The 542441-nt window shown below is 41.8% G+C and overlaps 5 protein-coding genes, 2 long non-coding RNA genes and 9 other non-coding genes across 18 annotated transcripts; 1 reads left to right on the forward strand and 15 right to left on the reverse strand.

The window, feature by feature from the left end:
- Nucleotides 1-11176: 11176 nt before the first annotated feature.
- Nucleotides 11177-342903, forward strand: pcxb (pyruvate carboxylase b). 3 transcript variants are annotated; one of them, XM_071206476.1, is made up of 27 exons: nt 11177-11598; nt 25506-25642; nt 27796-27889; nt 28220-28310; nt 31044-31209; nt 34555-34700; nt 39137-39254; nt 39954-40021; nt 41897-41980; nt 87809-87927; nt 116772-116934; nt 171022-171204; nt 261173-261317; nt 261436-261525; nt 272456-272677; nt 280392-280548; nt 289207-289447; nt 295327-295494; nt 296148-296229; nt 306845-307002; nt 307759-307845; nt 318063-318242; nt 328035-328209; nt 329143-329216; nt 341319-341459; nt 341719-341820; nt 342753-342903. In XM_071206476.1, coding segments are annotated over exons 1-27 (3543 nt in total). In that variant the 5' UTR covers nt 11177-11596; the 3' UTR covers nt 342903. The 3 variants fall into 3 exon arrangements, with proteins under 3 accessions (XP_071062577.1, XP_071062578.1, XP_071062579.1); XM_071206477.1 differs by lacking the exon at nt 11177-11598 and adding an exon at nt 22590-22850; XM_071206478.1 differs by lacking the exon at nt 11177-11598 and adding an exon at nt 23854-23929.
- Nucleotides 204586-238746, reverse strand: LOC117463817 (leucine-rich repeat and fibronectin type-III domain-containing protein 4). Its single transcript, XM_034106285.2, has 7 exons — nt 238599-238746; nt 222501-223106; nt 222256-222418; nt 220002-220172; nt 218983-219144; nt 217525-218253; nt 204586-207060 (listed from the first exon to the last, which is right to left on the reverse strand). The coding sequence occupies exons 2-7, from the start codon at nt 223078-223080 to the stop codon at nt 205728-205730; spliced, it is 3138 nt and encodes a 1045-aa protein (XP_033962176.1). The 5' UTR covers nt 223081-223106; nt 238599-238746; the 3' UTR covers nt 204586-205727.
- On the reverse strand, nt 283543-284354 carry LOC139435754 (uncharacterized). Its single transcript, XR_011644963.1, has 3 exons — nt 284244-284354; nt 283739-283799; nt 283543-283619 (listed from the first exon to the last, which is right to left on the reverse strand). It is a non-coding gene; the product is annotated as an uncharacterized lncRNA (long non-coding RNA).
- A 94362-nt stretch (nt 342904-437265) lies between the features above and the next one.
- Nucleotides 437266-465714, reverse strand: LOC117463724 (transmembrane protein 151A). Its single transcript, XM_034106114.2, has 7 exons — nt 465245-465714; nt 454590-454928; nt 446173-446307; nt 445897-446036; nt 445642-445681; nt 444759-445020; nt 437266-444719 (listed from the first exon to the last, which is right to left on the reverse strand). The coding sequence occupies exons 1-7, from the start codon at nt 465311-465313 to the stop codon at nt 443785-443787; spliced, it is 1920 nt and encodes a 639-aa protein (XP_033962005.1). The 5' UTR covers nt 465314-465714; the 3' UTR covers nt 437266-443784.
- A 1511-nt stretch (nt 465715-467225) lies between these two features.
- spag17 (sperm associated antigen 17) lies at nt 467226-535166 on the reverse strand. The gene is made up of 49 exons (XM_034106600.2): nt 534938-535166; nt 534237-534377; nt 534049-534108; nt 533800-533928; nt 533523-533691; nt 532394-532600; nt 531906-532060; nt 531432-531578; nt 526281-526356; nt 513583-513701; nt 513313-513498; nt 505739-505840; nt 505451-505601; nt 505127-505339; nt 504997-505034; nt 500776-500886; nt 500525-500679; nt 500212-500321; nt 500058-500128; nt 485623-485874; nt 485390-485504; nt 485080-485208; nt 484595-484708; nt 478812-478963; nt 478365-478467; nt 477835-477998; nt 477491-477605; nt 477242-477396; nt 476918-477062; nt 476394-476818; nt 474934-475119; nt 474429-474568; nt 474129-474259; nt 473638-473771; nt 473372-473560; nt 472957-473070; nt 472751-472802; nt 472300-472390; nt 472128-472178; nt 471856-471949; nt 471580-471691; nt 471307-471346; nt 471123-471187; nt 468963-469099; nt 468673-468851; nt 468413-468473; nt 467943-468090; nt 467469-467639; nt 467226-467380 (listed from the first exon to the last, which is right to left on the reverse strand). Exons 1-49 carry the CDS (start codon nt 535046-535048, stop codon nt 467352-467354), a joined length of 6444 nt encoding a protein of 2147 aa, XP_033962491.1. The 5' UTR covers nt 535049-535166; the 3' UTR covers nt 467226-467351.
- LOC139435768 (sperm-associated antigen 17-like) lies at nt 489168-492584 on the reverse strand. The gene is made up of 7 exons (XM_071206617.1): nt 492551-492584; nt 492159-492235; nt 491958-492059; nt 491670-491820; nt 491347-491559; nt 491217-491254; nt 489168-489225 (listed from the first exon to the last, which is right to left on the reverse strand). Exons 1-7 carry the CDS (start codon nt 492582-492584, stop codon nt 489181-489183), a joined length of 660 nt encoding a protein of 219 aa, XP_071062718.1. The 3' UTR covers nt 489168-489180.
- Nucleotides 498393-499276, reverse strand: LOC139435730 (uncharacterized). Its single transcript, XR_011644938.1, has 3 exons — nt 499168-499276; nt 498859-498987; nt 498393-498487 (listed from the first exon to the last, which is right to left on the reverse strand). It is a non-coding gene; the product is annotated as an uncharacterized lncRNA (long non-coding RNA).
- On the reverse strand, nt 512453-512523 carry trnag-gcc (transfer RNA glycine (anticodon GCC)). Its single transcript has one exon. It is a non-coding gene; the product is annotated as a tRNA-Gly (tRNA).
- Nucleotides 514266-514336, reverse strand: trnag-gcc (transfer RNA glycine (anticodon GCC)). The gene has a single exon. It is a non-coding gene; the product is annotated as a tRNA-Gly (tRNA).
- Nucleotides 517007-517077, reverse strand: trnag-gcc (transfer RNA glycine (anticodon GCC)). The gene has a single exon. It is a non-coding gene; the product is annotated as a tRNA-Gly (tRNA).
- On the reverse strand, nt 520224-520294 carry trnag-gcc (transfer RNA glycine (anticodon GCC)). Its single transcript has one exon. It is a non-coding gene; the product is annotated as a tRNA-Gly (tRNA).
- On the reverse strand, nt 521780-521850 carry trnag-gcc (transfer RNA glycine (anticodon GCC)). The gene has a single exon. It is a non-coding gene; the product is annotated as a tRNA-Gly (tRNA).
- Nucleotides 522078-522149, reverse strand: trnad-guc (transfer RNA aspartic acid (anticodon GUC)). The gene has a single exon. It is a non-coding gene; the product is annotated as a tRNA-Asp (tRNA).
- Nucleotides 522276-522346, reverse strand: trnag-gcc (transfer RNA glycine (anticodon GCC)). The gene has a single exon. It is a non-coding gene; the product is annotated as a tRNA-Gly (tRNA).
- Nucleotides 525850-525921, reverse strand: trnad-guc (transfer RNA aspartic acid (anticodon GUC)). The gene has a single exon. It is a non-coding gene; the product is annotated as a tRNA-Asp (tRNA).
- Nucleotides 526048-526118, reverse strand: trnag-gcc (transfer RNA glycine (anticodon GCC)). Its single transcript has one exon. It is a non-coding gene; the product is annotated as a tRNA-Gly (tRNA).
- Nucleotides 535167-542441: the final 7275 nt, after the last annotated feature.

The following is a 542441-nucleotide window of genomic DNA, read 5'->3' on the forward strand; positions in this document are numbered from 1 at the left end:
AGGGGTGTAACGGTACACGTACCCGTACCGAAATTATTCGGTACGGGCCCTTCGGTTCGGTACACGTGTGTACCGAAGTGTACCGAACGAATATAACGTTAAATGTAAAAAATTGAGAACGTGAACAATTTCTTGGAAGTAATCTCAGGTGCTGCGTCGCAGCATTCAGAGTAATTTGCTCCCATTGTGTTCAACGCGTCATAGAGCGAGCAAGTCATTTCATTGGACGAGCTGGTCAGAGGGATGCGTTCAAATGTAGTCAGTAATTTGAGGAACTGTCGAAATGGCGAACGCAGATAAAGTTGAGCTCGAAAATCCTCCAGCATCATTGAAGTCTCCGGTTTGGGAACATTTTGGTTTCGCAGTTACGTAGGTTACAAGGATGACGGACAAAGACAGGTGGACCGAACCAAAGCTGTTTGTCGGTATTGTTCAACTAAAATTGGTTACGCGGCTGGCAATACATCAAACTTGCACACTCATTTGAAAAGGCATCACCCGAACGTGAATATCACCGGTACCAAAAGACTGAAGTGCAAACTCAACTCCCACTAGCATTTAAGCCTCCACCACTCGCAAAAACTTCAAACCGAGCCAAAGCTATTACAAACGGCAAATATCCTTATGTTGCCATGTTAGCAAAGTGCTACCTGGCTGTATCTGCTACTACCTCTGTCCCTAGCGAGAGGGTGTTCTCCACGGCAGGAGACATTGTTAGTGCCAGCTGATCTGCCCTTTCGGCAAGCAATGTGGACAAGTTCATCTTTCTTTAAAAAAACATGAAATGACAAGCAAGTCATAATGTCAAACTGGCTGCTTAGGTACTAGTACAGTACAGTACAAATACAGATTATTTCAGTTAATCGAAAAGCTGCACCTTAATGTTTATTTTATTATATATTTATTTGAGTGAATATTCATAGTTTAATAATAATTAAAAACCCAAAACTAATATTTTATGTTTTGTGAGTACTAGTACAGTAAAGTTCAAATACAGATTATTTCAGTTCATCGAAATGCTGCACCTTAATGTTTATTTTATTATATTTTGTATTTATTTGAGTGAATACACTATTCACAGTTTAATAATAATTAAAAAAAAATATGTTATGTTTTGTTCTGCTGTACCGAAAACGTACCGAACCGAACCGTGACCTAAAAACCGAGGTACGTACCGAACCGAAATGTTTGTGAACCGTTACACCCCTAGTAACAACATATTCTAAAGAGGCTGGGTCAACAACAATCTTGCAATACTATTATCTCACATAGCCCCACTGATCCTGTGTAGCAGGACTTGTAATGTACATACATCCACTAAGTAATTAACGATTATCCTAATTTTAGTCTTAATATTGTCATATCTTACACGTGAAAGGTGATCCCACGGGTTCTTGTTTCCAGACTGCGGTGATTAGAGCATCCGTAGGCTGCACAAAAGTCCGGCATAGTCAGGTACTTCTGTAAACACAAAGCCAGCAAATTCCTGTATCATAATGCAAGATGTTTTTAACAAGCCAAACCACTTGGAAGAAATCATGTGTAACTTAAGTTGTGTTGAAAAGAAAGAGCAGTTCTGCCTCTCCCACTGGTGTAAAGTTGCTGGGTCAACTTTGTAATACTAGGTCTCACTGACAGCCTCTTGTTATTAGCCAGCTAATAAATACAACCACATACACAAAGAAAAGCTGCCATTTCAACATGTCCAAGCATCCTGTATCATAGCCATGCTAATCATGTTTATAATAAAACAAACCGTTTGTAAATCAGTCAAGATTTCAGTGAGTTAAGAGTATTTTTGTGCAGATCACTCACCTTACAACAGCTACCATAACGCGAATCAGAGTAACTGTTAACTGTAGCAAGATGGCGGCCGGTCAGCTACGCTGGAAAATCTCCCATGAGCCATCTAGTGTTGACAACTGTCACTACCCGATCCGTCACCCTGCCCGATCGGTTCTGCGCATGTGCGAGAGGGTCCGCCATGTTGGACAACTCCGGACGGCAACACCAGATGGACACTTGACACAGTGGCTTTTAGCAAAGCTCAAAAAGAAAAACAGAGAGAGATGAGTTATTGTTATTACAACGTGACTTCACTATTATTTAACAACTCTTTTTATTGGGTTCTTTTATTTGGGGTTAAGTACATTGTCAGAATAAGTGAGAAATAGATTTAACTTCTGTTAGACAGCTATCATACTGAATAAATATTTACTGTGAATGTATGCAAAAATGTATGGCATATGGCTGTCTAACAGAAGTTAAATTCATTCTTCACTTATTCTGACAATGTACTTAACCCCAAATAAAAGAACTCAATAAAAAGAGTTGTTAAATAATAGTGAAGTCACGTTGTAATAACTATAACTCATCTCTCTCGAGTTTTCTTTTTGAGCTTTGCTAAAAGCCACTGTGTCAAGTGTCCATCTGGTGTTGCCGTCCGGAGTTGTCCAACATGGCGGACCCTCTCGCACATGCGCAGAACCGATCGGGCAGGGTGACGGATCGGGTAGTGACAGCCCCTATGGTCATTATTTTTTGCCACACACATTAAATAGGAAAATACTCTGAGCATGCGCAGTGTAGTTTTTGCAGTCACCGTTCACTTAGACAGTCAGAGGGAGGGGCAGGATCAGGTTTTGTCCCACATGGCTCTAAACAGCTCAATAGGCACACACTGTAGACCAGGGGTGGGGAACCTTTTTCCTCTCAAGGGCCATTTCAATTTTTACAATATCCTCAGAGGGCCGTACAAGTTATTGACCTCTGCTTAAAACAACTAAAATCACAGCCCATTCATTTCATTCTGTGCAAAGAAAAAGCAACCTCTTAATCCAGATATCTCACCATGACTCGCGTATGCATGCACGTGCAGGGTGTGGCGTGACCACCAAAACAGAAAGATATGGACACAAGATGTGTGCAAATGTATTTAGTTTCCTATCCATGTGAACATGATTTAAGTGGGGGGGGACCTAACCTCCTCTAGGGGGGTCCGGGGGGCATGCTCCCCTGGGAAGATTTTTTTTTAAATGTTGAAGTTAAAAGCATCAATCTGGTGCACTTTGAGAGCAACATTAGGAGATCTATGGACACATCTCTCAACACCCAAACACAACTGTAAGCAGATTTTCTTTTAATTTATGGATATTTATGGGCATAGATATGTCTCATAATTATTTGTGTGAACATAAAAATAATTTGTGTGTAAATATGTGATTTGTAAATGTAAAACAACATCCACAAATGCATTTAAAAGATTTGCAAACTCACAAATACATTTGCAAGTGTAAAACGGATCTGCAAATACGCTAAATATGTTCACAAATTAAAAAAAGATCTGTGAATATCTCTTTAACATTTACAACTTTCGATCAGGCATTTCTGAATCCATTTTGTATTTGTGGACCAAAAATGCGCTCGCGGATCTCAACTCTCTGTTCACGGATCTCAAGTCTCTGTTCGCGAATCGTCTTTTTACACACACGGAATTTTGAGACATATTTTCCGCCGGTCTCGGCTAAAATCTACTCGTGTCACTCGGTTATTTTCGGAAACCACGTGATGGCCCGCTGATGACTACATTTCCGCATGATTTCAAAGTAAGAGCATGATGGTTTGTTTAATGCTCTGTTTTTGTATTATAATGAACAGCGGAACGTTAGATGCATTCCTCATCACCATCATCATCATCATCACCATCACCCTCATCATCATGTTATAGTGATACAGTTAGTTTGTGTTATTGGTTCAATACAGCATATCTCGAGCACCTTCGTTGATGTTGAAGTGCAGGCTATACGCCACTTCCGGGTCCCGGGGAGCAGCTGGCGGCGAAGCAGCCCAGATAAAACTCTTTCTTCATTGTTTGTTGTGTATTCAGTCAAGCGGGTCAAAGTTACAAAGCACTTCACATCTTATTAATCGCCCTAATTTGACTTTACCAGTGCAGTAATAAAGTAATCTGTAGAAAAGCACCGTATTTAGGTCAGCCTTCATAGTAACGCTACATTACATGTTATAATATTCATCGTGTCCTTTCTACTGATATATTCCTGTCTATTGCTTTCATTTGTATTTAATGTTATTGTGTTTATACTTGTTTCCACACATTTCACAATTTGGGATGAATGAGGTATCTATCTATATATGATATCCATCTATCTATCTATATCTGTCTGTCTATCTGTCTATCTGTCTGCCTATACCTACCTACGTACCTACCTACCAACTAGTTGTTTTGGTTGGAAAGGTTTTGTCATTGTATTGCTCTTTACCAGCACCTGCAGAGTACAGGACTTTACTTTGTAAATATTATATCAATCCATTGGTTTCTAGCATATATCATTTGCAAGTGTTTAAAACAAATGTGGGATCCTGATTTCATAAAAAGAAAGACATTCATGATTGTCATATTTTATTATGTAGGATACAGGACTGGAATTATTCTTACTTTTTACTCCACTTCATTTATGCAACAACTTTATTTCATTTTATGATTAGATTGTTTTGCTTGTATCATCCTTTGCAAATACATAGTCACACTGCTGGGAACAGGGCTGTTTCTCTGAGAGACGTAGATAACCACTTATGAGAATATAATGCATTGGTGTATATTAAACTAGCCAACAGTATAAAAAGAACTACAAAAGTGTTGTCAATATTAACCATAAACATTTACATTAGTGAAATGACACATCAATCAATGTTTATTTTTATTTTATTTTTCACATACACAGCCTTCATAGTAAGGCTACATTAAATGTTATAATATTCATCGTGTCCTTTCCACTGATATATTCCTGTCTATTGCTTTCATTTGTATTTAATGTTATTGTGTTTATACTTGTTTCCACACATTTCACAATTTGGGATGAATGAAGTATCTATATAACCCCTTGCCCTTATTCCTCCGAGCTTAGCACTTTCTACTTTTGTTGTTATTTTTGTTTTACTTGCTCGTAAGCGCTTTGAGCACCAGGAAAAGCGCTTTATAAATGTAATGTATTATTATTATTATTATTATTATATATGATATCCATCTATATATCCATATATCTTTCTATCTATCGATCTATCTATCTGTACCTGCAGAGTACAGGACTTAAATATTGTACATATTATATCAATCCTATAATATTTGTTTCTAACATTTAAAGTGCTTAAAACAAATGTGGGATATTCATTTGATAAAAGTAATTGACAAAGAAATTAACGATTGTCATATTTTATTATGTAGGATACAGAACTGGACTGTAGTCAAGTAAACTTACTTAATAACACATTCCACATACTTGTTCTTTGCGTCAGTGTTTCAATGTTATATTTTATAACCATATACATTATTAAAACAATTAAAATACATGCCCTACCGTTGATTGTGCACACTTTTGCCTGAAATGAATCTCCCACTGCCAGGCCCACGCACAGTCAATATAAGTAATTATATTAATGCATAGGAATGTAGTGATACTTCTTTATTCTTCTTTTGTATACAATTATAACGGTACATAACAGCGGAAGAAAAGTATACATATTTTTAAAAACGGTTTTGTTTTTTGTGACAGAGATTACAGATCCCCATTGACTGGGAGGCCAGTGGTCATCTGCGTGAGGAACACTCGGGAATAGTTGTTCCTGTCACCCGGAGTCCTCTGAGTGATCAACAGATGGAACACCTTAATGCTAATATTGACCCAATGTTACCATCAGATTCATTTGGAAAGGACATCTACTTGAACACATTACAGTTGGTTCTCTTTACGACTGGAAATTAAGAGCAATGGATCCATGGACTACCAGGAGCAGACAAAGTATTCAGATACTTGACTGAAGTAAAAGTCTTGCCTTTATAGTCTTACTTAAGTAAAGGTATGTAAGTACTAGCCAAATGGACTTACATTTGAAGTACTCATTATGCTTTAAAAGGTTCTCTGTGTTAACACTTTTGATTATATACCTGCATTAATGTGATGTGAAAAATAAAATAAAAATAAACATTGATTGATGTGTCATTTCACTAATGTAAATGTTTATGGTTAATATTGACAACACTTTTGTAGTTCTTTTTATACTGTTGGCTAGTTTAATATACACCAATGCATTATATTCTCATAAGTGGTTATCTACGTCTCTCAGAGAAACAGCCCTGTTCCCAGCAGTGTGACCAGGGCCGGCCCTGACCAATTTGCCGCCCTAGGCAAGATTTTAGCTGGCGCCCCCCCCTCCCCCAAATGCAGACACTCACTATTTTTTTTTTTTTTTTTTTATATTTATTTGACAGGGACAGTGCACATTAATTGACATTTCTGTAACTGCGCCAGAGTTAGCCAACAGGCTATTTTTCGTCTGTAGTCCCTGGACAGATGTTAAAAGTCATCCTAAAAACAAAATTTCACTTCAAATAACAGGTAAATACTATTAGTAAAACAACATTCAACAGAGATACTTATATTATGATAAAAGCATATATAAAAACATAAAAACTAAACTAAAATACAAGCATATATAAAAACATAAAAACTAAACAAAAATACAAGCATATACATAAAAACTAAACTAAAATACAAATTCACAAAGCAGACAGATACAGGTCAAGGCATATAAACAGAGCGTTGTCATGTACAGATTGTGTCAGTGTTGACAGAGCTGACTTTCCACTAACCATGTTTTTAAATTAGATTTAAATAAACTGCAGGTGTTTTGTTCTCTAATCTTTACTGGGATTGAGTTCCACTGTTGTGCAGCTTTAAAAGAAAAAGAAGATTGGCTGAATGAACTCTTCCTTAATGGAACAACGCAGTCTCCTCTTGTTGCAGCTCTTGTTGACCTAGTTACAGGTGTGCGTATGGTGATAAAATGTCTGAGCGGAGGTGAGGTAAGGCCGTGTATTATTTTGTACATGAGGCAAGCATTTGCATATCTCATTACATTTTCCCAGCTCAACAAGATATATTTTGTGAGTATTGGGCAATGATGAGAATAAACTGACTTCTTATCTACTATTGTACGTGTTTGTTTGTATAATGATTCCAGGGGTTTAAGAGTGGTTGTACAGGCATGTGACCACAGGTTGTTAAGCAGTATGTGATATGAGATAGAACCATAGAGTGCATGTACATCAGAGCCGCCTCTGTTGACATGCAGTTCCGGGTAAACCTCAAGTTGAACAGACTGAATTTGACCCTGTTGCAAACCTTTTTCACCTGAGCCTTAACATTGAGTCTTGAATCAATTAAGACCCCCAGGTATTTGTACTGTGAGACCACCTGTAGCCTCTCCCCGGACACACACACATCTGGCTCAACGCAGGAGGACTTGGTTTTGGTGAAGAACATACATACAGTTTTAGTTTTTACTATGATTCGCACGTGCATGGTTGTGGCATGACCACAAAAACAAAGATATTGACACAAGATGTGTGCAACTGTATTTAGTTTCCTATCCATTTGAACATGATTTAAGTGGGGGGGGGGGGCTCCTCTAGGGGTCCGGGGGCATGCACCCCCGGGAAGACTTTTTTTTTTTTATATTGAAGTTTAAAGCATCAATCTGGTGCACTTTGAGAGAAACATTAGGAGATCTATGGATACATCTCTCAACACCCAGATGAAACAGAACTGTAAGCAGATTTTCTTTTTCTTTATGGATATTTTACAAATCACTCCCCTTTCAAACTGTATTCTTGTTTATTAATAACAACTTTTTTGTACTGTCAGTATTTTATACCTGTTTTTCACCTGTTCTCTTATTTTTTTATAACTATAATGATCATATAAAGGTGTGGCTTTACCTCACTGAGCTGAGGTTATCAGAGCCTCTCAGTCTTTCAGGAGAGAGCTCTCTAAAGCTCCCCCCCCCCCTCGCGGCCGCTTACACAGTAAATTCCAATGTTAATAAAAGCACACAGAAGCTGTGTACGTTTTTTGGGAGTTTGATTTATTTTATTTGTATGGGTGCTGTACGCAATATAGGCGTAGTTCTGTTAGTATAAGATTATAAGATGTACTTTGTTGATCCAAAATCGGGAAATTGTGTTGTTATGAAATAAAAAAATATATATTTTTTTTATTTCTAACTTTTTTTTTTTTTTTTTTCTCGGCGCCCCCTATGGGTTGATGCGCCCTTAGCATTCGCCTATACTGCCTATGCCGAGGGCCGGCCCTGAGTGTGACTATGTATTTGCAAAGGATGATACAAGCAAAACAATCTAATCATAAAATGAAATAAAGTTGTTGCATAAATGAAGTGGAGTAAAAAGTAAGAATAATTCCAGTCCTGTATCCTACATAATAAAATATGACAATCATGAATGTCTTTCTTTTTATGAAATCAGGATCCCACATTTGTTTTAAACACTTGCAAATGATATATGCTAGAAACCAATGGATTGATATAATATTTACAAAGTAAAGTCCTGTACTCTGCAGGTGCTGGTAAAGAGCAATACAATGACAAAACCTTTCCAACCAAAACAACTAGTTGGTAGGTAGGTACGTAGGTAGGTATAGGCAGACAGATAGACAGATAGACAGACAGATATAGATAGATAGATGGATATCATATATAGATAGATACTTCATTCATCCCAAATTGTGAAATGTGTGGAAACAAGTATAAACACAATAACATTAAATACAAATGAAAGCAATAGACAGGAATATATCAGTAGAAAGGACACGATGAATATTATAACATGTAATGTAGCGTTACTATGAAGGCTGACCTAAATACGGTGCTTTTCTACAGATTACTTTATTACTGCACTGGTAAAGTCAAATTAGGGCGATTAATAAGATGTGAAGTGCTTTGTAACTTTGACCCGCTTGACTGAATACACAACAAACAATGAAGAAAGAGTTTTATCTGGGCTGCTTCGCCGCCAGCTGCTCCCCGGGACCCGGAAGTGGCGTATAGCCTGCACTTCAACATCAACGAAAGTGCTCGAGATATGCTGTATTGAACCAATAACACAAACTAACTGTATCACTATAACATGATGATGAGGGTGATGGTGATGATGATGGTGATGATGATGATGGTGATGAGGAATGCATCTAACGTTCCGCTGTTCATTATAATACAAAAACAGAGCATTAAACAAACCATCATGCTCTTACTTTGAAATCATGCGGAAATGTAGTCATCAGCGGGCCATCACGTGGTTTCCGAAAATAACCGAGTGACACGAGTAGATTTTAGCCGAGACCGGCGGAAAATATGTCTCAAAATTCCGTGTGTGTAAAAAGACGATCCGCGAACAGAGACTTGAGATCCGTGAACAGAGAGTTGAGATCCGCGAGCGCATTTTTGGTCCACAAATACAAAATGGATTCAGAAATGCCTGATCGAAAGTTGTAAATGTTAAAGAGATATTCACAGATCTTTTTTTAATTTGTGAACATATTTAGCGTATTTGCAGATCCGTTTTACACTTGCAAATGTATTTGTGAGTTTGCAAATCTTTTAAATGCATTTGTGGATGTTGTTTTACATTTACAAATCACATATTTACACACAAATTATTTTTATGTTCACACAAATAATTATGAGACATATCTATGCCCATAGATATTTGACAAATCACTCCCCTTTCAAACTGTATTCTTCTTTATTAATAACTGTCATATAGTATTTTATACCTGTTTACTTTATTCTCTTATTTTTTTTATAACTATAATGATCATATAAAGATGCGCCTTTACCTCACTGGTTGTAGAAAAAGCTTCTTATATTTGTTAGCATAGCTAGCTAACCAGATGCTAATGATAACAACACAGTTATTGACTGTCTGATCAGTATGACAGATGAGCAGATCGCCACTGGGCTTTCAACTAAAGACACAGACACGCAGAAACTGCGGCATGTGTATGGACTTACTGCAATTTCTGAAGTGCTGGAGTGGCGTTCTGGTGCTCTCCGTCAGAACTGCACCACTGTCAGTCGAGACATATACCACGTGATGACACGTTAGGCTCGTGTTGTGTTCAAGGACCCTGACCTTGGCCAGGAAAGACAGGCACTCGCTTGTTTAATTTTTTTGCGGTCTAGATTTCTTTCATTTTTTGCGTGTGTTTATAAATTATCTCGAGGGCCGTACCAAATTGTCTCGCGGGCCGTATACGGCCCGGAGGCCGGAGGTTCCCCACCCATGCTGTAGACACTAATTAGAAGAGCACAGACTAAAACAGAAATGTACAGACGAATCAGATGATTAAACATGATCTTAAAATATATTTTATATATTTTTTAATTTATGTTTTGCATTTTGTTGTAATCATTATTTTAATACTTTCTGCTGACACTAGGTGGGGCTGTGCCTAATGACCAGTCGCCACTGTCCGTGTGGAAATAGGGTGACCAGATCCCAACAAACCAAATGTGGGACAAGGAGTATGGTTGTGTGGGACAATGTGGGACAATGTGGGACACCCTCTCAACAGCACCCCCCAACCCCCGGAAAAAAAACGTAACAAATATATAACAACAGAGCAGAAAGTGAAGTCAAAATGCAGTTTTTTAATAAACAAAAGTAAACTAAGGCTAACCAAGGCAGCAGGCATTATTCACTTCAAGTGTTTAGAAATGCATCTTCTTAATTCAACTAGTGTATTACCTGTACAAGTAGGCACAACATAAATTAATAGATAAAATAAAACACTGGCCAGGAGGGAATAGAAACATAATAATACATAAAATAAAATAGCTTTCAGTTTTGTCCATCACAGCAACAGAAGGTGGGCCCCCAATCACAGTGTGCGGGCTATTTTGTCACCTAGAACCACTGGTGTCTTTGACTCAGTCAAACAACTCTCCACAGAGGCAGGGGCAAGCACATCTGTTATTATGGACGCTGCTTTTGTACGACCACATCTGGTCACCCTATGTGGAAAGTAACTTTGTACATTAACTCTAGTACCGTAGACTTTTGGCAATCCCTTTGGATAAACGTGTAAACTGAACGAAATGTTATTTAATTTAACCTACCTTCCATTATTACACTGTTACTTTTAAATCACAGTGTTAAACAAGGATGTCTGGTGCTCTTTAAATGCTGCCGCTAGTTGCGTGCTAACATGTCCTTCTCTGTGATTGGTGGTCGAGAGCAGAGGGGGCGTGACCGGTTGCGTCACATCAAAGAGAGGGGTGACAGAGGGAGAGAGAGAGAGAGAGAGATTAACAGGGAGCAGGAGGCAGGCGCAGTAGCAGACTCCTATATCCGAGAGAAGGAGACAGACGGTGCCAGCTGCTAGCTAATTTAGCTCTAGTAGACAGTTAGCAACTAGCTTCAGAGTCCTAGCGCCTTAACTACATATGAGGTACTGAGCAAGAGTGTGCCTGCGCGTGTGTGCCTGCGCGTGTGTCTACTCGCCCCGCTCGGCTGTCCTGAAGTCACTCCGTGTGTGTAGCCTACCTGTGTGTGTATATATAAACTCCCCTATCTTCCTCTTCAGATCAGCAGCGTGTCTGTTGTGAGGTTAGCACGCAGGGAAGCAACACATAAACACACTCTGATACTCGACTGTTTACATTCGGTGTCCGGTTACTTGCCAGCGGGATTCCCAGCTTTTACTGTCAACGACACAGCACCTGCATGTGAGTACTGAGTATGAATGAGTATCCTGTGTGTGTGTATGTATGTGTGTGGCTGTCATTGAGTGCAATTGACCTAAACACAAGCCATGCACCTCTCTTGAGTGGCTACGTGTGTACAAGCTTCTTGCTGTCAACGTGGTAAAGGTGTTGCAACTCCTAGAACAGTTCCAGCAGAAATAAATTAACCTGTCTACTTGAACCAAACTGTTTGCATTGAAAAGCTGTTTAAAAAGTGCCTAGTTAACTTTACTGGCTTTACTTTTAAGCTGAAATGTAGGCTGACTACTTTAAATACTTGCAGCAGTAGTTAGCAAAGTGGCTCAAAAGTTGTTGCAGGAGTTTTTTCAAAATGTAGTTTTGTATTAGCATGATGTTTTATCACAGGTTCTCCACTGATACTGCCACACCTACATAACACATTGAGGTCCCAGAATTAAAAGAAAAGTAGAAGCAATGTGGACTACAATTCCCCTGTATACAAAGGGATAAATGTCTGTTTACAGGTTACAACTTGTATATTGTGCAACATGCCTATTTCCTTTCAAGCTGCACACAAAATAAGCTTGTAAAGTTGTTGTGTGTGTGTGTTGGCCTGATTTTCCCACTGGTTCTGTGTTGCAGAAATCTGGTCTCTGCTCTTTGACCTTTGAACTCATGCATGTGTGTCAGATTCATTTGGTTGTACAGTTTGTTCATCTTCAAAGCAAACTTTACTCTGGTACATGCAGAACAGCTGTCCAATCCCAGAGCTCAGGGACGCGCAGTGGGTAACGATCACAAGTTATTTTCACAAGCCATAATAAGCATTGCAGTAAATCTTGGAGCAGGATCATAAACACTCAGGCAGGAAAAGGCTCTACTTTTTGTGACTTTAATGGCCTTGCGTATTGAATGGACATGTGCTATTCACCTTGACATACTAAGACTTGTTGCAATAGTGCCAAGGTAACAGACTGAAAGGCTAAAGGCAGCGGAGACACATCCACCATAGTTTTATGACAATGATTCAGAGGTTTCGTTTCTCCCTATTTCTGGATGACATTTATAGTTTTGCAATCATGAAGGTCTTGACTTCTTTGTGTAGCGACAGGACAGACAGTAGTAGTTGAGCTGTTGTGATGGCAAAATAAAGAATAAGATGATAGAAGTCCTCACCCAAGGCTGTTTCCATGATTGAAAATGAATGCATGTTTTCGAATCTGGATCCTTCACAATAGTTATTGGGTTCTCCCTTGGCTCAATGCTTCACATTTCCGCGTGCTAGAAAGGTACTTTTTCAATATTTTTCGTGTGCCTAGCATCAGTATTTTGTATCTGTGGTGCACTGACACTTTTAGTTGATATCTGGTAGAATGCATGGTTCATACCTGCCAACCCTACCGATTTGGGCCGTAGTCTACCGCTTTTGACATGTTTCTACCGCCTACCGACTTAGCTGGCTTTCCCTACCGATTTTCAATCTTCCCAAACTATAACAAATAAAAATGACACTCCATGGACACTGGACTCGACTTTTGGCGGACACCGATGGTTTCCTCCTGTCCCTTGAATCTTGTTACAAAAACCACTTTGTATGCCTTTTAGTTGTAATCAAATCAAGAGGCTCAGGGCTGTCAGCTAATTGGGGGTCCTGACCTGTTGTTAGGGTTACCACGAAATGCTTCCTGGGAAACACTGGATATTGTCTTTCTCATACTGCCATGGCACCATCCTACAAATATCTGTGATGACAGGTGTAAGAGTTAGAGATGCAGCTAGTACACAGGAAGTCAGGGTGAGAATGCTCAATTCATCTATTAAACCGTGGCTCCTCTATCATATAAAATATTCCTGTCAAATGGTATTCCAGTGTTTTTCAACCCTGTTAAGACCTGCCCTGCTGTCACATGTCAACAGGAAATGCATCAGATTAAAGAAGTGCTATTCCACCGGGCCTCACAGCACTGACTGCTGGTGATCATGATAATATAGTTATAGTTCATGAGATTAATCCCACTGCGATTAGCGTGTGTTCAGCACAATCATGAATGTCAAGCATGTTAAGCTGCTACTCCCTGAAGGAGGTCAAAGACGAGCACTAGGTCACTCCAGTGGCTCTCATGCCATTAGCAGCCCCTTGCTTACATACCTATAATTACATTTTTTTTAATAGCATTAATACACAAGACCCCTTCTAGTAAGCGTGATAAAAAATAGCAGGAAAGTAAATCCAAAGCAAACATTCTGTGTAAAATTAAAAACGCATCATAAAATAATGACATTTAAGTTAATCTCAAAACAGTCGTTAAAAAAGCCGAGAGAACACGAATGAAAACAAGCTAACATTGAATAAAACTGTTATACAATTGCAGTGTATGATATGAAGTATCTACTAGTTCTGCTTTGCTTTCTACAGAGAACAAAAGGCTTAGGGTTTCATAGGATATTGACCTCTCATTTTTTCCACAGTTCTTTGGCCAAGAACGATCTCTTTACAAAATAACGTTTTTGTAGTAAAGTATCTATGGTTAGGTCACAAAAGCTGAACAAATGTAAAGAGAAAAAGATCATTTCAAGTACGTTCCTTGATTCTATGAAACTATGCTGCAGCACAGTGTAAAAAGGGGTCTAAGGCGGCAATTATTTAAGACATGTGAAAGTAATGTAGTGTTTTTCTAACATATTCTATCCTAGCGGAACCTCCAACAACAGCAGCAGCAGCAGGAGGAGGAGGAGGAGGAGGTAGCATCATGTTGACACAGCTGTAAAGAGCCTGAGTGAAAGTGAAGAGCGAAATGCACTTTAATTTGGCTCGAATAATCCTGTCCATGCACCGCAAATCTAGTTTTATGTTTCCACTGGGTTAATCTATTTATGTTGATAAAGTTGAATTGCCTTTTGAATAGTTCATTTAAGCATACTTAGTACGGTATTAATGTCCGTCTCAAGAGTGCTTCTTGTTGATGTGTTTTCTGGCAGAGATTCCCAGTGTGGATCTGAATTCAAAACCACGATTACAAGCTCAACATTTGACCTTTATGCCAACACTTCCCACTTTTTAGCCCAGTCACTGGCTTTTGTTTTGTCTGCACTAACACCGTGCGTGACCTTGTTCCTGCTGTCTGAGCTAGTGCTACTTTTAGTTTTTGGGACCTTATTACACCTCATCCTTAAAGGAATGGTCCACTCATTAGATAATTAATCAAAACTTCAGTATTTAGTGAAACGTTATGTTTAAACCATACCCTGAAGAAATCAGCGATATTCCCCGGTAAATAATGATTTTATAGCTCTTTTTTATCAAGACCTGTATATTCCGTCTGGCCGCCGCCATGTTTGCCATTTTCAGTAGTCACGTGATGGTCGTGACGTCATCCATGCGTTCACTTTGTCAACACACGGAGTATTTCAGTTCGAACTCGTCAGCAGAGGAACAAGTTTTGACCAATGTGAAGAGATTGGATGGGGGAATTCAGCCATACATATCAGTATGACAATACGACACCCTCTGTCCTTAGACCCTCACATCGTACAAGGAAAAACTTCCGAAGAATACCCCCAGTTTAAAGGGAACATGGGAGAAACCTCAGGGAGAGCAACAGAGGAGGGATCCCTCTCCCAGGACGGACAGACGTGCAATAGATGCCGTGTGTAAATTGAAAAGATAATACATTTGCAACATAGGTAGTCCTAATGTTTGGAAATGCATGTGTGTATAATGGGAAGATGATATAAGATACTATATGTATGCATGTAGTACCACCCTTGCTAGCGATTCCCTCTCTAGTTTAGCATACTCAGCTTCGTTGTCCCTGGCCATAGAATCACGATTTTATGGAGCCGGAAAAACTGGGGGGAAATACACACTAGCCGGTACTACGCTATATGGAAAGGCCACCAAAAACTGTCCTGGCCTGGACGTTAAAACGGGGCTAGCCGCTGCAATGGAAATGCGCTATAACATACCTTATTCTTACTCCGAGCACTACTTCTGCTCCTCCGTCGCTTCACACTTGCAGAGGGCGATTTCTCTACTGGCCGAACTGGTGTCCTGGTCGGTGATGACACCAGAAAGACCGATGGTACTGCATCTCCATTGAGTAATGGTTGTTCTTTAAATCCCATGTTATGTTTGATCATACTCTCAGAGTAGTCGTCCGGAAATGTGAAATGTTCGCTGCATACATGAGCCTGTAAATCTCTCGGTTCGGGCCGGCCACATTTCGCTAGCCACTGCCTCCGAATGTACTTCTTATGCTTACCTTTTGGCAACAGATGGAACCGAGCATTCCGTGGATTGTTCCTATCCGAATTATGGCAATATTTCGCGATACAGTGAGGCATATTTGAAGAGAGAAACTACAGTAAATAACATGGAGATCAACGTGTCTTCGAAAACCAAACGCATGGATTACGTCACGTCCGGGAAATGGCGGCGCCCACAGTGTTGATGTTATTTCGGTATATAATCAGTTTAAAATCACTGATAATGTCATCGGATTAAAAAAAAAAGAGAGAGACTGGCAGAGACTGGTCTGTTTTATCGGATGATAATTTTTAAAAAATGAGTGTCATGAGCATACCATTCCTTTAATGGATCCTCACTGTTCTGACACTGACATTTCCACAACACTGACATTTCCACAACACTGAAAAATGCAATCCGGTAGAGTTCAGTCTGCGCGATTGTGGATTTTCTTTGTGATTCCACACTTTGTGTTGAACGTTTTTTTTGAACCTACAAAATAATTTAGGCTGAACTATCGAAAAATGTGCACGAACAACAATGTTCTGGATTTCAAGCTATTTGGTGAAATATTTTACGTCTTGCAAGAAAAGCGATATCTATTTATAGTGATATATTTTCTCTCGCAGCCTTAGTTTCTCAAGTTATAGAATGTCATATTTTCCCATTATTTATTACAAGGACAGGAAGCACATTGTTTTCCTACCCATGTAATAAATAATGCCACAACATAGAAGACGCTACCTCGATGAAAGTAAGTATATTAAACTCAGATCCTTGGCAGTCGGGTGTGTTTTAGTTTTTTGTGCCCTAAACACACATTTCAGTTCACTACTCATTCTTAACTAACAGAGATAGTGTCTTCTCATGGTCGTCTTTAAAGGTGAACTCGCATATCAATGCTTCTCCCAGTTAAGAGAACTCTGAATGATTAATGTTTAAGGGTGAGAACCTAAATCCACAGTTGTTTGTCGTAAGTATTCGCCCCACGATCCGCCAATTAGGGTAAAGTCGATGCAAGTTCTGTGTTTTTGGGTCACGATGCGTCAAACCAGAATGGAACTTTGATCTCTGAGAAGTTAATGTATGAACCAGTAACCTCCTCTGTTCTTTCAAGCTGCCCAACAAACACAGTTTATGACCTCTGACCTTTAAGTTTATACAGAGGATTGTGTGATGTATGCATTGGCAGTGCGTGTGTGCTGTGATTTAGCCGTGCTCTCGGACACATGTACCCTGAAGGCTGGGAACACGTTATTTAGAAACTTTGCTGTGAGGACAGAGTGCTAACTATTGTTTGTGGGAGAGAATGAACATTTGGCTTCAAACCTCCACATTCCATTTAGGCTTTCAGCTATAATTTAATCCAGTGGTTGGTTTGTGTTTCAGCAGTTTTGAAACTGATGTTAGAACTCAGATTGAGATAGGAAAGAGGCTGCAAAGAACGTTTTTATTAAACAATGTTGTAGTGTTCTGCCTGTATCGAAGACTTGGGTTGTTGCAAATACCAAATAGTTGAGAAACAGCCCACAGGAATGCCATTTAAATGTGGCTTTACGATAAACATGTGGTGTCTTATGATGACTCTTTTCCTTCTGACAACAAAGCTTTTGACATATTGTCTCCCTTCTTTATCTCTCAACTTAATGGAACCTTTAAAGTTTGCAACAAAAAGGGGTTGCAACTTTTCAGCCTGCAGACTGAATCCTGTGGAAGTAAATGTTGTTTCTAGTTTGAATGATTTCAGTCTCCTGTGAAGTTGAGGGAGCTGTGGTGCTCCCAGCAACGTAACTCTTATCTTCTATAAACTCAATGGCTTGAGAGTTGTTCATATCTGAAAGAGGAAAACACACAATCCCCCTTTTATCCTCCAATAAAGACAAAGGTCACTTTCCTGTGACAGTGCGGGTCTTTTGAAAAGACTGTAAAAGGATCAATATAAGCTTTTATTTAAGTGTTCCAGCTTAATCATATCTCATAAGGCTGCATGTGTTCATGATTTTGTCCCTTTGTTGTAAGAAATAGTTTATGGTAATCTTAAAGTAGTCCTCATTACAAAAATCACGTGCTTGACAATGAGCTAAGGTATTCATCTGAAATATGATAAAACAGCTCATTAAAAGCATGAAAGCATGATTGCGGCCAAATGAATAGTAATCTGCATTAATAAGTATAGCTCAGAGACTCTTGGGACATTACCATCCCTACCAGAGTCATTGTTGTATTGCCAAGCTGTCGATGTGTCTGGTGTCCCTCTTTCTCCTTCTTTTGTGGATTCAATCCAGTTTTATTGTATGTTTTGTAAGTCTGGGATCACATGAGTATTATGACCTTTAACCTTTTCTGACTTAGTTTACAAGCCACTGATCCAATGTAATCCATCTGAAAGAGATTTCCTTTGTTTGAGTCAAAGTAAAGTTATTTGTATGACTTGGATGTTCTGTCACTGTTGATAGAAGTAACCCCCCCCCCCCTGCTTTCCCTCTAACAACACAGTATATTAATGCCGTCCATGTATCTATCAACTTAACAAAAGAAGGGCACCTTATTGGTTGTTTGTGAACTTTTGCACATTCCTTGTGCCAAACTACCACTTCTGCCCAGCTCTTTCATTTTCATTTAGATATACTGAACACATTTTATAGTATATTTAACATAATCGTATTGTTATTTTCTTGCAAACAGCTTTCCTTTTCATTAACAAATATTCTGTTTATATATTTTCACATTTGCATTACAGTTTTCTTCTATACAGCTTTTATTTTTATTCAGATATCAATTCATCTTTTAACATTTTATTACATTCTACATTAAGTTTTCTACTAGCTTACCTTTTTGTTTATTTCCACATACTATGTTTATCAGTAGTTTGGACAGAGGGAAAATGTGTCAGTTAATCACTGGACTTTGTCTGTTTTGGTACGTCACAGTTAAGAGTTGATAACCAGTGTTGGGAAAGTTCACTTTCTACATGAACTAGTTCAGTTCACAGTTCACACATTTTAAAATGAACTAGTTCAGTTCATAGTTCATAATTCAAAATGTTGAACTAAAGTTCATGGTTTCAAAAATGAACTAATTTATAGTTCATAGTTCTTTTTTCAATACGTTGCTGAGAGCTATTATTTGTCTCCTGTACGATGTTAATGGGCCATTTCAATTTTTACAATATCCTCAGAGGGCCGTACAAGTTATTGACCTCTGCTTAAAAAAACTAAAATCACAGCCCATTCATTTCATTCTGTGCAAAGAAAAAGCAACCTCTTAATCCAGATATCTCACCATGACTCGCGTATGCATGCACGTGCAGGGTGTGGCGTGACCACCAAAACAGAAAGATATGGACACAAGATGTGTGCAAATGTATTTAGTTTCCCATGTGAACATGATTTAAGTGGGGGGGGGACCTAACCTCCTCTAGAGGGGTCCGGGGGGCATGCTCCCCTGGGAAGATTTGTTGCACTTTGAGAGCAACATTAGGAGATCTATGGACACATCTCTCAACACCCAAACACAACTGTAAGCAGATTTTCTTTTAATTTATAGATATTTGACAAATCACTACCCTTTCAAACTGTATTCTTCTTTATTAATAACTGTCATATAGTATTTTATACCTGTTTACTTTATTCTCTTATTTTTTTTATAACTATAATGATCATATAAAGATGTGCCTTTACCTCACTGGTTGTAGACAAAGCTTCTTATATTCGTTAGCATAGCTAGCTAACCAGATGCTAATGATAACAACACAGTTATTGACTGTCTGATCAGTGTGACAGATGAACAGATCGCCACTGGGCTTTCAACTAAAGACACAGACACGCAGAAACTGCGGCATGTGTATGGACTTATCGGTACTGCAATTTCTGAAGTGCTGGAGTGGCGTTCTGGGGCTCTCCGTCAGAACTGCACCCCTGTCAGTCGAGACATATACCACGTGATGACACGTTTAGGCTCGTGTTGTGTTCAAGGACCCTGACCTTGGCCAGGAAAAACAGGCACTCGCTTGTTTAATTTTTTTGCGGTCTAGATTTCTTTCATTTTTTTAATTTTTTGCGTGTGTTTATAAATTACCTCGAGGGCCGTACCAAATTGTCTCGCGGGCTGTATACGGCCGGAGGCCGGAGGTTCCCCACCCCTGCCGTCTCACTCTGAGCGAGTGCTGCTGCAGAGCTCTGCTCTCGGCTTGTCCATACTAATTCATTCATTCATTCAATGCTCGCCGGTTCCGCGGTTCCACATTGTTTGTTGTGAGGAGTCTGATATATTTAGTATATTTATATTTTAGTGCGACAGCCAGGGGTGACAGGCGCGTACGCGTCACAGGCAGCTTGCTGTTGCCAGATTGGGTGGGTTTCCGCATTATTTTGAAGCCTGTTTACGGTGTGTTTTAACTGGGTTTTCGGCTGAAAGGCATATGAAATCTGGCACACTTTTGAACGCCGTTATAATACAGTGCTAAGAATGAACGCACTTTTGAACGCCGTTATACAGCGCTGAGAATGAACGCGTTCTCAATTACGTTCATCTAGCGGAAATACAGTACGTTCAGTTCACGTTCGCCCAAAATATGAACGATTGTTCATTGAACGCGTTCAGGTACATCACTGTTGATAACTGACCAGAGCAACCAGACAGAGAGTATCAGGATGAAATGACGTTGATAGATCGAGTATCAGCCTAGCACTGCATGATGACGCTACTGCAGTTGAGCTGTAGTCAGTAACGCGGCTGATAAAGTGGATTTCATTGGCAGCCATTAATTACTATCACTTCTACTGACGACAAGTTGTGCATGTGTATGATAACATAGATTCAGTCAGAGCCACATGTTCCATTCTTATTGCATTTCTACTCAAATATTATTTAATTTGAAGATGCTGTGACGTGATCATCTGAACACACTGAGCTGTGAGTGGAATTTGGTCTTGTTTTTCCCATAGTTGTCCCAATTAGAAGAAGAATTGGGAGGGATGAAACCCTCTTTAATGTTCACACATGCAGAGCACACACAGTGACATGTGGCCTCTGCATTTAACCCATCCTAGTACCAGGAGTCTAGTACTAGGAGGCTGGGTTTAGAAAATGAACATTCAAATCAATCTTTATTCATCCCATATTGATACAGGACCAAGACCACCAAGCTCAGGGATAGGGTGTGTGTAGTGTATACACTTACCTATGTATAAAACACACACTGTCTCATCTGTTTGCAGTTAAAACTATTTGACATGCATATAGTTTACTTGTAGCTGCATGTAACTTACACTTACTGTGTACTTTGCACTATTCATGTTACGTTGTTGGAGATGCATGGGATTTAAGATTGCCAAAACAATGTTATTGTGACTATGACAATAAAGCCTGTGGGGCAGCTTCAGGCAGTCTTTTGGGATGACTTTATTACACATGTTCATATCACGTTGACGTTTAGAAAACAATTGATCAGCACTCATTTTCAGACATAAGATGAGTTGTTTACATCTTGGCATATGGATGGAAAACCATCACTGTGAGCTGTTTCAAGTCTGGTGGTTTCTTTCCCCTGCAGGCAGCAGTGTCTGGAAGATTTCCAGATTTTAGGAGATTAAAGAGCGTTTTAGATTACAAGCCACATCTTAAATTAACCATCATTTCACTACTGGTTGGTCATATTTCAACGTCATGTCTTTACAAATCATTTATGCACTTAAATCAAAGCATTCTGGCGTTTGATTTTTTTTGTTGTTGCCATGTTTCTGCACAATTTCCCTTTTTTAGGAAACTCATAAAACGATAATAATCTTTTAATTCAACACCAATACAGTATCTCTTGATTGTAGTGTGTGTTTGTCTTGTTGACACTAGATGGTGGTGAGATATATATTTAAAATGTTGTTTTTTTCAGGGGGTTTCTGTACTCACTTGACTGTTATCTCTGAGATAGATAAGCAGGTAATACCTCTGTGTGCCTGGCTATTTTATCAGCAAAGCTTACACAGTATGCATATATTTCATCAGAGGCACACACACTCTAATGCGGCTTTCACACCAGCGCTTTTCAGTTTCTAGCTCCGAGCGGGAGCTTTTCTGGTTCAGCTCCGGTTTCCCTTTTCAGCTCCCGCTCTGTACACACCGCCCACTGGCGCCCCAGAGCTGCCCCTGCTGCGTCATGACGTCACCGTTTACATCGCTGATTTGCTCCCAAACGGCAGCTCACAACAACAACAACTGCGTCGGGTCGATGATCGTGTTGCTTTTAATCACACGAAGCCAGAATACATTGAATAACGACTTCTCCAACCTCATACTTTGCTCCAGAGTGCCGTGGTTAATTGTTTATTAATGTGTTTCTGCAGCATTTACCGACCGCTGCAGTGCTGCTCTTCCACAGGAGTTTATTCTCCCGTTAGCTCCCGTTAGCTCACACTGCAGCGGCCGCTCTAAAGTATTCACTGTCCGACTCACACAAGCAGCCGATGCATATCCCCAGTTCCCCTTAGCCTAAGTGAATGTGTGTCAGTCTGAATTGACACTGTTTGGTATCACAACGCTGTTATGAAAGTTTCTCTGGTATAAAACGGGTGATGTTAGCATAGCAACCGAAGCTAAACTGACTACTTGCATCCGATAGCTGCAATAATGCAAAACAACACGTCTGCCTCTCTCCACAATGATCGATAACAGTGAACGGATGGTCAAAGTAAGGCACAAATAAACAGAATCACACGAAGCCTGGTTAGTGTTGCCTGACTTTATAAAGTGTGTTTATAGGCACTACTGCTTGTAGGCAGGCATGACAGTCGACCCATGGGAGGTGGGTTTAGTTTCCTGCACGCCTCGACGTAAGAGAGACGTAAGCGACGTCACCTCTTAGCTCCAAAGCTCTTGCCTCTGGACCGACAATTTTTTGGAGCTGGAAATGAAGCGGATTCCGGAGCTAAGAGCCGGCGCAGCTCCGGTGTGGACTGGAAAACCCGGCGCTTTTCAGGCTCTAGCTCCGAGCCGGAGCTGAAAAGGCGCTGGTGTGAAAGGGGCATAAGAGGTTGTTATTATCTGTGTTTGATGGATCATATTTGACCTGTTTTTAGCTTGTAAATGTGTCCTGTTTTGTCCCAGTTTGCTGTTGTATTCAGGCTTTGGGAACCCGTATCTGTTTCATGGTGACGTTGTTGCTTTTGTGTAGATGCAGGATACTGTTTCAACCTGAGCTACTCTACTACAGTCTTCAGTCTCGAGGCATTCATCGGCCGTCTAATTTATTCATTGGTTCTTGTCTCAGTTCACCCTTTACACAGTTAATTCTTTATTCTGTCACTTACCACTATACGTGACTTATAGTTCATCCCACATGTTATTGTACTGGTTATGTATTGACTGTTTGTGCAGTACAAACGGTTCATTATCTTTAAATCTAGACGGGACATACAGTATGTGGTAATTCACTCTTTAACCACAGGTAACAACAGGAAGTCGTTGTGCACAATGAGACTTCACTCGGAACAAAGTAATAGTTTTCTCCAGTCTCAGTCAATGCTACTATCCCCTCTTCTTGTTTCTCACTTGGTACATCCTTTATTCCTTTCCCCCTCTCTTTTCCTTGTTTCTTAGTCCCTCCCAACAGACGTCCAAACAGAGGTGGACATAAAGAGACAGCTGGCATTTAAGAACGAGACAATTGTGCGTTGGAGCTGCCATTTTTCACCGCAATTAAATATGACGTGTGGCACAGCGGCATCATCTGTCAAATATCACAAGCCTTTTATCTGTCACCAATGCTAAAAATAATTTACATAACAATAACGTTTTGCAAATATTACACCTGTGTGATACCTCTTGATGGCTACTCCTCTTATATGCCATTCTAAGTGTATAATAAACCGGACATTTTGTAAATATAACTTGACAAATCAGTTGGGTTTGTTTTAGCTTATTATGTGCAACTCAGTCAGTTTAGCGCTGGTCTGCACTGGCTGCACTGCTGCTGCTTGGCCACAGGGGGGCAGCAGAGCACTGTCAGTGAGCTGTAGACTGTTAGTCAGAGCAGAAGAAGTTTATACCTTTGCTGGAAACACTGCCACCACTGAAGTTTAGTGAAGGAGCCAAGTACATCACGTTGAGAAGGTAGTATGTATATATAATGTGTGTGTGTGTAATTCTCATGTGGTTGTGTGGTTATGGGGTGCTTCAATTCAAGACATTATTGATAGAAAATGCAGCCATTAACCTAAAATGACACTAATTGGTGGAAATGAATTGTTTGTTTGTGCGCGTCTTGTTTGCTATAGTTGGCTTTTTGACGTGATAGTTTTATGACGTAGTCCTTAAAACAAAAATGCTACTCTTTTCATTATTTAACATTATTTCATTCTTTCACTCTAATCCTAATTTCGGAAATGGCTGGGAAAGCAAAAAGACAATGAAAGCCTCTATTGTTATTTTATCTTTTAAAAGTCTCCGCTAACACACCGTGAACTTGTTGTGGTTAATTTGACACACCTGCTGCTTATTGGGAGCTGGAGAGCAGAGCAGCAGCTGATTGGCTCTCTGAAATAAATGGTTTTGGAAGATGTTTGATTCTTTTTTTCTAAGCAGTGAAAACCTTAAAAACTAGTTTTGCTAAAGTTGTTGTATGCACATGTTTTGAATTTATAAAACAATATTGTATTTTAAGACCACTTCTTTCTATCGTGATACTGGATCCTTTTTTTCAATTAGTTTTTATTTAATTCTATATGTATATCTGATGGGATCTGACTTATGTTGATGAGTCGTATGAATATTTATATATATGTTTTCATTAGAATACTTAGATCCTTATGCTCAAGGGACCACAATAAAAGCTTCACGTTGGGAATAGAAAATACAATTGTCTATACTCAAAGCCATCATATAAGCAAACTGCAAGCAACATATTTACCAAACTTTAATCACAGCATGAAGACAGTGCCACAGGTCTCTAATAAGTCCTACGTAATGTACCACTTCTTCTGTACTGGAATAATGCAAGATTCCTACTTAATATCAACTGCACCAATTATATTTTTTAGGAAAATGGCACACACTTGAAACGCTCCCACAACCCTAGGCAAGGGCTTAATAAGGGTTGGTCGCTTTATTAGATTACATCTCTCTAAACACGGCTCACACCTCCTTGTTTAATCACTTTCAAAGCATTATCATCTTATCTTGTTGCTTAAAGCGTCTTTTCCCACCTGAGAAGCTGAACTTAGCAAATGGATTCTACACAGGGAGTGTAAACAGAAAGTATGAGCTGTATGTAATTGGTTCTTGTTCCTGAAGTAACAATCTATAACCATTTTGCAGCTCTTGGGACACAAAAGCAGTTAGATATCCTCTCATGAACAGTGTATTTTAAATATTTGTTCTGTGTGCTAGTGTCTCTAAAAATATATTCCTGATCAAGGTGTTCCCTCATTTCTGACACTTCTTACCTTCACTTATTACTGTTTAAGTGTAAATGGTTATGGCTCAGGGTTTAATGGGTGTCTACCAATCAGAGGGTCAGTGGTTCAGTCCACATGTCAAAGTGTCCTTGGGCAAGATACTTAACCTCAAAATGGAGGCATGTTGCAGTATTGAATCTTCACTGCTTAGGATAAAATCGACAGCTTAATGACATGTGAAGTAAAAAAGTGTATTGATATTGTGTGTTAAACATGTCCTCTGTTCCTCTCAGGATGTTGCGGTTCACTGTAGTACGAGGTGGCCTCGGGATGCTGGCTGTGAGGAGGACCTGTGTGTCCCCGCGCTTCTCCCACTCTACCCCGCAGAGCAACATCCGACCAATCAACAAAGTGATGGTGGCCAACAGAGGTAAGAGCCGTCCAATGGCAATAACTTACCCCAGAAATACAAGCAACTCGATAGCACTATTATATTTAATGCCGTTTCATTTATAATGTAATAAATGACATTTACTATCTTCCCGAGGCAAAAGAACAGACTCTTAATTTTTAATGGCCAACATTTACTTTGATTTAGCTCATGCTAGCATTTTAGCACACATTGTATGTGTGCACGTTGTTGGCTTATATAGAAAAGCAGTACAATGTTTTTTAGAATAATGGAATCTGCAAGTCTAAAAGATGTATGCATTGTCTTTTTATTTTTATTCCTCTATTTTTTTTAAACATCAATTTTTGTAATGGACAAAAAAAAGTCAAAAGGAAAATGCTACTTAAAGATATTGTTATGTTACTTCTAAGTTATTTACCTGGACATATTGAAAACAGCTATACGACAAACAGTTTTTTTCCCACATATTTGTTTGTCAGGCTGCCAGAACTCCCCATAATTGCCATTTACTGGCATTGAGGTCTGAATGGACAAATAATTACAGAGAGGCGCTGAGTTTCCTAAACACTAGGCAGTCACCAGTCTGCCGGTCAGACGCAGCATTAACATGACTGACGTGCTCCAGTAAGACTTGTAATCACCGGACCCTCTCGTAATAATGCTAATGCTGTCCAAAGAGAGAATTAAAGAAGCTCTGTCAGGATTTGAGTGACAAATAAATACATTTTTTTTTCTAACGGCTTTTAGAGCCTCTCATTATATTCCTTCCCGAGGACACATTTAAAGTGCTTGATTTGCTTCAGTGTTTCATTATTTCAGATTTCTGTTGCGTGGGTTCCCAATATGATTCCAATTGTGCACACATGTGGTCCTTTTTGTAGGCCTCCTGCTGCACATAAAGTCTGTGTTGCGCATACATTCATGTCCACCCCCCCATAAAGGCGCTATTTAACTGCTTAAATTCATCAGTGTGATTCAAATAGATTGTGGTTTCTCACACATACAGAGGGCTTTCCGTCAGTCTCTCTCCTTCATATGGGCGTGATGCGATCTCAACACCACATTTGATCAGTCATCACAGTGCAGTGCACTGGACTGGCTTCAGAGCATGTGTGTGTGAGATGAAAAGAGAGAGACTGGACCATCACATCATATCAGCCAAGATTCCACTTCACCAAGCACATGTCCTCTCTTTGCTTCAGTAATACTCTTCTTTCCTTTCCTCCTTCCTCTCCTCCCTCCCTCTGCACTCCCCAATGTTTTTACACTAGTCGGATGTGATTTTCCTCCGAACCCCTTGCTGTCTTCCTTCTCGCCCCTCATGACTTTGCTCCTCTCCTTTTAGCATGGCGTACTTTGTCGTCTCCTTTTTCTCTCCTTCACTGTGCCCTCTCCACCTATCATTCCATGTTGGTAAACCTGCCAAACTGTTTCTTTTGGTACCTCAATTCTTTGTCCTTTTTCTCTTAACCCCCCCCTCAACTTTTTGTGTTTCCTCACCTTTGATCCATCAAATTTTCTCGGTCTTCTCCTCCTTTCTCATACTTTCATCCTTTTCGTGTTCCTACTGTTGTCCTTCTTCAGAATTCTCTTTTGCACTCTCTTGATGTCTAAGCGCCGTCCTCCCTTTCAAGCCAGAACAACACATCTTACTAGTTTTCTCTGACGAAACCTTTTTTTCTCCGTCAAAATGTGTGCTTTCAAAAAACCAAGTATTTGGCTCCAGTGACAGCAGATAAAAGCCAGCTAGTGTTTTGGTTGTCTAAATCTGAGATATTACACTCTCACACAACAACAAGAAACATTGACTTATTGCTGTGTCTGTTGATATTTTTCACAGCGTGATGAAGTATACCAGATGGATTTGTCTTGTTTTCACATCCAGTGTGGCATAACACATTCAAAGTTTATTTTATTATCTCAGAGAGTGGGGGTATTTCTTGCAAAAAAGGCCCAGGATGTTGATAGAACCATACAACATGTGTTCTGATGAAAAATAGATTATGACAGATGAAGAACTACCTCCCGATACACACAATCTACTAAACTGTGGGTCAAAACATTTCAATAAATAAAGAGAATACATGTGAAGCAGAGAAGGAGCAACGTATAAGAAAATATTACCGGTGAATTATTAAAAATACATTATCAACATGTGTCTTTTCTTCTAGGGGAAATCGCAATCCGTGTGTTCAGAGCCTGCACTGAGCTCGGGATTCGAACCGTGGCCGTCTACTCTGAGCAGGACACCGGACAAATGCACAGGTACTGAGCTCTGCCACATTTCAGCCAAATGGGTCCTCGGGGTTTTAAATAAAGAAAGCGTAGCGGACAGATGTTTTTTAAACTGCTGCTGCCACTGCTGTATATCGAGCATGAAAGGCGAACAGTTGATGAGAGCCAAAAGCAATTAAAAGAAGCTTGGGAGCTTTCCCCCCCCCACTCGAGCTGTTTAGGCCAGGTTTTTTGTTTGCGTCTGGACATAAGAATAATTGTATCGACATTTTGAACACTCAGGTAATCACTGCTGAGCTTGCATCTGCTTCCATGACACTGCCTTGCACTGATATGTATCCCTTTGTCTTGTCTTAACAGGCAAAAGGCGGACGAGGCTTATCTGATTGGAAAAGGCCTTGCACCTGTTGCAGCATACCTGGACATTCCTGACATCATCAGAGTGGCCAAGGTAACGGATGTTATTAAAAAAAACATGGATTTCCCACTAAAGGAAAGTCTACTGTTGTTTGCTTTAGCAGTAAACCAATACAAAGGGGTCAAAGTGTGATAGTTAGTTTCCTCATTTTGGTTTACATTACAGTGCTCATCCTCAGAGAGCAGATGTAATGCTTCATGGCTACTGCGGCCCAGGAGGAGCTTCTTAAGTATTAAAATATAAAATAAAATCTCCCAAGTGATGTCATTAGGGTTTTTCTTCAACTTGGGCTTTGAAGATTGCAAATTATTATCGTACAGCCAACGATAGAAACCGAGGATGAGGACTCAGATATGAGCATGCAATATTTAAATTCCAGTAGGATCCAACACTTTTGGAGGAAAAAATGAATTTTTAAAAATATCTTGCTTTTTTAACACTGTTCAATCTCATCTGAGAGAACAGATAAATGGGTTTCAAGTACTCATCTAGTGCATTGTCATGCAATAAAAGTATTGGGCTTTGGCTGCTCTTACAACAACATATAATCGGCATATGTTCTCCAGAGTAGCTTGCAATGTGTCGTCATTATTGGCTCCATCTTGCACTGAGAAGTGGTACAAATAGTATGGATGTAGATTCAATAATTCATCCCCCTTTTTTTCCGTCTGAAAGCCTTCACTTTAAAGACTTTCTTCAATGAGCAAACGGTGTAAAACGATATTTCTGCATGAAAAATTACTCAAAGGTTGAGTCCATTAGATGAAGAAGTTAGGTGAGTGTGCTCCCCTGATGTGTTGTGGTCGATGTATTTTCTTTCAACTTAGTTTCTTGCCTTGGGTAGTCGGGTCGCTGCATTTGATACAGCTACACTTAATGGATTGCAATGTCATGAAACTAGGCATTTAAGTGTCAGACAAATCCCTTTTATCGCTCTCCGTTTACACTTGGCTTGGTTGGAAGAAGGAAAAGGGGAAACAACATATTTTATGTCCACTGTATCTCTTCTTTCCCATTGTTCCGCACCTCCTATTTTCCTCTTGCTGCTGCTTCCCTCTACCATTTCTCTCCGTTCCCCTATCACGCTTTACCTCTTTATAATTGCGTTGGATGAGATGCTGTGTTTCTTGTTAGCTCCCACCCCTCCTCACCCTCCCTCCTGCTGGATGTGCAGCCAGTTGTTCATTATCGTTTCTCAGATCAATCTCTCGAGGTTTATAATTTTCTGCTTGGGCATGTGGTCACCCAGCCAAGTCGGGAGCCTCCGCCGTCCAACTCATTTCTCAAAATCCTTCTGCCTATCTGGGAGCCCGGCCACCCCATGCCAGCAAAGGAGTGTGTGTGTGTTCGTTCTCACTCTTTCACATTCAGAGTATTCGTTGTTCTTCTTCACCACACTGCGTATCGCTCTGCTACTGTCTGACCAAAATAACCATGCGTCCCAGAACCTTCTGTGTGTGACATTGAATGCGAGAATGTGTCTTTCTGCTTGTAACTGTGAAAGCACGAGTGTATGATGATGCTTCTCTGTGTGTGTGTGTGTGTCACCCGGTGTGTACATCTTCATTCGTGTCACTTTGTATTCATGAGTGTGAGTGAGCCTGCTTGCTGCATTTTATGTGTGTGTGGCTCCTATCCTCCTCTGGCCTGCCAGTAACAGCTCCCTTAACAACGGGACAGCCCATAATTATAGTCCGCCTCGTATCCAAGAGCAGATGGCACACACTGATCCAGAGATGGCTCTGTCAGGCTCGGCAGCTAGTGTGTGTGTGTGTGTGTGTGTGTGTGTGTGTGTGTGTGTGTGTGTGTGTGTGTGTGTGTGTGTGTGTGTGTGTGTGTGTGTGTGTGTGTGTGTGTGTGTGTGTGTGTGTGTGTGTGTGTGTGTGTGTGTGTGTGTGTGTGTGTGTGTGTGTGTGTGTGTGTGTGTGTGTGTGTGTGTGTGTGTGTGTGTGTGTGTGTGTCTTCCCCCTGACCCTTATATGATGTGTGCCGGCACTCGTTCAGTTCCCCTCCGGTGTCCATCGAGTAGATGATGATGAAGGCGATAGCAGCTAAGATAGAATGATAATAGAGTATGTCATTATCTCACAGTCCCTTTTGATGTTGGCATACATCCCTTTCCCCTGGCCAGCAGGCAGCGTGGGGTAAAGCGTGCAGGTTGGTGTGTGTCTGATGAGGACTCCCCAACAGTCAGCCAAGTGTTTACTGGGGCCCCTGCAGAGACTCTGTATTTAACACGCCTGGTGCTTAGCGTGCTACATCTCCTTTCTCTGGGTTTCTTTCTTAGTTGTATTAGCTTTAGCAAGAAGTCATGTCTTATCCAACAGGTGCAAGATGAAGACTATAATAAATATGGATAAAGGAAAAACATCAATACAGCATAGTAGGTGAAATCAAAGACCCATACTTGGGACACAAACAGTTGCTCTTTAATAAATAATAATATTGCTATCAAATGTACTCTTTTGTATTGGTAGGTTTGGGGATTAGCAGGAAGTTCAACAAAAACAATGGTGGAGACATCGGAGCAAACAAAATCACATATGAAATAAAAGCGTGGCTATCTTACATATGTTGATCAACTGCATAGTTTGCTGTTGAAAAAAAAAGGAAATATATTGCAGTGTATGTTATTTGTATTGCAATACTCAGCATATTGCAACATTTTGCAGTAGCAATAACATCGTATTGTGCAGCCTACGCTACTTCCCACCTAATAATCATGTGAATAACCTTCTCTCCATGTCTCTCTCCCTCACTTCCTAGGAAAACAATGTGGACGCCATCCACCCCGGCTACGGGTTCCTGTCGGAGCGGGCGGACTTCGCTCAGGCCTGCATAGACGCAGGAGTGATGTTCATCGGGCCGAGCCCAGAGGTGGTCCGCCAGATGGGAGACAAGGTGGAGGCTCGGGCCCTGGCCATCAGTGCAGGTATGGAGGGGCACAAAGTGGAGGAGATTCAGAGGAAAGACAAGCTATGATTGGAACACCTGTTGTTTATAATATCTACAGCATTTTACTCAAAATTACAATTGTAGAACCAAGACCATAGACAAGATGATTGCTATATTTCTGATTGTTGAAGTTTTATTTTGTTTGAAATTTAGACCAAATTTGCCATAAACTCTGGTGCTTGTTGTCTTAACTACTCACTTCCCTACCCGTTTGGGATGAACTTTAAGCAACCTATTATTCCGCCTTGAACGTCATCAACCACCGCAAGAAAAAAACCAAAACAAGCTCTGTTTATGTTGAGTTTAAAGGATCCTCCCCCTATTTTGCGTCATCAAGCTTTGAAACAAAAACTGACCTTGTGAGACTTAATTGCAGTATGAAACCACTTTGTCTACAATCTTTGCTGAAAACCGCAACTAAAATCATTCAAAAACAAATATACACTTTGCAACATTTCACTAAACATTATCAAACTAAATTGATTGCATATACTGTAGGGTACTTTGGTAATTCAATGCAACACCTGCTGTTTGGAGGTTTGGGGAAATGCATGCATATAAATGCTTAGGCACTGGTGGAAAGTACATTACTCAAATATGGTACTTAAGTACAATTTACAAGTACTTGTACTTGACCTGAGTATTCTCAGTTTATGTTATTTTTTACACCTTTACTCCACTTCATTTTAGAAACAAATAATATATATATATATACCGTACTTTTCGGACTATAAAGCGCACCTGCATATAAGCCGCAGCAGCTAAATTGTCCGTCTGTCTTGCTCTCGTTCTGTCTCTCGGTTCCACTTTTACTTTGGCGCGCTACCTGTCTCACTCTTTTCCGGCCTCCAGCTTTTCCTGCTGGAGCCCAATATGGTCTAGCTGCGGCCGCGGCCAGTACACGGCGGTACACGATGGTACACGACACGCCCACCTGACACGACACTACGGTGGCTGAGAGGCACCACCGTTAAAAGCGAATTGACGAGATTTACATCATACAGCCCATGTAGTATAAACATTGATTTTAATTTCTTACAGTAGGAGAGGTTTTGGGGTTTAGGAGGGAGGAAGGAAGATTAGGATTAGGTAAAAAGGTAGGGAGTGGTTAGGGTTAGGATGTGGGGAAGGGAAGGGTTAGATTGAAGGGAGGGAAGAGAACTGCTACCCGGGAACGTTCATAATGGGTAGTTTATTTAGTTTAAAAAAAATTATCCAACGAGTTAGAGACCACAAAGGAAGTGTAGTACCGCCGTTTGGCCACAAGACTCCGGCGCACTCCTGGGGGCTTGGTTCAACCTCCACTGTCTGCGGCCGCATCTAGACTCTTCTTCAATAGTGTCATGTCAGGTGGGCGTGTCGTGTACCCAGGGTTGGGAGGGTTACTTTGTAAATGTAATCAGTTACTGATTACATGGCTCTGAAAGTAATCCGAATACAGTTACAGTTACGTGCCTTAAATCAGATTACTTTTAGATTACTTTTGGATTACTTTCTTTTTCCTGGGTATGTATTGGTGAACAGGAGACACAAAAAGCAAAAGGAAACTGAACGGGTTTTTACTGTTTTAATGGCTTATCAAGAGCACACTGAAACATCACATCTGAAACGATGTAACAACATCATACACGTTTTGGGGATGCAGCTTGGGATGTGAGGAGTGAGTGAGGGACACGGCTTAGAACAAGCGTGTCGCCTTCTGTCCTGCCAGTGTTGGCAGGACATGAATTAAAATGTCGAACTCGGACTTAATTTTAAGGACATTTCGGCCAGGGGTGTAGAGCTATATTTTTTTAAGCACCGGATCGGCAAAACAGGAGAGTGTGTGCACCAGTCTGCCTTGATCTATGAATTCATGTCCGTGACACTCACAGTATTTTCTGCCCACAGCTGTTTTATAGAAGGAAAACCTTCACTTCATGAGATCTCTGCAGCACCAGGAGGCAGCGGAAGGGTTAACTCCCGCCGAGCAGTGCCTTTCACGCACCGCCTTCACTGTGTTTACCTTCAGAAATAATCATTAGTAAGGCTAAAGAGCGACCGCAGGCTGATGTGTTTTAACCACACACACCTATATATATATATATACACACACGCGACTTAAACGCAGACTTTTGTTCCCCCATGTTTCGTTGTTATTGTTTCACTGAGCAAGCTTTTTGGTCCATCTGCGGCGGTAATAGGTTTTGTGCGCTGTGATGATTCGGCTGTACCTACTAGTAATGAATATTACATGTTGAGAGGAAATCTTTCCACCAATAATTCCAATAAGTAATCCAAAATGTATTCACTTCAGGTTTACGAAAGTAACTGTAATCAGATTACTCGTTTTTCAAATATAACGCGAGCTGAATACAGTTACTTGATTTTTGTATTCTGATTACGTAACGCCGTTACATGTATTCCGTTACAACCCAACCCTGCGTGTACCGCCGTGTACTGGCCGCGGCCGCAGCTAGACCCTTCTCCTGGAGACCGCCGCTTAAAGGTGGCAGGCGCGGACCGGTCATAGAGCCCATAGGGTTAAAGGTGGTTAATTTTACCTGTAAAATCCATAGATTTAGGAGGTTCCCTAGTGGCCGTTAGCTGTACAAAAAAAATGGGGAAAAAAGTCGCGGCTTATAGTCCGAAAAGTACGGTATATATATATATATATATATATATATATATATATATATATGGAGGCTGTGGCTCAGTGGGTAGTGTGCTGGACTTCAAATCAGGGGGTAGCAAGTTCAAGTCCCACTACAGTCAGCATGTCATTGTGTCCCTGAGACACTTCACCCCAAATTGCTCCTGTGGGGATTGTCCACAGTACTGAATGTTTGTACTGAAAGTCGCTTTGGATAAAAGCGACTAACAAATGACATGTCATTTATACCTTTTTAGTCCACTACATTTATCTGACCGCTTTTAGTTACTAGTTACATTTTAGTTTTAGATTATTAGCTAATATAAAATAATTATTAAATAAACTTTGACATACTTACAGGTTAAGATATCCAGCAGCAGTATATAAAGTTACTCAAATTAGCTCCACCTTTACCAGCTGACATAGACATACATAGATAATCCTGATGGTTACCCAGTAACTCAATATGATTCTGAAATGGGACATTATGCATAACGAGCACTTTTACTACTTTAAGTTAATTTTGATGCCAATACTTTTGTGCTTTTACTTAAGTAAGATTTTGAATGCAGGAGATGTACTTTTTAGATATGCTCTTGCTACATTTAAAATTCTTCTTCCACCATTGTGCTTGGGACATTCATTGAAATTGTAATGTTTCTCACTTATTTTTCCTCTTACCTGACCTAGGTGTACCTGTGGTTCCGGGGACCGCGTTACCCATCAGCTGCGTGCAAGACGCGCAGGTGTTTGCAGAAACATACGGCTTCCCCATCATCTTCAAAGCAGCGTACGGAGGAGGAGGCCGTGGCATGAGGGTGGTCCGTGAGTACGAGGTGAGCCGTCATCGTCATTTTCTAGCTAGCTCTGACAAAATAAACATTGTCCTGTCGCATGTCCAGCAAAGACAATTCTAACCCAATTTATATCCTGCAAAATTTTGTTTTTCATATTCATTATTTTTCTGTTTGCTTTGAATCAAGGCGAAATGTCACGGAAATTACAACCTGGTCATTTATCTCTCCGGCCGCCAATCACCCTGTGTGTTTGGCTGTGTGTGATTGTGTGTTCTCTGAAATTGCTTCTGTCAGCTACTGAAGCAGAGGACATTATAAAAAATAATGACTTTTTAATATTGTAGCTATCGAGGGGTCATATTTCCAATATGAATCTCAATGTAAAGATAAAATAATCCCATCTATTGCATCTTAACATGTACAATAGCAATCAACATGTGCAAGATGTATATGATAGAACGGCTTAACTTACAAAATACATAGCCCAACATAAATAAATATGATCAGAAGATAGGAAACATGTCCCTCATCTCAGCCATATTACGTTCTGCCGCCCTCACAGCAGTGATGAGCTGTCATAATGCTGTCACAGTGATGAGAGCACAACACTGTGATGTAGGCTTGTTGCCAGGTTAATCTATAATCAATTTGCTTTAAATCATGTATTTTAGTTTCTATATCTTCCTATAATAACGCGTGTGCTAATTTGTGTATGAAGGCATTTGTCCTGGTTATAAAATGGTGGTTTCAAATAAAAGTCCATTATAGAAATTAGAATTGTATGACACCTGTGCCAATTGGTAAAGGCTTTGTCTTATGTCATCTCGAGATTGCAGACTTGCCTTACATTTTTCTAGGATAATGCAAAAAACAACAATTGGGAAAACAGGGTCACAGTGCAAATGCATATATATTTAATATATGATGGTGAACTAAGAAAAATGCGAAATAAATGTGATTGCGGATCAACTAGTTTAGACATTACAGTGTTCCTTGAGGAAAATTATACACATACAGGCGGTATTATCTGCTTCAACTTGTTCTCTTTTTTTAAACTGTTTTACTCTTAATAATGCAGCAAAAAATAAAAAAATCTATACAAACTCCAAAGAACAGTGTTTAAGAGCTTACAGTATACAGTACATGATGTACAGCATTTTTATAATTTGCCTAGCAAGGGGATGTATGCATATACCATGCTTGTCTTTGTTGATTCTGCTTAATGTTTATATATAATTATACTTTGGGTAGAGGGTCCAGCCACTTAACAGAAATGCATAAAGCTTTCAGAGCATGACCAGCAGCAGCAGCAGCTCACTCACTGCAAGTGATGTTTTAAGAGATGCTTGTTATAAACCTGTAAGAAAAATGTCTTAACCTCTTAGATTTGTTAACGGCAAAGCTGATCCAATAACACTACATCATCAAATGGAACAAAAAATGTCACCTCACAACAAAATATGCAGGTTTTAGCATCCTTTAGTGAGATATTATTTGTAAATAAAAAGGGAAATAGAGTCACGTAGGGCCACAGACACCAGGAAGTTGCTACTTGTCAGCCCTGTTTATGTCAGTAGAGCTCTGGCGGCGGCTGGACTTCTCATACCGCCGTGAGTGGAGGCCCTGTGGGGGGGTGCATTTGGTCACGGCCCTTGTGTGTGTGCAGTTCTCCCCTGTGTCGGCCTCTCAAGTCTGACCATGTCGAAGGTTTTCAACAAGCAGCTGCTTTTTGTCCAATCAGATAGAAGAGGGCACAGATCAGTGGTGAATCAGAGCTGCCACCTCCTCATGCTTCATGGCTGCTTGCATTCACTGTTCTATATTTCTGTATAAAAAATATATTAAGTCACAATGAATAAGGTCCTGCAAATCATCACTTTAACTTTTACCCTACCAAAAATACCACATTCATTTAAAATTGTTAAACTTATCCTTTATTTGTCCTTAGAAATGTTTTTAAATGTTTCTAAAATGTCAAAAACCGTTACACAATTTGGATGAATGCAAATATCTTTGCGGAAGCACAATATTTGTTAATACATTTGAATGATATCCCTTCCTAGATATCCTATTCTACACACTTAACACAACTAATTAGTTTGGAACAGATCTTCTAAAAATAGCCTCCGATCCCTCCAATATGGTGAACCATATGGCAATTGCAATATCAGACGAAATTAGCGCATTTAGTTATTTTAATTCCAAACATCGCAACGCTACCAAAGACGTTGTCAGTGTACAAACAAATAATGTACTGTAGCCATGGAGTCTCAACAGTGTGCAATCCTTTTGGAAAGTATGACCTTTTCTGAGTGGTACCCCTGTCTAATTAGTTAGTTGTTGACATTCAGTCATTCAGCTGAGTCGCAGGGGCCTCCAGATGATACTATGTGAGGAAACTGTAAAAAGGTTTCTGTGTGCTGGTGGGACCACAGCAACAATGCGTCGGTTGCCTCTTTATTCCATTATGGCCATCTTGTTGTTCATTTGTATTCCGGTTTAACAGACTGAAGTACTCTCTACATATTGTAGGAAGAGATGTTTACTGATAAGCAGAATTAAAGTGCCAGAGCTTTGTTCCGAGTTTGACGTGCTTTCCCAAAGCATAAGCGTGAAAGCGAGCGCACGTATCAAAGCTCCAGTGGCTGAAGCTGACAGACGAACTGAAGCGATGTGGAAGGAGTACAAATAGATTCCTGCTCACCTTAATCTTTTTAAAGTATTTTCTGTCATTGACAAAACAGTGGTGCTCCAATGATTTGACAACTCTGCGAGGTGTGACTTTAAATCCCTCTACTAACACTGGTAATGCATCTCAAGTTTTATCCCATGTTTATTTCCCTGAAAGTAGAACATAAACGGACAAATTAATATAAAATATCATTTAGAAATGTGAATTTCGGTTCCGCTTTTCGATGCCTGAGGAAAACTGTTTCTCGCCGCTCTCCGTAGCCTACTGCATGACTGCAGCGGGGCGGGAAATGTAGCGTTGTACCTACACTTCCTACAGCGTAACCTGAGACCAGGGCCGGCCCGTCGCACTGGCGTTATAGATGTTCGCCTAGGGCGCCAGATCTGTGGAGGCGCTGCGCTGGCAGCTCTGGGAGGAAAAAAATGTGTTTTGACCGTTGGTGCTCATCCTAATTTTTGGCCTTGATGTAACAACATTCATAATTAAGTAAATTTAACACCCTTTTCATCCCGGTTACAATTTTCATTTCCCCTGTACGATGGGCGCTGTAGTGATGAAAATGGGGGATGTTGGCTTATCTGGCAACCGCAGCTCACAGCCAAAGTGCGAGGGAGAAAGGGAGGGCGCTGTTGTTATTAGCATCTGGTGCCAGCTGCTCTAACGGAAGAAGAAGAAGATGTTTCTACAATGATGTGGAGGGAGAGTCCTCTCCAGTCAGACTGAGAGGCTGATAAATACAGCTCAGTCAGGCAAAGGACTCTGAGGGTTGAGATAGTTCACTTTAGTCTAAGTTATCTCAGTGGGTCTCAAACGTTTTGATCACAATTTATGTAAACACATATTTCCAAGGCTCTCCTTTATAATTATTGGGATAAAACGGGTTTGAAATCATTCCAATGTAAACTATAGGACAGTAAACCAGACATATCGTTTTAAACTGGAGAGATACAAAAAATATGCATAAATAAAATAGTAAAATAAGATATGAATGAACAACAAAAATAAAATACGTTACATGTATTTGTTATGGTAGGTCACTGGTTATGCTCACATACTTATTTAATTATTCAAATGTAAACCGATCTTTTTCATATGGGTGTTTAGAGTTGTACCCCCTAGATCTAGTCTCTAGTAATTCTGCTTAAAGTACACCAGATTGAAGCATTTTACTTCAAAATATTCAAACATTTCTTCCCGGTATGCCTGAGAAGGCAGATATGCTGGTTTTTCTCAACAAGAACTGTTCTTTAAAAGTTGGACTGTTGCACTGTTGTAGCTTCAGTGGTTCTCAGGTTACAGTTACATAGCAGTGAATATAAACAGACTGATTAATGTGAATATTACTGTAAACTAACCTGTGTAAAAGTTTCTCGAATAAATGTAATTTTTTTGGTGGAAGAAGCATGTAACATTTTTTTTACCCTGCCCCTCAAAGAACCGGAATCGAGAACCGTTAAGAACCGGAATCGAAAAGTAGAATCGGAATCGTGGAAATTCAAACGATACCCAACCCTAGTGACCTCCCTTAGCCCGCTCCCCGAGATGTTGTGTAGAACCGTGCTCCCTAAGGAGGTGTAAACATTTGTGTCAAAAGAATGGGAAAAAGCTGCACAACATCAAGTGTGAATGACAGGGAAGGGAATATAAAATCCAAATTAAAACAGAAAAATGAAAGTGTTGCTGAGATTGAACTACAAAACTCTTTGAAAAACATACAAACCCACTCTTCCTTCTCGGATAGTAACTCAGACTTGAATGGATTTCTTTTTCGTCTGTGTGTCAGGAACTTGAGGAGAATTACCAGCGGGCCTACTCTGAAGCCCTGACGGCTTTTGGGAACGGAGCCCTGTTTGTCGAGAAGTTTCTGGAAAAGCCAAGACATATTGAAGTACAGATCCTCGGTAAGTGCACTCCCCTCTGTGTTTGCATTTGACTATGTGTCCTTTCATAGCTGTGAATCAATCAAGGTTCATTAAGACGGCAAGTTGGATACAAATCCTGTGTGGTATTGCTAAGGGAGGAACGTGAACAATGAGACTGAATGAGCTTTATTGGCCAGTGGAGGATTCTCCATCCTTTGTTTCCTCTTATTACAGTGAACATAACTACCACTCAGTTGTATAGAACTGACACAGGAATTCTGTCTGCACTTCAGACATACTGTACAGTGCATGTTCCAGCATACATAAGCCTACTGTAAGAGTTATGTTATCAGGCTCATGTCTGTCTGTGGTTTGGGTTGGGCTTTCTTCATGTTTCAGCGTTCATCGAGCTGTATTTCTCTGTGTGTTCACTGTGATTAATTACTGTCTTTAGGGCATGTCAGGGATTTTGTGAATTTAAGTTAAAGCCTTGTCTTTGCCAGCATCTGCTTTTCTGCCTTCCTTCCCTCCTTCACTTTGGACTTTTCCAGTTTCTCCCCTTCTTTCTTGTTTCATTCCCAATGTCTCAATTTATCTTAATGTGAATTCCTGTTTCTTATACTCTCCTGTACTTGAATTCAACCTCGTCTTTTTCTTCATACCCTCTATTATCTTCTCATTTTCTTTGTTCCTTCCTCTTTCATTGTCTCACCCACTCCTCTCTTTGTCTTTCCCCAGGCGATAAATATGGAAATGTCATCCACCTCTACGAGAGAGACTGCTCCATTCAGCGGAGACACCAAAAGGTGAAGTCCCCTATTTAACCCGACTTAATGTTTGACTTTATTTTGAGATTATCTGCATGGCATTTCTGTTGTTTGTCAGAGACTAGCATGAAGTGGATGGGGGGGGGCATTAAAACAAAGGGCATATGCAGGATTCTGATGAATAGTGTTTTATATACATTTCCTTATTTAGGATAACAAGCCAATTATGCTACACAATAATAAATAAGGTAATTATGCTCCAGATTAGTGGCCCTGGGTATCCTAGCAGCAGGGGGTTAGAGGATTATGAAACAATGACAACATAACCACTGCTAAGGCTGTGAGATGGGAGACTTGGCAACAAATGAAGAAGCTCCATAATACTCCACCAACTTGAATCAACCAAAACACTTTATTTATAAGTATACAGCTTTAAATTGATTGTCATTTATTAGCCAAGGCTATTTTTCTGAGCTGGCACTGGAAATAAATTAGCCCAAAAAAGAAGGAAATTAAGTTTCAGAGCATGACCTGCTCGTCAAAAACAACAAATAAGTCTAAATACAATGAGAACATTTTGTCATCTAATAGTCACTCAATGCTTCCATCAAAGGAAGCTGATTAACATGTGTAACATTTCATTACATATTGTCACTTCAAAGCGTTTTCAATCATGTGTTTTCATCACTCTCTTCTCCCCTTTAATCGAATTACAGAGGATAATGATATCAGCGGCTGTGTTTATGCAAGAGCTGCTGCTCTTTGATTCTGCCCGGCTTAATCTGCCTCTGCCCTTAATCTAAGATCTTTTTCAATCTCAGAAACAAGAATAGTCGCTTGTTGAAATAGATTAGGGATGGTGGAGCGCTGCTAGGATATTTTTAGCTTTTTTTCTGTATCTTGGAAATGCTCACAGACTTAGAAGTTGTTTTCGTGGGATAAGATTTGATTTAATAAATTGAGTCGTTTTGATTTTTCGGAAATCATACATTTAATTATTTATTTCGGTTGGGTTGACTTGTTTTGATGCAGCTGATTGAAACAGATCAGTGTCGAACACGGCGAACCCAACCCACCCTGCAGACGCAATGGAAGATAAATGTGACTTCAAATGATTCACTCAATCTGTTTCGCTGAAGCCTGGCACATACTTTATCAAACTGATGGCTACTGCAGGAAAACCTAAAACACATTATGGGATTGACTTAATATAAATTTGAAGCTAACTCCAGTCTGTGGCACTTTTGCTCTTTTCTTTAAGAATCACAAACTGGGATACATTGGAATATTTCCACATTATGCTATATGCTTTTAAACCTTGATTGATACCTTTTGTTATATTACAAATAGATGATGTAATGATAGTGAGGAACCAATAGAGATTTATAACCCACTCTGCACTGTAGAGTTTCAGAGAACTGCAATGTAGAGTCTTTCAGCGCTAGTATCATGACCTTCAACAATATTGTTTTGGTTCACTCTTAAATAAATGAAACCGAAATTAAGTTTGAAATGTAATCCTGAAATGCATTAAACATAACGGAATTCAACTTCTTAGGCAAGCTTGCAGTTAAGAGCAATAACCCTAAATATATGATAATTTAAGACAATTTATAAAACAATGAAAAGATACAAATGGAAGGAAAACTAAAGTAATCTAACATCCATCAAATGAAATGAATACAGGTTATAATAGCATGGCTTTTCAGAGCTAAACTAATGCATCGTGACACGCTGTCTGTGCAGTTGAATAATTATGTCCCATAATTGAGGTGTGATGTGTCAAAAGCAGCGCTAATACAATACATTATGAATGAAGCTGTTGGATTTGTTTGTGTCCAACCTTGAGATGAAATGTGTACATTGTTGTTGTTTTCAATGTTGCATTATCAATAAAGTTGTGTTGTTTTGAAGGTTGTGGAAATTGCACCGGCGTTCCAGCTGGACCCTCACCTGCGAAACCGTCTCCACTCTGACGCTGTGAACCTCGCCAAAATGGTACGTCAGCCACTCCACTTCCTGCTCTCTTTTCCTTTTTTATTTCAATATTTCATATGCTTCCCCCTCAGGGTTAACGACACCACTTCATTACGGGGGAAAAAGTCTCCTAAATGAATTGAAGTTTTATGACGGAAGCTCTACTCAATCACTTTTTAATCATTAAGGGTATGCATTTATGTGTGTATTAAGATAATGTGAAATATTCATGTGGCTGTGGCAGGATGTTAGGCAGCTTATCACTAGTAAGCATATTTCTTCACAGTTGTCGTGGCAGGTGTCTGCATGTTGGATTTGCGGTGTTAAATGGTTTTACCACTTGTTAAAAAAGTTGGCGGACAGGAGGAGAAATGGCTCTTCTTGCTCAAGCATTGGGTTGTATTTACAAAATGTGAGCACATGTTCATAATACCAGTGGCGAACCGTGTCTATCTCAACTGGACCTTCTGTAGACACACACACACCCCCCGCCTCCGCCTTTAGTGTAGCTGAGAAGTTTGCCCAAGTATGAAAGCAACACTTGAAAGTGGAGCCTCGTCTTTCAGAGCAGATTTCAAGTAATGACCTTTTCAGGTAATGGCCCAGTTGAGGAAGAAGTGAAGTGGGAGGAATAACCTTGATGGAGGAGAAATGCTTCTGCGAGAGGGAGAGATAGAACTCTATGCTGCTCTGCGTGACCTTGCTTCAGTAGTAATCCTTTTTGCAGTAATCAAACCACAACATCACCAAGCTTGTCTCCTCGTGTGTGTGTGTGTGTGTGTGTGTCAGCGGCCACACACACGCTTGTCCATGACTTTGCTCTTCGTACTTCACACTCGCCTCTTACTATTCCTTTGTGGACTTTGACTTTCTTCCGTATCCAAACCTTGAATTTTAAATTAAATATATCATAACGGTGTCTTTTTGTAGTCAGATTTCAGTGTTAACCTCCCGGTTTTTCAAAGGTTCCTGCATTTCAAGGCTGTCTGCTCAATTTGCAACTATACGTCTAAAAGATGAGACAAAAGGAAGCCTCTTGTTTGCGAATATTAATATTTTATCACACCATAAACAAAAGGAAGATGATAAGAGGATGTTACATTGCGGAGAACGAATTTTAAGCTCCTCAGCCATGATACAGGGAAAGAATAAAGGCATGCAAATACAAAAAAGCAGGAAATGGAGTTATTTGATGTTATCTCTGACGGATATATTTTTATATAGAAATATTCACATGTAAATGGTAAGAAGGTGTGTGCCTGCAACTGAAATTGTTTTAGAAAAGATCATCAAGAAACCTAGATATTTGCCAAAATGTAGTGCCAGCAAAGAGATTACCATGATCATTTTTATAGATTTCTAATTAAAAGGAGAATAATCAAGCACATTTATTATTCCATCCAATATCGTTAATTTAACGATTTGTATTACAAATTAGATATTTTGTCCCAATGGCTCAGCCCTAGGTGAAACATCAGATTGCTCCATGAGACCAGTAAAAAACTGATTCTGGCTCGGGTTAAATTCTGCAGATTATCCTCACCAGGGGATTTCCTTTCTCCCGGCCTCATCCTCCATTTTTCTTGCTCCAGACACTCCCCCCCCCCCCCCCCCCCCCCCCTCTCTCCTGTCACTGCTCTGTGTTGTGATATGCGTCTCACATTGTGCCAGCCCCACAGTAAAGGCTTCCACTTCAGAGCCAGACCCTGCTCCCCCTGCAGCTATTGAATCCTGCTCCGTGAGCAGCGCTGATACCGAACTCTGGAGCTTAGTCGGGTTTTATTCCCGCCTGTGTGTGTGCTTGTCAAAGCCTGTCTGTTTATACTGTGGGAGACGGCACAGGGCCACATTCATTTTTAATGTGTTCTGGGCCTTATAGGATAGAAAATGGTGGAAGTTATACTGGGTGCACACACACACTCACATTAAGAGGTACATGATGGCACCTTAAGTGGCCAGTTTTTCAAAGTTGCTATCTTTGTGATGATATACGGACACAAAGTTTTTGCGTGCTGCACTTAGACATTTTAATGTGTCCTGTCTCATTAGAGGCTTTTACTTTTGTATGAGGACACCTACACAGGCCTTTTTCTCATATCAACTCTCAGGGGAATGGGTTCAGCACATTTACCGAATTTTACCCATAACCCATCACACATGTAGTCCACAGAAGAAGATTGTCGGTTTCCAGAGGCCATATTGTGATTTTTGGGGGCTTTTCCCTTTCCTGAAGTGTGTTATATAGGTTTTGAGTGCATGTAAATGGTCTGCAAAACCGTCTTGTTTTGTGGTCATGAAAAACACTGTTTCTTGACATTTGTTTTAAGGCTTCACCCCTTGCAGACAGACGTTGTTAGATCGCATTGTTCCTCCTGTAAGAATCTCGTTGGCTTCGTGACCCTTCTTCTTCACCTTTAGATGTATTGTTCCGGTTTCACACCAGCCGCAATATAAATGTCATCAACTCACCCCACACTGAATTCTACAGATAATAATATTCACTCTGAGCCTAATCCGGACATTACACTGACCTTTACTTGGGAGCTGGGTAAAGTCTGTTTAATGTTAGATGCATGATTCAGACATTTGCATTCTCACATACTGCTAAGTGTGAAAAAAACGTGTGAACGGGGCTACCAGACACAAAGTCTCCCATTTGCAGTGCACATGGAATAATATTCTGGTTATCGTGGTTCTACACATTTATCTCCTCCTCCCCCACACACCTGCTATTTCTCAGCTCTTTTCTGGCCATAATGGCGACTACATGGTGCTGCTGCTCGGGCCCCCTTCATCTCTCCGTCTGCGCATATCGACCGCATCTTCCATTATCAGCAGCCTCCATCTGAGTCTTTCACAGAAACGGCTATTCTTTGAACTCGCAGCACTTCCTGATAGAAAGTCAGAGAGAACAAAGTTGCCTGGCAACACTGACGGCCGCAGGAAGTAGCTTCAGCTCTTGAAAGAAAAGGGTTTGAGTGGATATCAAGCCAGAGCGTGCAAGAAAGAAATATTGTGAAATGGACCTTTGCGTTATCTACTGCTCAGCGGATTTTGATGTAAACTCGACTGTGAATGGTTTTCTTTTTTTCTGTCTTCATCCTCTGATTGTCTGTCCTTGCTTTGTTGTCTTTGAAAGAAGACTAAGAACTGACATTTCCTTTTAACACATGCAATATCTCAGCCTGTCCTGATTAGTTTTTTAGTAATGATGCGTCTCACTATAGCAGCATGAGGTTTCATAATCAGTGATTGCGAATTTGGGCGCTACTTTGCCTACTCATTCATCTCTGCGCTGCACGGGATCATTTCAGCTTTTTATTACATTTTGATCTCTGTGTTAGGGATAGGACTATTCAGGATTTTATATCTAAGATCTGTCCTATCTGTGCTGAGAAAAATCTATATGTATCCATCTGTATTAACAAAATGTAAGGTAAAGTGATTTGTAATGTTGAGTATAGTCTTGATAATATCTTTTGGTAGATATCCTGTTTGTTTTGGATAGTCATGAAATTCTGTTGAGGGTTCGAAAGCACCATGGTGGACAATATTGGCTCTACAGAATTTCCAAATCTGTTTCTGTCACTACGGTGGTGTGAGATCTTAAACGTTTCTTTTATGCAATCTCAATGTCCAGATATAGTAATACCACTCTGCTGTTAGCCATATCTAACATGTTTTTATCTGCACTGTGCTGCACTGTCTCACCCACTCTTTGGGCTTCTTCCAGTGGATCTTGGAACCGTCTTCATGTTGCAGTTTGGCAGAAAGTTTCCGAAACGTTTTCAAGCCTCTGTATCGTGATTGGGACTTGGCAGAGAAAGCTCCTGTGAAGGAGTATAATCAAAACATGAGTGTTAGACAACATTATTAAGCTTTTTTTAAGAGAAGGAATTGAAATGCATTATTTTCACTGATTCTACAGTTTGAATTTGCATAGCCCCATGTTGATCTGACGACAATGTCTTCAAAAGCTGAATCGGTTTAAAAGCTAGTGTGAGGATACTACTGTGATCTGAAACAAAAGGAATCTATTGGTACCAACCTTGTCAAGCTATCTTGTCAGTACTACTTCTGAACAATGCACCACATTTGGGCGAACCACGAGTCTCCCCTTTACAGACTTTTACAGATTAATGATTAGGACATCAGTGCTAAACTTTAACTCAAAATAATTTAGAGACGGGCTGAACAAATTGGGAAAAAAAACTATTTGTGATTATTTTAACTGATATTGCGATATGATTAACAATATTTGAGGGGTTGGTCATTTGAAATCATAATTCTTGTTGTTGAAAAATACATTAAATGATTACATTGTGATTTTAAAAGAGGATCTCAGATCTTTTGGGAAGTCTGTAGTATATGATTTGTATTTATTTATTTTATTAGTATATATCTGCAGCTCCACAATACTTGATTCAAATCGTATTTTAACACATATTTATCATATGGCAAATATTGTGCTTCCTGCGGTTTGAATATTGCACTAGTCCATATTGCGGTTGCTGTAAAATGTTGCTTAATTGTGCAGCACTATCCAGAGGTTGTTAGTTTTTAGATAATATACACCACTTCTATGTGGTGTATATACTGTTAATCTCCTTTTAACATATGGGTTGATATGGCAAGAGGTTAATGCAACATTAGTGCATATACAGTGCATTGCCTTGTCGGTTCGATTAAATTGTGTTCCGTTTTTGTTTTAGCTGTTTTAACTTTTAAATGCACTGTAAGGCGACCTTGGGTGTCCTGAAAGGTGCCTCGAAATAAAACGTATTATATACACATGTCAAGGCCAAAACATGTTTCACACAGGATGTCATCAAAAGCAGTTCTAAAAGGTTGATGTGTAAATAATGCGCTCACCTCATTAACTCTGTGTTTTAGCATGCCTGTGAGCTCACCCTAGAGATGTCTGTGGGCAACCAAGCTATCAGGCTAATTAGCCTAACATTGTATCAGTGTGTGTGTGTGTGTGTGTGACAGGAAAGACAAGCAGGTGTGTGTTTATGGGTGACTTTAATGTCAGCAGGCCTTCACTGTCGGCCATCTTTTTTTCCATAGCATATTTATTAATGGATGAACCTGAAGACAGAGTGTCAGAGCTACTGTCTGATACTTAGTGCAGCTGTAATTAGGAATTCATTTCTGGACCCTGTGTGGGTAAGGAGTGCTGACAATTGTTGCTTTTTCCACCAGATGTGTTGCAGCATCACCCACTCAGTTTTGTTAGTGGTTTTTGGGTGGCAAGAAGTTATCCAACAAAGCAGGGCCAGAAAACAATACTCCTCAAATTATTTTTGTGCTCCTATGAAGCGAGAGGGCAGACAATTGTAATTTTCCGCTGAGTTTCAAGTGTGCGATGGTGAGAGAACAGGAGACGGATTTGAAGTCTGTGTGAAAAATGGTTCGAGCCGAGGCGAAGCATTATTCTTGGTTGAGTGTTTTAGAGAACAGAAGAGGAATTATTTGTTGTTTTCACACTGAAAGAACTGGTACTCAGGGCAAAAATATGTCTACAAGTCATCAGCAATCTCTGCAAATCAAAGGTGTATCTGTGCACATGTGTTTAAACTTTATATATAAAGCCAGCTCTAGCGGTCAATACTTCCTGTCTTGACTTTGTTTGCAGTACTCACCCACAAGCCAATTCATTCTTATTGAAGACGTACATCTTTATAAATGTGTCATAGATATACAGTTTGATTTCCTAAAACCGTTGGGCATTGCAGTTTTAAGCAACCACTAGTCAAACAGGAATAAAAAGGGAATGTGTTGATTATTTTCATCGCATACTAATGTACTGGGGCGGTGGTGGCGAAGTCGATAGGGACTTGGCTTGGCAACTGGACGGTCACCAGTTCAAGTCCCGGCAAGACCAAGTGCTACCGAGGTGTCCCTGAGCAAGGCACCGTTCCCCACACTGCTCCCCGGGCGCCGTTCAAAAAAGCAGCACACTGCTCCTAACACTAGGATGGGTCAAATGCAGAGAAACAATTTCCCCACAGGGATTAATCAAGTATATCAAATCAAATCTTTTGGTGGTCGAGTCTAGTGGACGTTTACGACGGCAGGATGAAGCGTAATAGATAAGCTACATTGGAAAATTCTTGTCATTAGAATTTTAAATAAAAGCAAGTGTGGTAAACTTTGTAAATCCTTATCTGCATTTTCTTTTTAGAACACAAGGATTTCTGCTCACTTTTCTTGTGCTCAATAAGAACTATGATCCTATTCGTGAAAATTCTGAATATTTCTGCCAATTGATCCTCCTAAATCCTACGCACTTTAAAAATAAATCAATTTCCTCTGATGGTGTGTGTCTTGAGTGTTTGCAGCTCCACTGATAATAGGGTGAAGGTGTAACTGCAGCCTCAAATCCGCCTTAATTAAATAATAACACCTTGTGTGTGTGTGTGTGTGTGTGTGTGACATCAACGTCTGCGCCGAGTGTGTATCCGTCTCAGCATCTTGTGAGGTGTTTCTGACCTCTCGCTCAGTGTCCTTTTGTGAACACATCTGCTGTCAATCCAGCAGAAGCCAAGGCAAGGCAAGTTTATTTATAGAGCACTTTTCAACGCAAGGCAATTCAAAGTGCTTTACAAAAAAAAATCAAAAATGAAAGACATTAAGCATTAAAAAAGAAAAGCTAATCAAATAAACATTAAGAAAAAAATACATGGATAAAAGTTACAGTGCAGTCTAAAATATAAATAGTTCAATTAAACATTACAAGAAAAAGTACATGGATAAAAGTTACAGTGCAGAAGTGATACACGTGAAATTAGTTCCGCAGCCTATCACCTTGGCAACGGGGAGAGAGAGATGACACACTCGCACACGTACCAGTCATATCCAACACTCACAAACTCAGATTGTCACTGGGTCCCTGGAGGTGGTCAGTGTGCTGTAAACAGTATTGCTTCTTACAGAGCCATAAACACCCCGTCTGTGTGTTTCCATTTTAGACTTTAAAACTAGCAGCACTTTTTGCCCTGAAAGCATATTTTAATATTCCATCAGGAATACCAGTGTTTGGAAATGGGGTGAATGCTCCACTCTTTGTCCCAGTGAGCTTATGCATCAACCATTTTCTCAAATTTACTTATTTATGTTTTCCTGTATTTCAATTTTTTTTTACTTTTCGTAATCTTCATGTGTCCCTTTCCTCTTCCTGTATTCTTTAGTGTATATTTGATCGTTACTTTTTGACTTAGTTCCGATTCCTCATATATGTCCTTTGCACTTTTTTTATGGTCCTTAAAATGATCATTTAGTTTAAATAGTTGATATAGTTTCAAGTTTATTTTTTAGGGCGGTATAAATATGTGTATTTAATATAAGATGAATATGTTACCAAGTGATCCCATTTATTGTTGGAAATGATCCATGGTTATTTAATTATTTATTTTCTTAGACTAGTCAAATTAGCTGATCAGTGACAATATGTAGCCCTTAATTTCCTCATTAAGTAATCTATTCTCCTCCTGCTTTCTTCATGCAGCTTTTCAATCTGACGAGTCAGGAAAGCTGCTCGGTTAACAGCCAGTATCTGTGAGTGATTTTCTTAAAAAGAAAACTTCCAAAGAGATACTCAAACAGAAACACAGTATGGCAGACATAATGATTGACACGTTTCTTCATCCAGCCCTTCCTTCAAAAATAGTGCAACATATAAGGCGGTTGCTATAACCCTGATGCTAAAATGAATTGCTTCCTCTTCCCTGTATTGTTCAGCTTTCCTCCCTTCCTCCAGGTTGGTCAGTGTGTGTGCTTTAATGACTGCAGGAACCAAAGGCAGATTCTGCTGTGCTGGGTGTAATACAGAATGCATGAAGTAGTGCGGGAGTCTCACATGTCAGGGTGACATTGGCACTTGTGATTGGATGTGGGCTATTTTAAGCATCCGTGGCTTGTCTCCTCATGTCTGCCGAAAGTGTTTGTCAATTCAAGGCCAGGGCTGAGTGTGATATCTTTCTTCTGATCATAACCGGGATGTGAAAAAGCCAGGCAAAGATGGAGGATGAACTCAAAGCAGAGGGGGGAAAGGGAAGAAGTACAAACCTGTGGTAATGACCAAGTGAAGTGGTCAGAGGATGCAGGGACTGAGACGAGAGGAAGTGAGGGGAAGAAAAAGAGAGCAGGTATCGATTCTTTCTGCCAGCTGGGGGGGAAACGAGAGCCAACTGTGCTTTCTGAAACGAGAGCCAAGGGAAAGAATGAAGGATGGAGTGGAAGGTGTTAGAGAAAATGCCGGTGGGGGGCGGAGCTGCAAGCTTGGCACTGTTTGTATCACATTGTGCAGCGGTACCACTAAAGAAAAGTGAAAAGTGCATGCTTATGAATAATATATGGTCACAGCAGCGGTTGGTACAGAAGCAGCAAAACTGAAACTGCAAACTGAGCCGGATCTGGTGGACTCATTGAAGCATCCGAGCAAAGTGATTTTAAAGTGTAATTAAGACAGTCGTTGCAGGTGAGCAGTCAACACTTCACGTCTGCAAAACGGCATCAAATGTAAATAGGAAGCAACAAAACCTTACAATTCCACTGAGAATGGAAACAGGAGGCTATAATGGTCTAAATGAATAGCTAAATGACTGAACATGTGGTTCGGGAGAGAGCTGTGTACTCGGGACACCAGACAAACACAAAGGGGATTTAAACAGGAAGGGTAACATGCTCTTTTCACATCAGGAAGGGCACAGATGTCATTAAAAATGACAGCGTTCTAACTTCCTGTGATTCTTAATGAAACCGAGCCATTCTAAGTGTTATGAGATCCACCAGCTTTACCATGCAGAATCCAGAGGCTCTTCAATGTTGTTGGCCTGTTACCATAGTTACTCCTTTAGTTTGGTTACAATTCTTCCTATCCAAGCTGCTTTATGCTACAGCGCACCAGTACTTGAATTTACACAAATATTTTGTGAAATATGCTCACCATGGAGTGGATGAGTAAGGTGCTGCATGTGTTTGTTTTGAAGGTCCGTGCAGACAAAAACAAACACAAACTTGTACTGAAATGTAATGGAACATAATTAAATAATTGTTTCAAATATTGCCGCATCACTCGGCATTCAAGCATATTGGAGTGTGCTGAATAAAATTACCTGGTGAAACCTGCTGCCAAAATATGCATTGATCTTTTACTTCAGATTTTTTTGAAAAGTATAAGAATCCTTTATTTGAAATGTATTAAAGGGGACCTATCATGCAAAATGCACTTTTTAATGTCCTTTATACATAAATGTGTCCCCGGTGTGTCAGGGAACTCACGCAGCGTCAGGAAATAAAACCCTCTCTTTTCCTCCGTACCCAAATCTCTAAAATCGGGGGTACAACGGAGCTGATCCAGATATGTGTCCGATATGACGTAATATCGGCGGCGGACCCACAGCACTATCAGAAACGTTGCTATCAGAAACAATGCCCGACTGTTTTGGACGTAATCTGGTCGGTGCATGTTTACATTAGCATCGCTAACACTCAGAGCTAACCTGTACTGGAGAGCATGTGTGTGAACCGGCAAGAGAGAAAGCCTTTGAGCTCCATACTGTTTCAGAAATAATCCTTGATAATCCATGATATGGCGTTTCATCACGGCAGTGTCTACCGGTAGAATCTCCCGCATGAGCAGGCATAAGCTTTTTTAAAATTTATTTTTTAAAGCTTTATACCCAAAATCAGCACTTTTGAAATAGAGGGATATGAGGCATGGCTAGAATGGTTGATCTGTTTGGTATTTTGAGCAAAACACTTCATAGACATGTTTTTAATATATTTTTATATATCTGAGACCTATGCTATTGCCTAAAAATAGCATGATACTGTAGGTGACCTTTAAGGGATCATAACACTTTGTGTTGCTGGTGAAAGGCTCGGTAGCTCGGTGACATTTTATTTTGTTTCATAGCTGCACTTTAGCAGTGTGTGGCAGCCATCAACATAAATGCTGCATGTGTTCAGCTTAGAATAACTTGTTGTTTGTAAAATCAAACAAGGAGTTGTACATTTGGCTTCATGGTTTGAGTGTCTCTGTGGTTCTGAGGTCTGTCATTGCAGCGGTGACCCATCATTTGACATTAAACTCTGCAGTCAGGATCTCCAGTCCATTCTGTTAATTTCTAATTGGGTTAATGAGTGACTGCTTCTGCCAAAAAGACATTTGCCCCTGAATACTGACGGGCCTGCTGGGCTACTTGTTGGCAGAGCTCTGTAAATTGCCTTTTAGCTCGTAATGAAATCATCAGTGTCACATCGGGGTGTTGATTCTGCGTCAGGCCTCATTTTGCAACACTTTTTCCTACATCCCTTCTTATTTAGCATCCTAATGATGTACAGTACATCCAAATGGGTTTACTCTAGAGCACAACTGTCCTGATCTGCCCTCTGACAGCTGGAAGAAGGAAATAAGGGACACATTTTCTGAGCAAATCCTCCAACACGGGCAGAGGAATAGTAGCTATAACGTACTGCTGCATGCAGTGAAAATGTGAATGCTTCTGATGAGAAAATATGGAAGAAATAGAAATTGCCAATGGGGAAATGAAATTGAAAAGACAGGGAAAGTTTTGACTGAAGGAGCAGTTCTCTCTGTTCTCTAACACAAAGCGTGAGAACTGAGTGAATAAACGAAAAACTGCAGAGCATATTCTGCATTCAAAAGAGGGGAGAGAAGGAGGGGGGATGCCCTTCTCCCCCCTCACTGGCTCTCTCCTCCTTCACCTCTCATTTTAAGTTTTACAGGAGCGGTTAATGAAACTGGAGTGGCCACGAGCACAGATTCTCTGGCATCAGCAGTTTTCTCTGTTTAGTGTAGCTCCTTGATTATGCACACGGGATAAGACTTCAGTCAACTGACCCCCCCCTTCTATCGCTCCTTTTGTCTTTCTCCCACAACTCTCTTCTCTACTTGTTTTTGATTAACTTTACAGTCTTTATTTTCATTTTTTGTTTATATCCACATCTGCACAGTCTTCATACTGAATAAGATCAATGCCACACGTGACTATTTTTGTTGTCGAGATCGGACCAAAAGTCACTTTTCTCTTTAATCTCAGAACTAACCTGTTTCTGTACCTAAAGGTATATTGAGTATACAAAATATACATGTCTTAAAAAAAACTAGACGTGTCATATCATTTGTTGATTTCTGTTCTTAAATTATATTAAATAACTTTATTACAGTGTTCGTACGGGTGCTGGAAATCCTTGAAAATGCTTGAAATTGTACGAGGTGTTTTCAAGGTGTGAAAAGTGCTTGCATTTTGGGAATGGTGCTTGAATTTGGGATAAAGTGCTTGAAATTGTGCATGCTTTACTTCACTTTTTAGATTAAAAGAAAATAAAGAAGTCGGAGCATGCTTAATTGCTTCGCTTTGGAATAAAACTGCTCCGCTCCTCCGGCCTTCCCGCGCTATGCGTGTGACTGGCAAGTACCAGAGTGTAGGAATACTCCGTCACAGTAAAAGTCCTGCATTCAAAATGTTCCTTACGTAAAAGTAGAAAAGTATTCTCATCAAAATATAGTGAAAGACAGTAAAAGTAGTCGTTGTGCAGATTGGTCCATTTCAGAATAATATATATGATATGTTTTATAATGATTGATCATGAAAGTGTTCTCAAAGCTGGTGAAGGTGCAGCTAGTCTGAATGACTTTGTATCCTGCAGGGTAGCTTCTGGATGTACTCCAGGTGGAACTAAAGTCTGATTTAACACTTGATTATATTTCACATCATTCATCCAGATATGTGAAGTAACTAAAGGGATTAAATACATGTAGTGGAGTAGAAGTACACCATGTACCTCTGACTTATGTTCACTGCCAACCTAAAAGTACCTCAACAATAGTAATCAATGTATTGAAAGTTATTTGGCTCAGCCAGGTTATATGGGAGGCCCAGTCTACGTGCAGGTGGGTCACTCATTTTGAAATATTAAACTTAGTTTTCTTTTCTTTAATTTTTCATCCTCATGTAGAATGCTATTATGAAACACACATTTGGTTGTTTATAGCATAAAGAACATCTGATTTAATGTGAGGTAGGGAAATAATCATTTGTGTATAAGTATGTGTATATAAATATGTAATTTACAACAGCTGTAAGATGCTTGAAAAGCTTGAAAATGCACCTTGAAAAGTGCTTGAATTTGTCTTTTTGGAAAAGGTGTAAGAACCCTGTTATTAGTGTTGTTAATGGTTGAATCCTTTTTAATAGTCATTGTTTTGAATGAGACACCCCTAGTGGCAGAAGATGACATTCTGCATTTGTTTCGCATTTTCTTGCTCGTCATTTGTTTCAACGTTTTTTTCTTATTTGCCTTTTTTACCTTCCAATTCAAGTCTGACATTCTGTGATGGTCTGTGCGGACAAAAGGTTCATCATTGCTCCATCTTCCTCATCCAATCATCCAGTCTTTTACATATTTTTTATTTTTTCCCATTTGTGTTCCTCTTATCCTGGATTACTTGTATAAATCAGATTGTTTCTTTAATTGCACGGCTGAAGCTTCACCAAATTTTACAAGCTTTCATACATTACAAATACAAGTGTGAAAGATTGGAAATAAGCAATCAACACGTAGCATGGCTGGAAATGTGTTCTGTTTGGTGGCAGTGTTTTGAAAGGCGTTTCAGGTGGGGGTGGGGGAAGTGTGTGGGAGTAAAACTCCCTCTTGAAGGAACTTTTAGATTTTAGCCTTTGCAGACCATTTACATGCACAACAACCTATACACCACACTAAAGGAAAGGGAAACCCAAAAGCATAGGGCCTCTTTAAAAAAATACTCAAACAGGAGACAAAAACTAATGCAAATATGAACATGTTTTCACACAGAGCGTGAACATGGATGTATATTTGTGTCGCCTGTCGGCACACAACATGCATTCAGTGAAATGTAAATGAACACACATACTGTCAGCTGATATTTAAAGTGACACAATAAAACGGACACATTTCCACAAGGAAAGGGATTGACACAAAGCTCTCACATGCAACATGAGAAACAAACAAATAGAATCACCCCCCCCCCACTCTATCCTTCCCTTGTGTCTCCCTCCCTCTCTCCCTCTCCAGTTCCTCACTTCCTCCGGCTGTGTCAAATGCTGCAGTGTGGGTGTCTTCGCTCAGACTACATCCAAATATTGGTCTGACACACACACCAAGCTGAAACGTGCACACAACTGCAGTCTTATGAAGTAGAAAAGCCATTTCTGCCCTGACTACCTTTTTTAGGAAGTGAGAGGAGGGAGAGAAGGAGGGAGAGAAAGGAGGGCGGGGGCGAGATGGAGGGAGGGATGCAGCTATGGCGAGAGCATAGGAGGAAGAGAAATAGCATTTGGCCTGATTTTACATCCAAGTTACTAATCCTGTCTCCACAAAGAAGTGATCTAAATGCGTTTGTGTGTCAGTGATTCAGATACACCTCTGCATGTTAATATTAATCTCAGTCTGACTTGTACACGATAATGCTTTATTGTCGGATCAAGTCTGAATATTTTCTTGCTGCTCCATTTGCAACATAAACAAAGACAAATATTCAGGAGAAGAAACTAGGACACATACATTTTACATAACACTCACCGAAGACAATCTATTCAAGATCCTTCAACCTACATTTGATCTGGGAATAAAGTCCATATTTAATATTAGTGTTGACACCTAAACAGTGCTTTAGTATAAACCATGTGGCATCCTGTACCTCCATATTGTTCAGGACATGGTTTGGTCACAATATGTTGTTATGGCTATAGGTAGTACCTTAATGGGTTGAATTAGATTTTCATTTTGTGCCCACCTATGTCCAGCTGTGTGTGTTTCTTGTTTACAGGCAGCTGTATTCATTTACTGTTTATCATTTTATAGACAACAAGCTCATTATGCTTTCATTACCGCTGATAGAATGAAGTGCGAATGAGGGCAGGGCGACAGAGAGAGGCAGACAGAAAATTGAATGCAAAGTGGATAAGAAGGGAAAGGCATGACGGGCTGACTCACCCAAAAGTGAGAGGGAATAATACCCTATATTAAGAGAGATTTGGGAAGAGCGATGAAAAGACGGATTCAAGATCAGGGAGGAGAGGCGGAGAGAGGGCAAGCCATAAAATGTATCTGTGTGTAAGTGAGATGTATAAAGAGGGGTTTAAGGAAAGTGGGTGCAGTGAGTTTGAGTGGTAAAGGGAAGCTTTCAGAATAAAGCGGTATTGGCATTTTGAACGGCAGCGTGTGCCATTTTTAGGGATTCAACACACATCACTTTATGGGATATATCGTTTTTAGTCTCAAGTTACTTCTGTTTTTTATATTATTTTTGTTTAACAAAATCAGCATTTAGCAACCATGTTTGGGAATGCTAACTTTCTTGTTGTATTTTACCTATCAAATTACAAGTATATATATTAAAGTATAAGTAATTTTTTTAATCAATACCATAGACTCACAGAGGTTTTATCATTTAAGAGAGCACAGACTCCTATAATGTTGCAATCCATTTTTTTACTTTTATTTATGATTATATGTTATGTATTAAAAAAGAATCCATATTTTTTCAATTAGGCTTTATATAATTGGATAGTGGACCTTATTTATGACTACCTTATTCAAGATTGCTTTTAATTACACTTCAAGCATGTCCACAACACAAAGATATTTGCCTATTAACTTAAGTTATTTCAGTACCTTAAGTGCCATTTTGAGAGTTTAAGCATATTTTGATGATTATTGAGATTGGGAATAATCTTCACACACATTTTTTAATCTCGTCCAATGCCTAGTGGGTATTAGATAGATGTACAATAAAATATATGGCTAAAGAAGGGTGACCTCAGATTGATTTAGAAAAGATAATTCGATTTTTGACCTTTTGGACTCAGTTCCAGGGACATGAAACATTTTGACACATGGAAGTCAGCTGTCAGTGACATTTCATAAAAGGCCAAAGTTGAGCACTTCAGCAGGAAACCAGAGCAGAAAGTTGAAGGCGAAACAGACAGGAAAAGGTTACCAAGGACGTAGAGAAAACAAAACGGAGTAGAAAAGAAAATGGATTGTGGCATGAGATGTGAAAAGCAACAACTCATCCCTGTACGTTTACTCTCACCTTATAGCAGTTTATTTGATGTCATAAGATGTGACAGTTTGTGCCGGCTGGCTGACAGAAAACCCGCCCAGAGAAACTTTCTCTGAATCGTACGCAGCTATTTTGGGATGAGTCTTCCTCTCTGTCTCCGTCCCTTCAGTACATCTAAAGTTATGGCTGCACTTTGCACTTGATGTCTTTTTTTTCAAATTAATTGATGGTAAACATCAAGTTTTATGAGGCCATTATTCTGTATGTCCACACGTGGACTGTAAATTCCTGTAAGGTGTCTTCTGTGGCTGTATTGATTTAAAATCTGTCTGTGTTGCCTCTCCTTTCCTTTTCCCTCTCCATCTATCTATCTTGTGTGTGTGAACACTTTATGGCTGCATTGCTTCCAGACTTTGTACAACATTACGCTCCATTGGTCCATAGGAAGAACATCCACTGATCGAAACATATGTTTGTACACACGTTGTTGATGTCTCATGACTTTTGTCTGAATGGTTGAATTGCGAACAAATAGCTTCTTGAAAATATAGAAATAATGTGGCTCACAATAATACTTACTGCAATCTCCGTCAGTGCATCTCAAATGTATTGTAATGACCATATACATTTGTCTTTAATGCTCTATGGCAATCTTTTTGATGTCTGTAATGTAGCAGACCTCTCTAAAGTACACGGAATACCTCCAAGATCTTGTTTTTATTAGCTTACATTAGCTATAGACTACTATTTTTGTTTCTTATAGAAGTGCCATACAAGATGGGCCTGTTTGATAAAAAAGTAATTGAACATTGACAATATATTTAAATGGAAATAAATATACACTGTTGATCGTTGGGATACTGTGTTTGCCAAGCTGTTGGTATTCATGTCTCAAATGTTAAGATTGGTTCATAACAAAGCGCACATTTGCAGTAGCTGCAACCCAATATGCGCTCAGGCATCAACTGACAAACAACCTCACAAACTCTTGACCTCCATATCCATATATAAGCGTCTTTGAGTTGTGAAAAGCACAAAATAAATAAAATGCATTATTATTTTTATTATTATTATTATATGAAATGTTTTGCCTCCTAGTGCGAAAACTATGGCCGCCAACATGTGGATAATTGTTTTTGGGAACCCATAGACAGCCCGATCTCTCGAGTGAGCTCATAGATCAACAGCGCGCCTCAGAAAGTGTCCTCTCTAAATGTGCTGCTTCACCCATGCAATCTGCATAAAGGAAATCGTAGAGATCCTTTACATGCTGCCTGTCACACATTTAACACAAGTATTAGAATAAATGACTGATTAGGTGAGGGTTCAAATAGCACTATGTCTTTAATACAGCGTTACACACCAGTTGCCTGATATCATGTGAGCATTGTGGCTTTTTCTGATAAAGCCATAAAAAGTGGACAAAACAGGCCGTTATGTGTGAAGGACAAAAAGCTAAAGCCAACAAAGTAACGCGTACACCATGTGTGAAAAGGCTTTTGTTGCCTCACACAGACATCTTTTGTTTAGAGTCCTGTGACATGAGTCCTGTTCATCATCTTTTCAACAGCTGCTTCTTGTGGCCGCTCCTTTCATCACTTTGACATCACACGTTTCAGTCATCACTCCCCGCCCGACGCCCCGTCAGCTTCCCTCACTGTACATCTACTGGTGCTTTGATTTTTGCTCATAGCGGCTCGTGGTCATTCTCTATTTATCTCAACGTCTTTCTCTAGGTCCCTTCACTTTGTCCATGTTCCCTAACAGCCATCTGCTCATTTCACCATCTACTTTGCCTCATTTCTGCACCTCTAAATAATCCCTGCATCTCTTTTCTGCCATCTGTCCCTCTGTGACCTTTCAGTCTCTCTTAACACCCACTTTTTTATTTTTTATTCCATTTCCTTGAGTGTTTTAGATGAAAGGAGTCGGACCCATTTCCTGAAGTAAATGGAGAGGAATAAGAGTTGAAAGTGGAGTAAAAGACGCCTGTCACTTAAGAGGGGATGGTGGTGCGGGGGGAGATGAAGTAACTGTTTTGATTTTGAGCCCTATACTGTAGAGGAAAAAAAATGAATGGTAAAAAGCAAAAGGAAGGATCAGAAAGTATGAAACAGATGGAGATGCAGGGGAAATGATTGGCTGTCACTTCAGAATTTTCTTTTTTATTTGTAGAATATAGTATTTTAAACTTTTTATATTGTAGTGCGGTTGAGCTTGCCATTTTTGTAAGGTACTACTGGTGATGAGCACAATACCTTCTAAACATTAGCTGTTAGCATTTAGCTCAATGTATTGCATTTTGAAGTACATTTGGTTTGCTAGCTAAGTTGATATTTGGCTATATTTGGGTTTCCTAGTAGAATATTTTGACATGCTTTAGTGTAAAAAAAATAATACTGTCTCTAATGGCACTTTTCCACTGCAGCACGCATTTTCAATTTTTCTACAGATTTCATTTTCATGTCCTGTCATCAAATTAACAAACACATATTGAAAATAAAGCCATTGGTGGAGATTTTCAATCTACAAACAACTGACCATGCACAAGCAATAAAAAGTGAGTTTTTATTAAATATATGATTTAAGTCTCGTCAGAATCTGTATTATCAGAAGATCCTAAGTGCTAATAAGACGTACCCATCTGTCAATCACATTATGAGTCGTTCTTCATTAGTAAATATCTTGCACACATGTTGATTGCTAAAGCAGCATGCTTAAGAGCATATATCCCTAGAATTTCAATATCCACAGTTGCAAACACATTTGAAGCAAAGCTAGGGTGTTATGCTTCCAAATTGAGAAGTGTACATTATCTAATACCAATTTCCATGCTCAGCAAAAATATATACATAGAGCAGAGATGTTCACAAGTCTTTTTTTGCAAGTCCAAGTCAAGTCTTTGGTCACGAGTCCAAGTCAAGTCTCAAGTCTTTGTGGGGTGAGACTTGATCAAGTCTCAAGTCTTTGGTCACGAGTCCAAGTCAAGTCTCAAGTCTTTGTGGGGTGAGACTTGATCAAGTCTCAAGTCTTTGGTCACGAGTCCAAGTCAAGTCTCAAGTCTCTAAAAAAATAAAAGTCTCATGTCTCTTCTGGTTGTAATAAGCCTTCTATTGTCTGCTGCTATCCAGTCTGTTAAGAATACTGCACAGCTATATCTAAGAAATTCAAAGCATTTACTGTGTTATTATCACTCCTATATCTATTAGCATACAGTATCAGTACTGATTAGTTGTTTGTTATATGATCACTTTAAACAGGCTATTGCAATGCAATATGAGGACAAACATCACACTTTAGCTAAATGCAAACAACTTATAAGCAAAACACTTCAGAATCAGAAATCAGTTAACATTACATAGCTGATGCTGAGCTAAACATGTTTGCTAACCGTCCATATGCGTTAATGTGACTTACCTCTCCGGGTGAGTTTTCAAGTGCCTGATGAAATTCGACGTTGTTGCGCCAGCATCCTTGATTTTGATATTGCAGACTTTGCAGTGTGCGCTCCTTTTGTTGGTGCCGCCGGCGTTTTGTTCGAAGTTTTTGTAGTTGAACCTAATTACAAGCGGTACAGCCGCAGGTGTGCCGACGGTCGCCATTGTGTTACTACGAGGTAGTAACAGAGGCGCGCACGTCTGCGTAATGAGCCCGGCTAAAATAACTGGATGGCCTACCTGCCTGTCAGCCTTCCATCTGGGCACAAACTTATCTCGTGCCCTCATTGGTCATGTGCGCGTTCGTGTGTGTTGGAGGAGGCAGGCTCTATAAGGAAGTAGCAGCCTCTAGCAGATTATCTCCGGTTGTGTATTTTCAAATTCTAGCGATCTCGAGCCGGTTTCTCTCAAATGTACCTACCCCACCTTTAATACGCCAAAAATAGAAAACACAATGATTGTTCACGAGTCCCAACACACGAGTCCAAGTCGAGTCTGAAGTCTTTTGGTCACGGGTCCAAGTCAAGTCTGAAGTCTCTGTGTGTGCGACTTAAGTGCGACTCGAGTCCGAGTTGCAGACTCGAGTCCCCATCTCTGACATAGAGTAAATCAAGAGGGAGTCTTATCCAGCCTCAACACTCCGACCGAGATGAAGACATTTTACAGGACCCTCTTGAGTAAAACCTCTCTCTCGAGAATACTAATAAGCAGTAAATGATTGTTATTTCTTCCCTCACATTCAGATCTGTAGGATTCATCCCTCATACAGTACTTACCCCGCAGTATGTTTTAAAATCTACTACCAAACGGGTCCTTTTCACATCCAGCAAATCATATAGCATAAAGTGTGGAAAACAGGATATGCAGAAGGAGAGAAGTTGACCTGAATCTGTGTTATAGAGGCAACGTATGGACAGGCATGATTCAAGGAGGCAGGAATAAGAAGAGAAATGAAGGGATGAATACATGAATTGGTAAATGGATGGAGGGAATCCGGTCAAGCTCCTTTCCATCACAGCGGGGATGACCGTGAACGTGTGGGTGCATATGAATGTATGATTGTGTGGGCGTACACGTGATTGGTTAATTCTATGCCTTTAGGCGTGTGTGTGTGTGTGTGTGTGTGTGTGTGTGTTGGTGAGCAGCGTTGGCAGCTCCCTGCAGCAAAAGGATTAGAGAGGTGGCACCGCTGAAATCTATTTGCGAGTGTTTGTGTTATTCTGTGGTTGTATCAGCAACGAGTCGGATGAAAGTTGTGTGTGTTGCCAGTCTGAAAGGGAACGGATCAGATTACAGAACATCTTGGCACCAGATTAACTCCAATCCTCACAAGAAATGAAAGAAAGGAGAGAAGTGAGCGGCAGTTAAAGGGAAGCGGTGATGTTATGAAGAGGAGAGAAGATCTGCTTATGTAATAACGTCTGCATAATGTGACTGTTTGCCTCTAAAGATGCTGCGCGTCGCAGCTTGAAACCGCTTTTCATTTTCAGATGTGATACCCTTGTGTATTATAGAGGAAGAAAAAGAAAGCGATCAGTCTGAGTGATTCTCCTCGATTTCATGGCAGTGAATGTTACTGCTGCTGTCCTAACATGAAGAGACTGTACATTGGCCATGTCATAAAGATGGCAGCACCCCTTTTCTACTCATTGTGACTGTTTGCAGCTTCATTTTGGCCTTCACTAGAAATGAGGATGTCATGATTTCCCGTCCATATGTGTTTTCGTTCCTCCCTTTGCCAATGCCAGAAGCTTGGATATTTGTTTGCTAGAGAATACCTACATTAGTCATAGCATCCTTCCTTACATTTCTATAAGACACCTGTTATGGAAATCTAGGACCCAACACTGTTGAGAGTACAAGTCAAAGTGATCAAAACAAATAAATGGTGAATCAGACAGAACCGTCTTTCTAGTTATTTATTTGAAGCTTCAAATACATAAAATACAATATAAAATAGACACAGGTCTCACAGAGCATAGACTAGTCTGCGTGAGTGTGCGCCATACAATGTGGTAGCAAAGCTTATATAGGAAAGGAGTGGGAAAGTTAGAAATCTGTCTTCACACGGTCACATTGTTATTAGACATCTTCTGTCCTTGAGTTGTAGATAGCATAACGGTTCTCAGAGTAGGGAAGTTCTTGTGTGTCTGTGTGTGAGTCTCCCAGTAGCCAAAGCAGCTCTGTGGCCTTGAAGCGCCTGGGAATAAACCCCAAGTAGAGTAGATGGAAGAAAACAGTACATCTCAGGAAATGAGAAGCATTTGGTTTAAGCATATAAGGATATAATAAAAATGTCCACTACACACCTTTTAAACCCACATTTCCTACGTGTTTTCTTTACTTACGTTTGTGATGGCTTGTGAGGCCGGCTTTGTTAAGTGGCGTGGTTAATGAAGATACAATTGTATCCACCCAAATTCAACAAAGAAATATTCAAAACAAACCAGGACAAAACTCAAATAAAATGATAAGCAAACTTAGATTGTTCTCGTTTACTTATACTAATTAAATGGACAAACTGCCTCTTTGGTCTCCACACCGTAAGCTCGTCTGTGACAGACGAGCTTACGGTCTGGAGACCAAAGAGGCAGTTTGTGGGAATTGTAGTCTTTTATTTTCAACTACAGAGTTCAGCATAGGGTGGCAATATTATTTGATCTTTGCATAAAACAGATATTAGCTAGTTGTATTTGAAATACAAAAAAAAGAAAAGGGAATAGAGCATTGTTATTGGGTAATGAAATGTGATGTATCTCCAGCAATTGAGTGACTTTTGGGGATTTGACGAAGTCTGCCATTGCTACTGTATTCATAAATGCCTTCGTTTGTAGCATTAAGGTTAAAACAGGTGTGTATCATTACATGTTAATCTGGTTTAATAATAGCTAGCATTGATTATATGTTCAAACAAGTTAAGCTACAGAATGCACACAAACACAAAGCCACACACAAATGTGACCAGACAAAGCCATTTAACAGGGTCAGGTCAGAACCATCAATTGAACAATTGATGTGTTTTTTCCCTGTGCTGCATAAATATGACTGGACAGGTGTACTACATTACTCTTGACTGCCCCTGGACATGTCACTTCCCAGCATGCACTGCTGCTCTCTGGCTGCTGGATGTAGAGCATTGAGGGAGTTGGTAGGGGTCTGCACTAATCGTGAGGCTTTGTGTGTGGTGTGCAGTGAATCATCAATACTGTTCCTCCTCGCAGGATTTGCATTTAGTGACGGCAACCTTGCAGCAACAACCTTGAAAGCAAATCATTTTGAATTTTTTAGACAGTAAGTGTAGTGTGAGTGCCGACCCGGTGACCCCTGCGGTTGTTTGTGAATGTGCGGTATTTGGGTAGAATCTGACTATATTCCAGGCACTGTTGAATTGATTTGAGCATTTCTCAAAGAACATCTTTAAAACCTTTCTATTTCTTCTCCCCACGACTAATCAAAGCCAGTTTTGTATTCAGTAACTGGTTTCTGTACTTCAAAAGTTCAAAAAGAAAAATGATTGTTATGCTTTGCACCAAGCCTAGGAATCTTAGCGTGTCCTTGCAGAGATGAAACCGCGGTAAGCCCCTCAAATAAAGACGATGCTTGACACAGAAATGAAACATTTTAGCAGCTAATGCAAACTTAATCAGAGGTAACATGACCCAATATCTTTCTGGCAAGAACAACGGAAAATGTCTAATAATTAGAAGTATTTAAAATAAATCTTTGGATATTGAGGTTTTTGTGTCTAAAAGGAGTATTTTATGACATTTTGAAATAATTGGGGGTGGAACAAGGTGTCGACTATGGCAGGATTTTACCTGATGTTTCTTTAATCTGCAGCATTAACATAGCGATGGACTCTCGTGGCTCTCACTCAAGACCAGTGTTGGGACTAACGCGTTACAAGTAACGCGTTACTGTAACGCCGTTATTTTTGGCAGTAACTAGTACTCTAACGCATTACTTTTTAAATTCAGTAACTCAGTTACCGTTACTACATGGTGCGTTACTCCGTTACTGCGTTACTCCGTTACTGCGTTAGTTTTTTTATATAGTCAACAGCCAGGTGAACAGAGATGAGAACTGTACTTAAGTACAGTACTTGAGTAAATGTACTTAGATACTTCCTGTGTCACATGCGGAGACGGGCTGTGGGCGTGTTTGTGTTGTTTACTAACAAGACTGTCATAGCGGCGGCGGAGCTCAAGTCTAGTTTCTCCACCTGGAGATATTCTCACTATTTCACTTTTGTCGAGCACAAAGAAAAGAACGTTTTAGTGAAATGTAAGTTGTGTCCTGGCGGGTCAAAGAGCCTATCTACTGCCCAAACCAGTCATTCAAATCTCTTAAAACATCTGCAAAAACAACATGCTGGGACGAAGCTAGTAGCTAAGACCACAGAGACTCAGCCGACGCCACTCCACCTCCACCTGCACCTAAGCAACAGCGGCTGGATTTTAACCAAGGGACTGCTAGCCAGGGGAAAGTCGATAAAGCCATTGCACGGTATGTAACACATGCAGGCTATTGCTACAGTGGAGTCACCCGCTTTCAGGGAGCTAGTTAGCATGATAGCATGTCCGGGCGGCACACGGCATATGGGACGGAAAACTTTTTCCAACTACCTGGAGAAAGAATATACAAAAATGTAAAGCCAGCTAATATCGATGCTATCCAGATTGCATATAATGCATGTCAAGTTGATCAACAGATTGTATTATTCTCCAATGCAATAACAGTACTGAAATGAAGGCTCTCAGGGCATTAATATAATGGGAGCCCTTTTTTTAAAGTAACTAAAACGTTACTTTTCACAGTAACGCATTACTTTTTGGGGGAAGTAATCGGTAAAGTAACTGAGTTACTTTTTAAATGAAGTAACTAGTAATGGTAACTAGTTACTGGTTTTCAGTAACTAGCACAACACTGCTCAAGACACATCAAGGCTAATCACAAATTGCTGATTCAAAGAAACCGTGGCTTTAGAAGCCAAAGGGGAACATTGTTAATGTTGCAACACTTACAAGAAGCCGTACAACTTAAATCCCAAACATCACTCAAGATTAAGATTAGACAATGTGCAAGGCCAGCAAAAAAACTTGACTACGTACACACGAAATACTCATGCAATCAAAAACATGCCGGTCTGAGCTCTTCTCATGGTCATTTTTTCAGGGTTAAAGAAGAAAGCCATCCTCTATTATTCCTTTAACCTCCATCTTTAAAAAGTTCTACATTGCAATATTTGCAATTATACAAAAACCTTGTTACATCAAGGTCTTTCATAATGTTTAAAAGTAGAGGTGTTCCTACTTTTAACCAAAAATTGGGTTTTTTCTTCTAGCAGTAAACCGGCTGAGGTGAGAGTGAGGGTCAACAAACTGCAGTAAAAGCCCCAATGGAGACAATAATCTAAAATAGATGTATACATTTAAAGAATAGTACTAAACCCAAACATTTGTCATAACCAACATGTCTTAATGGGAGAAAGCATCAAAAACATTGTACTTTTTGGAATATAAGTTGCATATGACTGTGCATGTAACCTTTATCAGTGTAGATCAGACAAATTGTGAGATTCTGCAACACATCTATATGTATCTAGTTACAAAGAAGTTGTTGGTCAAAAGAAGCTACAAGGACAGACCTTGGATTGTGGCCTCACCGATTTGCACCAAGAGTTAGAGCAGGGGTGTCAAACTCAAGGCCCGGGGGCCAAATCCTGCCCGCGACTTCATTTTATGTGGCCCCACAAGAGCTTGCAAAGAATATAATATGTTTGTTATACGGTTACATGGCGATTTACAGAAGCACGTTGCCCATGGAGCACAATGCATCTCAAATTAGACTTTTTTTTGCCCTTTTCTCAGAAGTGACTTTTTTTTTCAAAATGTCACTTCTTTTTTATTTAGCTTTTATTTTAAAATCATTTTGTAACATTCTCACTGAAGAGACTTGCAATTATTTGCCCTTCTGCTTTCAGACCGAGTTAATTATGAAGTTATTACCCTATCCGATAATAGTCCAATGCAGAGGCAATAATGTAATATAATACATTATTTTATATATATTCAATATTTATATATGTATTTTTATATAGTCTTAAAGTTACAACCGGCCCTTTGAGTACAACCATAATGCGAATGTGGCCCGTGATGAAATTGAGTTTGACACCCCTGAGTTAGAGCCACTGCTGCTTCTGCAACATCCTGTTTCTCTTTCATACAATCTGTAGTTCTGTCACAGCTCAAAGGCCTCCACTGCAGCCTATTGTAGACTGAATGCCATCGACCCACCCTCACACCAGGGACACTGTGTGGGCTGCAGGGATGACCTGAAGCAGCTGAGTCACCCTGAGACTCTTCTTGCCTTGCAATTATCGTCACTATGGAAATTATTTTTTGGAAATGATGTGGCCTTGAAGGACATCGGGTCAGCAGAAGCATTTGTTGTCCTAATTTAAAGGCAACACATCGTCTCGATATACCTACTTCTTATTTTTAAAGGCCTTAACAAATACAATAAACCCTTTTTAGAATTATTCAACTAAATTGTGTTTAACTCAAGTTTTTTGACCAAAGGAGTATCACAACCCCTTAACTTTATCCATAGTGTACTTAAACAAAGACTCAAATTCACTGCTGCTGCAAGGAGATTCAGAAGGCACCATCTAATTTCCTTTGGTAAAGAATGAGCCTTATGATAAAGGAGATAGGAAAGGAAACATTAAAGCTCCTTCCCTTAGTGAGTTCTACCAGTTATCTCCATGGCTACCACTGAAATATCTGGGTCATTTCACTCAGTTACGGCCCTGTAGTCCTCACCTTTCCATCAGCAACAACAATGGGATTTGTAAAATGGAGCAGTTTTGTTATTTGTCTTACCCAATTGATTGTGTACCTGCTGCAGCCTCACCTTTACATACAGGAGGAACATCATTTGAGGTCTTGTGTGCAGGCAAGTTGTTTGTCCCTAGATGCTTTTATTTCTGTATTGAACAGTTTCCTCCACACTTTAAAAAATATGCTCAATGTTGTCCTTAACCTGTTGAACCCCATCCCCCCAAAAACGCATTATCTGCAGGAAACCGCATCTGAGGGCTTCTTAATATTAAACTATGAATGTTTCATATCCATGTAACGGGAAGAAACTCAGCTAACTGATGATATGAACCATTTTTAGCAAAAGAAAACACAAGGCTAACGCTGAGCCTCTGAATTAGCCCTGAGCGAAAAAATGCTAACGCCGTTAGCACAGAAAACATGGTATAACACCCTTATTACTTATTGTAACTGCACATCCAACATATCGATTAGCATCATGAGAGTACACAGAATCGATAAGTATCTATAGCATCACTCCATGATCAGAACTTGCGACATTATAAACAAAAACAGACATCACAACACGTGGCATTAGGTAGCAAACACGGCAATATGTCTTACCTTTGTCGTTGTCTGATCAAAAGTGGTCTTCAATGGCATTAAAACGATAAAAACGCTGCTGAAGGTTAATCCATAGGTTAATCCAATGTGTCTGTGTCACTTAGAAATGATTTCTGATAATCTATCAGCAATAAACCTACTTTTAAGTTTTCAGATTCCAGAGCGTGAGATAGGTTTCGCTTTAGGCAAACTGCGTGCGCATAGCCCCCAATTCTCAATGGTAACTTTGGTGTGTACATTATGTGGAAATTCCCCTTAGATTCTATTGGCTCTAACGGTTAAAAAGAGATGTCAATCATCAAAATCGACCAATGGGTTCCAGAGAAACGGCATAAACGCCCATTTCCACCCAAATCACCCCAGAGGTGGAGTTTTTTTTGCTAAACCTCTCTAAAAAGGTCAAATGTCACTTGTTTTGCATCAATCTTGATACACGGTACTTATGTTGTACTTTAGATTCCTAAAGCTTTTAGTCTACCATCCCATCATTCAAGGGTGGTTTTCACTATAACGGCCCGTCCACACAGCGGTGTTGTCGCTTGCCGGCGGGCATGTCTGAAGTTAGACCAACAACCAATCACCTGAATCTCCCGCCCCGGACACACAAGCAGCGGTTTGATTGGCTAGAACTTGTACTGGCATATGATTCGATTGGCTGAAGCTTCCGTCGAAGCTACAAAAGTTGAACATTGCTCAACTTTTGCAGCGAGAAAAGCTAAGCTTTGCTCCCACAATGCAGTTCGGCGAAGCGTGACGTCACCCCATTCAAAGTGAATGGGCAGAAGCGTTGAAGCTTCAACGCACGCCGCTGTGTGGACGGGGCCTAAGTAAAACATATTTTTTGGACGGACACTATAATTTACAGTTTTTTACTATGTTCAATTGGAATTTTCTTTAAAATAAAAAAACATCTATATTGATTCTGACTTTTCTACATCCAACTCACAGGGTTATCATTACTTTGAGCATTTTTTTTTATTAATTTTCCCCTTTTAGAAGGGAAGATATGGTCATTTGTTCTGGGAATGTCATTTTCAAGCCTGAGACCTGAAAAACAGGCTTGGGGCTTAACGGGTTAAACATCCCTGAGGATTTCAGGCAGCTTGGCCCAAGGTTGTTTCCATACATAAGAAATATTCTGTGTTTGCGAATCTCCTCTTAAATGTTGTTTAAATATGTCCTCCCTTCGCCCTGAGCTTCACCCTTCCTTTATGAAAATCAGGCAACCACTTTTTCCATTATCCCTCTGACTCATAAACAAACGGAACTCAAAGCATAACCTCCTGGCTGAGGTAATGAACACGACCTTTCTTTGCAATCTGGGTCTTAATGCCGTTTGTACTTTACTCCATCTTGTTGATGAATGACTTCACCCAGCAGTTTCCAGTGTAGTGAAGTCTTTGAATAATATTCTGTCATAGCCAGTCGCTGTGGAGTGAGCGTAGAAAAAACTGTCAGGAGTTTTCATTGGATTTGAACATCCTGCAACGTCGCGTGCAAATTATTTTAAACTGAAGTTCTTGATGACAGAGAGTGACAGTCCCTCCATCATGGCAGCTCTGCCCTTCTTCCCCTCTCTGATTTACTCTAATCCTCACATTCACTCGTCTTTGTCCTCATGTCATCAATCTTTCTTTTACCTCACCCTCTTCTTCCATCCATCCATCCATCCCCTTTTCTCCCACTGTTCATGAACTCTCCTGTACTTTGTCTCATGCTCTGCAGTACAGTACCAGCTATCTGTCTCTGTCACTTCCTGTTCTGAGCTGCTACATTCATCGGGATCCTTTAAGCGCCATCACTCACACACTGTGGTCAGCTGCAGGGAGTTAAATATGTGACTATACATTAAATACTGCGGTAGGATGCGTGTATGCGTCGCCCTCTGTGACCTCTCTGGGTGTAAATACAGCTCACTGACTTATCTGTCAGACCTTATAAAGCAGCGAGCGTGCCATCTGGTCCACTGGCTGCGAGTTCACTCACTGACTCAGTGTGTGTGAGTGCAATATGGAGTGACACCTTCAATATATGCGTGAGTAGTTGTGTGCACTTTTTTCTTCATTTAATAAAAAAGCCTTAATTGCTTTCGAAATGTCTTAAATTAAACCTTCAAAAGTCATAAAGGATGCACAGTAAAAATAATCAGTAAATCACTACCAAATGTTTCACCAAGATTTTGTAATTGACACTAAATTGTATTCGGCGTTACATTAAAGATAGGTGGAAAATGTCTTAAATGTCACTTGCCTTAAAGGTCCCATGTCATGGCCATTTCTACTGATCATAATTCCATTGTTGAGGTATACTAAAAATAAATGTATATTGTGCAATTTTCCAAACTCACATTGGTTTCTCATACAGCATCTCTGTATAGTATGTCTGTCCTACACGGCTTGTTGGAGCTCCTGCCCCCTGTTACGTCCCCACTAAGGTCTAGGGGACCTGGAGACAATAACGTACAACCAATAATTATGAGAGAGTCAGAGTAAAGGTTGACAAAAGGTTTATTCCTTGTAACCTATCATATCATACAATTAAACAGAAACACTCTGTTGGTGAGGAGGAGGAGTCAAAGGATTGTGCCAAACAAAAGAAACAAGCATAACAAAACCAGGCCTATCTCTACAACTATCCTTTGAAACCAAACTCAAACAAAAACCCTCACTAACTAACTACAAATAATTTGACAAAACAATATACAGGGGTGGCAACAATCCGCTTACCTAGTGTGTCTAAACAATAGTTAGCTCGGTGGTGAGAAATGTACAGGGTACCCCAGACTTACCTAACTCCTCCACCTCTCAACACACACACACATTAACAAAGTTCAGATTATTCAAATAGCTTTAGTTGCTAAACACAGCCGTGTTCCTTCCTCAGCAACAGGCCCAGAGTGAGAGAGAGAAGACTTCCTGGGTGCCTCCTTTATGGTCGGCCCTGGTTGCTGATAGGCCAGCTGAGGGTGAGAGGATCCAATCAGCCATCAGACTCAGGTGCACAGGCAGATACCGATCAGCTGCTGATTAGCTGTGCAGAAGACAGGGAGAAGAGAGAAACACAGGAGGGAAAGAAAACCACACATGTACAGCCTGCCTGGCACGTAACACCCCCACACATATAAATCCAAACAGTATGTTTGGCCCTTACAATGAACATTCTATTTACATAGCACGAGATAGTGCATCGGCAAGAACATTATCGGACCCCTTTTTATGGCTTATGTCAAGGTTGTAGTTCTGGACAATCAACGACCAACGCATAAGGCGTTGATTGTGGTTGTACATCCTTGAAAGAAAAACTAGCGAATTTAGTAGACAGAGCAGAACCAGGTACAGGCAATAGAACCAACACCTTGTCACCTGGCTGAAACAAGCGCTCTACCGCCTTCTGGTCGTAGCGTTTCTTCATGTTCCCCTGGGTAGAGGTCAAAGCTTCCCTAGCCAAGGAGCAAGCACGATTTAGATGATCCTTAAGTTTGGCGACATACTCCGGGATACTGCAAACTGTTTTCGTGGGCATGATCAAATGCTCTTTAAGAACTCTTAAAGGACCTCTGACCTCATGTCCAAACACTAGCTCAGCAGGACTAAAACCTAGAGACTCCTGAACAGCTTCACGGGCAGCAAATAACACTAAAGGAACACCGTCATCCCAATCTTTATGAGACTCATGGCAATGTTTTCTTAACATGCATTTCATAGTCTGGTGAAACCTCTCTAATGCCCCCTGACTTTCAGGATGATATGGGCTGGATGTCACATGTTTGATACCTAAGGTGTCAAGTACCCGGGCAAACACTTTAGACATGAAGTTGGTACCTTGGTCTGTTTGAACTACCTTCGGTAGACCAAACATGGAGAAAAACTTCAGAAGTGCCTTGGTGATGACCGGGGCAGTAATTTTCCGTAGTGGGATGGCTTCTGGGAACCTAGTGGAAGCACACATGACAGTTAAGAGAAACTGGTTTCCAGTTTTAGTTTTAGGTAAGGGTCCCACACAATCCACAATCACCCTTTCAAATGGCTCTCCCATTACCGGAATAGGAATGAGAGGAGCAGGGTGAATCACCTGATTCGGTTTACCAACAACTTGGCACACATGACATGTTCGACAATAAAGAACTACATCAGACTTAAGTCCTGGCCAAAATAAGTGTTTTAAAACTCTTTGATATGTTTTTGTTACCCCCATGTGACCTGACCATGGATGATCATGAGCCAAGGACATCACCTGAGAACGATAAATTGCTAAGGAGTCTGACTCCTCACAGGCATCACTAATCCAGTGACGCATTAATAGGTGATCTTCCATAATGTAGGCCATCTTCTTTGACTTGGCCTCTTCGTAACTGATAACAGAAGAGAGACATTTAGAAAGTGTTTCATCACTTAACTGGGCTGCCATGAATTCTTCCCGAGGGGCAGGCAGTTGTACAAGCTCTGAGCTGTTACTGGGTGATCCAGCACCAGCAGACCGGGCCTCCTCTGGCAGTCGGTCCGACACTGTCATGTCTTCAAGAAACTGCCCTGTAGCAAGAAAAGAATCAGACAAGTCCTCTCCGTATTTCTTTGACTCTGCCCTTGTAACAACACAAGCAGGAAAGATTTCGGGAGGTACTTCAGCTGATTTCTCTGCGTCTAAACTTAGATCAGGAGAATCAATGACCTCAGGTACTGGCTTAACTTTGCCCCCAGCCAAGTCATTACTGAGGATGAAATCAACACCTTTGATGGGCAAGGCAGGGAGGACAGCTACTTTAAAGAATCCTTTGACAAGAGATGAGTGAATATAAACATTGTGCAAAGGAGCCGCAACTAGTGTCATGCCTACCCCTTGAACAACAGCACTTGATCCACATGATGATCTGGAGGTTAAAGGTAAGATGCCTTCCCTAATAATGGACTGATAACCTCCTGTGTCCCTAAGTACCTGTACTGGCAGCTGGTCTTTAGGATCCCCTGTTAAAGAAACAAAGCCCTTGGAAATAAAGGGTTTGAAACAGGGATCAGGTACATCATCTTCCTGGGACATTTCTATGTCTGATAGGGAAACTCCTTTAATGAGTCCCATGCCTTTTGGCGTTTGAAAGCGTTGCGAAAATTGTTGTTTACGCTTTAAGAAATGACACCCTGAAATAAGGTGTCCTGTTTTATGGCAGTAGTTACACTCACGGGGCCCCCGTGGAGGTGATGGTGGTCCTCTAGACCTTTCAAAAGTTGTTGGGCCAAGATCAGGTCTTCCGGTTTGTGATATTGAAATTCTATCTGGGCGCAAGGGTGAAGAAAACACGGTCTTGTGAGTGAGCATAAATTCATCCGCTAAAACAGCTGCCTTAGCCAGTGAAGTAACCTTTTGTTCATTTAAGAATATCACCATCCTTTCAGGCAAAGAATTCTTAAAATCTTCCAAGAGAAGTAACTGACGAAGACTCTCAAAATGATCCTTCACTTCATTAGCCGCACACCATTTATCAAAGAGAATGCCCTTCTCTCGCGCAAACTCAACAAATGTCTGCGTAGCAGACTTTTTATGGTTTCTGCACTTCTGTCTGTAGGCCTCCGGCACAAGCTCATAAGCACGCAATATCGACTCTTTAAGCACTTCGTACTGCAAGCTTTCTTCCAAAGAAAGTGAAGATACCACTTCCTGAGCCTTACCTACTAATTTGCACTGAAGTAGGATTGGCCACATGTCTTTAGGCCAGACTAGTGCGGTAGCAATTCTCTCAAAAGCACAAAAATATGAGTCAACCTCTGACTCTCTAAAAGTTGGCACTAAAGCAATATTTTTACTAACATCAAAACTCTTTGTATGAGAGACTGTATGTGAAGGTCTTGACCTCTCAAATGTCTTCTCTGAAGAGATTCTCAGGGCATCAACTTCAAGCCGCTTTAACGTGATTTCTTTCTCAGCTTCTATCTCTAACTTGCGAATCTGCAGCCTGTGTTCATAGTCCGCTCTACGCTCCTTTTCCTGGCCCTCCATCTGAAGACGGACAAGACGAACTTTTAGTTTGGCATCACTACTTGCACCTAAGCTACCTGGAGAGAAAGCCTCAAACCTAGGAAGCGTTGCAGGAGGAGCTTGAGGACTAAACTTGTCAACTCTAGGTGTAGCTAATACTCTTTCCCTATCATCTTCAATAGACACCTCAGCCCTAGGCTGAGTTGACATGCTTGGGATTACAAGAATCTTTAACTCCTCTAGTTTTTGCAGGATTCTCTCTCTTATCTCTTTTTTTTACTTTATACTTGTCTACTGCAATGTTAAAGTGAGCTGCAATACATAACATGTCATCTTTGCGACAGGAATACAACGTATCAACACTTGGACTTTCAATAAAGTCCTGTAAGTCAAAACCCATTTTTCAGCCAATGTACAACACCTACAATAACTTCTCAATTATTGGTTGTTTTTATTTCAGGAAAATAGATATCCCGGACGAGCCCCCATTTGTTACGTCCCCACTAAGGTCTAGGGGACCTGGAGACAATAACGTACAACCAATAATTATGAGAGAGTCGGAGTAAAGGTTGACAAAAGGTTTAGTCCTTGTAACCTATACCTGTAACCTACCATATCATACAATTAAACAGAAACACTCTGTTGGTGAGGAGGAGGAGGAGTCAAAGGATTGTGCCAAACAAAAGAAACAAGCATAACAAAACCAGGCCTATCTCTACAACTATCCTTTGAAACCAAACTCAAACAAAAACCCTCACTAACTAACTACAAAGAATTTGACAAAACAATATACAGGGGTGGCAACAATCCGCTTACCTAGTGTGTCTAAACCAGGGGTGCCCACACTTTTTGGGCCGGTGGGCTACTTTTGAAATGACCAGCTCACCGAGGTCTACCAACCAAAAATAAAATCCCAAATTGCAAGGAGCTGAATAACACGTGTTATGTATACATGGGATAACTACAACAACGCTATTTGGGTTCTTGAACAGAAACAAATACATGAATACATAAAACTAAAATGGCATGTTAACCTCTCTATTTCTCTCTGTTAAGAAACACATAACAAGCAGGCTAAGAAACCACTCCATGTCCTGAAATCTTAAACATAAAACACAAATATAAGTACAAGGAATACAATAAACGAGTAGAACAGTCAACTTAGACATCAGACTCAAATGGGTCCTATGAACAGTCTCTCAAAGTTATAATGAAATATTCTCTCTCTCTCTCTCTCTCTCTCTCTTGTTTGCGGAGGGATCTAGATCGGCATGAAGGGACATTATGCAATCTGCAATGTGCACATTATCCCGCTTATTACACATGGCCACATTCTCAACAAAGTAACGACATGACTCCTAATAATAATTGAAATGATTTTATAGATTTAGAAAATGATTTTATTGAGTTAAAAAATAGTTTTATGTATTGATTTAAATTGATATGCATCCGCTAAGAAAAGTAGTCCGTTGTTACTGTTTGAACTAACGTAACAACGGCAGGAACTGCTTCGATAGTGTTTTTGAGGAGCTTTTTGATTACAGATTTGAAAACATCGTTGCTTGCACAATGTGCACAAAGTAGCACAATTGCTGCAGCCTAGCAGCTGATCTCAGAGCACGCTCCCCTCTCCTGCAGGGGGGCGTGGTCAGCTGCAGCTCACAGAATCAGCCCCCTGCAAAAACAGCGCTGGAAAGAGCAAATGGAGCGAAATGAGGCATGGCATTTGATTTAATTATAAAAGGTATAATATGTGGTAAACTGAAGAGCCCTTTGGGAGCCGAAAGAGCCGGCTCTTCTTGGTGAGCCGAGCCAAATGATCCGGCTCACCAAGAAGAGCTGGAATTCCCATCACTACCCGGCACTTGACTGATGTTATATCGCTTTGCATTCTGGGTTAACAGACTGGAAAGCGATAGGTCGCTTTTTCTGTCAATCAAGTAAACTCCTGAATTAAGTGGCAGGGAGGACAAGGGAGGAGGGATCAAAACCTGTTTTGTCTATTTTAACGGAGCTTGATTTTTTTTATTTGAATGAATGACTCGCGGTCTACCAGCATTGCCCCGTCGACGTACTGGGCACCTCTGGTCTAAACAATAGTTAGCTAGGTGGTGAGAAATGTACAGGGTACCCCAGACTTACCTAACTCCTCCACCTCTCAACACATACACACATTAACAAAGTTCAGATTATTCAAATAGCTTTAGTTGCTAAACACAGCCGTGTTCCTTCCTCAGCAACAGGCCCAGAGTGAGAGAGAGAAGACTTCCTGGGTGCCTCCTTTATGGTCGGCCCTGGTTGCTGATAGGCCAGCTGAGGGTGAGAGGATCCAATCAGCCATAAGACTCAGGTGCACAGGCAGATCCCGATCAGCTGCTGATTAGCTGTGCAGAAGACAGGGAGAAGAGAGAAACACAGGAGGGAAAGAAAACCACACATGTACAGCCTGCCTGGCACGTAACACCCCCCCCCTCCCTGTGAGCCCAGTGGCCGTCTGCGAGACAGCAAGACACACCGCGAAACTCAGCCTGGGCACACACACACGCACACACGCACGCACGCACGCCGTGTGTGTGTCCGGATTGGTCCAAACGTAACTATACCCAAGAAGTAAACAATGGAAAAAGAGAAATCTCCAACGAGGCGTTCTGGGGCAGCATGGACAGGTATTTTCTGTGTTAGAGTTTTACTCGCTACAGGGTGTACTTTGAGTGTTTGTGACTCTGCAGACCGTTTACATGCAGAAAAAGCTACATAACACACAAGGGGACGGGTAATAACCAGAAAAGCATGACATGGGACCTTTTAAGCTGTGTAGTGTGTTTGCGGATTGGAGTTTGGCAAAGTTTATCAATGTGGCCTAGCTGAATGTATTTGTCCTCACAGGAAATACACACACGCACAGAATTACAATAACACATCTGCCTGCACACACAGAAGGTTGAGAAAGGTGACTCAGGCTGAACATTTACATTTTGTGTATTAGTGCCTTGAGGCGTCTCACCCAGTTTGACACACAATTGTTCCTTAATTTAAAAAATATTAAGCGCTCAAATAGTGCTACGTTCCTATGCTAATGCTCTGATCAATGAGTTGACACATTTTTTAACCAAAAGCCAAAAGAGGAATGTGTGTATTTTGGCACATATACTTTAGTGTTTTGTGTGTGTGTGTGTGATCCCCCTAATGAGTCTCTGGTGAAACCCATTGGGAGCTAGAAGCCATAAACGAGACTAATCTCTCTCTGCAGAGGGAACTATGCCGACTGTCGGTGTCTCTGAATGTTTTTACACGGATGATGTTATACAATCTTTCAGTGAATATTTATCATTGTGCATATCTGTTCACAAGCAACTTAAATACGAGTTGTGTTTAATAAGAGGCACACTGACGAGCTCTGAGCAGGTGATGTTTTACCCGGGTGAAGCATTTGTTGACCTGTGTATTATGCGTAATGGATTCTTCCTTATAACAGCCTTTGTCGAGCTGTTTTGAGCTATTTTTTTTGGCTTGTTTTGTGTTTGTCTCGTTGCCAAACTCTAATTGCTGCATTTATTTTGTTTCCGAGCTTAAGGCAATCTTTATATCTGCAATCCATCCCTCCCTCCTCCTCTGCCCATTTGATTATCTTGATATTTACACTTGCCAAATGTTGGAAATAAGGCAGTTGGCTGCTTTTAAACTATTAAAGACTGAACATGCACTTTTGTCTTTGAAGAATTGGGTGAAGGAATTGGTTTGGATCATTCACCTCCTCCAGGTTTGTTCACAGAGTCTGAACACTACTAAGATGGGGGGAAGAAACCATCAACAGGACTATGCTCACCAGATAGTTTGAGATATGTTCAGACGTAGGTGGCGCTGTGGCCTTTTCCGGAGCCGTTCACATCTGTGCCTTCTGGGAATATGTGATTTGCAGCTTGTGTTTTAGATATCTGATTGCTCGCAGCCCTCTAACTTCATTCCCATCTTTGGATGTTGTTTTCTTCAATGATTTCCTTCCCTCAAAACAGGGTTTATTTCATATTCAGCAACACTTTGATTATAGGAATAATCAGTGATGAGGCACCGCTCTGATTGGTTCAATTGGTGAAAATAGTTGGAACATGAATCAGATTGCTTTGCTCAAATCTTCTGTGAAATGTTCATACTGGCAAAATGCGGTGATAATAATGATGCGTTTTATTTATATAACATTTATAGAGCAATTACACTCTGCTTGCAGCTCCCACTGGGCAAAAATCATAAAATACTTGTATGCAGGTGCTACATTAGCTTTAAGATTCCACACAAACAGTTATTGGGACAAAAGGATGTAAAGAAAAGCTTTCCCTGATTCAAGTTAAAATGTCAAAATAAATGTCCTGTAATAAATACTCAATGAAGATGTATACTGTTGAAACGAGACATCCAAGACAGCTCTGTTATTCTTTGCTGAATGAATAATGAGCTATTGAATAACTTTAAAAATGAATAAAGGGCAGTACATGGTCATTCAAATGGCACATTTGCACACCGCCGAGCTGATCAAAGTGAGAACATTTCTGTTCAAAGGAGAGGAAAAAAACATCTTAGGCAGACTAAATGGAAATTTGAGCTCAAGGGTGCGTTTAAAAAAAAGAGAACCTTTTTAGTAGGTTACGGTGATGTTTAAAGCTGAAAACTAAAAGAAATGCATTTGGAGATGCGCTCATGAGCGTTTGGCGTTGGCAGTTAACAGCTTGCCGAAACGAGCATGGAAGTGCTCCCGGTGTACTCTTACCCGCATTTTATTTTAAATGTGAGCACTTTCTTAATGCATTCTGTGTCTTCATATGCGAACCATTGCTTTTCCTGCCCACGCCGTCTTTAGTCTTCTATTTATTACATATTTGTCTGTTTGCTTAAGACTGAGAGATGGGGACGCAGACTTAGAAAAAGGTAGACCTTTGGAATTTAGAGTATTTTGTCCCAGTTAGTTAATATATTCACGTGGAATAGACAAGAACAATACATGTTTTTTGCAAGTTCCTACAAACCTACGCAGATGTTTTGTTTATAAGTTCAACAGAGACATATTGTCTATTCTTGAGGAAAGATTATGCTCATTTTCAGGTTTCATATTTGTATTGATTCCCTCTACTGTGACATGCTTTAATGTTCAGAAAGGTCTTTATTCACGTCAAATGTGTTGGAGCGCCAGCCAATAGAAGCGCAATGTTAGTCCACTACAGATGTAGCGCTTCGTTTCAGACGCCTACCCGGGCGGGTCCGTGATCGGCACGGGGTGGGCCCCTGCTGAAAAGGAAAACCCCCCCGCAGGATTTGAAACGCCCCCTTGATAAATACATTTAATTATAATGAAACCAGCAGCAATGGATCATGGATCCACCAGGGGGAGCCGTGAAAAACTGCCACACTGGAACTCATGTGAAATAAACAGCTGATCTACAGGGATCTGATATAGCGGATATTTGTTAAGATCCATATATGTCACGGATAGGATCACATTCTGTGCTTAAGTAAGAGACATGTAATAATTTACTAAACATCACCATGTTTTTATTTAACAAAATAATGTTTAATTCACATTGGCGTAAGTACAAAACCATCGCTATGTTTTTAGATCAGGAAATGCATCCAGGGTCAAACAAACGATGTTCGATCGTGATCCTCGCGATCATTTAATGTATCATATGTTCGCGAGTTGAAATGAATGCACTACATTTAATCCACGTGAGTTTACAACAACGACAATAATCGCTTTGTTTTTATATCACATCCGACGCAGCGGCTCTCTACCGATCATCCTAATCCCACGGGCAAACAATAATATGTACAGTGTTCATAGTTTACTGTATTATTAGTGTCTAATATTACTGCTATAATAATCACACATTGAGTTGTTGAAATCAGACCGTCGTTTTTTTTAAACGCTCTGAATGAAACGGCAGCTCTCAGGTGATCAGCTGTGTGTTTACACAATAACATATGCATAGTAATTTAATACCTTCCAACACACATTGTAAGAACAGTTCTGTTTCATATGAGTGTTGATAGCTGTATCCACAAATCTACTAATTTTGCCCTCAGTGCACCAGATTGATGCATTTAACTTCAATTTAAATAAAAACATCTTCTGTTGTAACAACAATAACATTATAAATAGTAACATAGCATGGTATTGCACATTTACTGTAGCTTTGAGTGTTACTGGCCTGAGATTTTTTTATTACATGAATGAAGGTGACTGAGGCTTTTTAATATAGACTTTTCAGTGTCCCACATTTTGCACAGAACTGTCCCACATTAGGAAAACAGATTGTCTGAGACAACTTGGCACTAAGAGTACTAATATGTCTACCATTTCTTGTATGAGTTTAATATCTGCATGTTCTCTTTTGGTTTGATTAGGACACATCCTGGGGATTTCAGAATGTTACTGGATTTTGATTTATTGTATCGGCTTCATGTCGCAATATATTCCCGAAGTCTGAAATGCAAAAATGTTCCACATTAGGGCAATTCACCCTGCATTTAATCATTTTGTTTATTTTTAATGAAATAAATGTGGTTTAATCCATCATGAAATTAATGTAGGCTATTTACTTGGTACATATCTGACATTAACGATTAACACACACTGTTCATACTGCTCACAGGCTGATATCTAGTGTATTCATACCCCTCACTGTTTATTCATCATTCAATTCATTATATATTTTATTCTGTAGATTGTGAACATTACTTTTCACTTTACTGCTTGTTGCACCTGGTTAGAAGCTAAACTGCATTTCGTTGTCTCAGTACCTGTAATCTGTGCAATAACAATAAAGTTGAATCTAATCTTGAGCAGGAACTAATGTAGGCTATTTACTTAGTAGGCCTACATATCTGACATGAACGATTAAACACGTGTGTGCATTCTTTATGAATGCAAACCGAGTCATTTCGTTTATTTTTAACGAAATAAATGTGATTTAATCCACATAATGTACTGTGTTAATTGTTTACTTAGTATTGTTTAACTTGAATGTTCTTCACTTTTTAAATGCCTCTGTGATGTGCTGCTACCCATTTCCCCTCGGGGACTAATAAACTATGACATTAACGATTAAACACATTTGTGCATTCTTTATGAATGCAAACCGAGTCAAGCTGACTCTAATAAACGAATACTATATGTTGAACGTCTATTGAATGGCCTTTGTATGTATACAGTACAGTATAGCCCAACCATTTACACCTTCCTTTTTTCCCGTCAAGAGTTTGAATTGGAGAAAGGTAATCGGTGGTGCTTTTATAGCCTATTGCATAATAACTGTGTGATTTATATTGCTTTTCAAATGCATATGGCCACCCATTTACACGGCTCTTCCCGTCAAGAATATGAATAGAACTTAGTTAGATCACTTTACATTTCTGCGAATGAATTTTTAATCACACACGTCTCCCCATCCCGAAAATAAAAAGAGGAAACAATTTTCAAGTTCAGTTTTCACCATTTTATTTAAAAATAACTGACATACAGTAACAGACACATGCTGTAGGCCTATCTGCTGCGGAAACCAGGACGAGCGATTTCGGGATCTGTTTTTCTGGGGCTCCTCAGTCTCTCATTTACCCGGCTCCTGATCTTATGCCACTGGTCAATGTTCAGATTTGGGAACCGATTGGAAACATAAGACTCAATCTGTTGCTTCACATTGAGGGGAAGAGGCATTTTCCCATTGGTCCCAGTCCAGTTGGTTATTTTCACCATTCTCCCATATGTTACAAATGGCGTTATGGCCATGAACATATTAGCATAGATCTCAGGGCGATGCTGTCCCTTAAAAAAGCTGTCCTGGTAAAAACGTTCCTCTCGTTCTGAGGAAACAGCCCTGGTGGGTTCATCAGGAGTGACCGCCGATACTGAGACAACGAAATGCAGTTTAGCTTCTAACCAGGAGCAACAAGCAGTAAAGTGAAAAGTAATGTTCACAATCTACAGAATAAAATATATAATTAATTGAATGATGAATAAACAGTGAGGGGTATGAATACACTAGATATCAGCCTGTGAGCAGTATGAACAGTGTGTATGAATATGCTAAGATATATAAAGTAGCCTCTCTGAAGAACCAGCACCTTACCGTGGTAGAGAGGTTTGTGTGCCCTGATGAACCTGGGGGCTGTGTTGTCTGGAACCTTGTGTTCCTGGTAGGGTCTCCCATGGCAAATTGGTCTCAGGCAAGGGGCCAGACTAAGATTGGTTCAAAAGACCTCATGAAAGACGACACAGGAAGTGAGGATACCCGGCCCGGAGGAAGCCCGGGGTCCCCTTCTGGAGCCAGGCCCAGAAGGAGGACTCGTCGGCGAGCGTCTGGTGGCCGGGCTTGCCACGGAGCCCGGCCGTGCCCAGCCCGAAAAGGCAACGTGGGCAACACCTCCGCTTCTCCGTCCCGCGGGCCCACCACCTACGGGAAACATCGATGGGGTCGGGTGCGCTGCCAGAAGGGTGGCAGTGAAAGCGGAGGGTCTCGACGGACCAGACCCGGGCGGCAGAAGCTGGCTTTGGGGACGTGGAATGTCACCTCTCTGGGGGGAAGGAGCCGGAGCTTGTGCGGGAGGTGGAGCGGTACCAGTTGGATCTGGTTGGGCTCACCTCTACGCACAGCGTCGGCTCTGGAACCTTACTTCTGGATAGGGGTTGGACTCTATTCTTCTCCGGAGTTGCTCAAGGTGTGAGGCGCCGGGCGGGTGTGGGGATACTCACAAGTCCCCGGTTAGGTGCTTCGTTGTTGGAGTTTACCCCAGTGGACGAGAGGGTCGCCTCCCTACGCCTGCGGGTTATGGGGGGGAAAACTCTGACTGTTGTGTGTGCTTATGCACCCAACAGCAGTTCAGAGTATTCGGCCTTCTTGGAGACCCTGGAAAGAGTCCTGTATGGGGACTCCTTAGTCTTGCTGGGAGACTTCAACGCACATGTGGGCAATGATGGAGACACTTGGAGGGGCGTGATTGGGAGGAACGGCCCCCCTGATCTGAACCGGAGTGGTGGTTTGTTACTGGACTTCTGTGCTAGTCATGGATTGGCCATAACAAACACCATGTTCGAACATAAGGATGCTCATAAGTGTACGTGGTACCAGAGCACCCTAGGCAGAAGGTCCATGATCGATTTCGTTATCGTATCATCGGACCTGAGGCCGTATGTTTTGGACACTCGGGTAAAGAGAGGGGCGGAGTTGTCAACTGATCACCATCTGGTGGTGAGTTGGGTCGAGTGGCGGGGGAAGCCTCTGGATAGACCTGGTAAGCCCAAACGTGTAGTTCGGGTGAACTGGGAACGTCTGGAGGAGGCCCAAGTTCAGGAGGCCTTCAACTCGCACCTCCGGCGGAGCTTTTCGGGCATTCCTGTGGAGGTTGGGGACATTGAACCAGAGTGGTCGGTGTTCAAAGCCTCTATTGCCGAAGCCGCGGTGGGGAGCTGTGGTCTCAAGGTCCTAGGTGCCTCAAGGGGCGGTAACCCTCGAACCTCCTGGTGGACACCGGTGGTCAGGGAAGCCGTCCGACTGAAGAAGGAGGCCTTCAGGGATTTGTTATCCCGGGGGACTCCCGAGGCAGTTGCAAGGTACCGACAGGCCCGAAGGGCAGCAGCCTCATCCGTGGCCGAGGCAAAGCAGCGGGTGTGGGAGAAGTTTGGAGAAGACATGGAGAAGGACTTTCGGGCGGCACCAAAGTTGTTCTGGAAAACTGTCCGACACCTCAGGAGGGGGAAGCAGGGAACCATCCAAGCTGTGTACAGTAAGGATGGGACGTTGTTGACCTCAACTGATGGAGTGTTGGGGCGTTGGAAGGAACACTTTGAGGAACTCCTGAACCCGACAACTCCGCCCTCTATGTTAGAGGCAGAGCTGGAGTATGACGGGGGATCAACACCAATCTCCCGGTGGGAGGTCACTGAGGTCGTTAAACAACTCCACAGTGGCAAAGCCCCGGGGGTGGATGAGATCCGCCCGGAAATGCTGAAGGCTCTGGGTGTTGAGGGACTGTCATGGTTGACACGTCTCATCAACGTTGCGTGGAAGTCGGAAACAGTACCGAAGGAGTGGCAGACCGGGGTGGTGGTCCCCCTTTTCAAAAAGGGGGATCAGAGGGTGTGTGCCAATTACAGAGGCATCACACTACTCAGCCTCCCCGGGAAAGTTTACTCCAAGGTACTTGAAAGGAGGGTCAGGCCGATTGTCGAACCTCAGATTGAGGAGGAACAATGCGGATTCCGTCCTGGTCGTGGAACGACGGATCAGCTTTTTACTCTCGCAAGGATCCTGGAGGGGGCCTGGGAGTACGCTTATCCGGTCTACATGTGTTTTGTAGACTTGGAGAAGGCGTATGACCGGGTTCCCAGGGAGTTACTGTGGGAGGTGCTGCGGGAGTATGGGGTGAGGGGGTCTCTACTCAGGGCCATCCAATCTCTGTACTCCCAAAGCGAGAGCTGTTTCCGGGTCCTCGGCAGTAAGTCGGACCCATTTCCGGTGAGGGTTGGCCTCCACCAGGGCTGCGCTTTGTCACCAATCCTGTTTGTAATATACATGGATCGGATTTCGAGGCGTAGTCGTGGGGGGGGGGGTCTGCAGTTCGGTGGACTAAGGATTGCACCACTGCTTTTTGCAGATGATGTGGTTCTGATGGCTTCATCGGTCTGCGACCTTCAGCACTCACTGGATCGGTTCGCAACCGAGTGTGAAGCGGCTGGGATGAGGATCAGCACCTCCAAATCTGAGGCCATGGTTCTCAGCAGGAAACCGATGGACTGTTCACTCCAAGTAGGGAATGAGTCCTTACCCCAAGTGAAGGAGTTCAAGTATCTCGGGGTCTTGTTCTCGAGTGAGGGAACAATGGAGCGTGAGATGGGCCGGAGAATCGGAGCAGCGGGAGCGGTACTGCAGTCGCTTTACCGCACCGTTGTGACGAAAAGGGAGCTGAGCCAGAAGGCAAAGCTCTCTGTCTACCGGGCCATTTTCGTTCCTACCCTCACCTATGGTCATGAAGGATGGGTCATGACCGAAAGAACGAGATCGCGGATACAAGCGGCCGAGATGGGTTTCCTCCGCCGGGTGGCTGGTGTCTCCCTTAGAGATAAGGTGAGAAGTTCGGTCATCAGGGAGGGACTCGGAGTTGAGCCGCTCCTCCTTCGCGTCGAAAGAAGCCAGTTGAGGTGGTTCGGGCACCTAGTTAGGATGCCACCTGGGCGCCTCCCTAGGAAGGTGTTCCAGGCACGTCCAGCTGGGAAGAGACCAAGGGGTAGACCTAGGACCAGGTGGAGGGATTATATCTCTCCGCTGGCCTGGGAGCGCCTTGGGATCCCCCAGTCAGAGCTGGTTGATGTCGCCAGGGAAAAGAAAGTTTGGGGCTCTCTGCTGGAACTGCTACCCCCGCGACCCGACCACGGATAAGCGGGAGAAGATGGATGGATGGATGGATATAAAGTATGAAAACGGTAGGACCATACCGTTCTCCAGCCCCAACCCCCCCATGTTTCATATGTATGTTGGGGACCCTTTGTTTAAAACTAATTGGCCATCGGAATGTGTGGAGTCACATTCCACAGCTCTCCCCCCTCCTGTGATCCCCCGCACACAGAGAGAGAAATATCAAACATTTAATAAAAGTGAAAAACAATGAACAAGACTTAACGTATTCATCATAATTAATTATATTTATTTAGTTTGGATGTAGGTGATCTTCTACTATATGAACATTTTGGACCCAAAATCACAACATATATGTAAAAACAGATTTTGAAAATGATTTTATTTTTCACAACACAAACATACACAACGAAACCATTTAAAAGCTGGAAATATATACATGGGATGTGACTATGATAATGTGAAAGTTTGATTGAGGTAGCATGGGATTTCATTCTGATAAGGCAAAAGTGTTATTATAAATATAATACAAATATATATATATATATACACATTATGTACACAAATCTGTTTTTTCTGTCTTTATCTGTGCCACGCTTCAAAGCGGTTTCTGTCAACTACGACACAGAGGGCAACATCACAGATTCCTCCTCCTCCATGTCAAAAAACAAGCTTAAAGCTTGACTCACGTTCAGAGTTCTCGTCATCATAGTTGAGTCTTCAAAACTCTAAATATATCTAACTATATCTACATTTTCAATGTTTGTTTGTCACTTTACTTCAATCGCAGTCTCCCGCAGCCTCTCTTCGTCTCCCGCAGCCTGTCTTCGTATATCTTCGTCTCTCTCCATTTCCCGCCGTCTCTCTTCGGTTCCCGCCGTCCCTCTTCGTCTCTTTTCGTCTCGTTTCGTATCACTCCGTTTACCTGATTACCTCACCCCTTCCTGGTAAATACATCCTGTTGAGCAGAATCTACAGTTTCCAGTATTTTCCGTTTCGTAAAATGATAAAATACGGCGAAAATATTAAAATATGTGCTTCCATTATTCATACTTCTGAAATATATCTGTATTAACTTTATATCATCGTATGTCCGTGTTTATTGGGTATTTTTGCATGAAACAAAGACTGGCATATAGTTTCGAGCCAGTACTTTCGACAGAAATACACATATACATCCTGTTGAGCAGGATCTACAGTTTCCAGTATTTTCCGTTTCGTAAAATGATCAAATATGGCGAAGATATTCAAATATGTGCTTCCATATTTCATACTTTTGAAATGTATTAACTTTATATCACCGTATCTCCGTCTTTACTGGGTCTTTTTGCATGAATCAAAGACTGGGATATACAGTAGTTTCAAGCCAGCACTTTCGACAGAAACACACGGCAATGTTGTCCGGACTGTTGTTTTTATTCGGCACCGGCTTGAACAGGTCATGTGATCTGATCACGCCGGCGTGACGGTCGACTCCAAAGGGTTAATATTAAATACATATAAGTATTTTTACAACTTGTATTTAGAAATACTCTGTTGTAATTATTGATGCATACATGTTGCATAGATGTTCATCCATTTAATGTGGCATCTGCTATAATGGGGTTAATGTATGATATTACTTAATAATACAATACATTATAATATATGATATGATAATTACATTTTAGTTTTATTCATTTCTTATTTCATAGTTTCTCATTATTATTATTTTTTATCGCTCATCTTATTTTTGATTTTATTAATCTGTGTGAATCTGTGCTGTCCTGTTTTTCACTCTCACCCTGTTGCTGTTTGAACTACTGAATTTCCCCACGGGATTAATAAAGGTCCATCTTATCTTAATGTATAAGTTGATTTACTTCAATCTACTGTACAATATTACAGGAAATATACTGCATAAAGCAAACTATATACTTTATTTGATCTAAAATATTGATGTTTCTACAACACCCATTGTGTATTTTGTGAATGAAGCTCCATCTCATGGTTAAATCCTGTAATTGAACAAATGGGGAAATTGGGCAACGCCCTCTAGCAATTTGGCAACACCCCCAGCCACTGGCATCCGCTGGGCTTTTGACTGGGACACACCCTTTTGAGTCTGATCTGGAGTGCTACATCTGTATGTTACGGCATATCTTAGAAGACATATTATGGTCCCTTCCAATACACTAATTTGTTTAAATTTATTGTACAAGCAAGTGATTGTGAATCTGACTGCAATGTGAAAATGTGCTTTTATGATGAGCTTTTAATAAATCCCCCTTGATTAATGACCTAATTATTACAAGGCAGCAAAATGATGAAAAAAGCCCTCGTGCCTCTGTACAAATAAAACGGAGCTTATTTTCTCATTTCATGGAGTAATATCTGCGAGGAGAGAGCACTGTGTTTTTGTTCTTCTGCTTTCATGGCTCATTAAGTTGAGTGAGTGCTTCTTCATGACTGTTTACACAGCTGACATTATTATTAGGATAACTCTGAGCTGTAAAAGTGCCTTTTTCTCTCCATGTTTTCTGCAGGTGGGCTACGAGAACGCGGGCACCGTGGAGTTCCTGGTGGACCGACAAGGCAAACACTACTTCATCGAGGTCAACTCTCGACTGCAGGTTGAACACACGGTCACTGAAGAGATCACCGAGTGAGTAGCAGATGTTTACTTGTGCGGATGGTTGATGCAGTTATTTGTTTTTGTGTGAGATGCTTCCCCAGAAACTTGACGGGGAATGTTGGAGGCCTGGAGGAGGCTGGGGTTGCATGATTATTAGAAACATCATTACCAACATTTGGTCAATACTGAGATCACGATTATACAACATGATTTCATTACACGTTATCTTTGCTTTTATCCAAATTGACAAACATTCACCCCGAGCCATAGTGGTTCCAATCTATATACATCATGCATTTAGAAATACAATGGTGTAGTCTTTAACACATTGATCTGGTGCAATTTGAGAGCGAAATGAGGTGCTGGATCTATGAAGAACATTGCAGAAACTATTTAAATATTAACACATTGGTCGGATAATATGCATTATGATGACACAACAGAAAAAAGGACATTCCAAAGCAGAACTACAGCTGTCTTTTACCCGGGCATGATCTCTCACACCAGACAAAAACAAAGCATCATTTCCAAACAGAGTGCGGCAAAAGCAGCTATTTCCTTTTCATCAATGATGTTGTTATCATAGAATCCTCACCAGCCAAAAGTGTGATTAATCAAAGCACATGTTCGTAGCGTGTCAGTGGCAGTCAGTGACTTCATTGGGCCCAAAAACACACTTTCCCATTGACCTGAGGAAGAAAGGTCTTTAACCCAGCATGTGTTTGTTTTTTAGCTAAGTCAACTAAACAGTACACACACTCTTTTAGTCCTTTTTTAAATCACTAGGATCAACAAGTGCTAACATTTATTAAAAGACGGTAGATTGAAGGGAGGGCCTCAGGAAAACTTAAGTCTGCATGATCCGGGTACTTTTTGAATCTACAGTCAGGCCATTTGTGGCTTCAAGTGCCACTAAGCAATTTTTAGAGGAATGAATGGGCCTCCGACTCTGTATCCAGTTTTCTTTATGCATCCATGGATGATCGATAAGAGTGGAGGCCATTTCAGACTTAACAGAAGAAAAAACATGGAAAATGGACGGATTGAGGAAAGGTAAAAACGAGGATGGATGAAGAGTACACAAAGTGGGATCAGTGAGGAGATAAGCGGGATGATGAGGTCAGAGAGAGAGAGACAATGGGAGTGAAAGAGAGGGAGCATGATGAAAGATATAAATAGCACTCTGATTCACTGATGACCTGTGAGATTTGCTCGGCTGAAACAACACGGATGGGTCTCAAAATAACACACACGCCACAAACTCAAAAACCCACAGGTCTACACGCCCTGCGGTCACACCCATAAATCTGTGCTCGGCACTGATGGCTGTACACAGAAAGCTACAATTACGCCAATTCATATTAGATCCTCGCCATAATTAGATCAATCAATTAATTAATTAACTAACGTGTGCAACTAATATGGGAAGTGATGCATAAACACACAATGATGCCAGCTTGTTACCATGGCAACCACACATGACTGACAACTGTATAAACTGTGTTTTTTGTTGTTGTTGCTGTACTGATCAATCTCTACAGTTTTGTTGGGTATCTTTCTTGTCTTTGTAGTGATGATGATTTGCATTACAAAACAAAGTGAGCTAAATCAGCTCTGGATGTGTACAAAGACTCATCCGTAAACATTGAAGTCTTGAAAATCATTAAGTCAAACCAGCGCCCCACTCACAGCCAAAAAGTCAATTTTTGTTTCCCCAAACTATTCATTTTGTGTTATTTTGAGGAACACAGTGTCTTTTTTTAAATCTATCCTGTCAGTTTAGGTCTTTAAATATTTATGCACGCCAGAAAATGTGAGTAATGTGACTTAATATTAATGATTTTAAAAGACAGATGTGACAGCAGTAATATTGGTCATCTATCTATTTTAGGAGGCAGTCCCTTTTTATGATTTTGAAAGAGGATTTGATTTTTAAAAAGTTGCATGTTTTCCCACCTGCTACATGCTTGGTCTTGACTCAGTGTTACCTCAGTTAAGGAAACATGTTATTAACTAAATTGGCGGTGGGTTAAAAAGCCCCCCGACACTCTCTGACTTCATTTGGCTGATTAGACATCTTCCCAGGATCTATGTGGGCGGTGACTCCCATGGTATCTTTGTATATCTTAATATGGAAGACATATTTCACTTTTATGATTCCTTAAGGAGTCAATGATGCCCCTCCGAAAACTCCCATAGTAGCTCCACCCAACTCGTAAGCATCTTCAATAACCAAAAGCACCTCTCAGGGTTTGCAGACGCAGTTTAAAGCTGCCATGAAATCAAAGTAAACGTTTTAAATGAGTTTATTTGATAATGTATTGAACCGGTTGTCACTTACTCACCTGTATCTGGTAAAACAATGACAAAAAAAGTCATGTAGTAATGGTATTTTAGAGTTTGACATCCTGTAAAATTATGTTGTTGACTCATCGTGTACTCAGGGATGCTTACTATGTTTTATGGATGCATGAAATGTTTTTAACATGGACAAATCTTACCATTGGGATACATCAGTTTAATCCCATGGATAAACCTGAATCACTATCAACCCCTTGCTGCGTAAACTAAGAACTTTGCTGACAAATATTTCACTTTCACAAGTTGATTTAAACAAATATATATATATATGTTAAACTTGCTCTGTCTTGTTAGTGTCATTCTGCTACCAGCTGTTGATAAGCTTGGAATGTTTTCCATCTGTGTTGATATATAAACAAAATCGGGCCCCATAATACTACCAGTGGTCAGTAACTCCTCAGGGTTACTTGAAGACTTACGATGCTTACTCTGCTAGATATTTATAAAAAGTGGTAATTCATTAAAAACACACACTTTAGATTATTTGAAGACGGGTCATCTGTATGATGGCTGTTTCTGCATGGTTCTGTGTGTCTGATATCTTCATTTAGTGTGCTGAGCTCTTCTGTGCTTTTTCTAGGAAGCAATAATGTAGGGAGAAAATGGGATATTTAACTATCATAAATCATGCATTTGAGCAGATATAACTACAGTGTCAACTTTACCGAATTTCTTTTGTATTACTGCTAAGGAATTCAGTGTCATATTCAATCCATTTAAAGATGAAAAAGGGCTCAAATAAGCAAGGAACTTGGCCATTATCATATTCATATCGAGTTGCAACTCACAGCGCATGTCATGCTTGATCAGTTGTGAGGATACAATGAGATGGGAAAGATTTTGACTTCAATAGATGTTTCTCTAATCTGCATTTGACCTCCACCTGCCCTCCGTTTGTTCTTGATCTCCTCCTCCTCTTTTCCTTTCTACCTGCTTACTTGTATGCATGGACACACTCTCAGGTACACACTTACCCTGATCTCCTATCAGGGAGACAATTAGTTGATAGAAAGCCATTATAACACATCCTTTTCTCTCCAGTCAAATGTCATATCCTCTTATCCTGCAGATAGAGCCTTAAATCACACGGAAAATGTGACGTTTTGGGGAATTGGGGTCATTTAAATCTTCAGGAGAGAAGTTGGTACTCACAGCATCCTGAATCAAAACGCCACATTTTTAAAGTTCCCCCCCGTCACAGGCCGCACCTTTAAATTTGCACAGCGTTGATTTCAGAATGGCTTTCAGCAGCCACCGCCAAAACAAGTGTTTCCTACAGGAACTCGATGTGCATCCATCTGAATAGTGGGGACATGTACCCTTTGCAGTGGCACATGCTTTACATTTGAGTATAAATGACTATTGTGCGTTTATTTGAACGTTACATCCATTAGTCTCCCAGCGTTCCACTCCACTGCTCTCCAATCTGAGGTCTGCGAGCACATTCATTCTTGTTCCTCTGTTTGAGTCGGACTGTTACTAATAGACTTGTCAGTGCGGTATTTCTCACACTGAGTTGTGAAACTCCCCTTTTAAACTTTCTCTTTTCTCTTTCCTCCTCCTCCTCCTCCTCCTCCTCCTCCTCCTCCTCCTCCCTCCTCCTCCTCCTCCTCCTCCTCCTCCTCCTCCTCCTCCTCCTCCTCCTCCTCCTCCTCCTCCTCCTCCTCCTCCTCCTCCTCCTCCTCCTCCTCCTCCTCACTTTGTCTTTCATCACTCCCTTGCCTAATTCCTTTTTCATCAATCGCTCGCTTTGCAAGCTTTCTCCATCCTGGCTGCAGTTGAGCCTTTCCTTTCCCCTTCCTCTTTTATCTTCATTCTGTCTCTGTCTTTGTCAATCCCCCTCTGTCTTCCTGTGAGCTGTGTTAGGGAGAAGTGAACTAAACTAGTAGTTTATTAACTGGTTTAACTATTCATAAGTGTATAAAGAGACATTTGTAAGTTATGGAACTGAGTTAGACAACAGGCTCTCTTTGAAATGTGCGAATTAACAAAGCGGGCACTATTTGAACACAGTTGAGTGGATTTTATAATTGAACGTGGCTTTAATTAGCTATTTCATAACACAGCACACTTTGTTCTCGATTTAGCTGGTTCGATTCTTTCTATTTAACTTAAGTAGCTTAATCTTACCACACAATTTCTCTTGATGGTAGCTTTGCTGTGGTTCAACGTCTCCCACAGTGAAGTCATTGGTAGTTTGCAAAGCTATACTTTAATAATAATAAGGGTACTTTCAAGTAACCCTCCAAACACAACCTCTGTCACACACACCCGGGTCCAATGACAGGAAGTCCAGCTTCAGTGCAAGTCTGGGTAACTGTGTTTGAAAGACCCCTTCAGCTTTTCAAGTGTTCGTAGTTAATTCTCCACTACTTCTCTCAGTTTCACTGCCTCAGCCCTGCTTTTTTTGTCCGATATCTGTTATTGGGAATGTATTTGAGACCCTCCCTCTCCCCCTTGCTATGAATGCACAGTATATTGCTTTTTCCTAGCCTTCATCCCTTCCTATCCTTGTTGTTCTTTGTGTCTCACTTCGGAAATATTGGATTGCTTTGACATTTATTTAACATGCTCCTAGCCAGTCTTCATCGGTTAATGTGACTCTTGAAGGAATCGAAACACAAAGCTTTTGACTTGACTTAAAGACTTTTTAGCCAAGACTCGCATACTTTCCACACAATGCCTTTGTTTCACCTCTGTAAAAGGCGATCATAGTTGAAGCTTAATTGAAATCCTTATACCAAGTTTAAATTTTAAGGTTTGTGTTCACATTATCGTATTCCAGATGTGATTTTCTATATACAGACTGCATGTCAGCAGCACCTGTAAGTGGGCTCTTATCGGTACGGTACGGTACGGAACCGATTCCCTCCCTTTGATGTAGGCTGCATGCTCTGCAGTTTGGACTGACTGTTACTAATATGCTGCTATCTGCACTGAGGGTCAATGCAACACACACACACACACACACACACACACACACACACACACACACACACACACACCCCCCCCCCCCCCCCCCAAAGTCCCCTCTCTCCTTTATCCATCCCCTCTTCCTCGCCACCCATCCGTCACCTCCCTCATCCCTCCCTCAGGTTCTCCCCTTCATCTGTCCATACTCATCTGACCCCCCCATCCGTCTCCCTCCTCTGACCTCCCCCTTCTCTCTCTCTCCCTTCCTCACGCAATCGTCCCCCTCCTCTTCTTCCAGCCCTGTCAGTGTCACCCCCATCACTCCTCCTCTCTCTCCCTCCCTCTCATCCATCTCATGTTTGTCATTCTATCCTCTCTACCTCCACCCGTCCCTACATTCACCTCTCTCTGTCCTTTACCTCTCATTTACCTCGTCTCCAGCTTCATCTTTACATTTTCCTTTAATGTCCTTGTCTCCTCCATCACACCTCCCTCCTTCTGCCTTCTTATATCCTGCTGTTTTGTCACTTTCTGTCCCTCCTTACTCCGTCTGTTTATGTATTTTAACACGTGGAAGACACATTAAAGACATGGAGTCAATTCAATTAGAAAACCATCAGACAATAAGTTAAACAATTAATCTGTTTGTCTTGATAAGATTTTCTTTCAAATAAACATCCTTTACATTTTAACAGCTCATTCTAAGCAATATGAAGTGTGTTTTCATTGGGAACGTTACACAAATAAACACACAAAAAAAGCCTTGCTCCAGTATAATTTAGATTTATGAAATACCAAAAGGAAGTAGAGGAGCTGTACAAAATAGAACATCTTAATGAGGATCTAATCGAACAGCTGCAGGAGCTCCTCAGAAAAAACAAAATAATTAACTTTATTTTTCTGTTTATAAAGATTTATCGGCAACACCAGTTGCAGTTTGATTAACTTCTAATGGTATACGTGTTGCATTTATTGCTGGTATAAACAGTTAGACATTTTTATTTATTGCATTTCTCATACATTGGTACTGATGCATTTGTGGAAGCCTGATCGAGTTAAGCTCAAACTTCAACACAAACTGCCTTAATAGAGAATAACAGCAGTGGAAGTCCCTCCTAACCACATGTCTGTCACCTTTCCTCCTCTTCCTCTCACTCCATCTTCACTCGTACTTCTTCCTCCACCTTCTCTCTGTTATGTTTGTTTGTTGTCACAACTCTCACTTTTCCACGGTGCCGGTTTCTTGACAAAGTGGCATCTTTGTTTTGACTGAGAAGGCATCTCCTCACTCCTCTCCGCTTCCCTCCGCAGCGGGAATAGTGAAGTGTCAGTGAGGAGGCGGAATGCCATACCATCTAGAATGAATACACACACATACTGTATCTCATTCTCACATACGTACAATACGCCCCCGATTTCCAAAGACATCAATGAAGACACAAATGCAGAAGCATTGTACCTTGACATTATTCGAATACCTTTTCATCTCCGAATTCCTGCACAATAGAGACAGTTATGTCTGATGCCTCTACCTAAAGTGTTGTTGACACATCTGCCATACATGTAAGATTTATTTTGTCTGGGAGGTCCTCTGTGTGTGTGAGATACGTGTGTGTGTGTGAAAGGGATGCATTCAGCTCCAGCTCTGCCTTTGAACTTCTCCTCTCTAAAGCGTCAATTTGTCCATAAATGAGCTGTAAACGATCTCCCCTTTGTGCGTCCAGTGTGTGGCAGCGTGCATCGCACCCGTGTGTGTTTGACGCCATCAAGGGACGTCGCCCATTTTGCTAAGATTGGAGTCCGTTAGATCCTAAAGTGATGTAATTATACCGCCAGGCTCACGCTGGGCTCTGTGTTCCTTTATCCTGAGCAGACGGCGAGCGAATGTGTGCATATCTTTGGAGAGGCACGATTCATTGTGTTGGGCCATCTGTAAGGCCAAACAAAAGTTATTTACGAGTTTTCTCTCCACAATATTCCCTTTTTAATTAAAAAAAAAAAAAAAGTCCACCATGTTTGCATCTCAGAATTCTTTTTTTCTCCCAGAAGTCTTTTCATTTCATGGCTAAATCAATTTTGAATCTCAGCTGGCAATTTCTACACCTTTGCTGATCCACATCTGGTGCCCGGTAGCTCAACTCGTAGCAGGAAGAACAGAAAGGAGTACCTAAAGAATTTCTCGTAGAAACACAGTAAGCACTAGCTGTTACAATAATGTGGGCCGAAAGTCACTGAAAAACCTTCCGACTACAGAGTTGTCCACTAAAGAAAGACAGGCTCACCAAATGCTCTCGAATGTTGACGGATTCCATTTTCTCGAAACTGGTTTTAATTCAAAGTTTAGTTTCAAAGGTCTTGACCTTGCCCACAGCAGTTTATAAACTACATATTTAATTAATCCCCCTTGTCAAGGTCAAGTAGAAACTGTAAAACATGGACGAGAAATTCTGAAAGTGCTCATTATAAAAATGGACTTTTGAAAATGGGCACTTCATTGATGTCTCTGCAAACTCTTGTACCGAGGATTATTTCATGTGATTGAAATTAGATATTTATAAATATTTTTTATTTCAAGTGCTTTTATGCAGTCACTTGAATGGTGAATTTGAGAAAAGACAAGTGGTGATTAGTCTTTCAAAATTGAGGTATATTATTAAATGAACTCTGATCTATTGTTGCATTTCTAAAGCCTTTTTTGGGGATGAAAATAAAACCTTTGCAAAAGCATAACATATCCTTCTTATCAATGAGCTGCAAAATGGCCCCAGACTGTTCAAAAAGTGTCTAGCCGTTTTTGAGAACAGCTGCTTAATATTCTCAAACAACAATGCAACACTTTGCTGGGTCTGCACACTGTTCCTCTTGGCATTCCCCCCAAACAACACAAGCAAAGCCTCTCTGAGCGAACTGGCCCGTCCACTAACAGGATTTGGCTCATGATTTTGACATCAGAATCCATACCACGTCCGGCTAACCAAAGCAGTAGATTTTGCACATAGTGGCGCCTTGCTGAGCACATTTCTTTGCTTGACATTATTAACAAACAGCCAGTATTGGATATCGGCAATACAATTTAGCTGATAAGGTTTTTTTGTGCAAAGATAACTTAGTATTAGATTGAGGCCATGATATTGTGTGCAGCTTCTTTAATTCAACAGCAGTTTGTTTTTATCTGGGCAGGAAAACAATTCCTCCAAAGCCTCTCTTAACCCACAGGAAAAAGACAATACAGCAGTGCAAGATAGTGATAAATAACCTGAGCCTCTGAGGTCATTAAACAAACTGCATCAAATCCATCACATGAGGTAGACAGTGACGGGCTCATTTCCAAACTGAAATCCAATAGTGTGCAGATGCTGCGTTGACAGACAGTCCACCACAGCACAATAAAACAGTCTCTCCGTAGTGCAGGTAATATTCACCGTGCTCATGCATGCCTGTGTTGAATTTGATCAAATGTCACGTTTAAATTAATTCAGGTTAAAGGCCTTGCATTAACAACCAGTATTGATTCAGTGTAATATGGATCGAATAAATTGTAATAATATTAAGAAAACTGCATTAAATCCATCTTAGAGAAGGCTGTGTCTTGTTCTCTCGTTGAAAGCCATGTAGGTCTAGCACAGTAGACTGGCTAATGTGTTATTCTACTTTATTTTTATGTTTCTTATCAGTACCAAGTGTCTCTAAATCTACTTCACAGTGTGTGGAAAACAATTCAGAGCTGATATGATCTAATATTTCATATTTCATATGGGATTTTTTCCGTTTAAGAAAAACATTGCCATCATTACATCCTAGGTTTTGTAATAACCTGCCATGTAATATTGCTATTTGGAAATGTGTTTATGTAAGAGAGAGGCAGTTCTTTGGAGAGATGCCTTCATTACACTTAACTGTGAATGCAGCAACTTCAGCGGATGAAAGAGCTGCCATGTTTTAAGCACGCCGCAGTAAGATTGTTAGTCTTTAAAACGGGTATTTTGAACATAATACAGACAAAAAGAAAATATTAGAATGTGTGTAAAACCATATTTCCATGATGAAAAAGAGACTGATTTAGGGCTTTATTGCTTTTGGTATCCAATAGTGCAACACCAGTTTTGTTGCCTCTTAGGCCTGGATATGTGTGCATGCATTAAATGACCCGCGCTTGAGGGAAAACGTGTGTGCTGCACCTGGTTATTTGACTGCTTAGGCTAATTACTCTTAAATGACCGCTCTCCATCTTCATCAGGCAGAGAAAGAGTGATGAGAGGGAGAAAGACAGAGAGGAAGAATGCCTCACATTAATTGAGAAAGGGGTCTGACAAACGAGGGGGAGGAAATGGAGAGGGGGGAGGAACATGAGGTGAATTAAAAGAAGACGGCAGTGACCCAGAGCCGCTGCAGGAATAAAAGCAGAGCCACCTGTCGGGCCCGAGTTCCAGGCCTGCTCTGGCTAGATATGCCTGTGTCCGTGGAGGATTCCTGCATCAATACATTCCTCTGTGAAACCATTTGAGGTGATGCGCTGTAATGCCGTTTCCCTTTCCTCCCATTTGTCACAGAGCCCCTCTTTTTTTCTTCTTCATCCAGCTTGCTTTGTGATGCCTCCTTTCATCCTTTCTTTCTTAATCTTTCGTTCCCTCCTCGTTGAGCGCTCGATGTCGCAGCCAGCGTATCCAGCGCTCTGTTCTTGGCTTTGATTTCCTTTTAAAACGTGGGAGTTAAAGGAGTTGCTGCCACATCAGCAATTATTTACCCTCTCCCTCTTCGGTTCTCCCGCTGCAAACTGTTCCTTGGCACAGCGAGGCGACAAAAGATATTCAAGAGAAGGTCGACTCTGTATCATTGTAACGATTAACAAGCTAAGTGACTTGTTTTAAAAAATGGCCCTCTTTGTATCCCCTCTGCATCCTTCTCTTTGACCTGCGTCACCCGGCATGCTCTCTGCTCCTCTGGAATTGTATCCCCCTTATATCTTATTTATTTATTTTGCTCATGGCTTATTGAATCTATTATCCAACTCCCTCCTGCCACTCCTCCTCTCTTTGCTACTTTCCATTCCTGTATTCCTCAACGCCAAAAGCAAACACATGGGGCTGTACATAATCCACATCTTGTCCTCTGGTTGCACTCAGCAGGGGGTCTGTATCTGTGCGTAGAGAGCATGCCTAGACGCTCCATTATAAGCCAGAAAACTGTTATAACGTGCGTGTGTGTTAGTGTGTGTTAGTGTGCTTTGGTGTGTGTTACAGTGTGCTTTGGTGTGTGTTACAGTGTGCTTTGGTGTGTGTGCTTTGGTGTGTGTTACAGTGTGCTTTGGTGTGTGTGTTACAGTGCTTTGGTGTGTGTTACAGTGTGCTTTGGTGTGTGCTTTGGTGTGTGTATACACTGATGAATGCGTCTCTTTAAGCACTGCAGAATACAAGTGAACAAAGCATTTTGTGTACTTGCTGTGTTAGTTGACGCCTAGGCATTTGTGTTGTGTGTGTGTGTGTGTGTGTGTGTGTGTGTGTGTGTGCGCGCACGCGCATGTTTGGTTTGGTTTTGTGAGTACGTCATAAAATAATTTTACGGTGATTATAATTGTGCAGTGAAGCCTACAGTGAGTGATTGAGAAGTCAGCAGATGAATAAGAATGAGGGAGTGTTTGTGTGTGTGTTTGTCCACACACCAGGGAAGAATCTCATGTGTGAGAGTGTTGTGTGAGTGCGGGAGAGATTGTGTGTTCAGGCTATTTATGATAATGGGAAGGATTCTTATCATGATTATAATCACAGCACTCATTGTTTCTTTTATGAAATATATGTGATGCCCGCTGCCAACATTGACTCTTCTTCTTTATTATGACATTCGAGACACTAACTGGACTCGTACTGTTCAATAAGACCCTGCATAAGCTGACTATTACTCATCATTTGTGAATGGAGATAATTGTTATTCATATGCAGTGATGCGAGAAAGCACACAATGTAAAGACCTAGGAAACAATGCACCCTTTAAACACTTATTCTGCTTCATTTGAACTATTTTGAGCTTATTTGGAGAATTTTTCCCCGTGTTGTCTTGAACATTCTGCAGAGCTTTGATTTATCTGAATGCTAACATCAGCATGCTAACATGCTCACAAGGACACCACTAACATCATGATTTTGAGAGGTCATGGATCATGTTTTCAATCTTTGTTAAGCATCTTAGCATGCTAACACTTGCTAACTAGCCCTGGTACAGCTAAGAAAATAGTACAATACATTTTTTAAAGATATTACAACAATACTTTGTTTCTTTAAAATAATGATTTAAATGTTGACTTAATGATGGTGCTTCTGTAGATTAGAAACGAGGGTTCCCTAAAGTGATTATTATTCATCCTTGTGGGGAAATGAAGGTCTGTACAGAATTTCATGAAAGCTATATTAATATTCTATATTTTACTGGATGAATAAAACACTATGGTTAGCTGGTAGCACTACAGAAAGTCAGGGGATCAATATATTATAGTTGTAAGGATTCATGATTTTGTAAAAGAAACATTCTTAATTGAAAGAATAGTTGTAGTTTAATCTGGAACTTTTCTGTGAGAGACTTTGGGCATACTGTTACTCATAGAAAGAGTTTCAGTAGTGTGTGTCATATCTGTGTGTTCATATTCTAGTGGCGCAAACGTTTAATTCAAAAACAAAAAGTGTTAATAACCTGCAGTGATCCCATAATGCACCTGAGCTACAGCTGATCACCTAAAGCACCTTGGATCATATTACTGGAGCTCCTTGATTTGTCCTGGGTCCTTCCTGCTGTGTAGATAGTATTAATAATGTCATAGAAGGTGTTTCTATGGCGATGACCTTTTTTAAGGGTGAGGCTTTATATGAATTACTGTACATCTCCTGTGCCACCACTGTCCTCTCCATGTGATCCCGACAGAACTGCTCCCTTACACGAGCAACAGCGTCAAAACCCAAGGCCGGAATTAATGAAATCCTCATTTGCATGAATTACCATGTCCTAAATGATAAATTAAACTGTAATTTCCATACGATCCGTCCAGTAATCCCATTTGGATTCCTCCTAAGCCTTTCCCGCAGGCTCGGGGCTTCCCAGCCAAGTCGTATCAAAGACTTGAGGAAAACCAGAGGATTCAGCATCAAAAGGTGCTGGATCACGGGGAAGGCCCTGGGAGCTGGGACAGACATGCGTTAGGGGATAGCAACAGAGAGGGGGATGCATTAGTGCTCTACCAAGCTGAAAACAGAAGAAGTGTTTCTGAGATTTAAAGGTTGAGTGCCTTCAAAGAGGAGTCGTGAAAAGCTGCTTGGAAGACTCCCTAATAAAGACGTCAGTCTGTTCTGACTTGATTATGCAGCACAGGGGATTGGTCAGGCACTTTGCAGGAGATACTGTACACCCGACCCACTGAAGCCTGCGGTGAAAGGCGCAGGAGCACAAGGTGCGTTTGAACCGACCAATCACGGGTCATGTTTGTCAATATTGTTAGCTTGTCACTCCCCACACAGCGACTAGCCGCGCCACCACCTGCATTCAAATGACTCTCATAGCCATAGAGACATGAGTGGAATGTAATGGTGGGAAATGACGGAGGAAGTTCTCCCAGTGAGTTGAGAGGAAGCTCTGCCGTGTTGCCTTCGCTGTATCACACACAGCGGGCCCTGTCACCGTGCCACACTGCGAACCCTGTCGAGAAGATCATTCTGTGTAAAAAGGATTGCTTATAAATTGTCTTGCGTGCGTCTATATCTCCCCGCCTGTGTTGAGAGAGACTTATACATTCACACATCAAAAGGCTCATCTGTAGTCTGCGCAGAGCACTGGGTTTAATTATGATGGTTTCCTGCTGGGCGCTGGTATAGGAAGAGGAAGACCCACTGACTTCATCCCGCTGCACACTCACACACGGTTCATTTGTTTAACACCTGTAAATGTAAATTCCTGCAGTAGGGAGAGCTGCAGATGTTGCACAGCAGAATGCACGAGGATGTATAACCTTGTGTTTACAATCCAAGCAATTCCCTGAATGCATCAGTGTGGGAAGTTCTTATGAAGCGTGCACACTTTACTCTGCAGATACTCACACAGAAATCATCTGTAGGAGGAAAGGTCATGATGTTTACAGTATATAAAATAAGGCTGTTGATATTCTAAATGTTCTCAATTTAAAAAAAACCCTCTTACAAGTTTCATATTAGCCACAGCCCGCTACAGCTCATTCCTCGGTGCTGTCTACAAATATGGAAGTTTGGTTCATTTCAGACCTTCATTTTATTATGTGCGTTTGCTTCGGGAGGAGAAAACAGCATTAGGGATATTTAACTGTGTCTAGCATCCAGGATTTGCAGATTTATTCATTTCATACTTCAAATGAATGGCTTTGCAATTACAAAATGTGTAATTGCAGACTATTGTTGTGACTAAGGGCTTCATGAATTAACTTGACTTGTGTTTAATTGGTTTCCGGCAGTGCATGGAAATGAGAATGCTTTATTCTTTTCCTTTTTTAATAGGTTCAAAAAGAGTTTCCATCCCTTTTTTTTAATTCTTCTCTCCTTGTAGCCTCAATTCTTCCTCACTCTATATCTTCCAGGTTACTCTTCTTTCTACTTGTCTTACACCCTTTTCTTAATGATTTGCTCTCCAAAATTACACTTTATACACTTGTGATATAATACTGTGCGGACAAATTGTCTTAATTTATCTGTAGCTTGTTAAATTGAGTTATCTCTTTGCCTACAGTGTTTATTTTCCTTCCTCTCTGTAACCTTATGCTTCCCTCAATATTTTCCTTTTCACTGCACTGCTCATTTCTCTCTTTCACGTTATCTTCATACCATTTCTACCCCTCCCCTCTCATTGTGGCCTCCATGTTATTCCCCCACGGCTCATATTTTACACGTGTTATCTGTGACTCAGAGGGCATCATTATGTGTGTGTCTACCTCCATGTGTGTGTAACAGGTATGTTTCCATTTCCTCACGTGTTATATATGTGCAGCTTGTATCTTTCTGTGGGTGTTCCAGATGTGCGCTGTGGTTACCGATGCCTTTTTAACTACATGTGTGCTCGGTCTGCAGATGCACAAATCTGTGATTGTGTGAGGGCGCTTATTTATCCTCCTGCCTGCTCTCTGTCTCTCTATTTGTGACTTCCACTGTGCAATTTTACGATTGAGAGAACCCGGATTGCTTTTTATCAGGCCTATATGGGCTTTTGCATTTCTGTGTGTGTCTCCCGGTGTGCATTTTGTTGAGGTGTTGTGGACTTTCGTGCAGACCTGGGCTTCACATAAATGCCATTCTTTAAATTAAAATCTTGATTGGAATGGCCCACCCCTCACACTGAGCTGTAGTTTTCACGACTTTTAAGCCAGCGGATTTTTATTACATTTTAGATGAAGTTCTGCGTATTTTACAACTTTTACTTCACTTTAACAAATGACCTCTTCGCCGATTTTTTGATATAACGATAAATAATGACATTTTGTTTATAAATGTGAACATTGATGACTCACCTTATTATCAGGGTTGGGAGGATTAATTTAAACGTGTATTTGTTAATATTACTAGTTACCTGTAAAATAATGTAATCAGTAACCTTAACTGAGTATCAACATATAAAAGTAATGTAACCTGATTACATTGTACATGATAGGCTAAGGGGTGGGACACCTTAAAGCGTTTGACAAATGGCAGCAGAGCCTACAGAACAGTACAGCTTACAAAGAAGAAATCAAATCGACTCCTTTTACAACAAACATTATATGCTCTTTTACAATTTTTTTTATTAACATTGACATCCTGCTAGTAATCCCCAAATGTTTTAAATGTAAAAGTTATTTTAATACGTCTTTTTTGAGGTAACTTTAAGGGAATATGATTACGTAATCCAGTAACATGTAATCTGTCACTCCCCATGCCTGCTTATTATGGAAGTTGTTGAGTACGTTCATATTATATTGATTAAAAACCTTTTTAAGTTGTAGGAGAAAAAAAGGAGCTATAGAGTTGAGTTCATAATGCATGGAGGATGCTCTCCAAGGCCACTCTAATAACCCCTGACTGATGCTTTATGTTCGGCTGTTGCTCTGAGATACACCTGGAATACACAGATGAGAGGGAAGATACATGTAGATGTCTAGTGTTTATATATTTTTTCAGTTTCATGGGCGCTTCTGCGATTTTCGAGTTCACAAATCAGCCTTGTGGCTATTTTTCAATGCCATGTTTACACTCACTGTAGACTCGGCTCCACTTCTTCCATACATTACCTGACAGAATGAAAGTACTGTAGTTTTCAAGAGTGAACGTGGGATGCATGTTTCTTGTTTGAAATTGTTCAAAAGTTCATGGTTTCAAGTCAAACCAGGTTCAGAATCATGAACTTTAACATAGTCGAGTCAATATGAAGCGGTGGAGACGGACATCAGCTCGATATGATAGTTTAATCGGACAGCATGGAGTCGACGCACCCCAGGACATCAATTTTACACATCAGTTTAGACCGTATGTGGGAGAGCGCTCACGGGATCCAGGGAGGCTTTTAAACATGGCGCTCTGCAGCTCCAGACACATGCTAATGTTCGCCAAGAGTGAATCACAAGGGATGTAAATCTGCTGCTGGAGAAACTGCGAAAGGTCACACCACGGGCAGCCATTAAAACAAATGTGTGCTAAATATTAACCGCAATGATGTTAAAGTGAGAAATCCATGAATTAGAGCAACATGAACATTGAGGCCGTAGCGATACTTGGTTAACGGAAATCCAGCAGGTGTTTCACTCTTACTCACCTCAGCAGCTAGTTTCACTCATGAGCCACTTCCCCTGTACTTAAATCAGTGCTAACCAGCAGGTGGAGACTTTGTTTGGAATCAAAACCAAAAGCAATGAATAATTAACGGTTAATCGACCACAAATGAGGATAATTGCTACCTGTCGTCCTACATGATATAGTTCAATGTTGAAGAATAGTGTGATGGTGTGTGTGAAGCACAATAAATCAACAGAAATGTAGTTTTTGGTTTTCTAAAGAAGGAACTAACAGGACACGACAAGTCTCTTGTGGCAATGATTAGCATTTCATGTTTCAAAAATGTCAGAAATGTAATTAAATGGGCCTTATGTTTATATATTTCTGTGCATGTAAATAGTCTGCAAGGGCACACATCCCAAAGTTTCTCTAACACTATTAAAAACACTTCCCCTGAACAAAATAGCTTCAAGTTTTTCCCCAAAATCTTAATAATAGCGATACAGTATTTCTGCTCCCAACAGAAATACCGTATCGCTCATCATTTAAATGTGTTAATACGGGCAGTAGGTTGGCAGACACGTTAGCGATGCTGCCGTTTGTTTACAATAATGATCTATCCACGTATCACAGCTGACTTACTGATCATTAAATGGCACTGTATGTGTAGCATTGTTTTGCCAGCGTCCTTGGCGATGCTTTGATAAATGCATAGAAGAAGCTAATGAGCCTTCGCTCCTTACAGTAACACAATGCTTATTATGTATTCATATTAATATGTGTTGTCATCGGAGTGCAGTTTCGGTGATATATTTAGGCCCGGTCTTCATTGTCTGCTGACATTTATCTTTGGAAATAGGGTTTGTTCTGTAATTATTTTCCCTTTCTCTCTCTCTCTCTCTCTCTCTCTCTCTCTCTCTCTCTCTCTCTCTCTCTCTCTCTCTCTCTCTCTCTCTCTCTCTCTCTCTCTCTCTCTCTCTCTCTCTCTCTCTCTCTCTCTCTCTCTCTCTCTTTCTCTTTCTCTTTCTCTTTCTCTTCTCACTCTCACTCTCACTCTCACTCTCACTCTCAATTCAATTCAATTGGGCTTTATTGGCATGAAAGTTAAATTAAACAATGTTGCCAAAGCATCACAATACAAAATAATTAACAACATTAACATACATTTCAAATGTTTACATATTATTGATGATATATATACAGTGATATAATTACATTTCAACACGTGTGTGTCATTCACTGTCCCTCAGGTTGTGGCATGTGTATACATATTGGGCAGCAAGGTGTGCCTTGTCTCCTTCTCCTAGGAGTACTCTCAGTCTTGAGAGGTCATCAACCTCCTTGAAACCTGGGATTACAGAGTTCAACTTGTTCCAGTAAACGCTCCTTACTTCGTTGAATGTTTGGCACTTCAGGAGGAAGTGCATCTCTGTCTCGGTCTCACCTGTCGTACAGTGACCACATATTCTGTTCTCTTTTGGTTGCCAGGATCTTTTGAGTCTTCCTGTTTCGATTGCCAGTCTGTGGTCACTGAGCCTGTACTTGGTTAGGATCTGTCTCTGCTTTCTATCTCTGACAGTAGAGAGATATTCTGCAAGCTCGTACTCTCTGTTTAGAGCCAGGTAACATTCTAATCTGCTTTGGCTTCTCGTCTCGTCTTCCCAATGTTGTAAATAGTTGTCTTTACATTGTGCTATAATGCGTTTGACTGCGATTGGTGTTTGGAAAGTAGTGCTGCTGAGAGACTGGTCAGAGTGGCTCTGAGAGGGGGCAGCTAGCCTCAGCACCAGCTGCCATAGGGGACTCTTTTCTGGGGTCAGCTCTTGGCTCTGGAGGGCTTTGGAGTGGAGGGTGTCTCGGGGGCTGGATCTAAGGTGGTTAAAGAATGTTAGTGCTCTCTTTTGAGTGTTGATGATCAGTGGGTATCTGCCTAATTCTGCTCTACATGCATTTGTTGGTGTTTTTCTCTCTCTCTCTCTCTCTCTCTCTCTCTCTCCCCCCCTTCTGTCTGTCTTCCCCCTCCTCTCATCTTCATGCACTGCCTCTCTCCTTTCGGCCTTTCTCATCTCGTTCCTCGCCGCCTTCTGGCTGCCGCAGTTAGTTTACATTCCTCTCCCCACTCTTCCATCTGCTTCATATCAACGAAAGCAGGAATTAATTAACAGTCTGATAGTGGGGCCTGAGAAAATGGAGGAGAAAGTGAGCCGGGGAGGGAATCTAATCAAATAGGATCTTGTTTTTGTGTGAGTGTCGGCCATATTTTCCACCCCCCCCCCCCCCCCCCCCGCCTCCTTGTCCTCCTCCATTTATGCCCTCCAACTGTTCCTCTTCTGTTGATTCATCTGGCCATCTTTAAACATACGTTTTACTCTTCCCATTTCCTACCTTAATTGTAAAATCAATTATTTATTATTAAAACATCTCGAGCATTCCTATTTTCTTTTCTGTCAACCCATCCTTTCTCCTCCCCCTTCCCGTCACATTGATGAGCTGTGATTAATACCCCCCCTCTCCTCACCCTTTCTCCCTCAGTGTTCTGTTAGCATCTGCATATCGAACAGGCAGCATCATGGCTGCCAGCTAAATTGATGTCAGAATGCCATCCTCCTGCCACAATGATTCAAATTTCCTATTTGCTCCCCTCCTGTCTGTCTGTTCGTTTCTCACGTCCCCCCTCGCCGAGCGTTTTCTTCTGTTTGCTGTCTAAAGGCGCCTAATGAAATTCATACACACAAGATGGGAGGCCGGATGCTTTCCTCCTCTCCGTCACTCACTTGCTTCATCTCCGGTTGTTTTGCTTTCATATTCCCAGTTGTGCCATTTCCCTGTCTTTATTGTCTTCCATCTGTCCTTCACACTTTACTGCATCTCTTATTTTCTACGTATTTCTCTATGCGGTCCGTCTTCTCTTTCCGGTCTCATTCTTTCATTTCTGTCGTTTGTGTTTATTCGTCCCACCTATTCCCCTCCGCTTTACACTTTATCCTTGAGTTTTTCTACGTTTCTGTTCCTGCAGGCCCCATATTTCCCGTTACTTATATATACAACAGTTCCAGTGTGTGTTTGTTTGTGTCCGTGCACATCTGCTAGACAACAGTCTGCATTAGTTTTGCCGAAATGAGAAATACATTTCTGTTTTGCTCTTTACCACTTGCCCCGCAGCCATCTTGAAAAGTATATTTACCGGATACGCATTTTGTGTGTAAGCAAACACAAAAGCAGAGGACACACACGCACGCACACGCACACGCACACACTCTGAAACAGTGTGGACTAACACTATGTAGTTATAAAAGCAAGTGTTGACTTCAAAAGGAGTAAATGTTTTTCATTTCGAGGCCACGTGTGGGAGGTGGAGAGACAATAGGAGATGAAAGGAGGAGAGAGATATCGGTGGATGAGAGTGAAATTAAAAAGCAAAAGAGAGGGTAAAGAAATTATTGACAACACTTTTAATTTAAAAGTTCTTTGTGCACTTTCGATCTTTTCCCGCAGCCTCACTTTCTTCTGGCATACACTCACCTCCCTTTCCCTCCCTCCCTCCCTCCTTCCTTTCTTCACCTTTTCTCTTCCTTTCTTCCCCTCACCCACCTTTTTCATTTCTTCATCTGCTATAAAATAAACTAGTTTGACATTTTAGGAAATATGCTTTTTCACTCTCGCTGAGAGTTGTATATGAAGATTGATCCCACTCCCATAGCTTTCCATTCAATATCCCTCTAGCCCAGGCATGGGCAAACTAAGGCCCGCGGGCCATATACTATTACATAGTAGGCCTACTAGTACATACTATTACATATACTATTAATCCGGCCCGCCGAATATCGGTACAAAATTGTCCAAATGATAGTAAAGACCGCATTCATTTTGCCTTTTTCCTGCAATACCCAGCATTTCAGTTGATCCCACTAGATGGAGCACTCTAGACACAATTGACCTTTGCTGGAGTCGGCAACCCGGCAAGATCTAAGAACCAAATACGTCACGCTTACATTGGGATTAACCTGAGCAATAACAGTTCATGGCGAAGTACAAGTTGTAACAAGTAGTAGTACTGAGCAAAGTGACTAGAATGCGACCACACACTTATATAAAGTCAGGCAACACTAACCAGGCTTAGTGTGATTCGGTTAATGTTACCTTACTTTAATAACCATCCGTTCACTGTTATTGACCATTGTGAAGAGGCAGACGTTTTCCTATTGTTTTGTATTATAGCAGTTATCGGATGGAATCAATACATGTGCTACATGTGGCCATCACAACGAAAACTACGCCGGTAAAATATAGGTGTAGAAAACGGCTTATGCCACAATATGATAGCAGTAGTCAAGATAGTCTGATTAGCTTCGGTTGCTATGCTAACATCACCTGTCGAATCGAATTTCTCTGGGATTCCCAGAGAAACTTTCATAACAGCGTTGTGATGCCAAACGGCGTCAATTCATACTGAAACACATTCACTGATGGGGGATATTTATCAGCTGCTTGTGTGACAGTCGGACAGTGAATACTTTACAGCGGCCGCGGCCACGAGTTAACAGTAGAGTAGACTAAACTCAGGTGCACGAGCAGCACTTCAGCGGGCAATAAAGCCGCTGATCCACATTAATAAACAATGCACCACGGCACTCTGGAGAAAGGTATAAGGTTGGAGAAGTAGTTCTTTAATGTAATCTGGCTTCGTATGATTAAAAACTACCCGACCCAGTCCTCTATTGATGTTGTTTTGAGCGGTGTTGCGGAGAAAATTACCGACGTAAAACGCCGTGTGGGTCATAAGAAGTCACGTAACGGTAACCTCATGACGCAAATGATGACCGAATGACGCAATAATTCACCTTTGAACCTGCATCTGTAACAGTGAGTGGAACAAAGAAAAGAAAAGTCGACAATGAGTTGTTTAATGAGTGGACAGCTAAATACTTTTTTCACGATCTGCTACTGGCCCGGCCCGCCTGTCAAATTTTAAAACTGATATTGGCCCCCGAGCCAAAAAGTTTGCCCACCCCTGCTCTAGCCTCACTTCCTACGTCCATCCTTCCTTCCCTCCCAACTCCCCCTCTCTTCCTTTCACCTTTCCTCCCTCCCATTGCCTCTTTGCCTTCATTCCTTTTGTCCTTTTGAGCGAGGCCAAATCAAATCCTGCCACACTCCCACTTTCAGTTCTGGCATCCTTTTTTTTCTCTCTTCTTTATCCTCCTCCACACTCCCGCTGCCTCTGCTTCCCCTCTCCATTTTCTCGCTCTCCCGCGTAGAGTTGGGAATGTATAGCTGTCATCTTGTCTCTTTTTTTTATTTATCTCTCAATCTATTTCAACCCAGTGGATCTCAAGAGTGGAGTATAATATTTACTCTACCTCTGTGGCTCTTTGTCATATTTCCTAGACTTTTTTTTCAATCTCTTATGGCCACAATAAGCTGCTTTCCTCTCCTCACTTTACTCCTCCATTTCTTTTCCTCCCTCTTCCCCTTTTAGTTCTGGGCGCCCAGCCACCCTCTTCTCCCTCGCTAACGAGCTCTGAGTGAAACGACTGAAAATGATATGCAATTAGTACTCAGCCTTCATGCTCTGCGTGTGTGTGTGCGCACATGTGACAGATTGAGACGGTCCGTGTGTGTGTGTGACGTTCTGCTAAGCATTTCCTAATGTATTTTCCATGTACTCAAGTGAGGGGAAGTCTTGCATGTGTGTGCATGCATGTGTGTTACCGGCAGATATCATGAGTGCTTTCTCAGGTTCTCTTGTATGCATATTCATATTTCTAAAGATATTTAATAGATTGGAATAAGAAAGGGTAAGTTGGTGTGTTCAGGTGCTCCACCCCTCATGTCATAGGTCAGCACTTCATACATCCCCTGCTCTGATTTCCTCCTCCCCAGTAATCTAAATCCCTCAAGGTGGACAAGATATTCATTTGAATAAAATTACATTTGAATGAAACCTTCATTGCTCTCATGACTCTAGAGATGACCCGCAGTAATTCTACGATGATGATGATCAAGTCTTGCTTTGAAATGCATACGTGCCCTTTTCATCATATGGAAGCATACATTAGCACCAATTATAACTTTTCACCAGGACCTATTCATGATGGTTAATAACGTATATTTTTGCAGGTTGGACAAGCTAGGCTAGCAGAGTTATACAACTGAATCAACTATGATAGACTGATTATACTATATTATATTAAATATTTAAAAAAAAAGGATAGACAACCCATTGGATACCTAAAGGCAAAGCAAGTGGATTGTTTTATTAAACAGTTTATATAAAATGATGTGAGTGACATATTAGCAGAAAAGGCTAAATCAATACATACTGAATGCAGGCTTAATCATGGATGTCATACTGTCATTCTGGAAAACGGGCTAATATAGGCTACCTAGCTTCACAAGAAAAACACAAACAAATATATATTAGCAGTGGTGTATTTGTGTAGTGCATTTTTTTGAATTGGCATCAGGAGGAATTCATGTATGGTTTTATAATATGATCTTGCAAATCCGAGCCTCTCTTACCTTTTTAAAGTCTTTAAAAAGGAGCAGCTTCCATTGTGTTTGATGGTAATAATTCCTCATTATCCAACCTGTAAAAGTCCGCCTAGTTAATGTTGATGTCATGCTGCGCTGCAACAAAATGCTGTGTCAGGTTTTAGTATGCTACTCTGTTAAGACTTCCTGCTTTAGCTCGGATAAAACATTAACATCAACGTTTATACAACGAGACATTGACCTGAACTTCAGATGAAAGGCATGTTTGAAGCTTTTTGGAAGGGAACCCCTTCAGTCCAAGCTGAGTTTAGATCTCCAGCACCATGAAAGCTGATCTGATTTATCATGAAGTGGTGCTTTAGTGCTGAATGCAGATATTTTTTTTTCATCCACTGTGACCTTCTCCAAAACATAAGGCCAACTGGAGACAGACTTTTTTTTTTATTGCCACGAGAAAATGTGTTCAGCTACATAAGCTGAAATATATAAATATATATAAATATATATATATATATATATATATATATATATATATAGCATAGGAAGGATTTACACTGCTTTTTCCACAAAAGATTTACAAGGTGCTGCTATCAAATGTGGCTAATATGCAGGAATGTAGCCAGAGTTGAGTTGTGAATCATTAGCTTCCATGTGGCTCTGCTGTCTAATGCATGCATCTCTTATGGCGCGTTTCCACTGCAGGCCTCGCTCGGTTTGGTTAGGCCTTATTAGGCCCGGCTCACTTTAATGCTGCGCTTCCATTACAGTTTAGGAACTGGGGTAGTTACTATAGTAACACAGTGTAGGCGGAGCCGTGACGTCATCTTCAATGAGAGCCCCAGAAAAACAACACAGCCGTTAGCTCTTAGCACTCAGAGCTCACAGCTCTTCATATCTGTTCAGAAACTAGACAAAAGTTAAACGAGTACAAACCACAGACTGCCTGTGTCATGGCGAATACAGTCGCTGGTTTATTTATGTCTGTAGGCCGTTGTTGTGAGTGGGGACGGTCGGAGCATAACGTTAGCTTAGCCAAGCTCCATTTATAAAACACGCATTTTAAAAGGGTTTTTCGCCTGCCGTCTGTCTGCAGACTTGGCAAAGCATTAATTCATGGTTTTTACTAACCGGTATCAGTATGTTGTTACTTCGGCATCATTTTGAAACGTGTATTACAATTAAATCAAGGTCAAATATGTTCATCTTGTTGTAGTTGTAGCCCCCTTGCCAGCGATTCTCTCTCTAGTTTAGCATACTCAGCCCGACTCAGCCTGGTTGTTCCTGGCCCTAGAACCACGATTTAGTCGGGCCAGAAAAAAGGTGAAAAAGTAGCCCCGGGCCAAAACTAGGCCAAGTGGAAACGCAACCAAAAACGGGCCCCGCTCGGCACGCTTAAAGCGAGCTACCCGCTGCAGTGGAAACGCTTAGTGGGTTGTGATCTCATCAGAGAGAGAATGTCTGAAGCCTTAAGCAAGGTTGTACAAATACACAGGAGTACCAAATGCAAAATGTACTTTGCTGCGAGGTACTGTAAGGGCACTGCCAGACTTTGAAAGAACAGATTCGGTGAGTAGACTTATGTTCTATGACGCTTGTGGGGGTATTTTTCTTTTTAAATTGTCAGACATCAAATGAAATTGGCAGTTATTCAGAAGACTGCCAGAGATGCCATGCAGGAAAGTAGACATGCAACATGAGGCCTGACATCTTAACATATGTATTCATGCTTTACCGTTAACAGAAAGAAAGTAAAGACACTTTAGCTCAGAGAGCCAAAACAAAGAAGGCATAGAAAAGACAAAATGTTGGATCTTGTTTTGGATTTGTTTTTTTAGGAAAATGCAAAATAAAGACTTGGATTGATGTGCATAGATATATAGAAAGTGTAAATGTGTTTTGACATCCCTCAAAAAAGGGATTGATCGAAGCATTCCCAAAAAGTGTATCCTAAATAACATTGTTTTGGGTGTGTAGCATGTACAGTACAGTAGCAGGGTTAGAACATCCCCTCTCCCCGAAAATACGGTAATGGGTTAATGATACTATTATTGGTTAATATATTTGCTGACAAAAAAAACGATCAATCCCTACAGTGGTTATTCCCATGACTTTATCGGGCTCTTAGCATGCCAGAAAAGGAGTCCGATTTTCCACTTGGTTCCAATATGCTTGTTGTAATTTGGTTATTTGCTTATTTTGGAAAATATGCACTACTAAACCTCAATCACCTGAAATGATAAAGGCTTTAAGGCAGGTCCTGCGTTAGTGCGTAATTGTTTTTTCGTGGCGTTGTGCTGTGGAGGACGCCTGACTCCAAATCTAGTATTAAGGCCTTATTATTTGAGTTTTTATCTTGCTAAAATGCTGCATATTCCTTAATAAATGTCTGTTTAATCACATTTCCACCAACTAATTGACACAGAGCCAACCGGGGGCCATGTAGCGCTGCAGCTCAGGAGGACTTGTTGGGGTGCTCGGGCTGAGGGCGGGATATCATTAAAGTGCCAACTGTACTATGTGCACAGGGGCCGATGGGTACTTACACCATAGGTACATACACAATATGGAGAAATGGAGGATGTGGGGGACAACAAATTATAAGGTTGTATTAGTAAATTGAGTTAGTATTAGTATATTAGAATTGTAACACATTTAGTTAAGATTAACTTTGATAAGCTCTCTCGCTATGTCACTTCAATATTTCACTGTTATGTTCCTCTTTTTGTTCCTTTCTCATAGCCCTTTTTATCCTAAATACTTATATTCCTCTTTTTGTCTTCAGTGCACATGTATTGATAATAAAATACATCAAAAAGTACCCTAAAAATCTAAAATTTGGAAAAATGTTCTTGTCACATTGTACCTCTGTGTAAGGTATATATAATAAGAAATATACCATAAAGTAAAGAAGCCTTATTTTTCTTAGCCTTATATGTTTTCTACATAAAGTATACATCCATGATTTTATATATATATATATATATATATATATATATATATATATGACATGTATCTGTCATCAAAGACCACTCTCTGTAGTCAAGTGGTGAATATTTCTTGGTCTTTACGGCAGATGAACGAGTAATGGTTATTCCTTTTTGAATTGATACAAAGGGAATGTGTCACATTCAATCTTTGGGTGGCAGTTATGATTATTATAATAATAATAATAATACGTTTTATTTCAAAGCGCTTTTCTAGGTGCTCAAAGACACTTTACAGGGGTTTGATAAAACATGATAAAATAGAATAAAGAATAGAAATTAAAAATAAATAAATATTAAAACAGCAACACAGCATAATTCACAAATTAAAAGCCAGTCTGAAGAGGTGTGTTTTGGTCAGTGTTTTGAAAGTGGGGGGGGGGGTCGGTGCAGTCTCTGATGTGTTGTGGAAGGGAGTTCCAGAGGGTGGGGCTCTGTCCCCCCAGGTTCGGAGCTTGGTTCGTGTGGGGATAGAGAGGAGGTTCGCTTCTGATGAACGAAGGCTGCGGGAGGGGGTGTAGTGGTGGATCAGGTCGGTGAGGTAGGGGGGGGGCTGGTTATTGAGAACTATGATTTGAATATACTAAGTTCAAAGTCTTAGACGTGGTCATGTTTTAGGATGTCCCCCCCGACTCCTCCTCGTATGTTTCAGGTTAATCCTCCTTGTCTCTAACACAGCCAACTGTGACACAGCTCCTATTGTCATCTCATTTGTACTCACAATGCGCACAATGTTCTGTAGTGCGTTTTCCAACTTGGCTGAAGGCGTCCCCTCATCTTCTTCCTGTGTAGCGCCGCCTTATTGTGGAACTTGCTAATGATCCCAGGGACTCTATTCTGTAACTGGCTGCACTGAGGGACAGATGTTGCTGCAGGCTCTTTAATTTGTCTCAGTCAAATTTAGAATACAATGAATTCTATAAATCCTCCAGGGTCGTCATTCAATCAGCGCTGCCTTGTGTTTTCAAAGCAGAAGAATTATGCAAGGAAAAAAAATGGGTCAAACTTGATTTATTATTTAATTCTATAAAAAGAAAAAGTCCATGCCAAGTGTTTGGACTCTGGAGGAATCATTAGGGTGGTCTTGTTGTTGTTGTAAATACTAAAGGCTTTCTTGATTGTGTGAAGGGAGCCAGTTGAACACACTTTGGACAGTTTGGATACTTTTGTTTTAAAGGCTGACAGAACAAATGAATAAGCAACATATTTTTTAGTATTCTGTGTCCTTGTCTTTGTGTCAGCCTGAATAATAAATGTGTGATGGACTTAGAGTTTAGTTTATGTGACAGGGAGGAAGCAATTTAATATATTTTCAATACAGAGATGAAACTGATTAAATTAGTAGTTTAAAAACTCAAATTTCCATATCACATATTACAATACTAATTTTTACAATTCACAGTACATTTTTCAATACTAGGTACATTTAGTGTGAGCTTTTACATTACATTACATTGCATTTAGCTGACGCTTTTATCCAAAGCGACTTACAATAAACAATTTAGCCAGCATTCGTCCATGTTCAGGATGTTTTATCATATATTAATATCTTTCAAAGTTGACAACACTTGATTGTAAACATTTTTATCTACAATATACTATTTTACAGTTTTGTTTTCTTGAAAGAAACTCTGGGGCCAGACTGATAATACATTTCAAAAATAATTTGAGAAAACACTGCATTCAAACCCAACAGTTGACTTTATCCTCAAACATTTAACTCTTGGCGACAGTTCACTAGAAAGCGCGTTCCCCGTCGAGAGCCGTTTGGACCCCACAAAGACAAGCAAATAATCTAAATCTGGAAACAAACTGGTGCGCTGATTAAAGTATAAAGGTCTGCAGAATCGTTTCCATAACCACTGTCAGGGACATCGCTCATAACGTCACTCCCGTCATTGTGTCCTTTTTATTATTTAAGGACACGCTGTCTAATTAAAAAAGATTCCAACATATTCATGGCGTGTAACAAAAACATGACGCGAGCGGCGGTCCAAGTTATCACAGAGGGATCTGCTTATTCGACCAACACATTTCACACCAGGCTGATGCATAATTGTCCTTCTGTTTGGCCAGAATGTGGATATCAGCTAATTGAGACATTAAGGAGACGCCAGCCAAGACGGTGTCCAGAATGGCCGCTTGTTTGGGAGCCTTCTGTCTCTCCTCACCCTTAAAGGCAGTTTGTGTTTGGCAGAGGATTGGGCGCAGGAACACAGCCATTTAAAACATTTAGTGTCCCCTCCCTCTGTGTCTGGGCACTGCTGCATTTAAAGTCTCTCCAAAAAAACAATAAAGACGGAACACTTTCATACATCTTGGCTGTGCATTAGACTGTACGAGGTCAGGAAGCTTAATCCAGCCAGTCTCATTTGAGCTTTACATTTAAATAAATGCATACCAATGAGCCCGGGTTACTTCCACTAGAAATAAGAAAATAACTTATCTACTGTATGACCTTCTCACTTTTAAATTATTGCTAATATTGGGTAATTGCTGAATACATATAATGTACTCCTACGCGTCTGTGTGTGGGGCAATGGAATACTTGCTCTTGTAACATTTGCACTTTTATTTGCTTAGGCTTACTAAACTTGGACAGATGTTGAAGTTTAAAAATGGTAGTATTGCTACTTTAAGTACATAAAAGATCTGGCTACTTCGACCTTTGTGATGAGATAAATTTGAGGGCATGCACCATTTTTTCAAACTAAACGATTAACAGTTAAATAAAGAAGTATTTCAATATAGAATATATATATATATATATACCATGTGACACAAAGAGAGCTCTATACTTTTTATTTTGAAATGAGATTATCAATTGCACACAAGCAGAGGTTTACATGTTACAGTGTTGATGTATTTACCTAGTCATATTTGCATTGTACTCACTTAATGTGACAGTTTTAGAATATTTATAAACCTGCTTGAGACTGGATTTCATTTGAATGCAATGCCTTGTACAGACTTGCAATTCAACTGATGCCAAGCTTTTACTCTTTAAACATTCGTTGTTGCATTCCTTCCAATCTATAATCACACACAAGTTTGTTGTGTTTAGTTGTTTTCGTGTTACAAATTGTGTTTCCTGCTCGCTTCCCCAGGGGCCATTGTTCCATCAACATCAAATTATAACTTGTAATAGTTTGTTTTATTTTAATCTACTTTGTTTTAGCTACTAGGATGTATCCATGAGGGATTGGTTTACTTGTCACGCACCAGAGATTCAATTGTTTAAATGAGAAGTGTTGGAAAATATCCTCACCTCCACTGCAGAGCCATGAATAGCTATTCTTGGGTTTTGTCTATGGTTTTTACACACACCATTTTCAGGGTTTAAATGTATTTATCTTTCATGTTCTCTGTCCCACAGTGTGGACCTGGTGCACGCCCAGCTGCATGTGTGTGAGGGCCGCAGCCTGCCTGAGCTGTCCCTCAAACAAGACAAGATCAGAGTGAACGGCTGCGCCATCCAGTGCAGAGTGACCACCGAGGACCCGTCCAGAGGCTTCCAGCCCGACACCGGCAGGATCGAGGTAGGGGTCACCTTGGAATGACTTTCAGGGTATGTGTTGCTGCGGTCAGGGAGACCACATGTCGACAGAGGAGCAATTACTCCTCTGTGAGATGTAATTTCTGGAGTCTGGAGAAAATCTGTTGAAATTATCTGGTAAAAATATGTTTCTAAGTTAGAGATTGTTCTTCCCCATGGGGGGCAGAAACATGCATAAGAATACATCAGTCAAAAAAAGAGAATAGATCATTTAATGCCAGATATAGTTAGCTATTAGCTAGCAGTCTCCGGCCAGATACAAACATAACAATCGGCCAATACTTAAACATTATTTATTATAAAAAAGACACAAGTACAACTATAATACTATTAATTTCATCCAAAAACTCAGATTACTGTTAATGTTGAACAGTGTGTTTTGCACCTTGGGACGAAGTGTGAAAGTCTTTGCACGTTTTATTCTCGGCTGGAAGCATGTTCCAAGGCTTGATGGCCCTAAATGAAAAGGCGGAGTGTGCGGCAGCAGTGTTTCTCAGTGGGATCTTCAAGTCTGTGTTTACAGCAGATCTTGAGGTTCTGCCCAAATTCTCACAGTGGAGCTGAAAAAAGCTGCTCAATAGTGGAAAAGCAGCATTTTATCTTGAATACTAATACAGAATGAGATTTTTAATCTTGATTTTATTTATTGCGGTGTCCAGTGAAAGACAGGCAAAAGGCAATAAAAGGCAAAGGCAAAGGCATGGCTTTTGTCAGTACTTGCAACTTTAGCAATGACAGCAGTTTGTATTTCACTCGGATGATGCATTAAACACTTCCAGGCTGGGTTAACACTGATTGGTAAAATACCAGACCCCAACTGGGCTCCTGATTAATTCTACAATAGTACTTTCTGCTTTTAACTAAGCAAAAATGGAGGCAGTTTCAGAAAAGACCATATGTTATATAGAGTAAACAGTGGCGGCTGGTGAAAAATATTTTAGGTAGGGCTGTGGAAATGGTGACCAAACAATACTAGGGGGGTCCGGGGGGATACTCCCCCGCACATTTTTTTTGAGAAAAGACCCCTTAAATGATGACTTCTGGTGATGTTAGAGGGGGGGGGGGAGGGACAAATTGAGGCTTAAAAATATGAGAAGACTGATCAATACCTCCATAATCTTCAGTGTGGTTAGCTATGAATCTTCCAAAACTTCCAAACACCTTGTCCTGGACATAGTTTCTACAGTATAAACTGTGCAACAGTACAGTAGGCCCACACAAACTGCAGAACACCGGGGCTTTGGGAACACTCAAAATTACTTAAAATGATTTAATTCCCATTTAACCTGTTAAGGGGCTTTTTTTCCCCCGTTTTTTTTCTCACGAAACTGTGTCTCAGGGTTTCTTAAAATGTAATAATCTATTCATGTGTCCTACTCATTTAACGGGAAGAAACGCAGCTAACTGATGATATGAACCATGTTTACCGAAACAAAACGTCTCACAAGAAGCGTCTAAATGAGCCCTGAGCGAAAAAATGCTAACGCACTCTAGGTATAAATCAATCGATATACTTATCGGATATGCACAAACAAGCTTAGCTAACAAGCTGAGATTCCACAGATTCTAGAAATATAATTATCATCACTGAGCGATCAGAACTCGCGACAGGGGAAGCAAATACAGACATCACACGACGTAGCTTTAGGTAGCAAAAGACGGAGATATGCTCACCTTTTGCTGTTATTCTGATCAAAAACAAGAAAAACGCGGCTGAACGTCAATTCATAGCTTAATCCAATGTGTCTGTCACTTTGAAAAAAGTATTGATAATCCATAATTCCATTTTTATGTAAAAAACGGAGTTTTCATTAGCTGCTAATGATAGCTTCCAGAGTGAATGACAGCTTCCTGTTTTGTCTCCTTGGATACGAGCCCAAACAACTCACAGACTGCACCGGGCGCTGACGTAGGCGCCCTGTGACCATCAGATTTGACGACGCTGATTGGCTGAAATTGTTTCGGCGGCATAGTTTAAAGATAGCAACAGTTGGCTTCTTCTGCACATGCTGCACTCTCGTCTGGGTGCTGTGCATAGCGCCCAGACAAGAGAGGGTAATGATACACGGGCAAGGCCAGGCAGGAAACATGTGACTTATCAGTAACTTTAGACATCGTAACACAATTTTAAATGAGATTTTATTGTAGATTATACATTTTACTGATGCCAATTATATAATATTTACCTTGTTTATTAAAAATAAAAAATAAAAAAATTTATTTGGGAAGAGGGGGGGGCGGCGCCCCTATGGGCCGGCCGCCACTGAGTGTATACTTAGCCTATAAAGCAGCATGGCATCACATTAAAGTATTCTTCCCCAGCCTGGTCTCTGCAGCATACATCTGCAGGTGTATCAACACACACTAGGGATGTGCATCTCCATCACCGAGGCCGATGCGATGCCCATCTCGATACGTTGCCAACGATACATTTGAAGCACCAGGCGTTGCGATACAGTTCAATACGATTTGATTCAACACGATGCAAAATAATGATACAATTCAATATGGTACGACAGAGGATTTTGTTTTATTCCTCATATACAGCAAATCATAAATCAACAAAAAAGTGCTTTACATATTTGGTTCTCTCTACTAGTACTGCGCATCCCATCATGCTGTTTATTTGTTACCTTAAAAAAACAAACGCTTGGACCTTTCACACACAGGCCTTTTCACAAGTGTAGTAGTGTTCTCTGTCTCTAGAGTACAGTTCAATTGTATAACACCTCACAGTTAAACAATGTAAGGATGCATTGCCCATGATTAACAATGTGCAAATAACAGCTACCATAGTGCAATGCCCATACAGCTGCTGCCTGATGTGCTTAACACTCATCCATAGGCTGACTCACCAGTGAGCAGAAAGCAGTGGTTTCTATAGGAACAATACAGAATACAAATAACCTTTCACAAACAGGTATTTCATAACTGCTTACAATTGTAAGGGAGACATTTAAACAATTATTGGCAGTCAGGCTGTTGTAAACTAAACACCACTCTCTCTGACGGAACACCTCACCGAGTGATTTAACTCATATGTCTAACTTTCAGGTTTTTCTTTTCAGACTCGTCTCGGACCCCACGTTGTACTAGCTTACTTGTGTACTTTAAATCGGCACGGGATCGTTTACAATTTGAGAGCGATTTTTCAAGTTGACCGTCTTTCTTGAACAATCCGAAGTGTTGCCAAACGTTTGATATGTAGGTATTATTCGGTGCGCTGTGTTTCTCTTTCTCTTCGACTTCCGTGTGTGTTGATCACTGAGACTCCCGGCCTCCGTAGTGCGAAGCAAAGATCAGAGATCGTCTCTGCTGAGTGCTGACAGGATGAGAGGATATTATATGAATGAATCGTTTTTTTACCGATGCAAAGACGCTACAATCGATGCATCGCGAGTTCAACCCAAACTGTAGCCGATGTGCACTCTTTCAACCGGTGCATTTTGAACGTTTATGCCGGTGCTCCGATGAGAATCGGTGAATCTTCACTGCGCTAATGAGAGCGACAAACTGAACAATGACGAGCTGAGTGGATTCTCCTTTATAGCACACTCAGTGTTTTCATTCACACCGTCTATACCAGAAATATCAGCTAATAAGAGAAAACTTGTCCTCCTGAAATACGTGTGTGCACATGTGTTCAGTCCCAGCTGCAGGGATCAACCAGCACTTGAATAATGGGTCTGTCACATTGATCCATATATTAACTTTCAGCCCTGCAATTATAAACTTACATTGCCATGTGAGGCCTGTGAGTGGGAGGCTGTGATTTCCCCTTATTTCTGTATGCCTGACTGTGTGCATCTTTATCTCTGAGAGAGGGATGTAAACCGTGCCTTTAGTGTCCATGTGCATTTGCATGAGAGGACGGGTGATTTTCTTTGACTGTCCACATATGTGATGACGTATTTGACTCTATAGGAGTGCTCTGTGTATCTTTCCACATGGCACACATCCTGTGAATCACGCCATTTCTCTGTGTCCCTATAAATCTTTCTCTCGCTGATGAGGTTTGACCCTCGATGCTTTTTGCTGTCATGCCTTTGCCCTTCACCCTGGACTGTACACCCACCTCCTCTTCTTCCATCCCATCCCTTTCTTTAATGTGTTTCCTTCTGCAGATTCTTTATTAGCTTGTTTTAAAGCCTTAATGGTGTTTCCACGTGCTTGGCGAATAATTAAATGGCAATGAAAGCCAGTTTGAATCAATACAAATGGCACATTAGTTAAAACAAGGTTTAATGAAAACATATCACGCCATGTATTAAAGTTAATGTTAAGAGATAATGGTGATTCTGACCCCAGCCGAGGATAGTGCTTAAAAAGGCTTCTGGCTATGTCTGGCCTCTGTTTGTACCCTAGTCTACTCTCTGCTGGAGTGTGTTCATCAACAGTTCATTTAACTCTTATAAAGAGACAGTTCACGTGTTCTTTATTCGTATAGTGCTATTATCAATCTAAGATGTAGGAACTATTTTCTCTCCATCATATCACCTGGCATCGCCTCTTACTCATGATTTCTGGAAAGAGACATTGCTCTTGAGATTTTTCCAAATGTATTTTTTTGTTTGTTTGAGCACCATGAGTGCCATCTAGTTCCATTAGATTGGAGAGAAGGCAGACATGTCTACGACCAACACTCAGCCCCTCACACCACAACAACATGGATTGAAAAAAAAGCACTGCAGGTAGAGAAAAAATGTTTTTTCATTTGGGTGAGCTCAACAGAACAGATAAGCAACACAACAGTAACATGGTGTGTTGTTCCCTCAGTTTTCTTGGCTGTGGTGTCAGAAACATTGATTTACAGCTGAGCAGTGAGGGGAAGCTGATCAATGATATTGTCCGCATGTCAAATGTACTGCCATTGGGGAACTATACATTTCGCAGAGACCCTCTGGCTTCTTACTGTTTCTCCCCTTCTTTCCACTTATCATGGATGCAGTGAATAAAATACTGCAGCTGCTGCATGGTGGCTTTGCACGCTGGCTTTTGACTCCTTGGATGTGATTGAATTCGCCCCGCACCGCTGGCTTTCCAATCAAACAAATCATCGTCTGTAGGTTCTGAGGGGGAGAGTTAATGCTTATGTTGTGCACACAGATTTATTTCAATTGCATTTAAATCCATTAATGAACCTCCCATGGGGTGTTAGTAGTAGTGCATTAACAGTTTATATGGCTCAATGATCAGACCAAACTGTTTATTTTAAGCCTGATAAATCACCACATTCAGGTGAGACATTTCTTTGTCAATGTAGCTTCTTGAGCTATATTCAAATCAGTAGCATACATTTCAGATGCAGGTCTGTAAAACATTTTGTGAACACCCGCATTATTTGGATTTCACACTTTCAGGTAGCATTACTGCTCACTGTGAAAATAGCTGCTTGCACTACATTTCACCTCAGAGCGGAGTCACTGTAGAGTAGCTTGTGACCTTTCCACTTCAAGGACTTCCTTTCCCATATATTCTTCTCCTCCAGCATCACTCGATGCTTCCCTCCCACTTATACCACTCATCTTGACATAATGTAAATGTTCCCTCCCACATCTTTATCCTCCCTGCTTCTAGCACTGCGTCTCCCCCTCTTCACTTATCTCCATCTCTCTGTCTGCCCCCTTCCTCCGTCTGTTTCTCTGCCCTCTTCCTCCGTCTGTTTCTCTGCCCTCCTACACCGTTTATTCCCCCAGTTGAGCTATGAAAAGGGACAACCCTGACCCCTTTTACCATGACCACGCAATATACATGGACCAAACACAATCAACACAGGAAAAGTGTAGATGGAGGAATGCCATGTTGGAGGGACACATGAATACATTATTATCCAAAGGACTGTGACAAGGTCAGCAGCTGAGTGATAGTGAAGGGTGGGTGACAGCCGGGGGGCGGTCGTCACGCTATGGGCTTGTGGTCCCTTGAGTTGCAACTTAGATCATTTACATTGATTGGTGGAGAGTCCATTCTGTAGTCTTTGCCGAGCTCAGGATGATGTTGTTGTATGGCGGTTGTTGTTTCTACCATAAAGCTTTTAACTCCAACTTAAGTGGCCCGGTTGAAAATGCGGTCACTTGCACCACTTTGTGAAATAGCTGCTGCTTGTCAACGAGAGAGGGCACGAGCCAAAGAGAAAAAGTGTTCCATAATCAGCTCTCCTGTTCACAGCACTAGAGAATAACATGCTTTTCCAAAAGAAGAAAGACAGTAGGAGAGTTGGGAAATGGGGTGCAGATTACAGATAGGGGAGAAAGGAACCAAGACGAGGAGGAACACATTTTTATTAGGATGTAGAGACAAAAGACTGATGCGATTGTGAGCAAAACTGAAGCAAAGATCCAACCTGCTGCCCCAGTAATGGGTTCATCCTTTTTTTCGTCTTTTGATTCCCGAGAAATAATAGACCTTTTTATCTTGTTCTATTATCATCTTCTAATGGAGCTTTCAGAGCCGGTGAAAGAAGTAGGCGAGCAGAGAGACAGGAGTAAACAAGGTGGATTGACCGTGTGCACCGGGAGGAGGAGAGCAGTCTTAAAAACAGCCATTACTCAACTTTTATTTAAAGATCTGACCCTCAATTGCTGTGTCGCACCCCCCCTGCTGTTGCTCTCCATCTGCTGCTTTGCAGTTCAGACTCTTCTCTGTTCTGGGACTAAATGTTTTTCAGTCTATCCTCACACTGAAGAGACTTTGTTAATCTGACATTTAGGTGGTGAAGAAATAAAGACCGCACCCACAAATAGAGGCTGAACCTGCTGCAAACTTCTTGAGTACTGCCATAATGGTTTCTTCATCTCTTCAGTTATTTCGATGAGGCTACAACATTGACACAGCAGGGGTGCCAATATAAAACGCAGCTGTTAAATACTTCCTAATGTTTTTTTAAATCCCGGCTCAGTTTTTGGTGTCTGATAGACTTGTAATGGAGTTTTTACTTTAACTCATTCCTGACTCAATTTCATGTTCCCACCTGTACCTGAACGCATCGCTACCAACACAGTGCATTGCATTCCAATGTAAACATCCAGAGAGCTGGTGCCCCTTGTTCCTGCTGTCTGCCAAAACATAATGAATATACCTGATTGTTAAAACACTTTAAATAAATATGGCCAACCAGAATCTCACTGGTGCATTTTCACAGCAAAGAAGTTTGATTTAAAGATTCTTTTTACGCTTAAGTACATACAAATAAAATGTAAAATAAAATAATTATGCAAATTAGAATCAATTATGCATTAGTCCATCATATACATATTAAACTAGCTTCATGTACTTGCATTTTTTTAAATGGCAGCTCTTTGAGTGACTGCTGAAACACCGGAGAAAGATTTGCACATGGTGTAGTCATATCAAAGCCATCCAATAAGCATGTTTTACGTCATTTAAAAGCATACACTTCCTTCATTTTCTTTAAAAAGTGTCCGGCTTCACATTCATGTATCTTTAAATGTATATTTTAAATATTCAATAACAGGGTGTACACCAAGGGAGAGGGGAAGGGGATGAGGAGTGATAGATGTCACAGCAGGAGGGTCGAGGCAGTTCTGTCAACACGATGACAGGAAGGGATGCACAAGGTGCTTTGGGACCCAGCATACAGCAGCATCTTGACATTTTGTATTTTAATCTATTTTTCATCTCATTAGATTCAATGTATCCGTCAATCTTTTGGCATGTGATCTTTGCGATCAGTTAGGCTTGAGATGTGAAGCAAGAAGCACGAGTGGAAAAGCCTTTTCTCCCATAGTGTTGAGGGCTGAAGAAGACAATTTAGACCCAATTAATGTTATACCTGTTGTGCGCAAAACACATTCAAATGAATCACAAATACAGAATTGTATGCTATGTATGTTTACTTTGATTAAAACATGGCATAAGTAGTTGTATGTACTGTATGCTAGACAGAACATGTGTTAGGAAATCAAACATCATTTCCTCTAATTCATATTACTGTGAAATCATCTTCTTCAAGGACTGGATTGAGATTGCATTTGAACACATCATAAGCCCAAAAGGATTTTGTACTACATATAGCTTCAAAATGTAACTTGATGCAATCTGTTAACGTTAGCTGTTGGATCCATTATTTAGCAGGACTGCGCTGCCCAAAGGATGCTAACCGCTAACAGCTAGCTAGCTTCTGCTGATTTAAACACAAATTTGATAATGTACCATTATCCCCATGTAACTTTGCATGGTCCCCTGAGGCCTTGAACTGGTTTCATCTGTATCCTTTGACCCCCCCCGAAGGCCGGCTAATTCTAATTTTTTAATAACCTTATATTCAGATTTTCTCTCCCCATCTCAATTAACTCATCCATCTATCGAGTTGTCTCTAAAATTCCTCTCATCCTTTCTCCTTTCTTCTTTTTCTCTGTCTCCACAAAAAGACAGCTAGTAATAAGGCCACATCCTGCTGTTCCCTTCTTGCCTCCTCTTCCTATTATCCACCTCCTCCTGTTACTCAGCACCTCTTCCCCCTGTTTGCCTTCGCTCTGCCCCCCCTCCCCACTGTTATCTGCTGTTTCGTGGACTTTTTGAGAAATCCAAAGCAAACCATCCTTAGATAGAGGAAGAAAACCTTACTTCTGCAGTATTTGTAGTCTTGGGGGAACACCTTACTCCTTCATCCTGTTTCATTCCTTATCAGTCTGAATTTGAATACCAGAAAAGGATACAGCTGTCATTCCATAATACATGCCATAAGTCAGACTTCAGATTGTGTCATCCTCACATCTGTCTTTCTATTTCCACCCCCCGCGCCAGACCCTAGATGCAGCCTTGTTTCTTCTATTGGAACACATTTGCATTCATCACTCAGTGTTTTAATGTAACGTTTTACAATGCAGTTTGTTTGTATGGCTGTGCACGCGCTTCTGTTTCTCTCTGCGTGTGTTCCCCATTCTCCTAAGAAACGATAGGTTGAGTCCTAATTAGAGGAAGTGTGTTTGTCCCACATAATCATAAACACCTTCATCTGCACCCCATAAACAGCCTGCTCCCCACGTCGATTGACAGTCATGATTTGTCGCCATTATCTTTATTTTATTCATTGCTGTAAACAAAGCAGTCAGTAATGAGCGGTTCAAGAGCTTTGGTTGTTTGGAGCTTGATAAAGAAAATCTCTGCATGCAATAGAATACAAATGTAAACCTCTAAAAGACTTCCACACACTTTAAGAAGGATGTTTCCCCAGAGAGTGTTGATGATGCACGGCCACCAGTTTAATCTTCCTTTTCCTGATTCCTAAGCCGCGTTCAGGGCATATTTTCCACTGTTGATGTGCATTGTAACATCCAAGAGTGCACCATTATCTCCTTTGTGTCACAAATCAAGCTTTTGTGCAACTTGAATATATCCATAAATGTTGGACGTGTCCAGATAACATTCTTCCAATATATTTGTACACGTTTACAACTAAATGTACAGTTACTTTTACACGTTCATATTGAGAACATCCGGTGGCATATTGCTCTAAAGAGGTCACTGCTACATTATCCAACATTCCCACTGCACAGACCAACATCCCCAGTATGTGTGGTCCTGCTACAAAAACCTAGTGGTTTGAAAGCACACGAAACCTGTGACACGTGACGAACACATGAAATGAGAAAGCAAGAGGGACACACACTTCATGTGCCGCCTTGTTAACTCTAATAACATCCAGGACCTCTGACCGGGTGTTTGAACACTTGGAACACCTCAGAAGGGCAAACCACCGGCCCTGCAGGTGCAGATACACACCCCGCCGTACAGGGTGTAATCTCCAAAGAAAGCACCTTTCACTTTGAGGGGTCATGCATGGAGAGAGCCTCCAATGCGAGCAGACTCAGTGTGTGTGTGTGTGTGTGTGTGTGTGTGTGTGTGTGTGTGTGTGTGTGTGTGTGTGTGTGTGTGTGTGTGTGTGTGTGTGTGTGTGTGTGTGTGTGTGGGTGTGTGTGTGTGTGTGTGTGTGTGTGTGTGTGTGTGTGTGTGTGTGTGTGTGTGTGTGTGTGTGTGTGTGTGTGTGTGTGTGTGTGTGTGTGTGTGTGTGTGTGTGTGTGTGTGTGTGTGTGTGTGTGTGTGTGTGTGTGTGTGTGTGTGTGTGTGTGTCACAGTCACCAAGTAACTGTGCTGACTATCCTGGTGCTTTTTTCCACACAATCGCTGGTCAAATCTATCTTTCAATGCGATAAAACGTCTCCCCCCCCCCCCCCCCCCAATGCTTCTTGCTCCCCTCTGCCACTCATCGGCAAGGTAATTATAGGCTCAAATTAGCCCAGCATTTTACGGAGTGACCTTTCTATTCCTCCCTTTTTTTCTCCATTAGTTCACCCTGCACTCGCTTCTCTGCTCAAGCATTTGGTGGTATTGTCCAATTACTGTCTCGCTTCTTTTTCCACTCATCTGCCTCTCTGATTCCTCTCTATCCTTTCTCCTCCCCTCTGTCTGAGCGTCATCCCATCATTTATAATTCATCAAAAACAGCCAGACAAAAATCATTAGTAATAATATACGACCTGCTTGGAAATCATTACTAATAATGTGGAGTCAGAAACATTTCAATCAGATATTTGACGATTGAAAGTGTGTTATTTGAGGCTTTTTGTCTCCCTGGTTACACCTGTTTTCAGTTAGCGTTGCACCAATGGGTCAATACAGCGAGACTACACTTTCTTCCTTTTCCCCCACAAAGCCACAAGAGTCAATGCGCTGAACAATAAGATCGCTTTTCTTTCAAAAAAGCAAAGCTAATTGAAACTGTGAGGAAACATGCATCAGTGCACCCTCAGAAATGCTCTGTTACACACTCAATTCTCCGACAAACTGCTTCTGGTTCCAGGTGTCGTGGAGGGACAAACTAAAACTATTACAGGCAATCAATGCAAATGATTTTTTGGGATCATTTCAGTTTCTCAGACTTCATTCAATTACAGTGATATAGATCCTATACCAATTATAAGTGTTGTGAGGATTAACTGGTTCCATTTTCGGAGAAGTCAAATAATTCCTGTTGAGAAATTGGGCTGTTGCAGAAGGAATAATAAACAGATACATCTCATGGAAGAATTTAATGGAAAACCAAATGGAGCTAATGGAATTTCAAGCGTATTTCCAACTCATTATGAAGAGGATTGATAAGATGTAAAGCATGAATTAAGAAATGACTCGTAGAGCAGAATAGAAAGAGACTGCTGGCTGTTGCATCAAACCTAGCTTAATTTGAGCGCCACCACTTAGTATAAACAAGTGAAATCTGAGGTGTAAATTCAAACATACGCCTCATTAAAGCAGCTTATTAAGTGCTGACATTATGGAACAGTTAGAAACAATGCAGGTCCTTATAATAAAAGGACTTTTTTGCAACAAGAGCACATTACGACAATCTTTTTGCGACTGACTTTTACATTTGTTTCAAGCCAATCATCCCAAGATGAAAAAAGGATACAGATCATACAAATGTAAAGAAAATAAATAACTGCATGGAACCCCATGTCCACTCCACCACAACCCTCTTGCCGTACCACAAATATCACAGATAATGTTTGTTTGAAATTGCATTCATTAATCTATTCACACACATTACAACAATCTACATCATTACAATTACTGTATAATGTAGTGTATAATATACAGCTTGACTTTCTACATTAGACTTACTGTTATGTTGTGTTCACATTTGGAATGTCGTTTATTTGTGAACATTTTTAAAGTACGTTTTCCAGACACTTGTCACATGTATTATTTATAACCATATTTGAGTGTAAGACAGCCACCCTCATCTTACTTGAAACTAAATAACCCCAATATAATTTTTCATTGAAGTATTCAAAAGGTTATGTTAAAGAAATGTAATGGCAATAAAAATGTTTTTATTTTTGCCACCATTCCCTTTCTCCAAGTTGTATTAACGTGAGAACAGTAATTCCTTCACTGCTTATGAGTTATATCCTGAAGGTCATTTCTGCAGCACTTCCCATTACCATATGTCAGGGTTCGTACGGTCATTGAAAACCTGGAAAAGTCATGGAATTTCAAAATAATTTCGAAATAATCTGCGGTCGCCAGCTGTTATGTGCCATCATGACGCGCATGGTGTTATTTTTTAATATATGAAGCGCGAGCTGTGTGCTCGAGTCTTCCTGCCTGTCGGCTGCACTCTGCTGCTCCGGGATGAAGGTCAGCTACATTATCTACGGTACGTTCGTTAACTGTGCGGAGTCACTGTGGCACAGACTCCTCCGCTGGTGAACAGCTGTTAGAACGGGCCGTTCAGGTGTTCAGAGCAGAGCGGCAGAGTGGCAGAGCGTGATGTGAACTGAAACGTTTTTCTGTCGCAATATTATTTAAGGAATCGTTGAGCTAGCTAGCATACATTGTCACTATCTGCTAACGTTAGCTTTAGCCTTCGTTTTCTAATCGTTTTTTTCATAGGCTATAAACAGAGGTGGTATAAGGATAGATATTGTACTAGAATAAAAGTAGAAGTACTCAGGTCTTGTTCTTGAGTAAAAGTAGAAGTAAGTACTCAGATCTAGTACTTGATTAAAAGTAGAAGTACTCAGATATTGTACTTGAGTAAAAGTAGAAGTACTCAGATCTTGTAGTCAAAGTAGAAGTACTCAGATCTTGTACTTGAGTAAAAGTAGAATTACTCGGGTCTTGTACTTGAGTAAAAGTAGAAGTACTCAGATCTTGTACTTAATTAAAAGTAGAAGTACTCAGATATTGTAGTCAAAGTAGAAGTACTCAGATCTTGTACTTGAGTAAAAGTAGAAGTACTCAGGTCTTGTACTTGAGTAAAAGTAGAAGTACCAGAGTGTAGGAATACTCTGTTACAGTAAAGGTCCTGCATTCAAAATGTTCCTCAAGTGAAAGTAGAAAAGTATTCTCATCAAAATATAGTGAAAGTAGCGACAGTAAAAGTAGTCGTTGTGCAGATTGGTCCATTTCAGAATAATATATATGATATGTTTTATAATGATTGATCATGAAAGTGTTCTCAAAGCTGGTGAAGGTGCAGCTAGTCTGAAGTACTTTGTAGACTGCAGGGTAGCTGGTGGATTTACTCCAGGTGGAACTAAAGTCTGATTCAACACTTGATTATATTTCACATCATTCATCCACATCTGTGAAGTAACTGAAGCTATTAAATACATGCAGTGGAGGAGAAGTACACCATGTACCTCTGAACTGTAGAGGAGTAGAAGTACACAGTAGCAAAACATTGAAATATGTATCTCAAAATTGTACCCACGTATAGTACTTGTTGAGTTTATGAACTTAGTTACTTTACACCAGTGGCTATAAAGATAGAAAGACTAAGCCTTGCACAGAGGCATGAAAATACATTTTCAAAATGCTCAACAGTGCTGCCAAAATGATAAACTGACTGCTACACAATTAAAATAAATGCTTTTATATATGTCTATTAGATGTGACTCTTTGGCGTTTCTGTTATTATTAACGCTGCTGCTTTAGTTGTTCCGACTGCTAAAATCCTGTTATTCCTAATTTTAAAGCCGATATTCCGTGGGGTCGGGGGCTCGGATCCTTGTCACCTTTTTCATACCTGATAAGTTTGCATCCCTGACTACAGTTGCTTTAGCGTGTAGAAGCTAGTAAGCCTACTATTTGACTTGTTTTAGATAGGCACAACATGTTTCATATGCAAACCTTATTTTCCTGTTCCATGTTAAAATAAACCATTTTCAGTCGTAATTTTCTTTTGGTCATGGAAAATGAGGTAAAGGTCATTGAGAAGTCATGGAAAAGTCATTGAAAATCATTGGTGAAAAAGTGTATGAACCCTGATATGTCCACTTCAGTTTTCCAAAGTCCAATTTGGAAAGAATACACTTGTTAAATCCTAATATGCATCCTTAAATGGTCCCCTCAATTTCACCTTACCTGTGCCAATTATTTGACATATACCTTGGGGTTACACTCCTTGTGAAGAATACAAGTCTGCATATCTATAAGATGCTACATTTACCCATACACTATCATTTTCTGAAATAACTTTACATTCATGAAAGGCGTGACGTGTTGTTTTCATGTCCATCTCCCCGGGAACATCATCTCTGTCCATATTGTATCTCCGTGTGCAGTAATGGCTGACCTGTAGTCTTCTATAGTGCGTCTCCTCCGCCTCACTGTATCCTTTCCTTCTATTATCCCTGTCACCCCTTTCACTGATGCCTTTTCCCTCTGCCCTGCTGTCACCATCCACCATCTGTCTGTTGTTTATGTGTGTAGACTCCCTCTACAGGTGTATAATGCTCATCCGTACAGGTGTGAGCCTCTAACTGAATGTCCCAGTCTCATATTCCTGTCGTTTATGTTGTTTTGCCATCCGATTCCTCGCCTCCTCCTAACTCTTCTCATTTATCATTCCTCCTCCGTTTTCGCTTTCTGTTGCTATCTCCGCCCCATCTCCCTCCTTCATATATTTTCCTCCGTGTTAGCTTTCTCTCTAGTTATTATTCACCTTTTCTCCCTCCGTAATTTCTCATCTCTCCCTTGTGTACCTTTGTGTCGTTCCGTCTTTCTCTCTGCTCCGTTAGTTGATTTGTTTTCGCTGCTTCATATTTCTTACCATGTCGACTTTCACCCATTGTTGTCTCCTTTCTATTTTCTGCCTCTTCCCCTCCCAAGATTTCTCCCTCTCTTGTTCTGTCGACTTTTCCTCCCGCCTCTCTCTCGTGTTGCTGATTTGTTTTCCCCTTCACTTTCTGCTTTCTTTCCCTCTTTCATCTAATTTGTACTCTCTGATTCTGTCATTTTCCTTGGTCCCCCTCCCCTTTCCATTTATTTGTACCTTTCCTATTGTCTTACCCCCTCGCTCATATTCCACCCCCCCTTCCGTTGCTCTCTATGGAAATCTTCGACTTATTTGTTGCTTCTTAATCCCCCCCCCTCCACCGTGCTCGCCTCTAACTCGTTTATTTTTAAATCAGATTCCTTCCTTCTCTTCCTCCCTCCCGTTATACACCTGGTCCCCCGTTTCCCCCTTTTCACAATATACCTCCCCGTTAGTTTGCTAACACTGTCCTATTTGTCATTCTTTCTCTCTCTTTTCCTCCCGTGCACCATCCTCATATATTCAGGCCTCATGTTTGAATTTTCCAACAGTTTCTTTATTCTTCAATTATTTTTCTTGTCTCCAATCTCTGTGGTTTTCCTTCACCAACCTTATTCTGTGTGTGTATTCCTGTATGTGTTCACTTTAAGACACTGTACGCTTCCATTAGTGAGTCCCCATGTCTGCACTGTGTGTCACTTTTAATCAGGTCCCCTGTACATTAGTTAAGGCTCTCCTCTTTGCGACTCAGCGGTTCTTTGTGCACACAATGTCCATGCTTAATTTAGGAACAATTCTCAGTTGTGTGTGTGGCTCATTGTACCTGTGTTTTATTCAGTGTTCAGTGATGTAGGGGAAGCGGGCTGGAAGGGAGGGAGCATCTGTCCCGGATTTTTCCATTTGAGCATTTACACCAGTGTGTTACTTAACATTATATATCAGAGGGCTGAAAGTGTTTGTTATTCCTAAACAAAATGAGAATAGAATCGATGGCCCAACAATTGTTGGTTTCTTAGCATTGAAGCGAGGGCAGTTTGGAAGACGTAGATAGTTGTATTTGTATTTCACTAGGAAGTCCCATTGAGCTTAGTTAGTTATCTTACACGTCCTGTGAGCCAAGATACAGTAGCAGCGACAGGAAATCACAACAAATAAAAATACACAAGGATATACAAAAAACTAAAGTTTAACACACAGCAGACAAGATAAGACATTCTCTATGAATGACTGATGTATGATAATCATGGTTGACTTGGTAAAGTTTCAAAGGTAATCAAATCAAGTTTTATTTATATAGCACATTTATAAATGATTTTTGGTGGAGCCAAAGTGCTGTACATATAATAAAAATAGCCTACAGTAGAGACACTTTACAGCAAATACAACAGCACAGATTGTTCAGAATATCAGTATGAGAAAAACAACACCCTCTATCCTTAGACCCTCTGTCCTTAGATCCTCACATCGTACAAGGAAAAACTTCCAGAGAAAACCCACAGTTTAAGGGGAAAATGAGAGAAACCTCCCATTTCTGTTGTTAAAGCCTTCAATTTTATTTATTTTTTCAGTTTAATAAAACCCACTTCAACTGTCTGTTATGTCATGCCTGAATGACATGGATTTCTGGACTTGAAGTACATTTTGGGTTTGAAGTAATTTGTGCTAAAAGTATTAGAATAAAATCAGTGAAAGGGATGTTTGAGTTGGAATGCAATTAAAGCTTTAGTTTAGAGTTCAAAGACGTTTCTATAAATGTGCCTATTAGTTTACCACATCTAATTTTTACTGTAGTCCCTAGACAGGTGTAATGACAGACATTGTTTTGCTGCATTGTGTTTATTATCACTCTCCTGCATGTGTTGAAAACAAAGAGAGAGCAAATGAAAAAGAATTCTTATAATTAAAATGATGAGAGATGACACCTATAGTTGTGTTCAGAAGTAATTCTCCATACCAAATGAGCAACGCTGGTGCATTAGATATCAGGCAGCAAACACTATTTTCACATTAGGACATAATTACTGACATTTGTCTTTATGGTTTTTAGTAAAGAAGTGTGAAAAAGGACAGTATTGAATACCATCCAGTTTGGTTCAAGAGAATAGCTTGAGACTTGATATATTACGCTCAAATAGGGCATGAGATTCTAATAAATAAGTGATCTTCATATAAGCGTATATAAAGAATAATCAGGCTAGTAAACAAGGGCTTGTGGTTATGAATGATTTATGGCATAAATTAAGATGCCACAGACTCTTGTTCTGTAAATCGTACCATAGCACTGCCAAATCTGGCACAGCGGCACTTTGTACCAGAACACCTCGTTTAAAGTCATTTCTCTTGAGGTCGACTTTTAGAATCTGTGACCCTCGTTTGCCAAGAGAAGAGCCTGATCACAGGAAGAATCTGACCTCATTTTCTTAGGCAAAGTCACAACTTTTAATTGGTATTAGTGACAGCAGCTGCATGTTTCCTCTGAGAGCCGGGACACTCGGATGGACTGGCAGACAGGCGATTCTCTGAATGTTAATGGAGAACCAGAACAACTGAACATAGTTCTCCTGGACTCTTTTCCATTAAACCATTGTAAAAGTCCCGCAGGTCCTCCACCAGCCCTGCATTAGTATGAGAGGAGCCACTGCAAGGCTTTTGTTCCTCTAACATTGAAACGAGCAGGTGTATGATGATGCAGAAATGGTGAATGGTCTTTCTGATGTCTGAGAAAAGAGAAGTACCATCAATTAATTAGTCGTGTTTCACTTGTAAACCCAGGAATCCTCATGTTTGGGTGGTAATAGAGTGGTGCAGTGATAACATATTTGTGTAGGCCAACCCTGAAGTAAACATTGCAACGGCTAACTCTGTAAAAAGCAATGAGATTTTACTATTTGATTGTGGAATATTGCATTAAATAACATTGGTGTGAGCTAACTTTAGGCCATAAACGAACAACATCTCGATCAAATGGCTGCGGTTACCATTGCTAAGCTAAAGATGGGTAATGTTCATCAAAATGTCCTATAGTAGTCTCATTTAGACACTTCTCTTTTGCCCCTTAGAAGCTTTGGACAAAAGTGAATATTTCTTAAGCCTGTGTTGAACACAGACTTTAGTATGGGCAATGGAACAGGAAGTGGTCAAATGCTAAGTAGTTTCCAGGTATTAGGACTCATTCCTGACAACTGATTCCCATAAAACATATGATGATCTCAATATATCTGTTAGCTGAATGTATTATCAATGGATAGATGTGTGTATGGATGCAGCGTGTGTGCGGATAATGAGCATTGTTCAGTGTTTGTGTTTCATAGGCACCAATGTAGTTTCTCTGTGTTCATATGCAAATCTGCCGCTGTGGAAGCCACCGTTCTCTCAGGATTGTACTTCTTCAACTATACGTGTATTCAAATGGCTCAATTTGGCAAGTTTTTCAGTTTTTAAACAACTCGTGCTGACCAACCACATGTCTCTCCCTTCATCTCATCTCTTCTCCTAATCTCCTTTTGCGTAATCTCTCCTTCAGGCTCTCTGCATCCATCCCTTGTTCTCTTTCTGCCTCTCCTCCTCTCTACTTCTTCATCACCCTCTCTTCTTCGCCGCCTTCCTTCTCTTGCATATTTTCCCCTCTCCTTCCTGACCCCCACATTTCCCACAACTCTTTCCCTGCTCATCTTTCCGGCTCTCATCTAGTTAAGTTTTACACATTCCAGCTTCTTCTTTCATCTCATCCGCTTTTTCTTTTACTCCTTTTCCTCTTGACATGCAGAATATATCTAAGCGGTTTCAGCATATGTCTTACATTACCACAGTGGGGCTGCGGTGTGTGTGTTTGTATCTAATGCTGTGTTTACACTTTCCTTTTCTTTTTACTCAATCTGTTCACCGGAGTGTGTCGGCTCTGGTGTTTTTCTAGCGTGCGTTTACAGGTTTAGTGATGCATCTGCATCTCTGTACGACTCCTTGTTTCTGCAGCTCTATGTATGTCAGTATATGCGAGGGTGTGTGTGTGTGTGTGTGTGTGTGTGTGTGTGTGTGTGTGTGTGTGTGTGTGTGTGTGTGTGTGTGTGTGTGTGTGTGTGTGTGTGTGTGTGTGTGTGTGTGTGTGTGTGTTTTTATCAGCTCTTGCAGATGGCCCTAGCCTCTCATCCATCGTTCCAGTGAAATGAAGAGCCCTCTCAAGAGTGAATGCAGAGAAGAAAGGAATGGACAGACAGACATGCAGAGTGAGAGAGTGAGGGGGCGATGACTCACAGAGCGAGGGAGAGAAAGGGGGAGGCATGGGGAGAAATAGGGAGAGGTGAAAAAGAAACAAAGGCTATCAAAAGATGGAGAGATGGAGAGGAGTGATGGGAAGAGAGGAACCACCAGAAGGGTCTGTTTACTCCAAACACTGTGGGGTGTGTGGGGGCCCGTAACACAGCCACTTCAGACCTATTGGTAAACAGATTTTAAAGCACGTCTTTTGATATTTCAGCAATAAACATATCATGCTAGTCAGCGGAAAGTGAAATCGTGTGTGTGTGGATGTGTTTCCGCACATGTGGGCATCTCCTAGTGAATTATTCTTCGCCGATGTAAAGCTCGCTGCAAAGGTTTTGTCACATAGCTAGAGGTGTGCATGCGCATTTGTGTGTGACAGTTGGCTTGCCTTAAAAAGAGGCTTTTCAAATCACCTCGGGGGAGTGTGTGTTTGCGATGCAACACCCGCCTCAGAGGAAACAAACAGCAAAGAGAAGGAGAAAGATGAGTTGAAGGAAGCATCAAGAAGCAATGCAACCACAGTCGGAAAGGTGAAGGGGGGACAGCGTGTAACTCTGACTTTAAACAGGTAGAAAGAAAGCAAAAACACTCCAGGTCAATGAGGGGGTCAAATAAACAGCAAAGAGGGTGACCCGCAGAGCAACGGCAAAGAGGAGAGTAAAGGAAGGTCTGAGTTAGCATCTTGTCCATTCTGGTTAGCTGTCACCGATTGGCTGTCCATTCCTGCTGGCCAGAACTTTATTGTGGAAAGGAAAATAAATATGAAACATAAAATGAAATGCAGACGCAACAACAAGTGAGATTGAAAAGAAAGTGTGGTCATTTCTTTCACAGTTTATGACATTTGTTCTAAGTAAATTAAGATTGCTATTTCGAAAAAGTTCTAAATTGCAAGCAAATATCGTTTGGAACATTCACCACTTTCGAATATCTTGCAATAATACTGAAATCTTCATCACGTGTTTTATTAATAACCATATACAGGCCCCCCCGATACTCAGCAAACTTTCTAGATGAGTTCACACAGCTGCTTTCTGTCATATGTATTGATTTGATGGAAAGGACTGGCTTATCTAAAGCCAGTTGAGTAGCACTTGAAACGATTGGCTCTTTGAAACCTGATGTTCTTATATGATTCTGTTTTCTTCAAGGTTGTGTCTTCCTGGTCGAATGTACTTATTGTAAGTCGCTTTGGATAAAAGCGTCAGCTAAATGCAATGTAATGTAATGTAATTTTAACTCATTAATTATTTCTGGAGATTTTAACATTCATGTGGATAACACCAATGATAAAAATGCTAGAGAATTGCTCCATACTGTGGAGAATTTTGATCTGACTCAGCATGTCTCAGGGCCCACTCATTCTAAAGGCCATACACTGGATTTACTTATGTCCAAAGGTCTCGATATCTGTAAAGTGTTTGTTTCTGATGTCGCTCTCTGACCATTACTGTATCTCCTTTGAGATGTCTGTCACTGATGTGATCCACACTAGGTCAGATGTAACTTTAAGAAGGTATATAAATGAAAATACCTGTACATCATTTATCCAAGCCTTTTTAGCCGCGCCGGCTCTCACACCAAACCCTGTTAGTAATCTGGTGGATACATTTAATGCAAAACTTACGAATATCATTGACGCCATTGCGCCCGTGAAAGTTAAAAAAAACTTGAAGACGTTATATTCCATCTAAAAACAACTACATGTAGTCTTGATAGTCTTCCGACAAACTTCTTTAAAAAATGTCTATTGCTATATTGCCTCAGATGTACTGCAGATTGTGAACATGTCGCTCCATTCAGGTGACTTCCCTAAGGGCTTGAAAACTGCAGTTATTAAGCCACTGCTAAAAAAGAACACCCTCGATACACTGACAATCGGTAATTACAGGCCAATTTCAAATGTACCATTTTTAAGCCAAATAATTGAAAAGGTTGTCTACCTTCAACTTAACAGTTTTTTGACCTCCAATAACATTTTAGACACCTTCCAATCTGGTTTTAGGTCTCGTCATAGCACAGAGACGGTTTTATTAAAGATTTTAAATGACATTCTTTGTAATACCGATTGTGGGAAATCGACAGTTTTAGTTCTATCTAGCCTCAGTGCGGCGTTTGACACCGTAGATCACAACATTTTAATAGAAAGACTAGAGAAATGGGTGGATCTGTCTGGCACTGTCCTAAAATGGTTTACATCCTATGTTGAAAACCGAGAGTATTTTGTTTCAATTGGTAGCTGTACATCGGACAGAACCAAAATGACATGTGGAGTTCCCCAGGGGTCGATCCTCGGGCCCCTTCTATTCCTATTGTACATGCTGCCACTTGCTCAAATAATTAGAAATAACAACATTTCCTATCATAATTACGCGGATGACACCCAAATCTACATATCACTTTCCATAGATGAATACGGTCCTACTGATTTATTGATCACATGTCTAAAACAAATACATGACTGGATGTGCCGTAATTTCTTACAGCTCAACACAAAAAAAAACAAAGTAATTGTTTTTGGAACCAAAGAAGAAAGAATTAAAGTCTCTGCACACCTGGAATCACTATTACTCGAACCGAAAAGTCAAGCAAGAGACATAGGTATAATTTTAGACTCTGACCTCAATTTTAACAGCCACATCAGGGCAATCAACAGATCGGCCTACTACCATCTAAAAAATATCTCACGTATTAAAGACTTTATGTCGAAGCAAGACCTTGAAAAACTTGTCCATGCATTTGTTTTTAGCAAGCTTGACTACTGCAACAGCATCTTCACAGGCCTCACAAAAAAATCACTCCCTAAACTCCAACTAATTCAAAATGCTGCTGCCAGAATCTTAACCCGGACAAAGAAAACAGATCACATCACTCCAGTGCTGAGATCGCTGCATTGGCTACCAGTTAGTGAGAGAATTGATTTTAAGATTTTAATGCACACATATAAAGCACTAAACGGGCTAGGACCCACATATATCAAGGACCTCCTTCAGTGGTACGAACCCAGCAGACCCCTTAGGTCTTCAGGCGCAGGCCAGCTCACTGTTCCATTTGTGAGATCAAAGCGTGGGAAAGCAGCCTTCTGCATCTATGCTCCTAATGCATGGAATAAACTCCCAGAACATCTGAGAATGGCTAGCACTTTAGAAACATTTAAATCAGGTCTAAAAACATTTCTTTTTAATATGGCTTTTCAAATTTAAATGTTCTAATTTTCGAACTGTTAAACATGGTTTTCTTTCTTTTAATTAATTATTTTGTGTGTTTTGTATTTCTTCTCAATGTATTGTGTTTTCTCTGTTTGATCCTGTAAAGCACTTTGAATTGCATTACTCTATGAATTGTGCTATACAAATAAATTGCCTTGCCTTGCCTTATGATGAGGTTATCCTCTGAGCCAGGTAAAGGTCCTGAAAAGTATCTCTGTTTTTAAAAAGATTTAAAAGAAGTTACCTGGGAGTTGCACCAGGCTTGTGGTTCAGAGACTCTCACTGGCTTTGATGGCAAATTCAACCACAGATTTTCTCCTTTTGTGTAAAGTTCTGAACGAGCGCAAAAGCAGCAGCTGAGGACTTGAAGGGAGTCGAGCGGACGTTTAGAGTTGGAAGGTCGGTGGTGGCAGAGATATCTCATGCTGTGCTTTTAAAGCAGTTCCAAAGATCTTCAATCAGCTGGTCATCAGAAAGACTGCAGGGAAGATCAATGTCAAATGCTGCCTTTTTATTCTCCCTAAAATCTGTCAAAACACTGGGGCAGCTGTATTTCTGATGGGATATTGGCTACATTTATAAAGAATGTTGAAGTCCAAACTAATTTAAGGAAATAATTGCATCTATAATTCAAACAAGAAATTCTAAACATATAATTCAGGACCAAAGTATGTGAGAAAGAAGGAAGGAGGCAGGGGAATATGTAAAATGACAGATACAGTAGGAAGAAGGGGGGAGGAGAAGGAAGAAGAATAAGCTGGGGAAATCCTCTAAATCTAAATTCAATTCATTTTAAAATCCCATTCAGTTGATCTATAGACATCACCAGTGACCGGCTGAATCAGTGAGGCGTAATGACCGCAGTGTGCAGCACGGGGGTGGGGCACGGGGGTGGGGGGGGGGGGGGAGAAATACAGTCACGGCTTTCTGGATTAGCGCTGGTCCTACTGGTTAAACAGATTTTCCAGCGGACATCACTGGGATAAGGCCAATTAAAATGCAATTAGAATGAACATTAGCCATTGAGCAAGAATTGGATTTTGTATAAAGCTATCTAATCCATATGCTTTGTGAAGCTAGCCATATCAATGCCACACATAGTTTATTACCAGGTACTGCAGATTCACTCTGTCACTGATCCTGCTCTGAACACCTTCGTTTGGTTTACACGCTGTATTTACATCTGAATCCATCCCACGCATGTAGAATTATTTCTCGTTTCTCCACGCTCCAGCAAAAGCATTGATCAAGCTTTTAAAATGTCAGAGTGGTAATGAATCGCTGTTGACTCCAGGGAAAAAAATCAATTCACTTTTCTGTCAATCGGTTGCCTTAAGAAGTAAAAGGTCTCTCCAAACACAAGTTCAAAGAGCTACTTTACATACAGTACACTATATATCACTGCATGGTTTTAATTATTGCAGTACATTCTTAGCGGTGTTTTATAATAAGTTATCAAAAGTCTCACCCGTAAACTAGACAGGGATTCAGCACCTAAACAAAAACAGCAATTACATCTGGAGTAGACAGCTAGAGTTTTTGGCTCCAGCCCTGCAGCAGTGCCATTTATTTCCCATCTCCATATTATCCCCATTATCTCCCATTCATATTCTGGTCTGTACCTTTGCTGCCTGCTCGGTCTGTAGCGCTGCACGCTCACAGGCTGCCCATTGTCCATCCCTCATCACACAAATGTGTTTCCACTTCACTGCGTTACTGGCATGCAACATCCTTACTTAGTTTTTTTGGCACTTTCTCTGCTGAAACTGTGTCCTTCGGTCGAATGGTAGCCTCTACCCCCCCCCCCCCCCCCCCCCAAAACAACACACTTTATTATTTTAAAGCTGTTTCCGTGCATTACTGAAAAGCTGTTATTTTTTACCCCGCAGCAGACTGTAATTGAATATTTAGGCCAGCTGCGCGAGAGAACAGCCGTGCAGAGTCCGGTGGCCTGATGTAAGGTCACCACGAAGCCAGGGCCTGTGCAGCAGAGCGTTCTGGGGAATATACAATAATAGCCTGGCAGAATGGTGACGTGTGGGTGTAATGTGCTGAGCGCTGCCGGGATGATGAAGCCACTAAACTGACAATATCCCCACATTCAGCGCATGATGGGTTATCGACTGTTAAGCCTAGAAATGTCACACTAAGTCTAGTGTCATCATTTAATAACAGATTTTATTCTGGACGAGGACCAGAATGCATTGCAGCAGATTCAATGTTGTCATATGGCTATTTAAAAGTTTTGACAGTAAAAGAGGATATTTTAATAATGCTACTAATCTTTCTGCCAGAAACAGCTTCAGTTTTTAATTGAAATACATTTGTAAATGTAAGTTTTTATTAAGCATATTTGGGCCTTTAGCCTTTATTCAGGAATCAAGAGGAAAGAGAAATACGTAATAAAATGCAGTAAAGGTTTACTCAGTGGGGGATGCAGCGGCCTATAGTTGACACCCTATCTCCTAATTGATACATAAACACAACTGTATTGTAACTGCTTTATTGATTGATTTAATTCAATTAGCATTTAAACGAGGCAATAAAACACAAGTATATGAAACAATTCGCTCAAATATTTGCCAATATATAATTTAATTGCATAATTACTCTTTATATGAAGACTTCAAACTTTTTTAGGTTGATTTCTTTGACTTAGTGTTATTTAGTTTACAGTACAGATGTGTCTGCCTTGCTCAACATCTTGCTCAACTCAGTGCAAAGTACGACGGTACGAAGTATGACGATCACCGTGATATTAAATACAATAAATATTGATGTCTTTTTAATATTACGAAGGATATGTTGTTTATAATCCAGCCTCTCTAAAATCAATTCCATGTTATTAATGCTTCCAAAACACCCCAAACTCAAATCAATTATTAAAAACTTTAAAGTGTGAATTTGACTTAAATAATATATATTTTTTAAATCAATAAGGATCATTTTGTCATTGTGAATGACTTTGGCTGTCTTTACATTGCCATTTTTTGATCGCTTTATTTCTAGTGTCTATCTTTAGTTTCTCTCTGTGTATGCAGTCCCCATAAAAATGAAATGAGATCCGACCGATTAACTAAATACTGACTTTGGTATCACACTTATGACCCGATACGGTCAAAATATGTCATGAATTATAAAAAATGTCACCCCGGGATATACTGTACATATCTATCTTCAGGGCATATGGGACTCTGTATTACAGACCTCATGTTCTCTCTCCCTCGGTAGCATCATTGAAACCATCTCAGAAGGGGTGGGGGGGATGGAACCTCAGCAGTGGCATTTTACTTTAAGAAAATGTTCTTTGACCTTTCATTTTTTTATAATAAAGCAAGATCTTAAGACAGCGAGTTCACTCAGTTTCTAGTAAACCTGCATCCAGAGTGGAGTGTCTGGATGTCTCCGTGCTGCGCTGCAGGCGGTGTAAGCCGGGCCGGGTGGTGCTGATGCACAGGACTGTGGAGAAAAGGATTTTCTTCTTTCCACAAAGCTAAGACAAATCTCCAGCCAGTGTCCAGCTCACTATAAATTCAACTTTTCCTGGCATGCACCCAGTGTGCTCGACGTATTGAATCTTTTAGTCTCAGTTTGAACTATAGGAACAACCTCAAACAATACAGTTCCAAACCGTCAATGCAGATTTTCACCAAATGAATCGATACAATTCAACACTCTCTTTCACCATCATCCAAATTCTGTGGTATAGCAGGGTTGCCTGTGTGAAGGAGCAAAATGATATGTAGTGTGCTCGTTTTCCAAAGGAAAACAGGCGGTTGTTTATTGAGCTTGAGAGTGTTGTGTGGGCTGAGACATTGAGATTCAATTGGAAAGAACATGATGTGTGTGTATGGGGTTTGTTTAAGCAGCTCATAGCATACAGTTCGAATAGATGAAAATACTGAATGACATTAATGCGAGTCATGTCGACACGACGCCAGGACGGTGAATCTCTGAGAGCCACTCATAAATCTAGCCAGCAACAGACTAACAGAGGGAGGAAGGGGGAGAAGTGAGGGTCATCGGAGAGCAGTCTGGAGGGAGGGCAGTGTAAGACAGAAAGGGGGAGAGAGAGAGAGAATGGTGGACGGATGCTGAGAGACGGAGAGCACAGCTTTCCTCTCCTCCCTTTCTCTCCAGCGTGGCCATCTGTACAGACTGCGATTAATCATCCTGTATCCCCAGACATGGCGAGCCGTTACTGCGACACTCAAAGCCTTATTGTGTGTGTGTGTGTGTGTGTGTCACACTTGTTTGTGTGACTTTGTTGGTGTGTTTTTAATTCCCCAGCAAAGTATTAGCCTGTGTGTCGTTGATGGTGTTAATTAGCAACATGTCCCAAACGGTCTGCTTAACTGTGAAGTGGGGAGGGGGGAGAGAAATGGAGATGGTGTGGGGCGGAGTGTTGGGAAGAAGAGAAGGAGATAGATGCAACTTTCCCCCTTAAAAGATGCGCATACACAACACATTTGCACAATTAAATACGTTTTGTTAAAAATCTAACTCTTAAATAGGCATGTAAATATTTTGGAAAATTAATGAAATTATTTTTCTACATCAAACCCATATTACACTTTAATACACCCCTATTTCACCATTATTACACCAGTTTTACACCCTTATTGTAAGCATTTTACAACTATATTACACCAATTGAGGTCTGTTATTAGATCCATATTACTCCCATGTAACACCAATATTCCACCCACATTAGACTGTTATTAGACCAATATTACATCAATGTAAAACAAATATTAGACATTTTCCATTGTTATTACACTGATATTTCACCCATTTAACACAAGGACACAGCCTGTCAAAAGTCTCATTTTGCACAGAAACCATTTAAGGGTTGATTATAACTGTATCTGCACATATTGTGTCTAGCCCTGGCTACTAATACAGCCTGCTGATTGTTTATATGGCTCTTTAAAGGAAACTCTTGCTAAAGTTTCAGGACATGTGGTAAAAAAGTCGATTTTAATTTGAAGCATGAGAGGATGAGACTCATTGACTTCTTAAATATTTAACCAAAACCACTCTCCTTTGTGTGCCAAACTATTCACCGGACCTTTCTCCCTGTGATTTCTGTGCTGCACAATAATGTCACACTTTCTGTATTGGAAAGTGAAGCAATTACTTTCCCTTTTTGGCAAAGCATATTAGCAGTATATAAACACATTTGGTATAGGAGTCAGGGTTGATAGAGGAAGTAGGGTAGTCGGGATAGATTAATGACATTTGAGTATTAATGGAATACTATTGAATAGCTGCTTAGTTTGCATGATGGGGATGAAGGCAGAGAGTGGAGGAAGTAAGGTAGTGATGGTGGACTTAGGGGAATGGAGGGATGAGATGTAAAGAGTTGGGACAGAAGAGACGAGGCTGAAAAGCAGAGCAGAGATTCGAAGAAAGTTTGAACATTGGAGGTGAACTGCATGGTGGTATTTAAAGTGGCGAGACAGGACCGGAGGCATAAAGGAAGACTGGACCGAACTGAATTTTGTGTAAACAGACGGGTGGTAGGAAATGGGCAAAGGATAAATTATGGTTTAAAGAAAGTTGGACCTAAAACTGATGAATACTTAATCAAAACCATGTTTGCCTTATTTTCTATTTTTAGTCTAACTTTAATCCAACTTAATCCCAGCAAAAATATGTTCCTAATGTTAACCACCTGTTGGTCTAACCACCAGTTCACCCCAACAATATTACAAACACAATGATTAAAAAAACGAAATAAAAGCAGTACATCTTCAACTTTAAAAAAGAACCAGACATAACTGTCACTTCAACAACTGTCATTATTACTTGTTTCTGTTCTTCTTCCAGGGTTTACTTTTCCCCACTTGCTATTTTCTATTATTGTCGAAGAAAAGGAGAAGGGAAGGACGGCAGACTGAAAGGGTTCAATTTCAGGGTTTTTCAAGCTTAGTTAATGTGCTGGTAACACAGCTGTTAAAGTCAGTGTGTTATTATGAAGCCGTAAGTGTTGGGGTCTATGGATAGTTATGATTGAGTAATAACCTGTTCCTCCTCAGGTACAGGCCGATGTAGGACAAGACATTCACATGAAACAAACTCATGTTAACTGCGAGAAAACAAGGTTTTAACATTCATTTTGTTCTATATAATTAAAATTATAGGATGTAAGATAAATATAACACAAGTTCCCCTACCACTACATTACAAGGCGCCATTTGCTAATAATATATTCATATACATTTGTATACATTTGATGAACAATGGAAAAGTATCAAAACTATTTTTAAAACCTGTTGAGTGTCTGGCTCTCTTCCTCTGTCATCTTCCTCTTCCCCAATCATTTATAACACAAATATGTCCTGCCTCCCCTGGAGAATGAAAACACATTGTAAAATGAGAAGAAAATCCCAATGCAATCCCACACAATAGTAATGTGTGCATTTTAAAGGCATACAATTATAACATACACCACAAACATCTTTAATTTCTTATACTTTAGACTCCAATAAATACATTAACCTTTAAATCCGAACACATATACTGTAGAGAGCTTATGTTTTATTCTTATGCAATAAAGTAAACAAAAAGGTCTAAAGCAGCTTTAACCAAAAGGCTGGATCCTTATTATTGTTTATTATCTTCCTGTTAATTAAAGAAAAGTTTCACCATGCCAATGAAAGTTTTGTTCATTAACTGAAACGAGAAGCAAGGGATATGGAGGGAGAAAGTACTGCATCAGGCTGTGATGGGAATGAAAGGAAAGAGGTTAGAACGGAAGATGGATTAGCGTAGCGCAGGAAGCAGGGTAAAAACCAAGTTAACGATGCAAAAGTAAAGGAAGAGAAGTCGAGAGAAGAGAGCAAAATTAGAAAACACATTTCTGTGAAGCTGCGAGGGAGGAAGTTAGGCAGAGGAAAGAAGCTGTGGAGATATTTTTGGGGTGAATAGAAAGATGAGAACAATGGAGGGTGGAAGGTTTGTACACATTTCACAAAGAGGCCGTCGGGAGAAGGATAGAGGAGGACTGGCAGCAAGGACAGACACGAAGAAACTCACAACGGTTGTAAAATGCTTCCAGGAGAAGAAATGCATCACGGTTTTAACTGTTGGCAGAGGAAGGGGAGCAGAAGCACTAACGAGGACCTAAACAACTCCATCACCTCAGTTAGGAGGAGCTGGTCAACTGGGAGACCAGACGGAAAAAAGGAGCGTAGGAAGCGACTTGGGGAAGATGAAGGAGGAAAAGCAGAAAATGAGGACAGCTGAAGATGCCATGAGTGGTACCAAGGCTAATGAAGAATGATAGAAGAGAGCTGAGAATTAGGACAGATTCAGGCTATCTGGTAACACTGTAGTGCTTCAGATCCTCTTGGAGTAGCTTGATTATAACGTTTTCTTAAAATGATAACCTGTTGACAAGAATATGCCTCAACAGAGGCTCTGGTGTTGTGTTGTCCTTAAACGAGCGTAAACGGAGGAACACAGTGAATGACATTGATGGGATGGATGGAGGAGGAATAGTTTGGCAGGTGGAAGGATGCTGAGGGAGATGGGAGTGCTAACAATGTCAGACGCGCAGCAGAATCGTGACACTATCTATCCCCACTGGCAGAGAGAGGATGGGGGAGGGGCGGTGGTAATGAGGATGATCTGGAGCTTTTGGGAGGAAGTGGAACGGAATGTTTGTCATGATGTCTCAACACGCCGCCGTCTCCCCCTGTTGGCACGGAGAAACGCCGCTCTGGCTCTGGACGGGGAGCAGTGGGGGAATTCAGGGCCTGTTTATGCCAGTGCCCCACATAATAGTACTAATATGTTTTAATCAGTCTGAGCCCTGGAGGCCTGTGGAATACATTTACATACCCCTTTACAAATTCAAACTAAAAGGGGCACCTTGAGAGCATAGTCCTCTGCTAAAGGTCTTTCATAAGTGAAAAACAATGTGTGGATCTGCTCCAAAATGTAATGGGTTCTTTAGTGGCCCATGATAGACTCTTCCATTAAGTGTCATGAAAAATGGGCGGGTACTTTGTTCGCAAACCTGCTAATTTTTCCAGATTTCTTGGGGGTCTAGGTCAGAGAATTTCTAAAGTCTGGATCTTCTTTGGTGTGGATGAATGTGTCATCAACCCTGAGTAATAAGGAAGAGTATTGGTCTTGTTTTTAATCACTCAGCCTCAGTAATAAAGGGTTTTTAAATTGTCATAAATGTTATATAGCAGTTTGCAATTCAGATAATGCATTATATTTCTTGCATAGTATTTAGACCCAAGGACCAGAAGCTTTAATGTCATTTCACATTGAAGGCTATTTTATGGCAGCGCACAGTTGGACAGTGGTAACATTTTCTACACGGCAGATGATTGGGATTCTACAGAAATCAAGAACTAAACGGCTAATTATACCAATTTATAAAAATGTGCTAATCTAATGTTCCCGTCCTCTATCTTCTGCCATGCCTGAGATTTCTGGACCGTAAACTCAAAATGAACTTTCCTCCATTCTTTCTGCACACTGAAATAGTCGATGCCATAACTTCCACCCCTGTCAATACGATCGTATTGCACGCACATTGTAAAGGTCAGCATATTTGGAGTCAAATCAATTGAATTGAATTTCAGCCTCTGAACCTGCATTGGAAACCTCAGCGCAGTGCGTGCTGCTGGCGAAAGCAGCCGCTCCCTCCTGAGCATCTGGAGGTGTCAGATTCTTAACGCTCGGTGCCATGCTCCGTAAGACCGCCCCGATTTAAGTTTGTCCCCGTTTGACCCTCGCCAGAAGCTCTCACTGAATAAATGGACTTCCAGCCTCCATTTGTGCTTGCTTTAGATCACATAACAAACAGCAGTGTGTTTTATGAGCCCGGCCCCTCGGGTGACAGTCAACATCCTCTCAGATTGGGTTCCCATGTAAGAGCATGTTTTTAAAGCGCCTGGCTCCCATGGTGTCAGAGGCACGCAGTGTTTGCTTTGGGTCCCTACATTACATGAGAATAATGAGTGTGAGCTCCAGGGCGAGAGACTCTGCTTACACTGTTTGGCCAGTCAGCTGGTATAAAACATGCTTTTATAAATAAAGGTCCAGCCAGGGACTACGAGCTAAAAAACAACCAATGTAGAATTTCAAAGCAACACTGATGGCAACAGCAGCCACTATAGTCACTGGCAGTAGATGGAAAGGGGGGTGGATGAATAATGGATTGTGTACAGGGAGGTAGGGGTAATGAGGACAACTGTGCTGTAAGGGACTTTAATCCACCAATGAGTTTCAAAGTTTAATAGTACCCTGGGCAGTGAACATCTCATTGTTTGACATGAAGTAAAGTGGGGAGTATATTAAAAGGAAGATGATAGAACAAAGATGAAATACAGTCCAGGAGAAGTTAACAGGAGGTAATTGTGTCGGCGTGTGGTATACTTCAGAATTCACTGCTTACCAAACAGAAATGTAGAGGCGGAGATAACGAGGGTGCATGTGTAGGGAGGACCTGGAGCGTAACTGTTAAAAAAATAAGTAATATTTGAAAAATGACACACATTTCTGGTCGAGTTGTACCTGCTGGTGCATTGCAGTCTGGTGATGATGATCGTTATTATGATTACTTTTGTTCTGTCTTCTGGTTCATGTAATGTCCATATGGTCTGGCTGCTTTCCCAATCTGCAGCTCTATTCTTTTTTATTTTTCTTTCTTCCCATAATCATAATACTCTGTCACTATGCTACAAGTCCACTTTATAGGTACGACCTCTCTCAACACGTTCACTAAGTTCCCTTTCTATTAATCAAGGTGTTCTACATCCAAACCCACATGATCTAATCCTCAACCAAAAGAGAACATCTTTTTCTTGCCTATGCACATGATCTAATCCTTGAACATGGCTATAATATTTTTGAACCATTATCCACAGATAGCACTTTGGTTGGACTTAATTCTCCCATATCAGCAGTGCCAGCAGAACATTTTTTGCAGTCACGCACTAATCCATCATACTCAAATGTTGTCTTTTCATCCCAGAAGCCACATACCCTTTTTACCATTTTAAATACTTGAAATGTCCTCTTTTCTGCTCTTAACACAAACTTCCAACCATACCCTACACCAAACTTCTGTATGAAATATCAGAGTTCACCTCAGATCTCGAGACCTTTTAACATCGTATTAAACGCACCAAACATAGACATGACAAGAATCCATTGGGTTTTTTCTCAGGGTGTCTTTGGTCTTTCTTTCAACCATCTTAACATATCACAATCCTCTCCAAAACGGCCCTATCTATCTTTGATCAAATGTGTACCTACTTACGCCGCCTGTATATGAGTATCCCTGCCAAAGAGAGCAAAGTTGGTAATTCATCATCAGCTCTATAATCATCCTTTCCCTATGCTCTCACAAAGGTAAAGCGTATCGCGTTAAGGAACACAGCACCTTTCTAGGTGTCATCGACTCTGTAGCACCCTTTCAGGTGAGGAAATGCTGCTTTCACACCTTTACCCCGTGGTCTAATTATTCTATTCGCATGCACTTCATGCTGAAAATTGTTATAACAACTCTAATTATTACTTAGATCTGATCAATAACTACCGACATAACTGAAATTATTTATTCAATACCAGAGCTAGTGCTCACTGAAACCACGCCGCCTGGTTTCCAGTTTATAGCTAAGAATGATGTATTTTGATTTAACCGTTTAAAACCCCAAATCAATGACTTTGACCTCGTCATGGTCTCTGTTTTTAAGATGTTATTCCTAACCTTGTAAAGGGTCGAGAGACTTCTGGGAAAAGTGCATTTAAAATAAGCTGAAGTCGGGTGTAGTGGATCGTTCTGGACTACAGGCTGGACAGAGATCAGACCTCGATCCATTCACAGTAAAGCTCACTTTTGATGTGAGAGTGAAGTTGGCCTTTGATGTGCTCAGCAGAAGTCTGGGCCCATCAGAGCATACCTGGAGGCATACACACACACAGTTATACTTTGACACATCATTTCTGAAAGTTTTCCATCACAAAATGTCTTGTATATTGATAGTTGCAATATATAATTCAACCACTGAGCTAAAAGTTTTATAAAAGTCAAGATGCTGCAGAATAAATAACATTTTCTTTTCATATAGATGTTACGATTGTCAGAGCAGGAGGGAAAACACATTGAGATGAAAAGAGGGCGGAAATGAATCAGGGATTCCAACTAATTTGTTCCTGCAGATGTGCACAGTTGCACTTTGGACGGATCTGGCGGTGGATGTGATTAGAGAAAAAACTGAAATAAGGAGGCAAAGATAGTGTGTGATGCATGCTACATTACTGCAGTGGTAGATCAAGGCTCTGGCGTTATGATCAAAAGGCTTTTGTCCTTGTGAGGAAATAAAGACTCATGCCCACGCACATTTACACCACTGCACATAACCAGGCCGTTACACTCACACAAACGCACTTATCCGTCACATCATCCGTATCCAGTTTCCTATTATCCCTTACTGGCTAATTCATTAGTTTCCCTGATAAAAATGTAGCTCATTAATTTACCGCTCTTTGTAGTGTGTGTTGGGTATTTGTGAGAGCCGGGGAGCCAGACAGTGGGGTCATAAGCAAAATTCACCAGATTGAAAATAAATGTTGTAACGTTCTTATGCCTGACTATAATGGATTGCACCTTTGTGTATCATCCAATTTCAAGTGGTTATGGGGTTTTGGCATTACCGGTTTGAGACGGGATAGAGAATCTTTATGTGCAGCAGAGAGGATGGATGAAAGGATGTTTAGTTGTAGAGCAATTATGTTTAGGAGGCCAGAAGGAGGAGGAGGAGGAACTGGACAGAAAAATGTACATTTACACTATAAACAGAATGCCGGTCGATAGGGTTGAGGCAGAGTGCAGAGTGGGTCAGAACTCACCAAAAGGCGGAGGGTGAGAGACACGCTGAGGGCAAGAGTCAGATGAGAGGAAGACGAGCATTGAATCAGTACCTAAGGAGATGGGAGCAATGTAGAGAAAATGGCAGATAGCGAGGTGTTCAAGAGTGGAGAAATGGGAACAAAAGATTGTGCTTGAACAGCAAGATACCCGTGCTTTTGTCACAGTTAATTATCAATGCAGATCATCATATGTTAAATGTGTTTCAATGGATACTGAGGATCAGTTAATGGAGAAAGTCTGAGACTTGCATAAGATGGACATCTTTTTTCCAATGTGATTAAAGGTCCGTTACAAGTATGTACAATGTACTTTAGCTGCAATATGACTCCTTGTCATGTTTACATTATATAGCCATCCTAGAAGAAGTAGATGTTTAAATGCTCATTGCAGATCGTTGAATTGTCAATTTTCCTTCTTCTGCTCCCATTCTCATCATATCACATGTGTAGCACAGTGTGAAGGTGTTTGCTGCTCTCTGGTAACACATGGATAGAGCTCCATCTTGTCATTTCTCTGTCAGTTTGCACCATCTGCCTGCCTGCCATGGTGCCACCTTCTCTTACAGTTTTCACGACACACTGTAGAAGGTTTTTCATAGACTTGTTTTATTTTGACAAATGCATGGCAGGGACAGGGTGTACAGCTCGGCACTCACCTGTAGAGTGGAGGTTTTGGCAAATTGCTTTGTTCTGACTTTTTGGTTTTACTGTGTATTTCAGTACTTTGTCAACTTGTTCACCAAATTGCTGCTGATAGACCAAAGGAAACATAACCAGTATTACACTTCCTCAGACTGAGTCACTGTCCTAGTCCATGTTAACATAAATCACAGCACCTCTTTCCTTCTCTGTCCTAGCATTTTATTTAGAGAATGCTGTTATCTTTCTTTTCTGGAAATGAAATTTGCAATGTTTTGGACATGGTGTTAAGAAAATGCTTCTTTGTTAACGTTTGAGTGAAATACCAGGGTAACCCATTGTATGTAAATCCCAAGTGTGGGTCTTTAATTAGTCCTATTAAAAAAAGATCTAGAGGCTTACAGTACATTTAGGCTGAACCTCCAGATAATTCTTGATTGAGGCAGATTGAAGCAGTTCCATGCCTCTGCACTTTGCTCTCTCTCCTTCTCTTCTCCCAGGTGCTCCCCCTGAGTGTCCTGATTGAATGAAGGGGAGGGCTACCAGTGACATGGCTTGAACAACAATGTTTCCCCAAACTGCACCGATCCCACCCATAACTAACCCCTAATCTCTCTTACAGCTACTTTTCCCATCTTAAAAACCTCTTACCTGACCTTTGCTTGTCGTACCTCATTTTTACTCTCCCTTTTTACGATTTCTCTTCTCCTTATGATTTGCATTCCACCCTTAACTTACTCGTCTTGCATTTTACAGAGCTCTTCTGCTCTCTCCTCTTTTCCCCTCAACTTTTGCCTTTTTAGCTCCCAGTATTTCTGTTTGACTACACTGCGCCTGTGCTCTTTGTCGATTCCCCTTACACACTCTGTCATGTGCTTCCAGCCCTTTGAGACTTGCAAGCCTTTGCCAGTTCAGCTTTGCTTGACGATAAAACAGTTGCACTTTGCAAGAATGGGTTCTGAGTTAGGGGAGAGAAGGGTGAAACGTGATAAGGTGACACACACACAGGGTCAGGCTCTAAGAGGGATTGAAAAAGCCTGGTTTTGTATGTGGGGTATTTTTAAAGAGTGAATAAACAGTGAAAAGACGAAACTGGGAAATAAACAAACATAAAATAATCAGGTTTGGGAAATATTGGCAAAAGTAGTGCAAAATCGAATTGCCTTGTTGTTGCCTTTTTATTCATGCTCTACAACCACACTTTCACTTACAATGCTGCAAGACCATTTTACACCTGCATGTAGTTACGGCAATTTTTCTACAGAATTACATATACTTAACTGGGGAGAGAATGTCATCTGAACCAGGCACATTTGTAGGTAGCCTAGATTTCAGAGGTAGCACTTATTGTAGTTCACATATTGTGTGTCTGGGCCTGAGTCGTGGCCTATATTCAACACAGAGATCAGACTAAAATGAATAATGCAAAAAGCATTTCTCATGAAATGAAATAATTGATCCAGATGTAATTATGTTGTGAGTGTTAACCGCTTCAATGTGATTGATTGCTTTTTGATCCTGATGGATGACTTGGATTTTTGTTCAAGTGGTGACATATTGTTGAATTATCATCAAACTAGTTCACCATTCATCCATAATCCTCATGGTCTCTATTCTCTCCTCTTGTTGGGTTTAGGGACACATCTACCATTTTCTGCTTCATGTCACTTTCAAGTGTATTTATTTATTTATGTGCCTCGACTGTGACACGTTTACATTCTTTTGCACGCTTTATCTGTGCTGCAGCACTTATTTTCACCCTCTGTCTGAAACCAGAGCACAGTCTGCTCTGATTACTTTGCTGGTCAACCGTTTAGAGATGATCCTCATCACGTACAATGGTTAGACGAGCAAATAGAAGCGCAATGTAACACATGCCCCTTTCACACCAACGCCGTTCCCGTTCTAGCTCCGTGCTTGCGCTCTTCTGGTTCGGAACCGGTTTTTATTTTCAGCCTCCGTTTTGTTCACACCGCCCAGAGCCCGACTGGTACGGCTGCGTCACGACGTCCGGTCGATGATCGTGTTGCTTTTAATCATACGAAGCCAGATTACATTAAATAACTACTTCTCAACCCTTGTACTTTTCTCCAGAGTGCCGTGGTTCATTGTTTATTAATGTGTTTCAGCGGCATTTACCGACCGCTGCAGTGCTGCCCGCTGTTTGGCATCACAACGCTGTTCTGAAAGTTTCTCTGGTATAAAATGGGTGATGTTAGCATAGCAACCGAAGCCAAACTGACTATCTTGACTACTTGTTGCTATCCTATCGTGGCATAAGCCGTTTTCTACAGGCACATTTTACCGGCGTATTTCTCATTATGATTCTACTTGTGATAGTCGGACATGACAACCTGTGCAGCCCATGTATTGATTCCATCCGATAGCTGCTATAATACAAAACAAAACGTCTGCCTCTCTCCACAATGATCAATAACAGCGAACGGATGGTCAAAGTAAGGTACAAATAAACAGAATCACACGAAGCCTGGCTAGTGTTGCCTGACTTTATAAAGTGTGTTTTTGTATAAGTGTGTGGGCTACTGCTTGTTACAACTTTTATTTTCCATACTCGCTATAAACTGTTATTGCTCAGGTTTATTCAATTAAAATGCAAAACCCAAATGTTACCCAAATGGACTCTTGTCTCTAGGATGCCAGTCATGGGTTTTAAATATTCAGGCAAACATTTTTTCTGAATTGCAAATAAGAGAATGCTGAACAAATGATCAACCAGGGTCAAATATTCAGGAAACAATTTCTGGTAATGTTTAAAAATACGAGGTCCTTTACACTGTTAAACATTTTCAATCCGGGCACATGTGCTTTACTTACAGCTGTACTGGATTTCAAACTAAATAACTAGAAGGGCATTTGTAGAGCCCAGACCTTCCTCAAAGCTGCATTAATGTGTATATCCGCGCTATCACTCAGAGCCTCTCCAAATGTAATGGCATCTTCCTTGGCCCGTGCTACACTTTATGAAAAACAGTCGCAGTAGTTTTTCTGTCATCTTGCTGACAAACTGAAAACATAATCTCCTTGGCTGAGGTAACAGTAAAATTATAATAAGCAACGTGGAAAATAAACGGAAGGCGAAGCAGGTAGGAAGAGGAGGCTGGCAGGAACGCAGAGTGAGAATTAAGATGGTGCAACGAAAGGAGGGAGGAGAGACTCTGAGGGAAGGAGCAGTGGAGGTGTAGTGACCTACTTAGTAAGGAACGGATGCTGCTGTGTTTTGTATGTAACGTACAGAGAGGGAAGGCAGCAAAGGGCCAGAGAGGAATGATTGGCAGTGCGCCATGTAGGATTGTCAGCTTGCTTTGTGTTGTGTTTCCACGTGAACTGCAGGACAACACGCTAAAACCACAAACACTCACATGTTATTTCCCCCTCGTATATAATTTCCTCTGTTCTGCTGCTGTCATTCTGTCTGCGTCTCTCACCCCCCCCCCACCTCCTCTCGCTCACCCCCTCCCTCTCTAATTGTATCACTTTGGTGTTACTTCTGCCTGCTTGGGCGTACGACAACACGAGTGCCAAACTGGCAGCTTTCACTGCCTGCATATCATCGCTGCTCTGAGTGTTAATGCTCCTGTGTGTACTGCATGATGCACTGCCTATAAGACAGGGAATGGATAGAAGGGGGGCGAGCTCAGGTGAAATGACCTCATATGTCCCATAGAGGTTCATGATTTAAAAGATGAATGCCCCGTGCAATGGTTCAAATGCATTGCTATCAACCCAACTGATTGTGTCGATTGTCGTATCTAAAAATGTCAAGACCATGGCAGGAATATTACATTTTAATTAAGTTTGTTGGTTTGCAGTTGCACAACATATAATGAATCATCTCACCTTATGTTCGGTCTGTGAAAACTGTATTTATGTTAATTAAATGCTAAATGATGTGATTTGAACTTTTAATGGAGTTATGAAAGTTGGCCTGTTGGGGGTAAAACTATTAAGTTTGGATTTACAATTAAAGAAATGTGGCTTACTTTGATTTGACTTTTAGCCCTGCTCTGTATTTCATTTCTATACCATAACAACCATATGTTTTTGATTTATTTTAAATGTTTTTTATGATTTGCTTCAAATTAACAGCAACTAAGGAAACCTCAGAAAATAGCTTCCTTTTTTTAATAACTTTTTATAGCCCCTGTTTTTATTTTGAAGGCTTTTTTCTACATATTAATGCATGGGTTATTTATAGATGAAGTGATTTATATGAAGAGCAGCCCTTTTAACATGTTTGCAAGTAAGAGTTTGCTATGTAGCACACTCATTATTTAAATACCCTGAATGGTTTCACACTTGGATGTTGTGTGTAGTCTGTTAATTACCCCAGGATCACTCCAGCTCTATCATCATCAAAGGTTTTGCATCGCATGTAAATATTTCATTGCAATGCACGTTGAGTAATTAAACAAGGCATTTAGCTAATACTGGTTTCCCGAGCAGATGGATCGCATTGTTTTGCATTAAACAAGACATTGAAGCAACATGTTGTTCCATTTCTTTAGAAAAAGTTTGTGGAAATAAAAAGGAAGCTCTCCTGGGGTTAGGTGGGGAATAGTTGTAGCCTGAATACATGTTTGGCGTTGTCACGCTGAGGAAGATAGGGAGTGACTCGGCAGCAATGATGAAAGTTTAAAGATGGTTTGAACTTTTGACTGAGCCCGAAGGGAAGGAGCGGAGACGAGCCGGAGAAATAGCCAAGGCCTGCGCCACAGGGGAAGAAGTGCCAGGTGCGGGGAAAAAATGCCTTTAATATTGCACCAGCAGTGTGACGTCAAGCACACTGCTAGATTATCCAAATAACTTCCTCTGACTTGGAGGACATCCAAAGGATAAATGTCACACCGTTTGGAACATGCTACCAAATGCGTGAACACGTTTTCAAAATGTAGATTTGTTTGACATGCTAGCGGTTTAGCACATCACCGCTGACAACAGATAGTGCAGGTAGTCAGGAGAAATTGCCAACGTTATTGAACTCCATCTTGTTATGAATAACGTTTTGTGGCAATCTATCAATTGGTTGGCAAGGCAATTCCCCCTAAACCACTCCAGCGCCACCAAAGTGCTAAATGTCAAGGGATTACCATTTTCTGTAGGATCCATCCTCTGGGGAGCATGCATACCCCACATGTTATTGCAATCCTTAGCAATAGCTGCTGAAATATTTTACGGGGCCAAAGTGGTGTATGACCAACTACCAACGCCAATCCATAAAGCCATGCCGGTCACTCTTTCAAGAAAAAATTGTTAAGTACGGACAAAAGACGGCAGCAAACCTCTCAGCTAACTTAGTCAATGGACATTTCTTTTCAATGGTCTTGCACACTTACTCACTGGCTGTATATGACCTGTGTATTTGTAAATATGAGTCTTTAAATATTTAAAAAACCAGATAGAGGAGCAGTTAGGATGCATTTTAAGCTCAATGAGGACACTCGCCAAGCTTTCTATATTTAAACCTCAAATTCATCAGTTTCCCCAAGGTGATGAAACATTGAGAATGTTCCTGGAACAGGGCCGGGTTGTCATGTTTGCGGTTGTTCTCTCATGGCTGTGCTCTATTTTTACTGTTGAGACATCACTAGTTGTTTTCTGAATCGTGTAGGTAGAGAAATCTGGAACATAAGTGTGTGTTCATATTGTCAGAATGGCTGTGAGTTGGTGTCCGTCCGACCATATCTGGACATTTTGTTTATTTAAAGCAGAAGTATCCTATCTTGTATGAACCTGTATGTGGCACGGCTGAAGGGTCATCCAAATGTTGACAGCTTATGTACCAATGTGTGTGTCCATTCCACCTCCAAAGCCCCCAAACAGCTTGTAGTGCAGTCACAGACATCTGGTTGCCACTGACTCTAATGGTTGCACTGATGTTTAATACTGCACGAGCGATAAGAGTGACTGTGTATGTGTGGGGCAGTAAGCTGGCATCTGCGTCCATGTATTTACTTCCTGAGAGTATGATTTTATTCCGTGTATGTGTTTGCAACACAACACGAACATTTTAGGCTAACCATTTTGAGCAGCTGGGACACTTAAAGCTGTTCTTTTTACACACTTTTTCATGAAAAGGAAGGAGGTGAGTGGAGCTGATGTCTGACAAGGAAATTATAAGGGACTGTGTAATGAGAGAATATTTGATGGGAGGAGAAAAGGAGATTTGTGAGGGAAAGAAGAGAATTCAAGTGGCAGGTGAATTGTGACATGAGGGGAGGAGACGTAAGAAAAACACAGGAGTGGAGGGGAGATGAGAGTAGACGACGGGAAAGAGTGGAAATAAGAGGAAATGCAAGGAGAGTGTGAACAGAGAGGAACATGAGAGAGTGTTCGGAGGAGAAGGAGGCAAGGCAGAATGGGCGATAATTGATGGAAATGTTGAGAGCGAGAAAAAGGGTGAAAATTAAAAGGAGGAAAAAAGGAAGAGCAGCACAGATCTTCTATTGCTCATTAGGGTCATTATACCACCGTCTGGAGCACACACACGCTGAGAGGATTCGAAGGAGAAGCCAATTTAGTCGGGTATCAAAAAAATGATGAAAAGGACTGAAAGGAAGGCTTTTGTGGGAGCCGCTGTTTGCGAGTGTGTCTTTTTATAGTGTCAAAGTAGTTGGTGCTTAATAATGAATATGGTTTTGTTATGAAGGACACGCACATGCAAACACATTTCGAGCCATGGACTGTTATTGCACTGTTGGTGGTCTAAGATGCCAGAAAAGGATAATGATTAGAGGAATAAGGAGGACAGAAGGAAAAAGAAGCACTCCGATTCAGAGGAAGAAAGGAAGGGAGAAATGAAAGAGTTTACATAAAGTAAGAATAAAAGGGTAAATAGTGCCAGGAATGCCTTGGGGACTCAAAGCTGGAGGAAAAGGGTGAGAGAGGTAGATAATGGTTTTGTGAGATGAGGAAAAATGGAGCCTGTACAGAGGCAGGAAATGAAGGTGAAATTGAAAGGATAGGAGGAAAATTCAAAAAGAGGGAGGGGCGTGGAGTGGTTGTATTTTGGATTCAGGTAATCGAGCGGCTGTGTATGCCAGGCAAACTCTGGACAAGCGCACGTCAAACACAGCCACACAATAAAATGTCAGCAAAACCTGCAAGGTGGCCAAAACAGAGGCGACAGTGCTGCAGTCTGGAAGTTGATTTGACTGTACAGTATATGTCCATGTTTTCTTTAGATAGAAAGTGCAGGTTGTTTCTTTATACACCTGGGATAGAACAAAAAGGCCAGAAGAGAATCCAATGTAGCTTAAAAGGCCAAAAAATCACATCAAAATTGAGTTTACTTTGCCGTTCTAACATTACTAAGGTAAGGAAGTCAGGACGTTTATTTGACCATCTGTATATATTCACTTTTTCTTGAGATAGAATGTTTATTATGTACAGATACCTTGGTTGGCTCATGGTTGTTTGTCTTTAAAATAAACCTACTTGTAGGTAAGAAGAAGAGCTTAAACTACAATCACATCTTGCTTAAAATACTATACAATCACACCAAAACTAATGCTGTTCTTCACGAAGGCAAGATATCCCTAGTAAACTATGCAAATGAAAATGGATTGGTCTTGGCTCATGTTCTAGCTTTTGGAATGACTTGTTTGAGAAGACGAGGAATTACTTTTAATTAAAGTGAGACCAATAATGCCTGTCTGTCAGCGTATGGGTCACCAATCAGGACGGCTGGAGAAATTCATCACAGCGCAGCGGATAACTCACAGGGGAGCTTTCAGTAATGATTTAAAACCAAGGGAAACTGCTTTAGTATCTGTACTTTATGTGCGATAGTGAAGTGCGAGGGAGTCTCCTTAACGATCCACTACAGGCATCGGTTTCTGAATCGATGTAATCATGGTCAATATAAAAGCAGATCAATGTGAGGCGCCTCTTGCTGTGAGCCAATAGTAACACTTGTGTGACCTTTTGGTGTCTTCAATAATCCAGTAAGGGAGTGATGATCTACAGGAAGCACTAGGGGGGCTGAGGGAAAAGCATGGGCACACATGCATAAATTACATGCATATATCATATGTACATATATTTACACTACGTATAGATTTCTGCAATCCAAAATTCAGATCAACCTTATCATCCATCCCAGAAGAAATCATCTGTCTAGTCCAATAAACTGCAGGAAAACATACATTTGACAGTAAAATCAAACACAATAGAGCTGTGGATGACATATCTTTGTAGGCCAACTTGGAAGTTAGCATCTCCCTGGTTGCCTCGACAAAAACTAATGAGATTTTTAAATTGGATATTTGAATATTGCAGAAAACAAGATCTATGGCAAACACAGGTTTACAATGCTTGGTTTGTTCAGCAGGGTAATCTCCACATATTAACATCAGTTTGTGGTTTTCGAAGCAAGCAAATTCAATCTCCAGAAGTACAAAGCTAATGTTAGGCTATAAGGAACTACAACACGGTCCCATGACATTATCACCACGGCTTAGCTAAAGGTGGCTAACGTTCAGCGTGATGACCTTTAGTCGTCTCATTCAGTCACTCGTTAGCAATAGCCCATTCAGTGGGGTATTTATTGCCGTATTTCACCTCCTTAACATTTCTTAAGCTTGTTTTAAACACAGACCTTAAAAAAACCATTCACTTCAGTTAAAGGGAACTGGAAGTGGTGATATGCTGAGTCATTTTAGGGTTTTAGGATTCATACCTGCACTATAAGACTTCATATTGCATCCCGGCCTTGTCCTGTTTGACCACGTTACCAAACACCTCCCACTTTACATTACACTAGTTGGCAGTCCACGTCCTTTCCCATCCTTTGGCTAGCTCTCCTGTCTCCTGGGTGGAGCCAAACCAGTGATATTGCATGACTAAACCATTGACATCCAGCCAGTTTATCTCAGCCTCTGAAGACAATGGACTTTGTGGATGTAAGAGGATTGTATGGGGCAATTGTGTTCATGGGCTGCTTCAAAAAGAATGTGAATTCTCAACAGCTGCAGTATGAGTCCTTGTTCCGGTACTTTTCACATATTTTTTTTGTCCAAGTGCAAAGAAAGTCCAAAAGTCTCTTTCACAACAACTGTAAAATGCTCCAAGTCAGGAACAATGAAGATACACATTAAATCACTGCAAAAGCAACATCTTTTCACAACATCCAGAAGAAGAAACATTTCAATATAGCATTTATACTGCATGGTTGTTTCCTCTGCAGCTGTGGATTTATGAAAATGTATTTACTATTGCTTTTTTCCAAGCATGTGTTTTGCTTATGTGTATGATTTGAGTTGTGTGAGCATTACAAAGCTGAGGTGTTGTACTAAGATATCATCCTGTTAGTAATTTTGATAACTGGTCACATTTCTCCCCCCGCAACTTTCACACTTTTTCTCTACCAATGGCTTGCTTTTACATCCTAATCCAATTGAAAGCCATACAATGATTTGTTATGCCAGACAGGACATGATATATTCAGGTGTTTTTCTCACTTAGGGCAGATAATCCTGAATGCTGACCGTGATAATAAATACATGGAAAATATATCCTATTGATGCCTTTTTTTTAAGAAATACAAATACATTTTGAATCCTACACTGTAACATTTTTTGCTGTACATTTACAGTAAATTACTGGCTACTAGTTGCATGGATTTCCCAGTATTTTACTGTAAATATTTCACAGTAATTTACTGTAGATATTTTACAGTAAATTACAATAAAAGTACAACTACATACTGTGACTTAAAGGAATGGTCCACTCATTAGATAATTAATCAAAACTTCAGTATTTAGTGAAACGTTATGTTTAAACCATACCCTGAAGAAATCAGCGATATTCCCCGGTAAATAATGATTTTATAGCTCTTTTTTATCAAGACCTGTATATTCCGTCTGGCCGCCGCCATGTTTGCCATTTTCAGTAGTCACGTGATGGTCGTGACGTCATCCATGCGTTCACTTTGTCAACACACGGAGTATTTCAGTTCAGACTCGTCAGCAGAGGAACAAGTTTTGACCAATGTGAAGAGATTGGATGGGGGAATTCAGCCATACATATCAGTATGACAATACGACACCCTCTGTCCGTAGACCCTCACATCGTACAAGGAAAAACTTCCGAAGAAAACCCACAGTTTAAAGGGAACATGGGAGAAACCTCAGGGAGAGCAACAGAGGAGGGATCCCTCTCCCAGGACGGACAGACGTGCAATAGATGCCGTGTATAAATTGAAAAGATAATACATTTGCAACATAGGTAGTCCAAATGTTTGGAAATGCATGTGTGTATAATGGGAAGATGATATAAGATACTATATGTATGCATGTAGTACCACCCTTGCTAGCGATTCCCTCTCTAGTTTAGCATACTCAGCTTCGTTGTCCCTGGCCGTAGAATCACGATGTTATGGGGCCGGAAAAACTGGGGGGAAATACACACTAGCCGGTACTACGCTATATGGAAAGGCCACCAAAAACTGTCCTGGCCTGGACGTTAAAACGGGGCTAGCCGCTGCAATGGAAATGCGCTATAACATACCTTATTCTTACTCCGAGCACTACTTCTGCTCCTCCGTCGCTTCACACTTGCAGAGGGCGATTTCTCTACTGGCCGAACTGGTGTCCTGGTCGGTGATGACACCAGAAAGACCGATGGTACTGCATCTCCATTGAGTAATGGTTGTTCTTTAAATCCCATGTTATGTTTGATCATACTCTCAGAGTAGTCGTCCGGAAATGTGAAATGTTCGCTGCATACATGAGCCTGTAAATCTCTCGGTTCGGGCCGGCCACATTTCGCTAGCCACTGCCTCCGAATGTACTTCTTATGCTTACCTTTTGGCAACAGATGGAACCGAGCATTCCGTGGATTGTTCCTATCCGAATTATGGCAATATTTCGCGATACAGTGAGGCATATTTGAAGAGAGAAACTACAGTAAATAACATGGAGATCAACGTGTCTTCGAAAACCAAACGCATGGATTACGTCACGTCCGGGAAATGGCGGCGCCCACAGTGTTGATGTTATTTCGGTATATAATCAGTTTAAAATCACTGATAATGTCATCGGATTAAAAAAAAAAAAAGAGAGACTGGCAGAGACTGGTCTGTTTTATCGGATGATAATTTTTAAAAAATTAGTGTCATGAGCATACCATTCCTTTAACAGTTGCCATGCCCATGGAAGTACTGTGATATAGCACTACAGAGCTGTGGTATTATGGTACCTTGCTGTACATAAATTACAGTAATTACCTGTATTTTCACACTTTTACTGTAGAAGTAATGCAACACAGTAGCCAGTAATTTACTGTAAATAATACTATAATATATTGTAAATTTGACTAATTAACTGGGATTTTACCATAACTACACATTTGAATCTGCTCAATCAACAAAGAAAAACAAAGAAAATACCCATTTTAACTTTGTATTCCTCCATTCAAGTGCAAAGTACATTTCACATGACACTTTCTACAGACTGTGAGTGTCTTACATTAGTCTTGGACAGGTCTACATAGACATCCACTCGAAGTCAAGGAGTTTTCTAAAGAATGTGCTGACATGGGGGTTTATAACGCCACGCTTCATTTAATTAAAGGGGAACAAAATGCGTTGAATTACAATGGTAATTTGTTGTTATCACAGAGGATGGTCTGAATACAGTATTTTACAGTGAAGTAATACAGTAACATGTTGTGAAATCCTGGTAATAATGTATCCTGTAATTAACTGTCTGCATTGATTTCACTGTGAAATTCATCAAAATTACAGTATTATATTGTGAACATTACAGGTAAAGACTGTAAAGTGGTAAAATATTAATTTATCGTAAAATATTACAGCTAAATATTGTGAAATCATGGTCATATTTTACAGTGTAGCTGAAGTAAGAATAGACACATATTTTCCTGAATAAAATGGTTGTGAACATGCTGGTTCAGGGGCCTCACCATGCCATATTTTTATTCAGCAAGTTGCAGTTACATTATATGGACAAGCATTCAAGTCAACTGAGACAGCAAGACACCCTGGCAAAAGGACATGAGTAATTAAATCCATGAGGTGGCCGGATCTTTCAGTCGCTTAAAATAAACCGTCAACAAATTCCTTGGGAGTCAACCCACTTACGCTTTTAGCCATGGAAGGAAAAAGTAGGAGGATGCTTTTGAGATAAAAACTAGTGACCAAGTTTTAAAGTATGCACTAGATACCGTGTCAAATAAGTTAAAGTTGAATTGGAAGTAATGATGTAACCAAGTCTAAGGCAACATCAGGCTGGACTAAAACTAAATATAACAATAATGTAGATATGATTTTACTGGATTGTTCCGTATTAACCATCACCTTGGTAAAAACAAAAATGATGGAAATATTTGTTTAAATGCAGCAACATATGGGTCTACACATGTATTCATATTCTAGTATATAATGCACATTATTTGCCCCAATTATCACATCCGATCCAGATATTTGTGTCAGTATCTGCCCAATATCGGTGCATTTCTTATTTCAAGTAGAATTTTATTTTGGTTTGCCTCGCTTTGGTGTTCTTCCCCAGCCCTAAAGTTTTCTTGGAAACTCAAACGGTTGAAATGGGCCGTGAGGGTGAGTTTTGGACTTGGCCTCATCCAGTTTGTATCCTGTAATACAGCTAGACCATATGAAAAGGCTAAAATCAACAGTATAACGTTTTAATGATGTCCATTCCAAAGCAGTTACCAACAATTACCGGAAAACAAACTTTATTCTCTCCGTCCTCCCTGCCTCGCTTCCTTCCCTGACTTCTCATCTCACCTCGCCACCGCTCTCCCTGCCCGCAGTCATCCGCATGGCTCGACTTCAAACATTAACATGGCACTTATATTCTCTTCTCTCCTCATCTCTGTGTGTTGTTCTGTCTCCTTTCCTTTATTACTCTCTTTACCTCTCTGTGCCTCTGCCTCTCTGTCTGCTCCTCTGCCTCTCTAATTGCTACGCTATCAGTATGAGCTCAGATATTGCTGTCACTTTCTGTGTGTGTGCATCCTGCAGGAGGAGCATGTTGTCTCACTGTTTCCTCTCCATACATTAGCTTCCATTGCATGTGTGCTTTCTCCTTCAACTCCATACATAAACAACACCTGACAAGGAAAGAGGCAAAATAAACTGGGAATGACAGTTGGGGGAAAGCCGTGGGAAAGGTTAGGGAGGGGAAAGGGAGATAAATAAGGCTTAGTAGAGGAGTCCACCCTAGGAACATGGGATACGACAAAATGTACTTAATGGCATCGAGAGCTTCTTGGAGAGATTTCACTGTTGTTACAAGTTGGTGTGAAATCTGGTCTTGGGTCCACTTAAAGAGCCTGAGGAGTTGGGCCATTACCAAGCTTCATACTTTAAGAACGTTTTAAGGATCAGTCATTGCTTGAAACCACCAGAGACCCTCTAATCAAGCCCCTTCTATTTACAAGTGATTCTTTTTAAATAAGGAAGCAGGCAGCAATCTACTGGAACATTCACAAACACTTTATATTTACAACATATTGCAAAATTGGGACGAATCAGTGAGTCATTTATTTTCTTAACATTCACTGTTTAGTCTGGCTTAGGTCTTGCCAAGATGAACATATTTTCAATTGGATTTTACCAAACTAGTAAAAACTAAGCTTGAGAGATGTATTCTGAGACTAATTTGTGTATACTATTTACAATAACTAAATATATTTGGAAGAGTAATAGCTACATTGTAAACCTGGATGGCTAATTTAACCAAAACAATGTAGTTCATGATATACTGCACAAAAACAACATAATTCATTCCCCTCAAAGCTGCACTGATCAATATGTATATAATAGCAATAGATCCAGTGAGTATGTACAATGACAGATTGGTTGCTCATTGTGAGAAACTAACAGAGAATCCCTATCCGTATGTTGTATTTGGGCAATTATTTGCATATGTTAGCCATATCAGCATGAGACCAAATAAATGAATGAATGTACTTTCAAAGAAGGCAGCTGTGAAAAATGCAAATAAAAAGACTATTCAAGTCTTGATAACACACATAATAGTCAGTAGAAACTTGTGTGTAGAGTCAATCCGATGAGTGGGTGTCGAGGAAATCCTTCCTTTTTAAAATTAGATTAAACGGAATAAACGGTTTTGAGGAGATTTCATGAGTCCTTTGGATAAATGGAGTGTAATACAATTCTTCTCTTTGGCTAAAGAGAGCAATTTCTCTTGTTCATATATAATTCAGCAATGGTGAGTGTGATATGTATCTCCATGATAAATAGCAAGGATCTGAAACAAAGCCACTGTGACTAATGTACACACATTCCAAATATGGAGTTATCTCCCATTTGTTTTGTAAAACCTCCTCTGGCAATGTGTCCAACATGAGCATACACTATGTGTTTATTTCCTTAAATGGATATTCAGATCAACTAAGAACACCACATTTTTTGAATTTTATCCAAATGGTTTTCTTGTACATCAATGGAACCGTGTATCTTCACTTTTCATGCTGTTGGCCTTATTCTTTTATTTCCATTTTCCACTATCCACCAAACACTACGTTTTATGACTCAGGCCTCTGAAACCAATCCAGAAGCCATTTTGACGATTTTAAAAATCCATGAGCATCAATGGAGAAATGGACTTTCTTGCCTGAAAACAAAAGTATTTTTTAGAGAATTCAGATATATCAATTGCAGGGAGGATTTGTAACGTACCCATGGCAGTTATTTCACATCAGAGAAATACACCGCTGACCTTGTGTCTGATATACTTTAAGCACTGAGAAATGGAAAGGGGATTTACACAGCGAGATGGTGACGGATAAATAACAAGCAGGAACAAAGGAGTCTTTCACACAATGCAGAGTAAAGTGTGTCAACCACACTAAGCATCCAGTGAGCTAGTAATAAAGTAAAGGTCCTGATGTTGGCTTGTTTACTGCTGTTTGTGTGTATTGACTGATAAACGGGAATCTATAGGAACAAAGGCGTGGATTATTATAAATAAGGAGCCAGACCGCAGCATCAGGTGAATGTGAAGGACAATGGGAAGGAAATCAGTGCTTATAGGTGTAAGCAAGACCTTTCCAATGCTTTACCACTTACATTATTAACAGGCCTACTGTATCTGTGGCTAGCGTGAGAGAAAGGGATGTAAGACGGAGAGAGACAATGACATGGAGAGAGTGTAAGAGATGAAAGTGGGGTTTCCGTGTAAGACAGCGCCCTGGGCTGAAAGAAGCCGACACCTTGACTTTAATTATTAAAAGGCTACTTGGCTTTCCCTTCACCTGCTGCCGTACTGCATCTCTTTCTCCTCTCTGTTTCTGCAGGGTCTTCAGTGGAACTGCATTGGTTTGAGTCCCAGTTGTGTGAGTGTGAGATAAAGGGACTTCCTCGTCTCTGCGGGCTGTTGTTGTGGCACCATTCATCTCTTATATCTATATGCCCCAAGGCCAAAATTAATACGCTTTATATTCACTATGCACAGAGGCACGGCATAAAAGTGCATTACCCCTCATTAGCACATAGTAGAGAAAAGTAAATATGGAAATGCTTCCACACATAAATAATGAACAAAGAACAGTTTTTGGGAAGTCATTTTTGGAAATTCTCTCACATGGAACGTTGCGTGAGATTCATTTAACTCGAAACCTGAAGGCCATGCAGGACACATGGGAAAACCCTCTGGAATAAAATCAGTGTTGTTTTTATTACTCTGCAAAACAACCTCCATCTGAGTGGCTCCAATAACCGAGGCGCTGCTAGTTTGCTTGGTTCCAGTCGGACTACACATCCCATACGCCTGTGCAGTAAAGTGTAACAGCTCACATCTGTCTTGCTGCTGTTTGATTAGTCTCCTGACACAAGCAGGACAGGATTGTTTACAGTCAGGAATTTGATTTAGAATAATATTGGACAATATTTCAGGACAAAATATCTTCTGTGTCTGCACATCAAGTTGCTTTATTGCTGTCCATTGCCTTTAACAGTATATATATATGCAAATGTATACACTATATCGTGCTCCTTTGTCTGGCTCCAGTTCAATGAGAGTCTGCAATGCTACCTCGGGCTTATAGAAGGTTGTGGGTGTATTTAGTATAATTATCATGCTTTAAGGTTTGTGATGCAACTGGTGCAGTGTAATATAGAGCCGTTTTGGGGGCGAATAAACAAATGAGGCTTTGCACGATGGGGCTTTTGGCCTTGGCGAAGCTACCTTTGACTTTTTTTGGCAGCATCCCAGATGCAGAACCTGACTCAAAGACTGCTGGGTGGCCCTGACGAGTTCAAACATTTCACTGCAACTGCAAGTCAGCAAAAAAGGTCGGGATGTCAGGCAACAGAAGTGCCTCAGAGCCACTCACCGATCCTCCGCATTCCCCTTTTATCACTTTGTTCTGGATAAAGTGTTAGCCAAATGCCTAAACTGTGTGATTATTCAGCTGAAATATTGTTGCTTAAAAATAGCCTTGATGCTCTGTTGACTTGTGTGGATGCAGAGACAGAGCTAATAGGGCAGCACCAGTTTCAGTGTGAGCTATGAATGCTGTTTTACTGTGTATTCTCTATAAGCGTTTTGATATGAAATGCAAAAATATAGAAAGAAACACCGGACAGCCGCCCAACAGCCCCTCAGTGTTGTGTGTACCGTATATGCTTGGCTTGCGGCGTTAACTGGAGGCAAAGAACAATTGTAAAACATGTTTTGTTCACAGTACCATTTAATGAAAAGAGAGGCAAAGTAAACAGAGTGTAGATGTTCCCAGGGGCATTTGGGACTGTTGGCAACCGTCTCAAGTCTTGTGCAATGTGTCTCAGAGTTGGCGAAAAATATGGCTGAAAAACAACGATAAATGTGACCATCATAAATTCAAGTCTACAAAACACTTCTGTGGGCAACAGAAAAACTCCGGAAAGGAGAAGTTATAAAGAAACGTTGCACTCATTTATTTTTCCATTCCTGTTGTAACCTAGTTTCCAATATGTTTGTTATTCTGAGAGTGGTGCCTTCCTCTAGACCTCGGTGCCTATTTTGAACAATTGTGCCCACCAACAATGGAGTCAGTAATTATTAAAAACATGATTGTGTCCTCAGTAAACCCTTTGTGTAAGCACAGCTGTTGAATCTCTCTTGATAATTGCACATCTTTTTAAAGGTTTCCTATTCTAATCGTGTCCTTCTGATATACCTTACCTACCCTTTGAATTTAAAACCACTATAGAGCAGCTTGCAGAGTTATTCACATGCTCGCAAGTGTGGAACATGGGAATCTATTTCGGTGACACTTGAAGTGCTGATGACCTGCTTCGGGCCTTTCAAATCAAAGGGGAGTGCCGGACTTTATTAAAATGGCAGCCTGGAAATTGGGGCTATGAGCCTTGAAACAGCACAGTGCTCAGTTAGGGGCTGTGTGCGTGGGAAGGAATACTCGTGGCAATGTCCTCTGCTACAGAATCTCATTCATTTACAGTTGGATATGCAGTCCCTTTCAACTGAACCTCCATTTCATGTTAAAAGATCAACTCCTCCTCGGTGATATGATTAAGACATATTTTAAATATGAATCCCAATTGGAAAATGCATTAATGTCCACTGGAAGCAGTGATTTAGCATTCAGCTTGATGGTATATTGATGGGTGCTTCCCTGCTACATTTGATGTTCATTGTATGTTTGTGTCTATTGGTTTTTCCTATTTAGCATATTTATATTTGTAAGGCATTGAAATATTACATGGTTGTACAGCACTGTTTTTATAGGTTGTCCGAGCATTTTGCTGCTATACTGTAGGCCATTTGTCATCATACTAACATGCATTACCGAGGGAGGTGTTTTTCTTTATGATTTCCAGCCCCTGGAGACCGACAACATTGCACGAAATAACACACTCAATAAAACGGTGTCTTGTAAAGGGCATAAGGATGATAAACACAATATTGTTGGCCATAAAAGTTCCACACTGTCTGAGAATATCACCAGCACATCGTCAGTGTGGCACAACATTGTTATAATTATAATATCTACTCATCTTCCTCTTCCAGGCCTCGAGGGGCTCCATATGTTGCGGTGTTGGACAGTCCTCACTCCTCCTCACATCTCCGTTCCTCCTCTCCTGCCAAGTGCTCTGGGGCACTGCAGCCTTTTCCGCCGCTCACTCATCTCTTGCTTGTTTTCCCTCGCCTCTCATGTCCGTTTATTTTGCTTTTCTTTCATGTGTGTCTGCCATTGTCTTCCAGGTTAATTTCCGCTCAGGCTACAACGATAGATGCTTTACATTCCCGCGTCTTTCACATTACACTCCACTTACAAGCCACTTAACAAACTATCTGAAGGGTGTTGATATATTAAAGTGAGGAATGAAACAGCCTCTGCACTGACATATTGAACTGACGAGAGTAAAGATAACCATTTCACTCTAAATCGTGCACTATTGGAAGGATTAGCAACAAATTATTTATAGGTGTCTGGCATTTAGAGTAAAATATGATACAAAACATACGACAAAGGTCCAAGACTGCAATCCAAATGGACTCATAAAGACACCAGCATGCATCATTGCACCGCTCAATCAATGGGTGCATGCTTTACCCTCTAGTTAGCTCAACCCTTTAAATAACGCTAATAACAGAAGAAGAGCAGTTGCATGTAGTTGACACAAGTATTAGTGTTTCCTCTAAAGATTATCAGGTTTTAAAAGACTCGGAGTACTGGACTGTGATGGGTGAGACGACATTAACCCAAATGAAAACACTTTCTCTTAAATTGACAAATGATGGTGTATTTTCATGCCAGCTGCAGCAGAAACCAACTTAATAAAAATAAACAACACTATATTATATTTATATTCTCTCTGTGCTGATGAACAATGATTCATTGTGTTTTGCAGACTTTCTCTTTAGGAAGTTAAGTATGATATATAATATATAAGTATTTTGCGTATCCATTTTGTTTTGCGGTTCATATTTAATGTCATTTTTACATTTGTAATACATCTCATTCAATCACATTTGTATTTATGTAGCCGAGTACAACACATTAGTCAGGGCGCTTCATTGTGTGTACAGCATATGACACCTTAAAGGGCCTCTTTTATACAATTGTTCTTTTCACCCTCTGTCTGAAACCAGAGCCCAGTCTGCTCTGATTGGTTAGCTGGCTGGCTCTGTTGTGATTGGTCAACCGCTTAAAGATGTCCCGCCCCTTAGCTTTTCAAGGTCAATGTGTTAGAGTGCTAGCCAAGAGAAGCGTGTGTGTTACGTATTGGGACCAATTACATGCACAAAAACCTATACAACATATTACAGGAAAAGGAGAACCCCCCCCAAAATCATAATTGGGCCTCTAAATGGCCATCTAAATGTCAATGATAATTTTAACGTATATCAACCATTTTCCAGGTGCTGCTGAAAATAATAATGTGGGCGTCAGGCAGGACTACAGCAACATGAGATATTTTTGTCATATTTAGTCACTTACCCCTCCACTGTTCTCTTCCTGCCAGGTGTTCCGAAGCGGCGAAGGCATGGGCATCCGCCTGGACAGCGCCTCTGCCTTCCAAGGGGCCATTATCTCCCCCCACTACGACTCCCTCCTGGTGAAAGTCATCGCCAGCGGGAAGGACCTGCAGACTGCAGCCTCCAAGATGAGCCGAGCCCTGGCCGAGTTCAGAGTGCGAGGGGTCAAGGTAGGACATTCAGCCACGTGTGTTTTGATGCCGCTTTGTGTGGGAATTTTAAAGTTATCGCGATGTGTGAGAAAATGCTGACCTCTTCAGATGACGGAAAAACTTGGTAGATAATGTCCAAGTGCCGTGTTATCAACCTGGAAAATAGGCAATTGTCATGGTCTCCAAATGATTGACATGAGGTATTTTGACAGCAGCGATGGTTTATCTGAGAGTCCATCTCAAACTATTGGAGACAGTCGAGCATGGTTAATGGTACGATGCAGGGAAAACCTTAAGAGTGAGAAGGAGGTCGAGGAGTCACGGGCACTGAGGATGTAAGACGTGTTTCTCCGCTGCTCCTGAGAATGTGACTTAATTTCATAAATCCTGCACAATTTTGGTATTTTATTGTTGAAATTAAATAGAACATAAACTAAGGATTCGTCGTACGTGACTTTTGTTAACCAAAACAACCGAAATGTCTTCTGCTCGCCAAAAATCCGAAGCACAGAAAGGAGGCCGCAGCAAAACCTCGCCTTTGCCTGACCCGGCTAACGCTACTCGAGGGGTGGCTGAAGCTAACGCACTCGACGCCGAACTTTTACAAAGTATGATGGACTCCCTGAAAGCCGACATTTTTGGCAAAATTGACTCTTTATCTTCCAGCCTACGCTCCGAGATTACCTCTGTCCGAAAAGAACTAAAAGAGTCAATAGGACCATTACAAGCTAAAGTCGAGCAACACGGGCAAACTGTGCTTGAGCTTGAACGAGCTGCTACTGACCATAGCGGCCGGATAACGGAGCTGGAAGCTACAGTTAGCAGGCTAACGGCTCAGGCTAAACATGCTGATGATCGGTGCGAGGACCTGGAGGGGAGATCCAGAATGAATAATATTCGGCTGGTGGGCATATCGGAGGGATTGGAGGGACCTCGTCCTACTGAGTTCATCGCCAAACTACTTCAGGAAATACTTCGCCTGGATGAAAAGCCCCTGCTAGATCGAGCTCATCGTACACTGCGGGACAGGCCCAGAGAGGGAGATGCACCCCGACCATTCGTCGTAAGAGTTCATTACTTTCACATTCGCAATGAGATCCTACGTCGGGCCGGGGAACTGTCTCCCCTCCTCTGTCAGGGTAAGAGGATTTCTATCTTTGCTGACTACACCTCCACCGTCGCTAAAAAACGAGCTGCTTTTGGAACTGTCAAGCGTCAGCTGCACTCATGTCCGGGCATTAAGTTTGGACTTCTCTACCCAGCGGTGCTCCGAATCACGCTGCCGAGCGGAGACACACATCGGTTTGAAGATCCTACAGCTGCAAATGACTTTGTCAATACAAAACTCAAGAAAGCAGTCACTCCAAATGCTGTGTGACGGAGCAGAGCCGGCTCCTTGTCACACTTCTTTTTTTTTTTGTTCATGACAACTTGGACTGCATCTCCCAGTAAGTCATTGTAGCTTTCCATGATAATTAGTCACTGACAACATGTCTAAACGTGTGACGAACGTACTAATGTTCTGTTTTATTTTGTGCGTGTTTACTCTTGTTTTACCCAGTCACCTTTCTCTTTGGGTAGCTTAGGCTGTGTTAGTAGTAGCCTAGGATGGTAGCTACGACGGAGCGTTTAGCAATTCCTATAAGGTTTGATCGGCGTGTCTCGCATGGGGAGGCACTTCTGCCAAGGTGGGAGGGAGTAACGTGGTTCTTTTACCACAACGGGTTGTTCTATATTGTGTGTTTTGTTTTTTTTGGTTGTTTCTTTTTTGTGTTTTTCGTGTCGGCTTGGTCTATCAACATTGTACATGTTGAAATGCTGTTATTCGTTATACCTCATTCTGCTAAATATGTTATATTATGCTTCACTCTTTGCCTCTTAAGATGCTTCTATGGTTTCACCTAAATTAATACAACAAGATGGAGAGGGGCTTCAATTTTGTACCTGGAACTGTAGGGGCCTTAACAATCCTGTTAAGCGCAGCAAAGTTTTGCACCATCTCAAGCACCTGGGTGCACAGATAATTTTTCTACAAGAAACTCATCTTAGGGTCTCTGATCAGAGCAGATTAAAGGCCAGTTGGATTGGCCATACCTACCACTCTTCTTTCACGGGGAAAATCTAGGGGAGTAGCTATTTTATTGCACAAGTCAATTCCTTTTGTGTGTTCAAATGTGATGGCAGACCAAAACGGGAGGTACTTAATTGTTAGTGGTAAAATTAATTCTACTCCAGTGCTTCTTGTCAATGTATATGGACCAAACTGGGATGATGATGTGTTTTTTACACATTTATTTTCCATTCTACCAGATATATCCTCACATTTCCTTATTTTGGGAGGGGATTTCAACTGCTGGCTGGATCCTCAACTGGACCGATCATCGACCCGAAATTGTAAGCCGTCTAGGTCTGCCAAGGCAATTCAATCCTTTAAAAAACAATTTGCCATTTCTGACCCCTGACGTTTTTTTAATCCCTCTGGAAAGGAATATTCATTTTTCTCAAATGTCCACCACACTTTTACTCGTATAGATTATTTCCTCGTAGACAATAGAATTCTTCCTTCTGTTAAATCAATTTCCCATAATGCGATAGTCATATCTGACCATGCCCCAGTCACTATGAGGATACATTTCACAGGGTCTGATAAAAACCGTGCTCCATGGCGTTTCAATAATCGTTTGCTTTCAAATGAAGACTTTGTGGAATTTGTTTCCGGACAAATAGATCTCTTTCTTAGTATAAACAAAACTCCTGATGTGTCCGCGTCACTGTTGTGGGAGACCTTAAAGGCATACATCAGAGGTGAAATAATTTCTTACAGCGGCTATGAGAGGAAAGTGAGGAGGGAAAGACTTAATAATTTAACGAAACGTATTGCACAGCTGGACGCAATTTATTCTGCTTCTCCTTCTCCAGATTTATACAAGGAGCGCCTCTCTTTACAAACTGAGTTTGAGGTCTTAGCTACGGATCACACAACAGAAATGTTACTGAAATCTAGACATACTTATTATGAACATGGGGATAAGGCTAGTAGATTGCTAGCCTATCAATTGCGACAGACATTGTCGTCTCACCAAATTCCCCAGATTAGGACCTCTTCAGGCTCGACGATTGATCCTAAGAAAATCAATGATGAGTTTAAAGATTTTTACGTATCGTTGTATACTTCTGAAAACACATCCGACTCTTCACACTTGGATAGTTTCTTTAACTCACTCCATATACCCACCGTTCACCCTGACTGTGTTGACGATTTGGAAAGAAATATTACTATTGAGGAACTGGCTACTGCAGCCAAGTCCATGCAATGCGGCAAGTGTCCAGGACCAGACGGCTACACTGCTGAATTCTATAAGGCATTTTTACATAAATTGGCTCCTATTTTAATTGACATGTTTAATGACTCATTTGAATCTCTTAAATTACCCCAGACTCTCACTCAGGCCTCGATTTCCCTTATTTTGAAAAAGAATAAGGACCCTTTGTCCTGTGCCTCGTTTCGTCCTATAAGCTTGCTGAATGTAGACTTCAAACTACTGTCTAAACTCTTAGCTTTACGCCTTGAGTCGACACTTCCCTCTGTTATCTCCCCTGATCAAACAGGTTTCATTAAAAATAGACACTCTTTTTTTAATTTAAGACGGTTGTTTAATACAATTTATAACCCATCTTCTTCTAGTGCTCCAGAAGCATTAATATCCCTGGACGCAGAGAAGGCTTTTGACCGTGTGGAGTGGGGCTATCTCTTCTACTCCTTAGACAAATTTGGCTTTGGGAAAAAGTTTACGACCTGGATTAAACTGCTTTACTCCTCGCCTCAGGCCTCTGTTAGAACTAATAACAATCAATCGGAATATTTCCCTCTTCATAGGTCCACCAGACAGGGTTGCCCTTTGAGTCCTTTGCTTTTCGCCCTCGCGATTGAGCCCCTCGCCATTGCGCTTCGCTCTAACCCCCTTATTACTGGGATAACCAGAAATGGCGCAGAACAGAGAGTCTCTCTTTATGCGGACGACCTTCTTATGTACCTCTCGAACTTGTCTGTTTCAATCCCTGCTACACTTGCCACGCTGGACTCATTTGGTTTCATATCAGGATATAAACTTAATCTTGGTAAAAGTGAATTATTTCCTCTAAACTCAACCGCACGTAAATGTCCTTTACATAACTTCCCATTTAAAGTATCTCTGCAAAGCTTTACATATCTTGGAATACAAGTTACTAGCACATTTAAAAGTCTCTTTAAGGCCAATTTTACACCCTGTTTAGAACGTATGCAACAAGACTTTGAACGCTGGTCACTGCTCCCTTTAAATTTGGCCGCGAGGATCAACTCAGTAAAAATGAATACTCTCCCTAAATTTGCCTATCTGTTTCAGTGTATACCTATTTTTCTTCCTCAAGCGTTTTTTCAGAAAATTGATAGCTCAATTTTGGAGTTTATTTGGAACAAAAAGAAACCTAGACTTCGTAAAGGACTCTCTACAAAGGCCAAAGCTTCTTGGAGGAATGGCCTTGCCAAACTTTAGATTTTACTATTGGGCTTCCAACCTAAGAATCTTACAGTATTGGCTTAGGTCCAATACACTTCATCCTCGCCCGGCTGGCTATGGAGTCTTTTTCCTCTAAGCCTGTGTCACTGACATCACTTGTACACTCCCCCCATCAACACCCGGTTTCCCTCTATGCTAAAAATATAGTTGTTAAAAACCTCCTTAAGGATTTGGAATCAGTTTAAAAACGTCACTTTGGTCTGCAAGCTTTTTTCTACCTCGGCTCCACTAGCTGCAAATCATGTTTTCCCCCCCTCCATATCAGATTGGTGCATTTTCGATATGGTCAAACCTTGGTATTAAAACATTTAAAGATTTATATATTGAGAACACTTTTGCATCTTTTCAACAGCTCTCAGAATTGTTCTCTCTTCCTAAACATCATTTTTTTAGATACCTGCAAATTCGGAGTTTTGCTCGCAATAGATATGCTCAGTTTCCTAACCTGCCCAATGACACGCCTCTAGATGCTTTTCTCACTCAGGCCCCTGTGATGAAAGGAATTATCTCGTGTATTTACAATCAAATCCAAACCCTATCTTCAACCTCTCTAAACTCTCTGAAAGCTGTTTGGGAGGAGGATTTGGGGCAGGAGATCTCAGAGGACCTTTGGGGCAATATTCTTAAGCGTGTGCATACTTCATCCGTCTGCGCAAGACATGGTTTGATTCAGTGTAAAGTGTTCAACCCGCACCCATTGGACTAAAGTCAGGCTGTCAAAGTGTTTGACAATATAGATCCTTCTTGTGAAAATGTCACCAAACACCTGCAAGCCATGTGCATATGTTTTGGTCATGTACGTCTCTGCACAACTACTGGACTTCAATTTTCAGTACTTTGTCAGAGGTAACTGGGACGCTTATAGAGCCTAATGCCATTACTGCAGTATTTGGCATCCCAAACCTGCCTTTGCCTAGGCTCAAAGCAGACCTTATAGCCTTTGCAACATTACTAGCAAGACGTCTTATTCTAACAAGATGGAAATCACCAACACCACCTTCCCACACTATGTGGATAAGGGACATTTTTAATAATTTGCAGCTTGAAAAAATCCGTTACACATTGAGAGGCTCCGCCGGGAAGTTCCGGAGTGTCTGGGGGCCTTTCTTTGCCTATGCAGGGAGGATGACCTTCCCGGATATTCCGGAATAAAAACCCGAATATGTATGTGGATATATCTTTTTATTTTATTTTTATTATTATTTATATGTATGTGGATATATATGTATATGTGAAGCATTTTAAATGTATTTGTACTATTATCATCATTAAGAGAATGAGGTTGTGCTTTGTTGTGTGACCAAGCCGACTGTTTGTTTTGTTTGTTGTTTTTGTCTGTCTTGTTGTAATGTTTCATATGTATGTGATCTGCACAACTGTAATGTGACACTGTCAATCACAACTGCTCTGTCATCTCTGTTTTAATTTGTGTACGAAAATCAATAAACAAAGTTTATAAAAAAAAAAAAAAAGAGTGAGAAGGACATCTTTATAAGGTTTCTTGGTAGTGCCGCAGCTGCAGAGAACAACACGTCACTGCGAAGTGGTACTCCAGCCTTCTCGGATACTCCTTTCATCTCTTGACATGCTCAGTTTATTCTTTATTTCTGGGTTTTTCAGACTAAAAACTAAAGTTGTGTCTGTGCTGAAAACATCCCTGCATAAAGACAGCACTCTAGTTAATCAGCAAGTGCAAACGCTTGTTAGCAGACTCAGTGACGTCAGCAGAAACCATGTTAACAGACTGAGTAGCGGCGGTGATTACAATAATGATCTGCAATTTGCTGTTTATGTACAAGCTAGTTATATCACGAACCACATGAACACCTCTCACACCTTTTTGAATGGCCTTGAAAAAGTCTTGATTTATACCACTAATTAGTTTTAAAACATTCAATAACCTGATAATGTTTGTGAACACGATGTTTAATCAGCCATGCTCATTATTCTCTGTTTGCCTACTAAAGTAACCCAGTTAATAATTGAGTTAGATAAAAAAGAAGCACATAATGGACGGTTTGTGGTTCTCCTGCGGTTATCATTCAGATTCCGTCCAATCCATTACAAGTCATTTGCACTTATCGTTTTAAATTTTCACCCCGCATTAGGAATAAACAATTTGCTATCTCATTGATTGTCAGGTAACACATGGAGCTTTCCTCACAACATGTGACTTTTATGCCTCGCAGCTTAATGTGAAAAGTGCTGTAGCTATGATTAAAACTGGAGAGATTTTGACTGGATTAACCAGCCCATGATACAACTATTCTCCAATTTCGAGTAGATGCAAGTGAGTGAAATATCAAGGTGACAGGTCTTGGAAGACATGAGAGTTGCGTGGGGAAGCATTCTTATAAATCGCACTGTTTTGCAACAAGAGTATCATGAACAGAGGATGAATGTCAGCAGTGGGATTTGTAAAATGATTAGATGGATCAGTAACAGATAATGTATGTTCTGCTTTGACCAGACTCTAATCAGTAGGTGAAACAATAAGGATCCTCTTGCATGAAGGATATACGTACATATCCTTGGTTTAATTAATGGTTTATATTGTGTCCTGTTGCTGGTTACCTACCTGTACTGTAGTTGGATAAAATGAGGTCTGTTTGAATAAAGGGAACCTGAAAAGTCTTATCAGCTTAGTTCATATTTGTCCCTCAGTCTATTTAGAATTAGTCATGATGAGGTGAAATTGCAAGTGACATTGGTGTTCTCGACTTTAATTTGTGGTTCAACTTGGAGTGAACTTTGCAAACTATCAGCGGTGATTTAATAGATTAACTTTCTGACAAGAGTGAGGTAGCCAAGACCTGATGAGTGTGTGGACACTGTGCTTTGTCCTAAGTCAACCTAAGGTACCTTTCCTCCAGTGGCTCAACGTTTGAATCCTTTTCTGGAGAGACAAAAGCTGTTTCTCAGTCTAAAAACATGATTTTTTTTGACGAGTTCTGAGCTACCATGGTGAATACGATTTAGATTTAATTTGCAAAAAAGTATTTTCCATTCTGCACCAGTGAACCAACAGAGATGCAAAGAATAGAGGATGGCTGTTACAAGCTGTTGAATATTAAACATGTTTCCCTGAATACTGCTGTTGGCGGACTGAGATCATGACAGCTCTTTTAAAAGACTTGAGATTCGAGAGAAACCCAACTGCTTTGTGTGTTATTCTGCCACCAACAAATCTGCCAGTTGTTTAGAGTGGAGCCTGGGTTTATTATGGAGAAGTTAAAATATTCAAGTACTGATGTCTTTAAGTTACTGAAGTGTACATATATATCCTGATGTCTTGTCCTGGCAAGGAATAGATAAGCCACTTTCTTTCACAATATGAAAATCACCACGGCTATGGTGGATACACTTTCTTCACATCAAACCTCATTGTTTTTTCCACTTTTAAAATATTCTATGAATTCATTTATTACCAGCTAGAAAAGAAACACGACACCTCAACTTGTGACACCAGGTTGTTTAACTTACTCATAAGATTGAAAAGCTGTCATACATGAGCTTTCTTCTGTGAAAATCACACAGACGTTTGTTCCTGAGAACCTGGATTATGTACCAGTACCATAAATAATGAGCATGTTCCACTACAAGGGATATTTCGTTTTTGGTTGCTCTAAAAATACATTTAGCTGAAGTGTAGGGTTTTCAGATGTGATGTCAGTTTGACGTAAGCACCCTACGTCATTCAGTGGGTCACTCCAAAAGTCCTACACTGTTATCTATCCTAGGGGCTAATTAATTTTCAATCTGATATATAGATATCCAATCCACTTTATTTATATAGCACATATTAAAAACAGAGGGTTTCACCGAAGTGTTTCACAGCAGACATAACATTATAATAAAATATAATATTACAATAATAGATAAAAGGCACACATAAGAATAGATAAAAAGGCATACATAAGAATAGATAAAAGGCATAACAATCGATAAAACATAGCTTTATAACTGACTCGAAAGCGAGGTAAAAGAGTTGGGTCTTCAGGCGGGACTTAAACGTTCGGCATACACGTTAAATATAGTCTTAAGGACTCAGTGCATTTTTTGTGTCAACCACTCGAATACGCCCATATATACGGAAGTGACCAATGAAAATGTCTACAGCAAGAAATTGTGGTATTAGTGAGCGGTGGCCTTGGAGATAACTCACTGGTGACATTCCACCATAGCAACAGCATCATTGTTGGCTACAAATCTAAGGCTATTACTGTAAGCTTTGGTCTGCTCACAGAGATATGACACAGAGGGCTGACATCCTCCAAACTCTGAAGGGCTTTGTCTGTCTCCTAGTAAAAGAACATTGGCGACATGAATTCTGAATGCAATGCTTCTCAGTTAATTCTTTGAGTTTGGTGGCACCTATAGTCACCATTGATCCTCCGAATGTTAAGTATAGTGTAACCTTTCAGTTCCAGGGAAATCCACAAGTTACTTGCTTGCAGCAAGATGTCATGCTGCTCGTCCTGTGTTGTGTGGAATTAGTGTTTGGCCTTTCAGAAAGCTCTCTATATCCCCGGCTTCTGCATGCGTGCGTATTTGTTTGTTTGTTTGTGTGCGCACATTTGAGGAGCCGTGTCTGTTTTGCAGTGAAATGTCACACAACCAGCCGCAAACAGAGAGAAGGGGAGTGATGGACGGGACATTTGGCTGGAGGGTGAGAATAGATGGATCAAGGAACGGGGGAAAACTGTAAAAGGGCAATTAAGATGAGGAGTGTGTAACATAAAACAACAAGAAAGGTGGTGCGGCCCAGAGAAGGCCATGCACATGTAGCTGTTGGGTTTGTGGCAGAATGCACATGCAGGTTCAGTTTAGGAGACAGTTTAAATATTAAAATGACTAAAAACTAATCATGGTCATCTGAAGTTCACTGAAATGTGTCCTCAAAACCACAAATACAACACAATCGAAATACAGTGCGCTTCATTTGTATCTGCCCACCTTAATTGACCCCTAAGAAGCTGTAACTAGAAAAAGTGAATGCTAAAGTAAAGTCTATGCGACTGCACTAAGAGTCATATTTGACATTTAAAGAGTGAAGTGTGGTGTATAATCATTTATTGTCTGCCTATTATTTCAAAAATACAAGAGCAAAAGTGTAAAATGAGTCTTCTGGAACCATCAAAAAATCATCCTGAGGCTACTCATGGTTATATGAATTAATTAGATATCTGATTAAATAGGCCAGCAGCAGATGTCTTTTCAACTAACAATGGACAGTTGGACGGCTGCTTAAGTCTACCTTATTCTAAAATCCAGGAGTCATTATTTAAAAATATGTTTTGTTATCCCCTAACATTTGTAATTGTGCAAAGGAGGACGTTTGTTTCCTCTCTTAATACACACACAATACATCTGCTTCATGTTATTGCAAACATGGAGCATCTGTCCTGAGCAGTTTTCTCATCACAGAGGATGTGGCTGATGAGTTCAGAAAGCAGACAAATAAGCCCCTGCTGCAGAACATCAGATGGTTTCTGTTGATTTGTTTTACCTCTGTATTTGGGTGACGGAGAGATATTTTCTACTGCAAAGGTAGAGAAAGACACATAGAAGTTCCTACAGTGCCGCTTCTCCTCACGGCACTAAATATTGTGTAAAGTTTGGTAGTCTTCCACAAACTGAGATTTTTGGATTGAAACTGTAGAAAAGAAGTACAAGTAGCCAACACTCATTAGTTTGTTGAATTCTATTTGAAGTCTTGAATTTGGCATATTGGCCATATGCTACCATATTTGGATGAGAGGGTAGTAGAAATGAGAAGAGTTGCTGTTGGCGTGTTAACTCCAAAGCTACATGCTATCGCTATCTAGCTAGCTTGGTTAGCATGGCACATCCATAACTTGTGCTATGTGTGTTTAATAAAAATAGCTTGCATTTAAATTAACTTAAATAAACAGCAGACCCCTTTTAAAACCAGAAGTTCTTGAGGAAGATTTGACTGAGTGGTAATAATTTGAGTAAGGATTACGTTAATTTTCTCAGATTTCTATACACTTTGTTTGCAAACTGTGGATTTGCTGCTGCTAGCTATTTGACCATTGTTTCAAAACATTGGCCAGATGTTTCCCCTTGATATTTGTGTGTGTGTGTGTGGGGGGGGGGTGTGTGTATGATAGACTCTTCACAGTTTGTTGCTTTAGAAGTTATTTTTGCAACACCAGGGGCTGTGCTTTCGGCGGTGTGGTTTCATCGCTGTTTATCTTTACACCTCATGTGTGAGAGTTTGATGTGACCTGGGGTTGTTGGACCCATCAGTTGGTGAGAGCGATGATTCCTATCACGAGGGGCTCTTTGAAGAAGCTGTAATGTTTCGCTTGGTGATAGCTTGTCAGATCACAGGCTAGTTTCCAGCATAAGATCACCACACACTGTCCTGCTCGTTGCTCTCTTCGTTTCACTCAAAGAGTAAAATCTGTAGTTCTAAGCATCTCTGTCGGACATCATTATTAAGGCATGTTTTGGACGAGTTCAAAGTGGCTGCTTTTTATTAGAGATATTTTAATTTTGATGGTCTTTAATCAAATGGTGTTTGGCTTGGTGCAATAGATTCCTGCTGAGTAGAAAATAATCCAAAAAATGAATATCCTCTACCTTTGTGCACAAAGCCTGTACTGCTTTGCCGCTCCAGATGATATTTTCACACTCTTTTACCAAAGTTATCAGTAAAGCTAATCGTTCAGTATGGGGAATAATGACCGACATAAATCAACTCTCATATCTCTTAAACACATTGACAGTCAGCAGATTCACTTTCTCCTCGTTCTGTGCCAGTTAAGATAGTGCCGTATTGACTCAGCTGTGTTTGTGATATAAAGGCATCAGTGATCCATCCCCACTTCCTGGATACCTGCCTCCAGAGTGCCTGTGAGTTTGTTAACCTGTGTCAGGGTAGATTTGTGAACACGTCTGTCCGGCCAAGCTCTCCATTTCCCAGGGTCTGTACTGTCATGTCTAACTCTTTTTTCATTTCTGTTTCTATCGGCCAAGTAAACAACTCCCCAACTCTGTTTCTGAGCTCTGTCTCCCTTCACGGGTTAACTTGTCTTTTTAGTTCTCTCGTGGATCTCTCTGTTCTCACATCCCTCCGGTTACCATTCACTCACACGGGTTATTTTTTTTCTCCTGATTTCTGTTGAATATTGTATTGATAACTTGTGATAGTCAAATCAACACATTATTGTCTAATACAAGCGCTGAATACTAGTGCATTTAAATTAGATCACAACTAAACAATACAAATGATGAGTTAGGACTTCATACATCTGTTTTTTGTTTTTTTCTCTACGTTTCTTCAAATAAACATAAGAGAAGCAAGACGATGGCGTGTGAATGAAGTCAATTGTTCATAGTGATATCAAGCAATTAGTTTGAGTATAGCAACAGGCCAACGCACTACTAACGTATTTTTAAGGCTAAAAGCCTTAAAAATGCCTTAAAAATGCACAACTTCTGAAGAGTTTGTGTTATTGCACATCACACATTATTGCAAACTGGGCTATAAAAGTAATAACAATACTAATTGTTAAGTGTAAGTATTAATGTCTGCATGTAACTGCACTATAACTGTTCCACAGTAAGAGGGCGCTATAGGCGTAAGGAGGCGCAGCTATTGTAGCTGATGTCAGGTATCAGGTATAAGGGATTGTTCCCTCCCCTTCTCTCTCTCTCTCTAGCTCTCATGGAGAGCAGGTCAAGTGGTGCAATGCACATATGAAATAACCACGCCAGTTAAGGCTAAGAAGACCTCGTCGTCATGACCAGTTTATTGCTATACATGTGACTCTGTCAACACTAATAAAACATACATAAAGTAGTCCAATCAGTCTATTTACAGCGACATCAGTGTTAACCTGCAGTAGTAACAGGATGAGTCCTTCCTCGCCCTGATCCAGAGTTATCCTCCTATAACCTTTGCATCATGTTGCAACTTAGACACACTGATCCAGGATCATTCACTCAGCATTTACAAAGAGGAGGAGAGAGGCAGGAAATCCATCCCATCTCCATCAGTGGGAGGGATACAGGGTTTAGACACACTCTGACGACACACACACACACACACTAATATGTGTCTCAGGGGGCCTCGGGTTATCAGTCTATCTCTCCTTAATTTCACACCTCTAACAGCCACTTGCACGGTACTTAATCACACAAACAGTCTTGTAATTGTCTCTCTCTGTGTGTGTGTGTGGTGTGTGTGTGTGTGTGTGTGTGTGTGTGTGTGTGTGTGTGTGTTTGTGTGTGTGTTGTGTGTGTGGTGTGTGGTGTGTGGTGTGTGTGTGTGTGTGTGTGTGTGGTGTGTGTGTGTGTGTGTGTGTGTGGTGTGTGTGTGTGTGTGTGTGTGTGTGTGTGTGTGTGTGGTGTGGTGTGTGTGTGTGTGTGTGGTGTTGTGTGTGTGTGTGTGAACAAGCCCTGGAAAATCCTTGTTTTTAGGAAATTTAATAAAAGATCCAGAGCATGCTAATCCAATTGGTGAGAGTGAACACATAGGAGTGTAAAGTCTTTGGGGGTTGACAGTGGGATGTACCAATGAAAGGAAAGGTAATGTTTGGCTGAGGATTGAAGAAGATTAGTGTAGATCAATGAAAAGTGAGACGAGCAAAGATTTGAGAAAGTAGTAGTTAAAAACAGTTGACAATGATGTGAAATCAAAGTGACATGTGTGCAGAGAGGAAGACTCCTTAAAAAGTCTACAGTAAAACGAGACTAACAAAGTAAATCCATTGAAATGTCAGATGCATACTGAGAAATCTCAGTTCTTCATACTTCACTGACTCTATGTACTGCACGACTGCTCCACACTGAATATATTGCAATGTAGTACAAAACTCTTCATCAATTTTAATAAGCAGCTTCCTCTCCCTAAAAAAAAAAGGTGCTGTAATCACTTAGGAACAGGCAGATTAGGTCTTTTGTGTGCGTTGAAGAGTGTCATGTTAATTTTCTATGCCTTGTGCATGATGGACACAATGAAATGATTACCTGACAAAGTAATCCAATACACAAGACAAGTATTAATGTCACAAATGATCAGATTGATGACGTATTAGTCAATTTAAACTATATCGGTGCTTGTAATTAGTGGTACACCCCCTTTTAAATTGAATTTCCTCACTCTTTTAATGGACACATACTGTATACTGTATACTGTATACTGTACATTTTTCGGACATATCTTTGAATTTGACTGACATCATAGAGGTGGGTTTTTCAGGAGATGCTTGATGCCATGGTGCACAATTGATTGGAGCACTTGTAGCCTATAAATGTTGAAACAAACCCCACTTTTCAACAAGTCTTCAAAGTGTTGTGTTCTGCCAGCCTTTATAAATGCACTCCATTTACTGTTTACTCCATTTATTTACTGTTTACAATTTGAGCTGTCTATTTTACAACATTCAACAGTGAGTTTCACAACTTCAGGCAAAGAGGTTTTGTCAGGTGAAAAGAGGACAAAAAGAGTCCAGAGGAGATAATTTGTGAAGAAGGCGAAGTTGTTAAGATGACAGAGAGCATGGAGCCCGGCAATACACAGCCACTTAGCAATAAGCTATTCACTGCAACACTTACCCACAATGCCCAAGCAATCACCCATAAAACAGCTGTTGTGGGGTAAACAATCTCACACATTCACCGAACACGATTTAGCGACTGAAACTGCCACTCCAGCTTAAGAATGTGCTATCATGTCGCAAACACGCACTCTCGCTAATACGTCATGTCAACACAAGCACAATGTCTCGCAGCCAAAAACCGACAGACACAAGACAGATGTGCTTATAGCCAGAATCGGGCCTCTCGCTCATACTATCTCCAACACAGCAAGTTGTCAACTGGGACTTTGAAGCCATAATCAGGATTAAACGGCCCAAAATCTGCTGTGACGAAGCAAGGGGGGGAGGAGGGGGTGGGAGGCAGAGAGGGAGGATGGAGAGAAGAAAGATGGTGCTGGAGAGACTGCAGAAAGGGGAGGAAGTTGGAATGGAAAGTTTCCATTTGAATGGGACTCGGAAGCTTTTCATCACCATTCAGTTTTTTTTATTTCTCACTTAGTTAGCAGTGAAATAAATATTCAAGGACAGGTTATTCTGTGAAGGCACAATTTCCAGAATTATCCCCAAAAACTAGTAGATATGGATATGAGATGCAGAAATATCATTACAAGTATTAAAATGTCCTTTTTCACAGCTGATTCAGTGGGTTTTCATTCAGAGCAGAAGACTTTTGTTTCCTCTTTTGCTGATCCACTCAATTCTTTCTTTGTTCCCTTTATCTGTCCCTCTTTTTCTTTCCCCAAATCTTTCTTTATCATACTAGTTCTCATGCGCGCTGTATCATTCCTTCCTTCTTCTTTATTTCTTAACGCCCCCTCTGTCGTCTTTTTTCTTCAATCTGTCATCTTGTCTGCACAGTAGCACATCAAGTTTAGCTGTGAAAAACAATCACACACACTCCCTCTCAGCCCCCCCCCCCCTCTATCTGCTCTGGGTGTCTGTGTGCATATTCATTTAATGAGCAGAGTAAGGGTGTGAAACAGACAATGACCGTGCTGGTGTGGAAATCTGATTAGGTATGTATCTTCAGTAGAGATAGGCTATCTGTCATAGCATCTGAGGACAACTGCAGCTCACTTCATTGTAGAGTCGCTCTAGGGTGGAGAATGTCTGCTCAAAAACAACAACAAAGACTCATGCACCCATGTTTTCATCTGTAGAGATGATGAAGGCGAGGAATTAAAACATCACCCTGTTAATTACTTTAAAATAGGCAACCCTGAATGGCTGGGAAAGTAGTAGAGGATGAGTAATAATACAAATTGCAACACATTTCAAAAGAGAATGTGTAGGTAGCAAATGGAAACCAGAGAGAGGAAAGAACAGGTTTGGCCTGAGGCTCGGCGGCAGATTATCCAACACACACAGCACCTGTAAAATGGAAATACAGTCAACATGTAGACGACATGCAATTTCTATCAGTAATCCTCTGTGGCATGATGCCTCGAAGCACTATTTGATTGAACATTAACATGTTCATAAAGTGAGAGTTAATGGCCAGTGAACTCTCAGGAGCGGCGCTGACCTCGGGCTCAGTCAGAGAACCGGTGGAGAAGACGGAATGTGCCTACATTAAGTTCACACCTACTGTACGCTGCCACAACCTCCACAGATAGCTGAGGGCGGAAAGAACACTTTTGATGACCTGTTTCTTAATTCACAGCTGGACATGTTTGTTGAAATGTGGCTTTGAGCATGAGAAGTGTTGCTGTGCAGGTTCATGTCCAGTCAGGAATAATGAGATCCTGCAGCTGGGATGTGCATTGAAATGCAAACATGGTTCAACACACTCTGCATGGAGAAGAAGGGTCCAGGGTGAAGGGGAGTTTTTAATGAATGGTCGGTACACACTAATTAATTGACATATTCAAATACATTGGAAGGTTTAAGGCCGCAATTATCTCTGACACACCCGCAGATATTAAGACAATCTGCCTACAAGACGATAAACACGTCCATGCTCATTGTTGTGGAGTTTTGAACTACATGAAGTTAAAAAAGTAGTTCAAATACATTTTGAAGGAGCATGCTGGTAGTTTAACTGCATTTATAGTTGAATAGTGTTGCATTAGTAAATCACTTTTTGGCCATTATTAAGTTGTTAACTCCTAAAACTACGAATACTTTTTGGCTCATATAAGGACATTTGTTATACACCACTGCTCATGTCGGATATACAGGCTTAAAAACGGCAAGTTAAACATTTTGCACTCCTGTTTTGTATTTTTTGGTCTGGTTTATATGCGAACAAGTGGTCACCTATTCATATAAACTGAAATTAGTGCAGTTTTTGCTGGCATGTGATTGATATTCATTTTGTATCATACTGTATGCACATATACATCGTGAATTTGATCATGTATACTTTTTAGTTTGAAGTACTTTCTGTGAGTACCTTCAGTTAACCCACCTAGATTTAACCCAAGGGTCTTTTCTTTTTGCTGTCTTTCAACTTCTTCTCGTTAAGTCATTGGTAGCCTTCAAGGTTATACATTTAAATTAGCTTCCCCAACACTGATCATATATTAGTGTTAACAACAGATAGTGTTTTTTGTTGGAGTAAATTGGACAAACACATACCCATCAGGGTTTCTAAGGTCACTTTTGTAGATTGTGTTAATTTAAAATAAACAAATGAGGCTCATCATTATGAATAATTGATGCACCCATTCTCTTAGATGTTTATTCCCTCAGTGCTTTCTTTTTGAGTTTTTAGAGAAAAGGGGGGCTTTGAATGGCTTTGTAAATGCTTTTTATTGAACGAGAGATTTACAAATGCCAGTGTCTTGTTAGTCATGTAGCCCACGGTGAGAAGTAAAGCTGTCAGCAGCACATTGGGGTGTATATACACATTTAAACTGCGGTGGCCGTTCTTTACTCAGGCATTTTCCGGTCTAATTGAACGGGCATTATAGAACGTGGACCTCCATTCCTCTCGCCTGATTATTCCGCTCTGGGAGAACGAGATGCTTTCCAAAAAGTTCATCTTGAGGGCAGCAGTAAATGCAGCAGTAGTTTACTGTTACGTTCAGTAAAATGTGATGACTAGACCTGTGAATGCATCTGCGAATGCATCTGATTTTTCAAATGTCTTAAAAATGCGGCAAGACCTTGGAGGCAAACACCATATGTCAGAGCTGCCAATTCTGCTCATTAAAAGCCAAGTAGTTTCCTGTTTTTATGTACCGGCAACTCCGGAGCTGGAGGTCTTTTATACACTAAAACGCCATCACACACCTCCTTATGAGCTGCGCTGGTTATTTGACAGCTGGGTTTGCTTGTTTCCGTTGCAACATCTGGAAACCCGGTAGCACTGACAGTGTTAATGTTAACGTTTTTTTTCTTCTCCAGACTGAGCCTGAGGTATACTTGCTCTTTCCGAGCTCTCCCTGATAAACAAATTCCATTAGAAGCCTGCACTGTTTCTGCAATGCTCTGAATGTCTGTTTCGGCTGGTAAAGCTACATTCTGTATGCTTTGCTAACGGTTCTGTACAGTTCATCAAAACATACACTCTCACTGATTTCCCTTCTACTATTGTTGTTCTGCCTTTCAATCCTGACAGTGCTAAGCTCATGGCGGCCTTGCAAGTACAGTGAGTAATGTATGCATATATAAGCATGTATGCACACTCTACGATTTTGCATATACAGTTTTATATAGATTGTGATTTTTGAGCTACAGTATTGTTTAATGTTGGCTGTAAAAAGGCCTTGTCCATTACAGCCCTCCAGTTGAGACATTTACAGCGGGCTCTTTGGGGCCCGGCGGAGCCACGAAGGCCGGCAGATGTGACATGTTTACAGCCGTCTTGGACAAAGCCGTTTGGAGTGCCATTACATCACAAAGTCCAGACTGCTGGGTCGATATGAAGGGAGAGAGGGGTAGAAGAAAGGTCTCTTACTCTGCATTCGAGGCTTCGTAATTTAAAACGGTTTTGTTATTATTAGACAACATTGTGGCTGAATGTGTCAACTTTGACTTAACAGTGTAGGTTTCAAAGAGCTTTTCCTCAGGCAAGTAAGAACATGCAAAACAGATCACATGTAAACAAATTCCACTTAGATTCCTCCATTAAATATTCTCACAAATTACTCTTACGTTGTCAGCCTGAATCGGGCTCAGGATCCTCTTTGCAAACTATTTACATTAATATATTCTACAGTATGTTTTCTGTGGTTCCTGCTGTGCAAATGGTCTGTTTTAGAGAGCCTTTTGAGCAGCCCTTTGATCAAAAAACGTATTTGTTAGAAAAGTGAGTTCCCTCCTAGAGCCTCAGAGGAGTGCGCTGTGTGTGGAACAGTAGCACAGAGTTTGGCACTGGATTATTTACAATGATGAACTTCAGAAGGCGATACACATGAGAAGGCCTGTGGGGGACGATGAATCAGCACAACAAGAGGCATGACTGGTCAGAAAGGCCTTCCCCATCCTCAGTTCTAAGCTGAAAAACCTTCAAGAAGTACCTCGGGTCACCTTCTCTATGCTAAATCATTTTCGCTCTGCACGTCTTCCACCTCAGCTCACTAATTTGCTCTTAACTTCTTTTGAAAAAGTCTCCCGTCTATCTCCATTTAAAAATGTTCTAGCAGTGTTGGCGAGCCGAAGCTTATTCTACCTCTGCCTTCACTCCAAGTGGCTCTGGATAAGAAGATTAGGTGAAACGTATAAAATGGAAAATGTTCCCCAAAATGGTCTGAGGTGTTTTTCACTTTTAGCCGTCTGTCAAAGGACTTAAATCATCCTTCAGGAGATAATTGGATAAGTGCTTTGCTCTCGTGTCAGCAGACTGGAACACAGCATTTCAATGGATTGATATGATCTAATTAAAATACAGTGGAGACATGCTGGACTATTTCAGTGCGATTCTCTTTTTTGGACTAGGCAACAATGGATTGAGATGTGTGGCAGTTTGGGAACAAGTACACAGTGAGTCTGATGTATTCATCAATCAACTGTTTTGCCTGAATAATAAATCCGATTATTTGCCAGACACTTCAGAAAAAAAATCCTCATCCGTTGATTTGGTTGGCAATGGGCTCTCTGATATTTCAATAAATCAAACAAGACGTTTCCACTCGGATGAGCTGATAGACTCAATGATTCTGGTGTTAATACGAAGCACATCGGCTCATACTAAGTGGAAGAAAACTCATTTGGACATGAAAAGCCCAGCATAAGAAACCAAGAATGTCCAACGTTACTAGAGGAATGATTTCAGGACTTGTTTACTTCTCGAAAGAAGGATAATGATTTGAGCTTCTTGGACTGCATTTAAAATACTAATTTGCAGGTCAGTAGAGAGGGGGGAAACAAAGAACAACGGGCAAAAATGAAGGTTAAAGAACTTACAAAAACACAGTAGAGGGAAAGAAGGTGTTTAAACGAGAAGAAGAGTGCTATTAATTTAATAGCTAAAAGTGCTACAAGAAGAGAAGGGAAGAAGAGAAAGAGACATTTATTTGGTAGAGTGCCTTCTGTTTCAGCTGCTTTTAATTGCTGATTGAGAACAAAAGTCTCCTTTCTCATTCTAATGAGTTTAATTATGGCTTGCCCTCTGCCAGGTGTTTTGGAGCAGCTAATGTCTGGATTCATTAATTGTCAATTAAAACCGAATCAGGTGCAGGGCTCCCAATCTCAGCCAGCTCTCCGAACAAACATTAAAAAGTGGGATAACAGTTTGTTGTGTTCACACGTCTGACAGTGCACACACAATGAGATAAGCCTGAGTGGTGAGCGGTTTGATAAGAAATGAAGATGGATTTAGGATCTCTAAAGGCTGCGCTGCGTTTTTTTATCTGCGTTTCTCCATGATTAGATGGGATTGGCAGTTTGCATTTGAGTCAGCAACGTAGCTGCTGCTATTGAAGAAACTGCAGCGAGGGAGGGGCTGAGGCGTGGAAGGCAGCGGGAGAGAAAAGGGAGGATGCATAAATTGTGTTCCGATCGATGGAAAAGCGGGGGCAAATTGTTTGGAGAAGCCAGACTTTTTATTCTCACTGATTTAAGTAATCAGGTGTGTGTTTCCAGGTCTTTGTGTGTAAGTAAAAGAGTGTGTGTTCTCAGTGGAGAATAAGGGGATTTGTCTCATTTTGAGCAGACCAGGAATTGGAGCTTAATCCTGCTGCAGAGAAAACAAAGCTTTGAGGGGGGAGATGGTGGGGGTGGTGACAGCGAGGAGAGGGATGGAGTCAAATGTTTACTGCAACCTTTATTTGTTTATCTTCCTCACCTGATAATCCTGTCTTCTCTCCTCATCCCGGATCTTAACCCAAACCTTTTTCTTTCTTAGTGTCTGCGTTTCTCATATACTTCTCCCTTCTGGAGCAGGGGAAAACCCGCTCATGTAGAAGTTATGAAGAATAACAAATGCATTACTCTCGACTTGCACTTATTGATCTTATTTTATTAAGGATGCTGTCATTAACACGTAAAACAAATACATATTTCACACACATATGAAACCACGCCACAATATTAGGAATAGTACGATACCATCTGGTGCCTTTCACTCGCGCCATTTAAATCCACCTTCAGTTGACATTTCTGATGTCCAGATATGGAATAAAAGGTTACTTTTCAGACAATATTTCTGCTTTCTGTAATGCTCAAGAATCCAGTAGTAGTGGCATTTTACTCTCAGATACAAGCCATTTAAATGGGATCACTGCCACGAATAAGACTTACAGTTAGTGATTCACAGATATCAGATATCTGGCCGATGCTGTGACTCACATACTGTAGATGGATCCGGTGATGGTGTGGCTGATTTATTCAATACAATTCTATGTTTAGATCCAATTACATGGTGGTAGTTTACAACAAACATGTCAGCTGTTTGGATTTATTCCACACTTTCACTGCAAAGCAAATGTTTCCAGTGGTGCGGGTACATTTATTTCTGTATGTGTTTGATTCCCAAAGCTCAGGTATCCCTGTCTGCATTGGCATCGGGACTGAAACAGCTTCAGTGTGGTTGTTGGCAGTGAACATCTTAATTCCCAGTCAACAATGGAACATACACTATAATAAGAAAGAGAGTGCAAGTGATACAATGGTGCATGTCAAATACAGTTGGAAGTGAAATGGTGCATCCCTTTACTGTAGGACCTCCCCTTCTCAGAGGTGTCTGATTATTAAAAGCCACCTTTTCAAAGTATTACTAGTGCAAATGTATCTTATTATTCTTCTTAGAGGTTGACTCATCTTAATCCCTTTGTGGTCGACATTAAGATGTATCTCCTCATCATTACATCAACCAAATCCTGGATGATAATGAATCTTATATCACAATATTGAATAAAATATCGATTGCGTTTCCATCTTTACATTTTGAGAGATTACGTTGGCAGCCATTGTTTGCCGTACATGTCAAAGTAGGCACACGGCAGTAATGATATGCTTTTACTGACTAGCGCCGCACCATTAATCATTATCTTTATATGGCCTAGTCCAATATTAAAATGGCTGGAAACACTATCTTTGTTAAATATGTGTTACATTCTATTGGGTTTTGTTGAGGCTGCAGAGATATCATGGCATACAAATCATTACTATAGACGGGTGCAGATTCCATATTTTTTTAAAGATAATAAGAAGAATGGTAGACAAATGATCAGTCCCTCCTATATGAATCAAATCACAATTGCAATATCACTCAAAATAATTACCTATTTTTTCCAAATTCTGCAGCATGGCTCTGTTTAATGTGTTAAAGTTGTGAGGAGCGGCAGGGTGGTCTGTAAAGTTTGGCAGGAGTAGTGTCGACACGCGGAAAGGTCTCCTGTACAAATGTTCTCTTTGTTCGTCCCTCTGAGTCTCTTTGAGGGGAGCATTATGTTCGGTCAGGACTTTAAGACTACTGCTGCGGCATGTAATGAAATTGGTCAGGCGGTGATACTTGGGTGTGCCGCGCCGAGTTACCCATACTGTTGGGGTTCATTCTATTTGAAATGATATATATATTCTGCCATTATGGTGAATGTGTTCATGCAGATAAAGGGCTGTGCAATTAAACTGTCTCCCTGCTGTTTTCTGCTCCTATTCTCGTTGTATTGTCCTGTCACTCACTGGTGTTTTTCAGCAAACTTCTGAAGGTGTGATTTATTCTTTCTTTGTTCTTAGTGTTTTCACTTGCTATTTCTGGGCAGTCTTAGCGTTATTATATTCCTTGATTGCTCTTTTTTGTTATTAAATGTAGAAATGTGGATTGTTTTTCAGCTACCAAGACGTGCTTGTGGTTTCAATGTCAATAGGCGCCAAAGTGGGTGATCACTGTCTGACCTGATCTAACATCAGCTACAAAAATGTTGGTAGTTTATGCATCAATATGTGTATGCTTAGTCTATGTATGCTACTGCTGTATAATGTTGAGATATTTTACTGAGTTGTTCCATCTAAGGCCACTTTATTCTTCTCCTCCACTACAATTCAGAGGGAAATATTTACATTTTTACTCCAGTAAAGTTATTTGATAACTTAATTAGAAATGGTCATGCATTATAGATTAAATCTGATTTCTAACAAAGAACATGGTTGAGATTAGCTTTATTCTTACAGTAACAGTCTTCACATAAAACGCTGTTTCGATAGTAATGCATCTGTTTCAAAAAATGTGAGGTGGCATTGCCTAATAACTTGTAATACTTTAAATCATGTTGCTGCTAATACCTTGTGCTTCTACTCAAAGTACATCTCTGAATGATGGGCTTAAACTGATATTTATCGAGTCACAGTATGATTTATGAAACACAATATTTAAAATTGTTAATATACTTGTGTAATCTATTAGTATATATGTTATGGCTTGATAATGGGCACCAATTTATGAATGATTGACGCCATTCACTACCACAGGTCCGACCACATTATTAGATGTAATATTTAAACATAATAGATCAAATTATTTCACTTATTGTTTATTTTGACACCTTATTTTTAACTGTCAATTGCATGATCACAATTCTTATATTTGGAATTCAAGTTTATTTATTTTCTGGAAAGTCTTTATTGTTTATTTTAGTTTTTAGCTAAACGGCCTCTCCATGCTGGCTTTTTGGGAAATGTGTGACGCCCCCACGAAAGCTCACGCTGCTTCACGAGAATGAAAGCCCAGGATGAGCCACTTCACACAGTATTTTTCATAGTTCTACTGTAAGATGTTTTTTCCACCACTGTCTGTATATGTAAATAGTTTTCTGAATGATGGTGCACTGCTGCAGCGAGTCCACTTGTGCGCCTTCGAGTGGCTTTCAGTGTGTTTGCAAGGTTCAATTATATTCAATAAAACTCAATTATGGCAGCAGGAGCAAACCCCAGGTATACAGATGGACGGGGGCAGCGTGTTGTGGGCGTAGCGTCCCTGCAGAGGTTACACAAAAAGTGAGGCACGGACCTTGTTGCCATCCTTTGTAGAATGAAACATCCTGCAGACAGTTCTTCACTTTTAATTATGGGTTTAGTAGCAGCACAGCGGCAGGGGAGTGACATGCTAGTGATGAAATCTTGCTATTTAGCTTTCAGCATAAAAGCTCATGCTTTCCTGACAAATGCAACGTGTGTGTGTGTGTGTGTGTGTGTGTGTGTGTGTGTGTGTGTGTGTGTGTGTGTGTGTGTGTGTGTGTGTGTGTGTGTGTGTGTGTGTGTGTGTGTGTGTGTGTGTGTGTGTGTGTGTGTTGTGTGTGTGTGTGTGTGTGTGTGTGTGTGTGTGTGTGTGTGTGTGTGTGTGTGTGTGTGTGTGTGTGTGTGTGTGTGTGTGTGTGTGTGTGTGTGTGTGTGTGTGTGTGTGTGTGTGTGTGTGTGTGTGTGTGTGTGTGTGTGTGTGTGTGTGTGTGTGTGTGTGTGTGTGGCAGTGTTGCTGCCTGTTCATGAACAGAAGTGGGATTACTCTTTGTTTGTCGTGCCTCCGGTTGCTCAAACACTGCTGTGTTTAAGGGCTTAATTCCCTCTGGAGCTTCCCATTTGAAATATTTGAGTCTTCGTGATGTTTTGGGTAAATATCCACCAGCTGTCTTTTGCTAAAGGTACAAATAAAATCACTCGCATAAGAAGTCTTTCTAAAAAACATGAACATCTTTCAGTGGAGGTGATGCACTGTGTTGTCGCTTCTCCACAGATTAGTGCATGCCGTGACATCTGTGTTCACTTACAGAATAGATATTTCATTCTCCATGCCTTGTACAATAGGCGCTGATTACACCTCACCTGCAAGTGAACCTTCCATAGATCTTTCCAGACTAATCACTTATTGTTCATGTATGTGACTGACCTGTGTGCTTGCAATAATGCCGGGGTCTTCCTCACGTGCAATAACCGTGTAACATGATTTAATGATTCATTGTTGCATTGCCACTGACTTCAGGAGTGGACAAATTGTAGTCGGACGCTGCTGCCATTTTCTCTAAACCTCAAACCAGTGATCTGAAAATTGGTGTTGAATATATTTGGAGTGCACTCAAATTGTGATGAATGACTTGCTAAAATCCAATCTTTTTTAAATAGGTAGGTGTTTCACAGGGCAAATGGATATTTGTTGATAGAATGCTGCGCTGCATATTTTCAGAGAGGAAGTGCAGAAGCAAACATGTTCTCTCCCTCTCAGTGGCATTACTGCAACCTTTCCTCTTTGCAGAGATTCATATTATGCATTAGGTCTTTATATTTGTTGTCCAAAGTAGTATTTTCCTTCACATAGAAAATGGTTTTCTATGTGAATTTGTGGTGTACATTTGTGTTAGAGTGCTACAATCAGTGCTGAGCAATCTGAATTGATCATAATGTATTTTCTCTAGCAGCACATGTTTGCCTGTGCTTGCAAGCTTTGGGACATTATTGCAGCCTCACTGTTCCTCTCGTATTCTCAATGATTGACACTTGAAGCTAAGCTGCGGCTTAAGATGCAACAGGTGACAACATGCTTCCCACATATCTTCAGATTTACAGCCTTCACCTCGAGAGACGTTATGATGCCTATTTAACCCACTTATTTTACCTAGTTAGAAAAAAGCAATTGCATTTTACCCTCAAACATAAGCAATGTTGCTTTCCTGTAGAATGCCTATTGTATAGTTTTTTTCTCAGAGTACAAAACGGATGCATTTAAACAAATGCTTGAATGCTACTTGCAGAAGTTGGGTTATATTTTAGATCTTATTATTGCTAGCCGTTAACACAACATTTTTTAACTGCCTCAAATGTTAGGTTTGCCCCAGAGAACACCTGGCTTAAATAGTTATATACAGTTCCACTAAACCTCAAATGAAAAGAAAAAACAACAATTTTTTTTTTTAAACATTTCAACCAAGTCTTCCACAGGCAAAAATAAAGTGATGCAAAAAAGATTTCCGGTTTTCATACAATCACACTCATAATGAAACATGGTCCCATTTGGTTAATAAACATTGTTTTTCCTTCCATAAACCAGTAATACAGATGTATTGTTTTTTCTGTCCAGCATTTAGCAGCCCCAAGAAACAACACTCTTAGGTCCGAAATATCCACCAGCAGAATATAAATATGTCATAATAATAATCTCCCACAGCATTTGGCCTTTAGGCATGGCTGGATAAGGAGCTTCGTTCAGCCCTTAGTCCCAATTATGGCTCAGCTGAGATTCCCAATGGTTGTAAAGCTGGAGTGCACAAAAACCAAATTCATTCCTCACAGCTTCTGAACGTCTCCGGGAACCTGAGCTTTCATCTATGATTGGGTCCCAGTTGAATCATAAGCAGTAGAGCCGGGGGCAAAGTTGTTAGACCAACAGCTGGATCATATTTTGCAGCTGAATTATGTAGTATGACAATCATCTGTTCCCTCTGCAAGGAAAGAGGGGAAGTAGTGAAACAGTAATGTGGCTGTAAGTATAACTAATTGGGCGTAGGTATTTGGGAGATTTAAATAAAACCCTCTCAGGTTTTTAGTGATGGTAAATGGTGTTGGTTTTGTTGGGTTTAAGCCTCCCTAATTGAGCAGCCACTAAACGCAAATGTAATCTGCTTGTATTTATTATCATAGCAAAGGAAACACCTTAGGGATGCTAAGCACAAGTTATTGACATATTGTCCCTTTCTTCTTGCTTACTTTAGATCTGTCTTTGACATCTATGCTTGTCATTCTCTTACTTTTTCTCACTAGTCTTTTCTCTTCTTCTTTCTATTGTCGTCGTCTCTTGTTGCTGAAAAGCCTGAGAGAGGACGCCCCACTGCATCTGTCTCTTATTCTTTGCTGTCGTCTTTTCACACACACCAAGATCTCCTACTGTCACCCGCTCAGAAAAGAAACCGTACAACATCACAAGATGAGAAGAGCTCCAGAGTTTCCCTCCCCACATGGTGGACTGAAAGAGAGAATGAGGAGGGGGAAGGATGAAAAGAGGGCAGGAAGCTCCTTGTTCTTGGGAATAAGTGGAGAAGGGTGGACAGGGGGCGGGGTGTTCGGAGAGGTTCTGAGGAGCAGGAGAAGCCCAACTGAGAAGTAAGTCAAAAGAGGAAAAAAGGCAAAATCACAACTCGTACAACATATGAGAAATGAAGAGATGTCAGGAATAAAATAGGCTAGGGGAAAAATAGATCATACTGAAAAAGAAGAATAGAAGAACTCATGAAAGTTGAGTGATGGAGGCGTGAAAACAGAAGACACTGTGGAGAAGCACAGAACTCCAGATCAAGTTTTCTAAGAGAAACTGTCAGCAGAGTGATGTACGCTCCAAGATCCAACTTACGTTGAACGACAGAAGTTGTCAGAGGTGAAAGAGATGGAGGAAGGGAGCCGGAGGAAACGGCGGCAAACAGTCATAGGACCATCGAGAGCAAGTACCAAGAGAGTGAAATGAGCAATGGCTCAGAAGTTGGATGAATTACAAGCTGGAGAGAATGTAAGAGTCCAAGAGGGCAGCGTCTCGCAGAATGAGACTACAGGCAACATGCACACCTTTTGTAGGGATGCAGCTGAGATTAGAATCAAGTGCATATTAAGGTAAAGTGATCCAGTAAAGTGGCATTCTGTACTCTTTGTTAGAAATGGATCACCCAAAGAGGAACATAACCATACAGCATTATGTCTTCAAATCAGCTTGTAGTTATAGTTAGGTGGAGCTGTGTATTTTGAACTGGATAAAGCATCTGACACGTTAAATCAAAGCTGTCCACACTTTAACTGTCATTAAGCACACTGGAATTGGTATGGTCTTATTCATCTGGTTGCTCTCAATGTGTTCTTATGAATAATAAAAAGCTACTGGCTCGATGTTCATGAAACTCGGTGTATGTGCACAAAAAGAACAGGTTTTCAGCTGCGTGAATCCCACGTGGCTGAAATGTTAAATAATGTAGTGGCACTGCCATGGTCAGCGGTCCCGCTTCCTTGTTAATCAATACCTACTGTAGGTTAGGAGGATAAGGGGATGCTAATACTGCTGGAGGGCTTCTGCTTCTATTGGGATACAAAACACATAATGGTGTAGGGTATGGTAGATAAAGGCTTGAGCACAAAAGTGTATTCTTTTTCTCTTTTGTAAGCAAACTAACTTACAATAAACCACTGATCGTGCCTTTAAACTAATGCAAAATATTCATATAAATTAGACATGGAAAAAAAGAAAGACGGTGGAGGGACATTCATAATCATTGTCGCTCAATAAAATGTTCTTTTACTCAACATCTGAATGAGCGGTGGGCTGAAAAGAGACTGAGGACAAGGGTGAAGGAGGAGAGCTGCTGAATAGAACACATCTTCTTTTCAGCATTAAAACACACTATTCAGTTTCTACCTTAGTCTTTGCATCAAATCCAAGCTTTATACACATTGAAGCTGTATTATCATGGAGTGAATGTGAATGACTTCACTCATGACACTCTCACCTGGATTCATGCCTCACATGGATTAGTTTCTGCATGTACTCATGCAGGTAGTTGAACCCTATAAGGACAGCAAGACTCCAGGAAAGCAAACACATTTTAAAATGCAGCTGCCGAGCCAGAGAAATGAAACGGAGGTGGAGGTGGAGGCAGGAGTGGGGAGGAAAGGATGAAATAAACCGAAAGAAGGAAATCAACTGGGACAAGGTCAGAGAGGTAAAGATAAAGTGCCAACACATATTTGGGTGAAGCAATACAAGTGGAGAGAAGAATATGAAAGTATAAGAAGGGAAGCACTGATTTCAAACTAATAACAAATCGTGAGAGACTAAAAGACTTTAATATAAAGAACAGGAAAATAACCACGGATAAAGAGAAGAAGCCTAGCATTCTTTACAGGAGTGTGACACAAAGGATATGTTCTTACAGTCACTAAAGCACAACACACTGAATGAAAGACTGAGTGACTTTGAGAGTGAAGGAGCACGAGGCAGCAAAGAGGTTAGGGACAGGTAGAGATTAGGAGTGAATGCAGCGAACAAATGACTGAAGGAGAAGTCAGTGGAGGTGAAGGTGAAGGAGAGAGCAAATTTAGATGCAGCTAAATTAAAGAAAGAAATGGAGGAGACAAATAGACAATTATGCGTCAGCCTTGAAGAAGCTCTGAGTGGAGCTTCATTTCTCCTCCTTTGTCCTCCATCTTTTCTTCCACGTCTTTTCACATCTGTTCCTTTGAAGGTGCTCTGCGTAGCATGTCATTATCAAAGGAATTCTGCTACCTCGGCGTAATGAAACATGCTATAGCTGACACTTTGCTGTTGCTAGTGCTCCTGTTTATTTTTATAATAGTTCTCTAAACACTTGCTCAATATGAATACTTGAATTGCTTTTACTCTCTGGGTGGTTGTCTATGTTTTAAGATGGTGGTATGTAATTTAAAGTATCCTGTCAAAATGGTGGCATTACCATCATTATTTCACATGTCCAATGAAAGAGGTGCACAATGAGTCATATGCTAATGCAGGGACACGAGACCAGTCTATAACAAAATAGATATAGGTACAACTGGTACATGGTAATTACTCAAAAATCTATTGTCTGCAATTCAGGAACATGGCAGAAAACCATGGCAGTACATTTAAACGACGAGTAAAATGACTCAACTGTGGTGTACTCGTATAAAGATGTAAATAATAAAAACATAATCATTTTAGAACAGAAGCTCAGATGAAACATAGCCCAAAGATTCAAATTAACTTGTTTTTAAACCCTTTTAGAAATAAATACAACACTTCCTCTTTGTAGCGTCCATGTTGTTTCCACTTAAACACAACTAATGACTTCCTAACTCGGGAAATCGGAAGATTCGAGCAACACGTGATTTCTTGTCACTAAATAACATCTTCACCATGCCGTGTATATTCTCATTAATTCATATAAAACCTTTTTTTAAACCGTGAGATCATTTATTTTATAGTATTGCTAGCTTCTCTTCTCAGAATAGTTTTGTCCATGAAAGTCACAATGTCTGCACCTATGAAATCAGTCTGAGCCTCGACAAAGTTACAGAAGGTTGAGTCATGTTTTTAAGAAACTCCGGGTGATCTCTCAGACCTCAGGACTCTTCAGTTGTTTTGTATTTTTTGCTTTAAGGAAAAACATCAAACTCTCAGACTACACATGTGACACAGATGCAGTAACCATGGCGATGTCATTGGTTTGTCATATTTGATGTGATGATCTACCTTTTTGTTTGTGCTGCAGAGCTTGCACTGATTTAAACTGTTTCATCGGTATGATGCAGAACTGGTCCGACTGGTTTCTATTGCTCGAGACACTGGGGGGGGGGGGGTGTGTGTGTGTGTGTGTGTGTGTGTGTGTGTGTGTGTGTGTGTGTGTGTGTGTGTGTGTGTGTGTGTGTGTGTGTGTGTGTGTGTGTGTGTGTGTGTGTGTGTGTGTGTGTGTGTGTGTGTGTGTGTGTGTGTGTGTGTGTGTGTGTGTGTGTGTGTGTGTGTGTGTGTGTGTGTGTGTGTGTGTGTGTGTGTGTGTGTGTGTGTGTAGCCTGACTCAGCAGTCACTCAGCACACTGCAGGGAAATGCATCATATCTTCATCATAACTGCAAATGTCAGAGGAAGTTTGGCTATGGGCAGCCGTGGCCTTTCAAGACACACAGGCACTCAAACAACACTCACTGCCACAAGGTTATCTCAGTGTGTGTGTGTGTGTGTGTGTCGACGTGTGCTATTTAAAGGTGAGCATGTGTGTGTTTGTTTCTCAGCATTTTTTTTAATTAGTCAAATTAGGCCAGGGTTTCGCCTTGGGCACAGAAAGCAGAGGGTGGGGTGGTGCTCTGCGCTGTGTTGTTCCTGCCCGTCACGTATGAGTGCACTCACACACACGCAGGCAGGCACACACACTGACTCTTTCTTTCTCAAAGGTACACAGACTCACTCGTGCTTTTAATGCAGCCACTTATACATTTCAAATCAAATTGTCCTCTAACCCGATGTCCTGATACACACACACACACACACACACACACACACACACACACACACACACACACACACACACACACACACAAACCCTTACTCTCTCTCTCTTCTTTATTTCTCCCGGTGTCACTGTTGATGGCATCAAATTAAGACACTGTCTACCACTCGGGATGTGTAAAGCTCAAGAGGCAAGAGATCTTATTAACCCTTTTTGCACATTAATCAACTCACACACATGCACACACACCCACCTGTTACCCCCCCCCCCCCTCGTCTCATTTGATCCTTTTGTGGTTAAATTATCTTTTTTCTTCCCGGTAATAAATTAAGTACTTACGTGACAAAAATAACACCAACTCACACACAGAACGAGCACATTCAGCCACAAACACACAATGACCTTCCTTCCATTCTCTCCCTTTCTCATCATCATCTATTTGTCCATCTCTAGGTCTGTCAGCACTCCCCCCCCCCCCCCCCCCCCCCCTCCCCTCTCTGTATTTCTCTCCACATCTTCCACACTAGTGAGCACCTGTGTGCAGTTTAGAGCAGCATTCAACCCCATTTTAGCCTTATGTTTTTGAATCCATACAACTCCCAGTGGAAGTATTCTGAGTACATCTACTGGTCTCCCTTGAAAAAGAGATCTATGATCTCAATGGGACCAATCTGGTTAAATAAAGGTTTGAAATGAAATGAAATGGGAACTAGAGGCAAACCCTTCACATCAAGGTGGGATTATATTTCTGGAGAAGCCTGGGGAATGTTTAGGATTCCCAGTTAGAGATAGATGACGCAGGTTAAACGTATGAATTATTCAATGTTTTCCTTTACTAGTTCATGTTTTATATACTGTTGTCTCTCCTCCTGCTCGTCTTTATTTGTAGAAGTTCAATCAGCTCTGTTTAGTTGCAGATAACCCTTTTGTGTTGCTGTATTCAACTCAGCTGCAGGGAGCAGCAAAAGGCTCTTGTAATGTTTTACATTAGAAACCAGTGCGCATAGTAATATAATAAGTAATAACAAAGCATCAGAATAGCAATCCATTAGCCTGACAGCTTTTGTTTTTTTCTATTTCTCAAACTGTTTGTTGTCACTTCAACATCATTTCCTATTCTGTGTGTCATATCAAACCGGTTCTGTTTTTAGTCTTATTTACTCATATCTTTTAGTCTTTTTAAATGCATTACCACCTGTTCCCGGAACTATTGATCTCCCTCTATTCCTCGGTTTGACTCTCTTTTAAGAATTGTTTTTATCATTGTCTCGTGCTGTTTTTAATTACCTCGAGAAGGTTTACTTCACCCTTATCTGCAAATCAAGTCCACTGACTGACAGGTAAACAGCTTCATTTTTTCCACTCAGACATGCATGCGCTAAAGCTTCTTTGACTCGGACGATTGCCTTAAGCTTAAAAGATTTCCATCTGACTCATCTTAGCATTTCTCTCCAAACCCAAATCATTTTCCTTCATCTATATCCAAGTCACTAACATATGTATCATTTAAATAACACCGTATTGTCTTCAAATCTGAGTTAGAAACATGTTAATGCACTAAACAGTGGCAGGCGTACTGTAAATTATGTTTCACACATACAGTAAGTACATGTGTAAACACACACACATAACACACGTTGCTCTCTCGTGTTAAAGAGTCCATCTCTGTTCCATACATGTAATTTTTATTTATATCAAGTCCAGAGAACAATATTGACTTTGGCAAAATGAAATAAAAACAGAAAGGAAACAACAGTAATGGTTAAAAGTCATTATCATTAATGCAGTTGGCTCTGGTTTATAGGCATCTGTTTCTGTGTGTGTGTTTGTCTTTTGGTGTATGTGTAATTGCTAGTTTTTGTATCTTGTGCTTCTTCCATATCTGTTTTGGTCTTTCTCTGCCTAGTTATGTTGAAAATGTTTTAGTTCTAGTGATGAAGACTTTTTGTCTAAAACCAAAAATCACACATTTTATATTTGATCCTAACATCATTCCCCAGAAAACCTTGAAAAACAGAAACACATGGTGCGACAAGTAACATCATTTTATATATATACTATATATATGTACTCTTCTCTCTCTGGGAGATGTTTTTAAGAGTCTCTGTGGTCTGTGCCGTCGGATCAGTCGTCCCATATAAGTTTAACAAAGTCTTGAAGGAGAGTTTATATCGTCATTGGCTTCCATTCTGTCATATCTTTTTTTTGTCTGCTTCTTCCTGAAAACATTCAATTTATGGATTTAAATTGAATCCATGTGGCACAAAAGAGTCTGAAGTCACAAAAAATTTATTTGTAAATCCCCCTTTAGCGTTTCTGACCATGCTACATTGCTGGAAATAGTGATTTATTCTGGTTTGGGTGAAAATGATTTTTAAACATTTCACTCTTACTTCACTTTGGGTGGACCACAGCTAATGTTAAAAATGTATTCCATTCACGACATGTCCAGAAAGCGCTAAACCTCATGAAACACAAATGGAGTCTGGTTGAATAGAATGCCCCTTACACACACACACACACACACACACACACACACACACACACACACACACACACACACACACACACACACACACACACACACACACACACACACACACACACACACACACACACACACACACACACACACACACACACACACACACACACACACACACACACACACACACACACACACACACACACACACACACACACACACACACACACACACACACACACACACACACACACACACACACACACACACACACACACACACACACACACACACACACACACACACACACACACACACACACACACACACACACACACACACACACACACACACACACACACACACACACACACACACACACACACACACACACACACACACACACACACACACACACACACACACACACACACACACACACACACACACACACACACACACACACACACACACACACACACACACACATCCTATCCCTGATCCAGCAATGCATGCACATGTATGTATCCATGAGCCTTGTTCATAGGTTTTGGTCCATTATCATCCGGCAATATGATCTGGTCTTTCAGAAACACGCACACGTTCCATCATGCCCCCGTCTGCTCCATTTTGTAATCCATATCGACTCCATTGTAATCCCAATGTCTTTCTTTTAATAATGTCTGTGCTGCACTCGCTCTTTCCAGCCAGTATCGATTGATCATGTCCAATGCGCCCGGCTCTGTATTTATGCTCCCATAATCCACAGGCACGGCCAGCCAAAATCATTGTACGGCCAGAGGACACATAAAAGTCACATTCATCGTGTTTTGGAAAAAGAGTTTTCAAAATGGCCGTCAGCAATAGAGTCCAAAATAAGATAACAAAGCGGGGATGTGTCGTCCAAATCTTTTTTTACCGTTGTAATTTGTCAGCCAGGTGAACTACCGGTGTTATTGTTGATCCGGTGTAAACCCTGGTGGTGTGTGTGGGGGGGGGGCGAGGCCCTGGAGAGTTGAAGTGTTAGCAGGAGTCTGCTTCTATTAGTGTACAGGCTTTACTGAGATCCTCACGCCATCTCTGCTGAATAACCTTTGTTCTGTTGCTCTTTTGATGTGTTCCCCTTTAGGATTATGCCTCTCCCTGTGACTACACTCTGTCTGTTCTTACACCTGTCACTCTTTGTCTAGAGTTTTGTTTTTGTGTTCTTCCTTTCTGTTCTATTTTGTATTGTTCAATTTTTCACTGCCTACAGTTTTTAAAGGCCATGGTAAAGCACTTTCTTCTACTTTCCCCCTTTTCATGTCATACTGTATGTCTCCCCAAACATATTTTTCTACCTCTTACGGTCAGGTGTAAAGAGCCTTGAATCTTCACCTTTTTTATTTACTTCCCCTCAAGGAGCTTCACAAATACACCTCTGAATTTCACTCTAAACTCACCACCTTGCTGCACTCATCTCTCCTGTCCTGCTCCCTCAATGTCTCCCATGACTCGACCTCTTTGCCCTCTTTAAATCAAACTCTCTCACGGACCCTTTATCCCTCCTAACTTTTTTTATTACATTCCCAAACGCCCTACACAACACTTTCCTCAAGTTCTTCAGCACTCCTTCCGTCCTTCCCCGTAAGCCTCCCCCTTTCTTTGATCGCTTTCCCGGCAGTGATCCCAGTGTTAGAGTTGGAGTTCGTGGTGTTGTAAGCGTGGATATACCCCCTCTGGAACTCGCAGTGCGCTCCGTAGCCCACGCCGCTCTCCTCGTCGCTGGTCGTCGAGGAAGTCGTGCTTGTCGTTGAGCCGCACTGCACAAGCATCCCATGGAGAGACTGGCTCCGCCGCGTCCATATCACGCTCAGACGCTTGGCATAATTACCAGCAACATAGCGCTTGGCAACTGTCGCGGCTGCATCAGCAGTTGCTAGGGCGACAGAGGAGCCCATGTCCAGCGAGTGCCGCCGTTTGCTGACGGTCCCGCAGGCGGGGCTTAGCGGGGACAGAGGGCTCTGGTAAGCCTGCGAGGAGTTCCATTTGTCCCGGCTGCGGGAACTCATTCTCCAGTCCAACAGATCTGAGTCTCCCAGGGGGGCCGCCAGAGAGAAACTGGCCCGAGTGGTGAGTTCTCGCTCCAGACGGGGCCTTGGGCGCTCCCTCGAGTGGGACAGTCGGGGCAGGGTGGAGGAAGGGGAATAGTAAAGGGGAGTTCTGTCACTTTCCGGCGTGTATGGCGGCGCCTTGTCCAGCTTTCTTTGCCTGACCACCAATGCCATCTCACTTGCCCCTGTTGTCATGGAAACTACCCCCCCGGCTGAAAGAAACTGCTCCAGGTTGACTTTCGGCTTTGGCCTGGGCTTTGGAGGGGGTTTTGGCACCAGAGAGGAAGCAGCATCAGCCTCTTCCTTCTCTTTCTCCTTCTCCTTCTCCTTCTCCTTGTCCTTCTCCTTGTCCTTCTCCCCTCCTCTCTTGGACGGCAGCCCATTGGGCAGGACCACCATCATCACGTCCCCAGATCCATTCGATTGGTAGCACCCACCACTGTTTCCCCCTTTGTCCCCGCTCCCTCCACCCTGACAGCAGGCCCCTCCCCCCGCCTCTGTGTTCCCGCTGTGACATATCATGTGGTCGCCATGATTGCAAACGCGGTGGCGAACCATGAGCGCGACGGTAAACACGAGCAGGGTGACGACAACCACACCGCCAACCAATATGGTGAGCGTCCCGCCCAGGAAATGGGCATGTAGAGAGCGGCATGCTGGGTAAACATCCTTAGTGGAGAACGTGGCGCAGCCCAGGACTTTTGTCGCCGCTAGTGATGTGATTGTGTCATCGAAAATGGCCAGCACACACAGGTTATAGTCCGCACCGGGAACCAAGTTCTTCAACAGGAAGCGATCACTGGTCGATGGTAGGATTCTAAAGAGGGACAAAAGAGAAGGAAAAGTAGAGGTCAGTTAAATAAACACGCCTGCTGTGCACAGGATGTGGAGGGAATTGTAAAATATCCGCAGCCTCGCCTGAATATTCTGACTATTGTGGAACCAAGGAGCAAGGGCTGAGCATTGGAAAAGAAGCAGAGGGAAAGGAGGGGTGAAAGGATGGCTTGAAACAGGCGCAGGAGTGGATACTGCAGGAGGGGAAGAGAGGCAAAATGAGGCTATTGATGGAGAGCGCCCCTTGGGAACATGAAAAGAGAACTCTGTCTACTCATTTGCAGTGCAGGAGTGTGTGTGCACGCGTGTGTGTGTGCGTGCCTGTACTTGAATCCCTGCAAGAAGAAAACGTTGGGCCATTTTGTAGGACCTCACAATTTAAAAAAAAAGAGGCCATTTTAGGTTTACCAGTCAGGGCTGGGATTACAGTGAAGCTTGGACATTATAGGACACAAATGTTTTGTCATCACAAGGCATCAATGTGTTTGTGTTTTACTGCAAATGTGCTCCTGCTTGTGCCTGTTATGAGCGAGTGCATGCGTGGGATAATAAAGAGAGAAGTGGTTCGCATGTGTCCTCATTGTAAGTGTTCGAGCAGCCGTTAACACCAACAAACAGGGGAGAGGTGAACAATAGAGAGATGGAGAGGGGGGGGGGCAATAAAGAAGTGGTGATGAGGCTATTATGTAAGTCGTATGTGCTTGTCTCAGTGCCTCTGTGTTTGTATTTAGGACCCACCAGAATAAAATGTGAGTTTTTCCATGTCAGTGGGCTTGTGTATGTGACATGGTTAGGGTGGAGTGTGTGTGGGAGACTGTAGCACTGCTCGAGTGTCTGTCGCTGATGGGGAGGACTTTGCCCTCTGACGTCCAACCCTCTCGTGTGGGCAAGTGTGTGTTTGTGCCGCCACCATGAATATTTTTTCAGAAGTTTCCTTTTTTCCTTTCCCTCTTTATTTGTTGTTCTCCGACTCCCTCTCTTTCTCCGCCTCTTCTCAGCACATCAGAGGGCCTATTTGTATCGTCTGTTGCAAACCAGTGCAGCTCCCTTCCGTCTTGAGCTGCATCCTTTAAATGCCATCTAGTGTGACTGAGACACCAGGAGGGCCACTGCAGAAGCTCCCTAACCTTAGTCTGTTTTAAAATGCATTTAAATAGAGAGACCAAGGACGAAAACAGCTCGGCCTACTTCTTAGTTTTCCTTTAGTGTTCAACTGGGTGTCATTTAGCTGCTAGTAATACAAGTGAAATCAGTCTGACAATTCTCACAGACAGTTATATCAGCGTTACAGGAATAATTGGATTAGGTGTCTTTAATAATGCTAAATTAGCTGGGAAACAAAAGTGGCAGCCCGCTCAATGCAAGCCAGGGGGCAGAACTATGAATCTGGGTAGCATTACAGCTACGTAAGAATATTGAACACTGATATTTACCGCCTTCTCAAGGCTTGAAAGTTAACAGAATGAGAATGTTCTGAACAGACGCCCAGGATATCAACTTTTACACAGGTATAATTTAGGATTAAAAGTGTGTTTGTTTTTATTTGTTTCAAAGAACAGCGTGTTTCAAACTCTGTTTTGCTGCCTTAGCAATTCTCCCGGAGTGATTGGAATAGCAAGCGCTGGCACAGAGATGCCTCCAAACTCCTCAATTCTAGCAGATTCTGAGTGAGCTCTGTTTTCATGACCAGACCGCTTCCTTGGATCCACGCCCCAGAATATCTCTTATTTTAGAAGAACACACACTGACATGAAACCCTCCCCGTTGAATCACTGCAGACTCCAAATTAAACTGCTAGAAACGCTGGTAACCATTCTTACTCTTGAAATAGTTTCCTTCAATTTACTTCAAGATGTCATGCAGCTCTGTGAAATGATGGACACTGACTGCATTTGCCTAAAACTACGAGTAATAATGAAATTGGGGGGAAAATAAGCCAAATGAAGGTTTTGAGTATGGCTTTGATATGCATCTTAAGTCATGTAATAAAACCAAAGTATTATAACCAAAATATGGGCAATCGTTCACACAGGAGGGATATATTGAATTGCAAAGTCCACTAGTACTTACACAGTAGGTGCGCAATCAGATATCCCACATGAAATATGCAATAAGCAACACTTATAACCTCTGTTTCTGAATAAGAGGACGTGGTTATATTACAGTCTTATGAAAGGGGCCTGAGAAATATCACAGTGGTGTCGGTTAATCCGCAGCCTGTCTGTGTATAAATGATAGACCATCACTAGGCAGTGGTGTACTCAGCTGAGGGCCGGTTCCTGCAACATTAAAAGGGTTTTGATTCATAGCCATGTTGATGCGCACTGGTTCCTCGTGCCCTTTCCCTTCCCATCTTTACCCCGGTCGCACACTGTCTCGGTTTGATTAATATTGCAGATGTACTGTTGCATGCTTTATTGGACTATAACAAACTGAAGAAGAAACTGCATTGCCAACGTCTTATACAAGTTACATTTGTGCTGAATCCCTTTCCACTTCCTGATAATATGGTTGTGGTATGAATGGATTTATCTAGATGCGTGAAATCTAACTGTTCAATTGTGTGACCATGACTCACACGCACCTTGAGAAGAGCCTAGAGTCGTTTTGCTAATCCTGTCATTCACTAACCCTTCCTTTATTCCCTCAATCCCTTCCTCTATCCCTCTTTTCAGCTCCTTTCCATCCTCCTTATTCTCCTTCAATCCATCCTTTATAAACAGATTTCCTTCTTTTCTCTGATCAGTCCCTCACCCTTATCTCTGCACATCCTGTGCCCTTTTCATCGCCCATCCTGTCATTCCCTAAATCTGCAGCAGTGCATTCCTTTTCTCTTCCATTCCCGACCTTTTCTCTGCGCCTTTTATATCATTTGACTTCAGTTCCTCTGCACCTCATCTTTCTCTCTCTTTATGTTACGTCCTCTGTATATCTGCAGCCAATCAGATCTCCTCTCTGCAAATCCTTCTGTTATTCTCACCGTGCTCTATCTGACCCCCAAAGCCTCTCCTCTTTTTATTTGCAGTCACTGTTCTGTATCTCTATTAGCCACAGTTATAACCGTGTACCATTATTTAGCATCCAAGGTCACGCCTCCTCTCCTCTCCACCGTCTCCTCTTAAGCTGCTCCTCCTCTCCTCTCGTCCTTTATCCCTGTCAACTCTCCAACATCTTATGTCCCCCCCCCCTCTCTGTATATCGCCACTCTCCTCCTCCGCTGCACCACCTCTCCCTCCAATATGAGATCATGAATCACCTCTCTTGTTGTTTTTGCGGAAGAAAAGGAAACTCACTGAAATATACATGCAAGGCCAGATTCGCCAACGCATGCGTCTTTGATATGCTTTCTCTCCACCGCTCAATGCATAATACATTTCTAACCATATATACAGCCCTGTTGTCACTCGCAAACATTGTGGGCGTATGCAATTATAATCACCTTAATCCTCATTGCGGTGAGACCAATATATGTTCACGACCATAAAGTGCACCCATCAGAACTCGGAGCGCTGCTGTGAAATGAAATGAATAGATTGAGCGGTTATGTTAAAGAGGCAGGGGTGTTGTTCTCATTACCACCCCTGTATTTGCTGACATTGGCACTGTTCTCGGTCACCTAACATGCCACGTCTATCTCTGTGCTTCTAATTACCCTGCATAGGCACGCACACGCACACACGCACACGCACACACACACACACACACACACACACACACACACACACACACACACACACACACACACACACACACACACACACACACACACACACACACACACACACACACACACACACACATGCAGGGAGAGAGTGACGGAGACAAGGGGTGCTTTGTTCAGGCTGGTGACACAGAAACGAGTAATTATTAGCACCCGGGAGAGAGGGAAGGAACATAAAGGAGTGGTAGAATCCTGTCCCCTCTTCCCTCATCCTTCTCTTCTTCCTCATGTTCTCTACTATATGCATCTGCTGCTGTGATACAAGACGGGATTGGGCACAGAACGACATATGAGAAGGAGAGAGAAAGAAAGAGGAACAACAACAAAGCAATTATCTCCTCCTCTAGCTGACATCTACACTGACCTAATTTCCTTTTCTCTCCATGTCATGTCTTTTTGTACCCTTTCTTCCTAGTTTTGCTCTTGATTCCTTGGACTGTTTACTGTCTCTGTTGCTGTCTTCGCACATTCTCTCTGATTTCTTCTTCTGTCTTTCTGTCTGTCTTTCCTTTTCAACCACCCTTTTCTCTCATGTCTTTTTAGCTTTCCTTAATTCTCACTCTGCGTCTCCTCATCTGGCCTAATTTCCCCGCTCAGCCAGTTGCTTTCTCCCTGATTCCCGCTTTTCACCGCCTCCTTATTCTCCATTATTCCTCTTGTCTGTTTCGCAACAGCATAACATATGGTATGAATCTCAGTGTCTTACTCTCGTCTGTCTACTGACCTTACAATATAGTATGATTGGTCAGACTATGCCCACTCATTGGGAGGGTCACTTTAAAAATGTAATCCTTTACAATTACTAGTTACTGGAAAAAGTATGTAATCATTAACCTAATTTAAGTATCACAATATATTGTGACCTGGTTACTTTCTATTACTTTTGGTTTACCTCAACATCAAATGCAATGCAAATAAATAAAAGATACAATAAATACTAATGAGATGTTGTTTTTACTTAGTTGTATTATGCAAGAGAGCAGAACAATGTTACCTACATGTAAGAAAATAAAACATTTTTATTTACTATCAAAAACCTGTCCTCCTGATATTCAGGCTACACCTACAGAATAGTAGAGCTTACAAAAAGTGTTTTAGTTTAAAAATATCCATGAAAGCATTTTTGTTTTAATAAATCAGGTGTCCAACTACTGCATTCAAAAAAGATATTAACAACAAATAAGAATGAAAGTAGCCTAAATGAAAACCAAAAGGACAATTCAAGCAGTACTTCTACCTATATCTTTTTTAAATGTAAGAGTAATCTGATGACCTCTTCTCTTAATGTAACTGTACAGTAAGTCAGTCCCCTGTCTTTCCTTTGCCTCTGATGTGAGTTGACACGTGTATTGACACAGCAATTTAACACTTAATTACACTTTCCCCTGGGGTACTTCTCTAAACCCTATTGAATCCCTCCTCTATCCTTTCCTTAATCCTTATGGCCCTCTGTCTCCTCATGTCCCACTGTTAAATGTCTCCTTACATCCTATCTGTCAATGCCTCAACAGATCATCTAGTGTCTATGTCTTGTATCGGTTACATGCAAAGCTAAAATAGGAAGCTAACATCAGTCCTCAGCATATCGCATTGCACAATACAAAGGGCCACAGTGCCATGACATCAATCACATCTAGAAGATTTCTCTAGTGGAGGATTCATATTTTTTTGCAATAAGAATTATTTTCTGTATTCAAAGACCACTTTTGGATTTTTTTTTAAATATGAGTAAAAAATGCTAATATTTATTGACAGCAATGAGTGCTATTGCCTTGCACTTAATGTTCATGTTAATCCTTTCATTTCCCTTTCCCTCTGCTGCTCATTAGCAGCACACTCATCTGTCTGACTCCCAGCATGCTCCTCTACTGTAGCTGTCAAAAGCTCAGCCCGTCATTGTGAACCATAGGTCACATTTTCCAAGGCTTTTATTTTCATTATCCTCATTATTTCTTAAACTCTGCGTGATTTTTCTCTCTAGCTTCCTCCTCTCTATGTCCCTGTGATCATTTCTGTTCCCATTAAGTTCTGTGTCAGGCCTGGCAATCTGAGAGCCCAGCAGGAAGGTTGACCCTGTGGAGAACGGCCGGAATTGTGAAGATTGTCAAAGACTCCTGCTGTCTGCACACTTATAAATACTTCTGAGCATAATGGAAAACTTTGGGCTCCAACATGTACAAACGAATACCCCTACTGACACAGCTTATGTGCCCATGATTCATAATGTAAACTGCTAGCCCAACAGATTGGCAATGATTGAAAAAGTGAGCAGCACAATAGAAAATGGCATATTGCATTGTGTATTATTCAGAGATATTGAATAATGTATTTCCATTTCTGTATGGGTTTGATACAATGAAACCTTAGTTTACATTATAACACAATTCCCGCATGGACACTGCACTTTTGAAATGAGTGACCTTTTCTGCCACGCCCTACAATGCCTTCCACTTAAGGAACACATTTTGAACACAGCATACAAAAAACTACTACGTCACAATGATGCCCTGCCCCGTACGTTGTGCGGTAGATCCTTATGCGTGACCCTGTTAGCGTGACATTTCTGCACAAAAACAGGAAATCCTGCTGAAAGACACCAAGTGTCCTAACAGATGGTACCACAAAGGTCACCGCCTCATTAGCATGATGGGACATTCTTTCTCCTGTCCTCCGTCCTTCAGGTTGGCTGTAACCATGTGTGGCTAAAGGAATAAATGCCAGTCTGGTAATTGCCCACATATTGCCGACATCCTTTGGAATACGCTGGTTATTGTATAGCCTTGCTTTTCAGAGTACTTCAATGCCATGTCGCATTCGAAGATCGAGGGCTTTTCCTTGCGATCAAACCTAGCTGTGGCAAACCTCCAGGAAAGGAGGTTCAGTCGACGGAGCGGGGGGTGACAGGGGGAGCGTGCCCAGTGGACGCCACAGGGACAACAGCCCACCTGGCACTGTCACAGATGCCATCAGAATTAGACAAGCCCTGTTAAAATGGAGGCTGGTGTCGTCTAGTGTGCGACGGACCTTTTTTTAGAGATAATACAATCTGGCAGCCACACTACGCTCTGCTATCCGGTTCATGTCCACAGCATAAACATCTCACGATGTCCCTCATGTTTCTTTCAACTCTTAAATATTCAGTTTTCCTTTCTTTCTCTTCTGGGTTGGTGTGTCTTTTACCGGCTGCCAAAGCACACTTCGACAACATATCAGCACAAATCCCCGATACAAAGCGTACTTCTCCCTCGTCTATTCTCTCCTTTTGAAATCAGCAGCCAGACTCCTCTCCTCTGGTGTCTCCAGCTGGTGAGATATTGTGGTTGGCACTGGCACACTGATGGCATGATATCATCTATACTGGAAACCCCTGGCTGCATTGTGGTGTGCGTCCTTTCAAATGCCTCCTCATTTATCTGTCCTTCGAGACAGATGTCCCTACTTCCTCCCTCAAAGCCCTCAAACGACTCCTCTTTCAACCTTTCTCTTCTCCTTTACAATTCAGATCAGGGTTTATTTCTCAATTTAAGATAGCCACTACTTCTCTGTGTCCTTTGAGACAGCCATTCCTTCCCTCTGTTATGTTAGGCGCTTTGAATTGTTTGGTTTATTTAAACTCCAGATCGCTTCACTCCCTCCTCGCTGACTTTCAGCGTCTCTCCTGTGACGCTGTCTCCCTCTTTCAGTCTTATCTCTGCTCTGTTTTGAGTCTCTTTGTGTCTATCAGCATTTTCCTGTCTCGAGCTGCACAGCAGAGCCTTCACCTCTACTGATGCCGCTGCTCCATTGTCCCTTTAAAGTTTGTTCCCTCAGAGATGCACATTTGACCTGTGTCGCCCTTTTGTGCACAAGAGCCACATTCAGCCATGGCAACTGGGCTTTCAGGTGATATTATAAACAGCTCTACAATTGAATGCACCCCATTACAACAGATAGGACACTAACATCTTGTTCTTCATGCACTGGCATTGTAGAGTTTGTTTTTCTGCTTGAAGTAAAACATTCCCAATACACATTAAGTTGTTTATTTAGCCATTATTGTCTATTTGAGTGTGCATTTCACCTTAACAGTTAGCATTTGTGTTTTAGTTTAATGGAGATATCTTTTATCAAGATATTAATCATGAAGTTTCAAAAATGTATGAAAATACAGATTCATATCTTGGCAGTCTTCTCAAAATGGTTCCCCATACTTTGAGGCAGAGCACTTTCATACTGTACACAAACCTTTCCAATTGAAATCTCATCTATAATCTGAAGGTTCTACCGAGGTTTGTTCATATATCATTTATAGCCTAATCTATAGAACATATCAAATATAAAATTGTTATGGTTCTTTGAATATCTTTTAAATAATGTAGTGATAGACTGATCCCCCAAATTCCTCCCTTAAAACCTCTCGACCCTTTATGTCAACAATTCTTACCCAATTTCACTTATAGTGTATTTTTGAAGCTCAATGTTTGTAGTATATTCGTAACACTTTCGGCATATGCTTTGAATTCCAGAGAAGAGACACCTTTAAGACAGCTCTGCTATTAGAGTATTTTCTGTGCAGGAGTTAATGCAGCTGATCAGCCAGGGAGCTAAGATCTTATTCAATTCATTCATGTAATTAGTTCTCCGTTTGTAATTGCTACAAATGTGTCTTGGGACTGCACTTGTCTGTTTTGATATTGCGTCTCAATTTGACACCACCTCACCTCTTAGCTACAGGGCTTTAACCACAGCGCCTCATCTCCATTTCTTCTCCTTGTCACTTCCTTGTGAAATGATTGCTTTATTCTTTTGCTTTTAAGGAGTCATTTTAGTTTTATACCCAATTTCAATGGGGTCTTTTCTATTTCGCTAAATTCGTCCACCCAATCTCCACTCTATCTCTTCCCTATTTCAATACCCAAGTGTATTTCTAAACATTTTGCCTCTTACACTCTTTCATTGATATATGTAAATATCTCCCCTCCCTCTCTGCACTCATTGCTTCATAGCTTTTTCCTTGAGGACCATATGGACTCCCCCTCCCCCCTCCCCCCTCCCCACACTGACTGTCGGTTTCTCTCATCTTTCACCCATCCTTCTTTCATCTCAATCGCTCCCAAGGTGATTTGAGTAGAGCCATCTCATATCTTCTCCTTCTCCCTTAATCCTTTTTGTCCTACTCCTGAAATCTCTGAGGGCTCATTCTCATCTTTGAATCCACCCATTCCTTCCTTCCGGCTCCATCCATCCATCACTCAAGCTATTAGTTCCTCCTCCTCACCCATCTTTTCTCCATTCACCCATGGCTGCCATTTTCCCTACTTTCCCTCGATGCCTCAGCTGATTCCTTCACATGGTTTCCCACATTTCCAATCATCTTTCCATCTGTCGGTCTTCCCTTTCCTCACCCCTTTCCTCACCCCTGCTCAATACCACTTACTGCGTAATACCATCTTATCTGAGGGAAACCAAATGTTGACCTCTAAGTAAAGGGTAAAACACAAACGCAAGTAATGCCATGATGGAAGTTCCTCGCCGACCTCCACTTCCCTTATCTTATTCCAGCTGTCACTATTTCAGGTTTTTCACAATAGCAACAAGCCCAATACATAAGAGGCAGCAAACTGTAAAATAATGCAAACATAATATATGTAGTAGTATTGCATTTCAAGTCCACCAATCAGTCAAAACCCGAGGCAATAAGAGTCTTTTTGAACGGACCAGTAAAAGCCATATTTTTGCACAAAAAGAGAAATCTCACTATAAAAGACAAAACCTTTCTTAACTCAATCACAGACTTTTAACTCTGCATATTCATCTCTAATTATTGTTTACTTTTACGCAGTTTAATGGTGTTGGCAAAGAGTGTTTTAAACTTTGTTATCCTTCTTTTTTTTTCAGGGACTCCTTGCTTCTTTTTTTCTCGCCATAGTCTTTTTGGCTTCCACAGTACTTTCTAATTCACAGCAATGTGTGGAAAAGTGAGCAAACATTGGCAGTTTTACTAATTAGTTTTCAGTCTGTAACCCCATCTTACAAGCCAAGGTGTGCCAGTTGTCTCCTAAATAATTTGTGATAGTAACAACAACAACATTGCAGCCCTTAACCTCAAATCTGGTCCTTATAAATGTTTGATTATTTTTCTCCCTCTGAGAGCACGGTGAGTAACCACGGATAGTGAAGTGTGAAGGGATCTCATTTTAAATGCAAAATGACATGGATAACGGAGTGTTTAAATGTAGCTTCAAATCAAAAATGACATATCCCATAAAGTTCCTTTTACTTTATAAGGCATGTCCATTAATGCTAGCAAATGTAGCTGTAGACAGACCTGGCGTTCAGAGTCCGACACTATTTCCTTGCCTCTAGGTGTTTTCATGTTCCAAGGAAACTGCCTTAAATCTAATATCCAATGTTTTCATTTGAACGACCATCCACTTATCTTCCCATGTTCACTTACTACCCACCTGTTGGGAATCAGCGTCATACCATGATGGAGCTAAATTATTAACTTAATTCTCCCCACTATGCCTTCATCTGTCTCCCCATTCATCCTTCCCTTGAGGATTCGTCCATGTACAAGGTGCACTACTGAAGTGTCGTGCTGTAATGGATGAATATTTAAGGCGTTTTGAATGGACAGGAAATCCACCTTTTGGGGGAAGACAGTCAGAAAATGTCTGTAAAAGGTACTGTTCATCACGTTGGTTCTTATTGTTTGCAAGTAAGTAAAGCAAAAGTCAAACTCACCTGTAGATGAGGGTCTCGTCGGCGGTGCAGTTGTACTGTATCTGATACATCCAGACTGCGTAAACTGCAGACAAACTTCCCAAATCCCATCGGACCTGAGCTGAGGTTGACGTAACTCCTTGTACTCCAACCCTCCTTTCTTCCTCGTCCTCCTCGTCCTCCATGCTCCCTCCATTGGCCGTCTCCCCTTCAGAGGCCTTGCTACTTTCGCCCTCATCGCCCTCACTTCCACCTTTCTTTCCGTCCTCTGCCTCCCCTCCTCGTCCTGCTCCATTGTTAATCCCTCCGTTTATACCTGTGCTGATATCAGAAGAGCCCGGATCGGTCCGTAAAATCCCATTGGTCACGTTCCCGGCGTTTTTGGTGTTCACGTTATTATTCCCTGCGTTTCCACCTGCTCCGCCGCGGTGAGGCAGGGGGATTATTTTCAGGTCCACAGTGGCAGTTGCCTCACCCGCTGCGTTTATTGCAATACACGTGTACGCCCCGTCATCGCGGGCCACTGTTACTAAGATATCCAAGGTCCCATTGCTGAAGGAGCTGGTCCGGGATGAATTGGCAACGATGCGGTCGTCGGGGGAAACCCAGTGGATTACTGGCTCTGGGTCACCAATGGCACGGCATTTGAGCGTGGCTCTCTGGCCCTCCAGCACCCACAGCTTGTGAGTGTGACGAGTGATCAGCGGTGGTTCACAGGTAAACTCCTCCTCAGGAATCGACCAGAAATATCTGAGAGACAAAGAAGGATGGAGCCAATAAAAGAGAGAGTTAAGGAGAGCAGAATCACCTTTTTGGCTAAGTACAAGGATTTGTCTTCTTTTATCCCTGCGAGGTGGATTTGGCAGATGAATGTGGTACATTAACCTAAAGATCTATGTGCTCTTTTCTATCAATTTAAAGGGTTAAGTTCAGTAATGCACAGCAGTCTGAACAATTTCCCATGCTACCGCTGCGGAAACTGGACTAAGCAAAGAGTAATGAATGCTGACAGCCGTGACAGATGACAACAACAGATGCTCGTTTTTCTCCTCAATCTTTTGTTTTCACTCCATACTGTTAGCTACAGGGTTAGAGTCTTGCAGAGAGATGCAGGGAGGGGAACGTTTGCGGTATAACAACAACAACAACAACAACAACAACAACAACAACAACAACAACAACAACAACACTACCACATCACTGCTTCAAAACCAAGTCCCTAAGGCCTACTGCACCTTTCCTGTGAGTGTTTGCTCCAAGTAAGGTGTCACTATATGTTATGCCTTTGATTAGATTTCAGCTAAAACTGTACGTGTAGGATAGGTCTTGACACAAGGTTGGGATAAATTACGGATTATACCCAGTTAAACATCACCCACTATTCTTCCCCCCCCTCTTGACTTCAGAGAATGCTTCAATTGTTTAAAGGATCAGGATAAACATTTTGTCCTTAACTTGAAAGGGACAAAAAAAGATTACCTTCCAGCCAGGTGAGGAGGTGTGGCACACGTCTCCATGTCGTCCCCGCGGATTAGCCTCCGTAACCATAGCAGCTCGCAATTGCAGTGCAACGGGTTCCCACCAAAATTTAAGCTAGTGATAGCATTGTACGGGGTGGGACTTATTGCACCTGTCTGGGACCTGAAGATGATTGCAGAAAGGGAAATCAGGTTACTTCAACACGTTTGTAAGCCTTAACGGAGAAAAAGTCCATTGTAATGCTTTATTCTTGATTGGTAGATGGAAATCAATCCAATAGTGTACGAACATGTCTTACCTTATGAGCATGATTATCAAAATAGCAGTTTTATAGTTTACAATTTTTCCCTCTTGCTATTTAATGGTAAATAATTGTAAAGGAGCATTTTAAAGGGACAAATCATGATTTTACCATAAAGGGAGGTATTTGCATCAGTTACATCTTTATCGCAGATTACAGCTTTGTTCATGTTTTATCATGCATCGACGGTCCTTGTCTTGAAGATGCAACATAAAACTAAACAGCCCCTTACAGATTGCTTTAAATCTCAGTTTAGCTGAGAAAAAGTTCACCGAGTTCCTGTCACAGCTGGACTCTGTGAGATATTTATTCCTGAGTTAGCTGGAGGATAGTTGGCACCTCTACAATGAGTGTGGTTGTCTTTTTTTTTACCTCATTACCTTCCGACAATCAATTTCCAAAGTTTGAAATGTATGACTTGCCACTAAGTGGGCACTAGAGACCTGTAAGGGCCTTATTTATTCACCCTGCAGCCACTTGCCCTTGTGACTACCTTTGCCATGCATAGGGTGGAACAAGCCACTGCCTCAATTATATAAAATATAGAAATAAATTAGTTGACAGGGTTTAGTTTAATTTGTTTACAGGATATCTGTACACAACATGTCTTCCCTGTCATTCAGTAAGTGGGAATTGGTAGCTCTTGAGTGTTGTTTTTTGCAGAATATTCCCAGAAGTCATGTCCTAGAGAAACATAAAAGAAAAGCTTAAGAGCTACCTTGCGAATAGGGGATCTGGAGGCAGAGTGCGGAGCCTGTTGGAGGTCATATCCAGCCTTGCAAGCTTGTACAGCTCTCCAAAGACTCCCTCCGCTATGAAGTCTATCAGGTTATGGTCCAGATTGAGAGTGTGCAGACTGGCCATGTTCTGAATGGACTCCCACGGCACCCTGTAGCACGGAGAAAGAGGAATATTCAGAGATTAAAGTGAGTTTCATTGAATTATTAGACATTGGGCCAAAATCGGTCTTTTATTTGTTTCAGAGTTGATATAAGAGCATATCCTTTAAAGGGAATGGCAGCTGTGAAGATTAACCACTTTGATGGTTAGTGTCCTTTGTGGATAAATAACGCTATAGGGAACCAACCTGATTACAGTAAGCTATACAGTATATCAGTCAACATTTACACTCTGTTTTCTGAGCACGCTTCTACGTTAGCCTGTGGAAAATGGGAATAAGCGAAGACTAATTACTGGTGACAACAATGACAGACTACAACAACAGATGCTCTTTTTCTTTCTCATTCTTTCTGTTTTGCGGGACTACACCAGTCCCATCTGTGAGCTAATGCGGCAGTCATTTAGTATTCCTTTTGTGGAGGCATTCACTCAAGAACTGTTTAAATCAAAACTGGCTGACAACAGGCAAAATGAAATAAAACCTAAAATGAGACGAAGCTGGAAGAAATATTCCTATTTTTGGGTTCATGTCTACACTGTTGGTTTCATCTTGTTATTGTTGACTTCACTATAGTGTGTTTTTCTACTTAAGCACACTATTTGTTTTGCAGAGGAAACATTTGCTCTCTGATAAACACGGTAGTAGCGCTCGTAGTACCCAGAACAAAGAGAACCTGCCACTACACAAAGTGCCACAATACCGATTTGATTTCAAAGCCAATTTGGGGATAATGCATTGTTTTGTGTAATAAAATGAATTGAATTAATTAGTTCAATTATTTCAAAGGGAAAGGAAAAATGCTAAATGATTGACTGCTGTAACAAACAGCAGATGGTTGCTTTCTTTGTCTATAAAGCATAATGTCTCTGGACAATAAGCAAGGCTTGATTATTTAATCATATTTGTGGCATAAAAAGACAGACAAATAAAGCATGATGGTGTTGCACAAGGATGTCTCTTTGATATGGGCTAAATTATAACCCACACACACTTTGATTTCGTTTTTTATGTCATCTTACAAACATGTCAGAAGTCAGTTGAAGGTAGAGCAGATGACAACAAATAATCATTTCAGCAAGCTTGCTTTAAAACTCTGCTATAAACAGTATTTATGTCATTCAAAGACTCCGGAGACATCAAATGTCTACAATTCTCCTCCAGATAGATAGATAGATAGATAGGATAATCTCTTCCTCTGTTTTCATATTTTGTGTTGTGTCACCAGCTTTGAACATTTGTAACCTTCATTAGAAATAATTGTTGTTTGGATACGAGCTGGCCGCACATTCAGCCAATGTCCTCCCCTCTGTCTTCCCCTTTCACCTCTATACATCTCTAATAAACGCCCTTTGAGGCCTTCAAATAAAGAAAGAATCAGTGACGCAGGCTCACATCTGTCTGTAAAGAATACTCCCCAAACAGCAGCTGTTAATGTATTGGTTATTAAAGCTCTACACATATAGCCTGGTGGATGTTGGAGCGTCCAGAGAGCTCGTGTAGAGCAGACGAATGAAACGTCTTAATCAGAACTGACAGCTAAAAGCTGCAGAATCCATCAGCGCAGTGGGACAGTGTGAAGAGGAGAATAGAAGGGTGATGGAGAATATGTTCTTTGTTCTGACTAATAATTTAGTTCAGAGGAATGCATAGAGATGTCGTCTCCATTGTCCTAGAAAGAGATGACTAGAGTGCTACCCAGTGCGGTAAATGACAAACCGTTTAGAAAAGCTGTAGCAATCCACACTCACAGCTCAGGCGTCCACTCGTCAAATCTTAACAAAATCGAAGTCAAAGAAAATTAGGACCTCATCAAAATTGATTCACTTTGACTTTCCTGAGCTTTTAGTCCTCTCCTCCCGGCCTCAGCAGTTTGAGCCGGTTCCTCTTCATTATGTTTGCTGACTGATCATAGGTGTTTCCACTGTGCCTTGACATTTTGGGAGCTGAGCTGTGCTACTTCAGTATTCGCTTGAGACCGCTTGAGCAGAGCATTACATTCAGTTTCTACTTAACAAAGCACAGCAGGGTACATTTGATGCGTGTGGGTGATCACAACAAAGGCAAAGCTTACCTCCTGAGGTTGTTGTAGGACATGTCGAGGTCTTCCAGTGTGAGCAGGAAGTCGTCGAAGGCCTGGACGGAGACTTTGATCAGTTGGTTGTTGTTGATGATCAGGTGCTGCAGATTGACCAACCCTGCAAGGTCCCTGGGTCCCACTGCTATCAAGCGATTACCTAGACACACAATGATGTAATTATTTGACCAAATCCTAATAGTTTTAATCAGCAGGATTGTATTCGGACTGTTTCGGCTCACCGTCCAGATGCAGTGAGCGCAGACTCTCGAGGTCACCAAAGGTCATGGGTCGGATCAGGTTGATGGTATTCCTCGACAGAGTCAAATCCACCAATCCGCTCATGTTGGCAAAGTCAATCCCGCCCACTTCCGTGATGTAGTTGTCGGCTAGTCGCAGCTCCACGGTGCGCCGGTCAACGTTCACAGGGACAAAAAGGAGGCCCTTGTCGGCGCAGAGCGTGCTGAGCGACTCGGAAAGGTTTCGGCACACGCAGTGGAAGGGACAGGTCGAGACCATGCCCCACGTCTCCCCTGCTCCAATCAGCGAAGGCAGCAGGCAGCATGTGACCAGAGACAGCCAATGGAACGCCGGGAAAGGGGCCGATTCGGGAAGTGTTCTTTTCGGAGCCCTGGGGCACGCGCAGTGGACGAGCTGGGATGAGGAGGGCAAAGATGAGACGAGGAGAGCGGGGAGAAAAGAAAGAGAGGGGATGGATGGAGGGAAGAGGGGAGGGGAGTGTTCTGCCCTTTGTTCGGGATGGGGGTGTGTGTGGGGCAGGTGTTTTTGTCTGCAGGGATTGAGGGGTGGGGGGACAGGCATGGTAGAACACCTGGCGATCCACAGACCTGCAGGAAGAAAAAAGCAGAATAGGTTTGAGACAGAGTTGTTTCATAAGAGACGTCTGAAGTGTGTTTTTATTCTGCGTCCCGGTCTTCCACCTACTCTGACTAGACAGACCTTGATATACTCACAGTGTGTGGGCTATGCCTACTCTAAAATGAGCACCACTCTGCTCTAATGCTCACTTCATAGCATACAATAAAATCCATATTGAGGAATTGACGCCCATGCAATACATGCTTTCTTGCTGTGTCTCTTACATATACACTTGCACCTCCTCACCACTACAGCTTATCGCCTAGCAACAACATCCCAAATGACTGAACACAGACAGTCCCCATAGTAACAGTTACCTAGAAACCTGGAAGAGAGGATTTTACTTGTTATATCATCGAACACCTTCTCAACACTGCGGGTCAGAGAATCAAACTGGGTCAGCAGCCTTTTCAGTGTTCATCTCAAGTCTGAGTGAAGTACAAGACTTACAACACCTCCATTATATTCTCAGAAATCACCCAGTAACACATTATTTGTGCTGCACAACAGTTAATACAGCTATGTGATAAGGTGTAGAGATGAGTCACTGCCACTAATTGGCATGCATAATAGTTGTCATAGCAACTGTCATCTAGATACAGAGAGTGACAGGGAGTGTTGATAACAGTCACTGGAGAATGAGATGGTGAGTCAGATGCAGACAGACAGAGACAAGAGCATCGGTGCAGAAAGGCGGCTGCATTTTAATGCCGAGCGATCTGGGACCTCGTGCAGCCGAGTCCTGAGGCGGGCAGTTGTACTGTGATATATATTGTATGCAACCTAATACTTTGAGTAACGCCAAGACACGGCCGTATATCATGCTGACTTTACAGGTTGACGCAAATTGCCGGCTCAATATTTATTCCATTATGTGCTAGCTTTGCTCTTTCTGTGTGAAACTAGAAGCGGGGTTTACAATTTAGCTCGGATATTGAAGAAGCATCGATACGAAAGCAGAAGTTTGCACCCTCTTCCCGAATATATGGTTTGCTTTCAGAATGGCGGCTCTATTACACGGACTAGAGTGTTCCATTCGTGAAGATAAAGAAAACTATTGCCTGAAATGATACATTTTACCGAAACGCTTTCTCTGTAGAAGAAATGAAAGTGATGAGAAGTATCTGTCTTATTTGACGGAAATACATTACTTATGGATAACTTTAGGCTCCAATGAATGGTATCATTGCTTCCTTAATGTCATGCATTTCCTTTTGAAATAGGGTCTTTGGTCAGAACATTACACTGATGGGCTATTACTGTTGTTAAGGAGAAAAATGCTATTTGATTTGGAAGAAAGGCAAGCCTGTGTCCATTCAAAGACCTTTAATAGCCTACAAGGACTGATGTGTTGGAAAACAATGCTTTTGTTGTCTATTTTAATTTTCTACTTAGCTCTTAATACTGGAGTAGAGCTTGGTTGCTGTAGGGAGCTCTAATGACTACCAGGAACTTGGTACCCTTTCCAAACCTAAAGCTCAACTTAGAAATACCAGATAGAAATCTCCTCATGCCCGTTGTCATCAGTTTCACAAACTTGCTTGCAGCATTAGTACGTTTGAGGTTTGTGGGGGGGGGGGGCACGAATGCCTGCAGTGAGAACCCATCCCGAGCTCCCGTTGAGTCTTGAATACTAAAAAGTAAAAATGCCCGAGAAAAAGTGAACTGTGGGTGAAAACGCGTCTGCCATAACGTCGGTGGCTGCCGTACACTGAGCTGGACCAGCCCCCCCCCCTGCGCTGTGCTAATGTCTGCTCCTCAGACAGCTTACTTTAGCCCGCGGCTCGCTGAATGTCAATACACTCACGCACTCTCCTGTTGCGCCACCTGTGTGTCTCCACTCTGTCATTTGACCTTTATCTTTCCTTCATCCCTCCTTTTTTGTGATCCTTTACTCTATTTCAGCCCTGCTCCTGCTCTCTCTCACTCTCATTATGACTTCCCTCTCATGTTCTTCTATCTTTGTCTCTACCTGCATTGTCTTTAGTTCCTGCCTCGGCCTTGCCCTTGTGAAAGCCCTCCCATCTTGTCCCTTTCACACACAGTAACCCCCTTCCTTACCTACCTCTCCTCTTCTTCCTCTGACTCTATTACCACGGGTTGTTCTTTGTATCTCTGCCATCCATCCCCTCCCATTTATCTCTCACTGCCGTGCCCCTCCTTGTGTGTTTCTCTCCATCCTTGCTCGCCTTCTTCTCTACCCCTCTGGCTCCTCTGTACGTTTCCACATTTCCCTCCTTTCTCTCCGTCTTGTCTGCCCTTGAGGCAACCTGAGTACGACAATGTTATCAGTCACAGCTCTACCACACCACATTCTCCCTGTTTCCCCTCCTGCACCTCCCCTACCCATCTTTTTGTCTTGTCTCTCTATCACTTGCTGCCCTCCAAGTCTCCTTCCCTCTCCTGCTCCTACCAACTCTTAGATCCACACATGATTTAGCCTTCTTCTCCACCCTCCATTAGTGAGCAGATCTCATTTGCACCTAGAGCAGTGCAGTATTGAAGCTCTCTGACACACACACATGCACAGGTTGGGTGTAACCAATCTGTCGTGAAGTGAACGATCGGACCCAGAGTGATGGATAGCTCCCTGTCCCATCCATTTACACCCCTCTCTCATCCTTGCTTCTTTATCTATCGTGTTACTCGTCTGTCACATCTAAAGGTGGTCATCTTTCAAGTCATTGATTTGTACAGGTATGTCGGGTGTTTCTTAAGAGCATTACTTCGTATACTGAGGCGTGGTGTCTGAACATGAACTCGTTTGGACACAACATGTAAAGATGCAGGTCGTTTCCACAGAATGTAGTTTAAATTGAATGTTCAATATTGTGGAAAATAGCTGCTCTTTTATGCAAATATATTCAAGAGTTGACACAAATATGCCGCAGTAGGTGCCATCAAATGTTTATTTTTTTAAATTAAAACATTTCGACTTCAGCCAGCCAAACTTTTAATGTATTGCACCCCCACTCAGTGTACCTTTTATAGAGTTGAAGATCTTTCCTAATATACTGTAGACTAACCATAATATGGTTAGTTTTTGTTCTTTCGTTATCCTATAATATGTAAGAAGAAAAAAATCCTGAAAACGTCACATTTCCAATCACCAATTCCCAGAATCCAATATGATGTCTCTAGCTTGTTTGATCTTTTTCAAATATTCAGTTTATCGTGACATAAAAAAAAAAAAATGAGAAAATGATGGCCTACAAGATGAGTCAGTTTATCATTGGGCTGTAGTTAATACGAGATATTTGACATATCAGATAACTTAAAATGACCCACATTGCTGCTTCTACTTTTCTCAGGCATTGAAACTGCGTGTACTGAATGTAGCTTTTGATATCAGTTTTCCTTATCTTCACTTTCCTCTTTGGTCTTTTTACTTAAGCTGCTGCGGCATTAGAATTTCCCCTCTGGGATCAATAAAGTCTTATCTTACACATTGCACCGATGCAGAAAACAGGTACAGTGTGTGTGGTACTACCATCAACTTGTAGCTACTCACAACAATGCATACGGTTAGCCTCACCATGCTGGTCTAGACCGTGTGTGTGTGTGTGTGTGTGTGTGTGTGTGTGTGTGTGTGTGTGTGTGTGTGTGTGTGTGTGTGTGTGTGTGTGTGTGTGTGTTGTGTGTGTGTGGTGTGTGTGTGTGGTGTGTGTGTGTGTGTGTGTGTGTGTGTGTGTGTGTGTGTGTGTGTGTGTGTGTGTGTGTGTGTGTGTGTGTGTGTGTGTGTGTGTGTGTGTGTGTGTGTGTGTGTGTGTGTGTGTGTGTGTGTGTGTGTGTGTGTGTGTGTGTGTGTCATTTCCCTGCACTTGGGGACCCTTCCCTTGCTCTTAAGAGTTTGTAGCTGAATTTGCAATAAGAAGGGATGCACAGATGTGAGAGCGCGCACACACACACACACACACACACACACACACACACACACACACACACTCTGAGCAAAAAGGCCAACACCCCTTTGATATCATGCTACTTATGGGGAGGGAAAAGAATGAAGAGTCAGTCAGTGAAAGATAGATGACAGACACACAGAGGAGGGGAGGATTGAATCACGACATGAGAAGACATCAGACAGAGAAGATGAAATAAACAGAAACGTACAGTACAAGAACACCCTGTGTGCGGGCGTGTGTGAAAATCCCATTAAAAGAAATTGGCTAGGTGTATGTGTTTTTAAGAAGTATGTGCCGTTTAAGGGTCTGCAGACGTTTAGCTTTTTTCGCTATTGTTTGTTCTTTTGCTTCCTCTATTTTTGAGAAATCTCGATCGCTGCGCTACCTTGCATGAACCTTCAAACCTCCAGAGAGCAACACACAGGCGGGTGGAAAGAGAGTGAGAACACGAGCTAAAAGCGTCCGTGGAAGGAACTGCTCGGTGTTGGAGAACGACTCGTAGGAACATAACCTGAACTTAACTTCCAGAAGTTTCTTTCTAAACGCCCACCGCATCCCCAGGAGGGGGACTCTTTCTTTTATGCTAGGACAAACCCCGTCAAATATGACACTTTGGAACGATGTACTTTCCTTTAACGGTGTTGCTTTGGAACATAAACAAAACCCAGGCAATTAGGAGGTGTTCCAGGCATGACTAGAAGGCTCTAATGTGTGCGCTTGTTATCTCACACAGAAGACCTATTGCACTTTAGGGCTTAATTCCCTCTTTGGTCACAGTCTTTAATTCGCTTTGGACTATTATAAATGTCAGGCCCTGTTAAATGCCAGCCTCGATGATGTTGATGAATACTGATGAATGTGTATGTATATTTTCCAAGTCTGCATATATGTTTGTGAATCCCTCTCGAATGTGCGTGAATGCCATTAGCCTGTAATCGACTTAAATCGACTTAGGGAATGTCGCAGTGTTTATAAACAAGGGGATTTGTATTAGCTCTCGAAAGCCACTTATCACAAGCACAGTAATCCACAGATCTGATTGGAGTGAGAATACATCCACAGAGGCTCCAGTCAAAGCCTCTGCCTGCTAATGTAATGTTTGATTGCTAGTTGTGGCTAAATGAAGGTAAGAGTTAAAGAAAATGTGATCTGAATATCGATACAATTGGTTTACGAGAGCATAATTTAATCTGAAAGTCAAATATATGGACTCAGACACGCAGAGGTCCTTCAATCAAAGTAAAGCTTCCTAGCATGCACTCTTACTCATAATCCAGACCCTTGATATTAGGTGCATAGAGAAACAACCGGCAGCATACCAAAACAGTCTTCCCACACAATCATAATTACAGGGAGGCCGACACATGCACACTCTCTCTCTGCCTCTCCAGGCATAAAAACAAAAGGACGCCCACATAGCCACTTGGTGCGGCAGTCGTGTGTACTGTAGGCCCACTCATCCTTTTGATACTATCACTCCACTGTCAGTCCTCTGTCGTATTCGGTCCTCTTTAGACTCCCCGAGTGTATAGAAAGCGCGGTGGAGAGGAGTACAACATTGGATATGGAAACGGACCAAAAAAAATATATACCGCGTGAAATACAGAGACAAAAAGACAGGAACATGGGAGAGGAGCGCACAAGATGGAGTGTAGAATTGGAGCACAATGAACCCCGGTGGGAAGAGAGTGAATAAGGAGGGGGTGGGAGTTTGAGGAAGATGGGAAGAAAGAGGGTTGAAGAGTCGGTGTGTATGAATGTGCGTCGTTAAGCGGATGGGCAGAGAAATATGTAAAGGCGATAAACGGGTGAAGGCCGCCATCCGTCACTGTCGGAGAGAGGGATGAGGGAGGGGAGAGAGGATTTGATTAGGGGACGGGAGAGCGGTGTTGAAAGTGAGTTTGTGAGGCTGCAGCATCAGGGAGGTGAGAAGACTGGGAGGAGGTAAAGATTCTGGAGGAGGGAAGAGGTCAGGTTTTCTGGTTCATATTTGTACTTTGGGTTTCAAATAGTACATGTTTACTTGCTTTAATATCCAAATATCTGCTCACAAGAATCACATTGGTAGTTCTTAAGCCATGGGTGGAGACACTTGGATCGGATCCCATGTTTTCCCCATAAATTGCCGACGTTGTCTAAAAAAAAAAAAAGATGTCTGTATTTTCCCATTGCTTGATGTTTAATTTGATTTGTAATCTGTACAGTTATTGCTTTTTCTTCGCTGTATAGGTAGGGGGTATTGATGCAAAAGACTCACAGAACCCCTGAGGTAAATGGTTGTGGTGAAGGGAGAGAAATTGGAAATCTGAGAAAATCACTGTAGTGTATTCTCTTTTCAAATAAAAGAACTGCAGTCTTTGCACAGCAGGGCTCCAAAATAATACAGCTCAACTAATTCTTCCCAAGCCTCGATGTGGTTTCTGAAATAGTGAAAGAAACCGTGTGTGTGTGTGTGTGTACCCATCTGTGTGTACACCCATCTGTGTGTACACCCATCTGTGTGCACCACCCTCTCTGACTTAATCCCGTTGGAAGCCGTCCTATTTTGCTGATCCTTATTATAGTTTCTATTCCTGGAACGGTGCACAGTCAGATTTTTTAAATGTTTTTCTTTGTTACGTCTTACTCTTCTGCATTAGTTCATGCGTTAAATGCTTATATAAATACTTGTTGTTGTCTCGCTGATGCACATCTCACAGCTCTTGCATGAGGACTGAAAAAAAGTCAGACGTTTGATGTTGAGAAAATTGAGTTTTGAGCGTCTGATCACAACTGAGGGAAATTGTAGAATGTGTTTGGCTACTACAGCACCTTATCTTAAGTAAGCACTTCTTAAAAAGTATCTATAATCTTCTAACATGGCAACACTTCAGCAGTTATTATGTTTGAAGTGAAAACATAGTAATTATATGTGTGGAGGATTTCAAGTTTGCTTTTTATAAAGGCTCCCACACTGTGCATCTACTCCGCACAGATAAGCAATCGAGTATTTAATGAACTCAAGAGCTTTGTTAAAAAGATGAAAAGCAGTGGTACCTTTTGATTCTGTTAGAAGTATTCCTGTTTTGGAAACCAGTCATCTTCTCTGATGTACAAATGCAAGGCAGCAAGAAGCGTCTGATATTCTTAAAACCAGGAGGCAGCGTTAACGCTCTGATTTACCACAGGCTGTGAATCGGTGAACCGTTAAGACTTGTGCAATGACGGACAAGAACATCTTAAGTGGCGCAGCTTTAAGTAGGCCTTCAACTCGTGGGCCTTTTAACTGGAGTAGATTTTTCTACTTAAAGTCACGGCTCACATCTTTGCCCCCCTAAAGGTTTTTGTGTTCCCGCTGGTACCCTACTCCCGTTTGTTCCAAATCTTTGGGCATTAGTGCTTGGGGAATGAAGCATTAAAGTGCTGTTGAGAAGAGCCGCGGTGATTAGACAGAGAAATAATCCCAAAGTATTTTGACAACTAAGCACTGTTTTATGCAAACATGTAAGAAAATGTTTATTTTAGCCTTTCTCAATGGAGTTGTACGCCTTTTCTCTGCTTCTTAGCATACTAAAGTGAACCTCATCGGGTTTTGGATTGACATTTAAAGACATCACCTTGTAATTAGAGAAATTAGGACAAACATTTTTCAACTTTTTTTGACATTTTTTAACAAAGAGTTGATTGATTCATCTAAAACATAACTGGCTATACTTATAAATTGAATCCAAACTCTCACATAATTTTTCCTGAAAATAATATCCAAAGCAATAGTGACCAAATAGAGAAAGGATGATAAAAGTGGAATTCATTAGCAGTTATCATCATAAAACTAAATGATAAATGACCCTATGAAACTTGTTTAAAGACTTTAAAATCCCATCTAACTGCTAACATAATAAACTACACTTTTGCAATGCACCGACTCAACGACCACACTTTCCTCAGCACCTCTCTCTCATTGTTGTGCTATATCTGTGGCAGCCAATCTCCCACTCCTTGCCGAGCTTTTGTAATTTAGTTTCTTCCCCTTTGAAAACCCGCACGGCTGCACAGCTCGGGGATCACATTTTCTGGGAGGTAAATTGAATTGGCAAACAGCAGAGGTGACAATGATTTTCCTTGGCACCTCGCTGACTCGGATCATGCCAGGAAGCAGCCCTTACATGATCCGTTATGAAGCCCTCGCTTCAATTTGTAACTCATATCCACTATTTAGTCTTGCTTGACGATCAGTATTTGTGTAGTGGTATCCTGCCTCGTGCTTGGGGTTGCTTGGGCATTTTCTTTCACACACAATGTTTATGTTTCTCTGTGAAAGTCCCTCTGCAAACTCTAGAGAAGTCTCATTCTATATCTCTCAGAGTCCTACAGATACAGTCATGGACATAAAGCACTGCAAAGGCTCAGGAGGTGGCAGCACTGCTATGCCAGGAGGGAAATATTGTTGTATTGCTGCATAATTGTCATATCTTTGCCAGAGAGGCGGCTTAATACTGCTTTGTTTTGATGCTCCCTTACTCCAGATGGCAATAGCACAATCTAATTAAGTTGCACAGTAAACTGGTTTAAGATGGGGGCTGATAAAGACAACAAATGAATAGCTGATTGTGTTTGCCACATGCTCATCTTTTGATGCAGATTCCATATTGTGCTGAATGTGGGAGCAATGATCTGGGCATCTGTGATTTGCATTCTCTGTGTACAATTTATGTGAAAGGTTGCTTGTGGAGGTTATCCTAGAAAGTATTACCTCAATCTCCAGTTCCTATATCTTTACAGATCTCAATGTTTGGTTTCAGTTCATCGTCTCGTAGCGTTTTTGACCAGAAGGCAGCTTTTTTCCTTTTATCAGCTAAAAAACCCCCACAGTTCGCTACCTGCTCGAAAGCAGTCAGCTCCCAGACCCAGTTTACAACCAGCTTGAGAACATAGTGCAGCATTTACTGTAGCAGCTAAGGAGCTTGGTATCTCCCTATGGACATGGTAGAGGCCAACAAAGATAAAAGGTAGAATGTTGGACTCATGCTAGAATAAAGTCTGCATGTAATGACATACTTCAAGGCTATGTATTTGGAGCCCTTCATGTCAGGCCCACCTGTAATGGTTTGGAATGTGTCCCAGTGTTTGCATCAAACCGTGTCCGATTGGAAAATGAATGCTGCTTGAATGTTATAATGATGTTCCTGTGTGGTAGTGCAGTAGGCTGTTTTTTGGAAGGATGTCTGTGCTGTGTGTCGGGCTAGCAGCCATCAGCTGGTCATGCAAGAACACTTCAGTTTCTAATCCTTGCAAGAACACTTCAGTTTCTAATCCTAATTTTCTCCTCACAAATGCTCACTCACAAACTTGCACTCAAACACATACTTAAAATACAGTTCTGCTTACGCCCACGGATTTGCCTTTGCACGACACACATTATCACAAGTGTAGCAAAATAACTGACCTGTCACTCACCCTGAACACAACAGCTTGCAGTTTGCCCTCCTCCTCCTCCTCCTCCTCCTCCTCCTCCTCCTCTGTTCATCCCTCCTTCATATCCTCTCTGGGGCTTTCTGGCCCAACCATTTTGTCTCTAAACCTAATTTCTCTGTCTCCTTATGCGTTTCATTCCTCCATCCTCTTGCTACCTCATCTCTTCCCTCTCTCAATTTCCACCATGTCCATCTTCATTCTTGCATTTCAGCCATATTTGCAGTGTGTGTTGTGTGCACCTGTGTGTGTTTACATAGCTGACGGTAATCAAGAAAATGGTGCGACCCTCAACACAAACACCGGACGATCAAGAGACACATAAACACACCACATCTCCAACCCAATCAGAATTCCTGTGGCGTCGTTTAAATGGAACGTGATTGGCTTACACGACAGGATACTGCATGGCAAAACGTGTGTGTGTGTGTGTGTGTGTGTGTGTGTGTGTGTGTGTGTGTGTGTGTGTGTGTGTGTGTGTGTGTGTGTGTGTGTGTGTGTGTGTGTGTGTGTGTGTGTGTGTGTGTGTGTGTGTGTGTGTGTGTGTGTGTGTGTGTGTGTGTGTGTGTGTGTGTGTGTGTGTGTGTGTGTGTGTGTGTGTGTGTGTGTGTGTGTGTGTGTGTGTGTGTGTGTGTGTGTGTGTGTGTGTGTGTGTGTGTGTGTGTGTGTGTGTGTGTGTGTGTGTGTGATGATTCAGCAGGGCTCCTACTTTTCTAAGGGGAAATCCTGAGTAAGGGAATAGTCAGCCAATCAGCGCCCTGCATCCAGCCCAGTGGGATAATGACATGCCGAGTAGCCTGTGAATCACTTTGATAGATGTATTGATTAATCCTAAGCATGCACATACATAAACTCAACTCTTTCTTCACTAAGGCATCTCCTATTTTCCAAGGGCATCCCACTTTTAGTCTATTTTTAGACTAATTGGTAGTTTTGGTAAACTACAATTTCTTTAGCTGATTATTACTTTTCAATGCTTTTTTCAAGAAAAGGTGCATCTGTGCTAAACCCATGATACAAAATGGTGCTTTTGCATGATTCTCTGTACAGAAACGCGTAATATTTTGTTGTCAAAATCGTATCTGTGATAGTCAACTTAGCATTGCCTAAGCTGAGGGCAGGCTCACTTTTTCTCCTTTGTTCATTCCCTTATCTCGACCGACGCTATAAAACAGAAATGGGAAAATACAGAAGTCTAGGGATAAGAGGTGGCTTGGGGAATGAAATAACTTTCAACGATTACTTGTTGTGGCGTATTAGTATCAGACACGTTTGATCACTGAGGCTACTCTCAGCCATAATGAATCACAAACCACGTTGTAACTCACCACAAAGGCATTTCTCTTGCCTGATGTGGGACACTAATAAAGGCAGAACAACAGCGTGCTGCAATGAGCCAGCGAGAGAAACCGGTTTCCCCTGGAGTTTGTTTATCACTGCGTCTCATATTCTGGTGCTTAGCAGAGCTGATGGAGGCAGGGACGCTCTGTGCTCGGCTGTCAGACTTTGACTACATTGTATGCGTTGTCGACTAAGTACAAGCCCGCTTTTCTTCTGACAGTGTTCACCCACGCTGTGTTCGGCAGCATGATTCACTTGAGCATCTTACAACCTACTGCATGTGTTGAGTACACAGCTGTCAGAGAGGTGGTGCCAACACGTAGCAGGGGGCTCCTACCAACTGCAAGAGGATGGATCCTTGCAAATGTTTCCAATAAGTCACTGTTGAATTTTTGTTATCCAAGAACTGCCTAAAGGAATCGCAAAAACCCCTGAGATGCACCTTGTTTTCTTTATTTCACGATTTTCTGACATTTTATAACCTCTAATGACAAAATCATACAGATACATTAATAATAAAGCTGCTCAGTGGTTGGAGCAGCCTCAGTGTGCTAAATGCAACCCATCGGCTCCTCCATTCAATTAAATAAACCCATTCCTCACATTTTAGACGTATAAGGCTGAACAGGTGTTAGCGCTGGCTTGGATATGAACATGCACTTTCCTAATTGGCCCTGAACGCATCCTAGCCGTGTACATGGAGGCCCTCTCTTCCTTTTCCCTCTGCACAGGTTTGGTATTCTTTACAAAGCAGGATTAGCAAAGAAAGTACTTTGTGAGATCCTGTAAGCCAGTCTGCATATCTGAACAATATTTCTAAACCGAATATTGAAATGTGGGTTTATAGATTTAAATCAGTATTACTGAATAATCTCTCACAGATATGTGGACATCCTTCTAATCCTGATTTGTGAATTTCCCAGCCAGGGACTATCGGTTTTTAGGCATTTCCTAAAACCTGCAGACATCTCCCCCTCCCCTCCCCTCTCCTCTCCTCCCCTCCCCTCCTCACCTCTCGTTTCTTATTCATGCTCTCTTTCATCCCTCATTTCCCACTCTCCATTCCCCCTCGCCATTTGCCTCACACACACACCCTTTCACAGTTGGCTCTCCCCCCATTTCTCCTCCCCCCCCAAAACTCCCCTCTGTCAGTCTCCAGCGGTTGCTGTGGTTACAGTTTGTTCTGCTCATCAGGCGCCTGCTGTGCCTAAACAGACTGTCAACAGTCTAATTACTCATCTTCTCATCCCTCTATCTTAACTTACCGGTTTTGTTATGTATCGACGCGTCACTTCCACCTCTGACTGGGGAGTCTCTTAGTCTCTCCTTCATCTCTCCTTTCATACTCGTCTTCCTTCCATGCTTTTATTTGACACTCCTCACCCGTCTTACTACAGTCTAATTACTCATCCTTTTAACATTCCTCTAATTCCATTCATTGATCAATCACCCAGTGCTTTGTTACTTTCCTGTTCTCTCTATTCCCTTAGCCTCGCCCCCTCTTATCCACCACCTCTCAAGTGTCGTCGCTCCTCTTCCTGCATTCTTCATTACTTAGTCTTCCTCCTCTGAGTGTTCCTCCCTATCTTAAACAGTCCGTCTCTTCATCACGCTTTCGCTCCACACCCCCTCCGTCCATTATCTCCTCTCTTCTTCCTTTAGCTGCTGACAGTGTCCTGATGTCTCATCCTTTGATTCTCCGTCCCCCCTCAGCCTTTCACTCCTCTCCCTCCGCCATTTGTCATTCACTCGTCCCTCCTTTCATCCATCAAATGCCAAACTTCCTGACTCTGACCATGCCTCCCGTGCGTCAGGCTTTCCAATCTCTCTCTTCTCGCCTTGATTGAGAGCTGGGAGAATCAGAAAGGTGTGTGCCACCCGACATTTCATTTATCATCGTCTCTGATGTCTTTGTGTGCCTCTGGTTGTTGTGGTTGTCCTCCTGTACCTACTACACGTGGGGATTAAGTTGGTCACCAGTTTTTGATCAATTCTCATCAATCTTTCCCCCTCATCCCCTTCCTTTTCACTCCTTGTTCCTAAATGCACCGTTTGTCAGAACCCTCCCCAGAACAGAAAACAGCCAATCACAGCTTAGATGCTTTAACTCGGTCTCTGTTGTTGAAGCTGTCAACATGGATCCCGAAAAACAGCCCTCATCCTAAATGCCTTTTTCTGTTGTAGCTTAAAAACTAGAAGAGAAATCAAGGAGAACAACCTTCACCAATTCCTTAGTGGAATATTAACGCTGTATTTTCAGATCTGTTCCAACATGTAATGGGTTATTCTTTCTCCAAGGCTTCACCCTTATAACAGGTCTAATCTAAATCAAGCCAATAGTATTTCCACAACCCTGCTCCGAAGGGGACAACTAAGTTCAACTAACAACAACTGTAACTAGCCACATATTTAGTATGCAGTCCTTTTTTAAGTATGCCTTTGCAGTATCCTTTCTTTAAAACTAAACGTCTGGAAACATTCATAAGTCATTTGGAGACCGCTTTTCCAACCAACTCTGAGAGCTAGCATTAGCTTAATGAGTTTTCTAGCTACAGCTCATCAAATCTGACAGTTTTCATTTCAAGCTGCAAATTCAGACCAGAAATGACTGAGCATGCTTTTGTTCAGGGACCGGATTTATAAAAAATGAAGAATGTTATTGGTGAATTTGCTTGTTAGGAACTTCACATGTGCCGTGCTATACCAGAAAGCAGAGATAGGCCTTGCAACTGGTCGATTAATTTAGCTGCTTCTTTTTTTTTTTACTTGCTTTCAATAAGTGGTCCATTGCCAGCCATTTTTCTTCCCTGCTCCTTCATTCACTTGCCGGTCTGCTCGTGTTGGCGAGGCCCCAGTGAGCATCCCATCTGCTCCTGCCTCTCCCTCACTGCAGCCTCCGAGTGACAGACTCATGATTAACAAGATCATTTACTGTAGATGATGTTCGTTTGATTCCGCCTCTGTTTCCCCGTTTGAACCGCATGACACTAACCTGCTCTGTATTCTCCTCACTATCACTAGCTGCAGAGCAAATCCAATTATGGAATTATAATGATTTGCTTAATGGATATCAAAAAGCCTCTTTGTTACACTTTTAAAAAGGATCCAGTTATCGTCTTTGCAGAAATAGAGCTGCCCTTGTTCAAAGCCGGAGTCAAAACTGCTGTAAACTGTCAACAGAGGAACTAATGAGCCCTGTCTCACTCATTCAAACACACTTATTGTTCATAGAAATAGTTTCACATGCGGTTGTTTTGCTTTTGTGCCTGATACCTTTTGTTTCCAGGGTAATCAACGTTCCTCCAAGGTAGAATTTCACTCTCCCCTAAAGTTAGCCTCGTAATTGGCTACACGAGAAGCCCCATGGTACAACACATCCCCCTTGTTGTAATATCTGGATCTCATTACTTGTTGTTGAACGCGTTGGTGATCTTTTACAGACGTTGTGGGCTCGTGGTAGACTAATTGTAGCCAATGGAACAACGGTATAAAAGCTACACAATGACGTCCATCTGTCATTTCTAATCATTTCTTCTTCACATAGCTTTCTATATTTATCTCCATGCAGATCATTTAGCATTTGGTCCGATTGTGCTGCCTTCCAATTCTTTTTATCGTCTTGTCACTCTTCATTCAAGACTGTGACTTTTGTATCTCACTTATCAGTTAATCAATGAATCCTTCAGTCTGTTCGTGTCTTCTCAAAGTCATTCTCCTTTGTCTCAATCTTTTCTTTCATACCATCCTCTGATGTGATTCCCCAACATAAACCCTTCATCATTTCACTTTAATTCCCCCTGTTCTTCCTTTATTCTCTCTCTTTTTCCTTTTGAAGAAGTCTATCACTCTACTTAGTGCAATCCTATAATCTGACCTCTCGTAGCCCATCACCCCTCCTCCCCTCTCCTCCCATCTCCATTCATTTCTCGTTGCCCTCTTCTCCTCCCGTATCTTCTCTCCGCTGGCCTGATCTCCTGTGTCAGCGTGCCAAATCTGTGTATGTGTGCTCAGACAAGCTTACGTAAATAAAAGAAAAAAACGAACACACACTCTCAGCCCTGCCATCCACACACTCTGCCCATGATGCACACACAGGTGAGCTTACATAAAGGTGACGGATGAAAGCCAAGCGCAAACGCAACTAGCGAGTAATCTGATACAGGACAGCTGGCTGACACTCACACACAGAAACACACACGTACAGAGAGCAGGCCTATCAGTATGTAGAGCAAAGGAACAAAGAGGGGGGGGGGTCAGGATTAAAATAGAGGCATAGGGGAAAAAAACATACAATTGTGTGAGTGTGTGCGTCCATATGTAGACATGTGCCTCTTGTGTTTTTGTTATGGATGCTCATCTGTTCATTATTTATAGGCCTGAGAGAGAGAGAGTGTGGTGTGTGTGTGTGTGTGTGTGTGTGTGTGTGTGTGTGTGTGTGTGTGTGTGTGTGTGTGTGTGTGTGTGTGTGTGTGTGTGTGTGTGTGTGTGTGTGTGTGTGTGTGTGTGTGTGTGTGTGTGTGTGTGTGTGTGTGTGTGTGTGTTGTGTGTGTGTGTGTGTGTGTGTGTGTGTGTGTGTGTGTGTGTGTGTGTGTGTGTGTGTGTGTGTGTGTATAAAGAGTTCCAGTGAGTGCTGGTGTTGTTCACCACATTGATGTGCTCAATGATTCAGCACAAGAGGGCTAACCATGCAAACATTGATTCACCTTTACTGGGACAATGTATGCCGTGTGTGTGTGTGTGTGTTTGAAACAACATGGACGTTACCTTTTCCGTCTGTGCGGCTCTGTAATCCGAATCAGCTCCACATGTTATCCAGGTTTGTGTGTGTTGTGTTTAGCACAGATCTCGCCCCAGGTGTTTCTCCTTGTGTTAAGCCAGCGGGAGGAGGATTGAGGTGTGTGTTGGGGGGGGGGGGGGGATAGGGTTGTGTGATTGTGCTGAACCTGTCCTACACCCCTTCACACACACACGCCTCCACACACATCAAAAGGAGGTGGATGTGGGTCAGTGTCAGGTTTAAAAAAGGAGGGTTGCAGAAATCCCACACTATCCTCTCAGGGCTTCTGTAGGTGAAGAAAGAGCTGGAGAATCCCGAATGACTCGCTGAACCCGGCTGAGGTATTCCGACATCCAGACTTCAGGCAAAAGATCCGGCTTTAAATCCTATTTATGGATGTGATTCCATCATTGGTGCATTTCTCTGTGGAGCTGTCAATCGACACAAAAGGCATCCTGGAGTGGGCGGCGATCTTCACCTCCTCTCCTCACCACCTTCCTCCTCCTCTTCTCGCTCCCTCTCTTCGCCCCTCTCTCATGCAGCCCCGTCTTCTTCTCTCGTCTTTCACACACTCGGTGCTCTCCCTCCTCTTCCTCTCATCACTCACTTCTTCCCCGAGTGGTTTCCAGGGTGTGTCGCTGAGGCTCTCCACGCTCTACGCCGCGTGTTTCGCTCTCCCACATTGAATTAGTTGTTCATCGATGACCTTGGAGGGAGGTGCAGAGAGGGAAAACCTGCGGAAAGAGGAGACGCATGTGACAGGGGGAACCGACTGCACTGTACATGTGTCCCATTAATGTGCACTCGCATGGATCACACACACATTGAGTCCATTATCACTTTCATGTCCTCCTCTTCTGACCTCACATCCATCCCCCCTTTCCTGACCGCTGCTGTCCAACATGCACTCCTCTCTTATGGCTTCTTTAAATCTCCTTCCCACCTCTAATGTCGTCTCTCTCCCCCCCACCTGCCCCTCTCACCTGTCTGTCAAATACAATCAATAGTTCTGAAACCCTCTTAGCGCTTCTCAGCCGGCGCCTTTGGCTCTTCTTTCTTTCTTTTTTTTGGTCTCACACACACCATCAGGAGCACCATGCAAACACACAATCATGCAGCACATACGCACGCACACACACACACACACACACACACACACACACACACACACACACACACACACACACACACACACACACACACACACACACACGCAGCCTAGTGAAACAACTGGGCTATTGATCAGCGCCATGAATGTCAGACAGTTCAGAAGTCTGCCCCCCCCCCTCCTCCCCTCCCCTCACTTGCCTGTTAATCAAACTCCAAAAGCCGACACCTTTAAGAAGACAATCTCATTATCCCGCTCTCAAGCTGCACTCGGTGTTGGTGTGTGTTTCTGCGCGAGTGTGTTCCTCGGAGTGTGTGCATCCGTGCAGCAGCTGCATATGAAGCCGGATTCTTCCAATTGGAAATCCTTGATAATCTTTTTCCTTTTCATTCCGTTTCTAAGGCATCTTCTCCTTCTGTGTTCACTACAACTACTACTAAAACAATGATAAGTCTCCCTCTGCTCCTTTCCTCCTTTCCCCAACACGTCTTGTTCTCCCTCCTCCGGATGAAAAAGGTGGAACCACTAACCTTGTTTCTCGGATCATTCCACGGTGGCTCCTGGAACCGTCACATCTCCCTGTCTCCGCGGCTCACTCTCTATCTCAGCTCCGTGGAAAAACACCCATCTCTCCCCCCCTTCTCTCTCTCTCTCTCTCTCTCTCTCTCTCTCTCTCTCTCTCTCTCTCTCTCCTCCCGCCGGTCGTCCCCTCTCTCGGTCTCGACAGCTGCAGCGCTCTGTCTGCCTCCTCTGTCGCTGCTCCGTCAGGCTGCCGGCTGATTGAATTTTAAGTCATGTTAATCCCACAGAACAGGTACTGAATGAAGGAGGGCACACTGTAAAAAAGAGAAAAATAACACAAAGCAGGGAGTATTTTTGGAAATCTCTCTCCTTCAGGGAGGTTTTCTCCCATTTTATTTTCCTCTCCTAATCCTGCCTCCCCCAGTCACAGCACTTCATTTATCCATTTTCATCCTCTTGCTTGTTTCCTTGATCTTTTGCCTCTGTGTGTCCTTATGTGGTGAAGAAGTGTGTGTGTGTGTGTGTGTGTGTGTGTGTGTGTGTGTGTGTGTGTGTGTGTGTGTGTGTGTGTGTGTGTGTGTGTGTGTGTGTGTGTGTGTGTGTGTGTGTGTGTGTGTGTGTGTGTGTGTGTGTGTGTGTGTGTGTGTGTGTGTGTGTGTGTGTGTGTGTGTGTGTGTGGTGTGTGTGTGTGTGTGTGTGTGTGTGTGTGTGTGTGTGTGTGTGTGTGTGTGTGTGTGTGTGTGTGTGTGTGTGTGTGTGTGTGTGTGTGTGTGTGTGTGTGTGTGTGTGTAAGAGTGTGTGTGAGTCCCGACGAGGAGCAGAAGAGAGGAGTGTGATCCGGCTCCGGCAGCGGCATGCAACGGACTGAGAGAGAGACAGACAGAGCGAGCGAGCAGAGAGAGAGGCATGAACATGAGGAGATATAAAGAGGGGGGAGAAGGTGAGGAGGAGAGGAAAGATGGAGTTTTAGAGGAGGAATTCTAACCAAGAGGAAGGGCGGATGGGAAAAAAAGAGGGTAAATCAAGGAGAGCTGAGTAAAAATGATTATTGAAGGCAGTGGAAGGTTAACTAAACATACAATTGTACACATTTAAACTATTGAATAATGTTAATATATGATTAAGCTACAGAATTGAACTTGGTTAAATGTCCCTCCATTACAATGAATATAGGGAAGTGTATTCAAAGTCAGTCCTTTATCTGGTGGCCGACCGATAGAAACTCGCTACAACGACCCAAAACATTTCCTTTAGGGGAAGCACTTTGCACTTTGAACCGATGCAAATATAAAAACACGAAAGTGCCAAAACGCATGCAAGTGAAGAAACATCTTCACCAACTTGACAACACGTGCGCAGCATTTAGCAAAAATCCACCCATTGACGAAACGTGCGCAGCGTTTACCAAAGATCCCTGCAAATATAATATGCTGCAGGAAGCTGAAAAGATAACTGAAATCACTAAAAAGTGATGCACACAGCGGGGACCGACATTCAGTGGTAGCTAACCTAGTAATATCGCAAGGCATCCGATCACATTGTTCAAATAAGCCAAACTGTTAGGCACATTCCCAACAACAGTGACAGTAGGCCAACTTTATAATCCCCCAACGCCAACAAGAGCCCCGTTCCCAGCTGTGTGCATCACTTTTTAGTGTCCCCTGGTTTCCATTGTTTTTTATTCGCAGCTTTTTGCTTATGCAGCGCTTTTAGTCTCTGCACGTGTTTCGTCAAGTTGTTTACTAAATGCTGCACAGGTTTTGTCGAGATGTTTTTCCTCATTTGCATGTGTTTTTGCGTTTTTCTTACATGTGCGATGTTTCTGAAGCTGCAGCGAGTTTCTTCTAATGGGAATATTTTGAGCTTTTGCACCTTGTGGGCCACCGTACTCCTGCTGCTGTTAATGCCCACTAACACTAACTGTGTATTAATATGTAGCCGAAAACAGTTTGAATGAAATGCACTGTTTACACCTGTATATATTACATCATTCATCCTTCTTTACATTGCATACTTTGATACTTACATTGTGACAATACTTCTTTACCTTTACTTGAGTCACATTTTGAATACCAGCCGCAAAATGTATTTGAGACGACTAAAAGATCCATATCGGTGTCAGGTGTTGGCTACATTTAGAACATGTTCTCTGCTTTACCTTCCCCTTTCTGTCATGCAACTGAAGCCGGTGTCTCTGCCTTTTCTAAGCCCCCAGACTCCTTTTGAGAAAAACTGTAGTTTCACCTTGCAGAACATGGAAGTGGCTGATCTACTGCTGTGGGTATACACTATGGATAAGCCCCACTTCAAAACCATGATCAGAATATGTTCAGCACAGATGGAGGGTTAGGAGGGGGACTAATAAGGAAGAAGAGGAGCAGATAAAAGTCTGCTGGTATGACGAGAGGAAGCGAAGGCGCCTCCAGCAACTCTGGTTCTGACCGGGAACAGAGTTCTGATGATTAAGAGAGCACATGAGTGGCAATGTGGAAGGAAAGGGGAGGTAGAGGAGAGAGCAGATCTCTGGGGCATGAGGGAGATAAGTGAGGAAGAGAGGGGTGAGTGAGGGGAGGAGTGGATGGAGTGATTGCGCGGCGATAGGAACATGTGTAGCTGATAGGACTTCAAACGGTGGCCGAGCGCTTCATCTCTCTGCTGAGCACGTGGCTGCAGGAAGTGTGTGTGTGTGTGTGTGTGTGTGTGTGTGTGTGTGTGTGTGTGTGTGTGTGTGTGTGTGTGTGTGTGTGTGTGTGTGTGTGTGTGTGTGTGTGTGTGTGTGTGTGTGTGTGTGTGTGTGTGTGTGTGTGTGTGTGTGTGTGTGTGTGTGTGTGTGTGTGTGTGTGTGTGTGTTGTGTGTGTGTGTGTGTGTGTGTGTGTGTGTGTGTGTGTGTGTGTGTGTGTGTGTGTGTGTGTGTGTGTGTGTGTGTGTGTGATTACTCAGGCAGAACCTCTAACGATTTAGATATTGGATGTTGGAATGAAGTTGTTCCCAGCATTCACCTACGGGTCTATTTTGTCTACACAGTCCCTCCTGGAGATGAAACATCGGAGAGAGTGCTGGGAGGATATTTGGCTGGAGGAATTGGATTTTCTTGTATCACAATCTCCACCCAGAAAGTCCTTCATTCACTTCTTGATCTCCTGCACGTCCAATCCCTATTCATTTGAAGCGTTTGACTTCCAGAGCACTTGTACGCATATCACTTTTTTATTTGAATTATTTTCTCTTCCTCTTCACACTCTCACTCCATTTTATTCCTGCCGTTTGTGGGCCAGTCTATTTTTAACCTCCCGAGCCAGACCTCCCTCAAAGCAAGGTCCAGCAAGGAGAAGTTTGATATATCATTTCACACAAACGTATCCCGTTTACTGCGCTGCGGCTTTACGGCTCGTTGCTTCTCAATTAATCAAACCTCTAGCGGTTTGGCACCCGGTCCCCTCGTCGGCGAGAGTGACCTTGCTGAATGAAATAAAGTAACGTGACCCGCAGCTGCGTGATGGAGTGAGTTCACCGGCCAGGAGGAAATCTCATTACCCACTGGGGTGTTAGTTAACTAAGGCTTGGAGCAACCGCTTTCATTCGGTTTACCTGCGGTCATCAATACATTACAATCAGAAATCGGGTGAAGGTGAAAGAGAACATGCCCTCAGAGCATTCCCCATAGCAACAATGTGATCGTAACACAAGGGTGAATAGGGTCAAATAAATAAATATGAATATAAAAGCTCCCCAGTTGATAACTTAGCTTGAGATAGCATACTGTATATTTGTATTAATGTTTTCTGAAATGTCTGCATTCTCTTTATAATTTATGATCTAATTTGCCTATACAATTATAAAATGAAATGTAGGCGGCACAGTTTGTCCCTCTGTATAATATCAAGTCCAAAACCCGTAAAACAAATACATTTTCACCACGTTTTCAATAAATGATATATAAACTAATTCCTCAAAAAAAACTAAATGAATTAAACAGAATAGAAATGGAAAGAAAAATGCCTAGTAATGTAAAGATTGTCAGACAATAATGCTAAATAATATTTAAATAAAAATGAAATCATGAGGCTAATTATAACTATAAACCTCCCAGTTGATTGCTTGAACATTTAGACACAAAATATTTTTTCTGAACCGATATGTTTAAATATGCAAATTAGGCTTTGTTTTCTGCTAACTTTTGGTGCAACACTCTCAAATACACTAACTTATTAGAATAAACTCCTAAATGTGGGTTTGGAGGTTATCGGTCCACTGGTCAGAAAGAAGAATGTTGTGGAAGCTAAATAGCCTCTAAATGGCCGCTGCGTGTAAGGCGATGCCTTCGGTGTCCCTCTTAAAGTGAAGCGTTCAGTGAAAGGTCGGCTGATGAGCTCAGAGATTGGCAGCATCTCTTTCTCATTCTGAGTAACGCCGCACTACATCAGGAGGGCAGACCTGTTCTGGAACAAATTAGCCCTCAAAGTGAAAACAGTTGCAGGCGAGTCGGCCCGCTGACCCCGCGCTGAACAAATCCATCGACTTCCTTTTATTGCAAATTGGTTCACTGGTGGTGCCACACAACTGAGAGAACTTTGTTTGGGTCCATTGAAAGTATGAATGTTGCTCTGTCAGGTGCACATGGCATTTCAACCACAGCCTACGGGCATTAATCACAACGTTTTTTGAAAGTAATTATATCTTTGCTTTGCAGTTCTCAAGATCTCACTTCTCTGTAGAAAAAAAATACCTTTTTTATAATTGATTTGAGCAATTTGTGAATCGATTCAGAATCCTAGAAGATAAGAATCTGGAAAGGATATTTCTTGTGTTAGGATGAAGCTCTCAGCATCCGAGTGTACCCCTCTCCTCCACCCAATGTTTATCTGGCGTGTGTGTCACCATGTGTGTGTTTGTGTATGAATGAGTCACAATGAGTGAGTCACACTGCTGCTAAATATAAGCAACACTGAAACGCTTACACACCTGTGCGCACAAACAAGTCGCACATAATCAGCAGTGTGTCGAATGCCTCTTCACACATTAACTTCACACACATGGACCATACACTACTCGCACTCGAATAAAACACTGAGTATGATTGAACATACACTCAGAGATGTACACACACACACACACACACACACGTATATCGCGCACATCAGGACATGGCCTGCCTTTTAAAAACACACACGTCTAACAAGGCTTAATGAAACACACACACACACACACACACACACACACACACCTGCTCAGCTGTGATGTTGGGGGTAAATGGTGTGGAGGTTTAGATCGAAGGGCAGATCCCCCTCTATTTGTCTCAATCTCTGGATAATCAGAGACAAGGACACACACACACACACACACACACACACACACGCACACACACCCCACCCTCTAATGTTTCTGTTGAAGACATTAGCATGTCAATGTGCTTGTATTTCTTCCCTCTGCATTACAAATAGCTTCTCCAAATGATTTCACGGTTACTGCTGGCGGATCGTTTGCCCGCCATCGGCAGCAGTCAATGTAGTACGATAAAAACATGCCGGTTCTCATTTACCTATATTTCTTTAAGTGTACAGCCTTGACAAATACACTCTGATGTAAAGACGCAGGGCTGAAATGACTTCAGGGCGTTGGTTAGAGAAAATAATCAAACATGTTTCCAATGCAAAGTTGCTTTAATGTGCAGTGGAAATAGGAAACAAAGCGGCAACCAATAAACCTGTCCTTGTGTTTGTGTGGGGGGGAGAGGAATCTGTCTGTACAGAAATGCAATGGGCTGTGCAGAGAAAGGATGAAAAACAAAGCTGGGAGGCGCAAATGAGAAGATTGCATATTAGATTGAGTTTGTTGATTGTTTCACATAATACAAGCTGCGGTTTCTTGGCATTCGTTCTGTTGGGGATGCTGGGATGTGTGTCTGTGGGCATGAGGAAAAAGCCAATAAAGCTATACATGAATATCATTCGAAGATTAAAGCTTATAATCGGAGTAAAGAACCAGTCCTACTGTATGAGGAGTATTGCTTGCATAACGTTCCATTCATTCCTGGGTTCTGTGCCACCATGCCGTTTTCGCTCCTTAACCTTTAGAGCAGAGGCCTGTACGACAAAGCTGGTTCAACCTAACCTGGATATGTTTGAGTTAGCCGGTTGGCTTAATCCAAAACATACGCGCTCTCGCTAAACTGTACTACGACGCTGGTTATCAAGTGGATCGCTCAAGCCAGCCGTGTTGAGGAACAGCAGAGACAGGCTACCAGTGTCTTAGCTAGGTTCAAGTTAGACAACTAATGTCTGGGTTAGTGTTCATGACTTCATGTTTATGTCATCTTAAAGGTTACTCTCAATGCACACGCACTTTCCGTGCTTTCCAATAGTTTAAAGTAGTTTTATTCCACTGTTTAATGACCTGTTCAATACAAACGTGCCACTTGTACAAATGAAATAACATTTCTGTGAACTGCTATTTGTTTAGCGGGCTTATTAGAGGATGTTCCCTGAAAGATTGTAACATGTCAATGAAGATGTCAGACTTAATTTGTTAAGTACATACAATACATGGAATTTGTGTGTGTGTGTGTGTGTGTGTGTTCCAAGTGAATATGTGGCCCCCTGGTGGCCAGTACATACATTATGTGGCCCCCACCACCATCCAAGTTGCCCATCCCTGCTTTAGAGGAAACATGGGAGAATTCAGCCAAACACGTTTGCCTTGGTTAAACGTGTTTGTCTAAATACAAGCCTCAGAAAGTCGCTGTGTCCTAACATTAAGTTCATGATATTGCCGTTTTTGTAAAAGCCCAGTTAGTCACTACTGTATATCTGTACAGAAAGCTCAGCATGAGGCTTGTTTTTCAAAATAGATATTGCTATTAATACCTACTTAGTGCCAGAACTACTAGCGTCGGGTCGCACACCAATTGCCATTCATAGTCAAAATGTCTCTACAGGTCATTTTTGTTTTGTAAGCTTGCAACTGGCAATGGCTTATCGAGCATGATAGTATGGCTATGAAACATACACTAGTATCCAGTGGGATTTCTGTTTGAATGTTGAAGGAAGCTCCAGGGTCTGGTTTGCATCCAAGCTTGTGTTTAAGTGAGTGTGTGGCTGCTATGAATTGATGAGCTGGCTGTACTGTCGTTTTCTTGGTTTGCTTTTGAACTCCTCTCCACTCTGGTGATAAACCCTCAGTAAAGCTCAGTATGTTCAAGGTCAGACATTTTAGAGGACATCCAAATACCACCTTTTTGAGCGTAAAGGATATTCTGCCGATGAGAATAATTGCATTAACAGAATCAGAGCATGTTGTTTTCATGCACCTCAGACACATTACCACTTTAATCGCATTACTGTATGGTTGGAAGTAATCTCTGTGTTGGTAAACATAGCTGATAAACCTTCCTCTCTGCAGGACATTTTGACGTGTTAAATGCAGGTGTAACTAATAACGTTAATAAATGACTGCATTTAGTTGTGGTGTGCCAATGCCAGAGCCCTGGTGTTTATCACACTGGCTCCTCTACACGTCGTACGGGCAAAACACACTGAAACGGAAAGGCTATTTCAGCACCACGGTCAGCGCACACCAGCTGTACACACACCGCCTCACGATAAGAACACACACTGATCAAAGAGCGTTGAAAAATGAAAAGTGTAAACCTATAATCACTGACTAGAAGATCACAGGCAGCCATGACACGGCTATAAAACATTCAAATAAATAATGCATGAAGTTCTGCGCCAAGACAATCTCGACAGTTCTAGCACATTCTGCAAATAAGAGGCGGTGTTTGGCGTCTCAGTGATCCCCTAGTCCCTGGAAGAAGAGAGTGTGGATGTTTTAGGATTAAAGGCATCATGCTGAGCCATAGAGGATCAGATATGGGCTTTTTGGTTGAGTCAACATGTCTATATTGGTTAGCTTTTTAAATAGGAGTCCAGCTATCTTTGTTCAATATCTATTAGTGCGGCGTGGATGAATCACCTTTGCACAGTAGTCACCGAGACGCATTACTTTGATGATGATGGTAAATGGAAGCTGGTTGAATTGAGGGTGATGGAGACACGCTGCTTCACTTTGATGTGCAGCATGTGACTCACTGGATCCTGTTTAACGTGCCCTTTTAGCTTAGCGACACCTAAATAACCCACTAGGTAGCTGGGGAAAGGCAGGAAGGTGTTTCTGTTCATGCAAAAGGAACATTATATACACACAAGGGAATGAGCTGAACCCATGACCTTGAAAACTTTTTTAAATTGGAAAGTGACATTTGTATTTACTCCGCCGTGGGGGTCATGTTTTCGACTTTTTAGGTGAGGAGGATTACAGCAAAACTACCAGCCTGATGTTCGTGAAATCTAGTTGAAGGTTGTGCAGACACATGTAGTATGTTTCTCTTCCTGGAATTGCCTTGGTGGAGGTCTTCCAGTTGAATGTATCAAATCATTCACTTACTGTATAGAATTTGGCACGGTAAAACATGGGCTGTTGTGTCAGTGGAAATTATTAGAAATGAGCTTTATGTTTGACATAATTCAAAAGAAATGTCCTTTAAATTGTGTCACTATATTTGACATGTTTACCTCCTTGTTAAAGCTTCAAGACTGCTTGCCAAGAATATACCAGGACAAATATACAACCTGAATTCCAACCAGTTTTAGCCATCATCTTGATTCCTATACATCTTTGTTTTGTTGTTATAACACCTCTATCTGCTCCTCGGCATTTACTACTGAGAGGTTTGAAACTCTGAGGGACATCTTGTAACATAAGCAGCAAGAAACCTGACACGGAAATGTGTTTGAAGTGATGTAACGTTATTCTTGAGTGCACAGTCAGTACTTGCTAATTACTTGCAGACAAAGTGTCATTCAGAGTGCAGACACTTTCTATGCGACTTGAAATCCAAGGTCACACCATGAGAGCTCTTCTTTTGTGCTACCGTTAGCTTAGTTTTTTGTTCATTAAACTCTGTAATGCTGCACTACTTTTTCTGCACTGCACCTTGAGTGTTTATGTACTCTGGGTCCGCTGTTTTCTTTACACCTTAAATGATGTGTGTTTTTATTTCTGACTCAAACAGTTTCCTCATACATTAAACCGGAGGCTACTGCAAAGTGCTCTTTACAAAACACCTCTGCTCTTTAAACTATGACTGCGCATACAAGTTGAATTCCAACCTTTACAACTCATATGTACTCAGATTTGAGTTTTATGGTAATGGCTCGTCTTTGTTTGACATGTACTAAGTGTTTTACATTTTCTGTAAGAGTCAAGGTAGAAGTCATTAAGTGTAAGAGTCTGATAACACAAAGTACATTATGTGTCTGAAGTGAGATTAACAACTGTCCTTTATATTTCATATATTTTGTTTATCTTGTTAAACAGTTGGTCATGATCTTAGGTTATGACAGCCAACATAAGTCTTAGAAGTGGAATAACCATGCTTGCATCTTGCTGCAAGTATCTGAGTAGAGTAGTAATGAGTGACATAAGCAACCCTGAGGTCTCCCACTGAGACTACAAAGCCTGAGTGTTACGTCCCCAGCTCGCTTAGGGTAAAAGGGAAGCAACACGAAACCAGGTGTTCTTGGTAAGAGGTTAATTTTAATAATAAATTCAAAATAAAGATGATATAACCAAAAATACAGGCTCTTAAAACCAGCTATCTGTTCACACTAACGCTACACAAAACAAAGGCCACAGATTACCACAGTCATAGCACACTATGGGCACTTGTGACGGCGTTCGACGCCGTCACAAGTGCCCATAGACACTTTAGTTGGCTTGTTAGCATTCATAGCACATGAAGGAAACCCTCCGCTGCGCTGCTGTAGAGGAGATATTAAACCACTGGACACAAAATCATATCTTGTAAGTTTAAGACAGTTTCTCCCATCAAAGCCCTGACGCGTATCTGTGGTCAATAATTAGGAAAGAGTGGACTAAATGATTAAGCATGTACATTTAAATTAAATATCTATGGTATCACTCTGTCAATAGGTTTGATCGTGAAAAGTGTGCCTTTAGAATCTGTTTTGCGGATCATCCGATGGTGGAATATCGCTTTATATTATAATTTAGACCCAAAGGCTGTGGTTCTGCCGGCGGTGCGTGTCCACAGTGTGATGTGATGATGGAGGGGAGAGAGAGAGAGAGAGAGAGACGTATTATCCTGTTAATTTCAGGAATAACAGCAATGGAGGGTTTCTGCATTGTAGAAATAAGCTGTCGATACAGATCTAAGGAAAGGTGCCTCTGGGTTTAGGTGTTTATGTTTGTGTCGTACACACAAAGTGCCGGACTCGTGTTTGTAAAAGACAAAGGAAAGGAGCCGTGGTTGAAAATGTAACTTTATTCCAAAATCATTGGAATTAAGTTTTTTATCGCTTGGTCTAAAATAAATGATTCTGCAATCTTTACGAAGTTAAGCACATAAAATATGCTCCTCTTCTGAACCGAAACTCAAGTTTTCATACATATCTGACCAAAATTATTAAACATAAATGGAGCTGTTTCTTATTAAATCTCTTATGTCCTCATAGAGGGATTTTAGAACGGATAGGGAACCTCAATTGAACCTAGGAAAATGAATCTATGACGGGACCGTTCACTCTCAGAATTGATTAAAAAAAGAACATGAATTTAGATTGAATTTGTTTACTTTTTTTGCACCATAGTATATGATTGTCATGAGTTCAAGTATATCTAATCTAAGGCTGAAGACCACCTGCTGACAGACCGAGGCGCCACACTCTGTGGGTTTGGAGTACATCACGAGGCGTTTAATGCGTCAGCGGCCGACTGCTTAAAGATTCCCAAAATACCACTAAGTAGCTATCTGGTTTAATAAGCCTGCGTCTCAGGGTCCCTGAAAGATCCTGCTTTTAGCTCCTTCAGCTCCACGTGATAGCAGCTGAGTCACACTATCTAAAGGTGACACCACACATATTAGTTCTGATTCCCGCTGAATTACCCCCCCCCCCCCCCCCCCCCGTGGAAACTGTTGCCTTGCAAAGTTGTAGGGTTATTCTATCAATTATGTGTAGTATTCAATGAGAAATGTACCTTGTTGATCTAACATCTTCTTTCAATCAAAATGTGTTTTTATTGCCAACATTCTCAATGTACACATGTATCTCAGGGGGCAAGGCAAGTTTATTTATATAGCACTTTTCAACACAAGGCAATTCAAAGTGCTTTACAAAAATGAAAGACATTAAGAAAATGGCATTTAAAATCAGTCATTAAAAAGAAAAGCTAATAAAATAAACATTACAGGGCATTACAGTGTGTACAGCATGTGATGCCCTCTACCTCGCAGTCGCATAATAAAATCACCAAAGAAACACCACAATGACGGGGAAAGGGTTATAAACCTCGGGGAGCGCAACAGCGGAGGATCCAGAAGTGAAATAGGTGTTTGAATTGTAGGAAAAAAAAGAAAACATAGACAATCCAAATTACAAAATGGTATATCAACATATATACTATATACGTACTGTGTTCTTATTTTAGGTAGAATTAGTTAAAATAGCCTCTTGGCTAACTCTGGCGCATTAACAACATTGTCCTTAATGCGCGCTATCCCTGCTAGCTCAATAAATAAAAAATAATAATGACTAAATACGAAAAGAAAAAAAACCTGTATTAAGGGGGATCTCTACTATAAAAGGCCACCAAGAGATGTACACCTCTAACAGACGCCTTTGCATTGTCCTGTCCTACATAGGGTGTTAAACATGGTGACATGGGGGTGAATTGAATGAGGTGCCTTTGGTATTTGGGAGCAGCTGACACAAAATATTTACTGTTCACGCTTCAGATGTAGTTCTCTTCCTCTGCTAGACTTCCTGACCACAGTGCTATAGCTGTTTCATGTGTCCGGTCACCTTCTATGTTTAGGATGTGGGGTAATTCAGCACCTATTCAACTCACTGAGGCAACTGAAGCGCATCCAGACTTTCTTCACACTCACTCAATTTAAAGTCTGTGTGTGTCATGTCTAAAGCTCCCTCTTCTTGTTCCTTCAGATATGTTTTTCTGAAGTCGTTCTAAAATACATGAGGAACATTAAGCTGGACAGTGTCATATGAAACCTCAGATAAAGGGGTAGACACGCGCACTACTCACCCTAGAAAGAGATAACTGCAGTCAATTTATTTCTCCCCATTTGGGCCCATTTCCTTTTACCCTCTGAGCTCCACCAGAAACGTGTCTGGCCACATCTGGCTGATGAACTCTGAGGTGAACATGTCTCTGCCGGGAGCGGTGATAGGAATCGTTACATGAAAGATCACCAATGAGATTTTTATTTCAGCGAGGGAAAAGCCCCTTTGGAAAATGTCAAACACTGATTCCAGATGTGTGGGTGCATGACATAGTCATGGACAAACCTGTTATCTGTGTAATGGGAGATGAGATGAGTTCAGAACGCTGCTGCTTTTCCTTCGGCATTACATTGTTTATCAGTTATTTCATGGTTTTAAGTGGCCACTACAATTGGTTGAAGACGGTTGTCATGGTGAGAAGTCGTTTGTTACTTTAAGCAAGCAAAAGAAAGGAAACTGAGCTCAGAATTAAAGCATGACCTTGGAGTTAAAGCGAGAGGAAACGAGGCAGGGAGGTGGGACGTGTCACACGCCGATATAAATGCAAAGACGAGTGGAAACCAACACGTCCACACACTGAGACCCGCATGCTGAACTTCTAATGAACCAATCAGTGGACTCATTAACGGCCAGCTGAGACCCAAACATCTCAGCGGCCGGACACCGAGGGGCCCATTCACAAAAGGATTAAGCTGCGTTTGAGACCAATAAACATGAACAAATAGGACAAAAAGAAACTGGAATTCTTAAGCCCCCGCAAAGAGAGAAATGCAGCCCCAACTGTGCCCCCAAACAAATGGCATCTCAATGCTCCGGTGTTATTTGCACTCAGTAAAAATTCATTTGTAGGCATACATTTGGCTCAACGTTTTCCCCAGCAATCCAACTTGAATCAGCCACACTGGATTCCTCAGTCACGATCTGTAGCTCCCCTTCTGACAACTGTCTGAGTCTGACCTTGAGACTCTGATGTACAGTCAATCCATGCATTCCCCCCTTGATAGTGTTTAACATTGAAATCCCTTACCTGAAGTTTTGAGGATGCTTCTGCGCCTCCACAGTCTCAGGATTTGTGCATCGCTGTCTGGAAATCATCATGTCCGTTGTTTACTCTGCCATTTTCCTGCATGCTAAGGCCACATGTATACTTTGCTATATGCATAACATTGCAATTATATTGTTTTACATTTCCAATTGCACTCTGCTGCAGAACTCTGTGGACTTGTTTGGTCCTAGCAGCGGCTGCAATACTTTCATCTGTGGCTTTTCCACACATCAACATGAGCTTCAGTATCTTCTGATAGTTGCTCACGTTTAAATCACTTGCCTGAAGTTTTGAAGAATGAACCTGTACCTCGTTAGGTTGAAGCCTTTAGCTTACCTATATATTATCTATATATTGTTCTACCATTGTTTTGCATACTAAGGAAACATGTATACTATACCATATGGATAGTTGCAATATGCATTTTAAAGATGGGCACATTTGCACTCAGCTACAGAACTGTATGGGCTTGTCTGCACTGTGATATTATTTTGTGAGTCTGACCTTGAGACATCATAGAGCTATTAGCATCCTGCTATCCTGACTTTCTTTTTGGGTGCCCACATTTAGATTTTCCTCCCTCTACACGTGTGTTGCTTTTGTATCCTTAGGCTCCTTAGTCTACCATTATAAACATTTGCTTGATTCTGCTTGTGTTTACGTGCTGCCTTAGGGCTTCTGAAAACAGACAGAGGTGTGCGTGTTTATTTTGGGCCTGCCTCGTCTGCTTGAGTCAATCTGTAGCTGATATAATGTCTGTGTGTACATTCACTCTCGGGCCGTGTGTGTTGATCTTGTTTATGTGTCCACTGTCCAGGACGGTGGTTAGGGCGTGACGGATGGAGAGGGGGACACAGAGAGGAGAGAAGATGAATGACCTGACAGCCCCCCTATTCAACTCCTAATCTGTGTGTGTGTGTGTGTGTGTGTGTGTGTGTGTGTGTGTGTGTGTGTGTGTGTGTGTGTGTGTGTGTGTGTGTGTGTGTGTGTGTGTGTGTGTGTGTGTGTGTGTGTGTGTGTGTGTGTGTGTGTGTGTGTGTGTGTGTGTGTGTGTGTGTGTGTGTGTGTGTGTGTGTGTGTGTGTGTGTGTGTGTGTGTGTGTGTGTGTGTGTGTGTGTGTGTGTGTGTGTGTGTGTGATCTGGGGCCTCATTTATAACGCCGTGCGTAGGATTCACGTGGGAAGGTTGCTTAGTAGAAATCCAAAAAATAGGTACAGAAATGTTCCGACATTTTCCGATTCACAAAACATTGCGTACCGGCGAGGGAAGTGCGTACAGCACTTCCTACGCCGGTTTCCCTTTATAAATCACAATCGACTCGAAATGCGGTGCAGCTTTTGCGTGCTTCACGTAACGCCCATATTTGCCTATAAATAGTCAAAGAAACGCCCATTCATTCATTCATTCTGACTGACTGCATGAGGAAGAGCAGGAAATGACGACAGAACAGCTAAAAAAGACTTCTCACACCGTGTCAGATTCTGGTTATTTTGGGGAGGTCGAGATAAATCATATTGTTTGGTGGATGCAGTTTGAACCAGAGTAGCAGCATGGAGGTCGGATCGTCACCAAAATAAATGGTCCGAAAAAGGTTAATGACAAAATAAATACACATAGCCTTCCTCAGGCAGTGTGTTTGTACCGGGGACAGGAGACCCCCCCTTGATGAGAAACTGTAAGAAATGATCGGGGATCCCTCCGGAGTGGAGTCAGGACGACTGGATCTGGATTTGTTTGTATTTGGTGGTTTGTGTCCCAGCTGTCGACCAGCTGTGCGCAGCCACTGCAGCCTGTGCATCTCAACCCCCCCCCCCCCCCCCCCCCCGCCCGCAGCAACCCTATATCCACCAGTTAGAGGAAATACAACCAATGTGTTGTGTTATATCAGCTGTACACTTGACCACATATGGTGTTCTTAGCTTCCATACCTCCTGTGTTTTACGAGCGACTTATCAAGTCTTGGCAAACGGCATAAAACACGATTAAACGTGAGAGTATATAAAACCATGCTCGTAACCTATAGAAATGCAAAACGGCGTCAGTTTAGACGTAATTCTGTCCTCCTGCTCACCGCATCATTTATGAGAAAACATTTCATAACATTAACACAACATATTCGAGGTGGTTTTAAATAACATATCCGTATTTATTGATTTCTCCAAGTTATGTTTGTGTGTGCACTGAGGAGTCTCAAACAGCCGTTTAATCATTTTAAGATTGGCTTTAATCAATGTTTGAAAATGAATTCTTCATATATGATAAATGAGGTAACATTTTATTTATGGTATTATTTCCACACATTTCTCTCCATTCTTCCTTCTGCCAACGGTGTCGCAGTTTCTCGTCTCTCCCGCTTTTGTGCTTAGTGCGTACGCATGGGTTAGAGTTTGCGTGGAGGACCGCACGTTTTCCCGTCAAGTTAGTATTTTATAAATCGCAAACATTGCGTAGAAACTGGCGTACGCCTTTTTTTGTTAGCGTATATGCCTTTATAAATGAGGCCCCAGGTGTGTGTGTGTGTGTGTGTGTGTGTGTGTGTGTGTGTGTGTGTGTGTGTGTGTGTTGTGCATGTTTGAGTAAGAATGTTTGTAATCTTTAAAATCAAACCCAGGATCTGCACCTCCATACTTTTTGTATCCTCTTTTTTAAAAAGCAACTCTTAGTTAACATTCAAGTAATATCTAGTATATCAGAATCAACAATATTTGCATTTTGTGGAAGTTTCTCCAATTTAAAATAAAAGCAAGTACAAGATAAATAATACAAATAAAATAAAAATATTTATATAAGAAGCCAAAGTGCAATAAAATAATCAAAAATTAAATTTAAGATATATATATATATAAAAACATAAGAAGTTAAGGTAAAATTCACAGTAAAATATGTTTTAATTGAATACAAATATGTATTTAAACTAGGGCTGTCAGTCGATTCAAATATTTAAACATTTTTTATCTGTTCTAAATGTTCCTTAGAGGAATATTTTTCAAGTTTGTAATACTCTTATCAACATGTGAGTGGACAAATCTGCTTTATGCAAATGTTTGTTTATTATCATTGTAACAATGAGAAATATTCTCCTGAATATTTTCAATACAACAACCTGGAGCCCCTCTCTCTCTTCACTCTCTCCCAACCCTGTGTACTTCTTTGCACTGAGCCAGTTGCTCAAACAGACAAGCCTGTTGTCGGTGAAATGACGCTCCTCTGTCTTCATAACAGTCAAAGCATGAGACTGAAGTTCCCACAGGGGTCAAAATAATGCGCTGTGATGTGCAGTCGACACGTTGGATGCGATCGGAATTATCTAACGCAGCCCCTCGTCCTCCACAATGTTAAGCTATAGCCACTAGCCACCCAGTTAGCTATCGCTGTTGCTGTCCAGGCGTCTCCCCGGCAAACTTTCAAGCGTGGTCTGCCGCAAGCGAGCGGCTGGAGCGGGGCTGCAGCATCAGCTGTGTGCTTGGCTTGCTGTTTAAAACACATGTTTTTGCTCTCGCTAGAATCTCCCACCATCCAACTAACAACAACTGTGTTTTGATGTTGGATAACAACATCTGCAGGCCATGTGTGCAGCTGATCACATAGCTCCAGTCCAGATGCCCTGCAGCGAGTGGTTGGAAGGTGATGTTGTGTTTGCAGTTAGCACCCGTCCCGGGGCATCAATACTCACCTCTGTGCTGCTGCTGCAATCTTCAGTAAGGCTGATTGCAACAAGAGCGATAACGACCGGCGCTGAGTTAGAGGGGCAATAAAACAGACTTCCTGGTGATAAACGCAGCAGCGTGAGAATGAAGTCGATATAGTCAGAACTTGATATCATGTTTGGGTGTTTTGACCTATGATACTGAGCCCAGTGAGTCAAATTCATAGAAAGGGTGTAAGCTAACTTTTCTGGTAACACTTTTGTATGACACCAGAACGTTTTATTTAAAATCATCACACAATGTTGTTTGATTAATTTGTTTAACGGGTCTGATTTGAATTGCATTATTATATATAACATCTATTAGAGATATACAACACTATGAAAGAAAGTATTAATTGAATGACCTTCAAATCTGAAATTATTCTTGACCCAAGAAGTCATAATTAAATGCTTTATAATTTAATAATAATAACTGTGATTATTTCTGTGAAGCGTTACTGATATTTGTTTGTTAAAAGCTGATTTTATCACAATGAAGATATATTTGTTGAGCTTTTATAGACTGGGGTGTCATAGTAAGTGCTTTTTATGACCCTCATTAATACATGGAATATTCATAGTGCCAGTTGTGTTCACAATCTGAATGTGTGTGTGTGTGTGTGAAGACAGAAACACATGCCACAGACCTTGGGAAGTGAGACACAAATGTGTGTGTGGGCCTTCTTAGAGAGTGTGTTTCACATCATTATAGGAAACTGTGTGTGTGTGTGTGTGTGTGTGTGTGTGTGTGTGTGTGTGTGTGTGTGTGTGTGTGTGTGTGTGTGTGTGTGTGTGTGTGTGTGTGTGTGTGTGTGTGTGTGTGTGTGTGTGTGTGTGTGTGTGTGTGTGTGTGTGTGTGTGTGTGTGTGTGTGTGTGTGTGTGTGGTGTGTGTGTGTGTGTGTGTGTGTGTGTGTGTGTGTGTGTGTGTGTGTGTGTGTGTGTGTGTGTGTGTGTGTGTGTGTGTGTGTGTGTGTGTGTGTGTGTGTGTGTGTGTGTGTGTGTGTGTGTGTGTGTGTGTGTGTGTGTGTGTGTGTGTGTGTGTGTGTGTGTGTGCTGCTGCTGCTGCTGCTGCTGCTGCTGCTGCTGCTGCTGCTGCTGCTGCTGCTGCAGCAGCAGCAGCAGCAGCAGCAGGCTTCACACAGCCTGATAATGAACACATTGATCTGGAACAGCAGAGAGAAAAAGGACAAACGTCGGTGTATTCATGATGTCTCTCTTCCCTCTCCATTATTGCTCAGTCTTTCCTTAATAGCTGCTGTTTGTGTTATTTATCTTTCATTCCTCGACACTGCCTTTACACGTTTCTTATTTTATTTACACCTTTTGATTGCGTTTTCCTCGTTATGCTCACTAGATAGGAAAAGTGGAAAATAATGAGATTATTATTATTTCCAATTGTGAAAATATCCCCAGCCCAATTATAAAAACATCCTATCCAAAGAAGGTACTAATAAAACATGTGTATTTTTCCTTTTCCTGTTTTGTTATATCTTTTAGTTATACTATTAAACCTTTTTGACCTTGAACTACTCCTTGTTGCAGTTCCATTGGAGTCTAATTTTGTTTTCACCCACTCATAACCTCATCTCCTTTTTAAGCAAGTGCAAGTTACATGTAGATTAAAACCTCTCATGAACAAGGCCTTTGTCAGTAGCCAGGTTAGCTTAGCACAACATTTATTTCCACTTTGTCTTTTGTGTGGATTGAAAAAACAATGTGTTCTTTTCATATTGTTTATTTTTAGAGGCATATATTGTTGCCTTGGAGCCAGGCTAGTTTCAATTTCTATTCCTACTGCTAAGCTAAACTTCACTAGCTTACTCTGCCAGTTTGCATTTTGTAATTTGTGATGATAAAGCAAGGTTCAATAAGACACATTGGGCTGCATGGTTCCTCAAGGGCAAGCACATGTAATGCAAGATTAATGCAGGCAGATACTATAAATAAAGGAAATGAGATGTCCATGTTACTGAAGTCATATAGCAGCTACTGTTTAGGTCCAAAGCCTGAAGCATGGCTCTATGAATCTCCTCTCCTCTCTCCTTGCTGGCAGTATCAAAGCATACAAAGACAGTTTTGTCTCTCGATTTCTCTAAATAGATGGTGCCTTTTATGGCTCAAGAAAAAGTGAACATTTATCTTTCCCTCTCTCTAGAATAAGATTTGTATTTGCAAACTGAAATATGTACTCTGTAGTACATAATCGGACATATTTAATAAGATAACAAAAAAAGAAATAGCTGTAATAAACCCAGACTACTTTAGAAATGGCACTTACATTCATTTTTGTAATCCAATGGACGTGACTAATTCCCCCAAACATATTGTTTTCAATAAATGATTAGATGTTATACTTATATGATCCAACTTTGAATACTAATATTGCCGTTGTTCTCTTTATATTCCTCTCTGCTCCGAATGTAAATCCCTCTCCCTGTAACTCTGGATGTATTCCTCTCATGTTGTCTCTCTTGGTATGACAAACATGTTCCTTATTCACCCGAGCTCATTGATCTCTCTCACTGCTGCTAATAAGCTAAGTGAGGTTTGTGTGTTGCTCGACGTCCTGCTCGCAATTATGGGATTCCTGAGTGATTGACTGTCGGCTAAACGCGGTGGTAATTTCTGTCCATCTGCGGGATGTGTGAGATCTATCCGGAGACTATATATAGAAAGTGAGGCGGGCTAACGGGGCTTCACACCCGATACCCAGGAAGTCCTCGGGGACTCTTTCCTTTCTTCTGAGCTCTGGTTGTGAGTGCATAATTTAGAAGATAAAGGGGATGTGGGGTCATGAGTGGCAGGGGTTTACTTTGCTTTAAATGCCACTTAAGACTCTGACATTTGGCGTCGTGTGCAAAGATAGTTTTTAGCAAACTTTGAGAAATATCGGGTCCTCACACACACAAAGCCGTGGCAGCACATCACTCCCACCCTCATCCACCTCCACTGGTTGCCGGTCAAGTTCCGCATAAACTATAAAGTCCTCCTCCTGACCTACAAGTCCCTCCATGCCCTTGCCCCCCAGTACCTATCGGACATCCTCCACCCACATGCCCCACCCCGGAACCTGCGGTCTTCAGACTCTGGCCTGCTCACCACCCCCCGCACCAAACTGAGAACCTTCGGGGACAGAGCCTTCAGTGTGGCAGCCCCCACCCTCTGGAACGCTCTCCCTGCGGAGATTCGCAACATCCCCACACTGGGCGCCTTCAAAAGGGCCCTCAAGTCCCATCTTTTCATCAAGGCCCTTAAATCGATCTGTTGTTTTGTCTGTCTGACCTGTTTTGTTTTGTGTGTGCTCGCCCTATTCCTGTAAAGCGACCTTGGGTCCCTTGAAAGGCGCTATAGAAATATCAGTTATTATTATTATTATTATTAAATAATCTTTTCACCCAGTTTACATTCCTTCCCTCTCAGCCTCCCCTCGGGGACATTACAAAGTGATGAACACATCTCCTGCTGCTCCCAGGCCATATTAGCATATCCTCCTTTCACTGAATCCCTTCAAATAACATGTCTGCTAATCTCTCCCCCCCATCATTCTCCCTCCTCTGTCACCCTCTCCCTCCGCCTCTTACAGCAATTCAAACACACACGGCACATTGTTTAAAACGCACTTACGAGAGTAAGAAAAGGCAACACATGTAGTAATGACATTAACTCCCAACAATTACATTCGTCTCTGTGCTTTCTCGTTCACTCTCCTCATCTTGGTTCATTTAGGGGGCTTAATTGGCGTGATGATACTTCTGAGGCAAACAAACAACAACAACATCTAAACGGATGTAATTACTTCCAACTGTTGACATTTTGCCTGTGTGTTTTCCTCGCAGCGTTTTAATGTGGTTTTGGTGTCATTATGTGTGCGTCTATCAATGTGAAGTTGTATTTTACAAACGTTTAAATCGAGCTCTGAAGCGAGATGTTGTCTCCAAAAGAACTACTCTCTCTTCTTTCAAGTGATTCCTCCGTAGAATAGAGGGTGAGCTGAGTGCTGTATGGACTTGTGTCAAGTTGCATCCAACAGTACAAACCATTTGTATAAAGAAGACGACGACAAATGAAAACCCTCTCCTCTGTTTACCCTCTCTCCAGACCAACATCCCGTTCCTGCAGAATGTGTTTTCCAACCACCAGTTCCTCAACTCCACCGTGGACACCCAGTTCATCGACGAGAACCAGGAGCTGTTCAACCTCAAACCCACTCAGAACCGGGCCCAGAAACTGCTGCACTACCTGGGTCAGTGTGTAAACAGCACACGCACTCGGATGCTGTCACGTAACACCTGTGTGTTCCTCATTGTCTCAACAGAATGCTCAGTGTGTAATATATGTTCTGCTTTTATCCCCCTCTTCAGGTCATGTGATGGTGAACGGACCAACCACACCCATTCCAGTCAAAGCTAAGCCTTCCTCCATAGACCCCGTCATCCCTCCTGTTACCTTGGGTATGTCAATTTAATGCAATTCAGCAAATCACCATGCATAATTCAAGGTCCTTCACGCTGTATTATGCAAACCGAGCTACGGCTCCCGAGTCACATTGATGAGAAAAAGTGCACCAGTGCATTCAAAGCAGTTTGTGCAAAAAAGCTGTTTTAAAAACCTTGTTTTCACCGTGTATATCTGTGTGTAGGGCGAGGTGTCGGCCACTGATAGTTTAATACGGTGTTTAGATAGTGTCACAACAGGAAATGTTGCCATGATAATACAACATGCATCATCCTTTTTAAAATGCATGTATTACTTTTGGACTCCTTTAGCAAGGTACCGCCAAAGCCAGGGGTTCAGAGTTTCATTTCCCCTCGGGCTACCATGCTAAAAAAGTAAACACTTGTGGATCCGGAGGGCACTTTGGATAAAAGCACCCGCCGAATGACAAATGGGCTGTCGAGCCGTCCGATAGCTGAAGGTGGGAAAGGCCTTCCTAAATGGCTCAGTTTAGCACTCAGGGAGGAAAAGGGTTTTGGCCCAGAGTGCTCTGCTGAGCTGCGAGTACAGCGGAGAGAGGGAGCACTTCATTGTTTGCGAAGGCAGAAGTTGTTCTCACTCCGCTCTGCACCCCCGCAGAGAGGCCGGCAGCCAGGCCCCCCCCATAGGGGTTTGGATCTGAGCTATGCTGGGCTTCTTTTCTCCTAACCCTAACTTCAGAGTTAATGGGGGTCCCTGAAAGGCTTAACTAAGGCGTGTACTACCGCTTGCTTTCATTATCGAGTATACAGACAATTTTTTTCAAGATTGATCGTTTGATCAATACATTTGTGAAAAGTGTCGTCACAGTCCTAAATCTCGTGGTTTTTCCAAAGCTTAAAGATATTCCCAAAATATGATATAAAACAGATACAAGAAAGAAATCTCCATATTTGAGAAGCTGGAAGGCGCTTTCATGAAATGTTGAGCAACAATAACTTTACCGTTTATCAAAATAGCTGATTGTTGTTGTTGTTGTTGATTGACCAATCGATAAGTTGACAAAATGATGATGATTGGATATGCTCTGTTTTTCAAGTTTATACAGTACCAATCAAAACGTTTTGAAACACCTTCTTATTCAATCTACATTGAAGATGAATACTGAAGACATCAAAACTATGAAAGAACAAATATGGAATTATGTAGTAACAAAAAAGTATAACTTATGAAACTGATCGAGAGAATGCCAAGTGTGCTGTCATCAAAGCAAAAGTGGGCTACTTTGAAGAATCTCAAATTAAAATCATATTCTGGTTTGTTTAATACGTATTTTGTATACTACATAATGTGTCCTTTTATAATCTCGATGTTGTCAGTATTAATCTACAATGTAGAACATCATTTAAATAAATAAAAACTATTGAATTAGGTGTGTCCAAACGTTTGACTGGTACTGTATATGTGTATAAAGTTGTGTTTTTTTTCATTTGATGCCAGTGTTAGTGGCCGATTCACAATGATGCTTTCTTTAGTCGTTCTCCACCGTGCCCCAGTGTTAACGCTCGTTCGGGTGCTAACTGCCTTGCCTTTCTGCAGCTGCTCCCTTTGACAGCAACAAAACTGTCCGCTGTATCAATCTGACATGTTTATCAGCACCCTGTTCTGCCTCGGCACATAACCCAGCATGCACAGCAAACACAAACCTAAAACAAAATAATGTGAACAATATGAATCCTAATCAGGCATCACTAATCGAATCTGTCATCTAAAAACTGTGCACAGTGGAACGGGTGGAGGAGAAAAGGGAAGAATGATCCGCTGTGTTTGCACGTCTCCTTGTGAGTTAGCAGGTCTCCGTGCTTCCCCTACACTTGTCTACTTATGCAAATCTAGTGTTGACACTGCCACCATCGCCTGCCTCTCTTATGCAGCAAACACACGTGCATTTACAATCACACACTCGTACTGTACTATAGGCACACGTCCTCTGGTGTGCATGCCCCCACTTACCCACTGTAAGGAGCTGATGAAGTATGCAGCACAGAGGCATACCTAAAGCCTAGTAATGAGATTTGTAATGTGCTTATAGCCTTTCTTTCATTCCACGGAGGGATTGAGAAGAGAGGGATTAGGCCTGTATTATCACCCTCTGTGGAGGGAGGGACACAGGCGGGAAGGGGTTATGAAAATAGAGGCAGCGTAATACATACATGTGGTCATAAGGACATAGAGGACAGGCAGGGGGACATGGATAGATGAAACGATGAGAGAGAGATTAACAACATGATTGAGATATATTTATTGGGAAATATGTTTATTGATTATCCTGGACAAAATAATTGTGATTGAAGATATGCTCCTGATAATATACGCATGAATCATGAGCTCCCCCTGCATGAATACATGAGAAATAATATAGCAACATTGTTATTTCTGTATTTCCTTTTTCACATGATCATTTCTGTAGGTTTTGAATTGATGGCGAGCTTTAAAGCTTGTTCAACTCACCCATGACGTATCTATGAAGGTAGATATGGTACAAAATGCGAGAGCTTGTAAAACCTGATGTGAGCACTAGCAGAAAAAAATCTGACCTTGCGTGCATACATTTACACTTGTATAAAATATCCACGTAACTCTGAACCAAATTTGAAGTCACAGAAAGAAAAAAAAGTTGTGTAGGTTGTAGAAATGAAATGTTCACTTGCAGAAAAATATATATTGTTTAAATATATTTTCCATTACAACTGCAACTTGGTTAAGACAACCTCTCAAATCAGTCATTACAACTTCACGAATCTGCTCTGTGGCAGTATGAATCGAAAAATCTGCCGCCTTGACTTTTGCTACACTTCTTGCGATGAATGTGTCGCTAAAGTAATTTTCACCTGTAGATGTGGGTGGAGGGAGAGGGGGAGGAGGGAGAGGGGTTGGAGCGAAGGGGCGGAGCTATCAGAACGACGAGGCGCAAAGTCAGTCACACAGCCATAGTCTGGTCGAACCGGATACTTTGACCATCCGTTCGCTGTTATTGATCATTGTGGAGAGCAGGCAGACGTTTTGCATTATTGCAGCTATCAAATGGAATCAATACATGGGCTGCACAGGTTGTCATGTCCGACTATCACAAGTAGAATCATAATACGCCGGTAAAATGTGCCTGTAGAAAACGGCTTATGCCACGATAGGATAGTAGTCAATATAGTCAGTTTAGCTTTGGTTGCTATGCTAACATCACCCATTTTATACCAGAGAAACTTTCATAACAGCGTTGTGATGCCAAACAGCGTCAATTCAGGAGAGGGGTCTGCCTGCAGACCTCCACTCTCAGGACACCTCCACTGTCAGTACAGGAAGTGCACGCTAAGAATTCCAAAATAAAATCACCACTATCAGTACCGTGCCACTTTCCAAACAGGAAATGCACGCAAATACAAAATAAAATCGGATCGTGACACTTAATATAATATATATTTATAATATATATATACGGACATCTTGTATTGTAGTTACTATCAGTACAGCCGCAGCGCCACTTTCAGAACAGGAAATGCACGCAAATACAAAATAAAATCGTACTGACACTTATTATATACATAAAGTATATATAGATATATATAAAAATAGGGACACCTTGTATTGTTTACTCTCAGTACAGCACCACTTTCCGAACAGGAAATGCACGCTAATACAACATAAAATAGCACTGACACTTATTATCTATATATATATCTATATAGATATATATATTTATTTATATATATAAATACGACATATTGTATTTTAGTTACACCCGCTAGACAACAGTGGAAGGTTAGAGAAACATCCGTGTTTGCCCGGTGCACCGCGGCGGAGGTGGAGAGGTTCCAGCTGGGGACCGTGGACGGTGCGTCTTGGTCACGCTTCATATCGGCCGGCGCGGAGGCCCTCCGACAGTGGGTCGCGTTTGCCATTCGATCAGTGAGAGGAGAGGAGAAAAATGCAACAACATTTGTCAAAATCCGTTAATATATGGATGAGTGTGGGGGGGGGGGGCTGGACACAGGCCCTGGGGGGGCACCCGAGACCGGGCAATGTCCCCGGTAGAAGCCGGGTGAAATAACCTAAAAAATAATAAAACCGGGGAAAAGTGGAAAAAAGTGTCCGAAAATAGGCACTCGTGAGGCGGGCAGAGTCCCCTGTCAACTCCCGTTACATTCCTCCACGGTGTCATTTGAGCGAAAAACTTTAACGAGAACCAGGCTGGGGGGGTCAAAAGGGCTTGACCAAGGCCGACCCAAAGTGCACGGTGGTCGGACTCATCACCTCCGTGATGAGTCTCCATTGTGATTTGAAAACTTCCATCAAATGAGTCCTTCGGTGGGCGTGAAAAAAACGCGTCAGAATCGTCACTTCCTGTACTGACAGTGGAGGTGTCCTGAGAGTGGAGGTCTGCACCGGAACTGTCCTGAGAGTGGAGGTCTGCACCGGAACTGTCCTGAGAGTGGAGGTCTGCAGGCAGGTTCCCATGCAATTCAGACTGACACACATTCACTTATGGGGAATTGGGGATATTTATCAGCTGAGTCATTCCTAGCATTTGGTGCGATTTCAGCTAGGTTAATCAAAAAATAAAAAACATAATTTTCCATGTTTCTTTTTATTTAATTGGAATGATGGCTTGTTAAAGTATAAGAAAAATATTTTGGTCAAGCTCAGGATATTATGTTTTTAAAAAATATTTTTTAACATCCCCAGTTACTGTGAGTCCACCCTGTTACTGTGGGGGAAAAATGTATACACTCTGCTTCTTGAAGATGATTTTCCCACTCAAAATGTATCCTTCTTCTTGAGTCATACAAATAGTAGAATAGTAAAGGGGCGTGTCCAGAGGGATTCAAATCAGAGTAACAGGGGGGGACACACTTTAAAAAAAACTTTAAACAATAAAAATGAATTAATAAAAACAATTTTAATTTGGTGAGTTAGCAAAAGGGTTATACAACAGTGACACAAATGTAGAATTTGTATTTCTTTGATTTATTTTTTTATATCAGTCTTTTTTAACACAGCAATTTGGCCTACTAAAATCTGAGTAATTATTTAGAATTTTGAATATCCTGGATAAATAACATTGTTTTTTTATGGTAGGGGGAGATACACATTTAAAACCAAGCTTTTAAAAAATAAGCATTATACCTTTTTAAATAGAAAAATATATTATATAATGTGTTGGGGACCTAAATGGCACCGAATGCTAGGAATGACTCAGCTGCTTGTGTGACAGTCAGACAGTGAAGACTTTACAGCGGTAGGTAAATGCCGCTGAAACACATTAATAAACAATGAACCACGGTACTCTGGAGAAAAGTATATGGTTGGAGGAGTAGTTATTTAATTGAATCTGGCTCTGGGCGGTGTGAGCAAAACGGTGGGAAGAAAAACCGGTTCCGAACCAGAAGAGCGCAAGCACGGAGCTAGAACGGGAGCTGCGTTGGTGTGAAAGGGGCATGTGTGTGAGTGTGACTGACCCGAGCTTGCGCCTCGCCGTTTTGATAGCTCCGCCCCTTCGCTCCAACCCCCCTCCCTCCCCCTACATCTACAGGTGAAAATTACTTTAGCAACACATTCATCGCAAGAAGTGTAGCAAAAGTCAAGTCCTCAGATTTGTCGATGTATACTGCCACAGAGCAGATTCGTGAAGTTGTAATGACTGATTTGAGAGGTTGTCTTAACCAAATTGCAGTTGTAATGGAAAATATATTTTAAAAATGTATATTTTTCTGCAAGTGAACATTTCATCACTAAGTTCATTTCTTTTCTACAAGCTACAACACTCTTTCTGTGACTTCAAATTTGGTTCACAGATACGTGGATATGTTATACAAGTGTAAATGTATGCACACAAGCTCAGATTTTTTTCTGGAAGTGCTCACATCCGGTTTTACAAGCATAGTATCCTACCTATCCTACACACGGTTCCGTAACGTTGAAGCTTGCCGGTGGGCGTGTCTGGTACGCGACCAACAACCAATCACATTAATCTCCCGCGGAGATTGGCTGGTGCTTGGCTGGTGCTTCCGTCGACGCTTGAAAAGTTGAACTTTTCTCAACTTTCACCGCGAGCAACAGAGGCAAACCGAAGCCACGGAACCACAATTCAGTTCGGCAAAGCGTGACACCACCCCTTTCAAAGTGAATGGTCGTTGAAGCACGCAATGGAACCATGTGTACGATGCGTTAGCATGGCTGCATATGGTTAAATCAAATATGAATACAAATATTACTATTATGTTTATTAAATGACAAAACTGCACAACTAGGTACACATTTGAACGTTCCGATGGCATGCCGACCTGCCATCTAAGTTTAATAGACCTTGCTTGACTTCATCACATGTATGGGTTACTAGTGGGCCAATCACATTTGGCGTTAAATTAAAGATTGCAAAACCATTTAAATTGTCTACAAAAAAAACAGTCATTTTATTTGAGAGGTTTCAATACTTTGTTGATTTCGCTTTTAGTTATTCGTAAGTTTACTATGATCAATTTATTGTGAGTGTTTTTTATAAGGATACATTCTCAAAAAGGACTTTTGCTAAGGAGCAAAAATCAGAAAGTGTCAAAACAGCACATACAGATAAGGTGAAGGAGGAAGTGGGGAGTTCCCTCCACACTGAGGACAGCAGGGAGGAAGTGCTCCTGAAATGAAGGGTCCTGACAGGACATGTGAAGTACTGAAAGGCCATTATTTTCTAATTAGGGTTTGTATTGTAAAACGTTCCTGTGAAGGCTGATTGCTGGTGCCTCATTGATGGTGTCCAAGTACACCAAGTACACCTTGTTCCAATTATTGTCTGGATGTATTTAATGGAGGACATCTAGAGGTTAATCACCAGATGCCTCTGAGCTAGCTTTAGGAATAATGACTAATAAAAATGACAGACCGCTTTTGTCCTCTTGTGGCCTGCGTTTCTATTCTTAGGATTAAAGTAGAAGGGTAGTTTGTAGTCAAATGTGCAAAATCTGTGCACAAACATACTTAATTTCTTAATTCATTTTCTGTTTTTATTCTTCTTTCTTCCCTGCCTAGAGTTTGTGATGCTTTCTTAGCCATCTTCAAACAGAAAGGGCTGTATTTGTTGTTTTGTTTACCTCCAGAACTCATTTCCAGGTAGCTTAAAATGGGTCATAAAGAGTCTTAAATGTGGCTTTCTGAAACCTCAAGATACTCTGGGTGTGTGTTCTGCAAGGTAACTTATTGTTGTCTTTGTTCTTGAAACAGTTCCTCTCAGTTTGTGTGTTGCTCACTTCCCATAGAACTTTGTGGAGGAAAACAAATGCTGTCCTTGAACAGTAATGCCGCTTAAAAGTTTTCAGCAGGCTGGATTTGAGCAGTTATGGCGAATAGAAAGCAACAACTAAATGTAATGTAAAGACCTGAAGAAGTTATTCTGCTTTTAGTTTTAATGGAGCAGAAATGCACATAGGGATAAACAAAACAAGTCCCATCAGTCTCAGTCCATTAAAAGAGAATTGAAATGATAATTGTCTTATGACATTTAAATAGCAAATACACATACCCAGAATTTCATTAAGAAAACATGACAGGATTTTAATATAGACATATGGAAAAAAGGTTTGTATTTCTGGTGGTTAAAAAAAGGCATTTTCTTGACTCAAAGGAAAATATTCATATCACAATGTAAAATATTTATTTTCCTACTGTGCGTTATCCACATTCACAAATACTAAAATATAATAAGCAGATGTATCACAAAATTGGTAGACTCTAATTTATATTGATTGAACAAAATAAATACATAGACAAATCAAATAATCGCAAAACCAAGTATTTATTTTCTAAATTCCGAATGATTAAACGTCTCTGCAGCCGACAATAGGCTACACGTGTCTTACAGCTCATGCTGACATCGAGCTGCCTTGTACGGGTGTAATTTGATGAGCTGTTGCAGCACACCTGACTTTGATAAAGCACTGATTACATGTAGCAGCTCCACCAGGATCTGACAGGTAAAGGTTCTCAGGAGGCAGGCTGTTATCACAAATAAAGGAGTACCTGTGAGAAGTCGCTCCATCTACTACTATAAACTGATTCTGTGAAGCCATAGGAGGAGGAGAGAGGGAACAGAGGAGCAGACGGGTGAAGAGGTAGGCAATGAACTGATCTGGGAAAAGGAGGAGGGAAGTGAAAGAAGCGCGAGTGGGAGTAACGTGTTTTCAATGCTAGGGACAGTGTTGTGTGTAAATGGGTCAATGATCATATACATCACCCACGGGACTTTCATGGCTCTAGCGCTCTCTGGTTCTGCATGTATGATCTGACACGCACATTAATCCACTCACCTTCCTATAGGAAACTGTATATTCAGTGGTGTCCCACTACAGATGCCCTCATGTGTCCTCGATGTGTCAAAGATGAGTAAAACATAGAAAGCAACTTTGTAAGACTGCGAGACAAATTATGAAAGACTTTAAGTGTAAATCATTTGTCTGTGTGGGTGTGTTTCCTACGGCGCCGTATTATACACAGATCTTGATAAGTTCAAAGTGTCCGTATCTATTTGCTGCAGTGATGAGATTTCACAGAGTGTGTGTGTGTGTGTGTGTGTGTGTGTGTGTGTGTGTGTGTGTGTGTGTGTGTGTGTGTGTGTGTGTGTGTGTGTGTGTGTGTGTGTGTGTGTGTGTGTGTGTGTGTGTGTGTGTGTGTGTGTGTGTGTGTGTGTGTGTGTATGCCCAACATACCTTGATCTAACATGCCAGAGGCTGTTCACCTTGGAGACCTGCTGCGGATATGGGTACGGCCTGGCGCGAGATTTACAAGACATTCATAATGGCTTGATTATTTTTCCTGAAAAAATACCACCTCTTTAACAACCAAATGATAAAATCTACATCATAAATTGAGAAAAGAGAAGTGTGTGTGTGTGTGTGTGTGTGTGTGTGTGTGGTGTGTGTGTGTGTGTGTGTGTGTGTGTGTGTGTGTGTGTGTGTGTGTGTGTGTGTGTGTGTGTGTGTGTGTGTGTGTGTGTGTGTGTGTGTGTGTGTGTGTGTGTGTGTGTGTGTGTGTGTGTGTGTGTGTGTGTGTGTGCGCGCTCTCAGATTTGTTTTCAGGGATGAAGTACAACAATAAAAGGTCAAGAGCGAATATTGAGAGGGAGGGACCGTGAGTGGAGGACAACTAAGCGGGCAGATAGTACCTCATTAACTAGTCTAATTGATTGATGATCGCGCACACAAGGGCAACAATAGATCCCAATTTGACTTCCAATATGTGAATGCCTCTGGTTGTGCTTGTGTTTAATTGCCAGGCATGGAGAGGAGGGAGCAGGGTGAGAACAGAAGGTCTCTGTATTGTTTAATTTGTTTGTTTAAGGACTATTTAGCTTTTATGAACTGGAAACATAAGCATGTGTCATGGGGATTGCGCAGCAGTTGTTTCCATTCCTCCTCGTTCAGGCTTTTAGCGTTGACAGTCCATGTTAATTCTAACTGTATGTGACATAACAGTCTTGTATGCTAACCAGAAACACTTATTTAATGGCAACATGTCCAACAGTGTTCATCCTGGCTTCCTAATGGGGGCATACAGCAAGGTTTCTGGAACATACTTAATGGATATACATGTGATTTTTTTCTCTTGTGTATCTGCCAGATGCAGGTCATTGTCATGCCTTCGATAGGCCACGATGCTACATCACTACGGTCAAGACTGAAATAACTATAAGATGGAGTTATGAGATTCTGTAGCAACATTCATGGTCTTCATTGGATAAACCCCACTGAGTTTGGTGACATGTTATCTAGCCCTTCTAAACACATGTCCATTTAAACTGTTAAATATCTTAATATTAACTGGATGGATTGGAACTATTTTTTTAAATATATATTTATTTTCCCCAGGGGATGAACCATACCTGGTTTTCAAGACATTTGATTTAGCCAGGAGTTTGACATTTCTATGTGGCAATTAAAATATGTCAAAAAACTGGATTTGCACTATTTTTTGGTCAGGAATCCTTTTACTTTTGTGATGCATGACATTTCCTTTTTGGGAAATCCTGAGGTTTACATATGTGGTTTAGGTTAAAATATTTACAATGTCGCATGAGATTAATCCTTATGATTTTGGCAAATCAATATCAAAGAAAACAGGCTGAAATGGGTACAAATATATATATTTTGTTTGTTCTATTTTTTTTTTTGCATGATGGGGATTTGTGGCATCAAAACACAGAGTGACAGGATGGAAAAGTCTGAAATAAATTGAGATTTGTGAGAATTGAAATAGTTCCCATCCTGGAACAGATCGCCTTCAGGTGGCGACTGCACAGTCCCTTGTTGTACACCAGGTGCTGCTTACTTTTTGTAGCCGATGATGACGATAAGTGTCAGTGTCAGGCGGAGAAAGACATTTTTACAAATCGGTGGGTGATGTGTTTAATAATCCGGCTGCAGGGCTTATTTTTCTGCAGGGCCCTGTCCACGTCATTAGTGGAAGTTATGAAGAGAGCTGGACTTGTTCACAGCACGACTTGAGAGGGAACTCAGGGTCAATAACATCCGTTTACCTGTGAAGGGGTGCTTGTTACAGTATGGTAGTGTTCATCTTGCCCGGCACTATGCAGGGTCTGAAGTCTGAGAGCCCATAAACTGGAGAAATAAAGGGTTTCTTGATATGTCCAGTTTTGCAAAGTCCAAGGCCATATCAATTCACTTTATTATAATTAAATAGAGAAAAATAACAACTTCTTTATTGTGATCTACTTATGTTGCAGCATCTATTTATATATGTATTTTCAGTTATAAATGCAGTCTTTATTATGCGTTTCTGCACAGTCTGGTAGCTTGATCTGATGTGGATTTCTCACACACCGCAAAACTATTTCCCTTTGATTTCTGACTCTCTTTTTACCCCCACATTAATCTTCTTATCCATATTTGTCTCCCTCCTCCCCATCAGGAGACCCTCCGCTGGGTTTCCGCGACGTGTTGCTGCGTGACGGTCCGGAGGGATTCGCCAAGGCTGTCCGTGCCCACCAAGGTCTGTTGCTAATGGATACCACCTTCAGGGATGCCCACCAGTCGCTCCTGGCAACAAGGGTTCGGACCCACGACCTGAAGAAGATCTCGCCGTTTGTCAGCCACAACTTCAACAACCTCTACAGCCTGGAGAACTGGGGAGGTGAGTCTCTGGGTCCTGACTATTGGGAATGTTTTCATCACCATAAAATAAAACTGGAAAATCATCAGCATCAAAATCAGAATCCTTTATCAGTCCCACAGCGGGAAATGTACATCAGTCAGGTTGTGAATCAATGCAAAGAATTGCTTTGGTGTGTATTGGTGCACACATAAACAAAATAACAGGAATAAGTTGTAAAAATAATATCTAAGTCTTTTTAAAGCCATTTTAAAAACCAATATCTAATTTTAAAATGTATAAAATATAAATTTGACAAGAAATATAAATAAACATAAAAATAAGTAAACAAAGCTCAAATCAATGTACCGTACTTTTCGGACTTTTTTGTACGGCTAACGGCCACTAGGGAATCTCCTAAATCTATGGATTTTACAGGTAAAATTAACCACCTTTAACCCTATGGGCTCTATGACCGGTCCGCGCCTGCCACCTTTAAGCGGCGGGCTCCAGTTCTTATTATACATCCATGGCTCCAGCAGGAAAAGCTGGAGGCTGGAAAAGAGTGAGACAGGTAGCGCGCCAAAGTAAAAGTGGAACCGAGAAGACAGAACGAGAGCAAGACAGACAGACAATTTAGCTGCTGCGGCTTATATGCAGGTGCGCTTTATAGTCCGAAAAGTACGGTATTCTATTACTCGAGTAATATGCAGCATATCAGAATTTAAAGTATCAGAGATAGAAATAGCAATTGAACAGAAATTAGATAAATATACTGGAGAATGTGCCTTTACAGTAATTAATCCTTCCAAAAACTGAAGTATAGAATATTATTGCACATCATTAGAGCTATTCCTCATATTCTATACTTCAGTTTTTGTAAGGATTAATTAGCCAATAAAGAGCTAGGCTAGCACCCTTACCCTGCTCCCACTCTCAATGCTAAGATAACTAAGCGTGTCCTTTCCCCATATTTATTAACTTACAGACCATACTGTAGCCGTGTGCATTTTGGCAGCTATTTTTGATTTAGTGTTAGTCTTTAGACGAAAATGGTTATTCGTTTTAGTCACATTTTAGTAATTTCTATCCTTCATAGTTTTAGTCCAGTTTTAGTCGACGAAAACTGAAAACGTTTTAGTCAACTTTTAGTCGATGAAAAATTACATTTTAGTCAACTTTTATTCAAAATGTTTTCTCTTTTTAAACTAATTCAGTTAGGCAAATACAGGGAACTGAAATTGGAATCAATGTGACAGCATCAAGTGTTGAAATTCGTAAAGCAACATTTCACTCTCTTAACACTTTACTTGTGTAATATCTAGGGATGGGTATCGTTAAGGTTTGTTACGGTACTGCTACTCTTATCGATACTGCTTATCGATCCGGTACTTTAACGGTATTCTTGTAGGTACTTTTTGTTATTTTTTAAAGGGAAAAATTAAACAAATTGTTAACCGAATTAACATTGCTTTATTTAAATGGGAAATAAATAATATATATATAATTATGTTGTACTGTACTTGAGTAAACTGTTGAGGTACTTGTACTTTACTGGAGTATTTAAATATTTTGCTACTTAGTACTTCTACTCCACTACATGTATTGAATAACTTGAGTTACAGTACTTTACAGATGTGGATGAATGATGTGAAATATAATCACGTGTTGAATCAGACTTTAGTTCCACCTGGAGTAAATCCACCAGCTACCCTGCAGGATACAAAGTCATTCAAACTAGCTGCACCTTCACCAGCTTTGAGAACACTTGATCAATCATTATAAAACATATCATATATATTATTCTGAAATGGACCAATCTGCACAACGACTACTTTTATTGTCGCTACTTTAACTATATTTTGATGAGAATACTTTTACTTGAGGAACATTTTGAATGCAGGACTTTTACTGTAACAGAGTATTCCTACACTCTTGTATTTTTTTACTTAACTACAAGATATATTTTTTTTTGCAACCAAAGGAATCTGTTAATGCTGGTCATTAGAAAGAACATGGATATAAGACACCTCTGCATTGACTTTATTTAAACCTCTTGGTACAGACATGAGTGGTATCAGACTTACCATGTGGCACTCTAAGGAGCCATTACACCTGAGGAAATACCCACAATGTGTGATCTCATACAATCAGTCACGTAAGATTTGCATTTATTTCCCTCTTCAGATACTTATAATGTTAATTCATCTCTTTGTGTATGCACTCCTGCATTTTAATGCGTCTGAAGACATGCCTGCTCTCTCCATTCTCTCTCCACTCTCACCGTAGATCTTCTCGTGATTGTGCCTCTTTGTTTTTCCAGTTTGAGCTGTGGAAATCATGCGCCGTTTAAATGATATCTCGTCCTCCCATCTTCACCGTCTCCAGCAAGTTCCCTCAATAGACAATGATTGTAGCCTCTTCATTGTCGTGAATGAATAGAGAAAATCATGCATTATTGAAACCTCTTGAGTCCAATAGTGTCCCTGGATAATATGCAATTACTGTGAAATTGGCCAGAGAACAAAAACGACTTGTCTTATGTTTGAACAGTCTGCAATTATCAACACTTCTTGATAGCTGTCCTGTGTGAAGAACAATTGTCGTGAACCGGTTTCAAATAATAAATTCCCGTTTGAACACTTAGGACACACACATTTGTGGAAGAGATATGCCCAGCGAACCTCTTGAGGTTGAAACGTTTAATTTAATGCTCAATTATGGTAAACCACATGGAGTGATCGTGCTTAAATGACTTGGAGTGCTTTAGTCAGATCCCAAGAACAAACATGAGAACCAAACAACAAAAGCCTAGAGTAAAAGCGCTTTCCGTTTAAGTCGCTGTGCATTTGTTAGATGGTTGAGCAAAGTGAGGAGAGAATAAAAATACGAGGAGAGAGACTGCCCAGTAAAACCTCAGCTCTGTAAACGCTTCTCTCAGATTGAATTCCTCCCAGTAGCCGGTCACGGTGCTCCAGTTAGAGGAAAACAATATATTCCATTACTGTGGGAGAGCAATTGGAGCATATTAAGCAACTGTCTACTCATCTCATGTTTGAACAGATTGAAAGTTATAGCGAAAGTAAAACATCCAGGAGATATTTCAGAAAAGGGCTCGAAGGCATCCCAGTATATCGTGATGTTATTACGAGACTGACCAGGGGAGGATGGTATTAATTCAGCTTAGCCGTGTTTGAGCATTTAAAATTAAATCTTTGAAGAGAGACTGTGATAACTGGCAGTGAACTCAGTTCACCACTCTGGAGGGAAATCGTTGAATAGGTGCCAGAACAGATCCTTGTCTCATTATACCGTGGACCTGTTCTCAAAGTGCTTTGATTAAGGGACATAAATGCTTTTTTTAACATGTCATTAGCTTATATTTAAAGCATTAAACCTCTCGCTCACGTTAAAATGTTGTTTACCCTCATTCATAATCTCGCAGTGACACAACCTCACCTTACCTCTGAGGATCTTAGCACTCTCTGGGTCTAAACACAGTCAAATGGGGCTTTCGGGAGCTGTGGTAAATCTTCTTTTTGGGAACTGGAAGCTCGCAGACATGTCTATGCTTTACTGATGAAAGAGCACAAGCTGAGCTCTCTATTAGGTTTTCTTGAATATTCATCTGGGGCCTCATCTGTGTGAGAAACAGGAAGCTGTGCAAAGCAGTCAATAAAAGCTGGCAGAAAGCATGCTTTGGGAGCATTTTATGGCTGAGCGTTCAGTATGTTAATGTACGAGGAGCTTCCTGTTTTCACCACTGAGGCTTCACATGTTTTTTGAAAGCCATAACCATTGAACTGCAGTTGGGTAAGATTTCCAAAACTATGACTGGGGTTGTATTATTGTTGAAATGATGGTTATAAGATACATTTATTATGGGAAAACCGTGTCCTTTTCAACAATTTACAGTCATTGAATATTGTTTTCTTTACAACGTGTAATTATTTCTGAGCAGACGACGTGTTAAACATTCATCATTTGAGCATCTGCTGCCGTACAAGCTCAAAGCCATCACAGGAATAATCTGGCCTCTGAATTGAATCCAGTCATGATAACACGTCAAGAGAAAGGTGAATACATCTTCCTTTGTGTCTTCCTTTTAAACTCTCATAAAGCGCCGCTGCTGCTTGAGTTGCGGTGGGAGATGACTTTTGAAATCTTCTGTGGATGAAAGCTCTTGAAGTTTAAACAGTGTTCTGTGTTCATGAAACATCCAGACAAATTGAATATGCTCGACTCTGCCAATTATAGCACCACCACAGCAATCATTGAAATGAAATGTAAAACAGAAACCCTTAAACACCCCCGACATAATGATTCTGTACCGGCTGATGTTATGAGCTGAGCAGCGTCACGTTGTCTCTTTAGTTTAGAGAAGCTCCGCTGAATCATCCAAGAGGAATGTCATGTGCTCGTGGATCCTCTCGGGGCGTCAGTAGTTCCTGCATGATATGATTATGAGTCCGAGAAAAACTAAATAGTTTCTCATTATTTAAACATTTTAAGGCTAAATAAATGATAGAGATCCTCTCTGGATCCTTGCTGTGACTCTACTATTTTACAGGGTAATAGCATGCTTTGTGATTCTAATAATATTTTGATGTTAGTTTGACTAGTTAAGTAGGAACGACACTTTTACAAATGAGTGATCATTTGTAAAAAAGGAACAGGAATCACCTTTCCTCATGAGATTAACGGTGCATTTCAATTGGTTGTTTATGCCTTTCTTACACACACAAATAGTTTGTCCATACTCATCCCCTAAAACATATTTTTCAAGACCAAAATAGGAATTCATAGCTTAAGCTATGCCCGTTCTGCAGTGGGGTTGAAGTCAAATCAAATATTTCACTATAATGCATTTTCAATAGAGAAGAATGACTTCCCAAGTAGGGAAATGGAGAATCCGAGGAGCACACGAATGCACCATTAGCCTTGGCGCTCTGTGACTGCCAGTCTAGCTTCTCCTTGTTTCATATGCTGCCTTCTGTCTCTTCGATCTTCCTCTTATTCTTCCCCCTCTGAATGCCCAATCAAAGCCTCATCATTTGTTATTTCTCAGAGTTTATAAGGCTCCTCCAGAGTCACACGAGGCATGATAAGACTTGTGGAGGAGACATGTTAAGGGACGGTTGGCGCAGTGGTCTGTGTGTTTGATCATCAGATCAAGGGGGCGTTGGGGAACTCCAGTTCGAAACCCGCTCCCGCCCCACTGCGTCAGGCCGGTGTGTCCTTGGGCAAGACACTTCACCCTAATTTGCTCCTGTGGGTATTGTCCACAGTAGATGACCATTACATATCTGTATGTGTAATGTGTATTTGTAAAGCGCTTTGAGAGTCTTTGATAAAGCGCTATAATAAATATAAGGATTATTATTATTATTATGTTGTGTAAAAAGCTCCTCTGATAATAATTGAATGCTATAATCTTTGATGTCAGTGTAAATATCAGACCGTGTGTTTCCCATCCCCTCTGTTAATCATCCTTCTTTCGCTCGGCTTTCAATACCCAACATTCCCAGGTTCACTAGTATCAGCCGTGCTCTCGCCTCGTATTGATTTAGTTTGCGAAACCCAAATTAGACCAGCGCTGCGGTAAAGACTCCAGCTCCTGCATGCACTCTCCCACAAGGACAGCTTGTAATTGCACATCACTAAATGGCCATAGGAGGAATAACTACCAAATATACAATTCACTTTTATTCCAGAGAATATTATACTGCTTGAACCACGATAAATCACTGAAGGGAGATGACCTTGCGAGTAATGAACGCTGTGCACCTGACATACTGTCCCTATGCAAAATGGGAACATTGTATTGCTTTCCCATGTTTCAGAGGCTGGATGAATCAAAAAGAGATTAAGTCCTGTGAAAGCCCTTTGAGGATTAAGACCCTTCCTCATATAGCGTTCCTCCAAACACCATCAAGATACAATTATATGAATTGGGTCACATAATGTATCTATATGGTTCTTCAAATGTATTTCCACAGTTGCTAAGTTATCTAATGGTAAAGCTGGAGAGTTTAAGTTATTGTACATTTAGCCCGCAAGAATCCCCTGCATGTTTCGAGTCGAGGCAAGTTTATTAAAATACAGTAGCCCATTTCAACTCAAGGCAATTTGAACCAAATACTTTAAAAGATATAGTACATCAAAAATACAATACTAAAGTACATTTCAAAACAGTCATTTGAAAGCCAAGAGAACACAAATAAAGCAGGGTCAAATAGAAAAAACAAGTGAAAATCCATGAATGGTAACGGAGCGCTGCTTCTCCATGTTTATGTTTGACTCTAGGGACCCTGATGGTTTAATGTAGCAGAAGATCAGATATGTATTTTGGAACAAACTATTCAGTGCTTCAAAACCTGTTGTAATATTTTGAGGTAAATTTTTAGGACAAGAAAGCCTCAAGTAAAGACTTGAAAACTGGAGTGATGTGATCCACTTGATTTCGGTGCTTCCTTTTAAGGACGGGAGCTGTTTCCTCGGTGCAAGCAGCGTGCACACGCATTACAGCCTGACCAGCAGCGGCAGCAAATCAAAGCTCCAGAGTGATTAAGTGGGATCATGGAGACATAAACATTGATCTGACAGGATAAACTGTCTGATGCATCAGGGCCATAATTGCACACTTAAGCAAAAATGCTGATAACTGCAGAGTTGTGCGTGTGAGACTTCAGGCCTTCATCTTTTTATATTCATCATAGGCTTTGCTTTATTGGCTCAAGAGCATGCTATAGAAGTTTATCTTATAAAACTTAATTTCCCACCAGGGGACATTTGTATGGAGTAAGAGTGAATATACTGTAAGGTGGTATTAGTACTGTATACCTTACACACATACAGAAGATGTTATAGGCTCATATATTCCCACACCTTTTATGATTTAAACATTACTATATATGTTAGTGGTGATATGGTGGGCATTGCATACCAGACTTGTTATCATCTTTCTCCCTGATTTCATTTCATCTCTTCTTCATGACAGATTGTATGCTGCCTTTCTTTCCAAAAAGGACAGCAGTGCTCGGCTTAATGTTCTGCCAGCTGCCACTCTTCATCCCTGTTATCAAATGATGAGTCTGCGGTCCCAGATGAATGCCTCAATCAGCGTCCTGTTTTGATACTTCACATTCTAAAATACGTTGATACTAATGTGTTTAACATCAGATTCATTTCAGCTCCTAGCTAGCTGTTTATGAGACGCTGAGGTCGGCTGAAATCCAAGTCAGGGGGAGTATAACAAAAACAAAATGGATAAGGAGGGTTTCCAGGGGTTCCTGCTCCTCCAGAGTCGGGAACATCCAGTTGTGCTTAGTGTCCTGTCCAAATGTATGAGTGCTCTGAAAATGAAATGTAATGATGACAGTGTTGGATCAGCAGAAAACCACTACAGGCTTCAATATTTCTGGCTGATATGATAAACGGGTATGAGATGTACTAATCTACTCCCCCACGAAAGGGAAATGAGAGATTGCTATCTCTTTTTTTCGCCTCGCCCTCGCCCAAAGATTTCTTCGATTCTAAAGTGACTTCAGAGTGAAATGATGAAAGTGTTAGGATGAACAATGAATGTGCGTGCATCATCAGATATTTAATTCCAGCCTCTATTAGTGTGTTATATTTGTGAAATAGGAGTTTTTGAGTTAAGTTTAGATCAAAGTTGGGATGAAACTATATATACTATAGGTATACTAAATAAGGTGCAATCCCTCTCTCTCTGTGTGTGTGTGTGTGTGTGTAGGTGCCACATTTGACGTGGCCATGCGTTTCCTGTCAGAGTGCCCGTGGAAGAGGCTCCAGGAGCTCAGAGCTCTGATCCCAAACATCCCCTTCCAGATGCTGCTGAGAGGAGCCAACGCTGTGGGCTACACCAACTACCCCGACAACGCTGTCTTTAAGTGAGTCACACACACACTGAGGCCCAATTCCAAACAGACTGTGTGGCGAAGTGTGTATTCTCACTCTCAGCTGAATGAGGGTCCGTTAATGTGTAAGGTGTGAATGCAACGGCAAACTTCCGGATGAACTTTCCTCTCATCGGCAGAAACAGGAAGTGTCGTGACTTCCTGTAACCATGGTATAGAATGAGCTTCTCAAGGCAAACAATTATAAATAATATTATTATTATTTTAAAACTTCTTGTTGGAGGTTTGATAACTTCCTGTTGGAGGTTTGATAACTTCCTGTTGGAGGGTTTGATAACTTCCTGTTGGAGGGTTTGATAACTTCCTGTTGGAGGTTTGATAACTTCCTGTTGAAGAGTTAAATAACTAGCATACCCCACTAGTTTGTTTGGAACGGCCCTTAATGTGGCGTACCTTCAACACAAACGGAGTGGAAGTGGAGAGGGGAAGGGTTTGTAAGTTTGGGATTGGGACACTGACTATACCCAACATTAAGAACAAATAATTTGTTTATTCAACACTCGTGACATTAAGAGTCTTATTTGCAAGAATTATTTTGCATTTGCTTCGAAAATCAATGTTCTATGTCCACTAATGCTAGAGAAATTAACACACTGTTGTACATTTCGGTGGATAGTATACACACTAAGCTTAACATACATTTTTTAATAAATGCACTGAATAATATAATTGTAAGTGGTTTGTTCAGTATTTGGAACACAGTCGAGATGAAAGCAGATCCTTCATATCTCTTGAGTAACTTTGTCATTTTCCTATGTAACTCTTTTTAATGTTTTGAAAACATTTGTATTGAATTGTCAGAAGGATTTTCTGGAAACCAGCTGCGCTCCCCCGGCGTTATTGTCTGTCACTGTCATATTATTTATCGACTTCATACATATTTCATTTTGTTTGTGAAAAGAAAATTGAAAGTGAAAATAATTGCCATCTGGGAATAATTACATGAACAATTCATCAAAACAATAGAAAAACAATAACCCCAAGAGAACACCGTAATTAACAATACACCAACAATCCAAACGCGTAAGATTAGCTACAAACCGTCTGCTCACAAGAACAAAGTAATACAAATAAAGCAAGTATGGTAAAAATATAAAATATAACATAAAAATATACCAGAAGAAACATGCAATAAAAATATGTTTGTTAATTAAGGAAAAACTGTTATCTGAAAGTATATGTGATTTGAGCCAGGAGAAGCCTGGTGGCTAAAATAGACTTTCCTTCATACAGGTTTCCTCTCGTATATAAATGTGTGGGTATGGATTTAACGTCAATATGATGATTACATGATTGTATTGGCTGTTGGTGGCTAGAGGGTGATGTAAGCACTTAGGAGATGGACACATGTGGTGCAGGATGCTTCAATCAATCAATCATCCAATTGTCATCTTGTACATAAAACACCTTTCTATTTCCTTTCAAGTCATTTAACCTATACTGAAAACATTTCTCTCTATAAAATGAAAGGGACACAGCTGCTTTGTTGTTAAATATGAAAATAATCTGTACAATAGCTAACCACTAACACACACATTAGTCAGGTGAACCTGGTGGTTTGGCTGTTTCCTCCTGTCATGCGCAGTGACTTCCACACACCACTGATGCAGATGTCTACAAGTAATGTCTTTAGAGCCATACACACTTCCTGTGCCTACACACATGCACACACACTCCTCTAACACTTCTCCAAATGGATTCACTAGCTACCTCCATGATGTGGATGACACACACACACACACCCCTGCATGCAGCTCCACACAGACAAAAGAGGCTTCTCAATACTCAAATGTCCCCTCCTCGACTCCTCCGTCCTTCGGTAGTGACCCGGAAATGAATTTCAGCGCGCCATTTTGAAGGACATCTCATTTCTCTAAATGCACTTCGAGGATCGAGCGTCGAAGGAGGCTCTCTGGAGGAGCAATAACCGAGGATACACTGATGGGTCCTCCCAGCGCCATATAGATAGAAGAGTTACGACACCGGAAGTCCAAAAACGGTTATCGTCACGTGGTTCATGTAGAAGAGGATCGTTCCCCGGAAGTTCATGGCGGGCAATGTGAATGCATTGATAACAGGAGATAGAACTACGATTTTTGTTAATTATTAGTGAATAAAGGTTTTGATTTGCAATATTTATACAACAAATTGATATGTGTATGTATTTACATCAATATGTTTTAAAAAATAAAATCGAATTTGCTAATATTAAGTGATAATATTAGGATTAGTGTGAACAACTAGTTTACATGTTACTAACAGTGCCTTGTTAAAGAGCCTGTTGCTGTTTATTTATAGCTTTGAATTCTTTCAAACCAATATTATCTTCTTAAACTTGTATGGTAGTCAGGAGCATCACTTTCTAATGTTTATTGATACATTTAGAGGGAGGGGATCTAAAGTAATGCTTTAAAATTCAGATTGGATTCATTTCTACCATTTTCTTAAATTCATGGTAGTTTCTGTAATCCCCTGGTAATTGAGGACACAAGTTATCTAAATGACTAATGTCGTCTTTATGGCTTTCAGAAAGTACAGGAGACCGACAGGATATGATGATGATGATGTTAAATGTGTTGCTTTAGGAACATCCATTGCAAATACATGGAATTCAATAAACATTGAATAGCATATCATGCAGTTTGTCGGTGCCTTTTCCTCCGTGTTGTCCTGGTTTGCTGTGCTGCCTCCTAGTAGCCACCATGGTTTGATGTGCTGCCTGGGGATGCTCAAATTGCTCAGAGAAAGGAGTACGAATGTACGGCTTCCCCACTGACACAGAGCGGAGGAAAAAATGGCTGGCTCAAGTCAGCAGGAGCAATTTCACGACCAACAGCAACAAAATATGTGATGTAATTATATACAAACACTGCATTTGCACTTTTTCACAAAACGAAAACCACACCATTGGGAAAGCTTAATGTTTTGTTTAATACAAAAAAACAGGGAAAGGCTTGAAAAACACAGAGTTGAGACTCAGGGTGCAGGGTGAGGGTCTCAGTGCAGGTATTCAGGCTCCATTGAATCCCCCTCTGGTTCTTGTGCTGAAAGAGGGAGTAACAGACAGGAGAAAGGGTTATACACACACAGCACACCTATTGGATGGGAAATGCCTTGGGGAGATAAGGTGTTTACTTATATAAAACAGTAGTATTAAACGTACTTTGTGTTTTCACTCTCACTTAAGTGCCTCTCCCTTTGCCATCAATCCAGAATCAGCTGAGCTGCAACATTATACAGACTAATAATAATAATAATAGTAATAATAGTAATAATCAACAGAATCACAAGGACACAATATGGACACAATATGGCACAATATGGCACAATATGGCTCTGCTAAAAACACTCACTCTTACACGCACCAAAGTTATATTTATCTAATATTTAACTCCCTCCACCCCCGCATACAATCCCGTTTAGAAGCCCCTCTTCTCTAATTCAACATGTTGGACGAAATGACATTAAGAGAACGGAATTTACAATTAAAAGGCTGTTCAACGTGTGTTGCTAACTTGCTTCGGTATGCTAGCTTAATCTGTTATCTGTAAACGTTCCTTACATCTACTAATTTAGGGATAATCCACTGACATCCTTTAATACACATGTTCATTTGAATCAGATGTACTGATAATATCCGCAATATAAATCTTTAAACTTCTTCTTACCTTTAAAAGTCCGTCACGAACGGTCTATTATGCTGCAACTCCACAGCTCTGCCAGCCTTGGCGCTAACTTCCGGGGAACGATTGAGAGGCTCAACGATCCGCCATTGCTGTAAAAAAGTGGTCCATTGGAGTGAACGGAGATGTCGTAACTCTTCTATTAAATAGCTCTGGGTCCTCCATGGCTCCTCCACGGATGCATTTCCGGGAACGGTGGAGGCGTGACGCACGGCCGGACTTATCTCAGCCAATGACAGCTCTGCATGCATCTCCTGGATATTATTTTAGAAACTGCTTTCATCGCGGCGATGTTTACAGTGAGAACAGCTGTGAGGTCCTTGCAGAAAGCAGAGCAGTGTGTAAAATGTATATCACTCAGTATAACAGGCCTACATTACTCTCTTTATTTGCTTTAGTTTAGTAGATATCTACAAACAAACAGTCGATATTTTTCTAAGACCATTTAGTGCTTCACATAATAAAATACACAACGGCTGTAGCCTGATTATGCTTCAGGAGCTGTGTGTGTGTGTGTGTGTGTGTGTGTGTGTGTGTGTGTGTGTGTGTGTGTGTGTGTGTGTGTGTGTGTGTGTGTGTGTGTGTGTGTGTGTGTGTGTGTGTGTGTGTGTGTGTGTGTGTGTGTGTGTGTGTGTGTGTGTGTGTGTGTGTGTGTGTGTTGTGTGTGTGTGTGTGTGTGTGTGTGTGTGTGTGTGTGTGTGTGTGTGTGTGTGTGTGTGTGTGTGTGTGTGTGTGTGTGTGTGTGTGTGTGTGTGTGTGTGTGTGTGTGGTACAGTGCGTAGATGCGGCGGACAGACGGGTCTCAGTTGGTTTGGTGTCCTCTGCTTACTTGTAAATACAACTTTTGGCCCATAATTTCAATTCCCCATTTCAGCGACCAGAGAGAGGGGGGGGATATATCCAGTCTCTGATTGCGTTACGTTATTATGAGAGTGCTCTCATACTTTAAATTGTATATAATATTTATATAAATATATTTGTGTGTGTGTGTCCGCATCTGTAGCCTGTTATTGTCTCATTATACCGCACTCTCAATGAATTCAAAGTAAATATGCGGGGGAACAATGTTCAGCTGATGTAACAGAGATTATAAAATACAGCGCTATGACAAAACACTCGACAGCTGATGCAGCTGTTGCCACGTAATAATGAACGGACGTCGCTTATGACCGCTCAGAGGAGAGGAGTTCTCATTTCTTTAAACGTCTGCTGCTTCCCCTCCTCTCTCCTCGGTTCCCTCCTCTCTCCTCAGTTCCCCTCCTCGGTCCTCCACTCGCATCTCCTGTGGGCGGGACTCACGGGACGTCCACACAGCAGCTTTTCGAAAATCTTGGAGCTGGGCGTGTCTGACAGCTTGGGGATTTTTTGTGAGCAATGCGACCAACAACCAATCACATGAATCTCTCGCCCCCGACATACAAAGCAAAAAACCCCGGGGATTTTATGAGAGCAATATATATATATATAAACTCCCCAAACAGGCGAAAACCTACCAGTTTCCCCCACTGTCTCTGCCACCTCCCTCCATGCCTGGTTCCTCCGGTTTGTATCCCGTTAATAGTTCTGGTCGTAAAGAACCGGGTGATTTGCTACCGTAATATCTCGTTTGGAATATGAGGAAATTAACTGCGGTCTGGTTCTCCCTGCTTACACGCGGTTTGATTGGCTAGCGCTTCTACTGTCAGATTTGCATAAACATGTTTGATTGGCTGGCGCTTCCAGCTCAGCTTCAAAAGTTGAACATTGCTCAACTTTTGAATCCTGGACATCCTGGAAATCTTCGCTTCGCTCCCCCACAATGCAGTTTGGGGAAAAGCGAGGCAAAGTGGCGTCATCCCCATTCAAAGTCAATGGGCAGAGAAGCGTTGGAAGCGGTGGAAGTTTCTTCTGAAGCTGCTGTGTGGACGTACCGTAAGTCTCGAGGAGGGGACATTTAAGAATTGAGAAGCCTCTATTGACACACACAGCCCTGCATGCAAGGTGCAATTCCCCTCACCTGAAATAAATTAGGAGTGGCTTTATGACTAATGCAGCTGTCCCCTCCCCACTTCTTCACATTGAAACACACACACACACTTTTTATTCTCCCCGTCTCCTATCACATTATTTATCCCCACTGTTATAAGTTCCTTTTTATGCCTCCATTCATCTCTCAGTATAACACACTTATTTCCCTCTTTTAACTCCCTCTCTGTACCCCGACTGCTCTTCATCTCTCTCAGGGGCAGTGCCATGGACAATGTGCACATGATTGTGATTAATGGTTTTGATCTGTTGGCCCGACTCTCTCTCCACCTCCTCCCTTTTATCTGTGGCTTTCTCACCCGCGACGCTCGCAGCGCAGCGGCCCGCGGCCAAGTAGCCCGAGTCAGTGTCTTCATTAACTAAATCAAGTTAACGTGTAATTTCATTTCATATAATTGATTTAAAGTGCATGACACAGGGTTACAGTACACTCCGCAGCAAGAAGAACGCACATTTCTTTGAACATCCAAAATGGCTGTTTGATCGCCAACTAGATATTATTTTTAGAAAATATCAACTAGCTAATACACAGAGGTGGTATGAGTACTCTTATCTTTAGTTCATTACAAGCGCTCCTCCTAAATGGTAGCTATTCATACTTATAGGTAGTTAGAGAAATATACAGAATTACATTTTGTATTATGAATTGGAATCTTCAAAGTAATTACAAGTTACAAATAAATGAGTTAAAACTATAGTAATTGCCTTTGAGAGCTACTGGAGTAGAAGTTTAAAGTAGTAGGAAATGAAAGCATTGACGTACAAGTACCTGAAAGTTGTATTTAAGTACCACACAACAGTAAATTACCTTAGATACTGTCCACCACTGCTGCTACACATGATTCACATAATGATTTTGTCAGCGCTGAGTCAGAGATTCTGGACATTATTTTGTTTTGGTGCCGAACACTAGGCAGCGCGTGTATGCATTGGAGTGCTGAATAAATAAATACTGGACACTGGTAATCCTCTCGTGGCACAACATTAAGTACGGTGGCCCTGAAGTGCAAGACACCACAGCATTTCAGAAAACACCACAGCATTTCAGAAAATACCACAGCATTTCACAAAACACCACAGCATTTCAGAAAACACCACAGCATTTCACAAAACGCCACAGTATTTCACAAAACACCACAGCATTTCAGAAAACACCACAGCATTTCACAAAACGCCACAGTATTTCAGAAAACACCACAGCATTTCACAAAACGCCACAGTATTTCAGAAAACACCACAGCATTTCACAAAACGCCACAGTATTTCAGAAAACACCACAGCATTTCACAAAACGCCACAGTATTTCAGAAAACACCACAGCATTTCACAAAACACTACAGCATTTCACAAAACGCCGCAGCATTAGCCCAACACATCAGCTGTTAGCTGTTAGCACACACTCAGAGCTCACAGCTCCTCATATCTGTTCAGAAACTGGACAAAAGTTAAACATGTACAAACCACAGACTGTCTATGTCATGGTGAATACAGTCGCTGCTTTATTTGTCTGTATGACGTTGTTGTGAGCGTGGACGGAGCAGCTACAGGTTAGTTTAGCCTGATGGATCCGATTCCGATAGGATTTACATGGAGATACGGCCCGCCCCCTCTCCAGCGTCTTGTTTGAATGACGGGAGTAAATACAGAATTAATGCTTTATTAACTCATGGTTTTTAAGGGGCTTATCTCCATGTAAATACTATGGTAGACCACCCAATATTCGCATCGCTTTAATCGCTCGAGTTTCACCGCGGCTGCTCGAGTTTCACCGCGGCTGTCAGCTGTGTTTGCTCCTGTCAATGCTGTCATTCAAACAAGAGGCGCTGGAGAGGGCATTGGGCGTATCTCCATGTAAATCCTACAACAAAATGAACATATTTGATCGTGATTTAATTGTAATACACGTTTCAAAGTGATGCCGAAGTGACTACATACTGATAGCAGTTAGTAAAAACCATGAATTAACGCTTTGACAAGTCTGCAGACAAGACGGCAGGCGAAAAGCTTTTAAAATGCGTGTTTTCTGAATCGGATTCATCAGGCTAAACTAACCTGTAGCTGCTCCGTACACACTCACAACAACATCATACAGACATAAATAAAGCAGCGACTGTATTCACCATGACATAGACAGTCTGTGGATTGTACATGTTTAACTTTTGTCCAGTTTCTGAACAGATATGAGGAGCTGTGAGATCTGAGTGTGTGCTAACGGCTGATGTGTTGGGACCATACCTTGTGGGACCATGGTTGGGACATATTTCGCTGTCGGGTATTGACCAATCACGAAGCGTCATTTCTTGACTGGCAGCAAAAACAACCAATCACAGCAGTGCTTCTCTGGCTGGCTCTGTCCAATCACAAACAAGAAGTGTTCTCCCTAAAGGAATACCCTTTCCGTCGAATGTGAAATGCTGTGGTGTTTTCTGAAATGCTGTGGTGTTTTCTGAAATGCTGTGGTGTTTTGTGAAATGCTGTGGTGTTTTCTGAAATGCTGTGGTGTCTTGCACTTTAGGGCCACCGTAATTAAGTGTCTGTTTATTTGCCAAAACAAAAGCTCTCAGCGTGTGTAAATGTTGTATTCACACTAACACAGCTAGGCGCACATCCCAGTTGTGAGACCTGATTAGCACACGGAGGCCGAAGCAGTAATAGGAGAGATTTAGCTCTCGCTGCTTGGATAATGAGGCGGTATACATTTCTCTGCAGACTTTGTGGGCTCCTGCAGGCTGTATGAGCATGGAAATAGTGTGAATATTGTATTAACGCAGGTACAGATATGGAGATTGATATAAACGGCTTATTTCCAACCCGGATGTGTGCTATCATCTGGGATATAAAGACAAACTCATGTGCAGCGTTCAGTAAGATTATTTAGTTCTTATTTGATTGTAGATTAAATTACTTCAACCCCCTCCTTCAGGTTCTGCGAGGTGGCGAAAGAGAACGGCATGGACATTTTCCGCGTGTTCGATTCCCTGAACTACCTGCCCAACATGCTGCTGGGCATGGAGGCTGCTGGAGCGGCGGGGGGGGTGGTGGAGGCCGCCATCTCCTACACGGGCGACGTCTCGGACCCCATGAGGCAGAAGTACTCTCTGGACTACTACATGCAGCTGGCCGATGAGCTGGTGAAAGCAGGAACTCACATCCTCTGCATCAAGGTGAGGAAATAGCACTAGACGCAGTGTTTTAAGTGTCTGGCTATAATAAGCCAACATTGTTTTCCCCTGTGATAAGGAAAACTGGCACTTATTCTTTGCTTCTGTATGAATCCCTTCCCATCTGCCACCAGAATAACATAGAACCAGCTGGAAGGATCTTACTATAAGTACTTTTTTACAAAGGCATATATACGCAGTCTTTTACTCATGTATGAAGGTCATTATAATCAGCGACTGACCTGCAGTGTTTTTTGGCCTGGTCATGCTTTAGGTAAGGCATCATTGAAAAATTCTTATTTTAATGATGTTGGTAAGCTTTAGGTGTGACTGCTGCAATTACAGAGGCATCACACTACTCAGCCTCCCCGGGAAAGTTTACTCCAAGGTACTCGAAAGGAGGGTCAGGCCGATTGTCGAACCTCAGATTGAGGAGGAACAATGCGGATTCCGTCCTGGTCGTGGAACGACGGATCAGCTTTTTACTCTCGCAAGGATCCTGGAGGGGGCCTGGGAGTACGCTTATCCGGTCTACATGTGTTTTGTAGACTTGGAGAAGGCGTATGACTGGGTTCCCAGGGAGTTACTGTGGGAGGTGCTGCGGGAGTATGGGGGTCTCTACTCAGGGCCATCCAATCTCTGTACTCCCAAAGCGAGAGCTGTGTCCGGGTCCTCGGCAGTAAGTCGGACCCATTTCCGGTGAGGGTTGGCCTCCGCCAGGGCTGCGCTTTGTCACCAATCCTGTTTGTAATATACATGGATCTGATTTCGAGGCGTAGTCGTGGGGGGGGGGGTCTGCAGTTCGGTGGACTAAGGATTGCACCACTGCTTTTTGCAGATGATGTGGTTCTGATGGCTTCATCGGTCTGCGACCTTCAGCACTCACTGGATCGGTTCGCAACCGAGTGTGAAGCGGCTGGGATGAGGATCAGCACCTCCAAATCTGAGGCCATGGTTCTCAGCAGGAAACCGATGGACTGTCCACTCCAAGTAGGGAATGAGTCCTTACCCCAAGTGAAGGAGTTCAAGTATCTCGGGGTCTTGTTCTCGAGTGAGGGAACAATGGAGCGTGAGATGGGCCGGAGAATCGGAGCAGCGGGAGCGGTACTGCAGTCGCTTTACCGCACCGTTGTGACGAAAAGAGAGCTGAGCCAGAAGGCAAAGCTCTCTGTCTACCGGGCCATTTTCGTTCCTACCCTCACCTATGGTCATGAAGGATGGGTCATGACCGAAAGAACGAGATCGCGGATACAAGCGGCCGAGATGGGTTTCCTCCGCCGGGTGGCTGGCGTCTCCCTTAGGGATAAGGTGAGAAGTTCGGTCATCAGGGAGGGACTCGGAGTTGAGCCGCTCCTCCTTCGCGTCGAAAGGAGCCAGTTGAGGTGGTTCGGGCACCTAGTTAGGATGCCACCTGGGCGCCTCCCTAGGGAGGTGTTCCAGGCACGTCCAGCTGGGAAGAGACCAAGGGGTAGACCTAGGACCAGGTGGAGGGACTATATCTCTTCGCTGGCCTGGGAGCGCCTTGGGACCCCCCAGTCAGAGCTGGTTGATGTCGCCAGGGAAAAGAAAGTTTGGGGCTCTCTGCTGGAACTGCTACCCCCGCGACCCGACCACGGATAAGCGGGAGAAGATGGATGGATGGATGGATGCTGCAATTATCATTTTTATTTATGTTACATTGTTGGTGCTACAGTACATCTACTGTAACACCAACATTATAACAGATCTTCAGCAAAATACAAAATGTATGGAATACAATCTTGGTTTTCTAATAACCAGTTTCACCAAAACTCATACATGCTTTTTAATTAGCATTACAACCTCATATGTCGAACACAGCAGATTTGTTTCTCTTGTTCCAATTGAAATGACTTGTAAATGTGATCCTCTCTATATAATTAATATACTGATAATACTCGCATTGAATTAATTACTTTGTTGAAGCATGACAGAATATTTTCAAACGTTAATATGATAAACCCCCGTCCCTATGGTGCGATCAATCTCACGCAGCGGCGGCAGTCTCATAAAAGCATTGCACGGCTAATGAGGTTAACTTTTAAAAGGGGAAATGAGCATGAAATAAAACTTCATGGAGTGCAATGATCACCAAATGGAGCATCATCTAAGCTCTGTGTGGAATTCTGTTTGTATCAATTTAGATTTAAATATTCAATCATCATCAACGTGGTGTTTGTTAAAAAAATAATACTTTTGTCATTATTTTGTTCTAAATGATCCTTTTCCAGAATATATTGAGTAGTTGTTTTTTGAAGGCATTGAATATATTTTCAAATAGAGTATTGGAATTTCTCAAGGTCTAAATGGCTTCAATTAAACCTCATGGTGGCTGATTTAATTCAGATTTGTATCCGAAGACACAATACCTATTTGGAGAGTTTCACTATGTGGTAGTCTTTTCCAAGTCCTAATCACTAAAAGGATGTCGGTGTTTGTGAACATTCTTTCTGCTTCAATCAATCAATCAATCAATCAATCAGCGCTCTGTGGGGCACAGCCCCACCTGTGTCAGCAGAAAGTGATACAAATAATAATTCAAAAAAATGCAAAGAAAATATATGTTAATAATATATTTTTAAGATCATGTTTAGTTATCCGATTCGTCTGTACATTGCTGTTTTAGTCTGCGTTCTTCCAATTAGTGTCCACAGTGTGCCTATTGAGCCGTGTTGAGTGATGTGGGGCAAGCCCCTCTCTCTGCTGTCTAAATGAATGGGTGCTGTAAAAACTATGCTGCGCATGCTCAGAGTATTTTTCTATTGTGTTCGGCAAAACAAGTATCACCAGTGGGGCATGCATAGTGCTGGCATACCTACCAAACGTCATCTCATAATTCAGAGAGCTGATTGGCTGTAAGTACATGTTCCGCGAAAAGTGTAGTTTTCACCCTGTAGTGAAGAGGAGACGAGAGAGAGGAGTATATAGCGATTAAAATCCGTAAAACTGAAAGAAAATGAATGAAGTTGACCATTTACTTCAGCTTTGGTATCTTCATTTGATGTCATATATTTTGTTGATCTTCTGTGTTGCGCCTATAGGCTATTGCTCTGCTGGATCGATAGATATTGTGACCTCGTGATGAGTGTCTGTGTTTTCCTTATAGCCCCTCCCCCCTCTCCATCGGAACCATGGATGGCCTACAGCTATTTGTTTACGTGTTTAAAAAAGCACCAGAAGCTCGAGGTGCTGATTGGGGATTGGGAGCATCTGGGGAGAGGCTGCACCTGGAGACAAACAGAGGGAGAGAGAGATACACCCACACAAAAACGCACACACACACAAGCACCAACTGCGGCACGTAACACCCCCCCCATAAAACACACCTTATACTGCTCACCAGCAGCCAACACCGGTGCAACACATGGAACACACAAACCACATGGAACACACACACCACTCACTGAACACAGATCCACATCGCTCTGAGCCAGGTCCACACCCACCACTTCAGAGACGGAAACACCCACACCCACAGCACTGTCACAGACGGACGCATACTGCAACTCACCACTCTGTCGCATCGCAACCGGGTGCCGGCCTTTTGGCTTTTTCAGAGCAGCTGCCACCTGCTTCTTCCTAGCTACACACTCTGCCACTAGATGACCAAGATCAAGACAAAAGAAGCACAATCTCTTTTTCTTGGGTCCTGGAAGAGAAGCAGAATGAGCATGTGTGGCACGCCTGTTACGAGCTTTCCGGAAACCAACACGATGAGGAGAATCGCTCTGAGCCAAAACACCACTGTGTGATAGCTCAAGCCCTTCCTCATCCGCCATAGTGGTGGCCTGCTTTCGCTTCCAAGCTGCACAGTCTGCTATCAAATGACCAGGGTTATGACAAAAAAGGCTTTTCTGGCTTGGGACCTGAAACTGGAAAACTGGCACGGGGAACGTATGTGTCACGAGCTCTATGGTAAAAGTCTCGCTGAGGTGAATCATGCTCTTGATGAGGGAGATCACGCTGGGAAAAAACACTTATGTGTAAGTGCAAACTCATCTGCTAGAGTGGCAGCCTGCTGAGGGTATATACTTTTTGCACATTTAAATGAACTACAGTACGCTCTGGTACACAGTTTTTAAATTCCTCCAGCATCATTAGTTCACACATTGAGGTAATGTCATCAGCTTTACAAGCTCTACACCACCTGTCAAAGAGGATTTTCTTCTCCCCCGCGAAGTCCACATAAGTCTGGCCAGACGTTTCTTCAGGCCGCGGAAACGCTGCCTGTCGGCCTCAGGCACCAGCTCATATGCCCTGAGAACAGCACCCTTCACTTTGTCATACACCATACAATCCTCGACAGAAAGAGAAGAGCAAGCCTCCTGAGCCTTGCCGACTAGCTTGCACTGTACAAGTATGGCCCACACGTCTTCTGGCCAGCGCAGAGCAGCAGCAATGCGCTCAAATGCACCAAAGAAAATCTCCACTTCCGACTCACGAAAGACAGGGACCAGCTGAATGTTGCTACCAACATCAAAAGCAGCAGCAGAACCTGACAATGGTTGTGTACCTGAAGAGGTACCAACTGAACCTGTCTGCAGCTCTAGCTGACGCATCCTGAAAGCTGTGTCTGCATCCAACTTCCTGATCTCCAGCTCCCTCCTGAACTGAAACTCTCGCTCACGCTCCTCCTTCTCCCACAGTAGACGAGCCAACCTCACTTTCTACCTGGCATCTAATTTAGAACCAGTATGAGAGGAATCCCTCAACACAAGGGAGGCCATGCTAAACACAAACTAATTTTCAACACTCACTTAAATCACCTCACTCAACAACAGGCAAAATATCTGAGGCTCCACAAACATTGACTCTTTCAAATAATAAGCTTCCCCAGATCCTGCCTACCACAACTTACCTACCTATCTTCTGGAGCGTGCCGGGCTCGAGGCGACTTTAAAGGCAAACATCAGCGGCCGAAACGCCTGCCCCCAACAGGGAATAAATACCCACCCAGGATTACCCCGAAAATAAAAAAGGCAAAATAAAAAACGAGTGCCTGAAGGAAGGACTGATTCAGCCCAGCTAGACACTCCCCTATCTAAACTGAGGAAGTCAATGCTACCAAACACAATAACACTAAACCACAAACAAATACTCACTCTTTTTCTGAAAGATTGGACGAGCCCCCATGTTACGTTCCCTTCTAAATCTAGGGGTACAAAGGGAAGTAAAAACACACAAAATAACTGGCCGAGAGAAAAAGGAGAGGAAACTGAATACTGAAGCCACAAAGTGACGTTTTAATTAATAAAAAAAGTACAGGCTCACCAGCCAAATTGTAAATCAAAACTGAGAACAACTTTCTTATAAAAGAAAGCGACTAAAGCAAAACAATACACTGGAGCACATCTCCTAAATTATTAGCAAAACACAGGTTACTAGCAGGTCTCACACAGAGACAGACACTACACATGCTGCACACAGGAGAAGGAGACCACGACTGCAGCCTTCCTCAGGTCCTTTATGGAGGTGCTGATTGGGGATTGGGAGCACCTGGGGAGAGGCTGCACCTGGAGACAAACGGAGCGAGAGAGAGAGAGACACCCACACAAAAGCACACACACACAAGCACCAACTGCGGCACGTAACATTGCCCCACCACTTTTGTACATAAAAACGCCACTGCATATCCAAAATTTAGATTTGTTGCAGAAAGCATCTTAAAACAGTATTAAGGCATCTGTATAAAACTCTGCACCTGTGTTAATTTTACTGCTCAGGATTCCAGGACAAATCTGAAATAAAAAATGGTGTTTAATATTGTGTGAACTTATTGCAATCAAATATGTTTTATAGGAATTGTTTCCATTTTCCTCCTTACTTAATGTTCCTTTCCCCTGCTTTTCTCTTTTTGTTTCCAGGATATGGCCGGCCTCCTGAAGCCGCAGTCCAGCAAGCTTCTGATTGGCTCTCTGAGAGACCGCTTCCCCGACCTGCCCATCCACGTGCACACTCACGACACCGCGGGGGCCGGAGTAGCCGCCATGCTGGCCTGTGCCGAGGCTGGAGCTGACGTAGTGGACGTAGCTGTGAGTAGTCATCGTGTCTGTTCAAATACTCTAATATATGCTAGCCTCTAATTATTCAGAATAGTCAATGCAGTTTTCAAATATGAATTGTCACTAAAACAAAGAGGGAAATATTATTGAAACAAGGAACATTTCTCTTACTGTGTTCACTGACGCATGCAGCCAGCTTTGGGAGTTTCATTAAAACAATTGGCTGCTATTTGCACTTCTGGGCCATTCTACTGTTTAGTTCCTATTTACTCTTTATAAAAGAAACCGACAGTCCACTTTGGAGCAAACACTAAAAAACATGTGTTTGTATTGATCCCATTGCTTTACTTGGTTAATTTAGTTTCTTGTATTTTGCCACACAACAAGTCTTACACCACCGCTGCTTGACTTTACCACCTCTGGCTCGATAAGGGAGCATTTAGTTTTGACATCTAAAGTCCTATTATTATTTGGCTACTTGTTAGCAACCACCTTTTAAAACGTTTAAAAATTCATGACTGGGGTATTTAATGATATTTTATTTATATAACAAAACATGAAAATCTCTCAAGCTTGCACTCCACATTTTAGACTTTATTTTAGACATCTTACCTTGAACCTGTTGAAATCCAGACGAAGGAACTAGATGTCCAACAGATTTCATATTGAATGTCCCTCTGTAGGTGGACTCTATGGCCGGGATGACCTCTCAGCCCAGCATGGGGGCTATGGTGGCCTGTGCCAAGGGGACCAAGCTAGACACCGGTAAGAGAAATGCTCACCATCCTGTCGGCAATGACCATAGACTGTTGTTGTATTAAACATATATCAAGATCTTGGGCAATGGAACACCACTCAATGTATCTATTATTGTCATCAAATTGGAATTTGTTGAAATAAACACCTTCAAATACCGATATGGTGCTTTTTATAGCAGTATCTAGTCGTTGATGAGACAACTCTTAGGTCCTGCTCAGAAAAGATTCCTTAGTGTCTCTCTGAGGCGTTCCTGCTTTACACAAGGGAGAAGACATCAGTCAACAAATCAATAAATGACAGACCGCATCACTGATTATGGCCAGAAAAACTGATGTGTTCTGCTCAGTGATGAAGTAAACAGCCAATTATGAGAGGGAGATGGAAACGGACCAAAGAAAATATGCCAATAAAATCTACCGAATTATCAGCACATCTATTGGCTGCTTTTAAAATGTTGGTTGCAGCCATGAATTATGCAGCATTATAATCATCAAAGCGTGCTAAAATCTGAATCCCGCGACCCAACACAGCCACAGTTCCCCTCTCTCTCTGGAGCATTTAGAGGTTAAAGGTTTTCCCAAGGCGTCCTTTAAATGGCTGTTGGATCAGATCTTTCAGTCACACTCTGGTTTACTCTATCTTCTCAGGAGGTCAACAGATAAGTGGAGGGTTGGCTTTCTAATGTGTTCATTCCCCTTTGGGTGTGCTGTTGTCCAGTGTGTTCTGCTCAATGTAATTTTCATGGGCTTTGACACATCTGGAGTCTCTCCCACCTCTGAGAGCTGCCCGGGCTCAGTGAATTCAAATCTACCCAGCCAGATAGAAAAAAAGAGAATTAAAGGAACATGGAATAAGGCTAAAGGAATTAAAACTGATGTGAGGCTTGCTGCTTAGTTATGTAAAGGAATGCTACTGGGAAAACGGACTCAGCTCTCCTAACTAGATGTGATAGCTCATTTCCATTTCTCAGAAATAGCTAATTCTGTTTACACTACATTCACAGGACACAGCTAATGGACTGTACGCTCCACTGCTGTTTGCCTGTTTGCCTTCTCCTTCATGTGTTCTGCTGTGAGGACGTAGGTGCACACAGTCTCCTGCCTCTGGGCATCAGGCAGATGTTTACTTCCATCAGCGCCATTTTTGATTACCAAGAGAACAACCTCACTAATACCTATCAATGACTGCTTGTGTCCCATGGTACAGGATTAGCCATGATGCTAATGCTTTTTATCCTATTTCTCGCCTTGTACATGTTTATTGAGGCATTCCCATAGAAGCCATGTTACAGAGTCTTCAATGGTTTATGTAAAACATTTAAAAATAGATGTACCACTGTGGTAGAATAGAGCATTATCTTTTTGTTCTGTGTTAGCAAGCTTTCACCTTGAAAATGATTTGAGTATCTTTAAGATAATTCCATCTGAAAGCCAATGATTATATGTTAAAAGGATTATACAATGGAAAACAGGATTGTATATATTAAGGCAATGCTCTTTGTACTTCTTCCTGTCATTACCTGCAAGTTGTGAGCACCTAATTTCCAAACATGATCTTAACTTAATGTGTGTGATGCAGCCACAGTAGGTGTATAGCAGCAGCACACATCCTGCTGTTGTTAGTCTCTCAGGGCACATTTCAAGAGAATGGCTTTCTTTTCTAGGCTCATTGTTTAATATAACTGTAGAAACAAGCACACAGGGAGGAAACTGTCGTAGAAGATGAGGCTAATTCTGTAATAGTCTATGAAGCAGCACAGCGACAGAGCCATTACGGCATGCTGTGTTGAGAGTGCGATGTGTGACTGAAAGTGAACTCTCTCTGTGGACATATTTGAGGCTGCAACAGGTCCACGTCCGCTCGCATATTGTTCAGGGCAGTGTAGAGAGGATTTCAAGTGTCAGTTTATTCCAGGCATTTTAATTTGCCTCACTTGAGACCGAGACTGGGATGCAGGATGTCTCCCACAAACTCACTCTCACACGTGTGCATACTTATAGTGCATTCTGATGGGGCCCTGCATTATGCATACACAGGCGGAGAAACTTCCAAATACTTTTCTACCTGTCACCTTCTATTCATCTCTGCCTCTCTTTATGCGCCACATCTCCTTTTGACTATCTCTCTCCTTTTATAATCAGACACAGTACTTTCTTGAATACTTCCAAACCTCGCTGACCCCTCAATGTTTACTGCTTTCCCTCTCTTTCTCCCATCTCTGTTACAAAGCAGTCTCTCATGTCTTTTCTCACCACCCTCCATTCTTCCACATTGTCTCTTCATCCTCCTCCTCTTCCCGCCCTCTCACTCAGAGACAAAGTAATTAAGAGCATTTTACATCCATATTTCACTCCGTCACAATTTGCTCTCCCCCTCACTGTCTCACACAGTGTCTCTTCGTCAAAGCACGAGCAGCGCTTCTCTGGTTAATTCATTTGTCTCTCAGCTGTCACTTTATTTATTCATTCAGCCACAGTGTTTGTGTGTGCGGATTTAGAAGCCATGCATATTCACAAACACTCACGCTGTTGAATGATGACACACATTAAAGTGGCCCTTGTGTTTGCTTGACACAGCGTTTACTGCCTCTCCTTATGAATCATGCATGGCTTTAATTGATGAAGAATTCTTAGCTGCCACAACAATGCAGCCGTCGAAGATGTAGCGGTCATCAAACACAAAGAAGAATGTAAGGCAAGGCAAGTTTATTTATATAGCACCTTTCAGCACCAGGCAATTCAAGGTGCTTTACAAAAATGAAAGACATTCAGACAAAGGCATTTAAAAACAGTAAAAGATAATAAAATAAACATTAAAACAAAAACAAAAAATGAAAGACATTAAGAAAATGGCATTTAAAATCACTCATTAAAAAGAAAAGCTAATAAAATAAACATTAAAAGATAAAAGTTACAGTGCAGTCTAAGATATGAATAGTTCAATAATTTCGGTTCTTGATTTTTAATTTATTCACAGAACCTCCCTTTGGAAATCCGAACATTTCCATCCCGATTGTTCATTTAGACTGATTGTTTTCACCATGTTTTGCTCACATGACATCCACAATCGGACCCTCAGGAGGGTGTACTAGCCCCCTACTCTGCTTTGCGTTCCATAACAAAGTCTTTAAGTGTTACCTGAACGCCCCGTGTTACCAAAACACTATTTTTCACCGGTCGGTGCTGTGATACTTGTTCCTCAGTACAACTCACCTAAAAACTGATCGTAAACCCTGGCTACGATGGATATTCCAAATATCATACTTTCGAGCAGTCCCTCTCATAAATGTCATGGAGAAATTAATTACATTTAAATTTAAAACATTAAAAGGAAAAAAAAAATACATGGATAAAAGTTACAGTGCAGTTTAAGATATGAATAGTTCAAATAAAAGCAGCGACAAAAAGAAAAGTCTTCAGCCTGGATTTAAAAGTAGTCAGAGTTGCAGCGGACCTGCAGGTTACTGGGAGTTTGTTCCAGATATTTGGAGCATAATAACTGAACGCTGCTTTACCATGTTTAGTTCTGACTCTGGGGACAGAAAGCTGACCAGTCCCTGAAGACCTGAGAGATCTGGATGGTTCATAGTTTAGCAGGAGGTCAGTAATGTATTTTGGGCCTAAACCATTCAGTGCTTTATAAACCAGCAGTAGTATTTTGAAATCTATTCTTTGACACACAGGAAGCCAGTGTAAAGACTTCAGAACAGGAGTGATGTGATCCACTTTCTTAGTGTTAGTGAGGACTCGAGCAGCGGCGTTCTGAATCAGCTGCAGCTTTCTAATAGATTTTTTAGTGAGACCTGCAAAGACACCATTACAGTAGTCCAGTCTACTGAAGATAAAGGCATGGACAAGTTTTTCCAAATCCTGCTGTGACATTAGTCTTTTAATCCTAGATATGTTCTTTAGGTGATAGTAGGCTGATTTAGTAACTGTTTTAATGTGACTGTTGAAACTCAGGTCAGAGTCCATGACTACACCTAGATTTCTGGCTTTATCTGTTGGTTTGAACATTGCACACTGAAGCTCAGCGCTAACTTTTAAACGTTCTGCCTTGGCTCCAAAAACCATTACCTCAGTTTTATCTTTGTTTAATTGGAGAAAGTTCTGACACATCCAGTCATTGATTTGTTCAATGCACTTACTCAGTGTTTGAATTGGAGCATAGTCTCCTGGTGAAATTGTTACGTAAATTTGTGTGTCATCTGCATAGCTATGGTAACTTATTTTGTTGTTCTTCATTATCTGAGCCAGTGGTAGCATGTAGATGTTAAAGAGAAGAGGCCCCAAGATGGAGCCTTGAGGAACCCCACATGTCATATTTGTCAACTCAGATGTGTATTTACCGATAGAAACAAAGTTGTTTCTGTCCTTTAAGTAGGATTTAAACCAATTTAGAACTGTTTCCGAAAGTCCCACCCAGTTTTCCAGTCGGTCCAGTAATATGCTGTGGTCAACAGTGTCAAACGCAGCACTGAGATCTAATAATACTAACACTGAAGTTCTGCCACTGTCTGTGTTTAAGTGGATGTCGTTAAAGACCTTTACAAGAGCAGTCTCAGTGCTGTGGTTTGGACGAAAGCCTGACTGGAACACATCGAAACAACCATTTAAATGCAAGAAATTACTCAACTGTTGAAAAACAACTTTTTCAATGATCTTACCTAGAAATGGCAGGTTTGATATGGGCCTGTAATTGTTCATTACTGAAGCATCTAGATTATTCTTTTTTAAGAGCGGTTTAATGACTGCAGTTTTCAGGGCCTGTGGAAAAATACCTGAGTGAAGAGATTTGTTTACTATATGAAGTAGTTCTGAGGCCATGCAAGGCAAAACATCTTTGAAAAATCCTGTTGGAATAATATCAAGGCAGCAGGAGGAGGATTTCAGAAGTTGTATAATGTCCTCCAGGTTTTTATCATTAATCTGATGGAATTGTGTCATGATGTCTGAATTGATGTTAAGTGGACACAGAGACAACACATTAGCTGTTCCTGATGCAGAGGCACTGACTGCTTGTCTGATTTTCTGAATTTTGTCAGTGAAAAAGGAGGCAAAATCATTGCACGCCCTGGTGGATAGAAATTCAGAGGCTACTGACACTGGGGGGTTAGTTAGTCTGTCGACGGTAGCAAACAAGGCACGTGCGTTGTTTTTGTTTTTGGTAATGATGTCAGAGAAGAATGATTGTCGTGCGTTTTTCAATTCCAAATTATAAAGGCCAAGTCTCTCTTTATAAATTTCAAAGTGAACCTGGAGATTTGTTTTTCGCCACCTGCGTTCAGCTTTTCGACATTCTCTTTTTTCTAATCGGATGGAATTGTGTCATGATGTCTGAATTGATGTTAAGTGGACACAGAGACAACACAGTTGCTGTTCCTGATGCAGAGGCACTGACTGCTTGTCTGATTTTCTGAATTTTGTCAGTGAAAAAGGAGGCAAAATCATTGCACGCCCTGGTGGATAGAAATTCAGAGGCTACTGACACTGGGGGGTTAGTTAGTCTGTCGACGGTAGCAAACAGGGCACGGGCGTTGTTTTTGTTGTTGGTAATGATGTCAGAGAAGAACGATTGTCGTGCGTTTTTCAATTACAAATTATAAAGGCCAAGTCTCTCTTTATAGATTTCAAAGTGAACCTGGAGATTTGTTTTGTGCCACCTGCGTTCAGCTTTTCGACATTCTCTTTTTTCTGTTTTCACGGTCATGGTCTTTCTCCATGGAGATATTTTCTTGCCAGACACTTCCTTTACCTTAGTTGGAGCAATGACATCTATAACATTTTTAATTGTTTAATTAAAATGATCTACTAGCTCATTTACTGAGATGTTAGCAGGGGCAAGTGTGGAAGAAAAATTCTGAGTAAACATTTCCCTAGTATTTTCAGTTAAATATCGCTTTGTGGTTACCTCTTTTTGAACATTTTTGTGAACAGAAATAGAGCTCTCAAAGAATACACAGGAATAGTCAGAGAGTGCAACATCAGTCACCACAACCTTAGAGATATACAGACCCTTTGAGATAATTAAGTCCAGAGTGTGCCCCATATTGTGCGTGGGCTCCGTCACATGCTGAGTCAGTCCATAGCTATCAAGAACACAAAACAGTTATTTTGCCCCTCTGTCCTGGGGGTTGTCAACATGGATGTTAAAATCACCAACAATGACTAGACGGTCAAAGTCAATACACACTATAGACAGCAGTTCATTAAAGTCATCAAAAAAGCTTGCACAGTATTTGGGTGGTCTATAGATATTTAGGAACAGAGCTCAAGAGGAGCATTTCAGCTGAAGGTCCACATATTCAAAATAATCAAAGTTTCCATACGATGTCTTCCTGTATTGAAGGGAATCATTGAACAGAATAGCAACTCCATCCCCTTTCTTATGCATTCTTTCCTGACTCATAAAACTAAAGTTGGGAGGGGTTGATTCGATAAGAACAGCTGCACTGTTATTTTGTTCAATCCAAGTTTCTGTTAAAAACATAAAATCGAGATTGTGCTCAGTGATAAAATCATTGATTAAAAATGTTTTTCCTGCCAAAGACCTGACATTTAATAAAGCTAGTTTAAGTTTGTTAAACACACTATCAGTCATGTTTTTTGTAACAAGCTGTGGCTGACATGGAATCACTGCTAAATTAGATAAACTCACACAAACGTTTGAGCGCTTCCTGTTTCTAAAATGATTCACCGCTCTTAATCTATTACCTATCAACACAGATATCGGCAAAGCTATAGGCAGGCAGGGCTCCGGCATGTCCTGGAAAGAGTTGAGAGTGCCATACGCCCTTGAGCCTGGACCCAGCACATATCAGTAAGAGTTTGTTGCCTTTTGCACACACATCATTATCAGGAGACGGGGGAGATGGTGCGGGGGTAAAGGACATGCTGCCAGGGGGGGGAGGTGGTTGACGTAGGCGTGGTGATGAAGACGGGGGAGATGGTGCGCGTCTCTGCGGTGATTTTGGTGGGCGTCGTTGAGGAGCGGGGGTAAAGGACATGCTGCCAGCCCTGCGTATCGCCTTAGTTTGGTCTTTGAAATCCAGGAAGGAATCGGTGCCAACCCTCTGTATCTCCTTTATGTGTTCAACGATCTCCAGGCGTTGACAGGTGGGGTGACGGGCAGTGGAGACTGCTCCATGTATCTCATAGGTCTCCCATAATCAAGACATTCCTCAGGCGGGTGCAGTGATAATTCTTCCTGGTTTTCTGCGCGATGTGTTGTGTCTTTCTCCTGTTTTGATTCCTCTTGCCGCTTGTACTTGGCAGAGGGAACAGATTGATGACGCAGGCAGTTGAATATGTTCGAGATAAACAATTTCACTCCTGACTTGTTCAGGCAAACTCCATTTGCCTTGAAAAGATGTCTGCGATCCCATAAAAAGTTAAAATTGTCAATAAAATGGACAGAATGGTCAGTACATACAATTGAAAGCCAGGTGTTCAGTGCAAACAATCTGCTGAATCTCTCCACTCCTTTTCTGACTGGCGGTAGAGGGCCACTGATGAACACCTCTGCATTTAGAGAGCTGGCAGTTTCCAACAAACATTTAAAGTCTTTTTTCAGCACTTCTGACTGTTGTTTCACAACATCATTTTTTCCAATGTGCAGTACCACATTCTTCACAGTCGGATGTTCAGCCCCAATATGCAGGATCTTCTCAGCCAAGTCAGAGACCATATCCTTGGGAAAACAGAGTACTTGGGTGTTGTTCTTATTACACAGGTGCCCGAAGAAAAAAAAAGTTTTAACAACATGTTTATTTATTGACTTTTCATTCCTGTATAATCATTTTGCGCAAAGACGGCACTGTTTGTCAGAGCACTTCATCCTTCTGGGATTTCATGAAGAACAGCTCCAACGCCTGTGTGTATGGGAACACCTCTGGTGCTGGTCCATTAACTGCCAGTGTTTCCAGATCTGAAATAGTGGTGGTAGGGGGGGGGGGGGGGGGGGTGTGTGAGGTGACGTGCAACAACATTAACCTTTCTGTTGGTCGCTTGTTAGCAGACCCTTCACGCGATGGCAGAGCGAACAGGTACAGGCAGGGCCCATAATGATAGCCCTATAGTTTAAATCTACTACCCACACATGAACATATGGAAATGGGTTACTATTTAAAAAAATAAATGTATTTAGGAACCTATCCATGTGATTTTTAGTGGGGGTCGACCTCAAATCCTCTATGGGGGACCAGGGGCATGCCCCCCCCCCCGGTAAGATTTAATTTTTTATTTTGGAGTTCAATGCATCAATCTGGTGCATTTTGAGGGGAAAATATAGAGACTAGATCTATGGAAACACCTATATTAAACAGAACTGTATACATTTCAATAATCATAAAATCATGGCCATAACCAATAACATGCCATTTCCAATATGAAAAAAACACTGAAACTTGTTTATTAATTTATTTTTGGTTCATTTATAGTTGTGAGTGTGTATGTGCTCCTGAATCAGCCTCTCCTGTCTCCCTCCTCTCCCCCCTGCTCCTCTTTGAGGCAGCAGCAAAGACTAGTTTTCTCTCAACAAGTTTTAAAAGTGTATCTTACCTTTTTTCACCTTAATATGTGTTTACATAACTGGTGACCACACCGTTTGAGACCCACTGAGAACTTGGACTAAGTTAACCATCTAAACACTCAAAGAGTCCTTTACCTCACCTGAGCTGAGCTTATCCCGAGCTTGAATGACACACAGAGACCAATCAAGGGCTTTGATTTATGATCTGTATGACAGTGGCCATGTCGGCAGGCCACATCATGTGGACAGCCAGTCACCCTGTGTGAGGCAGGCCACAGGCCAGAAGGAGGCGAGATCAGTGCAAGGGAGCGAGGGATCATTGTCCACAAGTTAATCAATCGCAGATGGCGTCGTGGTCACGGACGAATAAAAAAAGAAATTATTAAAAAATTATAAATTAAAAAAAACCTAAATGGGTCGCGAAATATACTTGGGCGGCCGTTAATATACCTGGGCGGAGGCAAGATAGGTCGGCGCAAAAATCAGCTAGATAAAAGACATTATTGTTATTCTCGCTTCATCACGGCCAACTTTCCTGAATAATGCTCCTCCACAACAAAGTGGGTCAATTCAGCTTAACTTAATATGCTTTGATATAACTTTCCAGCTCATGCAGGTGTGGTGTTTTACTGCTTAGACTTTTACTCAGGAACTGAAGACTTGTGAAAATAATTACTTAGACACTTTTAATTTCTGATAAATAGAACAATCTAGGCTAACGAGTGGGACAGCTATAAGCGATTGACCTATCTCAACAGCAGTGGTGAACCTTGTCTATCACAACTGGACCTTCTGAAAAGAGGTTTTGCAGCACAGGCAGTATGAGAAAATGAAGGACCCTTTTGAACATTAAAGCATGAGAACATGTCACAGTAGAGGTACACAATACTATTATGAGCTTGAAAATGTACATAATATTTCCTCTTTAGGTACAAGCAAACAGCCAAATTCCCTTAATGTATTAAAAGAATAATGCCCATTGTGACTATCACACTCAAAGATTGTGTGGTAAGGGGAGCTGTATTTAATAGTTTAAGTTGCTATTTTTAAGTATTTTAAGGTGGAGAACAAGGTGCTGTATCGTAGAGAGGCGGACTGACCTGACCTTTTAACATGCTGTCACTTCCACTTGTAATCAAGGCTGTAATTTCAAATGGAAGCGTAAATGAACGCTCCAAAGTATTCTCAAACAGAGAAGGAAATGGAGCTATTACTGAGCGGCTTGGCAGGCAGCGGATTAGCCAACATGCACATTAGCCTCACATTAATTCCTCAGTGGCACAAAGATCACAGTGGAATCACACGAACACTTTCTGGAATAAGTGCTCACTTTGAATCATGACAATTCAAGCTTGTCACTCTGTTGTAAGCAAGCTTAGTTTGTCTCTTTAGCATGGAGGACGCTCACTGCAAAGACATTTCTGTCATGGCAGATTTTCCCATTTAAGGTAATCAGCTTTAGAGACAACACCTTACCTGGCTGCAGCAGAATGTCATGAATACTCGCAACAGATGGTTCTTTTATGGATGACAAAATATCACTGGGATTTAATGAGCAGCAAAGGCAGGATGTAAACGAGCACTAATGGATTAATAGTTTTGCTAAACCAACACTGCAGCTAAGGATATTTTGTCAACATTTTCTGGCCTGTAACCTTTGTGTAAGTCCCACTGGCATAACACAATTTTGAAGAGTTGTCAAAAAAAGTGATTGTTTGGAAGATTGAAGATTGTCTCTGCTGCCATTTTGGTTTCACCTTTTTGAAACTTGACACACTGTCAAAACTGTGACACGTTTCACATCATGTTTATATCTTTATCAAAACCAACAGCATAAACCCAAGACAATTGTACTTTGGCAAAATAAGAAATACAGCATATGAGTATTATCCCCATAAATATATCACTATATTCCAAGGTTTTGATTTTTATTCGGTAAGCACAAAAACATTATCACAATGCATTTGTAGTTTGCATGTAGTTGCCCCTTGCTTTCTTGTAGTCTTTGGACAAATTGCATCTCAGTTTAAAAGGACAGTAGTTCAGAAAATGAACATGGCGGCCATTGATTTGATGTCATTCTGTGCTGCAGGCATCGCTCTGGAGAAGGTGTTCGACTACAGCGAGTATTGGGAAGTAGCGAGAGGCCTGTATGCTCCATTCGACTGCACGGCCACCATGAAGTCTGGAAACGCTGACGTGTACGAGAACGAGATCCCCGGAGGACAGTACACCAACCTGCACTTCCAGGTACACACAGCTATTCTGGTCCTTTTTATTCTGTTTGTGTAAGTGATTGATTTTGAAGCTAAACAATCTCCAAGCTGGATTCCACAAAGCCACATGTTAGCACTTTCATGGATGGATGGATGGATGGATGGATGGATGGATGGATGGATGTTAACACGGATTAGTGCAGTATGACATTACATTTTGGTTCGTTGTTGTCCGGTACAACTTCCCCTTAATGCTTATTTCAGAAAGCGGTCTTAAAACAATATTAAAGAGAAAAATAAACGTGTTTTCTCCTACATTCGATACAAATATGCATTGTTTTGTTTGATTCAAAGGTACTCTAGATGCAATAACTGAAAGCAAGGAGGTGCATTCATCAGTGGCACTGTTTTTAGAAACTCCTACAAATGTTGCTCGAACAACTAATTTAGTTTAAGGTACATGAAGTACAAACAGGCTGTCTCCTCTGTGCTCACTCACAGTCTGAGATGTCTCAGTGACTGAATCCACAGCTCTGCGGTGTGCTCATCCTGTACACTAGTGTGACTCATTGATATCAATAGTATTGAACAAATACACCATGTACCAAATTACAGTTTACAGGGGCTTACCGCACCGACCCATCTGGCCTTTGCTACACGAGCGCCCTCTCCATCCATTTAAAAGCTGTAGGTGTCACTTCACAAATTACAGCTTTGAATCGGTGACTGAATGATTCTTGATATCTTTCCTCCACTCATTCCTTCTGTTATTCACTGTGGCTCTTTGCAGGCTCACAGCATGGGACTGGGAAATAAGTTCAAGGAGGTGAAGAAGGCCTACACCGAAGCCAACAAACTCCTGGGAGACCTCATTAAGGTGAGACATGAAGAGTGTATCCATGTCTTACAGCATGAGATCACACTGGTGCGCTTTACCAATCGGTGCTGCACACACACTGCAGCACCGAGATGTTTCTGCATGTGTTTTATGTTTCGTCATTAGCATTTCTTCACTCACTCAATCCCAGATTAAGGTTTATTTTCTGTGCAGCCTGACAGTCTGTTTGACCTTCCTCTGAGTCTGCCGTCTTTTCTCTCTCACTCTACACACCTTTTTATAGTGTTGCCCTCTCCTCACACATGTTCACTCTAAGCTGGCACCTATTTAGTGCTGGATTTCTTCTTCATTTACCTGTGCAGGGTATTTGTATTCAGCACTGATACTGAGTGTGGTTCTTTGTATTTCCTTTCTCTGTTTAAATTAGCATAGCAGCTCCCGTTTTGGCTTGATTTCCTGAAGGGCACATTAATCATAGTCGTGGAGAGGGAGCTCCATTGCTAATTCAGCTGTCAACAATTTCATCCTAAATTCACCCTCATCCCCTTTTTTTGTTTTTCACTATCTTTCATTAATTCCTTTGTTTTCTCTCCCTTCATTATTTACTATCACTGCTTAGTAATAGATGCATCCCTCTTTCACCGTGGTAACACTCGCTCTGTAATTATTGAGTTTCCTACTTTGCATTGTCTTTCTTTATCACGTCTTTTCCACCTTTCCTTCGCAAACATATTTGTTCCCCAGCCATCTCGTTTTAATTGTCTCACTCTGGATTGAGATTCTTCTCTCTCTACTTTGAATCTGTTTATTATTTTTGTGTTTCTTCCACACTGTTCCCTCTATATTCCCCCCATATCTGATTTCCTTTCCCACTCCAAAGTTTTCCTCATCAATTCCTCTTCCCATACTCTATCAATTCAATTAAGACTCGGCGGGCTTCACTGCACAAGCCAATGTTGTCTTGATTTCCCTGCTGCTCTGCTCTCTGCTGTGTCCTGTTAGCCCGATGACGGCTGCGTCTCTCACACACACTCGTCGATGAGGGAGTGTGTGCTTGTCAGATAAAGATATAAAGAACACACACCACACACTGTGCCGGCACTGATCAGCCGAGGGATATACACTGACCATGCTCTCACACACACATGCACCCACCGCCATATCTCTGCAGCTCAGAGCTTTAGTGAAGGATTGTGCTTGTTTTAGGACTTAATTTATAAACCACTTTAGCCCCAAAGTATAAAAAAATAGCAAGGCGCTCCTCTAGGGCCGTTTATAGAAGTGAAATGTAATGTATGATTAGGATCAGGTCCAAAAGGGCTCTTCCTTGGCCAGTGCTACATCCTTCCACCAAGTTTAATGAAGGACCCTTATATATTTTCACTGGTCATTTTGGATTTAGAAAATATCAGTTTTTATCAATCACTGCCCCACCCTACCATGACTAAACTGTTATTATGTCAGAAGTTTAAATGTTTAATCCTCATCACCATTTCAATCAAAGTAATTAGCCTTAACTTGATTCCTTATTTTCTTAGCTTATTATTGCTGTTTCCTGAATTATTATTTATTATGGGAATAAACAGATTTATAGGCTCATTGGCTCCCGCTTAATTCCAAATGAGAAAGCTGCGACTAGTCAGAAATGTGTTTCCTTAAATGCTCATAACTGTTTGATATGTCAAAACGAATTCCAATATAATCATAACGTTGCTGAGCATCCAGTGCAAATGTGCCCACACTGCCAGAATCCATGGGCATGAGTCACAATTATAAAGGACTTTGTTGAGGATATAAAATCACCCATAGTCTTCCTTCGCATTAATGCTGATTTCATTAGTCCGTTGAAAACGTTTTAAAACCATGCAGCCATGACGTTTGCATGTACAACGACGTGATGAGTGCCAGTGTATGTTTGCACAGTGCTTCTAAAAAGTCAACTTGAGACAGAGTGTGTGTAGCTAGCATGAAATGGGATAAGAAAGTAAATGGCATGTATTTAAGAGCTGCTGGTATTAGTATAGTATAAAACTATTATAATGCCGTCTGGCCCTTTTTTCCATCCTTAATAATTCAATGGATTCTTAGTTTATGCTGTATTCATCCCAACAGTCAATCGATTGGTTTCAAATGGATGATATGCAGTGCTGTTTTCCAGAAGAGAGCAGTGCTCAATTTGAACAGGAAGCCATTGAACAATCTGTCAGGTGGAGGAACCTTGAAGGCGGAGCAGCTGATGCAGCTGAGTGGTGACAGCAGACAGGGATTTATGTGTTCTTCATACAAACGTTGTGCCGCATGGCATCATTTATCCTGCTCCTCTCTGCCGACGCACACCTGCAGGTCCTCGTCCCCTCATCGTCCTCCTGCTCACGTCCTCTAGTTGTGTTTTCTGCCAGATAATAACAGGGAGAAGTCCTCTCCTCTTGTTCTGAAGCGTATTATTATGAATGTTGCTTAAGCAAGGAACAATTTAACTAAACAATAGATAAAACTCATGACTACAGGCTCCATTAATCTGTATGTTTTTTTTATCTTATGCGAGGCGTTACGCAACATGTCCAGTAAATTACAGTTAATGATATCTGATTGCACCTTCGCACCAGGTTGCAAATAGACAGCATGAGCCTTTTCTAAAAGTATCAGCAAAGCAGGAGAAAAACAAGACTGTTCAGGTTTCTCCAAAGATATATATAAATAATAATATATACAACAGATGTTTTCCAATGAATCGCTAGCTCTATCAAATGTCCATCACAATGACCTAAAGCCAATGATCTCTCTAAAGCAGGGGTCACCAACCTTTTTTAGGATGAGGGCTACTTTCAAAAAATAAAACAAGTCGGGGCTACTTTTATTCCTCTTTTTTTGTTTTTTGCAGTGTATATATTTAGCACATTTTAACATTATGATATGCTTACCTTTAACTAGGGGTCGACCGATTATCGGCCAGGCCGATTATCGGGGCCGATATTCCTCATTTGACCGATTATCGGTATCGGCCTTTTTTTTTTATAAAATTGCCGATAACACTTTGGCTCTGATGCGGCCGTTTCTCTGTCTGCAGTCACCACTCTCTGTACACGAGCAATGTCCCGCCCACAGCGCTATCTGATAGGCTATTACTGAAGTGTCAATCAACACTGAAGATTTTCCGGGCGGGAGCCAGCCAGAGAGGCGGGACCTTCTCAGATTACAGGCAGGTGCGAAGAACGCAGACACAGACAGAGGCAAGCAGCAGCGCTGAGCGGCAGAGCCATACATGTGTTTCGAAGGTAAATCAGTTGAAAGCCGAAGTTCAATAAACATCCCCATCCCCTATGCCAAAGTTGCAAAAACAGCACGATCTATTGATCCAATTCTATCAGCTTCCCAGTTACACAGGGACGCGGGAAGTCAGTCAGCGTGCAGCGGAGTGGTTTGGCACTAGTGTTTTGCAGTTGCTAGCAGCTTATTGGGATGTCATGCTAGATAGACAGGCATTGGTTTGATATAATAAATTAAGCATTATTGTTAGTTAAGCATGTCAGCCTGCAGCCCCACTTCTTGTCTCTCTCTCTAACTCATAGCAGATGGCTGCACTAAAGAAAAGGGCTCAGAGAGGAAACCAGTTGTAAGATGTTTAAAAGTTCATTAAACATAATATAGGCTATGCTTAAATTCATTTCAAAGAAGTTGTGTTGGAGTTTGTGTTATTCTACATTTTGACACTATAGATTTTCTGATTTTACTGCAAATGTATATCGGTTCCAAATATCGGTTATCGGTCTCCTTGATTACTAATAATCGGTATCGGCCTTGAAAAAGCCATATCGGTCGATCCCTACCTTTAACCTTTGTGTGCTGTTTGGGTCTGTGGGACCCATTTTCAGTGTTTAAGAAAAGAAGGTGTATGCCATTTAATTATTTTAACCTGCTTTATTTGGGGGTGAACCTCACCTCCTCTAGGGGGGCCTCACATCCTCCAGGGGGGACCTAACCTCCTCTAGGGGGGACCTCACCTCCTCTAAGGGGTCTGGGAGCATGCTCCCCCGAGAAGATTTTTTTTTTTTAAATGTTGAAGTGAAATGCATCAATCTGGTGCACTTTGAGCACAACATGAATGTATGGATACAGCTCTCAACACTCAGATGAAAGGGAGCTGTATACTTTTCAAGAATCCAAACATATTTAGAATATGATCACAACCAATAATAAATCATTTAAACTTGTTTATTCTTATCTTGTGTTACCTAGTTTGCATTTTTTCTTTTTATTTATGCATATTTTACTAATCACTCCCCTTTGAAACTGTTTTTGTACTGTCCTATTGTACACATTGGAATGATTTCTTACTTTATCTATATTAAATAGATAAAGGGGTGCACTCACACACACACACACACACACACACACGCACACACACACACAGGCAGGCTGTGTGCTCCTCCGTGGCGATGACGGCTTGCGTTAAAAAATAATAATAAACATATTTGTAAAGTGGGGGGACACAAACGGGATTTCGAAAAGTGCTGGGGATATGTCCCCCCTGGAGATTACGCCATGCGTGTGTGTGCGTCAAGTGCAATAAATAAATATGCAAGTTGCAACACACACAGTAAAACTCTGCCCCTCATGTGCTGTATAGGCTGGCATGATGGGCTGTTCAATGGGGCTGATGTGTTGTGTAGATTCTGCCAGAAGGAAAACCAGCGGGGAGGTGCCACATTGCTTTTCTTCCCGACTGCAACGCTGGTTCCGCAAATCAAGCAAGAACGTGATTGGTCGATATTCATTGTGGGGGTGGGGGAGGAAGGGTGTTAGATATAGAGTTGTAGTAAGTAGATAGAGTTTGCTATGATTTAGGTTTCGTTTATGCATGTGCTAGATTCTTTTAATTACATTTCCTTTTTTGTTTGGTGTATTCTATACATTTTGGATTTTCTTGGCGAGCTATTTTTAGAACATGCCCCGTGGGCGCCTCACGTTGCCCCTGCGGGCGACTGAGTGCCCGCGGGCACCGTGTTAGCTACCCCTGCTCTAAAGGAATACTTTCTAGACATTGTTCTAAGAGTAAGATTGACACCACTTAAGATTGCCGGTGTATTTGAATTAAAATCACAAATCGAGATATCGTTCTGCTTTATATACATATTATATATTATTTCTCGAAATCTGATCCAACTACTGTTTTAAACGTATTACTCAGTATTGTGTGCGTGTATTTAAACATGGTGGGTGTGTAGCTGGAATATTTGTTATCTGTTGGTTAAGTTGAATGCACTTAAGTTGTTATTTAATATTCATTGCGTTACATTTTCGGAGGCATTGTATAAAGTAGGCCTACCAATGCAGCTACTTCACAAAGACTTGTTTTGATTGAATTACCAAATAATAATAATAATTCTACAATGCTTTAGGTGTCATAATAATATATAATAAACCAGTCAACATATCAGGAGGCAATGTAGACTATTAGGTCTGTTTGTCAGCAGAATTACAGAAAAAGGACTTGCTGTATTTCGGAGGGTGCAGCAAGGGCAAAAGAAGAACTCATTATTTTGTTTAGTGTATTGGAATCACGCGGCGGATACGCTCATTATTCTCCACTTATGGAAACAGCCTTGGCGGAGCTCTCTGCTCTCCCAGGGCCTCTCCAACTCTGCGCTCCTCTTCCTCTGTTTCCCTCCTCTCCTCTGTTTCCCTCCTCTCCTCTTCATCGCTCGGCCTCATCTGCCGCAACATGAGCTTGTCAATACAAGGAGGACAAGTTGTATTTGTGTGTATGTTCTGTCTTTTCTCCTCTCCCTAACTTACTCTGCCTGTTCCCTTTTGGAAGTACAGACACGTCTCCACTCACCTCCACTCTGTGTCTCTCTCGCAGGTGGAGCCTCTCCTCTTGTTGCCTGTGGGGCTGCAGATGTCTATTACTCTCGTCTGTTCTGCTCTCCTCCCCTCGGTTCATCTGTCCATCCCTTTCTCTCTCTCTCTCTGCCCCTCTCTTAGTCATCCTGTCTGCCGTCTCTCCCTCTCCACTTTCACTTCGACTCATCTCCCTCTCTCCCTCCCACCTTCCCTCATTTCGATTACCCTTCCTTCATGTATCTCTAATCTTTCTATCGTTTCTCCTCCTCCTCCTCTGAGTCTCTCGTTATCGCTCCTCTCCAGTCTCCTCCTCTCCTGACAGGTACCATTCTTCACTCTGCCCCTTGTTCTGCTGGCCTGTGTGTGTGTGTGTGTGTGTGTGTGTGTGTGTGTGTGTGTGTGTGTGTGTGTGTGTGTGTGTGTGTGTGTGTGTGTGTGTGTGTGTGTGTGTGTGTGTGTGTGTGTGTGTGTGTGTGTGTGTGTGTGTGTGTGTGTGTGTGTGTGTGTGTGTGTGTGTGTGTGTGTGTGTGTGTGTGTGTGTTGTGTGCGCCTTCTTTCTCACACTCACACAGATGCACACTCTGCTGCGGATGATATCATCCTTTGCCCATTAGGGGAGTTCAGGTTTGGATAGGGTTACATAACAAAACAAATTCAAGCAAATTACACAGACAGAAAACACACGCACGCACGCACACACACACGCGCACACACACGCGCACGCGCGTGCGCACACACACACACACACACACACAGACACACAGGCACCAGCTTTGTGCTGTCAGGAGTGCAGCAACACTTATGGAGAGCTGTGCATTAGTGGAAGTCAGAAGGAGGGACAAAAGGCAGCAGAAGAGGAGTGTGTGAGAGCTAACATGCAGATGGATGGAGAGGGCAGGTCAGCGCTGATGGAGGTGGACGAGAGTTTAGAGGGTCGTGTGTGTCAAGTGTGATGATATGAGGCTGTGTGATGAACTGTGTAAGGTTACAGAAGAGTTTAAGTGTGTGTGAGAGAGGCTCTGAGAGATCAGGGTGCTGCAGGCTGAGGGCAACGAGCCACCTTACTGAAGATGGAAAGGCACTAGATGCTTCTGTTCATATGGAATTAAATGTCAAAGTGAAGCTGAGGTAAACTGAGAGATGCAGTAGCCGATGGGGGCCATAAGTATGAAAGAAAGTCATTTTTGTGTGGATTTTCTTTTTAAGTCTTTCAGGTTGAGAGAAAATTGCTTTTCTCTTTTGTTAGGGAACCACATCGCTTAACTTTTCAAAGTTGTCTCACTCTTACCTACAGTAATACGCCCTGTTAGTACAATAAAACAGACAATTTACTCGTTGACCTTCTAGCTTACGTCATCTTCAGGCAAATAAACGATGTAATGCAACATAAAAAACATGACATAAGACATTTATTCCAAACAACTCACTACTACATTTCACATCTTCTTGACTGCTCAAGATCAAAACATTTTTTTGACTTTGAACTGTTTGATTTCTTTACTGAAATATTAAAGCCCCATAAAGCTGCTAGTGGCCGATGGTCTGCATCTTCCAGAATGTGCAGCGGGCTTTAGATTTTGCCTTTTTTGTGTAGAGCAGGGGAAATCAGATTGTTCTAACCCAGCTCGGCCAGGATGTGATTTACCTCACTCCTCGTCCAAAAGTATAGAAAAGCTCACACATCATGCGCGGCTCACACACACTGTTGGAAATAAGATTTTCTTTTCCTGTGTGAGGCACCCAGAGAGTTGGAGGTGGGTGATTTATCAACGGAGATTGATAATGAGCACACTCTCGATGTTGCCGTGGATCAAGGGGAAGAGAAATATTCGGCCATGGGACGGAGGAAAAGAGGGAGCAGGGAGGGGGGGGGATTCATGAGGAGTAAAGACTCGCAGCTGCTAGTGTGAAGACAGAAGATATGAGGCAAAGCGGATAGGAATGGAGTAAAAATGATTGTTCATCAGAAGAAGAGAAACGATTGTTAACGTTGCAGAGAATAAATGAGAAGATGGATTTTGAGACAAAGGAGACGGTTGAATGCAGAAGAGGAATGCACAGTCACGCTACCTTCTGTGTTTCAGATAGATTTCAAGTAACTCAGCAGTGATTTTTTTTTTCTGGTTCCCCAGCTTTAGAAAGTTAATGGCCTCGCAGGGGATTTCAGCAGCCCTTTCAAATCTCTTAAGCCTTTCTGTAAATAGTCATTCTGTTAGAGCAATGTATCATTAGCCGCTCTATTCACAAACCCAAACACACTGAGCTTCAGGTGTTGAGGCAGGGAAGTGCACACTTGTTTCAATCAGCTTGCAAGGCTGCTTTGAAAACCGTTGTGAACAGTGTTACTATCCTGAGCTGTAGGGGAAATATCTGTGTACACAGACGCTTCATGTTTTTGGTTCTCCATCTGTCCCTCCGTCCCTTTCTCGTTGATCAGTAATCGCAACAGACTAACAGAAGGGCATTCTTCAAATGTAGCACCGTCCACTCAAACACAAAGATGAATTGCCCGCTTCTACTAATTGTGTTTGTTTTTTTGATGTATAAACTGTCTAAGTTGTTGAAATAGTAGAATAAAAAATTATTTTAAAAAAAGAGTAGAAATATGATGGTTAAAGTTAAAAGTTCACTGTGAATTCACAAGATACATATTATTCAATAATTCACACACTATTATGATGATTTCACACAAACGTCTTATAGGAAAAAGTGGTTGGAGGAACTTATGGATGTACAGCTAGCTATTTGTAACTCCACAGAGAAGCCTGTAAATGTTAATCTGGAAAAGTGTGGAAACCCTGCAGGAAATGATGAAAAAGAAAGCGGTACAATCTAATTGCTTTAGTATAGTACTCCTTTAGTCTCAGAGCAGGTATGATTCCCTTTGATGAAAAAAGTGTATCTTAATTGGTAGCATTCTGCACCACACCATTAGCACTGATGTGTTAGCCCAGTGTACGATCTGTTAGAATGAAGAGGTGGTCTGTATCCTGTCATCTCCAGGGACCTAAGGCTCTAACACAAACACACACACACACACAAACAAATTAGACTGTGCTTGTTCAAAGACTAAAGTGATCTCCGGAGATCAGCGAGCCTCAGGAGGTTGTGGTAATCCCAGAACACGTGTGCTTCTCTTTGGCATCACATCTCTAGAAATAGGTGTCAGGTTCTCTTTTGGAGAGTGTTTGATCTTTATTCAGCCGTCAACTCTTACTTCTGTCGTGCTGCCATCAGAAATCACCAGAGTGCATTAATTGCCACACTAATGGGCCTTTTTAGTGAGAGGCCTTCTCTTTGTTCTCTAGCTGTTTTCCATTAAGACATTCATAGTGAAACTATGAATCACACTCATACAGGACACTGTATGTCCTCTGCTGGTGGCTCCAAATTGTGAGACTAGTTTATCATTTCACACGAGTTTGGTGTTTCTCTTTCCATTATTTATATTTCATTTTCAAATAAAGCTAGGAACAAGTTGTGTTGTTCCTGCACAGATGTGTTATACACTTTGAATAACTTCTAACCACCTTAAAAGCATTCTAAAGAGAATATTATGTATGACAACTATGAGAATAATTATACACTTTGATGTGTGAGTGAGATGCAGAAAGTGATCCAAAGGTTGTTTAAATGTTTTGCATTAATGGGTCGATTTATTTGACCTCTCTCTCTTTAATGGTCCGAATACCAAATGGAACACCAGAATCCATTCATTAACAGAGTATTAAGTGCAATTGATATCAGTGTCCTTTTAACAGTTAAAAAAGAAGACCACGTATCACCATTATGCTAATATGGATAGCTATTACCATAATGAAATGCCATTATAAATATAAGACTTTATATTTCATATTTCTTTCGTCTTTATTTGTGAGGCTCATTTAGTTTTTAGAGAGAAGTGTAGCTCGTGTACCAAAGCCTATGATTACGGGGACTGTATGGATGTTAGTATTTTTCATTTCTCATTCTGCAGTCGTGGCCTTTTCTTATCCTCAGTGTTTAATCTTCAAAGAAAGCATCCTAATAAAACTAAGAGTCTGTCACCACGTTCCTCTTGATGCAGAAAAAATGGTACATGCACATTTCCACCTGCACACTGCTGACACAAAACCACACAGCAGGACAAACAAGTGCCGACTGCTAACAGCTGCTACAACTAAAACCAAGATTGCACCAATAAAACAAATGAGTTTTCCTGATGTTTGTCAGATTAAAAGGCCAGAGAAGTGATTGCCCCTTTCTTTGTTCTGAGCCAACTGAGATATCATCTGCAGAAGCTGCACTTTAATATCTTGTGTACCAGAAACACTAACCTAAGCTGATATTAGCTCTCCTCTTCACCCTCTGAATCTGAACCAACAGTAGGGATTGATCACAGACAGTAACCCTTGTACCTCTCTCCCTGTCAGGTGACCCCCTCCTCTAAGATCGTGGGGGACTTGGCCCAGTTCATGGTGCAGAACAACCTGACCCGGGCGGAGGTGGAGGAGAGGGCGGATGAGTTGTCCTTCCCCCTGTCGGTGGTGGAGTTCCTGCAGGGATTCATCGGGATCCCACATGGAGGATTCCCCGAGCCGTTCAGATCCAAGGTACAGCGCACACACACGCGCGCGCGCCAGCCACTTTCCTCCTGAAGTTAAAGTCTAACGTGGATTTTTGACCATTTCCATACAAGAACATGAATAGATTCTAGCTTTGTATTCTTCCTCCATGGCACAAGGCACACTATGTTTTTGGGTTGTCTGCCTTGAGGGTATTTTTTAAATGTATCCAAACCGCCCACATGAACTCACATTATAATTGGTTGTCAAGAAGTAGAGTCACTATGAGCCATAACTTAATATTCGTGTGCTGATTATGACTTTTTTACGGATACATTAGGTGAAAATGAAATTTGACACGCATAGAAGTGAAGAACAACTAAAAGGGTTGGTGGAGGACACTGCAGTAAAAGGTGAGATTAAGAGAGGGGGATTAAATGCAATAAAGGTCCCAAGGGGCGGAATCGAACCTGCAATTGATCAAATATACGATCCTAATTTGACTCTTAAACAATGTAGAACTCCAAAAGATTGTTTTAATGCTATCTCCTAAGGTTAATACAACCACAATATTTATTTAGTTCCATCACTTACAAAACTTCCTTCCTTTACTTCTACTTTATATGTAAGGACACATGCAGAGAGAATTTGAAATCCCATCAGTATGCAACTGCACACACACATTGTGTCACATGCTTAGTTGCAGCTGACATTTGCAAACAGTGGAGAAAACCTTGGTATTGCTCTGTCCTCTCTACTCAGTGTCCCTGCGTCCGTCCCCTTCTCATCTATTCACAACTGCAAATAGCAAGGGAGCAACTAAAGCGACTGAAACACGAATAAAGACAAGTTTGTCACATTCTCCCAAAAACCTGCTGACATATTGGCTGACTTGACATTTCCCCGAAAAGTCAGAGTGTAGATTTTCTATTCCTTGGGGGAAGAAAGGAAACTGGTGAATGTCTTTTCCCCAAATCCTGCTTTTCATAATGTATTATCAGTGAGCTGGCTGCCAACTAAAATGTGAAATATTGGGTACGAGACCCTATCCGCACTTTCCCTCAGGACACACACCGTGTCCCTGTGTGTGGCACATTTTGAGGCCGCAGCAGAGCTTTTGTGCAGAGCCTGATTTATAATTAAAGGATTATTCTAAAGTAGTTACTCATAGGTGTAGCAAGCCCACCTTCTGATCCATATCTATCAGGCTGATATCCACACCCATTCATGGCCACTTTAATGTAGTCTAGGGTCTTTTTCTCCTGCCTTGTCAAGTTCAGCTTTTTGCTCCTTTCATCACTTAGCTGTAGGTTTCTCCCTCACATCTTTCCTCCCCTTTGTTTACATCCCTGTGAAAATAACTCCTGACTTCCTGTCACCCTTACCATCAAGATGTCCTTTCTCTGTTAAATGGAGTAAAGCTGGGAGATTATACGATCAAATATTTGTCATTTAGCCTGCAGGCAGTCCTGCCCTTGCCAATCACTATCTGCTACCTCTCTATTAGTGTCTCTCAATCGATCTATTTCCCTAAAAGGTGGCATGGGAGTCATTCCTACCAAATAAACCGGTTGTCGAAGTCTTCCGAATCCATGTAAATCTTTTGGTCAGCGTTACAAATCTTTGTGCTGAACGTCACTTGTTCAGCATCCCACCCTCAATATTAAATGCAGCCGTTTTCACACAGCTCAGAGAACTCATTCTCTGCCTGCCTCTGATCCACAGTGTCATTCAGCCTTGGTTTAAATTGTTTTTGCTTTCCTTTCACAATATTTTGATGCGCCTGTGTTTACATGCGAGCTGTAAGTTTGAGATAAATCTGATTTATTTAGCTGTCACCCTCTGAACATCTCACAGCCCTTACAGAGAATAAATCAAAAATAATTGGGGTCAAGCTCTTCTAAGTTAGATAAAGTAAAAGTTGTATTTTATCACATTCATTTCCTACATCATTGCTATGTTAGTTGGGGCATTTTGTCTCATAAATCGTACTCTAGTTTGAATGTTTGTGTCTGTATTTGACTGTTATTACACTATGAGGTGTGATCAGCTTATTAGTTAGCAGCATTTGCATCCAACTTTAAAGATTTAAACCCCATTTAAAGCGATGCATGCTACAGTATAGCTGTGAGATATCTGCATCAGTCGCAGAAGGAAGTAATGTTTCTTTTAAGGATCTTTGATGGAATTAATTAGTAACAGAGCATTATATCAAATGCTCTCATACAGTATGCATTCATTTCTTGAATGTAATTGTATTTGCATTCACATCCGTTTTAATTAACAAAATTGTAATTGAGGCGTTCCCTCATTTTAGTTCTGCCAGGCTCAGTTCAGATGCAGCGTGGGTGGACAGAGCGGAGAAAGCTAGAAGCACGGCAGGGCCACGAAGGGGAGGATGTGGGAGGATAGATGGGGGGGCATGAGGAGGCCATCAGCAAGCAAGTGGATTCAAGAAAAAACATTATTGTCAGAAAATCCAGCGCATCCCTCAGAGGCACTGCACTCTGAGAGAGAAGAAGAGAAGGACATCTGTGACAATGAAACAAAAGGAGTGTGTTGTGGCGTTATTTTAAGGGTGGGGTAGGTCATTTTGGAGAAGCCGGCTTGAGTGCGCTAGAATTTGAAAATACACAACCGGAGAAAATCTGCCACTTCCTCACAGAGCCCCTCCTCCAACACACACGTACGTGCACATGACCAATGAGGGCACGAGATAGGTTTGTGCACTGATGGAAGGCTGACAGGCAGGTAGGCCATCCAATCCGTTTAGCCGGGCCGGCTAAGATGATTGGTCGTGCTTTTTACAGCACTACGGCTTTTATCAAAGCACTTCAGATATTCATTGCTATCGGGATGTTAAGAGCATTCCATGGAATATAACAAAAAGTGTATCTCGAGCCGGTTTCTCAAACGTACCTACCCCACCTTTAAGAGTAAGAGGAGAGAGTAAATAACCTTGAAGAAAGAATGTTCATTTGTGAATGCACACTCTTTCTCTCTTCTCACACAGTATCTGTCCACTTAAACAATCATACAGTTTCTTGGAGGACGGAATGTTAACGAGCAGCGCCTCCAATGAGCCGGCCATCTTTGAAGTGTCTTCCTCTCACACACACGAGTCAGCTATCTTTGAACTGTTAGCTCTGTGACTAATAGCATTGCATTGGGCCCTTTGTCTGGAGATTTCTGTAATACACACACACACACGTGCGCCCACTAACACCCCTACACCTGACACATACACAGAGAGTAGAACATGATAGCACACACACATTTGCAAACATCACATGGATGTATGCAGAGCATGTGAGCACACAGGAGACTAACGGTCAGCTGAATGTTGGATTTGCTGCACACATGCTTAAAGTGCAAATGAGTGGAAACACAAATGCAGATTGCCAATGCTGTGCTTAGCATGTTAGCTTATGTGACCATTATTTAAACCTGAATGAAGCTAGAATAAATAGGCACACACACATAGAGGTCAGTCGCTAAAGAAGCTGTGCTATTTGCCTTTTATTCTGTGTGAATAGTTCCAAGAAATATTTTCTGAAGCCACTCAATGGGCTACTCCTCCCCTGTGTCATCAAAAGCTAAAAAATATGTTAAAAACAAAACAGAAGCCTTTGGGCCAAATGTCTTTGTCTTGACATAATCTCTTCAGCCGACGTTATAAGTAGCCTCAGATTGATTTTCTATACAAGTCGTGTCAGACCAACAACTGTGTGGGCAGATAAAGCATCCCATCATTAGTTTTGTAGCAGCCTCCACTTTTCTTTCTTTCTCCTCTTCTGTTTCTAAGAGGGAACCAGGATGATGGCTGGTGATATGCAGCAACACTGCAGTCTTCTTTGATTTGCTTTTGGCACTTTACTGGAGGGAAAAATATGAGATGGAGGGAACTAAAGTGGTTCACTGCAGATCTTAGCACAACAGTGGTTTCACTTATATGCAAATGTAAAAACAAATAACTAGCATTTAGTTTCTTTTTCCCTCTGCTTCAAGTGTTCTCATTCATAACACTCCGTTCGATGTCTCGGAGCGTCCACACTACAGCTTCAAAAAAAGCTTGGAGCTGGGCGTGTCTGTAGCTTGGGGATTTTATTCAAGCAACGCGACCAACAACCAATCACATGAATCTCCCGCCCCCGACATACAAAGCAAAAACCCCCGGGGATTTTATGGGAGCAATATATATATATATATATATATATATATATTAGGGCTGTCAAACGATTACAATTTTTAATCAGATTAATCACAGCTTAAAAATTAATTAATCATGATTAATCACCATTCGAACTATGTCCAAAATATGCCATTTCTTTATGTATATTGTTGTGGGAATGGAAAGATAAATGAAAGAAGGCGGATATATCCATTTAACATACAGTATCTATGTTTATTATAAAACATTTTTCTGCATGTCAAAATGAAAGACAACCCACACACCTATCAATCATCAAACCGTGGGGTTCACAGTGTGAACATTGTGATCAGCTGTTTTAGCGCAGGTCTCCAGTGAAGGGGGGAGTCTCCCTCCGCAGCCGGTTGGCGTAGTTTTGGCACAGTTCCGTTGTACAGACTGACGTTAACAGCAGCCCTGTCTGTGCGCACACGGAGACCGACTCTGTCGTCCGGTGATCTAACCGCCTTCTGGAAAAGCTTCACAAGCACGTCGGTACGCAAATGCGCTTTGTGACACAAGTGATGGTACGCATTTCAGATTACGCACATAACCTGCGTACCAGTTATGTGCACCCCTGTACCAGAGCCATATTATTACTATGATATGGCTCTGCCCTGTACTACAGCAAAAGTGTTCTCCGTCGGGACTTCCTGCAACAACACCACGCCGTTATCAAAGATGTTCTATTGAGAAGACGATCACTACGGGACAAAAGTTTTCAAAACCGTGGCTACTGAAATCAATCTTACTAACTGCTGTGTGTGCAATTTACTCCGCGTGAGTTGGCAGACTTTATTTTGCTTACTTTAACATCATTTTTCATGGTGGGGCTAAGCCATTTCTTGGTATGGGTGTAGCCTACCCCAGCCATACCCTGGCGCTGTCACTGGTGGCACGTATGGGGCGGGCCATTCTGCACATGCGTTAAATATTTTAACGCAATTAATTCAAAAAATTAATTACCGCCGTTAACGCGATAATTTTGACAGCACTAATATTTATATATAACTCCCCAAACAGGCGAAAACCTACCAGTTTCACCCACTGTCTCTGCCACCTCCCTCCATGCCGGGTTCCTCCGGTTTGTATCCCGGTAGGTGAAGAGGGTCTGGTCATACAAAACCGGGTGATTTGCTACAGCGATAATTAGTTTCTCCTCCAACTTTTTGGGAAATATAGAAATGAACGGCGGGATATCTCTCCCAGCTGTCAGATTTTCCAAAACGGGATTTGATTGGCTGGCGCTGGCTACTCCGGCGTCAGAAGTTGAACAATGTTCTACCTTCGAAGTTGAACAATGTTCAACTTCTGACGGCGGAGACGGACCGCTATCCTACCCACAATTCAGTTCGGCGAAAAAGCGAAGCAACGTGACGTCACCCCATTCAAAGTGAATGGGCAGATTGAAGCTGTCGACGCTGTAGTGTGGACGGGCCGTACCTGTGGGATGCGCCTCAACACGTATGCAAACAGAAGCATCAATCTCATTACGCCAATCCTGATTAGCTGGTGATCTTGACGTCTACGTCAGGGAATCCACCCACCCTTTAAGTAGCTTGCGCTACGTCGCAGCGTCATTCAAACACCTCTTCTCGCTTCAGAGCACATCTCGAATATCAGTAGCCGGGCTAGCTTAACAGTCCACAAACTGAACCCAAGCTAACATTCGGTCGGCGGGCGCTTGCCGGTTACTTTTTTTGCTTTGCAGAAGAATTGAACAAATATTAACACACCAGTTAATATTGTAATCTGCCCCGCCATTTTTTCTTTCGAAATAACGGTAAGGTTTGATTTTTTCTTCAAACAGTAAGATACCTGTTGCTCGTTTATCCCTCCGCGCCGACACCACGGCGAGCGAGGACGGACTCTTCTCTCCCTCACACCAGAGGAGACGGAGATAAGAAAGATATTAACACACCAGTTAATATTTTTTGGAGAAAAATCTACCCCGTCGTTTTTTTCCTTTCGGAATAACGATAAGGTTGGATTTCTTTTCTCGGTAACATACCTGTTACTAGCTTGTCCCTCCGTGCCGACACCCCGGCAAACGAGGATGGACCCTTCTCTCCCTCACACCAGAGGAGTCGGAGGCTCGGCTCTGCGGCTGCGGGTTTAAGATCTTGAGCACGGACTCACACCAGGTCTGCTCGTCCTGCCTTGGGCTGGAACACGCCGGTTTGTGCGGGCATTGTGCCCACTTCACCATTAAGAGCCTCCGCCGATGGCTAGCTTGCCAAGCTAGCCTGTCGGGACAGGACCCCTTCATGTCTGTTGATTCGCCGTCCGGCAATCGGGACATGGTGGCGTCCGCCGCGGTGATTGAGCCCCGCGCTGTGTCAGGCTGGGGCACAACAACGGCGGTAGCCGCGGAATCGGAGCCCCTCGAGCCTGCGTGCTCATTCTACTCGTGGACTCACTTTTGTCCGCTTTTACAGGCTAGATGTCTCTGCTCCAAGTGTGGCCCGCACAGTGCTGGGCCCCGTGTTGAGACAGGGTTCTACCTGTTAAGTTCTGGTTGTTTTGCTGATTTTCGAGATAAGCATGTCTAGCAATACGGAAGTTTCAATATCCCATAGTGAGACATCGAACGGAGTGTTATGAATGAGAACTATAGGTTACTTACGTAACCCCAGTCATCAGAGTAACATGAAGTGAGATGTCTCACCAGATGGCCCTTCTTGCTAAGGCGAAGCGAGAAGAGGTGCTTATTTTGAATGACGCTGCGTCGTAGCGCAATCTACTTAAAGAGCCTGTGACACGGTTTTCCCCCATCATCCAAACCCATCAATTTGAGTAAATATTGTCCCCTTGAAAACCGTTACTGAACTGATTTTGGATATTTGTACTTTGATAACCATTAATCTGCCCTTCAATGTTGACAATTTTCTGGATCTTCTCGCGGATTCTTCAAGTCCCGCCAAATGATGGGTGATGTCATTGCGGGCACAGCGCTCCAGCTGCACCGTTCAGGATCCCAGCATCTGCATGTAAACCTTTATATATATACAGTCAGATGTAAACGCACGACGGCGCACACAACAGCAAGCTCAGACAGCGATGACAGGTTAATGTTGAACGTGTCTGAGAGCTCATGAGGCTGAAGGATCGGTTTATGTTGTATCTGTTAGAAGTTTAGGAATGAGGTGCGTCAATATGGGCGATCATATGGTCATGTAGCCAGTGGTGGAATGGGACTAAAAATCATCCCGGGACTCTCGACCGGCCCACTTCGGTACCGCTAGTAAATTGTCAACGGGGGGAGTGGGGGATGTCAGGGGCGGCGGGTGCTGTAGATAGTAAATGTAAATATGTAAATATTTGTGTCACTGCATCCTGGTAAAATACAAATATAATGTATAATGTCTGTGTCTTTGACCTTAGCGCTGCTAGCCACCTGTGCCCTGTACTACGAAGCCAGTTCAACAGACCCTGGATATGAGTAACAAACAAACTAACAAACGAGATCTCGCTAAGCGGTCCTACGACGCTGGTTATCAACTCGGTAAATCAAGCCAGGGTTTCTCTCTCCAGCTGAGAGCGCGTTCACGTCTAAGACACGAGTGGATCTGACTTTAATTACATTTGTCTCGAGTGTTTCGTCAACATAATGTGTTGCTTAAAATAATACTTCTGCATACAGTCTGTGACACTGTAAGTGTTGCACGGCCAGATGAGGCTGGAGAAGCTGACTCCGATAAGGAAATATATGATAGATGATCTGATTGATGATGTGATATCAGTGTAATATGAATGATAAGTGCGACACGTCGGCGTCTTCTCTGCATACGGCAGTTTAAACTGTATTTCCTTTATCCTGTAATATGACTTGAGAGATTTAAACTCCGCACACTGAGTTCATCTCTTTTCTATAGACACCGCAGGCGGGCAGCGTCAGGTAAAATAAGTTATTTAGCCTTCTCAAACTTGAGACTTATCCGACCGGCCCACTTCGGTACCGGCCCATCGGGATTCGTCCCGATGGCCAGTCCGCCACTGCACCCAGCCCACGTAAACTGTCAACGGGGGGAGCCTCGCTGCGGGGAAACGGTGGACCTAGTGTCCCGATTTATCCATTAATTTCCCCAACATTGTGGTAAAAAAAACACACGTTTAATCCATGTTGTTGGTGTACTACAACTACAAAAAGCATCGGTTTGTTTTCTCATCAGGAAATGCAGACCGGCTCAAACAAGCGATTTTTAATCATCATCCTCACGATCATTTAATGTATCATATGTTCGCCGAATTGACATGAAAGCACTAATAAATGTAGTTTCATCCACTTGAGTTTACAACTACAAAAATAATCGATTTGTTTTTATATCACATCTGACGGGAGGAAATTCAGCAGCTCTCACTCCCGATTTTTAATCCTAATGTAATCATCATCTTCACCACGATCATTTATGTTTATGTCGCCGAATTGACATGAAAGCACTGACAAATATGAATATACTGTAGTCAACTTCATTAAAATGTTATTAACGTGCCTAATCTCAGTAATTCACCATTTCTACGCATGCCAACACACTTTGTCCGTGTTTGGCTCTCGAAGCGTTCCCGCATTGACGTCACTTCCGGCTTCCCCCAAAACTTCAAAATGACTCGAAGGATTTTCCCCGCGATGTTCGAAATTATTGATATTTAACGAAACGGTATCGCTTTTTCTTTTTTAAACTGACGGTTCGAGATTACTAGTAGCCCAATATTTCATTGCACAACAGTTGTTGGGATGCTGTCACAGGCTCTTTAAAGGGTGGGTGGATTCCCTGACGTAGACGTCAAGATCACCAGCCAATCAGGATTGGCGTAATGAGATTGATGCTTCTGTTTGCAAACGCGTTGAGGCGCATCCCATAGTGAGACATCTCACTTCATGTTACTCAGAGTCCTGGGGTTACGTAAGTAACCTATAGTTTCTCTCCCTCCCTTTCTCCATCTTGTAGCACTTCCGCGTGCATCTCCATCTTCCCCCTCTCACCCTGTCAGCAGCTTTTATCCAGTGGTGAAGTACAATGTGAGGTTTTATACATCCCACATGCTTTCAAGTGCTGTGGGGATACAACGACTGAGAAAGCATTCTGCAAGACTTGGAATAAAAATGTTACATGATGTTTGTTTCCCCTTCCTGTAGCTCCCTCAAACGCAACTCTTAGCCTGTATTTCACCTGGTTAGTCCCATTCAGATTAAGGAACCATTACAAAGGACACCTAGCTAAGAACAGCAACAATATAGAGTTTCAATTCCCTCAAAATCAAGGTCACATGGCATTGTTTGAGACATGGATCAAGTTTATGGACAGAACTTTTATTGATTTGCTGCAACAAGCCAGTGTTTGTTAATGTTTTTGTGAGCCATGTCCTGTCATTGATTTATGCTCCACACAGCTTGTGTTTCACGTAACGATAGCATTCTCTCTTTCTGTTCAACCTGCATCATCAAGCATTGTTGTCTTCGCACTTCTCAAGACAGGTGGTTCAGAAAACAACAACGCAACTGTGGGAGAGAAAAAATCAAAAGAACATCCATATCTATTTCGGCTTAAAATATATAGATTTAAGCATGCTTTGAAGTTTAAAGTCAGTCTGTAGATTATTCCATGCAGAGAAACTAATCCTCTGCTCCCCTGTGCTCTCTTCTCTCCCAGGTGCTGAAGAATCTCCCTCGCATTGAGGGTCGCCCCGGCGCCTCTCTGCCCCCCCTGGACTTCAAGTCCCTGGAGGAGGGTCTGCGGGCGGCACACAACGATGAGATCACCCCCGAGGATGTGATGTCAGCAGCCATGTACCCCAAAGTGTTCCAGGAGTTTAAGGAATTTACAGGTGAGTGGGCAGACTTGATAGTTATCACAGCCATTATCTTCAAGTTCATGTTTAATCTTTTAGTTATTGTTCATTTAATCAAATTAGATCTGTAATTATATACCAGATTGGGTTCAGGCTTTTGGTCTGGGTCTCCCTGCTCATTCTAACCTGTACTCTGAGGTACTTCCTGAGGCTTGGAATAAGCAGCCAACCGGTATTAAGGCACATCCAAGGTTAGCCATCAGGTAGAAAATGTTTTATTTGTAGTTTTACTTTCAGGAGAACTATCAGATGCTTCCGATTCAGGCGAGAGTGCAGTTGAGCCCCAAAGCCGTAACAACACCTGTCTCAGATGGTGCAATTGAATAATGCTCATAAGAAACCAGAACAGCAAGAAGTGGTGCTGGGGGGGGAAATCAGCATAACCAGTAACAGCATTTTTAAGCAGGTGTGAAGTACACGCAGCCAGCAGCCGCAGCAGGAGGCAGAGAAGCCTGTGATGTTGAAAGTTTAATAGAAATCCTTCTTCAGGAGTGGAATTTCAAACTTTACTGGAAGTTAAAGCCGTAACAGTTCCATTCAGCTGCCTGGATTAAAACCAGCTTAATTGTTGCTTCAAGGAGTCAGGAAATGTCAGCGTTACGTTACCTTTTAATGAGACGCTTTAATAGTGCAGACGTTCCTGAACTGCTCGGCTTCAGTCTGAACATAGTCTTGAAACAAATCTTAACCTCTCAAGTCTTTTCTAATACCGTTTCAAAATATAATAATTATAAGAAACTAAACCCTTTGGGAATTCAGTGATTTCCTGTAGAGCTAATGTCACTATCGTGTACAGTGTAAAAGAACAGACATGGCTTTTGAGACGTCGTTAACCAATAAAGATTTTCATTTTGGGTCTTTGTCTTCTTTGCCGCTGATGTTAAGTTGGTCTCTGTTTCTATTCCCCAGCTAACTTTGGTCCAGTGGACTGTCTCAGCACCCGGCTGTTCCTGGACGGACCCAAGATCGCCGAGGAGTTTGAGGTACATAACGCATACTACACAGAGTACCATTTCTAGACCAGAACTTCAGGGGGGAACTCTGCACGATTTACAGATTAAGACCATTTCTAACAGATGGCAGATATGGAAAGACATGACAATCCACTAGACAGCAAGCCTCTAATGAAAAGCTGTTGCATTATGGAAAGTGTTTGGGGCCTGACCTTTATATTGTGAACTAAAGGTCAGGATATCTTTGCCTTTGCAGAACATATTTAGCCCTTTTTCTTTAAAAAAAAACATGAGCAGATGCCATGCTAACATTAACCATTTCATAATATTGCTTGAGAAGAGTGAACGCTTTTGATTTGTGTTCCAAAGTACAGACCAGAACTAATGCAGAATAAATGCACTTTTATAGCACATTTGTAGTTATGCAAGCTAAAAAATAAAGATAAAGAAAATGTACAAATGACAGCAAAATACCTTCAAAATCAAATGTGAACTAGTGTGTACTCATTTATTGCATTAATTGTGTTGAAGGTCCCCTGAAGAAAAGGCATCATCAGCAGGATATGATTTGATCAGAGTCACAGTTGATGACGCATTGGGGAGTATGGAGATATTAACACTTTATTAAGGGGACACAAACTGTGTTTCTGATCCCTCCAGCCACTGGTTGGCCTCTCCCCACAGACATGACGGATTGATTTTGTCGTAAGATGTTGGAGAGTGAGCCCGCTGAAAGGCGCTGAGGGCCCATACTGTACTATTAGAGTGCAAAATATGACCGCACACATTTCAGAAGCTTGTGCCATTAGTTTGTTGCCAACAGGGAGGCGGCAGTATAAAATAAAGGAGTTACATTTGCTTTGCACTCAAATAAATCAGGGCCACAGGAATGTATCAGTCTCTTAGTGAGAGGATGTAAATTAGCTGTTAAATGTTCCCGGGGATATTGACATCTAAGTAGGACAATTATTCAGAATCAGCAGGTTGGAAATAATGTTCAACATACGTGAAGATGTTGGCTGTCCTAGAAAGCTTCTCTCAGTCCAGGAGCGAGCAGGGTGGAAGACGCAGTTTTTATCAGATAGTTCAGACAGAGGTTGAGGAGAATGACAGAAGTTACAACTTTGACGAGCAAAACTCAAACTAAAGTGATTGTTCAGGTCCAGATTGAAGAGTGTGTAGAGACTAGTGACGGTAACCTTTGTGACAGATGTCAAAATCCAGACGTTCGATCAAAGAGACATTTCGTTTTTCTGCAGGAAAGAGTCTGTCACTCAACATGTGATCAGAAAAGAAATATGCCTTTGTACTCTATTCAAAACTTTTTCCTATTAGGTAATGGGGAGGAAATGCAGAGTTGGAAAATCTAAAGGCTTTTTCGAAGCAACACTTCAGTTGTAAGGACAATGAATATACATATTATTCCATTAGGATTTAGCTCAGCAGTAAACTCAAAACTGTTGTTCCACAATAAAAGCTGTTAATAGGTTTCTAACTCATTGTTTGAGACTGTGATCAGATGGCTGCGGTGTGAAGCCGTCAAACAGGAAGTGAGACGGGCCAGAGAGGATGGCTGTGACATTTTTTAGCCTCTTTAGATCGCTCTGTGGGTCAGTCCATGATAACCTCCACAAAGAGGAGGCTACAGTTTATCATGGAGGTCGGTGTTGGTGAGATTCAGAGTGTGTGTGTGACGTACGGGGTGCAGCTTTTATTAGGGATCGACCGATATGGCTTTTTCAAGGCCGAAACCGATTATTAGTAATCAAGGAGACCGATAACCGATATTTGGAACCGATATACATTTGCAGTAAAATCAGAAAATCTTGGTGTCAAAATGTAGAATAACAGAACTTCTTTGAAATGCCTTTTTATGTTTAATCACCTTTTCAACATCTTAAAACTGGTTTCTCTCTGTGACCCTGAGTAAAGTAAATGAAGTTAAAATAAAACTACTAAAACATGTTCTGAACTTCTGATATTTCAGTCTCACTCTAGTCCCAATTCAGCAGCACCAGATTGTGGTGAAGAAAGCACAGTTGCTGCGAGGCTCCACTAGCCCCCCCCCCCCCCCCCCCCCCGGTCCCTTTGTAACTGGGAAACTGATAGAATTGGATCATAAGATCGTGGTGTTTTTGCAACCTCAGCATAGAGGATTGGGATGTTTATTGAACTTCGGCTTTCAAATGATTTACCTTCGAAACACCGCTCACTGCTGCTGCTTGTCTCTGTCTGTGTCTGTGTTCTTCGTACCTGCTGGCTGCCTGTAATCTGAGAAGGTCCCGCCTCTCTGGCTGGCTGCAGCCCGGAAAATCTTCAGTTCAGTGTTGATTGACACTTCAGTAATAGCCTATCAGATAGCGCTGTGGGCGGGACATTGCTCGTGAACAGTGGTGACTGCAGCCAGAGAAACGGCCGCATCAGAGCCAAAGTTGTATCGGCAATTTGATTTAAAAAAAAGGCCGATACTGATAATCTGTAAAATGCGGAATATCGGCCAGGCCAATAATCGGTCGACCCCTAACGCTTATCGACTGCAGCTCTGTAGCAGTAGCAAACCTGCCTCTACGATTCCTAAAGTGGGCAGCATGATGTTGTTGATTGGTATTAATTATGAACTCTGTGCATGTTAAGCAAAAGGTAGTGGAGCTATCATTCTGAGTTGTTACTGAAATTCCTGGACTTGGTTTGTTGTGAGTTTAGGGATAACATAGTTACAGTAGGAGAATATACAAAATACAAATGTATTCTCGTACTTGTAGAGGTATTTATTTATCTTGATTAGTTATGGTCTGTGTTATCTGAAGGTTATAGTTTTTGGATTAAGACATTTTTTGTTGATTTTTGAAGTATTTGGCGCATTGAGCACAAGAAGCTGAATAAATAGCACCCATTTCCCCTCAGTTTACATTTCTTCCATATTTTATTTTCATAGCTTAAATCAAAAGAAATTATTCATTGATAAAAAGGAAACCCATGACAACATTAAAAGTCATTTTAATTATTTCCAACCATCTGTGACTTGCGTCTCTCTGGAAAGTAGCTGCGTGCACATCTCCAGATCCGCTTCATCAGATGGACAGTAGTGTCAAGAAGCAAAGTAACAAAACAGCGCAGCTCACAGATAAATGGTCTTCTATTGATTGTGGACAAAACCACAACCAATTGCTCACAATAAAAAAGACTGAAGACCGTTGCTGTATTTTCCCAAGGCTCCTAAGCTTCACTTCACACTCCTCCGTTTACCAGTATTATTTATAACCTTACTAAGACTAACACAACCTCATTTATTATAAATTAGATTGTTTCTTACAATATTTTCTCTCATGAGTAGTGCAAAGATTTAACAGAGTGATTTGCAGCAGCTAGAGGCCTCACGTTTGAGTAGAGTTCCATTTCACTGCAGCACGACGGATTCAGGCGTGTGTTAATTGATTGTATATTAGGCGGGACATGAGGAGCCCTGCTCTGCTGCCGCATTACTATCAAAGAATCAGGATCTGCATTGATTGCGCTAATCGGGTATCGACCCCAAAGAAGGGCAGACCCCCCGTCCTCCTTTGTTGTAAACCCCCCAGGGTGTGTGTGATTAGAGACGATAGAAAGGAATGGTCAGACCACCGACCACTGATTTATAATAAGTCTTTTAATATTTCAATTAGATTTTTTTTGTAGCTGCTGTGGCAGATATTTGTTTGAAGCTACAGGTTGGTTCGTGCTGCTATGCTTCCTTTTAAAATTCTTACAACGCTAAATAGTAAGGTTGAATAAATTGTTCTTGATTTCTAGTTCAAAGAGTATATTTATCAACACAAATTGCTCAACAAGCCACAAAACCCTTTACAGCTACAGTTGAAGTGGAGTATAAATACTTTTCCAGCCTGGCCAATGGCAGTATTGGCTTCCCTTGGTGTACAAATTGATTTTCTAACGGTGTCTTATTTAAAGTGAGACACCTTGTTTTTAACCCGACTCACTTTGCGTGTTCTCCTCTCTAAATAGAAATCCTGTCATTCAGAAATTCCCCAATAGCTAGACTGTTGTCTTGTTTTTCCAGCCTCACGTCTCACCTCCCCTCGCTGCTGTTTATCTCACTCCGTCACAACTGTTGTCACTTTCAGACGCCAGGACTTCTGCTCAGAATCCTTCACAGCCCAGGAACAAACATGATGGCGACTCCCTCCAGATCAGGTCCGATTAGCAGCACCAGACTGGAGAGGGATGAAAACATGTCAGAGAAAATCAGCCGTCACTTGTAGCGTTTCTGTTAGTTGTCTGCTTCCTTTTGAAGTGCAGAATTCCTCCAGGGCAAAAACAAGCTCCTATATTAATATAAAAATACATGCAGTAATAACTTTATTAATACAGCACTTTGAAGGAATGCAGTGAGGCAATAAATCACATAAGATAAAAACAATAGTAAAAAATAAATAAGGCATATTGTAAGAAGAAAGTGCCAACATCTAATATTTAGTATTTCAAATGTCTGCCGTAACATTGTATGAGGCTGTTGTCATTTTTTCCATACATTTGTTTTAAACTGATGCTTATATAAGTACTTGGTTCATATGTGCTTCTCCATTTATGATAGATGCATTTATGAAGACACATAACTGGACATTGATCAAAAAAATGATTTAAAAGTGCTTTTAGTACATTTGGTATAGACTGTGTTGAGAAATGATTCGGATTATGTGTCTGCCTACAAGTAGAACACACCATGTGATGCATGTGGCAACGTTGTGTCTTCCGGTCCTATATTTGTGTCTCTGTTATCTCTCGTTAAATATTAATGATCTCACAATTGTAGATATATATCACTGGGGAACATTGAGTTGCCCTTAGTCTTGATTTGTGGAGTTTTTGTTGATATGATGTACTGTGTGCACACCCAGGACAGCTTGATGTGAGTGTTATAAATTGTTAGAGGCTGTGTGAATGGAAGCAAAGCATTGGGTATGTGGGTGTTGGGAAGAGCCAGAGTGACCAACACAATCGGTAATTATTCGGTGCTTATTAGAAGCATTTTTCTTTGCTCTCATGCGAGGTGACCTTTACCATTTTGACAGCTTTGTTGAAAAACATTTGAAACCGAGAGAAGAGCCCTGAGGAAAGTAAATATCTCTGTGCTACGAAAACAGTTTGTCAGTTTAAATACAGGAGAGTATCATGCACGCCATGCTCCTCCTACTGTTGAGTGCACGTGCACATGTCAGCATTGTTGTCGTAATCTCCCCCACATACCTGTACAAAGATAAACAGAAAGTGTAATGCAGCCTAACAGGGTTTTGGAGAGGATGAATGTGCAACATGGCAGCTGAACGGTCTGCATCACAAAATGAATGGGTTTCAGAAGAGACACAGGCCTTTGTTGGTGTTTGTGATAAATCCGCAGTGACAGCCACAGTCCATGACAGATGACTCCGCTGAACATTACCATCCGCACGGTTACCTGTGTATTTGGAACAAAAATAGTTTTGAGCTCTTGGCGTCTACCGGGTGAAGCATGCAGCGGAAATCTTTATCGAAACAGATTCAAGCACCAAATCTTTTCTGAGCGCTGAGCTAGACCTAAAGCCCTGAGTTGTTGATGTTGTGGGAAGTAGATATAAAAGCTTTCACAGTAATCATTTGGTATTGGTAAGCACTTAATTTCAAGCATGTTGCAAATCCACTGCGAGAGCCTTATCAGAAGATATAAGATTTCTGTTAGTACTGAGTGAGTGTGGGCAAACACAACGGCTACCGCTTTGTAATGCAGTATAATCACATCAAAGAATAATTCACCTCCAAAATGACCCCTGATAAATCAATTACCATTACATGTTGAGAAATAAAGGGGTCTGAGTTTAACAACAGTAAAACGATATGAAAACATCTCTTTACAAAATCTCACACAACCTATGCAGTATAATCCAAATCGAATTGAGTGAGTCCTATGCTCACGACTTCAGCATTCAGAGTACTACCCCGTTTACTTTCATTCATTATGACTTTTCTGCACAAATGTATTGTAACTAGGGGTTAGACATTGATATACAGTTGAACATTTATATTCCATCATTTCTAGGGGTGTAACAGTTCACAAACATTTCGGTTCGGTACGTACCTCGGTTTTTTGGTCACGGTTCGGTACGTTTTCGGTACGTCTTCGGTACAGCAGAATTTTTTTTCACAAAACAAAACATATATATATATTTTTTTTTATTATTATTAAACTGTGAATAATGTATTCACTCAAATAAATACAAAATATAATAAAATAAACATTAAGGTGCAGCATTTCGATGAACTGAAATAATCTGTATTTGAACTTTACTGTACTAGTACTCACAAAACATAAACTATTAGTTTTGGGTTTTTAATTATTATTAAACTGTGAATATTCACTCAAATAAATACAAAATATAATCAAATGAACATTAAGGTGCAGCATTTCGATGAACTGAATTATCTGTATTTGAACTGTACTGTACTAGTACCTAAGCAGCCAGTTTGACATTAGGACTTGCTTGTCATTGTATTTTCATGTTGTTTAAAGAAAAATGAACTTTTCCACATTGCTTGCCGAAAGGGCAGATCTGCTGGCACTAGCAATGTCTCCTGCTGTGGAGAAAACCCTCTCGCTAGGGACAGAGGTAGCAGATACAGCCAGGTAGCGCTTTGCTAACATGGCAACATAAGGATATTTGGCGTTTGTAATAGCTTTGGCTCGGTCTGAAGTGTTTGCGAGTGGTGGAGGCTAAATGCTAGCGGGAGTTGGGTTTGCACTTCAGTCTTTTTTCTTTTGGTACCGGTGATATTCACGTTCGGGTGATGCCTTTTCAAGAGTGTGCAAGTTTGATGTATTGCCAGCCGCGTAGCCAATGTTAGTTGAACAATGCCGACAAACAGCTTTGGTTTGGTCCACCTGTCTTTGTCCGTCATCCTTGTACGTAACTGCGAAACCAAAATGTTCCCAAACCGGAGACTTCAATGATGCTGGAGGATTTTCGAGCTCAACTTTATCTGCGTTCGCCATTAATTTTCGACAGTTCCTCAAATTACTGACTAAATTTGAACGCATCCCTCTGACCAGCTCTCATAGCATGCCCTCTCATCCAATGGAATGACTTGCTCGCTCTATGACGCGATGAGCCCAATGTGAGGAAATTACTCTGAATGCTGCGACGCAGCACCTGAGATTACTTCCAAGAAGTTGTTCACGTTCTCAATTTTTTACGTTTAATGTTATATTCGTTCGGTACACTTCGGTACACACGTGTACCGAACCGAAGGGCCCGTACCGAATAATTTCAGTACGGGTACGTGTACCGTTACACCCCTAATCATTTCTGTAATGATTCTGAGTTGTATATCACCACATTCGCCCATGTATGAATAGCCTTTTAAGGGATCAAAAAACACTTTGTAACTAAAGCATCTGAAGGCCATTTGAGGGCATACACATATGAATGGATGACAGGTCCACCCATCGCTGTCCTTCGACCCCCCCCCCCCCCACACACACACACACACACACACACACACACAGGAGGTGAAAAAGACATCAACCTAACTGGCATGTGCTGATGACTCGTGTTCTATTAATCATGTTTGATGGAAATATAAACAGATTTCACAAACATGGAGCCAGTCATACACACCCTGTCAGTGCTAATGTGCACCGACACCAACACATGGCGCTGATCTCATTACTCTGTCACTGACAACAAGCGTCATTAATAAAGTCAGATCGGAGGCATACTGGGAAACTTGTTTCAGATGTTTTATAGCAGCAAAAGGGTAAGCAGTATATAGATATGAAACATACATAATGCACAAGAGATTACATCTCAAGTATGGTACTAAAAGCAAATAGCAGGAATATGGCTGCTTTGATAGAACTGTATATCTTGAATCCTTTTAGTGCCGTTTGTTAGAACGTTAAAAGGTGAGGTTAGGAAGTGACACATTGGCAAGTGATCAATAATCATGACTTGAATTTGACCTTGAGTCTGTGAGTTATATCTCCACTCCATTATTTGTTAAATGGCTGCTGGAATGTTTTGGTCAAAAATCTTAATGAGCCGTGGAATTGGACCAAAAATGAAAGGAGTAATTAAAGCCGACTGCCGGGGAAGAGGTTGTCCTAATGCCAGTGGCGAGCCGTGACTTTTATACCTAGGCCCTCTGACCCCCCCTTCCCTCGAAAAAAAAGAAGAGATATTACGTCTCAACGTATACTTCAGCGGAATATCAAAACAGTGATCCGGGGTGCAAAACGCATCAATGACAGCGACCCTCTACCACACAGAACAACACCATTTATATAAACACCTATCATGACAGTAAGTAAGACAGTAAGTAAGTACCAAGTAAGTACCAAGTAACAATTAAACATGAATTAAGTCGGCACGGCGTCCCGCATTGAAAATGACTTGGCCTACCTTTGATGGTAAATCACTGAAACACAAAGTCCATCCTCCTGTCCTTTTGGATGAAGCACTTGCGGGTCATTCAGCTGATCCTTTGCCACTCCAGTTTATCATTGTAACTCAATCTTCAAAATGACTCGGTTAATCATTTCGCAACGATGTCATCACTATCACTGAAGTGAGCCATCATGAACGAACTTATGCTAATCATAAATCTATCGATCATAAATCTATCGATTAGATTTATGAATACAAAAAAGTAGGATAGACATGTGGATATTATCCGGCTGAACACAACGTGCATTTATCTAACAGGTTCGTTTTCCACAGACCTTATTTCGGGCTATTTTCCAAAATCCTATGGAGAAATTCCATTGCTTTCTGTCGAGGGAATCCGAGCGAAGCTTACTTCCGGGTTTTAGGACGCGTCACTGCACCACTTGCATAGACCTCACAGCGGGCGGAACCTGTCATAAAGTCCGCGAAAATAAAGCCCGCCCATTTAGAGGGAAGATATGATTGGTCAATTGTACTGTCATTTGACATTACTTTCTCGTTGAGTTACTATAGCGGGCCCTCTGTGAATGTAGAGAGGGACCAACAAGCTCTGCCGTCTTCACAGTAACTCGCAGAGACTGCATTTAACCCTTCACATTCCAACAGAAACTGAACAGGCAGATTCGAAGGATTTATTTCTTTGGAAATATTATTTTAAATTAGGGCTGCCAAAAAAAATTAACGCCACTAATTATTTTAACGCGATTAACGCATGTGTATTTTTTTTCCTCGGCCGCCCCGTAGTTTCAGACCGCATCGAGTTTAAAATACCATCTGCTGACAGCCCCTCTCCTGCCGCCCGCTTGTGGCAGACCACACTTCCAAGCTCACCGGCAGGCACCGACTGGCCATCGGGAGGACCGGGAGGGTGTGTGTAATGTGGCCCGAGCGAGCGAGAGAGAGACCTTACGTGCTTGTTGTTGTTAGCATCTGGTGCTAGCTAGCTGCGCTAACGGATATAAGGAGCTGTTTAAATGAAAACAGAGGAGCGACATTTCGCCACAACTGCGCCGAGCACTTGACTTGATGCAGGAAGCAGACAGCGGGACATTGTAGGAGAAGTCAGCACACTCATGATTGCAGCAACACGATTGCAGCGTCCAGGCAGCTCCCGTTCGAGCATATGCCTTGAGTTGCACATAGCTCCAACACACACACACGCACACACTTATACACACACACACACACACACACACACCCCCATTTGTATTGAATGAGAGAGGTTCCAGGTTGTTGTGTTTAATATTCATGAGAATATGTGTCATTGTTCAAATGATAATAAACATTAGCATAAAGCATATTTGTCCACTCATATGTTGATAAGAGTATTAAAAACTGAAAAAATATTCCTCTAAGGTACATTTAGAACAGATAAAAAATGTGCGATTAATTTGCGATTAACTATGGACAATCATGCGATTAATCGCGATTAAATATTTTAATCGACTGACAGCCCTATTTTAAATACAATTAAATCAAGTTATTTTGGTAAAATTAATGAAAAATGTAACAACAAAATATAAAAAATAATATTTAAAAAAAAAATGTTTTTTTTTTAATGTTTTCAAATATTATTTTTTAGAATATCTTAGGCCCTCACAGAGGACCTAGAGGGCCCTGACGGCTCGCCACAATGCAACTCTGCTGTCATAAATATCAACAAGTGCTCTGAAGTCGTGTTTTAGCTCCGTTTAAAACTGGCTTACATACAAACGGGTTCAACTTAGGCAAAAACACCCTTAAAAGGTTCATAAATCTTGTGCAACTTTTCAAAGAGGTGCATACTGTATATTTCATGTGAGCGGTTGTGAGGAGATGTAGTGTTGCAGTTGAAGACTGTTGGAAGGGAAGGCAGTTGTGTTTTTTCGGCTGCCAGGAGATTGACAAAACCGTATAAGTTGGAGAGAAACAGATAGATGAAGATTGAGTGCCAGAGAGAGAGCAAAGGCATGCAAAGAAAGCCTTTGTTACCAGATACTGAGTGAGGAAAATAGATGAAGAGTCAGAGCTTCCACAGGACGAGAGATGCAGAATGAAATTGAGATCAATACATACCTGCAGCAGAGTGTATTTCCGTCTTCGCACTGAGACTTACTGTAGTTTGGAATATCAATGGAGACTCAGCAGCAGAGATGCCAATGTTAGAAACAAAAAAGATGAGGGGAAGGGTCAACTGACACAGACGGATAAAAGAGAAGAGGCAGAAGGGGCCAGATGAGGGAAATTAACAACGGCATGACAAACAGTGTGGCTCCAGAAATGGGGAGAAAAACGGTCAACGGAAAGCTGACACACACGGGAGGACTGACAAAGAGAGAGATTGAAAGCCTGACAGGGAAAGTTGGACAAATGGAAGGATGGAAAAAAGTGAGTAGCCGACCGGTGAGATGAGATGAGAGGCGAGGCGTGAGATAAATAGTACAGTGGCTGGTGTCAAAGGAGAAACGCTGCAGTGACCAGAATGATATGAGGAGGGAGGAGAGAGGGCAGTCTTGAGACCAACTAACAGAGATTACAGGTGGACTCAACTCTGGAGAAGTGTTTTGTCTCGTTGTCGCTCAGGTTGTCATACTCTGTTTGATGTAGCATTTATCAGGAAGTGGGTAATTAGCGTTTTTTTAAACCAGGCTTCAAAAATGTTTATTTCTTCTGTAAAGTTGGGCATCTCATTTCTTGGTTTATAGAGATTGTTCTCTATAGAGCCAACCAATAAGGCGCCATTGGAGGAACTGCAGCGTTGGCATAGGTTATCCATATTTCAACATCAGGACTAAAACTAGATGATATTGCCTTTACCGAGGCCAGTGTTGCATTCTTTGCTCCTTCGATGGTCCGTTTAACGGGTTCTGTTTCCGAGTTGTTGTCCACCTGTCAGAAACTACATTTTCTGATTATTCAGATGCCACATGAATGCAGCACACATGCGTAGTGTAGTCAGTTCAGTTATTGATAGTTGACATGTCCAATATTTGGTATTTTTGAACATAATGTTTTGGTCGCATAACATGAATGATCCATGATGAATGATTCCATTTAGCTTTTTCTTCAGTTTCCTTGCGTTGAGTTCATGTCTCTGACTTTAAGCAGTGAGAAACTCTGATCAATGAAAATGTTTAAATAATCATATGGCCTGCCTAAAAAACAAACATATAGAAGCTTAAAATCACATTGAAACTCTGCCATCCATGTTATTAGAGACATGTGTTTTTCCTATTCTGAATATTATCTTTGAGAAAAAGCCTGTTGGAAAGCTTCCCATTTTTCACTCAATGTTTAATAGATTGAGATAAATTAGATTTCTGGACAGTTAAACACAAATGGGTAACTGATGAGAGCAGATGGCCGCACATGCTATGCACTTTATTAGTGTACAATACAGAGATAAGATGCCATTAAACATATATTTAATTAGGTACTCATCAATCTGTCTAAGTCTCTTCTCCTTCACCAAGAGCATGCTGTGCAACTCTCCAGCTCAGCGGGAGAGAAACATTGTGCTCAACTCGCTCCACTCACTTGACTTTTTATTTTCACCAAGCTCTGCATCTCATTGACTGCTTGAGCTGGACTCGTGTGCTAGGCACTCATGTGTTCATCTTAATATTCTAACATAATCTTATTTGTGTCCCACCTCTCTCTCTCTGGCCCTGTTCCTCAGGTGGAGCTGGAGAGAGGAAAGATCCTGCACATCAAGGCCCTCGCTCTGGGGGACCTGAACAAGGCGGGCCAGAGGGAAGTCTTCTTTGAACTGAACGGACAGCTGAGATCTGTGCTGGTGAAAGACACTGTCGCCATGAAGGTACACAGAGAGGGGGGGAGGGGGGGGAGGGGGGGGGGCATAGGTTGTTGGCTGGATAAATGATGGATGAGGTAGAGATGGGATATGTATCTCTGCAGGTGAATACTAAATGGATGGAAAAGGGAGAAGTGAAAGAAAAACTGTTTTTATTCAAAGACCGATGAGCAGTGTAGAGGATGCAGAGCACAGAGGTCCGTTAGTCGTTGGCTGAATGACTGGACAGATGGATGCATGAAGTCTCTGTTTGTCCTCCACCCAGGAAATGAAGTTCCATCCCAAGGCTCAGAAGTCTATCAAGGGTCAGGTGGGAGCGCCCATGCCTGGAAAAGTGGTGGAGGTTAAAGTGGAAGTTGGATCCAAGGTGAGTCTCTCGTCACATCTCATGACTTGAACTCTACAAGTGCAGACAGTTTGCTTTTTATTCCATCTCCGCCCTTAGTTGCTTATTTAAATCCTCATTGTGCTAAATCAAACTGTATGTTATGAAGGTCTTGTTATTGGTCACCTACTTATCCAACATTAAGAGAGTTTGGAATTAAAAAGAGGTTTTTATCTAGAATATATATATTATATATAAATCCTGTTGATATATCTAACACAAATATGTCTACTGGTTATCAGTACAGCTCCAAGAGCTGCTCATTGTTGGTTTCCTCTCTTTGGACAATTCATAAGATGCTTTTTTATGTAAAAAGGCAAATCCCATATCCCATAATGTTAGTGAAAGTCTGATTTGAATCATAAACTGTCCGATCGATGTATGTGCTGCAACTCGTGAATATTTTCATTATAATTTAGCCCATTATGTTCTAGGTTAATCATGTGGTCTATAAATGGTTTGTTAGTAATAACACATTTCCACATGTTGTCCAAAACTTAAAGATATTAACTGATATGATATTAAACAGAACATGCAGGAAATCTCCATATTAGAGAGGCTGCTACTTTGAATGATTGATCACTTAAATTAACATTTTTGAACCAGGTGAACCAATGATTGCAGCTCTACATTTCAATCTAGCTTGTGATGCTTACAACACTTCAAGATGAACTTTTTAACACCTTAACTCCATGCATGGATCAGTTTATTTCTTTGTACTTTTAGTGAACCTCACAGTAAATGGTATGGGTTGTATGTAAGCTAGTAGGCTAATATGCTAAAGCATATGTCATTCTAAAGTGTGTAGCCTTCATGTCCTAAGCTTGAGTCTGGTTTACCTCTGTCTCCAGTGCAGTTCAGTGATCTGTGCATTGTCAAGTGTTCTCAATGCTCTGACCTGTGTTTGTGATAAGGTGGAGAAGGGGCAGCCGCTGTGTGTCCTCTCTGCCATGAAGATGGAGACCGTGGTCAACTCCCCGTTAGCCGGCACCATCAAGGCGGTGCATGTCAGGGCCGACGCCTCCCTGGAGGGAGGCGACCTGATACTGGAGATTGAGGAATAGAGGGAGGGAGGGGGGGGGGGGGAACAGTTATCTGTTGCACACAAGCTGCACACAACGGATTGGTGTAAATAGATTATGTGATGAGGATTCCGTAATGAACTGTACCACTAATCCAACTATATTATCTCTCAGCCGTGGTGATTAGGATCTCCGTACATCTCTTAATGTCCTGTCAACTTGTGGAGGAAAAACATATCTTAGAAAGACCTATATTTGAATTGTTATACATTCCATTACTTGCTAATCTCACTAGTCTTAAATGTGATGTACTACAAAGCTGAGCTGATCATATGTAACACTAACAGGGTTCGAACATCTACTTGCAATTAAATGCCACAATTTCCATTTCTATGCTGTTGATGTTGCTTAATATATTCAAAGTGTGTAGATAAAACTTTATATTAATGTTTTTCTTGGGTTAGGACAAGAACTATGTATGCTCGCCTTGGCATTGCTGATCTCTGAGCGTCACATTAAGACTCACTGACTTGTGTAGGGTAAACATGTAATACTGTTCTTTAGAAAGACAATGAAGCACACATCTTACGGACAATAAATACAAATATTAACACAATGAGAGAAGCACAACAGATCAAAGCACTGTTTCAGGGCCAGATGTTTAAAGAGTATTTTGCTCTCAGAAATAGTAGATGGTTTACTTTTGGAAAGATCTTCGCTGGTGATGGAAAAGTATCCCCATTCACACCTGTCTTTAAATCCCATGAAGCTGTCGGCCATTTTGGAGACAAGCTAACGGGATTAGTCATGTGATTTTGTTGAAGTATATCTAAAACCAATTGAGCTCTATCTGCTGGATTTGAAGTATTAAATCACAGGCTGCTGAGGTAACTTTCTTTTACTGTGGGGTCTCTGATTTCAAAAGGCTTTCACAGCGCAGCTCGTCCATCTTTTAATAACCAGGAGAGATTATGGTGAACGGTCTTCTGACTGCAAGGGGATTTTAAGGCTAGGTGAAAATGGGATTACATGGTGGGGTAATGGAGGCGTGTGGTGGTATTTTCTGAGGCTCTGCTGATGGATTTTTAAATGAATTCTCTGTCAAATGATGTGAAATTAGCCGGACTAATAGCAGGCTCTGGAGACTACCAGTAGCAGCGCTCGGCTTTATATTTCTAATGTGTGTGTTTGCATAAATTAGTGTGGCTGTGTGCAAACAAATTCACAAGTCAACCAGTCCTTAAAATAATGCACCTCCAGAATTAAAAACCTCCTAAAAGCAATTCAATATTCATAATAACACGCACTGATGCAAACATATTTGTACTAACACTCCCAGCCCTTCTGCTGCCTAGATACAAACAAACAAACACACCTCTCAGTGGTGTTGTGTGGATGTCAAACATTACAGTTCCTGAATTTAACCGACAAGATTCAACCGATTCCACAAATGCCAGACTTCTCAATTATTTGGATGTCTTGAACCTGGAAGTGATCAATGCTAAATTGAATATTTCGCCACCCTGACCACCGGTGAAAGTAGATAAATAATTAGCTCACATAGTAATGACAGTAGGAAAGGATGCGTCACAGCTCCCTGTTATGCAGTGAACGAGCAGAAAAGATAGACAGCCTACTTGCCCCAAACATCACAATACAGACTAATCAAAGCACACAATTAAAGTTGAACTGCTCCAGCATTTTTGCTCCATTGCCCCTGAGAATGAGACCCCCTTCTGAACTATGCATCGATACTAAGCAGTGACACTATGTAAGTACGACACTGAAACGTCTTCTCGCCCTCCCAAGCCCCCTGTACTCCTGGCTTTATCAATCTGTATGAACTACTGGGATTGTATGAAAGAGTGTTTTCAACCAGCTGTTGCAAAATAATGTTAAGTTCCCTCACTGGTCCATATATCCAACCACCTTTCATCTCGTCTTCCTTCTCAACAGTGTAAATGTTCACATGTCAGATGGTGGTTTCCTCTAATGCAATAATGTACTGAATCGCAGTGTTTCTCTGTCTTAGCCAGCTGTGATTGTAACAACCATGTTTCTGACAATGTACTGCTGTTATTGTCTGGGGTTAAAAAAAAGAATAAATGGGAGGGAAAAAAGCACATAACTGGAAATATTCTTTGTTTCAGAGAGAGATCCACGTCATTAAACTGTTTGAGATGTAAATTGTTGCAGAGAGTATGAAAAGAGGTGAGAGCTTTCATTTGTTTTACTAAAGTAAACACATTCACTCTCAGCTTAGCAGATGTGACTGCCTGTAGAAACAAAATGTTTTTACAATGACAGAGTTTTTACATTACATTACATTGCATTTAGCTGGCGCTTTTATCCAAAGCGACTTACAATAAGTACATTCGACCAGGAAGACACAACCTTGAAGAAAACAGAATCAGGTTTCATAGAGCCAAATATTTCAAGTGCTACTCAACTGGCTTTAGATAAGCCAGTCCTTTATTAGTATATAAGTGCTCTTTTAGCAGTTCTTTGTTAGTAATTCTATCGCTCGAAGTGGAGTCGAAAGAGATGAGTTTTCAGTCTGCGCCGGAAGGTGTGTAAGCTTTCTGCTGTCCTGATGTCAATGGGGAGCTCATTCCACCATTTTGGAGCCAGGATAGCAAACCCATGTGTTTTTGCTGACGGGAACTTGGGTCCCCTTTGCAGCGAGGGTGCAGCGAGCTGATTGGCTGATGCAGAGCGGAGTGCACGTGCTGGGGTGTACGGTTTAACCATGTCCTGGATGTAGGAAGGGCCAGATCCATTCACAGCATGGTACGCAAGTACCAGTGTCTTGAAGTGGATTCTAGCAGAACTGGAAGCCAGTGGAGGGAGAGGAGGAGCGGCGTGGTGTGGGAAAATGTAGGAAAGTCGAAGACCAGACGAGCCGCTGCATTCTGGATGAGCTGCAGAGGTCGGATTTTTGAATTTCTTTACTAGATTATACTACTTGTGAATTTTACATTTTAGTTTATTCATTTCCATCTGCTGTAACAGTTTCAATATTAGTCCTAGGGAAGACTTCAAGCTAAAATTAAAGATGTATCCATTTTCTACACAGTGGGCAAAAGAAAGGCCGGAGGCCGGCTTCACTGGAAGGTTTCTAAGAACAAATGACTCCCTCACAACCTTGTATGATCAACTAATGGCTCATGCTGGCCGGAGTCAAATATGTCTCATTGCTCGAGTCCTGTAATTCATATCTCTTTCAGAATAATGTGTCCAACTAGTATTAATGAACAAATGTTGAAGTGAAAGTACCTTTGTCACAGACCAGGGGCCTCATTTATAACGTCGTGCGTAGGATTCACGTGGGAAGGTTGCTTAGTAGAAATCCAAAAAATAGGTACAGAAATGTTCCGACATTTTCCGATTCACCAAACATTGCGTACCGGCGAGGAAAGTGCGTACAGCACTTCCTACGCCGGTTTCCCTTTATAAATCACAATCGACTCGAAATGCGGTGCAGCTTTTGCGTGCTTCACGTAACGCCCATATTTGCCAATAGAGAGGCGAAGTCACGCCCATCTACTTCCGGCCCATGGGACCCCGGAAGCGAAAAATTAACATTGAATTCAATGGAGAGAGAAACCGTATCTTTTGATCCCGTTTGAATTGTGCCACGAACTACACATATGTTTGTCAATCTTAAACAATAAGTTCCATGTCAAAAAAGTCACATTTTGTCGTAAAACTGTTGAAATATAAGACTATGAAAAATACGCGACTACAAATCCCAAATCCCAAATCCCATTCTGGCTCGCGTAAGTGATGGCACAGGCGATAATGCTCCAAGTGGTTGCGAAGAAGAAGAAGAAAGAAGAAGAAGAAGAAGAGAAGAAGAAGGAAGAAGAAGAAGAAGAAGAAAGAAGAAGAAGAAGAATAAGAAAAGAAGAAAAGAACGAAGAAGCAAATCGAACAGCAGAGAGAAGAAGAGAAGAAGCCCTCCCCGAAACAGAAGAAGTCCACAGAATCCCGAAGAAGGAGAAGAAGAAGCCTCCGAAAAAAGAAAGAAAAGAAAAGAAGAAGAAGAAAAAAGAGAAGAGAAGAAGATCCGAAGAAGAAAGAAGAATAAGACTTCCCGTCTGATGAAGGACCAGGATGTCGTGGATCCAGACAATATCAGGGTAATACACAGTTTTTGCATGGAACACAGTCAAGCTAGCTACATAGCTAGTAGCGAGCACGTTAGTTAGCATCACATTACTTAGCCTTGTCATTTGTATTAGCCTTAACATGAAGTGAACCCAAATGTTAAACAGTAAGAGTAGTCATGATGGTAAGTATTTTGTGAAACATTTGAAGAGGAGCGTATCGCCCCCTCCACCAGGTGCTAAGGGGGCGGGAGGTAGGCTAACGGCAGATTAGCATCTGCGATCTTTTCTACTTAATGCTATCTGCTCAAATGGTTAACATTAAAAGATCAGGCAGTTCAGGGAGAGTCGAAGGAAGGAAGGCTGCTTTGCATGACATTTATTTATTTATAGAAGGACCATGCATACAAAAACATTCATCTCAGCAAAGAGAAGAGATGCAATATGCCAGATTATAGCTAATAGGCTAATTTCCATCTGTGGTCCATTCTTCTGGACGTGTTTCATTGTGATGATAGTGAGTCAATCTGTTTGTTGGAAAGACAGTAGTTGAGTGATTACTGATAGAACATTATTAAAAGAGATAATTATTCAAAGTGTTGTTACTGACCTTTTTCTCTTTTATTTCCTTTCCCTCACCTGTAACTGCTGAGACCCTGAGGAACATGCACACTGGACTGACCTGCTCTGGCAACCTGATTTCCACTGTACGTAATAGTATTTGGTTATGGTATATTATTTATATACATCAAAGGCACAATGCACCCCCCAGAGACACACATGTGTGATATTGTGCATAGGTCAAGTGAAATCATCTTTACACACTAGAAAACTGTAGGAGCGGCAACTTGTTTTGAAATTGAATTTTTAATATCCGATAATGAAGTTGATCTGTTTTCTTTATTCTTCTCTCTTCCCAGCTCCATCCATCACCGTGCTCTGTTCCTGCAGGTACTGCTTGCTAATCAATGCTTTATTTTTTTACACAATTACAAATAAAGTCAATGTATTGTATGACATGAAGTTGTGCTTCATTCGGAGTCAATAATAAATTCATTCTGCCTTCAACTGCACAATGATTGTGGACTGCACCGACATCCATGTAGCTGCCCCCCAGTAAGATGAACCAAGCAAAGAGGGTCACCATCACGCCTAAGGACATCCCGCTGCATCCGCGAGAGAGGGCTTAAGCTGACCTGAGACCAGCACACCCAAACACAACGGCTCTTTTAAGAGCCACCTACAGTTTCAAAGAGTTGCAATCCTACGTTATTATAATTATTAAACTGGTTCATGTGTCACTTAGTTTACTGAACCGTGATGAATGAAAGAAATTAGTGAGGTAGTGGTTTACTGAAGTTACAAAGACATTAATATATGAGTAACAGGTCAGTGTAAACACAAGCTTCTGTCAATTATGGATCACTCAAACTATTTATATAAAAATATGTAATAAAGTTCTAAAACAAGTATTCGGTATATTCCTTGATAGCTTTTGGAGAAGGTTGTTTTTAAGTTTACTAAAATCTATCGTTTCAACTGTTTCACTTTATAAAAAGGAACAGGTGAGTAGAGCATCATTGAGTTTCTTATTCTGTCAGTAAATTATCCAGATGAAATGTTTATCATTATTTTATTCAACCCTAAACAAATTGATTGTACCTTTTTAATAATGACCTTACATGGTTAAGTTAAATTAACTTCAGAAAATCAAATCTGTTCTGAGAAAAAACTAATAAATGTTTAAAGATAGGAACTTGCCATCCCACTGAAAAACAGTCCGTAGAGATTTAAAGGCGTAGTTGTAGTTCAGTCCAACGTTTCATTTGGATTCATTTCTCCAACAGTCAACTATTTTTATAAAGAATATATATATTTTTCAAAGTCAACTTTATTGTCAATCTTACTCAGTTTGTGTTTATAGACAGAGATCAAAAATACTTTTAAATCAAATAAAATTATACAATTTACAGATATGTATACAAATATATATATATATATATATATATATATATATATATATCCTATATAATGATGGTGGACACTTCACCTCCAGCAGGGCAGGTGGCTGCACAAGTCCATCGGGGGATGCTCCCAAAACACCGACTCACTCACAAAGAGACCAGACTCGAACACTGTCTCCTGATAGGCCTGCACAAAAGCCTTCACACCTTCGGCCTCGTTTACAACCCCCCAGTTGACAGCCATGACTCCGTCCAAGTTGTACCCCCCGAGCACCCTCTTCATGAGGGACGCGCATGGAGTGGATGAAAGTCCCGTCCGCAGCACAGCACCAAACTTGCTGGCTGTCAACCTGCCCCGCCTGTGTAACTGCCACTTTGTCCGCTGTCCTCCGGTGGCTGTCTGGATGGCAGCTTGCTGGTCTCTGCTCAGTCGCATTGAGGCAAGAATTGCCTCAAGCCACCGACCCCCATGCCCCTTCACCAGCTCCGGCACGGTGACAATGGCCTGATGTTGAGGCCGCGGCTCTGGCTCAGGTGACAAAAGCCATGCCATGCCACACTGTGCGCCCCTCAGTGCAGACCTGAACCAGTCTACATCCTGAGTGGCGATGTCTCTGGCCAGTGGGTTGTATGTCTCCTCTCACTGTTGGTAAAGTTGAGACACCGGCTGGACTACTTTGGAAGTGCCAGGCTTCCTCCACTGGCACTCAACATCTGTGGAGCTGATCTGCCACATGGCACATATTGCCAATGCTGCAGCGTGGCTGCATTTGTACATCCCCCGTGCACAATCACAGACAGCGCTCTGCATCGCGCCATCGTCTCCCATGCAGATCTGTACAAATAAAGTAAGTACCATGTTTGTTAGCATGCTATAATAGATTGAATGAGCAATAATACAAGGATGGTCCGGATCTGGGGGTGGGAGGGGTTATTTTTCCATAGTTTTGTCTGATTGTTGTTGTTTGTTTTTTCTGTATTTTTTGTAATGTGTGTTGTACTGGTTGTGATTGTACATTGTATTTTTCTAAATGTGTATGAATACATTTTTGAAAAACATTTGATCAACAATAAAAAAGGATTTGGTCAGGATCTAGACTCAGTGTGTAGTTTATTAATTAATCAATGCTCTCTACATTAGGAAAACACATACCAGTGTACCCGAGGGAGTCACGCACAGCTGTGCCTGGATAACCAAACAAATTGACAAGATAACCAAAACCCTTGAATCTACACACAGCAAATAAACTCAAATGACACAACGAGATGTAAAAGGAGATCACACATACAGTATAGTCGATATAAAACTGGCCGCTTCAATCTGAAGAGCAACTAAAACAAAACACGGGAGTGTACCTTGTTCTTGTGAACACTAATGTAATCCACAGCATACACAGAGACCACGAAGTTCTTAAGGAGAAAACTAGTTACTGAAACAAAACACGTTAGTGTACCTTGTTAGCTAATGTTAGCTAGCTGACATTAACGTTACACATTGCACTCATATTACTCACCAACATCTTGTAAAGCCGGTCCCGCTGCTCTTACAGAACCGAATAACTCCCCTTTCGTGTATGTACAGCTCTCAACGTGTCCAGACTTGTAGTCACCTCGTTTTATACTTTTATTCTCATTCTGAAAGAAACAGGTGAAATTTGCTAACGTGACGGCCGTCTTTGTGATGGTGACGCGTATTGTGCGAGACCAAGAGACCTGTAGTTCACTCAGCGGTTTCACACAAACAAATGTGTAACTTCACAGTTTTACGACACATTTTAATTTTTTTGACTTGCAAAATATTCTTTTAAATTGACAAACATCATATGTGTCATTCGTGGCACAATTCAAACGGGATCAAAAGATAACCTTTCTCTCTCCATTGACTTCAATGTATAATTTTACGCTTCCGGGGTCCCATGGAGGCTCCCGGAAAGGGAGGGACTTCGCCTCTCTATAAATAGTCAAAGAAACGCCCATTCATTCATTTTTGACTGACTGCATGAAGAAGATCGCAGGAAATGACGACAGAACAGCTAAAAAAGACGTCTCACACCGTGTCAGATTCTGGTTATTTTGGGGAGGTCGAGATAAATCATATTGTTTGGTGGATGCAGTTTGAACCAGAGTAGCAGCATGGAGGTCGGATCGTCACCAAAATAAATGGTCCGAAAAAGGTTAATGACAAAATAAATACACATAGCCTTCCTCAGGCAGTGTGTTTGTACCGGGGACAGGAGACCCCCCCTTGATGAGAAACTGTAAGAAATGATCGGGGATCCCTCCGGAGTGGAGTCAGGACGACTGGATCTGAATTATGTTTTCGTATTTGGTGGTTTGTGTCCCAGCTGTCGACCAGCAACCCTATATCCACCAGTTAAAGGAAATACAACCAATGTGTTGTTATATCAGCTGTACACTTGACCACATATGGTGTTCTTAGCTTCCATACCTCCTGTGTTTTACGAGCGACTTATCAAGTCTTGGCAAACGGCATAAAACACGATTAAACGTGAGAGTATATAAAACCATGCTCGTAACCTATAGAAATGCAAAACGGCGTCAGTTTAGACGTAATTCTGTCCTCCTGCTCACCGCATCATTTATGAGAAAACATTTCATAACATTAACACAACATATTCGAGGTGGTTTTAAATAACATATCCGTATTTATTGATTTCTCCAAGTTATGTTTGTGTGTGCACTGAGGAGTCTCAAACAGCCGTTTAATCATTTTAAGATTGGCTTTAATCAATGTTTGAAAAATGAATTCTTCATATATGATAAATGAGGTAACATTTTATTTATGGTATTATTTCCACACATTTCTCTCCATTCTTCCTTCTGCCAACGGTGTCGCAGTTTCTCGTCTCTCCCGCTTTTGTGCTTAGTGCGTACGCATGGGTTAGAGTTTGCGTGGAGGACTGTGAAGCTGACAATTGAGCGGCCAGACCAAGCAAGGAGGCAGAGGCAGAACGTCCAAAATACAACCCGGTGTGGGCATTTATTAAGTCAGGAACACATGACACACAGCCTCAATCCTGCTGTTTCTCCCTGACCACAGCCTGCAGCCACAAGGATCTCTCTCTCACACACACACACACACACACACACACACACACACACACGCACACGCACACGCACACACACACACACACACACACACAATCTGCCTCCAGAGCCTAAATGCCCAACTTAATCAACCCAACAGGACACAGGTGAGGGGGGAGGAGACACCACAGAGCACCAGGTGCACACAATCAATGGCAACAGACATAGGGAAAGGGGAACACATGTCAAAATAAAATACAATAAACACTACATCAATAAATAATATAAACTGTATAAACATGTGCACACATGCAAGGCCCGAAGCCATCAGTGACAAAGTTACCTTCGTCTCAAGGACCGCACATTTTCCCGTCAAGTTAGTATTTTAGAAATCGCAAACATTGCGTAGAAACTGGCGTACGCCATTTTTTGAGCGTATATCCCTTTATAAATGAGGCCCCAGGCACGCCATTTGGTTAACCCGTACAATTGTATCACATTTACTACCATAATGCTGCAGAGGTAGATGCTGGACTGTTGAGCCAGTGTGATGTTATTTGACCTACGCATGTTGCATGCTATCTCCTCCATCTAACCTCCTTGCACATCAGAACTCAGTTGGTATCTGGGAAAGCACACAACAAAGAAAGTCCATCGAAACAACGTATACACTTAATGGCTGGACCATGACAATCATTTCTAGTATAGTGCAAAAATATGATATTCAAATTGAACATTTTCGTACTATACTTTGTCGGGTATTCTTGCATTTATTTAGCTTGTTTTTGTTTACGTACTCTGCTATGCGTTTTACGCATTTATTTGGCAGGTTTTTGACACATTTTAGACTTACTAATACTACATCTAGTTTTTTGCATATTTTCAGCACCATATACTTTGTAGTTTTATTTTTTTCTTGCATATTTTCAGCATCCTAAACTGTGTTTATGCAACAAAAAAAAGCCACAGTATAGTACTGTATGTTGAAATTATGCCATAAAACGACGTAGTATAGTATGTCGTAAATATGCAAAGAAAAACACATAGTATATTTTGTCGAAAATATGCGAAAAACATCTTAGTATGTCAAAAATATTAAAAAAAAGCCATAGTATAGTATGTCGAAAATGTGCCTTAAAACAACATATGTTGGGGAAAAAACTCAATGTACTCTTCCATTATCAGAGTAGCACATGATAACAAAGACCCAACTGTAACTGCGTACATGACAGGGTGTATGATTAGCTAGAAGAGCATCAGGACTAACATGATGATTCAGCCTCTATGGAGATGGGCATATGACGGGCATGATCAGCCTCAGCTAATCGAAACATTGTATACTGCTCTGAACCGGTATTCCTGCATCTTGTGACTGTGTAACACCCTCGAAGATATTCTTCAGGTCCTGTGTGGATCTAGTCAAATGCATCACCATGTACGATATGCTTATCAACACTTTGTAAACTGCTAGACTGCAAGAGACCGGGGATAGAAACTGTTGATATGGTGCCAGGTTATAAGAATAGCTCTTTGTCATCATATTAAATCACAGGGGTAACAACGGATGTAACGACCCGCTTGTTATCTGACTTGAGTGACTGCTTTGATTAATAACAATATAATCACATTTGCATATGTGAATAGAGAAGATGACAGTCTGCCTGCTATATGACCTTGATTGGTTTGCTGATTTCACCTCAAATAAACATAATGGGGTCTTAATTCACAATATTCAACAGAGGATTTTAGCTGAGTGGAAACCTGCCTTTTTAATAATTCTAATTGAGATGATCAAGGCTATTTCCACCAATCACCCAGCTGTCTTTCCTCAGTGTATGTGCATCTGGTATCGGTCACATCTGCAACTGCCCATCTGTTCTTTGCAAAAATAATGCTTATGTTGGTACCCTTGCTTCAATAACTATTTAAAAGTCAAGTGAAACATTAAATCCAAGCATATATTTCCTGTTGCTTCACACGATGTCACGCTGTGTGCAAGATGCAGACTGTCAATGATTGGTGTGCATTAAACACAACAACTACAGAGTGTGAAGTCCTCTCTAATGAGGCCTCTCGTTTGTGTTTCACATGAATATTTATGCTGTAATAACTAGGACATAAATGGACAGCTACCTACTGTATTTACAAAAACAGATTAGTCCCATGGCAAAATATATTATATTTAGAGAACATTTGGGATTATTGTAAAGTGACAGTCACTTGAGAAAAAGAAACAAAGAAAATCAATGATGTATCGTTAAAGCCTCACAAAGAAAGTGAAATGTATTTTTTTAGACATCCAGGTCTGCTGTCAACAGATATTATCACTATTGATTGATCTGTTTTTTTTTTCTTTTTAATGATTACAGGTACATCTAGATAATACAATTATTTCTCAATCAATTGTTAATCTGGGGTAAAATGTCACAAAAACATTTCCTAAAATGAAGTTGATGTCATCAAATTGCTCAATGTGTCCTACCCTTAATACTGTATATTCAGTACACTATTAGAAAATAAACATTTAACAATTGACTTATTTGGAGTACTGTTTGCAAAAGAAACATCTGCAACTATTTTAAATGACAGTCAACTAATGTATTATTTTAATTATCGTTGCTTCAGATAATTGAGCGACAGAAATAGTCAGCCTCCAACCTGCTCCTCAGAGAGAAGCTCCCAGCATTGGGCCACCTCCAGATAAAGCCACGACTTGTAGCTCTGCCTCGGTCAGCTGATGCTTTCCTCATAAAGGTCAAGGACCTGCTTTGATGGGGGTCTCAACATCACAGCAGAAGCAAACGTTTTCATTTCCCAGGGTCAGGAGGTCATGGACCAAAAGTCTTATTTGGATCTCAGACTGAAACTGTTTAATAAGTCCTGCCTCTAATCCATAAATGAGAGCCAGAGTTCAAATCCCCTGTGTGGCTTTGTCTTTGCTCATCCCGTCTGCTTGAGGAAGGTCCAAATGAACAGCAAATAGCCACTAGGGAGAGCTGGGAAGTCTTGGCAGCTCTGCGTGTCAAAACTGAAGAAGCTCTGTGGGATGTTGGCAGAGCTGTGTGGCAGCAGCTGGCAGAGGAGCAACTATTGCTAACCCAGGCCTGAGCCTCTTACACGGGCCACAGGGGTCCGCTGCTGTGCTGAGGGGCGCTCTGATACCTTTGCTGCTGTTCCATAATCCCTTCAGTGCTTGCTTTGCTGCTCTCTTTGCTGTAATCCTCCTGCCTGAATAAAGAGAGAACAGACGAGGAGGACAGCGTCTCCGCCAGACGGGACGTCCCCCTGTCCCTCTCTTAGGATCCTTGTCAATCAGCACCATCAGGATCCTCTCCATAAAACACAATTCAATTCTTTTTCTGCACAAAAAATATATCAAACTTATAGATTTTAATCAAGAAATAAAATGTATGCTATGGTCAGATGTTTAAATAGCAAAACATTCGGATCACCATGGTGTGAAAGCAAGCATTTCATGATATGTCAAAAACACATCAGCGAAACGGCATCGAACACACGTTACACATAAGGTCTCTTAAGCACTAGCTCGCCACGTGTGGTCCACCGCTATCTCCTTTCCTTTTCCATTACTCCAGTCCTTCCTCAAAGATTGCTTCTGGGGAAAATGTTCCACCTGTCTGAGATCAGAGTCCAGGGGCTTGCAGGGCAGTTAAACCCCCCGCCCTGCATGTGCACACTGAAACACCTGACAGCATATCCAGCCCACATTTGGCTCAGCTCTATTTGGTAATGTGGTGATCTGATAACTCACCAGGGCGCATGCCAGTCATGAGCAAGGTTAAATACCAGGAAACAGGAAACTATCCGCCTGTGGTCTCCTCCTTGTGTCTTATCTTCATCATTAAACCCCATCGCGCAGAGAAGCGCATCCCAAAGCCAGGCCGCCTTACCAGTGATGAGTTAACAATGCACACATCAATTAAGTGGACAGATCAATGCTGCATGCTGACAAATTCACTCTAATGAATGCAGCGAATGGTAACCTGCAGCTCGCCTGGACATGGATCATTTCCTGTCACCCCTTCAGACTCCATCTCAAGCCCTTGTGATGCTACAGCTTCTGACACTCTGTGGTGTGAGTGTCGGCATGAGAGGAAAGACTCGGGTTGTGTTCATACTGCATGTGTGTATGTGATGAGACATCTCATTAAGTACTGACACTGGGTTAGCCTCAGGTGTCAGAAACACACACACACATGCATGTACAGCTGGGCTTTTCTCAAACACACAGCAGCTTTCAAAGTGTGTGCCCTTGTGTCTGAGCATAGTGCGTGCGAAAGTGTGCCCTCTCGTTGTCACTATGAGTTTAAAGCCTTCCAAGTCGAAATCAAAGCACTGCAGCAAATATAAGAGAAGCTGAAGAGCAGAAACAGGGGCGCACACACACACAGTCAGGCTGCGACAGAGGAGCGGCTCAAACTGAGACACACAGCCAGACAGGAATTAAGGAATTAGAAAGCAAAGAGAGGAAGAGGATCAAAGAGGAAGAAGAGCAGCAAAATCACCTGTTTTTTATTTACGTGCACAGAAACATGAAGAGAAACATTCTCCACCTTAGTGTCAGAATATTGCACTGTTACCGTGGCAACAGGCATGTTCAGGACAAGAGTGTGTTGTTCCTAAAACACTAACAGTCCAAGCGGATTCTTCTCTTCCATCAACATGTTAATGCGCCTGAGGAGATTATATTATATGCAGGGGTGAAAGTCACTGAGTCAGGCATAGGGTTTATTTAGAAGTGATGCGCCGTAGCTTTGAGTAATGACGGCTTATCCAGGCAGAGCGTGTGAGCACAGCCTCAAACCTTCACCTGCAGCACACATCAGCTGCACGTCACAGCTCAGAGCATCCCACTGAAAGCTCTTCCAGCTGGAACGTGCTGCCGTTTGAATGAATGGCCTCCAAGTGTCTCAGGCTCCTTATTGCTACACACACAACAATAAGTACTAAAACCTCACTGCCACTCAACTGCCTGGTTTAACAGCACCAGTGTAAGCATTTAGCTCGTGTGTGTGTCTCAAGTTGCATGTTGATGTTGTCTTATCAGGCGCTGATCTGCTCAGATTTCATCAGTGTCCTATATCATAGATGCAGAACCACACATCAAAGCAAAATGAGTCGTTGTAGGTTAGGGTTTATTCAGGGTCCTGACGAAACCAGGTACATGAATCAATCTGGAAATACTGTTGTTGCACTGTGGTGTGGACAGGAAACCGGAACATGTTTTTAAGTTTTCTTTAAGCAAAACGAAAAACATCTTGTTTTGCTGCTATTAAGGAATGTTGATGACTGCAACATTAGCTGTAATGTACAATGCTGTTCCCTGACAAGAAGGGAGGACAACAAATGCAACCATTTCATGAACTTCTGAAAAACAGAATTGTCAGGCCTTAAATAATAATCAGGTCAAACGGTGGCTCCCTTTCACCTGCCTCTGAGGAATAACAATTCATATGTGTTGGAAATGATGCCTAAAAACAGAGGAGGTTAGGATGGGAGAAAGTAATGAAGACGTTTGCAGGAAGTAATGAGTCGCACTCACAACAACTGAAACCTATTGTGTTTGAATGTGACCTTTGAAAGCAGGCATTATAAAGAAACACTCCACATGGATCTGCATCTCCATGGAGACACTGTTACTGTATCATATTTCGCCTGTCCTCCCATTCACAGCATGATGTCCTTTTCAGCTTAAGATGGTTGGACTGGAAACCTCTTAACACCTCTCCTCACTATTCATCCACAGCTGGATACAAGACGTTCACTAATCTGCTCTAAGACCTGTCAGAAGTCTTATCCCGGTATTAAACACTTTAAGTAGCAAGCAGGTGAGGCTCAAGTGGATCCAAAAATACCTTTAAATTGCAACACTTAACAAAATAACTAAAGAAGGCATCAGCATGCTCGCAGATGGGTGGTATAACACTTGACTGAAAGAACTCTCCAAAAGAAGTCGCTCGTGTTTTCCAGAATTGAACAGTAATGGTTATTCCATGCAATGTGTTGGCTCCAGCCTTATCTCTTCCTAAAAAGGATAACAACTGACCCTACATCTCTATTAAGACCATTTTAATTGTGTGGGAATTGTATCTTAATAGAAGCTTATCTGCTCGACCACAACACATTTCCCTTTATGCAGAACAGTGAACATTATCTGCCTTCCCTTCATACATTATTGTTTAATGATTGCATTACATCTTGTAAGTTTAAAGGGAGCAGTGTGTTTTAATGGTCTCACACTGACCTAATACTTAAGTTAGTTCTAGTTAAAGACTAGTGTGAACATTGCATATAGCTTCAGGGTGTCCCTGTGAGGAGCATGCGGAGTATGGGTGTGTAGAGGCAACCCTGTGTACCTTTCAAATGTCTCTAATCAAATTGTGACTTTGGTTGTAGCTGATACTTAAACCGCTTTCCATACATCTAATTAAGATGCATAACATTATTGATTCCTTCACAGCCTGGAACTATTAAATCAATTGTGTATCAAGCAAGGTGATAAAAAAGCATCAGAGGCAAAGCCCAGATAACACTGATCCAGCTGCTGATGAAACTGGAAAAGAAAATAAGTGTCATGTTTCTGCTACATCATACAAAGGCCTACGGACCGCTTTCTTACGGAGAAGAGGAACACACAAGCTAATATTTAGAACAAACAAGCATGCTCCTATTGTCCAAATGTTCTATTGGAAATACTATTATTAAACACAGACATAATACCTTGTTATAAATCCACATCTATACAACTTCAGTATTATCCAAACCCAACATCTGAATGAAATCAATTCAAACTAACTGCCAAAGAAACATTTCTAAATGCAGCCTCAGTGGGATAAATCGATGATCTTTTGGAAATTATTACTTTAACAAAAATATGAAAGGATATGGTTTTCCGATCATTTGTATGCAGCCCACCAATGAAGTAGAGAGGGTAACTTTCACAAGGAGAGGAACAATACATGCCTCTCAACGGACCAGGCTTCAGTGGGTGAGGAGCAGGTGAGTTTCTATCAGCTGCTCATCCATGTTGTTCCTCACACAGAGCATCCACTCACATCACTCTCCATCAGTCTTACTCATGACTGTGGATCAGACACAAAGACTCTGTTCAACACGTCAGGGCAGCTGTCTGGCTTTGCAGGGGTTAGAGGGTTACAAATATAGCTCGGGGCTGTGCAATGTACATCTGTGTATCGTACGCTAGCTTTGTGAAATGGGGAGAGATCTGATTCGTTTTTATTTGCCAACTGAATGTAAAGTAAACATTAAAAAATCTGATATTTTTCTTTAGCTCGAGATCATTGAAGGGGCACACACACGGCTGGTAAATTAAACACCCTCGTTAAGATGACCTCATGACCCTGTGTGTGTGTGTGTGTGTGTGTGTGTGTGTGTGTGTGTGTGTGTGTGTGTGTGTGTGTGTGTGTGTGTGTGTGTGTGTGTGTGTGTGTGTGTGTGTGTGTGTGTGTGTGTGTGTGTGTGTGTGTGTGTGTGTGTGTGTGTGTGTGTGTGTGTGTGTGTGTGTGTGTGTGTGTGTGTGTGTGTGTGTGTGTGTGCGCGCGCATATTCTTGCTCACACAGAAGCCTTTTCTGATCTAGAACAACCTCTCAGTATTTTCCCCTTTACTCAGGAAGAGTCCGATTTCCTGCAGGAACTCGAGGGCTTTGCCACTTTGACGTAAACGTGTTGTTTTGGGGCATTTTGCTGTAACAACTGCTGCTGTTCTTTTCCCTGGCAGGACGGCCTCAGAGGTAAAGGACCGTCTGATTTATAGGTTTTCTGACCGACGCAGAAACAGTCCTCTTCTGGTTGAATGAGCAGACGTTACTGCGCCCAGCAGGGACAAGCCTCCACCTACTGCTGTGAAGACGAACCATATAACTACTCCAACTGCAAAGAGGTAAATACATGTGAACTCAAAGAAAAATACTCTCTGACAACAGGCTGTTGCAAACACTGTATGAATAAAAAGAGAATTTAAAGCCCCTGGTCGAAGTTACAACTGTGTTCAAAGTGTTTGTGCCAATGTGTTTGACCTTCTCTTTCTACACTGCTATTCAGACATATCCATTTATTTTCCCTGTGACAACATTCATTCAGGTATATCTGAAGATTACTTTTGAAATGTTCCATTTCCCCTGGCTAATGTTTGATTACTAACAGGAAATAATGATCACTGTGCATTTTAACAATGATAACTTCATAGTGAGTTAATGGCTGACGCTGGAAGGACATGTTGTGTATTGAAAAGGTTTCAACAGTGCTGAAAACTCATCTCTTTCGACTCCACTTCGAGCGATAGAACTATTTACAAAGCACTTATATACTAATAAAGGGCTGGCTTATCTAAAGCCAGTTGAGTAGCACTTGAAATGTTTTTTCTCTATGAAGCCTGATGTACTTATATGATTCTGTTTTCTTCAAGTTTGTATTTTGTTGGTCGAACGCACTTATTGTAAGTGGCTTTGGATAAAAGCGTCAGCTAAATGCAATGTAATGTAAGGATTTAAACCTTGAAGTGTTTAAAAATATATATACATCTTCTTGATGCTTTTCTGCTAATGTATGATTGTCTGCCACAGAATAGATGTGTGTGCACTCCGATCTCTTATTTATCCATTTACTCAAGAGTTTCTTTTCAGCATAAAATCAAGAAAGGCCTCTCAAACAGGTTTTATAGAAGAAATACAAAGGATTATGTTGGACGCACATCTCCTCAGAGCCTCATTCATGTATTAAAGAAGGCTCATGCCTCACTTGCATGAGGAACATATATATTTTTAAACTAATTTCTGCAACCTATGACCATGGTCGGCCCTTATGATGAATTATTGATTTCCTTGGTGTAGGCTACTCAGTGATGCCGACTTTAGCCCAGCGTTACAATCGAGCACGAGGCCATTTTAGGGGACTCAAACACCTTGACGGGTAAAGAATGAGATTGCTCACCAGACCAACTACCCTAAGCTGCAATGTCTAGCTCAGAGTTTGGGTTGTGCTTACTGTGACAAGCTGAAGGTAAACCTAATATCATTTGATACTTGTGAAACTCAGAACCTTTACCACAGGCCTAGAGAAATGTTATTTTAACAACTTTTCGCCGGTCGATTTAAGAAACAGAACAGTGGATGAAAAGTGGATCTAGGTGATACTAACGTGTGCGTGTTACATTTTATAAACATGTTAAAGGAAATAGGTGTGTTTTTACCTATTTCCTTGACCTGGTAACTATAGAAACAAACCAGCAGGAAGCTAAGAATGTCTTTTGTTTTTTGTAAAGCACTTTGAATTGCCTTGTGTTGAAAGGTGCTATATAAATAAACTTGCCTTGCCTAAGAAAGGTGCTCCTGTGTACAGGGGGGCAGAAGAACCTACTTTAGAAACCTGAAATAATCGCAAGTTCCACTGCATGCTACATTTTGAATACTTTGTAGTCAAGCAGCCCTTTCTAACGGGTTAGATTAAAGTCAGAGTGCAGGCAGGTGTAGCTTTTTCTTTACAAAACTCATTAAGCCATTCACTTGATGCGACATGTATTCAATGTGATGTATAAAGCATGCAAAGACCTCTACAGCTGTCTAACCTTGTAGGAGGAGTGAGAGAAAACGACATTTCCATCGACATTTATTCACCATGTCTCTCTGGCTGTATAAACTCCTCTGCAACCAAAGACTTATCTTAATAGCTCATGCCATTCAGAAAAAGAGAATATATCTGTTAAATGCGCCAACTGCAATGCAAGAGGCCACAGACCTTGAAGCACTAAACTGAGTCATAAAAACCTGACATCACTATTCAAGGCATATATAGAAATGGATCATTCAAAGGCATTTTCCAGTGGCACTCGAGCCAACTCAGGTGTGGCGCTCCAGGGTTAAAACCACAGGCTCTATGATGTTAGTTGAGTGGAGCCAAACACACCATCTTCATGTTCCTCAGTGTTACAAACACATTTTAAACGATTTCGTTTCAATGAATTTCTCATTTAATTTGCTATTGAATCAAGAAGTCCTGTAGAGCAAAGTGCATTCATATTGAAGCAATGTTGCATTGCCATGTTCATACACTGAACAAAAATATAAATGCAACACTTTTGTTTTTACTCTCATTTTTCATGAGATGAACTCAAAGATCTAAAACATTTTCTATATACACAAAATAACCATTTCTCTCAAATATTGTTAACAAATCTGAAAAAATCTGTGATAGTGAGTACTTCTCCTTTGCCGAGATAATCCATCCCACCTCACAGGTGTGGCATATCAAGAAGCTGATTAGACAGCATGATTATTGCACAGGTGTGCCTTAGGCTGGCCACAATAAAAGGCCACTCTGAAACGTGCAGTTTTGCTTTATTGGGGGGGTCTGGGGGGGTCCGAAAACCAGTCAGTATCTGGTGTGACCACCATTTGCCTCACGCAGTGCAACACATCTCCTTCGCATAGAGTTGATCAGGTTGTTGATTGTGGAATGTTGGTCCACTCCTCTTCAATGGCTGTGCCAAGTTGCTGCATATTGGCAGGAACTGGAACACGCTGTCGTATACGCCGATCCAGAGCATCCCAAACATGCTCAATGGGTGACATGAGTGACATGAGTATGCTGGCCATGCAAGAACTGGGATGTTTTCAGCCTCCAGGAATTGTGTACAGATCCTTGTAACATGGGGCCGTGCATTATCACGCTGCAACATGAGGTGATGGTCGTGGATGAATGGCACAACAATGGGCCTCAGGATCTCATCACGGTATCTCTGTGCATTCACAATGCCATCAATAAAATGCACCTGTGTTCGTCGTCCATAACATACGCCTGTCCATACCATAACCCCACCACCACCATGGGCCACTCGATTCACAACATTGACATCAGAAAACCGCTCACCCACACGACGCCACACACGCTGTCTGCCATCTGCCCTGAACAGTGAAAACCGGGATTCATCTGTGAAGAGAACACCTCTCCAACATGCCAGACGCCATCGAATGTGAGCATTTGCCCACTCAAGTCGGTTACGACGACGAACCGGAGTCAGGTCGAGACCCCGATGAGGACGACGAGCATGCAGATGAGCTTCCCTGAGACGGTTTCTGACAGTTTGTGCAGAAATTCTTTGGTTATGCAAACCGATTGTTGCAGCAGCTGTCCGAGTGGCTGGTCTCAGACGATCTTGGAGGTGAACATGCTGGATGTGGAGGTCCTGGGCTGGTGTGGTTACACGTGGTCTGCGGTTGTGAGGCCGGTTGGATGTACTGCCAAATTCTCTGAAACGCCTTTGGAGACGGCTTATGGTAGAGAAATGAACATTCAATTCACGGGCAACAGCTCTGGTGGACATTCCTGCTGTCAGCATGCCAATTGCACGCTCCCTCAAAACTTGCAACATCTGTGGCATTGTGCTGTGTGATAAAAGTGCACGTTTCAGAGTGGCCTTTTATTGTGGCCAGCCTAAGGCACACCTGTGCAATAATCATACTGTCTAATCAGCATCTTGATATGCCACACCTGTGAGGTGGGATGGATTATCTCGGCAAAGGAGAAGTACTCACTATCACAGATTTTTTCAGATTTGTGAACAATATTTGAGAGAAATGGTTATTTTGTGTATATAGAAAATGTTTTAGATCTTTGAGTTCATCTCATGAAAAATGGGAGCAAAAACAAAAGTGTTGCATTTATATTTTTGTTCAGTGTATTTGATTGCCAGTTTACCTCTGGGAGGCTGGCACTTTCTCAAAACAAAACCGACCCAGCTTAAGTCTAACGGATTATTGAAGTGATCTTTCTGTCTCACAAGCTGAGTATTTTATTTTTCTCTCTGAAGTTGAGTTACGTTTGTCAACAATGCTACAAATGGAGACCTGTAATGTAGAGTTAATTCTTCTTTCTGAACAGATTCCCAAAAAGCAATTAATTCATTAATTAAAATAGAACTGCTTTGTTTTAATCATCTCTACATCACAATTGAACCTTCCCTTCATGTGTTCAATCCTTTTTACCTGCAGCTCGTGTGAGTGTAGATACAATGCTCTCGATTCCTTTTGCAAGACAACAGAAGATAGATATTGCAGCTGTGAGAGCCAGTGGTTTCATGAATGTGGAGAATAGAGCTGATGAGGGGAGAGAAAGAAAGAGGGGACAACAATGTGAAGAAGAGTAGGGAGCAAGTGATGAAGATTGATGAGCAGTGAGAAGAAGAGATGTGATGAGGCTATCGTGTGTGTGAGGCTGTTCTGACAAACAAACACACACTTTGCTACATTCCCAACAGTGGAAAATCACGCTACTGCAACCGAGTGTGGACATCTGTTTCTGATCAAGACATTAGAATAGAAAAGTCACTTTAAAGGGAATTTACCATGATATAACAACACACTCTCACTCCCTAAGCGTCCAATAGCGACGTTTGGTCAGTGTCCGTGGCGTCCAATTGTGACGCTCCTAGGCTCCTTCAGCGTCATAAAGGGACGCAAATAGCTTTCAACTGATTTCAATGTATTCCCATCTGCGTCGGGATTTGACGCTCATGGAAGCACGGCATTCGTTTATGTCGGCTGCCCTTAAAGGCAATGTGAGCGTCCATTCCCATTGGATAACGGAGAATTGTACACCCGGAAGTAAGTATTCCTCTTACTGTCGATTGATTTTACAGTGATATCTGCACTACTCATCGACTAAAAAACACCAGATTATCCTTGTTAATTACACAACATTGATTGGTTTAAATTGTGTGCAATGCTTTTGTATTTTTCCCCTTCGATTCGGAGAAACAAATATTTCAAAGTTAGTTTGGCCATTAAAATGCGTTTTGATGTCATTTGATGCGAGAAATATGAGTTGTTATTTCAGATTATGTGTGCAGTGGATGTACATGATCTTTAGTTTGCTAGTTATTATGAAGATTACTTCAGGAAATCGCGACGTTTTCATTGTTACCAAGGTGGTTGCTAGGGACGCTGCTATCGATATTATTTCTGTTATGTTGTGTAACTGTTTAATGGTGTTATCTTTATTGCTACCCCCTTCCCCGTCAATGTATAGTGTTGGTCCACAGCGCAAACATATTAGTTTAACAAAATCCGCATCTAAAGATAGCCTACGTTATTTTCCCCTGTGCAATTCCAGTCTCACATCTCACAGCACATCGTCATTAACAAATACCGGAAACAGACCGAAAACATTATAAAAAAAATAATAATAATACTTTATTCCGAGTGTGCTTGCTTTTCTCTTTGAAAGTCATTACATAACGGCATTGTAATACACGGTTCGGCTGCATTGCATATTACATATCTGCCGTAGTTCTGTATTTATAGAGCCCTGATGAGAAGACCTCTAGACAAACATGAGGAACTAAAAACGTGACGTGGATCATAAATATATCAGCCATTAAACAACATCTTACATTTCTTTTCACACAATACGTCTCCTTGCAGTATCAACACTAATTCGGCTCACTTTTATATTTGATCCAATTGGTAGATAGGCTGTATTTACACCATAAAGGTGCACAGCTGATATAAAGGGACACCTGGTGGTTAAAGCATGTTATTGAATTTAATTATTTTTATTATTAGATATTAATACGATCCCTATAAAGTATATTCATTACTCGTTATTCTCTACTAATAGTTAATTAAAGACTGTACTGTATGTAATGACTATTTTGCACATCCCTTTCAAGATTTCAAGATGTTCTAAGGTTTATTGACATATCATATAGGCCTACACAACTGTGGTGTAGTTCTGCACTGAATGAAAAACTTGGGTCGCAGGTTCCTCAATAGTGCATTACAAGACATCTATCAATATTTGTGCATACCTCCAGCAATGTTAACTATGTTGAAGCACTTATTTTAACTGATATTATACATAATGTATTATACTCTTATAAGATGTATGTAGATATTTCATCTCCGACCTTGTCAGGTATTGAACAATCAATAAATAAAGAACACAGAATTGTTGAATATAAAACACAGAATTTGTGTGATTATACTAAATGATTTTCAAATAAACACAACTGCATATTTAACTGTTACACATGCTGATGTAACGCAAATGTTCCAACTTGGGATCAATAAAGTATATCTTATCTTAAACTGATCGATGGCTACTGCCATATTTGCAAAATGTGCCTCTGAACCTTGACAAGTGCATGTTTCAGGCTTATCAATTAATGTAATGTAATGTTATCACAAGGGTCACAAACATAAGACCAGCTGTTAAATAAAGCTCTTCTGACCTTAGCTGGCATGTGGGTATATATATTAATACTGCCCATAATGGGCACAAGCAATTTTCACCCATGTATTAATTATATGTTTTAAATGTGAGTGTTTCCTGTCCCCAGAAACAGAATAGCCAGCATGTGTAGTTCTGGGGACGGGGTGGAGGAGGGGGGGACGCTGTGGACCCGTTCAAATCCAGTTTTGGACAGTCTGCCGTGGTTCCATCCCATTTCAAGTGCTGTTCGAGAATCGGCTTAACCCTCGGAGCACACTCTCCAATCACAGAGCTTGAGGACTATCACGGGGTTTGTCAAACAGAGCACATGGTGTAGTCCAAACGATAGCTGGGGATTCTGGGTAGTGTAGTGTCTTCTGCCATCCTTTACTCAGAACAAATATTTGTTTCTCCGAATCGAAGGGGAAAAATACAAAAGCATTGCACACAATTTAAGCCAATCAATGTTGTGTAATTAACAAGGATAATCTGGTGTTTTTTAGTCGATGAGTAGTGCAGATATCACTGTAAAATCAATCGACAGTAAGAGGAATACTTACATCCGGGTGTACAATTCTCCGTTATCCAATGGGAATGGACGCTCACATTACCTTTTAAGGGCAGCCGACACAAACGAATGCCGTGCTTCCATGAGCGTCAAATCCCGACGCAGATGGGAATACATTGCAATCAGTTGAAAGCTATTTGCGTCCATTTATGACGCTGAAGGAGCCTAGGAGCGTCACAATTGGACGCCACGGACACTGACCAAACGTCACTATTGGACGCTTAGGGAGTGAGAGTGTGTTGGATATAATGGCAAAGGTGTTTTGAATGAATTGCTTGTCCGTTGGCAGTAGGAATCCATGAGCAATGCCTCCCTATCAAGCAGTACAATGGACTCCTATATGCTGCAGTGAAACTGTCTTTCACTTAGTGACTGTTTGTTTACCATTAAACAATGGATAACTTGCCTTTGTTATCAATCTCTTATAACAATAATCATGCCCACTTTAAAATGCTCTCATTGTCACTCTCCTCGCCTTGATATTCTTCCTACAAAGTATTTTCATTGCCAGCTGTTCCTTGGTAACTAGCAAGGCCACTGCCGGCACATTGCACCCACGCCTCCACCCACCAGCCCGCCTGCAACACAAAAAAGGTTCTCTCTCCTCTGTCCTGAGATGCCTTCCTGTAGCCAGATGTTTTTTTTAAATTTTATTTATCCTTTATTTATACAGGAATGTCCCATTGAGATACAAGATCTCTTCTTCCAGGGAGTCCTGTCCATTCGCATACAACACAATCACCAAGGGCATTAAAGCACAGCAAATAAAGATGTGTGTGTGCGCCATGGGAGTGTGTGAGACAAAAGCATTCCAAAAACGAATTTCAGGATATGGGTTGTTACTTGTTACAGGATAATAAAACATTATTCATGAATATCATAAAGCTAGTGTGGGGGAAACTTCTAAAGCAATTGGAGTCAGGACTCAGAGAGACACGAGGAGAGCTGGAGCTCCATCCATCCATCTTCTCCCGCTTATTCCGTGGTCGGGTCTCGGGGGGTAGCAGTTCCAGCAGAGAGCCCCAAACTTTCTTTTCCCTGGCGACATCAACCAGCTCTCAATCAATCTCAATCTTTATTTATTTATATAGCACATTTAAAACAACCTTCGGCTGACCAAAGTGCTGTACAGGGCTCTGACTGGGGGATCCCAAGGCGCTCCCAGGCCAGCGAAGAGATATAGTCCCTCCACCTGGTCCTAGGTCTACCCCTTGGTCTCTTCCCAGCTGGACGTGCCTGGAACACCTCCCTAGGGAGGCGCCCAGGTGGCATCCTAACTAGGTGCCCGAACCACCTCAACTGGCTCCTTTCGACGCGAAGGAGGAGCGGCTCAACTCCGAGTCCCTCCCTGATGACCGAAACTTCTCACCTTATCCCTAAGGGAGACACCAGCCACCCTGCGGAGAAAACCCATCTCGGCCGCTTGTATCCGCGATCTCGTTCTTTCGGTCATGACCCATCCTTCATGACCATAGGTGACGGTAGGAACGAAAATGGCCCGGTAGACAGAGAGCTTTGCCTTCTGGCTCAGCTCCCTTTTCGTCACAACGGTGCGGTAAAGCGACTGCAGTACCGCTCCCGCTGCTCCGATTCTCCGGCCCATCTCACGCTCCATTGTTCCCTCACTCAAAAACAAGACCCCGAGATACTTGAACTCCTTCACTTGGGGTAAGGACTCATTCCCTACTTGGAGTGGACAGTCCATCGGTTTCCTGCTGAGAACCATGGCCTCAGATTTGGAGGTGCTGATCCTCATCCCAGCCGCTTCACACTCGGTTGCGAACCGATCCAGTGAGTGCTGAAGGTCGCAGACCGATGAAGCCATTCGAACCACATCATCTGCAAAAAGCAGTGGTGCAATCCTTAGTCCACCGAACTGCAGACCCCCTCCCCCACGACTACGCCTCGAAATCCGATCCATGTATATTACAAACAGGATTGGTGACAAAGCGCAGCCCTGGCGGAGGCCAACCCTCACCGGAAATGGGTCCGACTTACTGCCGAGGACCCGGACACAGCTCTCGCTTTGGGAGTACAGAGATTGGATGGCCCTGAGTAGAGACCCCCATACTCCCGCAGCACCTCCCACAGTAACTCCCTGGGAACTCGGTCATACGCCTTCTCCAAGTCTACAAAACACATGTAGACCGGATAAGCGTACTCCCAGGCCCCCTCCAGGATCCTTGCGAGAGTAAAAAGCTGATCCGTCGTTCCACGACCAGGACGGAATCCGCATTGTTCCTCCTCAATCTGAGGTTCGACAATCGGCCTGACCCTCCTTTCGAGTACCTTAGAGCAGTGTTTCTCAAACTTTTTCATACCAAGGACCACTTAACCAATAAAAAAACACTCGCGGACCACCTAACTCCACAAATATCCAAAAACACATCGTTTTTTTACAAATCGCCTGAAAATGGTACAAACAAGTGGCAACATGTGTGATGAAGGTGTTTATCTGGGCTTTATCATGCAATTGAAAGTGAAACTTAAGCTCGCTCCATTGCGGAGATATTCCCGTGAGAGTGCGGAAAACTTAAATAAATAAATGTATTCAAATGTGCTTCGGCAATAGAGGCTTTGAACACCGACCACTCTGGTTCAATGTCCCCAACCTCCACAGGAATGCCCGAAAAGCTCCGCGGGAGGTGTGAGTTGAAGGCCTCCTGAACTTGGCCTCCTCCAGATGTTCCCAGTTCACCCGAACTACACGTTTGGGCTTACCAGGTCTATCCAGAGGCTTCCCCCGCCACTCGACCCAACTCACCACCAGATGATGATCAGTTGACAACTCCGCCCCTCTCTTTACCCGAGTGTCCAAAACATACGGCCTCAGGTCCGATGATACGATAACAAATCGATCATGGACCTTCTGCCTAGGGTGCTCTGATACCACGTACACTTATGAGCATCCTTTTGTTCGAAAATGGTGTTTGTTATGGCCAATCCATGACTAGCACAGAAGTCCAGTAACAACCACCACTCCGGTTCAGATCAGGGGGGCCGTTCCTCCCAATCACGCCCCTCCAAGTGTCTCCATCATTGCCCACATGTGCGTTGAAGTCTCCCAGCAAGATTAAAGAGTCCCCTTCAGGAGCCCCATACAGGACTCTTTCCAGGGTCTCCAAGAAGGCTGTATACTCTGAACTGCTGTTGGGTGCATAAGCAGACACAACAGTCAGAGTGTTCCCCCCCATAACCCGCAGGCGTAGGCAGGCGACCCTCTCGTCCACTGGGGTAAACTCCAACAACGAAGCACCTAACCGGGGACTTGTGAGTATCCCCACACCCGCCTGGCGCCTCACACCTTGAGCAACTCCGGAGAAGAATGGAGTCCAACCCCTATCCAGAAGTAAGGTTCCAGAGCCGACGCTGTGCGTAGAGGTGAGCCCAACCAGATCCAACTGGTACCGCTCCACCTCCCGCACAAGCTCCGGCTCCTTCCCCCCCAGAGAGGTGACGTTCCACTTCCCCAAAGCCAGCTTCTGACGCCCGGGTCTGGTCCGTCGAGACCCTCCGCTTTCACTGCCACCCTTCTGGCAGCGCACCCGACCCCATCGCTGTTTTCCCCGTAGGTGGTGGGCCCGCGGGACGGAGAAGCGGAGGTGTTGCCCACGTTGCCTTTTCGGGCTGGGCCCGGCCGGGCTCCGTGGCAAGCCCGGCCACCAGACGCTTGCCGACGAGTCCTCCTTCTGGACGGTTTATTTGGAGCTTTCGGCCGGAGAATTACAAGACATGTCACGGGCCACGGTTTGACCACACGGTTGAGATGCCACTATCAATTCTGAAGAACTCTTCTGTAGCTTCAGGTTTTAACTAGTTCAGAGTGTAATAATCAACGTTCTTCATCAGCGAGGCTAAACAAATATGGACCCTGAATCTAACTAGAGCTGTCGTCCTTAGAAAGGAATGTGCCCCACGGAACCTACGCTCCAGATAAAAGAAGGGCTTCAAGATGTCCCTGAACAATAAACTACCTCATGGCGGCTTTGTGCTCGGTCATAAGCTGGCAACAACAATGCGCCCAAGCTGCCCCTCCTTAAGAGAGATAGCAGCAATACCCAAGGCCGTAGACCTATGCCATGGGAAAGAGACAGTGAGAAGAGAACATGATGAACTGTGTCAAAGGTTAGATACCTAAGCAAATTATTCCCCAACAGCTAGTAGTTCTGAGCTATAAACTCTGCAATGACAGTATTTTATTTGATGTGTTTTTTTTTCCACAACTGCCAATTTATATGAACAACAGCTGGCATGAAGCAGTGCAGCTTGAAATGTCAGCTTCTCATCAGAAAACTTCCATTTCAATTCAGCTACAAATAAGAAGGCAGTGTACTGTACAATTATTTTACTTAGCGTTTGGAGTCGTAGTAATCTTGTGTGTTTTGTCTGGCAGTGTGGCCTTATCTCACCAACTTGAAGCACTAAACTGAGTCATAAAAACCTGACATCACTATTCAAGGCATATATAGAAATGGATCATTCAAAGGCATTTTCCAGTGGCACTCGAGCCAACTCAGGTGTGGCGCTCCAGGGTTAAAACCACAGGCTCTATGATGTTAGTTGAGTGGAGCCAAACACACCATCTTCATGTTCCTCAGTGTTACAAACACATTTATAAACGATTTCGTTTCAATGAATTTCTCATTTAATTTGCTATTGAATCAAGAAGTCCTGTAGAGCAAAGTGCATTCATTGAAGCAATGGTTGCATTGCCATGTTCAACACTGAACAAAAATATAAATGCAACACTTTTGTTTTTACTCTCATTTTCATGAGATGAACTCAAAGATCTAAAACATTTTCTATATACACAAAAATAACCATTTCTCTCAAATATTGTTAACAATCTGAAAAAATCTGTGATAGTGAAGTACTTCTCCTTTGCCGAGATAATCCATCCCACCTCACAGGTGTGGCATATCAAGAAGCTGATTAGACAGCATGATTATTGCACAGGTGTGCCTTAGGCTGGGCCACAATAAAAGGCCACTCTGAAACGTGCAGTTTTGCTTTATTGGGGGGTCTGGGGGGGTTCCGAAAACCAGTCAGTATCTGGTGTGACCACCATTTGCCTCACGCAGTGCAACACATCTCCTTCGCATAGAGTTGATCAGGTTGTTGATTGTGGAATGTTGGTCCACTCCTCTTCAATGGCTGTGCCAAGTTGCTGCATATTGGCAGGAACTGGAACACGCTGTCGTATACGCCGATCCAGAGCATCCCAAACATGCTCAATGGGTGACATGAGGTGACATGAGTATGCTGGCCATGCAAGAACTGGGATGTTTTCAGCCTCCAGGAATTGTGTACAGATCCTTGTAACATGGGGCCGTGCATTATCACGCTGCAACATGAGGTGATGGTCGTGGATGAATGGCACAACAATGGGCCTCAGGATCTCATCACGGTATCTCTGTGCATTCACAATGCCCATCAATAAAATGCACCTGTGTTCGTCGTCCATAACATACGCCTGCCCATACCATAAACCCACCACCCACCATGGGCCACTCGATTCACAACATTGACATCAGAAAACCGCTCACCCACACGACGCCACACACGCTGTCTGCCATCTGCCCTGAACAGTGAAAACCGGGATTCATCTGTGAAGAGAACACCTCTCCAACATGCCAGACGCCATCGAATGTGAGCATTTGCCCACTCAAGTCGGTTACGACGACGAACCGGAGTCAGGTCGAGACCCCGATGAGGACGACGAGCATGCAGATGAGCTTCCCTGAGACGGTTTCTGACAGTTTGTGCAGAAATTCTTTGGTTATGCAAACCGATTGTTGCAGCAGCTGTCCGAGTGGCTGGTCTCAGACGATCTTGGAGGTGAACATGCTGGATGTGGAGGTCCTGGGCTGGTGTGGTTACACGTGGTCTGCGGTTGTGAGGCCGGTTGGATGTACTGCCAAATTCTCTGAAACGCCTTTGGAGACGGCTTATGGTAGAGAAATGAACATTCAATTCACGGGCAACAGCTCTGGTGGACATTCCTGCTGTCAGCATGCCAATTGCACGCTCCCTCAAAACTTGCAACATCTGTGGCATTGTGCTGTGTGATAAAAGTGCACGTTTCAGAGTGGCCTTTTATTGTGGCCAGCCTAAGGCACACCTGTGCAATAATCATACTGTCTAATCAGCATCTTGATATGCCACACCTGTGAGGTGGGATGGATTATCTCGGCAAAGGAGAAGTACTCACTATCACAGATTTTTTCAGATTTGTGAACAATATTTGAGAGAAATGGTTATTTTGTGTATATAGAAAATGTTTTAGATCTTTGAGTTCATCTCATGAAAAATGGGAGCAAAAACAAAAGTGTTGCATTTATATTTTTGTTCAGTGTATTTGATTGCCAGTTTACCTCTGGGAGGCTGGCACTTTCTCAAAACAAAACCGACCCAGCTTAAGTCTAACGGATTATTGAAGTGATCTTTCTGTCTCACAAGCTGAGTATTTTATTTTTCTCTCTGAAGTTGAGTTACGTTTGTCAACAATGCTACAAATGGAGACCTGTAATGTAGAGTTAATTCTTCTTTCTGAACAGATTCCCAAAAAGCAATTAATTCATTAATTAAAATAGAACTGCTTTGTTTGAATCATCTCTACATCACAATTGAACCTTCCCTTCATGTGTTCAATCCTTTTTACCTGCAGCTCGTGTGAGTGTAGATACAATGCTCTCGATTCCTTTTGCAAGACAACAGAAGATAGATATTGCAGCTGTGAGAGCCAGTGGTTTCATGAATGTGGAGAATAGAGCTGATGAGGGGAGAGAAAGAAAGAGGGGACAACAATGTGAAGAAGAGTAGGGAGCAAGTGATGAAGATTGATGAGCAGTGAGAAGAAGAGATGTGATGAGGCTATCGTGTGTGTGAGGCTGTTCTGACAAACAAACACACACTTTGCTACATTCCCAACAGTGGAAAATCACGCTACTGCAACCGAGTGTGGACATCTGTTTCTGATCAAGACATTAGAATAGAAAAGTCACTTTAAAGGGAATTTACCATGATATAACAACACACTCTCACTCCCTAAGCGTCCAATAGCGACGTTTGGTCAGTGTCCGTGGCGTCCAATTGTGACGCTCCTAGGCTCCTTCAGCGTCATAAAGGGACGCAAATAGCTTTCAACTGATTTCAATGTATTCCCATCTGCGTCGGGATTTGACGCTCATGGAAGCACGGCATTCGTTTATGTCGGCTGCCCTTAAAGGCAATGTGAGCGTCCATTCCCATTGGATAACGGAGAATTGTACACCCGGAAGTAAGTATTCCTCTTACTGTCGATTGATTTTACAGTGATATCTGCACTACTCATCGACTAAAAAACACCAGATTATCCTTGTTAATTACACAACATTGATTGGTTTAAATTGTGTGCAATGCTTTTGTATTTTTCCCCTTCGATTCGGAGAAACAAATATTTCAAAGTTAGTTTGGCCATTAAAATGCGTTTTGATGTCATTTGATGCGAGAAATATGAGTTGTTATTTCAGATTATGTGTGCAGTGGATGTACATGATCTTTAGTTTGCTAGTTATTATGAAGATTACTTCAGGAAATCGCGACGTTTTCATTGTTACCAAGGTGGTTGCTAGGGACGCTGCTATCGATATTATTTCTGTTATGTTGTGTAACTGTTTAATGGTGTTATCTTTATTGCTACCCCCTTCCCCGTCAATGTATAGTGTTGGTCCACAGCGCAAACATATTAGTTTAACAAAATCCGCATCTAAAGATAGCCTACGTTATTTTCCCCTGTGCAATTCCAGTCTCACATCTCACAGCACATCGTCATTAACAAATACCGGAAACAGACCGAAAACATTATAAAAAAAATAATAATAATACTTTATTCCGAGTGTGCTTGCTTTTCTCTTTGAAAGTCATTACATAACGGCATTGTAATACACGGTTCGGCTGCATTGCATATTACATATCTGCCGTAGTTCTGTATTTATAGAGCCCTGATGAGAAGACCTCTAGACAAACATGAGGAACTAAAAACGTGACGTGGATCATAAATATATCAGCCATTAAACAACATCTTACATTTCTTTTCACACAATACGTCTCCTTGCAGTATCAACACTAATTCGGCTCACTTTTATATTTGATCCAATTGGTAGATAGGCTGTATTTACACCATAAAGGTGCACAGCTGATATAAAGGGACACCTGGTGGTTAAAGCATGTTATTGAATTTAATTATTTTTATTATTAGATATTAATACGATCCCTATAAAGTATATTCATTACTCGTTATTCTCTACTAATAGTTAATTAAAGACTGTACTGTATGTAATGACTATTTTGCACATCCCTTTCAAGATTTCAAGATGTTCTAAGGTTTATTGACATATCATATAGGCCTACACAACTGTGGTGTAGTTCTGCACTGAATGAAAAACTTGGGTCGCAGGTTCCTCAATAGTGCATTACAAGACATCTATCAATATTTGTGCATACCTCCAGCAATGTTAACTATGTTGAAGCACTTATTTTAACTGATATTATACATAATGTATTATACTCTTATAAGATGTATGTAGATATTTCATCTCCGACCTTGTCAGGTATTGAACAATCAATAAATAAAGAACACAGAATTGTTGAATATAAAACACAGAATTTGTGTGATTATACTAAATGATTTTCAAATAAACACAACTGCATATTTAACTGTTACACATGCTGATGTAACGCAAATGTTCCAACTTGGGATCAATAAAGTATATCTTATCTTAAACTGATCGATGGCTACTGCCATATTTGCAAAATGTGCCTCTGAACCTTGACAAGTGCATGTTTCAGGCTTATCAATTAATGTAATGTAATGTTATCACAAGGGTCACAAACATAAGACCAGCTGTTAAATAAAGCTCTTCTGACCTTAGCTGGCATGTGGGTATATATATTAATACTGCCCATAATGGGCACAAGCAATTTTCACCCATGTATTAATTATATGTTTTAAATGTGAGTGTTTCCTGTCCCCAGAAACAGAATAGCCAGCATGTGTAGTTCTGGGGACGGGGTGGAGGAGGGGGGACGCTGTGGACCCGTTCAAATCCAGTTTTGGACAGTCTGCCGTGGTTCCATCCCATTTCAAGTGCTGTTCGAGAATCGGCTTAACCCTCGGAGCACACTCTCCAATCACAGAGCTTGAGGACTATCACGGGGTTTGTCAAACAGAGCACATGGTGTAGTCCAAACGATAGCTGGGGATTCTGGGTAGTGTAGTGTCTTCTGCCATCCTTTACTCAGAACAAATATTTGTTTCTCCGAATCGAAGGGGAAAAATACAAAAGCATTGCACACAATTTAAGCCAATCAATGTTGTGTAATTAACAAGGATAATCTGGTGTTTTTTAGTCGATGAGTAGTGCAGATATCACTGTAAAATCAATCGACAGTAAGAGGAATACTTACATCCGGGTGTACAATTCTCCGTTATCCAATGGGAATGGACGCTCACATTACCTTTTAAGGGCAGCCGACACAAACGAATGCCGTGCTTCCATGAGCGTCAAATCCCGACGCAGATGGGAATACATTGCAATCAGTTGAAAGCTATTTGCGTCCATTTATGACGCTGAAGGAGCCTAGGAGCGTCACAATTGGACGCCACGGACACTGACCAAACGTCACTATTGGACGCTTAGGGAGTGAGAGTGTGTTGGATATAATGGCAAAGGTGTTTTGAATGAATTGCTTGTCCGTTGGCAGTAGGAATCCATGAGCAATGCCTCCCTATCAAGCAGTACAATGGACTCCTATATGCTGCAGTGAAACTGTCTTTCACTTAGTGACTGTTTGTTTACCATTAAACAATGGATAACTTGCCTTTGTTATCAATCTCTTATAACAATAATCATGCCCACTTTAAAATGCTCTCATTGTCACTCTCTCGCCTTGATATTCTTCCTACAAAGTATTTTCATTGCCAGCTGTTCCTTGGTAACTAGCAAGGCCACTGCCGGCACATTGCACCCACGCCTCCACCCACCAGCCCGCCTGCAACACAAAAAAGGTTCTCTCTCCTCTGTCCTGAGATGCCTTCCTGTAGCCAGATGTTTTTTTTTAAATTTTATTTATCCTTTATTTATACAGGAATGTCCCATTGAGATACAAGATCTCTTCTTCCAGGGAGTCCTGTCCATTCGCATACAACACAATCACCAAGGGCATTAAAGCACAGCAAATAAAGATGTGTGTGTGCGCCATGGGAGTGTGTGAGACAAAAGCATTCCAAAAACGAATTTCAGGATATGGGTTGTTACTTGTTACAGGATAATAAAACATTATTCATGAATATCATAAAGCTAGTGTGGGGGAAACTTCTAAAGCAATTGGAGTCAGGACTCAGAGAGACACGAGGAGAGCTGGAGCTCCATCCATCCATCTTCTCCCGCTTATCCGTGGTCGGGTCTCGGGGGTAGCAGTTCCAGCAGAGAGCCCCAAACTTTCTTTTCCCTGGCGACATCAACCAGCTCTCAATCAATCTCAATCTTTATTTATTTATATAGCACATTTAAAACAACCTTCGGCTGACCAAAGTGCTGTACAGGGCTCTGACTGGGGGATCCCAAGGCGCTCCCAGGCCAGCGAAGAGATATAGTCCCTCCACCTGGTCCTAGGTCTACCCCTTGGTCTCTTCCCAGCTGGACGTGCCTGGAACACCTCCCTAGGGAGGCGCCCAGGTGGCATCCTAACTAGGTGCCCGAACCACCTCAACTGGCTCCTTTCGACGCGAAGGAGGAGCGGCTCAACTCCGAGTCCCTCCCTGATGACCGAACTTCTCACCTTATCCCTAAGGGAGACACCAGCCACCCTGCGGAGAAAACCCATCTCGGCCGCTTGTATCCGCGATCTCGTTCTTTCGGTCATGACCCATCCTTCATGACCATAGGTGACGGTAGGAACGAAAATGGCCCGGTAGACAGAGAGCTTTGCCTTCTGGCTCAGCTCCCTTTTCGTCACAACGGTGCGGTAAAGCGACTGCAGTACCGCTCCCGCTGCTCCGATTCTCCGGCCCATCTCACGCTCCATTGTTCCCTCACTCAAAAACAAGACCCCGAGATACTTGAACTCCTTCACTTGGGGTAAGGACTCATTCCCTACTTGGAGTGGACAGTCCATCGGTTTCCTGCTGAGAACCATGGCCTCAGATTTGGAGGTGCTGATCCTCATCCCAGCCGCTTCACACTCGGTTGCGAACCGATCCAGTGAGTGCTGAAGGTCGCAGACCGATGAAGCCATTCGAACCACATCATCTGCAAAAAGCAGTGGTGCAATCCTTAGTCCACCGAACTGCAGACCCCCTCCCCCACGACTACGCCTCGAAATCCGATCCATGTATATTACAAACAGGATTGGTGACAAAGCGCAGCCCTGGCGGAGGCCAACCCTCACCGGAAATGGGTCCGACTTACTGCCGAGGACCCGGACACAGCTCTCGCTTTGGGAGTACAGAGATTGGATGGCCCTGAGTAGAGACCCCCATACTCCCGCAGCACCTCCCACAGTAACTCCCTGGGAACTCGGTCATACGCCTTCTCCAAGTCTACAAAACACATGTAGACCGGATAAGCGTACTCCCAGGCCCCCTCCAGGATCCTTGCGAGAGTAAAAAGCTGATCCGTCGTTCCACGACCAGGACGGAATCCGCATTGTTCCTCCTCAATCTGAGGTTCGACAATCGGCCTGACCCTCCTTTCGAGTACCTTTAGAGCAGTGTTTCTCAAACTTTTTCATACCAAGGACCACTTAACCAATAAAAAAACACTCGCGGACCACCTAACTCCACAAATATCCAAAAACACATCGTTTTTTTACAAATCGCCTGAAAATGGTACAAACAAGTGGCAACATGTGTGATGAAGGTGTTTATCTGGGCTTTATCATGCAATTGAAAGTGAAACTTAAGCTCGCTCCATTGCGGAGATATTCCCGCGAGAGTGCGGAAAACTTAAATAAATAAATGTATTTCAAATGTGCTTCGGCAATAGAGGCTTTGAACACCGACCACTCTGGTTCAATGTCCCCAACCTCCACAGGAATGCCCGAAAAGCTCCGCGGGAGGTGTGAGTTGAAGGCCTCCTGAACTTGGCCTCCTCCAGATGTTCCCAGTTCACCCGAACTACACGTTTGGGCTTACCAGGTCTATCCAGAGGCTTCCCCCGCCACTCGACCCAACTCACCACCAGATGATGATCAGTTGACAACTCCGCCCCTCTCTTTACCCGAGTGTCCAAAACATACGGCCTCAGGTCCGATGATACGATAACAAAATCGATCATGGACCTTCTGCCTAGGGTGCTCTGGTACCACGTACACTTATGAGCATCCTTTTGTTCGAACATGGTGTTTGTTATGGCCAATCCATGACTAGCACAGAAGTCCAGTAACAAACCACCACTCCGGTTCAGATCAGGGGGGCCGTTCCTCCCAATCACGCCCCTCCAAGTGTCTCCATCATTGCCCACATGTGCGTTGAAGTCTCCCAGCAAGATTAAAGAGTCCCCTTCAGGAGCCCCATACAGGACTCTTTCCAGGGTCTCCAAGAAGGCTGTATACTCTGAACTGCTGTTGGGTGCATAAGCACACACAACAGTCAGAGTGTTCCCCCCCATAACCCGCAGGCGTAGGCAGGCGACCCTCTCGTCCACTGGGGTAAACTCCAACAACGAAGCACCTAACCGGGGACTTGTGAGTATCCCCACACCCGCCTGGCGCCTCACACCTTGAGCAACTCCGGAGAAGAATGGAGTCCAACCCCTATCCAGAAGTAAGGTTCCAGAGCCGACGCTGTGCGTAGAGGTGAGCCCAACCAGATCCAACTGGTACCGCTCCACCTCCCGCACAAGCTCCGGCTCCTTCCCCCCCAGAGAGGTGACGTTCCACGTCCCCAAAGCCAGCTTCTGACGCCCGGGTCTGGTCCGTCGAGACCCTCCGCTTTCACTGCCACCCTTCTGGCAGCGCACCCGACCCCATCGCTGTTTCCCGTAGGTGGTGGGCCCGCGGGACGGAGAAGCGGAGGTGTTGCCCACGTTGCCTTTTCGGGCTGGGCCCGGCCGGGCTCCGTGGCAAGCCCGGCCACCAGACGCTTGCCGACGAGTCCTCCTTCTGGACGGTTTATTTGGAGCTTCGGCCGGAGAATTCACAAGACATGTCACGGGCCACGGTTTGACCACACGGTTGAGATGCCACTATCAATTCTGAAGAACTCTTCTGTAGCTTCAGGTTTTAACTAGTTCAGAGTGTAATAATCAACGTTCTTCATCAGCGAGGCTAAACAAATATGGACCCTGAATCTAACTAGAGCTGTCGTCCTTAGAAAGGAATGTGCCCCACGGAACCTACGCTCCAGATAAAAGAAGGGCTTCAAGATGTCCCTGAACAATAAACTACCTCATGGCGGCTTGTGCTCGGTCATAAGCTGGCAACAACAATGCGCCCAAGCTGCCCCTCCTTAAGAGAGATAGCAGCAATACCCAAGGCCGTAGACCTATGCCATGGGAAAGAGACAGTGAGAAGAGAACATGATGAACTGTGTCAAAGGTTAGATACCTAAGCAAATTATTCCCCAACAGCTAGTAGTTCTGAGCTATAACTCTGCAATGACAGTATTTTATTTGATGTGTTTTTTTCCACAACTGCCAATTTATATGAACAACAGCTGGCATGAAGCAGTGCAGCTTGAAATGTCAGCTTCTCATCAGAAAACTTCCATTTCAATTCAGCTACAAATAAGAAGGCAGTGTACTGTACAATTATTTTACTTAGCGTTTGGAGTCGTAGTAATCTTGTGTGTTTTGTCTGGCAGTGTGGCCTTATCTCACCAAAATGGCATCTTCAGAATCCGCTACCCAACAAAACTGCAGGATTAGGAATACTTAAACAATAACACAGCTAAAAACATTTTCCCTGTATGAACCAGACAGGGACCAATCTTCCCCCACCATCTTGCTCTGGTCTGGTTCCTGAGATCGGCTCCAGCCACAGTTGAAGTTCTCCTGCCAAAAGGTGCCACGTGAGAGAGGGGTTATCCTGTTTGCTTCCCAGTGCCAGGGAATATCAGCAGAGCAGATAAGAGCTATCGATGTTGAATTACACCCAACTGGAAAACAAGACACGATTCTCAACCACAGAGCGAGGAGGAGAGCAGCAGAGAGGATGTGAGATAAACCTCCTGAAATCCAGGCTGGAACCGCACAGCAGCCATATTAGATGTTTCTCAGCCATGCAGAATACATCCCGTTAGAGTGGAAGCAGGCATGAAGCCCCGGTCAGCCACTGGGCTGGAAGTGATATTGAAGCTACTATTAAAGCCTCGCTTTGGGATTTTCCCTGACATGGATACTACTGTAAAAGGTTTTAAACCCATGACCCAAATTCTTCAATATGCGACCCGGAAAGTGTTCTGCCCTGCAGTGGCACTCACATTCAATGAATCAAGCTGCTGCTTCTTTGAGTACTACTCATCCTTGTTTAAATATAAAGAGGTGGGAATTGTTGACAAAAACATCAGTCTGCTAGCATTGATAACAATTTATTTCAGGAAGGTCTTCTGTAAAGTCTTATCTTAACAGACTTGAATGCCATACTTTAGCTCAAGGTTTTACTAGATGAGGTGAGAGCACTGTTCAACACTGGCTGTTATCCAGAACAGGGCCTGTTTGAACCGCTTGTCCCCGATGTGCAGGTCTTTAGCAGCCATGTGCATTGAAAACGGTTTGATGACATACAAAAATACATAAGCATGACAACATAAGGATGGAAGAACATAGGTTTGGAACTAAATTAAGTAAGAGGTATTTAATCCAGAATCTTATCATTAAAAAAAAGTTAGAGACACTTCAGTTTTAGTGGCAGTTTCATTAATTCTCCAAACATGAAGCTCCAAAATAAAAATGAGATGTAATGCCGACACACAGAATTTTGTTCAACACATTTTGTTATCTTTTACATCAGATGTTGTATTAACTACTTCCAAACCGCGCATGTTCTGGTGCAGAATAGTTCAAGTTATTCAACATGGTCCCATGTTTAACAGGGTTTTGTGTCTGAGTAAATTCTGTCACATTTACATGAAATCTAACAAAACGGTTATTCCTCTGAATAACAACAGTGACGGTCAATGCCTGCTTGATATAAAGAGCCAGCTACCCAAAACTAATGTTTTTTAACTGCTGTTTGATAATAAAAATGATGGGATGTACTAGAGATGTAACTAAGAGTTCCCACATCAATTCAAATGCACTATGACTCTCGTGCTCAGACTCAATTCCCCTCACTGGTGTCTGAGAGGAGAATCGTGGAGCAATGATACACAGTACTTTCCCGTTAAAAAAAATATTAGGAAACTAATGAAAGAATCATGATCTGATCTGAGCACCTCATAAACACTTCCTGAACCAGCAGCAAAACAAAGTTACAATATGAACTACGGAAAGGGTCGAGTGAATCAGTTTCACACTTTTTGTACATGTATCACACAACTACTGGAAATACTCAGTTGGGTTAGTTGAGGGATGGTGAGTGGCTATACGGGAACTACATAACACTAAGCTTCATCATTTGGTCTTAATCACCCAAGTCTTTAGGCGTTCGTTGAGTTTGTCTGACTATGATGTTTGTGCAGATATAGTCAAGGCTGGGATCATGAGACTGAAGGCTATAGCATAAAACATTTTTATATTCACCAAACTATTTAATGACTCCTTCTGACCCACATGCATATTTGTATCCATATATTCAGGTTTGAGCTTGTAATTTGTCTTACAGCATGTTGCGCATTAAGTTTAGTCTCCCGCGTGTTCGTCGCTGCAATTTTCAATCTGAGCTCTATGGGAGTCCCTTCCTAACCCCTTCATAAATGATATGCGGGGGGGGGGGGGATTTAAGGCAGCCTTGGCTCCCCTGACAGCCCGCTTGTTACAGTTGTCAACCCGCTGAAGTAGTTTGACACCTGTAATCTCCGTTGCTACGGTTTTCAGCCAATTTCCGTTGGCAGGGCTCATACGGCCCAGCCAAGCAAGAAGGGAAAAAGTGACAATTGACTTGACCGGTGAGTTGTAGAAAAGTGGCATCATCAACTTAATACACACCCTGAAGGAGTTTCACCTCCTCCAGAAAAACACATCCATCAGCTAAAGACAAGTTAAATGAGTTTAAAGCCAATGCATCTGCCTACAGTGAAACACTTGAAATAAAGACATGTTTACCAGATCTTTACAGTGCATTCACATTGTTTTAAAAAAAAGGAATATATATGAAAAGGAAAAAGCACAAGTTGTTTTTCCTGCTTGTGGCTAGACACAGGGTAGTGCCTTTACTTTAGACTCGGCAGTGTATGCAGTGTGCATTGTTTGTTGAGGTGCTATCCAGGCAGTGAAGTGCACTTAATGCTGTTAAGTTAAATCCAGTAGAGCGTCTCCTGATGTGTGTTGAATGTCAAACACACCGGAGGAGGAGCTCCAACTTTATTTGACCAGGCAATTACAAGTAAATGTTCATGCTCGAGTCTAAGCATATGTGTGTGTGTGTGTGTGTGTGTGTGTGTGTGTGTGTGTGTGTGTGTGTGTGTGTGTGTGTGTGTGTGTGTGTGTGTGTGTGTGTGTGTGTGTGTGTGTGTGTGTGTGTGTGTGTGTGTGTGTGTGTGTGTGTGTGTGTGTGTGTGTGTCCGCATGCCGCATTAATAAGCTCCGTAATGAAAGGGGACAGTTTTCTGTTGCCGTGGTAATGAAGCAGCAGAGCGTTGCCATGCACGACGACAGAGATAGAAAAATAACTGTGTAAGGGCATCGTCTTGGAAACACAATCAGCAGACAGGGACGTGTTTGGACGGAGGCAGACGGAGACAGATGGATGGACAGATTGAAAACACAGAGAGGTACATGATGCAAAAGACAGATACAAGAGACAAGAGGACAGAAGCCATGCAGAACACCTTTGTATGTCAAAACAGAGGTCTGTGTAAGTGTTGGAGACAACAGAGAGACTGATGGATGGTGTTGTCTGTACAGCCTGTGTGTGTGTGTGTGTGTGTGTGTGTGTGTGTGTGTGTGTGTGTGTGTGTGTGTGTGTGTGTGTGTGTGTGTGTGTGTGTGTGTGTGTGTGTGTGTGTGTGTGTGTGTGTGTGTGTGTGTGTGTGTGTGTGTGTGTGTGTGTGTGTGTGTGTGTGTGTGTGTGTGTGTGTGTGTGTGTGTGTGTGTGTGTGTGTGTGTGTGTGTGTGTGTTCGAGGGGGACATGGTTGGGCTGATGTGATCGATTTGACTGCGATTTGACTGGGCCCCTGTCCCCCGAAGAGAGAGATCCAGATGGATGGATACAAAAAGAGATGCAGCAGAGGCAGAGTCGCCCTGACAGACAGATAGATCAAGAGAGAGGAATGCTGGGAGCCGACCGACGGATAGAGTGAGACGATAAGGAGTGATATGAAAGACAGCTAGATTAATTTAGAGGTACATGGGGAAATAATTTGAGTGAGGAGAGGTCAGGCTTAGTCGATGAGAGATGTTGAGCTGCTGGGTTTAATGTTAAGGAGAAGAGAAAGAGACTAGGAGGATTTCTTATGACCTTGAGGCAGGGTGGTTTAAACGTAATTATAAGTGAGTCTCTGTATAAGCCAGAGACAATTCGGGGAGTCAGTTCTCTAGCACGTGCAGAGCAGTCCACTGAAGGTCAACCAGAGAGGGTCAAAGTTCAGATGTGTAGACTTCGACAAGGTGAAGGATTATTTGGATGTAAACACTCAAACAGAAAACGAAAAGAAAGTAGTTTTTTTCATATAATGTTAAATCAAATGTCATCTTTCCCTTTAAGAACTTGTTTTAGGTTTAGTCTAAACAAAATGGGATTAAAGGCTACTTCGGTTGCTTCTGTGCCTGCTGGGTGATTTAAATCCACACTGCATTCATATTGCACATATACAAGCGTACCTGTGGAGCTGTAAATACACAATGCACAGCTACTCCTTGAAATATTCAACATGTATCTTGCTGTGTGCCACGAGCCAACATGGAGCCAACATGGAGCCAACATGGAGCCAACATGGAGCCAACATGGAGCCAACATCCTTGAGGTCGACGGCTGCTCCATCTCCCCATCTCCTGAAGCCCGCAACCTGGGTGTGATCCTCGACTCCACCCTTTCCTTCCATTCCCACGTCAAGTCTGTGACCAAATCGGCTTTCTACCACCTGCGGAACATTTCCAGACTCCGACCGTCACTCTCGGAGTCGGTTGCCGAGACCCTGGTGCATGCATTTGTCACCACCCGCTTGGACTACTGCAATGGTGTCCTGTTCGGGGTTCCCAACAAAACCCTGGACAGGCTCCAGTATGTCCAAAATTGTGCAGCTCGGGTCCTCACACACACAAAGCCCTGGCAGCACATCACTCCCACCCTCATCCACCTCCACTGGTTGCCGGTCAAGTTCCGCATAAACTATAAAGTCCTCCTCCTGACCTACAAGTCCCTCCATGCCCTTGCCCCCCAGTACCTATCGGACATCCTCCACCCACATGCCCCACCCCGGAACCTGCGGTCTTCAGACTCTGGCCTGCTCACCACCCCCCGCACCAAACTGAGAACCTTCGGGGACAGAGCCTTCAGTGTGGCAGCCCCCACCCTCTGGAACGCTCTCCCTGCGGAGATTCGCAACATCCCCACACTGGGCGCCTTCAAAAGGGCCCTCAAGTCCCATCTTTTCATCAAGGCCCTTAAATCGATCTGTTGTTTTGTCTGTCTGACCTGTTTTGTTTTGTGTGTGCTCGCCCTATTCCTGTAAAGCGACCTTGGGTCCCTTGAAAGGCGCTATAGAAATATCAGTTATTATTATTATTATTATTATTATTAACATGGCGCTCATAGATTCTGACGAACAAAGTCTCAAGATGAATTTTCAAAATGCGTTCCAATGAATTCTCAATATGTTTCAGCTGCCGGGTCAAATCAAAGTGAACTAGTGGGAAGTCCAACACATAAAACATGGAGTGAGGTGGTCCGCTATCAGCTCGCTAGCAGGTGTGTTACTGAGCGGCAGGGTGTGTGTGTCAGTGTGTGTTATTAAGTGAGGGAGCCTGCACACATGTTAGTTTAGTGCATGACTGCAGATTTGAATGTTTGTGTGTGTCTGATGTTGTAGGTATGCGTTCATGTCCTTCAGCAATGCAGTGACGAGACTGTGTTCACTTGTGTTTTCTGTGTGTGTGTGTGTGTGTGTGTGTGTGTGTGTGTGTGTGTGTGTGTGTGTGTGTGTGTGTGTGTGTGTGTGTGTGTGTGTGTGTGTGTGTGTGTGTGTGTGTGTGTGTGTGTGTGTGTGTGTGTGTGTGTGTGTGTGTGTGTGTGTGTGTGTGTCATCATTGTTATTGTATCTAGTCATCCCATCATGAAAGATGTGGGTGTGTATCTGTCTGTATGTAGTTTGTGCATTTATTCAACTGAGTATGTGTGTGTGTTCTAACTTTGTTTCCTCTGTAGTCCTGTTTTAACTGTGTAGCATACATGTGTGTAAGTATGCATATTGCACAAAGCAAATTAGGAGTCGCCTTTGAAAGTGTTTGAGTCACCTGTGCCCCCTCGGTCGACTTGAAGATCATAAAGTCGAGCCCTGCTTGTTTTGGTCGGTCATGCATTAGGCTACATAGTATCTTACGATTTGTCGTGACATTTGAACAGTGTTTTGCACACACGTGGTTGTAGGCTAGATATTCTCTACATATTTTAAATGGTGAATACACAGAAACAAAATGTGAAGAGGTGTCGATTGCCTACATAGCTGCTGACAATCAGCATATGTGATTCAGGTACCGGAGTGTGTTCTGGTATTCAAACACGAGGCTAAACACAGGTCTTTACTAGCACTATGAACGGCCACACACACAGACACACAAATGGGAGATTATGTCTTTACACACTTATCAGACTTCTCCCACTCTGACCTACATCTCTTCACTCTGCTCAGCCTTTTGTGCATGAGAAGCAAAAAGATAACATGAATCAGGAGTAAAAACCACTACAAGTTCACACTCGACTAACTGTGCTACAGCTGAAAGCCTGACCCAACCACTCAGTGGCCGACGGCATCACATGTCTGAAGAATGCAGTTACTACTTTGAATCAGACAGGCCCACAGTAAAGAGAAACATACAAATACAGGTTGTTCTCATTGCGTTTCACTTCCTGACTCTCACAAGATCATGCAAGCAAAGCTCCAGTGGTGGAAGCCATATTGCCAAATCTCTACTGGTGAACACACTTTTACAATATCACGGTATATACTTAATATCGCCCAACCCTACAAATCCTTTCATTTAACATAATCAGCTATTTAGTTCACTAAATGCACCTAAAATAAATATCACTGGCTCTTCCAGATATTTACATGAAAAACAAAATGTTCTCTCAATAAATGTGTTTAATTGAAAGATGTACTGATGTATTCACTTTGAATACATGATATTGGATCGTCAGACCCCTAGCACCCATTGTAGTTCCTGTTGTCCGTTTCACTTCACAAAATATAATAGTTAATTTATGAGGACGGTATGTTTCCCTAACATTACGTTACTATAGAGACATGTAAGACGACATGTATTGGAGTTCATTTCATAATAATGAGCTCTATTGATCTGCCCATGTGTTTTATGTATTGATCGCCACGAAGACTATCAATTTAAAACAATTGTTTAACAATTTACTTGCAACGATTATCTTGGAACAAATTGTGTTTTAGTCACACTACATGTGTGAACACAACCAGAGGCCTTTAACTCTACTGCGTGTACCATGCAAAGCTACAGTGAGTGTGTGTTGCTGCTCACACCATGCTGTGAAGACGACATGGTGCTACAGAAAGGTGAAGCCATTCCCTCCCCTCCCAGGTTACACCATGTTGCACCATCATGATGGAATATGCTGCAAGGTCCATTATTCATTACAGGCTCTTGTTATTCTTTCCTCTCGTGCTGCACCTCAATTTAACAAGGTCATCTCAAATGTATCAGCAGAGAAGATGACTCAGGGTAGACCTAAAAACCAAAGACTCTCCGCGTTCACCTCTGGAGCTGCTCGCTGAAGATCAGACACGCCACATCACAAGTCTTTACAATCCCTCTTAAATCACACTTTGTTTTTATTCTACTGTCGTTTCTGCCTCTTATCTGCTTTTGCTTCGAAGCATTGTTAATCAAAGCGCTGTATAACATATTATTATATGTTGCAATGCATGCAGATCCGTACTCTAGTGGGAAGGTTATTCTGTGTGACAGCATGTGACTCTTACTCTGTGTAAACAAGAACTTGTTGAACTCTGAATCATCATGTGTGTGTTGGATGAAAGCAGCTCAGCCTCCTCTGTATCAGCAGTGCAGCTCCTCCAAAGGAGAGAACAGCTGAACTATCAACACGGGCGTTTGAAGCAGCAGGCTGGTGTAACCTGCAGTACAGAGGGGTGTCTGCTGGCGTTAACATTCAAAAGGACTCGTGGTGCACCCAGTGCTGAGGTCTCCACTTGAGTCCAGGGACCGCCATGTCAGGAAGAGTTACAGCTTCGTGGGAGGAATTATTTCCGTCTGAACAAGTTTTATTCTAGGTCACTTAAGGTGGAGATAAATGATGTTCTTCTGAATCAGAGGGGCCCGGGGGCCTGACCCTGGGGCTCCCGAAGAGCTGCTACCAGGGTGCCCTCTGGGTTATCATGCCTGCAGGACTCACCTGGGGTTCAAGAGAGCAAGGAGAGAGGAGACAAGACAAGAAGGATAGACTTGGTAAATCGACAGATGTAAAAACTGAATATATATTTTTGCAGACTTTTATGTTTTGGATTTCCACAGCTCCCTGATCATTTCATCTTTACATCTCCTCACCTTTCCCCCTCTCATAGTGTTCCTTGAGAAGCATCCTCCTGATATCCCTCTCCTCTTTATACACACTTTCTTTCTCTTGCAGAAGATGCTTCACACCCTGCATGTCTCTCTATCCACCCCCTCTTCTCCCCCTCAGGTGCAGATGTAGCTCGTTTAGTTAATTACCATCATTTCCACTTGGTTAGTGCTCACAGTGCTCATGCAAACACGCCGTAACACTCTCACACACGTGTACATGCTTAACTTAGAATACCACCTACTCGTTCTCTGCAAACGCATTTAAGATCATACAGAACAGATTATACACAGTTGCTTATCACTTTGTATTTATGCTCACACATTTAAAGCCATGATGATGATGCTGCTGCTGCTGCATGTCCCCATTGAGAGGCGGCGTGGACATGCACATGCACACACACACACATTCTCCAAAGTATACGTATGTAGGTCAGATTGTGCTGAGTGATGAAATCTAGTCTTTATTGTCAAAGTTTCCTCTTGGGGAAGAAGGGAACAGTGAGTGTAGAAGAAGAGTCAAATAAAGATTGCGAGAGAGAAAAACAAATATTGGGAGAGGCTGAGGATGAACGTTGATTTTTTTTTTAAGGACCCACGGATGTTGAAATTAAAATGTAAAACAAAAACACCGATCTGCAAACAGTGAGAGGGGAGAGACGTGACAAACCATGAAGCTAACATTCCCCTATCGAAAGGTCTTCAGTTTAACATTAAAGCTGCAGAGTGATTAAATAAATAGTAATTACTGCGTCCAATTAAAAGCCTTTTCATATCTGCCATTGCCTTTAACTTTAGCTTCTCCTCTGTGTCATATTACCATTTACACGGTTTATTGTTCTCACGACTGTGTTTGATTGCTTGCTTTTAATCTTTCTGCTTTATTTGTTTGTGTTTCTTTATTTTGTTTGAAGCACTTGGAACTACTCCCCCGTATCATAGGTGCAATAAAGATTAGGGTTTTTATTATGACAGAGTTGCTTTCCTGCCCCTAAAAACTGTTTAAAGCGCACATTTCAGCTTTCTGGAATGGAAATGGATAGTTGAAATATACACATTTTGTATTGTACCGCTGTATTGCAAGTCTTTCACATACTTTTACATTCTGTATGTGCACTTGGAAACAATTGCAAATAATTGATACGACTGCATTTGAAAAGAAAATAACATTTTTCTGTCAATATGGGAAATTGTCCTTGTTAATTAAAGACATGCATGTACACGCCTTCCTCCGAAACAAGTGTGCAGTTCTCCACAGGGCATCCGCAGTTTCACTTGCAAATAGAGGGTGTTGGAGGGTCAGCGTTGTTGAGGAATGGAAATGGGGAGAGAAAGAGCAGCAGCAAACTGGAGGGCAGAAGATGAGACGAGACAAAAGAGGGAAGTGAAGAGCAGGAAGGAGAGAAGGCAGCAAGCTGAGAGCCCTGCTAGATAATGCCTGGGCATGCACAGTGTTGATGCCCAGATTCAGGGTCTAACTCCGGACTAGCTTTTGCTCCAATATACACATAAGATGTCAACAAAACCCAAAGTGAAATCTGTCTAAGGGGCAATCTTCTGAGGTGACGCATCTCTCTCTCTCACACACTTTGTTTGTCGTCCTTGCCCCTGTCCTGGCTGTTATCCATCTCCTTGTCCCTTTGCTCACCTCTACGGACACAGTGCAGTGGAGTGGGTGCTGTCCACAAACACGTGTCAGTTGTGTGTAAGGTTTGTTCAATGATTCAAAAAGGGAGACTCCATTTTCATCCATCAAATATTAGCAGGGAGAGATGACAAATGGAGGCATTTCACATTTAGCAACAAAACAATAACTGTTTGCACGAAAACATCTTTCACTTTCCCCCTCTCGGGATCAATATGCAGTGAAAGGCTTCTCCTCTCCAACATCACATTTCCTTTTAAGTGATCTTAAAATGCATTTACGTCCATTTAGATGAAAAAAAAAGTCTCTATGCATTAGAAGTTAGAACAGCGTCTGATTGGGCCAGAATAGGATGCATTTGCACACATATTGCAACGGCTTAATGGAAATGCATTTTAGCTTTAAAGCTTTCCATTACTCAGCTCCAGAAACACTGTCGATACGTTTTCTCCTGACGTCTGCTGTGCGTCGCTGAGAATGGTGCAACTGTGCTGAGCAGGGAATTCAAAGTATAATCATTGTCTGCTCTGTAAAGTCACCTTTTATAGATCATACAGTGACTGGACTCCAAGGGCACATTGGTGCTGTTTGGGATTGGTTTCAGTTTGCACTGCTCTCTCTCTCTCTCTCTCTCTCTCTCTCTCTCTCTGAGGATCAGGCAGAAACAGATTGATATTCCTCCCTGCTGCAGGGGATTTCTAAATCTTCCAAAAACATCAGAGCTTTGAATCAGACTGGATCAAATGCTCTCTCTCAGGCTACGACTTAAAATGTGCTAGCTATCAGGACCATCAGCCACCTGGGTACAATCAAATCAATTAATAACTGTAACTGCTACCGCACTGTAAGCAGCACCTCGAGGAACAATTAGCGAGTTAAAGTAACCACAGACTCTTTAATGTGACAATTCTCTTTTATTCCTTCATTTCTCACTGCTGTTAATAACTGTTTTTGACGGTTGGACACTTTTAAGCCATCATTTAGAGCTCGACAGCGAGTAGTTAGTGATTATGTTTCTCCAATTTTATGAGCAATCTTGTTATTGTTTACTTTGTTGCTCCAAGCTTAGTTTTAATAAGATTCGACAGCTGCATTAAGAAAACAGGGGACAAACGTAATGTGTTGCAATCAAATCTGGATCTTGTAAGATTAAGAGAAATGAAAAGTCACAGCACTGGAGCTCTACAAGCCTCCCGATGACTTGCACTGACTCATTTCAAGCTGCATTCTGTGGGGGTGAAATGCTAGCGTGTATTTCTGATACATTACCAGATAAGAAACAGGACTCAGTCAGTAATGCAGATGTGTCCGATCTTTAATTAAAGCGTCTAACAAGTGACATGTGATTAATCAACTGTGTGAAAGCTGAATTTAAATATCAACCCTGCTTTGTTCCATGTTGCTTTTTAAAATGCGAAATAAGTAATGTGGTGCTTCTGTCGCTTGGCTAGGCCGGTGCATCTTCTCTGCTTGAATAATCTCTTATTTGCTATGCATGAACACGGATGCCCTCAGTGTGAAATACAAAGTGTGAAAGCCATCACACATCGGCAACCAGCAGAAAGAGTGAACATGTGGTCATTACAAAACACTGCAAGCGCAAATCCCGCTCCAGAGCACCAACAATGATTAGTTGGTTATTGACTCGCTGTCAAGTCTTCATTGACTCTCTTGATACAAGGGTCCAAGAACAGCATCATCTATTTACACCACGCTGTACTTTCTAAAGGCAGAGGATAATAGACCCTGATTAATTTACAGCAGCATTACAGGTTCCTCTCACTGGGAGCACCCCCAGGAGAAAGTGGAGAAAACTGCTTTTAGTAACTCCTGTTGCTAGCATAATCCAAAAGCTAACATTAGCATTGTGTCGTTTTTATGCTATATACATACATTTTATAATATCCTATGTTGGACAAAATAGCAAGAGTTAATATGTGTCTGTTTACGAGTTAACATGGCAGACTGATTCCAGGAATACAAATATTCAGTTATGTTCATTTAATCCACTGTTGTGTTGTTTAAATGCTTTCCAACTCAACTTAAGTATTCTTCCCCTGCTCGTCCTTAATGCTCACAGGAAAGCTGCTGAATCCTGAAAGCTGACTGACGGAAACACTTAAACATATCCTTCTTCTCCTTTTGAACTGTCAGCGGCTTGTGTTGATACCTCCCGGGAGCAGGTAATGTTTAACAGTTCAGTTTGAAACTTAAGGGTGAAGCAATGGCCAGGGAAGAACTTGGCACAGACCCAAATCACGCAGGTGGATGCATGCATTATTTTCCATTTATGGAAACAGCCGTAGCAGGGGCCAGCGCACCCCGACTGTTTCTCTAGTTTACACACATTAAGTAAATGTATTCTGTGCAATGGGAGCTAAGTGATGCATAGAAGATGCAATAGGTTGCTGACAGCACAACCTAAGATGGATTCAAACCTCTGATTCTGCTCAAAAAGATGTGAGCTTCCAGCTGTTATGCTAGTGGGAATCTGTAGAGCAAAGACATTTTTTTTATGTATCTGCAATTGAACTGGTCATCATGCCGATCCTGATATTTTCAAAAAAGATCTGTTTTTCACGATGGAGAAAACAAGATTAAGAAACTGTGAATTGTTCTAAGTACAGCTGATCCAGGGTCAGCTTAAAACAGACTTTGTTCTTCAGGTATATATTTCAGCTCTTTGTCTGATCTGTACCCTAACAGTGTGTATTCATATTGATTTTCAACAAAATACCATTGCAACACCTCAACATCATATTTCCCCCGTGAGAAAGACTGCACAGTATTGCAAGCAAACTCTCCCTCTATCCTTAAGAACATTTAAAATATGTTTGGAAGATTGTAAGCTAAAAGAAATGTACTTATTCCTCCCCTCATGAAATAAATAAATAGTACATCATAAAAAAGTTCAGCTTCTATAAAAATGACGGCCATTCGAGAGCTGTTTTATGTTCTTAGTACTGCCAGCACCAATCACTAAACTGCTAAGTGATGAACCCTCACATAATTGGATATTTAACAGCGCAGCAAACAATGCAAAGACCAAGCACAGTGTTTATTCTGCTCAAATCCAATTAGGCATTCCTTCTAAATCAAATCAATACTTTGCTGCACCTGGATGCCATCCAGCATAAATATGCTTTATTTATCTAATGGTGAGGGAGAGACTGCTGTAGGCTATGCCTCTCTGAGTTGTCTTCATCAGATGGTTAGATGGAAGCTCTTTGAACTTGCTAACCTCTATGTTACAGTGAAAAGGAACATCTGAAATATTCTCTTGGAGCTAACGAAAGAGTTCAGAGGCAGCATTTAGTGGTAACGGTTCAGAGATGTATCTAACTATATAACTACACACATGTACAGTATAATGTGCTGGGCCTGCTTTAGCTCATTGAGTGGTAGGTCACGGCCTTTGCAGCTGCTGAAATATTGATACGCTGTAAATGGACAAGCAGAACCACTCATCGATGATCAAATGTACTCTAACAAGACAGGCGGTTTCCTTTTAGAGGCCTTTTAGTTCCTCAGAGTCAAAGGGTGATGTGTTAAACAATGCTTTGTTAAGTCAGGTCGAAACTAAAAGATTTTGATAATAAATGTGTTTTTCAAAAGAACATAAATATGTTAGGGTTTCCTGAGATTTTGTATCAACTAATCACATTGTGTGGAACTTACTCAAAAAGGTAGAGTAGATGAGGATTATAAAACCAAGGCTGTAGACTTTGATTCTCCTTTGATCAAATGGATAACTTGTATACTATTTTCAGCTTTACCAGTATGATACTGCAGAATGTGCCAGACCGTTTTAGCGACCTGGCAAAATGTTGCATCTTTAAAACTAAGGAGACATGAGGTTTTCCCCCAGCAGTTCCATGTCCACTAATGCACAAAACAAGATGAATATAATAAAACTGTATTCATCACATTAAAAGTAAGTAGCCCTGTTTATAATCCTCAACACTTCCAAGCATACATAAGGTGCTTTGAAGACAACACAAATCCATAAAATGTAATACTAAATGCAAATAGAACATAGTAAAACAACAGCCATCAAACTCACAATAACATTCATATCTTGGAAACATTTTTACAATTTGCAAAACAGTAAGTAGGCGTGTTTGAATGACCATACAATGAATGACCATACAAACAGATCTGCATACATACCATGCATCAGACTTCTGTCATGTTTAGCCTGTTTGAGTCGGTGCAACCCTGTCTCCTAAAAATTATGTTCCCACAGAACTAAACTGCATTCTCAATTACGTTTAGCAAGAAGCATATTTTCTCCCACGTTACGTTTCTTATGAACGTATCTTAAACACGTTTATTTTCTACATATCTTTGCCATTTATTGTCTTGCTTATAATAATGATAATAGTCATTTATAAATATCATTGTAGAGCACACATTTGAAATCAGTAGACGAGGCTGTAATTTCGCCAGCTGTTACTCTCATGAGCGAGGCCGAAAATAATAGTTGTATCAGCCGAAAAGCTGCTGTGTTTTTTATTGCACCTCAAACATTAAAACAAATCCTGAGTTACGTGTTTCTGTACTTCCTCTAACAAGAAAGGACAGTAACAGAAGATCTCTGTGGCTTCAGGCTTGATCGCCGTTCAAATGACAGCGTTGGTTTCCCCAAAAGTGGGCGGGGCTGTAAAGTGATGTAGATTTTACTCTCATCTATTATTCAAAACCATTCTATTTATTCTAACGTAAATTACATGCCAGTGTTTTATGTTTTTATTTTAAATCGTATAATGTCAGACTTTTTTTCCCGCCTGTGAGGAAAAGAAATGGGGCTTAGAGCCTCAAAATACTGAAATCTGTATTTTTGAAAATCTTTTTTTCCTTATTTACTCAACAATAACACACAATTATCCTTGTTTTTATTTATTCGTTTAATTCTATAATCTTGGGCTTTTTAGCCGTAAATAAAGTCACCGGAAACAGACGTAGGCCTATAAGGGACATTTTGAGGATACACACAAACCCACTGAACAGATTACCCAAAGATCCTCAGCTTGAAGCTTGTTGATTGGATGTTTAGCCGCAATGCATGTTGGGATATGATGTTAATGCGATATGATATCCGAAAGAATAATAATAATAATACTTTATTCCGAGTGTTCTTGCTTTTCTCTTTGGAAGTCATCACATAACGGCATTGTAATACACGGTTCGGCTGCATTACATATTACACATCTGCTGTAGTTCTTTATTTATAGAGCCCTGATGAGAAGACTTCTGGACAAACAGGAGAACTGCCGCCAAAACTGAATATGTGACGTGGATCATAAATATATCAACAATTAAACAACACGTTGCATTTCTTTTCACAAAATACGTCTCCTTGCAGTATCAACACTAATTCGGCTGTCTTTTATATTTGATCCAATTGGTAGATAGGTTACATTTACACCATAACGGTGCACAACTGATAGAAAAGGACTGATTTTCTTTGAATATCAGAATGTAAATACTGAGTTGAGAGAATAGTCAGGGAATTTGGGTGATGGGAGACACATCTATGGAATCACAATTTCAATAGCTTACCATTAAATGACGGATATGCCTTTCTGTCTGTGATGTTTTACAAATCAGATATTAATGTGTAGAAGTAAAGCATGAGAAATAGTATAGCAATATCCTGCAAAATTATGTAAAAACATGAATAAAACTACACATGTTATACATACATAAGTGTCCTAATACAAAGTTATTATTATTAGTGTGTGTGTGTGTGTGTGTGTGTGTGTGTGTGTGTGTGTGTGTGTGTGTGTGTGTGTGTGTGTGTGTGTGTGTGTGTGTGTGTGTGTGTGTGTGTGTGTGTGTGTGTGTGTGTGTGTGTGTGTGTGTGTGTGTGTGTGTGTGTGTGTGTGTGTGTGTGTGTGTGTGTGTGTGTGTGTGTGTGTGTGTGAAAAAAATACAATTTTTCCAAAAAATATTATTTACAAAATAGCCAATTGTACATCGAGGTGCCCAGATGTCCTATAGTGCCCACCTATCTGATTTGAACATGCTGATGTACAATGTGATGTAGTAGCCTAATGCAGGTGTAAGACCATTGTGTTACAGATGTAGCACCCCAGATAGGACTCACATGGGTGTGTCCCAGTCAAAAGCCCAGCGGATGCCAGTGGCTGGGGGTGTTGCCAAATTGCTAGAGGGCGTTGCCCAATTTCCCCATTTGTTCAATTACAGGATTTAACCATGAGATGGCGCTTCATTCACAAAATACACAAAGACAGCTGGGTGTTGTAGAAACATCAATATTTTAGATCAAATAAAGTATATAGTTTGCTTTATGCAGTATATTTCTTGTAATATTGTTGGGGTGTTTTTACACAGTACAGTAGATTGAAGTAAATCAACGTATACATTAAGATAAGATAAGATGGACCTTTATTAATCCCGTGGGGAAATTCAGTAGTTCAAACAGCAACAGGGTGAGAGTGAAAAACAGGACAGCACAGATTCACACAGATTAATAAATCAAAAATAAGATGAGCGATAAAAATAATAATAATGAGAAACTATGAAATAAGAAATGAATAAAACTAAAATGTAATTATCATATCATATATTATAATGTATTGTATTATTAAGTAATATCATACATTAACCCCATTATAGCAGATGCCACATTGAATGGATGAACACATTTATGCATCAATAATTACAACAGAGTATTTCTAAATACAAGTTGTAAAAATACTTATATGTATTTAATATTAACCCTTTGGAGTCGACCGTCACGCCGGCGTGATCAGATCACATGACCTGTTCAAGCCGGTGCCGCATAAAAACAACAGTCCGGATAACATTGCCGTGTGTTTCTGTCGAAAGTACTGGCTTGAAACTATATCCCAGTCTTTGTTTCATGCAAAAAGACCCAGTAAACACAGAGATACGATGATATAAAAGTTAATACATTTCAAAAGTATGAAAAATGGAAGCACATATTTGAATATCTTCGCCGTATTTGATCATTTTTACGAAACGGAAAATACTGGAAACTGTAGATCCTGCTCAACAGGATGTATATGTGTATTTATGTCGAAAGTACTGGCTTGAAACTATATGCCAGTCTTTGTTTCATGCAAAAATACCCAATAAACACGGACATACGATGATATAAAGTTAATACAGATATATTTCAGAAGTATGAATAATGGAAACACATATTTTAATATCTTCGCCGTATTTGATCATTTTTAGGCTAAACTTATATGCACATATAGGTTTCACATATATGCACATATAGGTTGCACATAATGCACATATAGGCTAAACTTATATGCAAATATAGGTTGCACATATATGTAAAACATATACGTAAAACATATATGTGCATATAAGTTTCACATATATGTGCATATAAGTTTAGCCTATATGTGCATATATGTTTATTTACACCTACTGTATGTTCAAGGTTTATACATAGCCTACTTACATAAAAAAATACAACACACAAAATGTATAAGTCATTAACATACATTTATTGTCAATAAATGTCAATTATTTAGTCTGCTTTTGGCGAGCCCTGAGCTCTGTCAGCTTGTTGTTGATGGCTGTACCCAGCTGGCCCTTCGTTGTGTGTGGCCACTTCTTCATTGTTGCCTCTACAGAGAAAAGAAAAGGACATAATGAGATGACAGTGTAAAAATGCTCCAAGTCTTCTACAGACTCCAAGCATTCCACTCCAAAGTGTTGCCAAACCACCTGGTGTAGTGTACACGAGCTCCCCTGTGAGTTTATTGGCAGATAAAGCCCAAAGCCTTTATTCAAACAGATGATCTATTTTATTAGTGATTTGTTTCATATATCATTACTATTATTTTTGAATTATCTGAAAAGTCAGTGCATTTACAAAATCTGTCTAAGAAGCTGCTAAGTTTACAATTATTAGTTAGAATTAGGTAAAGTTTGGCTTTTCAAAATACTGTTTTAAAAAAAAATGACATCACATGAACTTCACTTGTATACAAACAACAGAGATCATCAGCACAGGTTGTTCACCAGAAGAGCAATAAGATATGCATTGCAATCAAGAACATTAATTAAAGACATGACATGGCACAAACACAGTACTAAGGGCATGGTCATTGATTAAGGGTGAAGATGCTGGTTATTTAACACTGCAGAGGAGAACAATTAGTGTCATGGGGTTATTAACGGCTACATATTCTATAACACAGAGGACACCACAGAGGAAGCACACTAGCCCAGACAATGGGTTCTATTAGAAGAGAGCTGTGATCAAGAAGTGAGCAATTGACAATGTAGTGATCACCCTACAGTAGGTGCTAATCCGTGCAGATACCATTAACGGGTGTCCTCCTCACTTACCTGATCCTGATCCTACCATTGATAGCTAATAAATAGTGAAACAGGGATGGTTAAAGTAGTCAACTTGAGGCATCTCTATTAACTTTTACTTTCCTTTCTAAATTCATTCGTTATTACTCACCGATTATGGCCGCCTTTTTCCCTGGGTCCAGGGCTTCCAGCTGCTCCCCATCACCTCGCTTTGGCTTGCCACCTAAAGTCATATTTCATAATTATTATTTTGCAAATGAAAAGTGAAAATGAAAAGCTTTTTTTTTTTACCGTTGAGGTTGCTCTGAAGCAGGGCTTCAAGGGGAAATGTGCCGAGGAGGAGAGTTCGCACCATTGCTGTGCCAGAGGTGGTGTGGATGGACGCCTTCCACGCAAAAGACTCCTGACCCCTTCACAATTTCAATCTGAAAAATACATCATATATAAATGTATTAGTAGGCCTACAACTTTCACAAATATATTTTATGAAATATCACAATTGATTATTAATTAACATTATACAAACTAACATAGTTTGTATAGATCAGTAGTAAATAGTTGTCTACTGCACAAGAATGATAAAGGCACTAAAGTAACAAATCACTATCCTAAACTTGATCTAACATGGGCGCGCACGGTAATACATCAGTTTTGCAGTTACCCATCAAAAAAATAACCACTGTCCAGATAACATTTTCATGTAACCTATACCTTAAGAATATGCATCTACTTACTGTCTCTGGGGCTTCGGTTCTCTCTCCATGGATCTGGAAATTAAACAGTGACATGACAAAATGTACACGGTTAACTTTTACAGCGGTAATAACTGGGAAATATGGACACAAATAACCCTATATACGTTGTTTTATGTCAAATAGCAAAAATATCCAATCTATATGTTTTCCCGCCTCCCGCCTTGAGAGCTTATAGATACATTTTTGACTTGTTACTTACTTTGTTGTTATTTCCACCATCACCACCACCATCATCATCGTCATCACCAGGCTGCTTCTTCTGAGGCTCTGCAGCTGCCACAGTATTTTGAGGCTTTTTACAAGAGAAGCAAGATGAATTAAAGGGGGATGAAACTATTTTGTAGTTAGCTTTCTATGACATATAGACTAATTTGTCCAAGGTTTTTGTCCATTGATTTGATTTCCATTAGGATATAATACACATGTGAAAGCGGAGGTTCTTGGCCTGTTGGCAATGAACAATTTGGCACTGATGAGATTATCCCTGGACAAACACACATTTGTAGACTATTGCCTCCGATAGAGTCACACCATAACATATGCATCCTTAGAACAAGAAAAATGTTACTCACCTGCAATTGTTTTGAGGTTGCTGCACACTTGTTAGAGAAGGAAGACAGTATGTTGTAATTTTTGAACAATTAAAAATACAAACAGCAGGTGAATTGCCCTAAGCACCTTGAATTGCCTGGTGCTGAAAGGTGCTATATAAATAAACTTGCCTTGCCTAATCAGCCTAACATCATAGAAATCTCCTCCTCTGATTAAGTAACAAATCAAATAAAGTGATACAAATAAGAGGAACTTACTCTTCCAGCAAGCGAGGCAATGTCCTCCTTCATTTGAGGAATATCTAGTGTGGGGTTGTACAGAAGGGAAAAAATAAAATCACACCAATTACAATCATCAGATCACCATAGCTGCAAGCAACTTGGATGCTATTTGCATCTAAGTTGTCACACGGTCCATTAACAGCACATTTACAAAACAGAAAAGTCCTATCCGATTGAATTAAACCAATATTGCACTACTTACGCTTTATTATGAGGTCTTTCAAATGATCATTTTCATTTTTCAGGGCCAAGTTTGCATCCCTCAACTCCTGAATTGTTAGAATATCACCTCCCATCTTCAGAGCAATCTGACTATTATAACATTAGCATTAAGAAAGCTTACTTAAATATCTGCCACAACATAAGTAACCGGATCAGAGTAACATAAGTACAGTCCGCGGCATATCACTTCATAATGTATCATATATCTCCTTATCTGAGTCAGCTGAGCCGTATCTGGCCGTGCAACACTCACAGCGTCACATACTGTATGCAGAAGTATTATTTTAAGCAACACATTAAGTTGACGAAACACTCGAGACAAATGTAATTGAAGTCAGATCGTGTTTTAGACGGGGCAGTGATATCATAAACCTGTTAATGTACGCATTCAAACACTTGTTCTGTTACCAGCTGTATTCACCTTGCAGGTGCAGCTATGTGGCTTTTATCCTGGATAAAGTGTTTAAGTCATGGATGTTTAAAGTTTAACTTCTTCATTTTTGACTAGTATTAAAGTTCACTTTTCATTCAGGAAGTATGACGCTGCGCTGTCAGTACGCTTCTCCATGTCTGTGATTGGTCGAATGCTCCAAATACCACCCCTTGCATGTGAACGCGCACCTAACTAGATAGGACACGGCTGGCTTGAGCGATCCACTTGATAACCAGCGTCGTAGGACCGTTTAGCGAGAGCGCGTATGTGTTGGATTAGGCCAACCGGCTAACTCAAACATATCCAGGTTAGGTTGAACCGGCTTCGTAGTACAGGCCTCTGCTCTACCGAAATCAGTCGGAAGTCGCAAAGTCTCATTTCAAAATAAACGTGGATTTGCGTAAAAAAAAATAGTTTTTCGGGGTTCAGGTGTTTTATTTGATTTTAAATAAACAAAGTCTTGGCTTTCAGAATATGAAACTTTTATTTCCAAAATCACACAATAAATACATGTTTGAAGCTTGTAAAGGGAAGATGACCGCTCTCCCTCGCCACTCTGCTGTTCCGCAGCACCGCCCCCCCTCCCTCCGCTGACATTATGAATGTAAGGCCTGGCAATTGTAGCTTGCTGGTAAAACATGTGTGCCCCTTGATACCATGCTAAGACAATCTTAATAATGTTTAAAAGTCACCGTTGAACCTCAATCTCTTCGTTGACATCATCCAGATTATTTAGCAGGAGGTCATTTTCCGCTTTCAAACCATCCAAGTGATCGAATGTCACCACATAAGACCGACCCTTCTTCAAAACTCCAAGCTCTAGATTAAGATCGAGGCGTGTGGCGTAGTGGATTAGTGCCTAGGTGTTGGGATCAGGGGGTCACAGGTTCAAACCCCACTGCAGTCAGCATGTCTTTGTGTCCCTGAGACTCCAAATTGCTCCTGTGTGGATTGTCCACAGTATTGAGTATGTAAATCCCTTTGGATAAAAGCGTCTAACAAGTAACATGTAATAATAAAAAAAAAGATCCATTTTATTGAATTAAAATAAAGTTATTATGTTAATAATGTTTTATTTATTTTTTAAATCGTACATTTGGGAAAACCCGGCGCTCCCGGAGAAAACCCGCTATGCCACGGACAAGGTAATGAACTTTAACCCGTGGTATTTATCTCGTGGCAATTGTAGCTTGCTGGAAGAATATCTAAGCCCCCTGATGTCATGCTACTGTAAGACATTTTACTAATGTTTGTTTTTTTTAAATCGTACATTTTGGGAAAAACCCGGCGCTCCCGGAGAAAACCCGCTATGCCACGGATAAGTTAGTGGCTTTTATCTCCTGGCCTGCTGAGCTCGATTCTCCTGAACCGTTTTCATGTGTTCAAGGAAGTCATTGTGAACGGTGACGTTGTTCACATTCAAGCTGTTCATTCGGTCCTGATCGCCGTTAGGATTCTGAACCGCTGTGTTTCTTTCCCTCAGCGGCTCATCACACATAGACTGCAGGTCGTTCATCTTTTCCTGCAGGGTTTTGTTCTGAGAACGACCCTTCCTCAAAACACCAATCTCTAGGTTAAGTTCCACGAGATCCTTCCCCATGGCGGCACTATCACACCCCAAGGTCTCGTTGGATGCCTTCAAAGCCTCGTAGTTGATCCTGAGATGCTTTTCCTTGTGAACCTCATTGCTCAAACCCTGGATCTTGTTCATCAAAGCCTCGTTCTTCCTCTTAACGTCCTCTCGCTCAGCTTTCGCCTCCTTGTAAGAGTCCTCGAGCTCCATGAAACGCAGATGCCTTTTCTTGAGCTGCAAAGCTTCTTCTCGCAGGGAGACATGTTCGAGGCTCATGGCGGCTTTTTCTGTCACCATTGCGTTGTAACTTTCCCTAATGGTGTCCTCGTTCTCAAGTTCTTGGCACAACTCGACTTTCTTTTGTTGCAACAATTGGATTTGCTGGAAAATCAACTCTTTTTCTTCCTTCGCAATTTTGTATGACACCTGAAGATCCTCGAAACCCAGAAGCCTCTTTGAAAGCTCAAAGATCTCTTCTTGCAAGTCTTCGGTTTGGCTCCTTTCCTCATATTTCGAACGGTTCATTTCGTCCATCTCAAACTGCACCGTGCTTTCATTTTCAAGCTCCCTGCAGAGATCGTCCACTTCCTGCTGCAGAGCCTGGTTCTTCTGTAAAACCGTCTCTATCTCTGCCTTAGACACTTGGAAACGATCCTGAAGTTCCTCTTTCCTTTGCTTGAGACACTCAAGTTCTTCCTCAAGGCCACCATTTACTCTGATGGTTTCCTCTGCGTCACTTCTCAATGCATCGAGCGTTTCCTCTGCAGCAGAATAGCATTGGATCGATGAACGCACCTCTTTAATCTGTGCTTCGAGCTCTCTCCGTCCACGTAGTGCAGCTTCATGCTCGGCTTTGATCGCATCGATGCTATCCAGCTTATCTATCTGGTCAAACATCTGTCCCTCGAGGATCTGTCGTTCATGCTCCAATTCCTTGTTTGTCTGGATTAGTCCCTGGAACATCGCCTCTACGGTAACGTTATTTTCGATCTTCTCACTAAGAACCCTCACTACTTTTTCGAGGTAGGCACACTTGCGCCTCGCGACATGTCCCTCTGCCTTCAGAGCGTCAAACTGCTCCCCCAGCGCTGGAAAGCTGCCGAACTGTTTTTGTATGGATTGTATTTCCACATGTAGGGTCTTGAGATGTTCTTGAACTCCCCCAAGACTCCTCCTAAATCCAGCGTAGTCACCTCCCAATTCCACTTGTTCCTTATTGCAGGACATGTTTTTTTAAGATGACAATGATACACACACAGTAGCAACTGGTAATACCTAACTGTTTCTTCACGGGGGAAAAAACAGAATTTCGTGGTGTGTTGTCAGCGTCGGAGTGGTTTCTGCTAAGCCAAGATATGCTGTGCTTTAAAACTCAAATTGGTCTCCTCGCAGGTTCGCATTTGGAACTATCGATGATGTCACAAAGCACATTACAGCGTCATCGTGACATCACTTGGAATTTCTGCACAATGCTCACATGTAGAGATGTGGCCATGGCAACAGTGAAGATGCATTCTGGGTAACTTTGCCCAGGCATTCCATTTTTGACAAAACAACAACAAGATGGCTGACTCCTACTCTCTATTCTACTCAATATTAAGGGAGTTCTTTGTGGAGGATTATGTAGTGAAAATGAACACACTGATGTTCTGAAACTAATATATAAAAAGGGACTTGTGTTGGGATGTCCTGTTAACAATAAGCCATTATTATTACTCACAAATTGTCATCAAAAGCAGAGAAAATACTCCAATTGAAAATACTTCCTAATAATACTCTTTATTAAAAAAAAAAGTTGAGTCTGTAGACATGAAATATTAATGTTTTTGGTACAAAATTAGCTTGAGCACCATTTTTTTATTCGCCATTTATTGACTGATATGACGGCACAGTACCCTGATCAGAGCGTCCTGAATATTTGTATTTTAATTCAGTTAACTTTTATGTGTTTGTAGCCAGATCTGGGCAGTAAGTACACAGCCTGGTCTTCAGTGAGCACTCTGATCCAGAAGAACCTGGTGATGAAGACCTACAACCCTGCAAGGTACAGAGGAAACACACACACACACACAATTGATTGACACACGCATTATTTCTGTACGATTTCAGATTCAGAGTGTTTTGAAATGGAAACGGGGGCTTCTCTTTCGTTTAAATGGAGTTCACTCTTCCTCAACAATGGAATTATGATCAGTAGAAATGGCCATGACATGGGATCTTTTAAAGGTTGATACTTTTCCGCTACAGCTCTGCTTAAACATGCAGACTTAGACGACAACTTCAAGCATTTCCAAAAACCTTTACGGCCCCTACACACGGCGGTGTGCGTTGACGCTTGGCAGTGGGCGTGTCTTGAGCTTGGGGACTTTACGCGACCAACAACCAATCACATGAATCTCTGATCATTAATAGTAACAATCAACTGATTCTTATGTATTACACTTTCAAAAATAATTGATGCTGCAGCCCACTGACATGGTTTGAAATCAATATATTATCCAATGTGTGACCCCCCACAGCACTTAATTGTCTGGAATTGCTGCATTTTTTTCTTCTCCCACATTGAAGTGTCTTGCTCCCTCTGCATCTCACTTGCAGCCCACACACACACACACACACACACACACACATACACACACACACACACACACACACACACACACACACACACACACACACACACACACACACACACACACACAAGTTGATTGTTTACCTTAAACAGTTACTGTTATGCAGCTAAATCTAAACTTACCTTTACAACACGCAATGGATGCAGTCAGTTACCTTTTTCTTGGAAATAGGTCTCTCCTCTTCGTCCAGATGAGCCCTCTTCTTAGCAGGACCCTTCTCCTCCTCCTCTTCATCACTGTCGACGTATCGCCAATTGGGCTTGGTAACCCGTTTAGTAGTGTCAGCCTCGTCATTGGTCTCCATCTCACAGAGTATTCTTTTCGGACTCTTCTCCCATGCAGATACATCAACATTAACGTGACACAGTAGCAAACACTGTACTGTTATTTTCTGTTATGGTTGCTCGCGCCGAAAAGCGTAGCTGGCTCAACATATAGTCTACAGCAGGGGTCTTGAACAGGGGGTCCGGGACCCCTAGGGGGTCCCCAGAGTTACTACAGGTCTGCTATTTTTGGCAGAGGTTTGGTGTAGAGGGGGGGGGGAAATGCTAAATATTGATGGCTCAAGTGGTTAAATATCTGAAAATACACATTAATGGAACATACACTGATGATAGTGCTGTCAAAGTCTATGAAGCTGTCTAAGAAATCTATGAAAATGTTTAATTTACAGCACAATTTTATACAATATGTAGTGGGTGTCCCTGCTTCTTCTCTCTCTCAGCCAAGGGGTCCTCCTTGGTCTGAAAACGTTGCCTGGTTTACAGGCTTTTGTATGGAGCTATTTCAGGGTCATAAGTTTTGATCATTCAAAAAAATAAAATGTATTTGAAAGTTCAAGTTTTTATCCTGAACTTTGAAAAATATAATGATGTATTCAAAATAAAAATAAGTATTTGAAATAATTTTCATGTTGAATATTATTTTGATTCAGTTCAGCAATTCTTTTGAATAAAATATTTATTTTCAGATTTCACTTTTATACATATTTTGATATTTGAATCCTTATTTTTTTTCCGTTGCAGATTTTTCGTTTCCAGATTCAAAACAATTATTTTTTCAGTTTCAAATCTTGTTTTTTCAGGTTTCACATTGCTTTTCACCTTCAGATCGTTTTTCGCCTTCAGATCTTTTTTTTTCGCTTTCAGATCTTTTTTTTTGCTTTCAGACTTTTGACTCTGATGTTGCTTGATGGGGCGGGGCTTAGCTGTAGTGTGGACGGGCCGTGACAGCGTCGACAGCTTCAATCTGCCCATTCACTTTGAATGGGGTGACGTCACGTTGCCTCGTTTTTCGCCGAACTGAATTGTGGGTAGCATAGCGGTCCGTATCCGGCGTCTCCGGCGTCAGAAGTTGAACAATGTTCAACTTCTGACGCCGGAGTAGCCAGCGCCAGCCAATCAAATCCCGTTTCGGAAAATCTGACAGCTCAAGCCGTAGCCAATCAAACCGCGTCTAAGCTGGGAGAGATATCCCACCGTTCATTTCTATATTTCAAAAAAAGATGGAGGAGAAACTAATTATCGCCGTAGCAAATCACCCGGTTTTGTATGACCAGACCCTCTTCACCTACCGGGATACAAACCCGGAGGAACCAGGCATGGAGGGAGGTGGCAGAGACAGTGGGGGAAACTGGTAGGTTTTCGCCTGTTTGGGGAGTTTATATATATATTGCTCCCATAAAATCCCCGGGGGTTTTTGCTTTGTATGTCGGGGGCGGGAGATTCATGTGATTGGTTGTTGGTCGCGTTGCTTGAATAAAATCCCCAAGCTTCAGACACGCCCAGCTCCAAGCTTTTTTTGAAGCTGTAGTGTGGACGGGCGTGAGAAATATAACTCAATACTTTCTATACACAATACTCCCGTGATTGGTGGTAAACTGATACCAGCGTCAAAGTTCCGTTAAGCGAGCTGTTGAGCATCGTAGTTGGCAACAATCAAGGTATAAGAGCAATAAACTGTGCTAGAATGTGAAATGACGTATCTGCAATCAAGCATTGTCCTTCCCCATTTCCACGTAGCTCCATGAACGCAGCATAGTATTGGCTTGGTTTTTGCGATCAGAATCAGAATACCTTTAGACCCCACACAAAACAACACAGACTATACAGTATAGGTATGCATAGTTTTCTATGCATTTTGGGGGAAGCACGTTATTGAATTATTTTTGTTGAATAATGTTATTTTTGTTGAATAATGTTATTTGATGAAAAATATATTAAGAGTACATACTTTCATAGGGGGAAAGTAGAAGGTCTGTGATAGAAATATAGAATATAAAAAATCAAGAAGATACTGTAAGTGATCTCTACAATAAAACAGTTTAGTGCACGATGTACAAAGATATTAATAGGAGGAGGTGCAAAACAGAAAAACTAATTAACCTCTATTTAAACATTAAATAATACTTTAGGTTAAGGTCTTCTTTCAAATAAGAAAAAAGCTTTGGGGGTATCTATCTACAGATAAATATTAAGCCTGAGAAAGTACTTAACGTCTAATGTATTGTTTTCCTGCAATGTTAACTATGTTGAAGCACTTATTTTAACTGATATTATACACATTAATTATACTCTTATGTATGTAGATATAATAAGAAATGTGCAGAATTTGACAGTTTAATGGTGGAGGTACACACATATTGATAGATGTCTTGTAATTAACTATTAGTAGAGAATAACGAGTAATTAATATACTTTATAGAGATCTGCAGATAAATGTTTAGTCTTCTCAAGCATCAACTATCAAATATCTCGCCTGATTGTTGGCACTTGACAATCACCTTCCCTGAATTGTACTCAGTCAGGTGTAACTAAAGTCTTCTTTAAAGGTTGTTTATATTTCACATCATTAATCAGAATCTGCAGAGTTACTAAAGTAAATGTAGTGGAGTAAAAATACCAGGTTAACCTCTGAGTTGTAGTGGAGTAGAATATATATTAATGCTGCCCATTATGGATACAAGCGATGTTCACCCATGTAGTAATTACATGTTTTAAATGTGTACACACTAATGTGTTTCCTATCGCCTAAACCTCCAGGGCTGTACACAGTTTAATACTGTCAACTTCTAATTTTTGGAAAAACTAAAACGTCTTTTAAAACTACAATTCCCAGTATAGTAGAGGACCTGGGTTAGATATGTATGCACTTAATTTAGGAGAGAATATCTCAACTGTTGTAGACTAATATGACCCCACTGAACAACTTGGGATGTGTGCCAAAATCTCTATCCGGGACGAAAAGCCCCAAGATTACCACGCCCTTTTTTAAATGACCACGCCCCTTTTCATCGGAAGTGCTACTTCCGATATAGCTGTATCTTCTAAACCGTTTGAGCTACAGATTTTCTGAGGTGCTCAAAATGTTCAGAATGGCCATATCTAGGGGGAGGGGGGTATTAGAAATTTCTAATTTGATATTTTACGAGAACATTCGGTCCACTTATTACCATACAACTACCCAAGTACTGGAAATTGAGTTATCCTCTCATGAATTATGTGCATACATGCCTATCTTAACTTAGCTCTTCTACTAATTAATATAACCATTGAATTATAAACTAACAAGACTGCTTTTGAGGTCCTCAAAATGTTCATATTTTACTAGAAATGGCTAATTCGTTAATAGGTCAACTTACATACAACTACTTATACACACTGGAATGGCCATTATATTTATTAATTTAAACTTTCTGGACTTAGAGCAAAGTTAGAACATTTGTGTCATGTAGAGAGCTTAAATAAATTACCCAACAGCCAACAATACTTATTTAACACCACATTAGTACTTTTTATGTGTCACGTAAACCAGGGTGAGGAACATGAAGAGTAAGACAACAGAGTCCAGGTCCCCGTATGAGGATGATGAGCAGTGCTCATTCAGTGATAGGGTTTTTACAACAATCACCTCCCTTGCATTTGCAGTACTTGCAACACTTGATCCCAGCTACCCTGCAGGGACACCCATTCTTGCGAGCACACTTGCCACATGTGCAGGGATCTGGCAGGCCTTCGGGTTTTGAGATCACAAACTCAGGGACTAATGAACTACCCAATCTTACAAAACCATAATTCTCGGCATTCATAATCGAGGTGGCGTCTCTAAATGGGGCTTGGACCCACAGCTGCTGTTGGTGATACCCTCTATGGATATGTTTTCTTGCATTAGTTGATGTGCAAGTGGTTCTCTCGAAGTACATCTTGAGGGCATTGCTATCAAATGCAGCGAGTCGCAGGTCGTCAAATGTCTTCAGGTCTGTTGATGGTTTGAGACACTTGACCAAGAATGTCTCTGCCAGCTGTATTGCATTTTCTGTTAGCTGTGGACTGTCGAAATTCAGGATCAGAGAGGAATTTTCTGGTTTGCAGACAGCATTCAGGGCTGCAAGTTTAGTTGATATCTTGCTGGTTGTATCGCACCCAGTCAGCGCATGGAGTGCTGGGAGACACTTTGTGAGCTCGTCTCCCAGCGCTAAGCAGATATCGTGGAGTGGTAATATTGATCTTCTCACTCCTGAGTTGCGGACGAGCCAGAGCTCTTTGAGACCAAGATCTCTCCAATTGACTGTGATGTGGTATAACAGGCACACAAAGACATCTGTGTCACCTGATGACAGCGTAATGGATGTAGGTCCTGACCGGTGGCTTAGAATGTCCTGCACATGGAACATCATCCTGTCGTCAGCTTCTTCGTGTGTGCAGTTGAGCCGAGGGAATGGAGAAGCACACCCAGCTGACACCGTCCATGCCTGTGATGATATACCAAGGTATAGAGGTTTGGTACCTTGGTAATTGGTGGTGAGCCACTCAACATAGAATGCCTGGAAAGCAGTTTTGCTGATGGAAGACGACCAGAAGTTCTCTAACACCACTGGGACATTTTGGTTCGGTGATATCACATCAAGGACAACCATTTCCTTTGACTTCCCTCTTCTCTCCCACTCTCCATTCTTGATGCTATCCTCTCTGTAACGGAGCGTCCACACTACAGCTCCAAAAATAGCTTGGAGCTGGGCGTGTCTGGAGCTTGGGGATTTTATTCAAGCAACACGACCAAAAACCAATCACATGAATCTCCCGCCCCCGACATACAAAGCAAAAACCCCCGGGGATTTTATGCGAGCAATATATATATAAACTCCCCAAACAGGCGAAAACCTACCAGTTTCCCCCACTGTCTCTGCCACCTCCCTCCATGCCTGGTTCCTCCGGTTTGTATCCCGGTAGGTGAAGAGGGTCTGGTCATACAAAACCGGGTGATTAGCTACGGCGATGGTTAGTTTCTCCTCCAACTTTTTTTGAAATATAGAAATGAACGGCGGGATATCTCTCCCAGGTTAGACGCGGTTTGATTGGCTACGGCTTCAGCTGTCAGATTTTGGGAAACGGGATTTGATTGGCTGGCGCTGGCTACTCAGGCGACAGAAGTTGAACATTGTTCAACTTCTGTCGCCTGAGACGCCTGAGACGGACCGCTCTGCTACCCACAATTCAGTTCGGTGAAAAAGCGCGGCTACGTGACGTCACCCCATTGAAAGTGAATGGGCAGATTGGAGCAGATTGGAGCTTTCGACGCTGTCGACGCTGTAGTGTAGACGGGCCGTAAGTGTCGAAAACGATGTGGATCTCATCACAGTTGTGCCCAGCTTTGGTGACCATAGATGTCAAGGCAATAGCAAAGTCATGGAATGTTTTGACGGGCGCATCAAGCTTTATTTATGGCTTTTATTTAGGGTTATGCTGTCAGTCTTAGCCATATCCCTTTGAAAACTTCTGTAGCAAGATGAGGTGTGGTATTTCATGATACCCTGCTCTTGCACGGTCAGTCGAAGAACCCTTGCAGCTCGAGTGTCATTACTCTCTCTCTGTTTGTTTGGCAAGCGAAACAATATAACCCCTGCCGATTTCACCACTAGAGAGGTACTCAGATCGGTTCTTCTTCTGGCATAGGATGCACTCCTCGAGATCGATCGGCTTGATCGGCTTAGGTGTAGCAGAAGGAGCAGCGAGCGGTACCACATCCTGAAAATAAAAGAAACATGTTTAAAATTATCGATGGCATGGGTTATCAGTATCACCATACAATATACTACTTGGCATACCCACAGAAAGAAGAGGTAGGTAAATAAAAAAATTAAAGCTTGTCTTACCATTTCACTGTACTTCAGTGAGATATTATCTCTGTTAAACTGGATGGATAAGTCTTTCTCTCATACTCTCTCCAGCTTTTAGCACTGGTGCTATGAATAAACAAAAAGCAGTTAGTTTTATATAATTCAATGGTTATCTTAATTACTAGAAGACCTAAGTTAAGATAGGCATGTATGCACATCATTCATGAGAGGATAACTCAATTTCCAGTACTTGGGTAGTTGTATGGTAATAAGTGGACCGAATGTTCTCGTAAAATATCAAATTAGACATTTCTAATACCCCCCTCCCCCTAGATATGGCCATTCTGAACATTTTGAGCACCTCAGAAAATCTGTAGCTCAAACGGTTTAGAAGATACAGCTATATCGGAAGTAGCACTTCCGATGAAAAGGGGCGTGGTCATTTAAAAAAGGGCGTGGTAATTTTGGGGCTTTTCGTCCCGGATAGAGATTTTGGCACACATCCCAAGTTGTTCAGTGGGGTCATATTAGTCTAGAACAATTGAGATATTATCTCCTAAATTAAGTGCATACATATCTAACCCAGGTCCTAGACTAGTAGAGACGTGCCATAGAGAACATGTTGCGAAACACAATAGCCAGCATGTGTAGTTCTCGGGGGCGTTCGAGTCCAGTTTTGAATAGTCTGCCGTGGTTTCGTTCTATTTAAAGAGCTTGACGCTCGGCGTAACCTTGGCGCACTGCCACTCCAACATCCAATCACAGAGCTTGAAGATTAATCACGGGGTTTGTCAACGGGACTGTAGTCCCAAACGATAGCTGGGGATTATGGGTAGTGTAGTGTCTTCGGCCATCCTAAACTGAAATGTTTTTCGGATATCATATCGCATTAACAACACCACATCTGGCGTCACAGAGATCTTCTGTTACTGTCCTTTCTTCTTAGAGGAAGTACAGAAACACGTAACTGGATTTGTTTTAATGTTTGAGGTGCAATAAACGACAGAGCAGCTTTTTGGCATGTTAAAACTATTATTTTCTGCCTCGCTCATGAGAGTAACAGCTGGCAAAATTACAGCCTCGCCTACTGATTTCAAATGTGTCTATTATCATTATTATAAGCAAGACAATAAATAGCAAAGATATGTAGAAAATAAACGTATTTAAGATACGTTCATAAGAAACGTAACGTGGGAGAAAATATGTTTCTAGAAGATACGTAGAAAATAAACGTATTTGAGATACGTTCATAACGAACGTAACGTGGGAGAAATACGTTTCTTGCTAAACGTAATTGAGAATGCAGTTTAGTTCTGTGAGAACTTAATTTTTAGGAGACAGGGTCGGTGAGAGAAATTACACTGCCTTGATTTAGCTATGTCAGCATAGTTTGGCTCATAAGTGGTAAGAGCAATCCTGAGACACTCATGCAACTTCTCATTGGTCATGGAGCAACGTGCCCTTGTTTTGATGGCATTCATATTAGAAAAGCTAGACTCACAAGTAGGGTTGCAAAATTCCGGGAATTTTCAAAGGTGGAAACTTTCCATGGGAATAAACGGGGAATTTTCGAAATTGAAGGTTGGCTCTTCATAGGGAACTTAAATATAGTTGGGGAAAGTATATTTTAGCATAATCTTGACTAAAACAAACAGATGCCATTCAAGTACACTTGAATATCCATGCCATACCACACTGCTTACTGCATGGCTATTGAGACCACACAAAGGTTCGCAACAGGCTCACAAATGTGAGAGTGGAAAAACTGGTTGGCATTCGGGCAAACCTAAGGCTCTCTGAGCCGGACACAGAGCCATCCTCAACAAGGCTGGACACTGAAGAGGAAGACTCAGAGTGTGATGTTGATGAGGCCCAGGAAGAGTCCATTGACTGAAAGGGTTTAGCCAAAATGCAGAAGATTGCTTGAAGGAAGATTTGCATGTTTAATTGGACTTTGTGGAGGGAGAAGGTCTCTTTTCATTTAACATTTTAAATGGGACTTTGTGGGGATTTTTGGATGGGGGTGCATTTTTGTTCATTTTTTAATGAGTGGGGTTGGGGGGGGATGAGTAACATTTAAAGGGGACCTATCATGCAAAATGCACCTTTTGTACGTCTTTTATACATGAATATATGTCCCCGGTGTGTCGGGGAACTCACCAAGTGTCAGAAAACACAACCCTCTCTCTTTATCTCCATGCCCAAATCTCTAAAAACGGGGCTGCAACGGATCTGATACAGACTGATCTAGATTTGAAAATAGCGTGACGTCAGTGACGAGGAGCTCCGCCTATATGGCCAACTCTCCACCAATCAGGGGAATGAGAGGTTGCTGTGGCATGGTAACAGCATGGTAACAGCATGGCAACAGCATATTAACAGCATGGTAACATGCATGGTAACATGACGCTCGTAACTCGGCCCCCTCCTTTGCAGGGGGGCGTGGTCAGCTGCAGCGCATGCAAAGACAGGGTGGAGGAGAGGAAAATAGAGCGAAATGAGGCATGGCTAAAATGCATGATCTGTTTGGCATTTTGAAAAAAAACGTATAAATATACCTTATATAGGTATGGCCCTACAATATATTATTCAAATATAGCATGATAGGTGTCCTTTAACTCAACATTCCTGTTTTCGTTCTTCAATGAAACAAATAATTGTTCAATAAAAAATTAAAACTTGTTCTGTTCTACAAAAAATAGTTTTTAAAAATCTGTTGAAATGTTATGTTTTTACTTTTTTTGTTTAATTTTGCATCGAATATTTCCAAAATTCCCCAGTTTAACTTCCCATGGAAACTTTCCGCCCCTTTGCAACCCTACTCACACGTATAGGTAGATCCAAACATTGTCAGTATAAGCAAGGCCACCTTCCTCATTGTGGGGTACTGATACTGGCTAACATTAGACCAAAAGTCCACTACACCCTCAGACTGCAGGAGCTGTTTTAAAGCAAAGGAAGACTGCACATCAACCAGCTCCATCTGAAAGAGGCTCTCATCAATGCAAGATATTACCTCTTTTACTTTTACACAGAAGTCTGCATCAGGCTTGATGGAAAACGGGTCACGGGGCAAACTGCAATACCTCAATTGGAATGCTGAAGCCTTGGAATCTGTGAGTAAAGTTATCAGTCAATGTTGTCATGAAGTCTGTCATGACTTGCGTTATGTTTGCTCCAGGTGATGTGGTCATAAATGCACGGAGTTTTGGGAAGTGCAGTATTTTTGTCGTCATTAGGTCTGTTTTGAAGATCGTTAACTTTGTCTTGAAGGCACAAAGTCTTTCAACCAAATCAGCGATGGATAAATGTTACATTTGTCTCAGTGGACTTCACAGTTTGTACAGAATATCAGTATGACAATACGACACCCTCTGTCCTTAGACCCCTTCCATCTTGATGTTTCTTGACATCTCTTTATGACCATTTATGTATGAGTTACTAACATTTATAACTGCCAAAAGGGAGCCTTATCACCTATTTTATTAGCTTTTCTTTTTTAATGCTTAATGTCTTTCATTTTTTGTAAAGCATTTTGAATTGCCTTGCGTTGAAAAGTGCTATATAAATAGACTTGCCTTGCCTTGCCTTATTGTAAAGTGTGAAACACATTCCCATTATTAATGAGTTACTACATTTCTAATAAGGCTTAGCAGTACAGATAAATGTGGGCTCACTATTTGGCAAGCAACCGGTCACAGTTGCCCTGTTTATCTCAAATCTTATAAAAGCTTATTAATGATTTATAAAGTTTTCACAACTTAATTAATAAATGAATTACAAACTATTCGTAAACCCTTTATAAGGGTAGTCTTATTGTAAAGTGGTACCGATTTTTCTCATGGCAGTTAGACTCTAGAGACAAACCAGGGGGCTTTGCTTTTAATCTGTGTCTGTCCATTTGGTGTAGTATTTTATCCAATATCCAATATTACATTTGGTTTATATATTAGTCACTTTATTATGAAATGCCAAGTTGTAGGCCTTGGTTTGAACATTCAATTCTGAAAATAAAAAATCAACCATTTAATGATGATTAATGATTCATTTTTCTTTAATTCTGACATGACTAGAGTAGATAGTAATTAAGTATGTCAATCTGTATAGGAAGACGAGTTAAGGGATAGAGGAGAAAAGGTTATGGTATAATTACAGAGCCTGTCAATTTATGAATTGAGGAAATCAAAGTTAGTCTATTAACCAAAGTGCAGCCATCTAATAATGTACTATCTGTAATTAAAGATCAGAGGAAAATAACAGAATGAGAGGGGTAAATCCAGAATAAAGAAGCAAAGAGATTATAGAGCAGTGAGAAGGAAAGGAAGAAAGAGAAGACACGTTTAGGTCAGGATGGATATCCGAAAGTGGTTGTCCAACAAGAAGGCTGGTAGTTCTGGCAGCAGCAAAGATATTGTGGAGGCCGAGCTTCCAGAGAGGGATTTAGTTCAGAGCGAGTTAACTCCACCAGCCAGAGAAGATGTCCCGGCGGCGGCGGCCAGAGCATCTTGTTCCACAATAAGCACTAGAATGGGTCAACAGTCGCCTCCAACTCCACCTTTTAATGCCACTGCGCCTGACGATCTTGCGACAGAGGGGCCAGCCCAGGTTATCCTGCAGTCCTACCCTGTCCGAATAATTAATGGCCAAAAACGCACCTTTACCAAGAATTGGTTTAATGGAAGAAAGTGGCTGGAATATTCAGTTGTGGCTGATGCTGCATTTTGCTTTGCATGTAGAAAGTTTAACATAGGGTGTAGTGCTAATGCAGACAAAGCCTTCACACAAACCGGCTTCTGTAATTGGAAATGTGCAACTGATAACTGATGTGTGTGTGTATGTCCCTTTAACGTTCAGCACTGATTGAGGGCACCTGTCTGTCGGTACGGTCATGAGGAGTGAAAGGCCCGAGCCAGAGACTTGCTTGCTCTCTCTGTTGGAGGATTTGTTTTGGAGAGCAGCTACCTGACTTATGATTTTGTTTCCCTTCACCTTAGTTTGGCATTCAACACTTTGCACGACCACACCATTTTCACACACCCGCACACATACACTGATCTTACTGATTAACACATCCCATTGTGGTAGCTCTGTTTAGTTTAATGGTAATAATAAATATATTTCCTTACATCGCGTCCGTTTCACGTTTTTGGCCAAGAGCCAGGCCGTGACAGTTGTGAAAAAAAAGTCGCCCCCTCTGATTTTTTAACAGCCCCCTCAGTCATTTCATCCTGGAGCCTGGCCTGCCGGGAGGGACTCCTTGACCTGTTGCTATCTGTCTGCTTTGTGAATGTCATTTTGTTTAGTTTTTATATATGCTTTTATCATAATATAAGCATCTATGTTGGATGTTGTTTTACTGATTGTATTTACCTGTCAATTGAAGTGACTTTTTTTTTAGGATGACTTTCAACATCTGTTCAGGGACTGCAGATGAAAAATAGCCTGTTGGCTAACTCTGGCGCATTTACAGAAATGTCAATCAATGTGCACTGTCCCTGTCAAATAAATACATAAAATAGACTCGGAGTTGAACCACTCCTCCTTCACGTCGAAAGGAGCCAGTTGAGGTGGTTCTGGCACCTAGTTAGGATGCCACCTGGCCGCCTCACTAGCGAGGTGTTCCAGGCACGTCCAGCTGGGAAGAGACCGAGGGGTAGACCTAGGACCAGGTGGAGGGATTATATCTCTTCGATGGCCTGGGAGCCCCTTGGGATCCCCCAGTCAGAGCTGGTTGATGTGGCCAGGGAAAAGAAAGTTTGGGGACCCGCAATCCGACCACGGATAAGCGGGAGAAGATGGATGGATGGATGGATGGATACATAAATTCGTAATTTACCTCGTTTAAAGCTTTGTTGTTGCACTATGTCAATATTTATAATATATTTCGCGGGCAGGTAGCCTACATTGAATTACAAGTAGAAGAAGAAGAAGTAGAGGTAGAAGAAAAAGTAGTAGAAGAAGAAATACGCTAACGCTACAGACAGGCACAACTCTGTTACTCTGTTTTTACCATAGACTTGTTTTTACTGACATCATGTAACATTTTATTTCACCTTGCTTTATGTTTTTTAATGCACATTCAAAAACGGGAGCATTTTCCGGAGTTTCAACCGGGTACCGGCCACCGAAGACTTTGCCCGGAAAACGGAGACGTTTTGGTCTATGGACTGTGTTTACAGCTAAGCACACACGCTAACTACAAGCTCACTTGGGGTCACGTTGCTTGACTGCCTGCACACATATCTGATCCAAACATAGTAACGTATATTGGGGGAAATAATTATTTAAAGTTATTTAATAATTGTGACATTTATCGTACTTTTTGATGGATGAATGATGCTCAAAGTGAGGGGGCAAAGAATACAACTGAGGGGGCAATGCCCCCTTTTGCCCCCTCGTGGCGCCGGGTCCGCCTCCCGGATGACTGAACTTCTCACCTTATCCCTAAGGGAGATGCCAGCCACCCTGCGGAGAAAACCCATCTCGGCCGCTTGTATCCACGATCTCGTTCTTTCGGTCATGACCCATCCTTCATGACCATAGGTGAGGGTAGGAACGAAAATGGCCCGGTAGACAGAGAGCTTTGCCTTCTGGCTCAGCTTTCTTTTCGTCACAACGGTGCGCTCAAGCGACTGCAGTACCGCTCCCACTGCTCCGATTCTCCGGCCCATCTCACGCTCCATTGTTGTTTTTACGACCCTGCAGTTCGCAATTCAAAGTGTTCAAGTGTCCAAAAATGTCACACAAAGTAAACTTCTGCCATAAACTGTTCATCTGACATGCGCTCCAAGAGGTTTGTAGCTCGTTTGTGCTTACACGTGCGAAGGAAAGACACAATCTCCTGGCGGAGTTCACAGAAACGATCCAGGACCTTTCCTTTGCTGAGCCATCGGACATCGTTATGGACGAGTAAGTCCGTGTGTTCAGCAAACGTGTCAGCAAGCAGCTGACGGAACAGGCGGTGTTGTAGGCTGGAGGTTGAGCGAATGAAATTCACAATGTTCATGACAGTGTCCATGGTGTTTTTCAAGTCAACACTGAGCTTTGCACACAACACAGATTGATGATTAATACAGTGTAAACACTGCATGTGTGGGGCTATGGCAGATAGACGCGCCACCAGCCCCTGCCGATCATAGCTGGAGCGCCGTCAGTGACCAACAGGCACTTTCTTTAAATCCAGTTGACGTTCGTTAAAAAACGAGACTATCTTTTGAAAGATAACCTCACCTGTAGTGTGTCCCTCCAACGGAATAAGCCCCAGAAGTTCTTCCCTAAAGCGAACTCCATCAAAAAACCTCACATAGATGCACAGCTGGGCCATGTCAGTACAGTCAGTTGTAAGAGTCGGGAGGAGCTGATAATTTATTCTGGGAAATTACTCAGACCTACTAATTGACCTAACCGAAGTTATTGAGTCTATGTAAGTTTACTGCTTGGCTCAGATCCACCATCGTCAGCAAGATCTCACCTCTATTAACTCCCTGAAGAACCAGGTTCAATTTACTGCTGTTTCAATTCAGACAACTCTCTTAAATCTGTTTAAGCGATCCCGAAGGATTTTGATATCAGTAAATGAGGCGTGGCCCTACCTAAGTGTGAGTGTGGCAGGGTGCAATCTTACCTTTGAAGCAGGAGAGGAGAGCGCAGATGTCTTTTAAGTTGTCCCAGTCCAAAAGGTGGGATCAGTTTATTTGAAGAAAAATAGGTCCAAACTAATACAGGGCTTTTAACTTCTCTCTTTACAACTTATAATCATACTAAACCTATCATGCTGTGATCATGTATAGCTATTGATATAAACTCTGCTTTTCGAAGGTTTTCCAAAAGCTTCCCCGACACATCCTTTGCAACTAGTTCCACTCTGCGAAGTGTTGTTGTGTCTGAGAGAGGTACTTTTTTAATGGCTGAAGTGACGCTGTCTTTTACTTTTTGGTCAATAACCACTTCATCGATGACAGCAAGCATGCACTCTTTAACGGTCTCCGCGTCGGTAAAGGGCCTCTTCTGTCTGGCTCGTGTCCAAGCTACTCGCAGGGATGCTATCGTAGCTCTCTCTTGTTCCGTGCAAAAGCGACTAAAAGCCACTTGACTCCGTTCAAATGATGCTAGCAGTCCCTGTACTTTCCTTCTCCGTTCCTCTGAGCCCACGGGAAAACTGGCAGAAAACGAGCCGTGATTTGAGTTGTAGTGTCGCTTTAAGTTGTATTCTTTCATCACGGATATACTTTCGTTGCACAATAAACACACCGGTTTATTACTTGTTGCGGCTGGCAAAGTAAATACATAATTTGTCAGTCCATTCATTCTGGAATTGGCGATTTTCCGAATCAACTTTACGTTTCTTGGGCTTGGAGAGACATCTTGAAGCTGTTGTTAATTAAGTACTTTCTCTGTGGCCCGCGAACCTAGTGTGTAACGTGAGTTTCACTGAGCCAATGGCAAGTGCGGACACAGTGTAGTTTTTTTTTTTAATGAGGCAAAATAACGGATTCAAAATAATTCAAATGAATGAAAAAACCAGCGTATTCGCCACATCGTCGGATTTAGTGTGATCAGCATTAGTTTTATATATGCTATTACACATATGCCATTTTGATTTGCAGGCAAAATCTTGTGGGCCAGAAAAAAGTTCTGAAGGGCCTGATTCGGCCCGTGGGCCACTAGTTGAATAGGCCTGCATTAGAGGGTAACTACAACACACTGACTTGACCATTTTACAAACACAAATACCTAGAGAGCACCCTAATTAATGACAACCAATTAACAACAAAACAGTCATGCAGAACAACGGTGGAGTAGCTTCAGAGCTTGTTGCTAATGGTACGATAATAAACAACTTGCATCATGTTCATTCAAGCACAAAGACGGAAAGATCTAGCCGAAGCGCAAAGTATCAAGGTGAACGAAGCCAGTCGTCTATACTCTCAACTCACAGAGAAAACACCAACCACAGGCAGCCAATATGTAACCCCTCCCTCAGGGAAACTCATTCATCCTGGAGCAAGGTGCTCCAAGTAGGTGAGGGGTGGAGTTAGTGACATTTCTAAAAAAAAGAATTGCAGGTGAGCAGCAAAATGGTATAGAAGATCACTGAACCATGTGTGCTCCACTGTGTATGTTACTATAGTACACCATATACCAATGTAGCAGTGCACACAAGCTGAACCCCTGAACCCAGTCAAAGCATGTCATGCAGAATATTTATAGCTAATTTAGCCACTCACGCAACACGCCAGACTCGTCACTCCTCTCAAGGACACACCAAGGTTAGCACGGCAGAGAGTGAGAGGAGTGACAATCATTTAGTGCTGTAGGAATGAGTCGGCATTTTTCAACTTCCACTTCCCTTGTCTTAACTGAGATTGAAGCTCTCAGGTTGGCAGACAACAATATGTCATCCCTGTAGCACTTACTTTAATATATAGCAGGCAAAGACACATCAGCTTTGCAGTGGATAGTACATACTCAAAGTTGGACGTATCTTGTAGCACAAAATGTCTTTATCACATAAACACAGACAATCATACACATACAGTATGGATATGATATTGGACAATAACTGGGCTAAACATGGATCAGCAGAAAGCATACAAGCTCAAACGCACCGCTTCAAACTGAGATATTCTGTCATTTTTAGCTAAATATGAGGATATGTTGAGAAAATGACCTTTATAGCAACGCTATTAATTGTACCCCTTTTTATTGTCTTTGACTGCTAGCATGAAAGTCACATTGTTAAAACGTTTCAAAGTCTGCAAAACAGATGGGGACTCCTCATTGCCTTCACACAACATGCATTCAAACACATTTTCCTGAATCCAAAACTATTTTCCCATTTAACAGCACATTTTTCAAATGCTGTTTTCAGAAATGATAAAAACACATTGGCACATTCTCTGCGTTTCTGCGTGAAATACATTGAATAAAGATAACATTTTAACAATAAAATGAAATAATAAGCATTCCAAACACAGCCGTACAAGTCAATATTCTGGTACAATATTTAGCCCAAACAAATAACCTAACAAACAGTGTTGCACTACAAGAGCAGAATCTTGTATGACATACCAATCAGCACACAACATAAACATATGTCAACACTGCATTAATCACCAGCATGGAAAGCATCCATAAACAGCAGCCAGAAGTCATATTAAAATACAATTAGATGCAGCATACATCATGCAACATGTTGAATACATAAAGACAATATTTAGCCCAAACAAACAACCCAAATAAGGAGAGCAGATTACTGCATGCACATTCTAGACACAACATTAGCCTACATAGCATACGCATGTCAACACTGCATGAAACACCATTCTGGGTAGTATTCAGAAGCAGCAAACAGAAGAAGACTCATAAGCCCTGTCTCAGGTCGACTATTTTCATTTCCTCGCTCCTCGGTCCTCGGTCTCACCGGAAGTTGATTTGTCTCACCGGAAGTTGATTTGTCTGCGCCATCTTGAGTACCGTCCCATGGCTCTTATTTCTGCCGGAGGACCGAGGAGCGAGGAGCGATAATCGAGGAACCACCTCCGATGAAATCCTCAGACACTCGCCCCGCCCCCTTACTTTGTATCGCTCACTGATTGGACGATGCAGTGCATGCACTGATCTCATGCTTCTTGACATGAGAGCAGTTTCCCAGCGGAGTGAAGAAAATAAATGAAACTCACGAGAGTCACTCCTCAGTTTAAACTGTGTTTTGTTTCAATTCATGTATCATTTAGTTACAAATATGTGATGTATCTGAACAACAAAGTGGTCAAAAATCATTTTATTCATTTATTGGAAAACATTTGATGATCGCTTTTTTCGTTTTATATTTTCATTTATTGTCATTTCCATTCAGTCAGTCATTAAGTGCTATTTAAAATGTTAATTTGCTACATATCCAAACAAACAAACAAAGTGTGCAATCCAATGAATATTAATACTGGGTTTTGATAGATAACATATCTCTTTTTCTTCTCTCAATTATTTTATTTCTATTGTGCACTCTAATCAATATTAATCAAACTATTGTTCGTTTATACATTTTAAGAATGGCGTTTATCTTTTTTGAGAATTAATTCTTATTTTATTTGTATTTATTTGGTAACAGATGGTACAAATGTTTGTGTCAGTAAGGCTTGTTGCGATCAACGTCTTGCTAGTGCGTTGCATGATGGTTAGTCATTTTGTCCGACTTGCTCTGGAGGCTCGCCAGACGTTGAAATCTCGCGGGACAAAGACGCCCGCAGTCTTGAGAGCGAGGCGCGGCGAGGCGCGGCGAGGCGCGGCGAGGCGTGGCGAGGCGGCGCAGTTCCTCTCCACGGGCTGCCGAAGCGAAATGCTTGATGGGAAACGACTCGCTGGTATCTCGAGCTGAGCGCTCATTGGTGGTTTTTACCCCGTGCTGCTGATGAAACTCTCCCATTGGCTAGGCAAAAGTTTGTTGTTGTTTTGTGTCAGTTTTACGTCGCCACATCCATTCCCATTTTTCATCATTGTTCCACAATGTTTATCATCATGAAATTAATATCTATATATTTTAAACTATACTTGCACTAATTACCGTTTTCATACTTTATAGCAGGGGTGTCAAACTCAAGGCCCGGGGGCCAAATCCGGCCCGCAACTTCATTTTATGTGGCCCGCAAGAGCTTTCAAAGAATATAATATGTTTATTATACGGTTACTTGCCACTTTACAGAAGCACATTGCCAATAAACAACATGTCCCACAATGCATCTCATTTTGTGACATGCGCACTGAAGTGACTTGCAATTATTTGCCCTGGATATTCGCCTTCAGACGTAGTTAATTATGAACTTATTACCCTATCCGATAATAATCTAATGCAGAGGCAATAATGTCATATAATACATTATTTTATATATTTATATCGTCTTAAAGTTACAACCGGCCCTTTGAGTGCAACCATAATGCAAATGTGGCCCGCGATGAAATTGAGTTTGACACCCCTGCTTTATAGTGCTTATAGTGCTCATTCATACCCCTCACTGTTCATACTGCTCACAGGCTGATATCTAGTGTATTCATACCCCTCACTGTTTATTCATCATTCAATTCATTCTATATTTTATTCTGTAGATTGTGTACATTACTTTTCACTTTACTGCTTTTTGCACTCCTGGTTAGAAGCTAAACTGCATTTCGTTGTCTCAGTACCTGTAATATGTGCAATAACAATAAAGTTGAATCTAACCTTGAGCATGAACAAATGTATTTAGGCTACTTAGTACATATCTGACATTAACGATTAAACACATTTGTGCATTCTTTATAAATGCAAACCGAGTCAAGCCGACTCCGGAGGTGGCGGTATGCACCTTATAGTTGTTTGCAATCCGCCAAAAAACCGAGAGAAGAAGAAGACTAATGGCGCGTTTCCACTGCAGCGGGTAGCTCGCTTTAAGCGTGCCGAGCCGTGCGGGGACCGTTTTTGGTTGCGTTTCCACTTGGCCTAGTTTTGGCCCGGGGCTACTTTTTCACCTTTTTTCTGACCCGACTAAATCGTGGTTCTAGGGCCAGGAACAACCAGGCTGAGTCGGGCTGAGTATGCTAAACTAGAGAGAGGATCGCTGGCAAGGGGGCTACAACTACAACAAGATGAACATATTTGACCGTGATTTAATTATAATACACGTTTCAAAATGATGCCGAAGTAACAACACACTGATACCGGTTAGTAAAAACCATGAATTAATGCTTTGACAAGTCTGCAGACAGACGGCAGGCGAAAAACCCTTTTAAAATGCGTGTTTTCTAAATGTAGCTTGGCTAAGCTAACGTTGTATATGCTCCGACCGTCCACACTCACAGCAACGGCCTATACAGACATAAATAAAGCAGCGACTGTATTCACCATGACACAGGCAGTCTGTGGTTTGTACTTGTTTAACTTTTGTCTAGTTTCTGAACAGATATGAAGAGCTGTGAGCTCTGAGTGCTAAGAGCTAACGGCTGTGTTGTTTTTTGGGGCGCTCATTGAAGATGACGTCACGGCTCCGCCTACACTGTGTTACTATAGTTACTGCCCCAGTTCCTAAACTGTAATGGACACGCAGCATTAAAGTGAGCCGGGCATAATAAGGCCTAACCAAACCGAGCGAGGCCGAGCGAGGGCTGCAGTGGAAACGCGCCATAAGCCGACTCATGCAGCCGACTCCGAGCTGTCCGACTTCAGGCGACCTTATTGAGACCTCCCCCGGCTGCGATCGGCTATTCTCGTCTACTTTCGAGGCGAGCCGCAACTCGTCTCAAACAAGCCTAATGTGTACTAACCGGTACTAACATGTCTCTACATGTCTCCATGCTTTAATGTTCAAAAAGCCCTTTATTTTTCTCATACTGGGTGTGTGTGTGGAAATAACGGGGACAGAGCTGGCTGCTGTCAAACGATCAGCTGTGCAGCGTCATCACAAACGGACGTCGCTTCACGTGACGCTCCGGAGGAAACGACGTCCCATTGCTCTTAAAACTCATTTCCCTGCTTCTCGTGGTTTCCTTAGAGGCTTCTCAATACTCAAATTTGATTGTGTTACGTTATTATGAGAGTGCTCTCATACTTTAAATTGCATATATTTATATAAATATATTTATATGTGTGTGTGTGTGTGTGTGTGTGTGTGTGTGTGTGTGTGTGTGTGTGTGTGTGTGTGTGTGTGTGTGTGTGTGTGTGTGTGTGTGTGTGTGTGTGTGTGTGTGTGTGTGTGTGTGTGTGTGTGTGTGTGTGTGTGTGTGTGTGTGTGTGTGTGTGTCCGCATCTGTAGCCTGTTATTGTCTCATTATACCGCACTCTCAATGAATTCAAGGTAAATATGTGGGGGAACAATGTTCAGATGATCTAACAGAGATTATAAAATATGACAAAACACTCGACAGCTGATGCAGCTGTTGCCACTAATAATGAATGGACGTCGCTTTAATATGACCGCTCAGAGGAGAGGAGTTCTCATTTCTTTAAACATCTGCTGCTTCCCCTCCTCTCTCCTCGGTTCCCCTCCTCGGTCCTCCTTTCGCATCTCCTGTGGGCGGGACTAAGTCTCGAGGAGGGGAGTCGAGGAGGGGAGTCGAGGAGGGGAAATTTGAGTATTGAGAAGCCTCTCTTGCGTCTCTCCATACTTCCCTGGAGGGAGGGACTAGTCGCAGGGAAATGACGCAAGTGAGGGACGCAAGGAATCCATTTAACCAAAGTGAGAAGGGCCCACTGCATCCCTGTCCCTCATGGCTGAATGGCCAGTAGCTATATCCCATACTTTTGATATAAATCTGTTTCAAAATCTGAAAATCGGCGTGTAACCTTAAGAATTGTCAGTACCGAACACATAAACAAAAACAAAAATGGAATGGTAAGCAGGTAAATCCCATAGTTTTGAAATAAATGTGTTATAAACGTGGATTTGCGTAAAAAAATAGTTGTTCAGGGTTTGGGTGTTTTGTTTGATTTTAAATAAACAAAGTCTTGGCTTTCAGAATATGGAACTTTTATTTCCAAAATCACACGATAAATACATGTTTGAAGCTTGTAAAGGGAAGATGACAGCTCTCCCTCGCCACTCTGCTCTTCCACAGCGCCACTTCCCCTCCCTCCGCTGACATTATGAATGTAAGCGGATATGTCGGGACATCATTTATTTTACCGGACACATTTGAAACTCACCGGTTATGTTTCAATAATAATAATAAGAATGGTGTAGCAAAGTTTCCGTTAGCAGGTAATCACCGGACTATGACTGGATATGCTGATGTTTAAAACTCAGTTAATGAGAGTCATTTTTATATTGCTTCAGTTTATAATCGTTACAGATCGAAAAGTTCAGATTCATTTTTCAATAAATGATTCCACAAACAACAAACAACATAATTATTACATTCAAACAAACTACTTGTAGTAGATGAAGTACATTATTCAAAAGTTTACATTAAAGGTGGGTATAGGTAAGTTTCAGAAACCGGCTCGAGATACACTTTTTGTTATATTCCATGGAATGCTCTTAACATCCGGATAGCAATGAATATCTTGCTTTGACAAAAAATCCATAAAAAAATGTCATCTGTAGAAGCCGTAATACTGTAAAAAGTACAACCAATCTGATTGGATGGCCTACCTGCCTGTCAGCCTTCCATCGGGGCACAAACTTATCTCGTGCCCTCATTGGTCATGTGCGCGTTCGTGTGTGTTGGAGGAGGGGCTCTGTAAGGAAGTGGCAGATTTTCTCCAGTTGTGTATTTTCAAATTCTAGCGATCTCGAGCCGGTTTCTCAAATTTACCTAGCCCACCTTTAACTTTGTTAAAAAAAAAATATATATATTATATTATTGCTGGCGGGCCAACAATGGCCCGCGGGCCGCCTGTTGCCGACCCATGGTTTAATGTATGTTCAATTTCAACAATCATCAACTCTGGAATCAATATGATCAGTATTATGCATTTTACAAAGAAGAATTGCATTGAGATTGTTATGAATTGTATAAATTGAACTTTGAAATTTGATTAAAAAATGAAATTGCATTGATTTAATTGTGAAAACCCTCAAGAAATATTTGTTAAAATACTATTTAGATAAGGGAAGGTAAAACAATCTTAACAGGTTAATATAATAGTTTTTGATTACATTGTATGTACTATGTTTCGGTACATTTTTGGTAGAGGAAGAACATTCCAATACAGTCTGAAAATACGAAATATACAAATGTACGGTTCTTTAACTAGATATGTGTAATTTAGATATGGTACAAAATATATATGGACAACGTTTTGGGAAAAAAAACATACACAATTTCAAAACTGTTCCAACCTGACTTTGCATCAATTTGGTAGAATGGCCCAGATATGGAAATGCATATCAGCATAGAGAGAGACAGTAGCGACATAATATGCAAGGCAATAATAAAACGGAACCAAAAGTACAGTTGTGATTTTACAGTTAAGACAAGCAGGTCTTACTTTGCCGAAGTGAAGCATGGCCTCTCTCTACATGAAGTATTCTGCATGACATCACAGCGAAACTCCAAAAGTGATACTCAAAAACGGTCACGCGACTGCAGCGTACAAAAATATTAATATTTCTCCATAATAATTAGTTACACTTTGTCACACTTTTCAAACACGAGCGAGCGTCTAAACCGTTACACGAGCAGCTGCAGAGGATATTCATTGATTACAGTGAGCAGTGCACCTGGCGAGCGCGTGACGAATTCAATAAACCGCTATAAAATTCAATAAAACTTTTTTCGCGTGAGCTATCAGTTGCAGAGGATGGGAGTTAAAGCTAAATGTCAGGCGTGTATACCTGAATGAACTTGCATACAGTAGGGACAGACAGACAAGTGAAATATTTTCCGATTCATTCCATCTGGTGTTCTGTTTTAAGTTCTGTTCATTGTTCATTGTTTGTTGGAGGATGTGTGAAACCCATTCAAATATTGTTGCCTTAGCTTTCCCTCTTTTTTGTCATAGTGTGAACTATGACAGTTTAAAAAAAAAACATTTTCCAACCTTTACTTGTTTCATAAAAACATCTTAAATACATTGTTTCAGTAGTTGACACATTGAGCATGTTCCTATAGCAACATGGCTATCCTAGTGTAAATGGTTTTTTACTTATTGGAGAAAACCCAAAAAGTGTTACAACTGTCTCTCTACTCCATAAACCATTGGGCCTCACTTATAAGTGACGGTAATGTCCTTGAAAGTCGAGAAATGTCCTAAACTGATATTATTTTCCATATTCCTGATCATAACTACTAAATATTACTTACAAAATAGTCTAAAGTATAATTTAAAGCCAAGGCTCTACATTGAAAGCATAAAAGGAAAGAATAAAAATGATAATGGCAGCTGGATTAAACATTTTGGTGGGACTGTGTTCCAAAATTGGAAAAAATAAAATATATGGACATATAACTTGTGAAAATTAGAGCTATGTTAAAAAAAGAAGATATATATGTATATATATAATATATATATTACTAGTTTCATAATAAGGAATAGGATAATAGACCCAGTGCTTAAATTAACTTAAGACTTAAACTAAATTGAGTTTAAATGTTTTAAATAGAGGTCATCTCATTAGTGAGAGGGTCGTACTGGGGGTTAATTAAAGATTCATTTGTCTGTCATCCAATTTCAACAGCTTCCCAGGTTTATTGTGCAAGTTTATCAACTCGTGAAAAACAAGGAGTTGTTTTCAGAACAATTGTTTTTATTTAAATAGAAAGTCTGCTGTTTTGTGTTTGACCTGCATCTGCAAAATGTCACGAGGCGATGACTTCTTCTCACAAATATCCTCTGGCATTAGAAAAAAACATGTGGTAATGAATAATGTCATAATTCATTGATGAGTGGCAGCCTCATATTCTCACTAACAAGTAGAATTATGTTTACAAAAGACATCTTGAGGATGTGAGATGGTTTCACAGTGGCTTCACTTTTCTGTCGGGCTCTTTTTTTTCCCGGAGCTCCAGACTGTCATGTTTGTCTCATCACGTGTGTGTCTGCGAGCATCTGCATGCCTGTCTAATTGTGAGAGAAGGAAGCCTCCGTCACACACTCTCTGCTCTTCTTTCATTTTCTATCCGGGCCCAGTAATGAGGTGCACATGGTGACACTGGAATTCAACATGAAAATGGCTTTGCTCTCATCGTGTGTGTGTGTGTGTGTGTGTGTGTGTGTGTGTGTGTGTGTGTGTGTGTGTGTGTGTGTGTGTGTGTGTGTGTGTGTGTGTGTGTGTGTGTGTGTGTGTGTGTGTGTGTGTGTGTGTGTGTGTGTGTGTGTGTGTGTGTGTGTGTGTGTGTGTGTGTGTGTGTGTGTGTCACTTTTGATTGGTGGAGTGACATTAAGATTCATGAAACCAGGCAGGCAAGGTAAATGCATGTGTGCACCACACATCAGCAGATACATGCCTAGACACAAACACATGCAGAAATATAATGAGACAGACAGAGAGAGAGGCAGTCTGCATTGTACACACTCCTGCAGAAAACCACAAAGGATAGGGAGGGGGGGACACAGGGAAGGGAGGTGTGTGTGAAGACGGAGAGAGGGATCTCAGAGTTAGGGACCACATACTCGCACGGCTAAAAATGCCAGCAAGCGGGAGAGCAAAGAGAAGAGGAGAAGAAGAATCGGGAGGGTAACAGAGTGGGAGGGGTGAAGAAGACATATGTTTACACCCTGTCCATGTTACATACGGAAATGAGAGTGAGGAGGATAGAAGGGGTGAGATAACACGTAGAACAACAGGGGAAGGAGAAATGTGAGAATGGGAAGTGGGAGATGCAGGAGGGAGGGAGGGGGGAGGGCAGAGCTGCTGCGAGCGAGACAGACCGCATACTCATTACAGCTATTATTAGACGAGAGGAGAGGTAGACCAGCGGGAGGATGGAGGGGCAGTACCACAAGCTTGAGGATGAGACAAAATTATGTGTTCTATGTGTGTCAAAGGGGGAAATTCTTTTTTTTAAGATTTGGAAAGAGAAGGAGAGAAACTCGGGATGGATAACTTGTAACCAAAGCGGACAGTAAACAGATAGGGGAGATCAGAGTGTTATTTTGGAGCGATGTCCAGTTATGTCACTTCAGATTTGTTATGTGTTACTCCCTTTTTCATTTCTTCCTTCCTTCCTCCTTACCCCTCCCTCCACTGCGTTCAGCCCCTCAGCAGGAGACTCGACAATCGGAGAAACACCCTGAGTGTGAGGCTAAAAGTGAGATACTCCTCCCAACCCCTTTTTTCCTCTCCTCCTCCTCCTCCTCCTCCTCCTCCTCCTCCTCCTCCTCCTCCTCCTCCTCCTCCTCCTCCTCCTCCTCCTCCTCCTCCTCCTCCCAGAATCCATTGCTGCACGGTGACTCCAGACCCATAATGCTCCTCGAAGCCAAGAAACAGAAATGTTTCCCAAAAAAAAGATGGCGTTCATTTCTGGACTCATCAGTGTCAAATATACTTTTTTTCTCCAAAGTTGAAAGTCCCCCTTTGGAAATTAAGCAGTATTCCCCAAACTCTAAATGTTCTGCTTAGCATTCACCACTGTGAGATTTAATGCAATTAAATACTATTTCCCTTGGAAGCCCTCTTCGGCTCTGCGCTATGAATTTTAGAACATAATATCCTGATCCCCACTGCCACATTCTTTAAATGACATTATTCACAAAGGATACTGCGGGCTGAGATGTGGACTCATCCACATATTCACACACTTTGCTGCCCCTTCTATTTACTGTACAGTTATGGATCCAGGCCTGTGAACACCGGGTTTCATTTTACCAATTAAAGTGAGCTTTATTCAAAAAAACGTATATCTAAATGTCTGCTAATCTGTTTTGTCTATTTCTGCACAATCAAGAGCTGCAGCCTTCATGTGGAGCTTTTCTTGTTTTTGCCTAAGCTTTGATTTAATTTAGTTTTAACTTTTTTTGTTTGAAGCTGTGGAACTACTGCTCCACCAAGTGGTCAAGGGAGAAACGCTGGTAATAATAAATGATTATGCAAAGTTTATTCTGTATAAGACACCTGCGTACTCACTCAGTACTAGAAATGTATTACTATGTAAATGCTAGTTATTATAGGCAATGTATATGTTAAAAGGGGCTGCAAAAAAGCAATAAATGACAAATCAGAAGAATTTTCTTTGAAAATGATACCCGTTTCGCTTTTTCCACATCCAGTTCCTTACATCCACCTGTCTCCAGCAGTGAACATGTTTCCCCTGCATCTCGAGAGGGGAGGGGAGAGAGACGTCTGCTCTGATATCAGGGCTACAGAAAGTGTGCAGGTTGTTTACTCCGCTGCCATGTTGGAATCAGGAAGAATCATCTGCCAGTGTTGTAACAATCATGCAGAGACACTGCTGCACTAACATAGCATCACATAAATCACTTTATACATATTTTAGCAGATGCTATCAGTTATTTTGTGGCTCATCATATCACTGCTATACAGGTAGCTTGGCAAACGGTATGTTTCCAACTATGGCTGCTCTTCTACCTAATCTCATGTGTTACAGTGAATAGTTTTTTTATAAAAAAAACGTATGAATTTATGTAGCTAGCCTATATGTACATATACTTAATTATTCAGGCAAGTTTTAAGACATATGCAAATAATACATTCTTGAAAGCACTTCCCTCTTTGAAATCTCCAGATTCTCTCAATATGCAAATTGATTTAATTGCAAACATTTGAAATGCTAAACACAAAATGTTTTCTACTTCGGTGAAAAGTATAATTTCAGTGTTTGTGATGTTGATTCTTCCATGTTGCATATTTATCACGGTTTGTTTCTAACTGTTCATGATGTCCCACGACTACATCACGAGAAAATGTAAATCAAAGTCCATCCATCCATCCATCTTCTCCCGCTTATCCGTGTTCGGGTCGCGGGGGTAGCAGTTCCAGCAGAGAGCCCCAAACGTTCCTTTTCCCTGGCCACATCAACCCTAGGTCTACCCCTTGATCTCTTCCCAGCTGGACGTGCCTGGAACACCTCCCTAGGGAGGCGCCCAGGTGGCATCCTAACTAGGTGCCCGAACCACCTCAACTGGCTCCTTTCGACGCGAAGGAGGAGCGGTTGAACTCCGAGTCCCTCCCGGATGACTGAACTTCTCACCTTATCCCTAGGGAGACACCAGCCACCCTGCGGAGAAAACCCATCTCGGCCGCTTGTATCCGCGTAAATCAAAGTGACAAAACAAAACGTTAAAAGGCTCTGCTGCCCTCTAGTGTCTTACTCACACTGCAGTGTGAGAGTTCTTCCTCCCACTGTAAAGGATAACTTCTGAAATGACCCTTCTATTCGTCCATTCGATACATAGGCTTCGTCGGTTGTTTAAGCTCCAAAAAACTTTATTTATCATCAGCCACAAACAAATATATACTGTTCGACAAAAAGGTAAACAGTATAACGTAAATAAACAAAATCACAGTTTACCAAATTAGGTTGTCTGTCCCTCTAACCACATCCTAGCTGTTGCCTTCACTGCAACACCCTGCCGAATGACTCTTCCAGGGCCAACACCGTCCCTTTTGTACCCATAGCCCAGGGGTGTCAAACTCAATTTCATCGCGGGCCACATTAGCATTATGGTTGCACTCAAAGGGTCGGTTGTGTAACTATATAAATATACATATATAAATACAAAATAGATATATAAAATAATGTGTTATATTACATTATTGCCTCTGAATTGGATTATTATCGGTTAAGGTAATAACTTAGTAATTATCTACGTCTGAAAGCAGAAGTCCAGGGTAAATAATTGCAACTCTCTTCAGTGTGCAAAACGAGATGTATTGTGGGACATGTAGTTTATGGGCAACCTGCTTCTGTAAAGTGCAATCTAACCGTATAAACGTATTATATTCTTTGCAAGCACTTGTGGGCCACATAAAATGAAGTCGCGGGCCGGATTTGGCCCCCGGGCCTTGAGTTTGACTCCCCTGCCATAGGCCCTCCCCACAGGCTTACCGTCAACCGGTTACACAATTATCTCCAAACCACATTGTCAACATAAATGTAATTTCCTCAAACATGAGGAAACTATCCGACCCAAACATACACAGGTTAACTACCTCTTAACACAGTCATTCCCCTTAATTAATAAACACAAAAGAAATAATAAATTGCATCCTATTTAAATCACGGAAGTGATGCGCCTCCGTCTTTTCCACCTTCCCTTTGCTGGGGAGACGGCGGCGAAACTCCGCCCGCCGCTCCCCACGTAAGTATGGTGTATTATAGTTAAATGTATGTTTAAATAATTGTAGACTCACAAGCGTGCACTTGTGGTCGCGCTACAGAAAGGAAGGGGAAAAGGTGGACGTTTTAGTAATGATTTAACCTTATTTATTGACGAACGGAAGAGAGCAGGGTGTGTGTGTGTGTGTGTGTGTGTGTGTGTGTGTGTGTGTGTGTGTGTGTGTGTGTGTGTGTGTGTTTATTTTTATTTTTATTTTGAAATTCAGTTCCTGACGAACGCCAAAAAAGACCGAGATTATGGAATTAAACCAATAAATAAAAGCAAGGATAATTGTGTGTTATTGGTGAGTAAATAACAGTGTGTTATTTTGAAAAGAATAACAAATTAGAAGGAAAAAAAGATTTTAAAAATACGAGGCTCTGAGCCCCATGCATTTTCCTCACAGACGTAAGGTAATCTTCGTCATAACTAGCAAACTAAACATCATGTACATGTACTGCACAAATAATCAGAAATAAAAACTCATTACTCGCATACAATGACATCAAAACGCATTTTAATGGCCAAATGAACCTTAAAATAGGCATTTTCCACCGGGGAATAACACGATGGGTCGGCCATTGTTGTTGATCACGTGGTCTGGGAGCTGTTGCAGCGTCCTTAGCAACCATGAATGTGTACACATTCATGAAGTAATCTTCGTCATAACTAGCAAACTAAACATCATGTACTGCACAAATAATCAGAAATAAAAACTCATTACTCGCATAAAATGAGACCAAAACGCATTTTAATGGCCAAATGAACCTTAAAATAGGCATTATGAAGGTCCATGGGACGCCCTTCCCGTAGAAGCCTGACGGGTCCGCTGTGTCCGCAATGAAGGTCTATGGGACGCCCTGCCCGTAGAAAATGACGGGAAAGGGGTAATATAGCGACGGGGAGGGGCCCTGACCGTCCGTCAATATGTGACTGTGTGTGTGTGTGTGTGACTGTGTGTGTGTGTGTGTGTGTGTGTGTGTGTGTGTGTGTGTGTGTGTGTGTGTGTGTGTGTGTGTGTGTGTGTGTGTGTGTGTGTGTGTGTGTGTGTGTGTGTGTGTGTGTGTGTGTGTGTGTGTGTGTGTGTGTGTGTGTGTGTGTGTGTGTGTGTGTGTGTGTGTGTGTGTGTCAGTCACTGTGATCCGCTCCGTCAAAGCCTACACCTGCAAAATATCACTGAGACAAACCCTGCTCGAGAACAAATCGAATGGGGGGGGCAATCATTTCCAAAGGGGGGGCACACACTGCCATCAACAACCAACACACAAACACCAACGCAACTTCAAAAAACATACTGTAAAGTCTATTGTCTTTCACACACATTGCAGGGTGTAGTGCTATTGTATAGCGCACCTATGACTTGTGCATACATGCACGGTTGTGGCACGACCACCAAAACAGAAACATATAAGGACATAGGCCACCATATAAAAAGTGTGCAAATGTATTTAGTATCCTATCCATGTGAACATGTTTTAGGTGGGTGTGGACCTAACCTCCTCTAGTATGGGGGCATGCTCCCCCGGGAAGTTAAATGCATCAATCTGGTGCACTTTGAGAGCAACATTAGGAGACCTATGGATAGTCTACATCTCTCAACATCCATATGAAACAGAACTGTACACAGATTTACTTTTTCTTTATGGATATTTTACTAATCACTCCCCTTTTAAACTGTATTCTTGTGTTACTGTCCTATAGTATTTCATACCCGTTTTTTATTTATTCTCTTATTCTTTAATAACTATAATGATCATATAAAGGTATTCCTCGCAAATACTTGTTTACATAAATGGTGACCAAACCGTTTGAGACCCACTGAGATAACCTACACTAAAGTTAACTATCTAAACACTGAGAGAGTCCTTACCTCACTGAGCTGAGGTTATACGATCCTCTCAGTCTGACAGGAGAGGACTGTCCTCCACCTTGGTGTAGAAACGGCTCTTTATATCCGTTAGCATAGCTAGCTAACCAGATGCTAACATAAACATTCCACGTTACCGCTTGCGCGCACACAAAATGCGCTCGTGACACACACACACACACACACGCTTGAATGAAACAGAGACCCAGAAGTAGGCTACTTGTACTGTACTGTATATCATATTATTTTCGATGGATTTACTGTATAATCAGTGTAACAGATGAACAGGTCGCCACCGGGCTTTCATCTAAACACACAGCCACGTAATGATAACAAAACAAAGGTCGGGGGTCATTGGTCAAGCAACACACCAATCAGAGAGCAGCAGTGAGCACAGCTCAGGCTGTGTTTTAGATTTGTATTCTTTATTTCTGATGTATTTCACACAAAAAAAACCTTTAGTGTAAACGTTTTCACTTATATGATTTTTCTTTAAAAACGGCAAAGTGGCAAGGCTTGCCCACTTGGCCCGCGAATGACCCCCCATGACGCCGACCCTGCCCTGAAGAGACTTAACATTACAACACAGAAGCACAACATGACTAAAATCTTGCCTAGGGCGGCAAATTGGTCAGGGCCGGCCCTGCCTTAGGGGCCTTTTACATGACTCTGCCTCGCTTTGCTTTCAGAGGATTCAAAGTCTGAAACAATTCATATCTGCTGTGTACAGATCCAGGGCTCAATTCCTGACTTGAATAAACATGACACAGATCAGGTTGACTGTTTGTTGGTTTATTTTCAGATGAAGTGTAGCTTGTAGACAATCCCATGGGGCGAGTAAATCCAGCGAAGCTTTATACTTCCTGACTCCGTACATGACTGAACTGACATACACATTTGCAGGAAGCACTTTGTTGTCATTACCTATAGAATACAATAGGAAGACAAATCAGACGGTTATTGCGTGACAAGAGGAACCAGGTTGTACACAGATACTTTGATGCAGCCGGATGTCGCTTTGAACTCCTCTCCTTCCTGATGTGCGGAGATGATAGGAGACAAACAAATACAGAGACCCAATCCACCATGATGAAAGTGCTCCCTGAACACAGGACAAAGAGAACAACTGCAAACATGCCATTGCAGACACATTAACAATTTATATTGAATAGTACTGCCCGTCATTCTCAGCTTGTGAATGGCAGCCATTGTAATGACCTTTTATGAATATTGAATGTGCTGTAGACCAACATCAGATTGATGTTCGACAATATGTGAGACACCCGAAACTACCAACACAAGGACACTGATGGCTCAACAAAGGACTGAAACAGCCTTGCAGGTGATCTATAGTGCAGCAGATGAACTAGGAGAAAGGTTGAGGGAGTAATAATCATGATTAATTCTCACAACGACTGAGGGAAGCCTCTCAGGCCCGAGGCTGGAACCAATATCACCCAAACAGCCATCAACCGTAAGCACATTACTGGGCGCTGTGATTTAGTTTTGCAATTCAATACAGTTGAGGGACTAGCAATAGAAATTGACTATTTGACATGCACATGCACTGGATCATACAATTCCCATAATCCAACTGTCTTTTGTTGTTGTTTTATATGACTAAGATTACCTGAATGATTATCTTTATTTTCTGCAGCGAGGGGAACCAACAAACTACAGACTGAGTTTGACTGCGATGCAGTCTGGAATCATGTGTTGTTGTGTTCAACATCGCTGCGATAATTGCAGCAAGATGAATTATACGCAGAAGTCTACTCCTCTCCAGAACAAACAAACCAGGTGATCATCATCATCATCATCATCACGGTTTTACCATTGAAAACTATCAATAAACCAGTTTTACTCAAAAAAGCTGTGTTTTCTCTAAGCTAGCTGGCACTTACTCAGCTTGTTTCTCTGAAAACTTAAAATACATTGAAAGTTCTTCATCTGGCAAAAAGAAAGTTAAAATAAAACTAGATCAAAAAGGTATGGTGAACAGGATGTGAATCAAAACTGAGTAATTTTAGACGCTGACGCTAACACATGGGCAAAGCAGAGGAGATAGGAAACTTCCTCAAGCAGAGAAAACATTCAACACCTTTTTAAAGGATGAGTATTCCTCCACAGGGCGAGCACATGGTGGTTGAGTGCCATTGAAGACCTGTAATTAACAGAAAAAAAGAAGTATTTTTCTAATAACAAAATGATTGCATTATTTTAGTCTAGAGAAGATGCTCAAGCTGTAATAAGCGCAATTTCTGTATATCATCCATTTGTGTTAATGCATCACAAATGGTTACCCACATTGAGAAGAGCTGGAGAGGTCAGATAAACAAAAAATAAGTTATTACTGCCCAATTTTATCTTTAAAATTAAAAAAACATCAGGTTAACAAGAATCCCACAAAACCAAACGCTGGTATACCAAGCAGGTTGACTTTATTTGCATCTTCCATGATAATTAGTTATCATCATTGCAGGAGCGCATCAGTTAACAGTGTTATTGCCTCCAGCTCCATTACCCCCACTGTCATCATCCACTCAAAGGAAATAATTACATTATCTGAAACAGGCCAGTGACAACAACTATAGTCTGGTGTGATATTGACAATCTCATTATCAGTTACATATTAATTAGCTTAAATACTGAGGACATTTTTGCTCGACGGTGCTTGAACAGTGCGCCCATTCCTGGCTTCACTGTGTAAGACAATAATGCATTGTACGTGACATTATTGTTCCATAGAGGCTGCATGTACATAACGACTACATTGTGGTTACACTTCATTTGTTTGACAGCTCACAGGTAATCCAGCAGCATTAAATATTTAGCAGGAAAGTAAATGGGCATCCTGAAATGTCATGTGACGTGATCATCTTTGCTGCTGCTTTTACAAGCTCAGACACTACTCGAGGACTTTTAACATGAATATCGTTTTTTTAAAAAGCTTTATCATCCAATGGTGACTTGACAAACAGTCAGGTGACGCAGCACATATTTAAGCAGGGTGCAACTTCATCAGCCACTGGTTCCCTTTCTCCAATTATGATTATTAAAATCCAAACTGACTCTAATCTGACCCTGATCATAAAATTAGCCTTGATCCAGACACTGAATATCAGTTAATTATACTGACACTAATGTATCACTTAGACATAATGCTATCAGCTGAATAAACAGGCGTCATCACTGCCATTATAAAGCATAAGACAACTCATGACACATTGTAAAACTAAAAACAAAGTTTGAACACAAAATAAAACTACTTGTGCAATACAGTGTTTGCTCAATCTTGGCTGCTTTTTTTTGTTCTGAGGGAGGCTTGTAAATGCACACATTAAAGTGTCTGAGGTCACACCCTGAATTCTGTTAACTATAAATAAATGACATTAACTGTCAATGAATCACAGTTTGTAGTGTCCGCATTAGAAGCAAAGTCCTTTCTAAAAATGAAAAATGCAGCTGGAGTTCATGTGATCTGGAGTCAAACCAATTCTAAACAAGTTTTTTTACAGTGTTTGACAAACTCTGTATGCCTGGACTCGTCCCATGAGAGAAACAGTTACAGTATTGACAACAATACATTGGTCATAATTGCTAGAGCATTGTAAATGGTATTCGAGTGATAACAAGAACGACAGCAGGATTGTTGTGCCAACGCAAATCAAAGAAACTTTAAGTGGGCATTGGAGACGGATGTGTACTTTAAAGTGACCTTTTCAAAAAAGAAAATCACAAATCAAACAAGACAGCCAGAGAATGAGCTTGGCGGTTGATAAGCAAATTGCCTTTTTCTAACAGTGTTGTCATTTTTATGACTGAAGCTCCTATTGCTTGTGGTTATAATTTCAGAAAGCTGCTTAGCAACATCAACACGTCCAGCCACAAAGCAGGGATATGGGCGATATCGCTTCGCAACACATTCAGTGACAGTTAAAGGAAAATAAGATCAGTGAATGCACAATCACATACAGCTGCACTGCTCTCTGCAGGTTTAAAGGGGCAGTTCACCCCAGAACATTTGAAAAGTTCCTACTCACCTCAAGCTCTGGATTAACATAAATAACAGGGTCACAATTCTTGGAAGACACATTAGTGTTGTATTTTTCAGATTTATTCTTCTAGTCCCATTAAATTGTAAATCTTTACAGGCGATATTTCTAACACTCTGCAACGCTAATCAAAGACATGTTTGAAAAACACCACTACAGGTGAGAGGAACATTTTTTGGGGAGTAAACTGTCCCTTTAACCTTTTAGCCTGCACCTCAGTGATGTCATAGTAGTTGCTTTACAAAAACGTGTGTGTGTGTGTGTGTGTGTGTGTGCAGAGAGCAGGACATCAGCTGTTTTCTACCCTTAGAGATTCACTGCTGTTTACCCTCTGAATACAATACATCTCTGCATTGCAACACTTTATAAGGCTTTGCTGCCACCTAGTGGACAGAAACACAACACAACGTATCAGACACATTCTGGGAGGATGTACTCGTGAGCTTTTTTCAGTTTCTCTCCTGAGTAAAACCAGCCTTTTGTCACTTTGTGTAAATGTTGAATCATCTCCACCTGTACCATCTGCTCGTCTATGTTCATGTGTGTAAGCCTAGGCATTATCTGTTCTAATTGTGTGTTTTGCTTTGGCATGATGGATGTGTGTGAAAGACCGCTTGTGTTGACACAGGAATGCAGCATAAACTGAAATCCTGAGCGAAAAGTTGGCAACGTCCGACACAAAGGGAACAAAGCAGGACAGCTCCATGCTTTCAGTGTGTGTGTGTGTGTGTGTGTGTGTGTGTGTGTGTGTGTGTGTGTGTGTGTGTGTGTGTGTTTTAAGACTTTGCATGTGTGTGGCTGTTATGGGTTGATGTTACTCTAGTCTAAAATAAGCTGTTATAATGGCTGCTTTATGGCTGTGGCTAAACATGCAAGCGCGCATGAGTGTGTGTGTGTAAGACATCATGGGCACAAAGCTCTTGGCACACCTGAAGCGACTGAGGACACACTTTTGACACACACTGATAATAAAGCAGTATAAATATCCAGTCGCAACACATTAAATATTAAAACTCCAAGCACCCAACGCATATTGGAGGCTCAGTAATCAAAGGCTATGGGAAGTACATTGTCTGTTTTACAAAAATTAAATAAATAAATAAAAACAGCTAATAAATAAAACAATTCTGAAGCTTACAAAGGCATTTGGATTCAAGACATCACTTAATAACCTGAAATAATGTCTAATCAAGTATGCAGATGATATAAAAGCAGCACATTACAGACTGAATTGTATTTTTCTGTTTGTCAGTTTTAGTGGCAAAGTATTAGGATAGTTAGGATGTTAAATTGAAGCTCACTACATGTGATTTCCAATTTAAGTGGCTATAGGAACTGAAATACACACGCATAAACAGAGTGAATGAATGGGTGGAAGCAACTCTATCAAATTAACAGAAGTGTGGTTCAATGCTTTTTAGTGCTTCTTTTTGTTCAGGGACATTTATGGAGATGTTTTTATCCACAAGTCAAGAGACTGAGATAATAATATATAGCTGTAAAAATAATTGTCTTTTAATCTCACATTGTCTTCTTTTTAGCGGCTGCTTAAGCAAGTCATTTTCCAGTTGTCTAGTCACAAAGAAACATCCTGGTTGCTGTTTATCTGATGTCCAGTAATTATCTGTCCATGTGTCTCCTTGTGCCCACTCCAGATTGATGTCCCCGAAAGTGACGGAAGATCCAGAGTCTGTGTGTGTGAATGTGTGTCAGAGTGTGTGTCCCGTACAGCAAACCAGGCCGTGCTCTACTTTATCCTTCCGGAAAGTTTCATTGAAAGAACGTTTCCTGCTGTCTCTGCTGAATCCAGGTTGGGTGTAAGGATCCATATTTATGACGCGTCTGAAGCATTGCTCTTTTTCAGGAAACTCCTCATGTAGGATATTTTTTTCAAACTTTCATTCTTTAAGTGTGCTTTTTCGAGAACGAGGGAGAGCTTCCATCATCACAGAGTGGCTGCGGAACCTCAGGGAATGGTAAGAAATGTCCAGCTAACAAATTGAAATGCTTCTTGCTAATGCAGCAGGTTTAGTGTGCTTTGTAAAATCACTGCACTGATGGTGGTGTTGTCTGTGCCAATTATCTCCCTGCCTGAAAACCCTATGGATGATCTACATGAGTCTGAAATATCTACATTTCACTTTTTTGTTCACTGCTTTTTGCAATGGCAGAAAGATTTGCTACATAGCCATTAGTAGCTACTGCACGATAGCTGTTATTAAGTTACATGCATCTCTATGCCGGCTAACTTTTAAACATTTTATAGTGAGAGCACTGTTATTTATTTGATGGTGATTCTTCAAGAGGAGGAGGAAGCAGCATGGCACAATGGGGCATGAGTAAAGGGCCGTCTACACCGAGAAGGATAACCATAAAGATAACTGTAAATATACAACTATGATGAAAGTGGCAAAAAATATATTTTGGATCACTTTAAGAGCGATTTGATGAAGGATTAAACACTAACAGCCAGTTCAAATCCATCCGTAAATGAAGTGTATTTGTCACATACAGGACGGGGATTAGTAAAAGGGATTATTAGGATTTATTTGTATCCGTAATTCAATGTTCTTATTACAGAATCTATGTCCCTCTCTTCACTTCCAGTGTTGACAGATGCAAATCACTAGCCATTTTTAAACTTCTCTAATATTATTATTCGTGTCCTTTTCGCTCTCGATGCAACAATACCCCTTGTGGGGCTCCAACACGTTATTTTGGATGTGTGGACGCTCACAGTGTTTATAGTTTTAGTCATCTTTCTCGGTGTGTAAAATAAGCCCTTTACTCTATCAAAGGGCTTTAAGGATTTCTTTGTTGGATTGATTATTGTTAACGTCTGCACAAAGCGATTCGACCTCTGAATTATTCTTGTCTGTTTTTTATTTTAGGAGTATACCAGCTGAGCTCATGTTTGACTTCCCATGCGGTCCAAAATGATGGACATAAATGAGACTAAGAGGTGATTTATCATGCGTAAACACGTACAGTATTGTGTTATATAGTACCTTGTTATTTTAGGAAGGTTATTCTCATTTCTTCTCATTTTACGCAAGCCTATCTTTGGCTACAACTGTTTAAAACTAGAGCACAACTATACAGGCATAACTGTGTTAGCAACCTGTCAGTATCTTAACATTTTGTTTATTCTGTCTCTTCGACAATATTCAGACACGGGGAGAGGTTTTAAAAAAACTTTATCTAAAGTGTGATATATCTGCTTAATAAAATCTGATGGTGGAGGAGGAATCCTCGCCGAGAGGAGGCGTGATTTGTGGAGTGAGCGAAGAGGAAATGTGATCTGAGGAGCAGGAGAGGTGCAGCACTACAGAAGAAGGAGTGGTGATGGCAGAGAAGTAGAGGAGGGAGAAGGAGGTAGTGCATCAACTACGGTACAACACCCTTTCACTTTAATTAAAACACAATAGGCTAATTTCGGGAAGAGATGTTGCCCCTAATGATTCGTATTTCAAAAAAGCAATAGATGTGTTGCTCACAATGTCACCTATCTTTTGGCATGTTTGGAGGTGAGGGAGGAGAAGAGCAGAGAAAATGGAGGGAGGACAGAAGATGGAAGGAGAGAAAGCCATCTCTCCTCTTCGTATGGAGTTGTTTCTATCAGCTCCATATTGGTAATGGATAGAGAGTGGTGCGGAAGCTAATGGTGAGGTGAGGCATGAAGAGGAGGGAGGAAATCAATACTTCTCCAATCTTATTAAAATGTTACAGTTGCTCGACAGATGCTGTGTGATGGAGTAAAGTGAATCTGGGTCTTTTTCTGGGGGGGACTGTTTGAATACTCCAGATCAGGGTTGCTGCTCCTTCTTTTGTTTCTCTCCTCCTCTTGAGGTGATCTTTCAATTCATGATTTGATTAATCTGGTCTGACATGGTCCGTTTGTATTTGACTATTCCTCTCCGCCTATTGTTGTTAGAATGTTATACTCGCGCATCATTGTTTCTCTCCTACTTCCTCTGACATATTTAGAAGTTCTTTCTGTATTTCATCTTCTAATGAGTCTACCTCAAAGATGACCCACTACCGCTCTGCTGTCTTTAGACCCGTTACTCCTCTCACTCCCGTTCTTGTATAGATGCATCTGGAAGTATACATTCCCACGTTTTCAGTCTTTCTGTTATTCCTCTCGTTCTCAATATCTTAGTGTAAAGTCTACAGTTTAAGTATTTGGCTTCACTCATATTCTGATGCTGTGTTCACACCATATACGTAGATGAATTTAACATTGTGTCAGTCACGTGAATTACTCACAACATTAATATAAGAAAAGTTAATCCTTTGTGAGGTCTGTACGCAAAGGGACAAGCAAACAACTTTCAAAATGCTTTTTTGCTTGAATGGAGTTTGGATCGATGAGGGCAATGCTAACACTAGCTGTTCCATCCTCACTAAGGCATACATATGTCTGTACACATGGATTTTGACATACTGTTAAAAGTTCAAATGGTATTACCTCACCATCATTTAAGATGTTTATTAGAATCTTAACACTTACAGGCCTGAGAACATTAGGTGTGAACACAGCATCAGACTTTATATTATTTTGCGGTCAGCTATCATCTCATCTGAACTAGTGCGTTTCCGGTCTTTTACTGTATGCACTGCTCCCTGTAACAGTCATGTTCTACCGTACACCTTCCCATCTGCCCTTGTTTCCCACAGCTGCTCTTACCTCTGTAATGCTTTGTTCTTACTCAATCATTTCTTCTTCCTGTAGTTCTTTCAACCTCATTCTGTCCTCATTCCCATCTTATTGCGTCACTCTCTGATCCCCTCTTTGTGTTCTTTCATCTCCCTCGGCCTCGGCCCAGACTCTCTTGCTGTTAATGTGAAATCTGTTTGTTTTTTAACCGTCACATGTCGTCTCCACCGTGGCAGCTCTCCTCTCCGTGTATGATGAGGACGGGAAAGAAGAACGCGTCCTGATAGGATGGAGGACGCTCCCTCCCTCCCCCTTCGCTCTCCCTCCCCTCGCCTGTTCCTGCACTGTCTGGCTCTGCGTCTTCGTCTCTCTCTCCTCTTCCCTGATCCCGTCTCATCACCACCACTGCTGCTGCTGCTGCTGCTGCTGCTTCCTCCTCCTGCTGCTGCTCTTCCTCCTCCTCTTCATCCCCTTCTCCTTCCAGCACTCCTCTGGTCTCCTCGTTGTCCTGCCTTGAACCCAAACCAAGGAATCCTCCTCCTCCCCCACTGCTTCCTCCCCCTCCTCCACTCCCTGCTCCATCCTCTCTGCTCCCTCCCAGCCCTCCTCCCATGCTTCTTGAATGAAACAGGCTGTTCGGGCGGCCTGCTGCCAGTCTCCCCAGAGAGAATCCGCTCCGACTGAGCACCAACCGCCCCCCGATACCTGCTCCACCCCCCTGCCCCGCTGCCCTGATGCCTGCCACGGTAGCGTTCAGGAGCGCTGTGTTTCCCATGGGGGCCCGCAGCCTGGAGGGCAGGCTGGAGCTGGACGTGGTCCTCCGGCAGCGGGGGCAGCTCTGGAGGAGGTAGGCCGAGTTGAAGACAACGGGCAGAGCCAGAGGAGGCGGGTTGAGCCCCGTGCTCGGGGTGGAGCTTGCGGCCCCAGAGATGGGCGTAGAGGCGGTGGGGTTTGTCCCCCCACTCATTTCCAAGTCCATCAGCAGGGCTTCAGAGTAGCTCGGCACCATCTGTTGGTTACAGCGGATGTGCCACTCCAGCTCCGTCATGTCCACCGTGTTGACCCGAGAGATGGCTCTGTAACTCGTCCCGTTGATTCCAGGATGGAGTCCATTCTCAGTCCCTCCTTCAACCCCATCCCCTCTTCCTCCCCCACCTGGCCCTCCTACACCCCCACCTCCTCCGCCACCATCCTCGTCCTCACCAAACAGCTTCTCCACGTGGTAGTGGACGTACGCCGTGCGATATTCTGACACCACGCGCAGCGGCCAGGACATCAGGAAAGCAGAGGCCAGCCAGAATACTTTGTGCCGGGAGAACCAGGGCTGCCGGGTCGGGTCAGGGAACGCCAGGATGTGCTCACGGAAATCCACGTTCTTCAGGTGCATCCCCTCCCTGGCCTCCATGTAGTCGTCGAGTCCCTCGTTCTCCCCGAAGAAGCGAGCTCGCTTTGAATAACAGAAAGAGGATGTGCTAGAATTAGAATTCATTAACAGAGCATTATCTCCAAATCTCTGCTATCTTTAACCTACTACTGTATTATGTTGTGGTCGTTTTTGTTTAAAGCTCAAATTATTTTCACAACTATCACATCCATTATGTTTCATTACCCAACAGTGTGAAGGCCAGACCTGGACTTCACAATACTTGGATCAACTTCTTAACTGCACCTACTACCTCATCAAGTGTTCATAAAAAATGTGATACATTATTAAGCTGGCTAGCTACAGCTGAATCTGCCAGCAACAGCTGTAATGACAGATTTAAGTCAATAGTTGCTGGCTAGAAATAAGAAGCCTGCTTTTCTCTATCTCTGTCCAAAATCAAGAGATGATTGTTTCAAAGAAAGACATTTGAGTGGTAAATCTGCCGTTGTTGTCGCAGGTGTGCAGTGAGTGGAAATCCTAAGAATGAAGCAAACAATTGAAAGATAACACTTTGTGCTCTGGAAACTAGGGTTGACCTTATTGTATCACATTTTATAGATAAGACATTCATTTAGTTACATTGATAGAGCAGAAAATAAATAAAATATACTAAATATGTTAATTCTTTATATCTTGTCTTACCTGGGTGAGGTAGGCAGCTTCAGCACGTGCACTGGAGAAGCTAAATAGCACAAAGATTTGTTAAAAACGTTCTTAGCCCCCCAAAAATAAGGATGTGTGCACAATGAATGGGGGAAGGTACATAACAGCAGGGACAAGGAGATTTTAAGAACAAAAGAAAACAACCCCCTACGTATGGCTGTTTCATAAAGGGAAATAATAATGAAAAACGATACCAAAAACCCATCTAATTCCAGTCTGACTGGGGTGTCTGACCTGAAACACTTGGTGAAGCGGAGGCGGACCGCAGGGTGCAGCTGCAGGTCCAGCAGCTCCTTTGACACGTCTTTGACTCCGTAGCGGCCGTAGTCAAACTCTGAGCTGGAGGCGTGAGTGTTCACCCGCTCATGGTACACCTGGGGGGGGGGGTGGGGGGGGGCAAAGTATGATGCTTGTATTCCTGCACACAGGGATGCAATATTTCACTAGGAGAAATTAAGATTCGCATATCAGTTGTTTTAAAAGAGTATATTTACGTGAAGCTCCCCTCACCTGTGTGGTGGTGTAAGCGTCTCCGTTGCGGTACCTGGTCACCTGTCGGGTCCTCCTGACGTAGTGATAGCTGATGGCCTTCCACCAGATGCAGGGTGTGGCCTGCTGGAGCCTCTGCACACGCTCGTACACCTCCTGTGTCAGAGAATTCATTCAAGACACATTCATGCATTGACTTTATATGGTCAAATTTGAGGGTACATAAAAATGCCCTTCTGCTCCCTTATGAGAGAATAAATAAATAACACAATTAGGACTCGCAGATTACATGAAAGAGATAGTTCAAGTTATTATACTGTATAACAAACAAAAGACATTAGCATTTCCTCGAGACAGTGTTCTTTTTTTAGGACTAGATTCAAGTTATTTTGAGATATATATTTTATTTCAATTCCTTCTAAACACATCTGTTGAAAACGAGGACAAACAATTTAAGATGCGACATTGCCTGAGCAGTTCTTGCAAGCAGAACAATTAGGTTCGTCTTATTTGCTGATTTGAGTTAAATCTGGTGCAAGTCAGGCTCTGCCAGGTTTTGTTTATGTTGTTTTTTTAAATCTCTACGCAGATCAATTAATCATAAGATCTGTGCCCCTGAAAGTCTGAAAAACAAATATGCTGTTTTTGGCAGTAGCACATATAGTCGGGTTACGTAGTGTAACCCTTGTCATATTAGCACAGGCGGAGCCCTCTACTGGACTCTATGGGTACTCTCTTACCCCGCAAGCATTCTCCCACTGAGACTTCTATAGACGTAGACGTAGCCCTGGGCGGGTCTACCTGAATGCGCGCGCATCACACCCTATAAAAGGAGGCCTCGCCTCCTGACCATCATCCTATACTTCTCTTCAGCGAGCGGAATAGGACTGACAGTGCCCCGAGTAGAGGGCTCCGCCTGTGCTAATATAACAAGTGTTACACTACGTAACCCGACGTTATATCTCTCACAGGCTCCGCCCTCTACTGGACTCTATGGGTACAGTGGGTGGAGCCACGATATATACGCGCACTGTCGTCCAACAATATTCCACCCTACTGCCCCTGACCGGCTATTATGGTCAGCAGCTGCTGCCCCACCTTCTCCTTTAACCCGGTTGTAACCGAGGAGAAATCTGGGCTGTGGCTGACAGAGCACACCCTGCTGCGCTTACCTCGCAAAAAGTGTGCTCAAAAAACAGTGCCGGGGGACCCCCCCACCCTGGATGGGGAGAGCCCCCTCGGCCCCGAAAAGACTAACTGCACGCCTGCCTCCCTGAATCCCTAAGGATAACAGGGAGAGCGCCAGAGCCCCTGCCCCACACTCAAACACTGACCCCGTGTCGAGTGTGTGGACTAAAGTGTGGAGGGCTCCCCCCCTCCTGCTCTCGGCAGGAGGAGAGCAGCCCTCCAGCCCTGTAAGGGCCCAGCGCGCCCCTCGCCCATCCCGGGACCCTCAGAGGGCCCGAGAACAGCGAAGGCGCATTACGTCCGGGGAGGGGGTCAGATGCCAACTGACCCACAACCCCCCTCCCCCTACCAGTCCTGTGTTGCCCCCGCAAGTACAGACGAGGAGAAAGAGCCCGACATGTCCAAGAGATAAAACCTTATGAAGGGGCCTGGCGCCCCGATTGCACCTGCCTCTTGAGACATCGCCCCCCAGAACTGGGGAACCGCCCAGGGCTGGCCCACCTTCATCTGTGTCATCTCTGAGTACCACGGCGCCCCAACGCGATCCGGAGCCACTAGGATGACTGACAGACGTTCTCGCTTCACTCTCCTCAGGAGGGGGAGAATGAGACGCAGCGGTGGAAAGGCGTATAGCAGCTTCCTTGGCCATGGCTCGTGTGCAAACGCGTCCATCCCCAAGGGTGGGTCGTCGCTCCGAGCCACGGAGAACCACAGGGCACAGTGGCTGTTTCTCCGGCTGGCGAACAGATCCACTTCCGCTCTCCCGAACTGGGCCCAGATCTGCTTCACCACCTTCGGGTGAAGCACTCACTCGCCTGGCAGGGGGCCGCCCCTCGACATGAGGTCGGCTCCCCCGTTCTCCAGTCCCGGGATATGGAGGGCTCTCAGAGATAACACCACCTCTGAAGCCCATAACCACAGCCTCTCCGCTGTGGTCAACAAGGCGGCGGAGCGGACTCCGCTCTGCCTGTTGGTATAAGCCACTGTGGTGCTGTTGTCCCTCCTGACCATTACATGCCTCCCTTGAATTAGGGGCCTGAAATGCCGGAGAACTAACACTACCGCCCGTAGCTCTAGGAGGTTGCTGTGTCGAGACTCTGTTAGAGCCCAGCGCCCACCTAAAGCCCTCTTCAGGCAGGTCCCTCCCCATCCTGTTCCGGATGCATCCGTGAACACTGTGATGTAGGAGGTCACCCGTCCCAGTGGAGACCCCCTCCGGAGGTGATCCGGGGACCCCCAAAACCGGAGGTTGCCCCTCACTGAGGGGGGTATGGTCACCAGCCGCCACTTGTGCCTCTTGGGATCCAAGCGCAGGCTGGAGAACCACCTCTGCAGGCGGCGCATATGTAGTAACCCTAACGGGACCCTCATGTGATCAGCCGCCATGAGACCCAGCGTCTGCATGACAGTAAAAGCTGTCACTGTTGCCCCCTGTCGCAGTCTGCGTACCCCCTGAAGAAGGGACGCACGTCTGCTCTCTGACAGGGTGGCGCGCAACGTGCCTGCATCGAGCACCACACCCAAATACAACGCCCGTTGGTGAGGTATGGGGGTGCTCTTTTTCCAATTGATCGCGAAGCCTAATCTGGTTAGGTGTGTGATCAATTGTGCTGTGCAAAACATTGCCTGTTCCCGTGACCCAGCCATGACTATGAGGTCGTCTATGTAAAAGAAAACTCTCATGCCGTGTGCGCGCAGTGGTTGAAGCGCTGTGGCCACACATTTGCTGAATGTGCGTGGGGATAGGGAATAGCCGAACGGCAGCCTGTTGTACTCGTAGGCTATTCCCTGGAAGGCAAAACGCAGATACTTTCTGTGCTTTGGAGCAATTTCTACATGAAAGTACTCGTCTTTCAGGTCGATGGTGGTGAACCAATCGCCTGGCTGCACCAGCCCCAGTAACTGTTTCATAGTTAGCATGCAGAATTTCCTGCGGGAAATGTGGCCATTCAGGCCGCGGAGATCTAGAATAGGTCTGAATTCCCCTGTCTTCTTGGGAACCAGGAAGTATATGGAATAAAGACCCTCTTCCCTGTGCTGAGAGTGCACAACAGACACAGCCTGTTTCTGCACCAGAGCCTGAATCTCTGCTGAGAGGAAACTCATCCCCTCTCGAGAGGATAGCTTCACCTCTCGCATGCCCATAAAAGGGGGTGGGACGCTGCAGAACTGGAGTGAATAGCCCCGTTTCAGCGTCCTGTCCATCCACCCTGATAGTACACATTTACCTCTCGCATGCCCATAAAAAGAGGTGAGTGTGGGACACCCACAAGACAGTGGTCCATGTGATACAGTGTATAGACATGTGGTACAGTGGGACGCTGCGTCCTCCTGTCCCTCCACCTTGTTAGCACACAGCTGAGTTTCCATTCCCCAGAACATTGTGTTAATGGACAGGCCCTCAGCTGTGGGGCAGCAGCTATGAAGCTGTGATACTCTCTGGTGACCCGTTCCACCGCAAAAAAACTCCCCGCGAAGGGAAGATTTGCCCCTGGAGGGTTGACACAGAAAGGGCCGATTATTTACTGAGGACCCTGAACGCACCGCCGCGCGCTCTTGTGTGAGCGCGCGCTCCACCCTAATGCTGTTCTCACCACTACGGTAAACAGCATTAATCGGAGTCTTTATAGGCGTAGTGTGTTTTACTAAGGTCCCTGAACGCACCGCCACGCGCTCTTGTGTGAGTGCGGACTCCGCCATAATGCAGCCTTTACCACTACGGGTAAACTGCATTGGAGTCTTTGCTCTAGGCGCAGTGTGTTCTCTGACAGCAATACGCCGGCCATAATGTCCCTGTACCCGCATAGCGCTCTCCTTTAGATAGCACTCCCTGCGGTTCATCCCCCTCTGCGCACGCCCATTAGCCACCTCCTTTACAGGAGCTACAGCTGGGGCAGCGAATGGGGAATTTGTACGGTTAACATTGTGTGTAGGCCTAAGTGTAGCCTTTGTGGAAACAAAATACACTTAGATTTGGATATAGATCAACCTCATTCTTATTAGAAAACGTAGTGATCTGTGCATTATACAGGGAGGAGGCGGGATTCGCCCCCTCGTCCCGGGCGGAGAGATGTTCTCCCCCCGCCAGCCAGATCCGTAAAGACGGAAAACCCGTCCCCGTGAGTGCCGGCACGCCGGTTCCACGGGGTGGGCCGAAGAGGTGGAGGGCGCCGCGGGCACGGGATCTCCGTGCCTGCACCTCTCCCTTCGTCTCACCTCTCTACTGAGATCTTTGAACGCACCGTGGCCCGCCCTCGGGGGAGGGGGGCCGCGCGCGCCTTCACAATGCCGTCTCTTTGAACCGGACATTATGGGGGAAAGTGGAATTGTGGAAAGAAATGACTCTTACTCTGGGATAAATGCAATAGTCTTTACTGAATGCATTTTTCCCACACACACACACACACACCTCCCTCCAGAACTAGAGTTTACAAACGTAAACCACCGTTCTCCTGCGGGGGTTCCTGAACGCACCGCGGCCACTCTCACGAGGGCCGCGCGCCCACGTATTAACGCTGTATTTCCCATTGCAACGGTGAAATGCATTAATCGGAGCCATTATACTAGGCAAAGTGTGTTTGCTGACAACAGCATGCCGGCAATAGCGTCTCTTGAACCCGCACAGTGCTTTGATAGCACTCGGTTTATTCCACTCACGTGCACACGCCCACCTGCTGGCTCCCAATACTGGGGTTTACAGCAGGGGCGGGGAGTGTAGGACAGTGTTTCTTCCTCTGGGAATGGGCAAGAAGCAGCTACGCTGCGACTAATCCTCATCCCGTGAGCAAAGAGCCCTTCCGTAAACACGGGGCTCCCAGGAGATCAACACGATCCTCTTTGGAAAGTGCCACGCGGCGTGATATCCCAGGGACATCACACGGCGGGCAGCGGTGGCGGCCTGTGATGAAGTAGGGGCGACCCTATATCACGTGAAGCCACCGAGCACCGGTCCCTGGGGGAACCGGGCCTGGGGCAAGGCCCGTGGACCAAGCTACTTATTCGGCCTTGCGGCCCAATAATCGCTCTGACCTGGTGAGGCGGGGGCATCTCTCGCAATAAGTGAGTAGCCCACACATCCGCCGCCACGATCATCATCCAGGGAGAGTACAGCCCTGGGCGGTGGACTTCCATGGACGCCAGACCCGGAAGGAATGGCGAACGTGAATGGCACCGCCTCAGCCATATCCTGGTCCCCCAACCACTCGAAGCAAGGTGGTGGGGATCGGCGCCCGCTATTTCAACCAGGGCACGAAGGACAGGCCCGGGTCTCTAGCAGTGGCGACTCCCTGGAGGTATGATAACTCTTTATTCTTCTTTCAAACGTCTGCAGTCTCTCGTGGAATCACTTCCGCTGCTGAAGAGAAAAGGATGATGGTCAGGAGGCGAGGCCTCCTTTTATAGGGTGTGATGCGCGCGCATTCAGGTAGGCCCGCCCAGGGCCGGCTACGTCTATAGAAGTCTCAGTGGGAGAATGCTTGCGGGGTAAGAGAGTACCCATAGAGTCCAGTAGAGGGCGGAGCCTGTGAGAGATATAACTAAGATGAACAGTAACCAATGTGCCCCTGATAAAAGACCGAGCAGACAAGGATAGATGAAAGAGAGACTGATGCCTCTGGGTCTGCTCAGTTCCATATAAATGGGCAAAGACTATTTTAGGAAAGAAATTGAAAGTGTTCTCTCCTCTTGAAATGTTAAAATTCCTGACTGAACTGCAGGAAATGAAGCCCTTATTTATCTTGATCAGCAACTGTCTCAGCAGACATTTAACACATCAATTTATGTATACAAGCTCTTTATTTAAAGGCTTTTGCTGACACTACCAGTTTCAATGCAGTGTGAGAAAAAGTTTTTAGAGAGTACTTGTCCATGGACAAGTGAGTTTGGCAATTTACTTGTCCGAATACATTTTTCACTTGTCCAGAATGGACAAAAATTGGGGCCACTGGAATCTTCTTCTTCGTCGTCATCGTATTTTACATTTTCCCACGGTTTTTACGACACCGCTAACGTAAGTGAGCGGTAAGATTTTACTGCATCACACAAGGGTTGGGTATCGTTTGGATTTTAACGATTCCGGTTCTGCTTTTCGATTCCGGTTATTTTCGGTTCTCGGTTCTCGGTTCCAGTTCTTTGAGAGGGTAAATAAGTCCCATGACAAACTGGGGGAAAAATATATTTATGAAAACATTAAGTCAAATCTGTATTCCTATTTACAAATCACTTCATACTGTTGAATTTCTTACGGTTATTTAATACAATTATATAAAAATAATCTCTGCTTTGTTTAGTTAGTTCTAAGTGGTGCAGTTTGAGAATGTACAATTGGCCCAGTGTCCTCTGATGTTACACTGCAACCTGCCTGTGAGACACAGTCCAACCACACATGTCCAACACATAGGACATAACCTAATAATAATAATAATAATAATAATAATACATTATATGTATAGCCTATAGGCCTAGCGCTTTTCTACAACTCAAAGACGCTTGCACGCATTTATTTACTTTTACAAACAGTGAGCAGCTGCTCACTGTTTGTAAAAGTAAATAAATAGAATTTTCATTTCAATAATGTACTTTCTATACCCTGCTTCATAAACAATACTGACATCCCTGTGCTCCTCCGAATCTGGGGGTCCGCTGATGTGAGGACAGCGCGAGGACACAGACAGGGAGGCTGCTTCACTTCATAAAGGAAATGGTGGTCAATATTAACAACTCAGGAGCTAAAACGCTGAATAACCTTCATTACGTGTTAGAGAAAGAACATAAGAAAGTTTGACAAAGATGAGGCTGTTAACAGGCAGCGCATCCGCTGTGTGTAGAAAGAGAGAGAGAGAGAGAGAGAGAGAGAGAGACGCTGAGCTGCACCGTGCAGCGATCAGCTGATACGGAGCAGAGAGAGAGCTGCAGTCCGCGGGGCTCGGGGTTCGGCCTCGCCTCCTGTCCTCACAACTCTTATTAATCCCGGTACCGGACAATTGTTATTTGTTCCTACTCGGAACCGAGTTTTGCTTCCCAACCCTGCCACTGTGCTACACTTCCCGCTCCGCTCCGCTCCGCCCCACCCCCGTCTAACTGTACAGAAAGCGGCGAGATGCATTTCCTTAGGAATCGACAAGCAGAACCGAAACTAACATTTCTAAACGAACAATGGCGGACACGTACAATTTGCGAATGAGTTCTGCCTTTTGTCAACTGAATTTATCAATAATTTGTCAATAAATCGGGGCGAAAAACGTCACTTGTCTGCCGGACAAGTCAATTGAAAGATCTACTTGTCCGATATTGTAAATAACACGTCCCGGACGGTGGGACGTGTACTTTTTTGCACACTGCAATGAAGTAAACAGATTTCTGCTGCTTAGCTCAAGGTCACAGAGCTATTCCTAGACTGCAGCAGTGAACTCCACACTCAGCTGGGTGCTGAACGACTGATTGAAATGTAATGGAAATGTCAATACAGCCACCAAGTAATTTTTTATTCAATCAAATCAAAAGAGATAGAATATTTTTTTAAGGGAATGTATGTGTCTATACACCATTATAAAGTGTTGTAATCCTAAAGAAATGTCTAGAGACTTGGGTAAACATCTTCTTTTTTTCCAATGGATAGGAGAATAATGATGTCACCCTCTAACATTGCAAATCATTTCAGAATTCCAATATCAGACAAATAATGACATTTAGATATGTTAGCAACATCTTCCAACATTTTTGTAAGCTATGAGGCCTTCTTGTTCAATGTAAAGGTCTCCTATTATGCTATTTGTAGGCATATATTATGGGTCTCGGGTATATAAAAATATAAAAAAAACATGTCTGATATGTTTTGCTCAAAATGCCAAACAGATCATCCATTTTAGACATCCCTCATATCCCTCTATGTAATCCCCGTTAGAGAACTTGAAACAGTATGGAGCTCAAATGATTTCTGTCTTGCGGGTTTATCACAAGGTCAGTTCCTTTTTTGATTTCCTGCTTTTTTACACATACTCTCTCCAGTACAGGTTAGCTCTGAGTGTTAGTGATGCTTGCTAATGTAAACAAAGACCATATTACGTCCAAAACATGTCGGGCATTGTTACTGATAGTGCCGTGGGTCCACATCATATCGGACGCAAATCTGGATCAGCTTCAGGGTTTTGTTTTTTGACACTGGGGACACATATTTATGTATAAAAGACATCAAAAGGTGCATTTTGCATTATAGGCTCCCTTTAATGCTTTTACTGTTTTATCCCACAGACCTGGAATTCGGCATTAGCCAACATTGCCGTCTTGGAGAAGCAGTGCCAGCACTCCACCAGGTAAACCACGTAGAGCATCGCCAAGAAGGCCAGCGGGATGTAGACGTAGCCGCTGGAGCACGGGCTCTCCAGGTGCAGGATGTCGTTGTAGTAGGCGGCCGAGGTGGCGTCGTCATCAGAACCCAGAGGACCGGAGGAGGAGCCGAGGACGGGGACGCGACACAGAGCGCACCAGGCCAGCGTGGCGAAGCAGCCATACATGAGGAGGGTCAGGAGGAGGCACTTCCAGTGAGACTCCCGGCACAGGGAGGAACCAAAGGACTGCTGCACCGGACGCTGCTGGCGAGGGACAAAGAGAGGGGGATAGGCGTTAAGATGCTATCAAACACACCATTAATTTAAACCATTGAGAACAGGGGTCTCAGGTAAATTCTCCAATGCTCAAAGTTTGGAGGACATTGAAAATAACATTTCTTGCTGTACAAGTCTTTTTTCTTTTTCGCACTTTTGGTTTTCTTTTTTGTATGAAAGTAGGGCTGCACAATTAATCAAAATCTTATCGAACATCACAATATGGACTGGTGCAAAAATGCAAATCGCAGTAAACCCATTTGTTGGATAAGGCAAAATATGAGAAAATATCTGAAGGTCTCTACAGTGGTGCTGCCAGTCCCCGCCAAGTCGCCAACAAACAGTCATTTGCAGACTTCATAATAAATACTTATGTTGAATGTTTTTGTCAACCCTCTCATATTGTGAACCATATCAGAATAGCAATATCAGTCAAAAATAATTGCAATTAGGTATTTTCTTTCAATTGTCCCCCCCTGTATAAATCGTGCTATATAATTAAATAAAGCTGTCATTGTAAGCATGTTACCATGTGGATTTTAACATTGAGCTCATTTTGAGCCCTAACCAGTTTCCCATGCTTGTTGAATGACTGGAGCAGGTTATTAATATTACTTTAAATATCCATCCAATTAGAGTTCAGTTTTAAGCTCCTAATTCCATGATTACTAATCATTTACAGGCAATCCTTTTGTTCCTATCCTAAAGCCATGTGTCACACATATGGTACGCTGGTTTAACACTAAAGTTAGCCATGAACCAGTCAGTCTGAGGTGTGCCACTAGATTTGACACATTTCTACCTTCTCACGTTGACAAGATTTTTATGAATAATACAGTGTGCCTCACATTGTTAATATTTAAAACGGCATGCCAGGAGGACATTATTTCAAGAAATGCATATGTTTGGCATGGAAACAACATATTATTGGTAAACCTGGAGGGAGTTATTAACACCCGTCATTTCCCATTTGTAAAACCGGTTGGGTTTCAGAGCAAGTGAGGTTCTGAACAAGTGAGTGCATTAAAGCACAAACCCTGACCCATCATAGGATAAGTGCGCCACACACACTTTATGTCTCTCACACAGCCTCATCTGAACTGAAGACATCATATTACAGTGCACTCAAAACATACACATGTATATGACACACACACACACACACACACACACACACACACACACACACACACACACACACACACACACACACACACACACACACACACACACACACACACACACACACACACACACACACACACACACACACACACACACACACACACACACACACACACACACACACACACACACACACACACACACACACACACACACACACACACACACACAGTAAGTGAATAATTTAGATGAGAAAATAGATAAAAAGATACTTCTAGACTCTTCTGAACTGACTGCACTCCAACATCAGCAGCGAAACACGAATGTGTGTGTGAGAGTGAGAGAGGGAGAGATGGAAAGCTTGTGTATTATGTATGTAGTGTATCACAGGAAAATGAAGAGAGAAATGCAGCTTTCACACACACACATACTGTTTGGTGTGTGTGTGTTGCACGTGTCCTCACCATGACAAGGCAAAAGAGCAACAACGCAGATGACGAATAAAAAAAAAAAGAGTGAATGACACCAGTGTCCTCTCCTCCTCTCAACCAAGTCCTGTCAGCACACACCCCCCACTCGATCTTTATCTCCCACTCCTTCAGTGCAGCCACAAATTGCTTTCCACTAGCAAATTTGACTGGCTGCGACACACACACACACACACACACACACACCGCCTCTCTTTTTTTTATACTACTGTACGTCAAGGGCAAGTAGTGAAATGCTGCGTGAAGGACACCTCCACTCACTCCATCCATCACCTCCCTGCAACTCCACCCAAAACCCCACACTGCGCACAACATCCCAAACATCTGCTTTCCTTTTGCCTTTCCTCTCCACATCCTCCTTCCTTCCCTTCCTTACGTAATCTTGTTTCTCCTTCCCAGAATCTTCCCTCCCACCTCCAAAGCATTTACTCTGTTTCCCAACCTCAGTCTCTCCTCCCCTCCGTCCTCCTCCTCCTCCTCACCCCCACGTCTCCTCTCTCAGAGTCTGTCTCTAAGTGGATTGATTGGGCTAAAAGTGTAGAGAGAGATAGAGAGGGAGGGTTTCAGCAGCGTGAGAGAGAAAGGGTCATGCACTTTTCATGAATGCAACTTGAAACTAAAAGGAAGCAAAAAGGAGAGAGGGATGGTGAGACTAAAGAGGCAGTAACAGAATGCACCTTTCTCCAGGGAACCACACTGACAAAATTGCCTCTATCTCCGTCTTATTTTGTCTGGCTGGCTCCAAATCCATCCTGTCCTTTTCCTCTTACCTTGTGCAAATAAATGCTGCCTAAAAATGTTATATTCTAGCTGCAGCTGACATGTTTATCAAGTGTCTGCAGGTGTCGTGTGCCAAGTGCGAGAAAAATCAGACAGGAGTCAAATTATTCCTGCATGCACTTCTGCCAATCACTTTGTCAATTCCAGCAGTTCTCCCTCCCGCCGGGAACGGAAGACTTGCTCAAATGAGTCTGGAGATGGTCATAAAATAGAGGGCGACGAGAGACACCACACACATTCCAGAGAAAACGGTTTACCTCATTTGGCTTACAAGGTCATCTCAGCTCTTCGTGCATTGTGGACACGAAATGATGTGTGAAGTTTACAGTAATTATTGTTAATGTAGTAGCTGTTAGAGCGTCCCGTAACAATGCAGACATGCATCATATTCAACTGTCAGAAGCAGCAGACTGAGTTGTTGTGTTCGAGAAGCAACATCTCAATCATGGAGCAGCTGGTCGGTGATAAGAAAAGCTCAAACCAACACCTTCTTTTCCCCAAGTTATTATTATTCTGAGGGACAAGCTAATCAAAACATCTTCTGCTTTCCCAAATTGAAAAGTGTAACAAGTCTATGTGAATCTCATTGAGAAGGTTTTTAAGAAAGGCCAGGGAATATACTTAAAACTGATTTGGCAACACACTGACTGACTGAATGTAACCGACAATATATTTCATTTCACTTTCTTTGGTGCCAGGTCCTTTTCCTCCATATTGCTTTTTACTGCGGGTAGTACCCAGTGATAGCACCAGGGGCGCCGTAAGGGGGTCAAAAGTTAGGACAATTCTAAGGGCCGGTGACTGACAGGGGCCCCAAACATTTTTAGAACATTAAGAAAAAATGTTTAAGTAACCTTTCATCAATCATCAATAATTAACATTAATATAACGTCATATTGATAATGTACTCACTAAACTTACGATTCATTCCACTTTTTTTCTTCCAAAAGTTAATTATCCAAAGCATCAAACACCCCCCTCTATTTACATGTAATGGTTTGGTCCTGCCACCAAACGCTGTGCGGCACTGCTCGTGTGTACGATGTCTCAATGACTAACAAAGTCAGGCTTTCAAAAAGAAAAGAAAGGAGAGAAAGACAAGAGAGAGGGACTAAAGGGTGACAGTATGTCACCCAGTTTTTCAAGAGAAGAGGTGGGTGTGGTCTATGAGTGGTGGAAATTAGTCTGTTAGCTAAGCTTAGTCCATTGTAAATAATACTTGTAATGTTTTGCTGACATTAAGTACTGTTAATATCTTCACAGAAAATTCAGAGGTTTTTAATTTCACTGCTGTTTTAGCTGACATTTAATAAATGCAGGTACATTTTTTCAGCAGCTATTCACTAACCCAGTCGTCCCTCCCCCTGGTGCCAGGACCAACAGATCCATCTCTAGGCTCAGCAGCCCTGACCCCCCATAATGCTTTGCAGTCTTGCCATGCTGTCCATTGAAAGTCAGTTGGCTAGAAAGCTGGACTTCAAGGACTTGATCAGTGACTTTGCCTGTAAGAAGGCTAGGCGCTGGGCTCTTGGTGAGTAAGGCTGAGCCAGGGCAAGTCTATGGTAACGATATTGGATCACTAGGGACGGGTGGCGCAGTGGTCTGTGCATCCGATCATCAGATCAAGGGGGAGTGCTGGGGAACTCCAGTTCGAAACCCGCTCCTGCCGCCACTGCGTCAGGCCGTTGTGTCCTTGGGCAAGACACTTCACCCGGATTTGCTCCTGTGGGTATTGTCCACAGTACATCTATAATACTAATGTATACTTGTAAAAGCGCCTCGATGACTTCGAGGCGTGAAGATGGACGGTGTGGCGCAGTGCGCTGTGCAATGATCATCAGATCAAGGGGTGAAACCCGCCGCTGCTGCGTCTGTAAAGCCGGTGGGTCCTTGGGCAAGACACTTCACCTGAACTTGCTCCTGTGGGTGTTGTCCACAGTGACCATTGCATGTATACAAAATATGTGTAATGTGTATATGTAAAGCGCTTTGAGCATCTGGAAAAGCGCTATAATAAATATAAGGAATTATTATTATTATTATTACTACAGAAGCATGATGAGAAAAAGACTGAGAACAGGTAATAGGCTCTGATTCAGCACCACCATCAGGCCTTTTCATTTCCATTTCCGTTTTGTTGTCCGTTTACACTTTAATACCCGCTTATTTTGTAGTTGGTATATTTAATACAAAAATCTGCTGCTTATGTTATTTCTTTTTGTTATCGCATTTTATAAATGATAATATTGGTGTTAATGTTCACATATTTAAGTTATATTTATTTTGATTTATGAATGTTCCATTCAAAAATGTTATTAAAAAAGCATGTACACCATAAAAGATGACTATTAAGGTCTATTGTCAGGAATGTTAGTGTTATATAGAATAGTGAATTCTACTGCAGCAGAATGTTGCATGTCTGCACAGTGTTATATTTTCACCACTCTGTCAGTAAATATTGTGTGGTTAGTATTGGACTACAAGATAGATTTAAGCCTGTACAGGTAGAGTTATTTAAAGCATAAATGAGTGGGTTGGGTTCTGGAGGTGTGGCTACAGCAATTGTGCTTGGTTGGCGTGGCCTGTGCCTGGTGGTGGGGCCCAATGTGATATCTTTTCATGGGGCCCAAAACCCCTGGTGGCGCCCCTGGATAGCACCACGTGGAAAATGTGAAAACATCTACAACGCAGCACTCACTAAAAAGGCAAACACCCACACAGAGAGTAGTATCTGGTCTGGACTGCCTTTTTACAATTTCTGGGTGAAGTAAATGAAAACTCTGCTGTCTATTGGATGAAGCTTTGCTATCTTTAAATGGCGGCAATCTCGCGTCACACATGTAACAATATTTCTCTGACAAATCACTGGTCTGCAGCCTTATTTCCCATGTTATTATTATTTGGAGGGATAGGCTAATCAAACTTGTATATCCTGCTACCATTTATGTGACCTCTTTGCTTTTCCAAATAGAAAATCTTTCTGCGTAAGTAAGGCCATGCAAACAACCCCGAGTTTTGCGGACTGCCTTTTTAAGATGTTTTATCAAGTGACAGCAAAATGGTGTTCTATTTTCGGGAGCTGTGCTATTGAAACATTTAAAAATGCCATATTTTTCTGGCTTTCCCCTGTCGTGCAATTTCTCACTAACCAATCAGTGGTATGCTGTGATTTGACTTTTATCCAAGGCAACTGACATACACTTCCATGCCGTAGACATGCCTAAGTGTGCAATTTTGGGTTAAGTATCTTGCCAAAGAACACTACAAAATGTTGACTGCAGGGGCTGGGGATCGAACCCCAAACCCTTTGATTAGTAATATGCGATGTATCCCCCCTGAGCCACAGCCATGCACAGTGAAACACAGGGTAACTGAGCTCGTGACCGATTGAGGTGCACTTTGGGCCAGATAAGTATTTGATATTACCCACAACACCTTCTGGTTTCAAACTCTGCAGCTTCTTGGTTTTCTCCTGATCCTCTTTCAGTTTTCTGCTGCCTCTAGTGAGCCTTGGCTCTTTTGTCATGCTGCAACAGATCAAAGGCAAAGCTCCCCTCCCAGAAATCATCATGAAAAGAAATCTACACAGCCGGGTCTGGAGGGTGTCGACTCATTTTGTTATACTTTTTGGGCCGCCTTTTTTGCAAGCTCTTTTGAAGAGGGTGCTACTTATACGACTAATTCTTCATAAATGTTTCATTTATAACTTTAATTAGTGTCTGCACTTCACCAGCGTCATTGTCTGGCAAGATGTTGCGGAGATGAAATGCTGATACTTTGACAGATTATCTCTGAATTCTATATATATTCCATGAGCATCCACAGTCACTAGAGACAGCCGTCTGAAGAAGAGTCCACGTAGCTGGCATGGATCTGCTACCAAACGTTTTTCTGGACAAGCATCACACACCTTTGTTTTCAAAATAGCATTTCAGAGCATTGCTCGGAGGCTGAAGCTTCTGTGCATGCTGTAGTTATTTCCTGTTTCTACTTAAGCTGCAATTGACAGAGCCTTTGCATTAATGGGATCTGCTCCGGCCGGTAAACGTCCATAAAATCAATCATTAGCCTCTAATCTGGTCTTTTAGCCTCTGCTAGAATATGGTGCTAATCTGCCACATACTTAACTGGCTTTTATATACACGTGTGCTCAGGTCAAACTTCAGTCTCTTCATATTTCCTTTATGCTTCAATAGGGATACATTTAGTTTAGAGTACCACCATGTAGAGTTAATATTCCCTCCTATCTTTCCTACAAAAAAAAAAACTATAAATAGAAAATTGCATTTGAATTTCTAAATGAGTCCACTGTGCAGAGATGTTTTTTTATGTTTGGCTAAATGTGTCAAATTAAACGTGTGCATTCCTCTCTCTCGCTCCGCTCACACTGATTCAGCTGATAGGTGGGAGTGGTGCAGCTATAATTAGCTACCGTAGCATGTGGGTGGCAAATGAAGTGAGGAAGAAGAGCTGCTGGTGCCTGCAGTACACTGTGGGAAATGATGTGTCATTTTAACGTAATTGGAGGGGGTCGATTAGCCCGGATTCTACTAATAAATTGTTATCATTTTTAGATAATGATCAGTCATTAATGCGCTCACTTTGGTAATTAGTTTCCTCAAATGACATTTGTAGGTAAGGTGTGGGTCACCTATGTATACATGAAATACAACTGAAAGCAGCAGTCAGCCTAGATCTCAGTTACATGCCGATTCTGACGAGCGGAATTAAAAACCATGCACAGAAACCTCTCAAACAACTCCTGCAGATTATTCTTTTATTCTACTGTTCATATGTATGACCATACGTTTCAAAACAATCATTATTTTGCCAAAATATGCCATAAACTCTCACTTGAAGTTACGTGTTATACCTTATGAACATCTCATGACAAAAACAGATACAAGAGGACAAAAAATCAAGAGCATTGTAAGAGTTGATTAAATAAATGTAGGTGTAAATCTTATACCTGGTATAAATGGTGAAAATTAAGTTTGGATTTAATTTATTCTAAACACTTGCAAAACGTACTTCCATGTATTGTAACATACAAGTGTTGCTATAAATATAAGAGCACTTAAACGCATGTGTATACTTGGAATTAACTATGAAAAGAGACAATATTTGGCTTTGTGTATTACAGTCAGAAGGGATTTACAACAGGCAGAAACGTGTGTTAATTTTAGACAAGTGTTTGAGCTTTGAATATCATTTGAACAGATTCTCCCGGAGGAACAGGTGTTGTACGTAACACGTCTGTAACGCTCGATGTCTCGTATCACCTACTCCTGTTTAGTAATTGAATTGTGATTTGTGTAATGAAACATAAATTCTCTGTTAGTGAAGCTAATGGCCGTTCTACATTGTTCCCACTTCATGATGGCTGCAGTTATATACTGTTATCATTCTTTATTGCAGCCTCCCTCCATGCTGGAGTTGATAGACATTCCTCATCAACAGTGTAAGCATACTTTCATTTTAGGATTAGTCAAGTCTACTAAAGATGATAATGAGGAGGATTACTCAAATCAGAAATGGAATTATTCTTCTCTTTCCAATATTTACATTTCTGATTGAATTGAGGGACTGTATAGGACTCCTATTGGCATGGACATGTTCTGGAAATGTGTGTCATACGGCATACGTCTAATGTTAACAGTAGGTGGTTGCAAATAGAGCCACAACGTATGATTATTTGTATTAATCTGCAGATTTTTTCTATATTCATCCATTTCTGTCCAGAAAATGCCCATTCCAGTTTCCCAATATCCAGGCTTATGTCATTAAATATCTTCTTTGCGAGTGCAAAACGCAAATACATTTCCTTCATTGTTGTATATAAACAACAAAAGGAACATTTTATTAATAGCATAGCATTTTCTGATGTATTTTGCATTAAAATAAATCTATTCCAACTATTCTAATTAGTGTTCTTATCGGTGTCAGAATGAGGGTTGGATACAATTATTGCCTCTTCCATCACCAGATGTTTTGTTATTACTTCTAATTTTGTTCTGGTTCTGGATTTGGAACTTTCATTAAGTCTCCATCACACACATTAGATCCGTGCATCCTCCTGTCTGTGCAACAGACCTGTCTGCTAATGGAAATACGTGCTGCACAGACATATGAATCAAACATTTTAATATTAATAAAAGTGGCTCCACCTCACATGATAATGCCTGTGTGAGTGTGCATGCATACTCAAGTGGGCCTGGGAGTGAATACAGTTAAGTGAGACATGAGTGTGCAAATATTTGACAGTGGGAGAGTCAAAGAGAGAGGATGAAGCTGTATACTCCTCGGCAGACAGATCTAAAAACAGGAAGGAGACTATAGGCAGAGATGAGAGAGAGTAATGGAGGCAGGGAGCAGATGACTGCATCCGTTGCATTACATGGCACTGTCTGCCAAAAACTCCTCTTGCCACTTATAATCAGTTAAAGATAATGAGTTTAACGTATTTAAACCACAAGTTCATTAAAGCCAAAACTCAAATTGACTATTCAATCGGCAGAGAATAAATGGCTGCCAGAATTAAACACTTGTGATTCTGTTTTCAAATGGTGTTCTTGCTTGGTCCATGCTACCATCCTCATCAGGTTTCAAGGTGGTGAGATCTTAGCTAACAACATCTTTAGCTATCATTGATACTTTTCCTGGCATATGCCTTACGCATTATTTTATCATGCCACCTCCTGTTTTTCTCGGTTTTGCATTATTAAGATGACGTGTTTGAATAAATGATGCTGCTTCCCAAAAATGGTAGTGGTAAAAGAGGACGTGGTTTAGGAGGAGAGGATACTAAAGACTTGTGTGTGAGTTTTTGGTGGTGGGAAGGCAACGTGTCATACTGTGTGTAAACATGAACATTTGCACAAGATGCCATCTCAAAGTTCAGGACAGAGCGTCAAAGATAAATTGATTTGTTGTCAAATCTTAAAGTAATTGCCAATCAAATTGGAAAAAGATGAATCTGTTTGAGCATTTTTTTAAGAAAATAAAAACTCTATTTTTCTAACTCCAGCACCTTAAATGTTCAGGTTTTCTTACACCAATTTGAAATTAAAATGAACGTCTTTGAGTTGGTAACAAAAAAAAAACATTTGAAGACATCACTTTGGGAGAAACTTATAGACATTTGTCAACACTTATACTCATGTCATAGACCAAACAACTGATTGAACTGAACAGATTAACCAACAATACACAATTAAAAAGGAAAGGGTCAGTGAAATCGGCTTAGGGGGTTTGGTTTTAAAGTTTGTCATGCATACATATATAAACACTCCTCAGTGTGTTTAGCCAATTATAATGAATATCATAGTAAATCTCTGTAAACAAAAACATATGCTTACTGCTCTGAGGTGTTATTCTCACCATTCACATTGAATCAGGGTTATTTTGGTCTGAAGGTGTGTGTGGGTGATGTCACCCTCTAGTGTATTTCGTTGGTGTCAGCTGGAAAATTAACACTAGCCTACTATACAGAAAAACACTAAAGCATCGTTCCCAGGAGTAACGCATACCACTGAGCGGTGTCACATCAATGCTGGGGCTTTATTTCTACACAGGGACTTGGACTTCCCTCCCATCTCTGTTTGAACCACAGCCTCATCGCAATTCAGTCTAACGCCAAGGTCCTGTCCCGTGTCCTTGCTCTTGAGAAGCATCAAGGACTTCAGATAATAACTCGACTTCTTAGCGTTTTTTTGTCAAAACAGTATGTCATACATGATGCAGAAGTCACGGGTTGTATTTGAAACGACAGGCAAATATCTTATATGTATTAACCAGACTGTATATATAACAGGCTCTTGCAGGGGGAATTATGCGCAACTTTACGCCAACTGGACTGTTTCCATGAATGAAGATTGTGAAGACAGAAAACAACATAGGAACTGCCCTTACCTGCTCTCGTCCTGACCCGTCCTCCAAAATGGGCTCTTCAGCGGTGGCCGTCTCCTCCTCCGTCTGCATTTTCCCTCTTGCCACTCCTTCCTTCCTTAGAACCGGGCACAGGCAGCTCCCTCCCCGGTAACGTCCGAAGGCAGGGACCTCCCCGGCGGAGCAGCGAGCTCGGTCACCCCATCCGCCGCAAGTCGGTATCCAATTTCACGATGGCGGGGCCTGCGGCAAATAAGCATCGTCTACTCCGGGTTTGGCCACCACCTGCTCTCTCCTCCCGCTCAGTGTTTCTCCTCTGCCCGCTGCATCTCTCCTCTCCGGTCGAAACGTGACAAAGCGCCCAAAGTCAAAGCCGTCTGTCGCCCTCCCTACCAAACCGTTTCCGCTGCAGCCGCTTGCTTCTGCCTCTCGTGATGCTCAGCTACGAGCGTGCGTATGTGCACGTGTGCGCGCGTGACCGGCAGCGCAGGAGAGCCAACCGGGGTCATGAGCTGCAGCTGCACTAATGAAGGAAGACGCACGTGAGCACGAAGCTAATTACCGTTGGTTCAGGTCTGCGCGAGGGGGAAATACATTAAATATATAAAACAGGAGGGTGACGTCATTATTCAAACTTTGTTTTGCCAAGGTTGTACATCGCATTGGGTCTCCGTTGACGTCATATAATACCAACATCCCCACCCCCATATAATATACACCTGAGCACACGCGCGAGATACACACACGCGCACCCACTCAGGCACACATTAACCAACTCGCTGAATTAAAATGGGTAATTTTAAAGATGTCGGGAACATACATTATGCAAACATGAAAAACACAGGATTCTTTTATTCATCACATTCACATGGCTTCATTTGCATCTTATTGTGTTTCCTTAAAGGTGGGGTAGGTAATTCACTTTTTTTTTTTGTTATATTCCATGGAATGCTCTTAACATCCCGATAGCATTGAATACATTAAATGCTTTGACAATAAATCCATAAAAAAATGTCATCTGTGGAAGCCATACTGTAAAAAGCACGACCAATCATCTGAGCCGGCCCGGCTAAAATAACTGGATGGCCTACCTGCCTGTCAGCCTTCCATCTGTGCACAAACTCATCTCGTGCCCTCATTGGTCATGTGCGCGTTGGAGGAGGGGCTCTGTAACGGCCCGTCCACACTACAGCTTTAAAAAAAGCGTGGAGCTGAGCGTGTCTGAAGCTCGACCAACAACCACTCACATGAATCTCCCGCCCCTGACACACAAGCAGCGGTTTGATTGGCTAGAGCTTGTACTGGCATATGATTTGATTGGCTGACGCTTCCACCGAAGCTTCAGAAGCTTCAAAAGTTGAACATTGCTCAACTTTTGCAGCCTGACGGCCCGTCCACACAGCGGCGTGCGCTGACGCTTGCCGGCGGGCGTGTCTGAAACCCGACCAACAACCAATCACATGAATCTCCCACCCCTGACACACAAGCAGCGGTTTGATTGGCTAGAGCTTGTACTGGCATATGATTCGATTGGCTGACGCCTCGCCGAGGCGTCAAAAGTTGAACATTGCTCAACTTTTGCAGCGAGCCACGCCAGCTACGCTCCACGTCGCTTCCCACGATGCATTTCGGCTAAAAGTGACGTCACCCCATTCAAAGTGAATGGGGAAGCGTCAACGCACGCTGCTGTGTAGACGGGCCGTGAAAGAACGCCAGTTAAGCTCCGCTCTGCTTCCCACAATGCAGTTCGGTGAAAAGTGACGTCACCCCATTCAAAGTGAATGGGCAGACGCGTTGGAAACCGTTTTTGAAGCTGTCGAAGCTGTAGTGTGGACGGGCCGTAAGGAAGTCTGAAGGAAGAGGCAGATTTCTTCCTGTTGTGTACTTTCAAATTCTAGCGCACTCGAGCTGGTTTCTCCATTCTTACCTACCCTACCTTTAATTGCAGAGATGGGCTTCCATAAACAACAAACATACTCACAACACCCTGATACAATTGCTACAATTATTTCAGAAACAGTTTTATTTGAAACATCATAAAGATCCATATAAATACTTCATTTCTGTTGAAGAAAAGAGAACTGAGTGATATGGATGATGAGGAATCAGATGGGATGTTGATAAGTATTCTTCACAGAGGAGTGGTGCGATTGAGATGTCCTGAAATGTATAAACAAAAACTGGTTCAGATATTGTTACTGCTTTATATCCACATCTGACATTTATGTTTATTTTATTAGATACAGACCCTTGTTTGCTGAAGGACTGGTGAAGAGGTTCCCAGCTGGTCTGTGGAGCTGTGCGGCCCCCCGTCCTACAGGTAGGCTGGAAGACAGCTGACGGACCCCCGAGCTTTTCTTGTTGTGTGTACTGCTGTGATCCTTGAGCCAAACATCATATAATCTCTCAGGAAGGATGGGTGAAATGATTTAAGGAACATCTTCTATAAAGACCACCAAGACTTGATGAATCTCAAAGCAACTGCACGTTAACATTCATTAATTCCGCTTTCTCAAAGAAATGTTCCTTATGTCACCAGTGATGTCAACTTGATTTAAACAAAAGCACCTGCATATTAAGTAAAAGCAATGCTAAAAGGCGGAATTCTGGCTGAGCCGAGTCATATCTTTGCTATATTTGCTTGCGGAAACACTTGTTTCTAATGACTAAGGATAACAATCTAAATGTTTCTTAAAAAGTGAGCAACTTATTGAGAGGATATTGGCAGTGACAGGCAGGTAGAGGATGTCTGTCTCAGTGTGGAGGATGATATCTTCAGAGAGGTTCTTCTTTGGCTCCTCCTCTCCTGCTTGGACTGCACACATGGCAAACAGCTGAACCTGCAGCTCAACATGCAGACCTGCAGCCACCTGGACACACACACACACACACACACACACACACACACACACACACACACACACACACACACACACACACACACACACACACACACACACACACACACACACACACACACACACACACACACACACACACACACACACACACACACACACACACACACACACACACACACACACACACACACACACACACACACACACACACACACACACACACACACACACACACACACACACACACACACACACACACACACACACACACTTCTTCTTACAATGTGGCTCCTTTAACACATTTAATCATTACACCCAGCTGGAAACTCACAGGCCCAGGGTTGTAGATGACACGGAGGCCTGTAGCAGCAGGAGGCTGTTTCACATGGAACCTTGCAGAGGGAGAGATCGAAACAAAAAATAGCTGCAGGTGAATGTTTTCCCTTTAGATTTGAAGGTGACTCAGACTCTCCTGTACCTCACCAGAGAACTTTTTTTTAAATCTCTGACACCCTGCTAATTATAATGCTGAAACTAAACTAATAAACTAATACTTGTTTTGATTATTTCCTAGTCCATCTGGTGTCTTACCTGCAAGTGTCAGCACCCACGTTCTTCATCACCACAGTAATTGCAGAGGAGGTGCCCTCCTGCAGAGTGCCAAAGTCAACAGTGGAGGGGAGCAGCTGGAATCCCCTTGCTATGACACTCGGATCAGTCAGAGAAATCGTCCGACACTTCCTCCTCACCGGCTCCTCCACTGATAGGAACTGGGATAGAGTGATGTGTGACAGTGCGTGTGACACAGAGAGAGGGGAGCATGTAGGTGTCTAGATATATAATAATATATAATAGAATAGATTTAGGGAATGATTGGCTACCTGTTGATTTGGTATGCTGCGAGGTTTAGAGGTGAGGATAGAGGTTGGGAGTCTGACTTTAGTCCTTCTGAGTTGTCCAGTCACATCCAGCTGAACCGACTTGCTTTGCCCAGGTGAACCCCTCACACTGCGTTCCCCTGGATACATAGAAACATGGTCATTCAGGCATTGATCTAAATGCCCATGACCTGCATCACAACCCATTTAGAAATAATCTGCAAATCAATGACTGTGAATTGAAGGAGGCGTTGAGATGCAAGCAGCTATTAAGCATCAATTCAAATACATTTCCAACCAACATACAATAGGTCTGCAACAAACGACTAATTTGATAATCGATTAATCTATCGATTAATGAAACGATTAATCGACTATTATGCCTTGCACAATTTCTCAAACGTTTGAAGACAATACAGATGAATACTTGATTCAAAAATACCTATATCATTAAATTAACAAATTGTGAACAAAACTAACATTGCTTTTTATTTAAATTAAATAAATTATATTTCACATCAAAAGAAACAACAATGTTTTAACAAATCGTACTAAATAATGTGATGACAGAACTGTAAACAGAATAGCTGAAACGTTAGCAAAATAAATAACTCGGTTACCTCTAATCATTAACCCATGTTTGTATAATTTTGTTAACTCCGTGTGTTGCTGACGTGGAAACGTTACTTGTGGACGGGGCTACAGAGCTGCTAGAAAGACAGTGGAACCCGGTGCATTCCTCCGTCTGAATGTGGAGCCCTTTTGCTAAATGTTTAAACAAATTGCTCGTGTTACCGCCCTTACATGCTGAACTCTTATTGCACTTTTGGTAACGAGCATTGTCCACATCGAGACGGGTAACATTTAACCACACCTTGGAGCGCTTCTCTCCTCTCTTTTAAGTGAACGACGGGAGCCGTTTTTTGTTAAGTAATACTTAAGACAGAATGATATGATGATCTCCGCGCTACAGCTGCTCCGTGCATGCATTCAGTGACATGTAATATCCAAGGATTAGAGACGGTTGGATGCTGCTGTTTTGAGCATTGCAATATATTTATTTTCACTATGTTATTTATTTATGATTATCCTTAGGCTCAGCAAAGATTTGATGTCAGCTGCTGCTGTCTTTTTTTCTATAGTTAATAGTTACTGAAATAGAGCCCTGCTGTTTTGTCAGGGCCTTTTCTTTAAATATAATTTTAAAATGTCCATACAGTAGCCCCTTTTTTAAAATGTCTATGCTTAAGTTTGTATAGGTGTTGCTATCTGCTTTGTGTAGTGTGGTTCTACAAGCAAGTCAGTGCATCCATTGGGTGGTATATCAGAGAGTTACAAGGGTCTGTAAATGCAATGAAAACATTTGGCCACAGCAAATCATTTATTAAACATGTCATTTTTACTTTTGAATACTTCAGTACAAAGGATGTATTCCCATCACTAGCATGTAGTAGCTGCGTGTGTGTGTAAACTGCCCCGCCCCCTCGCACACAGACGGGGGAGAGAGATCTCGTCTGGATTGGAAAGATCGAAAATACACCATAGACGCATTTTGTTTGTCTTTTTGCATGTTAGAAACGAGTTGGCGACACTAAGACTGCGATATAATGTTTATGTAGCAATAATACATATGACATATATTTTTTAAATGTCTCCAGTACCGATAAAAAGACTGATAACGTTGGAGGTTAACGGCGCGTAAAACACACGTGATGACGTCACCAACGAATCGACGACTGAATTAGTTGGCAACTAATTTGGTCATCGATTTTAATCGATTAAGTCGATTAGTTGTTGCGCCCCAAACATACAAGTAATGTTACATAACTTGTTGACACACAATATACTGCTTATACCTGATAGAAAATATAAATCTTTAGTCCTATTTAGAACATGAACTTGGTTTTTTCTTTGCTAGCAATGTAGGTATTTGCACCATACCAGTGAGAAAATACGACAGTTTAATGCACTTTGTTGCCCGATGATGCATGAAATATGATTCAGACTATGACCTCAAAATGTCCCTGATATATTCAGATGTATTTCCTGATTGATTATGCTGTTCCCCGTGCTTCTTGCTAATCTTAAAATAGTCATTTGAAGTCATTCCGCCCTGCATTTGACCCAAAAAAATTAAAAATATAAAACAAAATAAAAACAAACCAGCACTGTGAGGCGTGGGGTTGCTGGGTCTTTCCTTAAGCCTCCTCTCACTTCCTGCTGCATGACTTAGAGCAAATGGAAACATTATTTAGACATGAGGAAGAAAATCAACTGATGTTTTGTGATTCACTGCTAAGTCAAAATCAAACAGAAGAAGAACAGTTTATAACATTCTCTTTATTACCTTGCAGATTGAGAGGGTGTTGGCTTTAAGGGTCGTGGGACTGCAAATAAAAACATGATGTATAACACAGACGGTATCTTCATTTGAATGAATGCACTCTTTTTAATTCACTTATTGATACGGATGTTCTTTCCTTCTAAGACAAGCCAAATTGTCTGCCGTGGAAAATATCTATTTAGCTACTGTTTCTTTGTACAGATTCCCAACAGGACTCCTTTCAAATGAGTTTCATCTCAGTAGCTGCTGGTGAATGCTGACAGTATAATAACCTACTGTTCTCCTGTGGGGCGTCTTTCAGGAAGTCTTCAGCACTGTCTGAGCGGGGGATCGGAGGGAGGCCCATGGACAGACTCCTCATGTCTGGTGTTTGGTGCTGGAGAAGCTCCTGGAAAACAAACAACACTGTTGTGTTTCTTGTTTTATGTTGTGCGTTTTTCATGTGAGGAAAGGTGAATTGATGTGTGTTTAGCTTGAAGGATTCTTCATAATAATGCTGCCACAATAGTTAAAGAAAATGTACTTCAGTGTATGCATTGATGTGAACAGTACCTGATATAATTGGATATTTTCTGGGTAGAAAAAAGGAACAATGCTGTTTGTCCTCAGAGACTTTCTATAAGCCTCATCCTCACACTTCTCCTGTCTGAAACACACACAGAGGCAAATACAGTATAGTGGGATGTGTAGTAAGTACAGCTCGTAAATATCTTATTTTAAATGTTATCGCAGTGCTATAAAGATAATCAGTAAGACTTTGAACTTGATAAGCTACTTAACGTCAAGGTGGGTATAAAACAGTGTGAGAAGAAGCCTGTGTTTACCTGTGCTGTGCAAGTCTTTCAGTCCATGTAGACTCTTTGACATTTATAAAACTAGATCGGAGAAGAGATTAAAGAGGATTTTACATACACATACTTTTTTTTTAATACATGGACCATTTACTTTAAAGACTGTACCTTATCTGTTCATGCGTGGCATTGTAATCTCTCCTACCTCTCATTAGCTACTGTGACTGTGTCTCTTGAAACATCCGACTGCTCAACTGGAGCTCCGACTCCTTGGCTGTACAGGTTGGCTATATCCTCTGTGGAAACATACAGAAGAATAATGGAAGAAACATACCTTTGGCATTTGCATGTACTTCCCTCAAACTACTAAATATTAGACTTGAAAACCTCAAATGTAATTGCATGTCAAGCGAGTACCTGATCTATAGTTTTGTCACACAATATTTTAATGCTCGGACAAGAAATCTAATGCAGCCATCCAGTATATTTTAGAATTGTTCTCATTGTTATTCCTTGTTATTTTGTTAGCTTTGAAAATATTAGCTTAACTGTAAAAAGAAAGTTAACCAAGGCACTGCAAATGAACATTTTATTTCTTTGGACTCAACTGAATATATATTGTTCTAAACATAGCCTACAAAACGGCTTTTTCCCACCTGAAGTCCTCTTGTCAAAGGTGTGACCTCCAGTATCTTCTTCTGCAAAAGACTTTAACATGCATAAGAAATGATTTATATAAATATCATGTAAATCATTTAATACATTATTTGTAAATGTTCTGTGTTCATTGGGGAAAGACAATGGCGATAACATTCTTTTGTAGTACTATAACTTGTGTCTGTGTGCGTTTGTGTGCACAGACCAGGACCAGACTGAGCAGATCGCTGGCATGAGCGCTCTCCTCCTCAGTGCGAGGGTCTTTGACCTTCATCTCCTCTGAACGCTGCTCCGTCTCCATCAAACTCTCTAGGTAGTCCTGCAGTCACAGACACATTTCAACTTTTTCAAAGCAGTAGTATCACAGTGTGAAGTTTCGAGGCCTTCTTTGACCATGCCAGAAATCACTTTTCCAGGTGACCAGGTTAGGGTTCTGGTTTTAACGGGATATTCTTTTTGATCTGCCTGAGAAAGCAGACCTGTAGACTCTGTTTAAAACTCAAGCATTAAACACAACAATTATAGGGGAATCCAGAAGGTTAAAATACCACCTACACATAACAGCAATTGGAAAGTATTGACAGTATATTATAGATACCAGGGACATTGGTCTGTTTTACCTTCAGTCGTGAGTCCACAGTATTTCTGAGTGGTGTGGTGATTGGTCGGTGCTGGTACAGCTCCCTCATCTCCAGGACTTTAGGGCTGCTCCTGGCGGGTTGACGCTGTGCTGCTGAACCAGCGGACCTCTCTCTCAGAAACAAACCTCGACCCATGTGGGTACCAAACGGAGGACCTGGGCTCACTCTCTGGAAAAGAGAGTGTGTTGAGTATCTTGTTTTTCTGTGTGTAGATGTATAATACGTGTATATTTTCACACCTGTACCTCTGTTTGAGGGAAATCATGCCAGCTGCGGTTTTTGAGGTTGGGAGGGGTGATGTCCGGGTTCTGTTTCCCTAGCAACCACTGGGACCACACGCTCTGATGGCTAGGCTTAAGGATGGTGATGCCAAACTCATCTGTAAAAGAACAAAACTTCAGATTATATTCTGGAGATTTGCATAACCTTCCCTTTTGAACTTTGGTCAAAGGGGATACAACACCATTGCAAGTAACCAAACATAATGGACCATTATCTTGATTAAAATGACAAAAATGTCTAGGTTTGAAAATTGGTAGGTATTTTGATAAATGTTAGTATCAACAACAAATAAGATAGGGCCACTTATTTTTACAAATGTAATGTAATACTGAGAAGTTACATATTGTATATTTTTACTACAATTTGGATATATAATGAAACAGTTCTAAGTGAATCCGCTGCCTCAAGTTATTCTTTACTTATTGCTTGGTGTAATAGATATTGAACAGGGCACCTTGTGTCCCCGGCAGTGGCTCCTTCAGCAGTGCGATGGTGGGGTCAGAGTAAGCCTGGTAGAGCAGCTCCTCAACGGTCTGAGAGCTCAGCAGTTCAGTACCAGAGCCGTCCTCATGCACCAGAAACAGCCTGCAACATAACACGATGTTCCTCTGACATTATCATCCACAAAAGCAGTACAATAATAATACTTAAATATCACCTTATCACTACTGATAATGTATTAAGGCAGAATACATATCATTTTATACCAATAGCAACATTAAAGAGATAAAAATTAATAAAAATGCAGGCCCACCTGGGACAATGTTCTCTGTGTTGAACATGTATCCTGGCCCTTTCTCTGTCCTCCTCCTCTGGCTCCTCCTCCTCATCCTCTTTAAGTGTGCTTGGAGCAGGGATATAGTTCAACACTAATACCTGTCCATCTTCCAACACCTTTAACACACATGCAAAGTTCAGAGAATATTTAATGACTTTATTTATTATCAGAGAATCTGAGAAGGACAGTTGTTTTTAAAATATGTTTTATATGAGGCTGTCTCCACAGCCAATATGTGGCCTTACATTACGTGTTACTTGTTAGACGCTTTTATCCAAAGCGACTTACATACTCAATACTGTGGACAATCCCCACAGGAGCAAATTGGGGTGAAGTGTCGTTCCCAGGGACACACTGACAACGACATGCTGACTGCAGTGGGGTTTGAACCTGTGCCCCCCTGATCCGAACACCAACGCACTAATCCACTGCGCCACACGCCTCCTTACTTCACATCTTTACATCTTCCTATAATCCTGACCTGAAAGTGGTTTCCATCGGGGTCTGTAACATCACAGGCCACTATGTCTGTGTGACTCATGGTGTAGCTTCCTGATTGGTTTGTTGGAGTGCCACCCATTGGACTAGGGGTTACAAGGGGGTCGGACGAGTACACACATTTCCCATCACTTTGGATCTGTAGGAGCCCCCCACTGGATGGAAACACCTTGGAAACACAAGCATACACAAATAATCAAACATGTAAATCAGTGTGATTGTCAATCTTCTTAAAAGCAGTAAAGTACGGCACACATCCACATCCATCTATCTTGCAACAAAAAAAACACGCCCTGAAATAGGATTATTTGTTTTGTTTAAAGGTCTCATGTCATGCTTTTCCGGTTACCCGTCCCCTTGTGTGTTATGAAGGTTTTTCTGCATGTAAACGGTCTGCAGAGTCAAAACCCTAAAAGTAGACCCTGTAGCGAGTACATTTCTATCACAGAAAATACCTCCCCAAAACGCCTCATTGGAGATTTCTCATTTTCTTCCTGGGTATCGCTACGTAGGGATACCCAGTAGCCACGCCCAGAGCTATGGCCGCACCCTCTGCCAGCCTTTCACGAAACAAAGCTTCCCAAACCTTTCAGCGATTCATGCCGGATGATATGCACAGCGTAGGGCACTGAAGAACGATGCTGTTCCTACTTTGTTTGGACCAGCGGGAGATTCGGGTACACAACCTGTAAGTATTCATTGTTGTTTGTGTATTTATGATGTTTAAAACAAACAAGGTATCTACCACGACTGTTTAAATGGGTAAACGTTTTTCGGACTGCTAAGTTGGGATCGCGGATAAATGCTCTCCGCAGACCCGTTCTCACAGCGTTATAAACCTTTTTCTTACTCACTATCAAGCCACACTTATTGTTTTTACTTCGGCTGTGGCTGTTCTTGCTGTATTTGTTTCGCCGACACGGAAGCCATGTCTGTTACAGCAGCTCCTCACTGCTGCACGTCGCTTGACCAATCAGAGCACACTGGGCTCACAGGGAGGGGGGGGCGAGCTCCAACAAGCCGTTTAGGACAGAGAGTGAATACATACTATACAGAGATGCTGTATGAGAAACCAATGTGAGTTTAGAAAATTGCACAGTATAAATCTATTTTAGTATACCTCAACAATGGAATAATGATCAGTAGAAATGACCATGACATGGGACCTTTAAAAAGCGATCATTCTTCCCCTGTAGCACCACACACAGGGCCAAATATTATAAAGTAAGTTTGAGGGATGTTACTAGTGGACCATTATTATTACTAAAGATATACCCAAAAAGCTTATATGCAAACCTCGCTAAAGTTAATCATAATTATAATTTTCGCAGAATTGTCTGGCAATGTTTGCAGTTTAAATGTTAAAAAAACATTTCAGAAAAACATATACAATTCCCACCATAACATTAAAAATAGATGTGTTATTTGTCCTTTACTACCCACCTCATATGCTCCTTGGTTGTTCCCAGTGATTACAGTCCCATCTGCTAAGAAGACGTGAGCCATGTGTTGCTCTGGGTACATCACCACTGTGCAGCAGCCCTCCTTCTCCACCAGCACCACCCGCTCCTTGGCAGACACACTGTCCTTATTGCTCTCACATGCACTACTCTTACCATTGCCAGCCACAGTATCTTCCGCAAACACACTCTCCTCACCGTCCTTATACACACGACTTTCTCTTTCATCACACACATGCTCACACTTAGTCCCACCCTCCTTGTCACACGCTATCCTTGCACTGTTGCTGCTAATGTCTTCGCCGTTGTCAACAGCATCCTGAATATTTTCAGCAATGCTGTCAGCACAGCGCGTGACACACACACACTCAGATTCAGTGGTTGATTTAAGGGTCTCATGCTGCTCCCCTGGAAAGTAACAGACACATGGATCAAAACAATAACCTTCATTTAAAGATCAAGTACATTTTAATGTGAATATGCTGTATGTATGTATATTCTGGTCACCTGTGTGCAGCAGTGTGTGCTGTGGTGTGCTTGGTGGTCTGTGTTGGTACAGGCTAGTGATCCTGGTTCCGTCTGCATGTTCTACACTGAAAGATCCGTCGGAGTTCCGGACTGAAACCACCAGATCCTCGCGGCTCAGCATCACCTGGCGAAGCAACACACGCAAAGATGCTCGAACAATTATGTTGACATACGAAACAGATTGGATGTATTGACAGAGGAGCACCTCCTTGAAACAATCTATGCCCATTACTGAAATTAACATCTATATTCATCGAAAAAAAGGAAACTGAAAACCTAAACTTCTAGGTACTGCTCTCTTACGTCATGGGTGATGGGGTCTGTGGCCTTGAAGGTGAGGAGAGGCGTGGTGGGTTTGTGTTGGTGTGTCGTCCCCACAGTGTAGATGCGAGCCCCAGACGGACTCGTTGTTAACCAAACACCTCTCTGACCACCAGCCTCCTTCTCTGAGCTCGGCTCTGTGTAAAAACACATCAAACATACAAAGTTTGGGTTTATCCTGTGCTCAGTGATTATCAAAGTGTTTTCTATTCAGTGGTGCTGCACTCTAACCTTTCTTTCTGTCCTTAGTTTCTTGAGACATGTTTTCTTCCTCAACTTCAGAATCAGGAACCCACACCGGACCAGAATCCTGGCTGAAGCTGACTGAGCCATCAGCAAACAGAACCTGCAGTGCACATATGATTTTAGTGTTGAGTGTGTGTGTGTGTGTGTGTGTGTGTGTGTGTGTGTGTGTGTGTGTGTGTGTGTGTGTGTGTGTGTGTGTGTGTGTGTGTGTGTGTGTGTGTGTGTGTGTGTGTGTGTGTGTGTGTGTGTGTGTGTGTGTGTGTGTCATAAAAGAAGTTCAGGTCATACATTGTCAAATAAGAAGTCATACATGTGTGCACAATGTTTACCTCTGTAGACCCGTCTCTCATGATTCGGATAACAGCTCCCTGGCTGGTGACAATGCGGGACAGTTCTTTGGAGAGGGAAGCGTCCTGAAGCTGCCCAACAACTCCTTCACCATGAAGAGGAAAGCTCTGCTTCACCAACATACCCTGCTCCTCTGAGGACACTCCTGGACAAACATATACAAATAAATCATGTAATAAATATTTTCCAGAGAGTGATGGGAATACAGAATGTATGGAATATATAAACTCACATTTTAACACAAATCACTATCTGCAGGTTGAGTCTCAAATAATTTAAATGGAATACACAGAATGCATTAAAAAAATTTTTTTAAATTAAAGCCACTTAATTATCAATCAAATTCAAATTTAATTTGATTTCTCCCCGGGTGCAATCACTACCAGTGGCATGGCTATTTCACTTATTCTCACTTCATCGTTACACATGCAGTTTTATAAAACTACACTTATGAGAATACACACACCTTTGTCTGTTCGTGTATACTTTTCAGAAAAAGCGCAACCCTGACCTTGTGCATCCTCTCGCAGGAACTGCAGCAGCAGACCATTAGGTACAGACAGGCTGAGACTGTTGAATGGACTCGATGGCAATACTGTCTGACCTTCACACACCTTAGATTACAATCAACCACAAACATAGGTTATGACCAATACAATAATAAAAGCAATATAATCTTCACATGTAGCACAAGATACAAACTACTGTATAGGTCATTTCGCCCAAGATGGTTGTTACTATTTCATATTGAGTCTGGAGACCAATTTAACTTGAATTCTTATGGTTAAAAGGTTGTGTATGTAAACATGGACTGTCAGACCAGACATTGGTTTGAATTGAATACATAATAAGATAAAGGTATTGTTTAAAAAAAAAATGTAAGCCATTGATAAGCCTTTGTTTAAAATCGTATTTCCGTCACTGTATTAATGTGTGCCTTCTTGTGAGTTTGTGGAACCTGGGACAGTGGAGGTCTGGCAGCGCTGTGTGTCTTGGAGGGAACCGAGTCCAGATCTGTCCCCTTAGAGCAGTAAGTGGAGGATGGGGGAGGGTTGGGGACAAAGGTGCCGGTGTCTGGAGCCCCTCCCTCTGTGGTCTCCTGAGGACTCACTAGGATATCACCAAACAGAAACACAGTTAATACTGCCAAAATGGAAGTCAATTCAACCCTTTGTTTAATCAAGACACAATAGAGAACCGCAGTGACGCGTCCTAAAACCCGGAATTAAGTTAGCATTTTTAGCACTTCCGGTTCCTTCGTCAAAAAGCAATGCATTTTCTCAATAGGGTTTTGGAAAATAGCTCGAAATAAGGTCTGTGGTTGACACAAATTGAAGAGATAGATCACGTTTTGTTCTACGACATTAAATACATCAGCAGTGACCCCACTGGTGATCTTTGAAGAGTTTACGTGTCTGAAAAACGATGGTTGTTACCGAGTGGCTGAATAGGACTACAGAAGTCGTCGAGGCCGTTGTACGTCATTACGCCGAACACGTAAACACCATAGTTTTACAAATTATAGAATAATTAATTACCAGTGTTTTCCAATTTTACTCGGCAGTTAGTTTCGTTGGCTAACGTTAGCTAAAGCTAGCGCTACTACTTAGCGCTACTAGTTAGCTACGCAATGGTTTGTTGCTTTGCTCCGGGTTGCAGCCACAGGTCTTTGCATGAAACGTGCTCGTTCTATCGTTTCCCGGCTAATGTTTTCCAAAGGAGAGTCTGGATTCGTGCCATGAGGTAAGCTGACGTTACATTTTTGTCCATGTCACGGTGAAATTTAAATGATGGGTCGTGACTCGTGACTGTATCGCCGTTTTAGAGATGGCGCTGCTGAAAAGACCGCAACATAAGTAAAGATAATGAATAAATCCTATTAAAACCTGTGTGGCTTATATGACAAGTCTAATCTACCATTTATTTCTTTAGTTCAATTTTGATCTATAAAAATGTCAAAATAGTGAAAATGTTCAAGAGACTTATCAAAGTGCAAGGTTATATCTTTAGATGTTTTGTTTTTTAGCCTATGTACTGTATGTCTTAATGCTCTTATATGTGACGGTGTGACTTCCATGAAACTAATATTTTATATCTTCCCAACAGACGAGCTGACAGGAAGCCCAATGCCTGTTCCCGCATCTGCAGCTGTCATTTTCCTTTACAAAAGAGAAAAAGGCCTGTTTCCTTTAAAGCACAGAATGTAGAAGAGCATTCCTACTGTCTGAGAGGGATAATTGATGGAATGGAGGAAGAAGCTGCGTGTCTAATGACTGAGGAGGAAGCGGGTCCATCAACACAGGCGGCTGCTAATGAAGATCCTCAACCACTATCTGAGAATGCAGAGGAGCAAGCGACCACGGTAGAAGAAAAACTTCAATCTCAGCAAAGACACACAATGCAGCTAGAGATCCAGCTAGAGGAGTCCAAGGTTGTTGTGGTGAGGTACTGCCGTGACAAGTATTCTGCCTCTCAGCTGAGTGAAAAGGTTCTTCGGATGGAGACAGGATTGCCAGATAGAGACACATTCAGTGCTGTGTGTGAGTATGTTGCTCGTTTTGAGGGTTCCATTACATACCCAGAAGGTTGGTTCCCCAAAGCACTGAGTCTTGAAGACCAAGTTTTCATGACCCTCATGAAACTGCGTCATAATTACACACACCTTCATCTGGCTGCACTCTTTCACTGCGGTGAATGCACTCAGAAATGTGATTGTAACATTTATAGAGGTTCTCCACAAATGACTTTTTAAGGACATAATGAGTACTGTTCCCAGCCGGGGGGAAAATAAAACCAGCTTGCCTTCTTCATTTCGGCACATCCAAAACTGCAGAATGATAGTGGATTGTACGGACATCAACATTGCTATCCCCAAGCAAATGGATATCCAGAAAGAGACCTACTCTGCTTACCGCGGCATGCACTCCTTCAAACTACTGCTGGGGGTAGCACCAAATGCTGTGATCACATACTGCAGCGAACTATACCCAGCATCAACAAGTGACAAAGAGATAGTACGGGATTCTGGTGTTCTTCAGCATTTCAAACCTGGAGATCTAATGTTGGCTGACAAGGGATTCTTAATCCAGAACATTCTTCCTGAAGGAGTCACTGTCAACATTCCCCCATTCCTCTGTCATGGCCAGCTGACACACAGCGAAGCACAGGCTACAAAGCTTATCGCACAAAATAGGATTCACGTCGAGAGAGCAAATGCTCGTTTGAAAGAATTTAGGATCCTAAAGTTCATTCCATCTCACCTGAGGCCCTTCGCAGATAAACTGGTGCAGGTATGTTGCGCACTAGTGAACTTCCAATGTCCTCTCATAAAAGAGGTGGCAGAAAAATAGTGTCTTTTCACATGTCTTTTCACTTTTTACTTATTGTAAGTCGCTTTGGATAAAAGCGTCAGCTAAATGCAATGTAATGTAATGTAAACACATATGTTTCATACACATCTTCTCAACTCTGTAAGCCCCCCTCCCCCTCTCTCAATCAACTTCCTCTTGACTATCTTTTCTGTTTATTTTACTATATTTATTTGTTTGCCTGTCCTTGTTTGTCTACCCTCCCTCATACTGTAAAGCGTCTTTGAGTTGTAGAAAAGCACTATATAAATAAAATGTATTATTATTATACTTTGTTTTACATTTTGAGTTCATCATTAAACTCAAACTATGTCTTTTCACTGGGTGCATTTTATTTCTTTTATTTAGGTTCTGTTTAATACACAATTTGACTCAGATGTGCTGATAATATCTGCAAATATAAATCTTTAAACTGTCTTCTTACCTTGAAAAGTCTGGCCTCTCAGGTAGGCTCATGTTTGTTTTCTGTCTTTCTTTATCAAAAACGTTACTCCAAAGAATGGTTTGTTGTTTGGGATTCAGAGGCAGGCTTGAATCAAGAAACCACATCGTTTTCTGCATGGACTGCCTTTTTTTATTAAGAAATATTATTTTGTAAATATGTTATTCTCTGTAGTCAGAAACCTAACACTTTAACAACCACAACATTGCAAAAGCGAGTAAATGTAAATCAAAAACGATTCACAATTTCTTAAAAGTACTATATTTGAAAATGATAGATTTATGATCTTTTTCATCGAACATACGAACGACTCAAACAAGGATCGCAGCAGCTACAAGAAAGATCTTCATCCTGAAGCTGAGTTTTCTCTAAAAACATTATTTAATTTTAACAGCAGTGCTCTCTGAACTCAGAACAAGTAAATTAATATGCCTTTTTGTTTTTCTGTCTTTTTCAGAAAATAACCACAACAGTGACAAAGGTGATTATTTCGGCAGTGCCAGCTTTGGAAGCATGTGGGCCTTGAAAAAGTCCTCAAGAGCCAACAGGTTAGGCTGCCAATTGTAATCTCGGGCTATCGGAATGATGACACTGTCTTTCGTAGTCCAGACCACAAAGTAGAAAGTCTCTCTTGCAGTGAGGTGAAGCTGACCTTGCACTTGGTGCCAGTAAGGATGTTCCTCACGCAGGCTGAATGTTTCTCCTTCCTTACTGACACAGAAGCCCTTGATTTGCAATGCTTCACTAATACCTCATTCACACCAGCGGTGTTTCAGGGCCGGTTCGGAGCTGGAGCTTGAAAAGCACCAGGTTTTCCTGTTCACACCGCAGCGGAGCAGCCTCTTAGCTCCGGAATCCCGTTCGTTTCAAGCACCAACAAATTGTCCGGCTAGAGCAAAAGCACTGCATACGTCACGCTTACGTTGAGGCGGGGGCAGGGGCGCAACAACAAAAAGCTCGCGTTTTATCCAGTTTGTACACAACGATGGAGAAACTTAACATGCAGCAGTGGTCCACTGAAGAGACCAGCTACCTGCTGGGAATCTGGTCTTCCGAAGAGGTACAGAGGAAGCTGGAGCACAATCGGCCATTGTTGTTGTTGTCGGTGTCAGCTGTGAGGGGTTTCCGCGCGGTTTGGCTTTATGAAGCAGGCACGCAAACGGTTACGTCATGATGCAAACGATGACGCAATTACGCAGCAACAGTCGGACTCTGGGCGGTGTGAAAAGAGCCAGAGCTAAACCGAAGAACCGGTTCTGAACCTGAAAAGCTCTAGCACGGAGTTGCGTTGGTGTGAATGAGGTATAATTGTCATTTCCCTGGCTCCGCAGGGACACTTTACCTCCAGCACAGCGGAAGACCCTACCGTCCACACCATCTGGAGATGCCCCCAACAATCCTGATTGGGAGAGCCACAAACCTGACTCATGGACCTGCATCTGGGTTGCATTCATTCATAGTCCCCCACTGTACAGACAAAACACCACCAAGGGCCTGTTGTTGCCCTAGCACCTTGGCAATAAGGGAAGCAGTCACACGCTTTGACCTCAGGACAGCTCCAACGTTGCTGGCAGTCAACCTTCCTTTCCTGAACAAATGCCAGTTTGGGTTGGTTCGCTGACCAGTGTAGCCACCTGAATTGCCCTCTGTTGCTCCTCAGACAATGCCATGCTTGCCACAACTGCCTCAGGTCCCTGTTGCCCAACAGATTTGATAATTTCAGGAACAGTAAGTGTTTCCAAGCTGTAGTGTTCCTCTTCTGGCTCGGGGGAGAGAAGCCAAGACATTCCTGAGAACCTGCCCCCGAGTCTGTCCCTCAGCCAGTCACGGTCTTCGGAGGTGGGCTCTCTTGTCAGCGGGTTGAATGACTTATTGGTTGGAGGAAATAGCTCCTCCACTGAATGCGTACGTTTAGCTGCCTTTGGCTTCTTCCACTGACAGGGGGTGTCAGTGCAGCTGAAACTGTGGATGCCAAAGATGGCTAATGCAGCTGCATGACTGCATTTCCATTCTCCACCTGGGCATTCACATTTTGTGGAGAGAATTCCCTCTTCTCCTGTAGATACCTGTGGTGGTGGGATTGTTTTATTATTTAAAATATATTTACATTTGTAATGCCTTCCCAATTATCCCTTTAATTGTTTATAGCCTATACTGTATGTTTATTTCATGGATATTTCAGTGTTTTCTGGTGTGTAATATTTGTAATAAAGATCTCATGTGACACATAAAATGGATTTGATGATGGGAATTAATGTCACTAATGTGAATAAATTAACTCTAGGTTAACGGTACTCTTGCTATCACTACTCACCGACACTATAAACCTTGTCCCTCATGCTAGCCCTGGCAACACCGGTAAGCACACCTTCATCTCGGCTGCACTGTGTGTGTGTCCTGACTTGTAGTGGTTCTCTCCTCTATCTACAGTACACTCTTCTTGTCATCTTTGTAAAACGATATCAGACTGGTAATTGACACAGCCATGACTTCTAGTTAAATTCGGTTTCTAAAATGAAACGCTTTGTTCAAATATGCAAACGCAGCGTGACGTTGAAGTCGTGCGACCCTGCTGTTCTCGCTTGTAGTTCGTTTATAGCATAACGTTAGCATTTTGCTTCTGGTGACTAGATTTATGATTAGAAAATTATAAAAGTAGGATAGACATGTGGAGATTATCCGGCTGAACAAAACGTGATCGCTCTCTTAAATGTGTGTCAACCACAGACCTTGTTTCGAGCTATTTTCCAAAATCCTATGGAGAAATCTCATTGCTTTTTGACGAAGGAACCGGAAGAAGTTTACTTCCGGGTTTTAGGACGCGTCACTGCGGTTCTCTATAACAGGAATATTCAAAGCACTGAGAGGGACCATATTCAAATTATTTTCAATTTTAAGTAAAGCTTGAAATATTAAAATACAAATGAATACCTCTATATTCTCCTGTTGGACCGTAGAAACTGTATGAGAGATGAATTCCATTGTCTAAGACAGCTGAGAGGGAGCCCTGTGTCACTCTTTTCACAGGCTGTACAGGCTCTGACACTGAAAAGGACAAACACACAGGCACACAAAGAGGGACGTTCATCAGCACGTACGTTTCATCATTACAATGTACTGAAAGTACTTGAGTGTTGATTTAGCAGCACAATTGTCTACTGTTCATGGTTTATTCAGGACAAACATGTTCAGTTTAGGATGATGTGTTTTCCAACTGAGACTTTTTAAATATATTTTTTTGTTTTTTAAAAAAAGTTGCAGGAAATAGAGATATTTGAGTAAATCACCTCAAATGTGTACTCAAATACAGTACTTCAGTAAATGTACTTTGTTAGATTACACCTTACACCACTGGATCAAAATAATTTTAAATGTCCAAACAGGCCTACTGTCTGGAGTAGGAATACCATCTGTACCTTTTCCGCCATTGGTTTCTTTGTCTTGGGGCTGAGGGAGAGGTTTCACTAGATCAAAAACAACTTGGTTGATGTGTGTGCAGAAATAATGTCCATCCTTCTTCACAGCCAGTTTCATTAGGATGGAACCTGGAGTGAAAACAGAATAAAACGCATGTGGACAATGCACCTATCCAGCAAGGAATAGCTGAGTAGCACTTTGCTTTTCACAAACCCCCCCCCCCTAACAATGTCAAGATTTTTTAAATTACGCAGCACTGCAAAGTAATGTTGTTGGAGCTTCCTCTACAATCTCGACTTTTGTAAATACCTTCAACATAGCTGATATTCTCCACGCTGATGTGTCCTCCATCTGAAGGGAAAAGGTTCTGGAGACGACCTGCAACACGGATCAACTTTCCATCCATGTTATAGCCTGTGAAATCCTACACAATCACACTCAAACACGTTACTCAATCTATTTTGTAACATCTCTCTGTAATGAGATGTGCACGCTGGCCACTATATATGTTTTGCTAAATGGTTTACTGAGTGTGCCCTCACTTTGAAAGGCTCTGCTGACGTATGCAGTTCTTTGTTTTCCTCCCAAGGGGGCGCTGTGGTGTTATTGGACTCTATGTTAGTTCTGGCTGAGCTTCCTGCTCTGCTCTTCTTAGCAGTGGGCAAAGTTTTACTTTTCTTGTTGTCAGTCGACATAGCCTCCTCTTTTTGCTGTTGGCCTTTCGGTGCATTCTCCTTCTTTGATTTCTTGTTCATTTCTTCCTCCTTCAGCTGCTCCTGCTCTATCTTCCAGGCCTGTATCATAACACACATTTTAATATACAAAGAATGCAGTTATTTCCATACCATTGCTGACCTTTTCAGCTGGGATCAGCTCCAGCCATCCACGTCCCTCTTAGGATACGCAGTTAAACAAAATAGATGGAGGAATACATTTAGTGGTTTGTTTAAAAAATGCTTGGGTATGAGATTCTGTAACTATCTGATGATAAAAATCTCCCCAGATTTAGATCTTAATTTTAAATCTAATGTGGGATATTGCACCACATCTCCCAGAATGATTCATCAATTATTTTTAAATCAAGCAGGCTGGACGACTGTTAAGCTATCCTATTTTGTCTTTCTAAAAAAGTTACAACCTTGATAAAAAAAAAGACAGTACAGAGCCGACTGTTATAGTGAATGTGTTTCTGTATACCAACTTTTAGAGAGCCTGTTCGGATGACCGGGTCCAGTGTGTCCTCCCTCTCAGCAGAATCTGGCGACTTTTCATCTGGTCCAGGAAGAAAACCATCAGTATATTAGTATGGTGGTAATGCATAGTTACCAAAGCTTTATGTTGACAAGCTTCGGTACCTCTCAGATCCTGAGCAGGTCTGACATTTCTGAGTTGCATTGTCTCTCTCTTTAATTCTTCCTCTTTTGTCCAATCGGAAATGCTTTCTGCCACATGCTCCAGGTACTTCCTATCAGAAGGTAACAATGATATTTAAATATATACAACACTCCACATATGATCAATTTTCTAAATGTTGTTCCTGTATAATCTAATGTCGCTGATTAAGGGAATTTATTTGTGTTCTTCCTCATGTAAAAAATAAATAAAAATAATTATGAATATTCCAATAACAACCAAACACTGTGTGAAAATGTGACCTTGCATTCTGACCTGAACTTGACATCAGTGTGAAGGGCTACATCCCAGAACTCCTTGCACTGACGATAAGGGCTCATTGGATTGTGACAGAAAATGTACAGGATGTTGTTATGACTTCCTCTGAAGGTGTCCAAGCAGCAGTAATCCTCTGAGGCTAACTGCAGTACCTACACATTTAGAAAAAATGAATATGAAGGGTTTCAATCCAATAATTAGGGTTTTTAGCTGAAATATGAATGTCATGGTACTATTGAAGTGTTCACCTGTTGGAAGATGGAAGCACTGTGGTGTTCAGCATAGTGCCAGTCCTTCAGAGACCTCAGTCTACAACTCTGAATATCACATAAATCCAGCTGGCAACAGACCCTTCTAATCTTCTTGGGATGGATCAGGCAAAAAATCAGAACAATAGTCACTTTTTTGTATTATAACATTTAAAAAAGAGAAGACTTGGATTTGCTTACAACAAAATGTTATGGTCATTGTTTATAAAGAAAACAAGAATTAAGGAGCCGGGAGTGGGGGGTAATATTCAGCAAAAATTATTCCCAAGATAAAAGTCGTACATTTTCAATTAATAAGTATCAACTTTATGATTAAATACTTTGTTATTTTTCAAAAAGTCACACATTTACGAGAAAATTAATTCTGTCCAGCCATCCATTTTCCACCGCTTATACGGAGTCGGGATGCGGGGGAAGCAGTTCCAGCAGAGAGCCCTAAACGTCCCTTTCCCTGGCCACATTAACCAACTGACTGGGGGTTTCCAAGGCGCTCCCAGACTAGCATGGAGATATAATCCCTCCACCTGGTCCTGGGTCTGACCCTCAGTCTCTTCCCAGCTGGAAGTGCCTGGAACACCTCCCTAGGGAAATGGCCAAGTGGCATCCATATTAGGTGCCTAAATTACCTCTACTGGCTCCTTTCTACACGAGGGAGCAGCAACTGTACTCTGAGTCGCTCCAGGATGACTGAAGTTCTCCCTTTATCACTAAGGCGGATGCTAGCCACCCTCCGGAGAAAACCCATTTTGACTGCTAGTATTTGCGATCTCGTTATTTTGGTCATGACCCATCTTTCATGTACATAGGTGAGGATTGGTACAGAGAGCGTTGCCTTCTGGCTCAGTGCTCTCTTAGTCACCATGTTACAGACCAGAGCCATATAATAGAAGAGTTACGACATCTCCGTTCACTCCAATGGACCAGTTTTTTTACAGCAATGGCGGATCGTGGAGCCTCTCAATAGTTCCCCGGAAGTTATCTGCGGCTAGCAGTCTATGGTTGCAGCATAATAGACCGTTCATGATGGACTTTTGAAGGTAAGAAGACATTTAAAGATTTATATTGCGGATATTATCAGAACATCTGAATCAAATTAACTACACATGTGTATTAAAGGATGTTAGTGGATTATCCCTTCAATCAGTATATTTAACGTTTACAGATAACAGATTAGCCTAGAATGCCGGATAAAGTTAGCAACACACGTTAACCACGAACAGCCTATTAATCCGTTCTCCTAATGTTATTTCCTCCAACGTTGTGGAATTAGAGAAAAGGGGCTTCTTAACGTGCTTTTATCCGGGGTGGAGGGAGTTACATATTAGTTAAATATAACATTGGGGCGTGTGATTGTAGTGGGTGGAGGTGGTGAAATGAGGATATCCATTTTAGAGTTCAAGCTAGTATATTATAGTTAACGTTACACAATAATAAGGAAGAGAGCTATTTGTGTGATACATCGCTATTGATATGGATTTAGAGTGCATATTTGAGACTTCTAAACAGTAAACAAAAACATAATTTATGAGTGAGTGTTTTTAGCAGTCATATTATGTCTTTGTGATTCTGTTGATTATTACCTGTCTGTATTATGTTGCAGCTCAGCTGATTTTGGATTGATGGCAAAGGGAGAGGGACATAAGTGAGAGTGAAAACACATGGTAAGTTTCAAATAGGTCAGCAATTTCCCATCCTTTGTTGTTTTATCTAACCCTTTCTCCTGTCTCCCTCTTTCAGCACAAGAACCCCAGGGGGATTCCTGAAGACCTGCAATGAGACCCTCACCCTGCACCTGAGTCTCAACTCCCAGAGCTTTGCAAGCCTCTCCCTGTTCCTTATTTTGATTAAACAGACGTTAAGCTTCCCAATGGTGTGGTCTTCGTTTTGTGAAAAATATGATTACCTCACATATGATGTTGCTGTTGTTGTCTTTTGTGATAGTTAAATTGCTCCTGCTGACTTGAGCCAGACATTCTTTCCTCCTCTCTGTGTCAGTGGGGAAACCTTACATTTGTACTCCTTTCTCTGAGCGCTTGGAGCATCCCCAGGCAGCACAGCAAACCATGGGGGAGACTATATGCCAGGACAACACGGAGGAAAAGGCACAGACAAACTGCATGACATGCTATTCAATGTTTATTGAATTCCATTTATTTACTGTCAGTTGACAATCATTGATAGGCACCTGCCGGTCTCCTGTCCTTTCTGAAAGTCATAAAGAAGACATTACTCATTTAGATTACTTATGTCCTCAATTACCAGGGGATTACTGAAACCACCATGAATTAAAGAAATTGTAGAAATGAATCTAATCTGAATTTTGAAACCTTCCTTCCCTCCCTCTAAATATATCAAACATTAGGAAGTGATGCTCCTGACTACCATTCAAGTTTAAGAAGATAATATTTGTTTTAAACTATTCAAAGCAATAAACAACAGCAACAGGCTCTTTAATCAAGGCAACGTTAGCCTAACATGTATATGTTAACAGGTAAGATAGCTGTTCACACTATGTATATTTTCTGCTATTTTATTTCTATTTGAGATGTTTACATTTTCGATTGTTTAATTCTAGTCTTTTAACTGTCTTATGTGCAATGCCTTGTCTTTTGCTGCTGCAAAGCAAACATTTCCCAAATTGGTATCAATAAAGTACTTCTTATTTTATCTTAATCCTCAAATATTAGCAAATTTAACTTTTTCAAATATTGATGTAACTACATACACATCGATATGTTGTAGAAATATTGCAAATCAAAACCTTTATTCACTACTTATTACCAAAAATCGTAGTTCTATCTCCGGTAATCATGCATTCAAATGTCCCACCACGAACTTCCGGGGAACTATTGAGTGTCCCTGAAACACGTGACGATCAAGCATTTTGGTCCTCCGCTGTCGTAACTCTTCTCTCTATACGGCGCTGGTACAGACCATCCAATGAGTTCAATGACTGCTGAAGGTTACAGACCGATGACGCCAACAGAACCACGTCATCTGCAAAAAGGCAGAGATGCAATCCCTAGCCCAACAAACTGCAGGCCCTCTCCTTCATGACTACAACTTGAGACCCTGTCCATGAATATCACAAGCAGGATTGGTGACGAAGCATATCTCTGGTGAGGGCCAACCTTCACTGGAAACAAGTCCAACAAAATCCACAAAAAACACGTAGACGAGATAGGCATACTCCCAGGCTTTTTTTAGGAGTAAAAAGCTGGTCCATACTTCCACGACCAGGACGGAATCTTCATTGTTCCTCCTCAATCTGAGGTCCGTCAATCGACCATCCTTTCCAGAACCTTAGGGTTAACTTTCCAAGGGAGACCGAGAAGTGTGATGCCTCTATAGTTGGTACACACCCTCTGATCCCCTAATTTGAACAGGGGAACCACCACCCCGGTCGTCCACTCCTTTGGTACTGCCCCCGACTTCAGCGCAATGCTGAGACTTGTCAACCATGACAGTCCCTCAACACCCAGAGCCTTCAAGCATTTCTAGATGGGTCTCCTCCACCCAGAGCCTTTGCCAGTGTGGAGTTGTTTAACTACCTCAGTGACCTCCTCCAGAGAGATTGATGTTGATCGCCCATCATCCTCTGGCTCTGCCTCTACTATAGAGGGCAGGTTGGTTCAAGAGATCCCGAAGTTTTTTTCCAACATAACACCCTAACTGTAGACTCAGCTCCCTCTCCTGTCATTAGTCTACTGCCTCCGCAACATTAAAACCTGGATGTCTACTAACCTTCTCCAACAGCAGTTTGTGGCCCCCAAAGCACTACTCCGGGAGGTTGGAGATCTCCTTCTAGTTGTTGATGAATGCACCAACCATCCTTCCCCTGAATCCCACACCATTGGTGTTATTCTGAGACCAATTTGCCTTGGGAGACCCTACCAGGAACAGTATGTTTCTGACAACACAGCCCCCAGGGGCACACACACCTCTCCACTAAGATAAGGTGATGGTTCCCGGAGAATTCTGTGTTGTTTTGTAATTCTTACTGCACAAAAGCTTTAACCTCACCAAATAACTCTATTGTGATACAGGAGAGCATAGTATCATTTGATTAGATCAATCAATGCAGGCATAATTCCTATTTTTCACATGATTTCTTCAATGAATATTACCCCCCTCTCCAAGCTCCCAATTTATTTATTTTATTTTAAACTTACAGTACAGAACATATAGAAAAATACCTCTGTGTTACCAGGATTTTCCGTGAGAAAGGTGAAACCTAAAGTTAAAATTTTGAATGAGATATAGCGTGTTTCAGAGTCTTGAATACAGTTGTAAGCTAAAATCACATCATCACAGTAATTGAAATACCTTTAGTCCGTAGGGTATTAATCTGCTGTTTAGAGTAGGATAGTGGGTTGTCCCAGGGGATTGATGTAGTTATCTGTTCCTGTGCTGGTCTCAGTGTTCCCAGTTGTCCAGGTGGCCTAAGTAGTACACCTTTACTGTCCAATCTGGTCAGTGGCATACTCTCAAACACACTCCGATGAACCAAACGCTCCACCTCCAGCCATGAAACAACATCTGTGGGATATCATAACATGTTAATATCCCTTTGAAGCAGTCAATATCTTTTTTCAGAAGAAACAAAGACTGACAAACAGATTATAATAATTCCTTAAACTGTTTCTGACCATCTGTGCAGTAATGTTGTAGCTGCTGTTTGATGGCCATCCAGGAGGAGTTGCTGTTTCTCTGCTGAGCAACAGAGTGGATCAGCTGCCACACTGGAGAATGCAGCATCATTGATATCTCCACCTCTGCTGGATCGAAACCCTGAACCACCTAAGAGCCACATATAAACACATGAATACAAATACATTCAGAATAGCAACAAGATTACTCAAACTATCCAGTCTGCTTTGAACAAAAATTGCTTTTTCCACATGAACTAATAAAATAATAATCAAGAATCTACTTGCATTGATATGCGTCAAACGCAGTGCCCTCTCATCATGGTGTCTGATAACCAGAGGATGCGCAAACTTCTGCTTTTCCTCTTCTCCAAACTTCTCCTCTAGCCTCTGGCACAAAAGAGATTAAAGCAGAGACAAATTAAGGAATAATTCATTTATGTGAAGAGTGTGTCAAAGCATGCTGGAGTCCCAGAGCTATGGCCGCACCCTCTGCCAGCCGTTCACGAAACAAAGCTTCCCAAAACCTTTCAGCGATTCATGCCGGATATGTACAGCGTAGGGCACTGAAGAAAGATATGTCATATTTATTATCCTACACAAACATTATATTCAGGGGTGCACATAACTGTTTTGCCCTGGTTCTCAAAGGAGCACCTGGAGATGTTGCTTGGTGCACATCCTTAAAATGAAATAAACCGTAACTTTTGAGGGGGTCTTGACTTTATTTGCCAGACACACAGCACTGAACACACATGCAGAGGTGAACACAGAACACACATGCAGAGGTGAACACAGAACACACATGCAGAGGTGAACAACATTAAGACAACATTAGCACGACCAGTAATCCTACAAGCGGTCATCACTTCCCTCCTGACTGTTCTCCTCACTGTCTTCCTCTCTGTCAGACATGGTAGCTGATGATGTAGGCCTACTACTTTCTCTCTGGTTGAGTCTGCAATTAGCTGCTTGCATCCACAAGTCAACAGCTGGGTTTGGGTCGAAAGTCTCTGTTGTCATCTTAGACAACTGGATGTAATCAAATAAGTATGTGAACATAACCAATAACCTACCATAGCCAATAACAAATGAATGTAACTTATTTTATTTGTGTTGTTCATTCATATCTTATTTTACCTTAATATTTATTTATTTATGCATTTTTTTTTATCTCTCCAGTTTTAAAGGATATTTTTGGTTACTGTCCTATAGTATACATTGGAATGATTTAAAACCTGTTTATCCCAATAATTATAAAGGAGTGCCTTGGAAATATGTGTTTACATAAATTGTGACCAAACCGATTGAACTTAGACTGAGTTATTTACCTCACTGAGCTGTAGTTATCAGTCTGAATGGAGAGGACTCTTCCTCCACATTATTGTAGAAACATCTTCTTCTTATATCCGTTAGAGCAGCTAGCACCAGATTCTAATAACAACAGCGCCGGTACCGGGCGGTGCGCCCTTCTCTCTCTCCCTCACTTGCATTTTGGCTGTGAGCTGCGGGTGCCAGATAAGCCACATTCCCCCATTTTCATCACATACAGTGCCCATCGTACAGGGCAAATGAAACGTGTAACCGGGGTGAAAAGGGTGTTACATTTACTTAATTATGAATATTGTTACATCAAGGCCGAAAATTAGGATGAGCGCCAACGGTCAAAAATGTTTTTTTCCCTCCCAGAACTGCCAGCGCAGCGCCTCCACAGATATGGCGCCCTAGGCGAATATCTAGCCAGTGCTACGGGCCGGCCCTGAGTTCATATGCAACTCGCAAATATCTCTCTCTCTTCTCTCTCTCTCCCTCTCTCAATGTTGGTACGCAAATGCGCCTTTTTTCAAATGACCCGGTGCTCTTTTTTTGGCGGAGGTGCGCACGCGCACCTGCGCACGCGCACCAGTTATGTGCAGCCCTGATTATATTGCAGTTTTGGTGTCGTCAACTCCGTTATCTAATATGTAAAAAGACTGCGAAAATGCATCTATGATTATTTGTAGTATTTTTGATCTTTCCAATCGAGACGAGAGATCTCTCTCTCCCCGTCTGTGTGCGAGGGGGCGGGGCAGTTTGCACACATGCGGCTGCTACATGCAACACACACACACACACACACTACTCCTGCTTTGTTTGGACCAGCGGGAGATTCGGGTACACAACCTGTAAGTATTCATTGTTGTTTGTGTATTTATGATGTTTAAAACAAACAAGCTATCTACCACTGATAGCCGTTTAAACGTTTTTTCGGACTACGTTGGGATCGCGGAGAAATGCTCTCCGCAGACCCCATGCTCACAGCGTTATAAACCTTTTTTCTTACTCAATATCAAGCCACACTTATTGTTTTTACTTCGGCTGTGAGTGTTTGTGTGTGCTCAGGATGAATTTCGCTAGCTGTATCACCAAGCCTGTCTGCTCCTACAGCAGCTCGCAGCAGTGTGTGTGTGTGTGTGTCTGTGTGTGTGCGAGCAGCAACGAGCCTGTCAGCTTCTCGACCAATCAGAGCACACTGGGTTCCATACCCAGCGCTAGAACAAATCTAAAGGGAGGGCATATGATTTTCCTGGGAGGGCACACAAAACCGTCATGGCAGAATATATATCAAACAGCAAGGCCAACAGCATTGCGTAAAGAAGCACACTTATCGCAAATACATACACAAATAAAGGGAAACATAGAAACCACTTTTGAAACATTGTGTGCGTGGCAGCACACACACTGGTAAATCACGAGCAAGGCACACTGGTTAAGGATGGCAGCTTCCTCATCGCTGCACTCGGAGAGAAATAGTGGACGAGACGATGAACTGTTTAGCCCGCCTTGGGCATGGTTTATTTTCCTATGCACTGCAGGTGCATCCTTTCACTCAGCCGAGCTAACTTAGAACATTATTTTGGCCAACTCTGCATCTTTGTGCAGCGTATACTCAAACATCGATAGGAAGAGCCCACTGCCTGACTCGGACATGCTGTGGAGTGAATCGTGGTCACCTCTGAGAGGGAGTTGGTTGACAGCTAAAAAAGCTATAATATCAACGACAGCTGACACGTAATAAAGGTTACGTGGCCAGGTGATTTGTGTGCACCAAAGTTCTAATTTCCTTATTGTTTCCTCGCGTATCTGTCTCTCTCTCCACAAACACTCACATGAAATGTGTTCTTTTGATGCGGCATGTCTTAGCAGTCCTTTATCAGTCTGTAATGCGTGTTTCCAGTCGCAAACACCTTTGACAGTGAAAGCTGCATCAGATGAAGACGTATTTACTTTAAATTGTCTACAAACAAAAGGCTGCGTCTGCTTTTTAACGAATATTCAAGCCATGGTCTGTTGTGTGCTTCTTTCCTGAAACAATCTCCCTGGATAACGATCAAGTTTCACCTGGTTGGTTTATTAACCCCAAGATCATCTGGGGCTGTTGGTCTTTGAGCGGTTGCTGGCCCAATAGTACCTGTTGATGTGCTGCAAGGTAGCGTCTGTAGTGGAGGCACCGGCACGGAGGAGGAGGATGCTGGCGGGTGTGGTTCAGGGTGTGGCAACGCAGCTGGTGATGGTAGGGGCACAAGGAGCTGTGCCTCAGAGGACAGCGTTGGTGGCGGCCGCCTTGATGAGTCAAGGCTTGGGCTCGCTAACTCAGCCCCGGGGTTTTGCCGAGGTCAAGCTTATGACATTAAGGCGTGCTGCTGCAACGGCAGGTGCAGGGTCGCCAGCAGCACCATCGGCTGCAGTTCTTTCATCGCTATTTTGTTTTAATAAATCCTTAGACCTTTTAAGCCAATTTCTGATGTCCATTTGTAATTCAAACAGAAATGGGAGTCTACAGAATGCACAATAAACAATAAACAAATCCAGAATAGGCGGCAGAGTGTGACGCTGTGATTGGTCTAAATGTGGACGAATCACAAATCACAACAAAGACATGAATTAATTTGACCTAGCCTGCAATTTTTTTTTATAGTTACTATCTGACATCACATACATCGTAGCATAAACAGTTCACAGTTTATTTATAATTAAAAAAATTAAAAAATATTTTTTAAATGTTATAAATAATAAAAAAACAAGTTTATTGGGGGAGGGTCAATATCGATACCGGGGGGAAAAACGCGTCATCTGAGGAAACAGTGTCTGAGGGCAATCTTAATATTTAATAAACTATGAATGTTTTATATCCATGTAACGGGAAGAAACTCATCTAACTGATCTTTTTTTTTTAAACCCACAATGCTAACGCTGAGCCTCTGAATTAGCAACGAGCGAAAAATGCTAACAGATTACTGCACAGAAACTCACTCATAAAACCCTTATTATTTATCTTTTCTGCACATCCAACCCATCAATTCGCATCGTGAGATGACACAGAATCGATGGGAACATACATTATAATAACAAGAACAGACATCAAAACATGTGCGCTAGGTAGCTAAAACCCGGCAACATGGCCTACCTTGGTCGTTGTCTGGTCAAAACTGGTCTTCAATGGCATTAAAACGATAACAATTCTGCTGAAGTTAATCCGTAGGTTAATTTTGAAATGATTTCTGATCATCCATAAGCAATAAACCCTGCTTTTCCGTTTCCAAATGTCAGAGCGAGAGATCGCTTCACTCTCATGCAAAACTACATGCGCAAAGCCCCCACCTTTTTGTGTTAATGTTGGTGTCTATGTGAAAACTCCCCTTCAATTCTATTGGCTCCAACGGTCAGAAAGAGGTGTCAATCACCAAAATCGACCAATGGGTTCCAGAGAAACGGTAAAAACGCTCATTTCCACCCAAATCACCCCAGAGGTGGAGTTATTTTAAAAGGTCAAATGTCACTTGTTTTGCATCAATCTCGATACAGGGTACTTATTATATGTTGTACTTTGGATTCCTAAAGCTTTTAGTCTACCTTACCATCATCCAAGGTTAGTTTTCACTATAAGTAAAAAATAATTCTTGGACGGACACTATAATTTACAGCTTTTTACTATGTTCAATCTGAATTTTCTTTAAAATAAAAACATCTATATTGATTCTGACTTTTCTACATCCAACTCACAGGTTTATCATTCCTTTGAGAAAAAAGATTATTAATTTAACCCTTTTAGAAGGAGAGATATGGTCATTTGTTCTGGACATTTCTTTTTCGAGCCTGAAACCTGAAAAACAGGCTTGGTGCTTAACAGGTTAAAGTTGGAATGAAGTTTCTAAGTGAAAGTATGAAGGAACAGTTGGCAGTTGAAGTCGCATGAAGATTTGTTGAAGTCTGAAGAGTTTCTCCATTGACTTCAATGGTTAAAAATGTGATGAATTATGGGATGTATCTCTGGAATTATGAAAGTTATGAATGATAAAAGTAATAGCCATAGATTCCCGACCGAGCTGAAACGTTTTGATGTTTGAACGGAGTTTCTGCGATGTTCAATGCGGGAGGAGAAGGCCGGCAAAATAACGGGCGGAATAACAAGAATTAAACTGCGGTCACAGACGTGCACGCAGTTGTGGGCGGGCCTTAGCGTCCGTGCGCCTGTCGGGGAGGTTTGCCGGTCGTCCCGGCGTCAAGCATCCTCCGAAATGAGCCGTTTGTAATTTCTATGATTTTGGCGTCCCAAACTCCCAGGGTCCTCCGGCAGCGACCCGGAAACGGATGTCGGCGCGCCTTCTCGAAGGACAACACATTTCTCTAAAGGCTCGTCGAGGATCGATTATTGAGGAGGCTGTCTGGAGGAGCCGTAACCGAGGATCACTGATTTAGAGGAGAGAGGAGTCTCCCTGAGGAGCTATAACCGAGGGTACACTGATGTATCCTCCGGAGTTTGAGTTCAGGCAACAGTGATGTTTAAAAGAGGCGTGACGCATGGCTCTGAGAAACGATATGTGACTACCACACACACACACACACTAGGGGGCGCTAGTGAGCAGTTTTTTTTGAAAGATTACATTTGTCTTTTACATTCGCGAAAAGGTCGTGGGCTGTGACATGTGTCCCAAGTTTTGCGTCCGAAGCTCATTTTATGCTATCGCAATGTAAACAATTGTTATAGGCCACGCCCACATTCTGCATTTGTTTCGACACTTTAAACGTCAGTTCATAGTCACCCCCAGAGTATGTCTAAAAAAAGATTGTTTTATTTCGTCCATCCGTTCTTGATTTGTAAATTGGTGATGTTTTTGGCGCCCCCTATTGTCCAAAATGAAAATGCTTTGGTGTGCTTATTCCCCAACACAGACTGAACGTATCCACCAAAATCTGTGACTGGTAATTGACACAGCCATGACTTCTAGTTAAATTCGGTTTCTAAAATGAAACGCTTTGTTCAAATATGCAAACGCAGCGTGACGTTGAAGTCGTGCGACCCTGCTGTTCTCGCTTGTAGTTCGTTTATAGCATAACGTTAGCATTTTGCTTCTGGTGACTAGATTTATGATTAGAAAATTATAAAAGTAGGATAGACATGTGGAGATTATCCGGCTGAACAAAACGTGATCGCTCTCTTAAATGTGTGTCAACCACAGACCTTGTTTCGAGCTATTTTCCAAAATCCTATGGAGAAATCTCATTGCTTTTTGACGAAGGAACCGGAAGAAGTTTACTTCCGGGTTTTAGGACGCGTCACTGCGGTTCTCTATAACAGGAATATTCAAAGCACTGAGAGGGACCATATTCAAATTATTTTCAATTTTAAGTAAAGCTTGAAATATTAAAATACAAATGAATACCTCTATATTCTCCTGTTGGACCGTAGAAACTGTATGAGAGATGAATTCCATTGTCTAAGACAGCTGAGAGGGAGCCCTGTGTCACTCTTTTCACAGGCTGTACAGGCTCTGACACTGAAAAGGACAAACACACAGGCACACAAAGAGGGACGTTCATCAGCACGTACGTTTCATCATTACAATGTACTGAAAGTACTTGAGTGTTGATTTAGCAGCACAATTGTCTACTGTTCATGGTTTATTCAGGACAAACATGTTCAGTTTAGGATGATGTGTTTTCCAACTGAGACTTTTTAAATATATTTTTTTGTTTTTTAAAAAAAGTTGCAGGAAATAGAGATATTTGAGTAAATCACCTCAAATGTGTACTCAAATACAGTACTTCAGTAAATGTACTTTGTTAGATTACACCTTACACCACTGGATCAAAATAATTTTAAATGTCCAAACAGGCCTACTGTCTGGAGTAGGAATACCATCTGTACCTTTTCCGCCATTGGTTTCTTTGTCTTGGGGCTGAGGGAGAGGTTTCACTAGATCAAAAACAACTTGGTTGATGTGTGTGCAGAAATAATGTCCATCCTTCTTCACAGCCAGTTTCATTAGGATGGAACCTGGAGTGAAAACAGAATAAAACGCATGTGGACAATGCACCTATCCAGCAAGGAATAGCTGAGTAGCACTTTGCTTTTCACAAACCCCCCCCCCTAACAATGTCAAGATTTTTTAAATTACGCAGCACTGCAAAGTAATGTTGTTGGAGCTTCCTCTACAATCTCGACTTTTGTAAATACCTTCAACATAGCTGATATTCTCCACGCTGATGTGTCCTCCATCTGAAGGGAAAAGGTTCTGGAGACGACCTGCAACACGGATCAACTTTCCATCCATGTTATAGCCTGTGAAATCCTACACAATCACACTCAAACACGTTACTCAATCTATTTTGTAACATCTCTCTGTAATGAGATGTGCACGCTGGCCACTATATATGTTTTGCTAAATGGTTTACTGAGTGTGCCCTCATTTGAAAGGCTCTGCTGACGTATGCAGTTCTTTGTTTTCCTCCCAAGGGGGCGCTGTGGTGTTATTGGACTCTATGTTAGTTCTGGCTGAGCTTCCTGCTCTGCTCTTCTTAGCAGTGGGCAAAGTTTTACTTTTCTTGTTGTCAGTCGACATAGCCTCCTCTTTTTGCTGTTGGCCTTTCGGTGCATTCTCCTTCTTTGATTTCTTGTTCATTTCTTCTCCTTCAGCTGCTCCTGCTCTATCTTCCAGGCCTGTATCATAACACACATTTTAATATACAAAGAATGCAGTTATTTCCATACCATTGCTGACCTTTTCAGCTGGGATCAGCTCCAGCCATCCACGTCCCTCTTAGGATACGCAGTTAAACAAAATAGATGGAGGAATACATTTAGTGGTTTGTTTAAAAAATGCTTGGGTATGAGATTCTGTAACTATCTGATGATAAAAATCTCCCCAGATTTAGATCTTAATTTTAAATCTAATGTGGGATATTGCACCACATCTCCCAGAATGATTCATCAATTATTTTTAAATCAAGCAGGCTGGACGACTGTTAAGCTATCCTATTTTGTCTTTCTAAAAAAGTTACAACCTTGATAAAAAAAAAGACAGTACAGAGCCGACTGTTATAGTGAATGTGTTTCTGTATACCAACTTTTAGAGAGCCTGTTCGGATGACCGGGTCCAGTGTGTCCTCCCTCTCAGCAGAATCTGGCGACTTTTCATCTGGTCCAGGAAGAAAACCATCAGTATATTAGTATGGTGGTAATGCATAGTTACCAAAGCTTTATGTTGACAAGCTTCGGTACCTCTCAGATCCTGAGCAGGTCTGACATTTCTGAGTTGCATTGTCTCTCTCTTTAATTCTTCCTCTTTTGTCCAATCGGAAATGCTTTCTGCCACATGCTCCAGGTACTTCCTATCAGAAGGTAACAATGATATTTAAATATATACAACACTCCACATATGATCAATTTTCTAAATGTTGTTCCTGTATAATCTAATGTCGCTGATTAAGGGAATTTATTTGTGTTCTTCCTCATGTAAAAAATAAATAAAAATAATTATGAATATTCCAATAACAACCAAACACTGTGTGAAAATGTGACCTTGCATTCTGACCTGAACTTGACATCAGTGTGAAGGGCTACATCCCAGAACTCCTTGCACTGACGATAAGGGCTCATTGGATTGTGACAGAAAATGTACAGGATGTTGTTATGACTTCCTCTGAAGGTGTCCAAGCAGCAGTAATCCTCTGAGGCTAACTGCAGTACCTACACATTTAGAAAAAATGAATATGAAGGGTTTCAATCCAATAATTAGGGTTTTTAGCTGAAATATGAATGTCATGGTACTATTGAAGTGTTCACCTGTTGGAAGATGGAAGCACTGTGGTGTTCAGCATAGTGCCAGTCCTTCAGAGACCTCAGTCTACAACTCTGAATATCACATAAATCCAGCTGGCAACAGACCCTTCTAATCTTCTTGGGATGGATCAGGCAAAAAATCAGAACAATAGTCACTTTTTTGTATTATAACATTTAAAAAAGAGAAGACTTGGATTTGCTTACAACAAAATGTTATGGTCATTGTTTATAAAGAAAACAAGAATTAAGGAGCCGGGAGTGGGGGTAATATTCAGCAAAAATTATTCCCAAGATAAAAGTCGTACATTTTCAATTAATAAGTATCAACTTTATGATTAAATACTTTGTTATTTTTCAAAAAGTCACACATTTACGAGAAAATTAATTCTGTCCAGCCATCCATTTTCCACCGCTTATACGGAGTCGGGATGCGGGGGAAGCAGTTCCAGCAGAGAGCCCTAAACGTCCCTTTCCCTGGCCACATTAACCAACTGACTGGGGGTTTCCAAGGCGCTCCCAGACTAGCATGGAGATATAATCCCTCCACCTGGTCCTGGGTCTGACCCTCAGTCTCTTCCCAGCTGGAAGTGCCTGGAACACCTCCCTAGGGAAATGGCCAAGTGGCATCCATATTAGGTGCCTAAATTACCTCTACTGGCTCCTTTCTACACGAGGGAGCAGCAACTGTACTCTGAGTCGCTCCAGGATGACTGAAGTTCTCCCTTTATCACTAAGGCGGATGCTAGCCACCTCCGGAGAAAACCCATTTTGACTGCTAGTATTTGCGATCTCGTTATTTTGGTCATGACCCATCTTTCATGTACATAGGTGAGGATTGGTACAGAGAGCGTTGCCTTCTGGCTCAGTGCTCTCTTAGTCACCATGTTACAGACCAGAGCCATATAATAGAAGAGTTACGACATCTCCGTTCACTCCAATGGACCAGTTTTTTTACAGCAATGGCGGATCGTGGAGCCTCTCAATAGTTCCCCGGAAGTTATCTGCGGCTAGCAGTCTATGGTTGCAGCATAATAGACCGTTCATGATGGACTTTTGAAGGTAAGAAGACATTTAAAGATTTATATTGCGGATATTATCAGAACATCTGAATCAAATTAACTACACATGTGTATTAAAGGATGTTAGTGGATTATCCCTTCAATCAGTATATTTAACGTTTACAGATAACAGATTAGACTAGGATACCGGATAAAGTTAGCAACACACGTTGACCACGAACAGCCTATTAATCCGTTCTCTTAATGTTATTTCCTCCAACGTTGTGGAATTAGAGAAAAGGGGCTAAACGTGCTTTTATCCGGGGTGGAGGGAGTTACATATTAGTTAAATATAACATTGGGGCGTGTGATTGTAGTGGGTGGAGTGAAATGAGGATATCCATCTTGGATCTCCATCTTGGAGTTCAAGCTAGTATAATATAGTTGACGTTACACAATAATAAGGAAGAGAGCTATTTTTGTGATCCATCGCTATTGATATGGATTTAGAGTGGATATTTGAGACTTCTAAACAGTAAACAAAAACATAATTTATGGTGAGTGTTTTTAGCAGTCATATTATGTCTTTGTGATTCTGTTGATTATTACCTGTCTGTATTATGTTGCAGCTCAGCTGATTTTGGATTGATGGCAAAGGGAGAGGGACTTAAGTGAGAGTGAAAACACATGGTAGTTTCAAATAGGTCAGCAATTTCCCATCCTTTGTTGTTTTATCTAACCCTTTCTCCTGTCTCCCTCTTTCAGCACAAGAACCCCAGGGGGATTCCTGAAGACCTGCAATGAGACCCTCACCCTGCACCTGAGTCTCAACTCCCAGAGCTTTGCAAGCCTCTCCCTGTTCCTTATTTTGATTAAACAGACGTTAAGCTTCCCAATGGTGTGGTCTTCGTTTTGTGAAAAATATGATTACCTCACATATGATGTTGCTGTTGTTGTCTTTTGTGATAGTTAAATTGCTCCTGCTGACTTGAGCCAGACATTCTTTCCTCCTCTCTGTGTCAGTGGGGAAACCTTACATTTGTACTCCTTTCTCTGAGCGCTTGGAGCATCCCCAGGCAGCACAGCAAACCATGGGGGAGACTATATGCCAGGACAACACGGAGGAAAAGGCACAGACAAACTGCATGACATGCTATTCAATGTTTATTGAATTCCATTTATTTACTGTCAGTTGACAATCATTGATAGGCACCTGCCGGTCTCCTGTCCTTTCTGAAAGTCATAAAGAAGACATTACTCATTTAGATTACTTATGTCCTCAATTACCAGGGGATTACTGAAACCACCATGAATTAAAGAAATTGTAGAAATGAATCTAATCTGAATTTTGAAACCTTCCTTCCCTCCCTCTAAATATATCAAACATTAGGAAGTGATGCTCCTGACTACCATTCAAGTTTAAGAAGATAATATTTGTTTTAAACTATTCAAAGCAATAAACAACAGCAACAGGCTCTTTAATCAAGGCAACGTTAGCCTAACATGTATATGTTAACAGGTAAGATAGCTGTTCACACTATGTATATTTTCTGCTATTTTATTTCTATTTGAGATGTTTACATTTTCGATTGTTTAATTCTAGTCTTTTAACTGTCTTATGTGCAATGCCTTGTCTTTTGCTGCTGCAAAGCAAACATTTCCCAAATTGGTATCAATAAGTACTTCTTATTTTATCTTAATCCTCAAATATTAGCAAATTTAACTTTTTCAAATATTGATGTAACTACATACACATCGATATGTTGTAGAAATATTGCAAATCAAAACCTTTATTCACTACTTATTACCAAAAATCGTAGTTCTATCTCCGGTAATCATGCATTCAAATGTCCCACCACGAACTTCCGGGGAACTATTGAGTGTCCCTGAAACACGTGACGATCAAGCATTTTGGTCCTCCGCTGTCGTAACTCTTCTCTCTATACGGCGCTGGTACAGACCATCCAATGAGTTCAATGACTGCTGAAGGTTACAGACCGATGACGCCAACAGAACCACGTCATCTGCAAAAAGGCAGAGATGCAATCCCTAGCCCAACAAACTGCAGGCCCTCTCCTTCATGACTACAACTTGAGACCCTGTCCATGAATATCACAAGCAGGATTGGTGACGAAGCATATCTCTGGTGAGGGCCAACCTTCACTGGAAACAAGTCCAACAAAATCCACAAAAAACACGTAGACGAGATAGGCATACTCCCCAGGCTTTTTTTAGGAGTAAAAAAGCTGGTCCATACTTCCACGACCAGGACGGAATCTTCATTGTTCCTCCTCAATCTGAGGTCCGTCAATCGACCATCCTTTCCAGAACCTTAGGGTTAACTTTCCAAGGGAGACCGAGAAGTGTGATGCCTCTATAGTTGGTACACACCCCTCTGATCCCCTAATTTGAACAGGGGAACCACCACCCCGGTCGTCCACTCCTTTGGTACTGCCCCCGACTTCAGCGCAATGCTGAGACTTGTCAACCATGACAGTCCCTCAACACCCAGAGCCTTCAAGCATTTCTAGATGGGTCTCCTCCACCCAGAGCCTTTGCCAGTGTGGAGTTGTTTAACTACCTCAGTGACCTCCTCCAGAGAGATTGATGTTGATCGCCCATCATCCTCTGGCTCTGCCTCTACTATAGAGGGCAGGTTGGTTCAAGAGATCCCGAAGTTTTTTTCCAACATAACACCCTAACTGTAGACTCAGCTCCCTCTCCTGTCATTAGTCTACTGCCTCCGCAACATTAAAACCTGGATGTCTACTAACCTTCTCCAACAGCAGTTTGTGGCCCCCAAAGCACTACTCCGGGAGGTTGGAGATCTCCTTCTAGTTGTTGATGAATGCACCAACCATCCTTCCCCTGAATCCCACACCATTGGTGTTATTCTGAGACCAATTTGCCTTGGGAGACCCTACCAGGAACAGTATGTTTCTGACAACACAGCCCCCAGGGGCACACACACCTCTCCACTAAGATAAGGTGATGGTTCCCGGAGAATTCTGTGTTGTTTTGTAATTCTTACTGCACAAAAGCTTTAACCTCACCAAATAACTCTATTGTGATACAGGAGAGCATAGTATCATTTGATTAGATCAATCAATGCAGGCATAATTCCTATTTTTCACATGATTTCTTCAATGAATATTACCCCCCTCTCCAAGCTCCCAATTTATTTATTTTATTTTAAACTTACAGTACAGAACATATAGAAAAATACCTCTGTGTTACCAGGATTTTCCGTGAGAAAGGTGAAACCTAAAGTTAAAATTTTGAATGAGATATAGCGTGTTTCAGAGTCTTGAATACAGTTGTAAGCTAAAATCACATCATCACAGTAATTGAAATACCTTTAGTCCGTAGGGTATTAATCTGCTGTTTAGAGTAGGATAGTGGGTTGTCCCAGGGGATTGATGTAGTTATCTGTTCCTGTGCTGGTCTCAGTGTTCCCAGTTGTCCAGGTGGCCTAAGTAGTACACCTTTACTGTCCAATCTGGTCAGTGGCATACTCTCAAACACACTCCGATGAACCAAACGCTCCACCTCCAGCCATGAAACAACATCTGTGGGATATCATAACATGTTAATATCCCTTTGAAGCAGTCAATATCTTTTTTCAGAAGAAACAAAGACTGACAAAACAGATTATAATAATTCCTTAAACTGTTTCTGACCATCTGTGCAGTAATGTTGTAGCTGCTGTTTGATGGCCATCCAGGAGGAGTTGCTGTTTCTCTGCTGAGCAACAGAGTGGATCAGCTGCCACACTGGAGAATGCAGCATCATTGATATCTCCACCTCTGCTGGATCGAAACCCTGAACCACCTAAGAGCCACATATAAACACATGAATACAAATACATTCAGAATAGCAACAAGATTACTCAAACTATCCAGTCTGCTTTGAACAAAAATTGCTTTTTCCACATGAACTAATAAAATAATAATCAAGAATCTACTTGCATTGATATGCGTCAAACGCAGTGCCCTCTCATCATGGTGTCTGATAACCAGAGGATGCGCAAACTTCTGCTTTTCCTCTTCTCCAAACTTCTCCTCTAGCCTCTGGCACAAAAGAGATTAAAGCAGAGACAAATTAAGGAATAATTCATTTATGTGAAGAGTGTGTCAAAGCATGCTGGAGTCCCAGAGCTATGGCCGCACCCTCTGCCAGCCGTTCACGAAACAAAGCTTCCCAAAACCTTTCAGCGATTCATGCCGGATATGTACAGCGTAGGGCACTGAAGAAAGATATGTCATATTTATTATCCTACACAAACATTATATTCAGGGGTGCACATAACTGTTTTGCCCTGGTTCTCAAAGGAGCACCTGGAGATGTTGCTTGGTGCACATCCTTAAAATGAAATAAACCGTAACTTTTGAGGGGGTCTTGACTTTATTTGCCAGACACACAGCACTGAACACACATGCAGAGGTGAACACAGAACACACATGCAGAGGTGAACACAGAACACACATGCAGAGGTGAACAACATTAAGACAACATTAGCACGACCAGTAATCCTACAAGCGGTCATCACTTCCCTCCTGACTGTTCTCCTCACTGTCTTCCTCTCTGTCAGACATGGTAGCTGATGATGTAGGCCTACTACTTTCTCTCTGGTTGAGTCTGCAATTAGCTGCTTGCATCCACAAGTCAACAGCTGGGTTTGGGTCGAAAGTCTCTGTTGTCATCTTAGACAACTGGATGTAATCAAATAAGTATGTGAACATAACCAATAACCTACCATAGCCAATAACAAATGAATGTAACTTATTTTATTTGTGTTGTTCATTCATATCTTATTTTACCTTAATATTTATTTATTTATGCATTTTTTTTGATCTCTCCAGTTTTAAAGGATATTTTTGGTTACTGTCCTATAGTATACATTGGAATGATTTAAAACCTGTTTATCCCAATAATTATAAAGGAGTGCCTTGGAAATATGTGTTTACATAAATTGTGACCAAACCGATTGAACTTAGACTGAGTTATTTACCTCACTGAGCTGTAGTTATCAGTCTGAATGGAGAGGACTCTTCCTCCACATTATTGTAGAAACATCTTCTTCTTATATCCGTTAGAGCAGCTAGCACCAGATTCTAATAACAACAGCGCCGGTACCGGGCGGTGCGCCCTTCTCTCTCTCCCTCACTTGCATTTTGGCTGTGAGCTGCGGGTGCCAGATAAGCCACATTCCCCCATTTTCATCACATACAGTGCCCATCGTACAGGGCAAATGAAACGTGTAACCGGGGTGAAAAGGGTGTTACATTTACTTAATTATGAATATTGTTACATCAAGGCCGAAAATTAGGATGAGCGCCAACGGTCAAAAATGTTTTTTTCCCTCCCAGAACTGCCAGCGCAGCGCCTCCACAGATATGGCGCCCTAGGCGAATATCTAGCCAGTGCTACGGGCCGGCCCTGAGTTCATATGCAACTCGCAAATATCTCTCTCTCTTCTCTCTCTCCCTCTCTCAATGTTGGTACGCAAATGCGCCTTTTTTCAAATGACCCGGTGCTCTTTTTTTGGCGGAGGTGCGCACGCGCACCTGCGCACGCGCACCAGTTATGTGCAGCCCTGATTATATTGCAGTTTTGGTGTCGTCAACTCCGTTATCTAATATGTAAAAAGACTGCGAAAATGCATCTATGATTATTTGTAGTATTTTTGATCTTTCCAATCGAGACGAGAGATCTCTCTCTCCCCGTCTGTGTGCGAGGGGGCGGGGCAGTTTGCACACATGCGGCTGCTACATGCAACACACACACACACACACACACACACACACACACACACACTACTCCTGCTTTGTTTGGACCAGCGGGAGATTCGGGTACACAACCTGTAAGTATTCATTGTTGTTTGTGTATTTATGATGTTTAAAACAAACAAGCTATCTACCACTGATAGCCGTTTAAACGTTTTTCGGACTACGTTGGGATCGCGGAGAAATGCTCTCCGCAGACCCATGCTCACAGCGTTATAAACCTTTTTCTTACTCAATATCAAGCCACACTTATTGTTTTTACTTCGGCTGTGAGTGTTTGTGTGTGCTCAGGATGAATTTCGCTAGCTGTATCACCAAGCCTGTCTGCTCCTACAGCAGCTCGCAGCAGTGTGTGTGTGTGTGTGTGTCTGTGTGTGTGCGAGCAGCAACGAGCCTGTCAGCTTCTCGACCAATCAGAGCACACTGGGTTCCATACCCAGCGCTAGAACAAATCTAAAGGGAGGGCATATGATTTTCCTGGGAGGGCACACAAAACCGTCATGGCAGAATATATATCAAACAGCAAGGCCAACAGCATTGCGTAAAGAAGCACACTTATCGCAAATACATACACAAATAAAGGGAAACATAGAAACCACTTTTGAAACATTGTGTGCGTGGCAGCACACACACTGGTAAATCACGAGCAAGGCACACTGGTTAAGGATGGCAGCTTCCTCATCGCTGCACTCGGAGAGAAATAGTGGAGACGATGAACTGTTTAGCCCGCCTTGGGCATGGTTTATTTTCCTATGCACTGCAGGTGCATCCTTTCACTCAGCCGAGCTAACTTAGAACATTATTTTGGCCAACTCTGCATCTTTGTGCAGCGTATACTCAAACATCGATAGGAAGAGCCCACTGCCTGACTCGGACATGCTGTGGAGTGAATCGTGGTCACCTCTGAGAGGGAGTTGGTTGACAGCTAAAAAAGCTATAATATCAACGACAGCTGACACGTAATAAAGGTTACGTGCCAGGTGATTTGTGTGCACCAAAGTTCTAATTTCCTTATTTGTTTCCTCGCGTATCTGTCTCTCTCTCCACAAACACTCACATGAAATGTGTTCTTTTGATGCGGCATGTCTTAGCAGTCCTTTATCAGTCTGTAATGCGTGTTTCCAGTCGCAAACACCTTTGACAGTGAAAGCTGCATCAGATGAAGACGTATTTACTTTAAATTGTCTACAAACAAAAGGCTGCGTCTGCTTTTAACGAATATTCAAGCCATGGTCTGTTGTGTGCTTCTTTCCTGAAAACAATCTCCCTGGATAACGATCAAGTTTCACCTGGTTGGGTTTATTAACCCCAAGATCATCTGGGGCTGTTGGTCTTTGAGCGGTTGCTGGCCCAATAGTACCTGTTGATGTGCTGCAAGGTAGCGTCTGTAGTGGAGGCACCGGCACGGAGGAGGAGGATGCTGGCGGGTGTGGTTCAGGGTGTGGCAACGCAGCTGGTGATGGTAGGGGCACAAGGAGCTGTGCCTCAGAGGACAGCGTTGGTGGCGGCCGCCTTGATGAGTCAAGGCTTGGGCTCGCTAACTCAGCCCCGGGGTTTGCCGAGGTCAAGCTTATGACATTAAGGCGTGCTGCTGCAACGGCAGGTGCAGGGTCGCCAGCAGCACCATCGGCTGCAGTTCTTTCATCGCTATTTTGTTTTAATAAATCCTTAGACCTTTTAAGCCAATTTCTGATGTCCATTTTGTAATTCAAACAGAAATGGGAGTCTACAGAATGCACAATAAACAATAAACAAATCCAGAATAGGCGGCAGAGTGTGACGCTGTGATTGGTCTAAATGTGGACGAATCACAAATCACAACAAAGACATGAATTAATTTGACCTAGCCTGCAATTTTTTTTTATAGTTACTATCTGACATCACATACATCGTAGCATAACAGTTCACAGTTTATTTATAATTAAAAAAATTAAAAAATATTTTTTAAATGTTATAAATAATAAAAAAACAAGTTTATTGGGGGAGGGTCAATATCGATACCGGGGGGAAAAACGCGTCATCTGAGGAAACAGTGTCTGAGGGCATCTTAATATTTAATAAACTATGAATGTTTTATATCCATGTAACGGGAAGAAACTCATCTAACTGATCTTTTTTTTTTAAACCCACAATGCTAACGCTGAGCCTCTGAATTAGCAACGAGCGAAAAATGCTAACAGATTACTGCACAGAAACTCACTCATAAAACCCTTATTATTTATCTTTTCTGCACATCCAACCCATCAATTCGCATCGTGAGATGACACAGAATCGATGGGAACATACATTATAATAACAAGAACAGACATCAAAACATGTGGCGCTAGGTAGCTAAAACCGGCAACATGGCCTACCTTGGTCGTTGTCTGGTCAAAACTGGTCTTCAATGGCATTAAAACGATAACAATTCTGCTGAAGTTAATCCGTAGGTTAATTTTGAAATGATTTCTGATCATCCATAAGCAATAAACCCTGCTTTTCCGTTTCCAAATGTCAGAGCGAGAGATCGCTTCACTCTCATGCAAAACTACATGCGCAAAGCCCCCACCTTTTTGTGTTAATGTTGGTGTCTATGTGAAAACTCCCCTTCAATTCTATTGGCTCCAACGGTCAGAAAGAGGTGTCAATCACCAAAATCGACCAATGGGTTCCAGAGAAACGGTAAAAAACGCTCATTTCCACCCAAATCACCCCAGAGGTGGAGTTATTTTAAAAGGTCAAATGTCACTTGTTTTGCATCAATCTCGATACAGGGTACTTATTATATGTTGTACTTTGGATTCCTAAAGCTTTTAGTCTACCTTACCATCATCCAAGGTTAGTTTTCACTATAAGTAAAAAATAATTCTTGGACGGACACTATAATTTACAGTTTTTTACTATGTTCAATCTGAATTTTCTTTAAAATAAAAACATCTATATTGATTCTGACTTTTCTACATCCAACTCACAGGTTTATCATTACTTTGAGAAAAAAGATTATTAATTTAACCCTTTTAGAAGGAGAGATATGGTCATTTGTTCTGGACATTTCTTTTTCGAGCCTGAAACCTGAAAAACAGGCTTGGTGCTTAACAGGTTAAAGTTGGAATGAAGTTTCTAAGTGAAAGTATGAAGGAACAGTTGGCAGTTGAAGTCGCATGAAGATTTGTTGAAGTCTGAAGAGTTTCTCCATTGACTTCAATGGTTAAAAATGTGATGAATTATGGGATGTATCTCTGGAATTATGAAAGTTATGAATGATAAAAGTAATAGCCATAGATTCCCGACCGAGCTGAACGTTTTGATGTTTGAACGGAGTTTCTGCGATGTTCAATGCGGGAGGAGAAGGCCGGCAAAATAACGGGCGGAATAACAAGAATTAAAACTGCGGTCACAGACGTGCACGCAGTTGTGGGCGGGCCTTAGCGTCCGTGCGCCTGTCGGGGAGGTTTGCCGGTCGTCCCGGCGTCAAGCATCCTCCGAAATGAGCCGTTTGTAATTTCTATGATTTTGGCGTCCCAAACTCCCAGGTCCTCCGGCAGCGACCCGGAAACGGATGTCGGCGCGCCTTCTCGAAGGACAACACATTTCTCTAAAGGCTCGTCGAGGATCGATTATTGAGGAGGCTGTCTGGAGGAGCCGTAACCGAGGATACACTGATTTAGAGGAGAGAGGAGTCTCCCTGGAGGAGCTATAACCGAGGGTACACTGATGTATCCTCCGGAGTTGAGTTCAGGCAACAGTGATGTTTAAAAGAGGCGTGACGCATGGCTCTGAGAAACGATATGTGACTACCACACACACACACACACACTAGGGGGCGCTAGTGAGCAGTTTTTTTTGAAAGATTACATTTGTCTTTTACATTCGCGAAAAGGTCGTGGGCTGTGACGTGTGTCCCAAGTTTTGCGTCCGAAGCTCATTTTATGCTATCGCAATGTAAACAATTGTTATAGGCCACGCCCACATTCTGCATTTGTTTCGACACTTTAAACGTCAGTTCATAGTCACCCCCAGAGTATGTCTAAAAAAAGATTGTTTTATTTCGTCCATCCGTTCTTGATTTGTAAATTGGTGATGTTTTTGGCGCCCCCTATTGTCCAAAATGAAAATGCTTTGGTGTGCTTATTCCCCAACACAGACTGAACGTATCCACCAAAATCTGTGGTGAATGGATACATTGTTGATGAGTTATGAGCATTTCTTTCTAAGCCACACCTTTTTGCTAATACGTTTTGATTTTCATTTCCTACTGTAATGTGTGTGACCCTCCACTGATGCTGTATACTAAGATTGGTGTTGATAAACCCAAATTTGAAATTTAGGATAATATTTCACTGTTTTTAACATTATGCTAATACAAAAAAATCTAAGTAGGCGGAGCTTAGGGGTTCAAGAGGACTTTATGTAGTGCAGGTCCCCCCGGATAAGTGTGCAAAAAACAAATTTTTCCAAAATGTTTTACACATACGCGCTAGCGAGCATGTGGGAATTTTTTAACCCATCGACTCCAGAATGTCAAATTTTTCACCGGTCCTGACGTCAATGCAAAATTTTGCTGCATGAATGGCGTCGTAAAGCCCTCAAAAACAGGTTTGAGCCGGACGGGGAATAATAATAAGAAACATACCAATAACAATAGGCCCTAATAAAGAATTTCGTGCTTAGAAGAACAGATAGTTGGAATGCTGTTAACAGCGGATTAAACCCTCCCCCGCCACATCACAGTGACGGGGGGAGGGCTTTAAGGACTCTTGTGCCGTTCATAGACATGTCACAATTTAAGCACACCCTACATTCTGTGTGTTGTTGTGAAAGCCCTCTCAACAAGACAGTCGAGCCAGCAGAGACTGTTTTCAAAGAGACTGAAACACGAGCCTCTCCTTTCACCATGTCTTTCAAAAAAGTATATCCTGCATTGGCCGGGAATCGAACCCGGGCCTCCCGCGTGGCAGGCGAGAATTCTACCACTGAACCACCAATGCCTCAGATAGTGTCCTCCCTGTTATCTACATATTTATATATAAATCTATATACTAGGGCTGTCCCTGATACAATTTTTCGGGCTCCGGATATTCGGTAGTAATCAGCAGCGAATATTAGAAGTGAGGCTACTAGACTAACGTTAGGTCTACTGTAATAGCCTCACTTTTAATAGTTTGCAAAACATTAGCTAGCACTAGTGTTTTGCAGTTGCTAGCAGCTTATTGGGATTTTATGCTAGAAAGACAGGCATTGTTTTTGATATAATAAATTAAGCATTATTGTCAGTTAAGCATGTCAGCCCCACTTCTTGTCTCTCTCTAACTCATTGCAGATGGCTACACTAAAGAAAAGGGCACAGAGAGGAAACCAGTTGTAAGATGTTTAAAAGTGCATTAAACATGATATATGCTTAAATGCATTTCAAAGAAGTTGTGTTGAGTTGTGTTGGAGTTTGTGTTATTCTACATTTTGACACCAATATTTTCTGATTTTACTGCAAATGTATATCGGTTCCAAATATCGGTTATCGGTCTCCTTGATTACTAATAATCGGTATCGGCCTTGAAAAAGCCATAAGCCATATCGGTCGATCCCTAATTAGCACCCAGCCGAAGAGGCAAAAGCTCTTTTCAAAAAGAAAGAAAACGAGAAAAAAAGAAAGAAAACGAATAACGAAATTGAAAACCGAATAGTACTCCAACGAACGAATATTTGGATATTCGGATACAGCCCTACTATATACATATTATAGTTTACGAAATGTGTGTTTCAGTGTGGAGCCACTATACCTTCTGGTCGTCTTCATTTTGCACTGTAGCCAGCAAGCCTTTCAACATGCGACTTCTCTCTTCTTTAGCATGTACCAGAGGGAGGAAGCTTTGAAGCATGAAGCTGACCAGCTGATAGTCTAACCCAGGACCATTGTGAGGTTTGGACTCTTTAGCTGGACATGACTGCTCTGTTGAAATCACTACCTGAAAACAAGAAATTGGGGTAAATAAGCGTTGAACCACCTAGATTCCACACTACACTTTCAAACTCACAACACATACACAGACCTGCTCCAGCATACAGTGCATGATAAGAGGCACAGAGCAAACTTCAGGGGGAACCAGGTTGAGAAAGCTGTTATAGCAACGCATGTCCACATCTGTAGAGAGAGGAGGCTGTTCGGTCTCTGTTCACAAAGTAGAGAGGACACAAAATAAAAAAGTTAGTCTTCACTAATTCAAAGTGCACTGTTTTAGGAATATGATAGCTATGTGACAATGATTAACATGATGATTCAGACTTTATGGAGATAGACATATGACTGTCATGTTTATTGCTTACGCAGGCCTTAGCTAATCTGAACTAAAACATTGAATACCGCTTTGAACCGGTATTCTGCATCTTGTGACTGAAAAACACCCTCTCTTGTATGCAAGCATGTCAAGGAAACTGTTCAGAGAACTAGTTTTACCATGCAGCTCTGTATGTGATGACTACTTCCATTCTTGCAAGGATAATAAATACATGTATCCTGATATTAAAGACCAAGCCGAGTGATATTTTTCTAACAAAAGTCTTGGGTCGTTTTATGAAATAAAAGAAAAGAAAGAGAAGACCATTCCACTTTTAATTAAATGCACCAAACAGCCTGGTTAAATAGTGCACCCTTCACTCGGACATGTCAGTATTTATGTCAGTTAAAGTGATGTCGCAGCCTCTTATTCATCCCGCCATGCCTAAAACAATGTGTTGCATTGGCCGGGAATCGAACCCGGGCCTCCCGCGTGGCAGGCGAGAATTCTACCACTGAACCACCAATGCATAAGATGTTTCAAAATAAAAGCCCGAAAAATTGAAACAAACAAGATGGCTTGAGATCTGACAATAAAGATGTTGGGAAAATACTGAGTATGCTCTTCCAATATTAGAGTAGCACATGATAACAAAGGTCCTACGTAGCTGTGTATGTAACAAGGGGTGTTTCTCAATCTCGAGTAAAGCTGCTCCAGAGCCACTATTTCAAGCATACCACGTCATCGAGTGCCGCCGAAGTACCGTTCCAATGTCCAGCATACTTGGAATTCTACTGAGCCCGGCGTACTTCGTTTGGAGACATGTCGAGGCTGCACATGTGTAGACTCCACGGTAGTGTTAATTTCGTCAGCTATTTTTTTAATTTAGTTTTAGTCTTAGTCCTCTGTTAAATTTCCTTTTTAGTTTTAGTCATATTTAGTCACCTTCATCCTGTTTTTATTTAGTCAAGTTTTAGTCGACTAAAAGTCTGAGCATTTTAGTCTTATTTTAGTCGACTAAAACAGTAAACATTTTAGTCAAGATTTAGTCGAATAAAAGTCTGAGCTTTTTAGTCTTATTTTAGTCAAAGAAAACTAATTATTTTAGTCTACTTTTTGTCAATGAAAACTGTTGAGTCTTTTTTAGTCATCAGATTATATAGAACATTTCAGTCAAACTAGTCTAGCCAAAACCAATAATTTGTCATTTTAGTATATAAATAAATAAGATTATCTTGTCCTTATTTGGTGAAAAACACAGGTTGAATGATTAAGAAGCTCTGCAGAGAGTATCTGGTCAGGTTTGTGGTGTTTTTACCAGCTGTGTTATGGCCACATTGCTTCCCTTCTGATGAAACAATGCATTCGCTTTTTTTCTCCGCCTCATTGTAGCAAAAATGGGCCCAAATATCACATCGTTTCTTTCTTCCAAGCAGTGGTGGCTTTAGACTTTTTCGTTGTCAGTCATTTTGACGGACAGGATCGTAACATTTCCGTCATAATCCATTATTACCCGTCGAGTGCACAATTTATCACTCACTCGCGCTGACGGGGGGGTATTCGGTTAACGCGACCACTGCTCCTAAACCCTGTTGTTGCCATTTAATTTTCTGTTAAATAAGGTTAGTTAGACCACCCGAGTCTTCCTGACAGTTCATATTGTGCCGCTGCCCGGTGTAATTCAAATGTACCGCCGCGCGCAGCACAGAAACAGCTGCTGCTCTGCCGCAGCACCGGAAGTGGAACTGCTGGGAGAAAAACTGACTATCAGAGATTTAACGTTATCTTTGATAATATTTCGTCTCCTCATTTTTCGTCAACGAAAGTAAAGAGAGATTTTGTCATAGTTTTTATTTAGTAAACTACATTTTCGTCTCGTCACTTTTCGTCAACGATATTGCATGATGATTTCGTTACAGTTATTGTTTACTGCCGTCGGTGCCGTCTCGTCATCGTCTCGTTTTCGTCATGGAAAAAAAGGTCGTTGACGAACATATTTCGTCATAGTTTTAGTCAACGAAATTAACACTACTCCACGGTCTTAAAATCCCCACAATGCTTTGCGCACGGACAAATTTCCACAAATCTGTGGCGGAATATGTAAGGCGGGGCTTCTCATGCGATGCACACCTGCACACTTGCTAGCCTGTTCCACTCTTTGTTTTCCAAATGCCAGGAAGTATTCTTGCCTCGCTTCTGAAGCAAGACGCTCGGAAGACATGTGCTACCAAGCAAGCGTACTCGAGATTGAGAAACACCCTCGATGTATGATTACCTAGAAGAGCATCAGGACACACTGGGTGTTTCTCAATGTCGAGGATGCTTCCTTAGTAGGACATGTCTTCCGAGTCACTTCCTTCAGAAGCTAGGCAAGAATCCTTCCTGGCATTCGGAAAACGAAGAGTGGAACAGGCGAGCAAATGTGCGTCATATGAGAGGCCCCGCCTTACATTTTTCGCCACAGATTTTGGGAAATTGGTCCGTAAACAAAGCATTGTGGGGATTTTAAGACCGCGGACGGCGCGGAGGATACGCATGTGCAGCCTCGAAATGTCTCGCTACGAAGGACGCCGGGCTCGGTAGAATTCCAAGGAGCCTGGACATTGGAACAGTCCTTTGGCGGGACTTGATGACGTAGCATCCTTGAAATAGTGGCTCTGGAGCAGCTTTCCTTGACATTGACAAACACCCACTGTTTTAGGAATATGATAGCTATGTGACAACGATTAACATGATGATTCAGACTTTATGATTGGAGATAGACATATGACTGTCATGTTTATTGCTTACGCAGGCCTTAGCTAATCTGAACTAAAACATTGAATACTGCTTTGAACCGGTATTCTGCATCTTGTGACTGAATAACACCCTCTCTTGTATGCAAGCATGTCAAGGAAACTGTTCGGTGAACTAGTTTTACCATGCAGCCCTGTATGTGATGACTACTTCCATTCTTGCAAGGATAATAAATACATGTATCCTGATATTGAAGACCAAGCCGAGTGATATTTTTCTAACAAAAGTCTTGGGTAGTTTTATGAAATAAAAGAAAAGAAAGAGAAGACCATTCCACTTTTAATTAAATGCACCAAACAGCCTGGTTAAATAGTGCACCCTTCACTCGGACATGTCAGTGTTTATGTCAGTTAAAGTGATGTTGCAGCCTCTTATTCATCCCGCCATGCCTAAAACAATGTGTTGCATTGGCCGGGAATCGAACCCGGGCCTCCCGCGTGGCAGGCGAGAATTCTACCACTGAACCACCAATGCATACGATGTTTCAAAATAAAAGCCCGAAAAATTGAAAAAAACAAGATGGCTTGAGATCTGACAATAAAGCTGTTGGGAAAATACTGAGTATGCTCTTCCAATATTAGAGTAGCACATGATAACAAAGGTCCTACGTAGCTGTGTATGTAACAAGCGGTGTTTCTCAATCTCGAGTAAAGCTGCTCCAGAGCCACTATTTCAAGCATACTACGTCATCGAGTGCCGCCGAAGTACCGTTCCAATGTCCAGCATACTTGGAATTCTACCGAGCCCGGCGTACTTCGTTTGGAGACATGTCGAGGCTGCACATGTGTAGACTCCACGGTCTTAAAATCCCCACAATGCTATGCGCACGGACACATTTCCACAAATCTGTGGCGGAATATGTAAGGCGGGGCTTCTCATGCGATGCACACCTGCACACTTGCTAGCCTGTTCCACTCTTTGTTTTCCAAATGCCAGGAAGTATTCTTGCCTCGCTTCTGAAGCAAGACGCTCGGAAGACATGTGCTACCAAGCAAGCGTACTCGAGATTGAGAAACACCCTCGATGTATGATTACCTAGAAGAGCATCAGGACACACTGGGTGTTTCTCAATGTCGAGGACGCTTCCTTAGTAGGACATGTCTTCCGAATCACTTCCTTCAGAAGCTAGGCAAGAATCCTTCCTGGCATTCGGAAAACGAAGAGTGGAACAGGCGAGCAAATGTGCGTCATATGAGAGGCCCCGCCTTACATTTTTCGCCACAGATTTTGGGAAATTGGTCCGTAAACAAAGCATTGTGGGGATTTTAAGACCGCGGACGGCGCGGAGGATACGCATGTGCAGCCTCGAAATGTCTCGCTACGAAGGACGCCGGGCTCGGTAGAATTCCAAGGAGCCTGGACATTGGAACAGTCCTTTGGCGGGACTTGATGACGTAGCATCCTTGAAATAGTGGCTCTGGAGCAGCTTTCCTTGACATTGAGAAACACCCACTGTTTTAGGAATATGATAGCTATGTGACAACGATTAACATGATGATTCAGACTTTATGATTGGAGATAGACATATGACTGTCATGTTTATTGCTTACGCAGGCCTTAGCTAATCTGAACTAAAACATTGAATACTGCTTTGAACCGGTATTCTGCATCTTGTGACTGAATAACACCCTCTCTTGTATGCAAGCATGTCAAGGAAACTGTTCGGTGAACTAGTTTTACCATGCAGCTCTGTATGTGATGACTACTTCCATTCTTGCAAGGATAATAAATACATGTATCCTGATATTGAAGACCAAGCCGAGTGATATTTTTCTAACAAAAGTCTTGGGTAGTTTTATGAAATAAAAGAAAAGAAAGAGAAGACCATTCCACTTTTAATTAAATGCACCAAACAGCCTGGTTAAATAGTGCACCCTTCACTCGGACATGTCAGTGTTTAAAGGGAAATGGAAACACTTTTCAAACTGCTTTCCATGCGACAATATTACCATTAGGAAATGTATTTATCTAGTCTATTTCCAATGTAAACGATCGAGATACACGAATTTACTTTTTGAAATACGTGCCTAATGACCATGGGCGCTTCCATTGCTCCGGGACTTTTCCAGTGACGTCACTGAGTGGGTACGGCTTCCTGGGCCAAAGCTCAATAACAAACAACATGGCGTGCAATGCACCAGTAGTTTACATTACAAGAAAACGGTCGTCGTCAGGAGTTTATTGTATTGCCCCAGGCTGCACAAATGGATTTTATACAAAGAAGGAAGAAGTACATTTCCATAGGCTGCCACTAAAGGATGAGAAGCTGCTCAAAGTCCAGTCTGGATGCCTGGTTCAATACAAAACATTGGATTTGAAGCCAGGATCTGTTCCCACAATATTCGATTTCTCAACGTATGCAGTCGGGAACACCGACCGTCCCAGCACGTCGGCCGCGCAAGACAATGACAGTGTCAACAAACGTGAAGTTCGAGCCACCAAACGAGTTGCTTCAGCTGCCGAGAGAGAGGTAAATATTGCAGCACTACCAGATTACTAGCTCACACATGTATTTACTGACACAGTGTGACCTTATTAATTAACGCAATCGCGTCCAAACTAAATGGTAGCTATTATTATGACGTACAATAGAGAATTGGGGGTGTTCTATAGCTCAACTAATTAAACTGGCATACACACGCTCATCTGTCGAAAACAGCCCTAAAAAGGCTAGTATTGCTATTGATGGATGGTATTGCAGGACCCAGAGCGCACGGAGCACAGAGTGGACAGCAGATAACGGAATTGCAGTTGTATTGCTTATAGATTATCAGAACATTTCAAAGGGGACACAGCCCCATTGGATATTAACCTATGGATTAACTACATCATCGTTTGTATCGTTGTAATGCCATTGAAGACCAGTTTAGACCAGACAATGAGGAAGGTAAGCCGTTAGCCTGGCGTATGTTAGTACCTAGCACCACTTGTTTTGATGTACGTTTTTGTGGATAACCTCGCGAGTTTGTATCTTTCAGTGTTGAGGTGGGCACCGTTAGATTCTGTGTCTCCTTGCGATCATAAACGATGTGTTGGATGTGCGGCTAGGATAAGTAATAAGGGAGCTAGGAGTGATTTTCGGTGCAGTAATAGGTTAGCATTTGTCGCTCTGGGCTAATTCAGAGGCTCACTGTTAGCATTGTGTTTTTTTTATTTTTTTATTCCGGATCGTATGCCACTCTATTCGACCGAATCGGTTCATAAGCATAGGCCATGGGATGCCTGGTAACTGTAGATGCTTCCACATCAATGTCATCTCCCGACGAATAGTCAAATTCATCGTTCAAAACGTCGATCTCATTGCAAAATTCCTCCATCGCTGCCATATCTGCTACGTTGTGTTGACTTCCGGTGGAGCGAAAACACAGCCAGTGACGTCACCATTTGGGACTCCCCTAATGGCGGCGGCCTGGACCCGGAATTCCCCACCCGGCCGGCAGATAATTAATTTTCTTTTGGCGAGTATTATCATATACAATAAATATTACGATCAATATCCATTGTAAAATGAATAAACTACCGGAATATTATAACTGTAATTGGTGTTTCCTTTCCCCTTTAAGTCAGTTAAAGTGATGTCGCAGCCTCTTATTCATCCCGCCATGCCTAAAACAATGTGTTGCATTGGCCGGGAATCGAACCCGGGCCTCCCGCGTGGCAGGCGAGAATTCTACCACTGAACCACCAATGCATAAGATGTTTCAAAATAAAAGCCCGAAAAATTGAAACAAACAAGATGGCTTGAGATCTGACAATAAAGCTGTTGGGAAAATACTGAGTATGCTCTTCCAATATTAGAGTAGCACATGATAATAAAGGTCCTACGTAGCTGTGTATGTAACAAGGGGTGTTTCTCAATCTCGAGTAAAGCTGCTCCAGAGCCACTATTTCAAGCATACTACGTCATCGAGTGCCGCCGAAGTACAGTTCCAATGTCCAGCATACTTGGAATTCTACCGAGCCCGGCGTACTTCGTTTGGAGACATGTCGAGGCTGCACATGTGTAGACTCCACGGTCTTAAAATCCCCACAATGCTTTGCGCACGGACCAATTTCCACAAATCTGTGGCGGAATATGTAAGGTGGGGCTTCTCATGCGATGCACACCTGCACACTTGCAAGCCTGTTCCACTCTTTGTTTTCCAAATGCCAGGAAGTATTCTTGCCTCGCTTCTGAAGCAAGACGCTCGGAAGACATGTGCTACCAAGCAAGCGTACTCGAGATTGAGAAACACCCTCGATGTATGATTACCTAGAAGAGCATCAGGACACACTGGGTGTTTCTCAATGTCGAGGACGCTTCCTTAGTAGGACATGTCTTCCGAGTCACTTCCTTCAGAAGCTAGGCAAGAATCCTTCCTGGCATTCGGAAAACGAAGAGTGGAACAGGCGAGCAAATGTGCGTCATATGAGAGGCCCCGCCTTACATTTTTCGCCACAGATTTTGGGAAATTGGTCCGTGCGCAAAGCATTGTGGGGATTTTAAGACCGCGGACGGCGCGGAGGATACGCATGTGCAGCCTCGAAATGTCTCGCTACGAAGGACGCCGGGCTCGGTAGAATTCCAAGGAGCCTGGACATTGGAACAGTCCTTTGGCGGGACTTGATGGCGTAGCATCCTTGAAATAGTGGCTCTGGAGCAGCTTTCCTTGACATTGAGAAACACCCACTGTTTTAGGAATATGATAGCTATGTGACAACGATTAACATGATGATTCAGACTTGATGATTGGAGATAGACATATGACTGTCATGTTTATTGCTTACGCAGGCCTTAGCTAATCTGAACTAAAACATTGAATACTGCTTTGAACCGGTATTCTGCATCTTGTGACTGAATAACACCCTCTCTTGTATGCAAGCATGTCAAGGAAACTGTTCGGTGAACTAGTTTTACCATGCAGCTCTGTATGTGATGACTACTTCCATTCTTGCAAGGATAATAAATACATGTATCCTGATATTGAAGACCAAGCCGAGTGATATTTTTCTAACAAAAGTCTTGGGTAGTTTTATGAAATAAAAGAAAAGAAAGAGAAGACCATTCCACTTTTAATTAAATGCACCAAACAGCCTGGTTAAATAGTGCACCCTTCACTCGGACATGTCAGTGTTTAAGTCAGTTAAAGTGATGTCGCAGCCTCTTATTCATCCCGCCATGCCTAAAACAATGTGTTGCATTGGCCGGGAATCGAACCCGGGCCTCCCGCGTGGCAGGCGAGAATTCTACCACTGAACCACCAATGCATAAGATGTTTCAAAATAAAAGCCCGAAAAATTGAAACAAACAAGATGGCTTGAGATCTGACAATAAAGCTGTTGGGAAAATACTGAGTATGCTCTTCCAATATTAGAGTAGCACATGATAACAAAGGTCCTACGTAGCTGTGTATGTAACAAGGGGTGTTTCTCAATCTCGAGTCTAACCTGTGTAGAAAAATATAATAATATTACAAAAATAATATAAATGTTTCCTCCCCGTCGGGGAATTGAACCCCGGTCTCCCGCGTGACAGGCGGGGATACTGACCACTATACTAACGAGGAAGGGATGACATCCAGTCAGTGCAGTTCCCCTTTTATACAATGCGGCGCTGTATCATTAGTTATATAATAAAGTGCATTCATCTGAATGGGTTCTCATTTCATCCCGTCATGCATAAAAGAATGTGTTGCATTGGCCGGGAATCGAACCCGGGCCTCCCGCGTGGCAGGCGAGAATTCTACCACTGAACCACCAATGCATAAAAAGTTTCAAAATACCTTAGAGTAAACTTTCCTGGGGAGGCTGAGTAGTGTGATGCCTCTGTAATTGGCACACATCCTCTGATACCCCTTTCTGAAAAGCGGAACCACCACCCCGGTCTGCCATTCTTTTGGTACTGTTTCCGATTTCCACGCAACGTTGATGAGATGTGTCAACCATGACAGTGTCTCAACACCCAGAGCCTTCAGCATTTCTGGGCGGATCTCATCCACCCCAGGGGCTTTGCCACTGTGGAGTTGTTTGACAACCTCAGTGACCTCCCCCCGGGAGATTGGTGTTGATCCCCTGTCATACTCCAGCTCTGCCTCTACCATAGAGGGCGGAGTTGTCGGGTTCAGGAGTTCCTCAAAGTTTTCCTTCCAACGCTCCAACACTCCATCAGTTGAGGTCAACAACGTCATGTATGTGTTGCTTTCTTTGGGCTTGTTTTCATAGACCTGGGGCCTATGCTACGAAGCTGGTTCAACCTAACCTGGATATGTTTGAGTTAGCCGGTTGGCCTAATCCAAAACATACGCGCTCTCGCTAAACGGTACTACGACGCGGGTTATCAATAGCTCAAGCCAGCCGTGTCCTATCTAGTTAGGTGCGCGTTCACATGAAAGGGGTGGTATCTGGAGCATTCGACCAATCACAAACATGGAGAAGCATATACTGACAGCGCAGCGTCATACTTCCTGAATGAAAAGTGAACTTTAATACTAGTCAAAAATGAAGAAGTTAAACTTTAAACATCCATGACTTAAACACTTTATCCAGGATAAAAGCCACATAGCTGCACCTGCAAGGTGAATACAGCTGGGAACAGAAAAAGTGTTTGAATGCGTACATTAACAGGTTTATGATATCACTGCCCCGTCTAAAACACGATCTGACTTTAATTACATTTGTCTCGAGTGTTTCGTCAACTTAATGTGTTGCTTAAAATAATACTTCTGCATACAGTATGTGACACTGTGAGTGTTGCACGGCCAGATACGGCTCAGCTGACTCAGATAAGGAGATGATACATTATGAAGTGATATGCCGCGGACTGTACTTAATGTACTCTGATCCGGTTACTTATGTTGTGGCAGATATTTAAGTAAGCTTTCTTAACGCTAATGTTATAATAGTCAGATTGCTCTGAAGATGGAGGTGATATTCTATTAATGTTCACGTTCACACAGTCGGTGATTTTTGCCGGCCGTCTTTCCTGCAACGGCAGCTTTTCTGTATTTCCTTTCTCCTGTAATATGACTTGATCGCTTTAAACTCCGCACACTGAGCTCTGATTGGTCAGCAGGCAGTGCTTTCACTGAGTTGAGCTCTTAGCCTGCAACCTAACCTGGTCCCGACCAGGTTAGCTGCTTTGCATATATTACCATGGAGATCTAGCCTGCTAAAAAGAGAACCAGCTTCGGATGACCGGAAAGCCGGAGTTTTCCCTGAATTTAGCCGGCTAAGCGAAAATCCTGCTTCGCAGTATACCCCCCAGGTTGCTTATTTCTCTGAAATCTGGCAACAGAGTGGGCAGGGCGCAGTGTCTAATAGTAGCAGTAAGCTAACGAGAGGCTACGTTCAGCTGGTGACCCGGGAGTCGGGACAGAGAAAATGTCAGGAGTTTGGAAGTATTATAAAATGTAAAGCGAAGGCAGTGTAACAGCCAGATGCAATGTTTGCAAGGCAGAGGTTCCGCGTGGTGGAAAGAACAGAGCTACGTTCAACACGACCAATCTAATACGCTACCTGAGAAACAAACACCAACAACAACACGGCGAGTACACAGCGGCCACTCAGGTAACGGCACTGAAACAACCGACAGTTTCAGAGACTTTTAAAAGGAAAGAGAAACTGCCCCAGAACAGTGAAAAGGCCAACACAATAACAGCCAAGATAGCTGAATTCATCGCGTTGGATGACCAGCCGTTATCTGTTACCTTTTTTTTCTCTTAATGCATTGCATAAAGATCGGATCGGGAAAAATCGGTATCGGCAGATTGTCAAAATCAAATGATCGGAATCGGATCGGGAGCAAAAAAAGGTTATCGGGACATCCCTAATAATCGTGATATCAATTATTGACCCAAATAATCGAGGTTATGATTTTTGCCATAATCGAGCAGCCCTACTAGCAACCCTGTACAAACAAACCCTCAAAGTACTGGACCAGAAACAGCTCCCATCACTGTACCATCATCAACAAGCATAACATTCTGAGTTGGGAAGATTTAATTAAGTATAGGAACATCGTTCGAGTGTACAAAATCCTGCACAATACAGCCCCTCCACCTCTTAACTCATTGGTTACTCAACGTAACAACACCAGACTGACCACTAGAAGCTCCAGACGTGGCGACCTATCAGTCCCATTCAGGAAGAGTACTTTTGGTGAGTCATCATTCTCGGTCACAGCAATACAAAACTGGAACTCTCTACTCACTCGAATCAAAGACATACATACATACATACATACATACATACTACCTTCACAGCTCACTTAAAAACATGGTTCACTGAGAACTACACCTGAACACACTAGTCTTTGTTGAATATGGCGTGTCAGGGCTGGACATTATAAATGGCGCCATGGCCCGTAAGCACTATTTAGACACCTCGGGCCAGCATAATGTACTTTCCACTTGCCCGCTCGGGCCATTAAAAATATTGCTTTTAAAAAAACAAAAACAAAACAGTAAGACATACAATCACATTGTCTTGTGGTATAGGTATTTTGACAACCAATTTTGTTAAATTGTTTAGTTTATTAACGCTACAACATAGCGTTTCGTGAGGCAGTTGTCATTGTTGGATGTTGCAACAGCTGTGCCGCAACCAGGCTCCCGTGCGCTGGAGACTTTTGCGCCACCTAACCATTCGCCAAAATGTTTTTAAAAACACTGGTAACCGGCCAAGCGCCTGGCAAAAAACAATCTTCAAATAAAAGAAAATCACCGGAGGAGTTAAAGGAGAGTAACAGGGAGTATGAGAAGAAGAGGGAGAGAACGTTTCAGCCACACTGGCTTGATGGATGGAGTTGGCTTCAATATGATGATATAAACAAGGTCTTTTGTCGGCTCTGTACATCGATGCCGACCTATGCTGACAAGTAAGTGAAGAGTATAAAAAGTATATTCGCATATAACGTTCGCGTTCACGTATTATTCATACATTTATTTATTTCCTCATTTATGTATTTATTTAATCCTGTATTTATTTATTTTTTCCTGTATTTATTCATACATTTATTTATTTCTGTATTTATTTCCTCATTTATTTATTCCTGTATTTATTTATTCATACATTTATTTACATATTTATTTATTCCTGTATTTATTCATACATTTATTTACACATTTATTTATGTATACTTATGTCATGTTCTGTCCTCCATACCGTCCTCCATATTGCTAAACCGGAAAACCGTGAATGCACCGTTAACTCTTTATAACACCTGTGTAGAAAAATATAATAATATTACAAAAATAACATAAATGTTTCCTCCCCGTCGGGGAATTGAACCCCGGTCTCCCGCGTGACAGGCGGGGATACTGACCACTATACTAACGAGGAAGGGATGAGATCCACTCAGTGCAGTTCCCATTTTATAGAATGCGGCGCTGTATCATTAGTTATATAATAAAGTGCATTCATCTGAATATGTTCTCATTTCATCCCGTCATGCATAAAAGAATGTGTTGCATTGGCCGGGAATCGAACCCGGGCCTCCCGCGTGGCAGGCGAGAATTCTACCACTGAACCACCAATGCATAACATTTTTCAAAATAAAAGCCTTTAAAAATGAAACCATGAAGATAGCTTGAGATCTGAAAAATATTCCTTGGGAAGGTTGATGAAATAAAATAAAAATAAAGAGCAGACAATTCTACTCTTACATGCACCAACAGCCTGATTATAGAAAAAAGTTTAACCTTGGTCTGGTGGAGTTTCCTCTCGCACAAATTTCTTCTTGGAGCGTGGAGTAACGGGGAGAGGGGTTGGCACAACCTGGCACAAGAAAAACAAACAAAATAAACAAATATTTGATTGATATCCCATATTTAAGATACTGCATACATTCCTGCTGTCGCCCTCTAGTGGTTGCAGATGTAATTTATTACAGAAATAGAAACAGGCTTCATCAAGAAAAATTGTTTAAGGTAGACATCAGCAAAATTAGGCAAAAACATCAACCACACAAAATTGAAAAACCTATTAAAATAAAGAAATGCTAAATCATGGGTTGGCTAAGTAGCTGTTGCATGAGGCCAATTTAGACTAAAAAACGGCTGAGACTCATCGAAATATTGCCAATGAACACATAATGTGTTTTACAGGTAAATAATTATTAGTAACATCGTTTTCCATCCTCAAGGCAAAACAAATAAATATTGCACATAGAAATAGACATAGACCCGTTCATTCTCCAGCCCTCCTGCAGGTGCCACGTGTCTGAGTGAGTTGGCTGGCCCACTTTAGAGTAAAAAACATCGTGAATACTTTAAAATGTTCAACATGCGATGCAATACAGTAATATCAGGGTAAAGCCCAGTGGCGTTTTCTCCTGGAGGCCAAGGGAAGCCAGGCTTCCCCTGTTTTTTCGGATTGTAGTTATAATTTTAATAAATAAATAAAAACACTTCGTTTAGTTTCGGAAATTCTTTGTTGTGTGTTGCTACCAGCCCGTCTCTCCCCCATTCTCATTGAGTATTTTACAAAGAGTGAAACAGCAGATTGCACTCTCTGTTGCGAGAGGAGGCCAGCCGAAATTGGCTTCCCTTGGTGAAAAAAAATGGAGGGATTGACCAATCAGATAAGGCTCACCTCATGCCCCTGCCAACCTGTGATTAGTCAGGGCCATGTCAAGGGAAGCCAGAAGAGGCTGGCTTTCCTTGCCTCACAACCCAATCAAATCGCATCAACTTAGTGTTGCAGTGACGCGTCCTAAAACCCGGAAGTAAGCTGCGCTCGGTTTCCCTCGACAAAAAGCAAGCCCCCAGGAAGTGCGCCGGAGTCTGATGAGAATATTCGTGCTGGTCAAACGGCGGTACTACACTTCCTTTAGGTTAACGCGATAATTTTGACAGCACTAGTTCTTTTATTTGGGGTTAAGTATATTGTCAGAATAAGTGAGAAATGGATTTAACTTCTGTTAGACAGCTATCAAACTGAATACATATTTACTGTGAATGTATGCAAAAATGTATGGCATATGGCTGTCTAACAGAAGTTACATTCATTTCTCACTTATTCTGACAATGTACTTAACCCCAAATAAAAGAACCCAATAAAAAGAGTTGTTAAATAATAGTGAAGTCACGTTGTAATAACAATAACTTATCTCTCTCGGTTTTTCTTTTTGAGCTTTGCTAAAAGCCACTGTGTCAACTGTCCATCGTGGGTTGCCGTCCGGAGTTGTCCAATATGGCGGACCATCTCGCACATGCGCAGTACCGATCGGGCAGGGGGACGGATCGGGTAGTGACAACGTGTACGCAAATTCACGTGCTTAATGTGAACGAGCCTTTTGGGCGGCGTGGTGAAAGTTGCGCATGCTCTGAGTGCACATATGGGTACTTCTCAGGCATGCCGGGTAATCTGTGACGTTTTGCTCTCTCAAAAGTTGGGCCATTTTGTCATCATGCGCCATTGAGCAACTGTCATAGGAATGAATGAGGCCCCGCCTCCCACGCTGTATCCAGTTCTTATTATACATCCATGACAAAAAGGCAATGGGATTTCTCCATAGGATTTTGGAAAATAGCTCGAAATAAGGTCAGTGGAAAACGAACCTGTTAGATAAATGCACGTTTGGTTCAGTCGGATAATATCCACATGTCTACCCTACTTTTATAATTTTCGAATCATAAAACTAATCGATAGAAGATAGATTGTCACTGCACCACTCTCACCGCCGTTAGAAAGTAGCAAGCAACTGAAGCAAGTGCAATTATGGAGGGTGGCGATTTGGAGTATTTAATCAAAAATAATTGTTCTAAACTTCCGCTACAGCAGCAACAACAAATAAAATCTGATGACAGGCCAATGCCCAAACTGGAGCTGTGTACACAGCGAGGAAAAAGGGAGGGTATCGGACGTAAAACGTTAAAGGTCTCCTGATTTAGTTTGTGAATGAATGCTTATTAGAGTTTCGGCTGGAGAGTGCGTGCAGACCTGTCGGTTAGATAACAGGCTAACAGTCCTGCATCTGTATGATACAAATGTGTGTAAAATGATACCGGGTGCTGTAATCACTCATCTGGTTACGTTATTACATTGACCACCACACTCCCGACCCAAAAGAAAGGACGTATTATTGGTTTCCCCTAATTTTTTTCCCACGCCACGCTACTGGTAAAGCCACTTGAACAAATTATCAAATCTAAAAAACACCTTTTGAATGATGAACAAATTGAAGACACGCAGAATTACGCAATGGGTCGGCTAATTAGCTGCTGTGTAGTACCAACTACCAGGGCCGGCCCTCGGCATAGGCAGTATAGGCGAATGCTAAGGGCGCATCAACCCATAGGGGGCGCCAAAAATTGGGGAGAAAAAAAAGTTAGAAATTATTATTATTTTTTTTTTTACATTTCATAACAGCAATCAATTGTTGGATCAACAAAGTACATCTTATTATCTTATACTAACAGAACTACGCCTATATTGCGTACAGTGCCCATAAACTATGGCACACACCCCCCAAAAAATCAAGTTGAACTGCCCCAGCCCCAGTAAAAACCAGAGGTTTATGTGAAATTGTTCTTTTTTTTTTTTAAATAATGGTTTTAGTTTGCAATTATAGGTTTTAATTTTGTATTTGTGTTCATTTAAAATAAATCAAACTCCCAAAAAAACGTATGCAGCTTCTGTGTGCTTTTATTAACATTGAATTTATTGTGTAAGCGGCCGCGGGGGGGGGGAGAGCTTTAGAGAGCTCTCTCCTGAAAGACTGAGAGGCTCTGATAACCTCAGCTCAGTGAGGTAAAGGCACACCTTTATATGATTATTATAGTTATAAAAAAATAAGAGAATAAATGAAAAACAGGTATAAAATACTGACAGTACAAAAAAGTTGTTAATAAACAAGAATACAGTTTAAAAGGGGAGTGATTTGTAAAATATCCATAAAGAAAAAGAAAATCTGCTTCCAGTTCTGTTTCATCTCGGTGTGGAGATGTATCCATAGATCTCTTAATGTTGCTCTCAAAGTACACCAGATTGATGCTTTTAACTTCAATATTTTAAAAAAAAAGTCTTCCCGGGGTAGCATGCCCCCGGACCCCCCTAGAGGAGGTGAGGTCCCCCCCTTACTTGAATCATGTTCAAATGGATAGGATACTAAATACAGTTGCACGGATATTGTGTCCATATCTTTCTGTTTTGGTGGTCATGCCACAACCGTGCATGCGCGAGTCATAGTGAGTGTGCATTTTGGGGAGGGGGGGAGCGCGCCAGCTATAATCTTGCCTCGGGCAGCAAATTGGTCAGGGCCGGCCCTGCCAACTACCACCAAAAAAACATCTAATACTCGACGAAATCTTAACAATTAACTTAGAATTATAACAGGAAATGTCTTTAAAAGGTTAATAAACTGACAGTTTCCTCAGTGCAAAACAACCAAAATGAAGCGTAAATGGGGAGCCTGTTAATTGTCGACCAGCACTGCAGGCACCACGATGTGTGAGCGACGTAGCTGCCTGGCACTTTTTCCACTTCAAAAACATCGTGCAGATAACTAAAAACTAGCAACAGGTAATTCAATACTATCATATGATGAGGCAAAAACTATTATTTCTGTTAAACACATTACCCTGCCACACAACTAATGAATTATGAACTAAATGGAGGAAGGCTGAAACGCGGCATTGGGTCCGCTAATAGCTGTGGCGTCATACGAATTAACACCCAAACACGTTTAAAACTCGACGAAATCTTAAAATTATACTTAGAATTACGACAGAAACATGACGTGCATATAACTAATAACTAGCAACAGGTGATTCAATACAGTCATGAGGCAAAAGCTATTTTGTGTTAAACACATAAACCAACTAAAAAAAACATGTACAACCTGGATGAAGGCAGAAACACGGCAGGCTAATTAGCTGTGGCGTCATACCAATTTACAGCAAAATACGTTTAAAACTCGACGAAATCTTAACAACGAACTTAATATTATTACAGAAAAGGCATTTAGCAGGTAAATAACAAGTACTTACATAGTTTCCTCAATGCAAACAACCAAGAAAAACGCACATGAGAGCTGTCCTGTTAATTATCCACCATTACTGCAGGTATCAACCTTTATATATAGCCTACAGTCTACTCTATGGTATCAAGGAGTGTCTGAGTGAAGGAGCATGCTTTCCGTTTCACTTCTGTTTTAGTCCACTAGATGGCACTGCTGTGCTTTGAAACACTTTTTTAACTACTCTAGTACATAATGAACATGTACTTGGCAACATTTTAATGTACCAATCAATATTAGGGTGAAGAAAAACACATATAACCATCACTGACTGATTCCTCAAATATGAACGTTTGCAGTTTCTCTAGAAGTTCTTTGAGTTTTTCAATGTTAGTCAACAAAACAAGGCATGAATTTGCAACCTCGAACTTTGGGAAAGTGCAGTGGACCCAAATAAAACGGCAAATGAAGGTTACAATGAACAACAAAAGTGTCAACAAAATCTAGAAATACATTTAAGAAATGTATGTCATGTATGTTTAATATCAACTTTCATAAATCTATGTAGGCCTTTAATTATTTCTGAATAGTGAAATAATTCTTTTTATTTATAATATAATTATATGTATGTATGATTACATGTATTTCCATATGTGTTTATTCTTGTATTTATGCAATGATACTTAAGTATTTCTTCTTCCCCCATACCCGCCATCAAAGTCTCAACTAAATGTATAACTGGGGTTACAGTGTACATTTTACTACCAATGAACAATGCCTTGTGTAAAGTGGCCTCTCAGCAGCATCCCCAGTGGACTGTTGTACATGGCACTGACTGAACTGTTTGTTGCTAGGTATACTGACTGGTGTGTAAATGTGTGTAAATGTGTACCTCTGCAGGCTCAGCATCCATCACAACAACAGTGGGTACACTGAAGAGTTCCATGTTATCCAGGTAGTGCTGATGTTGTAGGCGCCAGTTCAGACAGTCATAGATGAGATTGGCCACACCTTCAAAGATTTGGTTTCCAATCTCCAGCTGGACACACAGTCAAAATCAAGTCCCAGAAAATGTGATTATAAAACATTAAAAGCTAGAGACAGTAAACAAAAAAAAAGACAGATACTGTAGAGAAGGCCTTGAAAATGATCAAAAAAAGAATAGTGTTAAATATTCTACACAATGAAATCAACAAAAAAATAATGAGGGATCGATTTCAAACCTTCTATATCTTGTAGGACCACAAATGACATGCCCACACTCACAATCCACACACAGACCTTTTACAGCATACAGTGCAATGGTAAAGAGCAGGCTTCATTGAGAATATATTGAAACGGAAAGAAATTGTCAGGCCCAACTCACCTTAGCGTCAGGGTTCTGTGTGTGAGAACTGAGATCTGGAGCAGTGTAGCTAAGTTGAACCACATCATGGAGCTTGGATTGGGGAGGCCCGCTGTCCAAAACTGGTCTCAGACCGGACCAGAATAAATCCAACTCTGCACGACCATGAACTTCTGCTGCAGGCATACACAAAAGAAAATATATTTATGTTGATAACAACACATAATACATTGGAAAAATAAGATATAGAGTCCTGACTGCAAGGACATTTTGTATTGCAGATACTCAGCTCTATGGCGAGCAAAAGTTATTTTACATACACATTCTGTTCAGCAAGATAATGATCATCCTTAATTTTATGATTAAGTCAAATCATTTGCCAGAAGTAAAAAACTAACATTATAGCTTGTAAACAAAACAGAAGCATGATTTATTTATAGTCTTATGTACTTGTAAAAGCATGTAAAAGTGCCTTATTAAGTGCTTACTGAATACCGAAGGCCCTTTACCTGAATCCAAAACTGGAGAAGTTGTCTGCTCATTGCCCCCAAAGGGACTTTCTTCCTGCTGCTCCTCAGAAGTTTGTGTGTGCTCCGAACACAATTTAATGACATTGGCTACATGAACACCTAAGGCATCAAGTGCTCCAATCAGGTGGGGCTGAAAGAAGCCGAGCAGCAGGATGTAGTGTTGAGGTCCATCCTCTGGCTCGTCATCTATGCCCAGACACACAAGTTAATTCATCATAAACACCTACAATTATATACTGCAGACGTAGGTGGAAGCCAAAGTCGTCTTGTGCATTGCAGTATTTTCTCACAATGTTAGCACAGACATTCAAGGTTCAAGGCTTTTATTAGTCATACATACATAGCTACAGTCAAGGGTGTAACTTTGGTTTGAGAAGTGGGGGGGACACAAAACAGGGGGTCCTCCGCAATGAAACATTGTTCTCGTTTTAATTCCATTTCCTGCCTTTCTACAAATATATTGGGGACTATGGTGTTAACTAATCCAAGAAAAATGTGTAGTGTAATGAGTGCGCACACTTATCTAGTATGTGAGCCTGTTTTATTTGTGATGACCTCACATCCTCTAGGGGGGGGGCTTCTAATCTCTGTTAGCTCCGAGCTAGCACCAGATGCTAACAACAGCCCCCGTAACTCTCTCTGTCTCTGTCTCTCTCTCTAGAGGTTTCTCAATTATTAAATGTCCCCTCCTCGACTCCTATCCTCGATACTTAGTCCCGCCCACAGGAGATGTGAGCGAAGGACTGAGGAGGGGAACCGAGGAGAGAGGAGGGGAAGCAGCAGGCGGTTAGAGAAATGAGAACTCCTCTCCTCTGAGCGGTCATTTTAAAGAGACGTCCATTAATGATGACAGGAGGCACAGCAGCCCTTGATGGACAGATGTGTTCATGATGACTTATATATAATACATATATAATAATAAACACATTTGAAAAATGGGGGGGACACAAACGGGATTTTGAAAAGTGGAGGGGACATGTCCCCCCTGTCCCCAGTGGAAATTACGCCCATGGCTGCAGTGTAGTTATGACGATGAAAATCTTAGGTCCCAGGCTACTCCAACAGTGCAACACAATAAAACAGATGTGGTTGAAATTTCAATTTTTACCTATATACTTCGGTGGCTCAACATCATCCCTGCGTTTTAGCTTTGTCTTTTTCTCCTTGGAGGGTCCCACAGGTGAGGGTGGGCTCTTCCCCTTTTTGTCAGTGACTTTAGCCCCTCCTTTGTCCTTGTTGACAGAGGGAGGATCAACGTTTGCCTTCTCCTCCTCAGCCTTAAAAATATGCGGAAAAATTCAATTGATTCTTCCTCTATAGTCTGTATAACATTGATTAAAAAAAGTCACTCCAATTGTATTAATATCTCCTGATTTTTTCCTCACCTGCTCGGCTTCCCTCCTCTGCTGATCATTGGCTTTGATTTGTAGCAGCTGGAACTTCAGTATATTTGCCATCAGGTCACAAGGAATCTCATCTCCTGCATCCAGGATCACCTTCGCTGGCTCTGTAACCTACTCAAGACATCACGTCACAAGGAGACACACAGGAGGAATTAAGCACACAAACACCCAATCAGAAGACACTGACTGACTGAAACAAAACACATTAAAAACCTTTATTCCAAAGCCCACCTCATAAAACACGGGGGCTTCATCAGGTCGTTTTGCTTTGGGATTCCCCAGTTCATGGATCTGTAAAACGTTTGGAAAGGAATGAAATCTCATTTGACGAAATACAAGGTATTAAGAGTTAATGACTGCAGAGTTCTACAAAAATACAATAAACACAGTTTCTGGAACTTGATCTGAACTAAAACTACCTTTGCAACGGTGCTTTCCCAGGTCAACAAGCTGAAAAGTTTGCGCTGTGGTTTCTGTGCAGCCACAGACAAAGCCTGGGTCAGCTTCTCCTCCTCTGGACTTCTCCCGACCACCAGAGACACACAGGCTTGCCATGACTCCTGGAAATGGTATTGAAGAAAAACAAGAAAATTAAAAAATACATAATCCAAGTAAAAAACCACACTGTGTCACTGATTTCACATCATCCTTCTCCTTAATTAACAAGGTTCACCCTCAAAGTAAAAGCTTACATGTTTATATTTTGTGCATTTTCTTATAGGCTACGTTCTTATTATACATCCATAGCTACGTCTTATTCAGGTGACAAATGTTGCAGGAAGTTTGTTTGTTTGTTTGTTTGTTTGTCTACACAATTTTCACCAAATAACCTAATTACCTTGTTAACGTTACTTAACATGTATCAATGAGCAAATTGCAGGATATAAACCCAGTTTAAATCCCTTGTTCTACTTAAAATGAAGCGCTATTAACATTAAACAATGTAACGTAAATGTTAGCTAGCTAGCTACTAAGGACCATGTCAAAGTTAGCTAACTACCGCGCGTAGCCAGCAAATTAGGACTCTAAAAGTTATAATATGTAATGAAAGATACCTTTACTGTACACACAAATAAACAGTACGTTAAACAGAAAAAAGGAAGCGAGTGAAAAGAAAAACCTCTTCAAACGGAGCTCTGCTGAGACCAGCCTCCCAGTTCTTGCCGACAGCTGAGGCACCAGAAGCATTGGGCTTTTTGGCTGAGCCCTTCTTAGCTGCTTTAGGTGGCATTTTCACTCAGTGACAATTATTCAAACTTGAAACAACGCAGAACATTACAAAAAATAGTCCTAAACCTACCAGGGCACTTATCTAACTAAGCTTCCTAAAAACGGCAAGTTAGTTTATCGTTTAGCGTCGCCTGGTGCATGTGTTGCCCCTGGCAACAGCAAGGACACCTGTCAAGTTGAGACATAAGGCCTACTTTTCCTGTAAACTTTCAAAATAAAAGCATGTGGGTTTCCTGATTGTTTGACAAAGCAATATCGAAGATTAACAACTCTATCTTTTTGGTAGTGAATATCCCTTAACAACAATTCAATAATAACATTGAAATAAATAACATCTGTTGTGGTTTATAAGTCAATTATTCATTATATCCACTGGATGGCAGTGTTATCTCTATACGTTTATTCTTTAGCTATAATGATGCACCCATTATGGCTCAGGACATTTAACTAAAGCAACGTTTTATACAAAGAGAGGGGGATTGCTAGATACAAACTAAAGTGGAATCAAATAAATACATTATACTAAATGAATGATAATGAAGAGTGAAGTGTCATGGCTACTACAATTCCTACACAATCTCAGGCAACAATTAATTGAGCTAAAGCAGGGGTGTCAAACTCAAATACACAGTGGGTAAAATAAAAAAATGGGTACTAGTCGAGGGCCGGACTGGTTCAATGTTTATTGCAAAACTTATTGAAATGAACTTATTGCACGTATTAAACCTAGAACTAACAAAGCTTAAATGATTGCCTATAAAAACAACATTAAATAATCAGTTGCATTCATTTCTTATGGCTCTATCTGCAGCTTTTTCTTATGATTACATTTTTCCACAGGCCAACAACAGCTTCAAAAAAACAATTTCCCTCAAAGAACAAACCAAACATGCCCTGTTGTCGTGAGAGAAAAAGTGCAGAAGGAAACATCCATTGACACTCAGTGTGCTGCTCTGTGATGCTAGTTCAAGCCAGATACTTGGCATCTCATCTTGGGTGCAAGGTGTTATGGAAATCTAGGACCCAACACGGCTGGAGAGTACAAGTCAAAGTGATCAAAACAAATAAATGGTGAATCGAGCAGAGCTGTCTTTTGGGTTATTTATTTGAAGCTTCAAATACATGATACAATAATAATATAGACACAGGTCTGACAGAGTATAGGATAGTCTGCCAGAGTGTGCGTAGTACAATGAAAAAGCAAAGGTTATATAGGAAATGAGTGGGAACGGGAGACATCTGTGTTCACACAGTCACATATTGTTATTAGACACCTGGCCTTGAGCGGGAGATAGCATAACGGTTCTCAGAGCAGTGAGTGGCGGTGTGACTGTGTGAGTCTCCCAGCTGTGGCCTTGAAGGGCTTGAGAATAAACCCAAAGTAGAGAAGAAGAAGAAGAAGAAAACAGCACATGACATTTATGAGAAGCATTTGGTTTAAGCATATAAGGATATCAGTAAAAATGTCCACTACAAAGGTCATCAATGTTTGGGCTCAGGCTCTGAGCTGAGGAAATCGGATTGAGTGAAGGTATGCGTGCAATATACCGGTGGGCCAGATCTAATAGTAATTAAAAATTATTCTGCGGGCCGAAATTAAATCGACCAAGGGCCTGATTTGGCCCCTGAGCCTTGAGTTTGACACATGTGAGCTAAAGCATATAATCAAAACCTGTATTATTTTCTATTATGTCTGCCTATAAATCATTTATTGTAATGCAGAACCTTTTTCCAGCTGCCAAGTTGGACAAACTGACGGTGTATTTTATGTTTTCCTGTAATGTTGTGTTTATTGTGTAAGCCAGAAAAGTTGCTCCATTTCAATTCTTCGAATTATTAGAGCTTATTACAAAGAATATCATGCATTAAGTCATGATTTTGCACAGATTTCCAATCAACCCTTTGGAGCAGTTGTATCAAACTAAGAGGTCATGATTGCGATTTCACCAAGGCGACAACCTTCTTCCAGCAGCACCCAATAAAAGTTCAAAAGTTAGACGACTTCCACTTGTCAGATGCCAGAGAAATCCACGTTTGGAGCCAGAACAGCATGAGTTATGGAGGAGTTGTCAGCTCCGAACCAGCGTCCTGCGAAGGTCACACAGCAGCCAGATAAAACACTGTAGTGACACTTCAATAAAGCTAAATCCAAACTGCTGCAAATAGCATAGCAACATCTCAAAATATCCATATGTTTTAAGAATACCCTGCTGTTAAACATCATGTGCCTGATATTTCACTGTCGTAATGGTTTATTTAGGAACTTCCTCCACTTTCTACTTAGTTACTACATGCTTTTAACTTCAGTTATTAATATATGATCAACCTAAGAGGTGCTCAACATTATTATAATAATAATAATAATAATACATTTATTTTGGGGGGCGCCTTTCATAACACCCAAGGACACCAGGGTTACAGATTTACAATTTACATTTACAATTTTACCTTACAAATTAAAACAGTGGATTTAGCGAAGTATCAGCCGGGGTAAAACAAGACAAACAATAGGAAATTGACTACAAAAGGACACGGGGTACAGATTATAAAGAAAATGCCAGTTTGAACAGGTGGGTTTTGAGTTGGGTTTTGAATGTTGTTATGAAATCAGACTGTCGGATGTGTCGTGGCAGGGAGTTCCAGAGTCTGGGAGCCGAGCAGCTGAAAGCTCGAGCACCCATGGTTTTGAGGCGATAGCTTGGGACGGTGAGAAGTCCTACGGACGAAGAGCGGAGGGTGCGGGAGGGGGTGTACTCCTGAAGGAGGTCAGAGATGTAGATGGGGGCAAGGTTATGGACAGCTTTGTATATGAGTAGAATATTTTTGTAGTCAATACGGTAGCGTACAGGAAGCCAGTGTAGCTGAGTGAGAATGGGGGTGATGTGGTCGGATGAGTTGGTGCGGGTGATGATCGGGGCAGCAGAGTTCTGGATTATTTTCCGTCTATTGAGGAGCTTGATGGGAAGGCCAGTCAGAAGTGCATTGCAGTAATCAATCCGGGATGTGACGAATGAGTGGACCAGGATTTCAGTGCTGGGTTGGGACCATAGACTGTATATATAAATGGACGTGACGTCACCCATAGGATTCTGCAGAGTTGCCGAGATGCCCTTAGTAGGCGGAGTCGGCCACTAACGCCTCGACAGCAACGTCACGGCCCGTCCACACAGCAGCGTGCGTTGACGCTTCCCCATTCACTTTGAATGGGGTGACGTCACTTTTAGCCGAAATGCATTGTGGGAAGTGACGTGGAGCGTAGCTGGCGTGGCTCGCTGCAAAAGTTGAGCAATGTTCAACTTTTGACGCCTCGGCGAGGCGTCAGCCAATCTAATCATATGCCAGTACAAGCTCTAGCCAATCAAACCGCTGCTTGTGTGTCAGGGGCGGGAGATTCATGTGATTGGTTGTTGGTCGAGTTTCAGACACGCCCGCCGGCAAGCGTCAGCGCACGCCGCTGTGTGGACGGGCCGTCAGAGTCTAATCCCGCCTGCTCCAAATAGAGAGGCGAAGTCCCTCCCTTTCCGGGAGCCTCCATGGGACCCCGGAAGCGTAAAATTATACATTGAAGTCAATGGAGAGAGAAAGGTTATCTTTTGATCCCGTTTGAATTGTGCCACGAATGACACATATGATGTTTGTCAATTTGAAAGAATATTTTGAAAGTCAAAAAAATAAAAATGTGTCGTAAAACTGTGAAGTTACAAATTTTTTTGTGTGAAACCGCTGAGTGAACTACAGGTCTCTGGTCTCGCACAATACGCGTCACCATCACAAAGACGGCCGTCACGTTAGCAAATTTCACCTGTTTCTTTCAGAATGAGAATAAAAGTATAAAACGAGGTGAACATCACTACAAGTCTGGACACGTTGAGAGCTGTACATACACGAAAGGGGAGTTAGTCGGTTCTGTAAGAGCCAGCATGCGGGACCGGCTTTACATGGTTTCGGTGAGTAATATGAGTGCAATGTGTAACGTTAATGTCAGCTAGCTAACATTAGCTAACAAGGTGCACTAACGTGTTTTGTTTTAGTAACTAGTTTTCTCCTTAATAACTTCGTGGTCTCTGTGTATGCTGTGGATTACATTAGTGTTCACAAGAACAAGGTACACTCCCGTGTTTTGTTTTAGTTGCTCTTCAGATTGAAGCGGCCAGTTTTATATCGACTATACAGTATAGTCTATACTGTATGTGTGATCTCCTTTTACATCTCGTTGTGTCATTTGAGTTTATTTGCTGTGTGTAGATTCAAGGATTTTGGTGACATGAACATGACCATCGCGGAGGCAGTCCAGTTACCATCCTTCTGTCTCCGTGAGGAGGGTGGGTCATATATTCTCAAGGAGAATCACCCATACTGGCACCAGGTCCAAGGGCAGCTGCACATCACAGACCGGAGTCTCTGCTACTTTGTTGTGTGGACCACGAAGGAGGCGATCATCATCCTCATCCCCAAAGACCCTGCATGTCATGGAAATCTCCTCCTCCTGGAAAAATTCTACACCCAGCATATGCTCCCTGTGTTGGCCAGTAGAGAGGAGGACATTTAAATAAACATACTCTTAACACCCTCAGATTCTGCGTTGTGTTCCGTATGTGTGATGGGGTGTTAAGCAGAGGGGAGGAAAACAGGACACAGCAGATTGGGATTGTGGTGGAGATGCTGAGCAGTTATTTAATTGTTGCATGTAATTATTATTATACTGCGTGCTTCTTAGTTATTCCATCTTTTGCTGTAACATGGATCTGTATGTAACTATATTTACTTGTTATCTACCACACTCCCTACTACATCATACACCATAATTATACATGATGGTGTATATAGGATATATATATTTGTATACATATCTGTAAATTGTATAATTTTATTTAAACGTCTTTTTGATCTCTCTGTCTATAAACACAAACTGAGTAAGATTAACAATAAAGTTGACTTTGAAAAATATGTATATTCTTTATGAAAATAGTTGCCTGTTGGCGAAATGAATCCAAATTAAACGTTGGACTGAACTACAACTACGCCTTTAAATCTCTACGGACTGTTCTTCAGTGGGATGGCAAGTTCCTATCTTTAAACATGTATTAGTTTTTTCTCAACAGATTTGATTTTCTGAAGTTAATTTAACTTTGCCGACCATGTAAGGTCATTATTAAAAAGGTATAATCAATTTGTTTAGGGTTGAATAAAATAATGATAAACATTTCATTTGGATAATTTACTGACAGAATAATAAACTCAATGATGCTCTACTCACCTGTTCCCTTTTTATAAAGTGAAACAGTTGAAACGATAGATTTTAGTAAACTTAAAAACAACCTTCTCCAAAAGCTATCAAGGAATATACCGAATACTTGTTTTAGAACTTTATTACATATTTTTATATAAATAGTTTGAATGATCCATAATTGACAGAAGCTTGTGTTTACACTGACCTGTTACTCATATATTAATGTCTTTGTAACTTCAGTAAACCAGTACCTCATTAATTTCTTTCATTCATCACGGTTCAGTAAACTAAGTGATACATGAACCAGTTTAATAATTATAATAATGTAGGATTGCAACTCTTTGAAACTGTAGGTGACTCTTAAAAGAGCCGTTGTGTTTGGGTGTGCTGGTCTCAGGTCAGTTTAAGCCCTCTCTCGTGGATGTAGCGGGATGTCCTTAGGCGTGATGGTGACCCTCTTTGCTTGGTTCATCTTACTGGGGGGCAGCTACATGGATGTCGGTGCAGTCCACAATCATTGTGCAGTTGAAGGCAGAATGGATGAAGGCAGAATGAATTTATTATTGACTCCGAATGAAACACAACTTCATGTCATACAATACATTGACTTTATTTGTAATTGTGTAAAAAAATATGAGCATTGATTAGCAAGCAGGACCTGCAGGAACAGAGCATGGTGATGGATGGAGCTGGGAAGAGAGAAGAATAAAGAAAACAGATCAACTTTATTATCGGATATTAAAAATTTAATTTCAAAACAAGTTGCCGCTCCTACAGTTTTCTAGTGTGTAAAGATGATTTCACATGACCTATGCAAAATATCACACTCAATACATGTGTGTCTCTGGGGGGTGCATTGTGCCTTTGATGTATATAAATAATATAACATAAACAAATACTATTACGTACAGTGGAAATCAGGTTGCCAGAGCAGGTCAGTGTGCATGTTCCTCAGGGTCTCAGCAGTTACAGGTGAGGTAAAGAAAATAAAAGAGAAAAAGGTCAGTAACACTTTAAAGTAACAACACTTTGAATAATTATCTCTTTTAATAATGTTCTATCAGTAATCACTCAAATACTGTCTTTCCAACAAACAGATTGACTCACTATTATCACAATGAAACACGTCCAGAAGAATGGACCACAGATGGAAATTAGCTATTAGCTATAATCTGGCATATTGCATCTTTTAAGATGAATGTTTTTGCAACCTGATCTCACCAGAATGCGTGACTCCACCACGACTCCTTAACACCACGTGGTGGAGTCACGAACTTTGTTACATTTGTGTGTCGGCACCACGCAAACAACCCCAATGTAAAGTGAATGAGGCTCCTTTGTCGTGGTGCACACACGCATTTCTACAACGTCCCGCAGTGAGCTTTTATTCTATACAACGTTTTTTAAATCTACTATAAGCTTGTAGAAACAAATATTTTTTCGGAGTTTTAGGATGGCTGAAGACACTACACTACCCAGAATCCTCAGCTATCGTTTGGGACTACACCATGTGCTTAGCTTGACAAACCCTGTGATCAGTCCTCAACCTCTGTGATTGGATGCGCGACGTTTACACAGAGCATCCAAAAGGACTTTGAAATGGAATGAAACCCATCGACGGCACACTATTCAAAACAGGAATCGAACGTGTCCTACCCCCCTCCCCCCCCTTAGGTCACAGGCTCCTCCAACAGTGCTACGCAATAAAACAGATACACAGAAAAAATAGTGAAATAGTGCAATAAGAGTCTATATACAAGTGATTGGAATATGATATATTAGATAAATAATTTCTAAGTAGCAGCCAGATGAATGTTATTTCTAAATTCAGGTGTTTAATAGTCTTCTGGCCTGTGGGATGAAGCTGTCTCTGTGTCTGGTGGTTTTAGTCCGAATGCTGTGGTACCGCCTGCCAGACTGCAGCAGACAGAACCGTTTGTGGCTGGGGTGATGGTGGTCTTTTATAATCCTGAGGGCTTTCTTTAAGTTTAACCTGGTATTTTTACTCCACTACATTTATTTTAGTTACTTTACAGATTTGGATTAATGATGTGAAATATAAACAACCCTTAAATCAGACCTTAGTTACACCTGAATGAAATTCAGTGAAGGTGATTGTCAAGTGCCAACAATCAGGTGAGATATTTGATAGTTGGTTGCTTGA

The sequence above is a fragment of the Pseudochaenichthys georgianus genome, chromosome 18, assembly GCF_902827115.2.
Source record: "Pseudochaenichthys georgianus chromosome 18, fPseGeo1.2, whole genome shotgun sequence".
Classification (NCBI taxonomy): Eukaryota; Metazoa; Chordata; class Actinopteri; order Perciformes; family Channichthyidae; genus Pseudochaenichthys; species Pseudochaenichthys georgianus.

Excerpts from the sequence above, each read along its gene's own strand:
- spag17 (XM_034106600.2), bottom strand. The coding sequence starts at position 535,048 with ATGCCACCTAAAGCAGCTAAGAAGGGCTCAGCCAAAAAGCCCAATGCT. Across the intron at positions 500,129-500,211 it reads ACCTGCTCAGGATCTGAGAG|ATGAAAAGTCGCCAGATTCT; the intron begins GTACCGAAGCTT and ends TTCCTGGACCAG. Across the intron at positions 478,964-484,594 it reads TCCAACAGGAGAATATAGAG|TGAGTCCTCAGGAGACCACA; the intron begins GTATTCATTTGT and ends GTGATATCCTAG.
- LOC117463817 (XM_034106285.2), bottom strand. The coding sequence starts at position 223,080 with ATGCCTGTCCCCCCACCCCTCAATCCCTGCAGACAAAAACACCTGCCC. Across the intron at positions 220,173-222,255 it reads TCCTACAACAACCTCAGGAG|GGTGCCGTGGGAGTCCATTC; the intron begins GTAAGCTTTGCC and ends TCCGTGCTACAG. Across the intron at positions 218,254-218,982 it reads CCTCCTCACCTGGCTGGAAG|ATATTTCTGGTCGATTCCTG; the intron begins GTAATCTTTTTT and ends TTTGTCTCTCAG.
- pcxb (XM_071206476.1), top strand. Across the intron at positions 318,243-328,034 it reads CCGAGCCGTTCAGATCCAAG|GTGCTGAAGAATCTCCCTCG; the intron begins GTACAGCGCACA and ends CTTCTCTCCCAG. Across the intron at positions 329,217-341,318 it reads AGATCGCCGAGGAGTTTGAG|GTGGAGCTGGAGAGAGGAAA; the intron begins GTACATAACGCA and ends CCTGTTCCTCAG.
- LOC117463724 (XM_034106114.2), bottom strand. The coding sequence starts at position 465,313 with ATGCAGACGGAGGAGGAGACGGCCACCGCTGAAGAGCCCATTTTGGAG. Across the intron at positions 454,929-465,244 it reads ACGGGTCAGGACGAGAGCAG|CAGCGTCCGGTGCAGCAGTC; the intron begins GTAAGGGCAGTT and ends GTCCCTCGCCAG. Across the intron at positions 444,720-444,758 it reads TGGTGAGGACGAGGATGGTG|GAAGAGGGGATGGGGTTGAA; the intron begins GCGGAGGAGGTG and ends CAGGTGGGGGAG.
- LOC139435768 (XM_071206617.1), bottom strand. The coding sequence starts at position 492,584 with ATGTCTGACAGAGAGGAAGACAGTGAGGAGAACA. Across the intron at positions 491,821-491,957 it reads TGCGTTTGACGCATATCAAT|GTGGTTCAGGGTTTCGATCC; the intron begins GCAAGTAGATTC and ends TGTGGCTCTTAG. Across the intron at positions 491,255-491,346 it reads TAATACCCTACGGACTAAAG|GTTTCACCTTTCTCACGGAA; the intron begins GTATTTCAATTA and ends TTTTAACTTTAG.